The 576,716-nt window shown below is 43.7% G+C and overlaps 17 protein-coding genes and 1 long non-coding RNA gene across 32 annotated transcripts; 15 read left to right on the top strand and 3 right to left on the bottom strand.

The window, feature by feature from the left end:
* Positions 1-23,558: 23,558 nt before the first annotated feature.
* On the bottom strand, positions 23,559-40,777 carry atp6ap1la (ATPase H+ transporting accessory protein 1 like a). The gene is made up of 7 exons (XM_029646793.2): positions 40,611-40,777; positions 36,814-36,854; positions 34,892-34,980; positions 34,041-34,282; positions 33,715-33,765; positions 33,210-33,453; positions 23,559-25,550 (listed from the first exon to the last, which is right to left on the bottom strand). Exons 1-7 carry the CDS (start codon positions 40,709-40,711, stop codon positions 25,272-25,274), a joined length of 1,047 nt encoding a protein of 348 aa, XP_029502653.1. The 5' UTR covers positions 40,712-40,777; the 3' UTR covers positions 23,559-25,271.
* A 5,533-nt stretch (positions 40,778-46,310) lies between these two features.
* Positions 46,311-48,222, top strand: rps23 (ribosomal protein S23). Its single transcript, XM_029646782.2, has 4 exons — positions 46,311-46,413; positions 46,925-47,084; positions 47,354-47,474; positions 48,035-48,222. The coding sequence occupies exons 1-4, from the start codon at positions 46,410-46,412 to the stop codon at positions 48,179-48,181; spliced, it is 432 nt and encodes a 143-aa protein (XP_029502642.1). The 5' UTR covers positions 46,311-46,409; the 3' UTR covers positions 48,182-48,222.
* Positions 48,223-50,626: 2,404 nt separating this feature from the next.
* asb14a (ankyrin repeat and SOCS box containing 14a) lies at positions 50,627-63,762 on the top strand. 5 transcript variants are annotated; one of them, XM_029646787.2, is made up of 12 exons: positions 50,627-50,925; positions 51,212-51,412; positions 52,013-52,187; positions 52,397-52,443; positions 52,542-52,673; positions 53,633-53,791; positions 54,022-54,267; positions 56,832-57,006; positions 57,136-57,421; positions 62,130-62,387; positions 62,720-62,873; positions 63,194-63,762. In XM_029646787.2, the coding sequence occupies exons 3-12, from the start codon at positions 52,054-52,056 to the stop codon at positions 63,364-63,366; spliced, it is 1,764 nt and encodes a 587-aa protein (XP_029502647.2). In that variant the 5' UTR covers positions 50,627-50,925; positions 51,212-51,412; positions 52,013-52,053; the 3' UTR covers positions 63,367-63,762. The 5 variants fall into 5 exon arrangements, with proteins under 5 accessions (XP_029502647.2, XP_029502646.2, XP_064858090.1 ...); XM_029646786.2 differs by having other exon boundaries at positions 50,627-51,412; XM_029646788.2 differs by having other exon boundaries at positions 50,628-51,412; positions 56,835-57,006.
* Positions 63,763-64,623: 861 nt separating this feature from the next.
* Positions 64,624-85,072, top strand: LOC115118211 (DCC-interacting protein 13-alpha-like). 3 transcript variants are annotated; one of them, XM_029646783.2, is made up of 22 exons: positions 64,624-64,800; positions 66,061-66,159; positions 69,805-69,864; positions 70,259-70,330; positions 70,862-70,949; positions 71,226-71,267; positions 71,383-71,441; positions 71,568-71,714; positions 71,843-71,925; positions 72,080-72,238; positions 72,561-72,749; positions 79,960-80,002; positions 80,126-80,182; positions 80,395-80,486; positions 80,772-80,948; positions 81,283-81,335; positions 81,839-82,013; positions 82,136-82,172; positions 82,396-82,542; positions 82,847-82,897; positions 83,001-83,090; positions 83,303-85,072. In XM_029646783.2, exons 1-22 carry the CDS (start codon positions 64,747-64,749, stop codon positions 83,456-83,458), a joined length of 2,130 nt encoding a protein of 709 aa, XP_029502643.1. In that variant the 5' UTR covers positions 64,624-64,746; the 3' UTR covers positions 83,459-85,072. The 3 variants fall into 3 exon arrangements, with proteins under 3 accessions (XP_029502643.1, XP_029502644.1, XP_064858094.1); XM_029646784.2 differs by having other exon boundaries at positions 81,286-81,335; XM_065002022.1 differs by lacking the exons at positions 64,624-64,800; positions 66,061-66,159 and adding an exon at positions 68,756-69,436.
* Positions 85,073-85,613: 541 nt separating this feature from the next.
* hesx1 (HESX homeobox 1) lies at positions 85,614-87,949 on the top strand. The gene is made up of 4 exons (XM_029646785.2): positions 85,614-85,998; positions 86,098-86,279; positions 87,254-87,355; positions 87,675-87,949. Exons 1-4 carry the CDS (start codon positions 85,860-85,862, stop codon positions 87,780-87,782), a joined length of 531 nt encoding a protein of 176 aa, XP_029502645.1. The 5' UTR covers positions 85,614-85,859; the 3' UTR covers positions 87,783-87,949.
* An 8,866-nt stretch (positions 87,950-96,815) lies between these two features.
* On the top strand, positions 96,816-101,312 carry irak1bp1 (interleukin-1 receptor-associated kinase 1 binding protein 1). Its single transcript, XM_029646790.2, has 4 exons — positions 96,816-97,152; positions 98,461-98,526; positions 100,688-100,818; positions 100,885-101,312. The coding sequence occupies exons 1-4, from the start codon at positions 96,862-96,864 to the stop codon at positions 101,132-101,134; spliced, it is 738 nt and encodes a 245-aa protein (XP_029502650.2). The 5' UTR covers positions 96,816-96,861; the 3' UTR covers positions 101,135-101,312.
* Positions 101,230-122,666, bottom strand: si:dkey-261l7.2 (uncharacterized protein LOC569751 homolog). 2 transcript variants are annotated; one of them, XM_029646792.2, is made up of 7 exons: positions 122,450-122,666; positions 120,285-120,417; positions 119,791-119,880; positions 118,791-118,885; positions 118,452-118,612; positions 102,478-102,591; positions 101,230-101,765 (listed from the first exon to the last, which is right to left on the bottom strand). In XM_029646792.2, the coding sequence occupies exons 2-7, from the start codon at positions 120,410-120,412 to the stop codon at positions 101,670-101,672; spliced, it is 684 nt and encodes a 227-aa protein (XP_029502652.1). In that variant the 5' UTR covers positions 120,413-120,417; positions 122,450-122,666; the 3' UTR covers positions 101,230-101,669. The 2 variants fall into 2 exon arrangements, with proteins under 2 accessions (XP_029502652.1, XP_029502651.1); XM_029646791.2 differs by having other exon boundaries at positions 120,285-120,422.
* A 174-nt stretch (positions 122,667-122,840) lies between these two features.
* LOC115118209 (major histocompatibility complex class I-related gene protein-like) lies at positions 122,841-125,950 on the top strand. The gene is made up of 2 exons (XM_029646781.2): positions 122,841-122,946; positions 123,047-125,950. Exons 1-2 carry the CDS (start codon positions 122,889-122,891, stop codon positions 124,063-124,065), a joined length of 1,077 nt encoding a protein of 358 aa, XP_029502641.1. The 5' UTR covers positions 122,841-122,888; the 3' UTR covers positions 124,066-125,950.
* Positions 125,951-131,732: 5,782 nt separating this feature from the next.
* il17rd (interleukin 17 receptor D) lies at positions 131,733-221,131 on the top strand. Of its 2 annotated transcripts, none has more exons than XM_065002020.1 (14): positions 131,733-132,100; positions 165,847-165,913; positions 199,638-199,763; positions 207,287-207,405; positions 207,674-207,794; positions 208,074-208,118; positions 210,855-211,006; positions 212,731-212,796; positions 212,959-213,013; positions 213,797-213,907; positions 215,416-215,600; positions 216,002-216,176; positions 217,661-218,545; positions 219,659-221,131. In XM_065002020.1, the coding sequence occupies exons 1-14, from the start codon at positions 131,981-131,983 to the stop codon at positions 219,790-219,792; spliced, it is 2,361 nt and encodes a 786-aa protein (XP_064858092.1). In that variant the 5' UTR covers positions 131,733-131,980; the 3' UTR covers positions 219,793-221,131. The 2 variants fall into 2 exon arrangements, with proteins under 2 accessions (XP_064858092.1, XP_064858093.1); XM_065002021.1 differs by having other exon boundaries at positions 217,664-218,545.
* A 4,367-nt stretch (positions 221,132-225,498) lies between these two features.
* arhgef3 (Rho guanine nucleotide exchange factor (GEF) 3) lies at positions 225,499-366,237 on the top strand. Of its 3 annotated transcripts, XM_065002023.1 has the most exons (12): positions 225,499-226,136; positions 253,683-253,749; positions 273,600-273,659; positions 334,038-334,145; positions 334,927-335,103; positions 337,887-337,949; positions 338,775-338,871; positions 339,070-339,146; positions 353,974-354,231; positions 354,731-354,901; positions 358,069-358,255; positions 363,359-366,237. In XM_065002023.1, the coding sequence occupies exons 1-12, from the start codon at positions 226,102-226,104 to the stop codon at positions 363,784-363,786; spliced, it is 1,728 nt and encodes a 575-aa protein (XP_064858095.1). In that variant the 5' UTR covers positions 225,499-226,101; the 3' UTR covers positions 363,787-366,237. The 3 variants fall into 3 exon arrangements, with proteins under 3 accessions (XP_064858095.1, XP_064858097.1, XP_064858096.1); XM_065002025.1 differs by lacking the exons at positions 225,499-226,136; positions 253,683-253,749 and adding an exon at positions 265,665-266,047; XM_065002024.1 differs by lacking the exons at positions 225,499-226,136; positions 253,683-253,749; positions 273,600-273,659 and adding an exon at positions 315,573-316,014.
* A 1,465-nt stretch (positions 366,238-367,702) lies between these two features.
* Positions 367,703-392,880, top strand: LOC115143505 (uncharacterized). Its single transcript, XM_029683997.2, has 23 exons — positions 367,703-368,119; positions 374,223-374,368; positions 374,470-374,562; positions 374,649-374,721; positions 375,028-375,119; positions 375,244-375,378; positions 375,573-375,703; positions 376,218-376,249; positions 376,423-376,528; positions 376,690-376,793; positions 378,633-378,736; positions 378,821-378,893; positions 378,972-379,240; positions 381,306-381,873; positions 382,123-382,436; positions 382,615-382,744; positions 384,227-386,976; positions 387,145-387,267; positions 388,216-388,375; positions 388,619-388,727; positions 389,345-389,523; positions 390,285-390,440; positions 390,686-392,880. Exons 1-23 carry the CDS (start codon positions 367,888-367,890, stop codon positions 391,870-391,872), a joined length of 7,266 nt encoding a protein of 2,421 aa, XP_029539857.2. The 5' UTR covers positions 367,703-367,887; the 3' UTR covers positions 391,873-392,880.
* A 92-nt stretch (positions 392,881-392,972) lies between these two features.
* Positions 392,973-402,999, bottom strand: ccdc66 (coiled-coil domain containing 66). 3 transcript variants are annotated; one of them, XM_029684002.2, is made up of 19 exons: positions 402,548-402,999; positions 402,224-402,285; positions 402,081-402,106; positions 401,571-401,950; positions 401,326-401,437; positions 401,110-401,216; positions 399,114-399,244; positions 398,918-399,025; positions 398,652-398,783; positions 398,275-398,495; positions 398,086-398,170; positions 397,722-397,883; positions 397,307-397,472; positions 396,275-396,394; positions 395,832-396,071; positions 395,391-395,754; positions 394,765-394,985; positions 394,465-394,586; positions 392,973-394,225 (listed from the first exon to the last, which is right to left on the bottom strand). In XM_029684002.2, exons 2-19 carry the CDS (start codon positions 402,224-402,226, stop codon positions 394,151-394,153), a joined length of 2,775 nt encoding a protein of 924 aa, XP_029539862.2. In that variant the 5' UTR covers positions 402,227-402,285; positions 402,548-402,999; the 3' UTR covers positions 392,973-394,150. The 3 variants fall into 3 exon arrangements, with proteins under 3 accessions (XP_029539862.2, XP_029539861.2, XP_029539860.2); XM_029684001.2 differs by having other exon boundaries at positions 395,835-396,071; positions 401,571-401,967; XM_029684000.2 differs by having other exon boundaries at positions 401,571-401,967; positions 402,548-402,998.
* A 1,298-nt stretch (positions 403,000-404,297) lies between these two features.
* LOC135560257 (zinc finger protein 70-like) lies at positions 404,298-422,712 on the top strand. Of its 2 annotated transcripts, none has more exons than XM_065002026.1 (3): positions 404,298-405,764; positions 406,133-406,765; positions 420,759-422,712. In XM_065002026.1, the coding sequence occupies exons 1-3, from the start codon at positions 405,168-405,170 to the stop codon at positions 422,265-422,267; spliced, it is 2,739 nt and encodes a 912-aa protein (XP_064858098.1). In that variant the 5' UTR covers positions 404,298-405,167; the 3' UTR covers positions 422,268-422,712. The 2 variants fall into 2 exon arrangements, with proteins under 2 accessions (XP_064858098.1, XP_064858099.1); XM_065002027.1 differs by lacking the exon at positions 404,298-405,764 and adding an exon at positions 411,076-411,208 and having other exon boundaries at positions 406,681-406,765.
* A 7,835-nt stretch (positions 422,713-430,547) lies between these two features.
* LOC115143525 (zinc finger protein OZF-like) lies at positions 430,548-434,853 on the top strand. The gene is made up of 2 exons (XM_029684026.2): positions 430,548-430,901; positions 431,323-434,853. The coding sequence occupies exons 1-2, from the start codon at positions 430,721-430,723 to the stop codon at positions 432,237-432,239; spliced, it is 1,098 nt and encodes a 365-aa protein (XP_029539886.2). The 5' UTR covers positions 430,548-430,720; the 3' UTR covers positions 432,240-434,853.
* A 1,128-nt stretch (positions 434,854-435,981) lies between these two features.
* Positions 435,982-446,379, top strand: LOC135560258 (uncharacterized). The gene is made up of 2 exons (XR_010458859.1): positions 435,982-437,396; positions 440,942-446,379. It is a non-coding gene; the product is annotated as an uncharacterized LOC135560258 (long non-coding RNA).
* A 5,909-nt stretch (positions 446,380-452,288) lies between these two features.
* Positions 452,289-464,554, top strand: LOC115143509 (uncharacterized). Of its 2 annotated transcripts, none has more exons than XM_029684006.2 (13): positions 452,289-452,652; positions 453,192-453,586; positions 454,895-455,099; positions 455,475-455,606; positions 455,709-455,762; positions 455,874-455,997; positions 456,108-456,169; positions 461,330-461,378; positions 461,519-461,580; positions 461,783-461,982; positions 462,093-462,157; positions 462,236-462,333; positions 462,520-464,554. In XM_029684006.2, the coding sequence occupies exons 1-13, from the start codon at positions 452,484-452,486 to the stop codon at positions 462,711-462,713; spliced, it is 1,809 nt and encodes a 602-aa protein (XP_029539866.2). In that variant the 5' UTR covers positions 452,289-452,483; the 3' UTR covers positions 462,714-464,554. The 2 variants fall into 2 exon arrangements, with proteins under 2 accessions (XP_029539866.2, XP_029539867.2); XM_029684007.2 differs by having other exon boundaries at positions 455,475-455,588.
* Positions 464,555-464,837: 283 nt separating this feature from the next.
* On the top strand, positions 464,838-467,108 carry LOC115143516 (zinc finger and SCAN domain-containing protein 2-like). The gene is made up of 2 exons (XM_029684015.2): positions 464,838-465,108; positions 465,369-467,108. Exons 1-2 carry the CDS (start codon positions 464,934-464,936, stop codon positions 466,310-466,312), a joined length of 1,119 nt encoding a protein of 372 aa, XP_029539875.2. The 5' UTR covers positions 464,838-464,933; the 3' UTR covers positions 466,313-467,108.
* An 11,427-nt stretch (positions 467,109-478,535) lies between these two features.
* On the top strand, positions 478,536-481,152 carry LOC115143515 (zinc finger protein 22-like). Its single transcript, XM_029684014.2, has 2 exons — positions 478,536-478,782; positions 479,031-481,152. Exons 1-2 carry the CDS (start codon positions 478,608-478,610, stop codon positions 479,975-479,977), a joined length of 1,122 nt encoding a protein of 373 aa, XP_029539874.1. The 5' UTR covers positions 478,536-478,607; the 3' UTR covers positions 479,978-481,152.
* The last annotated feature ends 95,564 nt before the right edge of the window (positions 481,153-576,716 follow it).

Genomic DNA, 576,716 nt, shown 5'->3' on the forward strand with positions numbered 1-576,716 from the left:
ATTACAGGTTATATCTCTGACCTCTATTAATTCAATCCCTATCAGACCGAGCTAAGCGGATTTACTGGATAGAATTCAACTCTAGAATCCAACTCTATCCCCTACTGATCCCTATCGAATTCAACCCCTATCAGAATTAATACACGTTAATACACGATCTCTCTGACCCCTGAAAGCCGATCCCTATCGGCGAATCTCTCTATTCCCGATCCCTATCGCACTAACCCCTATCAGCATTGATGCGCATGTCCAACCCCTATCGGAACTGAATTTATATATATGTCCGATCCCTATTGGAACTTTTTAGGCCTTTAATTGATCTCTCATCATTGAAAGCTATCAGACTGTGACTGATATCTCATCATTGATTCATATCACACCAGCCGTCGCTGGCTTGTTTCTACATATCTTCACTTACACTGTTCTTTTCGACTCGTCAGCAAATTATAAATTTACACAAGAATTCATACTTACTCGGAAATACTGATCAAAATTTAGGCAGACTATACGACAATATGCAAAGTTTGATTTAACAGGTTTTGCTTACCTTATTTACGGTGCACCTTTAGATCAGTTTCCCGAGTTGAGTAGAATTGTTGTCCACCCCCCGAGATCACCCCTCTCTCACACCCAATCTGCTCGCTTCGACTGGACCGTTAGTTAACCATCCTCTGCGTACCATTTCTGTTAGCAATTGGATATGTAGATGGGTGAGCCGGTCAAGGATCGATTCAGACTAAGTAGTAAATTTTATGACAAGTAAACAGTTTATTCAGAGTGAAAATATGTATTACAACGTAATTACGGCTCTTCCGTTAGTTCGTGTGGAACGGCAGGAAAGAGACCGTTCCTATTCAGTCCACCACTAATATACGGAACAAACAGAAGGTTGATTCTAGGAAGATCGGATCTCCGGATTGGTTCAGCTGGTAGTAGTCTTTGGTCTTCCGCCATTGGCTCAGTTGTCTGTCTGTCATCGTAGAATCTTCTTCGGGCACACAGTGTTCGGTTACAAAAGAGATTATGTGTAATGTGGGAGCTATCCTGTAGGGGACCCCACAGGCTTTACTGTGAGTTGTAGCCACGTAATTTAGCAGTAAGTTAGTCACCTGCATACGAAATAGCAATTCCTTACAGGTGCTACCACATTCCAGTGTCATCTTACACTAATTTTCCCCCACCCTTCCCCCATCGTAATGCATTTCTGATGATAGAATGTTAATTAACATTAAAACGCTGGTAAGTTAAGCTTAATTAACGTTCGCATCTTTCAGCGTCTCTATGGCTTTATCACATTTCGCTATCCCTATATTCCAGGGAGAAACAATCCATTTGTTTACATGCTACTATTTATTTTTCCTAAACACTCCCATCGCATTATACACTTTATTTACTATTTCCCAAGACCGATCTACCCTACTTTCTCAAATATTCTAGTACAGCACCTCAAATATCATTGTGTTTTTATCTTTGCTTATACTATTAATTCCGTTATAATTAAATAATGCACTTTCTTATCTCTCTATTTCTCCGCTTGCTATTTTCTCTTTTAGCCTATTTTACTATTTAATTCCTAAGACTGTTTTTAAATGGCAGCTTCCTATTTCGTTTACGGGGCTCATGATATTTTTAATATGTGTTCTAAACTTCTCACTTTATTCTAGACCGCCTAAATTTATTTTAACCAGTATATTTTTAATCTATCTCTTTCTACTTCGCATCCGTTATATACTATTCATGCCTTGTTTAATATTTATCGATTTCGTTCCTCTTCCCGGTGAGAGTTAAATGCGCTCTCTTTCTCAAATTACACTTAGTTAACTGTCAGAGAGGCCTGCGCATTCCCAGTTGGTCACAGACACACAGCCTGTTCTTCCTCTTCTTTCTAATCTGCTCATTCATCACAAAGAATTATACTACCGCATCATTCTAATTTATTCGTTCAATTCCATTCATTCATTCAATACTTTTGTTTTTACCTAAAAACAAACCAGTCTCTCCCTCTGGACTTAATTCACTTCCCACAACATAAGTTTGACCGGATGACAAGCATTCTCTAAAAACAAAACAGTCTATTACCTAACTTAATTCACTTCCTCAACATAAGCTGGTATTATCCTATATGGTTTTTCACTCATACCCTTCGTTTTTTACCTAAAAAACGACCTATAGTTTTATCCCCTAGTTTAATTCACTTCCTCTACATAAACAGGTATTATCCTATAGGATTTTTACGACATGACAAGACTACTGTCTAATCGGATCAGCTTGTCTTCATATCCTATTCATCCACCCCGTATAGATCTTTATTCTACGTTAGAGCAATATCGTGGCGCGACCTACTGTTTATAAACCCCCGTTTAGCTAGACGGAGCGTTTTATATTCGCAGGATTTCCTTTTTCAGTTGAACGTCGCACAATCAGGCTGGCGTTCTTTCTGTATTCTAAATATTCACCCGTAACAGACCTTCATTTCAAAGCGGTAGCCATGTGTATCTATTTACTAAATACCCATCCGTACAGACCTTTTCCTTGAAGCGGTAGCCATGAATATTTTATCTATCTTACTACTTATTTGTTTTCTAAACATATAAACAGACGGCTGTAGCCCTGTGCCTGATTCCAACCACTCAGCTCACACAACAGTCCCCTGCGAATGACTCAACGAGGGGGGCCGTCCGAATCACGCACCCTACACCAGCGAAGTTCACAGCCCCCGCTTATTTATTCACCAACCATGCACATTCATTATACAATTCCCAAGCTTACACACATGCATGCAATTCATTGAATTCAAAAAGTTATTTCGTTTCTATAGTTTTTAGGAAATTTGAGAGAGAGAGACCTACTTTACGCCTACCTACTTTAAACATGACACGACCAGGAACTTTGAATTCAATGATAGACTTTTAATACACCCCCGTATTACCCGCAGGACCCACGGGACTCACACTTTTTCCAGAGCCCTGGCTCCAGTATTTATCCACATATTGCATATGAGCCCATCCCATATGTAAATTACGTTACATTCCAATCTGTTCGTCCTGCTTGTTCAGCTCAATAACCCCCACATCTGCTTTCGGCCAGATTATATGATGTCAAGACCTTTCCTTTGACCTAAAGATAATAATTTACATCCCCCCTTCCTGTGGCCTGTGCTCAGACCCTGTAATTAACTCTGTGTCCCTATTGTATGTGACTTTCATCTCATTTTAACTTTAGGGTTCCCATCTGTTCTGGTCCCCTGCTCTTCATATGGTTGACTAAGGTCAAACAGACTTGTGTTTCCCCTGTGATGTGACTGATGCCTGCAATCCATCAGTTAGTCATTTGGCTGACCCCGTCCTTAGGCAACCTCTTTGATCCTTGAATGTCCTGCTAGCCTAAGCGTCTATGTGTCTGCATTTTTAGTGCCCCCTATGACCTTTAACTTCTGGCTGTTCTCACTTCAAACACATTTTAGACAGATTTCATCTGGACAGAATGGGAAAGAACATCTTGTCATTTGGGATGCACTTGTGTAACAACAGATACCACATTTTAATGGTTATATCTAAAACCCATTCAGTCTCTCTTCAAACAGTCTCCCCAAAATGCTCCCCAAAATGCTTGATAGGATACCCTGCCATTAGACACACACAACTGCGATAAACATGCACTGTCCCTTTAATATAAAATAAACTCAGCCTGCAATCCACCTTGCTGACCTTTCATTGTTCCCCACAATGAAAACAGACTCTAATGTTAGTATACCTTAACCTCCTGTTTAATCTCACTGGTGTTATCTGAACAATCAAACCAAAATCAATAACAAGGAACTTTTACAAACCTTTTACGATACAGCCAAATATAGCCCAGCGTACGCCATCAATCAGTGATGGCCACCTAGCAATTTTGTTGCTAGTTTTAACATCTTTTCAGATTACCTGTCGTCTCAGATTTTGAAAATATGCTTTACAGCGAACACAATCCAAGCGTTTGTGTAAGTTTATCGATCACATGACAAAACATTAAGTACACTTCGAATCAGGTAACTTGGTCACGAAAATCAGAAAAGCAATCAAATGAATCGTTTACCTTTGATGATTTTCTGATATTTTCACTCACGAGACTCCCAGTTACACAACAAATGTTCCTTTTGTTCCATAAAGATTATTTTTATATCCAAAATACCTCCGTTTGTTTGGCAAATTATTTCCAGAAATCCACAGGAAAGAGCGGTCACGACAATGCAGACAAATTCCAAATAATATCTGTAATGTCCACAGAAACATGTCAACCGTTTTTTATAATCAATCCTCAGGTTGTTTTTAAAATATATAATCGATAATATATCAACTGCAAATGTCTTTCACAGTAGGAGAGGGAAAAACAATAGCTGTCCAAATTCTGTTGCGCGAGCAAAACTCATGTGACCACTTGACGCAATGTTATTGTTCTGGCTCATTTTTCAAAATAAAGGCCTGAAACTATGTCTGAAGACTGTTGACACCTTGAGGAAGCGATAGGAAAATTTATCTGGTTGATATCCCTTTAAATGGAGCAATGGGAGGCTATGGAACATGGAATTTTCTAAATAGAAGCCACTTCCTGGTTAGATTTGTCTCTGGGTTTCGCCTGCAATATCAGTTCTGTTATATTCACAGACAATATTTTTACAGTTTTGGAAACTTTAGAGTGTTTTCTATCCTAAGCTGTCAATTTTATGCATATTCTATTATCTGGTCCTGAAAAATAGCCCGTTTACTTTGGGAATGTTATTTTTCCAAAAATGAAAATAGTGCCCCCTAATTTCAAGAGGTTAACAATTAAAAGAAGGTGTTTACATCAAACAGTTTTCAATGACTTCTCTCCCCATAGGAATACATTGCCTGCACCCCTAAATTCAACCTGAAGCCTATGTGAGTTATGAATGTCTTATGAACCTGTCTTTGATGACAATTCATCAGGCCACTATGAGGTCTACCAGTGTTGATTCTAAGCTTTCTGGAGCAACCGGAAGTGGTTAAAATCTCCCTAAAAGTGTTTTTCCATTCCCCAACCAGCAGTTTGTGATAAATACTGCATTCAACGCTGTGTAAATCGGTCAGTTCTTAATGTAAACATTTAAAACATAGGATTCTGTAAAAGCATACCCCAATCAGGATATGTGTTTACTTTTAGCTTCCTGTGCCAACCGGAAGTGCCATAATTGGTGTCATAGGGGCTGTTTCAAAGGGCTAAAAAAGTCAGATCTTTCCAAAACTTCATATGTGTTATTAGGCAACCCTGATGGACTGTAAATCAGTCATTCATCCCATCAAATGTCCAATAAAACCTCTCACACACCCACACAGCAAGGATGGAGGGACACAGTGGGGCTTAGAGACAGACAGAGCCTGCAATAGTTGCCTTTGTTCGAACTATCAAAGAACTGTCAGACCTAGAGCTCTGAAACTTTAGAAACCTGTTCAATAGCTCAAGTCGATAGTGCATGGTGAGTTATGTGGCTCTAGAAGGTTCTCAGACCGAGAAACAGCCTCGTACATTTGCAATAACTTCAATTCAATTTGACATCACAAAAATGACGGACCCTAACGTTTCTGTCCGATAGCTCATTCAAGGACCCCGTAGCAACGCCCGAAAATATGGATTTTCAACACCAATTAAGGCTCCAAACGACCTATCGAGCTGAAACTTGGGATTCAGGGTCGCCTCAGCTAGGCCTACACATAATGTCAGAACTGGACCCACAGCTAGAATGTAACTACGTGTTTTATATTTTGAATATGTTTTTTTTTGTTTTGTTTTTTTTCACCTTTATTTAACCAGGTAGGCTAGTTGAGAACAGGTTCTCATTTGCAACTGCGACCTGGCCAAGATAAAGCATAGCAGTGTGAACAGACAACACAGAGTTACACATGGAGTAAACATTTAACAAGTCAATAACACAGTAGAGAAAAAAGGGGGAGTCTATATACAATGTGTGCAAAAGGCATGAGGTAGGCGAATAATTACAATATTGCAGATTAACACTGGAGTGATAAGTGATCAGATGATCATGTACAGGTAGAGATATTGGTGTGCAAAAGAGCAGAAAAGTAAATAAATAAAAACTGTGGGGATGAGGTAGGTGAAAATGGATGGGCTATTTACCAATAGATTATGTACAGCTGCAGCGATCGGTTAGCTGCTCAGATAGCTGATGTTTAAAGTTGGTGAGGGAGATAAAATTCTCCAACTTCAGCGATTTTTGCAATTCGTTCCAGTCACAGGCAGCAGAGTACTGGAACGAAAGGCGGCCGAATGAGGTGTTGGCTTTAGGGATGATCAATGAGATACACCTGCTGGAGCGCGTGCTACGGATGGGTGTTGCCATCGTGACCAGTGAGCTGAGATAAGGCGGAGCTTTGCCTAGCATGGCCTTGTAGATGACCTGGAGCCAGTGGGTCTGGCGACGAATATGTAGCGAGGGCCAGCCGACTAGAGCATACAAGTCGCAGTGGTGGGTAGTATAAGGTGCTTTAGTGACAAAACGGATGGCACTGTGATAAACTGCATCCAGTTTGCTGAGAAGAGTGTTGGAAGCAATTTTGTAGATGACATCGCCGAAGTCGAGGATCGGTAGGATAGTCAGTTTTACTAGGGTAAGCTTGGCAGCGTGAGTGAAGGAGGCTTTGTTGCGGAATAGAAAGCCGACTCTTGATTTGATTTTCGATTGGAGATGTTTGATATGGGTCTGGAAGGAGAGTTTGCAGTCTAGCCAGACACCTAGGTACTTATAGGTGTACACATATTCAAGGTCGGAACCATCCAGTGTGGTGATGCTAGTCGGGCATGCGGGTGCAGGCAGCGATCGGTTGAAAAGCATGCATTTTGTTTTACTAGCGTTTAAGAGCAGTTGGAGGCCACGGAAGGAGTGTTGTATGGCATTGAAGCTCGATTGGAGGTTAGATAGCACAGTGTCCAATGACGGGCCGAAAGTGTATAGAATGGTGTTGTCTGCGTAGAGGTGGATCAGGGAATCGCCCGCAGCAAGAGCAACATCATTGATATATACAGAGAAAAGAGTCGGCCCGAGAATTGAACCCTGTGGCACCCCCATAGAGACTGCCAGAGGACCGGACAACATGCCCTCCAATTTGACACACTGAACTCTGTCTGCAAAGTAATTGGTGAACCAGGCAAGGCAGTCATCCAAAAAAACGAGGCTACTGAGTCTGCCGATAAGAATATGGTGATTGACAGAGTCGAAAGCCTTGGCAAGGTCGATGAAGACGGCTGCAAAGTACTGTCTTTTATCGATGACGGTTATGATGTCGTTTAGTACCTTGAGTGTGGCTGAGGTGCACCCGTGACCGGCTCGGAAACCAGATTGCATAGCGGAGAAGGTACGGTGGGATTCGAGATGGTCAGTGACCTGTTTGTTGACTTGGTTTTCGAAGACCTTAGATAGGCAGGGCAGAATGGATATAGGTCTGTAACAGTTTGGGTCCAGGGTGTCTCCCCCTTTGAAGAGGGGGATGACTGCGGCAGCTTTCCAATACTTGGGGATCTCAGAAGATATGAAAGAGAGGTTCAACAGGCTGGTAATAGGGGTTGCGACAATGGCGGCGGATAGTTTCAGAAATAGAGGGTCCAGATTGTCAAGCCCAGCTGATTTATACGGGTCCAGGTTTTGCAGCTCTTTCAGAACATCTGCTATCTGGATTTGGGTAAAGGAGAACCTGCAGAGGCTTGGGCGAGGAGCTGCGGGGGGGCTGGAGCTGTTGGCCGAGGTAGGAGTAGCCAGGCGGAAGGCATGGCCAGCCGTTGAGAAATGCTTGTTGAAGTTTTCGATAATCATGGATTTGTCGGTGGTGACCGTGTTCCCTAGCCTCAGTGCAGTGGGCAGCTGGGAGGAGGTGCTCTTGTTCTCCATGGACTTCACAGTGTCCCAGAACTTTTTGGAGTTGGAGCTACAGGATGCAAACTTCTGCCTGAAGAAGCTGGCCTTAGCTTTCCTGACTGACTGCGTGTATTGGTTCCTGACTTCCCTGAACAGTTGCATATCGCGGGGACTGTTCGATGCTATTGCAGTCCGCCACAGGATGTTTTTGTGCTGGTCGAGGGCAGTCAGGTCTGGAGTGAACCAAGGGCTGTATCTGTTCTTAGTTCTGCATTTTTTGAACGGAGCATGCTTATCTAAAATGGTGAGGAAGTTACTCTTAAAGAATGACGAGGCATCCTCAACTGACGGGATGAGGTCAATGTCCTTCCAGGATACCCGGGCCAGGTCGATTAGAAAGGCCTGCTCACAGAAGTGTTTTAGGGAGAGTTTGACAGTGATGAGGGGTGGTCGTTTGACTGCGGCACCGTAGCGGATACAGGCAATGAGGCAGTGGTCGCTGAGATCCTGATTGAAGACAGCGGAGGTGTATTTGGAGGGCCAGTTGGTCAGGATGACGTCTATGAGGGTGCCCTTGCTTACAGAGTTAGGGTTGTACCTGGTGGGTTCCTTGATGATTTGTGTGAGATTGAGGGCATCTAGCTTAGATTGTAGGACTGCCGGGGTGTTAAGCATATCCCAGTTTAGGTCACCTGACAGAACAAACTCTGAAGCTAGATGGGGGGCAATCAATTCACAAATGGTGTCCAGGGCACAGCTGGGAGCTGAGGGGGGTCGGTAGCAGGCGGCAACAGTGAGAGACTTATTTCTGGAGAGAGTAATTTTCAGAATTAGTAGTTTGAACTGTTTGGGTATGGATCTGGAAAGTATGACATTACTTTGCAGGCTATCTCTGCAGTAGACTGCGACTCCTCCCCCTTTGGCAGTTCTATCTTGACGGAAGATGTTATAGTTGGGTATGGAAATCTCTGAATTTTTGGTGGCCTATAAATTACAGGATTCAGACACGGCAAGGACATCAGGGTTAGCAGAGTGTGCTAAAGCAGTGAGTAAAACAAACTTAGGGAGGAGGCTTCTGATGTTGACATGCATGAAACCAAGGCTTTTTCGATCACAGAAGTCAACAAATGAGGGTCCCTGGGGACATGCAGGGCCTGGGTTTACCTCCACATCACCCGCGGAACAGAGAAGGAGTAGTATGAGGGTGCGGCTAAGGGCTATCAAAACTGGTCGCCTAGAGCGTTGGGGACAGAGAATAAGAGGAGCAGGTTTCTGGGCATGGTAGAATATATTCAGGGCATAATGCACAGACAGGGGTATGGTGGGGTGCGGGTACATGGAGGTAAGCCCAGGCACTGGGTGATGATGAGAGAGGTTTTATCTCTGGACATGCTGGTTGTAATGGGTGAGGTCACCGCATATGTGGGAGGTGGGACAAAGGGGGTATCAGGGGTATGAGGAGTGGGACTAGGGGCTCCATTGTGAACTAAAACAATGATAACTAACCTGAGCAACAGTATACAAGGCATATTGACATTTGAGAGAGACATACAGCGAGGCATACAGTAATCACAGGTGTTGAATTGGGAAAGCTAGCTAAAACAGTGGGTGAGACAACAGCTAATCAGCTAGCATAACAACAGCAGGTAAAATGGCATTGACTAGGCAACGGGGCCGACAGATAACACAAACAAGCAGAATGGAGTACCGTGATTAATGGACAGTCCAGTTTGAACAGAAGGTGCTGTGAATTTTGGGCCTGCTCTGAAATATGTGATAGTTGGCTTCTAAACGAGATGGAAAAAGTGGGCGTGGTGTCAGTTTGTATCAGTTTGGTGTCAGAATGACATCTAATTGACTGATGGACGGTGACTTGCTGGCTGACTTTTGTCCATTTGCAATATGTTAAACAGTGAGGTACCATCACCAAAATGACATTCTGAAACCAACACCAACGAGTGATGGAGAGGAACCAGAATCACTGCCCGGCCAGCCCGAGTTCATCGGGTCAGTCCATTTCGCAATCCTGAATTTTTTTTGAGCATGTCAAATTCATGATGGTAAATGCCCATTGAAACATATTGCAAATGGACAGCTGTTGCGCCTGGTGATTGGAACGGGTTACCAGGATAACATTTTTATAATGGTTTTAGGTGGTCCACGGTTCGGTAGGGATTACCCCCCCACCAAATGTGCCCATCCAATAGGTGACGCCCCTGGTCATTTTGGACATTTTTCAAAAAACATTAAAAAACATCAGAGTCCCTCTTCTCTCATGTCACCATCAAGCGATGGAGAGGAACCATTAGCACTGCCCGGCCATCCCGAGTTCATCAGGCCAGTCAATTTCGCATTTCTGCAGAATTTTTGAGCATGTCAAATTCGTGATGGTAAATGCCCATTGAAACATATTGCAAATGGACAACCGTGCACCTGGTGATTGGGACGGGTTACCAGGAGCACATTATTAAAATGTTTTGTAATGCCATTACGGGGTAGCAAGGGATCCACGGTTGGTTAGGGAGCACCCCCCACCCGTGCCCATCCAATAGGGGGCGCCCCTTGTCATTTTGGACGTTTTTCCAAAAAATCGTTAAAAAACAACAGAGTCCCACTTCTCCCTGATCATACATGACAAATAGACCATCTAGGTTGATTCATGGCTTAACATAGTGCTATATATTATTTGGGCAGTATAAATGCCTTTTGGACATGGTTCACTGACTTTTGGGTTTGTAAACCGACTTCCTATGATCGTACGTGGCAAATGGACATAACATCCTGATTTGGCACTTTCAAATCTTTCATATTGCATTTGGACATTTCTTATGGCATTTGGCAAAACAAACAAAAAAAGTGACTTTTGACTTCCTATGAAATCATATTGCAAATGGACAAAACATATGCCTTATGAACAACTAAAAAAACATTTTTTTTAAACGATGATAATAAAATATGACTAAAGTATGTTAATACAGATATGTGTAATTGACAAAAAAATCAAAAGAATTTCAGAAAACGGTCCAGAAAGCACTTTTTTAAGGGAGTGATACGTTTTTTCAAATGTTTTCCTATTTTCGACTTTTGACTTTTGACTTTCTATGAAATCATATTGCAAATGGACAAAACATGTGCCTTATGGACAAGTAAAAAAATATATATATATTATTATAATAAAATTTGACAAAAGTATGTTCACACAGTTCTTATACATGTGTAATTGACAAAAAAAATTGAAATTTTCAAAATGTTACCCTTGGGTCTTGACTTGTGTTACATTTGCAATATGAAAAATGATGATGGAGCGCACTCGCCATCTATTGGATTTTTGCAGTGTTACACTTGGCATTTTCCATATGGCATTTGCAATGAACTTTGAATGAAACAACGTCCAATTGAGTGGTATTGTACATCGTGTATGTTTCGTACAGTGCCAATATGTTCCCATTCATTTTTGTCCATTTCAGGGGGGTGTTCCCTTACATCTAACATTACTTAGTCAGGTGAACAAAAAGTTATAAATTACAGGCAAAACAAAACATGATAACTTCTGTTCACAGGGAGGCCACTGTCCTCCCTCCACTCTTTAATAATATGTTTTTAACCTCTAGCGACGAGCAATCCCGTATCCGGGAGCGTAATCATAGCCTCAAGCACATTTCCATAACGCAACGTTTCCTATTCATGAAAATCGCAAATGAAATTAAATAAATATGTTCAAACACAAGCTTAGCCTTTTGTTAACAACACTGTCATCTCAGATTTTCAAAATATGCTTTACAGCCAACGCTAGACAAGCATTTGTGTAAGTTTAGCATAGCATAATGCTATGCTAGGCTGTGCTGGCAGCAGGCAACATGTTCACAAAAATAAGAAAAGCAACCCAATTAACCTCTTAAGTCGACCCTCTACTTTTTTGAACATTCTGTTAAAAATCGCGCAACATTTCAGCGCCCTGCTACTCATGCCAGGAATATAGTATATGCATTTGCTTAGTCTGTGTGGATAGAAAACACTCAGACGTTTATAAAACTGGTTAAATCACTGCTGTGGCTTTACCAGAACGGCATTTACATCGAAAAGCACAGGAAAAACTGATCACTGAAAATGGGAAAATATATCCATGCGCTACTTGAACCCATTGATAAAGGTGAACCACAATTAACTGACTGAGGTTGCAGTACCTACAGCTTCCACACGGTGTCTAGAGTCTTGTCATTTCCCTTCGAGTTTTTTCTTGGTCAAACACATGCAGGGCACCGTATCTCCTCAGGTCTAGGACCGGATATTTTCGTTGAGTTTCTAGCCGGACATTTTTCCAGACGGACAGCTAATGATCTTTACATCGCCTCCTGATGAATTTTATCGCTTATTAACGTTTACTAATACCTAAAGTTGCATTACAAACGTATTTCGAAGTGTTTTGTGAAAGTTTATCGTCGACTTTTTGAATTTTAAAAAATGACGTTACGTTTTGAAACAATGTTTTTTTCGTTTATCACACAGTCTACATATAACGATATCTAGGCTTTATATGGACCGATTTAATCGAAATAAAGACCCAAATAGTGTTTATGGGACATCTAGGAGTGCCAACAAAGAAGATGGTGAAAGGTAATGAATGTTTTCTATTTTATTGTGCGGTTTGTGTAACGCCGAAATGCTAATTATTTTGTTTACGTCCCCTGTGGGTCTTTTGGGGTGTTACATGCTATCAGATAATAGCTTCTCATGCTTTCGCCGAAAAGCATTTTAAAAATCTGACTTGTTGCCTGGATTCACAACGAGTGTAGCTTTAATTCGATACCCTGCATGTGTATTTTAATGAACTTTTGAGTTTTAACTAATACTATTAGCATTTAGCGTAGCGCATTTGCATTTCCAGAGCTCTAGTTGGGACGCAAGCGTCCCGAGTAGACGCAAGAGGTTAAATCATTTACCTTTGAAGAACTTCAGATGCTTTCAATGAGGAGACTCCCAGTTAGATAGCAAATGTTCCTTTTTTTCCAAAAATAATATTTTTGTAGGCGAAAATCATCACGTTTGTTCATCCTGCTTGGCTGAGAAATCGACAGAAAAATACTTCAACTATAATGCATTAGCATAACGCAACTTTTTCTATTCATGAAAATCGCAAATGAAATGAAATAAATATATTGGCTCACAAGCTTAGCCTTTTGTTAACAACACTGTCATCTCAGATTTTTAAAAAATGCTTTTCAACCATAGCTACACAAGCATTTATGTAAGAGTATTGATAGCTAGCATAGCATTAAGCCTAGCATTCAGCAGGCAACATTTTCACAAAAACAAGAAAAGCATTCAAATAAAATAATTTACCTTTGAAGAACTTCGGATGTTTTCAATGAGGAGACTCTCAGTTAGATAGCAAATGTTCAGTTTTTCCAAAAAGATTATTTGTGTAGGAGAAATCGCTCCGTTTTGTTCATCACGTTTGGCTGAAGAAAAAAAACGAAAATTCAGTAATTAAAACGCGAACTTTTTTCCAAATTAACTCCATAATATCGACAGAAACATGGCAAACGTTGTTTAGAATCAATCCTCAAGGTGTTTTTCACATATCTATTCGATGATAAGTCACTCCTGGCAGTTTGGTTTCTCCTCTGTTCAAAATGGAAACATGCACGCACCTGGAGATTACGCAATAGTTTCGACGGAGGACACAGAGCGGACACCTGGTAAATGTAGTCTCTTATGGTCAATTTTCCAATGATATGCCTACAAATACGTCACAATGCTGCAAACACCTTGGGGAAACGACAGAAAGTGTAGGCTCTCTCCTTGCGCATTCACAGCCATATAAGGAGACATTGGAACACAGCGCCTCAAAAATCTGGCTCACTTCCTGTATGAAATTTCATCTTGGTTTCACCTGTAGTTTTAGTTCTGTGGCACTCACAGACAATATGAGCTTTGCAGTTTTGGAAACGTCAGAGTGTTTTCTTTCCAAAGCTGTCAATTATATGCATAGTCGAGCATCTTTTCGTGACTAAATATCTTGTTTAAAACGGGAACGTTTTTCATCCATTAATGAAATACTGCCCCCAGAGGTTCAAGAGGTTAAAGTAATGATGGACTGTCATTTCTCTTTGCTTATTTGGGCTTTTGTGCTCAGAGTGATTTAAGAGGAGGGGGAGAATTCTGTTGAGTAATAAATCAAATTAAATAAACACCACAGAGGGACAAACAATTGAAAACAAATAATTACAATTATATATACTTATCTGAAAATGGAGAGTGACTGATTGCTGTCTCCATCAGAATGCTCGGCCCGTAAGGAGCAGAGGACAGGTCTGACTGAGGTACATACGAGCATAGGTGTGGAGGTCACAGACAGAGGCCCAGCCAGGCACAGGTGTGGAGATCATGAACCGAGGCCCAGCCGGGCACAGGTGTGGAGGTCACAGACAGAGGTCCAAACGGGTACAGCTGTCAAGGCCACGGACAGAGACCCATCTGGTGGTGGAGTTGTCCACACAGGAGCGGAGGACTGATGCAGGTAGAGATGTGAACTGGTTGCTGGATGGTGGGGTGGGTCCTCCATCTGAATGGCAGCATGTTATTTTGCGTCACTCTGATTGACAGCATGTTTTTTGCGTCACTCTTCATCGATGCCACCCAACATACCACAGAGCATTTTCAACAACCCACTTGAAGGTTTCCTTCCTGCAAACGCTGAATTGCATCTCGTGTTGACCAAAAAAGTGTGCATTGTTGCTGGGTTGCCACCTCAGAGCAGTCCTTCTGGCCAAATTTATCAGAAAATATAGCCCTGGTGTACTCTCTTTTAGAACTATGTCTCCTGAAATGGCAAGCATACTTACTGTGAAAAATCTAATCAAACTAAATAAAATCCAATTTTATTCATCGTATACACTGCATACAGCGGGTACTTTTTGGAGAAATGTCCTCTGGTCTGATGAAACAAAAATAGAACTGTTTGGCCATAATGACCATCGTTATGTTTGGAGGACAAAGGGGGAGGCTTGCAAGCCAAAGAACACCATCCCAACCGTGAAGCACGGGGGTGGCAGCATCATGTTGTGGGTGTGCTTTGCTACAGGAGGGTCTGGCGCACTTCACAAAATAGATGGCCTCATGAGGAATGAAAATTATGTGGATATATTGAGCAACATCTCAAGACATCAGTCAGAAAGTTAAAGCTTGGTCGCAAATGGGTCTTCCAAATGCACAATGACCCCAAGCATACTTCCAAAGTTGTGGCAAAATGGCTTAAGGACAACAAAGTCAAGGTATTGGAGTGGCCATCACAATGCCCTGACCTCAATCCTTTAGAAAATGTTTGGGAAGAACTGAAAAAGTGTGTGTGAGCAAGGAGGCCTAGAAACCTGACTCAGTTACCCCAGCTCTGTCAGTAGGAACGGGCCAGAATTCATCCAACTTATTGTGGGAAGCTTGTAGAAGGCTACCCCAAACGTTTGACCCAAGTTAAACAGTTTAAAGGCAATGCTACCAAATACTAATTGAGTGTATGTAAACTTCTGACCAACTGGGAATGTGAGGAAAGAAATAAAAGCTGAAATAAATAACACTCTCTACTATTATTCTGATATTTCACATTCTTAAAATGAAGTGGTGATCCTAACTGACCTAATACAGGGAATTTTTACTTGGTTTAAATGTCAGGAATTCTGAAAATTGAGTTTAAATGTATTTGGTTAAGGTGTAGGTAAACATCCGACTTCAACTGTATCATGGGTATGACAAAACATTTTTTTTTACTGCTTTAATTACGTTAAGCAGTTCATAATTGCAATAAGGCACCTCGAGGGGTTGTGTTATATGTCCAATAAACCAAGGGCTGTTCTTATGCACAACACCCAGGTATTTCAGCAGTGCATTGTACACTACACTATAATTCCAAATGGTAGTACATAGTGACTCTCCACTTTGTCCTATTAAAGCACACTGGCTAATGGAGAATGATGATGTAGTATTTACAGACACATCCATATATGATTTGGTTTTACCTTCCAACATAAATTGATGTCAAATTGATACTTTTATGAGGTAAAAACATAGAATTGTACAGTGCACAGCAGTTATCAAATTATATACAGTACCAGTCAAAAGTTTGGACAGATGTTCTCATTCCAGGGGTTTTCTTTATTTGTATTATTTTCTACAATTTAGAATAATAGTGAAGACATCAAAACTATGAAATAACACATATGGAATCATGTAGTAACCAAAAAAGTGTTAAACAAATCCAAATATATTATTGATTTTGATTATTCAAAGTAGCCACCCTTTGCCTTGATGACAGTTTTGCACACTCTTGGAATTCTCTCTATTTCCTTCTTAACCTCTTGCTCCTACCTGACACGCAGGCGTCCCATCTAGACATCTGGAAATGCAAATGCGCTACGCTAAATGCTAATAGTACTTGTTAAAACTCAAACGTTCATTAAAATACACATGCAGGGTACTGAATTAAAGCTACACTCGTTGTGAATCCGGGCAACAAGTCAGATTTTTAAAATGCTTTTCGGCGAAAGCATGAGAAGCTATTATCTGATAGCATGTAACACCCCAAAAGACCCGCAGGGGACGTAAACAAAAAAATTAGCATAGTCGGCGCTACACAAAATGCACAAATAAAATATAAAACATTCATTACCTTTGACCATCTTCTTTGTTGACACTCCTAGATGTCCCATAAACATCACTATTGGGTCTTTTTTTTCGATTAAATCGGTCCATATATAGCCTAGATATCGATCTATGAAGACTGTGTGATCATGGAGAAAAAAAAGCGTTTTATAACGTAACGTCATTTTTTTAAATAAAAAAAGTCGACGATAAACTTTCACAAAACACTTCGAAATACTTTTGTAATGCAACTTTAGGTATTAGTAAACGTTAATAAGCGATCAAATTGATCACGAGGCGATGTATATTCTATAGCTGTACGTCTGGAAATAATGTCCGGGTAAATCTCAACCAAAATATCCGGTCGGAGAAATACGCTGCCTCGTGTCCGTTTGACCAAGAAACAAATCGTAGGCAAATGACAAGACTGTTGACATCGTGTGGAAGCTGTAGGTATTGCAACCTCGGCCCCATTTAATGTGGTTCACGTTTTACAATGGGTTCAGGTGGCGCATGGATATATTTTCCCATTTTCAGTGATCAGATTTTTCCTGCACTTTTCGATGAAACGCACGTTCTGTTATAGTCACAGCCGTGATTTAACCAGTTTTATAAACGTCTGAGTGTTTTCTATCCACACATACTAATCATATGCATATACTCTATTCCTGGCATGAGTAGCAGGGCGCTGAAATGTTGCGCGATTTTTAACAGAATGTTCAAAAAAGTAGGGGGTAGGAGTAACAGGTTGTGTTTGAGCCAATCAGGTGTGTTGTGACAAGGTAGGGGTGGTATACAGAAGATAGCCCTATTTTGTAAAAGACCCTTGCCATATTATGGCAAGAACAGCTCAAATAAGCAAAGAGAAATGACAGTGCATCATTATTTTAAGACATGAAGGTCAGTCAATGCAGAAAATGTCAAGAACTTTGAAAGTTTCTTCATGTGCAGTCGCAGAAACCATCAAGCGCTATGATGAAACTGGCTCTCATGAGGACCGCCACAGGAAAGGAAGACCCAGAGTTACCTGCTGCAGAGGATAAGTTCATTAGAGTTACCAGCCTCAGAAATTGCAGCCCAAATAAATGCTTCACAGAGTTCAAGTAACAGACACATCTCAATATCAAATCAAATCAAGGTTTATTTGTCACATGCGGGGGCGCTTTGAGGGCAGGGACGAAAATCTGACATCAACTTTGGGGGGGACAATTACATGAACATTTCTCAAGAGCAATTCCTGAGGGGGACACCAAAAGTAGTGCTGTAACACATAGCCTACGTTGTTATATGTTAAATGTATTTTCATGAATTACTACTACTGGATAATTGATAGGTACAGTAGTTAACTGAAGGGTTGTCCCAACTTTTTCAAATGTTTAAATCATCATAATACTTCTAAGAATAGCAGAATTCCTTATCAGTCCAGTATGCATGCAGGTATTTGTATTTACAACCAGCAATTTGGGTGGCAGTGTAGCCTAGTGATTAGAGCATTAGTAACTGAAAGGTTGCAAGTTCAAATCCTTGAGCTGACAAGGTACAAATCTGTTATTCTGCCCCTCAAGGCAGTTAACCCACTGTTCCTAAGCCATCATTGAAAATAAGAATTTGTTCTTAACTGACTTGCCTAGTAAATTTTTAAAAGGCCAATATCTTTACAAGAACAAAATGCTCAAAATAAGTGCAGTTCTAAAAGTGAAAGGACTACTTCAATGACTAACCAAAATATCGGTAAAAAAAGACTTATTTATTGTACAGTCAGTGTCTCAACTCTTCAAACAGCAGCTATTGACAAGTATGCAATATTAAATAAAATTACAAAATAAATAATTAGTAAGTGTACTGTCATGTACTAAAAACTGAAAACTACTAATCAAAATAACAAATATCATACTATACAGCAGGGGTTCTCAAACAGGGGTCCCTGGTGTAATTGCAAGGGGTCCGTGAAATAAAAAAAAAGTGTAATGAACGTATTCAGCAGCACAAGGATTCCAGTAACTTTACATATAATATAGAGGGGGTGGGGGTCCCTGAGGACAACTCTAAACCTTGCCCGCCTTGCCTAAAAATATGCAGGGGTTCCAGTACCCAAAAAAGGTTGAGAACCACTGCTATACACACTACTGAACAAAATAAACAAACATATGTTTGTGGGTTTCAATGGATCCAACAAATTGTTAGCAGATATTTTCCCTTGAGACTGTCCAGCCTGTCTTTATGTACATTAGAGACAACTACGCCGTTCAGTCTCTCTTGGCCCATGCTAGCCAAGTCTTTAACCTGCGGAGTGCACTGAAACTCCTCTCAGCCTCACATGAAGACACAGGCACCCCAAACAAAATTCTGATCAGCACCTCAACTTGGTCAACCAACCCCTGCACCTCCACTGGAAGCCTCCTGAGGACCTCTGCTGCTACAGGGGTATTTGTTGCAAAAGAGAGGCAACTGCACTGAAAGAGAATCTATGTTCAGCTCAGGGTACTGTTCTAGAGACTCATCCAACTCCCCGGTGAGAAGCGCTCTTTCAACTTTTGCAGGACATTTAGACTGACCTGGTCAAAACAGTCGCCAAACTGAACCTCGAAACCATCCAACACTTTAAAATAATTCTGCCCTAGTGATCCACTGCTTTGCCAGCAAATCATCTTGAGTGTGATTTAGCGGTGGGTTTTGGGAGTTGATTGATGTGCTGTGAATTTTTCAATGGCTTTTCTCCAGTTCCTAAAACCTGCACTTGTAGCAGTGTGATGTTGTTTCCCTAGATTATGCACCAAATTGCACACAAGGACCAATTCAAATAGACCAGGTCAAGTTAATAATTTGATAATAATAATTCTGTGTTTTTTTTATTTAATTACAGCTGCATAGCTAATGTGTTAGCTAATGTGTTAAATAAAGGATAAAAATAATTTAAAAATTAAACCAATTTGTTAGAGCATTATCTACTCCAGAGTTCTCTGCCAGGGCCTTCGTCACTGATCCGTCTGGAGCTGTGTTATCAGGGATGAAAGTACAACATTCTGCTCCGAACCTCATTCACCCCCACCCTTTTCAGCCAGTAACATATCCAAGGCTATTCTATTCTGCCAAGCCATCAGGCTGGTTGCTTCAGTCTGCTCTGCCAATCCTTTATTGCATCTCTGGTATAATTGATAAAGACCTGTTGATTATAATACATATAATTGATCCAGCCCACATTCTTATTTTTTACCTTTATTTTACTAGACAAGTCAGTTAAGAACAAATTCTTATTTTCAATGACAGTCTAGGAACAGTGGGTTAACTGCCTGTTCAGGGGTAGAACGGCATATTTGTACATTGTCAGCTCAGGGATTTGAACTTGCAACCTTCCGGCTACTAGTCCAACGCTCTAACCACTAGGCTACCCTGCCGCCCCATTGAGAGTGGACCACCAGAAAATACTTGACTCTAATCCTGCTAGGATCTGATTTCTTGCTTTGAACTCGTGGAAACATGTTGGTATTACAGACTCAAACAGGTACATGTTTAAAAAATCAGTGAAGACATCTGCCAGTTGGTCAGCACATGCCCGGAGCAAACGTCATGGTAATCTGTCTGGCCCCGCGGCCTTGTGAATGTTGACCTGTTTAAAGGTCTTACTCAAGTTGGCTACGGAGAGCGTGATCACACAGTCGTCCGGAACAGCTGATGCTCTCATGCATGCCTTGAAGCAAGCAAATTTAGCTCGTCTGGTAGGCTCGTGTCACTGGGAAGCTCACGGTTGTGCTCCCCTTTGTAGTCTGTAATAGTTTGCAAGCCCCGCCACATAAGAGGCGCGTCGAAGCCGGTGTAGTACGATTCATTCTTAGCCCTGTATTGGTGCTTTGCCTGTTTGATGGTTCGTCGGAAGGCATAGCAGGATTTCTTATAAGCTTCCGGGTTAGAGACCCACACCTTGAAAGCGGCAGCTCTACCCTTTAGCTCAGTGCGAATGTTGCCTGTAATCCATGGCTTCAGGTTGGGGTATGTACTGTGGGGACGACGTCCTCGATGCACTTATTCTTTTTTTTTTTATTCTTCTTTTTTTTTACCCATTTTTCTTCCCAATTTCGTGGTATCCAATTGTTTTAGTAGCTACTATCTTGTATCATCACTACAACTCCCGTACGGGCTCGGTAGAGATGAAGGTTGAAAGTAATGCGTCCTCCGATACACAACCTTCTTAACACTGCGCCATCCAACCCTGAAGCCAGCCGCACCAATGTGTCGGAGGAAACACCGTGCACCTGGCAACCTAGGTTAGCACGCACTGCGCCCGGCCCGCCACAGGAGTTGCTGGTGCACGATGAGACAAGGATTTCCCTACCGGGCAAACCCTCTCTAACCCGGATGACGCTAGACCAATTGTGCGTCGCCCCACGGACCTCCCGGTCACAGCCGGTTACGACAGAGACTGAGCGCGAACTCAGAGTCTCGGTGGCACAGCTGGCGCTGCAGTACAGCGCCCTTAACCTCATAGTCCGCCCCATCCCGCATGCGGTAGCGTTACTACAGCCTCAAGCTCATTACCATAACGCAACATTAGCGATTTCTAAAAATCGCAAATGAAATGAAATAAATATGCCTGCTCTCAAGCTTATCATTTTCTTAACAATCCTGTCGTCTCAGATTTTCAAAATATGCTTTAGAACCAGAGAAAATCAATAATTTGTGTAAAAGTGGTGATAGCTAGCTTAGCATTTAGCGTTAGCATTTAGCACGCAACATATTCACAAAAACCAGCAAAGGAATCAAATAAAATAATTTACCTTTGAAGAACTTCAGATGTTTCAATGAGGAGACTCTCAGTTACATAGCAGATGTCCAGTTTTTCCTGAAAGATTCTTGTGTAGGACACATCGTTCCATTTTGTTACTATGCATTTGGCTACCGAAACTAACCGAAAATTCAGTCACCTACACGCCAAACTTTTTTCCGAATTAACTCCATAATATCGACTGAAACATGGAAAACGTTGTTTGAATCAATCCTCAAGGTGTTTTGTCATATATCTCTTCATTGAAATGGCAGTCCTAGAAGCCTTCTTTGTTCTCTGATTCGGATGGAAAAATACTGGTAGCTGACTTTTGCGCACCAATTTCCACGCAGACACCGTGCGGGACACTTGGCAATTGTAGTCTCTTATGGTCAATCTTCCAATGATATGCCTACAAATACGTCACAATGCTGCAGACACCTTGGGGAAACGCTAGAAAGTGTCCGTTCATTCCTGTCGCATTCACAGCCATATAAGGCGATCATGGAAAACGTAGCTTCAGAAATCCTGTTCATTTCCTGGTCGCTCAAACATCTTGGTTTTGCCTGAAGCTTTTGTTATAAGGCACTCACAGTGAAAATCTTTGCAGTTCTGGAAACGTAAGAGTGTCTTCTTTCCAAAACTATCAATTCCAAGCATAGTCAAGCATCTTTTCGTGACAAAATATTGCGCTTAAAACGGGCACGTCTTTTTATCCAAAAATGAAATAATGCCCCTATAGGACTAACAGGTTAACCACCTTAGCCACCTGGGAGGCCCCCTCGATGCACTTATTGATAAAGCCAGTGACTGATGAGGTGTACTCCTCGATGCAATCGGAAGAATCCCAGAACATGTTCCAGTCTGTGATAGCAAAACAGTCCTGTAGTTTAGCATCTGCTTCATCTGACCACTTTTTTATAGGCCGTGCTTCCTGCTTTCATTTTTGCTTGTAAGCAAGAATCAGGAGGATAGAATTGTGGTCAGATTTACCAAATGGAGGGCGAGAGAGAGCTTTTGTAGGTGATCAAAAAATAATAATCTCTGGTTGCGCATTTAACATGTTGAAACTGATTTAAGTTTCCCTGCATTAAAGTCCCCGGCCACTAGGAGCGCCGCCTCTGTGGGAGCGGCTTCCTGTTTGCTTATTTCCTTATACAGCTTACTGAGTGCGGTCTTAGTGCCAGCATTAGTCTGTGGTGGTAAATAAACAGCCACGAAAAGTATAGCTGAAAACTCTCTTGGCAAATAGGGTGGTCTACAGTTTATCATAAGATACTTAGAGAAAATCTAGAGACTTCCTTAGATTTCGTGTACCGGATGTTGTTTACAAATATGTACAGACCCCCCCTGTTTTTAGACAAGAAAAACTCCCAACTCAGAGTAGGTTTAGGAGGATGTTAAGACTGCTCAGACAAACTCTGAGCCAGGAGTAAAATCAACTCATAAAAGTTTATCTCAGCTGGTAATCACACCAGCTGTGAACTCTATAGCACGCTTCAGACAACCACAGTGAAAAACTAATCATAATTTTCGCCCGACATGATCACTTAGCCTACTCTTAATTCTTGCCTAATATGTTATCACTCATATTTATTTATTTTGACCAATTCTGATGGTTTTTAAAAGCTGAATTTTGACTAAATTATTGTTATATCAACACGCTTCACTCCCGTTTAACAACTCTAAATCGTTTTGGCACTGTAGCTAACGCATCAAGTCACTTGCCGATAATGATGCAGACAATGTTCGAAAGGTCTTTTGATCAAACATAATCAAAGACATAAAGCCCTATCCATCTGTTTGTATGACAGATAAGTGATAACCATGTTTCCATACTGGATGTTATTGTAAAAGCCCTGTACATTTTGTACAAAATGCTGCCATAGATTTTTCAAGTAAGCTGTTCTTGGTTGATGACAGTGCGCCACACAGTGCAACCTGGTTTTTGTTGAACCACCTGCAACTGGACACTGACATTTTCTAACACTGTTTTTTTCTCACCGAATCGAGAATGAAGAAAGTATTGCCAAGAACATCTTGGTTGAAAAATCTATAGTGGCTTTGGGGGGGGGGGTACTACTGTCACGCCCTGACCTTAGTTATCTTTGTTTTCTTTATTTGGTTAGGTCAGGGTGTGACGAGGGTGGTATGTGTAGTTTTTGTATGTCTAGGGTTTTTGTATGTCTAGGTGTTTGTCTATGGTTGCCTAGATTGGTTCCCAATCAGAGGCAGCTGTTGATCATTGTCTCTGATTGGGGACCATATTTAGGTAGCCATATTCCTTGGGTATTTTGTGGGTTATTGTCTGTGTAGTTGCCTGTCAGCACTCGTGTCTCATAGCTTCACAGTCGTTTTGTCACGCCCTTAGTATTTTGTGTTTTCTTTATTATTTTGGTCAGGCCAGGGTGTGACATGGGTATTTATGTGGTGTTTTGTCTAGTTTTTTTTTGTAGGTTATGGGATTGTGGTTTAGTGAAGTAGTCTAGGTAAGTCTATGGTTGCCTAGAGTGGTTCTCAATCAGAGGCAGGTGTTTATCGTTGTCTCTGATTGGGAACCATATTTAGGCAGCCATATTCTTTGAGTGTTTCGTGGGTGATTGTTCCTGTCGCTGTGTTTGTTGCACCAGATAGGGCTGTTCCGGTTTTTCACGTTTCTTGTGTTTTGTGTATTGTTCATTTTTCATCTTCATTTAAGATATATCAAGATCACCACGCTGCATTTTGGTCCTCTCTTTCACCAGAAAACCGTAACACATTTTGTATACTTTGTTCAGTGTTTCTCTTTCATTAAAGAAGAATGTATTCTTCTCACCTTGGTCTCCTCGTTATGATGAACGTGATATTGGCCTTGTGAAGTCATTGTCAAGTAAGCAAGAGATACTGTTGCATGTAGGTCTAGATTATTTATGGGTTGATCATATATAAATATCAAAACATTCTTTTATGGATTGATCATATGGCCAGGAGTAAAATCAACTCATAAAAGTTTCTCAGTTGGTAATCAAAACATTTTGAGATCGTGTGAAGGAAAGACAGTGGCGCTCATTGACGTTGCTGCAAATGATGGGGAATAACCAATTGTGATTTTAACAACTCAAAAGCAATTCCATGTGGCACAGGAACCACTGACTCGCTACCTTTTTCTACTATTAAGACACCTGCTGGTAACTCTTAACTGGTTAGGACAGCTCATGAGGTCTCCTAAATTTGTCAACTAGGTGGGACTAATGACTAAAGAGGATTCATGCATATCTTAAATTTTTACCAATAAGAGTAGGAGTAAAATGTCTCTATTCTTAGAATTTTCTACTCTGAGATGCTTTGTGGATAATGGCCCAAAATGTACATAGTTATTTTCACAAGCTCGCAATAACACATGTTCTTAAACACAGGTCTGAAACACCAGAATGTAACACATTGATTGATTAATTACATAAGTATATACTGCATTGCCTTTACGGTATGTACCCTTTAGGGTATGGTTTTGTTATTAAAATGAAACTTCTTTATCCCGTGTGTATATATATATATATATATATATATATATATATATATATATATATACCAGCATTTATAGTACTGACAAGGAACTAAATACTTGTTCTTATATCCGTTTGAATTTCATTCAAGAGTACATAATTAGTTTGTTTTTGCTTTGCAATGCCCGATAACTGGTCAATGTCTCCGGATCACCTCCAAAGCTGTATCCAAATCCCCCAGATGATGCTGAGTCACAAATTATTAGATCTATCTGGCTTGAACAACCACTGCCTGAGCCAAAGTGATGCAAAAGTGGACAACCATATCAGGTTCAGACTATCACCATGTCTTTCAGGCCCTTCAGTATGGGAGGTTGCTTTATCTATTGAGTTTAGTCAGTCGGTCGGTCTGCCAGCCATCAGAGGATTCAGTCAGAGGCCCTGCATAGTCACTATCTGACACCTACAGAAACAGTTTACAGTATACACCTAGTGGTGGAGACTGAGGTGGATCCTGGGAAACGGAGTCCTACAAGCTGTTTTTCTCAGTGGCAGTGGAGCTGGTAGTGCCGGAGCTGGTGGCGCCGGTGCATTCTGCAGTTTCTGTGCTGCGGGGGAAGTAGACGGTGGTCTTGTGTTCTTCGTAGGTGTCGATGTGTTTGAGGTGCACCACCATGTGCAGCGCGTAGGCCAGGACCAGGAGAAGGATTAGAGAGGTGATCAGACCCATGAGGATAGCTGGGGTGAAGAACGTAGCGCAATCACTGGCTGAGCCAAACTTGTTGGACAGCACATTGAACGATTGTATCTGTCGAGCAAAGAGAAATATAAAGGTGAGATGTTTGAGTAAAGTAAACGATGCAACAAAGTAGGGCTGTAACGATTATTGCAAATCAGAAACAGACAACTTTTTGGTCCTTAAAAAACATGCTGTATGTAACATATCATCAAAGCATCCAACCAAAATATATTTGAGATTTTTTAAAACAGGGTGCAAGGAAGTGTGAATCTAAACAGTGAAGTTAGGTAAGTTGGAAGCTTGTGCAGCAGGGCTTTGGAAACGAGTGTAATGATGTGATCTACGTGACGTCAAAAAGGTTCAGCCAACCTTTTGGTAAAGAATGCAGTCTCCTGTGATCAAGGGGACTCATTCAATTATAGAACCATCCAATGAGCCAATCTTACGTGAATTTGAAAACATGTATTTAAGCACGAGTTTTATATCAGTAAGGGCTTCCTGTACAGCTGCAAAATCGGACTATAGCCTTGTCACAGCCAGGTCAGCAGTAGGGGAAATTGCATACGTAATATTATCCCCTGCATATTGATTAAATTTAAACATTTTAACAGATTGATCAATAGCATTTATATAAATAGTGAAAAGAGCCGGGCCTAGTATCGACCCATGTGGAACACCTTAAGAAATTCAGACTTAACCTCATCAATCACAATGGCCTGAGTTCTGTCACTAAGATAATCATGAAATGTATCATTTTAATCATTTTAGTCAATAAGATTCTTGCTACGTAAGCTTAACTTTCTGAACATTCGAGACGTGTAGTCCACTTGTCATTCCAATCTCCTTTGCATTAGCGTAGCCTCTTCTGTAGCCTGTCAACTATGTGTCTGTCTATCCCTGTTCTCTCCTCTCTGCACAGACCATACAAACGCTCCACACCGCGTGGCCGCGGCCACCCTAATCTGGTGGTCCCAGCGCGCACGACCCACGTGGAGTTCCAGGTCTCCGGTAGCCTCTGGAACTGCCGATCTGCGGCCAACAAGGCAGAGTTCATCTCAGCCTATGCTTCCCTCCAGTCCCTCGACTTCTTGGCACTGACGGAAACATGGATCACCACAGATAACACTGCTACTCCTACTGCTCTCTCTTCGTCCGCCCACGTGTTCTCGCACACCCCGAGAGCTTCTGGTCAGCGGAGTGGTGGCACCGGGATCCTCATCTCTCCCAAGTGGTCATTCTCTCTTTCTCCCCTTACCCATCTGTCTATCGCCTCCTTTGAATTCCATGCTGTCACAGTTACCAGCCCTTTCAAGCTTAACATCCTTATCATTTATCGCCCTCCAGGTTCCCTCGGAGAGTTCATCAATGAGCTTGATGCCTTGATAAGCTCCTTTCCTGAGGACGGCTCACCTCTCACAGTTCTGGGCGACTTTAACCTCCCCACGTCTACCTTTGACTCATTCCTCTCTGCCTCCTTCTTTCCACTCCTCTCCTCTTTTGACCTCACCCTCTCACCTTCCCCCTACTCACAAGGCAGGCAATACGCTTGACCTCATCTTTACTAGATTCTGTTCTTCCACTAACCTCATTGCAACTCCCTCCAAGTCTCCGACCACTACCTTGTATCCTTTTCCCTCTCGCTCTCATCCAACACTTCCCACACTGCCCCTACTCGGATGTTTTCGCGCCGTCCCAACCTTCGCTCTCTCTCCCCGCTACTCTCTCCTCTTCCATCCTATCATCTCTTCCCTCTGCTCAAACCTTCTCCAACCTATCTCCTGATTCTGCCTCCTCAACCCTCCTCTCCTCCCTTTCTGCATCCTTTGACTCTCTATGTCCCCTATCCTCCAGGCCGGCTCGGTCCTCCCCTCCCGCTCCGTGGCTCGACGACTCATTGCGAGCTCACAGAACAGGGCTCCGGGCAGCCGAGCGGAAATGGAGGAAAACTCGCCTCCCTGCGGACCTGGCATCCTTTCACTCCCTCCTCTCTACATTTTCCTCTTCTGTCTCTGCTGCTAAAGCCACTTTCTACCACTCTAAATTCCAAGCATCTGCCTCTAACCCTAGGAAGCTCTTTGCCACCTTCTCCTCCCTCCTGAATCCTCCTCCCCCTCCCCCCTCTGCAGATGACTTCGTCAACCATTTTGAAAAGAAGGTCGACGACATCCGATCCTCGTTTGCTAAGTCAAACGACACCGCTGGTTCTGCTCACACTGCCCTACCCTGTGCTCTGACCTCTTTCTCCCCTCTCTCTCCAGATGAAATCTCGCGTCTTGTGACGGCCGGCCGCCCAACAACCTGCCCGCTTGACCCTATCCCCTCCTCTCTTCTCCAGACCATTTCCGTAGACCTTCTCCCTTACCTCACCTCGCTCATCAACTCATCCCTGACCGCTGGCTACGTCCCTTCCGTCTTCAAGAGAGCGAGAGTTGCACCCCTTCTGAAAAAAAACCTACACTCGATCCCTCCGATGTCAACAACTACAGACCAGTATCCCTTCTTTCTTTTCTCTCCAAAACTCTTGAACGTGCCCCTTGGCCAGCTCTCCCGCTATCTCTCTCAGAATGACCTTCTTGATCCAAATCAGTCAGGTTTCAAGACTAGTCATTCAACTGAGACTGCTCTTCTCTGTATCACGGAGGCGCTCCGCACTGCTAAAGCTAACTCTCTCTCCTGCTCTCATCCTTCTAGACCTATCGGCTGCCTTCGATACTGTGAACCATCAGATCCTCCTCTCCACCCTCTCCGAGTTGGGCATCTCCGGCGCGGCCCACGCTTGGATTGCGTCCTACCTGACAGGTCGCTCCTACCAGGTGGCGTGGCGAGAATCTGTCTCCTCACCACGCGCTCTCACCACTGGCGTCCCCAGGGCTCTGTTCTAGGCCCTCTCCTATTCTCACTATACACCAAGTCACTTGGCTCTGTCATAACCTCACATGGTCTCTCCTATCATTGCTATGCAGACGACACACAATTAATCTTCTCCTTTCCCCCTTCTGATGACCAGGTGGCGAATCGCATCTCTGCATGTCTGGCAGACATATCAGTGTGGATGACGGATCACCACCTCAAGCTGAACCTCGGCAAGACGGAGCTGCTCTTCCTCCCGGGAAGGACTGCCCGTTCCATGATCTCGCCATCACGGTTGACAACTCCATTGTGTCCTCCTCCCAGAGCGCTAAGAACCTTGGCGTGATCCTGGACAACACCCTGTCGTTCTCAACTAACATCAAGGCGGTGGCCCGTTCCTGTAGGTTCATGCTCTACAACATCCGCAGAGTACGACCCTGCCTCACACAGGAAGCGGCGCAGGTCCTAATCCAGGCACTTGTCATCTCCCGTCTGGATTACTGCAACTCGCTGTTGGCTGGGCTCCTGCCTGTGCCATTAAACCCCTACAACTCATCCAGAACGCCGCAGCCCGTCTGGTGTTCAACCTTCCCAAGTTCTCTCACGTCACCCCGCTCCTCCGCTCCCTCCACTGGCTTCCAGTTGAAGCTCGCATCCGCTACAAGACCATGGTGCTTGCCTACGGAGCTGTGAGGGGAACGGCACCTCAGTACCTCCAGGCTCTGATCAGGCCCTACACCCAAACAAGGGCACTGCGTTCATCCACCTCTGGCCTGCTCGCCTCCCTACCACTGAGGAAGTACAGTTCCCGCTCAGCCCAGTCAAAACTGTTCACTGCTCTGGCCCCCCAATGGTGGAACAAACTCCCTCACGACGCCAGGACAGCGGAGTCAATCACCACCTTCCGGAGACACCTGAAACCTCACCTCTTTAAGGAATACCTAGGATAGGATAAAGTAATCCTTCTCACCCCTCCCCCCCCTTAAAAGATTTAGATGCACTATTGTAAAGTGGCTGTTCCACTGGATGTCATAAGGTGAACGCACCAATTTGTAAGTCGCTCTGGATAAGAGCGTCTGCTAAATGACTTAAATGTAATGTAATGTAAATGATGAAACCACGAGCAGGAGTCAGAGCCCAGGCCAATCGAGGACAACTTGTTCAATAAAATAGCATGATCAACAGTATCAAACGCTTTTGAAAGATCCACAAACAGGGCAGCACAATTAATTTTAGCGTCTAAAGTACTGACAATATCATTAACTACTAATGTGGTGACAGTGCTATGCCCTGGCCTAAACCCAGATTGATTTATATTCATAATACCATGCTCAGATAAAAAATTGTGAAGTTGCTTTTTTATCAAAGATTTGAGAATCTTAGACAGACATGGAGGCCTGGAGATTGGATGATAATTATCAAGATCACTATCATCTCTGCCCTTATGGAGTGGCGGCACTGTTTTCCATACATTTGGAATTTTTCCTGATAACAATGTTAGATTTAAGATATAGGTTACTGAGCCAGCAATGAGGGGGGCAGCTCACTTGAGCAGATCCAGTTCCATTTGATCAGCCCCTGTGGATTTCTTTGTATCTATAGCAAGAAATCCTTTAGATAAATCTGACCATGACTCCATCTTGTTGCTCCCCTAAAGGCAGAAACTAAAACAGGAAGTGCCCATGCTTAGGTTTATCCAACCCTGGTCTGACCAATCGGATTCCACGCTTCAAGATTGCTTCAATCACGTGGACTGGGATATGTTTCAGGTAACCTCAGATAATAACATTGACGTATACACTGACTCAGTGAGCGAGTTTATAAAGCCTTCCCTAACCAGAAACTGTGGATTAATGGCAGCATTCGTGCAAAACTGAAAGCACGTACCACCGGATTTAATCATGACAAGGTGACTGAACATATGGCCGAACTACAGTGTAGTTATTCCCTCTGTAACGCAATCAAAGTGTCAGTATAGAGACCATGTGGAGTCGCAATTCAATGGCTCAAACATGAGACGTATGTGGCAGAGTCTACAGACAATCACGGACAACAAAAAGAAAACCAGTCCCGTCGCGGACAACGACGTCTTGCTTCCAGACAAATTAAACAACTTATTTTGCCCGCTTTGAGGACAGTGCCACCGACAAGGTCCACTACCAAAGACTGCGGGCTCTCCTTCTCATGGCCGACGTGAGTAAAACATTTAAACGTGTTAACCCTCGCAAGGCTGCCGGCCCAGACGGCATCCCTAGCCGCGTCCTCAGAGCATGCGCAGACCAGCTGGCTGGTGTGTTTATGGACATGTTCAATCAATCTCAATCCCAGTATGCTGTCCCCACATGCTTCAAGATGGCCACCATTGTTCCTGTTCCCAAAAAACTAAGGTAACTGAACTAAATGACTATTGCCCCGTAGCACTCACTTCTCTCATTATGAAGTGTTTTGAGAGACTAGTCAAGGATCATATCACCTCCACCCTACCTGTCCCTCTAGACCCACTTCAATTTGCTTACCGCCACAATTTGCTTACCGCCACTATTCTTTACTATCTATTGCATCTTAGCCGCTCTGTCATTGCTCATCCATATATTTTATACTCATACATTCTCATCACATTCCTTTACTAGATTGTGTGTATTGGTTTTGTGGTGGAATTTGTTAGATATTAGGTTTTGTTGTGGAATTTTAGATATTACCAGTTAGATACTGCTGCACTGTCGGATCTAGAAGCATAATTCATTTGCTACACTCGCAATAACATCTGCTAACCATGTGTTTGTGACCAATAAAATTTGATTTGATTTGAAGTATGGAATCAAGGATGAATTTTTCTGTGAATTGCCGAAATGCAATAACTTGACTACCATTTTCTGAGTTAATCTGCAAAATGTCAGAATCAGCATTAAGCCCACTCTTAGATATAGTAGGGTTAGACGCTCTTTGAAAAAGATAGCTCGCTGAAATAAAATGGCAATTAAATACATCAATGATGGCATTTTTGTCCGTAATGGGACCAGAATTAATTTGCTGGGGCAGAGAGTAGGAAGTGCAACCCTTTAGAGATATGACAGTGTTCGAGAATTTAGCCAGATTCCCTTTACAATCGTAGAGTGGTTACATAATAATCTGATTTAGCCTTTCTGATTAGTCTTCCACAGATTCCTCAGTTGACTAAAAGATTGCCAATCTCGGCCTAAGCCTGTGTTCCTGGCCTTGACCCAGGCAACATTTGTCTTGTGAATGACTGGATAATTCAGGAGCGAAGCAGGCATTCGATCTACCTTTACTGTCATAGTTTTGAAGGGGCATGATTATCTACAATAGTATTGAAGACATTTGCAAAAAAGCTTAAAGCTAAATCAGGTTAAGGGATAGCTGAGATATAATCAAAGTCACTAAAATAAAGATTATGTAAAAAAGAAAAAGAAAGCTTTTTTAAAGGTCCTCTTAGTGATGACACGAGGCTTAGATTTATGCATTCTCATATCTCTGACACAGACAACTGGCCAACGGTCACTAAAATCCAGTGAGAAAACCCCACTATCAACATATTTATCTGGAGTATTCGTCAAAATAAGATCAATCAGGGTAGATTTCGATGGATGTTTAGGATTGGGCAGTGTAGGCTCAGTTATCAGCTGAGACAGCTTTAGGATTGGGCTGTGTAGGCTCAGTTATCTGCTGAGACAGGTTTAGCTCAGAGCAAATATCTTTTAGCGTATCTGACAATATTAGAATCTCCCAAAATGAATAGTTCATATTTACCATACTTAGATAGCAATTCAGATAAATTGTTAAGAGAACATGAAGAAGCCGAGAGGGGCTATACACTCCTACTAGTTTCAGCTGGTCATTATGACTAAGGCCCACATTAAGAACAAGATAACCTAAATGCTTAGGGACAGAGGAAGCACAGCTGGTTATTAGGACCAAGGCCCACATTAAGAACAACACAATCAAAATGCTTAGGGACAGATGTAGCAAGAGTTACAAAAACATTTGAATGGTCAATATGGCAACACCCCCACCTCTTCCTGTTCTGTCCCATCTGTAATCATTATAACCAGATAGAGACACATCAGAGTCCTGCACAGAATTATTTCAGAAATTACCAGAATGTCCACATTGGATTGAGAAGCCAGAATTAAAATAAAATACATCTTTGAAATCAAAGTTCTGGAATTTACATGAGCTAATCCTAAACCGCAGCTGCCGGATTTCAGGTCAGATGGAATCTAATACAAGCATGCTATGATCAGTAGGTAACCCCTTGTTTGAAAATACCATGGGATTGGTTTGAATTGGTATAGGTACAAGATTGTCTAGAACCATTGGGTCTATGCCTCGAGTGAGGACATGGGTTAAAAATAAGAGTCAATGAGGGTTGTCTGTGACGGGCCTGCAGTATGATGACAATGCTGATAATTTATGGTTGTCTCAGCGCAGCATATAAAGGATATGATATACTTTTTTAATCTTGTGGAATTTTCTATATCATGTAACTCTTTAAAAAAACAAATATTAATCTTTCTGGGTTCATACACAAACATAATAATAAAAACAATACAATAAATAACAAGGTATTGTTACGGTATAAAAAAAATAGTGCCATCTAGAGGTATAACTAGGAACTGCCCTGTGTTATGACCAGTTGAAAAAAGCCACACTCAAGTTGCAGTTCTGTTTACAGATCTTTCATTATTATTTTACCAAAATGTTTTAAGAAACAATACAAGTTATCCAGTTATCCATTATAATTCATCAGGAGTAGCTGCCGGGTTCCAACAGAACCCTCAGAACATGCTCCCCTATTAAAACGTGCCTCGCCCTCCTGCCATAAAACGATGCCTCCCCGTAAAAACAATGCATGCCAACCTGGAAGTCTGTGAAGGTGATGTGCCAGTTTGCAGAGTTGTCTGTGATGGAGCTGGGTACGAGCAGCGTGTCGTACTTCTGCAGACTGCTGACGTGCTGACAGTGGTAGGAGTGGGTACTAGGAGCGTAAACATCGGTGGCGTTGAACGTTGCCTCATGGGTCCAGTTGTAGTGGATGTGTACGCTGTCCAGAGTGAACCAGTTCTGCCCTGCCGACTCATAGAATGTGTTGGACATTTGTAGTCTGTTGGAACAGTGCATACATTGATTAGACAATTACATTTGAGTAATTTAGCAGATGCTCTTATCAAGAGAGACTTACAGTCAGTGTACAGTACAATAAATAAATATCACAACCAAAATGGACCCCGCACAATATACTTCAGACCAAGTGTTTTTATTTACCTACATGTGACCTGACCAGGAAAACCATGGGCCCATCTATTATTTGTAAAATGGTCCTTATAGCCTAGCACTGGCTATAAAAATGAATGAAGAGACAAACCTAATTGCAAGTCCTCTCAAGTCCTCCACATCTCCGAAACGTAGTACAAGCCTGGTGGAAAAATAAGGTTCAATAGTACTGTCGAATTAATTCATCAATTAATAAAATTGTATTTTTTGTGTCAAATTGCCAGTTGGCAACCCATCCCTTAAGGGATTAATTGACACGTAAACAAACATTACAATAATTCCCTCTGATAATTTAGTGATGATTCTTCTTCCAGAGTTCTCTGTCATTACTTAATCCTTCAAAAATGGAGGATAGCGAGGAAGAGTAATGTATCAGGAAGTGCAGGAGGAATATCTACAGCCGCAAAGCAGACATACGTAGCTTTGTCTTTGCTGCACATAGAGCCTTTGGTGTCCACTGGTGCATCGGGGCCGAAGGCCTTCTCTGTGAGATCCACTAAGGTGCTGTTCCTGAACCTGATGGCAAGCTTCCTGGCCCTAAACAGGATACATGTTTTGCTGTTGTAAACCACGCTCAGAGGAGAGTAAGGAAGAATGCTGGATGTCTGCAGTAGCCTCCGTTTGGTTCTGTGTGGGGAGTCCAGCTGCCACTCATAAGGCTGATGGTGGGAATGAGAGGATGAAACAGGAAGGGGTGAAAGAGGGAGAGTGAGAGCAGAAGAGACAGAGGGGAAGACAGAGAAAATAATAAAGGGAGAAAGAGAGGTAGAAAGAGATAAGATGGTGGCTCACTGATTGACGAACAACAGTAATCTGAAAAACTATTACAGATTGCTTTTTCATCTCATTGTGGGGGCTACAGTGGGCGTTCATTGACCAATAAGATTTTGTGTAAAGGTGTTGTTGTTAGGAATAATCCAATCTAGTTATAATTTTTTGTTGAAATTGAATCCAATGGTTTATCTCACTGAGGCTAAGCCTTCTGTCTGGGATTAGTTTCAGACGACTGGGAATAAAAGCTTTTTTCATGAACAATGCCATATTGGATTCCTAGAAACGTCAGTCTCCAGTGTCTAATCACACACACAGTAGTCTATATCTCCCTTCTCTGAAGTGTGCACTCGTTCACTATGTTCTGCAAATCTGGTGGAGGCATTGGCTAGTGGGAGTTTCCACCATATTTTTTGTACTAGTCGTTTCCTTTCAAGTCAGTGAAGTGAAGTGAACAAGTACACACTTCGGGAGGAAGGAAAGATAATAATTGGGACCTGCAGGACTCTCCTGAGAGGGTCCTCCGCTATAAGCGAAGAACTCTCCCCATCGGAAGCAGCACTGTGGCTCTGGGCAGCCAACCCATCTGTATACAAGGAGAAAGAGAGAAACGTTTTTAAATAAAATACACTGCTCAAAAAATAAAGGGAACACTAAAATAACACATCCTAGATCTGAATGAATGAAATATTCTTATTAAATACTTTTTTCTTTACAGAGTTGAATGTGCTGACAACAAAATCACACAAAAATTATCAATGGAAATCAAATGTATCAACCCATGGAGGTCTGGATTTGGAGTGACACTCAAAATTAAAGTGGAAAACCACACTACAGGCTGATCCAACTTTGATGTAATGTACTTAAAACAAGTCAAAATTAGGCTCAGTAGTGTGTGTGGCCTCCATGTGCCTGTAGGACCTCCCTACAACGCCTGGGCATGCTCCTGATGAGGTGTGGGATGGTCTCCTGAGGGATCTCCTCCCAGACCTGGGCTAAAGCATCCGCCAACTCCTGGACAATCTGTGGTGCAACGTGGCGTTGGTGGATGGAGCGAGACATGATGTCTCAGATGTGCTCAATTGGATTCAGGTCTGGGGAACGGGCGGGCCAGTCCATAGCATCAATGCCTTCCTCTTGCAGGAACTGCTGACACACTCCAGCCACATACATGAGGTCTAGCATTGTCTTGCATTAGGAGGAACCCAGGGCCAACAGCACCAGCATATGGTCTCACAAGGGGTCTGAGGATCTCATCTCGGTACCTAATGGCAGTCAGGCTACCTCTGGCGAACACATGGAGGGCTGTGCGGCCCCCCAAAGACATGCCACCCCATACCCCACCCCACTGACCTACCGACTAAAACGGTCATGCTGGAGGATGTTGCAGGCAGCAGAACGTTCTCCACGGCGTCTCCAGACTCTGTCACGTCTGTCACATGTGCTCAGTGTGAACCTGCTTTCATCTGTGAAGAGCACAGGGCGCCAGTGGCGAATTTGCCAATCTTGGTGTTCTCTGGCAAATGCCAAACTTCCTGCACAGTGTTGGGCTGTAAGCACAACCCCGATCTGTGTACGTCGGGCCCTCATACCACCCTCATGGAGTCTGTTTCTGACCGTTTGAGCAGACACATGCACATTTGTGGCCTGCTGGGGGTCATTTTGCAGGGCTCTGGCAGTGCTCCTCCTGCTCCTCCTTGCACAAAGGCGGAGGTAGCGGTCCTGCTGCTGGGTTGTTGCCCTCCTACAGCCTCCTCCACATCTCCTGATGTACTGGCCTGTCTCCTAGTAGCGCCTCCATGCTCTGGACACTACGCTGACAGATACAGCAAACCTTCTTGCCACAGCTCGCATTGATGTGTCATCCTGGATGAGCTGCACTACTGAGCCACTTGTGTGGGTTGTAGACTCCGTCACATGCTACCACTAGAGTGAAAGCACCGCCAGCATTCAAAAGTGACCAAAACATCAGCCAGTAAGCATAGGAACTGAGAAGTGGTCTGTGGTTACCACCTGCAGAACCACTCCTTTATTGGGGGTGTCTTGCTAATTGCCTATAATTTCCACCTGTTGTCTATTCCATTTGCACAACAGCGTGTGAAATGTATTGTCAATCAGTGTTGCTTCCTAAGTGGACAGTTTGAGTTCACAGGAGTGTGATTGACTTGGAGTTACATTGTGTTGTTTAAGTGTTCCCTTTATTTTTTTAAGCAGTGTATTTAGAACTTATAAAGCAATTATCAAATGAATATTAACAATGTGTCACTACTACACCAGTATCACTATTACACAGGTAAATTAACAACATAAGGTGAAGTGTTACCAGTGAATTATAGTGTATTTTTTATACACATACCATAAAAAAAACATGATTCAAAACATTTACATAATCAATTGACAATAAGGGAAAATAACTCACTGTTTTGAACCCTGATATCTTGGGATGTGGGCCCCGCTAAACTGTAAACATACAAAAATAAATGATTATTTCAGATGATATAGAAGTAGCCTATAAGGTACTGGACAGTGAACATCAATGTAAATATCCCTTATAGTATTATTAGGACTGTAGATGTAGAGACAATGGTAGATTGAACATAACATCATTAAAATAAAATAAATATTTAATATTAATATCACAAATGTATAATTTGTACAGTTCTTTATTTAGAATGTAGTTATGTTGTTACATTTAAAACATAGCAGTACTACTTATGTCTCTGTGAGTGAGGCGGATATATAGCATTTTGCAAATAAAACATTATTTTTTTGTCTCTCTGAAATTAAACCATCAACTGATAGATTTTAAACAAATACATGTCTGTGTTTGAACAACCCCATGCCATGATCAGATAGTGGAAAAAACCACACCAATCTCTTTCAGAATTTCTTTAAAAAATAAAAGGTAATTTACCAACAAGTCTTCCCAGACCGTGGTGTCCTTACTGGGAATCAGGGGAGCTAGCAGCCAGACCATGGTATCCTTATTATGGCTAAGGGGGGTTAGCGTAGACTGTCTGCCCATCAGATCTGAGGAAGCAACCTGGACTGGCAGACAGCAGTGTTGGAGTCCTCAGGAAGTAAACTGAAATTCCAATGTTCTTCATTTGAATGGGATTTCAGTTAACTTCCTGAATTGAAATGGAGTTGACTCTAACCCCGACTGACAAACATTAGCAGTGTAATTTTAGCACTAGCCTGTAGTCTGTAAAAAAAAGAGTCTCTGTACTTTTATATCAATGCAAATTTCAGCAATGTAATTGTACAAAGCACATTTTCTACAGCTTTCGTCTGCGGGTGTCGAGTAGAATTCTCCATTGGACCATTACTAGTCTATTAGAGCAGTGGGTAGTTCACATCTATAGTTTACCCAGTCATAATCCAATGCAGAGCCTGGCGCTTGCTACCGCAGGATAGTGTGTTTGATTCCCAGGACCACCAGTAAGTCAAATGTATGCAAGAGTGACTGTAAGTCGCTTTAGATAAAAGCGTCTGCTTAATAGTATTTATATTACATTGAACACAAATATTCTGCATGAATCAGAATTCCTTATCTGATTAGTTCATCACTTCATAAAGCATGAGGGCATAAGGCTTGACCCTGCAGTAAGGCACTGCATTGTGTGTGGCCATTTGTTTAACACTATTGCAGAGAGGCATATACTACTGTAATACTATGTTATCTATAACAGGAATAGATCATATTCAGTGTACCTCAGTGTAAAAGTGTAATTATCTGACATTTGTTATTGAAAGCCCATCTGTGGCTGTATCTCTGTTGGCCTGGTTCAGTGATATAACAATACATTTGGGAGTTGATGAGGAGTGAGGGCTCTGTCTTCTTGTTCACCAGCAGATGACATTGTTACATAATAAAAAGTGACAAAACACTGAGTAATCATTTATCTGAACACAAACGTCAACCTGAATTTGCTACACAGACCTACACGGCCTCATCAAAACCACTAACCTAAGCAAAAATGTAGCTTTCATTCAAACGACTGAACCGATTGTGATGATCTACAGTGGATAGAAAAATCCTCTCCTACCTCTGTCCCCACCCCACCCTACACATCAGCTTACAAATCCACTCTGTAGTCTACCCTGCTGCTGTCATTGACTGGCTGCAACATAGCATGTTGTGGTCCAGCCATTACATAATAAATATGATCCACTGATCATCTCTCTCACTCACCTCACAATGCCAGGCATGTCATATATTCTGTGAGGGTAAGTTTGAAGATAAGAGGGGCTGCTTCTAGACTTCCTCCTGTGTTCAGACTAAAGCCTGCACTGCCCTACATGTTGCCACCAATGCTCTTGAGGCAATATGTTGCCAATTACATGAGGGTTTTTTCTGAAGTTAAATGCTCCCTAATAGATGAGCCCAAGGTGTTGGGAGACGGGGCGGAGAATAATTACTTTGGTAAACAGGTCGGGGGTGGGGGAGTTGATCTTTTCAGTTAAACATCAAACATGTTTAGCAGTATTGTCCATGTATAGTTTGTTCCTAAATGCACAAAAGACACATTGACAAGTGAAATGAGCCTGAAAATGTGTTTTTATTGATTATGCTTCAGGATTATTGCATTTGGAATGATCCTTACCCCTTGGATCATCAGGTGACTTTGTTTACTGTATTCTACGTTTTCATCACATTATAAACTGGGTGGTTCGAGCACTGAATGCTGATTGGCTGACAGCTATGGTATAGCAGACCGCATACTATGGGTATGACAAAACATGTATTTTTACTGCTCTAATTACATTGGTAACCAGTTTATAATAGCAATAAGGCATCGCAGGGTTTGTGGTATGTGGCCAATATACCACGGCTACGGGCTGTATCCAGGCACTCCGCGTTTCGGCGTGCACAAGAACACCCCTTAGCCGTGGTATATTGGCCAAATACAACACCCCTTCACGTTTCTTACTTAAATATCACAATATCACATAACTACCCTACAGGGAGCATTATAAGCTGCTGCTTTGTATTCAGGGCATGTTTACAGGCATCTGAATTGAAATATCAATCAAATATGATATGAAGAAATGTATAAACAGTACGTGTACAATACTGCCTAACATTTTAGCTTAATATCTGATCTTATATTTAGATATAAAGCCCCTGTGCTGTCTATTCAAGAAAGGTTGACTGGAGGCTGCTGGAGTCTAGGCAGCAGCAGCTGGGGCAAGTATCAGGGTTATGACAAAATGTCACATGCCAAAACAGGATGATTAAGAAGTCAGCAGGGTTCAGAAGGTGGGGGTATTCAAGGCACCAGGATTTACCGGGCAATCTGCTATGTCATATTTCAGTCAAAATATGGTGGATCCGGCTCCCCCAGAATAATGCATTCATTAAAGTTATACAAAATACACTTCATGGGATATTATATCCATGTTCTTAAAATGAACTGCAATAATACCATTGTCAATCACTAGAAGCAAAATCAATGAATTGCTGTTCAATGGAATACTACAACCAAATACATTAATTTACTATAACAATCTGTACCCTTTTCGTCATAGTTAACATATTCTATTCAATATATTCAACTGTAAAGCTAAAGAAAATAACGTTTCTGCGTTACAGAAATAACTAAAGCTTTTTATGTGATTATCGTTATTACATTTTTATTATTTGGGTGGCAGCCGTGCCAGACATATTGAGGTGAATAGCGTAGAATAAAATAGAAGAGAATTCCTCCATCTAGCATCATACGGAGCTGTACTCAAATAGTGTAATTCTCAGAGGAAAGCTGTCTCTGCAGTATACAGCGAACATAATTTGACTCCATCTCATCTCTGATGTAGCAGCATTCATCCCTGCCTATTTTTTTGTAGTGCATATATGGATTTGCCCTGTAAACTGATGCCTTCAGTGCAACACCCATGGATTGTCTCTTGTATTTCACTGACAGAGCCCTAGTCGCTACATTTGCATTGCAGATGTGCACACTACAGTATCGTACCCTACAGTAACAGTGCAGTAAATGTACAAGAAGGAAATCACTATCACAATGGTTACAGATGATACGAGATCATGCTTTTTACAGATTCACAAACGCATTCTAAAACTGTATCTTTCTCCTCATTCTCACGGTCTCCATCACACTATAAAAGACCTTCGTTCTCCCCTTCCGTCTGCACAACATCCATCCATCGCCCTGCCTGACTCCAGCCTAGAGTTGAAATAGCTCCTTTCACACCTACCTTTTTTCCAAAACCGCAGACACTTGATCAAAGGACAAAGAGAGCTGCAGAAAAACGACAGAAAATAAATTAAAATACATAAATAAGTCTTGTTTTGCCATGGAGCCGGCCAGGTGAGACTGCCACAGATGATGACTGCTTCATAACGTTCTTCGATAAGAGCCGAAGCCTGAACCTAATGATGGACACGGGCAGCAGCCAATAGGCATTTAGAGGGCGGGGCAATCATGTGTCACGGTCACACCCACTCAGAACACACGCGCACAAAGCCCATGAGCTGTCCTCAACAAAACTGATTCATAAATACACCGATACTTATATGTTCAAGGTCAGTATGCTTGCCGGGATTTTTGTTCGATAGGGAAGGCACCCCCATGATTAAATGACCTAGATACGATGCTATCTCTATTGGAATTCATTTGAAGGATAAACCAGTTATCTAGCCCTCATATCATCATGGCCACCTAATCATCCCCAGCTTCCAATTGGCTCATTCACCCCCCTATACTTTGTAACTCCCCAGGTCGTTGCTGTAAATGAGAACGTGTTCTCAGACAATTTACCTGGTAGAATAAGGGTCAAATAAATCAAATAACTAATTCAGAAGAAAAATAGCTCTGCGTCCGATTCGATCATGGGTTGATGAAGCAGTATGACAAAAGGCATGTTAAACCACTGGAATTACCTCATTTTCATCAATGGAATATAGCTGTCTGACAATAGAGGAATTCGTTCTGTCTCCTAAGACTCGTCCACCCTTCTGTCTGTACATCAGTAACCCATGAATGATGAGATTGTACAATATGCTTGTAAAGAACAGGCAGGCCCGCATACTGTTGACGCTCCTCCGCAACCAGAGCAAATGAAACAGTTACTTCGAGGTTTCGGAGTGTGACGTCACCGATGCACAAGCCACTGGCGCGCACCGCTAACTAGCCAACCATTTCACACCAGTTGCAGCAGCAGGCACTGTATTTCAACCCCCTATAACTAATTGTATTATGACAACTGACTGGTGTTACCACCCCTTAATTTAAAATAAAAACTATTATATCATGAGCATTTGCTATTATATTATGATGTTTTGGCTCTATTTTATTACTATTTAGATGATTACAATATGAATCAGTCCATTGATAGCCTGTTTGTTTTTTTAAACTTTTTTTATTGTAGCATATTGTACCTAGGTTTTCCTCGGTTTGAACTTGGACCCATTTGTATGTACGTAATCCTTTATGACCATATGTAGCTATGTGATTAATTATGATTGACTATGCGCAAACGTAAATTGAATTGTTTCCACACCAACCATGCATCATGTGCTTAACGGTCATGTAAGGGGAAATGTGTATATTTTGAGGTGTGAGCACAGTCTGTTTGACCTGACGAAGAAGATCCGTTTCGATCGAAACGTAGTCAATAAAGCGGGGAATTAGGCTGCTCTGCGAGGGCCGCGGTTTTTGTGGGGGCGATAGGTAACGACTGTTGTCGATGTGTGTAGAGTCTCTGATTCACGCCCAGGTTGGGGCGAGGAAAGGGACGAAAGCGCAGTACTGTTAGACCGCTGACCGCTGCCTGCCTCAAATCATCCCATTGGATTCCTGACATACAGTGCAGTCCAAAATTATTTGAGCAGTGACACCTTGTGTTGTTGTTTTGACTCTGTACTCCAGCACTTTCAAATTATACAAATGACTATAAAGGTTAAAGTGCAGACTGTCACCTTACATTTGAGGGTATTTCCATCCATATCGGGGTACCGTTTAGAAATTACAGCACTTCTTGTATATAGTCCCCCCATTTTAGGGAACCAAATGTATTTGGACAAATTATTTGTGCCTCTGTAACTCACTTATCATTTGTCAAGATTCATTAATGATGACCCATAATCATGGTAGCATCCAAATTAATGTATAATTGTATAGAGACATTATATTTCTATTTACAATAAAAGTGACTCAGAATGACATTATTTACCATTAATTTCCATTGGGCACAAAATAATCTGAAACACAACCTAAACAAACTGCAAATGCATCCAACAAGTTTGTAGAGTCACAAACTTGATGTAGTCATTGCATGCTAGAAATATGGTACCAAATAGGCTACCGGTCCTACTTTTGATTGCTTTAATACAAATGTACAGTACCAGTCAAAAGTTTGGACACACCTACTCATTCAAGGGTTTATCTTTATCTTTACTTTTTCTGCATTGTAGAATAATAGACATCAAAGACATCAAAACTGTGAAATAACATATATGGAATCATGTAGTAACCAAAAAAGTGTTAAACAAATCAAAATATATTTGAGATTTGAGATTCTTCAAAGTAGTCATCCCTTTGCCTTGATGACAACTTTGCACACTCTTGGCATTCTCTAAGCCAACCAATTAACAGGTGTGCCTTGTTAAAAGTTAATTTGTGGAATTTATTTATTTCTTAGTGCGTTTGAAACAAACAGTTGTGTTGTGACAAGGTAGGTGTGCTATACAGAAGATAGCCCCATTTGGTAAAATACCAAGTCCATATTATGGCAAGAACAGCTCAAATAAGCAAAGTGAAACGACAGTCCATCATTACTTTAAGACATGAAGGTCGGTCAATCCAGAAAGTTTCAAGAACTTTGAAAGTTTCTTCAAGTGCAGTCGCAAAAACCATCAAGCGCAATGATGAAACTGGCTCTCATGAGGACCGCCACGGGAAAGGAAGACCCAGAGTTACCTCTGCAGCAGAGGATAAGTTCATTAAATTGCAGCCTAAATAAATGCTTCACAGAGTTCAAGTAACAGACACATCTCAATATCAACTGTTCAGATGAGACTGCATGAATCAGGCCTTCATAGTAGAATTTCTGCAAAGAAACCACTACTAAAGGACACCAATAAGAAGAAGAGACTTGCTTTGGCGTCCGTTGGTCTGATGAGTCCATATTTTAGATTTTTGTTTCCAACCGCCGTGTCTTTGTGAGACACAGAGTAGGTGTGATGGTGTGGTGGTGCATTGCTGGTGACACCATCTATGGTTTCTTTAGAATTCAAGGCACACTTAACCAGCATGGCTACCAAAGAATTCTGAAGCGATACGCCATCCCACCAGGTTTGCGCTTAGTGGGACTATGATTTGCTTTTCAACAGGACAATGACCCAACACACCTCCAGGCTGTGTAAGAGCTATTTGATCAAGAAGGAGAGTGATGGAGTGCTGCATCAGATGACCTGGCCTCCACAATCTTCCAACCTCAACCCAATTGAGATGGTTTGGGATGAGTTGGACCGCAGAGTGAAGGAAAAGCAGCCAGCAAGTGCTCAGCATATGTGGGAACTCCTTTAAGACTGTCGGAAAAGCATTCCAAGTGAAGCTGGTTGAGCGAATGCCAAGAGTGTGCAATGCTGTCATCAAGGCAAAGGGATGACTACTTTGAAGAATCTCAAATCTCAAATATATTTTGATTTGTTTAACACTTTTTTTGTTACTGTATGATACAATATGTGTTGTTTCATAGTTTTGATGTCTTCACTATTATTCTACAATGTAAAAAAATAGTACAAAAATAAAGAAAAACCCTTGAATTAGTAGGTGTGTCCAAACTTTTGACGGGTACTGTATGTGAATTTGTCCAAATGCTTTTGGTTTCCTAAATTGAAGGGACTATGTACAAAAAGTGCTTTAAATTCTAAATAGTTGAATGACCCGATATGGATGAAGATGCCCTCAAATTAAAGCTGACAGTCTGCACTTTAACCTCATAGTCTTTGTATCAAATCTAGTGCTGGGTCACAGAGCCAAAACAACAACAAAAATGTGTCACTGTCAAAATACATTTGGACCTCACTGTATATTATTAGAGGACATCTTGAATTATGTCTCTGTAGTTGCTTTGTCACATGAAATTAGACGTGATACAGCAAGACTAGTCAAATGAGTCTACTAGTGATGGGAAGCCGAGAAGACTGGGACAATTTTCAGTTGCCTGCCACTGCCCTGCCATCTACTGCTAAACACCCTTGCCTTTATAAAACAATCTCAATTCTTCACCAATGGTGGAAGTTGTAGTTGTAGTACCTAGCTAGACAAGTATAGGCAGGGATTTCACCTCACTACTCTTTCACATAATTTACTGGCTACTATATCATCTTGAAGCAGATATAATGTCTCTTCAGAGCTGAGTTGTCAGGCAGGGAGAGAGATGCTCATGAGTTTGATGGAAGGCCGGTTAGAGGAATGAGTGGGATGGAAGACGGCGGAAATATATATTTGTTTGAAGCTGCTAGTGAGTCGAGTGAAGCTAATTGCACAGAAAGTGAGAATGAGTGGGTTACAGTGGTGAAGATAAAGGGAAACAAGAGAAGTAAAGCTGTGTTGGAAAATAGGAAACCACTAGACTTATTTTGGGTCGGAGTCAGCGTTTTGGATCAATGCTACTTGGGAAATCCATTTAACGTCTCCAGGAAAATGTGGAATGTGTTGGAAGAAAGTGTGGAGTCGGTGAGAGTCACAAAAAGTGGTCTTATTTAGATTTGTTGTGTGTCTGCGGAACAGAAGAAGGGTGTTTTAAGACTGAAAAAGATATAGGAGTGGAATGTTTCCTGCATGGATTTTCGTAGCAGGGTAACTATCAAGCTGGTTATTTCTGGGGTGGCGCAAGAAGTAAAGGCAGAGGATATAACTGAAGACATCGATGGAGTTGTTGGTGCACGTTGACTGACCTGTATGGTGGACGGAGAAAATAAGTTCACTTCATCCATGCTACTGTTCTTTGATGAAGAGTCTCTCCCTTCTCATATAAAGTTAGGATTCATGAGATACCCTGTAAAAGCTTTTGTGCATAAGCCCCTTCAGTGTCATACATGTCAAATATTTGGTAATGTGTACATTTTGTGCAGAAGGGAAGAATATTGAACGCCAGAAGAAGGGAAATATTGCAACTGTGGAGGTGAACATGCACCTGAATTCTTGAAGTGCCCTGGTGAAGGAGAATGAGGTGGTAAGGGTAAGGAGTGTCCGGTGTGTCTTCTACCTGGAGGCAGTGAGAAAATTAGAAGGAACGAGTGGCAGGGAAGAAGCAATAGAGCCACCAGGGAAGGTTTCTCATCAACCAAGGGATAGTGACATTCTACATGCTAAAAAAAAGGATGTTGTATTATTTATTGCAATGGTCATAAACTGTACAGCACAAGCGGAAAATAAGTCTACAAAAATTGGAATCACTGTGAATAAATGCTGAAAGTTTATTTGGTTTTGTGATTTGTGTTGGTGAATGTAGCCCCATCACAGGCCCCTGAGCCTGTGTAGGGATGTATTTTGGAGTGGAATGTGATTGAAGAAGTGTGATATTTATTTTTTGTTTACATGTTTTATTTTGTATTATGTTTTCCCCCTTTCCCGAAATGTGTTTGTTTGTTTCTTATTCAATACCCGGTCCAGCTGGTGGCTGTAATTCACCATTGACATTTGATGCCAACCGCCGTTAAATCCCATCGAAGAAGAAGAATGTCTCTTCAGACTCGTTTTGACTGATGATTTGTCGCATTTTGAATCAGGCACGTAAACATCTCAATATTATATAGACTTGATATAACAAAACTATCCAAATAGTGCACATGTGCTATTTCCCTAAATCGTGTATTTTTAATAATGTTTATTTAAATGTAGCTACATTTAAAATACGCTAAAGAGAGAGAGAGAAAACTCTGCCAAACAGGCATGTTAGTATCCACCTCTGGGGTCCTGCGAGGAGACATTGCCGCGGAGGATTCTGGTCTTCTTTCTTTCTAGCCTGGGTTCGTAATCTGCAGACATGGGTACGATACTTTTCTATTTTTAACGGAATGGTTACAAAATATATCGGTGTCTTTTCTATATTGACTTGGAATTTGAATGTATTCTTACCCATTTCGTTATTATCGTGGCAGAACAGAATGTATTTGTAGAAATATTCTGAAATTTGCCACCAGCCAACTAGCGCGATCTCCGCAACGTGGAGACGGCCATAACATGCCGTCAGTGCTGGCCAGCGCTTCCTTTTCAGTCACCAAACATTTATGTAGCCAGTTACCAGAGTTTTGGTTACAAAGTTGTTGAAATGGATGTGCACTCTGCACAAGCAATTTGGTTAAATGTAACTAAATTATTTTCCAATTAACTTAATTGTTAGCCAGCTGCTCCAGTGTAAACCGCATTTGATGCGGTGTTCATGTCCGGATATCTTGTGTAGCTACCGGTAGTTGGCTGACTGGTCAAACAATGTTTTGTTGGACATTATTATTAAGTCAAAAGCTAGCATTTTTAACTATTTACTTTGTATCTCTTCAGGAAAGTGTCGTGGTCTGCGTACAGCCAGAAAGCTGCGTAACCACCGTCGTGAGCAGAGATGGCACGATAAACAGTACAAAAAGGCCCATCTCGGCACTGCCCTGAAGGCTAACCCCTTCGGAGGCGCTTCCCACGCCAAGGGAATTGTACTTGAGAAAGTGTAAGTACATCACAACACCCCTAATATCCTCACTAATAATCAGGGACCGTATTGAGAGACTCTTGTTTGGAGTGCACATCTGGTTTCAGCCCCCCCTTTAATCTTATTTATAGCATAATCTGAAAGCCAAAACAGATTCTAGTTCAGCAGCACCGCTACTCTGGGACACGTTAATATAGGCCCTAATGTCTTCTCTGAGTATCAATAATGTGTAATGACATATATATACCAATATGCCAGTTCCAAATGTTTCTATCCCTGTCTTACAGTGGTGTTGAAGCTAAGCAACCCAACTCCGCCATTAGGAAGTGTGTCAGGGTCCAGCTCATCAAGAACGGCAAGAAGATCACCGCCTTTGTCCCCAATGATGGTTGCTTGAACTTCATCGAGGTAAGCGTTAACTAGTCAGCCTGGCACCCAAGCATTTTTCCAAAGTAGTGTTTAAAAAATAATAAAAAATATTCAATGACTTTAACATTTTTATTACACCCACTGTGTAAAGGGTCTGATGGATGCAGTTTAGTGTCTATAAATTGTGCCCGATATCCACTAACAAATGCAAGACTCCCCATAAATAACAGGGCTGTCTACAGTGAGATCAAATGAGCCTAAATATTTGATGTGAAGCCTGTATATTGAATTATTTTTAATTTATCTGTTATTTCACCCGGTAAGTTGACTGAGAACACATTCTCGTTTGGTCTTAACGACCTGGGGAATAGTTACAGGGGAGAGGGGGATTAATGAGCCTATCGTAAATTACTTTGTACATGCATTTATTTCCCAATTTAAGCGCACGTGCTCCTTGTAAAAAATACCATCAGCATAGAGCCCTGAAAAATCTAAGAAGGAAAATAATATATATGTGTGATGTAGCCTGGGATGATATTTATAATATTCAATTATGCATTTTGTCGTGTATATCCAGCTTGTTTCCCTTGGTCTTTCAGGAAAATGACGAGGTTCTTGTGGCAGGATTCGGGCGTAAGGGACACGCCGTCGGTGATATCCCTGGTGTACGTTTCAAGGTGGTCAAAGTGGCTAATGTCTCCCTGCTGGCCCTCTACAAAGGCAAGAAGGAGAGACCCAGATCTTAAGACAGTTCTGATGGGGAAATCAATAAAATGTTTTCACAATTCCAGGTGGTTTGTTGTGCATTTTGTTGTGCATTTTGATAGTATGTTGCAGAGATGGGCAACTCTGGTGGTCCTCGGAAGTGTTGTTATATGTTGCTTTTCCAAATCGCCATGTGATTTAGACCTGGGATACCAGGTGTAGTGTGTGTGCCATTGAAAGAATCAGCTGACATTCTGGCCCCAGAGGACTGAAGTTGCCCATCCTGGTTCCTGATCTGAGGGTCTTCTCTGATTCACTTCTACATTACCAGGTTGATAATTAGAATAACAACTCAAACGATTTATTTTTTATAAAATGAATGTCCTCAAGATGTGAGTGTGTGTGTGATCGTGCCAGCTGAGCATCAGTGGTGCCAGTGTGTTCAGCTCTACCCAAGCTGTCTGTTCTGGCAATTACTGGCAATTTGGTGTTTTATTTATAGCTTGTTCGAGGGATTGTAATGGGTGTCTTGATTGGTCGTAGAGTAGATGCATTTCATCTTCAGTCAAGTTTTGCGCCTCTGACATGTCACTCCAGTAATGAAGAGGACTTATTTCATGCCGTGGCATCATCTGGAACTAACGGGCATGAATGTCAAGACAGCTGCCAATAAGAGGCTATGTCTTTTTTCTCAACCATGATTGGTGTATCTCATTTCCTCATACACTTGCCCAAATTTAGCCACACCTGTTGACGTATAATTTACAGTCCCTTTTAACTGGTATAAAAGCTGTCCCAACAGATTGTATGATCCTTGTTTTGGTGTGGCGTAGTGATTGATTTCGAAGGTGGGAGCATAGATTGCATAGGCCGGAGCCTTTGTTATTAAAACAATTTTAGTCTTGAGCTCGAAGGACCAGACTTTTGAATATGGCAAGAAGGATCTTAGGACATTTTACACAATGATACTAATCCCCTCTTCCAGAATGTAATATCCTTTCATCCAATTATTAATAGGATTACATTTTGATGTTTGTGATGCAATAGTCTAGACATATATTGAGACATGCAGTGTTAACCTGAATGACAAATTATTTGGTGTTGGGGTGGAAGAGGATTTCCTGCAGATTATGAAAGTGACATGTTTGGGATTAATAGAAAGGATATGAAATGGACAGTTTGAATAGAAAAGATCACGTGGACGTCGCCAGCTGCTTCTGAAATTATAATTCAGTTCGTTTAGTACTTTGTCACAGACAGAAAACATGCTGTCAGATCATTCTTATGTTGTGAGAATAATCTGTACTTTCCCTAATCCTTTTAATACTGAACAAAAATATAAATGCAATGTGACATTTTCAAAGATTTTACAGAGTTACAGTTCATATAAGGAAATCAGTCCATTGAAATGAATTAATTAGACCTAGGGTCTAATTAATTCATTTCAATGGACTGATTTCCTTATTATTTCACAAGACTGGGCAGGGGTGCAGACAAGGGTGGGCTTTGCAGGGCATAGGCCCAGCCAATCAGAATGATTTTTCCCCTCACAAAGTCCTTTATTACAGACAGAAGTACTCTGCACAAGAGTGGCTTTTTATTGTCCCCAACACAAATCCACCTGTGTAATGATAATGCTGTTTAATCAGTGTCTTCATATTTTGATAAGGTTTGAAGAAGGTATTTTGAGAGGTTTTTCTGCATATGGAACATTTCTGTGATTTTTTTTTTTTCAGCTCATGAAACATGGGACCAACACTTTACATGTTGCGTTTATGTTTTTGTTCAGTGTACATGGACACATGCAGAAGAATGGCAATCAAAATAAACGTTCTACCAAAGCGAACATGTTATTTTTGCGACATTAAGTTTTTTTTATTTTTTATGTCACTCGTGCCCGTGTGCAGATCAAATACACAGCTGGAGCGCAGATGAACCTATCTACATGTCCTAATCATTTAAAAAGATTGACCAGAAAAACAGGTGATCTAATAAGAGTATGCTTACTTCGATTTTTGAACTTACGCAGATTAAGATAAGCAAAGTGTTTATATGACTATTGCCGTACTCTGCCTACTGACATAATCAGTTTAATATTGAATTATATATGTGCATGTAAACATTATTTCCACCTAGTGGAGGTGGGGGTCAGATACATGGAAACCCTCAACTAAAGTAACATTGAATTACGGAAAAGTACTAAAACGGAATACACTAACACATTTCAATACTCCAAGTCTCTGTTTTAAATACTAAATTGTCATATTTTGTGTAAATCATTCCAGAGCTTTAAATCAAATCAATGTTATTTGTCGCATGCGGCAAATACAACTGGTGTCGACTTTATCGTGAAATGCTTGTTTACGAGCCCTTCCCAACAATGCAGAGTTTAAAAATAAAATAGTAACACACGAGGAATAAAATAAAAGACACAAGAATGGAGCTATATACAGGAAGTACCAGTACATCCACTTAGCCTAACTTCCTGTAAGGTTATCAGGTTCAATAAGAGAGATTGTGGTTGTTGCCAAGAGTGATCTCACGGTTCTCTTTTCTCACAGTATTCCTTCAGAGGCAGAGAGGATTACATTGATCACTACAGTGGAGGTGTCTGGTGAGTGATGAGACATGGGTGATAGTGAGTGACAGGAATCCAGCAGCCAGAACCTGTGCAGGGCAGCAACCCATCCATCCTCTCCACAGGCAGAAGTCTGGTGACCTTCAAACAACTGGAGTAGCACAGAGAAACAGTTCATGATAACACTCTTCCTGGAGGATGCTGTCGGTGAGTAATGATGGACAGACACTTCATTACTATGGACATTTTCACATAAGTATGGGTGGTGATTCAATTGTCTTATTTAAAATAATGCACTGAGAATTCACTTAGAAAGTATTGCATGCATTCTTTCCGCTTTCAAAACTGTAAACTGTTCAATTGTGTATCTTAAAGGAAGAATGTTCATGCAAATAGTCTTTCATGCATCTCTTTCTTATTTACTTGCTCTAGTCTGTAATCTTTATAAAAGCATGAATTCCGTCATAAAAGTGAATCTGTTTGTGTCTATCAGTAGCAACATGCAGGAGCAGGAAAAGTGTGTCAGTGAGTGTCGTTCAGTGTGCCAGAGGTACAGAGAAACCCTGGGTGCTGGTCTGTCTCATGATCAGGTATTTATAGCAGGGGAGGTATAAATAGCCCCAGAATGGAGAAAAACGGATCCCCTTTAAACCACGAAGGACGCCATAGCCACATTACAGCCTGATTACGAAAGGTAAAAGAAAACAAACTGCATCATAGTATAAACCTAGTCTTGGTGTGTTAGATCATATGAAAAGGTCATATAAATGAGTCGTGGGCCTACACTAAATGTCTACTGTAAGGGGGTTTTCTCTTCAATATGTACAAAAAAAAAGTGAAGAATTCTAAAAATCCATGAGATTGTTAGCTATAGACCTACAGCCCTTAATTAGATTAAGATTGAAACACTGTATCACATTTCATTACAAATGCATCCTTAAAATGGAACATTTGAAACCTGCCATTTACTGCGCCATGGGCCGTTGAACACATGCATGCTTGACATTTCACAACAAGGGGTTATGACTCACGAACTTCTATGTGTTTGCGTGGATGTGTTTATGAATATTTTGACCTGGATACCTGTTATTTTGTTACACATAATGCAACATGCCAAATTAAATGAGTCTGTGTAAATGATTGGGCATATCCACCAAACCAACTAAGACTATTGTTAGGCATAGTAAACAATGTAAACCTGGTCGATTGATTGTGAAGGGATGTGCCTGTCACATGCATGCCATGCTATAGGTCATAGGTCATGCCAGGTGATAGTTTGTCTTGTTGAGTTTAGCTGGAGAGATCCCCACTAGAGAGACTGCAAGAGGCCTGGACATGCACTTTGACGAACTAGGATATGAAGGGGACGACTATGAGGATGTGGACACTCAATACATGATTGAACAGAGTCTTCTGGAATGTAACAAGCAGATTGAATCGCAGGATTCCAGCCTAGGGGATGAGTGCAGGTACACAGCTTCTTGCTTCACCCTTGTGAACCTTTAGCAGCACACCAGACACAGATACACAGGTCTGCCCAGATAGTAGGATAGTTATACATTTTATGTTGGTCCTGACATAAAGAGGTTATAAATGATCAATTCTGTATCTGGAACTCACACCTTCATCATGAGGTTGGTGGCACAGCTTTTATGGTGTGACTTTTTTCTTTCCACAGTCAAGATATAACAGATAATGTAAAAATCTTCTCCGCCATCAGAAAAGGTGAGTAGTGAGTGCCGGTTCTGCACTATTGGTTATTTACTGTGTCTCCATAACAGTGTCTCCTTGATAATCCTCTCTGCTTCCTGGTTTGTTGCCAGGTGACGAAGCAGCTCTCCGCCAGCTGTCTGTCAGCCAGGGTGCTTTCTCTGAAGTGGACAACAGAGGCTGGATCCCCCTACATGAGGCCGTTAGTCAGAAGAACCAAAATATTCTAGAGGTCACCTTTGCAGGTTTGTATATCTTTGTCTCGTCTAGTACATCCCTACACATAAGGGTCAATTAAATCATGTATTGTTTCGAGAAGATACAAACAATCAAAGGAACATTAAACACCAAAATGAAAGTTTGTCTGATGTTTTCAAAGCTCGAAAGTACACTGAACCAAAATATAAATGCAACATGCAACAATTTCTCAGCTGTTACTGAGTTACAGTTAATATAAAGAAATCAGTCAATTTAAATCAATTCATTAGGCCTAATCTATTGATTTCACATGACTGGGCAAGGGCACAGCCATGGGTGGGCCTGGGACAGAATAGGCCCACCCACTTGTGAGCCACAGGCTTTATTGAGACAGAAATACTCCACACCACCCCCTCCTCATACGATCCCGCAGGTGAAGAAGCCGGATGTAGAGGTCCTGGGTTGACGTGGTTACACTTGGTCAGCAGTTCTGAGGCAGGTTGGACGTACTGCCAAATTCTCTAAAACAATGTTGGAGGTGGATTATGGTAGAGAAATTAACATTCAATTCTCTGGCAACAGCTCTGATGGACATTCCTACAGTCAGCATGCCAATTGCACCCTCCCTCAAAACTTGAGACATCTGTGGCATTGTGTTGTGTGACAAAACTGCACATTTATAGTGGCATTTTATTGTCCCCAGCACAAGGTGCACCTGTGTAATGATCATGCTGTTTAAGGAGCTTCTTGATATGCCACACCTGTCAGGTGGATGGATAATTTTGGCAAAATTTGTGCAGAAGATTTGAGAGAAAAGCATTTTTTTTGCATATGGAACATCTCTGGGATTTTTATTTCAAGTCATTAAATACTTTACATGTTGCATTTATATTTTTGTTCACTATAGTCAAATGTGAACATGAGTTCACGTTTCCTTTCAATGTCAAAATAATATTTAAAGTATAATGATAGATCATAAGACTGACTTGATGTACGCCTTCCTCAGCGTCGAGTCAAAATGCAGTGCAATGTCGGACCGACCGGGGAAAGACACCTCTGTTCCTGGCGGTGGAGCGAGGTCTGATAGAAAACGCCACCTTTCTGCTACAGAATCATTCCAGTTCTGACTGCCAGGATGACGAAGAGGACTCCCCGCTAGTTATAGGTAAACCTGTCTGCAACCTCTGTTATTAATACACTCAAAACATACTGAAGATTAGTCTCTCGTGACAGACTCCAGCTCACATGATATTTGGTTCTGGGAATAACTGAACGTAGAGCTGACAGAACAATAGACAGTCCAAATGTAAGCCTATGTAGTCCTGACAATGAGAAGAACTCTAGGACATGTAGGATCATTACAGACTTATCCCACTTCTTCCTTCCATCCAACAGCTATCAGAAACGATCGTCTGGACCTGGCCAAGCTCCTACTGGGGTTCGGTAGCAATGTGAACCTGGAGGGATGTCACAGCAGGACCCCCCTCCACGAGGCTGCCAAGCTGGGACGGGAGGAATTTGTGGAGCTGCTTCTCAGGTCTGGGGCCAACCCAGACGCCAGGTCCGACTATGGGCTCACACCCCTGGCCCTTGCCGCTCAGTGTGGGCATGTGAAGGTAGTCCAAGCCCTCGTCCAGAAAGGTACAGTATGTCAGTGGTTCTCAAACTGTGGGGTGGGCCTAGGTCCCCACCCCCCAAAATGATATAATTATATGTATATACAGTACCAGTCAAAAGTTTGGACACACCTACTCATTCAAGGGTTTTTCTTTATTTTTACTATTTTCTACATTGTAGAATAATAGTGAAGACATCAAAACTATGAAATAACACATATGGAAACATGTAGTAACCAAAAAAGTGTTAAACAAATAAAAATATATTTCAGATTCTTCAAAGTAGCCACCCTTTGCCTTGATGATAGCTTTGCACCCTCTTTGCATTCTCTCAACCAGCTTCATGAGGTAGTCACCTGGATTGCATTTCAATAATAAGGGATGCTTTGTTAAAAGTTAATTTGTGAAATGTCTTTCCTTCTTAATGCGTTTGAGCCAATCAGTGGTGTTGTGACAAGGTAGGGGTGGTATACAGAAGATAACCCTATTTGGTAAAAGACCAAGTCCATATTATGGCAAGAACAGCTCAAATAAGCAAAGAGAAACGACAGTCCATCACTACTTTAAGATGTGAAGGTCAGACAATCCGGAAAATGTCAAGAACTTTAAAAGTTTCTTCAAGTGCAGTCGCAAAAACCGTCAAGCGCTATGATGAAACAGGCTCTCATGAGGACCGCCACAGGAAAGGAAGACCCAGAGTTACCTCTGCTGCAGAGGATAAGTTCATTAGTTACCAGCCTCAGAAATTGCAGCCTCTGCTTCACAGAGTTCAAGTAACAGACACATCTCAATAACAACTGTTCAGAGGAGACTGCGTGAATCAGGCCTTCATGGTCGAACTGCTACAAAGAAACCACTACTAACGGACACCAATAATAAGCAGCGTATTGCTTGGGCCAAGAAATATGACCAATGGACATAAGACCGGTGGAATTCTGTCCTTTGGTCTGATGAGTCCAAATTTGAGATTTTTGTTCCAACCGCCATGCCTTTGTGAGACGCAGAGTAGGTGAACGGATGATCTCCGCATGTGTGGTTCCCACAGTGAAGCATGGAGGAGGAGGTGTGATGGTGCTTTGCTGGTGACACTGTCTGGGATTTATTTAGAATTCAAGGCAAAGTAAGTACCTTTTGACTGGTACCGTATGCGTATATCATTTCGAAATGGTGTAGATCATCATCAATTCCTCTTGTCATGTTAGTTATTGCATAACTTAGAGAGATATTTATAACTTGTCAGAAATGTCCAGATCAACTAGCCCATGTCAGCTAACATTTTTTTTTCTCGTTTTTTTAGCCCATAGATATTGTTGTAATTTTTTTGTCACTCAAATATCACATGAATACACATTAGACATGGCAAAATGTATAGAATTGCAAGAAAATTTGCTCTGAAACGTTAACGTTTTCTTTGCACCCCATGACAACATGTGTAGAATTGCAGGGAATAAGCTGTACATCAGCTAAATTCTCTCCACCAACAAGAGGGGTGTGAACAGTTTGTGTCATGAACAGTGCTTCTTCCCATAGAAATAGACAATGTTCCCCAAGTGAAAAAGTTTGGGAACCCTTGGCTCAATTAGATGATTTTACTTGTACTGTACTAATGTCCCTGTGTCACAAGGTGGAAAAGTGACAGGTTCTATGTCTGGGTTGAGCAGGCAGAGTGAAGAAGAGGCAGACAACCAAAGGGATGTTTATTTTCTTAATGTGGCAATCTGCAGTGGATATAATAACAAAGCCCATCCCCACCCCTGTTTTAGTAAAAAGCTGAGGCAGGGGCTGGTGAAATGATATCAAAGTGATGTCATTTTAACCATGTTTTGAGATGAGGCTATACAGTGTTTGTTTACATTTACTTTGTTTACAAATATTGGAGTAAAGCAAGCTTATATTTTGGTTCTGATGTGGTACAATTGTTGAACTAAGCTCAGGAGGAATTTATAAATTGTGTTCTTCAAGAATCAATGGGTACATATCAGATGTAGCAACTGCAGATGTCCCCTTTATGGCATGTTTTTTCATTATTCTGTATCCAACACATTCCAGTTTCTCATTTCTGTTCAATTACTTTTCCTCCATAAATATCATTTTCACTTACGTTTTACTCTTAAAACCAGTCTAGTTAAAATCACTCAAAACATACCAACAAACCAAACAAATCAAAAGGGCCACAGGAAGTGGCACAGGAAAGGGCGCAGCCCAGCAGGCAGGCATCCATACTACTTCTTCTCATATTAAACGTTCAGCTCAAACCCCATTGACCATTTCATCAACTAAATCATCATAGTCTGCATAGGATCCATCACGCCTCTGCACTGCATCACCCCCTGTGGGAAGCCGCCAGGAAACACAAAACAGGAGGTTGAAATCACATGATCTGTCAATTAACCAATAAAAATGCTTTGTTTAGTTGGCATGCATATAGGTCATACCTGTTACACAAGCACATTCTGTATCTTATGACTTGGGCCCATATAAGGGTGTATAATTGGCATCAACTAGTTATTTTATGTCATGGACTTTGTTTTTGTTTTTGTTGCTCTGTACAAGCAATACAGATGTGTTGTTGTTTGCTGTTTGTATTAGCAGGGGCCAACGTGGAGTCTATGGCCCAGGATTTTGCCACAATCCTATTTGAGGCATCTGCCTCTGGCTACCCTGAGATTATCTCTCTGCTGTTGGAGTATGGAGCTGATGCCAATGTCCCCAAACACACCGGACACCTCCCCATCCACAGAGTCTCCCACAGGGGCCATTTACAGTAGGTGGCACCGGTACTGCACCCTAAACCTCGTCACAGATCTGAGTTTAGTGCTTAGAAATCACAATCACATTTCAGAGCTCAGTTGGCCTTTCTCTCTCTCCCTCACTCACTCACTCAATCACTTAGAGCTCTGAAGATCCTGATCCCTGTGACGACCTGTGACGCAGTGTATGAGAGTGGAATGAGCCCCTTACACTCTGCAGCTGCTGGTGGTCACACACAGTGTCTAAAGGCCCTGCTGAAGGCAGGCTATGACCCTAACTACATGTTGCACCCCTGGGTCCGACGTAACTACGACGACCAGCGGAAGTCTGCCCTGTACTTTGCGGTGTCCAACGATGATGTCCCCTCGGTCAAGCTGCTGCTGGAGGCTGGGGCCATGCCCAACCAGGACCCTGTCAAGTGCCTACAGGTCAGGCCTCATATTCACAAACAGTCTCAGAGTAGATCATAATGGATACATTTATATGGACAGGGGAAACCTGATCCTAGATCAGCATTCCTACTCTGAGACACTTTTTGAAAACAGGCTCTCGTGGCTTTTTGTCAAATACCCTGATGACATCAACACGCAGAAACTCGTTTTTCTCAATCAAAAACTCTTAATTACTAAACTGATAACACTTGTAATTTCCCCTATCTTATATTCGGAACCTTTGATTGTGCATTGATTGGGGTTTCACACATCTTTCACCCCTGAGTCATTCATGCAAAATCTAATTTTTCTGTGAAATACCACGAGAATGTTTAGTTTAGTCCCCAATACATCAGATAATGATAAGCTCACCATTTAGTCATTTAATCCAATAGCAAAAAATACAAGATACAAATGTCAAAACTGTTCTTTTTGACGTGCTGAATAGAAATAAGAGGAGACGGTAAAATATCATTTTCCATACATTATTTAACAAAAACTTGACATGCAATCAAAAAAACATATGTATAATTTCTGTCAAATGGCAGGTTGTGAGCAATTTGAGAAATATGTCAGTCTTACAGTTTCATTATCCTTATACAGTACATACTCAGGACAAATCATCAGAAATAGGGTTATTGTGAAGCAGTTGGCTCCTGTAAAAATGTAGCACGTGTTGTATGTCATTTCTGCCCCATGCAACATTATACAAGATCACCATAGCCTGCCTTCACCTTTGTCGACTGATACAGTATCACCTATCAATGTAATTCACATAATGAGTGGAATATATTGTTATATATACAACCCAGGTATTTCAGCAGTGCATTGTACACTACACTATAATTCCAAATGGTAGTACATAGTGACTCTCCACTTTGTCCTATTAAAGCACACTGGCTAATGGAGAATGATGATGTAGTATTTACAGACACATCCATATACAGGGTTTTCGGAAAGTAATCAGACCCCTTCACCTTTTCCCCATTTGGTTACGATACAGACTTATTCTTACGGTACACTGTCCTTCTCTCAGCACATATCAAAGCTGCAGGCTAAAGTTAAATGTAGACTTGGTTTCCTCTATCACAATCACTCCTCTTTCACCCCAGCTGCCAAACTAACCCTGATTCAGATGACCATCCTACCCATGCTAGATTACGGAGACGTAATTTATAGATCGGCAGGTAAGGGGGCTCTCGTGCGGCTAGATGTTCTTTACCATTCGGCCATCAGATTTGCCACCAATGCTCCTTATAGGACACATCACTGCACTCTATACTCCTCTGTAAACTGGTCATCTCTGTATACCCGTCGCAAGACCCACTGGTTGATGCTTATATATAAAACCCTCTTAGGCCTCACTCCCCCCTATCTGAGATATCTACTGCAGCCCTCATCCTCCACAACACCCGTTCTGCCAGTCACATTCTGTTAAAAGTCCCCAAAGTACACACATCCCTGAGTCGCTCGTCTTTTCAGTTCGCTGCAGCTAGCGACTGGAACGAGCTGCAACAAACACTCAAACTAGACAGTTTTATCTCAATCTCTTCATTCAAAGACTCAATTATGGATACTCTTACTGACAGTTGTGGCTGCTTTGCGTGATGTATTATTGTCTCTACCTTCTTGCCCTTTGTGCTGTTGCCTGTGCCCAATAATGTTTGTACCATGTTTTGTGCTGCTACCATCTTATACTGCTGCCATGTTGTGTTGCTAACATGTTGTTACCATGCTGTGTTGTCATGTGTTGCTGCCATGCTATGTTGTCTTAGGTCTCTCTTTCTGTAGTGTTGTCTCTCTTGTCATGATGTGTGTTTTGTCCTATATATTTTTTTTTATTCTTCTTTTTTTTATCCCAGCCCCCCGTCCCCGCAAAAGGCCTTTTGCCATTTGGTAGGCCGTCATTGTAAGTAAGAATTTGATCTTAACTGACTTGCCTAGTTAAATAACGGTGAATCATATATTTTTCCCCTCCCCAAATTCGATCCTGTCTCATCACTGCAACTTCCCAACAGGCTCGGGATGCGAAGGTCGAGTCATGCGTCCTCCGAAACATGACCCGCCTAACCACGCTTATTAACACCCACCCGCACCAATGTATCGGAGGAGACACTGTTCAACTGATGACCAAGGTCAGCCTCTCTATGGGACTCTCGATCACAGCCGGTTGTGATACAGCCCGGGATCGAACCCGGTTACAACATGATTCCATATGTGTTATTTCAGAGTTTTGATGTCTTCACTATTATTCTACAATGTAGACAATAGTACAAATAAAGAAGAACCCTGGAATGAGGAGGTGTGTCCAAACTTTGGACTGGGAATGTAAATATTTAGACCCTTTGCTATGAGATTCGAAATTGAGCTCAAGTGCATCCTGTTTCCATTGATCATCCTTGAGATGTTCCTACAACTTGATGGAGGTGGAGTCCATCTGTGGTAAATTCAATTGATTGAACATGATTTGAAAAGGCACACAACTGTCTATATAAGGTCCCACAGTTGACAGTGCATGTCAGAGCAAACACCAAGCCATGAGGTCGAAGGAATTGTCAAGAAAGCTCTGAGACAGGATTGTGTCGAGGCACAGATCTGGGGAAGGGTACCAAAACATTTCTGCAGCTTTGAAGGTCCCCAAGAACACAATGGCCTCCATCATTCTTAAATGGAAGAAGTTTGGAACCATCAAGACCCTTGACAGAGCTCTAAAGTTCCTCTGTGGAGATGGGAGAACGTTCCACAAGGACACCCATCTCTGCAGCACTTCACCAATTAGGCCTTTATAGTAGAGTGGCCAGATGGAAGCCACTCCTCAGTAAAAGGCACATGACAGCCCACTATAAATTTGCCAAAAGGTACCTAAAGTTTCTCAGACCATGAGAGACAAGATTATCTGGTCTGATGAAACAAGATTGAACTCTTTGGCCTGAATTCCAAGCGTCACGTCTGGAGGAAACCTGGCACCATCCCTACGGTGAAGCATGGTGGTGGCAGCATAATGCTATGGGATGTTTTTCATCGGCAGGGACTGGGGAATAGTCAGGATCGAGGCAAAGATGAACAGAGCAAAGTACAGAGAGATCATTGATGAAAACCTGCTCCAGAGCGCTCAGGACCTCAGACTGGGGCGAAGGTTCACCTTTCAACAGGACAACGACCCTAAGCACACAGCCAAGACAACTCAGGAGTGACTTCGGGACAAGTCTCTGAATGTCCTTGAGTGGCCCAGACAGAGCCCCGACTTGAACCCAATCGAACATCTCTGGAGAGACCTGAAAAGAGCTGTGCAGCAACGCTCTCCATCCAACCTGACAGAGCTTGAGAGGAGAAGAATGCAGAGAAGAATGGGAGAAACTCCCCAAATACAGATGTACCAAGCTTGTAGTACTGAGTAAAGGGTCTGAATACTTAGTGTATGTAAATATGATATTTCCATTTTTTTATATGTATATACATTTGTTAAAATTTCAACAACAAAAATTGTACTTTGTCATTATGGTGTATTGTGTGTAGATTGATGAGGGGGAAAACTATTTAATCAATTTTAGAATAAGGCTGTTACCTAACAAAATGTGGAAAAAGTCAAGGGGTCTGAATATTTTCCGAAGCCTTCATTTCTCAGAACAAGAATAGACTGATGAGTTTCAGAAGAAAGTTCTTTGTTTCTGGCCATTTTGAGCCTGTAATCAAACCCACAAATGCTGATGCTCCAGATACTCAACTAGTCTAAAGAAGGACAGTTTTATTGCTTCTTTAATCAGAACAACAGTTTTCAGCAGTGCTAACATAATTGCAAAATGGTTTTCTAATGATCAATTAGCCTTTTAAAATTATAAACTTGGATTAGCTAACACAATGTGCCATTGGAACAGTGATGGTTGCTGATAATGGGCCTCTGTATGCCTATGTAGATATTCCATAAAAAATCTGCCATTTCCAGCTACAATAGTCATTTACAACATTAACAATGTGTACACTGTATTTATGATAAATTTGACATGGACAACATTTTTAGCTTTCATTCAAAAACAAGGACATTTCTAAGTGACCGCAAACTTTTGATCGGTAGTGTACGTTTACTAGGCACTACATACTTTTGGTTCAGTAGTTATCAGTTTTGAGCAGTTTGATTAAGTGATAATTAATTGTATTGTTAACAAATGACAAGTCTAATAAAAAGCATGAGCACTCAGAGAAAAGTATTTAGTGTAGAGGTGCTGACTAACGGTGAATAAATTGTAAGCTATGAAAACAAAGAGAGTCCCACACTCCATAAATATAACCTCCCAGTCATTTATTGGCTTAAAAACACCAATGTTTCGACCTCACTGTGCCTTCTTCGGGGTAATGTTATGAATGTGTGAACAAATTACAAGAAAATCATATCAAAAGTAAAATGAATATTGCATTTTGAAAAGCAGATACTTTGATTGAATATGTATTCAAATTGAAAGAGTGATTTGGTGCAGTGAACACGTGGCTTTGTGAATGTGTTTGTTGTACTCAGTCAATTGAAAATGCGCTAAGTGTTTTCAAACATGAACCATTATGATGATCTGTTTTGTATTGTTCTGCATATAATTGTGAAAATGTAACACATACTTGTGAAAGTTGCACACACAAAAAAACTGTAATAAAGTAGTGGATTCACCAAGGTTTGAAAGAAAGGTGCACTTATCAACACACTTTTCCCCTCCTGCAGGTGGCTCTGAGGTCGGGTAACCTGGAGATGATCTACGTCCTGCTGAGGTTCGGAGCCAACGTCAACTACTTCTCCCGCATCAATACCACCCACTTCCCCTCCGCGCTACAGTACGCCTTGAAGGACGAGGTTGTCCTGCGCATGCTTTGTAACTATGGCTACGATGTCCAGCGCTGCTTCGAGTGCAACTACGGTGAAGCGTCCCATGTTCCTGATGACTATGAGGGCTGGACAAATTCTGTCATCAACGACTCCATGGTAGGGTTATTGGTAGGGTGAATAGGTCCAGGGGTTTCTCTCTGGTCCGGTTATGTGGCTAAGTATTATTCTTTAGTTCCTTAAAGCTAGAATACAAAGTTGCAACATCCATTTTTGGACATGTAAATTAATGATATGTACCCATTGATTCTTGAAGAATAAACGTATAAGTTTCATAAATTCATCCGAACCCAAAATACACTTTATCGTTTGAATTCAGGATTCTAGCTTTAAAACGTTAGGCTATGCTTATAACAAGTTAGAACGCATTAAGTAATAGCCGCAGGCTTTTAGTAAAGTGTTACCTAAAACTATTATGTGCTTCCTTGCAGTTTTGTGAGGTTATCTCAGTGTACTGGTTGAAAGAACACTCGGGACACGTGGTGCGTATCATGATGGATTACGTCGATCACGTGACCTTCTGCTCGAAACTAAAGGCTGTTCTGATGGAACAAAAGCAGTGGCCTGATATCTGCAAAGTTCAAGGTTGGTGGATAAACAAAACAAAACTAGGTGGACAAAACACATCTATGTGTGTTGTTAACCATTCATTGGGAAAACAGTTATGTTTTCATAGAAGGCATAGATTGTCCATGACTATGATTATGTTGAGGGCCTGGAGTTGTTCCTGAGCATGCGACCTGACCATGGTAAAAATCTTGCCCCTAATTATTGGCTATAATTACTGGACCCGAAAAATGTCCCTCAGACAGTTGATGAACTAGGCCTACTTGACAGTCTATGTAATTGACTAGCTCATATCTGACTGTGTCTATCATCATCATAATCATCATCCCTCTCCACAGAGAACGCTCGCTGTCTTCAGCATCTCTGTCGTCTGAAGATCCGTAGCTGTCTGGGCCGACTGCGTCTCAGGGCCCCAGTGTTCAGGCATTTCCTGCCTCTACCCAACCGGCTCAAAGATTACATCCTGTACCGGGAGTATGATCTCTTCAGCCAGAAGATCCTAGTGGGCTGACTGGAAGAAGTACATGGAGGATGAGCGAAGAAGATAGGCCTACATTAACAATTAGTCAGTGACTCAGCAATGTTATTAGTCAGTTTTTTACTCTCAGAGGTGCCGTCTCTTAAGGCCAGGGTGCCCGACGTCGAAATCTTGTGAGTATTTTTTGGAGGAAGGGGGGCACATCGAGGCTGATTTGTTCATTGTGGCTATAGCACCCTAGCTCTACTGTAATTCAAACCGTGCTATTAGTCTGTCAGGCAGACGAGCTGAGCTCACTCACATCAGGTTAAAAGAGTTTACTGTTATCATCAAGTGGAATTTGTTACTTTTCACCTAAAAAATGAGGGGGGATTGAAGAATTTTGGTCTATTTCAGCATAAAATAAAACCTTTCTCTTTTTTTTGTCAAGTTTCATTGTCTGTTATTTATCAGAGCTACATGTACATGTGTGTCTACACTGAGTTTACAAAACATTAAGAACATCTGCTCTTTCTATGCCATAGACTGACCAGGTGTAAGCTATGATCCCTTATTGATGTCACTTGTTAAATCCACTTCAATCAGGGTAGATGAAGTTGAGAAGACAGGTTAAATAATGATTTTTACGCTTTGAGACAATTGAGACATGGATTGTGTGCCGTTCAGAGAGTGAATGGGCAAGACAAAATATTTAAGTGCCTTTGAAATGGGGGTATGGCAGTAGGTGCCAGGTGCACCCATTTGTGTCAGGAACTGCAACGCTGCTGGGTTTTTCACACTCAGCACTTTCCTGTGTGTATCAAAAATGGTCCACCACCCAAAGGACATACAGCCATCTTGACATAACTGTGGGAAGCATTGGAGTCAATATGGGCCAGCATCCCTGCAGAATGCTTTCGACACCTTGTAGAGTCCATGCCCAGACTAATTGAAGGTGGTGGTGTAACTCAATATTAGGAAGGTGTTCTTAATGTTTTGTAAAGTTTTGCCTAAACCTATGCTGTTGTTTGGTTGCAAATTGCAACAAAAAACATACTCCTAACCATATGGAAACAAGATAGATGGAAAAAAGTCATCCAAAACTGTTCACACATAGCCACCCACCTTCGTAACCGCACCACCGTGGTGCCATTTTTGGCTCTGAAAGCAGACTGGTAATCGTTTATGGACAACGGTCAAATTGAGCCAAAATGTATTTCATTGCATAGCACAAAGGAACCAATGAAATCTGTCGAGAAAAACTTTATCCAATCATAATCGTTCTAAAGGCGGGATATCCGCATGTAGGATGATATGTGTGTGGAGGTTGATCTAAAGGGAAAACATTCAGTGGGAGTGATAGGCTAGTTATTTCATTTCTTATTGACCGATTACAGTTCATATTCGTACGAATAGAAATAGCTAGCTATAGCCATGCCTGGAATAGATAAATTACCGATCGAGGAGACATTCGAGGACAGTCCGCAGGTAATCTCAAACTATGCTCTGTAGCTCCCTGTTGTCTTTGTGGTGTGCAAGAGCGCAGCGAATGCTAGCCAGCCATGTTAGCTCGCTCGAGCAAGCGTCAAGTAAAGAGCTGCCAGAAGGTGATAGGTGGCCTCTTCAAAGCGAATATTTCTGGTCCCCAGGCAAACGAGCGAAACTGCTTCATGATATTTGGCCAGCTGTCAATGGTAGTAGCTATTTTTGCATTATCGGCCTTTGCACCACCTGATAAAAGTAACTAGATAATGGGTTTCTATTGAGACAATGCCATGGCACACATCACACCCTTGTTGTTGATGATATTGAACACACAAATTAGTCGGTCAAGCTACGTGACCGTCCTGGCTCCAGCTGGCTGCTAGCTGGGTGCACCACTTCCTCCCTATCGTAGAGTTGAGTAAACACCGCTACTTCCCCAGAATCTAGAGAAGAGGTTATTGGCTAGCTGCAAACCACTGGATTTTGATGGATTGGCTGTCTGACCATAGCGAGGCCTTTTATAATTGGTATTTGGCTTGTCTATGAGAGCTGCACTTGTACAGTGAATGTTAAATGTTCTTTAGACCTAGTTTTGTATTTGTTGGCATTAATGAAACCCTCTTTCAGCTACGGTATATAGCCTAGATACAGTAACCAACAAAACTGCTTGCATGTCCAGTAGTCATAAGAATCATTACTGTCTGTTGCAGAACAGGCTTGTCCAGCAGTGTCAGGGGACTGAGGCAATAGAAAATACCATTTAATTATATTCCAATCCATTCTAGTCATTCTATTTCTATGGCTGAGGCTCTCTCCCCTGACAGAATGCAGCAACATATACCGGTGAGACCAGTTCCAGAGTGTTGATCACTAGCTTGCACCCACAGACATGACATGTCCCTGACCTAGTCTGGGGCATGACATGTAGCTGTGCAGTGGTGGCGCCCAGCTACCCCGCCTCCTGGATAGCTACTGGGCATGCTTTCTTCATTATCCTGCCCTATGCAACCTACACAGTACACACCTGATTCAGCTAAACATAATCTTGATGAAGGGTCGCTCTCCAGGAGGCCACCTCTGATGTGTGGGATGAACACAATAGTCAGATGGATTGGCTAAAGCCACAGATCTGGGACCAGATTAGCCTTGCACAACGGTGACATAAGTGTGCCATCTAAGCTTCCTCTTTCAGGTAGGCCTAACCTGAATTTTTCCTTAGATGAGTGGTTCCTTCATCTACTGTCTTTCTCTCCCTGTTGCCAGACGCGCTCCCTGCTCGGTGTGTTCGAGGAGGATGCGGCTGCAATATCCAACTACTCCCAGAAGCTCTTCCAGGCCATGAACAGAATCTACGATGCACAAGTGAGCAATGAGCCCTGGGATAAGTTCATGTCAGTTAGTGTGCAGGCTTTTTTTTTTTTTAAACAAGCAAGCACACTCATACAAACAGGACTGTAACCAGGGTTTTGGTGAGGTCCTGACATTTTTGAAAGTTGAAGCTCATTTGCTGCATTTCTACCAAAATGTTTTTTAAATGCTATTTGGGGAACAGCAAAAATGCCCCCAGCCATTATCACCTTGGCTGCTGTAGTTTCATTCACCTCAGTCCATCTACAAACACCGAGCCTATTAGCTGTACACATGTAACGTCATACCCCAGAAAGGGGGGAAATATGAGAAAGGATTCACACTGACATGTAGCATTGGAAACGAAAACAAAAACGTATGACCTTTTCAGAACTGTGTTGATTGCATGTTGTATTTTAATGTCGGCCTTTAGGGAACATAAGCCACGTGGAGATGTTCGTATATTGAAACGTATGTTCCCCCCCCCCCTAATTTGTTTGATAAGATTAGTACAGATTTTCTCAGGGGACCCCACACGGGGCTCTGTTCCTCTGCTCCCTCCCTTCTGCATGCATTGCAGTCTGCCTCACTACTGGGCCCTGCATCACTGTCTGTCTCGGTAGCCTATTCTCTGTAGAGCAATGTTATTATGAGAACTTAGTAGCCTATTCTCTGTAGAGCAATGTTATTATGAGAACTTAGTAGCGTGTTTTTTGCTCCTGCTGAGAGAGGCTCTGTTTAACGTTCGCTTTGGCTTCTCCATTCTTCTAGCTGGCTAAGGAATACTAGCCAGAGCCCTTCAACATTATTGCAATATGTCTCTGCTGGCAGCTAGCCACCTGACTCACTGACATATTTATAAGCGACTATTTACCAGTTGTGCACTCATTCTCTGAGTTGTTTTTGGTTGTTTTGGGGGATGTCTATAAACCGTATTAATCGCAGGATGGTTTTAAAACTGCCTTTTGTCCAGTATCTCGCAAGCATACTATCAGCAGCGTCTCAAGTTGCCTAATTGAGCCGAGTGTGAGGCGGGGAGTTCATATCACGTCTCATGCCCCTGGCCTGTGCTGCGAAAGGGTAGTGAATGTGCTGCCAAAAAGGCAAATCCGGGAGTCAAATCCAGGAGTCGTTGGCGAACATAATGAATAAACCCCTGTTCATGATTCTACTCGTTGGCAAAGAGGCAGACACAATTGGAACACAGTCAGATCAATAATATAAACATTCTTAGCCTTTGATCAATGCTGGGAGCAATATTAAGATGTAGACCCATAATTGATTTTCTTTATTGTCTGTACAAAATACTGTGCATTCAGAAAGTATTCATGTCCTTTGACTTATTCCACATTTTATTGTGTTACAGCCTGAATTCAAAATTGATTTTTTTCAAAAAAACTATTTTTTATCTTACCTGTCTACATAAAAGATCCCATAATGACAAAGGGAAAACATGTTTTTAGAAATGTTTGCAAATGTATTGAAAATTAAATACAGATATCTAATTTACATACGTTTTCACACCCTGAGTGTACATGTTAGAATCACCTTTGGCAGCAATTACAACTTCGATTCTGTCTGAGTCTTCCAGCTCTGTCATGTTGGTTGTTGATCATTGTTTGACAGCCATTTTCAAGTCTTGCCTTAGGTTTTCAAGTAGATTTAAGTCAAAACTGTAACTAGGCCAATCAGGATCATTCAATGTCGTTTTGGTAAGTAACTCCGGTGTCTATTTGGCCTTGTGTTTTAGGTTATTGTCCTGCTGAAAGAGGAATTTGTCTCCCTGTGTCTGTTGGAAAGCAGACTGAACCAGGTTTTCCTGAAGGATTTTACCTGTGCTTAGCTCTATTCTGTTTCTTTTCATTAAAAAAACTCCCTAGTCCTTGGCCAAGACGAGCATACCCATGACATAAAGAGTGGTACTCGGGGATGTGTTGTGTTGGATTTGCCCCAAACATAGCACTTTGTATTTAGGACAGTTCATTTCTTTGCAACATTTTTTGCGGTGTTACTTTAGTGCCTTATTGCAAACAGGATGCATGTTTTGAAATATTTGTATTCTGACAGGCTTCCTTTTTTTCACTCTGTCATTTAGGTTAGTATTGTGGCGTAACTACAGTGTTGTTGATCCATCCTCCGTTTTCACCTATCACAGCTAATGAACTCTAACTGTTTAATGTCGCCATTGGCCTCATGGTGAAATCTTTGTAGTGACTGTGTGTATTGATACGCCATCCAAAGTGTAATTCAAAACCTGGACTTTGTGGTTGATTCTGTGTTTGACAGGCTATAACTCAACAAAATGTGGAGAAAGACAAGGGGTGTGAATACTTTCTGATGGCACTGTATATATACATAGTCCATGGAGTTCCGGGACAGGATTGTGTCGAGGCACAGCTCTGGGGAAGGGTACAAAAAAATTCTGCAGCATTGAAGATCCCCAAGAATGCAGGGGTCTTCATCATTCTTAAATTAAAGAAGTTTGGAACCACCAAGACTCTTCCTAGAGCTGGCCGCTCAGCCAAACTGAGCAATCGTGGGAGAAGGGCTTTGGTCAGGGTGGTGACCAAGAACCCGATGGTCACTCTGACAGAGCTCCAGAGTTCCTCTGTGGAGATGGGAGAACGCTCCAGAAGGACAACCATCTCTGCAGCACTCCACCAATCAGGCCTTTATGGTGGAGTGGCCAGACGGAAGCCACTCCTAAGTAAAAGGCCCATGACAGTTTGCCTTAAAACACCTAAAGGACTCTCAGACCATGAGAGACAAGATTATCTGGTCTGATGAAACCAAGATTGAACTCTTTGGCCTGAGTACCTAGCGTCATGTCTGGAGGAAACCTGGCACCATCCGTACGGTGAAGTATGGTGGTGGCAGCATCATGCTGTGGGCATTGTTTTCAGTGGCTGGGAGACTAGTTGGGATCAAGGGAAAGTTGAACGGAGCAAAGTACAGAGAGATCCTTGATGAAATCCTGCTCAGGACCTCAGACTGGTGCAAAGGTTCACCTTCCAACAGGTCGACGACCCTAAGCACACAGCCAAGACAATGCAGGAGTGGCTTCGGGACACATCTCTGAATGTCTTTGAGTGGCCCTGCCAGGGACCAGACTTGAACCCGATCTAACTTCTCTGGCTAGACATGAAAATAGCTGTGCAGCGACGCTCTCCATCCAACCTGCCAGAGCTGGAGAGGATCTGCAGAGAAGAATGGGAGAAACTCCCCAAATACAGTTGTACCAAGCTGGTAGCGTCATACCCAAGAAGACTCGAGGCTGTAATCGCTGCCAAAGGTGCTTCAACAAAGTACTGAGTAAATGGTCTGAATACTTATGTAAATGTGGTATTTCAGTTATTTTTAATACATTTGGGGGGAGAAAACTGTTTGCTTTGTTGTTATGGGGTATTGTGCGTAGATTGATGAGGATAAATCATTTAATTTTAGAACAAGACTGTAACGTAACAAAATGTGGAAAAAGTCAAGGGGTCTGAAATACTTTCCGAATGGACTGTATTTGTACTACTCAAAAAAAATTACAAATGAGAGACATTTTCCAGACCTCCTCATATGCAGTTAAGGCCAAGCAGACAAACGCACAATAATAAGTAGTTGCTCCTACAGTCGGTTAGGTAAAACTACATTGGCTTTTCTCCTTTTCAGAATGAGTTGAGTGCTGCCACCCATCTCACCTCCAAACTTCTGAAGGAGTATGAGAAACAGGTATGTTCTCACAATGTCAACATGTTGTATGCATGATAGAGGTATTGGTGGTGATGGATTTCCCTTTGAGCTGTCTGTTATGTTTTCTATGGCGCGTTAATGCACTACTAGGACCAGGTGAAACATAAAAACACCTAGTCAATTATGGTATTATCATTAAGGCCCAGAGTTTTGTTTTATAACGTGACCTGACCAGGCAAGAAACTAGGGCCTAGTCAATTTTCTTCCAGTCAGGAAATGCTTGCATTTCTTTTTCTCATGCATCTTCTAAGAAACCTGTTTGTTTAAAACATTAGTTGAATGCTCTGATCGTAGGTCCCTCTGGATAAGAGCGTCTGTCAAACGACTAAAATATAAATGGAAAATGCATTAGGACTTTGGCCTGTCTTTGCAGCGCTTCCCTCTTTGCAGCGACGACGAGGTCATGAGCTCCACCCTGCAGCATTTTGCCAAAGTCATAGACGAGGTGAGAACTGCTGCTCTGCCCTCATCCTCCTCCTCACTGTGGCACGCTGCTGCTCACATAGGATTACATTGTCTTAACCTTTACCTTCTTTAATTACACTATAAACGCTCTCACACTGCACTTTAACTTCTTCCTTCTTTCTGTCCATCTTAACCTCTTCCATCTCTCCTTCTTAACCTTGGGGCGGCAGGGTAGCCTAGTGGTTAGAGCGTTGGACTAGTAACCGGAGCTGACCAGGTCTGTCGTTCTGCCCCTGAACAGGCAGTTAACCCACTGTTCCTAAAATAAAATAAGAATTTGTTCTTAACAGACTTGCCTAGTTAAATAAAGGTAAAAATAAAAAATATATAAACTCTCCGATCCTTCACTTTTACATACTCTTTCAATCTTAATTTAAACCCCTCCCTTCCTTCATTCTGTATTTACCTCTCTCTTCCTTCTTGCTAGGCTCCCCCACCTCTCCTCTGTGATGAGAGAGATATTTCCCTGAGGAGATTCCATAATGTAACTGGCCTTTCTTCACTCCCACAGTTGAGTTCCTGTCATGCAGTCCTCTCCACTCAGCTGGCTGACGCCATGATGTTCCCTATCACCCAGTTTAAGGAGAGGGACTTAAGAGGTAGGACTCTAAATTCCATACCCCTTTTTAATTTTTTTACTGTTTTTATAGAGATAAATACAGTTATGAGAGCTGGAGACCGATCATAGGGATGTCAAGGGCATAGAATTACATATAAAATCCTATTAAATAAATCTAAGTTAATAGGAGTCTGAAGGTGGCTGTGCTGCACTATCGCTAGCCTAGACCAACGTCTGCCTCTTTGTAAAGTTGACTAGTGGCAGAATGTGAACAGATAGTTGAAATGGATGTTAACCATCTTTCTCTCCCCTACAGAGATACTGACTCTGAAGGAAGTGTTCCAGATTGCCAGTGATGGTGAGCGCGAACTACTCAATAAAACATAAAAACAAATTATTGTTGTGACATGGTATAATTTCATGAGCCCATGTTGTAATTGTAATAACCACTCATGACATGTTTCTGTCTACAGATCATGACATGGCCATCAACCGATACAGCCGTCTCTCTAAAAGGAGGGACAACGAGAAGGTACAGGGTTTGTTTTTGGGAACATAATATTTTTGGAGAAGTTCATTATTATAAGATTACCTTGTTGTAACAATAACTGTCTCACCAAATTAAACCTGACATTTTGTGTGCTTGTCTTCTCTCCAGGTGAAGGGCGAGGTGATGGAGGATGTGTATACCTCCAGGAAGAAGCAGCACCAGACCATGATGCACTACTTCACAGCCCTCAACACTCTGCAGTACAAGAAGAAGATTGCCATTCTGGAGCCGCTGCTGGGGTATATGCAGGCACAGGTACTGTACAACAACCTTACTTCCTCCTCCCTTCCGTCTCTCTCTTACACCTTCTTTCTCTCCTTTCTCTGTCTCTCTATCTCTCTGTCTCCAGTATATGTTCTGATCAGCATGTCTATATCTCTCAGATCAGCTTTTTCAAGCTGGGATCAGAGAACCTCACCCAGCAGTGGGAAGATTTCCTCACCAACATAGGAAGCAGCGTTCAGAAGTAAGCTTCAACCTGAATCTCCTAGACCCTAGGAATTTGTAGAGATCTGAGAAGATTGGATAGTTGTAAGCAATGGTGGTAGCTCCATATTGCCTTCTGTTAGGCCATATTTCATGCAGTGTGTTTAAGGCTGGGCGTGTGTGGTTGTGTCCAGTGTCCGCAGGGAGATGGATGGTGAGGTAGATGTAATGCAACAGACCATCCAGGACTTGGAGCAGGCCAGTGACCTCCTCTACATGCCAGACCCCGACCCTAGCCAGGTTCCTGTCAACCGCAACCTCACACGCAAGGCCGGCTACCTCTACAGACGAAAGTAAGACAGCACTGTCACACACCAGACACACACACAAGCCTGGCAATGGCTACCTCAACAAATGTATACATTCAAATCAATCCACTCAAGTTAGTCCATATCAAGCTACGGTAGGACAGCAGTTTTGTCTCTGGCCACAGCTTATTGAAGATGTTCATAACGCTTGCTTGATTAAAAAAAAATATATATATATATATATATTGGTCCTATTAATTTGTAGTGTAAAACGTTGATGTTAGTTTGGGCCCAAAAGGCAGTCACCTGCACCAGAACACGTTTTAACCATGCTTTTCCTTTTTCTCTTCTGAATGTGTCCGCCTAGTAAAACAGGCCTAGTGTCTTCCTCCTGGGAGCGGCAGTACTTCTTCACCCAGGGAGGGAACCTGATGGGCCAGGCACGAGGGCATGTAGCTGGGGGTCTGGTCATGGACATCGATAATTGCTCTGTCATGGCCGTGGACTGTGAAGACCGACGCTTCTGCTTCCAGATCACATCCTTTGACGGCAAGAAGTAAATGACTACATATTAAAGCTTTATAAACCAGTAATACCAGCTTATGAAGAAGAATGGCGCCGGCGGGATGGCTGCCGTTTTGCTCCTAACCAATTGTGCTATTTTCTGTTTTTTTCTAATTTCTAACTTATTTTGTACGTAATGTTTCTGCCTCTTATGACCGAAAATAGCTTCTGGATATCAGAACAGCGATTTACTCACCTCAAACTGGATAAAGATTTTTTTCTTTAATAAATCTGACCCATAGGATATAATGTTGCTCCCGGACAGGCCAAATCCCCGTCATTCGCATGAGGAAAAGAAGGAAATACAGCGGGTACAGATCAGGGGAGAATAAACTGGATGACCTCCGTTCGTACAGATCAGGGGAGAATAAACTGGATGACCTCCGTTCGTACAGATCAGGGGAGAATAAACTGGATGACCTCCGTTCGTACAGATCAGGGGAGAATAAACTGGATGACCTCCGTTCGTACAGATCAGGGGAGAATAAACTGGATGACCTCCGTTCGTACAGATCAGGGGAGAATAAACTGGATGACCTCCGTTCGTACAGATCAGGGGAGAATAAACTGGATGACCTCCGTTCGAGACTATCCTACCAACGGGACATTAACTGTAATATCTTATGTTTCACGAGGTGTGGCTGAATGATGACACAGATAATATACAGTTGGCTGGGTTTTCCGTGCATCAGCAGGACAGAACAGCTACGTCCGGTAAGACGAGGAGTGGGGGTGTCTGTCTATTTGTCAATAACAGTTGGTGCGCGATGTCTAATATTGAGGTAGTCTCAAAGTATTGCTCGCCTAAGGTAGAGTACCTCATGATAAGCTATAGACTACACTGTCTACCAAGAGACTTCATCTATATTTTTCACAGCCGTCTATATACCACCACAAACCGATGCTGGTAATAAGACCGCACTCAACAAGCTGTATAAGGCCATAAGCAAACAAGAAAATGCTCGTCCAGAAGCGGCGCTCCTAATGACCGAGGACTTTAATGCAGGCAAACTTAAATCCATTTTTACCTAATTTCTACCAGCATGTCACATGTGCAACCAGAGGGGAAAAAACTATAGACCACCTTTACTCCACACACAGAGACATGTACAAAGCTCTCCCTCACCCTCCATTTGGCAAATCTGACCATAATTTATATCCTGATTCCTGCTAACAAGCAAACACTAAAGCAGGAAGTATCAGTGACTCGCTCAATACGGAAGTGGTCAGATGATGCGGATGCTACACCCAAGGACTGTTTTGCGCAAACAGACTGGAACATGTTCTGGGATTCATCCAATGGCTTTGAGGAATATATTATTAAACTTATTGCTGCAGTAGTAACTAAGATGGGGAGAAGTCTGTCTATAATAAATAAAGCGCTGCCTTCTTAAAAACACTATCAACAAGGCAGGTCTTACAGGCCCTAGTTTTGTTGCACCTTGACTAGTGTTCAGCCATGTGGTCAGGTGCCACAAAAAAGGACATAGGAAAATTGCAATTGGATCAGAACAGGGCAGCACGGCTGGCCCTTGGATGTACACAGAGAACTAATATTAATAATATGCATGTCAGTCTCTCCTGGCTGAAAGTGGAGGAGAGACTGACTTCATCACTACTTTTATTTATAAAAGGTATTGACATGTTGAATGCACCGAGCTGTCTGTCTAAACTACTGTCACACAGCTTGGACACCCATGCATACCCCACAAGACATGCCACAAGAGATCTCTTCACAGTCCCTAAGTCCAGAACAGACTATGGGAGGCACACAGTACTACATAGAGCCATGACTACATGGAACTCTATTCCACATCAAGTAACTGACGCAAGCAGTAAAATTAGATTAAAAAAACACCTTATGGAACAGCGGGGACTGTGAAGCAGCACAAACATTGGCACAGACCTATGCATACACACACACACACACAATAACATACTCACTATACATACACATGGATTTAGTACTGTAGATATGTGGTAGTGGTGGAGTAGGGGCCTGAGGGCACACAGTTTATTGTAATGTTTTAAAATTGTATAAACTGCCTTAATTTTGCTGGACCCCAGGAAGAGTAGCTGCTGCTTTGGCAGAAGCTAATGGGGATTCATAATAAATAAATTGATTAAGTGCATTGACGACGTCGTTCCCACAGTGACCGTACGTACATATCCCAACCAGAAACCATGGATTACAGGCAACATCCGCACAGAGCTAAAGGCTAGAGCTGACACTTTCAAGGAGTGGGAGACTAATCCGGGCACTTCTAAGAAATCTTGCTATGCCCTCAGACGAACCATCAAACAGGCCAGCGTCAGTACAGGACTAAGATTGAATCAGACTACACCGGCTCTGATGCTCGTGGAATGTGACTGGGCTTGCAAACTATTACGGACTACAAATGGAAACCCAGCCGCGAGCTGCCCAGTGACACGAGCCTACCAGACGGGCTAAATGCCGATGTGAGCAATACCTTTTAAACAGGTCAACATTCACAAGGCCGCGATTAGCAGGACGGGTACTCAGAGCATGCGCAGACCAACTGGCATGTGTCTTCACTGACATTTTCAACCTCTCTCTGTCTGAGTCTGTAATACCTACATGTTTCAAGCAGACCACTATAGTCCCTGTGCCCAAAAAAGCAAAGGTAACCTGCCTAAATGTCTACTACTCCTTTGAAAGGCTGGTCATGGCTCACATCAACACCATCATCCCAGAAACCCTAGACTCACTCCAATTCGCATACCACCCCAATAGATCCACAGATGACGCCATCTCAATCGCACTCCACACTGCCCTTTTCCTCCTGGGAAAAAAGGAACACTTATGTGAGAATACTGTTCATTGACTACAGCTCAGCCTTTCAACACCATAGTGCCCTCAAAGCTCATCACTAACCTCAGGTGTCCCTGGGACTAAACACATCCCTATGCAACTGGATCCTGGACTTCCTGACGGGCCGCCCACAGTTGGTAAGGGTAGGCAACAACACATCTTGGTTTTGAATCAAGTTTGTTTTACTCACTGCTTTAGCACACTCTGCTAACCCTGATGTCCTTGCCGTGTCTGAATCCTGGCTCAGGAAGGCCACCAAAAATTCTGAGATTTCCATACCCAACTATAACATCTTCCGTCAAGATAGAACTGCCAAAGGGGGCGGAGTTGCAGTCTACTGCAGAGATAGCCTGCAAAGTAATGTCATACTTTCCAGGTCCATACCCAAACAGTTCGAACTACTAATTTTGAAAATTACCCTCTCCAGAAATAAGTCTCTCACTGTTGCCGCCTGCTACCGACCACCCTCAGCTCCCAGCTGTGCCCTGGACACCATTTGTGAATTGATCGCCCCCCATCTAGCTTCAGAGTTTGTTCTGTTAGGTGACCTAAACTGGGATATGCTTAACACCCCGGCAGTCCTACAATGTAAGCTAGATGCCCTCAATCTCACTCAAATCATCAAGGAACCCACCAGGTACAACCCTAACTCTGTAAACAAGGGCACCCTCATAGACGTCATCCTGACCAACTGGCCCTCCAAATACACCTCCGCTGTCTTCAACCAGGATCTCAGCGATCACTGCCTCATTGCCTGTATCCGCCACGGAGCCGCAGTCAAACGACCACCCGTCATCACTGTCAAACGCTCCCTAAAACACTTCTGTGAGCAGGCCTTTCTAATCGACCTGGCCCGGGTATCCTGGAAGGACATTGACCTCATCCCGTCAGTTGAGGATGCCTGGTCATTCTTTAAAAGTAACTTCCTCACCATTTTAGATAAGCATGCTCCGTTCAAAAAATGCAGAACCAAGAACAGATACAGCCCTTGGTTCACTCCAGACCTGACTGCCCTCGACCAGCACAAAAACATCCTGTGGCGGACTGCAATAGCATCGAATAGCCCCGTGATATGCAACTGTTCAGGGAAGTCAGGAACCAATACACGCAGTCAGTCAGGAAAGCTAAGGCCAGCTTCTTCAGGCAGAAGTTTGCATCCTGTAGCTCCAACTCCAAAAAGTTCTGGGACACTGTGAAGTCCATGGAGAACAAGAGCACCTCCTCCCAGCTGCCCACTGCACTGAGGCTAGGTAACACTGTCTCCACCGATAAATCCACGATTATCGAAAGCTTCAATAAGCACTTCTCAACGGCTGGCCATGCCTTCCGCCTGGCTACTCCAACCTCGGCCAACAGCTCCGCCCCCCCGCAGCTCCTCGCCCAAGCCTCTCCAGGTTCTCCTTTACCCAAATCCAGATAGCAGATGTTCTGAAAGAGCTGCAAAACCTAGACCCGTACAAATCAGCTGGGCTTGACAATCTGGACCCTCTATTTCTGAAACTATCTGCCGCCATTGTCGCAACCCCTATTACCAGCCTGTTCAACCTCTCTTTCATATCGTCTGAGATCCCCAAGGATTGGAAAGCTGCCGCAGTCATCCCCTTCTTCAAAGGGGGAGACACCCTGGACCCAAACTGCTATAGACCTATATCCATCCTGCCCTGCCTATCTAAGGTCTTCGAAAGCCAAGTCAACAAACAGGTCACTGACCATCTCGAATCCCACCGTACCTTCTCCGCTGTGCAATCTGGTTTCCGAGCTGGTCACGGGTGCACCTCAGCCACGCTCAAGGTACTAAACGATATCATAACCGCCATCGATAAAAGACAGTACTGTGCAGCCGTCTTCATCGACCTCGCCAAGGCTTTCGACTCTGTCAATCACCATATTCTTATCGGCAGACTCAATAGCCTCGGTTTCTCGGATGACTGCCTTGCCTGGTTCACCAATTACTTTGCAGACAGAGTTCAGTGTGTCAAATCGGAGGGCATGCTGTCCGGTCCTCTGGCAGTCTCTATGGGGGTGCCACAGGGTTCAATTCTGGGGCCGACTCTTTTCTCTGTATATATCAATGATGTTGCTCTTGCTGCGGGCGATTCCCTGATCCACCTCTACGCAGACGACACCATTCTATATACTTTCGGCCCGTCATTGGACACTGTGCTATCTAACCTCCAAACGAGCTTCAATGCCATACAGCACTCCTTCCGTGGCCTCCAACTGCTCTTAAACGCGAGTAAAAACCAAATGCATGCTTTTCAACCGATCGCTGCCTGCACCCGCATGCCCGACTAGCATCACCACCCTGGATGGTTCCGACCTTGAATATGTGGACATCTATAAGTACCTAGGTGTCTGGCTAGACTGCAAACTCTCCTTCCAGACTCACATCAAACATCTCCAATCGAAAATCAAATCAAGAGTCGGCTTTCTATTCCGCAACAAAGCCTTCTTCACTCACGCCGCCAAGCTTACCCTAGTAAAACTGACTATCCTACCGATCCTCGACTTCGGCGATGTCATCTACAAAATGGCTTCCAACACTCTACTCAGCAAACTGGATGCAGTCTATCACAGTGCCATCCGTTTTGTCACCAAAGCACCTTATACCACCCACCACTGCGACTTGTATGCTCTAGTCAGCTGGCCCTCGCTACATATTCGTCGCCAGACCCACTGGCTCCAGGTCATCTACAAGTCCATGCTAGGTAAAGCTCCGCCTTATCTCAGTTCACTGGTCACGATGGCAACACCCATCCGTAGCACGCGCTCCAGCAAGTGTATCTCACTGATCATCCCTAAAGCCAACACCTCATTTGGCCGCCTTTCGTTCCAGTACTCTGCTGCCTGTGACTGGAACGAACTGCAAAAATCGCTGAAGTTGGAGACTTTTATCTCCCTCACCAACTTCAAACATCAGCTAACCGATCGCTGCAGCTGTACATAGTCTATTGGTAAATAGCCCACCCATTTTCACCTACCTCATTCCCATACTGTTTTTATACTGTTTTTTTTATTTTTTTTTATTTACTTTTCTGCTCTTTTGCACACCAATATCTCTACCTGTACATGACCATCTGATCATTTATCACTCCAGTGTTAATCTGCAAAATTGTATTATTCGCCTACCTCCTCATGCCTTTTGCACACATTGTATATAGACTGCCCATTTTTTTTCTACTGTGTTATTGACTTGTTAATTGTTTACTCCATGTGTAACTCTGTGTTGTCTGTTCACACTGCTATGCTTTATCTTGGCCAGGTCGCAGTTGCAAATGAGAACTTGTTCTCAACTAGCCTACCTGGTTAAATAAAGGTGAAATAAAAAAATAAAAAAAAAATCTGCCACGCTGGTCCTCAACATGGGGTCCCCCTCATGGGTGCGTGCTTAGTCCCCTCCTGTACTCCCTGTTCACCCACGACTGCGTGGCCAAGCACGACTCCAACACCACCATTAAGTTTGTTGACGACACAACCGTGGGAGGCCTGAACACTGACAACAATAGAGCCTATAGTGAGGAGGTCAGAGACCTGGCAGTGTGGTGCCAGGACATCAACCTCTCACTCAATGTGAGCAAGACTAAGGAGATGATCGTGGACTACAGGAAAAGGAGGACCAAACACGCCCCCATTCACATCGAAAGTTTCAAGTTCCTTGGTGTCCACATCACCAACAAACTATCATGGTCCAAACACACCAAGAACGTTGTGAAGAGGGCACGACAACACCTTTTCCTGAGACCTCATTTTTGGCATGGGTCCCCAGATCCTCAAAGTTCTACAGCTGCACCATCGAGAGCATCCTGACCGGTTGCATTACTGCCTGGTATGGCAACTGCTCGGCATCTGACCGCAAGGCACTACAGAGGGTAGTATGTACGGCCAAGTAACTCGCTGGGGCCAAGCTTCCTGCCATCCAGGACCTATATACTTGCCGGTGTCAGAGGAAGACCCAAAATATGGTCAAAGACTCCAGTCACCCAAGTCTTGTACAGTTCTCTCTGCTACTGCACGGCAAGCGGTACCAGAGCACCAAGTCTAGGTCCAGAAGGCTCCTTAACAGCCTCTACCTCCAAGCCATAAGACTGCTGAACTAGTAATCAAATGGCCACCGAACTATATACGTTGACCCCCCCGTATATAGCCTCACTATTGTTATTTTGTTCACTTTTGTATTCCTTTAGTTTATTTAGTAAATATTTCTTAACTGCATTGTTGGTTAAGGGCTTGTAAGTAAGCATTTAATGTTTTGGTCTACACCTGTTTGTATTCAGGGCATGTGACAAATACATTTTGATTTGATTATGAACCTTTAGAGCTTAGTAACTATTTTCACTGAAGTTACTGAGGTGCTTTGTCTTTGTTTCAGGGTGGTCATATTGCAGGCAGATAGCAGAAAGGACTGTGAAGAGGTGACACAACAGTTTTAGTCATAATGTATTGTACATCTTCTTTTTGTATTGTATAAATACAGCACAGACATGGAATTCGTGCATCTCCTAATAACGCTGTCCTGTGCTTCTCTGCTCCTTCAGTGGATTGCAACTATAAACAACATCTCAAAGAGGATATATCTGAGTGAGAACCCAGAGGTGAGTATCTGGCAATCACTGGAAAACCCTACTCTTACATCATCATCATTCAATCTGTCATCTATAATTAGAGCTGTGAGCCCTATGGTGTGACATTCCCCCAGACAATGCTGGATGTCTGTGACGTGAGTCTCATCTCCCACCTCCCTTTGTTACCGAGCTGTTGTCAAGCACATTTCCTCATTGCTGAAATGCCCTCTTTCTTTTGGCAGGAAATTGCAGCCAGAGTGAACCAGTCAGCTCTTGAGGCTGTGACACCGTCTCCCTCCTTCCAGCAGAGGCATGAGAGTATGCGGCCGACCACGTGCGTTTCTGAATCATAGAGACTTCATTATTATTAGAGGCAGGAGTTTTTCCTGACCATGGAACACTCTGGGCCTTGGTAGTGTATAGCCGATAACTACTCTAGCCTATAAAGTGGTTACATAATCAAGACTAACCAAGGTAAACCCTACTGTAGTAAGTTAAATTAAGACAAACCCTGCTCTAGTTAGGTGTCATGATATTGCATTCTGTCCAACTCTCTAACATCCATCTCTCTCTAACCTCTCTGACCTCCATCTCTCTCTGACGTCCGTCTCCTGTATAGACAAGGGCGGTCCCGGGCAGCGCGGACCAGCAGTGTAAGCTCTGAGACGGCCTCACCGGCCCTCTCTCTCCTCTCATTGGACGCCCTGGTGGCTCCTGACACGCCCATCCAGTTTGACATCATCTCTCCAGTCAGCGAGGAGTACGCAGGCCAGGCCAAGGCTGCGGGACAGGGCAGGTTGGTACTAACTAACCAGGGGTTCCCAAACGGTGTATAGGCGGGACGAGCCCCTGGTATATGTTCAAGCTAGGGGTGAAACTTTGGTTTTAGAAGTGGGGGGAGATTAGTTATTTATTTTAATTATACAGTTGGATAAACACTCCAAACAGCATACCCAACCGCTCGGAGGCATCCGCATGGTCCTAAAGCACCCCGTTGCCTCGTTTCATATCACATTCCAATAATAAAAATGCAATTGCAGAAAGTTGCGCCCCTCATTCAAGCTATATTGAAGCGAAAACAGTCATATTAATTCATATTTTTGTGTTTCTTTTTTCCCCGTTTCTGAAAGAAGGACCAACCCGTTTGGTGAATCAGGAGACACTCCACCTGAGGAGAGTGAAGGTAGTGTCTCTGTCTGCCTATCTGTCTGTGTCAGGTCTGTCTTGCTGTGTGTCTGTGCGCATGCCATTGTCTGTGTGTGTGTGTGTGTCACCCCCCCCCTGTCTGTGTCAGGTCTGGCTTGCTGTGTGTGTGTGTCACCCCCCTCTCTGTCTATCTGTCTGTGTCAGGTCTGGCTTGCTGTGTGTGTGTGTGTCACCCCCCCTCTCTCTATCTGTCTGTGTCAGGTCTGTCTTGCTGTGTGTGTGTGTCACCCCCCCTCTGTCTATCTGTCTGTGTCAGGTCTGTCTTGCTGTGTGTGTGTGTGTGTCACCCCCCCTCTCTGTCTATCTGTCTGTGTCAGGTCTGGCTTGCTGTGTGTGTGTGTGTGTCACCCCCCTCTCTCTCTCTGTTTGTCTGTGTCAGGTCTGTCTTGCTGTGTGTGTCTGTGCGCATGCCATTGTCTGTGTGTGTGTGTCACCCCCCTCTCTCTCTCTCTCTCTCTGTCTGTCTGTGTGTCCATCCAGACTCCATCCTGCACCAGCTGTTCATTGTGCGTTTCCTGGGTTCTATGGAGGTGAAGAATGCAGACAACTCTGACGTCATCTATGAGACCATGAGACAGATCCTAGCAGCCAGGGCCATACATAACATCTTCAGGATGACTGAGTCTCACCTGCTGGTCACCTGCGACTGCCTCAAGTGAGACATATACTCTTTGAGTAATGTGCATGCGTTTTTGTTTTTATAAATGTGTGACATAATTAAAAGCATGCTCTTACAGTCAATAGATTTGCCTGTGTGTGATGTTTTGTGGTTTTCAGGCTCATCGATCCTCAGACACAAGTCACACGGCTGAGGGTAGGTCCTCCAACTCACACTACCTCCACTAGAACATGTTTCTGTTTGTCATTCTATTCACTGATAGTCAAGTATATCATTTCCTCAGTAGCATTACTGGTAGGTGAAATCAATCATCACTGACACACCTGCCTAGAGGCTATTGACCTATCATCACTGACATAACACCTGTCTACACTCAACATTAGACATGACTTCTTGTTTTAATTCTCCCCTCCCCAAGTTCCCTCTTTCCAGTGTGGTGGTGTGTTCGTCCCACCAGGAGAACAAGCGTCTGTTTGGATTCGTCCTGCAGACTGCAGAAGGCAGGGTGGACGGACGACCTGTCACCGTCTGCTATATCTTTGAGTCCAACAATGATGGGGAGAAGGTAAGTTCTGCTCTGCTGTGTAGCCTTTGTTCTAACATGTGTTGGTAGGGCCAGTAGTTACACAATATAACTAGGGCCTGGAGTTCTTCCTGGTCAGCCACACATGCAAATGTGTTCTCATGGTTTGGAACAAGTCCTGACTCTAGGAATAAGCATATTGTGTCTGTATAGTGATGGCACTATCAGTTAAAATGGTTTATAGTTTTCATGTTGTGACAAAAGGAAGATATTTGCATGTGTCTACTGTTCCCTCTGTTAGTTTATTTTTTATCTCTGATTGCATGTTGTGGTGTTCTCCTTTCAGATATGTGACAGTGTTGGGCTGGCCAAACAGATCGCTTTCCACTCAGAGATGGTAAGACATGTGAGACTCTCTGTTTTCGTGGAATTAATTTAATATTTTAAGATGAATCTTAGCTACTCATGTGGGACCTTGACAAAAAAAAAATCTGATTTAGGATCGCAAAGCTACAGAGAAGAAGGAGGAGCAGGACAAGGCCAAGGAGAAACAGCAGGAGGAGCTGAGTAAACAGAAACACATTGAAAAGGTAGCGTCAGTGTCCCAGCAAATCAATACATTGCCGTACCAAAAGGATTGACAATATAGTACTTATCCTATTCTTGTTGACTTGTAGATCAATGTCTATCTTGATCAGTGTTTGGTCTATAACTGTATTACCCTCTGTGTTCACTCATGTTACAGTAAACTGAATGATTGATTGATTAATTGATGAGTCAATGAATTTGAATGAACCCACAGGACCTGGAGGAACAGAGCCGTTTAATCGCAGCCTCCAGTCGCCCCGCCCCCCCTGCTCCTAGCGCTGATGGGCAGTTCCTGGTGCTGAGCAAAAGCCAATCAGAGGACAGTGATGCAGGACCGGAGGGGCGGGAGAAGGGAGAGTCGGAGGCCTAAGAGAATGGAAGGAAAAGAGCTTTCATCAGATACTACTTTGGACCATCAAACTACCGGAAATTGATCATCTTCAATGGAAGGAGACGATGTGAGAAGACTTTGAGCAATTGTTTGTGTGATTTTTGGTCCATAGGGCAGGCACAATTGGCCCAGCGTCTTCCGGATTAGGGTTTGGCCGGGGTAGGCCGTTACTGTAAATAAGAATTTGTTCTTAATTGACTTGCCTAGTTAAATAAATGTTAAAAAGTCACATATGTTGAGCCAATGTTCTATTCTGAACAGACAACTGAACAAGCTTGGCGATGTCTTACTACAAAGTACTATCCGGTGAAAATGCACAGTTATAGCGGGAGTTGGTTCCTTGGCTCCTCAACTCTGGGCCTCGGCTTAGCCTCTATGGGCTTTTCTCTGGCTCCTACATTGTTTTACAGAGGAGTTGGACTGCAAATAGACTTTATATCATTAAACAAAGATGGATGAAGACCCCACTAAACTAACAAAAGAAGAGGAGAAATAAATGTGTGTGAATGACTGAACACTCAAAGAATCCTTCCGGATCTTTCTCATCCTCCATATGTAAATCATGTATTATATACTGGTACTTGTATTCAGAGGAAATGTAGAAGGAGATGATTTAATGCTTTTATTTTATTTTTAATAATCAGGGTGACTGAATACCATGGCATACTAGAAAACAGAGATTATAGAGTGTATTAATTTGTTGGGGAAGGAAGACATTGCACATGTTAATACTGTAATGACATAAACAAGTATTTTATAATGTAAACCATATACATGTTGTCTTTCATTCAACTAACAACGCTTGCATGTGCTTTGGATCCCATCATTCAAGATACCTAATTGCCACGCTTTTATTCTTCTATAATGAATATTTACCCTTTCAATTAACCTTTTGAGTGTGTTTGGTTTCAAGATGAGAATTTAGATCTCTAATCATTTAACCCCAAACACCAATAATGGTTTCTCGTTCAATGGATCAGACTACTTGCCATAGCCCAACAGACCTTGTGCCTGAGGTGTAATGTATTCAGCTCATTGGTTGGAACAAAGAACAACACTATAATACAAAGTGCTAAATCAGGGCATTGCCTCTTAAAAGGAAAAATGGGATTTATGAACTGTTTGTTTTTCCCCATTATGTGTGTTAATCGATTTTATGTTTTGAAATGGTTTGTGTTTTTCTCACATTTCTGTACAAAGAAATGCACTACATACAGTATGTATGCTATGCTGTTTGTCTAAAATGTTCCTCAACCTTAACCCATTGATATGTACGTTTGTGTTGAGCTCTGACTACCGTTTATCACTTATCAACTCATAGTGAACACATGTTGCAGTGACATGATGCAGGGAAAACTATCATATCAACAAATTGGAATTGATTTGACATATTACTGATAATGAAAGTTGAGTCTACTTTATTATCATTTTGGGGAAAGGTGTTTAAAGGAGTAGTTAGGAACTGTTAGATGTTAATAGGGGGGACTGCACTTTATTGATGCAGGGGGGAATGGGATCATGTTTACTCTATACTTCAGTGATTACTGTTGCAGTCTTAAATAGCTTTTCAACAATAAAGGTACACTAATTCAAGGCGGTCTTATTTTAGAACTCCTAGGTTGTGTGTGTCTCGAGACTAAAGGGTGACTAAAAACAAGCATATTATTTCGTACAATAGCAGACTACTTTTATAGTCTGAACAAAAGTATTGGGCGCGCCCGTGCGCATTGAGGACGTCCCGTGGGTCCGAATCCTATCCATTCCATTCAGGGAGAAAAGTAAACAAGTGTGCTATTCGTTTAAAGATCCCGTTGTTCTGTTCGCTAAAGCGAGCGCTAATCTGCTCTTAATCGGTCGAATCGAGGAAGAACAATGATTACACGCGGATTTCCAGCAACATGTCAACCTGGTGCTGTGACGGCTTTTGTTTGGCCCCAACATAATTCACTGTCCTATATGCATCACAACGGCAGGAAGAGGGAACATTCATCAGGATTAAACCTGATAGTATTGGAGGATTGTTATTCGTTTATATTTCCATGGCAAAAATTTACAAAATGGTTACTTGACTGGCCCCGCATAATGACAATATAGGCTAAAAGTGGGAATGGGTTTGATTTTCAACCTTGCTAGTTTTAATGAAAAGAATGGCACTGGTGTTTCGTTAAAGTGAGACAATTAGAAACGGAATCACTTGCCTAAAGAGATAATACCTTTATGCCTTGGTCTGTTTGCAACCCCCAAAATCCGAATAGGGGTCTCAAATTCATATGCTAAATTTTAAGAACCTCCGGTTTTATTTAGTGACGTATATAAATCCCAGAATCGTTAAAAATCGTAACCTGAGCGGACAGCTTCCAGAAGATAGTTGGTTGACACTATGGCAATATCTACAGTTAGTTGCCAGATCAGGCAGGTTGACGCACGGCCAGTTTTCACCATAGACAGAATCCTTGGGTTGGATTTGGACAGGCAAGAACTACGCAATGTGTCCCTGAAGCTGTATCGACCATGGACAGGTCAAATATGATTTATTTACATTGTAGCCATGATTTCCTTGTAGACTAAACCTGCTGTCATTGTCTGTTGAGTTATATTGGGTTCTGTCTGGATTTCAGAGTTGGAAACAACCAAACAGAGAAGTCACATTACAGTAAAAGGATCATCGAAGTCTTCGTCGGAGATTAAGAGAAAAGAAGAGGAACATAAACTCAACTGTAAACACTTTACAGAGTCCCACAGGAGAACATTGAATTGGTACATCGGGCGCAGGCCGCGGACGGCATTCAGTAATGCGCAGGTAAAAATACACTTTTAGGCACATTTTTCATGACACTTTGATACAAAGCGATTTTCGCTAAAGGCTTCCGCATGCTTCGGTTTGGCTGGCTCCTAGCATACTCCCTTAAAATACCACTGAAAAACGATAAAAAGCGGCAATAGTGCTGTTTGTCCATCTTGAGACGCTGTAGCCAGTATACACTTCCTCAAAATACTAAAAATGAATCTAGTTAATAAGATAATACGAGAACTCTGTCATACATTTTTGACGGTTTTTGCCGAAGAGATCTTAGTCGCACAATTTTACATCAAACTACGATGTTTGGTGTAGTATTTCTCAAGTGAAAAAAATGTGCATGAAAACAAGTCGTCTATCATTGAATGACAACAAACACTTAATTGGAGAATCCCTACTGTTGACCAATGACCGACGAAAGAGCATAGACTTCGGTTCCGAATTTCGGCTTGCCTCGAGAATAAAAACCTCGACGAAGACCAAAATCCCTTCCTAATATATGCACGATCTATTCTGAACATTTTCGAATGGCAAGCATGCAGACAGACGCTTTAACCCTAACTCGTTTCCCTAACGTTAACACCAGTATCCTAACATCCGACGTTAATTCTCCTAACCTGCTGCGTAAATTCAGCTAATACCTTCTATAAAAATCTCACTTCTGTGTGGAAGTGGTGTGAAAAGAGTATTTCTCTAAATTTGACACACAACTGTGCCCAGTGGCATATAGGTTCCATGTGTAGTGAGTGACATAACATTCCACGAACAAAATATTGATTGATAGAGATATTATAAATCAACTTTTAAAAAGCATTTCTGATTAACATCTCATTGACATATCCTGTAGGCCTATGTTTTCACATTTTTTGGGGGGCTGTGATAGTTACTGTTATTCACTTTGTGACAGATGTTTTTGTGAAAATAACAAAAATACAATTTGATTGTATGATTGATATATCTTCTTGGGCTCCGTGCAGATTGAGGTCCTGGAGAGTGTGTTCCTCATCAACTCCTACCCGGGTATTGGCATCAGAGAAGAATTGGCACAGAGACTGCAACTGGAGGAGGACAGAATACAGGTAAGCATTATAAACTAATAACACTTAAGGTTGTTCTTATACATGTGTAGTTGCACTCTAATTGATGTTGAATAGTTATTAAGTAGCACATTACTTATTGCGTTGTAATAGAATACAGAAGTGAAATAGGGACTGTTATTTATTCATCTGAACTCAACTATGCAATTACAGAATTATAAAGTAACAACATGCTAATAAAATGTTGTTAGCAGAGTAATTACTGGATAGTCTTATACAAAAACATTGTTTTAAATTTAAGGTAAACTATTTACACCACAAAGGTTGTTCTAAAGAGCTCTATATGCACTGTTCTCCACAGATTTGGTTCCAGAACCGCAGGGCCAAGCTGAAACGTTCTCACAGAGAGTCACAGTTCCTCGTGGTGAAAAAAGCCTTTGCAGATCTTAAGGACAAAGAAGAGGATTAATGCTAAAACAAGGACACAAAAAGATTTACAGTACTTTTATTCTAGGGATCTCTCTCACTCTCTCCCTGGTATATGTCTAATATATTATATTGTGTAAATGTCAATTTGTCTAGGGTATGTACACATTTTAATAAACAGATCAGATCATTGACAAACAAAAAGGCCTACCTTTGCAAGTGGTTCATTTGCGTTTATGTTCTTTTCACCATCTGGCAGCAATATTGGTGACATTCTTTTTCCCCAAAATATAATTATCATGGTAAGAAATGTCAGGTCATTAATTTAGTTTGCAGTGGGTGTTGTGTTGCCTATGAACACCCTAAGGTTTCATCCCAAATGGCACCCTGTTCACTATATCCCTCAAACGCAACTCTGGACCTCGAAGCCAGTTCCACTGCTTTTCCATTTTTTCCCCCTTCTAATCATGGACTGATTTAGCACCAGGTGGGTGCAATTAACCTCTTCCCTCTACTCGGGACGCTTGCGTCCCAACTAGAGCTCTGGAAATGCAAATGTGCTACGCTAAATGCTAATAGTATTAGTTAAAACTCAAACGTTCATTAAAATACAGAAAACCAGCAGGCTCCAGACCTCGTAGGGTCAGAGTTGAATACCCCTTCCCTATATAGTGCACTACTTTTGTTCAGGGCATGGCCCATAGGGCTCTGGTCAAAAGCAGCACACTATGGAATAGGCTGTCATTTGGGACGCAAACAGAGATAATCTCTGCTTAGCGACAATTTTATTGTTTGAGAAACGCACCTGCAGGAACTAATTTGTCTCCTTCAGACTGAATTAGTTGAGCCTCAGCAAGGCAATTAAGTTGAGGGAAGTAGAGACAAAGGAGCAGCAGGGAGGCAGCCTGCCCTGCAGGCATCAGGAAGGAGACGGTATAAAGGTGTAGGGAAAGAGTTCTAAAAGAAAGAAAGAAACTTCTATTTAAATCTCTGGTGCATGCTGTTTGATTTGATTGCTTCATCACTGGCCTATATGATGTTTGACCAAATTTCAGATAATTGCATTTATGCGTGGCAGATACCAGTATCTCTCAAATTAACTAAAGAAGTAGGCCCATATATACAGTGCCATGAAGAAGTACCAAATTGTCATACTTGAGTAAAAGTTAAGCTATCTTAGAAAATGACTCAAGTAAAGTGAGTCACCCAGTAAAATCCTACTTAAGTTAAAGTTGTTAAAACAAATTGGTTTTAAATATACTTAAGTATCAAAAGTACATGTAATTGCTCAAATATACTTAAGTATCAAAAGTAAAAGTATAAATAATTTCAAATTCCTTATATTAAGCAAACCAGACAGCATTATTTTCTTGTTTTTTTAAATTACGGATAACCAGGGGCATACTCCGACATAATTTACAAAGTATTTGTGTTTAGTGAGTCCACCAGATCAGATGCAGTAGGGATGACCAGGGATTTTCTCTTTAAGTGTATGAATTAGACATGTTTCCTGTCCTGCTAAGCATTCAAAATGTAACGAGTACTTTTGGATGTTAGGGGAAATGTATGGAGTAAAAAGTATATTATTTTCTTTAGGAATGTAGTGAAGTAAAAGTAGTCAAAAATATAAATAGTAAAGTACAGATACCCAAAAAACAACTCACCTCCCTCTGCAACTGGATCCTGGACTTCCTGACAGGCCGCCCCCAGGTGGTAAGAGTTGGCAACAACACGTCTGCCACGCTGATCCTTAACACTGGGCCCCTCAGGGGTGTGTACTTAGTCCCCTATATAACAGGGGGTGTCAGAGGAAAGCCCATAAGATTGTCAGAGACTCCAGTCACCCAAGTTATAGACTGTTTTTTCTGCTACTGCACGGCAAGCGGTACTGGAGGGCCAAGTCTAGGACCAAAAGGCTCCTCAACAGCTTCTACCTCCAAGCCATAAGACTTCTGAGCAATTCATAAAATCGCAGTGCAGAGATGCTTCTTATAGTTACAGCCATCTAATGTGAAGTGCAGAGATGCTTCTTATAGTTACAGCCATCTAATGTGAAGTGCAGAGAGGCCTCTTATAGTTACTGCCATCTCATGTGAAGTGCAGAGAGGCTTCTTATAGTTATAGCCATCTCATGTGAAGTGCAGAGAGGCCTCTTATAGTTACAGCCATCTCATGTGAAGTGCAGAGAGGCTTCTTATAGTTACAGCCATCTCATGTGAAGTGCAGAGAGGCCTCTTATAGTTACAGCCATCTCATGTGAAGTGCATTACATTGACCCCCCCCCCCCTCCCTTCTGTACACTGCTGCTACTCGCTGTTTGTTTGTTACATATGCATAGTCACTTCACCCCACCTACATGTACAGATTACTTCAACTAGCTTGTACCCCAGCACACTGACTCGGTACGGGTGCCCCCTGTATATAGCCTCCACACTGACTCGGTACGGGTGCCCCCTGTATATAGCCTCCACACTGACTCGGTACGGGTGCCCCCTGTATATAGCCTCCACACTGACTCGGTACGGGTGCCCCCTGTATATAGCCTCCACACTGACTCGGTACGGGTGCCCCCTGTATATAGCCTCCACACTGACTCGGTACGGGTGCCCCCTGTATATAGCCTCCACACTGACTCGGTACGGGTGCCCCCTGTATATAGCCTCCACACTGACTCGGTACGGGTGTCCCCTGTATATAGCCTCCACACTGACTCGGTACGGGTGCCCCCTGTATATAGCCTCCACACTGACTCGGTACGGGTGCCCCCTGTATATAGCCTCGTTATTTTTACTGTTACTTTTAATTCTTACTTTTTATTGTAGTCTACTTGGAAAATATTTTCTTCTTCTTGAACTGCACTGTTGGTAAGTAAGCATTTCATGATAAAGTCTACACTTGTTGTATTCGGCGCATGTGACAAATAAAGTTTGATTTGAATTGATTTGAAAAAGTCAAGGGGTCTGAATACATTCCAAAGGCACTGTAATAACATTAACTGTTAAACTATCAACAGCCTCTCTGATTATTGACTTGTCCTAAAGAGCAGTTTACATCCTGTCTGATGACTGTCACATCCAACGATCAATCTATCCATCCAACGATCAATCTATCCATCCGCCCATCCATCCATCCATCCATATACCCTTCCTTCCTTCCTTCCATCCGCCCATCTGCCCATCCATCCATCCATGCTGTTACGTTCCCCATTTATTTTTTTTTGTTGAATTTTACCCCTTTCCCAACTCCCGCGGGCCGGGAGAGACGAAGGTTGAATGTCATGCGTCCTCCGATACACAACCCAACCAGCCGTACTGCTTCTTAACACAGCGCGCATCCAACCCGGAAGGCAGCCGCACCAATGTGTCGGAGGCTACACCGTGCACCCGGCAACCTTGGTTAGACCCGGCCCGCCACAGGAGTCGCTGGTGCGATGAGACAAGGATATCCCTACCGACCAAGCCCTCCCTAACCCGGACGACGCTAGGCCAATTGTGCGTCGCCCCACGGACCTCCCGGTCGCGGCCGGTTACGACAGACCCTGGGCGCGAACCCAGGGACTCTGATGGCACAGCTGGCACGGCAGTACAGCGCCCTTAACCACTGCACCACCCGGGAGGCCCCGTTCCCCAGTTTCTGTGTTGTGGGTTTGTATGTGTGTGTGTATTTCAGGAAATGGAATCCTGGATTCTTCAAGCAGCTGATTGGTCGGTCCCATCGCTGATTGGAGCTCTGACCCCGCCCTCTCGTCAGGGGAAACAGCTGGATCTTCAATTACCAACTCCTTCTGCAGCTTGAAAAGCCAGTGTTCCTTTGTATCCTTCTTTGTATGTCCTGTGTTGGTTGTCGATCTGTTTAAGTTGTTTAAGGTATTTTGTAGCCGCTGTGTATGTGTATGTTATAGGACTCAGTGTTTTTGGTTTATTGAAATTGTTCACTGAATATTGGTGAATTATTCTGTTTAATTTGTTCTCAGCGGGGGGGGGGGCACATTGGGAGTGTTTAGACTAGAGGCCTGTGGGCATAGTATTGAATCTGTCTATGCACACTAGGTAAGACCTGGCTGGACCAGCCCCTGTGTTTTGGTTAGTGCGCCAGGTGGTGCTAAGATTAGGTGGGTAGGCAGGTAAGGTAGGAGAGGGGACTCTTTAACTTTCATTGCTTTGGTTCCGTCCAGCCCCTTTTCCCCTCATTACCGTGTTAAGGAAATAAATTCCCTGTAAACTGTCATTTTCTCTGCCTCTGTCGTCCTTCCCCCAACTACGATCACATACTTTTTCACTCCACGGGGAGTTGAGATGTAGCAGGGTGTTGTGTTCCCTCCTCCAAGAGGTGTACGTAACACATACACCCATCCATCCATCCATAGTAGGTTGGGGTCCACACAAGTCACAATGAATATGCTATTATTGCCTGACACTGGTTGCTTGCAGAAAACATGTACCCAAAACCTCCATGAAATAAAACTGGTGGACAAATATAACATGATACACTGCCTGATCTGACCTCTTCCAACAACAATTCAAAACTGAGAAAATGGTGGGGGGGTAGAAAGAGACTGAAAGGTGACAGATTTTGACGTGAAGTGAGACAGGATTACCATGGTAATGACAGCCTATTACCCAATGGGAATATTTTGTGTTGTTGCCGACAGCGACAGAGCCATGAGGGGAACGTGTGTGTACTCATTAGAGCTGTGTTGGTGCAGGCTAGTTCCTATTCCTGTAGTTAAACACTGCCTTTGAACTGTTAATAGAACCCTGAAACCCAACCAGGCCTTAAAACACAGGGAGAGATAGAGAGGGATAGAGCGGGGTGGAGAGGAGAGGGACGTATAGAGGGAGGGAGGAAGGATAGAGGAGATTGAACACAAACCTATCTAAGGTAACGAAGCGTGGCTTCATAAACATTGACCTGCTGACCTCTTTGACAGACCGCTCTCAGCCAATCATAGCTCTGACACACATGCACCTGCTAGTCCTGCAGGTTCAGAGGTGTGTTTGTGTGTTGTGTGTATGCATGTGTGTGTCAGTGCCATGTCAACAGTATCTGATTAGGATTAGATGTAACAGTTGTTTTAGTTTTGAGGTAGTCAATACTCAATGGGTTGCCTATATTACACACCCAGTCTGGAAGGAGGAGAGGGAGAGGAGAGGGGGAGGTAGAGAGGAGGAGAGGGGGTGTGGAGGGGGATGAGGTGAGGGAGGGAGAGGGAAGTTGCCTGGGTTGGCACTTTATTTATTTCTGTTTACAGAGTCAGGCTAGAAAGACAGAAGGCAATACCTCCATTACTACACACAAAACCTAATTATTCCACACCCACCCACACATCCAGCCACTGAGGTCTGAGTAACCACACCTGTCTTTCTGCCCACAGTCTCCTCCTGCCCCAGGCTGATAACCTCTCCTCTTCCTCCAGATGGTGAAGCATGATTCATCACTCCAGAGAACGCGTTTCCACTGCTCCAGAGTCCAATGCTGGCGAGCTTTACACCACTCCAGCCGACGCTTGAAATTGCGGATGGTGATCTAGCCTTGTGTGTGGCTGCTTGGCCATGGAAACCCATTTTATGAAGCTCCAGATGAACAGTTCTTGTGCTGACGTTGCTTCCAGAGGCAGTTTGGAACATTGTAGTAAGTGTTGCAACCGAGGACAGAAATAGCCGAATCCACTAGTTTGGGGGGGTGTCCACATACTTGGGTATATATAGTGTATCTAATCACACACAGACCTGCTATATATATATATATATATATATATACACACACACACACACACGGTTTCCTAGGATTGAGTGTGCTATAAATAACAGGGAGGAGAAGGAGAGGAAGAGGAGGAGAAGAAGGAGTGGAAGAGGAAAGGGACACACACAAACACCTCATGCTCTTTCAAGGCAAACGTTGGCTACTTTGAATAATCTAAATTATAAAATATATTTGGATTTGTTTAACACTTTTTGGTTACTACATGATTCCATATGTGTAATTTAATAGTTTTGATGTCTTCACTATTATTCTACAGTGTAGAAAATAGTCAAAATAAAAAAAAAACCTTGAATGAGTAGGTGTGTCCAAACTTTTGACTGGTACTTTACATATTTATTGTTTTTGTAAAAAATAAAGAAAATGCTGGTGGGGAAACAAACTCATGGTGTCTGTCAGACCATGAGATATCCCGAAAAATCTGTCTTCTCACAAAATTGTCCGTAGCGTCCAAACGTTTTGACCTACAAACTATTATGACCCCCTCTATGGACACAACCCCCACAAGCATCTTGGGAATTGGGAATTGTCTGACGTTGATACAGCTGATCTGCCAACTTCTGTCTGTAGTGTCCGAACAGTTTGGACTCTGTGGGAAAGTGAAACTCTCACGAACATGTCAGTTTCTTTTGCTCTAGGACAACCACATGCCTCACAAGACTCGTCTATAGGTCCCCCAGAACCCCATGAATGGAAATATGGAGACTGTTTAGTGCCAAAAATAAGGGGTTAATTACATGTACAAAAATAAGAAATGTTTCCTGATCTTTCTAAAACCTCTCAGATATCGGATAGACACTTCAGAACAAACATCCTTTAGATTTGTTTTTGGGACTATCTGTTGTTCCATGTAGTAAATATGTTATTCAATGCGTTTGTACGGGCTAATAGCAGTAAGGCCTAAAAAATGTTCATTAAATCATTTTTTTATATATATTTTTTTATAATTCAAGGGATCTGAAAATTCTCTATCAAATAGCTAAATTATCCTTGGTATCACTTTTAGTACATGAGAAAAATGTTTGCATTACATAGTTCAAATAAGGTGAATTGTTAATAGTTTCCTCCGGAACTTTCCCTGAATGTGCCACGGGTCCTGTTTTCATCCTGGGACCTCTTTTTATTTATATATATGTTTAATTTGAGTCATTTAGCAGACGCTCTAAACCAGAGCAACTAACAATTAGTGCATTCATTTTAAGATTGCTAGGTGAGACAATAACACATCACAATCATATCAAGTACATTTTCATTCAACAAAGTATTTATCAGCAAAGTCAGTGCTAGTGGGAAAAGACAAGTGCTGTGAGAGTTACTTAAGATACTCTTCAAAGAAGTAGGGGTTTCAGATGTACTTGGAACATGGGCAGGGACACGGTTGTCCAGACTTTACCGAGCTACCCCTATGGGAGTTGCCCTCCCATAGGGGTGGGACTCGGGAGGGCCAAGAGACCAGAGATGGCGGAACGGAGTGCTCGGGGGGTGACATGGGAGAACTTATAAATGTTGAACACCAGGTTGGCTGCGGCATTCTGGATAACTTGCTGTGGTTTGATGGCACACGCGGGGAGCCTAGCCAACAGAGAGTTGCAGTTGTCTAGATGGGCGTTGACAAGTGCCTGGATTAGGAACTGTGTTGCTTCCTGTGTGAGGTAAGGTCATATTGTAAGGATGTTCTAGAGCATGGAATTGCAGGGGTGAGTCACTGCTTTGATATTTGAAGAGAATGACAGGGTGTTGTCCAGGGTCACACTAAGTGTCTTGGTACTCTGGGAGGGGGACACCGTGGAGTTGTCAACCGTGATGGAGAGGTCTTGGAGAGGGTAGGCCATTCCCGGGATGAAGAGCAGCTCTGTTTTGTTGAGCTTGAGGTGGTGGGCCAACATCCGAGCTGAGATGTTGCGTGCCGCCACCTGGGTGTCAAAATGGGCGAAAGAGAAGAGTAGTTGAGTTTTATACGGGGCCTCGCAGGGCCCTTCACCAAGTCTCGCAAAAATACATTTAAAAAATGTCATGATCAGAAACGGTCAATATTCCCCAATTACAACTGAAATACCAATATTTTCTATGTTAATTTAAACTGTGTTCTTACTCTTAACAGTTTAGAAAGTCACAGCTACACCCCTTCTTTAACTAAATTGAAATGTCAAAACCCATTATTCTATCACCACGCTTGGCTAGTACATGGTCTTGAATAAATAAAACAATTATACCCAATTAACTTTGAAAAAAAAGGAGTCAAGGCAGTTTGAGTCCTGACACTTCTTACTTGGTTACACAATTTAATTGCAGTATTAATTCATAAAATAATTCAGTTACATTCAAAATATGATGGAAAATATGACAAGAACTTTAACCTCTGTGTTATAGCACTTGGGCTACAGTCAGCAAAGATGAGGAGTTTAACTGATAGTGCCTTATAACTCAAATTCTTACCTGATTACCTGTTCGTCCTTAACCTGCCTCAACATGGGCGGTGCTCTCTCTCTCTCACTCTCTCTACTGCCCGTCTTTGACCCCTGCCATAATCATTAGACCAAATACTATTATCATATGACTGCATCACATATGCAGCAGCACCTCCAGTACCCTCCTATTGATATACAAACAACATTAGGTAAAAATAATCCTAATGATTTTATAATTAATTTCCATTATCAATTGGTTATTTTATTTATTGTTTGATAACATTTCAACAAAAAAGGGGGGAAAAAAGCTGTAGCCTTTAAAAAAGCTGTAGCATAGCCTGCGATAGATCTATTATTAAAGCTTATTTCAAGTGACATGGGTCCATAAAAATATATATATTCTTCTTTTAAATTGCTATTGTAGAAATAGACTTGTCATATGTTATTATTAAATAATAGCTAGGAATGGAAATCCCCTCAGCATTACTGATTCATTCCGAAGCCGATGGGAAAAGGTACCCTACCTTACTTTGGGTTACTGGGTCGGCCTACATTAAAAGGCTTCTGGTGCCTTCTATTGACCACATCAATACACTGGTACATTTTTGGGCGGGCTATTTTAAAAAGGTAAAAGCCTGTCTGTCTTTATTAGAAACGTTCTGGGGGACTGGGAATATAGTGCTAAACATCTGAAATATGGGCTAAATAACTCAAAAGCATAATACATCATACTACAATGTAAAGCCTATTGTCTTATCAGTCACTCTAATAGTCTAACATTTGTAACAAGCTTTATACAAAATCTCAGCAGAAATGTGTCAGCTAAATTTGTAAACCTCCCGCTCCATCTGTCTTGGAACATGTAGTTCTTTGCAGATGGATCTACATATGAACTACACATCCCTACACCCGCGTTAGTTACCATAGCAGCGAGAGTTTAATTTGTGTTCCGCCATGGCTATCAGTCCGTCTAGAGTTTTCGCTGCTTTATTACCCACCGCGGGAGATATTTACCGGGACGAAAACGAACCAGGGATTGGAGGACACACGGTTACCGTTCAGCGAACCCAGAACAGCGCGCGAGAGGTCCAGGTGACTGGGAGCGCAGAGGTCTCGTGCCCAGCCGACCGCGCTACTGTTTCCGTTAGTTTCAAAAACAGCAAGGAGTCGGTGAACGACGTCACCAACAGCATCTCGAGGAGAGTAGAGTACATTCTACAGACCCTGAGACAACACCATGTCAAGGTAACTTAGAGTTCATACAACCATAGACATCCTTTTAAATTATTAGATGGGCTATGTAATAAAGCCTTTAAAGTTCCAAAATGGCAGCCATATTGTTCAGGGACAAATCCAAAACAGTAATTGGAATGAATGGCAGTAGAGACGTAATCCTGATTATACTTATGCAGAAAAATAAAAGTAAGGCATGTGATATATCAGAACTGGTGTAATAGAATTGTCAACATAGAATAGTCATACAATTATAAATACAGTTTATAAGTGTTTTATACAAATGTTCTGTATAAATATCCTCTAAAATATGTAAACAGACCATAAATGTATACATTTTAGTTCTTGGAAAGCTGTGAGTGCTATTCTATGATACAAGTATTTCTTACGACTACTTGATACAGGTGCTTGTTACAAGTATTTGATACAAGTACTTGTTGCATTTATAACTTGTCTAAGTTCTTAATCAAGTGATTTCCTCCAGTGTATGTATGGGTGTGGATTAACTGCATTGTTTGAATGGAATATTGGCATATTGGCAGTTAATTATAAAAATAAATGTATGGAATCATTCCTCTAAAACTGTCTGCCTAGCTAGCTAACAAACATACAGTGCAGATACATTCTTCAAATTCATTATTTTACACATATCTTATTACAGCACTGGCAAACCAGGGTTGACCAACTCAATGTTTTTTTTGTTTGGACCCCGGCAGCAGCTAATTGGGGATCCTAATAAATACAAAACAGTGACCAAAATGTCTGACCTTTATCCCATCATATGAAGGATCATGTCTATTCTAGTATTATAATTCCTAATTATATTAGTTCAAATAACTTTTAATATGGATATATTGGCATATAGGCCTAAAACAATTCAATAGGATATCTATTGCTATTGGTTGGATAGGTAATTGCATATCCCAGCTGTGTTATTCAGTATTTCAACTCCAGGCCTCCAGTACCCCCAAAAGCACAATTTTTTTTGTAGCCCCGGACAAGCACACCTGATTCAACTTGTCAACTAATCATCAAGCCCTCAATGAGTTGAATCGTCTGCGGATACAACTAAAATGTGTGCTGGATTGTTGGGGGGTACTGGAGGACAGGAGGTGGGCAACTGGTGTAATGCAATGTCAGTGACATTGACAGACAGACACAGGGCAAACATACAGTCAGCACACTGACTGACTGACACAGGGCAAACATACAGTCAGCACACTGACTGACTGACACAACTGTCTAATCACTATTAAGTAGGATTGTTTGAAGATCTCTCTCCTCCCTCCTCTCCACTCTTCTTCTCCTCTCACCCTGCAGGGGGAAGAGTTGACAGTGACGAGACACATCTACAGAGCTGATGACCTGTACCACATGGAGGCTCTGGTAGGTTCCCTGTGCTGAAATCCCTAAACGTGTATGTACAGACTGAAGTAGACCGTGCATTAACATGGGAAAGGAATGGAGACGGGTTTATGAAGTGTTGGGAATTATATTCTAGTCCATGCCTATTGTGAGAAGTCCAGCAGATAGTATCAATCATGTGCAGCTCACCCTGCACTAACATAAATAACATGAGCATATCTACTTCTGCTAAGCGTCCCAGTAAAGCAATAAAAACAAGTAAGCATCCCGGAAGAAAAGTGCTCCAAAAATAGCCCACGTTAACATATGTAGCTTAAGAAACAAGGTTCATGAAATCCGTGGTGGAAAAAGTAACCAATTGTCATACTTGAGTAAAAGTAAAGATACCTTAATAGAAAATTACTCAAGTAAAAGTGAGTCACCCAGTAAAATACTAATTGAGTAAAAGTCTAAAAGTATTTGGTTTTAAATATCAAAAGTACATGTAATTGCTAAAATATACTTTATCAAAAGTAAGAGTAAAATCATTTCTAATTCCTTATATAAAGCAAACCAGATGGCATCATTTTCTTTTTTTTAACGGATAGCCAGGGGCATGCTCCAAAACTCAAGACATAATTTGCAAACAAAGTATGTTTTTAGTGAGTCTGCCAGATCAGAGGCAGTAGGGATGACCAGGGATGTGCTCGTTCTCTTGATAAATGTGTGAATTAGGCCATTTTCCTGTCCTGCTAAGCATTCAAAATTCAACGAGTACTTTTGGGTGTCAGGGAAAATTTGTTGTAAAAAGTACATTTTCTTTTGGAATGTAATGAAGTAAAAGTAATCAAAAATATACAAAGTAAAGTACAGATACCCCCCAAAAATTACTTAAGTAGTAGTTTCAACCACTAGGCTACCCTGGGGTGGCAGGGTAGCCTAGTGGTTAGAGCGTTGGACTAGTTGCAACCGTTGTTCTGCCCCTGAACAGGCAGTTAACCCACTGTTCCTAGGCTGTCATTGAAAATAAGAATTTGTTCTTAACTGACTTGCCTAGTTGAATAAAGGTAAAATATATTTAAATACTTTACACCACTGCATGAAATCAATAATTTGCTAGTAACAGATTAATTTCTCGCTATATCTGTGGTAGCAACACATTTACAGACAAGATAGGGGCGGCAGGTAACCTAGTGGTTAGAGCGTTGGGTCAGTAACCAAAAGGTTGCTAGATCGAATCCCTGAGCTGACAAGGTAAAAAAATATGTTGTTCTGCCACTGAACGAGGCAGTTAACCCATCGTTGTAAATAAGAATTTGTTCTTGCCTAGTTAAATAAAGGTATATTGTATGACCTCTTATACACCAGATTAGGCCAAGCCTTTGTAACTGTGGTTTTCCTAGATATGGCTACCATATTGTGATCACTACGTTCGATGGATTTGGATACTGCTTTCAAGGAAATTTCTGCAGCATTAGTAAAGATGTCATAAATACATACATTTGATGACTTAATTCCTGTGCTGTTTTGTAACTACCCTAGTAGGTTGGGTGACTGATAACCTGAACCAGGTTGCAAGCACTGGTTACAGTTTGAAGCTTTTTCTTGAGTGGGCAGCTTAATGAAAGCCAGTCAATGTTTAAATCACCCAGAAAATATACCTCTCTGTTGATCACATACATTATCAAGCATTTCACACATTATCCATGGGGCAGCAGGTAGCCTAGTGGTTAGAGTGTTGGTCCAAAAGGTTGCTGGATTGAATCCCCGAGCTGACAAGGTATAAATCTGCCATCCTGAGCAAGGCAGTTATCCCACTGTTCCCCGGGCGCTGAAGATGATGTAGATTAAGACAGCCCCCTGCACCTCTGATTCAGAGGGGTTGGGTTAAATGCAGAAGACACATTTAATTTGTACATATTACTTCAACAGTATTTAACATGAGATCCTCTCTAATCTTTACAGGAATGTGGTTCTGAATATAAACAGCAACACCATTGGCATTTCTATTGAACCTTTATTTAACTAAGCAAGTCAGTTAAGGACAAATTCTTATTTTCAATGACGGTCTAGGAACAGTGGGTTAACTGCCTGTTCAGGGGCAGAATGACAGATTTGTACCTTGTCAGCTCGGGGATTCAAACTAGCGACCTTTCGGTTACTAGCCCAACAATCTTACCGCTGTGGGTGTGTGTTTTTACAGGTGATGGTGGTGTTCTCAGACTTTGGTCAGATGGAGAGAGTGTGTATTGTTCTGTTGGAGAAGCTGGATAAGAGTGTGTGTGTCAGCACACCTCACTTCTACCACAGTGAAGAATGTCTCAGCCTATTGAGGTAACACACGCACGCACATGTACACATACTATACTATCATAATAATCTGTGTGTGTGTGTGTCCAGGCGGAGCGCGTGTGTAGCAGCAGTAGAGAATGCTCGCCTGAAGGCGTCTGAGATGAGCAGCATGCTGGGACAGACTCTGGGGCACCCCCTACTGGTCAGAGAGGAAGAGGCCATGGAGAGAGATGGAGGGAGAGAAGGAGGAGAGGGGAGGATGGGGGAGGGGGTACACAGGCCTAGCATCAGTGCGACCTCTCGTGTGTTTGTCACCTTTAACCTCCGACACAAAGACAGAACCAGGAAGAAGATTTGAAGACTACATTCTACCCCGTCAGCACAGTGCAAACACACACTCCCTCACAATCACACTGTAGATATGAAGACAAAGACGAGGATGGACAGTCATGGTTTTGTTTAGAATAATATTTATTTAAGCTTTTCCTCAAAGCTTCTGTCCATAAACATGAATGTCAATAAATTATGTAAATGTGGCTGTTCTTGATTCAAGTTTGAGGTCTTTATGATAATGAACTGTATTATATTTTCTGTCTTTAATTTTGTTCTGATATAAAATACTGTATGACATCTTCAATTGTGTAGTGGTTAAAACAGTGTAGGTGGGTACACGCTGATCACCGTTTGCAGCTAATAAAATTATGCTTCCTATATTTTCAATGCATTTTTCCGCAGTAGGTGGCTAAAGGCGTAAGCCTTCCCCCTCCACTAAATCACTGTGTGAAATTAAATTGATCTTGTTGTTGGGGCACAGAGAGAGGAGCTGTCCTTTTCTTTACATCTACCGTCCAGTTAGGTGTCCCACTGACACACACTCTTGTGGTCCCTGTCAGTCAGTCTTCAGGGAAGATCTCTTGGAGCCAGGTCTGCATGATGAACCGCTCTCCATCAAAGTGTGTGAAGTACTGTTCTAGGGTGGGGATCTCCGGCTGGAACACACACACGGAGGTTCAGCTAGGGTTAGGTGTGTATACGTACGTTTGTCAGTTTGCCTTCAGAAAATATTAAACCCCCTTGACTTTTTCCACATTTTGTGTTAGACTGAATTTAAAAATGGATTCTTTTGAGATTGTGTCACTAATCTAGAGGAAAACCTGGTAGCACAGGCAAAATCCTAGAGGAAAACCAGGTTCAGTCTGCTTTCCAACAGACACTGGAAGACAAATTCACCTTTCAGCAGGACAATAACCTAGCCCAAATCTATACTGGAGTTGCTTACCAAGATGACATTGAATGTTCCCGAGTAGCCTAGTTACAGATGACTTAAATTGGTTTGAAAATCTATGGCAAGACCAATTTGACAGAGCTTGAAGAATTTTTAAAAGAATGATTGCCAAATATGGTTTAATCCAGCTGTGCAAAGAAATTAAGATATTTACCCAAAAGACTCACAGCTGCAATTGTGTTTAACGTGTATTGACTCGGGGTTGAATACTTATCTAATCAAGATATGAGTGTTTCATTTTTCATTAATTAAAAAAAAAAATGTTTGCATTTTTTCTACTTTGACAAGAGTATTTTGTGTAGGCCGTTGACAAAATATGACAATTAAATCCATTTCAATTCCACTTTGAAATGCAACAAAATGTGGAAAAAGTCAAGGGGGTTGAATGCACAGTGAGTGTGTGTTCGTGTTCCTACCCTGGTTCCAGTGACCCGTTCCAGCCTGGTCTGAGGCAGGTATCCCACTAGGAGAGAGGAGGGGCCAGGACCACTGAATAACACCTTATAGTGGGGGGTGTTCTCTGCATTAACCTACACACACACACAGTGAGAGGTGAAGGTCAAATTCAAGCTAGAATTCTTAAAATGGTTTAACTGCCACTTCCGTTAGTGATATTACAGTACAACAAGTCCCTCGGACATCATTGCACACACACGATAGAACAGCAGCATATAGGACCTATTGCAATTGTTATTACCTTGACGCTCCCCAGCTCGGTTTCGTCAACAAAACAAAAACGATGGTGGGGCGGACAGTGTCATCGTTTTTCCCTACTGCGGATTCCATATTTAAAGAGCAACTGCCCCTGAAAACCAAATTCTCCTTTTGAAAACAGCCCATGTGGCATCGATATAGGAGTCAAAAATGTATTCTAGTGTCAAAATTCACTACAAAGTCTAAATTGGATAATTTGTCATAAAAGTCAGTCTCGTCCAAAACTTGAGTTCTGTAAGTAAATTCACCACGACTTACTTGAGGATTTGGTAATGCATGACTTACATGCCCACTTTTGCGAATTATACAATTGTCCAGTGACAACACGTTTGTAGTCCGCCCCCAGTTGCCATGTTGTGAAGTCTGCAACACACACGTCACCCGGCAAATAGGTGGTAAAATGGGTTTACATTTACATTTACATTTAAGTCATTTAGCAGACGCTCTTATCCAGAGCGACTTACAAATTCCATAAAGTTGGCACAAACTTACAGTGCATTTCAACAATATTGCCAGATGACCAGGAATATATTACATCAGACAGGTTCCAATCTGTGATTGGTGTTGGCGAGTACGTTAGCTAAGTGGACAGTTCGGACTTAGAATATGTGGACAACTACAAATACCTAGGTGTCTGGTTAGACTGTAAACTCTCCTTCCAGACTCACATTAAGCATCTCCAATCCCAAAATTAAAATCGGCGTCCTACTTCGCAACAAAGCATCCTTCACTCATGCTGCCAAACATACCCTCGTAAAACTGACAATCCTACAGATCCTCGACGACGTCATTTACAAAATAGCCTCCAACACTCTACTCAATAAATTGGATGCAGTCTATCAGAGTGCCATCCGTTTTGTCACCAAAGCCCCATATACTACCCACCATTGCGACATATACGCTCTCGTTGGCTGGCCCTCGCTTCATACGTCGCCAAACCCACTGGCTCCAGGTCATTTACAAGTCTCTGCTAAGCCCCGCCTTATCTCAGCTCACTGGTCACCATAGCATGCGCTCCAGCAGGTATATTTCACTGGTCACCCCTAAAGCCCATTCCTCCTTTGGCTGCCTTTCCTTCCAATTCTCTGCTGCCAATGGCTGTAACGAACTGCAAAAATCACTGAAGCTGGAGACTCATATCTCACTTACTAACTTAAAGCACCAGCTGTCAGAGCAGCTCACAGATCACTGCACCTGTACATAGCCCATCTGTAAGTAGCCTATCCCCATACGGTATTTATTTATCTTGCTCCTTTGCACCTCAGTATCTCTACTTGCACATTCATCTTCTGCACATCAATCACTCCAGTGTTTAATTAATTTAATATACGTATTTGACACACATGATTATAGTGTGTAAATGAACAGCAATTAATATACAATAGTCCTCACCTGGGATTTGAACTCACAACCACTTGGTTCACAGTTTGCCAATCTCCCTGCTATACCACCATGTACCGGTTAATCTTACCATTCTCATCATTGAATCGATTTAATTATTTCAGCACTTTAACACCTTTCAGTATAGTTGTCTAATGTTTGTGGGGCATGTTGACCCGTTTTAAATGATACTCCTGAATCACTATGGTACATTTTTGAGTGTACTTTTAACAAAGCTGAGATTTACTTCAAAGTGCGTTGACCTTACAGCCTTACACCAATCAAGTTATTTCCGATCTACACAAGCGCCTGAGGAGCAGGGGGTAGGGTTTCTTCTGGACAGGACAGCACCCAACTATACTGACCCAATAAGCACATGTCCTAGAGATATCCCTTTTTGGGACAGTGGTTGTTTGTAGACTACAGGAAACGGAGGGGCGGGCACGCCCCCATCCAAATCCACATCGATGGGGCTGTAGTGGAGTGGGTCGAGAGCTTCAAGTTCTTCTGTGTCCACATCACTAAGGAATTAACATGGTCCACACACCCACGTGAAGAGGACACTACAGTGCTTCTTCCCCCTCAAGAGGCTGAAAAGATTTGGCTTGGGCCCTCAGATCCTCAAACAATTCTATAGCTGCACCATTGAGAGCATCTTGACTGGCTGTGTCACGGCTTGGTATGGCAACTGCTTAGCATCTGACTACAAGGTACAGATGGTAGTGCATATGGCCCAGTACAACACCAGGGCAGAGTTCCCTGCTATCCAGGACCTCTATACCAGGCGAAGTCAGAGGCAGGCCCTAAAAATTCTCATTCTCCAGCCACCCAAGTCATACACTGTTCTCTCCGCTACTGCACGGCAAGCGGTATCGATGCACCAATTCTGGAACCAACAGGACCCTGAACAGCTTCTGCCCCAAGCCAACTGCATTGACCCTTTTTTTGCACTAACTCTCCTGGACTGACTATGCACGCACACACACACACACACAAGCTGCTTCTTCCATCGATCCTAGTAATTTTAACCCTACCTACAGTGCATTTGGAAAGTATTCAGACCCCTTTACTTTTTCCACATTTTGTTACGTTACAGCCTTAGTCTAAAATTGATTCGTTTTTTTCCCATCAATTAAGGGTTTAGGCGCCTTTTGGCAAACTCCAAGCGGACTGTTATGAGCCTTTTATGGAGGAGTAGCTTCTGTCTGGCCACTCTACCATAAAGTTCCTCTGTCCAGTGTCTGTGTTCTTTTGTCTATCTTAATATTACATTTTTATTGGCCAGACTGAGAAATGGCTTTTTCTTTGCAAATCTGCCTAGAAGGCCAGCCTCCCGGAGTCGCCTCTTCACTGTTGACATTGATTCTAAATAGTACCCGCAAAATACCAGATTCAACGTCAACAGTAGTTTATTTAGTCTTTTGTTATTAAAGCAGGCTAACGTTAGCAAGCTAACGTTTAACCATGTGGTTTAACTTCTTTGGGACAGGGGGGCAGTATTGAGTAGCTTGGATAAAAAGGTGCCCAGAGTAAACTGCCTGCTACTCAGTCCTAAAAGCTAGAATATGCATATAATTAGTAGATTTGGACAATCTGAAGTTTCTAAAACTGTTGGAATGATGTCTGTGAGTATAACAGAACTCATATGGTTGGCAAAAACCTGATAAAAAATCCAACCAGGAAGTGGGAAATCTGAGGTTTGAAGTTTTTCAACTCAGCCCCATTGAAGATACAGTGGGATATTAGTTATGTTTAACTTCCCAAGGCTTCCACTAGATGTCAACAGTATTTAGAACCTGTTTTGAGGATTCTACTCTAAAGGAGGGGCTCATAAGGGCTCTCTGAGTGAGTGGTCTGGCAGAGTGCCACAGCCTCGGTCTGGCGCGCTCACGTGAAAGGTAGCTACGTTCCACTTCATTTGTACAGACAAAGGAATTGTCCGGTTGGAACATTAGTGAAGTTTTATGTTAAAAACATCCTAGATTGATTCCATACTTAGTTTGGCATGTTTCTACGGGCTGTAACGGAACTTTTTGAACTTTTCGTCCGACGTTCGGCACGGCCTGAACGCACATTTGGATTTGTTTACCAAACGCTAGCGGAACCCCAGTCCTAGACAGGTTATCGAACAAATCAAACATTTATTGTGGAACTGGGATTCCTGGGAATGTATTCTGATGAAGAACAAAGGCAAGTGAATATTTATAATGCTATTTCTGACTCCACAACGTGGCAGATATGGCTTGTTTTGTTGTCTGAGCGCTGTACTCAGATAATCGCATGGTGTGCTTTTTCGGTAAAGCTTTTTTGAAATCTGACACAGCGGTTGGATTAAAGGAGAAGTGGATCTAAAATTCCATGCATAACACTTGTATCTATTAGCAATGTTTATTATGAGTATTTCTGTAAATTGATGTGGCTCTCTGCCTATTCTCCCTCAGGAAACTAAAAAGATTTGGCATGGGTCCTGAGATCCACAAAAGGTTCACCAGCTGCAACATCGAGAGCATCCTGACCGGTTGCATCACTGCCTGGTGTGGCAATTGCTCGGCCTCCAACCGCAAGGCACTTGCGTACAGCCCAGTACATCACTGGGGCAAAGCTGCCTGCCATCCAGGACTTCTACACCAGGCGGTGTCAGAGGAAGGCCCTAAAAATTGTCGAAGACCCCAGCCACCCCAATCATAGACTGTTCTCTCTACTACCAGATGGCAAGCGGTACCGGAGTGCCAAGTTTAGGACAAAAAGGCTTCAACAGTTTTTACCCCCACGCCATAAGACACCTGAACAAGTAACCAATGGCTACCCGGACTATTTGCATTGTCTACCCCCCCAATCCAGCTTTGCTGCTATTCTCTGTTTAGCTTATATGCATAGTCACTTTAACTATATATTCAAGTACATACTACCTCAATTGGCCCGACCAACCAGTGTTCCCGCACATTGGCTAACCAGGCTATCTACATTGTGTCCCACCACCCGCCAACCCCTCTTTTTACGCTTCTGCTACTCTCTGTTCATCATATATGCACAGTACATTATACCTTGATGTACCTCTGTACATTATACCTTGATGCTATTTTATCGCCCCCAGAAACCTCCTTTTACTCTCTGTTCCAGATGACCAATTCTTATTGCTCATAGCTGTACCCTTATTCTACTCCTCCTCTGGCGATGTAGAGGTGAATCCAGGCCCTGCAGTGCCTAGGTCCACTCCTATTCCCCAGGCTCTCTCTTTTGACGACTTCTGTAACCGTAATAGCCTTGGTTTCATGCATGTAAACATTAGAAGCCTCCTCAAGAAGTTTGTTCTATTCACTGCTTTAGCACACTCTGCCAACCCGGATGTTCTAGCTGTGTCTGAATCCTGGCTTAGGAAGACCACCACAAATTCTGAAATTTTAATCCCAAACTACAACATTTTCAGACAAGATAGAACTGCCAAAGGGGGCGGTGTTGCAATCTACTGCAAAAATAGCCTGCAGAGTTCTGTCCTACTATCCAGGTCTGTACCCAAACAATTTGAACTTCTACTTTTAAAAATCCACCTCTCTAAAAACAAGTCTCTCACCGTTGCCGCCTGCTATAGACCACCCTCTGCCCCCAGCTGTGCTCTGGACACCATATGTGAACTGATTGCCCCCCCATCTATCTTCAGAGCTCGTGCTGCTAGGCGACCTAAACTGGAACATGCTTAACACCCCAGCCATCCTACAATCTAAATGTGATGCCCTCAATCTCACACAAATTATTAATGAACCTACCAGGTACCTCCCCAAAGCCTTAGACATGGGCACCCTCATAGATATCATCCTAACCAACTTGCCCTCTAAATACACCTCTGCTGTCTTCAACCAAGATCTCAGCGATCACTGCCTCATTACCTGCATCCGTAATGGGTCAGCTGTCAAACGACCTCCACTCATCACTGTCAAACGCTCCCTGAAACACTTCAGCGAGCAGGCCTTTCTAATCGACCTGGCCGGGGTATCCTGGAAGGATATTGATCTCATCCCGTCAGTAGAGGATGCCTGGATATTTTTTTTATATGCCTTCCTAACCATCTTAAATAAACATGCCCCATTCAAGAAATTTAGAACCAGCAACAGATATAGCCCTTGGTTCTCCCCAGACCTGACTGCCCTTAACCAACACAAAAACATGCTATGGCGTTCTGCATTAGCATCGAACAGCCCCCGTGATATGCAGCTGTTCAGGGAAGCTAGAAACCATTATACACAGGCAGTTAGAAAAGCCAAGGCTAGCTTTTTCAAGCAGAAATTTGCTTCCTGCAACACTAACTCAAAAAAGTTATGGGACACTAAAGTCCATGGAGAATAAGAACACCTCCTTCCAGCTGCCCACAAGATAGGAAACACTGTCACCACTGATAAATCCACCATAATTGAGAATTTCAATAAGCATTTTTCTACGGCTGGCCATGCTTTCCACCTGGCTACTCCTACCCCGGTCAACAGCACTGCACCTCCCACAGCAACTCGCCCAAGCCTTCCCCATTTCTCCTTCTCCCAAATCCGTTCAGCTGATGTTCTGAAAGAGCTGCAAAATCTGGACCCCTACAAATCAGCCGGGCTAGACAATCTGGACCCTTTCTTTCTAAAATTATCTGCCGAAATTGTTGCCACCCCTATTACTAGCCTGTTCAACCTCTCTTTCGTGTCGTCTGAGATTCCCAAAGATTGAAGAGGGGGATGACCGCAGTTGCTTTCCAAAGGGGGGACACTCTTGACCCAAACTGCTACAGACCTATATCTATCCTACCATGCCTTTCTAAGGTCTTCGAAAGCCATGTCAACAAACAGATTACCGACCATTTCGAATCTCACCATACCTTCTCTGCTATGCAATCTGGTTTCAGAGCTGGTCATGGTTGCTCCTCAGCCACGCTCAAGGTCCTAAACGATATCTTAACCGCCATCGATAAAAAACATTACTGTGCAGCCGTATTCATTGATCTGGCCAAGGCTTTCGACTCTGTCAATCACCACATCCTCATCGGCAGACTCGACAGCCTTGGTTTCTCAAATGATTGCCTCGCCTGGTTCACCAACTACTTCTCTGATAGAGTTCAGTGTGTCAAATCGGAGGGTCTGCTGTCCGGACGTCTGGCAGTCTCTATGGGGGTGCCACAGGGTTCAATTCTTGGACCGACTCTTTTCTCTGTATACATCAATGATGTCGGTCTTGCTGCTGGTCTCTGATCCACCTCTACGCAGATGACACCATTCTGTATACTTCTGGCCCTTCTTTGGACACTGTGTTAACAACCCTCCAGGCAAGCTTCAATGCCATACAACTCTCCTTCCGTGGCCTCCAATTGCTCTTAAATACAAGTAAAACTAAATGCATGCTCTTCAACCGATCGCTACTTGCACCTGCCCAACATCACTACTCTGGACGGCTCTGACTTAGAATACGTGGACAACTACAAATACTTAGGTGTCTGGTTAGACTGTAAACTCTCCTTTCAGACCCATATCAAACATCTCCAATCCAAAGTTAAATCTAGAATTGGCTTCCTATTTCGCAACAAAGCATCCTTCACTCATGCTGCCAAACATACCCTTGTAAAACTGACCATCCTACCAATCCTCGACTTTGGCGATGTCATTTACAAAATAGCCTCCAATACCCTACTCAACAAATTGGATGCAGTCTATCACAGTGCAATCCATTTTGCCACCAAAGCCCCATATACTACCCACCATTGCGACCTGTACGCTCTCGTTGGCTGGCCCTCGCTTCATACTCGTCGCCAAACCCACTGGCTCCATGTCATCTACAAGACCCTGCTAGGTAAAGTCCCCCCTTATCTCAGCTCGCTGGTCACCATAGCATCTCCCACCTGTAGCACGCGCTCCAGCAGGTATATCTCTCTAGTCACCCCCAAAACCAATTCTTTCTTTGGCCGCTTCTCCTTCCAGTTCTCTGCTGCCAATGACTGGAATGAACTACAAAAATCTCTGAAACTAGAAACACTCATCTCCCTCACTAGCTTTAAGCACCAACTGTCAGAGCAGCTCACAGATTACTGCACCTGTACATAGCCCACCTATAATTTAGCCCAAACAACTACCTCTCCCTACTGTATTTAATTTATTTATTTATTTTGCTCCTTTGCACCCCATTATTTTTATTTCTACTTTGCACATTCTTCCATTGCAAATCTACCATTCCAGTGTTTTACTTGCTATATTGTATTTACTTTGCCACCATGGCCTTTTTTTTGCCTTTACCTCCCTTATCTCACCTCATTTGCTCACATCGTATATAGACTTGTTTATACTGTATTATTGACTGTATGTTTGTTTTACTCCATGTGTAACTCTGTGTCGTTGTGTGTCGAACTGCTTTGCTTTATCTTGGCCAGGTCGCAATTGTAAATGAGAACTTGTTCTCAACTTGCCTACCTGGTTAAATAAATAAATAAAATAAACAGTCACTTTAATGATACCTACATGTACATACTACCTCAATAAGCCTGACTAACAGGTGTCTGTCTGTATATAGCCTTGCTACTCTTTTTTCAAATGTCTTTCTGTTGCTTTATTTCTCTACTTACCCACACACACCTTTTTTTGGGGACCATTGGTTAGAGCCTGTAAGTAAGCATTTCACTGTAAGGTTTACACCTGTTGTATTCGGCGCACGTGACATATAAACTGTGATTTGATTTGATTTGCAAAATCACCAGATGTTTTGGAACTATTGAACATAACGCACAAATGTAAACTGAGATATTTGGATATAAATATAACATTTATTGAACAAAACATGTATGTATTGTGTAACATGAAGTCCTATGAATGTCATCTGATGAAGATCTAAGGTTAGTGATTAATATTCTCTCTATTTCTGCTTTTTGTGACTCCTCTCTTTGGCTGGAAAAATGGCTGGGTTTTTCTGTGACTAGGTACTGACCTAACAATCGTTTGGCGTGCTTTCGTCTTAAAGCCTTTTTGAAATCGGACACTGTGGCTGGTTTTACAACAAGTTTATCTTTAAAATGGTGTAAAATACTTGTATGTTTGAGGAATTTAAAATTGTGGGATTTCTGTTGTATTGAATTTGGCGCCCTGTAATTTCACTGGCTGTTGTTGAGGTGGGACACTAGCGTCCCGAATATCCCAGAGAGGTTAACCAAAGCCAAGTTGGTTTTGTTTTCTATATCGTCTCTGGTTTAACTAAGAGCATTATACCTATGTCGAGGAGTTTTTTTTTTTTTTAGTAGAGTACTTGGAAGATCAGCATGACTGGGGAACAGGTCAGTGGTTGAGGAGGGGGAGCCATGAGGTCATTCTCCGAACCAAATAATATCCAATATTGTGAACCACTAACCGCATACTTTGAGATACAGTTTGATTGAAATAAAATACCTTTTACTCTGTCAGTTTTGGTGCGGGTACAATAAATAAATGACTTCTCTCCATCCCTCTGTCACTAATATGTGGTGGGGAAGTTCTCTGCTCAGCTGACAGAGACAGCAGATACAGTCCATTCTGTTCCAACTAGGTTACCGTTGCTCTTCTCTATGCACATCACTCTGGGCACTTCCTGCAGGTAACCATGACTTCCACCAATCACCCCTGTAACTTCAACATTAGTGGTACTGAGAGTTCCTCTAATTTCTTTGATGCTGTATGAAGGCATTGTGCCATAGGATATTTGACATGTAGAGAGGATGATGATCTGCTGCTGTCTATTGGTTAGAAAGGTGGTTCTATACTGAATGTATGTGACAGTCATTGCTAAACAATATGATTAGTGTAGGTAAGGGATGAAGTGAGAACCTATAGAATGATAGCTCTCCTCGAAGTGGGTTGGGCATGACATGACAGCAGGCTGTTCAATACTGAGCCATGCTGACTGACAAGTGGTGTTGATTGGTACAGGGCAATTTCATTTATTTGACTAAATGACTATCCATAGTTGCCTCTTGATACAGCCACGGCAGTCTTAAAATGGACTGTTACCTTGGAATGCAACTTTAAGATGTTAAAAAACATTTGAACTCCAATTGAACTCTGACATTTCCTGACATCTTATTTTCTTCTCTCTCACTCCAGTTATTCTCAGGAGACAGGTCAGTGTGTGTAGAGGGAACACGGTTTGACCAGGTGGAGTCAGGCTTCTACTTCATCGCCCTGGACCACTATACCAACAAGGCAGAGGACGCCAAGTTTGGACCAATGAGTCACCAGCTTATTTTATGCCTTACACAGTTCCGACACATATCGCGCCACCTTCCTCAAACTCCAGTGCCATACTTTTGTTTCCCATTTTACCAATGTCTATGGATTGTACAAGGATTTGAATTTGGGACATTGACTCCATACTAAATCTAATTCCATTTCCTATACTGTTCTGGCCTCTCTATAGATTATGCTGATGCCCTGTTGTAAGAACCTGGAGATCTCCACTGTTTCTGAGGGAGGTGACCACAAACAGTGCCTGGGACACCTTCCAACGCTACTGCTGTCTGGAGAACAGCCAGAGGATGGTCAAGACATCTGCTGCAACTTCATCTTTAGTGTGTCAGCTCTGCTGCACCTGGGAGCTGAAGGTATGGCACCACATTCCCAACAGTCATGTATGCTAAAACATATCTGTATGCTCATTTATGCGTTTCTTAAAGAGTCAATCAGTAGTTTAAAGAACAACAAAGTGGATCTCCCAGCCATGTTTCAGTAAAAAGCTGCGGGATGGGGCTGGAGAAATTTAACCACCCTCTAATTCATAGACAGAGCTATGGATGCAAGAACCGACCATCACGCATCCTTCAATATTTATTTTTGTTGGAGGAGACGACCCAAGGTTCCACGCCTTGGACCTCATCCAAAGGATTTTGAGAAGGATGCGAGGGGTTAAGGAGAGATGAATTGGGACAGAGCTCACTTATTCTGTTTGCACTGATATCTTTGTTCTACTTGTGCCATTTCCACAGATGGCCCTGGTTTACTGATGACATCTGATCCGACTCTTCCTGCAATTTGACTCCTGCATTACTAACTTTATTCAATAAAACTTCCAATGTCAAACGTCCAATGTCAAACGTCCAATGCCAAATTTAAATGAGATTGTGAACTACCATTGTAATTTATAGACAGACAATTAAAATTGGTTTTCCTCAGTGAAATGTTTGGTGAATGCATGGTGTCGTTTTGTCCTCAGTCCTCCTTTGAACGCTGAGTGTACTGATTCAGTTCTAAAACAACCATCAAGTCCATCCTCAACTCCAATGGATTATCCGGTCTGCTGAGGGTCATTGGCTGCCACCTGCCCTCCATAGAGGTCCTACACGATTCCAGGGCAAGGAAGAGATCGCCGCCGTCCCCTTCTACCCGCTCTTCCAAAGACTCCTCTCTGGCAAACGGTTCAGGTTAATCACGACCAAAACCCTGTCACCTTGAACAGTTTCTTCCCCCGGTGGCGTGGCCCTCAGCAACCGGCCAGGACGATCCTCTCATCCATGGACTTTGCACTATTCATCCACAGTATCATCCCTGAACTGCACATCTCTTACATGCATCATTTATAATGTAGCTTATAAATATTCATATAAGCTACATTGCGCGTGTGGATCCGTGGAAATTCTGCATCTATATTTTATTGATTGTACTGGATGAACTGTAGCAGATTCTGCCCTTTGTGTTGTTCTGCTCTCCCAGGACCCGTCCTCTGCTCACTCGACCACATTTCTCTCTCGACTCAGTGTTTGCTTGCGCAATGACGCTTCATCTTCTCGTGCGCCATCTCGTACACGTTCAACTTTTTAATTGGATTTTACAACATACACCTAGCGGGTGATAGAGGACAATGTTAAGCTCAAGTGGACAAGTGACAGCATGGAATTCAAGTAAGGAGATGGACAGGTGAGAGCTTCAGAAGAGAGAATCTCCATTTAGAAAAAATGTGTACCCCCTGTGCCACCACCGCGACGACCATATGACTGAGAAAACGTAGTCAGATTAAGAGAGCTGCTCTTTGGGGCGATCCATGTCTCCGTCAGGGTCAAAAAGTAAAGGGACTGAAGGGCAGCATAGGCTGAGACGAACTCAGCGTTCCTGACCACAGATCAGCAGTTCCAAACAACACCAGAGACCAGAAATTTCACGTGGTTTGTGCGCACAGGGTACACTAAATTAGAATGGTTGCAGTCAAAAGGGTGGAGAACATCTGTAAAGCCTACAGCGAGAAGAGCGAACTGGGATAGGAAACACAGTTTCCAAAGCTACAAAAGAGTCAAATGAGAGAATCTTTAAATAACTAGGTAAAAATACTCAATTGAGAGATTGGTGTAGAGCCTTGCCCTCTTTCCTTCCTCGAATATATTTCTTTATTTTACTTTTAGATGTGTAATTCTTGAGAATTTTGATACTAGTGCACTGTCAGAGCTAGGAACACAAGCATTTCGCTACACCCGCAATAACATCTGCTAAATATGTATATGTGATCGATAAAATTTGACTTGATTTAACACAGCAGAACAGTCCGTTTTGGCGATAGCCTTAGTTGAGATGAATCCGCCGATTACAGCTGCTGAGAAAACAGGAGACTGAAGTACTAATGGCCTTGCAAAAGGTGAAGAGCACACCTCCCGGAACTAATTGCTGATTGCCTAGGTTGATATGTCAATCATCTGCAAGTTAACAGCTGTCTGCACACCAAGTAGGCAGCACTTAATGTAGATGGCCCTAGCTAGCAAAGATACATTACCAAACAACAGATAGACAAGAAATTATACTTACCACTCCTGGAGATATCAGGAGTCTTTTTATTTTAACCTTACTTTCCCAGGTAAGTTAACTGAGTACACATTCTCATTTATAGCAGCGAGGGAATACTTACAGGAGAGAGGAAGGGGGATGAATGAGCCAGTTGGAAGCTGGGGATGATTAGGTGGCCATGAAGGTATGAGGGCCCGATTGGGAATTTAGCCAGGACACCGGGGTCAACAGCCCTACTCTTACGATAAGTGCCATGGGATCTTTAGTGACCACAGAGTCAGGACATCCGGTTAACGTCCCATCCGTTAGACGGCACCCTGTGAGTTGAGCTCCGGGGCTCTACGTTCTTTCCAAACACTACGCGCTCACAGGAAAAAAAAACTAAAAACGGCCACTCCAGTCATTAAAAAAAAATATAATAATAATCACAATTTAACCATGTATTTTTCTGACTACATGGACCTACCATTTGATTTTAAAGTATTGAAACCAAACCACGTGAAAAGTATTTGAATAAAACATGAGTTGTTCATCATTTCAAATAGGCTATATTAATATGACATGTAGCCTATTTTATCGATAATAGAACAAAAAAGTATCTGTTTATAAAAAAGTTTTTCAGTTTATAAATACTTTGCTACAATGACAGTTATCTACACAGCTCGTTCCTTTATTTTAGCATGTGCACGTAGTAAGTACACCATCATGCTTTCGGGATACGCGTCTTTTCAGATTCCAAAATTATTCTTTAGGTTGTGGACACTACATCACTGCACCCCCTCCCTTGATCTTAATCTTTGTAAGTCACCTTGATTTGATTTGCACCTATGCATTTGATCAGTTTCTTTATGAAAATATTTAGCAAACTCCATGACAGTAACTAAAGCAAGGGGCTATGGGATATTTTGGGGGAGACCAGAGGATAGAGTGCCTCCTACTAGCCCTCCAACACCATCTGGTATCCCATTCAGGGACCAACCAGGACCAAACCTGCTTAGCTTCAGAGACAAGCCAGCAGTGGGGTGCAGGGTGGTATGCTGCTGGCTATAGAATGATAAGTATAGTCAGATAAACTGATGCCTGACACAGACATGTTAGCGTGGTGGGAAGACCATGAACCAAGAGGGTACCATGAACCAAGAGGGTACCATGAACCAAGAGGGTACCATGAACCAAGAGGGTACCATGAACCAAGAAGTTGTGAGTACAAATTCCAGGTGAGGACATTCTGCTCAACCTTAGTAATGCTTGTGTACTGAAACAGTCTTAAAGCCTAGGCATTAGTTTCTTTGACCATTTTGAACCAAACTCAGAAAAGTGTGTGCACGCATTAATAAGAGGCCTGATATAACAGTTATGTGAATGTAGAATCACCCCATGATGTCTGGGCACTCAGCCAATACTTGACAGAAACTAACTGGTTCCTCTTAAGTTAACTGGAAACAGAGTAAAGGTTATATCCTGCACATAATTGATAAAGCTATTGTTCTGTCTGGAGCCTGTTTCTGGGCCAAAGAAGCATGTTTTGTGTGTGACCAGTACGACCATACATGATCTGGGCCGACAGTTAAAGGCACTTGAGCTACTGTTAGAGGAGGTATGCCTGGAGTGACTTCCTGTCATTCTGGCCCCTATTGTCCTCACTGAGTTGTGACAGACCGAGGCAACCTTTTCACCCAGTCCAATCACACACATACACAAGGTCACGTGTTTTGCAGATGCTTGCATGGGGTAGCTTGACTGTATAAATGCTCCTGTACTCTTTGTATAGGAGGCAAACATTCCGTCTCACCTGCGTGGGGCGACCAGCCTCCTCATTATAAAAGTAATACTCTACTCGTTATTAGCTAAAGGTAGAATTTCCACAACAATGTTCAATAATATTTCCCTTTATAAATGAACATGCACAATGTAATCATCTACGACTCTACGTCAAAGTGTCTTAAATATGTACATTGAAAATACTATGCTAAAAGCACTGTGTGGGAGTATCCTTAACCTTGCCAACAGAAAAAAAAATTGAGCCATGAATGGATTGATGGTTCACCAATCAGGGCCTTGATTGGCTCGGCAACAAGGAACGATATGTAATGAAAACAACATTTGGGGGAGAATGTTTTTGGAACCATCAGGTGACAACCTATAAATAAAAAAGGTATTTTACCTTTATTTAACTAGGCAAGTCAGTTCTTATTTTCAATGAAGGCCTAGGAACAGTGGGTTAATTGCCTTGTTCAGGAGCAAAAACGACAGATTTGTACCTTGTCAGCTCGAGGATTTGAACTTGCAACCTTTTCGGTCTAACCACTAGGCTACCCTGCCGTATTCTTGCAACGTTCCCATGAAAACGTGTCTAGAACATTGATATATTACATTCTGAGATCATGGTAACCACGTTCTGGGTAAGTTCTATTTGGCGTGGGAATGGAAACATTCCTATGAAAACGTTAGTTAATGACCTAATGAGACTCTTAAAAGAACATTCTTAAAGCTCCTCCTGGAAGGAGCTTTGAATTGGTCAGTAGCCGACAGAGTGGTCTGCTTCTGCATCTTATATCTGTCTGTAGTTATTGAACTCTGCCTCCTGGACCCATGGGTTGAGGCACACTGGCATATCCAGGATGGAGTGTCATGCACGCCACCCCTCATGCCTGCACCTGTCCATAACATAGATAGAAGGGACTTCATCACCCACTGGAGAGTTGAATATAGAACCTCACCCAGAGAGCTGTGCAGGTCAGTGTGTGGTTAAATAGACGTGATTGGGGAGTCCCATAGGGCGGCACACAATTGGCGCAGAGTCGTCCAGGTTTGGCCAGCGTAGGCCGTCATTGGAAATAAGAACTTGTTCTTAACCGACATGCCTAGTTAAATAAAGGTTGAATGAATTAGAATGCCATTCTAGTTCTGGTTAGACTCTACACAAAACCTATTTGTATTTGCTAGTTAAGTGTAGACATACTGTCTTTATAAGCACATCAATATATTTACAAATGTTTTGTCTTTGTCATTTTTGTTGATAAATGCATCTATGCTCAAGCTGGGCAATGTTTGTGCAATGCTATCATATAGCCTACCCCTGTAGGGATATTAATCGTTTTGGGATTTCTCCCCCAGGAAAAATATCAGTCGACATAAGAGACAAAACTAGCCAGTTATAGAATATTGTGTTGTATGACAGCTGAGCTGACTGAAGACCACAGGCATTCAACTTGCAGTTGATATTGTTACCATGGTTACATGTCTTTACATGCAAAGATGAAACTTTGAAAAAAGTTTCAAGATTCGTTCTACAACACCTTGCTAAGAAAGTGCGTCTTATGAAATACATTCTAGATCCTCGTTCTTGCCATCTTGGCATAACTTTGATTTGACAAGAGAAATATCTATCCCCAACCTATGCTAGCTAACTGCTGTCAGCATGGCAAAACACAAGGTCAGCGCAGGCTTTAGCTACATAGAACTCAATTAGCTGACCATCGAGATGACGAGTCAGTCAGAACGGGAAAAGTCCTCAACTTCAAAACTTCTTTCCATAGCAAAGCTACCTCCTCATTTGGGTGCAACCTGCTCATCCACTCTGGGGGGGCTCGGAGCTCTGGGTCCCAGCTGACGATCACCCCGATCATGTGACCATTCCGCTCCATGACGACATCACCCACACGCAGGAAGACGAAGGGGGGGCGCGGCCTACGGACCGACCGGGAGGCTGGGGGTATAAAGAGAGGATATGTGGTAAAGTAGGATGAGAGAAGAAAAAGGAGAGGAGAAAAGAGAGGTTCACACCAATCAGACCAGTACAGTAACAGGAAGTAAATCCAGACTGGTTCTGCAGGTTCTCCCCTTCATTGCTGACAGGCAGACACACCAAGAACAAACACACACACCTCCAAAGAAGCCCAGGTCGTTGTCTTGCAGCATGACCTCCAGAGCAGGAGACTCTCCAGGAACCTCTCCCTCCTCTTCCCCTCCCACCAGCACCCTGGGAGTTAGACAGACAGTGTTACCATGGCTGCTTCCAAAATGTCCTGTGGGGCCTGGGTCCGTCTGCAGGTAGCGGATACTATAAGCTGGTGTATAATGTAACATGAGAGTGGGGTAAATTTAGACTTTTTTATTTTTATGCATCACTCTGTCAAGGGAATAGTGTTCTTTCTAACAAAGATAATCTACATCCATTTGAGGATGTTGTGTATCCCTGGTAATAATCAGAATGAATGTAAACACTACCATTTTGAAAACATGCCCTGTTAGCTCATATCCCAGCGATAATGCCTTGCTTTACGCCTGGGAAGAATACACTTTTATTTGCTCAACTTGCTATTGACTCAACTTACCAAGGCAAACACTGACTATATTAGCCCACACAGCTACAATGATGCACTTTAATGCTAGTTTTAGGAACTCATATTGAAGCTTAGAGACCAACTAATGTATAAAATGATATACTTTGGTTTAGATACAAGCATCATGAAACCTCCCAACATATTCATTCATTTTACTTTCTTACCTAACTTAACACTTTCCCACATGTTTTCTTTCCTTCAGACTTAATGAAATGATTACCTCTTCCTAAATATTTGGTGAAATTATGAATTGTGTGTATGGTTTCCTAGAAACATGGGTGGCTCAACTTACCCGACTCACCCCTACAGCAGGTGGATCAAACTACATTTCTGGATGACCGAGTGTCTGCTGGTTTCTGTTTTTTCCCCTTTGTGTCCAATTAAGACCCAGACAAGGGGAGGTCCTAACTAATCAATTACTTTAATTGATCAAATAAGTACAAGGGAGCAGTGAAAACCCACAGACACACAGTCCTCCAGCAAAGAGTTTGACACTATACGGAGTAATGCTGTAGAATTACTAGAGGTAAATGTGACGTACGTGATTCTATCCATAAGGTCTGCGATCCACTCGGTCCAGACAGTGGTGTTCAGGTAGGACTTCCTCCACTCACCCCACATACCCAACAACCTGGTCGAGACAGACACATTAATAACCCGAACCTCTTACCCCTAACCCCGGACTAACTCAGTCCAGGTGGCAGTGTTCAGGTAGGACTTCTTCAACTCAACCTAGATACACTGGAGCCTGGTAGAGACAGACATACATTATAATAACCATAACCATAACCCTGACCTCTAACCCCTGATCACAGAACTGCAGTAAAAACAGAAACATTATTAACCCTAACCCCACACCCTGCAGTCAGATATTTCACTTATAATATTAGGAGAATAATAGTAAAAGAAAAGCTCTCATATGCTGTGCCATGTTTGTTGCTAGATTTAGAGAGGTGGTGGCTCTCAGAATGGTGAAGGGGTGTGCTTGCAGATGAATGAGTGCCATGCCATTAGGGGGTCTGAGCGGACCGTTACCGTTTGGTGGCGTGGTAGCGCTGCGCTACGGACGCTCCGGTCCACCGGGAGATGAGGTACTGGGCTGGTAGTGCGGAGAGCAGTAGGGTGAGCTGCAGGATGGTTGCCACTGTTAACTGGGGCATCATGACACCTGGCCTTACCAGACAGAGAACAGGACAGAATTATCAGTAGGCTAAAACAGTTGGTGCCAGCAGGTAGGTATGCCTGCCGTAGGCTATATAAATCATTTGAGCATAAGTTAAATTGAGTTTTAGTCTGTTTTCTTTCATAAATTGCAACTAAACAAAGCAAGCCATGACTATGAAAAGTGTGCATTCTGAATCAGGTGTGGATGTAAAATGTTTTTTTTAATTATTTTTTTTATAAAATAAAAAAAATGTAAATACAAGATTTCAGATTAAAATCTTCAATAGCCAATTTGACAGGCTGTTTGGCTCATTTCAGTGACGAAGACGAATAATTTAGCAGACGTTTCTGATTAATAAACAATGCCATGCTGGTGGGTGGTAACTAGGCTTGGGCGGTATCCAGATTATCATCCCAACCTTGTGCCATACCGGGATAGTCGGTAATACCAGCACTGAAGACAAGGGATGTTATTTTCTAATCCCCCAGCCTCTAATGCAAAAGGTTAGCAATGCTATAAAGTGCATGTAATATCCCATAGATAATGCTAACTAAATACTAATGAGCGCATGGCGAACATTTTATACAGTGTAACTATTTTCAGGACAGACAAACCAGCTCAAAAAGTTATACAAGTAACTCAAAACATGCTACTCACAAATATTAGCCAACAAGGCTCTTGATCCAGGATGGGATTCTCTGCTGTTACCAAACTAAGCTTGATTTTGAAAGAAGCTAACCACTTAGCTAAATGCTACTAAATTAGCAAACCAAAATGCACAACTGCAGAGAATTTAGCACATTTTAGTTAGTTATCTAGCTGGCAAACATTTACTTGCGAATTCCATACTGTAACTAGATCACCAGGCGCGTGTGCGCTGCACAACTGAGTGACTCACAAGGCACCATTCTCTCGTCATTGTGCGTTTGTAAACAAACACCATATGACTTCAAAATGAAAAATTGTGACGAGAAATGAAGAACGAGATCTTTCTCACCTAACGTACTGCATGTTGACTGCAGGGATTTACTTAAGATGTAGCTACAAATATTCACATATATTTTAAAAAACTGCAACAAATGAGTTTAAATGATATTGAAAGAACCCGTGGAAATGTCCAAATATACGGTATACCGCCCTAGCCTAGTGGTAGCCTTAAAATAAAACCCAGCCCTGAAACTAAAATGTAGGTTGAAAACAATTTGTATGTCATATAATAGGAAAATAAAGCGCAGTCACATGGATTTGCATGAAGTGGGCAGTTCAGATTTATCATACTTTGAACCATAAGTCATCATTTTGTCATTGTGCAACATCAGGGTAAGCACTGGCAATAGTTTAACACGAAAAGGTTGATTCCTACTGGTGTGGGCATTTAAACAAACAAATGATATTGTGAATCAGGGAAGGAATATAGTGGCTTTATTCATCATCCACCTGCTTCAGAATACACAAAACATTAACACTTGCTCCTTCCATGACAGACTATCCAGGTGAATCCAGCTACAACCCCTTATTGGTGTTACTTAAATACACTTCAAATTAGAGTAGATGAGGGGAGGAGACCGGTAAAAGAAGAATTTTGTATGTGTGCCATTCAGAGGGTGAATGTGCAAGGCAAAATCTTTAAGTGCCCCTACCATGTTCTCTGTCCACCCCTGATTCAGGAGACACCATTTTCATAGTCATGGCAAGCTTGGTTCAATAGCTGTTGGCCAGAGAACACCGAATATCCAATATAAAACTAATTTGACTTCGGTGCTCATGGTCCGTTTTTTATTAATTGATTACATTTTGTTACAGTTCAACTGTCATATGGAAACATAAAACAGTCCTATTCTGTGTAAGAACTTTTTACGGTTATCCACTCAAAATCAAATTTTATTGGGTCACATACACATGGGTTAGCCGATGCTTGTAAACCCATAACGCATTTTTTTCCATTTAGAAAATAACTCACACACTTATGCTATAATGACACAAACCAACTGACAGCTTTCTAAACCTAGCAGACATATTGGAACCCTTATCTTACCGTGATTACAAGAAATCCCAAGTCAAATCAACTTTTAAATAACTATCTGTCTGACATCGTTCCTGAGGAAGTCAACTAGTAAAGTCTGTTGACAGCAGTTGTGCGGGACAAGCCATGGCGCGAGGAGAAACAGCTCAGTGGTTTCGGTGTCCCTCGGTAGTTATATTTACATAAATACACTCTGTCTCCGGCAAGCGCACCTGCATATTTACATTTACAAAATTGTCAATATCGCGTGTCCAATCACTGCAGTCCACGAAATACCGGCGCGCCTCGCCACGTCAGGAATGCAGGAACCAATGGGATGCTGGAGGGAGGGGCGTTCCTGCAGACGCAGGAATGCCCACGTGCAGGAACGTAGTATATATTATTTTTAGAAGTGAAACAGGAAGTCTGTCAGAAACTTGAGACATGCTGCACAAGGCTACACTTCAAAATCATGGGCAAACTGTCAATCTTTTTGTTTGTTCTTTCATTTTACACCATTGTCAACGCAGGTAAGATGGACTACTGACTTTCTCTCAAACTCATTTAATGACTTTTATATCATAAAATGTTAACGGTCCACAACGGTGTATAATGTCACTCTTTTCTCAGGTTCAGGATCACATTCTCTGTGGGCACTTGCAACATACATAATCGGAGAGACACCTTTCCCTGAGTTTACAGTTGTGTTGATGTTGGATGATGTTCAAATAGGTTACTATGACTCCAACATGAAACTGTCTGTCTACAGGGGTTACCATATTACAGACAAAATGAATGACGAAGCTCAGGATGGAACTTATGTACTTGGAACTATGTACCACCACATGAAAGAGAGATCATTTCGCCTAAAGCACCACTTAAATCTCACGGAAGGTGTTCACGTTCAGCAAAGAATCGGTGGCTGTGAGATACTGCACAATGGTGAACCGGCCCTGATCATGACAAAGAACTCTTTTAATGGAATTTTTGCAGATTATGCGGTATATTACAACATGACACATTTTACATATGATTCTGGGCAACTACTACTAGGATATAATTGGATGAGGCAAGCAACTGAAAGAACACTTTATGCTAATGTTTGGCTTCCTATTTGCATCAACACACTGAAAAAATGCCTGAACAGAGAGAAGAACTTTGTGATGCGGAGAGTGCCTCCCAGACTCCGGTTGATAAAGAAAGAGGTTTCTGGAGACCTCCAGGTGATCTGCCTGGCGTTTGGTTTCTACCCCCGCCACATCAACTTGACCCTGCTGAGAGATGGCCATCCAGTGGCAGAACAGGATCTGACAGGGGGGGAGGTTCTGCCTAGTGGAGATGGGACCTACCAGCTGAGGAAGAGTATTTATGTCAGTACTGAGGAGCTAAGGGAGAAACACAACTACACCTGCACTGCCTCTCACCTCAGTCTGAACAACAAGCTGGATGTCAGTTGGGAGTCTGGGGCAGAGAGAGTTCACCTATTCATCCTCTCAGCTCCACTGGTGATGGCGCTGATTGTTATTCTGTTCTGCATTTTAATTTGCCTCGCAAGGAGGATACGCGCGGCATCGCAGAATTTGCAACTAGCCAGCGTTGATGCATTAGAGGCAGATGAAAGGAACCTGCCATCAGATTCTGAGATCTAATATTTTTGGGGGACACTGATGCAACTTTGTCAATTCACAATGACACCTATGACTATGAGAGCAGACACAAAATGTGCCAATCATTATTTTATTATTGGTTGATTTCCCAACCCCACAACAAACAACTATTAAAGGATCAAGTTGTGGTGACTTGACAATTACAAATATCTGGGCATTGGTCCAGATTTGCATGTATATATTTTACATTAACAAAAGTAATATTTTAATCATTTATTTCAAATCATGACTTTTCATGAATTACACAATACACTTTATATCTGTGTTGTATTTCCTGATATCCAGTATCTAAACCAGGAGACAGTGGTGTGTATTTATGGGTGCCAAGGGAAGCCAAAGAATTTACAAAGAAAAAAACATTAAATCATTTATATTTCGTCTCTCTGTGTTTCATTTTTTTTTCAGTTCTTAATTTGATGAATGTATCTCACCGGAGAAATCATCCGAGCGAGCAAAACAGCCCCTCTCTATATCTGTATGTGTAGCCCCATCTATCTAATGCTGTCTGGTCAAAAGAGTATAATATTGTTGCCACCAATAACATTGAACACAATTCAGCGCCGGGTTGTTTAGCAAGGATACTGCAGGAGTCTCTATGGAATCTACAGACCCTTCCACCGGTGCAAACAAAGGACTGGAGGCACGCGCTCGCTACTGTGCCGAATCTTGAGTTTCATCTGCTAGGGCCTATACACTGACATTTTCTTTCAAGAACGTTTACTCTTAAATTCGGTTGATTTAAGACTAAAATTAACCAGGGCCAAGGATGAGTTTTGTCTGATATCTGCCACGGACGGTGACTTTAGTTTAAACGTGTAAAAGTATTTAGTCAGCCACCAATTGTGCAAGTTCTCCCACTTAAAAAGATGAGAGAGGCCTGTAATGTTCATCATAGGTACACTTCAACTATGACAGACAAAATGAGAAAAAAAATCCAGAAAATCACATTGTAGGATTTTTAATGAATTTATTTGCAGATTATGGTGGAAAATAAGTATTTGGTCACCTACAAACATCTTTTTAAGTGGGAGAACTTGCACAATTGGTGGCTGACTAAATACTTTTTTTGCCCCACTGTATATAGCCAAGCTATCATTGACTTGGTACTGGTACCTCATGTATATAGCCAAGCTATCATTGACTTGGTACTGGTACCTCATGTATATAGCCAAGCTATCATTGCTTATTGTGTATTTATTCCTCGTATTACTATTTTTGTTTCTATTAATATTATTTCATTTGTTATTGTATTCTGTGTGGAAGGGCCCGTATGTAAACATTTCACTTTTAGTGTACACCTGTTTTTTATTACAATTAAAATGTGATTTGATTTTGTTGCACCCCCACAAAAGAAACGAAAGAAGCAAACACCTGCTGACCTGCTGGATGCTGGTAGAGCTAAATCAAGCACACTTCAGTATTCAGCATGTAGTTTGGTCCACTTTTGGTTCCACCTGCACAATCACCCAAACATTTTGTGTCAAGTGTAGTTAATTGCTATTGTCTCCAAGTGCTACCTGTTAGCGTTCCTGTTTATTTATCCAGTGTTTCTCTGTCCAGCATATCTCATTTTTATGTGTAATGGTTGGTGTGCACTGGGAGGATGAGAGTGATGATAGTGTGGCCTAGTCCAAATTCAGTGGAACAAGTTTGTGCCTACCAATTTCCCTATAGATCCGCTCTCCTTCTCGCTGGGTACGCCGTCCTCAATTATTTGTAATCCTTGATACTTATTGCAAAACTAACATTGAATATTATTATTGGATAGCTTATTGTATGAGCGACAGCACTGAAGATGATGTTTGATATGTGTTAAGGAATTTCTGTTAATGACTTAATAAAGGCAACCTTTTGCTAACTCACTACACTACTGACATGGTATGGCTGCAGTTCCACTGCCTATACACAGGAGGGCGCAAAAGAATGCCAATCAGAGAGAGTCTCTCTCTCTCTCTCTCTCACTTTCCTATTGGCATGGGAAACATATGTTGCAAGTGAAATAGATAATAAACCAAAGTGAAATAAAGAATGAACAGAAAACATTACACTCACAAAAGTTCAGAAAGAATAAAGACATTTCAAATGTCATATTATGTCTATATACAGTGTTGTAATGATTTTCAAATAGTTAAAGTACAAAAGTAAAAAATAAATAAACATAAATATGGGCTGTATTTACATTGGTGTTTGTTCTTCACCCGTTGCCCTTTTCTTGTGGCATCAGGTCACAAGTCATGCTGCTGTAGTTGCAGACTGTGGTGTTTCACCCAATAGACATGGGAGTTGATCAAAATTGGATTTGTTTTCTAATTCCTTGTGGGTCTGTGTTATCTACGGGAAATATATATCTCTAATATGTTCATTCATCTGACAGGAGGTTAGGAAGTGCAGCTCATTTTGTGGGCAGTGTGCTCATAGCCTGTCTTCTCTTGAGTGCCCGGTCTGCCTACGGCGGCCTTTCTCAATAGCAAGGCTATAATCACTGAGTCTGTACATAGTCAAAGCTTTCCTTAAGTTTGGGTCAGTCACAGTGGTCAGGTATTCTGCCACTGTGTACTCTCTGTTTAGGGCCAAAAAGCAGTCTAGTTTGCTTTGTTTTTTTTGTTAATTCTTTCCAATGTGTCAAGTAATTATCTTTTTTTTCTCTTGATTTGGTTGGGTCTACTTGTGTTGCTGCCCTGGGGCTCTGTGTGGTCTGTTTGTGTTTGTGAACAGAGCCCCAGGACCAGATTGCTCAGGGGACTTTCCTCCAGGTTCATCTCTCTGTAGTTGATGGCTTTGTTATTGAAGGTTTGGGAATATCTTCCTTTTAGGTGGTTGTAGAATTTAATGGATCTTTTCTGGATTTTGCTCAATAGCGGGTAGCAGCCTAATTCTGCTCTGCATGCATTATTTGGTGTTTTATGTTGTACACTGATGATATTTATGCAGAATTCTTCATGCAGAGTCTCAGTTTGGTGTTTGTCCTATTTAGTGAATTCTTGGTTGATGAGCAGACCCAAGACCTCACAACCATAAAGGCCAATGGGTTATATAACTCATTCAATTACTTTTAGCCAAATCCTAATGGGTATGTCGAATTGTATGTTCCTTTTGATGGCATAAAGGCCCTTCTTGCCTTGTCTCTCAGATCGTTCACAGCTTTGTGAAAGTAACTTGTGATGCTGATGTTTAGGCCCAGGTATGTATCATTTTTTGTGTGCTCTAGTGCAACGGTGTCTAGTTGGAATTTGTGTCAATTAAATTACTATTTAAGGTCTTTATTGCCATGGGGCAACATATGTTTACCATGCTAAATAAAGTGAAATAGATAATATCTCTCTTTCTCTCTAAAGTGAAATAGAGAGAGAGATCTCTCTCTTGCAATTCAATTCAAATGGGCTCTCATTTCTACCCTTCACACACTCTCTGTCTCTCTCTTGCAATTAAATTCAGAGGCTCTCATTTCTACCCTTCACACTCTCTCGCTCTGTCTCTCTCTCAATTCAATTCAAAGGGGCTCTCATTTCTACCCTTCTCTCTCTCTCTCTGTCTCTCACCTCTACCCTTCACACTCTCTCTCACTTCTACCCTTCACACAAGGTCCAGTCTAGTCCTTATCCTCCCAACTTGAAGGTTCCATATATTTAAAAAAATATATTTAAAAAACAAAAAATAGCTTTTTGGTTTGAATTTAAGGTTAGAGTTAGGCATAAGGTTAGCAGTGGGGTTAGGGTAAGGTTTAAATCAGATTTTAAGAAGCTAAATTGTAGAAATAGGTGGGGTTTATGTCTTTGTGGCTGTGTTAACTAGTGACGACCTAACTTTAACTCACCATCTGTATGCTACATTGATAAATTTAGATAATTGTTTGCCACAAAGATTGTGAATTGATTTGCTCAGCTTTCATGATGCAACAAAGAGGATTTTTTTTTCTTCATGATGACTTCAATGGAGACACCAGATCACCTGAAAGGGGAGATGGGTGTAACTGCACAGATAATGTCCCAAATGCATCACTTTCTCATAAGGTTCTGAGTCAATTCCCACTTTGATCTCCACATCATATTTCTATAGAAATTTGAGAAACTTGGTCAGTAGGAGAGCCACTTGTTTCTATGTAACCTCAATAATGAAAAGAAAATACACACACCGGTAGCCTACTTGAAAATTATGGATACTTAAACATTGTAGGTTTTAAACCATAGGAGTCAACATTTTGCCAGTGTTTGATGCCCTTGCTTAAGAGCCTAGGGGCCCTCCAATACATATCATTACAGGTTGAACGGGGCGCATACCTGAGCTTATAAGCAGGTAACGTCACAGAAACTTTCTTGGAGATTTCTGAGAGTCCTGTGTGAAAGGGCTTATTCACATGGACACACTTCATTTTAAACAATTCCAGAGTCAAAGAACAAGATCACATTTTGAGGTGGGTGGCAACAAAGTGACCAAATAGCAGGGCCGCTCCAGCCTTTTGGGGTCCCTAAGCGATATTTGGTTAGGGGCCCCCCCACCAAGCAGGGATTTTTTGGAATGCCTCCCACTACGACTCAGGAAACCATGCAGCTTATTAGGCTAAAGATGAAATTAGTTATGATGAACTTTACAGGGTGGTGAAAGTGTAACCAGTGTGAAATGGCTAGCTAGTTAGCGGGGTGTGTGCTAATAGCGTTTCAATCGGTGACGTCACTTGCCCTGAGACCTTGTTGCTCTGCAAGGGCCGCGGATTTTGTGGAGCGATGGGTAATGATGCTTTGTAAGAGGCCGTTGTTGATGTGTGCAAAGGGTCCCTGGTTTGAGCCCAGGTAGGGGAGAGGAGAGGGAACCAGAACACTGGTTGCTGTGGAAAAGGAGGAGGTCAAAAGGGGGGTGACTGTAACCAGTGTGAAATGGTTAGCTAATTAGCGGGGTGTGCGCTAATAGAGTTTCAATTGGTGACGTCACTCGCTCTGAGACCTTTATTAAGTAGTTGTCCACGGAATGCTTGACTGCCGTTTGACAAATACAGATATTCTTGCTCTTAGGCAATCCATAATAATGTCATCATGCAGACTAGCCTACCTGCACTGTATCTGTGAGCTATTGGCTAGAGCACACGTGCCAAGACCATAGCAGGCCATAATAGATTTTGTGACAAAACTATCGGTATACCTGAAAATGGGATGGAAACACATTGAACTTCCGATTTTTATGAGGTAGAAGAAAACTTAAAAGAGAAAAGATAAACGTGTGCACTACGATTTTTATCCAGAAGTCAGTTAGGTGGAAACACCATATTTTCTTTCTGCGTTTTTTAAACGTCCCCATGAAAATATGTCACCAATCGAAACCTAGCAAGTGACTGACAAAACAAAATAAAAACTGCTGATGCATAACCAAATTTGAACTTACAACTTGTGTATTCTACTATTCGAGCTCGGCAGTAAATTGAGTCCCCGTAAAAACGAATTCAGGGGGCCCTAAGCAACTGCTTATGTCGCTTATGCATGGAGTGTTGTGCCGAAAATGTCCCCCCTGCCAGAATCCCCCCCCCCCATTCGCGTTCTTCATTGCTGCAACTTGCTAGTTGAGATTTCTGCTCTTCACTCTGTTGTCAGTTTAGCCTACATTTCACTGAACTTAGTAGCAGAAAGCATTTTTGTCTGCAGTTTTCAGTTTGGCTATTTGTTTCAAGTGTATGTGGCAGTTCTAGCTTGCACCTTCAGTGCTCGAGCACGCCCCAGCCCGCACCAGGGGGCGCCCGGTTCCGCCCTGGCCCATGTCGCCTGTACCTACAGTTGAAGTCTGAACATACACTTAGTGTGGAGACACTAAAACTCGTTTTTCAACTACTCCACAAATTTCTTGTTAACAAACTATAGTTTTGGCAAGTCAGTTAGGACATCTACATTGTTCATGAACAAAGTAATTTTTCCAACAATTGTTTACAGATAGATTATTTCACTTATAATTCACTGTATCACAATTCCAGTGGGTCAGAAGTTTACATACACTAAGTTGACTGTGCCTTTAAACAGCTTGGAAAATTCCAGAAAATTGTGTCATGGCTTTAGAAGATTCTGATAGACTAATTGACATCATTTGAGTCAATTGGAGGTGTACCTGTGGATGTATTTCAAGGACTACCTTTAAGCTCAGTGCCTCTTTGCTTGACATCATGGGAAAATCAGAAGAAATCAGCCAAGATTTAGAAAATAAATTGTAGACCTCCACAAGTCTGGTTCAAGCCTGAAGGTACCACGTTCATCTGTACAAACAATAGTATGCAAGTATAAACACCATGGGACCACACAGCCGCCATACCGCTCAGGAAGGAGACGCGTTCTGTCTCCTAGAGATGAACATACTTTGGTGGGGAAAGTGCAAACCAATCCCAGAACAACAGCAAAGGACCTTGTGAAGATGCTGGAAGAAACAGGTACGAAAGTATCTATATCCACAATAAAACAAGTCCTATATCGACATAACCTGAAAGGCCGCTCAGCAAGGAAGAAGCCACTGCTCCAAAACCGCCATAGAAAAGCCAGACTATGGTTTGCAACTGCACATGGGGACAAAGATCATAATTTTTGGTCTGATGAAACAAAAATAGAACTGTTTGGCCATAATGACCATCGTTATGTTTGGAGGAAAAAGGGGGAGGCTTGCAAGCCGAAGAACACCATCCCAACTGTGAAGCACGGGGGTTGCAGTATCATGTTGTGGGGGTGCTTTGCTGCACGAGGGACTGGTGCACTTCACATAATAGATGGCATCATGAGGGACTGGAAAATTATGTGGATATATTGAAGCAACATCTCAAGACATCAGTCAGGAAGTTAAAGTTTGGTCATAAATGGGTCTTCTAAATGGACAATGACCCCAAAGCATACTTCCAAAGTTGGGGCAAAATAATTTAAGGAGAACAAAGTCAAGGTATTGGAGTGACCATCACAAAGCCCTGACCTCAATCCCATATAAAATGTGTGGGCAGAACTGAAAAAGCGTGTGCGAGCAAGGAGGCCTACAAACCTGACTCAGTTACACCTGCCCTGTCAGGAGGAATGGACCAGTATTCACCCAACTTATTGTGGGAAGCTTGTGGAAGGCTACCTGAAACGTTTGACCCAAGTTATACAATTTAAAGGCAATGCTACACTCAATTAATATTTGGTATGTAAACTTCTGACCCACTAGGAATGTGATGAAAGAAATAAAAGCTGAAATAAATCATTATCTCTACTATTATTCTGACATTTCACATTCTTAAAATAAAGTGGTGATCCTAACTGACCTAAGACTGAGAATGTTTACTAGGATTAAATGTCAGGAGTTGTGAAAAACAGAGATTAAATGTATTTGGCTAAGGTCTATGTAAACTTCCAACTTCAACTGTAAATCCGCTACTGAATTTTTGTATTAGTCCATAAATAAATCTATTCATCATATCGTCATCTCTCCCGTGTCTTATTCGACTTGTATTTTTATAAGGATAAACATTTAGCCATAGTTGATCGGAAATGTTTATTGCTTGCCAACATTTTACTCCCTCCTCTATGTTTAATAACACACATACATTAATGATTCATTTCGGTTGCCTATCTTGACGTGAAGTTTGTTCTATATAAAGTGTTTGACTCTCATCTGTGTCACAGAAAGTATTCGACTCTAGCCACAAAATTAAGGAAATTAGAAGGGGGGATAATTCTGGCAGGGGAAAAATTTTCGGCACAACACCGGACCTGCCAAATAGCCTACTAACTTTTTGCCAACCAACTTCATCAGTGGTCTCTCAATAGCTGTAGGTAGGCTGCTACGGGCCACAGCCCCACCTTGCAGGGAACACTACTCCGTCTCGGACTTCACAGATAACAACATTCTGAGTCAGACGGCTCAACCTCCAGTCTGAAGAGATAGTCTTCATGGACTAGAGGGGATGGCTGCGCGACCGAGACTATTTTACCTACTCACAACTTTATTCCTGTTTTTTAACTACTACTCTGCATTACCGGCGACTGGCACCAAGAAAGGAAACTCGGATAAATGCAACTATAAGGTAAAAATCATCAAACGTAGCCTATCGTCGTGTTTTAGAAGTTATGTAGGTGCGTGTCAAGTCTTGTTCAAAAGACTTGAGTTTTTCTGACGTCAATTTTGACGTTGTTTGTAACCTAGCTGTGGAAATTATAGCTATTTAGATATTTTTTCTAAATAATTTGGGCGAATAAAAAACGTAACAAGAAGATACTTCAAGAAGTAAGACACTTTTGGTTTAAATATGCAGTATTATTGTAGATTAGTGCTATTTTATAATAACAAATGTAGCCAGTACTGGACAGAATAGAACTAAATGAAGCCAATACTAGACAGTTTGTACCACAACCGGAAACTGTAGAAGGTAAAACTTGTTGCAAGTGAGAAGTGGTGTGACAGGTTTGCCCAAACTCGGTCCGGTCTTGGGCGCGCGTTTTGGTTTTTGCCCTAGCACTGCACAGCTAATTACAATAATCAAAGTATAATCAAGTGTTGATTATTTGAATCAGCTGTGTAGTGCTAGGGCAAAAACCTAAACGTACACTGGGTCAGAACCGAGTTTGGGAAACCGTGGTCTATCAGATACCCAGCAATGTGTTTGACCTGAGCAAGTCACATTTCACTCGCCAATTGTCATTATAATGTTGTGAGAGTAGACATGGACTCAGTAGAGGAAGCTGATAAGAATTTAAAATGGATGAGTAAAATGGCCCACTTGTATTATTTATCAAATAGGCTGAGTATTATCTCTTGCTTTTGTTTGTTGTCTTTTCCTCAGCAGTGGCTGCTTCTTTGTTGTGTGATTGACTGATGTGCTATTGAGTGAGAGATTGACCCGTAATGCATTGTCTATGTTAGGGGCCGGTGGCCTTTGAAGTGATTTCCTATAGGAAGTCAGGCCACTGTTTGCGCGATTAAAATGTCTTGGCATTTCCTCTTTGTAAGGACAGGCCATCTCCCCTCAACAGCTGCTTCAAACAACTCTTAGGATGCAAGTCCTCAATCAACAGTTGCTAAAAGAAACACTTGAAGTTTTAAATACACAAACCTACAGGTGTCAGGTAGTTTTTTTTATTCAAAGGGACTGTAAAAGTCTACATATTTAATGCCAACATGATAAAACACTCCTCCACATGTAGTCTATTTTTGAGGAACCCACACTGGCTTTAGTTTTCATTATAATATGCATTTTAACTTTTCTTCCATTGATACAACATAAACCTCCACATGATTGTCTACTTAAAAGCTCAAACCTTTTACATAATATTGGCAACAAAGTGATTGGACATAGAAGTGTGTATAGCCTACACACAATATGAGTTTTCAACACTGATCCAGGCTGTATCACAACCGGCTGTGATTGGGAGTCCCATAGGATGGTGTACAATTGGCCCAGCTTCGTCCAGGTTTGGCCGGTGAAGAACGTCATTGTAAATAAGAATTTGTTCCTAACTGACTTGCCTAGGTTAAATAAAAAAATAAAATGAGGATCAGGCAGGATACTGTTTTGTGGATGTTGAGGTTGGCGTAGAGTTTTAATTCAGTAGAGCTTCTCTCCCATTGAGAGGGCAGCAGAAGTCTGCTGGAGGTCCCGTGGGACAGAGGTTGGCTCGGGATTAAAGTGCTTATCCTCCGGAACTCTGCTCCTTCCTTACCTCCCTCCATCCCTCACTCCCTGCCTCTCAGCGGTATTCTGTCACAGCCTCACCAAGGGGCTCGCTAAGAATGAAGATTACTCATTTATATTTTTCAAAATGAGCCAAAATTTCCATCCATCCCATTTCTCTCTAGAGGAGATTTGCTTGGATGTTTTTGTAATACACACTACACTTCATTCATATTCCATAGTTCTGTAATAACAAGAGAGGGGAAAAAGAGAATATCGACTCAAGCCAGGCTTCCTTATTGGATGGATATTACCAGCTGTGTAATCCTTTTAATCAAATGCCATTCGCCTACATCTGGTAAAATTATGATTATTGTTCGTGGAATTGGAGCCACCGTGATATCAGCCAAACTACGAAACATATTAGTTTGAAAGAGACAGTTGGAGATTGCAACTTCTTCTTGACAGATTTATCTGGGAATTGCATCCTAGGTTTCAGAGGAAGTCTGGAGGACCAATGCAATCAATAAAGTTTATAACAGGTCTCTTGGACAAATTCTGAGACTGGTGTTGTGTGCCAAATAGCACCCTATTCCCTATATAGTGCACTACGTTTGACCAGATAAAGTAGTGCACTATAAACGGATTAGTGCTCCACTTGGGACGCAGTCAGGTGAAATCACCCGTATTGGTTTCCCTTGGTGCTTACAACCACATAAAATTTTACTCCACCACCTGGGACAATGACCTAGTTGTTTGCCTTGCCTCTATGGGCCGGTTAAAACGCTTCAAAATCCAGCGTAGAACACACACTTTACATGAACGTTTCTCAGAACTAAATGACATAAGGAAAATAGGTTAGTCTATTTGAAGAGTAAACGGTCTGCACATGATTGATATGTTTAATTCATTGGAATAACAAATAATAATGTTCTGTTTGTGATTTGGTAGATTTTTATTATTGGTTTCAATGGTCTGCCGTATTTCCTAATATGTGGATACTCAGATGATCAGAGGAAACAATAACATTGATAGCAGCACCACTAATCACAGTACTACTCTGTTTTAAACCTCAGAACATACTGGTAGGATTGTCAAACGTTTCCCTTCCGACGGTACTTAGCACCTGAATCTCTTTTGTGTTCACACAGCAAAGACCTTGGAAATTGTCAGCCACTCAGCCTTGTTAAAATACTCCAAACCAGAAGGTGGCAGTAGCATTGTTTGACACTGCATGTTTGTGTGTGTTGATTAGTTTATGGTCTAGATTCTAATGTAAGCTAGGTAGCTATCTGCCCTAATGTTGCTATTTTGTAGAAAGCCCTGGTTGATACTAGCCAGACTAGACCTAGCAAGATGACGAAGAAACAATTTAAATCCCTCTCCATAATACCATACTGCCAGTGCCAGCCCATAGCCACATTATTTGCTAGCTAGCTAACGTTAGCATATTTGCTAGCTAGCGCAACATAACTAGCTAGCAAAGGACACTGCCCTAACTTTGTAGCTAACACAGGCAGCTGTTTCATGGAAATGAGCTTACCCATTGTGAGTTAATTATAATGTTAACACTAGTGGTTAGTTTGCCAGGGGGAATTATTTAGTGTTGTGTGCATTGCGTCTATGAACTTAGCTAGCTACCATCACATAGCTTACATTGCATATGAAGTGTGACTGCTTCATCCTTGGATGTGTGGAGAAAATGCCCTATTTTTTGGGTTGGCTCCCCCACGTGGTGGTTCGTGCTCTCTGATTGGCTCAAAATCAAGTAAAATCGGTAGGTTTGTCACTACCGGGTTGGCACGCAGCAGGTACAGCTTTTGTTCTAGCAAGATAAGGAACGGCCTCCCACAGTGGTGGAACGCTACAGGAGTGTGTTTTGCACCAACTGTCATTGTCCCAATGATTCCCAGTCATGCCTTGATATACAAATGGATGGAAAGAAAAAAATAAAGGACAGTGTTTTACAATGTCCCTAGACATACACAAGCAGTGGCCTGGCCAAGTCTTTTATAGTGGTGGCCCTGGGGTCCCTTACCAGCCCTGGCTTGACTGCACGTGTGGGACACCTTTTCCTTTCATCCACTTTCGCTTGAAGGTTACTCAAAGGAAAGAAGCACCCTCTTGTTCCCCCTTTTTCTTATGGCTGTAACATCTGGCTGCAGATGAATGATATCAGGGATGGTGCGCTTGTTTCGTAGTGTTGACAGTCTGTGAAGAGAGGGAGAAAGAAGAGAGAATGTGTGTGTTCATTCTGTGAGTTTGTCTCTGTGTGTGTGTGTGTGTGTGTGTGTGTGTGTGTGTGTGTGTGTCGGGGTAACAAGGTTTAGAGTTATTCCTCTCCACCTCTTTGAGGGAGCATTGAAAACCATCCAACCAGCTCGTAACCTTGTAGGCAGTTTTGTCTCTGTTCTGTGGGAAAGTCCCTGGTTGGCTAGCTCTGAATCGGGACAGAGCCGTCGCCCTGGAGCTTTTCTCAATGAGGCCGGGGTCTTTCAGATGCACGACTGCCTGCCTTTGATTGTCAGGGAGGGAGGGAGTCCTGCTGCTAGGGAAGAATGGCTGTTTGGCCCTGATAAGCGGGAGGTATGTTAAAAGTGAATTAGAAGTCCAGTATGTCTGTTCACCTCCCCAGGGTACTGCACTGCAGTGTTGATCGGCCGGTCAGAGTCTAGCTGTTGTTGTGCCTGGTCTGGTCTTACGCAATACATTTATAAATGAATTTTTATTCAATAAATAAATGAATGATTAAATGGTCAGACTTACTGTAAGTTAGCTTCCGTGTGGAATTGTTTGGACACACATGCGCCGTCACACACATATACAAACAAATACACACAGAACCCCCTCCCTCCCCACACACACACACAATTTTAATGACTGTGTCTGACTGACAGACTGAAGTGATTACTATCAATTATCTGCTCTTTTCTCTTTACCTCATCAGTGATCTGATATCCAGGGGAAGTTCCTACTTCCTGCCAAAGACTCAGACCCCAGCGTGAGATTACACAGTGTTCTCTTCAAAGGCTCAAGAGTCAGATAAATGGTTACGGTACAAGGCAGTCCCCTTCCTGTGTTTCAATGTGACCCGACTGACCAGTCATTTTATTATGACTACTACGACACGAAGGCCCAGAGCCCAGAGTGAGATTACACCACGGTGGTCTGCTTTCTTGTGCTCATTGTCACTGTGTTCACTAAGCAGTTGGTGGCTCGACGGAGTTGGTGGCTCGACGGAGTTGGTGGCTCGACGGAGTTGGTGGCTCGATGGAGTTGGTGGCTCGACGGAGTTGGTGGCTCGATGGAGTTGGTGGCTCAATGTCTATTTTTATTTGGTTGAGTTAAACAATTAGGGTTACATATCGTTAGTTCATTGTAAGTAGGGAAGGGATGTGGGTGTATTTACATGCACATTCATTACAATGTCATCCCTGCCTTAGTCATTACGGCATCAATGCTAGGGCTTCCATGAAGAGAGGAACAGCCGATGTCTCGGTCATTATCCTGGATGCCGGATCCTGGTTTGGATAGAGGTCCCAGGGTAGTACAGAGCATTCTTACAGCGTGAAGCACAACACTGCATATCCCAACAAGCACTCTCCCTCATCATACAGACATTTGCTTGCTCTGTCTCTGTCTGTCTGTCGGTGTGTCTGTAATGTGATCGGCTCTTTCTCAGCTAAACCTGGCTGGTCAGGACTAGAACAGACTGGAAGCCTTCAGCTCTTCAAATGGCTTCATTTGAATGCCATTCATACCCATAATTATGTGGATCAGAATCATTTGAATGCCATTCATATCCATAATTATGTGGATCAGAATCATTTGAATGCCATTCATACCCATAATTATGTGGATCAGGATCATTTGAATGCCATTCATACCCATAATTATGTGGATCAGAATCATTTGAATGCCATTCATATCCATAATTATGTGGATCAGAATCATTTGAATGCCATTCATACCCATAATTATGTGGATCAGAATCATTTGAATGCCATTCATATCCATAATTATGTGGATCAGAATCATTTGAATGCCATTCATATCCATAATTATGTGGATCAGAATCATTTGAATGACTCAGTTGTCCCGCCTTTAGAAAAACACCTTTGGATTTATTTCTTACTACTGTTGTTCATTGTCTTAGGATCGGATATCTTTTAGCCCACCTTAAGGCTATGTCTTCCAAGAGTCATTGAGTCTTCCAATAGTCTTCGATATAGTCCTGAAATTCCAAGACTTCACATATGATAAGGAAATGTGTTCTTCTTTTTCATCTATAAAAGGCAATTAAATGTAGTTTTATTGTTGTGTAGTTGTCCTTTCTTTATGGCTCCCCCCTTCAAAAGGCCTGTTTGAACTTGACACAGGTTCAAACTCTTTTATTGAATGGCAAATGCAAGTTGCTCAAAGCAATGTAAGATTAGGAAATATATTATCATATTCATCAAATTCTTGGATGGAACATTATTCAGGAAATACCTGTAGTTTAGTGACGTAAAGCTGTTGAATCCATTTGTAAATCCATTGTTAAATTTACTGTTAAATCCATTGATAAATAATTTGTTAAATCCATTGCATTAATAGCTTTCTAACAGTGGATCAATGAGAGCCAGGTAATAAATTGTACAGAATTTATACCATAGCAATTGATCTATACAGCAGCTGTACCCTTTTTATAAGTGAATTCTTACTCTCAGTCAAATCGAAACCATTATATGTCTATACAGCAGCTACAGTCATACATTTGTCTTCTCTCTTAACCTCAATCAAATATAAATCAACATTCTTAAATGGAGCAGAATACCGTAGTAAGTGAATGTCTTCCAGACATGAGGTTTCTCCCTCTGCTCCTTCTTGCCATGGAAAACAGAATAGATATCCCACTGGGAGGATGTGTTCATTTGTCTCAGCCTCTGCCCTCTGCCCCTGTATGCTGTGTTTTCTAGAGTGTCAGCCCTGCTCTGCCATGGTCTGTGTATCTACAAGGGGGGTCAGCCACCCTCTGTCCCCGTCTGTGTATCTACAAGGGGGGTCAGCCACCCTCTGTCCCCGTCTGTGTATCTACAAGGGGGGTCAGCCACCCTCTGTCCCCGTCTGTGTATCTACAAGGGGGGTCAGCCACCCTCTGTCCCCGTCTGTGTATCTACAAGGGGGGTCAGCCACCCTCTGTCCCCGTCTCTGTGCCACCCTCTGTCTCTGTGTATCTACAAGGGGGCCACCCTCTCAGCCACCCTCTGTCCCCGTCTGTGTATCTACCACCCTCTGTCCCCGTCTGTGTAAGGGGGTCAGCCACCCTCTGTCCCCGTCTGTGTCTGTGTATCTACAAGGGGGTCAGCCACCCTCTGTCCCCGTCTGTGTATCTGTGGGGTCAGCCACCTCTGTCCCCGTCTGTGTATCTACAAGGGGGGTCAGCCACCCTCTGTCCCCGTCTGTGTATCTACAAGGGGGGTCAGCCACCCTCTGTCCCCGTCTGTGTATCTACAAGGGGGTCAGCCACCCTCTGTCCCCCACCCTCTGTCCCCGTCTGTGTATCTACAAGGGGGTCAGCCATCCTCTGTCCCCGTCTGTGTATCTACAAGGGGGTCAGCCATCCTCTGTCCCCGTCTGTCTGTCAGCCACCCTCTGTCCCCGTCTGTGTATCTACAAGGGGGGTCAGCCACCCTCTGTCCCCGTCTGTGTATCTACAAGGGGGGTCAGCCACCCTCTGTCCCCGTCTGTGTATCTACAAGGGGGGTCAGCCACCCTCTGTCCCCGTCTGTGTATCTACAAGGGGGGTCAGCCACCCTCTGTCCCCGTCTGTGTATCTACAAGGGGGGTCAGCCACCCTCTGTCCCCGTCTGTCCCTGTCCCCACGTCTGTGTATCTACAAGGGGGGTCAGCCACCCTCTGTCCCCGTCTGTGTATCTACAAGGGGGTCAGCCACCCTCTGTCCCCGTCTGTGTATCTACAAGGGGGTCAGCCACCCTCGTCCCCGTCCCCGTCCCCGTCTGTGTATCTACAAGGGGGTCAGCCACCTGTCCCCGTCTGTCCCCAAGGGGGTCAGTCTGTGTATCTACAAGTCCCCGGGGGGGGTCAGCCACCCTCTGTCCCCGTCTGTGTATCTACAAGGGGGGTCAGCCACCCTCTGTCCCCGTCTGTGGGGGTCATCTACAAGGGGGTCAGCCACCCTCTGTCCCCGTCTGTGTATCTACAAGGGGGTCAGCCACCCTCTGTCCCCGTCTGTGTATCTACAAGGGGGTCAGCCACCCTCTGTCCCCGTCTGTGTATCTACAAGGGGGGTCAGCCACCCTCTGTCCCCGTCTGTGTATCTACAAGGGGGGTCAGCCACCCTCTGTCCCCGTCTGTGTATCTACAAGGGGGTCAGCCACCCTCTGTCCCCGTCTGTGTATCTACAAGGGGGGTCAGCCACCCTCTGTGTCCCCGTCTGTGTATCTACAAGGGGTCCCCGTCTGTCAGCCACCCTCTGTCCCCGTCTGTGTATCTACAAGGGGGGTCAGCCACCCTCTGTCCCCGTCTGTGTATCTACAAGGGGGGTCAGCCACCCTCTGTCCCTGTCTGTGTATCCCCGTCTGTGTACTACAAGGGGGGTCAGCCACCCTCTGTCCCCGTCTGTGTATCTACAAGGGGGTCAGCCACCCTCTGTCCCCGTCTGTGTATCTACAAGGGGGTCAGCCACCCTCTGTCCCCGTCTGTGTATCTCACAAGTCCCCGGGTCAGCCCACCCTCTGTCCCCGTCTGTGTCCCCGTCTACAAGGGGGTCAGCCACCCTCTGTCCCCGTCTGTGTATCTACAAGGGGGTCAGCCACCCCCGTCTGTGTATCTACTCAGTCCCCGTCTGTGTATCTACAAGGGGGGTCAGCCACCCTCTGTCCCCGTCTGTGTATCTCTCAGCCACCCTCTGTCCCCGGGTATCTACAGGGGTCAGCCACCCTCTGTCCCCGTCTGTGTATCTACAAGGGGGTCAGCCACCCTCTGTCCCCGTCTGTGTATCTACAAGGGGGTCAGCCACCCTCTGTCCCCGTCTGTGTATCTACAAGGGGGTCAGCCATCCTCTGTCCCCCACCTCTGTCTGTGTATCTACAAGGGGGTCAGCCACCCTCTGTCCCCGTCTGTGTATCTACAAGGGGGTCAGCCATCCAAGGGGTCTCTCTGTCCCCGTCTGTGTATCTACAAGGGGGGGGTCAGCCATCCTCTGTCCCCGTCTGTGTATCTACAAGGGGCCACCCTCTGTCCCCGTCTGTGTATCTACAAGGGGGTCACCACCCTCTGTCCCCGTCTGTCCCCCATCCTCTGTCTGTCTGTATCTACAAGGGGGTATCTACAAGGGGGGTCAGCCATCCTCTGTCCCCGTCTGTGTATCTACAAGGGGGGTCAGCCACCCTCTGTCCCCGTCTGTGTATCTACAAGGGGGGTCAGCCACCCTCTGTCCCCGTCTGTGTATCTACAAGGGGGGTCAGCCATCCTCTGTCCCCGTCTGTGTATCTACTAGAGGTCGACCGATTAATCAGAATGGCCGATTAATTAGGGCCGATTTCAAGTTTTTATAACAATCGGAAATCTGTATTTTTGGGCGCCTATTTGCCGTTTTAAAGAAATTAATAATTATAACTAGGCAAGTCCGTTAAGAACACACTCTTATTTTCGATGACGGCCTAGGAACAGTGGGTTAACTGCCTTGTTCAGGGGCAGAACGACAGATTTTCACCGTGTCAGCTCGGGGGATCCAATCTTGCAACCTTAGTTAACTAGTCCAATGCAATAACGACCTGCCTCTTTCTCTTTGCACTCCACAAGGAGACTGCCTATTACGAGAATGCAGTAAGCCAAGGTAAGTTGCTAGCTAGCATTAAACTTATCTTATAAAAAACAATCAAACTACACATGGTTGATGATATTACTATTATCTAGCGTGTCCTGCGTTGCATATAATCTGACTGAGCATACAAGCATACAAGTATCTAAGTATCTGACTGAGCGGTGGTAGGCAGAAGCAGGCGCGTAAACATTCATTCAAACAGCACTTTCTTTGCGTTTTGCCAGCAGCTGTTTGTTGTGCATCAAGCATTTTGCTGTTTATGACTTCAAGCCTATCAACTCCCGAGATGAGGCTGGTGTAACCGAAGTGAAATGGCTAGCTAGTTAGCGCGCGCTAATAGCGTTTCAAACGTCACTCGCTCTGAGCCTGTGGTTGTTCCCCTTGTTCTGCATGGGCAACGCTGCTTCGAGAGTGGCTGTTGTCGTTGTGTTGCTGGTTCGAGCCCAGGGAGGAGCGAGGAGAGGGACAGAAGCTATACTGTTACACTGGAAGTACTAAAGGGCCTATAAGAACATCCAATAGTCAAAGGTTAATGAAATACAAATGGTATAGAGGGAAATAGTCCTATAATTCCTATAATAACTACTACCTAAAACATCTTACTTGGGAATATTGAAGACTCATGTTAAAAGGAACCACCAGCTTTCATATGTTCTGAGCAAGGAACTGAAACGTTAGCTTTCTTACATAGCACATATTGCACTTTGACTTTCTTCTCCAACACTTTGTTTTTGCATTATTTAAACCAAATTGAACATGTTTCATTATTTACTAGAGGCTAAATTGATTTTATTGATGTATTAAGTTAAATTAAGTGTTCATTCAGTATTGTTGTAATTGTCATTATTAGAAATAAAAAATATAAAAAATTGTCTGATTAATCGGTATCTGCGTTGAAAAATCATAATTGGTCGACCTCTAGTATCTACCAGGGTGGTCAGACACACTCTGTCCTTGTCTGTGTATCTACAAGGCGGGTCAGACACCCTCTGTCCCTGTCTGTATCTACAAGGCGGGTCAGACACCCTCTGTCCCTGTCTGTGTATCTACAAGGCGGGTCAGCCACCCTCTGTCTGTGTCTGTTTGATGGACCAGGGGGTTCGGGCAGACATGCTCTGCCTGTCTGCTGGGTAGGACTTTGGGTCAGCGACCGTCTGCTACGTGTGCTGGACTGTGAAGGTCAACTGTACAGGAGCTTCCTAAATCCATTTAACATGAAGGTGTGTGTGAGAGAGAGAGAGTGGGGGGGTGTGAGAGGGAGGTAGGGAGTGTGTGTGTGTGAGAGAGTGAGAGGGGGTGTGTGTGTGAGAAAGGTAGTGAGTGTGAGAAAGGTAGTGAGTGTGAGAGGGAGGTAGGGAGTGTGAGAGTGAGGTGGGGTGTGTGTGTGAGAGAGGTAGTGTGTGTGAGAGTGGGGGGGGGGTGTGTGTGTGAGAGAGGTAGTGAGTGTGAGAGGGAGGTAGTGAGTGTGAGAGGGAGGTAGTGAGTGTGAGAGGGAGGTAGTGAGTGTGAGAGGGGTAGTGAGTGTGAGAGGGAGGGAGGTAGTGAGTGTGAGAGGGAGGGAGGTAGTGAGTGTGAGAGGGAGGGAGGTAGTGAGTGTGAGAGGGAGGTAGGTAGTGAGTGTGAGAGGGAGGTAGGGAGTGTGTGTGTGTGAGAGAGTGGGGGGGTGTGTGTGTGTGTGTGAGAGAGGTAGTGTGTGTGAGAGAGGTAGTGAGTGTGAGAGAGAGAGGTAGTGAGTGTGAGAGGGAGGTAGGGAGTGTGTGGTTACGTGAGGGAGAGGAGGGGAAGGTTTCAAAGCTGGAAAAGCCATCAGCTTTACAGAGAAGCTCCAGCTTTCATGGAAGGACTGTGCCTTGTAAAGGCATGAGTGTTAAATGCATGTGTTCACTTGGCATCCCTCCTCCTGAGGGTAGGTAGGGAATTATTCACTGCTGCAGGGATTTGTCTTCCAAGGAGGCCCACATGTTGTTCAGTGTGTGTGCTCATTCCTCCGTGTCTAAGCGCATGTTTTCTCATGTGTGTTTGTGTGAGAAACCTGGCCTCCCCTCGGGTAAAAAACAGGCCCTCTGTTTACGAAAAAGATCCAATGAGTTCTTGCTCAGTAATGTCATAGCATATGGTAGCATTTCAGACTGAGAGGCAGGCCTGCGACAAATGGTTGTGTCCCAAATGGCACCCTATTCCCAGTACAGTTCACTACTTTTGACCAGGGCCTATAGTGCTCTGGTTAAAAGTAGTGCAGTAGGTAGGGAAAAGGGTGCCATTTGGGATAAAGACATTGTGATGGGAGTGAAACAGGAAAGGCATTAAGGAAAACAAAGCTAGGGAAGGATGAACGTCAAGCCGTACTTAGATTGCGTTCCAAATGGCACACTATTCTGTACATAGTGCTCTGGTTATAAGTAGTGCACTATAGGTCCTGGTCAAAAGTAGTGTACTATATAGGGAATAGGGTGCCATTTGGGACTCAGACAGACTGCCTGGCCTGCAGCATTTGATCAATGGCTGTGGAGCAGAGGCCCCTCATCAGACTAGAGCTCTTTGTGCCCCCACGTACCTCCCATCATACCCCTCTGGGGTTTCTCTGTGTACACACCAGTCACAGACTGAGGCACAAGTCACAAGAAAGTAGTCCATGATCAGATAGGTTTTACTCCTATATTCAAATAACTGAAATGAGAGTTGTGCAACGTTTACATAGTTTGGAGTGCAATACAGTTACTGTATGTTTATAGTTTTATTGAATTAAATACAGTATATTTGCCAAACATACTTGCCTGTGATTTTTCTGTTTTGCTTGTTTTTCTCTAATTACCGAAAACCGTCAGGAGGAGTCATAGCTTGATACTCAGTTTTTGTGTGTGCGCTCGCCCGCCCTCCTGCCTACGCGTCTACAAAACTTATGTGTGTGACAGAACTCCTCCACAAAGCGACCTTTTATAGTCCCAAACGTGCATTAAACATCAACACTTCCCCTGTTTCCTCATCAGGCTGACTCAGAGGCTTTTTGATCTCTCTCTCTCATGTTTGAAAGGACGTCCACATTTTCAGGATGTTTCTAATTGCCTCCCTTCACATTAAAACACTCGCTCCGGGAGAAGTATAATTGCACAAATTTGGGAAACTGATACCTGAATCATTGATTCCATGTGGGCACCTTAGGCTAGATGGGGCTGACTGGGGAACGAAACAGCAACTTAACAACTACATGACCAATCTATTGTAATATTAATGCATTTGTCTTCTATTGTGAATATTAATGCTAGGCTCCAATGGAAATAGGACATAATGTAACTTTAAGGCAACTGTTCACTTATTCAACCTCCTCTTATTCCTGAAAACCAGAGAGAAGTTAGTCTGGATTTCATGTGATAAATGCCTATTCATGTTCTTACATCCACACAGGATGAAATGAACAAAAAAAGTAGAAAATGAGAATGTATCCTCTCAGAAAATGAATGTGACGTTTAAGACCTCCATTAAGGCTGGTCTGTCAGTGAGGGGAATGTATGGAGGTTTGACAGGGGTCTACGGAGCGGTTTCCTAAACCAGAGGAGCAAACTGGGCCTCCAGTGAAGCATATTCCAGGAGGGCACACACATACAGTTGAAGTCGGAAGTTTACATACAATTCCTGACATTTAATCCTAGTAAAAATTCCCTGTTTTAGGTCATTTAGGATCACCACCTTATTTTAAGAATGTGAAATGTCATAATAATAGTAGAGTGATTTATTTAAGCTTTTATTTCTATCATCACATACCCAATGGGTCAGAAGTTCACATACACTCAATTAGTATTTGGTAGCATGGCCTTTAAATAGTTTAACTTGGGTCAAACATTTTGGGAAGCATTCCACAAGCTTCCCACAATACGTTGAGTGAATATTTGCCCATTCCTCCTGAGAGAGCTGGTGTAAATGAGTCGGGTTTGTAGGCCTCCTTCCTCGCACACACTTTTTCAGTTCTGCCCACAAATTTTCTATGGGATTGAAGTCAGGGCTTTGCGATGGCCACTCCAATACCTTGACTTTGTTGTCCTTATGCCATTTTGTCACAACTTTGGAAGTAAGCTTAGGGTCATTGTCCATCTGGAAGACCCATTTGCGACCAAGCTTAAACTTCCTGACTCATGTCTTGATGTTGCTTCAATATATCCACATAATTTTCCAGTCCCTCCTGCAGCAAAGCACCTCCACAACATGATGCTGCCACCCCATGTGCTTCACGGTTGGAATGGTGTTCTTCGGCTTGCAAGCCTCCCCCTTTTCCTTCAAACATAACGATGGTCATTATGGCCAAACAGTTCTATTTTTGTTTCATCAGACCATTTCTCCAAAAAGTACGAGGACATTTCTCCAAAAAGTACGATCTTCGTCCCAATGTGCAGTTGCAAACCGTAGTCTGGGTTCTTTCTGGAAGTTTTGGAACTGTTGCATCTTCCTTGCTGAGCGGCCTTTCAGGTTATGTCGATATGGGACTCGTTTTACTGTGGATATACATGTAGATACTTTTGTACCCGTTTCCTCCAGCTACTTCACAAGGTCCTTTGCTGTTGTTCTGGGATTGATTTGCACTTTTTGCACCAACGTACGTTCATCTCTAGGAGACAGAACGCGTCTCCTTCCTGAGGGTATGATGGCTGCGTGGTCCCATGGTGTTTATACTTGCATACTATTGTTTGTACAGATGAACGTGGTACCTATAGACGTTTGGAAATTGCTCTCAAGGATGAACCAGACTTGTGGAGATCTACAAAAGGTCTTGGCTGATTTCCTCTGATTTTCCCATGATGTCAAGCAAAGAGGCACTGAGTTTGAAGGTAGGCCTTGAAATACATCCACAGGTACACCTCCAATTGACTCAAACAATGTCAATTAGCCTATTTAGAAGCTTCTAAAGCCATGACATAATTTTCTGGAATTTTTCAAGTTGTTTGAAGGCACAGTCAACTTAATGTATGTAAACTTCTGACCTACTGGAATTGTGACACAGAGAAATTGTTGGGAAAATGACTTGTGTCATGCACAAAGTAGATGTCCTAACCGACTTGCCAAAACTATAGTTTGTTAACAAGAAATTTGTGGAGTGTTTGAAAAACGAGTTTTAGTGACTCCAACCTAACCTCCAACCGACTTCAACTGTACGTATACATAAACACAATCATGCACGCATACACACACGTGTACATACACAGTATTGATTTGGTGGGACCAGAGAGAGAGGGAATAGAGAAGAGTGAGTTATGATGAATTAGCATTAATAGACCTTGATAAAGGACACAACGGCAATTGTCCCAGAACAAAAGGTTGGGAATGTGAAATGGAAGCCACATGTTGGGGTAATGAGAACAGCATGGTGGGTAGGTACTGGAGAGGAGAGCAGGGTACTGATTAGTACAGCCCTGCCCTGTTGGAGGAGATGACCTCATTTCCTTCTGCCCACAGCCTGGGCTGTGGCTGGGGTTAGAGAAAGAACCATGATGGTAGGATAGGGGCTGGGGTTAGAGAAAGAACCATGATGGTAGGATAAGGGCTGGGGTTAGAGAAAGAACCATGATGGTAGGATAAGGGCTGGGGTTAGAGAAAGAACCATGATGGTAGGATAGGGGAACCATGATGGTTAGAGAAAAGAACCATGATGGTAGGATACGGGCTGGGGTTAGATAAAGAACCATGATGGTAGGATAAGGGCTGGGGTTAGAGAAAGAACCATGATGGTAGGATAAGGGCTGGGGTTAGAGAAAGAACCATGATGGTAGGATAAGGGCTGGGGTTAGAGAAAGAACCATGATGGTAGGATAAGGGCTGGGGTTAGAGAAAGAACCATGATGGTAGGATAAGGGCTGGGGTTAGAGAAATAACCATGATGGTAGGATAAGGGCTGGGGTTAGAGAAAGAACCATGATGGTAGGATAAGGGCTGGGGTTAGAGAAAGAACCATGATGGTAGGATAAGGGCTGGGGTTAGAGAAAGAACCATGATGGTAGGATAAGGGCTGGGGTTAGAGAAATAACCATGATGGTAGGATAGGGGCTGGGGTTAGAGAAATAACCATGATGGTAGGATAGGGGCTGGGGTTAGAGAAATAACCATGATGGTAGGATAGGGGCTGGGGTTAGAGAAAGAACCATGATGGTAGGATAGGGGCTGGGGTTAGAGAAAGAACCATGATGGTAGGATAAGGGCTGGGGTTAGAGAAAGAACCATGATGGTAGGATAGGGGCTGGGGTTAGAGAAAGAACCATGATGGTAGGATAGGGGCTGGGGTTAGAGAAAGAACCATGATGGTAGGATAGGGCTGGGACTGGGGTTAGGTGAAGAACCATGATGGTAGGATAGGGGCTGGGGTTAGAGAAAGAACCATGATGGTAGGATAAGGGCTGGGGTTAGAGAAAGAACCATGATGGTAGGATAAGGGCTGGGGTTAGAGAAAGAACCATAATGGTAGGATAGGGCTGGGGTTAGAGAAAGAACCATGATGGTAGGATAGGGGCTGGGGTTAGAGAAAGAACCATGATGGTAGGATAAGGGCTGGGGTTAGGTGAAGAACCATGATGGTAGGATAAGGGCTGGGGTTAGGTGAAGAACCATGATGGTAGGATAAGGGCTGGAACTGGGGTTAGGTGAAGAACCATGATGGTAGGATAGGGGCTGGGATTAGGTGAAGAACCATGATGGTAGGATAGGGGATGGGGTTAGAGAAAGAACCATTATGGTAGGATAAGGGCTGGGGTTAGAGAAAGAACCATGGTGGTAGGATAAGGGCTGGGGTTAGAGAAAGAACCATGGTGGTAGGATAGGGTCTGGGGTTAGAGAAAGAACCAGGATGGTAGGATAAGGGCTGGGGTTAGAGAAAGAACCATGATGGTAGGATAGGGGCTGGGGTTAGAGAAAGAACCATGATGGTAGGATAGGGGCTGGAACTGGGGTTAGGTGAAGAACCATGATGGTAGGATAAGGGCTGGGATTAGGTGAAGAACCATGATGGTAGGATAGGGGCTGGGGTTAGAGAAAGAACCATGATGGTAGGATAAGGGCTGGGGTTAGAGAAAGAATCATGATGGTAGGATAGGGGCTGGGGTTAGAGAAAGAACCATGATGGTAGGATAAGGGCTGGGGTTAGAGAAAGAACCATGATGGTAGGATAATGGCTGGGGTTAGAGAAAGAACCATGATGGTAGGATAGGGGCTGGGGTTAGGCGAAGAACCATGATGGTAGGATAGGGGCTGGGGTTAGGTGAATAACCATGATGGTAGGATAGGGGCTGGGGTTAGAGAAAGAACCATGATGGTAGGATAGGGGCTGGGGTTAGGTGAAGAACCATGATGGTAGGATAAGGGCTGGGGTTAGAGAAAGAACCATGATGGTAGGATAGCGGCTGGGGTTAGAGAAAGAACCATGATGGTAGGATAGGGGCTGGGGTTAGAGAAAGAACCATGATGGTAGGATAGGGGCTGGGGTTAGAGAAAGAACCATGATGGTAGGATAGGGGCTGGGGTTAGAGAAAGAACCATGATGGTAGGATAAGGGCTGGGGTTAGGTGAAGAACCATGATGGTAGGATAAGGGCTGGGGTTAGGTGAAGAACCATGATGGTAGGATTGGGGCTGGGGTTAGGTGAAGAACCATGATGGTAGGATAGGGGCTGGGGTTAGGTGAAGAACCATGATGGTAGGATAGGGTCTGAGGTTAGGTGAAGAACCATGATGGTAGGATAGGGTCTGAGGTTAGGTGAAGAACCATGATGGTAGGATAGGGTCTGGGGTTAGAGGAATAACAATGACGAATAACAGACCACTGGGGTAGGGGTTGGGATGGGGCTAAAATATAGTCAAGGAAGGGTTAGGGGGAGCGCTGAAACAAGCATGGTCATCTATGGTAGGGGCTGGGTTAGGGGTTGTATGGGTAGAGTTAGTGGTGGAATTATCATACCAAGACAGCCTGGGTAAATATCTGTTTGAAAGACTCAGTACCAGAAGTATCTACAATGTGTGAACTGTCCACTATTCAGCTTTCAAGCCACATAATCCCAATTTCTCCTCTGGAACTCTTGTTAAGCATCCCATAAGAAGGACCCTTCAGCCCCACCTACCCTCAGGCATAATCTTCTAGGATTATTTATACTAAATAAACACACAGTTTAACCTTCCATTATTTAATCAAACAATCCCAAGTGTGAGAGTAATCAAGTGTTGCATGCTCTCGTTCTTTCTCCGTTTGTTGTTTTGTGTTCCTGGTGATTTGTTGGACAAACAGAGCGAAGTGGTGTGGGTTTGTTTGTTTTTCTATGACCAGTTAATTTCAGCCTCTCCCTCTGGGATAACAGTACCACGGTAACTGAGACTCTGATTTTTCACTTAAAATGTGTGCCAAACAAAAAACATTGATTTAAAAGTTTCACAAACCATACAACTCAGGGACTACTTTTAACAATTTCCACCGACATTTTTACAGAAACACATTTACTGGAAGAACTGTGCAGATGGGAAGTTTGGTAACAGAAGTTTGGTAAAAGAAGTTTGGTAGTGTCCACGTTTTCTCAAAACTATTGCTGTAGATATCTGCTTGATTCAAAGGTTTCTGCCGAAAGAATGGGGTGTCAGCTATGACATCACACATTGACTTTAAAAAAAATCTACACTAAACAAAAATATAAACTCAATGTGTAAAGTGTTGGTCCCATGTTTAATGAGCTGAAGTAAATGATCCCAGGAATGTTCCATATGCACAAAAAGCTTATTTCTCTCAAATATTTTGCACAAATTTGTATTTCTCCTTTGCCAAGATGATCCCATCCACCTGATAGGTGTGGCATATCAAGAAGCTGATTTAAACGGCATGATCATTACACAGGTGCACCTTGTGCTGGGGACAATAAGAGGCCATGCTAAAATGTGCAGTTTTGTCACACAACACATGGTGATGTGCCCTAAGTAAGTACACAAAGATATAGATATGCAATATCCTCCTTTGCATATTTGGGTATTATTCTACACACTGGCTATTACATTGTTCAGAAAGTATTCGCATCCCTTTTACTTCTTACACATTGTGTTATGCTACAGCCTGAATTTAACATGGATTACATTGAGAATCGTGTCACTGATCTGCACACAATAACCCATCATGTCAAATAGGAATTTTGTTTGTAGAACATTTTTGAAAGTAATACATTGATAAATGAATGATACAAATTGCACAACTGAATGCATTCAACAAAAATATGTATTCCACATTTAACCCAACCCCTCTAAATCAGAGAGGAGCCTTAATCAACAGCAGTTGTTTTTTGCTGAATTAACTTTCTTGCTCATGGGTAGAACAACAGATTTGTACATTTTACCAGCTTTGGGATTTGAACCAGTGACCTTTTGGTTACAGGCCCAACACGCTTAACCGCTAGGCTACCTGCCTCTGATAACTTGAAATGTCTTGAGTCAATAAGTATTCAACCCCTTCGTTATGGCAGGACTAAATAAGTTCAGGAGTAAGAATGTGCTTAACAAACCACATAAGTTGCATGGACTCATTCTGTGTTCAATAATAGTGGTTAACATTTGTTATGACTACCCTGTCTCTGTACCGCACACATACAATTATCTGTAAGGTCCCTCAATCGAGTAGTGAACAAGGCACTGAAGTAATATTGTGGCACAGAAATGAACTTTTTGTTCAGAATACAAAGTGTTATGTTTGGGTCAAATCCAACACAACACATCACTGAGTTCCACTCTTCATGGTGGCTGCATCATTTTATGGGTATGCTTGTCATCGACAAGGACTAGGGAGTTTTTCTAGGATAAAAATAAACAGAATACAGCTAAGCACAGGCAAAATCTTAGAGGAAAACCTGGTTCAGTCTGCTTTCCAACAGACACTGGGATACGAATTCACCTTTCAGCTGGACAATAACCTAAAACACAAGGCCAAACTGGAGTTGCTTACCAAGGCGAATTCTCCTGAGAGACGTAGTTACAGTTTTGACTCAAATCAGAAAATCTATGGCAAAACATGAAAATGGCTTTCTAGCAATGATCAACAGCCAACTTGACAAAGCTTGAATCATTTCTTAAAGGATAATGAGCAAATATTGTGCAACCCAGGTTTGCAAAACACTGTAATGACTCTTAGAGACTTACCCAAAAAGACTCACAGCTGTAATCATTGCCAAATGTGTTTCTAACATGTACTGTCCTTTGGGTGGTGAACAATTCTTGATACACACGGAAACTGCAGTGCTGCAGTTCTTGACACAAATCGGTGCACCTGGCACCGGCTACCATACCCCGTTCAAAGGCACTTACATTTTTTGTCTTGCCCATTCACCCTCTGAATGACACACATGCAATCAATTGTCTCAAGGTTTAAAAATCCTTCTTTAACCTGTCGCCTCCCCTTCATCTACACTGATTTGAAGTGGATTTAACAAGTGACATCAATAAGGGATCACCTGGTCAGTCTATTTCATGGAAAGAGCAGGATGTTTTGAATACTCAGTGTATATAAGCCTTAATAAATATAATAACTTTTAATTTGACACCCAATTTGACCTATGAACTATGCATGTTGTTGCTCATGGGTCCTTTTGAATGGAAATGACATCTCTCTCAGCAGACGGATCAGATGATAACACTGTAAGAATCACAGCCAGGGTTACAGCCCCAGCTGGGCTGTCATTGCTTATATTTTACCTCTAGTTCTTTTTAGAGTGACACAATTTTAATTTGAAAAACATATATAAATCTTTAAATCTTTTTTTGTTTGTACCTACCAAATCTCTTTCGATATCCACAACTGTCTAATGTCATGTATAGAGATATTGCTTTGGCTGCATTCAAATACATGTTTGATACGCCGTGTAATTGATATTTCACAGATGCTAAAAATGTTTTTTTTTAAATATTTTAAATCTCTTTTGATATGTGTGTTGTCTGTTTTTATTTCTAATAAACAACCATATGTCTCCCACCTGGAATGGTTCCACAAACAAGGTCTTTCCTGTCACTTTTCAAAGGTAGGGGGATTCGTAGCTATAGGTCGAATGGGATTAGTTGAACCTTACAACACATACCCCCCCCCCCCAACTGACTTTCCTATCTCCCTCCCTACCTCCTTCCTTCCTCTCTCTCTCCTACCTACCCCCTCTCCTCCTACTACCCTCCGTCATTCTCCTTCCTCTCCACCTATTCCACCCTAGGGGTAAGTTGTAATTTAAGTGTAATTAATCAGTGTTTGGGAAGTCGCAACGAGGTCTGCATTCTATTCATCAAATGACAGATGATGGTGTAACATGCATCCCCCCCCCCCCCAAATGAAAAGGGTGGAAAATTCAGGAGAAGAGTGGGGTGGATGTAAGGATGAGGGCCAAGGGGGTGTAGAGATGGGGGGGGCAGAGCTGTGGCGGGGGATCAAACAAATAGTTGCCTTTTTTACAGATTTCTTTTAACATTTGTAGCTGGTTTGTGTGGAGTTGTCTCCATATGTTGGGTGGTTAATAGTCTATTTAAAGAGAACTACTTGTAACTCTGCTGGATCTGCTCTGTTCCTCTTCAACTAATTACACATGTTGTGAGGTTATAGGATGCCAGAAAGAAAAACAAGTCTTCTTTAATCATCCTGGCTCCTTTGAACACTTTGAGCAACTGTGACCAACCAACAAACAATGTATCTCTTGGCCATTAACTACACTATAATTTTGGCCAACTAAACTTCAGTCCTAGGGAGTGTACTTAGCATAGGGGCCTGTGTTTAATGAAATTCTATGAGGGTGAGAGACGCACATGTTCCCCAAACCGAACAAGCAACTTGAAAGGTCTTTCTGGGCGGATGGGTTCGGGAAGAAGTCTGGTGTGTGTGTGTGTGTGAGATGCAGATTATATAATTATTGTTATTATTGAGAGAAGAGCAGGAAGGAACACCTGGTTCAGATATGTCTGGTTCAGATATGTCTGGTTCAGGCAGTTGGGGAGGAGGACGCCCATAGCAGACCTGGGTTCAAATTCTATTTGAAATCATTTAAAATACTTCAGCTGTGCTTGGTTGAGCTTGCCTGTCGCAGTGGATCAAATAGAAAAGTTATTCTGCAGCCCAAATGTTGTCTGCATGGTGGTGCAGGTTGAGTGTCGCATATGTCAAATCAAACTTTATTGGTCACGTACACAGGTTTACAGATGTTATCGCAGGTGCAGCTAAATTATTTTGTTTCTAGCTCCAACATTGCAGTAATACCTTGAACATAATAAACAGCTCTCTATCCACTGGATGTGTACCAAACTCACTAAAAGTGGCAGTAATAAAGCCTCTCTTGAAAAAGCCAAACATTGACCCAGAAAATATTCAAAACTATCGGCCTATATTGAATCTCCCATTCCTCTCAAAATAAAATAAAAAAGCTGTTGCACGGCAACTCACTGCCTTCCAGAAAACAAACAATGTATACGAAATGCTTCAGTCTGGTTTTAGACCCCACCATAGCACTGAGATTGTACCGCGTGAAGGTGGTAAATGACCTTTTAATGATGTCAGACCGAGGCTCTGCAGCTGTCCTCGTGCTCCTAGACCTTAGTGCTGTTTTTGATACCATCGATCACCACATTCTTTTGGAGTAATTGGAAACCCAAATTGGTCTACACGGACAAGTTCTGGCCTGGTTTAGATCTTATCTGTCGGAAAGATATGTTTGTGTCTGTGGGTGGCTTGGTCCTCTGACAAATCAACTGTAAATTTTGGGGGCCTTCAAGGCTCAGTTTTAGGACCACTGTCATCCACATAGCAGTAAAAATGAACATTATGTTTCTGAATGAAATATATAATGAAAACAATAGTACACAGCTGGACATTTCGATGAACCATGGTGAAGCCCCGAAATTGCCCTCCTTGGAAGCCTGTGTTTCAGACATAAGGAAGTGGATTGCGGAAAAATGTTCTACTTTTAAACTCGGACAAAACAGTGATGCTTGTTCTAGGTCCCAAGAAACAAAGAGATCTTCTGTTGAATCTGACAATTAATCTTTGTGGTTGTCTAGTCATCTCAAATAAAACTGTGAAGGACCTCTGCATTACTCTGGACCCTGATCTCTCTTTTGACGAACATATCAAGACTGTTTCAAGGACAGCTTTTTTCCATCTGTGTAACATTGCAAAAAATCAGAAACTTTCTGTCCAAAAATGATGTGGAAAAATGTATCCATGCTTTTGTTACTTCTAGATTAGACTACTGCAACGCTCTACTTTTCGGCTATCCGGATAAAGCACTAAATAAACTTCAGTTAGTGCTAAATATGGCTGCCATAATCTTAACTAGAACCAAAAAATATGATCATATTACTCCAGTGCTAGCCTCTCTACACTGGCTCCTGTTAAGGCAAGGGCTGATTTCAAGGTTTTTACTGCTAACCTACAAAGCATTACTTGGGCTTGCTCCTACCTATCTCTCAGATTTGGTCCTGCTGTACATACCTATACGTACGCTACGGTCACAAGACTGTCACCTTGGGTTGTGCCGTGGGGGAGATCTTCGTGGGCTATACTCGGCCTTGTCTCAGGATGGTAAGTTGGTGGTTGAAGACATCCCTCTAGTGGTGTGGGGCTGTGCTTTTTGCAAAGTGGGTGGGGCTATATCCTGCCTTTTTGGCCCTGTCCTGGGGTATCGTCTGACGGGGCCACAGTGTCTCCTTACCCCTCCTGTCTCAGCCTCCAGTATTTATGCTGCAGTAGTTTGTGTCGGGGGCTAGGGTGGAGGGACCATTTCAGGTCTTAATTGATGTGCACACATAGGAACTTTAAGCTTTTTACCCTTCACTGCTGCCCCATCAATGTGGGTGGGAGCGTGCTCTCTCTCTCTGCTGTCTCCTGTAGTCCACGTGCAGCTCCTTCATTTTGTTGACGCTAAGGGAGAGGTTATTTTCCTGGCACCACTCTGGCAGGGCTCTCACCTCCTCCCTGTAGGCTGTCTCATTGTTTTTGGTAATCAGGACTATCACTGTCACATGGGTGAATAGGGAGGACAGGGGGGGCTGAGTATGCACCCATGTATGGCCCCCGTATTGAGAATCAGTGTGGCGGAGGTGTGGTTGCCTACCTTCACCACTTGGAGTCAGCCCGTCAGGAAGTGCAGGACCCAGTTGCACAGGAGGGGTTCAGACCCAGGGCCATGAGCTTAGTGATGAGTATGGAGGCACTAGGGGGTTGAAGGCTGAGCTGTAGTTGATGAACATCATTCTTACATAGGTATTCATCTTGTCCAGGTGGAATAGGGCAGTGCAATGGCAATGATCTGAAATTGCAACTCAGCTTTGTCCTTGTACTGTTATTTTGCCTCTTTGAATGCCTTACGGACGTTGTAGATGGTCTGTTTGTACAGGTCCATGTTCCCAGTCACCTTGTCATGGTCTGTTTGTACAGGTCCATGTTCCCAGTCACCTTGTCATGGTCTGTTTGTACAGGTCCATGTTTGTCATGGTCTGTTTGTACAGGTCCATGTTCCCAGTCACCTTGTCATGGTCTGTTTGTACAGGTCCATGTTCCCAGTCACCTTGTCATGGTCTGTTTGTACAGGTCCATGTTCCCAGTCACCTTGTCATGGTCTGTTTGTACAGGTCCATGTTCCCAGTCACCTTGTCATGGTCTGTTTGTACAGGTCCATGTTCCCAGTCACCTTGTCATGGTCTGTTTGTACAGGTCCATGTTCCCAGTCACCTTGTCATGGTCTGTTTGTACAGGTCCATGTTCCCAGTCACCTTGTCATGGTCTGTTTGTACAGGTCCATGTTCCCATCCTCTATGCACTTCCTGATGAACCAAGTCATAGTCACGTATACGTCGATACTATTCTCAGAGGTGACTCAAAAAATGTCCCAGTCCACGTGATCAATACCATCTTGAAGCAAAGATTCTGATTGGTCAGACCAAAGTTGAACAGTCCTTACCATGGGAGCTTCCTGTTTTAAGTTTCTGGCTATACGTGGGGAGAAGCAGAATGGAGGTGGGATCTGATTTGCCAAAGGGGGGGGCCTTGCTACTCTCTCTTCCGGGACAGATGTAATGATCCAGGGTCCGTGTTGCGCGTGTAGCACAGGAAAGTTGTTCAGATTCCCTTTATTAAAGTCCCCGGCTACAATAAATGCTGATTCAGGATATGCGGTTTCCAGTTTGCACAAGTGAAGTGCCTTGAGCCATTGTGGTGTTGGCTTGGGGGGGAATATACACAGCAGTGACGATGACTGAAGAAAATTATGACTTTTATTAAGGTATTTCAGATCAGGAGAACAAAAGGACTCGAGTTACATTAAACAGAGTATGTCACAGGCCCCGATGTCTCTCTGGAAGGAGATTCTTGCCCCGAGCTTGTCTACTTTATTGTCCAGGGACTGAACGTTAGTGAGTAATATACTCAGAAACAGTGGATGGGATGCACGCCTCCTGAGTCTGACTAGGCCCCACTCCTTCTACCTCTTCTCCGGCGTCAGGGTTTGTGTGCAGCCCCTGGGATGAATAGAGCTGTCTCTGGTAGTTCAAACAGGATCCAGGTCAGGGAAGATGAATTTCTGCTCACATTTCTGGTGATTTCTTCCTGGCTATAGATAATAATACAATAAACATTCTGAGTAAATAATGTAAATCCTGAAAGTTGTCTTGGAGCTAGAAACATGTCTTTATTTCAATAACACCACCTGCCTGTTTTCTCTCTCTTAACTCATTCAGTATCTAGGAGTCCTCTTGAAGTGGATGACATGGGTTCCCCCGACACCATGTAAAGTAGTGGGTCCCACCCCGACACCATGTAAAGTAGTGGGTCCCACCCCTACACCATGTAAAGTAGTGGGTCCCACCCTACACCATGTAAAGTAGTGGGTCCCACCCCTACACCATGTAAAGTAGTGGGTCCCAGTGGGTCCCTCCCTACACCATGTAAAGTAGTGGGTCCCCCTACACCATGTAAAGTAGTGGGTCCCACCCCTACACCATGTAAAGTAGTGGGTCCCACCCCTACACCATGTAAAGTAGTGGGTCCCTCCCTACACCATGTAAAGTAGTGGGTCCCTCCCTACACCATGTAAAGTAGTGGGTCCCTCCCCTACACCATGTAAAGTAGTGGGTCCCTCCCCTACACCATGTGGATCCTCCCCCTAACCATGTAGTGGGTCCCACCCCTACACCATGTAAAGTAGTGGGTCCCTCCCTACACCATGTAAAGTAGTGGGTCCCTCCCTACACCATGTAAAGTAGTGGGTCCCACCCTACACCATGTAAAGTAGTGGGTCCCACCCCTACACCATGTAAAGTAGTGGGTCCCTCCCTACACCATGTAAAACATTTTGAGATCCTGTTGAAAAAGCACCAAATGCTCTTTCAATGACACAAACTGATAAATCTGGTGAATCCAGGTGAAAGCTATGATCCCTTATTGATACTGCTTGTTAAATCCACTTCAGCCAGTGTAGATGAAGGGGAGAAGACCAGTTAACTTCTTTGGGATAGGGGGCGGTGTTTTGACGTCCAGATGAAAAGCGTGCCCAAAGTAAACTGCCTGCTACTCAGGCCCAGAAGCTAGGATATGCATAGAATTGGTTTGGATAGGGATAGAAAACACTCTGTGAGTATAACAGAACTGACAATTTCCCCCCCCCCAAAAAAAATGTCATCCTACACTGATGGCTGGCACTTTTATAATAGGGCGAAATTGTGCCCGATTGCAGTTCCTAGGGATTCCACTAGATGTCAACAGTCTTTAGAAAGAGTTTCAGGCTGGATTTTGGAAAAATTAGCCAGAAATTGTAGTTTTTCTAGGTGGCTCCCATTTTGGCTGTAGTGTTTCCAAGCACGTGGAAGAGAGTGCGTTCTTTTGTATCTTTCTCCGGTAAAGACAATAACGATTCTCCGTCTTAAATTTGATCATTTATGTACGTATTAGGGTACCTGAGGTTTGGTTATAAACGTTGTTTGACTTGTTTGGAGAAGTTTATTGGTAACGTTTGGGATTCATTTTGTATGCATTTTGATGGAGGGAAACTGGGTGGATTATTGACTGAAGCGCGCCAGCTAAACTGAGTTTTTGGGGATATAAAGAAGGAGTTTATCGAACAAAAGGACCATTTGTAATGTAACTGGGACCTTTTGGAGTGCCAACCGAAGAAGATCTTCAAAGGTGAGGCACATATTATATCGCTATTTCTGACTTTCGTGACGCAACTCCATGGTTGAAAATGATTTGTTATGCATTTTTGTGCTGGGCGCTGTCCTCAGATAATCGCATGCTTTTTTGCTCCCGTGGTAAGGACTGTTCAACTCTGCCTTTTTCACATCTGACACAGCGATTAACAACAAGTTAAGCTTTATTTTGATGTATTGCACTTGTGATTTCATGAAAATATTTATAGTAATTTGAATTTGGTGCTCTGCAATTTCACCGGAAGTTGTCGAAATGGGATGCTTGCGTCCCACTGATCCGCAAGAAGTTAAAGAAAGATTTTTAAGCCTTGAGAGAATTAAGACATGGATTGTGTATGTGTGCCATTCCGGAAGCATTGGAGTTAACATGGGCCAGCATCCCTGTGGAACGTTTTCAACACCATGCCCCAACAAATTGAGGCTGTTCTGAGGGCAAAAGGAGGTGCAATTCAATATTAGGAAGGTGTTCCTAATGTTTTGTACACTCAGTGTATAAACATATTAATAATCATTTTTATTATGATCAGAACTATTTCAGTAGGAAGTGTAGGTAAACTTTACCAGTTGATCCAAGATGACCAAATAACCCCCTTTCCTTTCCTCTCCTTTCCTTTCCTCTCCTTTCTTATCCTTTCCTCTCCTTTCTTCTCCTCTCCTTTCCTCTCCTTTCTTATCCTTTCCTCTCCTTTCTTCTCCTCTCCTTTCCCTTCCTCTCCTCTCCTTTCCTCTCCTTTCTTTTCCTCTCCTTTCCCTTCCTTTCCTCTCCCTTTCTTCTCCTCTCCTCATTTCCTCTCCATTCCTTCTTGTCCTCCTCCCCCTCCCAACTCCAGAGAGTATGGTTAATATGTTATTAGTCCTGCCCGGCCGAGCCCCCTGTGTCCTCTATAACCCTATAATATTCAGAGAGCATTGTGACCGAGGCCTGACCCTCCGTCTACCTCATGCTCAGCCAACAACTTGACTGCCCGTTCATCTGCCACGTGGGATGCAGACAGTTATTGGCACCACACCACCACCACCATGCCAGCCCCTCTCACCCGAAACTGTGCATTCGAAGTTTTAAAGATGCTAGTTGACTCTTGAGGCCATTTGACACACGGGGAGAAGAGGGGAGGGGGAGGACATCAATCAAAAGGAAGGGAAGGAGTGCTGGAGTCTTCCCTCTCCCTGGCAGCCAGGCAGGCAGGCACCAAACCAGCATCCTGTAGTAACAGGAACAAAGGCCTGGCCTGTATATGGGGGCTGTAAAAGGCCATTGTGTAGGGAGGGAGGGTGGGTGTCGTAGAACTTGTAGCAGGCTTATTAGGAGGTGTTATGTCAACCCCCCCTAAACACACACACACACACACATACACACACACCCCATGGCCTGTTCCAAAGGTGTGATACTGTGGTCAGGGGGCTTACAGCCTGCTGATTGGATACAGGTGTGGCGGGTGGTGAGGCCCTGTTGCAGGTGTGTGTGTGACCAGCCTCCTGCTGAGAGCAGGGTGTTAAACTCCAGGACGGCAGGCCCGGCAGCCCATTAGTACAAGCTCAAGGCACCGCTCCGACACTTCATTCCCCTGCTAAATGAGAGATTGGGGAGATCCCGCCTTCCTCTCTGTAGCAGTAAACATTTAGTTTAGTTAGTAGCCAGCTAGGTAACTTCCTCAGAAAATGTGTCTTTTAACACTTTGAAAATGCCTTGAGCAACATTCGTTTGACCCCAAATATTGTCAGGTTTTTTTCTCCCTGTAAGTAAGACTAAGGGTGTGTTTTTAGCCCAACGTGTTAGACAGAGAGTGGGGGGGGGAGTGTGTTGAAATATGGGAGAACCTGTTTAAGAGAGGAAGACCGTGTTGTATGACCTCGTGTGATGAATAGGAAATGTTTGGGTTGAAAGCACAGGGAAATGAGTGATGAGGATGGTGGATACCTCATCTGATGGCTCCTCCTGTTCAGCCATGGTGGTCTAGTCTCCAACCGCTCCCTCTCTTTCTGCTTCACTTCAAGCACAAACATCTGGAGGTGCAGGTCGGCGACTCGGGCAGGGAGAGGTGGGAGTTTGTGTGTGTGTGTTGATGGGGGGAGCGGGGTTTGAACTGGTTGGGGGCCTCATCAATACACATCCTGAGAGGGGGAGAGAAACAGGAAGATTTCACATAAATCACATCCTGAGAGGGGGAGAGAAACAGGCAGATTTCAAGACTTTCACATAAATCATGCCTTGACGTCAATGGAAGATTTGAGCAAAAATGAAGTTGCACATGTTGATATCCAGTTAGGACTCAGGTCTTTGTCAATTTGATAGGTGAATAAATAAACAAATGAAAATTCTGCACCATTAAATGTAGTAAGGCGCACGGCAAGCGGTACCGGAGCGCCAAATCGATGTCCAAAAGGCTTCTTAACAGCTTCTAACCCCAAGCCATAAGGCTGCTGAACAGCTAATCAGAGGGCTACCCAGACTATTTGCATTGCCCCCCCGCCCCCTTCTTTTACACTGCTGCTTTTCTCTGTGTATTATCTATGCATAGGCTCTTTACCTTCATGTACATATTACCTCAATTACCCTGACTAACCGGTACATTGACTCTGTACCGGTACCCCCTGTATATAGCCTCGCTATTGTTATTTACTGCTGCTCTTTAATTATTTGTTACTTTTATTTCTTATTTTTTACCTAACATGTATTTTTCTTAAAACTGCGTTGTTGGTTAAGGGCTTGTAAGCATTTCACTGTAATACCTGTTGTATTCGGCACATGTGACTAATAACATTTGATTTGAACTCACTCACATGCATCTAGCACTGCGATGCGGTCTAAACCGGGTTCGATCCCGGGCTGTACAGTATCACAACAGGCCGTGATCGGGAGTCCCATAGGGCGGCGCACAATTGGCCCTGCATCGTCCGGGCGAGGGAAGGGTTTGGCCCTGCATCGTCCGGGCGAGGGAAGGGTTTGGCCCTGCATCGTCTGGGCTAGGGAAGGGTTTGGCCCTGCATCGTCCGGGCTAGGGAAGGGTTTGGCCCTGCATCGTCCGGGCTAGGGAAGGGTTTGGCCCTGCATCGTCCGGGCTAGTGAAGGGTTTGGCCCTGCATCGTCCGGGCTAGGGAAGGGTTTGGCCCTGCATCGTCCGGGCTAGGGAAGGGTTTGGCCCTGCATCGTCCGGGCTAGGGAAGAGTTTAGCCGGGGGGAGCTTTACAAGTATGCCGTCATTGTAAATAAGAATTTCTTCTTAACTGACTTGCCTAGTTAAATATAGGTGAAATAAATCAAATACAAATTCAATTGAACTACCTTAGGCCTCACAGTAACAGGGTTTAACTGTGTTATAGTTTCCCAGACTTTGTCTTTTTCCCTAGTTGGGGTTCATTTTGTGGCATGTTGTCTCAGAGATGAGGGCTTCCTTTTCTTACATAGAATGATGGAAATGAGAAGATATCTGATATGCAAGGCTGCCAGTGCCAGCCAGCTATACAGCCAGTCAGCCAGTCAGCCAGCTATACACCCAGGCAGCCAGTTATCCAGTCAGCCAGCTATACAGCCAGTCAGCCAGCTATACAGCCAGTCAGCCAGCTATACAGCCAGTCAGCCAGCTATACAGCCAGTCAGCCAGCTATCCAGCCAGCCAGCTATACAGCCAGTCAGCTATCCAGTCAGCCAGCTATACACCCAGGCAGCCAGTTATCCAGTCAGCCAGTCAGCTATGCAGTCAGCCAGCTATACAGCCAGTCAGCTATCCAGTCAGCCAGCTATACAGCCAGTCAGCTATCCAGCCAGTCAGCTATCCAGTCAGCCAGCTATACAGCCAGTCAGCTATCCAGCCAGCCAGCTATACAGCCAGTCAGCTATCCAGTCAGCCAGCTATACAGCCAGTCAGCCAGCTATCCAGTCAGCCAGCCAGTTATCCAGTCAGCCAGCTATACACCCAGGCAGCCAGTTATCCAGTCAGCCAGCTATACACCCAGGCAGCCAGTTATCCACTCAGCCAGCTATACACCCAGGCAGCCAGTTATCCAGTCAGCCAGCTATACACCCAGGCAGCCAGTTATCCAGTCAGCCAGCTATACACCCAGGCAGCCAGTTATCCAGTCAGCCAGCTATACAGCCAGGCAGCCAGTTATCCAGTCAGCCAGCTATACACCCAGGCAGCCAGTTATCCAGTCAGTCAGCTATACAGCCAGTCAGCCAGTTATCCAGTCAGCCAACTATATACCCAGCCAGCCAGCTATCCAGTCAGCCAGCTACAGTGGGGCAAAAAAGTATTTAGTCAGCCACCAAATGTGCAAGTTCTCCCACTTAAAAAGATGAGGCCTGTAATTTTCATCATAGGTACACTTCAACTATGACAGACAAAATGTTTGTTATATACCCTTTGTTGACAATGACAGAGGTCAAATGTTTTCTGTAAGTCTTCACAAGGTTTTCACACACTGTTGCTGGTATTTTGGCCCATTCCTCCATGCAGATCTCCTCTAGAGCAGTGATGTTTTGGGGCTGTTGCTGGGCAACACAGACTTTCAACTCCCTCCAAAGATTCTCTATGGGGTTGAGATCTGGAGACTGGCTAGGTCACTCCAGGACCTTGAAATGCTTCTTACGAAGCCACTCCTTCGTTGCCCAGGCAGTGTGTTTGGGATCATTGTCATGCTGAAAGACCCAGCCACGTTTCATCTTCAATGCCCTTGCTGATGGAAGGAGGTTTTCACTCAAAATCTCACGATACATGGCCCCATTCATTCTTTCCTTTACACGGATCAGTCGTCCTGGTCCCTTTGCAGGAACACAGCCCCAAAGCATGATGTTTCTACCCCCATGCTTCACAGTAGGTATGGTGTTCTTTGGATGCAACTCAGCATTCTTTGTCCTCCAAACACGACGAGTTGAGTTTTTACCAAAAAGTTATATTTTGGTTTGATCTGACCATATGACATTCTCCCAATCTTCTTCTGGATCATCCAAATGCTCTCTAGCAAACTTCAGACGGGCCTGGACATGTACTGGCTTAAGCAGGGGTACACGTCTGACACTGCAGGATTTGAGTCCCTGGTGGCGTAGTGTGTTACTGATGGTAGGCTTTGTTACTTTGGTCCCAGCTCTCTGCAGGTCATTCACTAGGTCCCCCCGTGTGGTTCTGGGATTTTTGCTCACCGTTCTTGTGATCATTTTGACCCCACGGGGTGAGATCTTGCGTGGAGCCCCAGATCGAGGGAGATTATCAGTGGTCTTGTATGTCTTCCATTTCCTAATAATTGCTCCCACAGTTGATTTCTTCAAACCAATCTGCTTACCTATTACAGATTCAGTCTTCCCAGCCTGGTGCAGGCCTACAATTTTGTTTCTGGTGTCCTTTGACAGCTCTTTGGTCTTGGCCATAGTAGAGTATGGAGTGTGACTGTTTGAGGTTGTGGACAGGTGTCTTCTATACTGATAAAAAGTTCAAACGGGTGCCGTTAATGCAGGTAACGAGTGGAGGACAGAGGAGCCTCTTAAAGAGGTTACAGGTCTGTGAGAGCCAGAAATCTTGCTTGTTTGGTGACCATAATTTGCAAATAAATTCATTAAAAATCCTACAATGTGATTTTCTGGATTTTTTCTCCTCATTTTGTCTGTCATAGTTGAAGTGTACCTATGATGAAAATTACAGGCATCTCTCATCTTTTAAAGTGGGAGAACTTGCACAACAATAAATACTTTTTTGCCCAACTGTATATACCCAGCCAGCCAGCTATATAGTCAGCCAGCTATACACCCACCCAGCCAGCTATACACCCAGCCAGCTATACACCCAGCCAACTATACACCCACCCAGCCAGCTATACACCCAGCCAGCTATACACCCAGCCAGCTATACACCCAGCCAGCTATACAATCAGCCAGCTATACAATCAGCCAGCTATATAGTCAGCCAGCTATACAGCCAGCCAGCTATACAGTCAGTCAGCCAGCTATCCAGTCAGCCAGCTATACACCCAGCCAACTATACACCCACCCAGCCAGCTATACACCCAGCCAGCTATACACCCAGCCAGCTATACAGTCAGCCAGCCAGCTGTATAGTCAGCCAGCTATACAGTCAGCCAGCTACACACACAGCCAGCTATCCAGTCAGCCAGCCAGCTATACAATCAGCCAGCTATATAGTCAGCCAGCTATACAGCCAGCCAGCTATACAGTCAGCCAGCCAGCTATCCAGTCAGCCAGCTATACACCCAGCCAACTATACACCCACCCAGCCAGCTATACACCCAGCCAGCTATAGTCAGCCAGCTATACACCCAGCCAGCTATACAGTCAGCCAGCTATACAGTCAGCCAGCTACACACACAGCCAGCTATCCAGTCAGCCAGCCAGCTATACAATCAGCCAGCTATATAGTCAGCCAGCTATACAGTCAGCCAGCTATACAGTCAGCCAGCTATACAGTCAGCCAGCCAGCTATCCAGTCAGCCAGCTATACACCCAGCCAACTATACACCCAGTCAGCCAGCTATACACTCAGCCAGCTATACAGTCAGCCAGCTATACAGTCAGCCAGCTACACACACAGCCAGCTATCCAGTCAGCCAGCCAGCTATACAATCAGCCAGCTATATAGTCAGCCAGCTATACAGTCAGCCAGCTATACAGTCAGCCAGCCAGCTATACCACCACAGCCAACTATATACCCCAGCGATACACCCAGCCAACTATACACCCACCCAGCCAGCGATACACCCAGCCAACTATACACCCACCCAGCCAACTATACACCCAGCCAACTATATACCCAGCCAACTATACACCCAGCCAGCTATACAGTCAGCCAGCTATACACCCAGCCAGCTATCCAGTCAGCCAGCTATCCAGTCAGCCAGCTATCCATATAGGTGAAATAAATCAAATAAAAATTCAAATGAACTACCATAGGCCTCACAGTAACAGGGCTTAATGGTCTGTGTTATAGTTTCCCAGACTTTGTCTTTTTCCCTAGTTGGGGTTCATTTTGTGGCATCTGAGTGTTGGTAACGTGGTTGTGTTGTATTGATATGTATCACTATCTGCCAGTTGTTCTTGTGGTCATTCCATCCATCCATCCATCCCCTCTTTCTCTCTCTCTCTTTCTCTCTCTCTCTCTCTCTCTCTCTCTCTCTCTCTCTCTCTCTCTCTCTCTCTCTCTCTCTCTCTCTCTCTCTCTCTCCAGGGGCTCCAGGTTCAGTCAAGTTCTGACGAGAATGGTCGGAAGCTCGGGGCCACATTCCGAACAGACAGTGAGTCTTTCTCACAGCGAAGGCTTGTCTAAATGTTATCTCCACATTTAAACAATTATGGAATTGTTACTGTTTACTATTTAACATGGCCTTGCATGAAAACTGCCTTCCCTTTCCATTCCATCCTAAAGTTGCCACTTCTCAGAGTCCCATCCCTGACCAAACTTCTCCCAGCCACCCCCCCCTCACCACCAAGTTAATTTCTCCAGAAGTCAAAGTTTTCTCTCTTGTAGCAAATCTGGATTTTCCCAGCAGTCGGCTGCTATTGTCCTTGACTGTCAGAGGGGAACAGCTTTTCTGAAAAGCGTCTCTGTGGTTTAGCATCACAATCGACTGCAGCTCAGAGCCAGGGGGCGTGTGTGATACAGCCCGCTGCTCCTCTTCCTCTACCTGAGAGAGAGAAGAGAGGACATGGGGATCATTAACAAAAGAGATGGGAGAGGAGGGGATGGGATGGGAGGGAAGGAGATGGGAGGGGAGGGGATGGGAAAGGAGAGGAGGGGGGGATGGGATGGGAGGAGAAGAGGAGATGGGAGGGAGGGAAGGAGATGGGAGGGGATGGGAGGCGGAGGGGATGGGAAAGGAGAGGAGGGATGGGAGGGAAGGAGATGGGAGAGGAGGGGATGGGAGGGGAGGGGATGGGAAAGGAGAGGAGGGGATGGGAGGGAAGGAGATGGGAGGGGATGGGAGGGGAGGGGATGGGAAAGGAGAGGAGGGGATGGGATGGGAGGGAAAGAGATGGGAAAGGAGAGGAGGGGATGGGATGGGAAAGGAGAGGAGGGGATGGGAGGGGAGGGGATGGGATGGGAAAGGAGAGGATGGGATGGGATGGGAGGGAAGGAGATGGGAGAGGAGGGGATGGGAGGGAGGGGATGGGAGGGGAGGGGAGGGGATGGGATGGGAAAGGAGAGGAGGGGATGGGATGGGATGGGAGGGAAGGAGATGGGAGAGGAGGGGATGGGAAAGGAGAGGAGGGGATGGGATGGGATGGGAGGGAAGGAGATGGGAGGGGATGGGATGGGAAAGGAGAGGAGGGGATGGGATGGGAAGAAGATGGGAGAGGAGGGGATGGGAAAGGAGAGGAGGGGATGGGATGGGATGGGAGGGAAGGAGATGGGAGAGGAGGGGATGGGATGGGAAAGGAGAGGAGGGGATGGGAGGGAAGGAGATGGGAGAGGAGGGGATGGGACGGGATGGGAAAGGAAAGGAAAGGAGAGGAGGCGAGTGGAGAGAGGGGGAGGGGATGGGAAAGGAGAGGAGGGGATGGGATGGGAGGGAAGGAGATGGGAGAGGAGGGGATGGGAGGGGAGGGGATGGGAAAGGAGAGGAGGCGAGTGGAGAGAGGGGAGAGGGGGGAGGGGAGAGGAGGGGACAGCTCCTTGCATGGCTGCACATTCTCTTCCCCAGGCTTGGCTCAGAGAGAATCTCACCCACCCACCTGTCCATCAGTCCCACCCAGCCGTTCCCGTCCATCAGCCTTCACCCAGGGAGCACTGTTCTGTTCTGAACTCTCCATCTTAACCATGCTCTCTGTTCTGACCTCTCCTTGTTAACCATACTCTCTGTTCTGAACCCTCCATCTTAACCATGCTCTCTGTTCTGAACCCTCCATCTTAACCATGCTCTCTGTTCTGAACCCTCCATCTTAACCATGCTCTCTGTTCTGAACTCTCCATCTTAACCATGCTCTCTGTTCTGAACTCTCCATCTTAACCATGCTCTCTGTTCTGAACTCTCATCTTAACCATGCTCTCTGTTCTGACCTCTCCTTGTTAACCATGCTCTCTGTTCTGAACCCTCCATCTTAACCATGCTCTCTGTTCTGAACCCTCCATCTTAACCATGCTCTCTGTTCTGAACCCTCCATCTTACCCATGCTCTCTGTTCTGAACCCTCCATCTTACCCATGCTCTCTGTTCTGAACCCTCCATCTTAACCATGCTCTCTGTTCTGAACTCTCCATCTTAACCATGCTCTCTGTTCTGAACCCTCCATCTTTCCATGCTCTCTGTTCTGACCCTCCATCTTAACCATGCTCTCTGTTCTGAACCCTCCATCTTAACCATGCTCTCTGTTCTGAACCTCCATCTTAACCATGCTCTCTGTTCTGAACCCTCCATCTTAACCATGCTCTCTGTTCTGATCTTAACCATGCCTCTGTTCCCCTCCATCTTAACCATGCTCTCTGTTCTGAACCCTCCATCTTAACCATGCTCTCTGTTCTGAACCCTCCATCTTAACCATGCTCTCTGTTCTGAACCCTCCATCTTAACCATGCTCTCTGTTCTGAACCCTCCATCTTAACCATGCTCTCTGTTCTGAACCCTCCATCCATCTGTTCTGAACTCTCCATCTTAACCATGCTCTCTGTTCTGAACCATGCTAACTGCTCTCTGTTCTGAACCCTCCATCTTAACCATGCTCTCTGTTCTGAATCTCTCCTGTTCTTCGTTCTGAACCCTTAACCATGCTCTCTGTTCTGAACCCTCCATCTTAACCATGCTCTCTGTTCTGAACCCTCCATCTTAACCATGCTCTCTGTTCTGAACCCTCCATCTTAACCATGCTCTCTGTTCTGAACCCTCCATCTTAACCATGCTCTCTGTTCTGAACCCTCCATCTTAACCATGCTCTCTGTTCTGAACCCTCCATCTTAACCATGCTCTCTGTTCTGAACCCTCCATCTTAACCATGCTCTCTGTTCTGAACCCTCCATCTTAACCATGCTCTCTGTTCTGAACCCTCCATCTTAACCATGCTCTCTGTTCTGACCCTCCATCTTAACCATGCTCTCTGTTCTGAACCCTCCATCTTAACTCATGCTCTCTGTTCTGAACCCTCCATCTTAACCATGCTCTCTGTTCTGAACCCTCCATCTTAACCATGCTCTCTGTTCTGAACCCTCCATCCCATCTCTCTGTTCTGATCCATCTTAACCATGCTCTCTGTTCTGAACCCTCCATCTTAACCATGCTCTCTGTTCTGAACCCCATCTTAACCATCTTCTGTTCTGAACCCTCCTCTTAACCATGCTCTCTGTTCTGAACCCTCCATCTTAACCATGCTCTCTGTTCTGAACCCTCCATCTTAACCATGCTCTCTGTTCTGAATCCCTCCATCTCCATCTTAACCATGCTCTCTGTTCTGAACCCTCCATCTTAACCATGCTCTCTGTTCTGAACCCTCCATCTTAACCATGCTCTCTGTTCTGAACCTCTCCTTCTTAACCATGCTCTCTGTTCTGAACCCTCCATCTTAACCATGCTCTCTGTTCTGAACCCTCCATCCATGCTCTCTGTTCTGAACCCTCCATCTTAACCATGCTCTCTGTTCTGAACCCTCCATCTTAACCATCTCTCTGTTCTGAACCCTCCATCTTAACCATGCTCTCTGTTCTGAACCCTCCATCTTAACCATGCTCTCTGTTCTGAACCCTCCATCTTAACCATGCTCTCTGTTCTGAACCCTCCATCTTAACCATGCTCTCTGTTCTGAACCCTCCATCTTAACCATCTTAACCATGCTCTCTGTTCTGAACCCTCCATCTTAACCATGCTCTCTGTTCTGAACCCTCCATCTTAACCATGCTCTCTGTTCTGAACCCTCCATCTTAACCATGCTCTCTGTTCTGAACCCTCCATCTTAACCATGCTCTCTGTTCTGAACCCTCCATCTTAACCATGCTCTCTGTTCTGATCTTACCCTCCTCTTAACCATGCTCTCTGTTCTGAACCCTCCATCTTAACCATGCTCTCTGTTCTGAACCCTCCATCTTAACCATGCTCTCTGTTCTGAACCCTCCATCTTAACCATGCTCTCTGTTCTGAACCCTCCATCTTAACCATGCTCTCTGTTCTGAACCCTCCATCTTAACCATGCTCTCTGTTCTGAACCCTCCATCTTAACCATGCTCTCTGTTCTGAACCCTCCATCTTAACCATGCTCTCTGTTCTGAACCCTCCATCTTAACCATGCTCTCTGTTCTGAACCCTCCATCTTAACCATGCTCTCTGTTCTGAACCCTCCATCTTAACCATGCTCTCTGTTCTGAACCTCTCCATCTTAACCATCCATCCATCTTAACCATGCTCTCTGTTCTGAACCCTCCATCTTAACCATGCTCTCTGTTCTGAACCCTCCATCTTAACCATCTTCTGTTCTGAACCATCTTAACCATGCTCTCTGTTCTGAACCCTCCATCTTAACCATGCTCTCTGTTCTGAACCCTCCATCTTAACCATGCTCTCTGTTCTGAACCCTCCATCTTAACCATGCTTAACCATCTTAACCATGCTCTCTGTTCTGAACCCTCCATCTTAACCATGCTCTCTGTTCTGAACCCTCCATCTTAACCATGCTCTCTGTTCTGAACCCTCCATCTTAACCATGCTCTCTGTTCTGAACCCTCCATCCATCTTAACCATGCTCTCTGTTCTGAACCCTCCATCTTAACCATGCTCTCTGTTCTGAACCCTCCATCTTAACCATGCTCTCTGTTCTGAACCCTCCATCTTAACCATGCTCTCTGTTCTGAACCCTCCATCTTAACCATGCTCTCTGTTCTGAACCCTCCATCTTAACCATGCTCTCTGTTCTGAACCCTCCATCTTAACCATGCTCTCTCTGAACCCTCCATCTTAACCATGCTCTCTGTTCTGAACCCTCCATCTTAACCATGCTCTCTGTTCTGAACCCTCCATCTTAACCATGCTCTCTGTTCTGAACCCTCCATCTTAACCATGCTCTCTGTTCTGAACCCTCCATCTTAACCATGCTCTCTGTTCTGAACCCTCCATCTTTCTGAACCATGCTCTCTGTTCTGAACCCTCCATCTTAACCATGCTCTCTGTTCTGAACCCTCCATCTTAACCATGCTCTCTGTTCTGAACCCTCCATCTTAACCATGCTCTCTGTTCTGAACCCTCCATCTTAACCATGCTCTCTGTTCTGACCTTCCATCTTAACCATGCTCCTGTTCTGATCCATCTAACCATGCTCTCTGTTCTGAACCCTCCATCTTAACCATGCTCTCTGTTCTGAACCCTCCATCTTAACCATGCTCTCTGTTCTGAACCCTCCATCTTAACCATGCTCTCTGTTCTGAACCCTCCATCTTAACCATGCTCTCTGTTCTGAACCCTCCATCTTAACCATGCTCTCTGTTCTGAACCCTCCATCTTAACCATGCTCTCTGTTCTGAACCCTCCATCTTAACCATGCTCTCTGTTCTGAACCCTCCATCTTAACCATGCTCTCTGTTCTGAACCCTCCATCTTAACCATGCTCTCTGTTCTGAACCCTCCATCTTAACCATGCTCTCTGTTCTGAACCCTCCATCTTAACCATGCTCTCTGTTCTGAACCCTCCATCTTAACCATGCTCTCTGTTCTGAACCCTCCATCTTAACCATGCTCTCTGTTCTGAACCCTCCATCTTAACCATGCTCTCTGTTCTGAACCCTCCATCTTAACCATGCTCTCTGTTCTGAACCCTCCATCTTAACCATGCTCTCTGAACCCTCCATCTTAACCATGCTCTCTGTTCTGAACCCTCCATCTTAACCATGCTCTCTGTTCTGAACCCTCCATCTTAACCATGCTCTCTGTTCTGAACCTGTTCTCCATCTTAACCATGCTCTCTGTTCTGAACCCTCCATCTTAACCATGCTCTCTGTTCTGAACCCTCCATCTTAACCATGCTCTCTGTTCTGAACCCTCCATCTTAACCATGCTCTCTGTTCTGAACCCTCCATCTTAACCATGCTCTCTGTTCTGAACCCTCCATCTTAACCATGCTCTCTGTTCTGAACCCTCCATCTTAACCATGCTCTCTGTTCTGAACCCTCCATCTTAACCATGCTCTCTGTTCTGAACCCTCCATCTTAACCATGCTCTCTGTTCTGAACCCTCCATCTTAACCATGCTCTCTGTTCTGAACCCTCCATCTTAACCATGCTCTCTGTTCTGACCTCTCCATCTTAACCATGCTCTCTGTTCTGAACCCTCCATCTTAACCATGCTCTCTGTTCTGAACCCTCCATCTTAACCATGCTCTCTGTTCTGAACCCTCCATCTTAACCATGCTCTCTGTTCTGAACCCTCCATCTTAACCATGCTCTCTGTTCTGAACCCTCCATCTTAACCATGCTCTCTGTTCTGAACCCTCCATCTTAACCATGCTCTCTGTTCTGAACCCTCCATCTTAACCATGCTCTCTGTTCTGAACCCTCCATCTTAACCATGCTCTCTGTTCTGAACTCTCCATCTTAACCATGCTCTCTGTTCTGATCCATCTTAACCATGCTCTCTGTTCTGAACCCTCCATCTTAACCATGCTCTCTGTTCTGAACCCTCCATCTTAACCATGCTCTCTGTTCTGAACCCCCCATCTTTAACCACGCTCTCTGTTCTGAACCCTCCATCTTAACCATGCTCTCTGTTCTCTCTGTTCTGACCCTCCATCTTAACCATGCTCTCTGTTCTGAACCCTCCATCTTAGCTCTCTGTTCTAATCCATGCTCTCTGTTCTGAACCCTCCATCTTAACCATGCTCTCTGTTCTGAACCCTCCATCTTAACCATGCTCTCTGTTCTGAACCCTCCATCTTAACCATGCTCTCTGTTCTGAACCCTCCATCTTAACCATGCTCTCTGTTCTGACCTCCATCTTAACCATGCTTAACCATCTTAACCATGCTCTCTGTTCTGAACCCTCCATCTTAACCATGCTCTCTGTTCTGAACCCTCCATCTTAACCATGCTCTCTGTTCTGAACCCTCCATCTTAACCATGCTCTCTGTTCTGAACTCTCCATCTTAACCATGCTCTCTGTTCTGAACCCTCCATCTTAACCATGCTCTCTGTTCTGAACCCTCCATCTTAACCATGCTCTCTGTTCTGAACCTCTGTTCTGAACCCTCCATCTTAACCATGCTCTCTGTTCTGAACCCTCCATCTTAACCATGCTCTCTGTTCTGAACCCTCCATCTTAACCATGCTCTCTGTTCTGAACCCTCCATCTGCTCTCTGTTCTGACCCTCCATCTTAACCATGCTCTCTGTTCTGAACCCTCCATCTTAACCATGCTCTCTGTTCTGACCTCTCCCTGTTAACCATGCTCTCTGTTCTGAACCCTCCATCTTAACCATGCTCTCTGTTCTGAACCCTCCATCTTAACCATGCTCTCTGTTCTGAACCCTCCATCTTAACCATGCTCTCTGTTCTGAACCCTCCATCTTAACCATGCTCTCTGTTCTGAACCCTCCATCTTAACCATGCTCTCTGTTCTGAACCCTCCATCTTAACCATGCTCTCTGTTCTGAACCCTCCATCTTAACCATGCTCTCTGTTCTGAACCCTCCATCTTAACCATGCTCTCTGTTCTGAACCCTCCATCTTAACCATGCTCTCTGTTCTGAACCCTCCATCTTAACCATGCTCTCTGTTCTGAACCCTCCATCTTAACCATGCTCTCTGTTCTGAACCCTCCATCTTAACCATGCTTAACCATCTCTCTGTTCTGACCCTCCATCTTAACCATGCTCTCTGTTCTGAACCCTCCATCTCTTAACCATGCTCTGTTCTGTTCTGAACCATCCATCTTAACCATGCTCTCTGTTCTGACCTCTCCTGTTCTATCTTACCATGCTCTCTGTTCTGAACCCTCCATCTTAACCATGCTCTCTGTTCTGAACCCTCCATCTTAACCATGCTCTCTGTTCTGAACCCTCCATCTTAACCATGCTCTCTGTTCTGAACTCTCCATCTTAACCATGCTCTCTGTTCTGAACCCTCCATCTTAACCATGCTCTCTGTTCTGAACCCTCCATCTTAACCATGCTCTCTGTTCTGACCTATCCATCTTAACCATGCTCTCTGTTCTGAACTCTCCATCTTAACCATGCTCTCTGTTCTGAACTCTCCATCTTAACCATGCTCTCTGTTCTGAACCCTCCATCTTAACCATGCTCTCTGTTCTGACCCTCCATGTCTCCTGAACCTCCATCTTAACCATGCTCTCTGTTCTGAACCCTCCATCTTAACCATGCTCTCTGTTCTGAACCCTCCATCTTAACCATGCTCTCTGTTCTGAACCCTCCATCTTAACCATGCTCTCTGTTCTGAACCCATGCTCTCTGTTCTGAACCCTCCATCTTAACCATGCTCTCTGTTCTGAACCCTCCATCTTAACCATGCTCTCTGTTCTGAACCCTCCATCTTAACCATGCTCTCTGTTCTGAACCCTCTCCATCTTAACCATGCTCTCTGTTCTGAACCCTCCATCTTAACCATGCTCTCTGTTCTGAACCCTCCATCTTAACCATGCTCTCTGTTCTGACCCTCCATCTTAACCATGCTCTCTGTTCTGAACCCTCCATCTTAACCATGCTCTCTGTTCTGAACCCTCCATCTTAACCATGCTCTCTGTTCTGAACCCTCCATCTTAACCATGCTCTCTGTCCATCTTAACCATGCTCTCTGTTCTGAACCCTCCATCTTAACCATGCTCTCTGTTCTGAACCCTCCATCTTAACCATGCTCTCTGTTCTGAACCCTCCATCTTAACCATGCTCTCTGTTCTGAACCCTCCATCTTAACCATGCTCTCTGTTCTCCATCTTCTGTTCTGAACCATCTTAACCATGCTCTCTGTTCTGAACTCCTCCCATGCTCTCTGTTCTGAACCCTCCATCTTAACCATGCTCTCTGTTCTGAACCCTCCATCTTAACCATGCTCTCTGTTCTGAACCCTCCATCTTAACCATGCTCTCTGTTCTGAACTCTCCATCTTAACCATGCTCTCTGTTCTGAACCCTCCATCTTAACCATGCTCTCTGTTCTGAACCCTCCATCTTAACCATGCTCTCTGTTCTGAACCCTCCATCTTAACCATGCTCTCTGTTCTGAACCCTCCATCTTAACCATGCTCTCTGTTCTGAACCCCCCATCTTTAACCATGCTCTCTGTTCTGAACCCTCCTTGTTAACCATGCTCTCTGTTCTGAACCCTCCATCTTAACCATGCTCTCTGTTCTGAACCCTCCATCTTAACCATGCTCTCTGTTCTGAACCCTCCATCTTAACCATGCTCTCTGTTCTGAACCCTCCATCTTAACCATGCTCTCTGTTCTGACCTCTCCATCTTAACCATGCTCTCTGTTCTGAACCCTCCATCTTAACCATGCTCTCTGTTCTGAACCCTCCATCTTAACCATGCTCTCTGTTCTGAACCCTCCATCTTAACCATGCTCTCTGTTCTGAACCCTCCATCTTAACCATGCTCTCTGTTCTGAACCCTCCATCTTAACCATGCTCTCTGTTCTGAACCCTCCATCTTAACCCTCCATGCTCTCTGTTCTGAACCCTCCATCTTAACCATGCTCTCTGTTCTGAACCCTCCATCTTAACCATGCTCTCTGTTCTGAACCCTCCATCTTAACCATGCTCTCTGTTCTGAACCTCCATCTTAACCATGCTGTTCTCCTGTTCTGAACCCTCCATCTTAACCATGCTCTCTGTTCTGAACCCTCCATCTTAACCATGCTCTCTGTTCTGAACCCTCCATCTTAACCATGCTCTCTGTTCTGAACCCTCCATCTTAACCATGCTCTCTGTTCTGAACCCTCCATCTTAACCATGCTCTCTGTTCTGAACTCTCCATCTTAACCATGCTCTCTGTTCTGAACTCTCCATCTTAACCATGCTCTCTGTTCTGACCTCTCCATCTTAACCATGCTCTCTGTTCTGAACCCTCCATCTTAACCATGCTCTCTGTTCTGAACCCTCCATCTTAACCATGCTCTCTGTTCTGAACCCTCCATCTTAACCATGCTCTCTGTTCTGAACCTCCATCTTAACCATGCTCTGTTCTGAACCCTCCATCTTAACCATGCTCTCTGTTCTGAACCCTCCATCATGCTCTCTGTTAACCCTCCATCTTAACCATGCTCTCTGTTCTGAACCCTCCATCTTAACCATGCTTCTGTTCTGAACCCTCCATCTTAACCATGCTCTCTGTTCTGAACCCTCCATCTTAACCATGCTCTCTGTTCTGAACCCTCCATCTTAACATCTTAACTCTCCATCTTAACCATGCTCTCTGTTCTGAACCCTCCATCTTAACCATGCTCTCTGTTCTGACCTCTCCATCTTAACCATGCTCTCTGTTCTGAACCCTCCATCTTAACCATGCTCCTGTTCTGAACCCTCCATCTTAACCATGCTCTCTGTTCTGAACCCTCCATCTTAACCATGCTCTCTGTTCTGAACCCTCCATCTTAACCATGCTCTCTGTTCTGAACCCTCCATCTTAACCATGCTCTCTGTTCTGAACCCTCCATCTTAACCATGCTCTCTGTTCTGAACCCTCCATCTTAACCATGCTCTCTGTTCTGAACCTCCATCTTAACCATGCTCTCTGTTCTGAACCCTCCATCTTAACCATGCTCTCTGTTCTGAACCCCATCCCATGCTCTCTGTTCTGAACCCTCCATGCTCTCTGTTCTGAACCCTCCATCTTAACCATGCTCTCTGTTCTGAACCCTCCATCTTAACCATGCTCTCTGTTCTGAACCCTCCATCTTAACCATGCTCTCTGTTCTGAACCCTCCATCTTAACCATGCTCTCTGTTCTGAACCCTCCATCTTAACCATGCTCTCTGTTCTGAACCATGCTCCTGTCTTAACCATGCTCTCTGTTCTGAACCCATCCATCTTAACCATGCTCTCTGTTCTGAACCCTCCATCTTAACCATGTTCTCTGTTCTGAACCCTCCATCTTAACCATGCTCTCTGTTCTGAACCCTCCATCTTAACCATGCTCTCTGTTCTGAAACCATGCTCTCTGTTCTGAACCCTCCATCTTAACCATGCTCTCTGTTCTGAACCCTCCATCTTAACCATGCTTAACCCTCCATCTTAACCATGCTCTCTGTTCTGAACCCTCCATCTTAACCATGCTCTCTGTTCTGAACCCTCCATCTTAACCATGCTCTCTGTTCTGAACCCTCCATCTTAACCATGCTCTCTGTTCTGAACCCTCCATCTTAACCATGCTCTCTGTTCTGAACCCTCCATCTTAACCATGCTCTCTGTTCTGAACCCTCCATCTTAACCATGCTCTCTGTTCTGAACCTCCATCTTAACCATGCTCTCTGTTCTGAACCTCCATCTTAACCATGCTCTCTGTTCTGAACCCTCCATCTTAACCATGCTCTCTGTTCTGAATCTTAACCATGCTCTCTGTTCTGAACCCTCCATCTTAACCATGCTTAACCATCTCTCTGTTCTGAACCCTCCATCTTAACCATGCTCTCTGTTCTGAACCCTCCATCTTAACCATGCTCTCTGTTCTGAACCCTCCATCTTAACCATGCTCTCTGTTCTGAACCCTCCATCTTAACCATGCTCTCTGTTCTGAACCCTCCATCTTAACCATGCTCTCTGTTCTGAACCCTCCATCTTAACCATGCTCTCTGTTCTGAACCCTCCATCTTAACCATGCTCTCTGTTCTGAACTCTCCATCTTAACCATGCTCTCTGTTCTGAACCCTCCATCTTAACCATGCTCTCTGTTCTGAACCCTCCATCTTAACCATGCTCTCTGTTCTGAACCCTCCATCTTAACCATGCTCTCTGTTCTGAACCCTCCATCTTAACCATGCTCTCTGTTCTGAACCCTCCATCTTAACCATGCTCTCTGTTCTGAACCCTCCATCTTAACCATGCTCTCTGTTCTGAACCCTCCATCTTAACCATGCTCTCTGTTCTGAACCCTCCATCTTAACCATGCTCTCTGTTCTGAACCCTCCATCTTAACCATGCTCTCTGTTCTGAACCCTCCATCTTAACCATGCTCTCTGTTCTGAACCCTCCATCTTAACCATGCCATGAACCCTCCATCTGTTCTGTTCTGAACCCTCCATCTTAACCATGCTCTCTGTTCTGAACCCTCCATCTTAACCATGCTCTCTGTTCTGAACCCTCCATCTTAACCATGCTCTCTGTTCTGAACCCTCCATCTTAACCATGCTCTCTGTTCTGAACCCTCCATCTTAACCATGCTCTCTGTTCTGAACCCTCCATCTTAACCATGCTCTCTGTTCTGAACCCTCCATCTTAACCATGCTCTCTGTTCTGAACCCTCCATCTTAACCATGCTCTCTGTTCTGAACCCTCCATCTTAACCATGCTCTCTGTTCTGAACCCTCCATCTTAACCATGCTCTCTGTTCTGAACCCTCCATCTTAACCATGCTCTCTGTTCTGAACCCTCCATCTTAACCATGCTCTCTGTTCTGAACCCTCCATCTTAACCATGCTCTCTGTTCTGAACCCTCCATCTTAACCATGCTCTCTGTTCTGAACCCTCCATCTTAACCATGCTCTCTGTTCTGAACCCTCCATCTTAACCATGCTCTCTGTTCTGAACCCTCCATCTTAACCATGCTCTCTGTTCTGAACCCTCCCATGCTTAACCATGCTCTCTGTTCTGAACCCTCCATCTTAACCATGCTCTCTGTTCTGAACCCTCCATCTTAACCATGCTCTCTGTTCTGAACCCTCCATCTTAACCATGCTCTCTGTTCTGAACTCTCCATCTTAACCATGCTCTCTGTTCTGAACCCTCCATCTTAACCATGCTCTCTGTTCTGAACCCTCCATCTTAACCATGCTCTCTGTTCTGAACCCTCCCATCTTAACCATGCTCTCTGTTCTGAACTCTCCATCTTAACCATGCTCTCTGTTCTGAACCCTCCATCTTAACCATCTCTAACCATGCTCTCTGTTCTGAACTCCTCCATCTTAACCATGCTCTCTGTTCTGAACTCTCCATCTTAACCATGCTCTCTGTTCTGAACCCTCCATCTTAACCATGCTCTCTGTTCTGACCTCTCCTTAACCATGCTCTCTGTTCTGTCCATCTTAACCATGCTCTCTGTTCTGAACCCTCCATCTTAACCATGCTCTCTGTTCTGAACCCTCCATCTTAACCATGCTCTCTGTTCTGAACCCTCCATCTTAACCATGCTCTCTGTTCTGAACCCTCCATCTTAACCATGCTCTCTGTTCTGAACCCTCCATCTTAACCATGCTCTCTGTTCTGAACCCTCCATCTTAACCATGCTCTCTGTTCTGAACCCTCCATCTTAACCATGCTCTCTGTTCTGAACCCTCCATCTTAACCATGCTCTCTGTTCTCCATCTTAACCCCTCCATCTCCATCTTAACCATGCTCTCTGTTCTGAACCCTCCATCTTAACCATGCTCTCTGTTCTGAACCCTCCATCTTAACCATGCTCTCTCCATCTTAACCATTCTGTTCTGAACCCTCCATCTTAACCATGCTCTCTGTTCTGAACCCTCCATCTTAACCATGCTCTCTGTTCTGAACCCTCCATCTTAACCATGCTCTCTGTTCTGAACCCTCCATCTTAACCATGCTCTCTGTTCTGAACCCTCCATCTTAACCATGCTCTCTGTTCTGAACCCTCCATCTTAACCATGCTCTCTGTTCTGAACCCTCCATCTTAACCATGCTCTCTGTTCTGAACCCTCCATCTTAACCATGCTCTCTGTTCTGAACCCTCCATCTTAACCATGCTCTCTGTTCTGAACCCTCCATCTTAACCATGCTCTCTGTTCTGAACTCTCCATCTTAACCATGCTCTCTGTTCTGAACCCTCCATCCCATCTTAACCATGCTCTCTGTTCTGAACCCTCCATCTTAACCATGCTCTCTGTTCTGAACCCTCCATCTTAACCATGCTCTCTGTTCTGAACCCTCCATCTTAACCATGCTCTCTGTTCTGACCTCTCCTTGTTAACCATGCTCTCTGTTCTGAACCCTCCATCTTAACCATGCTCTCTGTTCTGAACCCTCCATCTTTCTGAACCATGCTCTCTGTTCTGAACCCTCCATCTTAACCATGCTCTCTGTTCTGAACCCTCCATCTTAACCATGCTCTCTGTTCTGAACCCTCCATCTTAACCATGCTCTCTGTTCTGAACCCTCCATCTTAACCATGCTCTCTGTTCTGAACCCTCCATCTTAACCATGCTCTCTGTTCTGAACCCTCCATCTTAACCATGCTCTCTGTTCTGAACCTCCATCTCCATGCTCTCTGTTCTTCCAACCATGCTCTCTGTTCTGAACCCTCCATCTTAACCATGCTCTCTGTTCTGAACCCTCCATCTTAACCATGCTCTCTGTTCTGAACCCTCCATCTTAACCATGCTCTCTGTTCTGAACCCTCCATCTTAACCATGCTCTCTGTCCATCTTAACCATGCTCCATCCATCTAACCATGCTCTCTGTTCTGAACTCTCCATCTTAACCATGCTCTCTGTTCTGAACCCTCCATCTTAACCATGCTCTCTGTTCTGAACCCTCCATCTTAACCATGCTCTCTGTTCTGAACCCTCCATCTTAACCATGCTCTCTGTTCTGAACCCTCCATCTTAACCCATGCTCTCCATCTTAACCATGTTCTGAACCCTCCATCTTAACCATGCTCTCTGTTCTGAACCCTCCATCTTATGCTCTCTGTTCTGAACCCTCCATCTTAACCATGCTCTCTGTTCTGAACCCTCCATCTTAACCATGCTCTCTGTTCTGAACCCTCCATCTTAACCATGCTCTCTGTTCTGAACCCTCCATCTTAACCATGCTCTCTGTTCTGAACCCTCCATCTTAACCATGCTCTCTGTTCTGAACCCTCCATCTTAACCATGCTCTCTGTTCTGAACTCTCCATCTTAACCATGCTCTCTGTTCTGAACCCTCCATCTTAACCATGCTCTCTGTTCTGAACCCTCCATCTTAACCATGCTCTCTGTTCTGAACCCTCCATCTTAACCATGCTCTCTGTTCTGAACCTCCATCTTAACCATGCTCTCTGTTCTGAACCCTCCATCTTAACCATGCTCTCTGTTCTGAACTCCATCTTAACCATGCTCTCTGTTCTGAACCCTCCATCTTAACCATGCTCTCTGTTCTGACCTCTCCATCTTAACCATGCTCTCTGTTCTGAACCCTCCATCTTAACCATGCTCTCTGTTCTGAACCCTCCATCTTAACCATGCTCTCTGTTCTGAACCCTCCATCTTAACCATGCTCTCTGTTCTGAACCCTCCATCTTAACCATGCTCTCTGTTCTGAACCCTCCATCTTAACCATGCTCTCTGTTCTGAACCCTCCATCTTAACCATGCTCTCTGTTCTGAACTCTCCATCTTAACCATGCTCTCTGTTCTGAACCCTCCATCTTAACCATGCTGAACCCTCCATGTTCTGAACCCTCCATCTTAACCATGCTCTCTGTTCTGAACCCTCCATCTTAACCATGCTCTCTGTTCTGAACCCTCCATCTTAACCATGCTCTCTGTTCTGAACCCTCCATCTTAACCATGCTCTCTGTTCTGAACTCTCCATCTTAACCATGCTCTCTGTTCTGAACCCTCCATCTTAACCATGCTCTCTGTTCTGACCTCCATCTTAACCATGCTCTCTGTTCTGAACCCTCCATCTTAACCATGCTCTCTGTTCTGAACCCTCCATCTTAACCATGCTCTCTGTTCTGAACCTCCATCTGTTCTGAACCCTCCATCTTAACCATGCTCTCTGTTCTGAACCCTCCATCCCATCCATCTTAACCATGCTCTCTGTTCTGAACCCTCCATCTTAACCATGCTCTCTGTTCTGAACCCTCCATCTTAACCATGCTCTCTGTTCTGAACCCTCCATCTTAACCATGCTCTCTGTTCTGAACCCTCCATCTTAACCATGCTCTCTGTTCTGAACCCTCCATCTTAACCATGCTCTCTGTTCTGAACCCTCCATCTTAACCATGCTCTCTGTTCTGAACCCTCCATCTTAACCATGCTCTCTGTTCTGAACCCTCCATCTTAACCATGCTCTCTGTTCTGAACCCTCCATCTTAACCATGCTTCTGTTCTGAACCCTCCATCTTAACCAACCATGCTCTCTGTTCTGAACCCTCCATCTTAACCATGCTCTCTGTTCTGAACCCTCCATCTTAACCATGCTCTCTGTTCTGAACCCTCCATCTTAACCATGCTCTCTGTTCTGAACCCTCCATCTTAACCATGCTCTCTGTTCTGAACCCCATCTTAACCATGCTGTTCTGAACCCTCCATCTTAACCATGCTCTCTGTTCTGAACCCTCCATCTTAACCATGCTCTCTGTTCTGAACTCTCCATCTTAACCATGCTCTGTTCTGAACCCTCCATGAACCATGCCTCTCCATCTTAACCATGCTCTCTGTTCTGAACCCTCCATCTTAACCATGCTCTCTGTTCTGAACCCTCCATCTTAACATCTTCTGTTCTGAACCCTCCATCTTAACCATGCTCTCTGTTCTGAACCCTCCATCTTAACCATGCTCTCTGTTCTGAACTCTCCATCTTAACCATGCTCTCTGTTCTGAACCCTCCATCTTAACCATGCTCCATGCTCTCTGTTCTGAACCCTCCATCTTAACCATGCTCTCTGTTCTGAACCCTCCATCTTAACCATGCTCTCTGAACCCTCCATCTTAACCATGCTCCTGAACCCTCCATCTTAACCATGCTCTCTGTTCTGAACCCTCCATCTTAACCATGCTCTCTGTTCTGAACCCTCCATCTTAACCATGCTCTCTGTTCTGAACCCTCCATCTTAACCATGCTCTCTGTTCTGAACCCTCCATCTTAACCATGCTCTCTGTTCTGAACCCTCCATCTTAACCATGCTCTCTGTTCTGAACCCTCCATCTTAACCATGCTCTCTGTTCTGAACCCTCCATCTTAACCATGCTCTCTGTTCTGAACCCTCCATCTTAACCATGCTCCTGTTCTGAACCCTCCATCTTAACCTGTTCTGAACCCTCCATGCTCTCTGTTCTGAACCCTCCATCTTAACCATGCTCTCTGTTCTGAACCCTCCATCTTAACCATGCTCTCTGTTCTGAACCCTCCATCTTAACCATGCTCTCTGTTCTGAAACCCTCCATCCATTTAACCATGCTCTCTGTTCTGAACCCTCCATCTTAACCATGCTCTCTGTTCTGAACCCTCCATCTTAACCATGCTCTCTGTTCTGAACCCTCCATCTTAACCATGCTCTCTGTTCTGAACCCTCCATCTTAACCATGCTCTCTGTTCTGAACCCTCCATCTTAACCATGCTCTCTGTTCTGAACCCTCCATCTTAACCATGCTCTCTGTTCTGAACCCTCCATCTTAACCATGCTCTCTGTTCTGAACCCTCCATCTTAACCATGTTCTGAACCCTCCATCTTAACCATGCTCTCTGTTCTGAACCCTCCATCTTAACCATGCTCTCTGTTCTGAACCCTCCATCTTAACCATGCTCTCTGTTCTGAACCCTCCATCTTAACCATGCTCTCTGTTCTGAACCCTCCATCTTAACCATGCTCTCTGTTCTGAACCCTCCATCTTAACCATGCTCTCTGTTCTGAACCCTCCATCTTAACCATGCTCTCTGTTCTGAACCCTCCATCTTAACCATGCTCTCTGTTCTGAACCTCCATCTTAACCATGCTCTCTGTTCTGAACCATGCTCTCTGTTCTGAACCCTCCATCTTAACCATGCTCTCTGTTCTGAATCTTAACCATGCCATCTTCTTAACCATGCTCTCTGTTCTGAACCCTCCATCTTAACCATGCTCTCTGTTCTGAACCCTCCATCTTAACCATGCTCTCTGTTCTGAACCCTCCATCTTAACCATGCTCTCTGTTCTGAACCTCCATCTTAACCATGCTCCTGAACCCTCCATCTTAACCATGCTCTCTGTTCTGAACCCTCCATCTTAACCATGCTCTCTGTTCTGAACCCTCCATCTTAACCATGCTCTCTGTTCTGAACCCTCCATCTTAACCATGCTCTCTGTTCTGAACTCTCCATCTTAACCATGCTCTCTGTTCTGAACCCTCCATCTTAACCATGCTCTCTGTTCTGAACCCTCCATCTTAACCATGCTCTCTGTTCTGAACCCTCCATCTTAACCATGCTCTCTGTTCTGAACTCTCCATCTTAACCATGCTCTCTGTTCTGAACCCTCCATCTTAACCATGCTCTCTGTTCTGAACTCTCCATCTTAACCATGCTCTCTGTTCTGAACCCTCCATCTTAACCATGCTCTCTGTTCTGAACCCTCCATCTTAACCATGCTCTCTGTTCTGAACCCCCCATCTTAACCATGCTCTCTGTTCTGAACCCTCCATCCCATCTCTAACCCTCCATCTTAACCATGCTCTCTGTTCTGAACCTCTTAACCATGCTCTCTGTTCTGAACCCTCCATCTTAACCATGCTCTCTGTTCTGAACCCTCCATCTTAACCATGCTCTCTGTTCTGAACCCTCCATCTTAACCATGCTCTCTGTTCTGAACCCTCCATCTTAACCATGCTCTCTGTTCTGAACCCTCCATCTTAACCATGCTCTCTGTTCTGAACCCTCCATCTTAACCATGCTCTCTGTTCTGACCCTCCTCTTCTGCTCTGTTCTGAACCCTGTCTAACCATGCTCTCTGTTCTGAACCCTCCATCTTAACCATGCTCTCTGTTCTGAACCCTCCATCTTAACCATGCTCTCTGTTCTGAACCCTCCATCTTAACCATGCTCTCTGTTCTGAACCTCCATCTTAACCATGCTCTCTGTTCTGAACCTCCATCTTAACCATGCTCTCTGTTCTGAACCCTCCATCTTAACCATGCTCTCTGTTCTGAACCCTCCATCTTAACCATGCTCTCTGTTCTGAACCCTCCATCTTAACCATGCTCTCTGTTCTGAACCCTCCATCTTAACCATGCTCTCTGTTCTGAACCCTCCATCTTAACCATGCTCTCTGTTCTGAACCCTCTTAACCATGCTCTCTGTTCTGAACCCTCCATCTTAACCATGCTCTCTGTTCTGAACCTCCATCTTAACCATGCTCTCTGTTCTGAACCCTCCATCTTAACCATGCTCTCTGTTCTGAACTCTCCATCTTAACCATGCTCTCTGTTCTGAACCCTCCATCTTAACCATGCTCTCTGTTCTGAACCCTCCATCTTAACCATGCTCTCTGTTCTGAACCCTCCATCTTAACCATGCTCTCTGTTCTGAACCCTCCATCTTAACCATGCTCTCTGTTCTGAACCCTCCATCTTAACCATGCTCTCTGTTCTGAACCCTCCATCTTAACCATGCTCTCTGTTCTGAACCCTCCATCTTAACCATGCTCTCTGTTCTGAACCCTCCATCTTAACCATGCTCTCTGTTCTGAACCCTCCATCTTAACCATGCTCTCTGTTCTGAACCCTCCATCTTAACCATGCTCTCTGTTCTGACCTCTCCATCTTAACCATGCTCTCTGTTCTGAACCCTCCATCTCCATCTTAACCATGCTCTCTGTTCTGAACCCTCCATCTTAACCATGCTCTCTGTTCTGAACCCTCCATCTTAACCATGCTCTCTGTTCTGAACCCTCCATCTTAACCATGCTCTCTGTTCTGAACCCTCCATCTTAACCATGCTCTCTGTTCTGAACCCTCCATCTTAACCATGCTCTCTGTTCTGAACCCATCTCCATCTTTAACCATGCTCTCTGTTCTGAACCCTCCATCTTAACCATGCTCTCTGTTCTGAACCTCCATCTTAACCATGCTCTCTGTTCTGAACCCTCCATCTTAACCATGCTCTCTGTTCTGAACCCTCCATCTTAACCATGCTCTCTGTTCTGAACCCTCCATCTTAACCATGCTCTCTGTTCTGAACCTATCCATCTTAACCATGCTCTCTGTTCTGAACCCTCCATCTTAACCATGCTCTCTGTTCTGAACCCTCCATCTTAACCATGCTCTCTGTTCTGATCTTAACCATGCTCTCTGTTCTGAACCCTCCATCTTAACCATGCTCTCTGTTCCATGAACCTGTTCTCCTCCATCTTAACCATGCTCTCTGTTCTGAACCCTCCATCTTAACCATGCTCTCTGTTCTGAACCCTCCATCTTAACCATGCTCTCTGTTCTGAACCCTCCATCTTAACCATGCTCTCTGTTCTGAACCCTCCATCTTAACCATCTTAACCATGCTCTCTGTTCTGAACCCTCCATCTTAACCATGCTCTCTGTTCTGAACCCTCCATCTTAACCATGCTCTCTGTTCTGAACCCTCCATCTTAACCATGCTCTCTGTTCTGAACCCTCCATCTTAACCATGCTCTCTGTTCTGAACCCTCCATCTTAACCATGCTCTCTGTTCTGAACCCTCCATCTTAACCATGCTCTCTGTTCTGAACCCTCCATCTTAACCATGCTCTCTGTTCTGAACCATCTCCATGCTCTCTGTTCTGAACCCTCCATGCTCTCTGTTCTGAACCCTCCATCTTAACCATGCTCTCTGTTCTGAACTCTCCATCTTAACCATGCTCTCTGTTCTGAACTCTCCATCTTAACCATGCTCTCTGTTCTGAACCCTCCATCCAACCATGCTGTTAACCATGCTCTCTGTTCTGAACCCTCCATCTTAACCATGCTCTCTGTTCTGAACCCTCCATCTTAACCATGCTCTCTGTTCTGAACCCTCCATCTTAACCATGCTCTCTGTTCTGACCTCTCCATCTTAACCATGCTCTCTGTTCTGAACCCTCCATCTTAACCATGCTCTCTGTTCTGAACCCTCCATCTTAACCATGCTCTCTGTTCTGAACCCTCCATCTTAACCATGCTCTCTGTTCTGAACTCTCCATCTTAACCATGCTCTCTGTTCTGAACCCTCCATCTTAACCATGCTCTCTGTTCTGAACCCTCCATCTTAACCATGCTCTCTGTTCTGACCTCTCCATCTTAACCATGCTCTCTGTTCTGAACCCCATCTTAACCATGCTCTCTGTTCTGAACCATGCTCTCTGTTCTGCTCTCTGACCCTCCATCTTAACCATGCTCTCTGTTCTGAACCCTCCATCTTAACCATGCTCTTCTGAACCCTCCATCTTAACCATGCTCTCTGTTCTGAACCCTCCATCTTAACCATGCTCTCTCCATCTTAACCATGTTCTGTTCTGAACCCTCCATCTTAACCATGCTCTCTGTTCTGAACCCTCCATCTTAACCATGCTCTCTGTTCTGAACCCTCCATCTTAACCATGCTCTCTGTTCTGAACCCTCCATCTTAACCATGCTCTCTGTTCTGAACCCTCCATCTTAACCATGCTCTCTGTTCCCATGAAACCCTCCATCTTAACCATGCTCTCTGTTCTGAACCCTCCATCTTAACCATGCTCTCTGTTCTGAACCCTCCATCTTAACCATGCTCTCTGTTCTGAACCCTCCATCTTAACCATGCTCTCTGTTCTGAACCCTCCATCTTAACCATGCTCTCTGTTCTGAACCCTCCATCTTAACCATGCTCTCTGTTCTGAACCCTCCATCTTAACCATGCTCTCTGTTCTGAACTCCTCCCATGCTCTCTGTTCTGAACCCTCCATCTTAACCATGCTCTCTGTTCTGAACCCTCCATCTTAACCATGCTCTCTGTTCTGAACCCTCCATCTTAACCATGCTCTCTGTTCTGAACCTCCATCTTAACCATGCTCTCTGTTCTGAACCCTCCATCTTAACCATGCTCTCTGTTCTGAACCCTCCATCTTAACCATGCTCTCTGTTCTGAACCCTCCATCTTAACCATGCTCTCTGTTCTGAACCCTCCATCTTAACCATGCTCTCTGAACCCTCCATCTTAACCATGCTCCCTCTTAACCATGCTCTCTGTTCTGAACCCTCCATCTTAACCATGCTCTCTGTTCCATCTTAACCCTCCATCTCCATCTTAACCATGCTCTCTGTTCTGAACCCTCCATCTTAACCATGCTCTCTGTTCTGAACCCTCCATCTTAACCATGCTCTCTGTTCTGAACCCTCCATCTTAACCATGCTCTCTGTTCTGAACCCTCCATCCCATGCTCTCTGTTCTGAACCATCCATCTTAACTGTTCTGTTCTGACCCTCCATCTTTAACCATGCTCTCTGTTCTGAACCCTCCATCTTAACCATGCTCTCTGTTCTGAACCCTCCATCTTAACCATGCTCTCTGTTCTGAACCCTCCATCTTAACCATGCTCTCTGTTCTGAACCCTCCATCTTAACCATGCTCTCTGTTCTGAACCCTCCATCTTAACCATGCTCTCTGTTCTGAACCCTCCATCTTAACCATGCTCTCTGTTCTGAACCCTCCATCTTAACCATGCTCTCTGCTCTCTGTTCTGAACCCTCCATCTTAACCATGCTCTCTGTTCTGAACCCTCCATCTTAACCATGCTGCTCTGTTCTGAACCCTCCATCTTAACCATGCTCTCTGTTCTGAACTCTCCATCTTAACCATGCTCTCTGTTCTGAACCCTCCATCTTAACCATGCTCTCTGTTCTGAACCCTCCATCTTAACCATGCTCTCTGTTCTGAACCCTCCATCTTAACCATGCTCCTGAACCCTCCATCTTAACCATGCTCTCTGTTCTGAACTCTCCATCTTAACCATGCTCTCTGTTCTGAACTCTCCATCTTAACCATGCTCTCTGTTCTGAACCCTCCATCTTAACCATGCTCTCTGTTCTGAACCCTCCATCTTAACCATGCTCTCTGTTCTGAACCCTCCATCTTAACCATGCTCTCTGTTCTGAACCCTCCATCTTAACCATGCTCTCTGTTCTGAACCCTCCATCTTAACCATGCTCTCTGTTCTGAACCCTCCATCTTAACCATGCTCTCTGTTCTGAACCCTCCATCTTAACCATGCTCTCTGTTCTGAACCCTCCATCTTAACCATGCTCTCTGTTCTGAACCCTCCATCTTAACCATGCTCTCTGTTCTGAACCCTCCATCTTAACCATGCATTCTGCTCTCTTAACCATGCTCTCTGTTCTGAACCCTCCATCTTAACCATGCTCTCTGTTCTGAACCCTCCATCTTAACCATGCTCTCTGTTCTGAACCCTCCATCTTAACCATGCTCTCTGTTCTGAACCCTCCATCTTAACCATGCTCTCTGTTCTGAACCCTCCATCTTAACCATGCTCTCTGTTCTGAACCATGCTAACCATGCTTCTCTGTTCTGAACCCTCCATCTTAACCATGCTCTCTGTTCTGAACCCTCCATCTTAACCATGCTCTCTGTTCTGAACCCTCCATCTTAACCATGCTCTCTGTTCTGAACCCTCCATCTTAACCATGCTCTCTGTTCTGAACCCTCCATCTTAACCATGCTCTCTGTTCTGAACCCTCCATCTTAACCATGCTCTCTGTTCTGAACCCTCCATCTTAACCATGCTCTCTGTTCTGAACCCTCCATCTTAACCATGCTCTCTGTTCTGAACTCTCCATCTTAACCATGCTCTCTGTTCTGAACTCTCCATCTTAACCATGCTCTCTGTTCTGAACTCTCCATCTTAACCATGCTCTCTGTTCTGAACCCTCCATCTTAACCATGCTCTCTGTTCTGAACTCTCCATCTTAACCATGCTCTCTGTTCTGAACCCTCCATCTTAACCATGCTCTCTGTTCTGACCTCTCCTTGTTAACCATGCTCTCTGTTCTGAACCCTCCATCTTAACCATGCTCTCTGTTCTGAACCCTCCATCTTAACCATGCTCTCTGTTCTGAACCCTCCATCTTAACCATGCTCTCTGTTCTGAACCCTCCATCTTAACCATGCTCTCTGTTCTGAACCCTCCATCTTAACCATGCTCTCTGTTCTGAACCCTCCATCTTAACCATGCTCTCTGTTCTGAACCCTCCATCTTAACCATGCTCTCTGTTCTGAACTCTCCATCTTAACCATGCTCTCTGTCCATCTTAACCATGAACCCTCCATCTTAACCATGCTCTCTGTTCTGAACCCTCCATCTTAACCATGCTCTCTGTTCTGAACCCTCCATCTTAACCATGCTCTCTGTTCTGAACCCTCCATCTTAACCATGCTCTCTGTTCTGAACCTCCATCTCCATTTAACCATGTTCTGTTCTGAACCCTCCATCTTAACCATGCTCTCTGTTCTGAACCCTCCATCTTAACCATGCTCTCTGTTCTGAACCCTCCATCTTAACCATGCTCTCTGTTCTGAACCCTCCATCTTAACCATGCTCTCTGTTCTGAACCCTCCATCTTAACCATGCTCTCTGTTCTGAACCCTCCATCTTAACCATGCTCTCTGTTCTGAACCTCCATCTTAACCATGCTCTCTGTTCTGAACCCTCCATCTTAACCATGCTCTCTGTTCTGACCTCCATCCTTGTTAACCATGCTCTCTGTTCTGAACCCTCCATCTTAACCATGCTCTCTGTTCTGAACCCTCCATCTTAACCATGCTCTCTGTTCTGAACCCTCCATCTTAACCATGCTCTCTGTTCTGAACCCTCCATCTTAACCATGCTCTCTGTTCTGAACCTCTCCATGCTTAACCATGCTCTCTGTTCTGAACCCTCCATCTTAACCATGCTCTCTGTTCTGAACCCTCCATCTTAACCATGCTCTCTGTTCTGAACCCTCCATCTTAACCATGCTCTCTGTTCTGAACCCTCCATCTTAACCATGCTCTCTGTTCTGAACCCTCCATCTTATGCTCTCTGTTCTGACCCTCCATCTTAACCATGCTCTCTGTTCTGAACCTCCATCTTAACCATGCTCTCTGTTCTGAACCCTCCATCTTAACCATGCTCTCTGTTCTGAACCCTCCATCTTGCTCTCTGTTCTGAACCATCTTAACCATGCTCTCTGTTCTGAACCATGCTCCATCTTAACCATGCTCTCTGTTCTGAACCCTCCATCTTAACCATGCTCTCTGTTCTGAACCCTCCATCTTAACCATGCTCTCTGTTCTGAACCCTCCATCTTAACCATGCTCTCTGTTCTGAACCCTCCATCTTAACCATGCTCTCTGTTCTGAACCCTCCATCTTAACCATGCTCTCTGTTCTGAACCCTCCATCTTAACCATGCTCTCTGTTCTGAACCCTCCATCTTAACCATGCTCTCTGTTCTGAACCCTCCATCTTAACCATGCTCTCTGTTCTGAACCTCCATCTTAACCATGCTCTCTGTTCTGAACCCTCCATCTTAACCATGCTCTCTGTTCTGAACCCTCCATCTTAACCATGCTCTCTGTTCTGAACCCTCCATGCTTATCTTAACCATGCTCTCTGTTCTGAACCCTCCATCTTAACCATGCTCTCTGTTCTGAACCCTCCATCTTAACCATGCTCTCTGTTCTGAACCTCCATCCCATGCTCTGTTCTGAACCCTCCATCTTAACCATGCTCTCTGTTCTGAACCCTCCATCTTAACCATGCTCTCTGTTCTGAACCCTCCATCTTAACCATGCTCTCTGTTCTGAACCTCCATCCCATGCTCTCTGTTCTGAACCCTCCATCTTAACCATGCTCTCTGTTCTGAACCCTCCATCTTAACCATGCTCTCTGTTCTGAACCCTCCATCTTAACCATGCTCTCTGTTCTGAACCTCCATCTTAACCATGCTCTCTGTTCTGAACCCTCCATCTTAACCATGCTCTCTGTTCTGAACCCTCCATCTTAACCATGCTCTCTGTTCTGAACCCTCCATCTTAACCATGCTCTCTGTTCTGAACCCTCCATCTTAACCATGCTCTCTGTTCTGAACCCTCCATCTTAACCATGCTCTCTGTTCTGAACCCTCCATCTTAACCATGCTCTCTGTTCTGAACCCTCCATCTTAACCATGCTCTCTGTTCTGAACCTCCATCTTAACCATGCTCTCTGTTCTGAACCCTCCATCTTAACCATGCTCTCTGTTCTGAACCCTCCATCTTAACCATGCTCTCTGTTCTGAACCCTCCATCTTAACCATGCTCTCTGTTCTGAACCCCATCTTAACCATCTCTCTGTTCTGAACCCTCCATCTCTCTGTTCTGAACCATGCTCTCTGTTCTGAACCCTCCATCTTAACCATGCTCTCTGTTCTGAACCCTCCATCTTAACCATGCTCTCTGTTCTGAACCCTCCATCTTAACCATGCTCTCTGTTCTGAACCCTCCATCTTAACCATGCTCTCTGTTCTGAACCCTCCATCTTAACCATGCTCTCTGTTCTGAACCCTCCATCTTAACCATGCTCTCTGTTCTGAACCCTCCATCTTAACCATGCTCTCTGTTCTGAACCCTCCATCTTAACCATGCTCTCTGTTCTGAACTCTCCATCTTAACCATGCTCTCTGTTCTGAACCCTCCTTGTTAACCATGCTCTCTGTTCTGAACCCTCCATCTTAACCATGCTCTCTGTTCTGAACCCTCCATCTTAACCATGCTCTCTGTTCTGAACCCTCCATCTTAACCATGCTCTCTGTTCTGAACCCTCCATCTTAACCATGCTCTCTGTTCTGAACCCTCCATCTTAACCCTCCATCCATCTTAACCATGCTCTCTGTTCTGAACCCTCCATCTTAACCATGCTCTCTGTTCTGAACCCTCCATCTTAACCATGCTCTCTGTTCTGAACCCTCCATCTTAACCATGCTCTCTGTTCTGAACCCTCCATCTTAACCATGCTCTCTGTTCTGAACCCTCCATCTTAACCATGCTCTCTGTTCTGAACCCTCCATCTTAACCATGCTCTCTGTTCTGAACCCTCCATCTTAACCATGCTCTGTTCTGACCCCTCCATCTTAACCATGCTTCTGTTCTGACCCTCCATCTTAACCATGCTCTCTGTTCTGAACCCTCCTGTTCTGATCTCCATCTTAACCATGCTCTCTGTTCTGAACCCTCCATCTTAACCATGCTCTCTGTTCTGAACCCTCCATCTTAACCATGCTCTCTGTTCTGAACCCTCCATCTTAACCATGCTCTCTGTTCTGAACTCTCCATCTTAACCATGCTCTCTGTTCTGACCTCTCCTTGTTAACCATGCTCTCTGTTCTGAACCCTCCATCTTAACCATGCTCTCTGTTCTGAACCCTCCATCTTAACCATGCTCTCTGTTCTGAACCCTCCATCTTAACCATGCTCTCTGTTCTGAACCCTCCATCTTAACCATGCTCTCTGTTCTGAACCCTCCATCTTAACCATGCTCTCTGTTCTGAACCTCCATCTTAACCATGCTCTCTGTTCTGAACCCTCCATCTTAACCATGCTCTCTGTTCTGAACCCTCCATCTTAACCATGCTCTCTGTTCTGAACCCTCCATCTTAACCATGCTCTCTGTTCTGAACCCTCCATCTTAACCATGCTCTCTGTTCTGAACCCTCCATCTTAACCATGCTCTCTGTTCTGAACCCTCCATGCTTAACCATGCTCTCTGTTCTGAACCCTCCATCTTAACCATGCTCTCTGTTCTGAACCCTCCATCTTAACCATGCTCTCTGTTCTGATCCCTCCATCTTAACCATGCTCTCTGTTCTGAACCCTCCATCTTAACCATGCTCTCTGTTCTGACCCTCCATCTTAACCATGCTCTCTGTTCTGAACCCTCCATCTTAACCATGCTCTCTGTTCTGAACCCTCCATCTTAACCATGCTCTCTGTTCTGAACCCTCCATCTTAACCATGAACCCTCCATCTTAACCATGCTCTCTGTTCTGAACCCTCCATCTTAACCATGCTCTCTGTTCTGAACCCTCCATCTTAACCATGCTCTCTGTTCCATGAACCATGCTCTCCATCTTAACCATGCTCTCTGTTCTGAACCCTCCATCTTAACCATGCTCTCTGTTCTGAACCCTCCATCTTAACCATGCTCTCTGTTCTGAACCCTCCATCTTAACCATGCTCTCTGTTCTGAACCCTCCATCTTAACCATGCTCTCTGTTCTGAACCATGCTCCATCCATCTAACCATGCTCTCTGTTCTGAACCCTCCATCTTAACCATGCTCTCTGTTCTGACCTCTCCATGTTAACCATGCTCTCTGTTCTGAACCCCATCCATCTTAACCATGCTCTCTGTTCTGAACCCTCCATCTTAACCATGCTCTCTGTTCTGAACCCTCCATCTTAACCATGCTCTCTGTTCTGAACCCTCCATCTTAACCATAACCATGCTCTCTGTTCTGAACCCTCCATCTTAACCATGCTCTCTGTTCTGAACCCTCCATCTTAACCATGCTCTCTGTTCTGAACCTCCATCTTAACCATGCTCTCTGTTCTGAACCCTCCATCTTAACCATGCTCTCTGTTCTTAACCCTCCATCTTAACCATGCTCTCTGTTCTGAACCCTCCATCTTAACCATGCTCTCTGTTCTGAACTCTCCATCTTAACCATGCTCTCTGTTCTGAACCCTCCATCTCCATCTTAACCATGCTCTCTGTTCTGAACCAACCTCCATCTTAACCATGCTCTGTTCTGAACCTCCATCTTAACCATGCTCTCTGTTCTGAACCCTCCATCTTAACCATGCTCTCTGTTCTGAACCCTCCATCTTAACCATGCTCTCTGTTCTGACCTCTCCCTGTTAACCATGCTCTCTGTTCTGAACCCTCCATCTTAACCATGCTCTCTGTTCTGAACCCTCCATCTTAACCATGCTCTCTGTTCTGAACCCTCCATCTTAACCATGCTCTCTGTTCTGACTGAACTCTCCATCTTAACCATGCTCTCTGTTCTGAACCCTCCATCTTAACCATGCTCTCTGTTCTGAACCCCATCCATCTTAACCATGCTCTCTGTTCTGAACTCTCCATCTTAACCATGCTCTTGTTCTGAACCCTCCATCTTAACCATGCTCTCTGTTCTGAACCTCCCATCTTAACCATGCTCTCTGTTCTGAACCCTCCATCTTAACCATGCTCTCTGTTCTGAACCCTCCATCTTAACCATGCTCTCTGTTCTGAACCCTCCATCTTAACCATGCTCTCTGTTCTGAACCCTCCATCTTAACCATGCTCTCTGTTCTGAACCCTCCATCTTAACCATGCTCTCTGTTCTGAACCCTCCATCTTAACCATGCTCTCTGTTCTGAACCCTCCATCTTAACCATGCTCTCTGTTCTGAACCCTCCATCTTAACCATGCTCTCTGTTCTGAACCCTCCATCTTAACCATGCTCTCTGTTCTGAACCATGCTCCATCCATCTTAACCATGCTCTCTGTTCTGAACCCTCCATCTTAACCATGCTCTCTGTTCTGAACCCTCCATCTTAACCATGCTCTCTGTTCTGAACCCTCCATCTGAACTCTCCATCTTAACCATGCTCTCTGTTCTGAACCCTCCATCTTAACCATGCTCTCTGTTCTGAACTCTCCATCTTAACCATGCTCTCTGTTCTGAACCCTCCATCTTAACCATGCTCTCTGTTCTGAACCCTCCATCTTAACCATGCTCTCTGTTCTGACCTATCCATCTTAACCATGCTCTCTGTTCTGAACTCTCCATCTTAACCATGCTCTCTTTTCTGAACTCTCCATCTTAACCATGCTCTCTGTTCTGAACTCTCCATCTTAACCATGCTCTCTGTTCTGAACCCTCCATCTTAACCATGCTCTCTGTTCTGACCTCCATCTTGTTAACCATGCTCTCTGTTCTGAACCCTCCATCTTAACCATGCTCTCTGTTCTGAACCCTCCATCTTAACCATGCTCTCTGTTCTGAACCCTCCATCTTACCCATGCTCTCTGTTCTGAACCCTCCATCTTAACCATGCTCTCTGTTCTGAACCCTCCATCTTAACCATGCTCTCTGTTCTGAACCCTCCATCTTAACCATGCTCTCTGTTCTGAACCCTCCATCTTAACCATGCTCTCTGTTCTGAACCCTCCATCTTAACCATGCTCTCTGTTCTGAACCCTCCATCTTAACCATGCTCTCTGTTCTGAACCCTCCATCTTAACCATGCTCTCTGTTCTGAACCCTCCATCTTAACCATGCTCTCTGTTCTGAACCCTCCATCTTAACCATGCTCTCTGTTCTGAACCTCCATCTTAACCATGCTCTCTGTTCTGAACCCTCCATCTTAACCATGCTCTCTGTTCTGAACCCTCCATCTTAACCATGCTCTCTGTTCTGAACCCTCCATCTTAACCATGCTCTCTGTTCCATCTTAACCTCTCCATCCATCTAACCATGCTCTCTGTTCTGAACCCTCCATCTTAACCATGCTCTCTGTTCTGAACCCTCCATCTTAACCATGCTCTCTGTTCTGAACCCTCCATCTTAACCATGCTCATCTTAACCATGCTCTCTGTTCTGAACCCTCCATCTTAACCATGCTCTCTGTTCTGAACCCTCCATCTTAACCATGCTCTCTGTTCTGAACCTCCATCTTAACCATGCTCTCTGTTCTGAACCTCCATCTTAACCATGCTCTCTGTTCTGAACCCTCCATCTTAACCATGCTCTCTGTTCTGAACCCTCCATCTTAACCATGCTCTCTGTTCTGAACCTCCATCTCTCTGTTCTGAACCCTCCAACCATGCTCTCTGTTCTGAACCCTCCATCTTAACCATGCTCTCTGTTCTGAACCCTCCATCTTAACCATGCTCTCTGTTCTGACCTCTCCTTGTTAACCATGCTCTCTGTTCTGAACCCTCCATCTTAACCATGCTCTCTGTTCTGAACCCTCCATCTTAACCATGCTCTCTGTTCTGAACCCTCCATCTTAACCATGCTCTCTGTTCTGAACTCTCCATCTTAACCATGCTCTCTGTTCTGAACCCTCCATCTTAACCATGCTCTCTGTTCTGAACCCTCCATCTTAACCATGCTCTCTCTGTTCTGAACCCTCCATCTTAACCATCTTCTGTTCTGAACCCTCCATTAACCATGCATGCTCTCTGTTCTGAACTCTCCATCTTAACCATGCTCTCTGTTCTGAACCCTCTCCATCTTAACCATGCTCTCTGTTCTGAACTCTCCATCTTAACCATGCTCTCTGTTCTGAACTCTCCATCTTAACCATGCTCTCTGTTCTGACCTCTCCATCTTAACCATGCTCTCTGTTCTGAACCCTCCATCTTAACCATGCTCTCTGTTCTGAACCCTCCATCTTAACCATGCTCTCTGTTCTGAACCCTCCATCTTAACCATGCTCTCTGTTCTGAACCCTCCATCTTAACCATGCTCTCTGTTCTGAACCCTCCATCTTAACCATGCTCTCTGTTCTGAACCTCCATCTTAACCATGCTCTCTGTTCTGAACCCTCCATCTTAACCATGCTCTCTGTTCTGAACTCTCCATCTTAACCATGCTCTCTGTTCTGAACCCTCCATCTTAACCATGCTCTCTGTTCTGAACCCTCCATCTTAACCATGCTCTCTGTTCTGAACCCTCCATCTTAACCATGCTCTCTGTTCTGAACCCTCCATCTTAACCATGCTCTCTGACTGTTCTGAACCCTCCATCTTAACCATGCTCTCTGTTCTGAACCCCCATCTTAACCATGCTCTCTGTTCTGAACCCTCCATCTTAACCATGCTCTCTGTTCTGAACCCTCCATCTTAACCATGCTCTCTGTTCTGAACCCTCCATCTTAACCATGCTCTCTGTTCTGAACCCTCCATCTTAACCATGCTCTCTGTTCTGAACCCTCCATCTTAACCATGCTCTCTGTTCTGAACTCTCCATCTTAACCATGCTCTCTGTTCTGAACCCTCCATCTTAACCATGCTCTCTGTTCTGAACCCTTCATCTTAACCATGCTCTCTGTTCTGAACTCTCCATCTTAACCATGCTCTCTGTTCTGAACCCTCCATCTTAACCATGCTCTCTGTTCTGACCTCTCCTTGTTAACCATGCTCTCTGTTCTGAACCCTCCATCTTAACCATGCTCTCTGTTCTGAACCCTCCATCTTACCCATGCTCTCTGTTCTGAACTCTCCATCTTAACCATGCTCTCTGTTCTGAGCCCTCCATCTTAACCATGCTCTCTGTTCTGACCTCTCCTTGTTAACCATGCTCTCTGTTCTGAACTCTCCATCTTAACCATGCTCTCTGTTCTGAACCCTCCATCTTAACCATGCTCTCTGTTCTGAACCCTCCATCTTAACCATGCTCTCTGTTCTGAACCCTCCATCTTAACCATGCTCTCTGTTCTGAACCCTCCATCTTAACCATGCTCTCTGTTCTGAGCCCTCCATCTTAACCATGCTCTCTGTTCTGACTTCTCCTTGTTAACCATGCTCTCTGTTCTGAACTCTCCATCTTAACCATGCTCTCTGTTCTGAACCCTCCATCTTAACCATGCTCTCTGTTCTGAACCCTCCATCTTAACCATGCTCTCTGTTCTGAACTCTCCATCTTAACCATGCTCTCTGTTCTGAACTCTCCATCTTAACCATGCTCTCTGTTCTGAACTCTCCATCTTAACCATGCTCTCTGTTCTGAACTCTCCATCTTAACCATGCTCTCTGTTCTGAACTCTCCATCTTAACCATGCTCTCTGTTCTGAACTCTCCATCTTAACCATGCTCTCTGTTCTGAACCCTCCATCTTAACCATGCTCTCTGTTCTGACCTCTCCTTGTTAACCATGCTCTCTGTTCTGAACCCTCCATCTTAACCATGCTCTCTGTGCTGAACCCTCCATCTTAACCATGCTCTCTGTTCTGAACCCTCCATCTTACCCATGCTCTCTGTTCTGAACCCTCCATCTTAACCATGCTCTCTGTTCTGAACTCTCCATCTTAACCATGCTCTCTGTTCTGAACCCTCCATCTTAACCATGCTCTCTGTTCTGAACCCTCCATCTTAACCATGCTCTCTGTTCTGAACCCTCCATCTTAACCATGCTCTCTGTTCTGAACCCTCCATCTTAACCATGCTCTCTGTTCTGAGCCCTCCATCTTAACCATGCTCTCTGTTCTGACCTCTCCTTGTTAACCATGCTCTCTGTTCTGACCTCTCCTTGTTAACCATGCTCTCTGTTCTGAACCCTCCATCTTAACCATGCTCTCTGTTCTGAACCCTCCATCTTAACCATGCTCTCTGTTCTGAACCCTCCATCTTAACCATGCTCTCTGTTCTGAGCTCTCTGATCCATCCTCGTTCTTCTCTTCTCTCTCTGTTGTGATCTGTGGTGTGATCTGTGGTGTGAGGTGGGTTATCTGTTGTGATCTGTGGTGTGAGGTGGGTTATCTGTTGTGGTGTGAGGTGGGTTATCTGTTGTGATCTGTGGTGCGAGGTGGGTTATCTGTTGTGGTGCGAGGTGGGTTATCTGTTGTGGTGTGATGTGGGTTATCTGTTGTGATCTGTGGTGTGAGGTGGGTTATCTGTTGTGGTGTGAGGTGGGTTATCTGTTGTGATCTGTGGTGCGAGGTGGGTTATCTGTTGTGATCTGTGGTGCGAGGTGGGTTATCTGTTGTGATCTGTGGTGCGAGGTGGGTTATCTGTTGTGATCTGTGGTGCGAGGTGGGTTATCTGTTGTGGTGTGAGGTGGGTTATCTGTTGTGGTGTGAGGTAGGTTATCTGTTGTGGTGTGAGGTGGGTTATCTGTTGTGATCTGTGGTGTGAGGTGGGTTATCTGTTGTGATCTGTGGTGCGAGGTGGGTTATCTGTGATCTGTGGTGTGAGGTGGGTTATCTGTTGTGATCTGTGGTGTGAGGTGGGTTATCTGTGTGGTAGATGAGGTCGGAAGGGCTTCTGCTTCTGCTAATAAAGGTTGTTTTGAAATTGAAAATAGTTTTGTATCTATGTCCATCAACCTTCTCTCCTCTCTGTCTTTTAACAGTCTAATTGTGATACGTCCTCTTTCTTCTCTTCTCTGTTCTTCTCCACCAGATTGCTCTGTGAACTGGAGCCCATTGGGGAAGCATGCCATCTATGAGGTGAACAATGTGACGTTCAGCCACCTCTCCTGTGACAGCCAGGCTGCTGTGGTGGTCCACTGGATGAGCAGCCCTCTAGGTACGTAACCAAGCCGTCTACACCTGCACTGTCTATGGAATTAGAACATTCACCATGATGACATAAAGTAGATGCCCAGGACCTCTGGGTATGAGGTATGTACAGCTATGCTCACTGGCCTATCACACACCGCAGCATCCCCCGTAAGGCATGAGATTAGCTATAAACCTGCACATTTTTCTCTTTGTTTTATGGGAAAATGTGTGGAATTGTATGAAGTTAGCTGTTTTCTAGAGTAGTTATGGACTGGAGATGAAAAAAGTCCCTCTGTGATTAGATATGAGCAGCCATTCAGGGAGGGAAAAATTTCCCCATGCAAAAGTTAGTGGTAGGCCTACTGTTAAATTGTTTTCGATAGATCACATGACATTTGGGAGACACCATAACATTTCAAAACCTTGGTATGTGCACGTGTGTGTTTGCTTTCTACGCCTGGTGACACACAGGAGTGGTTTATGTTTATCTTCAGTATTTCAGGGCAGGCTGGGTTGAAGGGAGTAGAGTTTGTAGAGGAAAGAGGTTTGGGGACAGGAGAGGAGAAGAGAGAAAAGGCTAATCTTCAAAGCCCTGTGTTGGGCTTGTCCTGATCACAGACCCAGGTTACCTCCCCTAGCCCTTTGTTGTTGGTACTGATCACAGACCCAGGTTACCTCCCCCAGCCCTGTGTTGTTGGTACTGATCACAGACCCAGGTTACCTCCCCTAGCCCTGTGTTGTTGGTACTGATCACAGACCCAGTTTACCTCCCCCAGCCCTGTGTTGTTGGTCCTGATCACAGACCCAGCTTACCTCCCCCAGCCCTTTGTTGTTGGTACTGATCACAGACCCAGGTTACCTCCCCCAGCCCTGTGTTGTTGGTACTGATCACAGACCCAGGTTACCTCCCCCAGCCCTGTGTTGTTGGTACTGATCACAGACCCAGGTTACCTCCTCCAGCCCTGTGTTGTTGGTACTGATCACAGACCCAGGTTACCTCCCCTAGCCCTTTGTTGTTGGTACTGATCACAGACCCAGGTTACCTCCCCCAGCCCTGTGTTGTTGGTACTGATCACAGACCCAGGTTACTTCCCCAGCCCTGTGTTGTTGGTACTGATCACAGACCCAGGTTACCTCCCCTAGCCCTTTGTTGTTGGTACTGATCACAGACCCAGGTTACCTCCCCCAGCCCTGTGTTGTTGGTACTGATCACAGACCCAGGTTACCTCCCCCAGCCCTGTGTTGTTGGTACTGATCACAGACCCAGGTTACTTCCCCAGCCCTGTGTTGTTGGTCCTGATCACAGACCCAGGTTACCTCCCCCAGCCCTGTGTTGTTGGTCCTGATCACAGACCCAGGTTACCTCCCCCAGCCCTGTGTTGTTGGTACTGATCACAGACCCAAGTTACCTCCCCCAGCCCTGTGTTGTTGGTACTGATCACAGACCCAGGTTACCTCCCCCAGCCCTGTGTTGTTGGTACTGATCACAGACCCAGTTTACCTCCCCCAGCCCTGTGTTGTTGGTACTGATCACAGACCCAGGTTACCTCCCCCAGCCCTTTGTTGTTGGTACTGATCACAGACCCAGGTTACCTCCCCCAGCCCTGTGTTGTTGGTACTGATCACAGACCCAGGTTACCTCCCCCAGCCCTGTGTTGTTGGTACTGATCACAGACCCAGGTTACCTCCCCAGCCCTGTGTTGTTGGTACTGATCACAGACCCAGGTTACCTCCCCCAGCCCTGTGTTGTTGGTACTGATCACAGACACAGGTTACCTCCCCCAGCCCTGTGTTGTTGGTCCTGATCACAGACCCAGGTTACCTCCCCCAGCCCTGTGTTGTTGGTACTGATCACAGACCCAGGTTACCTCCCCCAGCCCTGTGTTGTTGGTACTGATCACAGACACAGGTTACCTCCCCCAGCCCTGTGTTGTTGGTCCTGATCACAGACCCAGGTTACTTCCCCAGCAGGCCCCTGACAGGGAAGAGATCCATACCCTACACAACAAAGCTGTGATTTGTCTGTGAAAGAATGTGTGTGTGTTTGTCTTGACTGTCTCTGTTTGCACACGATCTGTGCCTGTGTGACAGAGAGAGAGCAAGACTAAGAGAAAGGGAGGCCTCCTCTGCTTCCGTATGCTGAGGCGCTATTGAACTTGGTAACGCGAAGCCTTGGCTGATCCCCAGGACAATGTAGCTTGTTGTTCTCTGTGGGTTAATCCTTGGGACACTGCTCAGGTAGAGGGTTACACATTGATGAAGGAAAATAAAAGGATAAGAGAGAAAGAAACTGGGGGAGAGAGAGGAGGGAGGGATCTGAAGCTTCCGGCCCCAGGACAAAAACATGCCTGGAGACAGACAACCCAACCAGTTCAACAGCTCTTTCTTCCCAGTTATTTTTCTCTCTCTCTCTCTCTCTCTGTCTCTCTGTGTGTGTTGACGGTGAGGCTGATGGTATCTGTGTGGAGGAGAGGAGGAGGTGTGTGTTACAGCCACCACAAAGAGGAGGCTCTTTCAGCTCCTCAGCTTGAACACACATACACAGAGCCTCCGCTCCCCACCGAGGTAACAGGAGCCACAGGGAATGTGTGTTTTCTGCCTCTGCTGTTGCCTCGGACTGATAAAGCAGAAACATAATTAACAGGGAGGTGCGCTGGCACACTTTGAAGGGCACGGGAATGCTCCCTTGGCACGCAGACACCCTCCCTCCTGTCTTCCGCAAACCTGGGTTCAAATGCTATTTCAAATCAATTTATAAAGCGTAGCTTTGCTTGCTTAAGCTTGCCTGTTGCTATGAATCAACCGAGGAGTGCTTAAAGTGCAAATCCTGCCCACCTGGCACTCCAGACAGGCTAAGACACACCTGCTCGCTCGCTCACTCAGACACTGACACATCACTTTTCCCTTCTCTTTGTTTTATGTTTCTGTGTCTTCCTGTTTGTAGTCTGGTGTTGTGTTTTTTCATCTCTGTGTCTTCCTGTTGGTAGTCTGGTGTTGTGTTTTTTTCATCTCTGTGTCTTCCTGTTGGTAGTTTTTTTTTTTTTCATCTCTGTGTCTTCCTGTTGGTAGTCTGGTGTTGTGTTTTTTTCATCTCTGTGTCTTCCTGTTGGTAGTCTGGTGTTGTGTTTTTTCATCTCTGTGTCTTCCTGTTGGTAGTCTGGTGTTGTGTTTTTTTCATCTCTGTGTCTTCCTGTTGGTAGTCTGGTGTTGTGTTTTTTTCATCTCTGTGTCTTCCTGTTGGTAGTCTGGTGTTGTGTTTTTTCATCTCTGTGTCTTCCTGTTGGTAGTCTGGTGTTGTGTTTTTTTTTTCATCTCTGTGTCTTCCTGTTGGTAGTCTGGTGTTGTGTTTTTTTCATCTCTGTGTCTTCCTGTTGGTAGTCTGGTGTTGTGTTTTTTTCATCTCTGTGTCTTCCTGTTGGTAGTCTGGTGTTGTGTTTTTTTCATCTCTGTGTCTTCCTGTTGGTAGTCTGGTGTTGTGTTTTTTCATCTCTGTGTCTTCCTGTTGGTAGTCTGGTGTTGTGTTTTTTTCATCTCTGTGTCTTCCTGTTGGTAGTCTGGTGTTGTGTTTTTTTCATCTCTGTGTCTTCCTGTTGGTAGTCTGGTGTTGTGTTTTTTTCATCTCTGTGTCTTCCTGTTGGTAGTCTGGTGTTGTGTTTTTTCATCAGTTTTTTGTTTGTTTAGTTTCTACACTTGTAAAGCTACTTTGGGTCCTTTCAAAGTGATATATAAGTCACATATAGTATTATTATTATTAAAACAAATGCTCAATGTATTTGAAAGATTGCAAATAGTATTTGAACCCATGTCAAGTACTCTGCCAGGGCACAGACTCTTTCTCCTGCTGGTTCATATTATGGTCTCTCATAAAAAGGAAGAAAAAAGGTCTCGAAATGTGTTTGATGCCTGACCGTGTGTGTGTGTGTGTGTGTGTGTGTGTGTGTGTGTGTGTGTGTGTGTGTATATATTACTATTCTTGTGGGTTCCGGAAATCAAAGTCCCCACAAGGATAGTAAAACAAGGACAATTCTACCAAGAGGGGATATTTCCCATATCCCCACGAGAACAAAAGCTATTTTAGGGTTAGTGTCACAATTAGTAGTTAGGGTTGGGATTAGTAGTTAGGGTTATGCTTAGTAGTTAGGGTTAGGGGTTAGTAGTTGGGGGTTAGTAGTTGGGGTTAGGGGTTAGTAATTGGTGTTAGTAGTTAGTAGTTAGGGTTAGGAGTTAGTAGTTGGGGTTAGGGGTTAGTAGTTAGGGGTTAGTAGTTGTGGTTAGGGGTTAGAGGTTAGTAGTTGAGGTTAGTAGTTGAGGTTAGTAGTCGGGGTTAGTAGTTAGGTTTAGGGAAAATAGGATTTTGAATGGAAATAAATGTTAAGACCCCACAAGGGTAGTAAAATGTGTGTATCTTTACATGGTTCTTCACTTTATTTGTGCTGTTATTACGTTTTGGCCCAAATCCCTCATCAGTCAGGTCTGACTGACCTGTACTGCAGACAAGGAGGAGGAAGGTAGAATCCATCCTGTCTGACTGACCTGTACTACAGACAAGGAGGAGGAATGTAGAATCCATCCTGTCTGACTAACCTGTACTACAGAGAAGGAGGAGGAATGTAGAATCCATCCTGTCTGACTAACCTGTACTACAGACAAGGAGGAGGAATGTAGAATCCATCCTGTCTGACTAACCTGTACTACAGACAAGGAGGAGGAATGTAGAATCCATCCTGTCTGTCTGACCTGTACTACAGACGATGAGGAATGTAGAATCCATCCTGTCTGTCTGACCTGTACTACAGACGATGAGGAATGTAGAATCCATCCTGTCTGTCTGACCTGTACTACAGACGATGAGGAATGTAGAATCCATCCTGTCTGTCTGACCTGTACTACAGACGATGAGGAATGTAGAATCCATCCTGTCTGTCTGACCTGTACTACAGACAAGGAGGAGGAATGTAGAATCCATCCTGTCTGACTAACCTGTACTACAGAGAAGGAGGAGGAATGTAGAATCCATCCTGTCTGTCTGACCTGTACTACAGACAAGGAGGAGGAATGTAGAATCCATCCTGTCTGTCTGACCTTTACTACAGACAAGGAGGAGGAATGTAGAATCCATCCTGTCTGTCTGACCTGTACTACAGACAAGGAGGAGGAATGTAGAATCCATCCTGTCTGACTAACCTGTACTACAGACAAGGAGGAGGAAGGTAGAATCCATCCTGTCTGTCTGTGCCCAGCCCCTACACTATGAGTTCCATCCTGTCTGACTGTGCCCAGCCCCTACACCATGAGTTCCATCCTGTCTGACTGTGCCCAGCCCCTACACCATGAGTTCCATCCTGTCTGACTGTGCCCAGCCCCTACAGCATGAGTTCCATCCTGTCTGACTGACTGTGCCCAGCCCCTACACCATGAGTTCCATCCTGTCTGACTGTGCCCAGCCCCTACAGCATGAGTTCCATCCTGTCTTACTGTGCCCAGCCCCTACAGCATGAGTTCCATCCTGTCTGACTGTGCCCAGTCCCTACACTGAGTTCCATCCTGTCTGACTGTGCCCAGTCCCTACACTATGAGTTCCATCCTGTCTGACTGACTGTGCCCAGCCCCTACACCATGAGTTCCATCCTGTCTGACTGTGCCCAGCCCCTACAGCATGAGTTCCATCCTGTCTGACTGACTGTGCCCAGCCCCTACACCATGAGTTCCATCCTGTCTGACTGTGCCCAGCCCCTACACCATGAGTTCCATCCTGTCTGACTGTGCCCAGCCCCTACACCATGAGTTCCATCCTGTCTGACTGACTGTGCCCAGCCCCTACACCATGAGTTCCATCCTGTCTGACTGTGCCCAGCCCCTACAGCATGAGTTCCATCCTGTCTGACTGACTGTGCCCAGCCCCTACACCATGAGTTCCATCCTGTCTGACTGTGCCCAGCCCCTACACCATGAGTTCCATCCTGTCTGACTGTGCCCAGCCCCTACACCATGAGTTCCATCCTGTCTGACTGTGCCCAGTCCCTACAGCATGAGTTCCATCCTGTCTGACTGACTGTGCCCAGCCCCTACACCATGAGTTCCATCCTGTCTGACTGTGCCCAGCCCCTACACCATGAGTTCCAGGTCTTACCATCTGGCTCCCTGTTTAGATTCCCCACTGTTTAGACTAACAGGTGCAAGCACTCCTTCACCACTATGGCCATTGCCCTTTTAAATACAGGGAAGAGAAGGTAGAAGGCTAGGAATGATGATGTTGAGGAGAACGATGGTAATGTTTTTGATGATGTTGATGCTGATGCTGATGATGTTTTTTGTTTTTGTCAGCACATTGTTGATATGTTGTTGACAAGATACAGAGAACTTGACTTATTAGACAACTATGGCTTGCTTAGTGCTGCCTCTAAAGTGGACTACTTCTAGGCTTACTGTGTATAGTAGTATTGATGGCTGTCAGCCCTTGGACTTGATGGACTAGCTCATTGTATCCACTAGGACTTGATGGACTAGCTCATTGTATCCACTAGGACTTGATGGACTAGCTCATTGTATCCACTAGGACTTGATGGACTAGCTCATTGTATTCCATTAGGACTTGATGGACTAGCTCATTGTATTCCACTAGGACTTGATGGACTAGCTCATTGTATCCACTAGGACTTGATGGACTAGCTCATTGTATCCACTAGGACTTGATGGACTAGCTCATTGTATTCCATTAGGACTTGATGGACTAGCTCATTGTATTCCACTAGGACTTGATGGACTAGCTCATTGTATTCCACTAGGACTTGATGGACAAGCTCATTGTATTCCACTAGGACTTGATGGACTAGCTCATTGTATCCACTAGGACTTGATGGACTAGCTCATTGTATTCCACTAGGACTTGATGGACTAGCTCATTGTATTCCACTAGGACTTGATGGACTAGCTCATTGTATTCACTAGGACTTTATGGACTAGCTCATTGTATTCACTAGGACTTTATGGACTAGCTCATTGTATTCCATTAGGACTTGATGGACTAGCTCATTGTATTCACTAGGACTTTATGGACTAGCTTATTGTATTCACTAGGACTTTATGGACTGTATTCACTAGGACTTTATGGACTAGCTCGTATTGTATTCACTCATTGTATTCACTATGACTTTATGGACTAGCTCATTGTATTCACTAGGACTTTATGGACTAGCTTATTGTATTCACTAGGACTTGATGGACTAGCTCATTGTATTCACTAGGACTTTATGGACTAGCTTATTGTATTCACTAGGACTTTATGGACTAGCTCATTGTATTCACTAGGACTTTATGGACTAGCTCATTGTATTCACTGGGACTTTATGGACTAGCTCATTGTATTCACTAGGACTTTATGGACTATCTTATTGTATTCACTAGGACTTTATGGACTCGCTCATTGTATTCACTAGGACTGTGTGTTGTTGTGATCTATGTGTTTTTTATGTGTTGTTTTTATGCTCCTTTCCTGCGAAACCAATTGCTCTCTGGGTCAAATAAAGTTGAACTTGTTGTTGTGTCTAGGTATAGAGCATGTGAAGGGCTTCAGAGTTTACCTGGAGGACAAGGACCCAGAGGGGAAGCTGTGTCAGCACATGATCCTCAAAGACCCACGACAGCTCAACTTTTCTTACAGCAATGTGGTAAGTCACAGCACAGACTCAGCCAACAGGGTTAATTTTATTTGTACACCTAGAAGGTGTGTGAACTAGCTTGGTATAATATAACATGCATAATAACTAAAGCTCAACTTTCCAAGTAATGTAAGTAAGTATTTGGGGGTTGAAGCCCTTACAAGACTTGATGACCGAAACACGTCCATTTTGACTGCTGATAATAAATCAAAGTAATAATTTATTTTGTAAGTGCTGGCTGACTGAAGTATACCTTCACCTTGTTATTTCCTGATAGAAGATGAACTCTCAGCCCTTCCCTGGCCTGGCCTTTGAGACGGACTACATGGTCCGGATTGTTCCTTTCCCCACCTTCATGAATGACAGCTTCTTCCCTCCGTCCTTCCTGCGCACCAACTGTAAGAGAAACACTCCTCGAGCTGCCGGCCCTAGTTGTAGACCGTAAACACAGTTTAATCACTACAGGCAACTTTAAGTCTAATCAGACAGTGCCAGTGGTTTTACCTGGCCACATAACCTGACTGAGGAAAATCTTCAGGCCCTCATTTTGGAAAAACTCCTAGCCCTAGTGATGATCTTGTGAATTGGTAAAGTCGTGTAACTAGTGCAACAGTCGTGTAACTGTTGGTGAAGACTCCCGTTGTAATTGATTGTTTTTGCTGTGTGTTTGTTCTCAGCCTGTGAAGTGCTTCTGGGACCCGACAACCTCGTCTGCAAACCATGTGAGTCCCCGTTGAACATCTACTTGCTCTTGTACCTGTGTGATGCTGTAATCATGCTATTAACAACACTTTATTAACACATAACAACATAGTATTAACATATTTTACATAGTAAATAGCCTACTAATGTCCTTATAATTGCATAGTAATGGAGTTGAGTGTTTTTATTTATTATGTATTTATTTCACCTTTATTTAACCAGGTAGGCTAGTTGAGAACACCTTTATTTAACCAGGTAGGCAAGTTGAGAACACCTTTATTTAACCAGGTAGGCAAGTTGAGAACACCTTTATTTAACCAGGTAGGCAAGTTGAGAACACCTTTATTTAACCAGGTAGGCAAGTTGAGAACACCTTTATTTAACCAGGTAGGGGTAGGCAAGTTTATTTAACCAGGTAGGCAAGAGAACACCTTTATTTAACCAGGTAGGCAAGTTGAGAACACCTTTATTTAACCAGGTAGGCAAGTTGAGAACACCTTTATTTAACCAGGTAGGCAAGTTGAGAACACCTTTATTTAACCAGGTAGGCAAGTTGAGAACACCTTTATTTAACCAGGTAGGCAAGTTGAGAACACCTTTATTTAACCAGGTAGGCAAGTTGAGAACACCTTTATTTAACCAGGTAGGCAAGTTGAGAACACCTTTATTTAACCAGGTAGGCAAGTTGAGAACACCTTTATTTAACCAGGTAGGCAAGAGAACACCTTTAGAACACCTTTATTTAACCAGGTAGGCAAGTTGAGAACACCTTTATTTAACCAGGTAGGCAAGTTGAGAACACCTTTGAGAACACCTTTATTTAACCAGGTAGGCAGGGTAGGCAAGTTGAGAACACCTTTATTTAACCAGGTAGGCAAGTTGAGAACACCTTTATTTAACCAGGTAGGCAAGTTGAGAACACCTTTATTTAACCAGGTAGGCAAGTTGAGAACACCTTTATTTAACCAGGTAGAACACCTTTATTTAACCAGGTAGGCAAGTTGAGAACACCTTTATTTAACCAGGTAGGCAAGTTGAGAACACCTTTATTTAACCAGGTAGGCAAGTTGAGAACACCTTTATTTAACCACCAGGTAGGCAAGTTGAGAACACCTTTATTTAACCAGGTAGGCAAGTTGAGAACACCAGGTTTATTTATTTAACCAGGTAGGCAAGTTGAGAACACCTTTATTTAACCAGGTAGGCAACACCTTTATTTAACCAGGTAGGCAAGTTGAGAACACCTTTATTTAACCAGGTAGGCAAGTTGAGAACACCTTTATTTAACCAGGTAGGCAAGTTGAGAACACCTTTATTTAACCAGGTAGGCTAGTTGAGAACACCTTTATTTAACCAGGTAGGCAAGTTGAGAACACCTTTATTTAACCAGGTAGGCAAGTTGAGAACACCTTTATTTAACCAGGTAGGCAAGTTGAGAACACCTTTATTTAACCAGGTAGGCAGGTATTTAACCAGGTAGGCAGTTGAGAACACCTTTATTTAACCAGGTAGGCAAGTTGAGAACACCTTTATTTAACCAGGTTTGAGAACACCTTTATTTAACCAGGTAGGCAAGTTGAGAACACCTTTATTTAACCAGGTAGGCAAGTTGAGAACACCTTTATTTAACCAGGTAGGCAAGTTGAGAACACCTTTATTTAACCAGGTAGAGAACACCTTTATTTAACCAGGTAGGCAAGTTGAGAACACCTTTATTTAACCAGGTAGGCAAGTTGAGAACACCTTTATTTAACCAGGTAGGCAAGTTGAGAACACCTTTATTTAACCAGGTAGGCAAGTTGAGAACACCTTTATTTAACCAGGTTTGAAACCAGGTAGGCAAGTTGAGAACACCTTTATTTAACCAGGTAGGCAAGTTGACCAGGTAGGCAAGTTGAGAACACCTTTATTTAACCAGGTAGGCAAGTTGAGAACACCTTTATTTAACCAGGTACACCTTTATTTAACCAGGTAGGCAAGTTGAGAACACCTTTATTTAACCAGGTAGGCAAGTTGAGAACACCTTTATTTAACCAGGTAGGCAAGTTGAGAACACCTTTATTTAACCAGGTAGGCAAGTTGAGAACACCTTTATTTAACCAGGTAGGCAAGTTGAGAACACCTTTATTTAACCAGGTAGGCAAGTTGAGAACACCTTTATTTAACCAGGTAGGCAAGTTGAGAACACCTTTATTTAACCAGGTAGGCAAGTTGAGAACACCTTTATTTAACCAGGTAGGCAAGTTGAGAACACCTTTGAGAACAGGTTTATTTAACCAGGTAGGCAAGTTGAGAACACCTTTATTTAACCAGGTAGGCAAGTTGAGAACACCTTTATTTAACCAGGTAGGCAAGTTGAGAACACCTTTATTTAACCAGGTAGGCAAGTTGAGAACACCTTTATTTAACCAGGTAGGCAAGTTGAGAACACCTTTATTTAACCAGGTAGGCAAGTTGAGAACACCTTTATTTAACCAGGTAGGCAAGTTGAGAACACCTTTATTTAACCAGGGTAGGCAAGTTGAGAACACCTTTATTTAACCAGGTAGGCAAGTTGAGAACACCTTTATTTAACCAGGTAGGCAAGTTGAGAACACCTTTATTTAACCAGGTAGGCAAGTTGAGAACACCTTTATTTAACCAGGTAGGCAAGTTGAGAACAAGTTCTCATTTACAATTGCGACCTGGCAATGATATAGACATTCCTCTATTTTCTCATATACATACCTTTCTTTCTGTCTGGCGGTTGTGATCAGTCTGGAAGCCCAAGACCCTCAACATCTCTCAGCGGGGCACCAATCTCCATGTTGTCTTTGACCACGCCCCCTCCACCTTCGGCTTCACCGTTTACTACCTGTACTACAAACTACGACAGGAGGGACCCTTCAGGCTCAAACGCTGCAAACCGGTAAGGAAGGAAATGTTATAAGTATGCTCCAGAGCCTCAAAGATGTTCCTGGTTAGATCGTGTGGTCAGGAAAATCTCAGGGCCTTTCTTATGAGCAGTGATAATTAAGCAATGATGAGCTGCATCTTAGCCTGCATTTATCAAGCTCATCAGAGTAGAAGTGCCGATGATCTAGGATCAGTTTTGCCTTATGCTTACCCTAAAAAAACATTTTTATATTTTACAATTTTAACCTTTATTTAACTAGGCAAGTCAGTTAAGAACAAATTCTTATTTACAAGGACGGCCTACCCCGGGCCAAAGCCGGACGACGCTGGGCCAATTGTGAGCCACCCTATGGTACTTCCAATCACGGCCAGATGTGATACAACCTGGATACAGGAAATGGAAATGGGAGGACCTGGTCATAGATCAGCACTCCTAGTCTAAGACTCTGTTTATGAATACTGCTCCTAATGTGTTTCCCAGACACTGAGGAGGATGTAGTATGGATAGTGCTCCTAATGTGTTTCCCAGACACCGAGGAGGATGTAGTATGGATACTGCTCCTAATGTGTTTCCCAGACACTGAGGAGGATGTAGTATGGATACTGCTCCTAATGTGTTTCCCAGACACTGAGGAGGATGTAGTATGGATACTGCTCCTAATGTGTTTCCCAGACACTGAGGAGGATGTAGTATGGATACTGCTCCTAATGTGTTTCCCAGACACTGAGGAGGATGTAGTATGGATACTGCTCCTAATGTGTTTCCCAGACACTGAGGAGGATGTAGTATGGATACTGCTCCTAATGTGTTTCCCAGACACTTGGGAGGATGTAGTAAGGATACGGTGTGTTGATGTGTCTGCTGCCTTGGGCTCCTCTACCAGGCCTCTGCCTGCTGGGCCTCTTTCTCTCTCTCTGACAATCTATGGCCTCCTGGGAGACATCCGTGGACTTATCATACTTTCCTCTCTCTTTCTCTCGCTCTCTCTCGCTCTCGCTCAATCTCTCTTTCGCGCTCTATTGCTCTCTCTCTCTCTCTCTATTTCTCTGTCTCTCTCTCTTTATTTTCTTTCTCTCTGTCAGTGACACGAAGAACAACTCTGAGGCAGACCTGTATTCTAATAGCATTTGACATTTATTTCAAATACTTTGAGCATATGCTTTAACCTGTTGGAGTGCCAGGTCTGGTCAGAGCCACTCTGAGGTCCTGAAGACTTTCCCAGCAGCAGAACAGATTGTCATTACCCAAGGCTTGAGGAGAGTAGAGGCTTTCTCTCTCATGTTGACAGAACGTGTTGCATTGTTTTAGTTGGAGAGAGAAAGATAAAACCTATCATCTCCCCCCTTCCTCTTCCAGTCAAGTCCTCTCTCAGCCCTACAGTTGTTCTGCCTGTGAACAATGACGAAAGCAGAAAAGCCAAAGCCCCCCCTAGCTAGTTCTATCAAGTCCCTTCTCTCCCTGTGGTTTGAAACTGGATCTGCTTATATCATCAACAATGGGATTATTTGGACATGAGGTGGAAATAAAGTAACTGTCATTATTCTAAAGCCCTAGTCATAGATGCAGAAAACTCCTCAGCTATGTACCAAATTCAACGTGAAGATATGATCACCGCAGAAACAGCATTGATTTAGTCGGTAACATGTACTCTCATCCCTTCAGGATGAACATTTAGCTGCTGTGGAAAATGGTTGATCATTGATAATCATCCACGTCTTTACTCTCTTCTTGTACAGGAGTTAAATCTGCCCAAAACAACATGTGTTCTTCAAGATGTGATACCAGGAACCTATGCGATTGAGGTAAGGATTCTGACCTCACACTACTGCAGTATTCTCTCCTGGTTGTGACTATGGCATATTATGATTATTATACAATCACACGTAAGAAAGCTTATGGATATAATATTCTAAACCATAAAGAAACCCTGCAGCTCATATTTACCGACATATTTTGTCCTGCAGCTGCGAGATGACACCAACACCACCAGGAGACAGGCCCAGTACCACGTGAGCCAAGGTGAGCTACCTTGCCTTTGGACTGACACACTAGATACCATCATAGCCTCACACTTCTCTGTGGACCAATAACTTTTTACTAGACTCTCATTACATTACATAAGCACGGATGACGTGCTTCTACACCTGCATTGCTCGCTGTTTGGGGTTTTAAGCTGGGTTTATGTACAGCACTTTGTGACATCAGCTGATGTAAGAAGGGCTTTATAAATAAATGTGATTGATTGATTGATGACTGGAGGACATTATTATCACCTAGGAGTGTTCTCTTAAAGTATTCAAGTCTTGTGTACACTTTGTAGAATTAAAAACAAGCACTAAGTGGAATTGATGAGATGTATTCTAATGTATTTATTCTAATTTCTACCATAATGTCCAGCCCACTCCCTGTGGGCAGGTCCTATCAGATTCATGAGATGTATTCTAATTTGTTTATTCTAATTTCTACCATAATGTCCAGCCCACTCCCCGTGGGCAGGTCCTATCAGATTCATGAGATGTATTCTAATTTGTTTATTCTAATTTCTACCATAATGTCCAGCCCACTCCCCGTGGGCAGGTCCTATCAGATTCATGAGATGTATTCTAATTTGTTTATTCTAATTTCTACCATAATGTCCAGCCCACTCCCTGTGGGCATGTCCTATCAGATTCATGAGATGTATTCTAATTTGTTTATTCTAATTTCTACCATAATGTCCAGCCCACTCCCCGTGGGCAGGTCCTATCAGATTCATGAGATGTATTCTAATTTGTTTATTCTAATTTCTACCATAATGTCCAGCCCACTCCCCGTGGGCAGGTCCTATCAGAGCCATGGCCATCACTGTTCCTCTGGTCATCATTTCTGCCTTTGCTACACTCTTCACCGTCATGTGCCGCAAGAAACAACAAGGTATGTTGCTTTTATCATTGTTTTCATATTGCTAAACTCCATTTTACATTCAGTCTCCATTCTGTCTGTTTACCGAGTCTAACTTTTAAAGTATTCCAACATGTACTTCCATTATGAGACGTTTAGTAGATTAGGCCAGTGCTGCTGTGTCAATGCATTTCCTTTCACCCTTTTTATATGGAATTAACATTTTATTAATATGCCATTCATCTATCCATCCATCTATCTATCCATTCATCTATCCATCCATCTATCTATCCATTCATCTATCCATCCATCTATCTATCTATCCATTCATCTATCCATTCATCTATCTATCCATTCATCTATCTATCCATTCATCTATCCATCCATTCATCTATCTATCCATTCATCTATCCATCCATCTATCCATCCATCTATCTATCCATTCATCTATCCATCCATCTATCTATCCATTCATCTATCTATCCATCTATCTATCCATTCATCTATCCATCCATCTATCTATCTATCTATCCATCCATCTATCCATCCATCTATCTATCCATTCATCTATCCATCCATCTATCTATCCATTCATCTATCCATCCATCTATCTATCCATTCATCTATCCATCCATCTATCTATCCATTCATCTATCCATCCATCTATCTATCCATTCATCTATCCATCCATCTATCTATCCATTCATCTATCTATCCATTCATCTATCCATCCATCTATCCATCCATCTATCCATCCATCCATATCTATCCATCCATCCATCATCTATCCATCCATCTATCTATCCATTCATCTATCCATCCATCTATCTATCCATTCATCTATCCATCCATCTATCTATCCATTCATCTATCTATCCATTCATCTATCCATCCATCTATCCATCCATCTATCCATCCATCTATCCATCCATCTATCTATCTATCCATCCATCCATCTATCCATCTATCCATCTATCCATCCACCCATCTATCTATCCATCCATCTATCTATCCATTCATCTATCCATTCATCTATCCATCCATCTATCCATTCATCTATCCATTCATCTATCCATCCATCCATCTATCTATCCATTCATCTATCCATCCATCCATCTATCTATCCATTCATCTATCCATCCATCCATCTATCTATCCATTCATCTATCCATCCATCTATCTATCCATCCATCCATCCATCCATCTATCCATCCATCTATCTATCCATTCATCTATCCATCCATCTATCTATCCATTCATCTATCCATCCATCTATCTATCCATTCATCTATCCATCCATCTATCTATCCATCTATCCATCCATCTATCTATCCATTCTATCTATCCATTCATCTATCCATTCATCTATCCATTCATCTATCCATTCATCTATCCATCCATCTATCCATCCATCTATCTATCTATCCATCCATCTATCTATCTATCCATCCATCTATCCATCCATCTATCCATCTATCCATCCACCCATCTATCTATCCATCTATCCATATATCCATCCATCCATATATCCATCCATCCAGAGAACATCTACTCCCATCTGGACGAGGAGAGCTCTGAGTCATCATCTCACACCACAGCTCTGAATGCAGACAGGCCCTGGCCCCGGACCAAGGTGTTTGTCTGCTACTCCACTAAGGACTGCCCCAAACACCTCGCTGTCATACAGAGCTTCGCCTTCTTCCTCCAGGACTTCTGTGGCTGTGAGGTAGGCACTAAGCTTCAGAAATAATGCTCATTGGAGCACAAACCCCCTTATCTAGATTATAGCTCCTTAGTTTAGCTCTATTAAGGATTAACTGAGGGATGGCTCAGGCCAGGGAATTGAATGTGAACAGACTACATGGCAGAAGCTTGAAAGTCTGGAATGTGGGTTGTGTGCCACCTGCTGGCTAGTAGGCGAATTACTACTAGTAGAAGAGGAATACCTCAGTACATACTCAAGAATAGTTTAGTATTCTGTAGTAATAATCCATAATGATGATAATAATATGAATATGCAATCGTTGCCTGACTCTTGCTGTCTGTGGTTGAATTATTCCTAGAGGTGATGTTATAACACCTGTTATAACACCTCGTACCTCTTTGATCCTCTGTATTGTGTCTTAGGTGACTCTGGACCTATGGGAGCACCTGCAGATCTGTAAGGAGGGCCAGATGTCCTGGCTGAGCCGGCAGATAGATGAGGCTCACTACATCATCACTGTCTGCTCCAAGGGCCTTAAGTACTACGTAGAGAAGAAAAACCGCAGAGGGAAATCACCAGCCAGAACTTGCCCTGGAGGTGTTTGATTGATTGATTTCATTTATTTGACAGTTGAACAAAAAATAATATACAGCTGGTTCATACATTTCATTGCAAGTTGTGGTTGTTTTAGGGAAAGGGCACACCTAGTCGGTTGCTCAACTGAATGCATTCAACCGAAATGTGTCTTCTGCATTTAACCCAACCCCTCTGAATCAGAGAGGTGCGGGAGGATGCCTTGTGCCACGTCATCGGCGCCCAGGGAGCAGTTGTTGTTGGGGGTTAACTACCTTTCTCAAAAGTGTTCACCTTGCAGGCTCAGGGATTCGCTCTTAACCGTTCTTAACCGCTAGGCTACCTGGCTCTACCTGTTTTACCTACCTTAGTTAAATGCCCTGAATGTAAATCACTCTGGATCAGTGTTGGGGAATGTTACTTTTATGGAAAGTAACTTGTTACATTACTTTTGCATTACCAAACACAAAAAACCCTCTGAAGATACCTTGCGTGTGTTGGTCATTAATTTTTATGCCCAGTAGAGGGCGCACACCACCTTTTAAATGGGCTGCATTACTTTTGCATGACCAAACACAAAAAACCCTCTGAAGATACCTTGCGCATGTTGGTCATTAATTTTTATGCCCACCTTTGAATGGGCTGCATTATAGTTAACCACCAGTAGCCTATTCTAACTCTGGGCTATACCAACTCAAGTAATAATGACCGATGCAATATATCCTTTACAATACTTAATATATATAAATGATTTTGTTGAATTATGTACACATGAGTAAATAAATATATAACCACCTGGACCAGTAAAAAGAGAGCTCACATACAACTGGCCACCAATCTGTTTTACACACAGATACGAACTGGCCAGAGAGATCTAAAACTATACGATCACGTTGTGTAATTGTAGTGCCCTTTTCTTTTATATTTATCATGAAGACGGAGCTGGAGAAATGTCCGTTCTTATCAACTGTGCATAACCTGATCATCTAACTAAGGTGTTATTATTACCAGACAGTAATTGGGTCACTCACCTGAACCCGATGATCCTGTGTTTGTATCGTCAGTCAAGTAACATCTGAACTTTTCTTCTACCGATTCAAAGTAATGTGAACACTTCCACAATAAAGGCTATTGTCTCTGCCATCTCCCTAGCTATCTACCAGCTACCATGCCAGCTACCATGCCAGCTACCCGCCACAATGTTCACGCTGTAACGGGAAGCGTGCGACGAATGTAGCCTAGGAGGGAGGGAGTTTAATTTTTAATTTTCGTCAACAAAGAAAAAGGGAAATAATATTGTAAAAGTAACTAAGTAACTGATTTCTTAAATTGACAAACTAATGTATTAGGTTACTCATTACCACAAAAAAAAGTAATCTGAATACTCTAATGGGTTATATATATTGCATTACCCCCAACAATGCTCCGGATAAGAACTTCTGCTAAATTACCAAAATGTAAGGATACCACAAAGTCACAGACTTATGTCCATTGGGTTTGTTTTGGAGCAGGTGGTGGAGCAGCAGCGGCAGCAGCGAGTGGAGCAGAGCTCTTCATCGTTGCCGTGGCAATGATCGCAGAGAAGCTTCGCGAGGGGTGCCAGAAAGACCAGGACCTGTCTCGTTTCATGGCCATCTACTTCGACTACTCCCACGAGAGCGATGTCCCCACCATGCTGAGCCTGGCTCCCAAGTTTAAGCTCATGGATCAGCTCCCTCAGATGTTCAGCCTCCTCCACTCTCGACAGCTCAGTTTACCGGAGCGCGAACCGCAGCCTCTCAACATCAGCAAGAGGAACTACTTCCGGAGCAAGTCGGGGCGGTCTCTATACGTAGCCATCTGTAACATGCACCAGCACATTTCTTTGGAGCCTGATTGGTTCGAGAGGCAGCTGATGCCTGCCCCCCCAGCCCCGCCTCCGAAGCAGCGTGATGCCGCCGGAACGTCTTCGTCATCATCACCTCACATGGAGAAGTTTGACTCTGGGCTGGTGCTCAATGAGGTTCTGTTTAAGTTGCCATCAGAAAGTGAGGGTACTCTGAAGAGCAATGTGCTGCTCACGTCTCTCCCACCCAACCTCAGTCTGGCCCACTGCTCCCTGGACAGACCTGTGGGGCCTGGGTCCGGCTCCAGCCTCTCTCAGGGGGAGATCGGGGGGCTGTCGGGGGCCTCATCTGGTCTGGGTCCTCTGGGTCTGGGGTCTCTGAGGCCTGTGGTCCCTCCTCAGGCTGGGGACGGCTCGGCCAGTCCTCCAGAGATGCCCAGGGACTCTGGGATCTATGATTCGTCAGTGCCTTCCTCTGAGCTGTCCATCCCCCTCATGGAGGGCCTGTCACCTGACCAGGCTGACTCCTCCTCCCTGGCCGAAAGCGAATCATCTTCTTCCGGACTGGGTAAGAGACCAATGACAAAAAATGCCTAAAAGGATGTTGTATGACATTTTCACATACAAATAGTCATGAAACATATCTTCCATATGTGGTCATGAATCAGATTGTGAATGAGTCGGATTTAAAGCCCATTGCCTAAAAATGCCTAAAAATGATGTATGACATTTTCACATTCAAATACAGCAGGACTGATAGTGAACCATTGGTCAGATTGACAATGAGTCATCTAATTTGAATCGGAGATGATTCAGTCTGATGAGTCAGTCAGACTGACATCATAACAGAGTTTCTCAAACCACTCCTGAGGGACTCCTGGTCGTTTCACAGAATTGTTTTATACACCGTGTCCATATTCATAAGAATCAATTCCCCTCGCCCACAAATTGGGGAAAACAAACATTCTTTCCCATTGACCCCCATTGTAAAAGATCCAACTTCTTTGTCAGTTTTTTTTTATATATATTAAAGAAAAAACAAGACGTGCTGAAAAGCTGCTTTGTTGTTCAATGTACATGTAACCAGGCCAAAAATCCTGACCTGCGGTCCACAACACTCCCAAGTAGGGAAATGGAGCCTCACTCACTCAAGTGGCTGCCATCACCATCATGAAAAGGGGCAATATTATGTTTTTATAAGTAGTGAGAACACTCGGGAGCAGGCAATGTTGAAAAGTAATCTTTTGACATGTTGGACTTTTCTTAAATATAGTTTTGTTGTTGACTGAAACAAGAAGACAACAAAAAAAGTGTGTTTGAAAAAGGTTTTTGCTGTGAGCCAATGGAGTAACCTAGGTAACCACAGGTTGTTTTCCCCACAGGCGGGTGGAGACCGTGACATTCTGTCTAATACCGACTGGGAGTATTCAGGGGTGGAAATGGAAAAAGTCACTAATTCCCACCCCTTTCTTTGTTCTAGCACACCTGAAATCAACATGTTCAACAAATCATCAAGCCCTTGATTAGTTGAAACAGCTGTGCTACTAATAAATTGTACTTTAAAGTACTGTATTTTACATCTGGCCCATGGCCTGTTGCTAAAGTGACGTCATTTGTGTTGAATTATGTTTGTTGTGCCTCCAGAAGTTGTTGAATATCTCTTCATCTTGTGTGTCTTCAGGTGATGAGGAGCCACCTGCTGTCAGTTCTCTGCGCTGTGCCATGGCAACCATCTGTAAAGCTGAGCTCCACCAACACCATCTAAAGCAGTCTGAAGGACTGGGGCTCCCCCCTGTTCCTGTTCCTCCCTTGTAGTGAACGGAACAACAACTTTACATTACCTGGACACGCATAACGACACTTTACTGCCTTCAAAGACACTGCCTTGATACAGACCATCATCCTGAGTTGTACTAGCTATCTAAAACATCGAATCCCAAATGAACAGTGTACGGTAACCAAGCCCATGGATGTCAGTGATGTCATCTGCTTTGAAATCTCTGTGGACTTGTGGCTGATAGAACACTGAGGAATGTTGACGTCATTGTTTTAGAACACAGAGGGTTTTGTGAACGTTCTAAGTTGTGTGAAGGCAAGGCGTTATTTAATCAAATGGTTGTATGTTGTTTTGCATTGCTGTCCTGTATTTGTTAGTGTTCTAAAGGTGTTTATTTTAGACTAGGCCAGATCTTCCCTTTAAAACATCCCGTACCAGGTTACTAGTTCACTAACACACCTGCTTCAACTCCTCTAATAATCATCAACACCTTGATTACTTGAATTAGGTGTGTTAGTGCTGGGCCTGAACAAAAAATCTGCGACTTCAACACCAGATGTAGTGTGTTTCTAACTGGGACAATTCCGTGAGCCAGTAGTGATGACCATCTGCTCTTTTAAGTGAGAGAACGTTGGTTTGTTACTTCATTTTAATTTATTGAAAATTATGAAAAATGAAATTACTTTTTAAGGATACAAGGTGCTGAAATTGTTTGTCAAAACACTTTTACTTGTTTTTTTAAAATGTAGTTTTCACACCAATTTGTTTTACTAATAGAAAAGGTTTGACAACTCTTGTGTAAGAGATCAGATATATTGGGAGTACCTAGGGCTGTGTATGCTCACTAGGGCTGTGTATGCTCACTAGGGCTGTGTATGCTCACTAGGGCTGTGTATGCTCACTAGGGCTGTGTATGCTCACTAGGGCTGTGGCGGTCATGACATCTCGTCAGCCGGTGATTGTCAAGCAAATAAATAATTGACCGTCAATTAACATCAACACATTTAGCATCTCCTGGCTTCCAGCCTACAAGACACTGATGCAGACCTTTGGAACATCTACATTTTAAAAAGTCTATTAAATCCATGTAATAAAGCCAACACCTTCACAATAATTCCATTATTATTTTAGACAGGTCTAAAGAAACATGATGTGAAGAAAATGTAGTGTATTTCAGAAGAACTGAATCGCATACTCTTGAGTTGTCCTCATGTTAGGTCCTGATCTGGCTATGCCATGTGGCTGTTGGCTACAATAGTTAATTTAGCGGACAAAATTTGGTTAGAATTCCGTGGCATTATTTTATATTATTTTATATTATGAAGAATACAATTGAACAAAGCTGAATAAAATATAATGGATGTTTTCTCCAAACGATTTGAGGGGTGTGCACATGTGCTATTCTGTTTTGAGCGGTTAACAAACAAATAGATACTCCTATATGCTTAATTTAAAATTAATAATGTAACTTTAGTTGTTCAACAAACGTTGGGCTATATGTTTCGATTTTTAATACATTGTAAGGGTGCATGATGAGACTAATGATCATTTGAAAAAAGTTGCTTGAAAGGCATGTGCTCTGCTTTGTTTGTTTTTTTGCGCTGGCTGTTGCCTACACACTTCATCAGTCTCTCATTCACAATTTGACAAGCGCTTGACAATGCGTTGAATTTCCCAGGGGCAGCATCCCCTTTGTGTGGCCGATGCATCCCCTTTGTGTGGCCGATGCATCCCCTTTGTGTGGCCGATGCACCCCTTTGTGTGGCCGATGCATCCCCTTTGTGTGGCCGATGCACCCCCTTTGTGTGGCCGATGCATCCCCTTTGTATGGCCGATGCACCCCCTTTGTGTGGCCGATGCACCCCCTTTGTGTGGCCGATGCATCCCCTTTGTGTGGCCGATGCACCCCCTTTGTGTGGCCGATGCACCCCCTTTGTGTGGCCGATGCATCCCCTTTGTGTGGCCGATGCACCCCCTTTGTGTGGCCGATGCATCCCCTTTGTGTGGCCGATGCATCCCCTTTGTGTGGCCGATGCATCCCCTTTGTGTGGCCGATGCACCCCCTTTGTGTGGCCGATGCACCCTAAAACAAGCTGTGCGTTTGGCGGCCAGTACCCGTTCCTTTCTCCCCGATGGCTACATTCTTCGAAGCACCCCTCACTCACATGGTTCAGGTCGTTCTCACAAGCTACGAGTGAAGAGCGACACTTCGTGAACACAACTCCTTATCCAATTCCGACGTACATATTGAACATATTGCAAGAAGAGTCCACATTTACTTTTTGTCAAGCAACAAGATGAGACGGCCTAATGAACAGAAAAAGCACTAGCCTATGTCAATCTACTATTCCCCATAGTACAAAAGTTGACTTATTCTATTCTTTGCGAGAAATGAATATTCCAAACATAGTCTGGGACAGTTGTGGGATGTGATAGATCCCAAATTATTACAACCACTAGCATTAAAAAAGCTTTTTTACGCGATGAGACTGAAGCAACAGATCGGAACGTTTGTCTTAAAATGTTATAAACTATTAGGCTATTTCATCACATTATAAGCGCAGCAATGCACACATGGCAGTAGCCATTATCAAAAGTGACTTTCAAATGCTATTATGCATGTAATGCTTTTATTATAAAGGTGCATTTTTATGCTGAAAATGTTCTTCCCCGAACTTGAGACTCACGCGCTGCTTAAGTATGTATGCCAGTTAGGCTCTACCCCCCTTGTAAAGCAGATTAATGTACTTCATTTTAAGAAAATATTTGGCCACTTTAGATGTGATACAAACCTTATCCAAACATATAGACCTATGGGCTAGGCTACATGAGGTGTGATACTAACCTTATTAAAACATATAGACCTATGGACTAGGCTACATGAGGTGTGATACAAACCTTATTAAAACATATAGACCTATGGGCTAGGCTACATGAGGTGTGATACAAACCTTATTAAAACATATAGACCTATGGGCTAGGCTACATGAGGTGTGATACAAACCTTATTAAAACATATAGACCTATGGACTAGGCTACATGAGGTGTGATACAAACCTTATTAAAACATATAGACCTATGGGCTAGGCTACATGAGGTGTGATACAAACCTTATTAAAACATATAGACCTATGGGCTAGGCTACATGAGGTGTGATACAAACCTTATTAAAACATATAGACCTATGGGCTAGGCTACATGAGGTGTGATACAAACCTTATTAAAACATATAGACCTATGGGCTAGGCTACATGAGGTGTGATACAAACCTTGTTAAAACATATAGACCTATGGGCTAGGCTACATGAGGTGTGATACTAACCTTATTAAAACATATAGACCTATGGGCTAGGCTACATGAGGCGTGATACAAACCTTATTAAAACATATAGACCTATGGGCTAGGCTACATGAGGCGTGTGACTATGATTAGAAAAATTCACAAAAAAAGGGATTGTTTCTTGCAATATCAGCCTATCAATATTAGTGATAAGCTAATATTGTCACCCATCAGACTATTCTTGATTTAATCTTGTCTTTACATATACTAAATAATATATCTGTGAAATGTGTTTTGATTTAGAATGGATCATTATCATGCACCTGTCTCGGAACAAGGTCAGCAGGGTCCATCAAAAATGGATTAAATTATCAAATGTGGTCATCAATCTACACACAATACCCCGTAATGACAAAGTGAAAACAGGTTTTTAGAAATGTTTGAAAATGTACAGAAAAAAACAAAAACAGAAATACCTTATTTACATAAGTATTTAGCCCCTTTGCTATAAGACTCTAAATTGAGCTCCGGTGCATCCTGTTTCCATTGATCATCCTTGAGATGTTTCTACACAGGAGTCCACCTGTGGTATATTCAATTGCTTGGACATGATGTGGAAAGGCACACTACTGTCTATATAAGGTCCCACAGTTGACAGTGCATGTCAGAGCAAAAACAAAGTCCTGAGGTCGAAGGAATTGTCCATAGAGCTCTGAGACAGGATTGTGTCGAGATACAGATCTGGGGAAGTATTGAAGGTCCCCAAGAACAGAGTGGCCTCCATCATTCTTAAATGGAAGCAGTTTGGAACCACCTCGAGTCTTCTTAGAGCTGGCAGCCTGGCCAAACTGAGCAATCAGGGGAGAAGGGCCTTGGTCAGGGAGGTGACCAAGAACCCAATGGTCACTCTGACAGAGCTCCAGAGTTAATCTGTGGAGATGGGAGAACTTTCCAGAAGGATAACCTTGTCTGCAGCACTGATCGAACATCTCTGGAGAGACCTGAAAATAGCTGTGCAGCGACACTCCCCATCCAACCTGAAAGGGCTTGATAGGATCTGCAGAGGAGAATGGGAGAAACTCCCCAAATACAGGTGTGCCAAGCTTGTAGTGTCATACCCAAGAAAACTCAAGGCTGTAATCACTGACAAATGTGCTTCAACAAAGTACTGAGTAAAGGTTCTGAATGTGATATTTATATTTTTTTATACATTTGGACCATTTTCTAAAAACCTATTTTTGCTTTGGCATTATGGGGTATTGTGTGTAGATTTGATGAGGGGGAAAAAAACAATTGAATCAATTTTAGAATAAGGCTATAACAAAACGTGTAAACGGTCAAGGGTTTCAGTGCCAGTCATTTTTTTACAGGGCTTTGTAAATATGCAAAAGTAGTTAAATAAAATCTGTTTTATTCCAGTTTTGTATAGTTTTTAGATTCTTCGTTTTTTTTCTACATTATATACCGTTTTATAGTACTCTAATGTAGGAAAAAAAACAAATTGAAATAAACTTTATTTTTATTATTTACAACTTTGATTCTAGCCTCGGACAACCAGGTCAAGGAGATGAGACTTGCAATGATGGCTCCACAAAACGAAATGTTTTTTCCTGCTCAAAAACTAAACATGAAGAACACAATCTGTTACAATATCATTTACACTTTTTATTTGGAAACAGAGAAGTGTATTTAAAATGTTCCCAGTTGAAGTGCTATTTGAAGTGGTAGACCAATTGAGTGAGCAACTGATTTCCCTGTACAATACATATAAACTTAGGTAGCAGGCGTTAAAGAAACGCCTGAAACTAGATCCCCTAAATCAGGGTTCCCTAACTGGCAGCACGCTGTGGTTTTATGTGGCACTGCAATGAATATATATGTATATTACACTGAGTGTAGAAAACATTAGGAACACCTGCTATTATTTATACATTTTTTCTTCGAAAAATGTCAGCACGGTTTGAAATATGTTTTTTAGTCAAATATGTTTGGTCTTCTTGCGGTCAATTTGCAGTCTACATATTATTTCTAATTATCCCCGAAAATCCGCGCAAGAAAAAAATCGTCCGGTGGCTGAATCTAGTTGATGATCCCTACCCTACATACCGGTCTTGAAAAGATGAAAAACAACTGTCCGTGGAGGTTATTTATTGTGCACTGCTCAACCAAACCAGTAAATGTGGAGGAGGAGTTCAAATCGATATCCGCTTTGTTGGACTCGGCAGAGGTGACTGTAGCTCTGGGCCAAGTGCACTTGGACGTGTATTGTAAATCCAAGGTCCAGGTTAAGATACACTTATGATACAATGTATCCTATTATTGAGTGTTTCAGCAACTGTCACATGTGGTGTCATAATGTTTGGGATAGAAGTAAACCTTTGTAAAAGCTATACATATTTCCTCCAACAATTAAGTCACATGTTTGTCTATTATAAACATTATGGCTTTCATTAGGACTGACAGTCACGCTTAAATTCAGTAGCAATATGGAAAGTGTATTAACCGTTAATAATCTTCATTTTTAGATGCTTCTAGTGGTGAATATAATGTACGATTGAAAAGAGAACATTGGTGTAAAGAGCGGATTAGAAATCACACCGATGACTACACTTCCTGTAGGCTATTATTTACGATTGTAATTTCCCATGGTGTACACTGTACTGTATTATCTCACTGTAAAAAAAAACACTTCGGTCACACACACAAACTGCACTGTTTATGGGCGGTGCTTGGAGCCGCTATACAACTGCACAGTGGACCAGAATCTGTGTTCCGTGAGGCACCAATGCGTGAAACAACCGTAGGCACAGAAAAAAAGAAGCGTAACACCTGATGGTTAAAAACAAAGCTAGACTATTTCAAGGGCGATACGTTATGTATGTAAATATTGGGGATCAAAGTGAAACTTTGTCATTATTATAAGCGGAAAAAGTAGTTTATTTTTTAACCGGGACTGTTTGGAGTTGACAGTCTATGTATGACGAGACGATTATAGATGACTTGTTTCCCCGTTCGAAAAACGTTTTAGTTTTTTTGGGATACATTACAGTGGAAGAACTCTAATCACATGCAAACAAGCGATGGAAACAAAGACGTTTCAGGGTAAGATGTCTTTCTATTTGAACTCAAACTCAACCAATCAGACTTGTCATAATTTCCATAAATATAGTCAACACCAACTACAAACATGTTGTGGTTTATTTGTTATATTTCTTGGGCTACATGGGATACATTGTATGGGGTAGAATGTAGGCTCAATAAATTGTTAACAGGTTCAAAAGCATGAACTTTATGACGGGGCGGCAGGGTAGCCTAGTTCGAATCCCCGAGCTGACAAGGTACAAATCTGTCATTCTGCCCCTGAATAGGCAGTTAACCCACTGTTCCTAGACCGTCATTGAAAATAACAATTTGTTCTTAACTGACTAGTAAAATAAAGGTAAAATTAAAAACCTGACATTGAGTAATAATCTTATTTGCATGACATTGTAGAGTATAGTCAGTAGGTAATTCCTATGATCAACTGTAGTCTGTATTTTAACTCAGTTTGTGTGGTGGTGGTGGATATGGGTAAAGATGATGATGAAGTTTATAATTATGCAACCTTTATCCCACCCAGCTTCATTTGTCAATTCAGGAAAGCATTGCAAGACAATTTTGTCATTTTTATATTAAATCTCTCACATATGGACCTGCGTGATGTCAGAATGGGCTCATAATGAGGTCACCAAGAGGTCAAGTGGGCAACTGTAGGAACCTACTTCTAATTCTACTGTAGCTGATGACTGAAGTTTCCCCAGTTGTCTGTGATTTACTGTGTGTGCCTTTCTGTCTACCAGCAGAGTCAGTCCTCAGGGTCAGACACTGGTGGCCTCTGGTACATGTAAATGTTTTGTCACATCCTTGGCCTCCCATTCGTGGTCTTTAGGAGAGCAAACATCATCAAGGTGTTGGAATGCTGCTGTCTCTTTGAGGCTGGTATTGTCGCAACTTTCAGGAATCCCAGCTACTGCCTGGCAGTTTGGATTCTTCTTCTTCACAGTTTCATTTGTTCCACTTGTTCGTATTGTTTCTGTTCTATTCTCTCTCACCCATGTACAGGACTATTGTCACATGTGGACAGAAAGGAGCTTTAAAGGAACTGTTTGATTGTTCTCATCAATCTCTGCCATTCATACACTTTAAGATGTTGTTTTTGACTGAGAAATGTGAATATTTCACTGGCTACGCTCAGTTGGTATTATAAACATCTACATTTCAACATTCAGTCAAAAGCCACGATGACAGACGAGGCGGCCGGCTTCCATTTTCACATGCCGCATCTTTTTAATCAGCAGGTGTTAAGTTGAGTTGTAGTAGTACCCTGGTTGTCTACACAGTGTCTCAGGCTTGTGCATACCAGGATTTGTGTGGTATGCGGGAGCTGGCAAATCAGGTTTTTGTCTGTGAACACATGGATTGAAGTGAACAGGTCAGAGTTTTGGATGTGAACACATGGGGTGAACTGAACAGGTCAGAGTTTTGGATGTGAACACAGAAGTGGGTGAACCCAAGCATGCTTACCAATTGGCACACTATTCCCTACTGTACATAGTGCACTACTTTTGATGAGAGAGGGCAAGGGAGAGTACCAGAGGACCAGCATGCTCACCCCTAATCCCCAACCTAATCCCCTTTCAATGTGGCAGAATAAATCATCTTTTGACATGGACTGACGGCTGCATTGCTTCTCTGAGGTTGGGGCTATCTCTACCCTCTCTCCGGGTCCTTTTTCTCTCTCTTTCTATTCATCATCTCTCTCTCTCTCTCTCTTTCCCTCTCTCTGTCCCTCTCTCTCTTTCTATTCATCATCTCTCTTTCTCTCTATGTCCCTCTTTCTATTCATCATCTCTTTCTCTCTCTCTCTCTCTCTCTCTCTCTCTCTTTCTCTCTCTATCTGTCTCTCTCTTTCTCTCTCTCTGTCCCTCTCTCTCTTTCTATTCATCATCTCTCCCTCTTTCTCTCTCTGTCTCTCTCTTTCTCTCTCTGTCTGTCCCTCTCTCTCTTTTTCTCCCTTTCACACGTTCATGGCCAACGAGAGCGCTTCCCTGTGTTTTCTGCCTATGTTAGTAGTTTCTCACTGTCAGGCTTCCCTCAGTTCAGTCAGTATATGGTTTTTATCTATATTTGTCTATTTGCCACAGTGTCGATTAGAAAGTTTCCTGTCTCTTCCTAACACACATGAGTTCACACACTCACTGAGTTCAGCATGGCCAGTGAGGTAATGGCAGATTTTGTGCAGGCCTGATTGCAGAGTGGTGGTTGGAATCACAGACAGAGTGCTGCTGGAAAGCTCCTCCAGAGGACTGGAAAGTTGTTGGGAGCTTTCATGGTTACCACTCCCATCCATTTCCCTGCCTCCGACTCTACCCTCTCTCCCTCCCTCCCTACCCCTCTCCCTCCTGTCTCTCCCTCTCTCCCTCCCTCTCTACCCTCTCTCTACCCTCCCTACCCCTCTCCCTCCTGTCTCTCCCTTTCTCCATCCCTCCCTACCCCCTCTCCCTCCTGTCTCTCCCTCCCTCTCTACCGTCTCTCCCTTTCTCCCTCCCTCTCTACCCCCTCTCCCTCCTGTCTCTCCCTTTCTCCCTCCCTCTCTACCCTCTCTCCCTCCCTCTCTACCCCCTCTCCCTCCTGTCTCTCCCTCCCTCCTCCCTCTCTCCCTCTCTCCCTCCCTCTCTACCCCCTCTCCCTCCTGTCTCTCCCTTTCTCCCTCCGACTCTACCCTCTCTCCCTCCTGTCTCTCCCTTTCTCCCTTTCTCCCTCCTGTCTCTCCCCTCCCACTCCCTCTCTCCCTCCCTCTCTACCGTCTCTCCCTTTCTCCCTCCCTCTCTACCCCCTCTCCCTCCTGTCTCTCCCTTTCTCCCTCCCTCTCTACCCCCTCTCCCTCCTGTCTCTCCCTTTCTCCCTCCCTCTCTACCCTCTCTCCCTCCCTCTCTACCCCCTCTCCCTCCTGTCTCTCCTCCCTCCCTCTCTACCCTCTCTCCCTCCCTCTCTACCCCCTCTCCCTCCTGTCTCTCCCTTTCTCCCTCCCTCTCTACCCCCTCTCCCTCCTGTCTCTCCCTTTCTCCCTTTCTCCCTCTCTACCCTCTCTCCCTCCCTCCCTCTCTCCCTCCCTCCCTCTCTTCCTCCCTCCTCCCTCCCTCCCTCCCTCTCTACCCCCTCCCTCCCTATCTACTGTCTCTCCCTTTCTCCCTCCCTCTCTACCCTCTCTCCCTCTCTCCCTACCTCCCTCTCTACCCTCTGTCCCTCCCTCCCTCCCTCCCTCCCTCCCTCCCTACCCTCCCTCCCTCCCTCCTACCCCCTCTACCGCTCTCTACCCCCTCTCCCGCTCTCTCTCAGGGCAGAGGGTAGCAGTGTGTTTAGTAGCGTGGGAACTTTATCCCTGCTAATAACGTTTAGTAATATTCCACTCTATTCTTCTCTTTACAAACAATCTCTATATATTTTTAATTTCCCCCAAAATTCCCTCCCTCTCTACCCTCTCTCCCTCTCTCCCTACCTCCCTCTCTACCCTCTCTCCCTCCCTCTCTACCCCTCTCCTCCTGTCTCTCCTTTCTGCCTCCCTCTCTACCCTCTCCCCTCCCTCTCTACCCCCTCTCCCTCCTGTCTCTCCCTTTCTCCCTTTCTCCCTCTCTACCCTCTCTCCCTCCCTCCCTCTCTTCCTCCCTCCCTCTCTCCCTCCCTCCCTCTCTACCCTCTCCCTCCCTATCTACTGTCTCTCCCTTTCTCCCTCCCTCTCTACCCTCTCTCCCTCCCCCTCCTCCCTCTCTACCCTCCTCCCTCCCTCCCTCTCTACCCTCCCTCCCTCCCTCCCTCCCTCTCTACCCTCCCTCCCTCCCGCTCTACCCCCTCTACCGCTCTCTCTACCCCCTCTCCCGCTCTCTCTCAGGGCAGAGGGTAGCAGTGTGTTTAGTAGCGTGGGAACTTTATCCCTGCTAATAACGTTTAGTAATATTCCACTCTATTCTTCTCTTTACAAACAATCTCTATATATTTTTTAATTTCCCCCCCAAAAGTCTAAAAATGTTCCAGTGGACAAAGCTATTCTTCAGGGGAAAGACAGGGAGATTATTTTTGCAGTTACTGTTACACCTCTCCTTCTCTAGTTGAGGTTTAGATGGTAGTGAAAGTTCTAACAGTCAAAGAGGCACGGTTATACTACGCCCTATAGTCTTAAATGAGGAAGAGACAGTGATGTGCAATACTTTAAAGTACTACTTAAGTCGTTTTTTGGGATATCTGTACTTTGCTATTTATATTTTTGGCAACTTTTACTTTTACTCCACTACATTCCTAAGGAAAATATATACTTTTTACTCCTTACATTTTCCCTGACGCCCAAAAGTACATTTGGAATGCTTAGCAGGACAGGAAAATTGTCAAATTCACACACTTATCAAGAGAGCACTTTTTATTTATTTAACTAAGCAAGTCAGTTAGTTAAGAACAAATTCTAATTTTATAATGACGGACAAACCTGGCTAAACCCTCCCCTAACCCGGCCAAACCCTCCCCTAACCCGGCCAAACCCTCCCCTAACCCGGCCAAACCCTCCCTAACCTGGCTAAACCCTCCCCTAACCCGGCCAAACCCTCTCCTAACCCGGCCAAACCCTCCCCTAACCCGGCCAAACCTCCCCTAACCCGGCCAAACCCTCCCCTAACCCGGCCAAACCCTCCCCTAACCCGGCCAAACCCTCCCCTAACCCGGACGACGCTGGGCAAATTGTGCGCCGCCTTATGGGACTCCCGATCACGGCCTGTTGTGATACAGCCCTGGATCAAACTTGGGTCTATAGTGACGCCTCGAGCACTGAAATGCAGTGCCTTAGACCAGTTTGCCACTCGGGCCTCTGATCTGGTGGTCTCACTAAACACGAATGCTCCATTTGTCAATTATATCAGTGTTGGAGTGTGCCCAAGGCTATCCGTATTTCTGATTTGTTTAATAAGGAATTTGAAATGATTTATACTATATACTTTTACTTTTGATATTTTAACTATATTTGAAACCAGATACTTTTAGACTTTTGCTCAAGTAGTATTTTACTGTGAGAATTTCATTTTTACTTGAATCCGTTTCTATTAAACATATCTTTACTTTTACACAAGTATTAAAATTGGGTACTTTTTCCACCACTGGGAAGAGATGAATTCTGCCCATTAAAAGGACAGCAAGTACACAGCATGTTGTATACTATGTATTTCTTCAGTTGATAAGTGTCTTATTTACTATGTATTACTATGGTATTGATATATTATTATATGACTATGTGTTAGCTCATTCGAATTGGGGTTGTCCTTTGGGCTTGAACCATATGTGAGTCAATACTGTGTTCCCATAGGAAAATGGAGGCAGAGGGAGTACTGAGAAAACATTGTGGTGCGTCAATGATATATCATGGGCTGGCCCTCCTAGCAGTTAAAGAGGGGAGCTGTGGGCAGTGTGAATCTGTCCCTCCCTGCCCACTATGGTACATTACTACAGTACATGTGCTGTCACCATGTTGAATACAGATGTCTCCGGATCTGCCTTTGCCCTGCAGTGTCCATATCTGTGAGAACTCTCTCTCCTGCAACTAGAAAGTTATATTATTCATTTAAAAAGCAGCTGCCCCTAAAAACCAACTGCTAATTTAGAACACAAGTAATCGTCAATTTGTAGTGCAGCTGCACGTGACACAATCGTAACACTGTGGTAGATTGAGGTTGACATTGGATACCCATATAGGGCTAGTTAGGGACCATCTGTAATTTACACAATGTACATGGAACAATATAGTACAATTCATATAGCTCCAAATGTCATTGACCGAACCTCAAACCAGCTATAAATTGTAGATATTCATTTACAAATATTGAAAGCATTTAATGAGAGAACTAAAAGGTGTGCAACATAAAAGTATTGTCACATTTACACTGTGCAATTTATTGACAGTCCCTAACTATTTTATTTTATTTATTTTATTTCAACTTTATTTAACCAGGTAAGCCAGTTGAGAACAAGTTCTCATTTGCAACTGCGTCCTGGCCAAGATAAAGCAAAGTAGTGCGACAAAAACAACAACACAGACTTACACATAAACAAACGTACAGTCAATAACACAATAGAAACATCTGTATACAGTGTGTGCAAATGACGTGAGGAAAGGCAATAAATTGGCTAATAGTGGCGAAGTAATTACATTTTAGCAATTTACACTGGAGTGATAAATGTGCAGATGAGGATGTGCAAGTAGAAATACTGGTGTGCAAAAGAGCAGATAAACAAAAACAAATATGGGGAAGAGGTAGGTAGTTGGTTGGATGGGCTATTTACAGATGGGCTGTGTACAGCTGCAGCAATCGGTAAGCTGCTCTGACAGCTGACGCTTAAAGTTAGTGAGGGAGATATAAGTCTCCAACTTCAGTGATTTTTACAATTCGTTCCAGTCATTGGCAGCAGAGAACTGGAAGGAAAGGCGGAGCTATACCTAGCAAAGACTTATAGATGACCTGGAGCCAGTGGGTTTGGCGACAAATATGTAGCAAGGACCAGCCAACGAGAGCATACAGGTCGCAGTGGTGGGTAGTATATGGGGCTTTGGTGATAAAATGGATGGCACTGTGATAGACTGCATCCAATTTGCTGAGTAGAGTGTTGGAGGCTAATTTATAAATGACATCGCCGAAGTCCAGGATCAGTAGGATAGTCAGTTTTACGAGGGTATGTTTGGCAGCATGAGTGAAGGAGGCTTTGTTGTGAAATAAATTTCGCAACAAGGAAATACATTTTGCTTCAAAAATATATTTAAATACATTTTTCCAAGGTCGCACACCAGCCGGCTAAAGCTAATTGTCAAAACAAGTTGTCTAACTCAACCCACCGTTAAACACCAACATCAAGCCACAAAACCAACTCACGTTTCAATACATTCGTGGCTGCTAATATTTTAGTGATGAACCAAATCTAAAACCAGGCCAAATCAGGAATTGCAGTCACTCTTTAATCTTTATATGTATTTAATAGACTAGGAACTTGAAGCTGTGTTATCTGTGCTTCCGTGTGTGTTTGCTTGTCTCCTTGGTAAACAAGCCATACAACCTCGCTGGTAAACAGCTGTGTGTGTATTCACTCAACTGGATCACATTTTGAGACCATTATTTGAGTGTGATAGGCTCTGCCAAAGCAGTAATATAGTATGTTATATAGTACTATAGTAATATAGTATATTATATAGTACTATAGTAATATAGTATATTATACCTGGTTAACATCATGTATTTACCATCCACTCACAGTGATGCTGTAAAGTCTCAGCCAGCCTACTGATAGGAAATGGTGTGTGTGAGAAAGTTGTGCACACAGCAGTAGTTGCTAGGTGCTAGGAGAGGAGACACCAGCTGTTATCAGAGAGTGAGAGATAAGGACTTACTGTTTCAGGTAGTGTGTGCGTGCGTGTGTTCATGTGTATGTGTGCGTGCACGTATTAATTCTTACCAGCTCCGCATTGCACTCTCCTCTGGTTGTTACTCTCTGTTCTCTCATGGTATTGGTGGGCAGACCGGGCACCACCCATTGTGAACCAATCAAACTCCACCGACATGGAGGAGTCTCACCTGAGTGTCCAGTTCCTCTGCCAGACCTTTATCACTAGTTGATAAGTTGGACCTCTACAGTTGATAGGGATGAATAAAATGAAGGTGTGGTTGATACAGGGTGATCCGATGTGGGCCTATACAGAATAGCCATTTAATAGATACAGGGTGATCCGATGTGGGCCTATACAGAATAGCCATTTAATAGATACAGGGTGAAAAAAGTACACACACTGTGATTCATGAGTAAAACTTGTTAATATGCACCACCAAAATTAGACAACTATACAGAAAGCCCTTAAATTGTTGAATTAAGTAAATCAAATCAATGATGAGAGGATAGTCAAATTAATTGATAACTGACACAGCAATTGTGGCATATCAGGAAGAGCTGAATGCCATTAACCAAGAGGTTGTGAGTTTAAATCCCAGGTGAAACCTTTTTGAATAATAATTACTGTATGAATGAACATGCACAATGTAATCATGTTTGTGTGTGAGTATCCCTTGCCAATAGACAAAAAGAGCCTTGGCAACAGTAACAAGGCGTGATGTGTGTTAGCATTTTTTGGGGGAGGGAGAACATTTCTTTGGAACCAACAGGTGACGTCATGACAACTGATGCACAGAAACGTTTGTGTAACGTTCTCATGAAACGTGTCTAGAATATTAATATCTTATATTCTGAGAACAACCATGTCCTGTGCACGCTTGGTGGGACGTTGATGGAATATTCTCCTAACCTTCGTAAAACTGGACACCGGAATGTTCTTGCAATGTACCCAATGCTCAGGAAACAGATGTGAGTGGGGGGGGTCAGCAGGCTTTCCTTTCCAGTCCCAGGTACAGTGAGAGAGGTCAGGAAACAGAGGATTGTCTCACAGTGCCCCTCCCTTTCTGTCTCTCTCTCTCTCTATTTCTCTCCCCACTAATCTCTACCTCTATATATGTGTATCTTTCTCTTGGTAACATCCTTCATCAGGGTGGTGTTCAAATTGAACTTGCAAATGTTCTCCATAGCCACATTTTCTCACACCATCTTTTAAAATTACAGCAGTACTCAGCAGACAGATATATATGTCACCTTAAACAACGCTGACACAATGGACTTTCAACTGCTAACTTCTGGCAATGGAAGCTTTTAGCAGTTTTTAAATCAGACAGAAGTGAAAAAGCCAAGTTGACAGTTGCTCCAAGATAGTTTCCTCAGGGCCTGATGGCCAGGTGATGGAGCTCTAGTTTAGAGAGCGAGAGAGAGTTAGGGAAGTCCCCCGAATTGTAGCGCCTCCAAATTCATGTCCAACACAGAGGACAGAAGAAAAACAGTTTTCTATGTTGAATTTATGGTGTTTTCGAAGTCCAATATACAGATTCAGAGTAAGGAAAGTTTCAATCTGCATGAGGATCTTCAGACTGAAGCACAAGTCTTCTAGTCTGTTCTCTGTCTAGCAGTTGCCTGAGGTTGCACGTCTTCAAGTCTTAGGTAAGGATCATCAGATGAGCATGGTTCACCGAACCACCTCTGTTTTGGTCATGTGGTCATCTTGAAACGCAGACCCTCCTGCGTGTGTTGACCTTGTCATGTGGTCATCTGGAAACGCAGACCCTCCTGCGTGTGTTGACCTTGTCATGTGGTCATCTGGAAACGCAGACCCTCCTGCGTGTGTTGACCTTGTCATGTGGTCATCTGGAAACGCAGACCCTCCTGCGTGTGTTGACCTTGTCATGTGGTAGTATTTACAGGGTGTTTACAGTGGGCTCATAGGTTGTTTTTTTTACATGACGAAACCTTGTAATTAAAATATGACGGTTAATGTTCTCAGTAATTAGTCTACGCACAGATTCGCCATGCATCACGTTCCCATCTAATCATCGGTTTCATAGCGTACATCTCCCAAAAATGAGATGGTTCAATCATAGTAAACATATCACCTCAAATCTAAGAAGTATGTTTTCCTAGATTGGCTTTTGAAACCTGACAGTCACTTGTGCCCTTTGGGTTAGTTTAGTTTTATAGTGAACATTCAGCTCTCGACATGTGCTTTTGCTGGGCATGGGGAGTTCTTCCAAGTCAGGTCACCTGTTGAGGAAAAAACTCCTGCGCCCAGTTTTTCTAAAGTTATCTGATCGTATTTGGGGCGAACAGATAGGGCTCTCGAGTGGTGTAGCGGTCTTAAGGCACTGCATCTCCATGAAAGAGGTGTCACTACAGTCCCTGGTTTGAATCCAAGCGGAATCCCATCTGGCTGTGATTGGGAATCCCATAGGGCAGTGAACAATTGGGCCAGAGTTGTCCGGGTTTGGCAGGGGTAGGCCTTCATTGTAAATAAGAACTTGTTCTTAACTGATTTGCTTAGTTTAACAAAGCATTTAAAAATGCATAGATATAGAATGGATGTCCCCATTCAAGTCAATGATACGCCGATTCTCCTTTCCATTTAATCCGATCAGACAACTTTTGAAAACTGGGCCGTGATGAACAGGGAAAACTCCAGACCCAATTTGTAAGTCGCTCTGGATAAGAGCGTCTGCTAAATGACTTAAATGTAAATGTAAATGTAAATCACAACTGCATTACCTTTCAGTGTAGACTAGACAATGGTTGATGTTGTGTACCTTTTGACCACCAGATGGCGACAGAGGTTTGTTTTGATGATAGAGGCTCAACCATTATACTGTAGGGAACATGGCTTTATCATCTGCTCTTTCTAAACAGATGGGAAACTGTCACCCTATTCTAGTCTGGCTCTTGGCTTCCATTTTCAGGACTCATTGTACTTTCATCATTTTATGTAAAAGCCTTTTTAAATGTCATTATTTTGCATCCTGAAGTGCTGTTTTGGCAAACGCTCAGATTTTGCCTTACATTTCCTCATCTTTAGTTATGGAGCTTTCCTTTATTTTGCTTTTAAAGGATTACATATAGCACATTTATTTGGGTAATATAAACCCAGGGGACTAGAGGAGTACAGTAGGGTACATGGAAGTGGACTAGGGGAGTACAGTAGGGTACATGGAAGTGGGCTAGGGGAGTACAGTAGGGTACATGGAAGTGGACTAGGGGAGTACAGTAGGATGTATGGAAGTGGACTAGGGGAGTACAGTAGGGTACATGGAAGTGGACTAGGGGAGTACAGTAGGATGTATGGAAGGGGCCTATGGGAGTACAGTAGGGTACATGGAAGTGGACTAGGGGAGTACAGTAGGGTGTATGGAAGGGGCCTATGGGAGTACAGTAGGGTACATGGAAGTGGACTAGGGGAGTACAGTAGGGTGTATGGAAGGGGCCTATGGGAGTACAGTAGGGTACATGGAAGTGGACTAGGGGAGTACAGTAGGGTACATGGAAGTGGACTAGGGGAGTACAGTAGGGTACATGGAAGTGGACTAGGGGAGTACAGTAGGATGTATGGAAGTGGACTAGGGGAGTACAGTAGGGTATATGGAAGTGGACTAGGGGAGTACAGTAGGATGTATGGAAGGGGCCTATGGGAGTACAGTAGGGTACATGGAAGTGGACTAGGGGAGTACAGTAGGGTGTATGGAAGGGGCCTATGGGAGTACAGTAGGGTACATGGAAGTGGACTAGGGGAGTACAGTAGGGTGTATGGAAGGGGCCTATGGGAGTACAGTAGGGTACATGGAAGTGGACTAGGGGAGTACAGTAGGGTACATGGGATGTAAGTGGACTAGGGGAGTACAGTAGGGTACATGGAAGTGGACTAGGGGAGTACAGTAGGATGTATGGAAGTGGACTAGGGGAGTACAGTAGGGTATATGGAAGTGGACTAGGGGAGTACAGTAGGATGTATGGAAGGGGCCTATGGGAGTACAGTAGGGTACATGGAAGTGGACTAGGGAGTACAGTAGGGTGTATGGAAGGGGCCTATGGGAGTACAGTAGGGTACATGGAAGTGGACTAGGGGAGTACAGTAGGGTGTATGGAAGGGGCCTATGGGAGTACAGTAGGGTACATGGAAGTGGACTAGGGGAGTACAGTAGGGTACATGGAAGTGGACTAGGGGAGTACAGTAGGATGTATGGAAGTGGGCTAGGATAGTACAGTAGGGTACATGGAAGTGGACTAGGGGAGTACAGTAGGATATATGGAAGTGGGCTAGGGGAGTACAGTAGGGTGTATGGAAGGGGCCTATGGGAGTACAGTAGGGTACATGGAAGTGGACTAGGGGCGTACAGTAGGGTGTATGGAAGGGGCCTATTGGGAGTACAGTAGGGTACATGGAAGTAGACTAGGGGAGTACAGTAGGGTGTATGGAAGGGGCCTATGGGAGTACAGTAGGGTACATGGAAGTGGACTAGGGGAGTACAGTAGGGTGTATGGAAGGGGCCTATGGGAGTACAGTAGGGTACATGGAAGTGGACTAGGGGAGTACAGTAGGGTGTATGGAAGGGGCCTATGGGAGTACAGTAGGGTACATGGAAGTGGACTAGGGGAGTACAGTAGGGTGTATGGAAGTGTGCTAGGGGAGTACAGTAGGGTGTATGGAAGTGGACTATGGGAGTACAGTAGGGTGTATGGAAGTGGACTATGGGAGTACAGTAGGGTACGTGTAAGGGGACTATGGGAGTACAGTAAGGTGCATGAAAGGGGTGTACAGTAAGGTGCATGGAAGGGGAATATGGGAGTACAGTAGGGTGCATGAAAGATAACTAGGAGAGTACAGTAGGGTGCATGAAAGAGGACTAGGGGAGTACAGTAGGGTGCATGAAAGAGGACTAGGGGAGTACAGTAGGGTGCATGAAAGAGGACTAGGGGAGTATAGTAGGGTGCATGAAAGAGGACCAGGGGAGTACAGTAGGGTGCATGGAAGAGGATTAGGGGAGTACAGTAGGGTGCATGGAAGGGGACTAGGGAGTACAGTAGGGTGTATGGAAGGGGCCTATGGGAGTACAGTAGGGTGCATGTAAGGGGACTATGGGAGTACAGTAGGGTGCATGAAAGGGGTGTACAGTAAGGTGCATGGAAGGGGAATATGGGAGTACAGTAGGGTGCATGAAAGATAACTAGGAGAGTACAGTAGGGTGCATGAAAGAGGACTAGGGGAGTACAGTAGGGTGCATGAAAGAGGACCAGGGGAGTACAGTAGGGTGCATGGAAGAGGATTAGGGGAGTACAGTAGGATGCATGGAAGGGGAGTACAGTATGGTGCATGGAAGGGAACTATTGGAGTACAGTAGGGTGCATGGAAGGGGAGTGCAGTAGGGTGCATGGAAGGGGACTATGGGAGTGCAGTAGGGTGCATGAAAGGGGACTTTGGGAATACAGTAGGGTGTATGGAAGGGGACTTTGGGAATACAGCAGGGTGCATGGAAAGAGAGTGCAGTAGGGTGCATGGAAGGGGACTTTGGGAATACAGTAGGGTGTATGGAAGGGGACTTTGGGAATACAGCAGGGTGCATGGAAAGAGAGTACATCAGGGTGCGTGGAAGGGGACTATGGGAATACAGTAGGGTGCATGGAAGGGGAGCATGGGAATACAGCAGGGTGCATGGAAAGGGAGTATGGGAATACAGCAGGGTGCATGGAAAGAGAGTACATCAGGGTGCAAGGAAGGGGAGTACAGTCGGGTGCATGGAAGCATAATTCTAGAACTGTCCTATGAGAGAATACTGAGTCACAGACAGAGCCTGTTGAGTGTGCAGTGGGCTCATTAGACCCCAGGCCATTTATGGTTATTTCCTGCTCAGTTGCTAGCTCAGCCATATTCTAGGGGACTGAGAGGGGTCTATTGCAGTATACCAGCACATCAGTAGGACAATGACTCCAAGCTCAGATGCCTTGTATTGTTTTATGATATCTTTATTGTATTTTATTGTGTATGGATGCCAATTGGGCGGGAATTAGAGAGATGTTTTTCAACCTGTTGCTTCCCTACTAAAGGAAATCTGGGCAGAGATCTTATCCTGCGAGGGGGGCCTGTGTGGGTGCAGGCCTTTTTGTCCAGCTAGCCAAAGCAGTTACATGCACAGCTGATTCAACTAATAAAGTTATCATTGAAAACTGTGTTTAGTTGATTAACTGAATCTGGTGTGTTTCCGTGTTTCCTGGTGTCCATTCCTACTCGTTGCACATTAATGTGGCTGTAGAATTTTTATATAATGTATAAAGAAAATCCACACGTATCATCTCTCCTGCTGTATGTATTTTTTAAGTTGGCATTAATCAGTGTGTTTTGGGTCATTTTTTTTTTTTATTTTACCACTTTTTTTTCTCCCCACTTTCGTGGTATCCAATTGTTGTAGTAGCTACTATCTTGTCTCATCGCTACAACTCCCGTACGGGCTCGGGAGAGACAAAGGTTGAAAGTCATGCGTCCTCCGATACACAACCCAACCAGCCGTACTGCTTCTTAACACAGCGCGCATCCAACCCGGAAGCCAGCACCAATGTGTCGGAGGGTACACCGTGCACCTGGCAACCTTGGTTAGCGCTCACTGCGCCCGGCCCGCCACAGGAGTCGCTGGTGCGCGATGAGACAAGGACATCCCTACCGACCAAACCCTCCCTAACCCGGACGACGCTAGACCAATTGTGCGTCTCCCCACGGACCTCCCGGTCGCGGCTGGTTACGACAGAGCCTGGGCGCGAACCCAGGGCTGCAGTACAGCGCCCTTAACCACTGCGCCACCCGGGAGGCCCTGTTCTGGGTCATTGATCAGTGTGTTCTGGGTCATTGATCAGTGTTGGCTGGGTCATTGATCAGTGTGTTCTGGGTCATTGATCAGTGTGGGCTAGGTCATTGATCAGTGTGTTCTGGGCATCTCCTGTCTCACTATCAGCGAGAGGATGTGATTTATCATCAATACCTGCTGTCAGAGAGCCTTTCTGGTCTGTGATCTCAGATTAGAGTGGTCTTATGATAGCTCCTCTGCTATAACCTCTGACCTCCTAGGACCTCTAGAACTGTGGGAAAAGAACTCCACGGATAAGACAGGACAAGAGTCCCACATGAAAAAATATTATAGTATACTATGGTATAAATACTACAGTATTCACTGTAGTGTTTTTGAGGACTTTACTGTAATATTCACTTGTTTTTGTGGACTAAAGTGAATACTGTAGTATTTACTGTAGTTTACTGTAGTATTTACAGTTAACTATAGTATAAATACTGTAGTAAAGAACCGTAGTATATACTTTAGTATTTTTTCATGTGTTTTTGCAGACATTATTGTAGTATTCTCACCTATAGGTGGCACAAATTGGGATATGGGGGTGGGGAATGGATAGGGTATATGCACAAATAATTCTGTAGTTTAAAAAGTGTGGTATATTTTTGCAGACATTACAAAGTGTTTTTTAGTGGACAATACTGTAGTATTTACTATAGTATTCTACAGTATATTACAAAATTCTGTAGTAACTACTCGAGGTATACTAAAGTGTGTAGTATAGTATTATACAGTATACTACTGTTCCCAACGCACTAAATGACCAGTTCTTATAGCCTTTAGAAGTACCCTCATCCTACTCCTCCTCTGTTCGTCTGGTGATGTCGAGGTTAACCCAGGCCCTGTGTTCCCCAGGCACTCTCATTTGCTGACTTCTGTAACCGTAAAAGCCTTGGGTTCATGCATGTTAACATCAGAAGCCTTCTCCCTACGTTTGCTTGATTCACTGCTTTAGCACACTCCGCCAACACTGATGTCCTTGCCGTGTCTGAATCCTGGCTTAGGAAGGCCACCAAAAATCCTGGAATTTCCATCCCCAACTATAACATTTTCCATCAAGATGTAACTGCTAAAGGGGGCAGAGTTGCAATCTACTGCAGAGATAGCTTGCAGAGTTCTGTCATGCTATGCAGGTCTATGCCCAAACAGTTTGAGCTTCTACTTTTAAAAATCCATCTCTCCAGAAATAAATCTCTCACTGTTGCCGCTTGCTATAGACACCCTTCAGCTCTCAGCTGTGCCCTGGACACCATATGTGCATTGATTGCCCCCCATCTATTGTCAGACTTCGTACTGTTTGGTGTTCTTCAATAGTGCTTTCCTCACCATCTTAAATAAGCATGCCCCTTTCAAACAATGTAGAACTAAAAACAGATATAGCCCTTGGTTCACTCCAGACTTGACTGCCCTTGACCAGCACCAAAACATCCTGTGGCATACTGCACTAGCATCGAAAGGTCCCCGCGATATGCAACTTTTCAGGGAAGTCAGGAACCAATATACACAGCCAGTTAGGAAAGCAAAGGCTAGCTTTTTTCAAACAGAAATTTGCATCATGCAGCACTAATTGGGACACTGTAAAGTCCATGGAGAATAAGAGCACCTCCTCCCAGCTTCCCACTGCACTGAGGCTAGGAAACACTGTCACCGCCGATAAATCCACGATAATCGAGAATTTCAATAAGCTGGCCATGCTCTACGGCTGGCCATGCTTTCCACCTGGCTACCCCAACCCCAGCCAGCAGCTCTGCCCCCCCTCCCCCCGCCTCTCCTTCACCCAAATACAGACAGCTGATGTTCTGAAAGAGCTGCAAAATCTGGATCCCTACAAATCAGTTGGGCTAGACAATCTGGACCCTCTCTTCCTAAAATTATCCGCCGCCATTGTTGCAACCCCTATTACTAGTCTGTTCAACCTCTCTTTCGTATCGTCTGAGATTCCTAAAGATTGGAAAGCGGTCACGGTCATCCCAATCTTCAAAGGGGGAGACACTCTAGACCCAAACTGTTACAGACTTCGAAAGCCAAGTTAACAAACAGATCAATGACCATTTCGAATCCCACTGTACCTTCTCCGCTATGCAATCTGGTTTCCGAGCTGGTCACGGCTGCACATCAGCCACGCTCAAGGTCCTAAACGATATCATTACTGCCATTGATAGAAGACAGTACTGTGCAGCCGTCTTCATCGACCTGGCCAATGTTTTCAACACCGTATTCTTATCGGCAGACTCAACAGCCTTGGTTTCTCTAATGACTGCATCGCCTGGTTCATTAAATGCTAGTAAAACTAAATGCAAGCTCTTCAACCGATTGGTGCCCGCACCCGCCCCCCCCGATTAGCATCACTACTCTGGACTTGAATATGTGAATATGAATATGTGGACAACTATAAATACCTAGGTGTCTGTAAACTCTCCTTCCAGACTCATATTAAGCATCTCCAATCCAAAATTAAATCTAGAATCGGCTTCCTATTTCGCAAAAAAGTCTCCTTCATTCATGCTGCCAAACATACCCTCGTAAAACTGACTATCCTACCGATCCTTGACTTCGGCGATGTCATTTACAAAATAGCAACCAACACTACTCAGCAAATTGAATGCAGTCTATCACAGTGCCACCCATTTGTCACCAAAGCCCCATGTACTACCTACCACTGTGACCTGTATGCTCTCGTTGGCTGGTTCTTCGCTACATATTCGTGGCCAAATCCACTGGCTCCAGGTCGTCTATAAATCTTTGCTAGGTAAAGCGCCGCCTTGTCTCAGCTCACTGGTCACCATAGCAACACACACCCGTAGCACGCGCTCCAGCAGGTATATTTCACTGGTCAACTCCAAAGCCAAAACCTCCTTTGGACGCTTTTCTTTCTAGTTTTCTGCTGCCAATGACTGGAAGGAATTGCAAAAATCACTGAAGTTGGAGACTTATATATCCCTCACTAACTTTAAGCATCAGCTGTTATAGCAGCATACCGATCACTGTACCTGTACACAGCCAATCTGTAAATAGCCCATCCAACTACCTACCTCATCCCCATATTTGTTTTTGTGCTCTTTTGCATACCAGTATTTCTACTTGCACATCCTCAACTGCACATCTATCATGCCGGTGTTAATTGCTAAATTGTAATTACTTCGCCACTATGGCGTTTTTATTGCCTTACCTCCTTACTTCATTTGCACACACTGTATACAGATGTTTCTATTGTGTTATTGACTGTATGTTTATTTATCCCATGTGTAACTCTGTGTTGTTGTTTTTGTCGCACTGCTTTGCTTTATCTTGGCCAGGACGCCGTGGCTAAATAAAGGTGAAATAAAAATAATAATATAAAAACTGTTTGGGGCAAATCCAATACAACACATACAGTACCACTTTCCATATTTTCAAGCATGGTGGCTGCATCATGTTATGGGTATGCTTTTAACCGTTAATGACTGGGGAGGTTTTCAGGATAAAAAAAATAAATAGAATGGAGCTAAGCATAAGCAAAATCCTAAATGAAAACCTGGTTCAGTCTGCTTTCCACCACACTGGGAGATGAATTCACCTTTCAGCAGGACAATAACCTAAAACCTAAGGCAAAATCTACACTAGAGTTTTTTACCAAGAAGCAGTGAATCTTTCTTAGTGGCAGAGTTACAGTTTTGACTTAAATCTGCTTGAAAATCTATGGCAAGACTTGACATTTTTTGTCTAGCAATGATCAACAACCCATTTGACAGAGCTTGAAGAATTTTGAAAAGAATAATGGACAAATGTTGCACAAACCAAATCTCTTAGAGATCTCCAGAAAGACTCGCTGCCAAATATGCTTCTACAAAGTATTGACTCCAGAGTGTGAATACTTATGTAAATAAGATATTTCTGTATTTCATTTCAATACATTTGCAAAAATGTATAAAAAATGGTTTTGCTTTGTAATTATGGGGTATTGTGTGTAGATGGGTGAGAGAAAATAATATATTTAATCCATTTTGAATTCAGGCTGTAACACAAATTTGGAATAAGTCAAAAGGTATGAATACTTTCTGAAGGCTCTGTGTATACAAAGGTATGTGGACACCCCTTCAAATTAAAATAAAGCAAAAACAAAGTGTTGGAGAAGAAAGTAAAAGTACAATATGTGCCATGTAAAAAAGCTAATGTTTAAGTTCCTTGCTCAGAACATGAGAACATATGAAAGCTGGTGGTTCCTTTTAACAGGAGTCTTCAATATTCCCAGGTGCTGGCAAAACGCACGAAAGTGCTGTTTGAATGAATGCTTACGAGCCTGCTGGTGCCTACCATCGCTCAGTCAGACTGCTCTATCAAATCATAGACTTAGTTATAACATAATAACACAGAAATACGGGCCTTAGGTCATTAATATGGTCGAATCCGGAAACTATCATCTCGAAAACAAGACGTTTATTCTTTCAGTGAAATACAGAACCGTTCCGTATTTTATCTAACGGGTGGCATCCAGAAGTCTAAATATTCCTGTTACATTGCACAACCTTCAATGTTATGTCATAATTACGTAAAATTCTGGCAAATTAGGCGGCCCAAACTGTTGCATATACACTGACTCTCCGTGCAATGAACGCAAGAGAAGTGACACAATTTCACCTGGTTAATATTGCCTGCTAACCTGGATATCTTTTAGCAAAATATGCAGGTTTAAAAATATATTCTTCTGTGTCTTGATTTTAAGAAAGGCATTGATGTTTATGGTTAGGTACAGTCGTGCAACGATTGTGCTTTTTTCGCAAATGCGCATTAGTTAAATCATCCCCCGTTTGGCGAAGTTGGCTGTCTTTGTTAGGAAGAAATAGTCTTCACAGCTTTTAAGAAAGGCATTGATGTTTATGGTTAGGTACACATTGGAGCAAGACAGTCCTTTTTCACGAATACGCACCGCATCAATTATATGCAACGCAGGACACGCTAGATAAACTAGTAATATCATCAACCATGTGTAGTTAACTAGTGATTATGATTGATTGATTGTTTTATATAAGATACATTTAATGCTAGCTAGCAACTTACCTTGGCTTCTTACTGCATTCGCGTAACAGGCAGTCTCCTCGTGGACTGCAATGTAATCAGGTGGTTAGAGCGTTGGACTAGTTAACTGTAAGGTTGCAAGATTGAATCTCATTCTGCCCATTGAAAATAAGAATGTGTTCTTAACTGACTTGCGTAGTTAAATAAAGGATAAATAAAGGTGTGAAGGTGTAAAAAAAAAAATCGGTGTCCAAAAATACTGATTTCCGATTGTTATGAAAACTTGAAATCGGCCCTAATTAATCATAGAATGTTACCTTTCCAACAAGTCAGTTCGTCAAATTTCTGCCCTGCTAGAGATGCCCTGGTCAACTGTAAGTGCTGTTATTGTGAAGTGGAAACGTCTAGGAGCAATAACAGCTCAGCCGCGAAGTGGTAGGCCACACAAGCTCATAGAACGGGACTGCCGAGTGATGAAGTGCGTAGCACGTAAAAATCCTCTGTCCTCGGTTACAACACCCACTACCGAGTTTCAAACCGCCTCTGGAAGCAACGTCAGCACAATAACTGTTCGTTGGGAGCTTCATGAAATGGGATTCCATGGCTGAGCAGCCGCAAACAAGCCTAAGATCACCATGCGCAATGCCAAGCATCGACTGGAGTGGTTAAAAGTGCATAGTGCCAACTGTAAAGTTTGGTGGAGGAGGAATAATGGTCTGGGGCTGTTTCTCATGGTTTGCACAATGTCCCTTAGTTCCAGTGAAGGGATATCTTAAAGCTACAGCATACAATGACATTCTAGATTATTCTGTGCTTCCAACTTTGTGGCAACAGTTTGGGGAAGGCCCCTTCCTGTTTCAGCATGACAATGCCCCAGTGCACAAAGCGAGGTGCATACAAAAATGGTTTGGCGAGATCGGTGTGAAAGAATTTGACTGGCCTGCACAGAGCCCTGACCTCAACCCCATCGAACACCATTGGGATGAATTGGAACGCTAGGCCTAATCGCCCAACATCAGTGCCTGACCTCACTAATGCTCTTGTGGCTTGATGGAAGAAAGTTCCCGCAGCAATGTTCCAATATCTAGTGGAAAGACTTCCCAGAAGAGTGACGGCTGTTATAGCAGCAAAGGGGGGGACCAACTCTGTATTACTGCCGATGATTTTGGAATGTTCGACATACTTTCGGTCATGTAGTGTATCTCTCTCTATAAACTACCCGAATAAATAGGATAACTCATCTTCACTGATTGCATTCTTTATTATTCTCAATGTATGTAAAGTTGCATCGACCATTCTCAGCTGTACCTACACAGGGAGTCAGCGCCCTTAAAGATGGTGTCCCGACAGAGATGTCCGTCTCGCTTCTAGTCCTTAGGAAACTGCAGTATTTTTTTCTGTATTATTTCTTTCAAGCATTTCGCTACACTCGCAATGACATCGGCTAACCAAGTGTATGTGACCAATAAAATGTGATTTGATTTAATGTACTGCTCCGTGTGATGAGAAACAGAGACATCATGAAACCGTGCAAAGAATCTCCCAGCACCAATCCTTCATCCAGGGAGTTAGAAAAATTATTTAGGATAATATACTGTTACATTTACATCACATTAATATGCACTGACATCACATTTAGATTTTATATTTATCTTATAATTAAGTTAACCTTAGGAAAACAAAGCACAAATCTAATCAGCGATACTGAGTGGAAGATTATTACTGTCAAACAGTGGGTTCATGTTCTTCCTGAGTTTCCTAACCTATATTTCTCTAAGGTGTGCAGTAATGAATGGTTGAGCCTGGTTCTCAGATGAGTTTATTGAGGAGGATGGCAGGGTGACTGTCAATAGCTACAGGTCAGAACTACAGGCTGAGGGAAACATTTTGAGAAAGAGATGTTGGTACAGTATGTGGAGCATCACAGACGGAGGACAGTCTTCTCTACTGACGTGTCCTCAGCTTGTTGACAGACTCAGGCCTGAAGACATTTATCGAACTCTGACCTCACCTTTCAGAGGATCTAAGACCCACAGTTGTTAGTGTGCTAGTAAGACAGTGGCTACTGACAGACTGACAGACTTTCTACTATTGATTCAACCCTTCCTGATCCGAAATTGAGACCTTAGCTACTGATTGGCCACGTCTGGACTTATCTCTGCACCCAGAACCAAATCTCATGTGCGCTGGCCAGTGAATATTTATGTCACGAGAAACTACTAGAGGTTTGAATTAAGTCAGCTCTTTAGGATATCCCAACCTGGTCTCAGAGCATTTTGTGTTATTCTGTACGTCGATCTTTCACACTCCATTTAGTAAGATATGTCACGCTTCGTTTGGTATGTATTAATTTGTAATGTCCATCATCCATTTTGTATGATATGTTTACTGTAGTATTTACTATAGTATTCTACAGTGTATTTAACAATTATGTAGTAACTACTACACATGATCGAGGTATACTAAAGTGTGGGAACATCTCTTCACAGGGGTTTGTATCTTGGTTTTCATGTTTAGAAAAGAGAGACTGTAACAGAAAGAATTACAATTCGTATTCTAAATGATCAATTTGCAAAACGTACAAAATGATACGAAATTTGAAATTTGAAAAACATAAATATGTTGTGAATTTTTAGCTAGCTAATAGTACCCGCAAAACCCTAGTCTCAACGTCAACAGTGAAGAGGCGACTCTGGGACGCTGGCCTTATAGGTAGAGTTACTCTGTCTAGTGTCTGTGTTCTTTTGCCCATCTTAATCTTTTCATTTTATTGGCCAGTCTGAGATATGGATTTTCCTTTGCAACTCTACCTGGTAGGCCAGCATCCCAGAGTCGCCTCTTCACTGTTGACGTTGGCGTTTGAATAAACGGCCATTGCCTTCCATTCTGCTAGCAAGCGTGCAGTCTTTGGAAAATAAAAACGATAATTTACATGGGAGATTAACCTACCAACGCGACATTCAAAAATGTAATATGCTTCACGGAGTCGTGGCTGGACGACGACATTATCAACATACAGCTGGCTGGTTATACGCTGTATCGGCAGGATAGAACAGCGGCGTCTGGTAAGACAAGGGGCGACGGACTGTATCTTTTTGTAAAGAACAGCTGGTGCACGATATCTAAGGAAGTCTCAAGGTTTTGCTCGCTCTCATAAAAAGCTGTGGACCACACTATCTACCTAGAGAGTTTTTATCTGTATTTTTCATAGCTGTCTACATACCACCACAGACTGATGCTGGCACTAGGACCGCAATGAATGAGCTGTATTCCGCCATAGGCAAACAGGAAAACGCTACCCCAGAGGCGGCGCTCCTAGTGGCCGAGGACTTTAATGCAGGGAAACTTAAATCTGTCTTACCAAATTTCTATCAACATGTTAAATGTGCAACCAGAGGGAAACAAACTCAGGACCATCTTCACTCCACACACAGAGACACATACAAAGCTCTCCCTCGCCCTCCATTTGGCAAATCTGACAATAATTCTATCCTCCTGATTCCTGCTTACAAGCAAAAATGAAAGCAGGAAGCACCAGTGACATGATTAATAAAAAAAAGTGGTCAGTTTAGCAGATGCTTAGCTACAGGACTGTTTTGCTAGCACAGACTGGAATATGTTCCGGGATTCCTCTGATGGCATTGAGGAATACACCACATCAGTCATTGGCTTCATCAATAAGTGCATTGATGACTTCGTCCCCACAGTGACCATACGTACATACCCCAACCAGAAGCCATGGATTACAGGGAACATCCACACTGAGCTAAAGGCTAGAGTTGCCGCTTTCAAGGAGCGGGACTCTAATCTGGAAGCTTATAAGAAATCTGATGAACCATCAAACAGGCAATCTTCAATACAGGACTAAGATCGAATCGTACTACACTGGCTCTGACACTCGTTGGATGTGGCAGGGCTTGCAAACCATTACAGACTACAAAGGGAAGCACAGCCGAGAGCTGCCCAGTGACACAAGCCTACCAGACAAGCTAAACTACTTCTATCCTCGCTTCGAGGCAAATAACACTGAAACATGCATGGAGCACCAGCTGTTCAGGAAGACTGTGTGATCACACTCTCCGCAGGCGATGTGAGAAAGACCTTTAAACAGATCATCATTCACAAGGCCAGACAGATTACCAGGATATGTACTGCGAGCATGCGCTGACCAACTGGCAAGTGTCTTCACTGACATTTTCAACCTCTCCCTGTCCGTGTCTGTAATATCAACATGTTTTAAGCAGACCACCATAGTCCCTGTGCCCAAGAACACTAAGGTAACGTGCCTAAATGACTACGGACCCATAGCACTCACTTCTGTAGCCATGAAGTGCTTTGAAAGGCTGGTCATGGCTCACATCAACACCATTATTCCTGAAACCCACTCCAATTTGCATACCGCCCTAACAGATACACAGATGATGCAATCTCTATTGCATTCCACACTGCCCTTTCCCACCTGGACAAAAGGAACACCTATGTGAGAATGCTATTCATTGACTACAGCTCAGCGTTCAACATCATAGTGCCCTCAAAGCTCATCAATAAGCTAAGGACCCTGGGACTAAACACCTCCCTCTGCAACTGGATCCTGGACTTCCTGACGGGCCACCCCAGGGGGTAAGGGTAGGTAACATCACATCCGCAACGCTGATCCTCAACACAGAGGCCCCTCAGGGGTTTGTGCTCAGTCCCCTCCTGTACTCCCTGTTCACTCATGACTGCACAGCCAGGCACGACTCCAACACCATCATTAAGTTTGCCAATGGCACAACAGTGGTAGGCCTGATCACTGACAACGACGAGACAGCCTATGGGAGAGAGACCTGTCCGTGAGGTGCCAAGACAACAACCTCTCCCTCAACGTGACCAATACAAAGGAGATGATTGTGGTCTACAAGAAAAAGAGGATTGAGCACGCCCCCCATTTTCATTGACGGGGCTGTAGTGGAGCAGGTTGAGAGCTTCAAGTTCCTTGGCGTCCACATCACCAACAAACTAACATGGTCCAAACACACCAAGACAGTCGTGAAAAGGGCGCGACAAAACCTATTCCCCCTCAGGAGACTGAAAACATTTGGTATGGATCCTCAGATCCTCATAAGGTTCTACAGCTGCACCATCAAGAGCATCCTGACTGGTTGCATCGCTGCCTGGTATGGCAACTGCTCAGCCTCCGACTGCAAGGCACTACAGAGGGTAGTGCGTACGGCCCAGTACATTACTGTGGCAAAGCTTCCTGCCATCCAGGACCTCTATACCAGGCGGTGTCAGAGGAAGGCCCTAAAACCGTACCGGAGCGCCAAGTCTAGGTTCAAGAGGCTTCTAAACAGCTTCTACCCCAAAGCCATAAGACTCCTGAACATCTAATCAAATGGACTACCCAGACTATTTGCATTGCCCTCCCCCCTTTTGCACCGCTGCTACTCTCTGTTGTTATCATCCATGCATAGTCACTTTAATAACTCTACCAACATGTACATATTACCTCAATTACCTCAACTAACCGGTGCCCCCGCACATTGACTCTGTACCGGTACCCCCCGTATATAGTCTCACTATTGTTATTTTCCTGTTGCTCTTTAATTACTTGTTATTTTTAATTTCTTATTCATATTTTTTTAATTTTTTTTTTTAACTGCATTCTTGCGTCGAGCCATCCCGGATCCGGTATCGTGACTACAGCCTCAAGCTCATTACCATAACGCATCGTTAACTATTCATGAAAATCGCAAATGAAAAGAAATTAATCTATTTGCTCTCAAGCTTAGCCTTTGTTAACAACACTGTCATCTCAGATTTTCTAAATATGCTTCTCAACCATTGCAAAACAAGCATTTGTGTAACAGTATTGATAGCTAACATAGCATTTAGCGTAGCATTTAGCGTTAGCATTCAGCAGGCAACATTTTCACAAAAACCAGAAAAGCATTCAAATAAAATCATTTACCTTTGAAGAACTTCGGATGTTTTCAATGAGGAGACTCTCAGATAGCAAATGTTCAGTTTTTCCTGAAAGATTATTTGTTTAGGACAAATCGCTCCGTTTTCTGCGTCACGTTTAGCTATGAAAAAAAACCTGTATCCAGGATTGTGTAAATCTATCCGCAAGCTCATTAGCATAACACAACGTTAACTATTCATGAAAATCGCAAATGAAATGAAATTAATCTATTTGCTCTCAAGCTTAGCCTTTTGTTAACAACACTGTCATCTCAAATTTTCAAAATATGCTTTTGAACCATAGCTAAACAAGCATTTGTGTAACAGTATTGATAGCCTAGCATAGGATTATGCCTCTCTTTCACCATGCAACATTTTCCACAAAAACCAGAAAATAATTCAAATAAAATCATTTACCTTTGAAGAACTTCAGATGTTTTCAATGAGGAGACTCTGTTAGATAGCAAATGTTCCGTTTTTACAAAAAATATTTTTTGTGTCGACTAATCGCTCCGTTTTGTTCATCACGTTTGGGTAAGGAAAAAATATATATATATATTAAGTCATTAAAACGCGAACTTTTTTCCAAATTAACTCCATAATATCGACATAAACATGGCAAACCGATGTTTAGAATCAATCCTCAAGGTGTTTTTCACATATCTATCGACGATAAAATCCATCGTGGCAGTTTACTTTCTCTTCTGAAGAAATGGAACGCGCATGGACCTACAGATTACGCACACAGGACACCGGGCGGGACACCAGGTAAATGTAGTCTCTTATGGTCAATCTTCCAATGATATGCCTACAAACACGCCACAATGCTGCAGACACCTCGGGGAATAGACAGAAAGCGCAGGCTCATTCCTGGCGCATTCACAGCCATATAAGGAGACATTGGAACACAGCGCCTTCAGAATCTGGGGCATTTCCTGTATGAAACTTCATCTTGGTTTCGGCTGTAGCATTAGTTCTGGGGCACTCACAGATAATATCTTTGCAGTTTTGGAGACGTCAGAGTTTTGTCTTTCCAAGGCTGTCAATTCCATGCATAGTCGAGCATCTTTTTGTGACAAAATATTGCGCTTAAAACGGGCACGTCTTTTTATCCAATAATGACATAGCGCCCCCATAGGTTGAAGAGGTTAAGGGCTTGTAAGTAAGCATTTCACTGTAAGGTCTACTACACCTGTTGTATTTGGTGCATGTGACTAATAAAATTTGATTTGCTAAATTATTATTTAATTTTATAATATAGGACAAAACACACATCACAACAAGAGAGAGACAACACTACATAAAGAGAGACATAGCAGCAGCACATGACAACACAGCATGGTAGTAACACAACATGGCAGCACCACAACATGGTAGCAGCACAAAACATGGTACAAACATTATTGGGCACAGACAACTTTTATTTATTTATTTATTTATTTTTATTTCACCTTTATTTAACCAGATAGGCCAGTTGAGAACAAGTTCTCATTTACAACAACACAAAGGGCAAGAAGGTAGAGACAACAATACGTTGCACAAAGGAGCCACAAAAACTGTCAGTAAGAGTGTCCATGATTGAGTGTCCACTATGTTACGTCTAGTCTATGAGACCAGGCTGGCTATCCACATAGCCTACTTTAAACTTCCTCCCCAGTCATCAAGGCCTGCTGTAACCCTGTAGCACCTGTAGCCCGTCTAAACTAAACCACGCTGTCTCTCAGTCATTCCTACCGCCTGTGACTCAAACATGGCTTCGTAGCTTTGAACTCTTTAGTGCACTTTAAACACACCATCACCAGATCCATGTAGATACATGGCTCTGACCACGACCATCGTCAGGCTTTGAAGTGTCCTGAATCACCAGTGAATCGTGCCCATCTTCAGACTCTCCAGACAACACCACTTCTCCCCTCTCCATTAGCCATTAAGGCCATAAAGGCTTTAGAGTGATTGTGTTAATGGATCTGGGTGTCAGTCGGCTGTCTGTCTGTGAATTTGTGTCTGTGCATGCGTGAGTGTGTGTGTGTGCGTGTGTGTGTGTGTATTCATGCTTGCGTGTGTGCGTGTGTTTAGGGTCCATCAGCTGTTTCCGGAAGTTCAAAGGGCCACACCACCACTACCAGGTTCATCTCCATTAATATTAACTGTGGGGTGATGTCATCTGTCTGGTCTCTGAGGGCCTGACTGGATGTGATTAGAGGCTAGCTGGGCTGGAGCTTCTTTAGTGTCTTTTTAAAATTTTTACCTATCTGTGAGTTAATGGACAGACATTTACACTGCTTGTCTTTGCTCTCCTCTCCTCTCCTCCTCTCCATCTTCTCTCCATCTCCTCTCCTCTCCATCTCCTCTCCTCTTCTCTCCTCTCCTCTCCATCTCCTCCTCTCCCCTCTTCCTTCAGGCCGACGCTGCAAAAAAAGAGCTGCTTCTCTCTGCTTCCCTCACCTGACAGTTGGATGTTCAGAGGGGTAAGTTGTTTACAATGTTATCTATTGTTAGTCAGCATCCGAATAGGGCTGTGTGTTTGGTCTGTGTTTGGTCTGTGTGTGTGTGTGTGTGTGTGTGTGTGTGTGTGTGCGTGTGTGTGTTAACACTGCCATATTCATACTCCTCTGTATTGATTACAATCATTCTCATTACAATGGATCTCTGATCCCTACTCCGGAAATGAAAACAACATTATTTTTTGTATTTATTTTCAATTAAGGAAAATGGCATTTTCACATGCAGATCTTTACCCAGGATGTCCTGTTAGTCTCTCCCCTTTATGTTTGTCTGGTGCTAGGCTGAAAGACTGGCTGGGCCTGCCCATAGGGCACTACTTTTGCCGAGAGCCCCTATGTGGGGAATAGGATGCTGTTTTGGACACATCCAGAGAGCATGTTACACATTTTACTTTCACTAAGGTCTCACTTAACAATCCATGTTTGATGAGTTTGATGGCTGATTGTATTTCATAGCAAACTTGCCACTGGATGGCAGAGGAATGAACAACTAGCTGTTTGGTTTTTGAGTGTCTTGAATTTGTTGCAGCTACAGGTACCTTGTGAGGCAGGGAGAAAACAAAGACGTGTGACAAAATGAACATAAAGTTTCAGAACACAATGTCCTGATATCAGAGCAGTTATTACATGGTAAGATATGGTCGACAGGACCAGAGCCTTCTAGTTGGAATGTATCCAAAGACTTATATATTTGGAATATATTTGGAATATTACAATATTAGACTCTTTGGATGTGACTTGAGCTTTACCATGTTCACGCTGTGGCTGTAGTTAGCTCAGGTCAGACAGCCTGTCTATTTGAGGTCCTTGTAGCTGGAGGACTCCTGTCAATCAATGTAAACAGATCCTGTTCTGTGTTGCCTATCCTGTCCATGACTTTTGGCCTCAGCTCAGTTCCCCCTCCTGCACATTGCTCTGACGCTAGCGCTCTGACAGGGTCGGTTGGGCGAGCAGACAGAGAGTCTGGTGGTTGGAACAGCCAACACAAACAAGGCCAGGGGCTGGCACTTCGCTGGCATCTCACACCCAGAGATGAGCACTGGAATTCTGGACTGATTCAGTCACTGGAGAGGAAAACAGAGCCCTGGCCTGACTTCCTTTCTTAGGGTAGATCACAACACTGACAGTCTACTCTGCTGCATCAGAATTTGGTTGAAGATGAAAGTTTGTTTGAAATATAGTATTTTATTGTAAAACCAACACATTTTGGCAAATGCCTTTATTTGGGTCTGAAAGCGTCTGAATGTTGTGTTGCACTTCAAGACTTTAAAGTTGTATATATTCCAGAGATTTCAGCCGGAGCCACGGCAACTCCAGATATAGATATCAAACACACTTTATTACTTATTTTCCTCAGTAATTACTGACTTCTTACGTGTTTCTTAATATATCATTCATTCATTCATTCATGTAACATGAGAAGAACAACCCTGCTGGTGTCAAGTGGACCTATAACATCCTGGGGTCCTTTAGAATGTCTTCCAAGCACAGACCAGCACACTACTTTGTCTTCCAAGCACAGACCAGCACACTACTTTGTCTTCCAAGCACAGACCAGCACACTACTTTGTCTTCCAAGCACAGACCAGCACACTACTTTGTCTTCCAAGCACAGACCAGCACACTACTTTGTCTTCCAAGCACAGACCAGCACACTACTTTGTCTTCCAAGCACAGACCAGCACACTACTTTGTCTTCCAAGCACAGACCAGCATACTACTTTGTCTTCCAAGCACAGACCAGCACACTACTTTGTCTTCCAATCACAGACCAGCACACTACTTTGTCTTCCAAGCACAGACCAGCACACTACTTTGTCTTCCAAGCACAGACTAGCACACTACTTTGTCTTCCAAGCACAGACCAGCACACTACTTTGTCTTCCAAGCACAGACCAGCACACTACTTTGTCTTCCAAGCACAGACCAGCACACTACTTTGTCTTCCAAGCACAGACCAGCACACTACTTTGTCTTCCAAGCACAGACCAGCACACTACTTTGTCTTCCAAGCACAGACCAGCACACTACTTTGTCTTCCAAGCACAGACCAGCACACTACTTTGTCTTCCAAGCACAGACCAGCACACTACTTTGTCTTCCAAGCACAGACCAGCACACTACTTTGTCTTCCAAGTACAGACCAGCACACTACTTTGGCTGCATTTCCTTTTAATTGCATGATGTTTTTATTTGTGTTTGTGTGATTAAAACTGTCATAAACAGTGACTGGTTTACATTGGCAGTGAGTGGATGTTTGATGGTATCAGATTGAAAGCGTATTGTCAGTGATTGTGCCAGGAAAGCACGGTGTCTTGTAAGGATAGAAGGTTGGTTTGTCTGGGAATGGGAGCATGTATGGTGGAGGAAGCAGAACACAAACTGGTTTCCAAAAAAGGACTTTGCCCAAATACAATGCTTTAGACACACAGAGCCAGACCATTTAGAGCAGCCAATCTATCTTCTGCACTCTGGAGAATGTTCCAAAACAACTGCTTCTGGCTTTTTCTTCTGTCGAAATGTGCTGTTTGTTTCTAAAGAATTAAATGTATTAATATTGGAAACCGCTAGCTAGTTACATTTAACAAAAATATGAATGTAACATGCAACAATTTCAAAGATTTTACTGAGTCACAGTTCATATAAGGAAATCAGTCAATTTACATGGTCATCAGTGGCCGAGAGTTGATATTTTTTAACATGGATTTCACATGACTGGGAATAGAGATATGCATCTGTTGGTCACAGATACCATAAAAAAAAGGTAGGGGCGTGGATCAGAAAACCAGTCAGTATCTGGTGTGACCTCCCTTTGCCTCATCTCCTTCGCATAGAGTTGATCAGGCTGTTGATTGTGGCCTGTGGAATGTTGTCCCACTCCTCTTCAATAGCTGTGTGATGTTGCTGGATAATGGCAGGAACTGGAATAAGCTGTTGTACATATCGATCCAGAGCATCTCAAACATGTTCAATGAGTGACATGTCTGGTGAGTATGCAGGCCATGGAATAACTGGGCCATTTTGAACTTCCAGGAAATGTGTACAGATCCTTGCAACATGGGGCCGTGCATTATCATGCTGAAACATGAGGTGATGGCGGCAGATGAATGGCACGGCAATGGGCCTCAGGATCTCATCACGGTATATCTGTGCATTCAAATTGCCATTGATAAAATGTCATTCTGTTCGTTGTCCGTAGCATATCCCTGCCCATACCATAACCCCACTGCCACCATGGGGGACATCTGCCAGGTACAGTTGAAACCAGGATTCATCTCTGAAGAGCACACTTCTCCAGCGTGTCAGTGGTCATCGAAGGTGAGCAGTAACCCATTGAAGTTGGTTACGACGCCAAACTGCAGTCAGGTCAAGACCCTGGTGTGAACGATGAGCACGCAGATGGGCATCCCTAAGATGGTTTCTGACAGTTTGTGCAGAAATTCTTCAGTTGTGCAAACCCACAGTTTCATCAGCTGTCCGGGTGGCTGGTCTCAGACAAACCCACAGTTTCATCAGCTGTCCGGGTGGCTGGTCTCAGATGATCTCGCAGGTGAAGAAGCCAGATGTGGAGGTCCTGGGCTGGCGTGGTTATACGTGGTCTGTGATTGTGAGGGTATTGGGCATACTGCTAAATTCTCTAAAAAGACATTGTAGGCGGCTTATGGTAGAGAAATGAACATTGAATTCTCAGCTCTGGTGGATATTCCTGCTGTCAGCATGCCAATTGCACGCTCCCTGAAAACTTCAGACGTCTGTGGCATTGTGTTGTGTGACAAAACTGCATGTTATAGAGTGGCCTTTTATTGTCCCAAGCACAAGGTGCACCTGTGTAATGATCATGTTGATTATGGCTTAGATCCCGCTAACGGGATCGATATGACAACAGCCAGTGAAAGTGCAGGGCGCCAAATTCAAACCAACAGAAATCTCATAATTAAAATTCCTCGAACATAGAAGTATTTTACACCATTTTAAAGATAAACTTGTTGTTAATCCCACCACAGTGTCCGATTTCAAAAAGGCTTTACGGTGAAAGCATACCATGCGATTATGTTAGGTGTGCACCTAGTCACAGAAAAACACAGCCATTTTTCCAGCCAAAGAGAGGAGTCACAAAAAGCAGAAATAGAGATAAAATGAATCTCTAACCTTCTCCAGTGTGAATCACTACCCACTTTATCAACTGAACTGAAAAGGGCTTGGTTTCCCTTTTGCTTGTCATTGTGTAATTTCAAAAGGGCAGGCCACCCCTGGGTCTGGACGTGTGTGTGTGTGTGTGTGTGTGTGTGTGTGTGTGTGTGTGTGTGTGTGTGTGTGTGTGTGTGTGTGTGTGTGTGTGTGTGTGTGTGTGTGTGTGTGTGTGTGTGTGCGCGTGTGCTTGCGTGCACGTGCGTGTGCGCGAGTGTGTGTGTGCGTGCGTGTGTGTGTGTGTGTGTGTGCATGAACCTGGACCTGCTGCAGAGGGGGTTTCCGTCAGCTCCTAACGGACAGCACAACGTCAACATCTCCCCATCAAAACCTTTTGTCTTCAGCACACACACGAGAAAACACACACACACACACCAAGCTGACCAATTTGTCGTTGTGTTTTTCCTCGCTCGAGGCTGGCTGCGGGGTCACAGACAAGTTGAGTGTGAATTGAATACAAAAGCATTAGCCACTACTCTGAGCGATGCTGTATCTATCTCAAGCAAAAGTCCTGACGAGAGATTACGATAAGGTATCCTATCTAAACACTGTAACAGGAACAGCTGCTTTCCTTCTGCCAGCAGTAGTTAGCTATATAGCTGTTTAAATAAGCTGAATCATAGTGGAGGAATGAGCTTCTCTGTCTGGTCTGGTCTGGTTCTTCATGATGCCAGTGACTCTCACTACAGACTCTCAAAACCTCCTTTGTAATAATTATCCACTACTTACTTTGATTTAGATGTTTTGAGTTTCTCGGATTTACGTTTACTATGTTACCTGTAGTCTATGAGACCAGGCTGGCCATCCACATAGTATACTTTTGTTGATGCTATTTTAAACTCTTAGTACAAAAGTCCAAACTGGTAACACTTGTAGCGTGTATTTTATTGTGCATTCATTGTGTTTGGAGACATCTTTCACCACACAACACTTTATCCTAAATATACATGTACTGTGAAATACCATGAGAACATTGATCACCAAAACACAACATAATGATATCTTCTCAATGTAGTTGTTTAAGCAACCAGTTAATCCAATAGCAAAACAAATGCAAGATACATGTTTCAAAATTGCCCTTTCAATGTTTGCTCAAATACTGCAAATTACAGAACATTGTATTGTTTTCAAATTAGGCAATACACAATCCATCAAACCCATCAAACATGTTCATGTTTATCCCATTTGTGATCAAAGGTGTGACCATTGAAGACATCTTTCCAATTATTGATGCAAAAAATACATGTTTCGATATATTTACAACATACGGTTGGTGTATTGTAATCAAATGAAAGGAATGAAAGAAACACAATGTTCAGCAGGCGCTAGTTAGCATCGAGCCTGGCTTGAGAATCTGGCCATTGGGTCTCATCAACATGGCAGTGAATGTTCAGCAGGCGCTAGTTAGCATCGAGCCTGGCTTGAGAATCTGGCCATTGGGTCTCATCAACATGGCAGTGAATGTTCAGCAGGCGCTAGTTAGCATCGAGCCTGGCTTGAGAATCTGGCCATTGGGTCTCATCAACATGGCAGTGAATGTTCAGCAGGCGCTAGTTAGCATCGAGCCTGGCTTGAGAATCTGGCCATTGGGTCTCATCAACATGGCAGTGAATGTTCAGCAGGCGCTGTTCAGCAGAGCCTGGCTTGAGAATCTGGCATTGGGTCTCATCAACATGGCAGCCTGGGCGCTAGTGAGAATCTGGCCATTGGGTCTCATCAACATGGCAGTGAATGCTCAGCAGGCGCTAGTTAGCATCGAGCCTGGCTTGAGAATCTGGCCATTGGGTCTCATCAACATGGCAGTGAATGTTCTCAGTGTTCATGTCCCCTTAGTGAAAAACCTTTTGGAGAATCCAAGCCTGTCTTTGGTCTGGATTTATGTCATTGCATGCCTCATCCATGGCCTGAAGGAGAGTGGTACGCTCATGGGGATGGCGATCCTGTACCTTCTGCCTGTATTGTTATCATGTATTGTAATTTACAGTATTGTATTGTAATGATGTATTGTAGTTGTCCTGTGTGGCTAAGTAGGGTAGCCTAGTGGTAGCCTAGTGGTTAGAGCATGTGACTAGTAACCGGAAGGTTGCGAGTTCAAACCCCCGGGCTGACAAGGTACAAATCTGTCGTTCTGCCCCTGAACAGGCAGTTAACCCACTGTTCCTAGGCCGTGATTGAAAATAAGAATTTGTTCTTAACTGACTTGCCTGGTTAAATAAAGGTAAAATAAAAAATGAAGAGCATGGATCTAGCAACACCAGAGTGGTGGGTTCTAATTCTCACTGGGGTAATATACAAAAATACTGTGGACTCTGTTGCCACTTTGGACAAAAACACGTACAAGGCATATATTATGCTATTACGGTACTGTATTGGCCAATGCAACTCTAGTGAAGCAGTGTGACCCCCCATCAGAAAGACCAACTTCATGTGTGATACATGTATAGCGGATGCATCACATTCTGATCTCGTCAATATCAGATACAAAAACAAATCACAATAGTCCTAGTAGTACATTACAGTATCATATCATACTTTATATGTATATCATTTACAAACATACATTTTCATTATGCAGTTCTCAAAATCTGTAGTAGACAAAACCAGTTTAAAATCCAGAGGTTTACCAAATGGTTATGGGATTATCTATTAAGAGCAGTCGGATTAAGTAATAGTAAAATGTATTTAACAAACGAGAAGAAAAAACGAGAAGAAACGAGAAGAAAATCATGACAAAAATAATGTGAGCATTACAATGTGAAAAGCAATTACTTTATATGAACATGTATTGCAACTGCCTTTTTGATGATCTGTTGGGAGATTTGTACTAAGCGTTGGAAAATGTAACACATACTTGTGTAAATTGCACCTAAGCGATAGAAAAAAACTGTATTGGCAATTTTAAGCTATTAAAATCTTTCACTTTGACGGTGAACATTTGTGGGAGAGGGGGAGGCTTTGGAGGACAGTTAATTGACATCATTTTTTTTCTTTATAAACTAACTTCTTTCGGTGTATAGCCCCCATTGGTGTACCTTTTGATAATTAAATGTCCTGTTCACTCTCACAGTACCATTAGCCCCTACAATGTCTCGTGATCTGAATGAGGTACATCATCATGGTATACAGTAAGTATCCTCGCTTGAAGACACAAGGTGGGATGAAGACAGCTGTGTAAGTGGTTGACTATGTACCTCCATAGAGACTGACTGACAGGGTATGTTTTATTTCAGTCTTTCCTGGCTCCTGGTACAGAACAGCACAGAACATGGGAGTAGTCCTCCCTACCTCCCTGTCTCCTACCTCCCTCTTTCTGTCTGTCTGTCTGTTATTTCATAGCAGGGAGAGCTGGAGGGAAGATGATGCCTTTTCCCACTCATCAACTCACTCTGACTTGTTTTCCGATTTGTTAGCCACATAACACATTTCCATCCAAATGTATTCGTAGTGCATAGTTCATACACTAAATACAAATTACTATTCATGATTATTCATAATATAAGGAGTTACAATAAATCATTATGAAGTGTTGCTATCTTATTTGTCCCAACACAACACTGTATCACGTTTCAAGATTTATTAATCATATGTATTTATCTCCAGGCTATGAACGTTCTGTTCCTTCAACCTGGAGATCAGGTTTAGAGGCTACGACTGAGATTCCAAATGGCACCGCTATTCCCTACATAGTGCACTAGAGAATAGGGTGCCATTTATGTTCACTACTGTTCTCACCAACTCTCTCCTCCACCATTTAAACTGACACTGAGTACTAAAGAAGCCTGTTCTGGCTAAAGGTTGCACCATTTCCCCATAAATAGCTGAGTTTGTACAATTTGTTAAATTTTTCCTCTCATTTTAGTGTTATCGGAACTTTGTTCGTCTGACACATTGGTTTGCCCTGTTCCTACGAGTGTAATAAAGATGATTGAATGCTACCATAAACAGTCTAAAGTTTGGACATACCGACTCATTCAAGGGTTTTTCTCTTGTTTTTACTCATTTCTACATTGTAGGATAATAGTCAGGATATCAAAACTATGAAATAACACATATGGAATCATGTAGTAACCAAAAAAGTGTTAAACAAATCAAAATATATTTTATATTTGAGATTCTTCAAAGTAGCCTCCACAATCACTCGAGCTCAACCCAATTGAGATGGTTTGGGATGAGTTGGACCGCAGAGTGAAGGAAAAGCAGCCAACAAGTGCTCATCATATATGGGAACTACTTCAAGACTGTTGGAAACAAGACTAGGTGAAGCTGGATGAGAGAGTGCCAAGAGAGTGCAAAGCTGTCATCAAGACAAAGGGTGGCTACTGTCATGTCTTTACTATCATTAACTGAATACTGATAGTTTTTTTATCAAAGATTCTCTGTAATTAAGTAATACTCGATTAGACTGATTAATCATGTAACCATAATTACTAGGAAGTCGGGGCACCAAGGAAAAATATTCAGATTACAAAGTTATCATTTCCTAAAATAACTTTTCAAATATTTTCATATCTGATCCATAGTCTTCTGATTAATGAATGATTTACTTTACCTCACGTTAGTCTCATTCCAAACGTCGTAAATTGTTGGTTATCTGCACGAATCCAGTCTTCACTATGAGTCATCCATACATCAATTGTCTTAAATAATTGATTTATTACTAACTAAGTAATTCACAGAAGTGCATAAACAAACAAACAAGGTAAATGTGGTTACATGAAATGATAGGAGAATGTGCCGTAGTGGGCTAAACCGGCATGGCGGCTTGTTAGACAAAAGGGGAAGTGGGGGTCGACTAAGAAGTCACTACAAAGTGATAATTATAACAATTGAAATGTTAATCCTTTGCACATGAACGCTCACTCATTCGGGAACAATTGCAATCAATATATATATTTACGCTCAGTGTGTCATCTTGATCGCTGGTGAAAAGTTCATTTATTTTGTAGAATTGTCCGTCTCTCTCCCTCTCTCTCTCTGTTGTGGTTATAGTGGATAGTTCAGAGTGACATTTATTAGTTTCGTTATAGAATGGATGTTTTGGCGGTTGTCGTTCTTCGCGTTCAATAATACCGAATTCCTAGCTGCAGACTAGTAATTCATATCAAAGACTTGTTCTTATTCTGTCGGTATCGAAAGTCTAAGAGTTTAACCACGTGGTATGGTTAAAAAGATTCTACAACCGTTGTAGTGTTTTTTTTTTTTAAACCTGGTCTGCAACCTTTAGCCATCTCATAATTGAAGTAAGCTCGGTCTGCCGATCAAAAACCCGAGTGGGGGTTTGATTCGGAAGGCAGAAAAGGGCTGTCCCAGGACCCCTGACCCTAACTGGGCTCAGGGGTGGACCTCTGATTTAGTTAACACCAATCCCCTTTTTGAGTTTTCCTTCAGTCCAAAATCATATTAGACACTTTTACAAACAATACTGTTTGTTCTCATCATACACACTCATTCATCTTATACAACAATTAGATGTAAACCTCATATCTGAGGCTATTATATAAACAGCGTTATGGTAATGTGGCCACACCGTCTCCCATGAGCTTCCCCAAGTTGTGACAAACGGACCAGTTCGAAGCTGGATTCTTCACCGATCTTTTATAACCAAAGAGGCCAACGTCATGACACTACTTTGAAGAATCTCAAATCTAAAATATATTTTGATTTGTTTAACACTTTTTTGGTTTAATACATGATTCTATAAATGTTATTTCAAAGTTTTGATGTCTTCACTATTATTCTGCAATGCAGAAAATAGCGCAAATAAAGAAAAACTCTTGAATGAGTAGGTGTGTCCAAACCTTTGACTGGTTCTGTACTTCATTGCAACATTTCAACCAGAGTTAACTGGGTGCAGTTATCTATTTTTCTCTGAGGATTTCTTTCCCCATGTGGAATTCCACCTGGGCGACGTGTTCAGTCTGGAGTTGGCAGTCACTAGTCCAGAGTCAGGCTCTACCTGGCACTTTCCCAAATCTTTTGCACCCTGCACCTGGATAATTGTGTGTGTGCGTGTGTGTGTGTGTGTGTGTGTGTGTGCGTGTGTGTGTGTGTGCGTGTGCGTGTGTGCGTCCGTGTGTGTGCGTGCGTGCGTGTGTGCGTGTGTGCGCGTGTGTGTGTGTGTGTGTGTGTGTTCACTACAGTTGAACTGTGTGGCCCTGTTGTTTGTCCTTCTCCTAACCTTTAGAGTAAATCTCGAAAGTATTATTGTGATCTCGGACCACAAGACTAGGACAACATGATAACATGTTGCTTCCAATCTAATGTCGTGGTCTAGCCTGTACACGTTGTCGGCTACAGCATTACCTCACAAATCTACAAAATCTCATATTGATCAGCAAACGCCTTGAGTGAGGTTTTCAGACAGGAATTGGATTGAAGCATTTAAAATATATAAATATAATTCTAATTCTAATGAAAGTAGAATATCGATCAACACAAGAACGTTTTCAACTTATGAAACATAAAACAAATGAATTAAATAAAACATTTTGGATTGAAGCGTAAAGTAACAGTAGGTCAATGCGGCGACATCATTAATGCTAATTACAGTCGGGGTTATTCAAATAGAACTTGTACTGCAGTTCGTAAAACACTTCAAAGTGGATGAAACTGAACCTTCAGGGGCACATTTCAGACATGTATTTTATAACGTGAATTATTGTCAGATGATTGCTACTGTACTTGCTGCGTGGTGTCACCCTCAATGTGTCTTGCTGCAGCAAGCAGGTTTTTTGAGAAAGTCACTCTTTATTGCTCCAAACTGCAGGCTATAAATCAGCTATACATGTTCTTGTTTTATCTTGTCTCAAGATGGTTTATGTAATCCACACGTACTTAAAGTAATACACTGTTACACAGGGCATGTTTTTAGGGCCATACTTTCTTTATTAAAGTTAAAGGTATAGTCTCAACCACTGTCATCTTGAGGACTTCAGTCTTAGCGATCTGTTATGGTGTCGTCGTCGTCGTCGTCCCCCCACCCACCCACCACCACCACCTCGCATTCAGGAAATACAGGAAATGCTTCCAGGAAGTTGTGACTCACAGTAGCGTCTTAAATTCCTGTTAGTTTCCTGTTAGCTTCCTGTTCTCACAAGCAACACTCTGTTAGGTGAACAACATCCTGTCATACACCTACTGTACTGTAGGCAGTTAACTAAATACTTTACCATCCACTTTACCATTGTTTCTTTCCCAAATATGGGCAATGTTGTTATCAGGTTATCTGTGTCACCAGGGCTGGAATGACGAGTGATTGAAAAAAACATTTATTGATTCCCATAGGGGAAATACATTGGATTTGATATGGAGTAAGATGATCACATTGAATGTGATGGTAAACATTGGTTTGCAGGCTATAAAAGTATTTCACACTGTCACACATTTCCAACAGCATGGATTTTTTTTCAGTGGAAATAAAGCTTTTAAGGCAGTTAGTACTGCCAGTTCTTTATTGACCTCAGTAATGGGTGTGAGAAGTGGGCCACAGAACCTAATGGTCATGAGGAGAGGGCAATAGCACTGCATCCCTAATATTGCTCTCTTTATCTGTGGCTAGAGACTGCATTGTCTGTTTGTCTGAGGTAGCAGGGGTAGAGGTAGCAGGGGTAGAGGTAGCAGGGCACAAGGGTGGGCGGTGCACTAACTTTTCGGACGAGAAGAAGAAAAAAACTGTGTGGTCTGTCGGCCTTTGTGACTCGTCAGGCTCGATATAGCATCAGCTCAGTTACTCCTCTCGCTACATCCTGTTGTGAAGCAGCGCGACTCGGCCTCGTCTGGCTGTCGCTCATGCATGGGGCTCTCTCTCTATCACACACTCAAACAGACACAGGCACATACACACCTCTGTGGACCCTGTGTGTGAAGAGCAAGCTGGATGTGAGACCCTTGTTTCCTGGGCTAGCAGAGGAACAGACTAGATCTGAGTCTGTGTGACCTGGGCTATCTGAAGAACAGGCTGGATCTGGGCTAGCAGTGGCCCTCAGTGGGAAAGAAAACTGTTAACGTGACTCTGGGGAACAAACCGGCTCAAGGGTCCCTCATGATGGGGTGTTGTCTGTTTGTGCATCAGAAGGTGAGTAAGAGGAGAGGTCTTATAGGTACCAACCCTGCTCTGGAGGATAGTTATAGTGAGAGTCCTACCAATCCTGCTCTGGAGGATAGTTATAGTGAGAGTCCTACCAACCCTGCTCTGGAGGATAGTTATAGTGAGAGTCCTACCAACCCTGCTCTGGAGGATAGTTATAGTGAGAGTCCTACCAACCCTGCTCTGGAGGAGAGTTATAGTGAGAGTCCTACCAACCCTGCTCTGGAGGATAGTTATAGTGAGAGTCCTACCAACCCTGCTCTGGAGGATAGTTATAGTGAGAGTCCTACCAACCCTGCTCTGGAGGATAGTTATAGTGAGAGTCCTACCAACCCTGCTCTGGAGGATAGTTATAGTGAGAATCCTACCAGCCCTGAAATTACCATGTCTTTTATATTTATCTGTTTCAGCCTGCATTACAAGTTAAGTGATAGTTGAATTGCATAACCTGTTGGAAGCCAATAATCAGGCAATGTTAGTAGTACTTTATCCTGCTTAGCTAAGGGAATGCATAAACTGCCACAATAATTATTGTCTCAAGGTATAATATTCTTTATTACATTTTGAACATCATCTGTAATGTTCTATTAGTAGGTTATGCAAAACAAATGTTTGCATTGTCCAATCACACACTACTTACTACCTTTTAGGACAGACCTGTCACATATTAGTGAGATGAACAGGTCTTCACAACATCCTCTGGTCTGGAGGAAACAGAGGTAGTTTCACTGTATAGTCAAACAGAGAGCTAGTCACCATCTGTTGTGTCCCCATGCACTCAATGATCTGTATGATAAGGTGTGTGTGTGTGTGTGTGTGTGCATGTGTGTGTGTGTGTGGGGGAGGGGGGGGAGACTCGTCACCTGTCACTCTTTACACAAAGTGTTTCATGTCCCCTGGATCGGCTGCACCTGCTGTGCCTCTAGAGCAAAGACTTGCCTTAATGCGAACTAGGCTGAGTGAAGCCTTAATGTGAACTAGGCTGAGTGAAGCCTTAATGTGAACTAGGCTGAGTGAAGCCTTAATGTGAACTAGGCTGAGTGAATATAAACTAGTGAAACGTTTTGACACTAAGCTAACATGTTCTTTATGTATGATTCTTCCAGGGGAAGACAATTATTTATTTATACCTGGTGTTGGTCTACGAGATGGGGGCTGGGGGTTGTAGGGCTTGTTGCACTGGAAAAGGGCAGGGGTTGGTGATGGAAAAGGGCAGGGGTTGGTGATGGAAAAGGGCAGGGGGTTGGTGATGGAGAAGGGCAGGGGTTGGTGATGGAGAAGGGAAGGGGTTGGTGATGAAAAGGGCAGGGGGTTGGTGATGGAAAAGGGCAGGGGTTGGTGATGGAAAAGGGCAGGGGGTTGGTGATGGAAAAGGGCAGGGGTTGGTGATGGAAAAGGGCAGGGGGTTGGTGATGAAAAGGGCAGGGGTTGGTGATGGAAAAGGGCAGGGGGTTGGTGATGGAAAAGGGCAGGGGGTTGGTGATGGAGAAGGGAAGGGGGCTGGTGATGGAGAAGGGCAGGGGTTGGTGATGGAGAAGGGCAGGGGGTTGGTGATGGAAAAGGGCAGGGGGTTGGTGATGGAAAAGGGCAGGGGTTGGTGATGGAAAAGGGCAGGGGGTTGGTGATGGAAAAGGGCAGGGGTTGGTGATGGAGAAGGGATGGGGGTTGGTGATGGAGAAGGGAAGGGAAGGGAAGGGAAGGGGTGATGGAGAAGGGAAGGGGGTGATGGAGAAGGGAAGGGGTTAGTGATGGAGGATGGAAGGGGGTTGGTGATGGAGAAGGGAAGGGGTTGGTGATGGAGAAGGTAATGGGGTGATGGAGAAGGGAAGGGGGTGATGGAGGAGGGCAGGGGTTGGTGATAGAGAAGGGAAGGGGGTGATGGAGAAGGGAAGGGGTTGGTGATGGAAAAGGGCAGGGGGTTGGTGATGGAGAAGGGAAGGGGGTTGGTGATGGAGAAGGGAAGGGAAGGGAAGGGGGTGATGGAGAAGGGCAGGGGGTTGGTGATGGAGAAGGGAAGGGGGTTGGTGATGGAAGAGGGTAGGGGGTTGGTGATGGAGAAGGGCAGGGGGTTCAGTTCTTTGCACCCCATCATTGTGAGGTATTGTTTGTTTTGTGACACACTTTTAGTTGGAGCTCTGTTTTTCCCGTTTTGCCTGCCTCACTAACGACGCCTTTTGCCTGCCTGTACTTTAGCATATCGGATTTCCTGTTATCAACCGATTGCCTGGCCTCCCGGACGATATTACTAGCCTTTTCTCTGCCTGTACTGTTGCCTTTTTGGACCCTCTGTGTATGACCTTCTGCCTGCCCCTGGACCCAGCTACCTGCCTCTTCTTGTGGTCCTTTACCAATTAACACCTGCTGCGCCCTGCACTTGAAACCAGCTCTCTGTCTCCCATCGTGTTCATTACATGCACCCAAAAGTACTTGTTATATTTTGAATCCTTTACCAGGACAGGAACATTTTCTAATTCATGTCATTATCAAGAGAACATCCCTTATCATCCCTACTGCCTCTGATCTGGCAGACTCACTAAACAGAGAACATCCTTTATCATCCCCACTGCCTCTGATCTGGCAGACTCACTAAACAGAGAACATCCCTTATCATCCCTACTGCCTCTGATCTGGCAGACTCACTAAACAGAGAACATCCCTCATCCCTACTGCCTCTGATCTGGCACACTCACTAAACAGAGAATATCCCTTATCATCCCTACTGCCTCTGATCTGGCAGACTCACTAAACAGAGAACATCACTCATCCCTACTGCCTCTGATCTGGCAGACTCACTAAACAGAGAACATCCCTTATCTTCCCTACTGCCTCTGATCTGGCAGACTCACTAAACAGAGAACATCCCTTATCATCCCCACTGCCTCTGATCTGGCAGACACACTAAACACAAATACTTGTCAATTATGTCTGCGTGTTGAACTGTGACCCTTGTTATCCGTAAATTAAAAAACAAGAAAATTGTGTCATCTGGTTTGCTTAATATAAGATTTTTTTTTTAATGATTTATACTTTTACTTTTGATACCTACAGTTGAAGTTGGAAGTTTACATACACCTTAGCCAAATACATTTAAACTCAGTTTTCCACAATTCCTGACATTTAATCCTAGTAAAAATGTCCTGTCTTAGGTCAGTTAGGATCACCACTTTATTTTAAGATTGTGAAATGTCAGAATAATAGTAGAGAGAATGATTTATTTCAGCTGTTATTTCTTTCATCACATTCCCAGTGGGTCAGAAGTTTACATACACTCAATTAGTATTTGGTAGCATTGCCTTTAAATTGTTTACCTTGGTTCAAACGTTTGGGGTAGCCTTCCACGAGCTTCCCACAATAAGTTGGGTGAATATTGGCCCATTCCTCCTGACAGAGCTGATGTAACTGAGTCAGGTTTGTAGGCCTCCTTGCTCGCACATGCTTTTTCAGTTCTGGCCACAAATTTTCCATAGGATTGAGGTCAGGGCTTTGTGATGGCGACTTCAATACCTTGACTTTGTTGTCCTTAAGCCATTTTGCCACAACTTTGGAAGTATGCTTGGGGTCATTGTCCATTTGGAAGACCCATTTGCAACCAAACTTTAACTTCCTGACTGATGTCTTGAGATGTTACTTTAATATATCCACATAATTTTCCTCTCTCATGATGCCATCTATTTTGTGAAGTGCACCAGTCCCTCCTGCAGCAAAGCACCCCCACAACATGATGCTGCCCCACCTGTGCTTCACGTTTGGGATGGTGTTCTTCGGCTTGCAAGCCTCCCCCTTTTTCCTCCAAACATAACAATGGTCATTATGGCCAAACAGTTCTATTTTTGTTTCATCAGACCAGAGGACATTTCTCCAAAAAGTCCTCTGGAGAAAGGAATAGGTTTGGTTATGGAGAAGGGAAGGGGGTTGGTGATGGAGAAGAGAAGGGGGTTGGTGATGGAGAAGGGCAGGGCAGGGGATGGTGATAGAGAAGGGAAGGGGTTGGTGATAGAGAAGGGTAGGGGTTAGTGATGGAGAAGGGTAGGGGTTGGTGATAGAGAAGGGAAGGGGGTGGTGATAGGGTAGGGGTTAGTGATGGAGAAGGGTAGGGGTTGGTGATAGAGAAGGGAAGGGGTTGGTGATGGAGAAGGGCAGGGGGATGGTGATGGAGGAGGGCAGGGGGATGGTGGTAGAGAAGGGTAGGGGGATGGTGATGGAGAAGAGAAGGAGGTTGGTGATGGAGAAGGGCAGGGGTTGGTGATGGAGAAGAGAAGGAGGTTGGTGATGGAGAAGGGCAGGGGGATGGTGATGGAGAAGAGAAGGGGGTTGGTGATGGAGAAGAGAAGGGGTTGGTGATGGAGAAGGAAATGGAAGGGGGTTGGTAATGGAGAAGGGCAGGGGGATGGTGATGGAGAAGAGAAGGAGGTTGGTGATGGAGAAGGGCAGGGGGTTGGTGATGGAGAAGAGAAGGGGTTGGTGATGGAGAAGGAAATGGAAGGGGTTGGTAATGGGGAAGGGAAGGGGTTGGTAATGGAGAAGAGAAGGGGGTTGGTAATGGAGAAGAGAAGGGGGATGGTGATGGAGAAGAGAAGGGGTTGGTGATGGGGAAGGAAGGGGTTGGTAATGGAGAAGAGAAGGGGGTTGGTAATGGAGAAGAGAAGGGGGGTGGTGATGGAGAAGAGAAGGGGTTGGTGATGGAGAAGGGCAGGGCAGGGGGATGGTGATGGAGAAGAGAAGGAGGTTGGTGATGGAGAAGAAAAGGGGTTGGTGATGGAGAAGGGCAGGGCAGGGGGATGGTGATGGAGAAGGGCAGGGGGATGGTGATGGAGAAGAGAAGGGGTTGGTGATGGAGAAGAGAAGGGGGATGGTGATGGAGAAGAGAAGGGGTTGGTGATGGAGAAGGGCAGGGCAGGGGGATGGTGATGGAGAAGAGAAGGAGGTTGGTGATGGAGAAGAAAAGGGGGTTGGTGATGGAGAAGAGAAGGGGGATGGTGATGGAGAAGAGAAGGGGGTTGGTGATGGAGAATGGGGTGGTGATGGAAATGATGAAAAGGGGTGATGCTGCTGAGTTGTTGACTCCAGGCTTCATCATACTATCCATGTCAGAATGTCTCTGCAAACTAACTGTATATATATCAATATCTTCAATATAGATCTGTCACTCTAATGTTAATGAAGAAATGTTCATTGTAAGATAAAGCTCTGTAAAGTTTCACTATCAATTGGAAGTGAATCTTTCAGTTCCGTGAACTCTGACTGGTTTCCTTTCAGACGAACCAGTTGTGTTTCTCTGAATGCTTAATAAGATTTCAAATAACGATGACCTAGAGTAGTCAGTTTACCGGAAAACGTTATCTCCAGAAACTATGGTAGAACTAAGGGCGCCAGTCATATCCTGTTAAGAAACATACATTCTCACTCATCATTGTTCACGATCCATTCAGGACTATCCGTAACCATGGTAGCATCCACATTAATGTAGAAGTGTTTAGAAACAAATTCTATTCTTATTTACAATAAAAGTGACTCCAATATTAAATCCATTTCTATTGGGCACAACATACTCTGAAACACAACCAAAACAAACAGCACATGCATCCAACAAGTTTGTGTAGTCACAAGCTTAATGTAGTCATTACGCACTATGAACATGGGACCAAATGCTATTTTGCTACATTTTGACTACTTTAATACACATGAAATTGTCCCAATACTTTTGGTCCCCTAAAATGGGGGACTATGTACAAAAAGTGCTGTCATTTTTTACTGAACTACCCTCATAGTCATTGTATCATTTCAAATCCAAAGTGCTGGAGTACAGAGCCAAAACAACAAAATGATCCCGGTCCCAATACTTTTGGAGCTCACTGTAAGTGTTTAGATACGTCTGTGCTACCAAGACTATTTGCATAAGGCTTCCATACAGTATGTAACACGCTCCAAACAACACACCTGTCTGCGTTGTGCTCCATGTTCCCCATTGTTCGGCTCGAGAAGATCCGTTGGAGTGTGTTGTGATGTTCTGTTTAAAGTAGGAAGGATGTGTCATTGTTGTGTTCAGCTCAGCTCCAGACAATGTGTGTGCGTCTGTGGAGACGTTGTGGAGACAATACACAAGCTTTTCGGAGAGATTTTTGTGAGGACAAACTCCGTTGTTTCAGGCCAAATATACATCAGTTGTACAACCTGAGTGTGTACCGTGTTGTACTGAGTTCACATACATAATTCATCTTTCTCTCTGTGCTTCCTGTGTTCCATTACATACATTGTTCAACTGCTCTCCCTGACCTCAGAGAAGCCCTGGTAGGCAAGCTGGAGAACACTTGTTGTCATGGAAATGAAACTGTTATAGGGCAACAATAATAACACACTACAGCCTGTGGAGAATACAATGCCAAGTAGAAGGAAACAGCGGATGGAATCCATTTAGACTAACTGCTGCTAGGCCCGTAAATATAGCAGCCTAGTTTATCTACTAAAATGGTTGGGGAAGAGCCAACTATTAAGTGCACCAGTGATTGGCTTACTGTATGCTGGATTTATGTTAGCCTGAGGCACATGGATGTTTCATTCCTATCGAAACTCTGAATCGGAGAATGAAAAATATAGGAATAGGCTTCTTCTCACTGGCCTCATAGCCTCCATATAGAAAGAGGCTGTACCTCTTCTTCTCACTGGCCTCATAGCCTCCATATAGAAAGAGGCTGTACCTCTTCTTCTCACTGGCCTCATAGCCTCCATATAGAAAGAGGCTGTACCTCTTCTTCTCACTGGCCTCATAGCCTCCATATAGAAAGAGGCTGTACCTCTTCTTCTCACTGACCTCATAGCCTCCATATAGAAAGAGGCTGTACCTCTTCTTCTCACTGGCCTCATAGCCTCCATATAGAAAGAGGCTGTACCTCTTCTTCTCACTGGCCTCATAGCCTCCATATAGAAAGAGGCTGTACCTCTTCTTCTCACTGGCCTCATAGCCTCCATATAGAAAGAGGCTGTACCTCTTCCTCTCACTGGCCTCATAGCCTCCATATAGAAAGAGGCTGTACCTCTTCTTCTCACTGGCCTCATAGCCTCCATATAGAAAGAGGCTGTACCTCTTCTTCTCACTGGCCTCATAGCCTCCATATAGAAAGAGGCTGTACCTCTTCTTCTCACTGGCCTCATAGCCTCCATATAGAAAGAGGCTGTACCTCTTCTTCTCACTGGCCTCATAGCCTCCATATAGAAAGAGGCTGTACCTCTTCTTCTCACTGGCCTCATAGCCTCCATATAGAAAGAGGTTGTACCTCTTCTTCTCACTGGTATCATAGCCTCCATATAGAAAGAGGCTATACCTCTTCTTCTCACTGGCCTCATAGCCTCCATACCTTTATTTAATCTTTATCAATCACGAAAGACCCTAGAGGTTAGAAACCCTTTTTGGTTTTCATAGGTCAACCTGTAGCTTAGCAACCGTGTGAGGTAGTAAATTACTTTAATTCAGTTGCTCTCATGTTACTTAACTTCAATGTTGTCCCTAAAACTCACCCTTTGTGTTGTTATTGTGTGTTTACAGAAGAAGAGGAAACAGATGAGGGATGTGGACTCTCTCAGCCTGTGCAGTCTGGACATCAATGTGAGTACAGATTCAACTCAGAACACTGGCTTTGTCTTCACCCCTCCTTTCCACTCTATCGCTGTCTCTCTGACATTAACTTGTTAGGACCATCTTAAACACCTTTGTATGGTAGCTCCCATCTCTCCTCCCCTTACCGATAAGTGATATTCTAAACAACAACGTCAAATGCTCCGGAGCTGTATTTTCAAAGACAAGACTGAAGAAACCTTGACACACCAGACAGTGTGTAGCTCAGTCAAAGAACAAAATAGTTTTTAAAAAATAGCAACAAAAAAATGCTTCATGGCATCAGTGATAAGTTACAGTACAGTATATGCCTTGAACTTGTGTTGGCTGTTGGCTGTTTCCACAGAATACATTGAGCGTGTCCAAACACAAAACCAACCATGTGGAATCTACTTCCATGTGTTTTTCTACTTAGCTCCTCTTTAAAGTGTAGAGGCAGCAGATCTGGGTGATAATGGAAGCTGTGAGTGTATCTGGGTGGGGTGTCAGTTGATTGACAGGTCCAGAACTGGCGAAGACAGATCTGGGTGTGGGATGTATGAGGTCAGATGTGAGGTGGAACTGTTGTGTTTGAATGCAGAGCATTGTGATTTTACTGTCTTTGTCCGACCATTGTTTTTAAAACAGCACTCCTCCCTTTACCGTTTTAAAATGATATAACTCAGGTTGTAAAGTCAGACAGAAATAGGAAACATTTCTCCATGGAATTAATTGTTTATTTTAGATACAAACGGTTTCTAATAGATCCAATCTATTTTTGGATTATCTTGTAAACACTTCATTGTGTTATTATCTTTAGCTATAGACAGTCAAACTTGTTTTCAGTATTCTAGTCAACACATTCCTTACCTACAGTTCCTACTATTATTAAGGTTTTATTTTTTAATTCATACATTTTTATTCAAGAGCACATCAATGATAAGTAGTAAACTATTATTTTAGGAGTTACGGCCAGTCCATGTCCTGTGTAATGTAATCTAGCCCCGTGTTAGTTTGACTGGAGTCCATGGCAAGCAGAGTGCAGGACTGGGCAGGACTGGGCAGGACCGGGCAGGACCGGGCAGGACCAGAGCTTGTGCCAGGGCAGGGATAGTCTAGAGCCAGGACTACAGCCAGGGGTAAGGGCAGGGATAGTCTAGAGCCAGGGGTAAGGGTAGGGATAGTCTAGAGCCAGTACTACAGCCAGGGGTAAGGGTAGGGATAGTCTAGAGCCAGTACTACAGCCAGGGGTAAGGGTAGGGATAGTCTAGAGCCAGTACTACAGCCAGGGGTAAGGGTAGGGATAGTCTAGAGCCAGTACTACAGCCAGGGGTAAGGGCAGGGATAGTCTAGAGCCAGTACTACAGCCAGGGGTAAGGGTAGGGATAGTCTAGAGCCAGTACTACAGCCAGGGGTAAGGGTAGGGATAGTCTAGAGCCAGTACTACAGCCAGGGGTAAGGGCAGGGATAGTCTAGAACCAGTACTACAGCCAGGGGTAAGGGCAGGGATAGTCTAGAGCCAGTACTACAGCCAGGGGTAAGGGTAGGGATAGTCTAGAGCCAGTACTACAGCCAGGGGTAAGGGCAGGGATAGTCTAGAGCCAGTACTACAGCCAGGGGTAAGGGTAGGGATAGTCTAGCACCAGTACTACAGCCAGGGGTAAGGGTAGGGATAGTCTAGAACCAGTACTACAGCCAGGGGTAGGGTAGGGATAGTCTAGAACCAGTACTACAGCCAGGGGTAAGGGCAGGGATAGTCTAGAACCAGTACTACAGCCAGGGGTAAGGGTAGGGATAGTCTAGAACCAGTACTACAGCCAGGGGTAAGGGCATGGATAGTCTAGAGCCAGGGGTAAGGGTAGGGATAGTCTAGAGCCAGTACTACAGCCAGGGGTAAGGGTAGGGATAGTCTAGAACCAGTACTACAGCCAGGGGTAAGGGTAGGGATAGTCTAGAACCAGTACTACAGCCAGGGGTAAGGGCAGGGAGGTGATATGGTGCCACTTGCCTGTTTGGCCTGTGTTCAGCAGTGTGACTGACTGACTAACTGGCCTGGTCGGGCTCACACAATGGCCAGGCCTCGTATCGACAAGGCCAAGGCTCCGCTGGCAGGGGACCACTGGAAAAGGAGGCCAACTATTGTTTCTCACTGCTTTTCCTTCTGCTGAGGAACCTATTGATCGCTATCAAGCGACTCAACGGTAAATCTACAATAACAACAACATGCTGTGGATTGTCGTAATAGGCTGTACACTCATTAACGATAGCAGGGCCAGATGGGATGTGTGCACTGCTGGAGCTAGGAACACAAGCATTTCGCTACACCCGCAATAACATCTGCTAAACATGTGTAATACAATTTGATTAGATTTTTTTGATTTGATGCTTCTAAACCAAAGTGACGTATATTCCGGGGCGGCAGGGTAGCCTAGTGGTTAGAGTGTTGGACTAGTAACCGGAAGGTTGCAAGTTCAAACCCCCGAGCTGACAAGGTACAAATCTGTAGTTCTGCCCCTGAACAGGCAGTTAACCCACTGTTCCTAGGCCGTCATTGAAAATAAGAATTTGTTCTTAACTGACTTGCCTGGTTAAATAAAGGTTAAATAAATAGGACGCTCCTCTCTATTTATAGGAGTCTATATATTGTAACAAAAAAGGATGTTGATAAAATGGATAAGCGCACCCCTATGGAAGCTTTCTTGATGCTTCCCGAATTGCTACAACATGTAGAACGTTGCTACAAACTTTATTTGCAGGGTTCAATAACAGCACAGGTCAGTGATCTTGTTCTGTAGATCTGTGTATTCCAGATCACAGCTAGATATGTGAAAGATATGTGAAACCACTCTGAGGAAAATGGCTAAATGTCTTAGTTGTTGATTTGACCCTAATCTTGTTTTGCCACACTACCAAGTCTGGTTTTCACTCGGCTATTGGAATGAACGTGAGACAGCCAGAAATCGAGGTTAACCTGGGGGCCCACCTGTAAGTAACAACACAGCACAATTGAGTATTCTGTCTAAATCTGTCTAATCCAGCATGATAATAGTTTCATCTGGATTTGAGGACTATAACACATTAATGGCATTGATTCTTAGAACTGGCTGCCCACTCGCCACAGGACACAACCACACAACAAGACTAATGAGACGATTCAAGTATTCAATCAGGACACAACCACACAACAAGACTAATGAGACGATTCAAGTATTCAATCAGGACACAACCACACAACAAGACTAATGAGACGATTCAAGTATTCAATCAGGACACAACCACACAACAAGACTAATGAGACGATTCAAGTATTCAATCAGGACACAACCACACAACAAGACTAATGAGACGATTCAAGTATTCAATCAGGACACAACCACACAACAAGACTAATGAGACGATTCAAGTATTCAATCAGGACACAACCACACAACAAGACACTTCACATTAACAGCACTTACTGTTGACCAGGGCAGATCTAGCAGAGCAGAAATTTGACAAACTGACTTGTTGGAAAGGTGGCATCCTATGACAGTGCCACGTTGAAAGTCACTGATCTCTTCAGTAAGGCCATTCTACTACCAATGTTTGTTTATGGAGATTGCATGGCTGTGTGCTCAATTTTATGTCAGCAACGGGTGTGGCTGAAATAGACCGAATCCACTCATTTGAAGGGGTGTCCACATAATTTTGTATATATAGTGTATGTTGATGTTGGGGTGGTGTTGGAGATTAATATGAAGTTGAACCTTTTATAAATGTTGCTGTAAGAGTAATTGGTTTCATGTGAGAAAGTTGTTCTGGGCTGTAAATCAAGTTTATTTATCTACCCGTGTGTGTGTGTGTGTGTGTGTGTGTGTGTGTGTGTGTGTGTGTGTGTGTGTGTTTGTGTGTGTGTGTGTGTGTGTGTGTGTGTGTGTGTGTGTGTGTGTGTGTGTGTGTGTGTGTGTGTGTGTGTGTGTGTGTGTGTGTGTGTGTGTGTGTGTGTGTGTGTGTGTGTGTGTGTGTTTGTTTGTGTGTGTGTTTGTGTTTGTGTTTGGCTGGATACAGGAGTGCAGAGAGCAGAATATTTAACAGGACAGAGAGGAATCAACAAACCACAACAGCCTTCAACTGTCTAGACCATTTTGCACTAACACTCTCTGTCATTAAAATAGATGGCTTCGTGAGAAAGAGGAAGTATACATGTAGAAACATTTCTATGATTAGAACCATTTACAGTATGATAGTGTATACTCTATCCAAGTTGGTCCAAGCCCTCTGTAACAGACTCCCTTGGTATCATGTAAAATGACACAACACCTCACCAAATCTAAAGCCCAACAAGTGGCAGAGCACAGACATTATCTCCTACTTGGATTAAATAGAAACTTGTATGCAATATTTTGTTTGTTTTTTTAACCTTTATTTTACTAGGCAAGTCAGTTAAGAACAAATTCTTATTTTCAATAACGGCCTAGGAACAGTGGGTTAACTGCCTGTTCAGGGGCAGAACGACAGATTTGTACCTTGTCAGCTCGGGGGTTTGAACTTGCAACCTTCCAGTTACTAGTCCAACGCTCTAACCACTAGGCTACCCTGCTGCCCCATATACTGTAGAACCCTCCCCAAAAGGGTTCTACCTGGAACCAAAACGGGTTCTTCAAAGGGTTATCTTATGGGGACAGCCAAATAACTCTATTAGCTCCAAATAACTCTAATAATATTTTTTTAAATGGAACAAAACATCAGAGAGCATTGCTCATCTCCATATGTGCTGTTAGAACCAGAGTCAGTAATAAACATTACAGTACAGTACAACAGCTTTCAGTTCTCACTGACTAACACTGAGGGTCTCTCACATCACTGTCACTACAGCAGTGTGTCGGAATAATCTTTTACATGTGACACGTCACTGTCACTGTAGCATGGGCCTTTCTAGAGAGAAGGCTGGCAAAGATAGTCATTATTATGCATTGCAGTCCCCCAGTTGGTTTGTCATGTTTTTATCGGGACAGACAACAATTGGCATCTGTCGTCACCTGTCTAGTCATGTTTGATTAAATTCAATATGAGCTCGATTGGTTTTTCATTTTGCATTTGCGTCAGCAGCTTCAATTGTATGGGATGATCCATTCACTCTTGTGAGAAAATAGACAGCCTCTGATGTAAGCAGCTTTGTAATACAGAAGATGCCTTGATTATTCATTAATTCATTCACTCATCCATTAACCTATTCATTCACTCATCCTTTAACCCATTCATTCACTCATCCATTAACCCATTCATTCACTCATCCTTTAACCCATTCATTCACTCATCCATTAATCCATTAATTCACTCATTCATTAACCCCTTTCATTCACTCATCCATTAACCCATTCATTCACTCATCCATTAACCCCTTCATTCACTCATCCATTAACCCCTTAATTCACTCATTCATTAACCCCTTTCATTCACTCATCCATTAACCCATTCATTCACTCATCCATTAACCCCTTCATTCACTCATCCATTAACCCATTCATTCACTCGTCCATTAACCCATTCATTCACTCATCCATTAACCCCTTAATTCACTCATTCATTCACTCATTCACTCATCCATTAACCCATTCATTCACTCATCCAATAATCCATTAATTCACTCATTCATTAACCCCTTTCATTCACTCATCCATTAACCCATTCATTCACTCATCCATTAACCCATTCAGTCACTCGTCCATTAACCCATTCATTCACTCATCCTTTAACCCATTCATTCACTCATCCATTAACCCATTCATTCACTCATCCTTTAACCCATTCATTCACTCATCCATTAATCCATTCATTCACTCATTCATTAACCCCTTTCATTCACTCATCCATTAACCCCTTCATTCACTCATCCATTAACCCCTTCATTCACTCATCCATTAACCCCTTCATTCACTCATTCATTCACTCATTCATTCACCAAAGAGCAGTTGTGGATATGATACAGACAAACAGAAACAAACACCAGAACACAGACATGAATTCTGATCCCATAATATATGATTGTGTCAGAGCTATGGGTAACTGAGTAGTGGTCTACTGGACCAACCAGGTTTATGGCTAACAGGTCACATCCTCAGTCTCTCATGAAGATCTAAGCTTTGATCATGTCCTGCATATGGTTCAGTGGAAGATGTGTCAGATCTGTATCTGATGTTTGTGGTGGGGTCAGAGGACTCAGAACCGTCTCTGTGGTGATGATCCCACGCGTGGCACTATTTCTTCTGAACTAACTCAGACAGATACAGCAGGCAAATAGTCAACATCTCCCAGGTCTCTCTTGGTCAAACAGACCAGGTTCTTTCTGAACCCTGGCAAAGCGAGGCTAATAAACATTGTTCAGAGATTTTTTTTAAACAAACAAGTGAAAACTGTGAACAATGTGCTTGCGTCTGTGAGCTGGGGATAAAATATATTCATGTTAATTCCTTTTTGCCTGGAAATGCCTCTTGAAAATGATGTAAAAGACTGAAGTTAAAACAACAAGCCAAAACAATGCCCTTAAAACCAACTCAGTGGAGACTTGAGGAAGGACCCCTTAAGACAACACATCAGTCCGTGTTTTGCCCCAACAATGTCCTGCCAGGACTGACAAGTGAAGTGATCTGTCTGTCTGTCTGTCTGTCTGTCTGTCTGTCTGTCTGTCTGTCTGTCTGTCTGTCTGTCTGTCTGTCTGTCTGTCTGTCTGTCTGTCTGTCTGTCTGTGTTTATTATAGGCCAGTGTTAGAGCTGTAGTCTGTTTGTCAGAGGGTCATCAGTATATTTCAGGACAGGTGAGTCAGGGGTTTACCTTCCTGTGTTCCTCGGGACAGAGAATAGAGACCACTGCTCTATCCTGGCGGACAGGAAGCCTGACATCAGTTGGCATTGTATAAATAACCTTGCCATGGGCTCTACCCCCTCTCTTCTTACAATGCAGCCTAATATAGTCCTGAAGACTTGGTTCAGGCAGGTTTGTAGTATTGCAGGTACTACTTCGGTACATAACACTGAGCTGCAGTGAATCAAATAATTAGTCAATTAGATGTAGTTCATGTCTGGCATGGATATTATTCACAATATGCACCCAATAAAAAAACACAGCACATGGACAGTAGGATTATTATGTGGTCATTGGATAGTTGTTTCGATGTAGAGAATCTGTTGATAGATTCACATAACCATCCGCAGTCCTCGAGGACACAGTTATCAGTAGTCCTAGAAGACACAGTTATCAGTAGTCCTAGAGGACACAGTTATCAGTAGTCCTAGAAGACACAGTTATCAGTAGTCCTAGAGGACACAGTTATCAGTAGTCCTAGAAGACACAGTTATCAGTAGTCCTAGAGGACACAGTTATCAGTAGTCCTAGAAGACACAGTTATCAGTAGTCCTAGAAGACACAGTTATCAGTAGTCCTAGAAGACACAGTTATCAGTAGTCCTAGAAGACACAGTTATCAGTAGTCCTAGAGGACACAGTTATCAGTAGTCCTAGAAGACACAGTTATCAGTAGTCCTAGAAGACACAGTTATCAGTAGTCCTAGAGGACACAACTAGCAATTGTCGGGGCCTCTTTCCTGTTGACTGTCTGTATGGGGGGTCCTGTTAAGGGAACTCCTCAGTGAGGGTGAGAGACCCGAGAGGGAGAGAGATAGAGAGGGGGAAGAGAGAGAGGGGAGGGAGGTGAGGGGGTCTGTAGGTACTCAGGTCATGTACAGGGTTGTGTGCAGTAGCTACAACATGAAAGAAAACTGAGCAAAATGGGGAGTGATCACCTGAACTGTTCCCGTCCAAAAAGTATGAATTAAGAAATGTTCCGTTGCTATTGTGTAACACAACATGGTATGATCTGTCAGCCAGCTGTGCGTTTAGGTCAACCTTGGGTTAGCTGGCTAACTAGCTGTTTCAGGGGAGGCCAGCTGTGTGTTTAGGTCAACCCTGGTTTAGCTGGCTAACTAGCTGCTTCAGGGGAGGCCAGCTGTGTGTTTAGGTCAACCCTGGGTTAGCTGGCTAACTAGCTGTTTCAGGGGAGGCCAGCTGTGTGTTTAGGTCAACCCTGGGTTAGCTGGCTAACTAGCTGTTTCAGGGGAGGCCAGCTGTGTGTTTTTTTTATTTTATTTTTTTTATTTCACCTTTATTTAACCAGGTAAGCAAGTTGAGAACAAGTTCTCATTTACAATTGCGACCTGGCCAAGATAATGCAAAGCAGTTCGACACATACAACGACACAGAGTTACACATGGAGTAAAACAAACATACAGTCAATAATACAGTAAAAAAAAACAAGTCTATATACAATGTGAGCAAATTAGGTGAGAAGGGAGGTAAAGGCAAAAAAGGCCATGGTGGCAAAGTATATACAATATAGCAAGTAAAACACTGGAATGGTAGTTTTGCAATGGAAGAATGTGCAAAGTAGAAATAAAAATAATGGGGTGCAAAGGAGCAAAATAAATAAATAAATTAAATACAGTTGGGAAAGAGGTAGTTGTTTGGGCTAAATTATAGGTGGGCTATGTACAGGTGCAGTAATCTGTAAGATGCTCTGACAGTTGGTGCTTAAAGCTAGTGAGGGAGATAAGTGTTTCCAATTTAAGAGATTTTTGTAGTTCGTTCCAGTCATTGGCAGCAGAGAACTGGAAGGAGAGGCGGCCAAAGAAAGAATTGGTTTTGGGGTGACTAGAGATATACCTGCTGGAGCGTGTGCTACAGGTGGGAGATGCTATGGTGACCAGCGAGCTGAGGTAAGGGGGGACTTTACCTAGCAGGGTCTAGTAGATGACATGGAGCCAGTGGGTTTGGCGACGAGTATGAAGCGAGGGCCAGCCAACGAGAGCGTACAGGTCGCAATGGTGGGTAGTATATGGGGCTTTGGTGACAAAACGGATTGCACTGTGATAGACTGCATCCAATTTGTTGAGTAGGGTATTGGAGGCTATTTTGTAAATGACATCGCCAAAGTCGAGGATTGGTAGGATGGTCAATTTTACAAGGGTATGTTTGGCAGCATGAGTGAAGGATGCTTTGTTGCGAAATAGAAAGCCAATTCTAGATTTAACTTTGGATTGGAGATGTTTGATATGGGTCTGGAAGGAGAGTTTACAGTCTAACCAGACACCTAAGTATTTGTAGTTGTCCACGTATTCTAAGTCAGAGCCGTCCAGAGTAGTGATGTTGGACAGGCGGGTAGGTGCAGATAGCGATCGGTTGAAGAGCATGCATTTAGTTTTACTTGTATTTAAGAGCAATTGGAGGCCACGGAAGGAGAGTTGTATGGCATTGAAGCTTGCCTGGAGGGTTGTTAACACAGTGTCCAAAGAAGGGCCGGAAGTATACAGAATGGTGTCGTCTGCGTAGAGGTGGATCAGAGACTCACCAGCAGCAAGAGCGACCTCATTGATGTATACAGAGAAGAGAGTCGGTCCAAGAATTGAACCCTGTGGCACCCCCATAGAGACTGCCAGAGGTCCGGACAGCAGACCCCAGATTTGACACACTGAACTCTATCAGAGAAGTAGTTGGTGAACCAGGCGAGGCAATCATTTGAGAAACCAAGGCTGTCGAGTCTGCCGATGAGGATGTGGTGGTTGACAGAGTCGAAAGCCTTGGCCAGATCAATGAATACGGCTGCACAGTAATGTTTCTTATCGATGGCGGTTAAGATATCGTTTAGGACCTTGAGCGTGGCTGAGGTGCACCCATGACCAGCTCTGAAACCAGATTGCATAGCAGAGAAGGTATGGTGAGATTCGAAATGGTCGGTAATCTGTTTGTTGACTTGGCTTTCGAAAGACCTTAGAAAGGCATGGTAGGATAGATATAGGTCTGTAGCAGTTTGGGTCAAGAGTGTCCCCCCTTTGAAGAGGGGGATGACCGCAGCTGCTTTCCAATCTTTGGGAATCTCAGATGACACGAAAGAGAGTTGAACAGGCTAGTAATAGGGGTGGCAACAATTTGACAGATCATTTTAGAAAGAAAGGGTCCAGATTGTCTAGCCCGGCTGATTTGTAGGGGTCCAGATTTTCAGCTCTTTCAGAACTTCAGCTGAATGGATTTGGGAGAAGGAGAAATGGGGAAGGCTTGGGCGAGTTGCTGTTGGGGTGCAGTGCTGTTGACCGGGGTAGGAGTTGCCAGGTGGAAAGCATGGCCAGCCGTAGAAAAATGCTTATTGAAATTCTCAATTATGGTGGATTTATCAGTGGTGACAGTGTTTCCTATCTTCAGTGCAGTGGGCAGCTGGGAGGAGGTGTTCTTATTCTCCATGGACTTTACAGTGTCCCAGAACTTTTTTAGAGTTAGTGTTGCAGGAAGCAAATTTCTGCTTGAAAAAGCTAGCCTTGGCTTTTCTAACTGCCTGTGTATAACGGTTTCTAGCTTCCCTGAACAGCTGCATATCACGGGGCTGTTCGATGCTAATGCAGAACGCCATAGGATGTTTTTGTGTTGGTTAAGGGCAGTCAGGTCTGGGGAGAACCAAGGGCTATATCTGTTCCTGGTTCTAATTTTCTTGAATGGGGCATGTTTATTTAAGATTGTTAGGAAGGCATTTTAAAAAAATATCCAGGCATCCTCTACTGACGGGATGAGATCAATATCCTTCCAGGACACCCGGCCAGGTCGATTAGAAAGGCCTGCTCGCTGAAGTGTTTCAGGGAGCGTTTTACAGTGATGAGTGGAGGTCGTTTGATCGCTGACCCATTACGGATGCAGGCAATGAGGCAGTGATCGCTGAGATCTTGGTTGAAGACAGCAGAGGTGTATTTAGAGGGGAAGTTGGTTAGGATGATATCTATGAGGGTGCCTGTGTTTAAGGCTTTGGGGGGGTACCTGGTAGGTTCATTGATAATTTGTGTGAGATTGAGGGCATCAAGTTTAGATTGTAGGATGGCTGGGGTGTTAAGCATGTTCCAGTTTAGGTCGCCTAGCAGCACGAGCTCTGAAGATAGATGGGGGCAATCAGTTCACATATGGTGTCCAGAGCACAGCTGGGGGCAGAGGGTGGTCTATAGCAGGCGGCAACGGTGAGAGACTTGTTTTTAGAGAGGTGGATTTTTAAAAGTAGAAGTTCAAATTGTTTGGGTACAGACCTGGATAGTAGGACAGAACTCTGCAGGCTATCTTTGCAGTAGATTGCAACACCGCCGCCTTTGGCAGTTCTATCTTGTCTGAAAATGTTGTAGTTTGGAATTAAAATTTCAGAATTTTTGGTGGTCTTCCTAAGCCAGGATTCAGACACAGCTAGAACATCCGGGTTGGCAGAGTGTGCTAAAGCAGTGAAAAGAACAAACTTAGGGAGGAGGCTTCTAATGTTAACATGCATGAAACCAAGGCTATTACGGTTACAGAAGTCATCAAAAGAGCGCCTGGGGAATAGGAGTGGAGCTAGGCACTGCAGGGCCTGGATTCACCTCTACATCGCCAGAGGAACATAGGAGGAGAAGAATAAGGGTACGGCTAAAAGCAATAAGAATTGGTCGTCTAGAACGTCTGGAACAGAGAGTAAAAGGAGGTTTCTGGGGGCGATAAAATAGCATCAAGGTATAATGTACAGACAAAGGTATGGTAGGATGTGAATACAGTGGAGGTAAACCTAGGTATTGAGTGATGAAGAGAGATATTGTCTCTAGAAACATCATTGAAACCAGGAGATGTCATTGCATGTGTGGGTGGTGGAACTAATAAGTTGGATAAGGTATAGTGAGCAGGACTAGAGGCTCTACAGTGAAATAAGCCAATAAACACTAACCAGAACAGCAATGGACAAGACATATTGACATTAAGGAGAGGCATCCTTAGTCGAGTGATCAAAAGGGTCCAGGAGTGGAGAGGTTGGTTTGGGGTCACGGCGATTTAGACAGCTAGCCAGGACATCGGTAGCAAGCTAGCATAGGATGGAGGTCTGTTGTTAGCCACCTCTTGCGTTCCGTCAGTAGATTAGTGGAGTTCCGTGTTGTAGAGGGGATTAGTCCAAATCACACAACAACAAAAAAATAAAAACAATATATATAGTTATAGAGGCCCAAGAAGAAACATAATAATAATAAAAATAAATAAATTGTCCGATTGTCTATTCTGAGAGAAGCCGGTAAGACAGCTAACGGTTAGCAGGCCGCAGATGGGCGTTCAGGTAACGTCGCGACGGAGGAGCCAGCCGGATCTCCTTCGGGTAGATAACGTCGGCAGTCCAGTTGTGAAGGCCCGGTGGGGCTCCGCGTAGGCAGTAAAACGGGTCCGGATAGGTGACTGCAGCCCAGGAGTGATTGACGGAGCTCAGGAGTGATTGACGGAGCTGGCTAGCTCCGAGTAATTGATGTTTGCTCCGGAATCGGCTTAGAAAGCAGATAGACACACGGATAGCAGCCAGCTAGCTGTGAGATCCGGGAGTGAATGTCCAGAGAGCAGTTGAAATCCAGGGACATGGAGAGAAAAATCGGTCCGGTATGTTCCGTTCCGAGCCGCGCTACGCCGTACAAAACTGGCGATAGATTTTCGAGTTAAAGGATAGCTGATGACCACAAACCGTGGTTAGCTGAATACTAACGAGTTGCCAGTAAAGAAGCTAACTAGCTTCTGATTAGCTTCTGGCTAGCTTCTTGGAGTTTCTGGCTAGCTTCTTGGAGGATTGCAGATTTGAGGTAAATAATACGTATTTATACATATCAATTGGTGAGGCAGGTTGCAGGAGAGTGTATTGAAGATGAGTTGATGGAAAATAAAAATAAAATGTATGTGAAAAAAAGTTGTAAATATATATATATATATATACACGACACGACAAGACGAGGACAAAAGACGTCTGAACTGCTATGCCATCTCGGAACTGTGTGTTTAGGTCAACCCTGGGTTAGCTGGCTAACTAGCTGCTTCACGGAGACCAGCTGTATGCTTCTACCTATCTGGTCTCTGGTGATTTGCCGGGAAATTGAAGGTTATAAAAGGCAAACAGCATTCCTGGGCCTGCATAGCGTGCGAGAACTGTGTGTGTGTGTTGCTCATCGTGCCCCAGGGGATCAGACGGCTAGTTCTCCACAGTGAAAACACTGACTGAGGCCTGTTACAGCAGGAGGTTGTTCCCAGTCATCATAAAGTACTCATACACACACACACACACACACACACACACACACACACACACACACACACACACATATTTCAGACAGAAGATGTGGTATGTTCCCTGTCCAAAAAGAATTGGCAATGCTTATTTAACCCCCTTTCAAACAGCCCCTTGTTTAAAATACCATGTTTTTTTTGTTTTTTTGCCTCTTGAAAATGATGTCACAGACTGAAGTAAAAACAAACCAAAACAAGGTACATTTGTGCGATTTCTGTCTGTATTTGAATGTGACTAATCACACGTTCGCTCAGACCCGTCTGACCAGTGGAACAGCATGATGGACAGTGTGGTATTTTGGTCAACAGTCCAGTTCTATCTGAAATCACTTCCTGTTAATTTACTACTCAGATTCCTCAGTGACAGCTCTGTGTTTGTGGTAGCTGGTTAGCTGCCTTTCTTTCTTTCCCTCTCTGTCTGTCATCTAGACAAACTAGAAGCTGATATACCCTGTGTGTGCTTTTAGTATCATTTTCAGATGTTTGAGCTTACAAGAGTCTGTGTTATCTACCCGGGTGCAACAGGTTGTCAAACTCGGTTTGAGTTCTAACTTCTAAAATAATTTGAGACATTATTTCTCAGCTATGGTTCTGATTCTTTATCAGCTATGGTTCTGATAGTGGATTCTTTCTCAGCTATGGTTCTGATAGTGGATTCTTTCTCAGCTATGGTTCTGATAGTGGATTCTTAATCAACTATGGTTCTGATAGTGGATTCTTAATCAACTATGGTTCTGATAGTGGATTCTTTATCAGCTATGGTTCTGATAGTGGATTCTTTACCTGCTATGGTTCTGATAGTGGATTCTTTCTCAGCTATGGTTCCGATAGTGGATTCTGCCTGTACCCTACTGCCTTGTACCCTACTGCCTTGTACCCTACTGCCTGTACCCTACTGCCTGTACCCTACTGCCTAGTACTCTACTGCCTAATACCCTACTGACTGGTAACGCCACCATCTCCTGACCCAAATTCTGACAGGTTGTTTGATACCGCACCACAGCAAAGAGAACTGGCTTTTATACGGAATCTTTGAACGCCACTTTACTGAGCTGAGCTGCTGAGCTATATCAACAAGCAATTTTGACCTTCACCTATATATCTTCTGAAGAGCTAATTCATTCATTCCTTCGCTTAGAGTCACTACAGATGCTGTATCTTAATTTGGTCATCCTGTTGTTGCAGGAATGTTCCTGCGCAGCAGGAAATGCAAACTTGTAGTGTATTCAAGGTCTTAGTGTAATTTCCACTTTAAAATGTCAGACTTGATTATCCCTAACGAAAAATGTATTAACCCCTACAAAAAATGTCCATTCATTATAATTTCACATAATAATTCACATTTCCTGTTGCTGCAGGACAATTTTCCTGCTGAAGCAAACTGGCTCAAAGTAAGATCCAACATCTCTATCCATCTCTCTTCTCCAGTATGCAGAGATGGTTACAGAGCACTATTACAACAGTCCAAATCCTAACAACATATGTATTGTATCTAACCAGTGACAAACAGCAGAGTTGATATAGGACTGATACCTGTACTATTTAGATTTATTTAGATTTGCACTTTTTTTATTCACTAATATTGTACACCTCCAAAGGCAGCTTTTTTCAACTTGTTGAAAGTGACATTTGGGTTCACATATTTAAATTAGGTCAGACTGACAAAACAGAAATGCCCTTTTATGATTCATCAAGTTTTCCTTTCTCGTCGTCATACATTTTCCTTTTCACATTTCCTCTCTGAAATTGTCAGTATTCCTTTGTTAGTGAAACACACAGAGATCTTTACGGTTAGTTGATGAAAATGGGCCTTGTGCCATCCCATTCATTCAAAATGATATTCACAGATTATCGCAACATTAGAAATTAGACACTGTTATTCTGGTCTCTGTGTCTGTGTGCAGGTTGGTGGTTAGTAAGCACAGGCAATAGCGTTTCAATTTATACCCAGCATGGCCCCCTTTCTTTCCACGAAGGGAAATTGATGTTCAAGGGAACATTGAACCCTTAAGTAACACAAACATAGATTTCCAGTGCTGAGGTAGAAAGAGGCCTCCCTCCTCTGTAGTGTAGATCTGAGGTTTGATATGTATGAAGTGTCACGGTTGTGTTTCATTTCTGACATCAAAGAAATGTTTAGCCTTTTTTTATGGCCCTTTAAAGACACATAGTACCTAATGTGTTTCGTCATCTGGAAAGGGAGGTTGGGGTGGCTGCAACAGCTTAGTCACACAAACGGTTTCAAGCCCCATCGAAGCTCATTTCGCCATTTATATTCTGTTGGCAACCAGATATGTGTTGCGATGTGGTCTGAGAATGAACACTTCTAATTTCTGTTAATTTTCATGAGAGATCATCGATTTGCTCTAGGAAAATCTGGAATTAAAGAATTACTGTGTGTGGTCTCTACTGAGCCAAATGCCCAGTCTTACCTTCCACAGTAGCTAGCGTTCAGAAAATAGCCTATAATTGTGTAAGTATGTTCCCACTTCAAACCTTGAGAGCCAGTGCCACAGTAGCCTATAATCAGGGCTGGATTAATGCAGGGGTTTACCGGGGCTGAAGCCCCTGGCCCAGGCCTGTGGCCTGTACAGTACCAGTCAAAAGTTTGGACACCTACTCATTCCAGGGTTTTTCTTAATTTGTATTATTTTCTACATTGTAGAATAATAGTGAACACATCAAAACCATGAAATAACACATAACTAAAAAAGTGTTAATCAAATAAAAATATATTTTATATTTGAGATTATTCAAACTCTTGGCATTCTCTCAACCAGCTTCATGGGGTAATCACCTGGAATGAATTTCAATGAACAGGTGTACCTTGTTAATTTGTGGAATTTCTTTCCTTCTTAATGCGTTTGAGCCAATCAGTTGTGTTGTGACAAGGTAGGGGGGTATACAGAAGATGGCCCTATTTGGTAAAATACCAAGTCCATATAATGTCAAGAACAGCTCAAATAAGCAAAGTGAAACGACAGTTCATCATTACTTTAAGACATGAAGGTCAGTTAATTCAGAAAATGTCAAGAACTTTGAAAGTTTCTTCAAGTGCAGTCATAAAAACCATCAAGCGCTATGATGAAACTTGCTCTAATGAGGACCGCCACAGGAAAGGATTATCTGCTGCAGAGGATAAGTTCATTAGAGTTAACTGCACCTCAGAAATTGCAGCCAAATAAATTCTTCACAAAGTTCAAGTAACAGACACATCTCAACATCAACTGTTCAGAGGAGACTGCGTGAATCAGGCCTTCATGGTTGAATTGCTGCAAAGAAACTACTACTAAAGGACACCAATAATAAGAAAAGACTTGCTTGGGCCAAGAAACATGAGCAATGGACATTAGACTGGTGGAAATCTGTCCTTTGGTCTGATGAGTCCAAATTTGAGATTTTTGGTTCTGACCGCTGTGTCTTTGTGAGACGCAGAGTAGGTGAACGGATGATCTCCACATGTGTGGTTCCCATCGTGAAGCATAGATGTGTGATGGTATGTGGGTGCATTGCTGGTGACACTGTCAGTAATTTATTTAGAATTCAGGGCACACTTAACCAGCATGGCTACAACAGCATTATGCAGCGATACCCCATCCCATCTGGTTTATGCTTAGTGGGACTATCATTTGTTTTTCAACGGGACAATTCATTTATTTCATTTCATTTAAGTCATTTAGCAGACGCTCTTATCCAGAGCGACTTACAAATTGGTGCTTTCACCTTATGACATCCAGTGGAACAGCCACTTTACAATAGTGCATCTAAGTCTTTTAAGGGGGGTGAGAAGGATTACTTTATCCTATCCTAGGTATTCCTTAAAGAGGTGGGGTTTCAGGTGTCTCCGGAAGGTGGTGATTGACTCCGCTGTCCTGGCGTCGTGAGGGAGTTTGTTCCACCATTGGGGGGCCAGAGCAGCGAACAGTTTTGACTGGGCTGAGCGGGAACTGGACTTCCTCAGTGGTAGGGAGGCGAGCAGGCCAGAGGTGGATGAACGCAGTGCCCTTGTTTGGGTGTAGGGCCTGATCAGAGCCTGGAGGTACTGAGGTGCCGTTCCCCTCACAGCTCCGTGAGGCAAGCACCATGGTCTTGTAGCGGATGCGAGCTTCAACTGGAAGCCAGTGGAGAGAGCGGAGGAGCGGGGTGACGTGAGAGAACTTGGGAAGGTTGAACACCAGACGGGCTGCGGCGTTCTGGATGAGTTGTAGGGGTTTAATGGCACAGGCAGGGAGCCCAGCCAACAGCGAGTTGCAGTAATCCAGACGGGAGATGACAAGTGCCTGGATTAGGACCTGCGCCGCTTCCTGTGTGAGGCAGGGTCGTACTCTGCGGATGTTGTAGAGCATGAACCTACAGGAACGGGCCACCGCCTTGATGTTAGTTGAGAACGACAGGGTGTTGTCCAGGATCACGCCAAGGTTCTTAGCGCTCTGGGAGGAGGACACGATGGAGTTGTCAACCGTGATGGCGAGATCATGGAACGGGCAGTCCTTCCCCGGGAGGAAGAGCAGCTCCGTCTTGCCGAGGTTCAGCTTGAGGTGGTGATCCGTCATCCACACTGATATGTCTGCCAGACATGCAGAGATGCGATTCGCCACCTGGTCATCAGAGGGGGGAAAGGAGAAGATTAATTGTGTGTCGTCTGCATAGCAATGATAGGAGAGACCATGTGAGGTTATGACAGAGCCAAGTGACTTGGTGTATAGGGTTCTCCAAGATGGCGTAGCAGTCGGACGTGTGTTTTGTCTTGTCCCGTCCTGTATAGTGTAAATATAGTTTTTCCTCGTTTTTTTTTCTGTATATATTTCGTACATATTTTAATCTCACTTTCCAACTACAGGCTGAATATACTCTCCTGCAACCCGCATCACCCAATGTGGTACGGATCTGCTTTTTCTATACTTTAGAATCGGAACCCTCATCAGAAGCTAGCCGCTAACTAGCTACTAGCTAGCCACTGCTAGCGGTCTTCAACGCTAACTAGGACACCAGCGCGACATCTACCCAAAGCATATCAGACTGCTTTTTCTCTACCACAACTCCGGATTCCTACCACAAGCTCTGAACCTTTATACCGGATCATCGTAAATAGCTAGCTGCAATCCGAGTGGCTACTCCTGGCTAACGTCTCTGTCCCAGAGCAAGCACCAGTTAGCCTGGAGCTAGCCTCGAGCTAAGCCCATCTCCCGACTAGCCGAAGAGGTCCAAAAATACCTAATTTGCCAATTGGCCTGGACCCTCTACTGACCCTCTACTGCCGACACGGAGCCCCGCTGATCCATCACGACTGGTCCGCCGACATAATCGTCCGAGGGGGTTTCAACAGGCTTTTCCGCTGCGACATCGCCAAAGATCCATCTGCTGGCCAAGGCCCGCGAGCTTTCTGAATCGCTGTATCTCCAGCTCACCGCATGAAGAGGAATAAACAGACTCACCCCATCGCGACGTCCCCCAAAGGTTAACTCTCTAGCCCTCGTTATCTCCCTGCTTGCTAATTCGGCCTGCTAACGGCTAGCTTGTCAAGCTCCGGTCCGCTAACTGCTACCTTGTCTAGCTCGGGCCTACGAACTGTTAGCTTGTTAGCACAGGCCTGCTAACCGTCTGAACCACCGCGTCCCAATCACTCTCTGACCCCATTTACTTTCTATCTCTTTTTGATTTTTAATTTGTTTATACCTTCCGGAAACCTGCCTCACCCAATGTGATACGGAATCGCTATTACTTTTACTCTTATTTTTATTTTTATGACACACTCAAGAACCTCCAGACACTAACCAGCTAAAAGCTAGTTAGTCATTGTTAGTTAAAAAAAAAAACTGGATAACACTACGCCAGCCCAGCCCCCTGCCCATCCACCGCTGCCCCCTGGACACTGATCTCTTGGCTACATAGCTGACGCACGCTGGACTGTCCATTAATCACGGTACTCCTTTCTGCTTGTTTGTCTTACCTGTCGGCCCCGTTGCCTAGTCAACGCCATTTTACCTGCTGTTTGTTGTGCTAGCGGATTAGCCTCGCCTACTGTTTTTAGCTAGCTTTCCAAATTCAACACCTGTGATTACTGTATGCCTCGCTGTATGTCTCTCTCAGATGTCAATATGCCTTGTATACTGTTGTTCAGGTTAGTTATAATTGTTTTAGTTCACAATGGAGCCCCTAGACCCACTCTGCATACCCCTGTTACCTCCTTTGTCCCACCTCCCACACATGCGTTGACCTCACCCATTACAACCAGCATGTCCAGAGATACAACCTGTCTCATCATCACCCAGTGCCTGGGCTTACCTCCGCTGTACCCGCACCCACCATACCCCTGTCTGCGCATTATGCCCTGAATATATTCTACCATGCCCAGAAACCTGCTCCTCTTATCCTCTGCCCCCAACGCTCTAGGCGACCAGTTTTGATAGCCTTTAGCCGCACCCTCATACTACTCCTTCTCTGTTCCGCGGGTGATGTGGAGGTAAACCCAGGCCCTGCATGTCCCCAGGTACCCTCATTTGTTGACTTCTGTGATCGAAAAGCCTTGGTTTTATGCATGTCAACATCAGAAGCCTCCTCCCTAAGTTTGTTTTACTCACTGCTTTAGCACACTCTGCTAACCCTGATGTCCTTGCCGTGTCTGAATCCTGGCTCAGGAAGGCCACCAAAAATTCAGAGATTTCCATACCCAACTATAACATCTTCCGTCAAGATAGAACTACCAAAGGGGGCGGAGTTGCAGTCTACTGCAGAGATAGCCTGCAAAGTAATGTCATACTTTCCAGGTCCATACCCAAACAGTTCGAACTACTAATTTTGAAAATTACCCTCTCCAGAAATAAGTCTCTCACTGTTGCCGCCTGCTACCGGCCACCCTCAGCTCCCAGCTGTGCCCTGGACACCATTTGTGAATTGATCGCCCCCATCTAGCTTCAGAGTTTGTTCTGTTAGGTGACCTAAACTGGGATATGCTTAACACCCCGGCAGTCCTACAATGTAAGCTAGATGCCCTCAATCTCACTCAAATCATCAAGGAACCCACCAGGTACAACCCTAACTCTGTAAACAAGGGCACCCTCATAGACGTCATCCTGACCAACTGGCCCTCCAAATACACCTCCGCTGTCTTCAACCAGGATCTCAGCGATCACTGCCTCATTGCCTGTATCCGCCACGGAGCCGCAGTCAAACGACCACCCCTCATCACTGTCAAACGCTCCCTAAAACACTTCTGTGAGCAGGCCTTTCTAATCGACCTGGCCCGGGTATCCTGGAAGGACATTGACCTCATCCCGTCAGTTGAGGATGCCTGGTCATTCTTTAAAAGTAACTTCCTCACCATTTTAGATAAGCATGCTCCGTTCAAAAAATGCAGAACCAAGAACAGATACAGCCCTTGGTTCACTCCAGACCTGACTGCCCTCGACCAGCACAAAAACATCCTGTGGCGGACTGCAATAGCATCGAATAGCCCCCGTGATATGCAACTGTTCAGGGAAGTCAGGAACCAATACACGCAGTCAGTCAGGAAAGCTAAGGCCAGCTTCTTCAGGCAGAAGTTTGCATCCTGTAGCTCCAACTCCAAAAGTTCTGGGACACTGTGAAGTCCATGGAGAACAAGAGCACCTCCTCCCAGCTGCCCACTGCACTGAGGCTAGGTAACACGGTCTCCACCGATAAATCCACGATTATCGAAAGCTTCAATAAGCACTTCTCAACGGCTGGCCATGCCTTCCGCCTGGCTACTCCAACCTCGGCCAACAGCTCCGCCCCCCCGCAGCTCCTCGCCCAAGCCTCTCCAGGTTCTCCTTTACCCAAATCCAGATAGCAGATGTTCTGAAAGAGCTGCAAAACCTAGACCCGTACAAATCAGCTGGGCTTGACAATCTGGACCCTCTATTTCTGAAACTATCTGCCGCCATTGTCGCAACCCCTATTACCAGCCTGTTCAACCTCTCTTTCATATCGTCTGAGATCCCCAAGGATTGAAAGCTGCCGCAGTCATCCCCCTCTTCAAAGGGGGAGACACCCTGGACCCAAACTGCTATAGACCTATATCCATCCTGCCCTGCCTATCTAAGGTCTTCGAAAGCCAAGTCAACAAACAGGTCACTGACCATCTCGAATCCCACCGTACCTTCTCCGCTGTGCAATCTGGTTTCCGAGCCGGTCACGGGTGCACCTCAGCCACGCTCAAGGTACTAAACGATATCATAACCGCCATCGATAAAGACAGTACTGTGCAGCCGTCTTCATCGACCTCGCCAAGGCTTTCGACTCTGTCAATCACCATATTCTTATCGGCAGACTCAATAGCCTCGGTTTCTCGGATGACTGCCTTGCCTGGTTCACCAATTACTTTGCAGACAGAGTTCAGTGTGTCAAATCGGAGGTCATGCTGTCCGGTCCTCTGGCAGTCTCTATGGGGGTGCCACAGGGTTCAATTCTCGGGCCGACTCTTTTCTCTGTATATATCAATGATGTTGCTCTTGCTGCGGGCGATTCCCTGATCCACCTCTACGCAGACGACACCATTCTATATACTTTCGGCCCGTCATTGAACACTGTGCTATCTAACCTCCAAACGAGCTTCAATGCCATACAGCACTCCTTCCGTGGCCTCCAACTGCTCTTAAACGCGAGTAAAACCAAATGCATGCTTTTCAACCGATCGCTGCCTGCACCCGCATGCCCGACTAGCATCACCACCCTGGATGGTTCCGACCTTGAATATGTGGACATCTATAAGTACCTAGGTGTCTGGCTAGACTGCAAACTCTCCTTCCAGACTCACATCAAACATCTCCAATCGAAAATCAAATCAAGAGTCGGCTTTCTATTCCGCAACAAAGCCTCCTTCACTCACGCCGCCAAGCTTACCCTAGTAAAACTGACTATCCTACCGATCCTCGATTTCGGCGATGTCATCTACAAAATGGCTTCCAACACTCTTCTCAGCAAACTGGATGCAGTTTATCACAGTGCCATCCGTTTTGTCACTAAAGCACCTTATACTACCCACCACTGCGACTTGTATGCTCTAGTCGGCTGGCCCTCGCTACATATTCGTCGCCAGACCCACTGGCTCCAGGTCATCTACAAGTCCATGCTAGGTAAAGCTCCGCCTTATCTCAGTTCACTGGTCACGATGGCAACACCCATCCGTAGCACACGCTCCAGCAGGTGTATCTCACTGATCATACCTAAAGCCAACACCTCATTTGGCCGCCTTTCGTTCCAGTACTCTGCTGCCTGTGACTGGAACGAACTGCAAAAATCGCTGAAGTTGGAGACTTTTATCTCCCTCACCAACTTCAAACATCAGCTATCCGAGCAGCTAACCGATCGCTGCAGCTGTACATAGTCTATTGGTAAATAGCCCACCCATTTTCACCTACCTCATTCCCATACTGTTTTTATACTGTTTTTTATTTATTTTTTTATTTACTTTTCTTCTCTTTTGCACACCAATATCTCTACCTGTACATGACCATCTGATCATTTATCACCCCAGTGTTAATCTGCAAAATTGTATTATTCGCCTACCTCCTCATGCCTTTTGCACACATTGTATATAGACTGCCCATTTTTTTTTCTACTGTGTTATTGACTTGTTAATTGTTTACTCCATGTGTAACTCTGTGTTGTCTGTTCACACTGCTATGCTTTATCTTGGCCAGGTCGCAGTTGCAAATGAGAACTTGTTCTCAACTAGCCTACCTGGTTAAATAAAGGTGAAATAAAAAAATTAAAAAATAAAAAATAGCGAGAATAGGAGAGGGCCTAGAACAGAGCCCTGGGGGACACCAGTGGTGAGAGCGCGTGGTGAGGAGACAGATTCTCGCCACGCCACCTGGTAGGAGCGACCTGTCAGGTAGGACGCAATCCAAGCATGGGCCGCGCCGGAGATGCCCAACTCGGAGAGGGTGGAGAGGAGGATCTGATGGTTCACAGTATCGAAGGCAGCCGATAGGTCTAGAAGGATGAGAGCAGAGGAGAGAGAGTTAGCTTTAGAAGTGCGGAGTGCCTCCGTGATACAGAGAAGAGCAGTCTCAGTTGAATGACTAGTCTTGAAACCTGACTGATTTGGATCAAGAAGGTCATTCTGAGAGAGATAGCGGGAGAGCTGGCCAAGGACGGCACGTTCAAGAGTTTTGGAGAGAAAAGAAAGAAGGGATACTGGTCTGTAGTTGTTGACATCGGAGGGATCGAGTGTAGGTTTTTTCAGAAGGGGTGCAACTCTCGCTCTCTTGAAGACGGGAGGGACGTAGCCAGCGGTCAGGGATGAGTTGATGAGCGAGGTGAGGTAAGGAGAAGGTCACCGGAAATGGTCTGGAGAAGAGAGGAGGGGATAGGGTCAAGCGGGCAGGTTGTTGGGCGGCCGGCCGTCACAAGACGCGAGATGTCATCTGGAGAGAGAGGGGAGAAAGAGGTCAGCACAGGGTAGGGCAGTGTGAGCAGAACCAGCGGTGTCGTTTGACTTAGCAAACGAGGATCGGATGTCGTCGACCTTCTTTTCAAAATGGTTGACAATGACACAACACATCTCTAGGCTGTGTAAGGGCTATTTGACCAAGAAGGAGAGCGATGGAGTGCTGCATCAGATGACCTGGCCTCCACAATCAACTGACCTCAACCCACTTGAGAGTGTTTGTGATGAGTTGGAATGCAGAAGGAAAAACAGCCAGCAAGTGCTCAGCTTATGTGGGAACTCCTTCAAGACGGTTGGAAAAGCATTCCAGGTGAAGCTAGTTGAGAGAATGCCAAGAGTGTGCAAAGCTGTCATCAAGACAAAGGGTGGGTACTTTGAAGAATCTCAAATATAAAATATATTTTGATTTGTTTAATAACAGTTTTTTTGGTTACGACATGATTCCATATGTGTTATTTCATAGTTTTGATGTCTCAGTATTATTCTACAATTTGTATTTTATTAGCCTATCAGAATATTTGGAGTCGTCACCTATTGGAGGCATGGCTTTGAGTAAGTTATTTTTGGCCACCTGTGAGAGGCAATTTCATTCCAGGTAATGTGTTCATTTGTGCTTTTTTATGATTATATGTACACTGCCAGTACTAAATATGAAATTATATCTGCATAAGTACTGTGATACTAAAGAGCCTGGAAAGGTTTTCATTGATGAGATGGTCATCCTTTGGTTACAATATTGTAACTAGTTCATGTAAAAGTCTTATGAAAATAAAGAGTGTGGAGTCATTATTTACACCCAGATGATCAATGTTATAAAGGAGGGCTCGCAGTCAGGACCCTCCTTTTTTATCACAACAGGGTCACATTTATTAGTCACCAAAACATAAGAAAACAGACTAACAGGGAAAGACTCCCTGTACCAATAAAAAAACGCTTCTTATAATGTTCTGTTGCAAAACGTTTTTCTACGATCTGCACAAATGAATATGACCCAGGCCTTTAGTTCAGACCAGTGAGCTTCTCAGCCTCTGGAACAATTATTCTATTTTGTAGTCAAAGAGAGTCCCAACCTCCCTATTACTAATTACTATTACTATGAATGACTAATCATAGTCACTTATTATTCAACCAGCTTTTACTGGAACGGTATGTTTACATTTAATGTCCCTATGTCATTTCGTTTTTTCAGATTTTATGTCATGTATTGTCAGTTTCAAAACAGGTAGCTTGTAATATGTCAAATACAAGGCTGTGATTATCTGTCTTGAGCAGAACAGTATGTGAAATGTGAAACACAGCTGGTTTGAGGAACTTGTTTATCCAAGATTATCCACCGATTCCATAGAGGCTAACAAATATCATGCCGTAGATGGGCTATAGAGAAGCAAATATGTACATGGCTACAACGCTGAAGGGATGTTGACTTAATGAAAGGGTCAAAATGAAACTGTTACAGAGCGACAGCATTCACCCAAGCATAATGATGACTTCTGCGATGAGAAGGTGTCAGCAGGGTGGGCATTGTACAGTAGTAATTTAGTGGTATTGTATTGAATTGAAGGCATATGCCACATGGAGAGTAAAATAGCGGGCTGATAGACAAGGACAGACAGAACAGAGAGAATGCCCAGTCAGCCAGTCAGTCAGCCAGTCAGTCAGTCAGTCAGTCAGCCAGTCAGTCAGTCAGCCAGTCAGCCAGTCAGCCAGTCAGTCAGTCAGCCAGTCAGCCAGTCAGTCAGTCAGCCAGTCAGTCAGCCAGTCAGTCAGCCAGCCAGTCAGCCAGTCAGTCAGCCAGTCAGTCAGTCAGTCCTGTCATTTGCACTACGGTAAATAACCACACGGGATGAAACTGACTGTAATTTGATAGTCTGACAGATAGTTGCTCTCCTGGTGTAAGTCTTGTTTGTATAACACCAAGCCTGCCTACACACACACACACACACACACACACACATTAATTAAATGAATGGAGAATGAAGCATCCTTTATATCAGTGGCCACCAACCTTTTCTGAGTCAAGATGACTTTCTGAGTCAAGATTACTTTCTGAGTCAAGATGACTTTCTGTGTCCAGATTACTTTTTGAGTCAATTTCAATTTTGGTCTAAAAGTAAGCCGAGATCTTCCACTCTAATTTTTATTTATTTAAACATGATCTTAAAAAACATAAGCCTATGCAACTTAACCAATTAAAAACAGTTATGTAGCAATGAGGTTTGTGCAGTAGGCTACAGGCCCAATTGTCACGCCCTGACCTTAGAGAGCCATTTTATTTCTCTATTTGGTTAGGTCGGGGTGTGATTTAGGTGGGCATTCTAGTTTTTCTATTTCTTTGTTGGCCGGGTATGGTTCCCAATCAGAGGCAGCTGTCTATCGTTGTCTCTGATTGGGGAACATACTTAGGCAGCCTTTTTTACACCTTTAGTTTGTGGGATCTTGGTTTGTGTGTAGTTACTTTCTGCACTGCATGTAGCTTTACGTTCGTTTTTTTTCTTTTTTTTTCTTTTTTCGGTGTCATTTAAATAAAAGTACAATTTACGCCTACCACGCTGCACCTTGGTCCAATCCATCTCTAAACGAACGTGACACCAATACATTGTCACTGCATATTGGCTATGCTTGAATTGCCCTGCCTATGGTGTTCTTCTCAGACCATTTTGAAATTATATTTAAAAAATGTAGGTATAATCACACTGGTGATGGCCTGCATTCTAAGGCCTTCGAAAGCCAAGTCAACAAACAGATTACCGACCATTTCGAATCTCACCATACCTTCTCTGCTATGCAATCTGGTTTCAGAGCTGGTCATGGGTGCACCTCAGCCACGCTCAAGGTCCTAAACGATATCTTAACCGCCATCGATAAGAAACATTACTGTGCAGCCGTATTCATTGATCTGGCCAAGGCTTTCGACTCTGTCAACCACCACATCCTCATCGGCAGACTCGACAGCCTTGGTTTCTCAAATGATTGCCTCGCCTGGTTCACCAACTACTTCTCTGATAGAGTTCAGTGTGTCAAATCGGAGGGTCTGCTGTCCGGACCTCTGGCAGTCTCTATGGGGGTGCCACAGGGTTCAATTCTTGGACCGACTCTCTTCTCTGTATACATCAATGAGGTCGCTCTTGCTGCTGGTGAGTCTCTGATCCACCTCTACGCAGACGACACCATTCTGTATACTTCCGGCCCTTCTTTGGACACTGTGTTAACAACCCTCCAGGCAAGCTTCAATGCCATACAACTCTCCTTCCGTGGCCTCCAATTGCTCTTAAATACAAGGAAAACTAAATGCATGCTCTTCAACCGATCGCTACCTGCACCTACCCGCCTGTCCAACATCACTACTCTGGACGGCTCTGACTTAGAATACGTGGACAACTACAAATACTTAGGTGTCTGGTTAGACTGTAAACTCTCCTTCCAGACCCATATCAAACATCTCCAATCCAAAGTTAAATCTAGAATTGGCTTCCTATTTCGCAACAAAGCATCCTTCACTCATGCTGCCAAACATACCCTTGTAAAATTGACCATCCTACCAATCCTCGACTTTGGCGATGTCATTTACAAAATAGCCTCCAATACCCTACTCAACAAATTGGATGCAGTCTATCACAGTGCTATCCGTTTTGTCACAAAAGCCCCATATACTACCCACCATTGCGACCTGTACGCTCTCGTTGGCTGGCCCTCGCTTCATACTCGTCGCCAAACCCACTGGCTCCATGTCATCTACAAGACCCTGCTAGGTAAAGTCCCCCTTATCTCAGCTCGCTGGTCACCATAGCATCTCCCACCTGTAGCACACGCTCCAGCAGGTATATCTCTCTAGTCACCCCCAAAACCAATTCTTTCTTTGGCCGCCTCTCCTTCCAGTTCTCTGCTGCCAATGACTGGAACGAACTACAAAAATCTCTTAAATTGGAAACACTTATCTCCCTCACTAGCTTTAAGCACCAACTGTCAGAGCATCTTACAGATTACTGCACCTGTACATAGCCCACCTATAATTTAGCCCAAACAACTACCTCTTTCCCAACTGTATTTAATTTATTTATTTATTTTGCTCCTTTGCACCCCATTATTTTTATTTCTACTTTGCACATTCTTCCATTGCAATACTACCATTCCAGTGTTTTACTTGCTATATTGTATTTACTTTGCCACCATGGCCTTTTTTGCCTTTACCTCCCTTCTCACCTAATTTGCTCACATTGTATATAGACTTGTTTTTTTTTTTTTTTTTTTTTACTGTTTTATTGACTGTATGTTTGTTTTACTCCATGTGTAACTCTGTGTCGTTGTATGTGTCGAACTGCTTTGCTTTATCTTGGCCAGGTCGCAATTGTAAATGAGAACTTGTTCTCAACTTGCTTACCTGGTTAAATAAAGGTGAAATAAAAAAAATAAAAAATAAAAAAAATCTGATGATCAGTCTGAGGGGGGAGAGAGCTGCGGTGAGGCTGCCTCACAACCAACTCACCAAGCTTATGGAAACACTTTGCTACTCATTCATTACAGCTGCAGTGCTGGTTGTAGTGTGAGTGGAAGTAGGGAGAACACACATTTTAAAGCTTATAAAAGTGTTGGACAAAGTATTGACAGTGCTGAATAACAACTTAAACAGAAACATACTTATAGAAATAGCAGTTATTTTCTGTATTCATTAAGTCTCTCTCTAGTCATGGTTTTAAAAGTTTTGAAATCTCATCTCATCTTTTTACAGTCTATGTGGGGGGAAACTGTGCAGAGGCGGTGATCTGCGCTATCTGATTGGCCAGCGGTAGGCCTATAGGTGCACTTGATTTGCTCTCTGTGCCTGCCGGGAATTCAGAGTTCTACCTTCAGACACATGAAATGGTTCTGAATGTGAGCACTTTGGTTCCCTGCGCTAGGGCTGCTGAATCAAAAAATATCTATAAAAGGAACACAAAGCTTTATCTTTGTTGTTTTTTACAGAAATGTTTGGTGATCGACTACGAGACTTTGAGATCGATTTGTTGGTGACCACTGCTTTATATGGTTAAATTACTATTCCTGTCATCCCCAATAACAACCACAAAATGCCATCTAAAACACACACACACACACTTCTATCTCAACACCACGGGACTGTGACTCCCTAGTTAATTAACTCAGTTTCTCATCACTATTCAGGGCATCAGCCCAATGTTTAATATGGAGGCGGCACACTGCCCTTACCCATCTGAACAAGAGGAGATGTGAGAATGCTGTTCATCGACTACAGCTCAGAATTTAACACCATAGTACCCTCCAAACTCATCATCAAGCTCGAGACCCTGTGTCTCGACCCTGCCCCGTGCAACTGGGTACTGGACTTCCTGACGGGCCACCCCCAGGTGGTGAGGGTAGGTAACAACATCTCCACCCTGCTGATCCTCAACACTGGGGCCCGACAAGGGTGCGTTCTCAGCCCTCTCCTGTACTCCCTGTTCACCCACGACTGCGTGGCCATGCACGCCACCAACTCAATCATCAAGTTTGCAGACGACACTACAGTGGTAGGCTTGATTACCAACAACGACGAGACGGCCTAAAGGGAAGAGGTGAGGGCCCTCGGAGTGTGGTGTCAGGAAAATAACCTCACACTCAACGTCAACAAAACAAAGGAGATGATCGTGGACTTCAGGAAACAGCAGAGGGAGCACCCCCCTATCCACATCGACGGGACAGTAGTGGAGAGGGTAGTAAGTTTTAAGTTCCTCGGCATACACATCGCGGACAAAATGAATTGTTCCACCCACACAGACAGCATTGTGAAGAAGGCGCAGCAGCGCCTCTTCAACCTCAGGAGGCTGAAGAAATTTGGCTTGTCACCAAAAGCACTCACAAACTTCTATAGATAAAACAATCGAGAGCATCCTGTCGGGCTGTATCACCGCTTGGTCCGGCAACTGCTCCGCCCTCAACCGTAAGGCTCTCCAGAGGGTAGTGAGGTCTGCACAACGCATATCCGGGGACAAACTACCTGCCCAGGACACCTACACCACCCGATGTCACAGGAAGGCCATAAAGATCATCAAGGACAGCAACCACCCGAGCCACTGCCTGTTCACCCCGCTATCATCCAGAAGGTGAGGTCAGTACAGGTGCATCAAAGCTGGGACTGAGAGACTGAAAAACAGCTTCTATTTCAAGGCCATCAGACTGTTAAACAGCCACTAACATTGAGTGGCTGCTGCCAACAGACTGACTCAACTCCAGCTCACTTTAATAATGGAAATTGATGGAAATTGATGAAAAAAATGTATCACTAGCCACTTTAAACAATGCCACCTAATATACATTACTCATTTCATATGTATATGTATATACTGTACTCTATATCATCTACTGCATCTTGCCATCTTTATGTAATGCATGTATCACTAACTGATTTGATTTGTTCAATCGACTGCTTCATTCTGCTCTTCATCATGCAACAGCATTACTCAGCCTGCCAGACAAACTCTTCACCAGGCTAACACCATTACTCAGCCTGCCAGACAAACTCTTCAGCCTGACAGACAAACTCTTCATCAGGCTAACAGCATTACTCAGTCTGCCAGACAAACTCTTCACCAGGCTAACACCATTACTTAGCCTGCCAGACAAACTCTTCAGCCTGACAGACAAACTCTTCACCGGGCTAACACCATTACTCAGCCTGCCAGACAAACTCTTCACCAGGCTAACACCATTGCTCAGCCTGCCAGACAAACTCTTCACCAGGCTAACACCATTACTCAGCCTGCCAAACAACCCTTCACCAGGCTAACACCATTACTCAGCCTGCCAGACAAACTCTTCACCAGGCTAACATCATTACTCAGCCTGCCAAACAACCCTTCACCAGGCTAACACCATTACTTAGCCTGCCAGACAAACTCTTCAGCCTGACAGACAAACTCTTCACCAGGCTAACACCATTACTCAGCCTGCCAGACAAACTCTTCACCAGGCTAACATCATTACTCAGCCTGCCAAACAACCCTTCACCAGGCTAACACCATTACTCAGCCTGCCAGACAGACTCTTCACCAGGCTAACATCATTACTCAGCCTGCCAGACAAACTCTTCACCAGGCTAACACCATTACTCAGCCTGCCAGACAAACTCTTCACCAGGCTAACAGTATTACTCAGCCTGCCAGACAAACTCTTCACCAGGCTAACAGCATTACTCAGCCTGCCAGACAAACTCTTCACCAGGCTAACACCATTACTCAGCCTGACAGACAAACTCTTCACCAGGCTAACAGCATTACTCAGCCTGCCAGACAAACTCTTCACCAGGCTAACAGCATTACTCAGCCTGACAGACAGGCTTCACTGAGCTGAGCTCCCTCAGTGTTCATGACTCAGGATAGAAAATAGGGCTGAGAATTGCCAGGAACCTCACAATATGTTATTATCACGATACTTAGGTGCCGATACGATATGTATTGCTATTCTTACGATTCTATATGTATTGCGATTCTTACGATTCTATATGTATTGCGATTCGATACATACATTTTATTGCAATTTGATGTTCCAAACATTTTGCTCACTAAATGTCTGCTGCAGGGAGACAAGGCATGGAAATAAAAGTGTTGAAAACACGTTGGCTTACTATTTAAAAAGAAGATGGAGAACAAGCTAAAAATACCAACATTTTGGCGCAGGTACAGCCAACTAACGTTAGCTAATGCTAGCTAGAAAAACAACAAAATACTTGGAGTCCAAAATAATATTGCGATATGTTATTGTGGCGATTTTTCCCCCATCACTAATAATAATAGAATATTGGGTTGGACAGGTTAGAAATTACATCTATCTGGTTTCCAATACTTTCAATTTTAAAAAAATGTATCAAAGTGAAGAAGCATGCTTATGTTCCCTCATTCAATGTCACTTCCAGATGAATACCTCAGGGGCAGAAGGCATGTTTTTGTACAGGCAAGGGATGGGGTGTGAAGAGGTAACACAAGCTGCTCTGACTGATATGGACCTACAGAACTGCCAGAGGAGAGGATTTGATCATCAATTGTAACTCTCTAGTGGGTGGAAGGTTATCATGAACGCCATGACTGACTCACTGACTGACTGACTCACTGACTGACTGACTCACTCACTGACTGACTGACTGACTCACTGACTGACTCACTGACTGACTCACTGACTGACTGACTGACTCACTGACTGACTGACTCACTGACTGACTGACTGACTGGCTGACTGACTGACTCACTGACTCACTGACTCACTGACTGACTCACTGACTCACTGACTGACTCACTGACTGACTGACTCAGTGACTGACTGACTGGCTGACTGACTGACTCACTGACTCACTGACTCATTGACTGACTGACTCACTGACTGACTCAGTGACTGACTGACTGACTGACTGACTCACTGACTGACTGAGTAACTGACTGACTGACTCACTGACTGACAGACTCACTGACTGACTCACTGACTGACTGACTGACTGACTCACTGACTGACTGACTGACTCACTGTCTGACTGACTGACTTACTAACTCACTGACTGACTGACTTACTTACTGACTCACTGACTCACTATCTGACTGACAGGACAGAAAAGGACTGACTGACTGACTGACTGACTGACTCCCTGCCTTACTGACTGACTGCCTGAAAGACTGACTGCCTGTCTGACTGACTGAACTATATGGATAGGACTGAATGTGAATGTTTTTACAGAAGAACTATAAAACTATAAACAATAAAACATACTATATGACCATGGTAATAATTGAAAGAAAACACTTTAGAGATTGTGGGGAAATGATCAGACCAAAGGTGAGGACACAACAGGTCACCTGACACAGGACTGAATCCAAACATTACACTGTTGATTTTATGTGCATTTTAAATTTCTGAACTTTTCAGAGCATTTGTCAATAACTAAGTCTGAAAATACTCCAGATACATTCAGTAACATAATAAGAATATTCATTCACATTTTGGAGTAGGTACAAGATAAGAAAATGATTACATGGGTTTGGGTGAGAGGTCTAACTGGTGTCTCCAAGTGGCCACACACACCTCTCCAAAATGTGCACAGTTCCTAAGTGATTTCAATGCACTTTTATGACTCAAGGAAAGAGCCTTCAACTGAAAGGTGCTGGTCCTAGCTATGCCGTTGAGCCTTCAACTAAAAGGTGCTGGTCCTAGCTATGCCGTTGAGCCTTCAACTAAAAGGTGCTGGTCCTAGCTATGCCGTTGAGCCTTCAACTAAAAGGTGCTGGTCCTAGCTATGCCGTTGAGCCTTCAACTAAAAGGTGCTGGTCCTAGCTATGCCATTGAGCCTTCAACTAAAAGGTGCTGGTCCTAGCTATGCCGTTGAGCCTTCAACTAAAAGGTGCTGGTCCTAGCTATGCCGTTGAGCCTTCAACTGAAAGGTGCTGGTCCTAGCTATGCCGTTGAGCCTTCAACTAAAAGGTGCTGGTCCTAGCTATCGGTGCTGATCGTACAGTGTTAGGCTTTCAAAAGTCACTTCAGACAAACAGATTGTAATTTTGTTACCCATAGAACAGAGTCATGAGTGCATTTAAGTGAGTCTTCCACAGCTAATTCTCTTCACAATTCCACACAGGCTCATTGTGTTCAGGACAACCCAGGGTTTAAGGCATGCCATCTTTTAACTGTGGATCTAACACAACGATCATAAACGTTGATACTGTAAATGACTCCCTTACCGTCGAGCAGCAGGTCTGATACCAACAGGCTCAGAGACAGTTTATATCTACAAGCCATCAGACTGCTGAACACATGAACTGGACTGACCACCTGCACTGACTCTCTGCACCTTAGCACACATGCACTCACTCACTCACTCACTCACTCACTCACTCACTCACTCACTCACCCACGCAGATATACCCTCATCCACACACACACCCACACAGACACATATATTCATGCTACACACACACCCACACAGATGTACCCTCATCCACACACACACCCACACAGACACACATATATTCATGCTACACACACATCACAACTGCTGCTGCCAGAACTTTATTGCTATTGCTTAATGTGGCACAATTTAAACACTTGGACTCATGGGTGTTATTTATTTATTATAATCCTCAATGTCTCATCTTTCAGAACACATCGACTCCTCTTGACTTACAGCATTTCCCTCACTCAGACAATAACAAATGTGCAAAAGTATCCCGATTAGGGGGTGAAGCGGAGAACCTGAGCTCTGACGTCCATGTGTAGCATGTTACTGTACAGCCACTGCGTTCCAATTTAGGGGCTTGTCAATGACAAAATTGTTAATTTTATACGGAATGACGGGGGCTGTAAGTGGAAAGGGCTACTAAGGGAAAAAAACATCACTTGCTAAAAATAGTCTTGAAATATGTAACTCATGTTTCTTAATTCAGACGAAGGTAAGCTATTGTGTAACATGTATTACTTAATCTACAATTATCATACGTCATTACCGCTATTCACTCCGCTATTCACTCCGCTATTCATTACCGCTATTCACTCCACTATTCATTACCGCTATTCACTCCGCTATTCATTACCGCTATTCACTCCGCTATTCATTACCGCTATTCACTCCGCTATTCACTCCGCTATTCATTACTGCTATTCATTACCGCTATTCATTACCGTTATTCACTCCGCTATTCATTACCGCTATTCATTACCGTTATTCACTCCGCTATTCATTACCGCTATTCATTACCGTTATTCACTCCGCTATTCATTACCGCTATTCATTACCGCTATTCATTACCGCTATTCACTCCGCTATTCACTCCGCTATTCATTACCGCTATTCATTACCGCTATTCACTCCGCTATTCATTACCGCTATTCATTACCGCTATTCATTACCGTTATTCACTCCGCTATTCATTACCGCTATTCATTACCGCTATTCACTTCGCTATTCACTCCGCTATTCATTACCACTATTCATTACCGCTATTCATTACCGTTATTCACTCCGTTATTCACTCCGCTATTCATTACCGCTATTCATTACCGCTATTCACTCCGCTATTCATTACCGCTATTCATTACCGTTATTCACTCCGCTATTCATTACCGCTATTCATTACCGTTATTCACTCCGCTATTCATTACCGCTATTCATTACCGCTATTCACTCCGCTATTCACTCCGCTATTCATTACCGCTATTCATTACCGCTATTCACTCCGCTATTCATTACCGCTATTCATTACCGTTATTCACTCCGCTATTCATTACCGCTATTCATTACCGCTATTCACTCCGCTATTCACTCCGCTATTCATTACCACTATTCATTACCGCTATTCATTACCGTTATTCACTCCGTTATTCACTCCGCTATTCATTACCGCTATTCATTACCGCTATTCACTCCGCTATTCATTACCGCTATTCACTACCGCTATTCACTCTGCTATTCACTCCGCTATTCATTACCGCTATTCATTACCGCTATTCACTCCGCTATTCATTACCGCTATTCATTACCGTTATTCACTCCGCTATTCACTCCGCTATGCATTACCGCTATTCATTCCCGCTATTCATTACCGTTATTCACTCCGTTATTCACTCCGCTATTCATTACCGCTATTCATTACCGTTATTCACTCCGCTATTCACTCCGCTATTCATTACCGCTATTCATTACCGCTATTCACTCCGCTATTCATTACCGCTATTCATTACCGCTATTCACTCCGCTATTCACTCCGCTATTCATTACCGCTATTCATTACCGCTATTCATTACCGCTATTCACTCCGCTATTCACTCCGCTATTCATTACCGCTATTCATTACCGCTATTCATTACCGTTATTCACTCCGTTATTCACTCCGCTATTCATTACCGCTATTCATTACCGCTATTCACTCCGCTATTCATTACCGCTATTCACTACCGCTATTCACTCCGCTATTCACTCCGCTATTCATTTCCGCTATTCACTCCGCTATTCATTACCGCTATTCATTACCGTTATTCACTCCGCTATTCATTACCGCTATTCACTCCGCTATTCACTCCGCTATTCATTACCGCTATTCATTACCGTTATTCACTCCGTTATTCACTCCGCTATTCATTACCGCTATTCATTACCGTTATTCACTCCGCTATTCACTCCGCTATTCACTCCGCTATTGCATTACCGCTATTCATTACCGTTATTCACTCCGCTATTCACTCCGCTATTCATTACCGCTATTCATTACCGTTATTCACTCCGCTATTCACTCCGCTATTCATTACAGCTATTCATTACCGTTATTCACTCCGTTATTCACTCCGCTATTCATTACCGCTATTCATTACCGCTATTCACTCCGCTATTCATTACCGCTATTCATTACCGCTATTCATTACCGCTATTCACTCCGCTATTCACTCCGCTATTCATTACCGCTATTCACTCCGCTATTCATTACAGCTATTCATTACCGTTATTCACTCCGCTATTCATTACCGCTATTCATTACCGCTATTCATTACCGTTATTCACTCCGCTATTCATTACCGCTATTCATTACCGTTATTCACTCCGCTATTCATTACCGCTATTCATTACCGCTATTTATTACCGTTATTCACTCCGCTATTCACTCCGCTATTCTTACCGTTATTCATTACTGTTATTCACTCCGTTATTCACTCCGCTATTCATTACCGCTATTCATTACCGTTATTCACTCCGCTATTCACTCCGCTATTCATTACCGCTATTCATTACCGCTATTCACTCCGCTATTCATTACCGCTATTCATTACCGCTATTCACTCCGCTATTCACTCCGCTATTCATTACCGCTATTCATTACCGCTATTCATTACCGCTATTCACTCCGCTATTCACTCCGCTATTCATTACCGCTATTCATTACCGCTATTCATTACCGTTATTCACTCCGTTATTCACTCCGCTATTCATTACCGCTATTCATTACCGCTATTCACTCCGCTATTCATTACCGCTATTCACTACCGCTATTCACTCCGCTATTCACTCCGCTATTCATTACCGCTATTCACTCCGCTATTCATTACCTCTATGCACTCCGCTATTCACTCCGCTATTCATTTCCGCTATTCACTCCGCTATTCATTACCGCTATTCATTACCGTTATTCACTCCGCTATTCATTACCGCTATTCACTCCGCTATTCACTCCGCTATTCATTACCGCTATTCATTACCGTTATTCACTCCGTTATTCACTCCGCTATTCATTACCGCTATTCATTACCGTTATTCACTCCGCTATTCACTCCGCTATTCACTCCGCTATTCATTACCGTTATTCACTCCGTTATTCACTCCGCTATTCATTACCGCTATTCATTACCGTTATTCACTCCGCTATTCACTCCGCTATTCATTACCGCTATTCATTACCGCTATTCACTCCGCTATTCACTCCGCTATTCATTACAGCTATTCATTACCGTTATTCACTCCGTTATTCACTCCGCTATTCATTACCGCTATTCATTACCGCTATTCACTCCGCTATTCATTACCGCTATTCACTCCGCTATTCATTACCGCTATTCATTACCGCTATTCATTACCGTTATTCACTCCGCTATTCACTCCGCTATTCACTCCGCTATTCATTACCGCTATTCATTACCGCTATTCACTCCGCTATTCACTCCGCTATTCATTACAGCTATTCATTACCGTTATTCACTCCGCTATTCATTACCGCTATTCATTACCGCTATTCATTACCGTTATTCACTCCGCTATTCATTACCGCTATTCATTACCGTTATTCACTCCGCTATTCACTCCGCTATTCATTACCGCTATTCATTACCGCTATTTATTACCGTTATTCACTCCGTTATTCACTCCGCTATTCACTCCGCTATTCTTACCGTTATTCATTACCGTTATTCACTCTTCTTTTTAAGGCACATGGAATTTCCCCTCTTTTTAAGGTAAATCTGGTTTGCAGATTTATAAAACTAAATAAGTATATAAAACAAATGCAACAATTATGTAAGATTCATGTTCTTTTCTTCATAAGAATGGGCTAAAGCACATCAGCTGAGGGCAGATGTGTATCAGCGTAGGGCCTGGGGGACCTGAAAAGAGTGGGAACAAAAATATATCTCTTATGTCTCTTAGATATCGCACATAACTGAATGCTAACAACAAACATTAAAATCACAAAAAATCTATTCGATGTAATTTATTGATCTGCTGTATTAACCTGATTTGTTGATTGTCCATATTGAAGTTGAAAGTTCACACGTGATACTGGGAGCTGGATAGATTCTATTCTGACTTTACAGAGTCGTTGACCCGTGTAACAGTCTTGACATCTGAACCCTGACACACAAACACACTCACTCACACACACACACATACAAACACAACCCCCCTCCCCCCTAGCCCATTTAAAAAACATCACTGTTTATCTTTCTGTCCTCTCATCATTCTCCTCTCATCTCATCTTTCTTTACCAGAACAAAGGATGTAATTCTGTGGTGATTCTATTGCGAGGTGTCATTTTTAGGTGTTGATGCAGAGTTTCCTGCCACCCGGGTGTGCACCAGAATAGGGCCGTCGTCTATACGTTTATTTTAAAACACACAACAGATTAGAAAATGGATAAGCAAGAAATTACACAAAAAGTAGCGCAAAAATAGATTGATGAGAAGTTGACATGCATGGGGCGGCAGGGTAGCCTAGTGGTTAGAGCGTTGGCCTAGTAACCAGAAGGTTGCAAGTTCATAGCCCTGAGCTGACAAGGTACAAATCTGTCGTTCTGCCCCTGAACAGGCAGTTAACCCACTGTTCCTAGGCCGTCATTGAAAATAAGAATTAGTTCTTAACTGACTTGCCTAGTTAAATAAAGGTCAAATTAATAAAAATAGTTGTTGTAAATATGAGGAAATTGTCGCATGGCACGTTACCAGCAGATGTAGTTCTACTCTCTAGTTTTTTTTATTTTCATCCTGTATTGTGATGCCAAGAAAAAATGTCATCCTCTGAGTTATATTCTATTTTATTCATGATGTTTACTTCAACACCATGCTCACAGTGATGCCAACTGCTGCCAGATGGTTGCAGTTAAGAGGTTGGGCCAGTAACCACAAGGTTGCTGGTTCAAACCCCTGATCAGATTAGGTGAAAAATATGTCGCCGTGCCCTTGAACAAGGCACTTAACCCTAATTGCTCGTGTAAATTGAGCGTTTGCTAAGTTACTAAAAAAGTGTTTTAAATTATCAACATAGTAACACACTAATTAGAAGAAGTCCCCATGTGGATTTCCAATAGATAGAACAACAGCAGATCCGACTGGGTCACTATGCACTGGCATGACATGGATCGTATATTAGTTGTATCCCTAAAACTTTATTTGGAGAGTATCTACATAATAATAATGGTGGTTATATTTCTCTTATGGACTAAGAACATCATAACACATTCATAAGCCAAACCGAACACTTCCATATACCATACAAAATCATGTTTGATTATGGTAGTATCCTTTCAGTTGGGCTCCGTTTTAGTTTTCATATATCACCTATATCCTGTTTGATTAGGGTAGTATCCTTTCAGTTGGGCTCCGTTTTAGTTTTCATATATCACCTATATCCTGTTTGATTAGGGTAGTATCCTTTCAGTTGGGCTCCGTTTTAGTTTTCATATAGCACCTATATCCTGTTTGTATTTATGTCAGTCAACGTACACCTGTAATATCCATTGACCTATTTATTTATTACTGAACAACAGGAAACTATAATATATCTTGGAACAAACAGGTTGGACCCAGACATAATCCAGGGGTCAGTGAGTTAGTTGGACCTATAATACAGTTCCCAGCCAGGTCAGGATAGACCAACTCTATTTTCTATTGTACTATTGTTGGCACCGTGGATGGAACTGGAACTAAGGCCTCCAGTGTTTTGAAATATGCGGGCCAGGGGGCCGTTAGGTTTGAGTGACACTTCACTGAGTGACAATGTGAAAGCCAGTGTTTGTTTACAGCCAGTCAGTAGCTTGGCTCGAGTGTGAGGGGAGAGGACTGACAGGGGCTGGGCAGGTCCACACACACACACACACACACACACACACACACACACACACACACACACACACACACACACACACACTTTCCTCCACCTGGCCTAGGCCCTAGCCTACACACATCCCTGGTCTTATAGGAAAACACAAAGCCAGGAACTTCTCAACCCCTCCAGAACAAAGACTCTTAAAAGTGGGATCCATTTCCTGCTGGTCTGAAACTGGATTTGGGAACCGCTGCTGTGGATCAGCATTACTTAAACAAATCCTAAAACACAACATGCAAGGCGCCCCACCTCTGCTTTCTGAAACAGGAGTCTGCACTGTGCACAGGGAGCTGCTGGGGATTTAATGGACCTTTTACAGAAGTGGGCTAAATCAGGGTCACACAGAGTGTTTCTTGGTAGTCTTAAACAAATCCTAAAACACAACATGCAAGGCGCCCCACCTCTGCTTTCTGAAACAGGAGTCTGCACTGTGCACAGGGAGCTGCTGGGGATTTAATGGACCTTTTACAGAAGTGGGCTAAATCAGGGTCACACAGAGTGTTTCTTGGTAGTCTTAAACAAATCTACTCTGAAAGAAAAGTATACACCTCACACACATGGTTATGGGTGTAAAAACAAGAAGATACCTGTACCATGTCAGATATAGAGGTGGGTGAATTTTGAGTTTGCATCCCAATGTTACACTTTATATACATCGAAGAAGACTGAAATATAACAAAACCATTTGACATAGAAATACCAGATTTTCAGCAGGTTTTTTAAGTAATGATTATTAATATAATATTAATAGCATTCCATCCATCCATGTAGCCACTAGATCAGCAGCAGGAAAGGCAAGGCTTTCTCTGTTTTTATTTCTATAATTTGACCAAATCATAAAATGCAGCATGCATCCCAGGTGGAGCAGTCAGAGTTAGGACTCAGGGTTTATGTTCCAAGGCTTTTTCTGAGGAACTTTAAATAGAATAATATGTCTTTTCCATACTGCACAGAACACACAGAGTTGATTAAAACATGGTGTGCATGGCGTGAGAGTCTGTCCTAACAGAGGATATGTTTCAAATTGATTATTGCATTATTGAGTTTTGAGTTTGCAAGAAAGGAATTTCACTGTATTTGTCCGTGTGACCTTGAAATTTAAAATGGTACCAATAGAAAAATAAAAGTTGAATGAGCCAATCACAGGACCTGCAGTGCTTTAGGAAGAATAAGGGACAGTTTGAAATGTACTGTGTTGGTGAGGGAGGGGGTTCCCAAAATAGGGGAGGGTTATCAAACTTGTTTTTATTTGCTTTGGGCAGCGTTGTGTGTTTTTTGGGGGGGCACATTGGAAGGTAGTGCATTTTACCCCTGGTTTACATTCGCACTTTTGCATGTTTTACTATATAATTTCTTCCATCCTTGACAGATTTCCTGATCTCCGTGCATGTGCCTCCCCTATATCAATGTGTTTTGGTACTTCCCTTATGCGCTACACTTATCCGCGCACTAACTATACCACAGGTCCATATAGGATAGACTGTCTATCCTGCCAGCTAATCATCATTCTTAGTGACAATAGTGCTAGATGGATCGTTTGTCCAGATCGGCAATAGGCTAACTAGTATCATACCACACATAAAAGCATTCAAAGCTGCACCGATGTTCAATATAGGCAGAGGCCAGCTGTGTCATTGTTCATGAAAGAACAGTGAAGACATGAGACACGCAGCTCAAAAATATCCCCTATTTATCCTGTTTAGGGACAATACCCTTATCCTACCTAGACTATCCTACAACACCACAATGCAATAAATAATTGCATTATTCTTTTCAAGTGAGTATAATTCTACTCTAGGCTGTAAACTACATTGAAAAGATCAATTGAATAACCGCACAAAAGCCCTGTGATTTGAATATTTCATTCCATTTGGGTCCACTTGGATCAGTCGTGGGTATACTCTCGACAGTTTCTAAGGTCTAGAAAAACACAGAAGCAGACCAGTCTGGCTGTACTTTAAGTTCTGATTCTGAGATGTACTGTCTGTGGCGGATCATCATTCTCCCAAGTCTTCCTATAATAATGTGGCCACATATGCGCCCAAGTAGTCATATGATAATATCCACGCTTATAAACACAGGGTCACTACAGTTTTTGTTGTGTTGTCGCAAACATTATTTGAGTTAATTATATATGAGGGTGGAGGTTGTGCAATTCATTTTTTACTTTTGAGGGGGAGGGTCGTATGTTTAATGCTGGGGATTGGGGTGCATTTTATCCCCCCCCCCCCCCCCTTACATTTCGAACTGCCCCTAATAATGCACAATGTGCACACATTCTGCAACTCGAATGTGGTTAATGTGGTGAAGGGGTTCTTTCTCTCCAGTGCGCAGCGCTTTCGTTTCGCGTGAGATACCAATACACGCTGAGACCGCACCGCAGGATCATTTTTATTGACTACCAAAACAGAGGCTCTCGCTACTGGCAGTCGCGGTTTTCACAGCAGCAGAGTAGACGGACACGACGCGCCGGGGATGAGTTGGCAGGAAGAGCTGTTCGACTTTACATTAGTGGAAGTTGACTTCGAGCAGCCCTGGCGAGCACAGTAGCTGCTGGAAGACTAGACCGTGTCTGTGACTACCCTGCCGCATTCACAAGCTCTCTGGCCGGGGAAAGTGACAGCATGGTGGTGGCCAAGGATTACCAGTATTACCTCGTCGTGAAGAGGGAGAACTGCTCTCTGGAGGCGCAGACAGTCAGCAGCAACATCCATCCGGCTAAAGAAGTGGAGGTATGTAGATAATGTAGGGAGTCTAATATGCGATATAACTCTCATAAATTGCATTAATTTATTGCAGTTTGCACACCGGGAATTTTTCTCTCTAAATAAATTGGGCATGCATGCACTAAGTGGAGGCAACACTGACAGTGAGTGATGTGTAGACTGGGTTGTTGTGGATATTTAATAAAACAATGTTGCAAAAGTTGAATGCAGTCACTTATGGAATGTTGACAAAATTAGTATCGGCTGAAGGATTTGAGGTACTGATGATTGCACAACTATATTTCATGTGAATCCCATTGTTGGTAGTGTTATTATTGCTTTTGAAGTATGGAGTAATATTTTGTATATAAATGCATTGCTGAGGTCCTATTATGTAAATGTTTACCCAAAAGTAGTTTGAGGAAGTTAAATGAGTCTTGAGTAAAACCTTTGCCTGAGACCGGTTGTCTAATGTCTACTCTAGACTTTAGCTCAGCAGGTTAACACAGTCACGACAAGTAGAAGACCAGGGTTCAAACATTCACATCAGAGCAGAAGTCTCAGGCATTGCACAGCTGATGTTTGTTCTGCTCTGCTGTGCTGTGGTGTGTTCTGTCTCTTCATTTTAACTTCTCAACTTAACCAGCCAATTTCACATAGTTATTTCATTTATAATGTTTTGTACCTTCAGCGTTTCATACTGGTGAACACGGTGGCCTTTTATTCAAGTCTCTTTAGCTGTTCTGTCAGAGATGAGTCAGTTAAAAGCTGTGCTCAGCTTTCTTCACAGATATACAGTACAAACTACCCCTGGGGGCATGAGAAGAGAACGGAGCGGCACCCTTTAAAATATCACACACACATCACGGGATCTGTTACAAGATGACGGTCGTAGACTTGAATAAATGGTTTCTTTCTCATCTATGGCCGGAGGTTTGTTGTTGCACCAGAGAACATAAGAGAAGCAGCGTAGAGGTGTTGTGACGTTGAACTGGAGAGCTTAGACATTCACAATTCACAGCTGATTGATGGTAGAGTGACCGGGAAGATGTTTGATCTTGCTAGCTGTGTGGAGGTAAATGGGTCTCACAGCGACATGTCATTGGACAGTAGCCAACATCTCATGAATACAGCTGTTAGGATGAATGATTTATTGGGATAGGACTGAAGTGAGTGCTCAAAACCAGATTACGCTGCTATTCTATTCTATTCTAGCTATTCTATTCTAGCTATTCTATTCTATTCTATTCTAGCTATTCTATTCTATTCTAGCTATTCTATTCTATTCTAGCTATTCTATTATATTCTAGCTATTATATTCTATTCTAGCTATTCTATTCTATTCTAGCTATTCTATTATATTCTATTCTAGCTATTCTAGCTATTCTATTCTATTCTAGCTACCAGGACCAAATACAAATAATATACAATAATTCAGTTGGGAATGAAAAAGTCTATTCTGTCTGGTGCGTTAATCCAGGTACTATGAGAGAACATAATGTGCTCATTCCACTCTTACACTGCAGATTCTGAATGACTACTTTTGTTATTATGATGGTGAATGCTACCATTTCTGGCCATATGAAACTTTGACTGAAGTGTTTGTTTCATTTGACATTTGAGTCATTTAACAGTCATTTATCCAGAGCGTCTTACTGGAGCAATTAGGGTTAAGTGCCTTCATGTATAAAAGATGGTCTGACTCTGATACCGTGAGTCAATGCAGCATGACGATACAGTACTAATTCAAGCTGTCTGCCCCCAAGTCTTTGTCTTTGAAAAGTCAAGACTCCTAACTTAACCAGCCAATTTCACATAGTTATTTCATACCTTCAACGTTTCATACTGGTGAACACGGTGGCCTTTTATTCAAGTCTCTTTAGCTGTTCTGTCACAGATGAGTCAGTCAAAAGCTGTGCTCAGCTGCCCCCAAGTCTTTGTCTTTGAAAAGTCAAGACTCCTATCTGGTCAATACTGTAGTAAGGAATAGTCATGTTTTCACGGAAGGACTACTAATAGCCTGGCCTTTATAACAGTAGAGAGAACACCCCTGTGGCAATGTTGGGTCAGGGGCAGGGACGGGGACTGAGACCCCCCACCACACAACATGAGTGTTCCTATTGCTCATTCTAACAGGATGCTCAGAAGTACAGCTAAGCTACTGTGGAGCCCTGTGTCAGCAGCCTCTGACTTGGGAGTCACACAGTGTCTGGTCAGACTCTGAAGGTTCTGGGAAGAGGGAGGGAGGGGAGGGAGGGAGGGAGGGAGGGGGGGAGGGAGGGAGGGAGGGAAAAAGCACAAGAAATAAAGACAAGACTGTGAGGAAAGAGAGGAGAGAAGAGAGTTGAATGTGGACGACAAGCCATCTGTCCCGGGTAGCTGATCATTAACACACACACAGATCAGCTCTTATATAGCTTTCCCAGAGAGTCATCACCTCACCTCGCTGCTCTCGTCCCCTCCCAGCCTCACAGCCTTTTTCCTCTGTAGGATCAGTTGCCTGCAGTTCTGTTCTTCCATGTTGTTGTTACCAACCTAAATCTTCTAAAACCATTACTTTCAACACATCTGTTTCTCTCTCGCTGCCTTCTAAGTCACTCTCTGGGCCATGGGAATATTATTTATTGACCCACCGGTACTTACACTTCCTGGCAACGTCTCTAGCTGACCCTGAGTATGGTAGTACTCTTTCATCTTGAAAAATGTTACATACTGTACCTCTTTTATTCATGGTTGTCATAACAGGATTCTGAATGTTACATACAGGATTTCTGACCAACCTGGAAATTGCAAGAGAAGTCCCATTTATTTCGATACTTTACGTTGAGCATTTGTTCTTAGTTACTTAATAACAAATGTTACATTTCAGTCATTTAGCAGATGCTCTTATCCAGAGCAAATAGGTTTAAGTGCCTTGCTCAAGGGCACATCAACAGCTTTTTCACCTAGTCAGCTCATGGATTCAAACCAGAAACCATTCAGTTATTGTCCCAACACTCTTAACCACTAGGCTAACAGCCGCCCCAGATAAAACAACAACCAATGTTCATTCTATGACACAATTCCCATGTACAATCCATTTTTAAATGAATCTGCTATCACACTTTAACATTGTCAATCAGCATCAGATTATTCACACAGTCAGAAATAAAGGGTGGAGGTGAGGTGGGGTGGCAGGGTGGAGATGGGGGCTGCCATGCTCAGATATGAAAGGGCAATTCCACAGTAACGGATTTACGCTTTGATTCAGATTTTTTCACTTTAAAATGTATGCCAAACAAAAAACATTTATTTCAAGGTTTAACAAACCATACAAATCTATGCACAAGTACTACTTTGAATAATTTACATATAAAAAATAAAAACTTTTACTGGAAGAACTGTGCAGATGAAATGTTTGGTATGTTTGGTAACGGTAAAATCTCCCTCCGCTTTTTTATCTGACCGAATGAAGATTGAAAGATGTCTGCAGGCAGAAAGAATGGGGTGTCAGCGTTGACATCACACCTTGAGTTTGAAACATTTTATTTTGGTTATTGAACTACAGTAGGTGAAGTGGATTTACATCCACTAACAGAATTAGCAGAATGGGTCCCTGATTTGTACTATACAGAAATGCATCAGTATGGAATGAATATACTGTACTGATGCTTTTCTTTACTGTACAATTGTGTACGCTACTGTGCTCTACTGCACTGTGCTGTCCAAACTTTTGAAACATAGACGTCTATGATTGGTTCAGATTTGTTTCGGCCAAGGCGGACCGACCAAATGTTCAACTACTTTTCAAAGTCCATGTCGGGGTCGGTCCATGTCCGTCCGGGGTCGGTCGGTACTCAGTAGGTGAGGATGCTTTACTGTAAGGAAATGAAAAGAGGGTAGGCGTCATGCTATGTGTCAGTAACCCAACTGGAGAGAGATTATTGACTTAAATGTAAAAATGTAAATGTATTTCTTACACCTTTTCAACACTTTTTTTCCTGATAGATGTTGTGTATGACCCCTTTTCCATCTGTTTGACCAGAAATCAAAGCCTTTGATTGGTCCTAATTTTTTTAGGATGGAAAATCGTTCAAATGTATACATGCCTTAATTTCTGAAAACAATATAGAGTCTTAGCTTTCATTGGGGGTGGCAGGGTAGCCTAGTGGTTAGAGCGTTGGACTAGTAACCGAAAGGTTGCAAGTTCGAATCCCCGAGCTGACAAGGTACAAATCTGTCGTTCTGCCCCTGAACAGGCAGTTAACCCACTGTTCCTAGGCCGTCATTGAAAATAAGAATTTGTTCTTAACTGACTTGCCTAGTAAAATAAAGGTATACAAAAAAAATTTGACACCCAACTCAACGTGCTCCTATCCACTTCACATGGGTCCTTTTACATGGAAATGCCCGTAATCTCTATTTGGCGAGGTGGGAGTTCTACAGGTTTCCATCTGAAATCAGTCATCCAGTCATCAAGAATGCACTACATTCTCAGAAAAAAAGGGTGTGGTTAAGGTACATTATTGTTCCCACGGGTACAAAAATATCTATTAAGACATAATATATTTTTAGAGGTACATATGGGCAATTCCACGTTAACAGAATGATACTGAGACTCAAATAAAAACCAATGATTGCAACGTTAAACAAGCCATACAACTCAATTTCCACTAAACATTTTACAAAAACACATTTATTTGAAGAACAGTGCAGATGCAAAGTTTGGTAACAGAATGACGGTTTTGGAAATTGTTAGAAGCCGTCCTTGTGAATGGATTTGCTTGTTTAACTTTGCAATCATAGTTTTTTGTTTGACATACATTTTAAAGTGAAACATCTGAGTCTCAGCATCTCTCTGATATCGTGGAATTGCCCCACATATAACCTCACATGGTAGTGTTCGGTATATTTTAGGGTAGATGTGCAGATAATCTAGCATAATGGTGCATTTTGTACCCAATACTTTGAATATAAAGGTACAATCATCACTCTCTTAAACCACGTCCATCATTTTCCAATTTCCCAGCATGCTCCATTGTACCTGGGATTTTTGAATCGTTTATTTCAATGTGTGTTTTTGCAGATAACATTGATTAATCTTGTGCCACACAAAGATAAATAGCACATTTCTAAACTAATCTGTTAGTAGTTGGATTTATTGCACCCGTTACTTACATTTGAGTAATTTAGCAGACACTCTTATCTAGAGCAACATACAGTAGTGAGCATATACATTTTCATACATTGTTTGTACTGGTCCTCTGTGGGAATCAAACCCACAATCCCAGCATTGCAAGTGACGTGCTCTACCAACTGAGCCACATGGGACTTGTTCAAATAGTTTAGGTAGTCTCCTTTATCAATTTTCCCTACCTTGGCAGTCATTGTAAATGCAGGTTGCGTGTTATTAAAAGTTTAAAAAAAATGTTTTTAAAATCCTAACTCTGGCTGGCTTTCTGTAGGAATTACATAACACTTTGCAAGCCAGCGTAATGTGATTTGCCCAATAAGTTTCAGATCACTGGGTAAAGCTAGACTGTGAAAGTAAGGCCTTATATATGTAATATATTATCATAAAGAGTTTAATTTCAATTATAAAATATTCTCTTATGCATTCATTTTGCAGAAAAGCTACAGGACTGAAAGTCATTGAATGCAACGACCATGTCTCTGTCACTAGCAAACACAGTCATGGGTGGTACTGGTAACTAAACATTTAGCTTGCATGGCACCCTGGGAAATATGCAGATAATGTTTTACACTCAACAGTGCTACCCTAAAAAGGCAATTGTTTTACATTTTCCAATGTCCCCTACGGTACACTATTGTCTCTTTTAAGGTACGAACTGCAAGGGTACAATTATGTACCTACAACTAAAGGTTCAAAGGTGGTACCATCCAGGGTACCACTACAGTGACAAGCATTTGTAGGCCCCACGAGGCCCGGGAACCTGGCAGCCACGTCTGGATAGCGTTAGTTTGCCAGCCAGACAGGATGTCAGCTTTGGCTGTGACAGGGAGATAGGAGTCCAGCCAGGACAGGCAGTGCTTTACTGATTGTATGAACTATGAACAGAACATAAGCTGCGATTATTGCCAACCTATTAGTCTCTGACTCACCTCACCGGGAAGAACTAGGTGTTCTGACTGAAATCAGTTTTTTTGTTGTGTTTTATCGACGTTTCAATGAGCAAGTTTATCAGCTGAAAAATTCCGATGAAGTATTTTTAAGTGCCTGAATACCTAACACATTTTCTCATCATAATTCTTTCAATTTTAGTAAATCAAATAAAATAAAAATAAATATTGGTCACATACACATGGTTAGCAGATGATAATGCGAGTGTAGCGAAACGCTTGTGCTTCTAGTTCCGACCATGCGGTAATATCTAACAATTTCACAACAACTACCTTATACACACAAGTGTAAAGGAATGAATAAGAATATGTACATATTTATATGGATGAGCGATGGCCGAACGGAATAGGCAGGATGCAGTAGATGGCATAGAGTACAGTATATACATATGAGATGAGCAATGTAGTGTATGTAAACATTATATAAAGTGACATTGTTTAAAGTGACTAGTGATACATTTATTACATCCAATTTTGAATTATTAAAGTGGCTAGAATTTTGAGTCAGATTTGAGTAGTAGTTGTAGCAGTTCTGTGCGTAGTTGGGAGGAAATATAGGCCTACAGCTAAACCAGGTTGAATGTTTGCTTTTGTTTACGTGAAAAATGAGGAGGTGAGTGTATCTAAAATAAATGTTGACGTTTTATAAACAAATCACTTCTGTAGCATGGTATAGTCCCACCCCACACCCTACACACACACACACACACACACACACACACACAGCTCTTTTCTGTGAGATTTTTGTGACACTAACGCTGGGAATCGATGACTGCTTTTTTGTTGATGTGATATACAGAAAAGTTGTTTTGAAAAATAAATTAAAGTTGCCACAAAACTCTTCATTGCTGCTGGATTTTCCCCCTAATTATTTGCGTTATCACAGGCACAAGAGATACGAGTACGCAATGAAGTGTGTTACAGTGTTGTAAATCTGGTGTTCCACCACCATGTAATTACCCAATATGTAAAACCACTATGTGCATTGATTTACTAGTTCCAATCCAGGACAGGCAGCTTGGAGGCATGTTCAGACCGACATCAGGACATATTGAGCTGTGGGCCCCACGCCACGGCCTAATCTCACCCTTGGTGTGTGTGTGTGTCTGTGTGTGTGTCTGTGTGTGTGTGTGTCTGTGTGTGTGTGTGTGTGTGTGTCTCTGTGTGTGTGTGTGTGTGTGTGTGTGTGTGTGTGTGTGTGTGTGTGTGTGTGTGTGTGTGTCTGTGTGTGTGTGTGTGTCTGTGTGTGTGTGTGTCTGTGTGTGTCTGTGTGTGTGTGTGTGTGGTGCTGTATTGCTGCTCTCATGTTCAGATGTGAGTAACATAACTCCCGTGGGCCAGTTTGATCAGCCCAGTATAGGAACATAATATACAGTTCCAACAGGTGTTAAGTTGAAGGATATTATTAGGAGATGTTCTGAGATCGGGCTTCATATGGACAGATGTTTGAGGGCGGGGGGCATTTTGCCAGCACTACAGATGGCTATATCGGTCTGCTAATACAGGACTAGTAAAAGCTCAGTGCACTACTTTTGTGAAATATATTTGTATTAATATCATTTTTTAATTCTTATTTTTCAGGGGGTGCTGCAGCACACTCAGAACCCTACTTCCTGCAGCACACTCAGAACCCCTACTTCCTGCAGCACACTCAGAACCCCTAGTCCTGCAGCACACTCAGAACCCCTACTTCCTGCAGCACACTCAGAACCCCTACTTCCTGCAGCACACTCAGAACCCCTACTTCCTGCAGAACACTCAGAACCCTTACTTCCTGCAGCACACTCAGAACCCCTACTTCCTGCAGAACACTCAGAACCCCTACTTCCTGCAGCTTTGCATATGAGAGACCTAGATAATTATGCAAGGTTTGTTTATACATCTGTTCTTTTTTAGAACAACCAAACCATGTGTCTGAATTTGTCTGTTTGTGCAAGTCGAAAGATATAATAAAACTAAAGGAAAGAAAAGTAGACATTGGAAAAGACAGTGTAAGAAAGACATTCAGGGTTTATGAGGTCAAACACACAAAGGAAGACAACGTTTGAAAGAGCGATACACTCTATTGTATCTAATCAGTTGATGAAGTGGTAAACAGATAACAGGTGAAGTAACTTCTCCTATAGTCTGACATGTCTTTCGTCATACCTCTACTAGTTCTGTACTATCTATCTGCCCTGTAGAGATCAGTCTCTACTAGCTCTGTACTATCTATCTGCCCAGTAGAGATCAGTCTCTACTAGCTCTGTACTATCTATCTGCCCTGTAGAGATCAGTCTCTACTAGCTCTGTACTATCTATCTGCCCTGTAGAGATCAGTCTCTACTAGCTCTGTCCTGCCCTGTAGAGATCAGTCTCTACTAGCTCTGTACTATCTATCTGCCCTGTAGAGATCAGTCTCTACTAGCTCTGTACTATCTATCTGCCCTGTAGAGATCAGTCTCTACTAGCTCTGTACTATCTATCTGCCCTGTAGAGATCAGTCTCTACTAGCTCTGTACTATCTATCTGCCCTGTAGATATCAGTCTCTACTAGCTCTGTACTATCTATCTGCCATGTAGAGATCAGTCTCTACTAGCTCTGTACTATCTATCTGCCCTGTAGAGATCAGTCTCTACTAGCTCTGTACTATCTATCTGCCCTGTAGAGATCAGTCTCTACTAGCTCTGTACTATCTATCTGCCCTGTAGAGATCAGTCTCTACTAGCTCTGTACTATCTATCTGCCCTGTAGAGATCAGTCTCTACTAGCTCTGTCCTGCCCTGTAGAGATCAGTCTCTACTAGCTCTGTACTATCTATCTGCCCTGTAGAGATCAGTCTCTACTAGCTCTGTACTATCTATCTGCCCTGTAGAGATCAGTCTCTACTAGCTCTGTACTATCTATCTGCCCTGTAGAGATCAGTCTCTACTAGCTCTGTACTATCTATCTGCCCTGTAGATATCAGTCTCTACTAGCTCTGTACTATCTATCTGCCATGTAGAGATCAGTCTCTACTAGCTCTGTACTATCTATCTGCCCTGTAGAGACTCAGTCTCTCTACTAGCTCTGTACTATCTATCTGCCCTGTAGAGATCAGTCTCTACTAGCTCTGTACTATCTATCTGCCCTGTAGAGATCAGTCTCTACTAGCTCTGTACTATCTATCTGCCCTGTAGAGATCAGTCTCTACTAGCTCTGTGCTATCTATCTGCCCTGTAGAGATCAGTCTCTACTAGCTCTGTACTATCTATCTGCCCTGTAGAGATCAGTCTCTACTAGCTCTGTCTCTATCTGCCCTGTAGAGATCTCTGCTCTGTACTATCTATCTGCCCTGTAGAGATCAGTCTCTACTAGCTCTGTACTATCTATCTGCCCTGTAGAGATCAGTCTCTACTAGCTCTGTACTATCTATCTGCCCTGTAGAGATCAGTCTCTACTAGCTCTGTACTATCTATCTGCCCTGTAGAGATCAGTCTCTACTAGCTCTGTACTATCTATCTGCCCTGTAGAGATCAGTCTCTACTAGCTCTGTACTATCTATCTGCCCTGTAGAGATCAGTCTCTACTAGCTCTGTACTATCTATCTGCCCTGTAGAGATCAGTCTCTACTAGCTCTGTACTATCTATCTGCCCAGTAGAGATCAGTCTCTACTAGCTCTGTACTATCTATCTGCCCTGTAGAGATCAGTCTCTACTAGCTCTGTACTATCTATCTGCCCTGTAGAGATCTCTCTACTAGCTCTGTACCCTGCCCTGTAGAGAGTCTGTACTATCTATCTCTGTAGAGATACTAGCTCTGTAGAGATCAGTCTCTACTAGCTCTGCCCTGCCCTGTAGAGATCAGTCTCTACTAGCTCTGTACTATCTATCTGCCCTGTAGAGATCAGTCTCTACTAGCTCTGTACTATCTATCTGCCCTGTAGAGATCAGTCTCTACTAGCTCTGTACTATCTATCTGCCCTGTAGAGATCAGTCTCTACTAGCTCTGTACTATCTATCTGCCCTGTAGATATCAGTCTCTACTAGCTCTGTACTATCTATCTGCCATGTAGAGATCAGTCTCTACTAGCTCTGTACTATCTATCTGCCCTGTAGAGATCAGTCTCTACTAGCTCTGTACTATCTATCTGCCCTGTAGAGATCAGTCTCTACTAGCTCTGTACTATCTATCTGCCCTGTAGAGATCAGTCTCTACTAGCTCTGTACTATCTATCTGCCCTGCTCTGTAGAGATCAGTCTCTACTAGCTCTGTGCTATCTATCTGCCCTGTAGAGATCAGTCTCTACTAGCTCTGTACTATCTATCTGCCCTGTAGAGATCAGTCTCTACTAGCTCTGTACTATCTATCTGCCCTGTAGAGATCAGTCTCTACTAGCTCTGTCCTGCCCTGTAGAGATCAGTCTCTACTAGCTCTGTACTATCTATCTGCCCTGTAGAGATCAGTCTCTACTAGCTCTGTACTATCTATCTGCCCTGTAGAGATCAGTCTCTACTAGCTCTGTACTATCTATCTGCCCTGTAGAGATCAGTCTCTACTAGCTCTGTGCTATCTATCTGCCCTGTAGAGATCAGTCTCTACTAGCTCTGTACTATCTATCTGCCCTGTAGAGATCAGTCTCTACTAGCTCTGTACTATCTATCTGCCCTGTAGAGATCAGTCTCTACTAGCTCTGTCCTGCCCTGTAGAGATCAGTCTCTACTAGCTCTGTACTATCTATCTGCCCTGTAGAGATCAGTCTCTACTAGCTCTGTACTATCTATCTGCCCTGTAGAGATCAGTCTCTACTAGCTCTGTACTATCTATCTGCCCTGTAGAGATCAGTCTCTACTAGCTCTGTACTATCTATCTGCCCTGTAGATATCAGTCTCTACTAGCTCTGTACTATCTATCTGCCATGTAGAGATCAGTCTCTACTAGCTCTGTACTATCTATCTGCCCTGTAGAGATCAGTCTCTACTAGCTCTGTACTATCTATCTGCCCTGTAGAGATCAGTCTCTACTAGCTCTGTACTATCTATCTGCCCTGTAGAGATCAGTCTCTACTAGCTCTGTACTATCTATCTGCCCTGTAGAGATCAGTCTCTACTAGCTCTGTGCTATCTATCTGCCCTGTAGAGATCAGTCTCTACTAGCTCTGTACTATCTATCTGCCCTGTAGAGATCAGTCTCTACTAGCTCTGTACTATCTATCTGCCCTGTAGAGATCAGTCTCTACTAGCTCTGTACTATCTATCTGCCCTGTAGAGATCAGTCTCTACTACCTCTGTACTATCTATCTGCCCAGTAGAGATCAGTCTCTACTAGCTCTGTACTATCTATCTGCCATGTAGAGATCAGTCTCTACTAGCTCTGTACTATCTATCTGCCCTGTAGAGATCAGTCTCTACTAGCTCTGTACTATCTATCTGCCCTGTAGAGATCAGTCTCTACTAGCTCTGTACTATCTATCTGCCATGTAGAGATCAGTCTCTACTAGCTCTGTACTATCTATATGCCCTGTAGAGATCAGTCTCTACTAGCTCTGTACTATCTATCTGCCCTGTAGAGATCAGTCTCTACTAGTTCTGTACTATCTATCTGCCCTGTAGAGATCAGTCTCTACTAGCTCTGTACTATCTATCTGCCCTGTAGAGATCAGTCTCTACTAGCTCTGTACTATCTATCTGCCCTGTAGAGATCAGTCTCTACTAGCTCTGTACTATCTATCTGCCCTGTAGAGATCAGTCTCTACTAGTTCTGTACTATCTATCTGCCCTGTAGAGATCAGTCTCTACTAGCTCTGTACTATCTATCTGCCCTGTAGAGATCAGTCTCTACTAGCTCTGTACTATCTATCTGCCCTGTAGAGATCAGTCTCTACTAGCTCTGTACTATCTATCTGCCCTGTAGAGATCAGTCTCTACTACCTCTGTACTATCTATCTGCCCTGTAGAGATCAGTCTCTACTAGCTCTGTACTATCTATCTGCCCTGTAGAGATCAGTCTCTACTAGCTCTGTACTATCTATCTGCCCTGTATAGATCAGTCTCTACTACCTCTGTACTATCTATCTGCCCTGTAGAGATCAGTCTCTACTAGCTCTGTACTATCTATCTGCCCTGTAGAGATCAGTCTCTACTACCTCTGTACTATCTATCTGCCCTGTAGAGATCAGTCTCTACTAGCTCTGTACTATCTATCTCCCCTGTAGAGATCAGTCTCTACTACCTCTGTACTATCTATCTGTCCTGTAGAGATCAGTCTCTACTAGCTATGTACTATCTATCTGCCCTGTAGAGATCAGTCTCTACTAGTTCTGTACTATCTATCTGCCCTGTAGAGATCAGTCTCTACTAGCTCTGTACTATCTATCTGCCCTGTAGAGATCAGTCTCTACTACCTCTGTACTATCTATCTGCCCTGTAGAGATCAGTCTCTACTAGCTCTGTACTATCTATCTGCCCTGTAGAGATCAGTCTCTACTAGCTCTGTACTATCTATCTCCCCTGTAGAGATCAGTCTCTACTACCTCTGTACTATCTATCTGTCCTGTAGAGATCAGTCTCTACTAGCTATGTACTATCTATCTGCCCTGTAGAGATCAGTCTCTACTAGTTCTGTACTATCTATCTGCCCTGTAGAGATCAGTCTCTACTAGCTCTGTACTATCTATCTGCCCTGTAGAGATCAGTCTCTACTACCTCTGTACTATCTATCTGCCCTGTAGAGATCAGTCTCTACTAGCTCTGTACTATCTATCTCCCCTGTAGAGATCAGTCTCTACTACCTCTGTACTATCTATCTGTCCTGTAGAGATCAGTCTCTACTAGCTATGTACTATCTATCTGCCCTGTAGAGATCAGTCTCTACTAGTTCTGTACTATCTATCTGCCCTGTAGAGATCAGTCTCTACTAGCTCTGTACTATCTATCTGCCCTGTAGAGATCAGTCTCTACTAGCTCTGTACTATCTATCTGCCCTGTATAGATCAGTCTCTACTACCTCTGTACTATCTATCTGCCCTGTAGAGATCAGTCTCTACTAGCTCTGTACTATCTATCTGCCCTGTAGAGATCAGTCTCTACTACCTCTGTACTATCTATCTGCCCTGTAGAGATCAGTCTCTACTAGCTCTGTACTATCTATCTCCCCTGTAGAGATCAGTCTCTACTACCTCTGTACTATCTATCTGTCCTGTAGAGATCAGTCTCTACTAGCTCTGTACTATCTCTCTGCCCTGTAGAGATCAGTCTCTACTACCTCTGTACTATCTCTCTGCCCTGTAGAGATCAGTCTCTACTACCTCTGTACTATCTATCTGCCCTGTAGAGATCAGTCTCTACTACCTCTGTACTATCTATCTCCCCTGTAGAGATCAGAGCCTCTCAGTGAGACAGGGGATGTACTAAATGACTGAGGGAGCTGCTGCTGTTGATAATGACATTGATTGGCAAGTCAATTTAAAACAGCAGAACAGATTGTGTAACGTGTTTTATGTCAGAGTAGCAGAGCCTTGAGGTCCTAGAGCTAAATTCAGCCAGTCTGTTGTTGCATAAGTAGTATTGAAACAACATCATTTGTTTCAATCAGGTGTATTTGTCCAGAGTTACAATACAAACTGTTGTGGGTTCTGGAGGACCAGGGTTACAATACAAACTGTTGTGGGTTCTGGAGGACCAGGGTTACAATACAAACGGTTGTGGGTTCTGGAGGACCAGGGTTACAATACAAACTGTTGTGGGTTCTGGAGGAACAGGGTTACCATACAAACTGTTGTGGGTTCTGGAGGGCCAGGGTTACCATACAAACTGTTGGGGGTTCTGGAGGAACAGGGTTACTATACAAACTGTTGTGGGTTCTGGAGGGCCAGGGTTACCATACAAACTGTTGGGGGTTCTGGAGGACCAGGGTTACCATACAAACTGTTGGGGGTTCTGGAGGAACAGAGTTACCATACAAACTGTTGGGGGTTCTGGAGGACCAGGGTTACCATACAAACTGTTGGGGGTTCTGGAGGAACAGGGTTACCATACAAACTTTTGGGGGTTCTGGAGGACCAGGGTTACAATACAAACTGTTTGGGGTTCTGGAGGACCAGGGTTACAATACAAACTGTTGGGGGTTCTGGAGGACCAGGGTTACAATACAAACTGTTGTGGGTTCTGGAGGACCAGGGTTACAATACAAACTGTTGGGGGTTCTGGAGGACCAGGGTTACAATACAAACTGTTGTGGGTTCTGGAGGAACAGGGTTACCATACAAACTGTTGGGGGTTCTGGAGGACCAGGGTTACAATACAAACTGTTTGGGGTTCTGGAGGACCAGGGTTACAATACAAACTGTTGGGGGTTCTGGAGGACCAGGGTTACAATACAAACTGTTGGGGGTTCTGGAGGACCAGGGTTACAATACAAACTGTTGTGGGTTCTGGAGGACCAGGCTTACAATACAAACTGTTGGGGGTTCTGGAGGACCAGGGTTACAATACAACCTGTTGGGGGTTCTGGAGGACCAGGGTTACAATACAAACTGTTGTGGGTTCTGGAGGACCAGGGTTACCATACAAACTGTTGGGGGTTCTGGAGGACCAGGGTTACCATACAACCTGTTGGGGGTTCTGGAGGACCAGGGTTACAATACAAACTGTTGTGGGTTCTGGAGGACCAGGGTTACAATACAAACTGTTTGGGGTTCTGGAGGACCAGGGTTACAATACAAACTGTTGGGGGTTCTGGAGGACCAGGGTTACAATACATACGTTTGTGGGTTCTGGAGGACCAGGGTTATAATACAAACTGTTGGGGGTTCTGGAGGACCAGGGTTACAATACAAACTGTTGGGGGTTCTGGAGGACCAGAGTTGGGAAACACTGATCTATATAGTGCACTACTTTAGACCACAGCCATATGGGGTCAAAAGTAGTGCCCTTTATAGAGGAATGAGGTGCTATTTGGGATACATCCTAAGGAAGCAAGTAGGCTTTGATTAAATAGGGAATGGATCCCGTTGTGAGTAGATGGTAGATACTGTTCAAATTGACACCATTTGTACAGTCTGATTTGTACTGTCACTCACTTCTCGAAAAGGAACTGTGGATTATTTACTGGCCCTGCTTTTTACTGCAGAACCACAACTGACTGACTGTCTGTCTGTGTGTCTGTCTGTCTGTGTGTCTGTGTGCATGTGTGTCTGTGTGCATGTGAACGTGTGAAGCAGGTGAGTGTGAATTGTGAAGAGGGAGTACTCGGTCTGAAAATGCTGTTTTCCCAAAATACTGATCAAATAGCTGCAGTGACGTCACAGGGCGCCTCTGCAAAGGCACCGACAAAGAGAGGGGAGAGAGCATGAGAGAGGAGAGAGCAGGAGAGAGGAGAGAGCAGGAGAGAGGAGAGAGCAGGAGAGAGGAGAGAGCATGAGAGAGGAGAGAGCAGGAGAGAGGAGAGAGCAGGAGAGAGGAAAGAGCAGGAGAGAGGAGAGAGCAGGAGAGAGGAGAGAGCAGGAGAGGGGAGAGAGCATGAGAGAGGAGAGAGCAGGAGAGAGGAGAGAGCAGGAGAGAGGAAAGAGCAGGAGAGAGGAAAGAGCAGGAGAGAGGAGAGAGCAGGAGAGAGGAAAGAGCAGGAGAGAGGAGAGAGCAGGAGAGAGGAGAGAGCAGGAGAGAGGAGAGAGCAGGAGAGGGGAGAGAGCAGGAGAGAGGAGAGAGCATGAGAGAGGAGAGAGCAGGAGAGGGGAGAGAGCATGAGAGAGGAGAGAGCAGGAGAGAGGAGAGAGCAGGAGAGAGGAAAGAGCAGGAGAGAGGAAAGAGCAGGAGAGAGCAGGAGAGAGGAAAGAGCAGGAGAGAGGAGAGAGCAGGAGAGAGGAGAGAGCAGGAGAGAGGTGAGAGCAGGAGAGAGGTGAGAGCAGGAGAGAGGAAAGAGCAGGAGAGCAGGAGAGAGGAGAGAGCAGGAGAGAGGAGAGAGCAGGAGAGAGGACAGAGCAGGAGAGAGGTGAGAGCAGGAGAGAGGAGAGAGCAGGAGAGGTGAGAGAGCAGGAGAGTGGAAAGAGCAGGAGAGAGCAGGAGAGGGGAGAGAGCAGGAGAGGGGAGAGAGCAGGAGAGGGGAGAGAGCAGGAGAGAGCAGGAGAGAGGAGAGAGCTGGAGAGAGGAGAGAGCAGGAGAGAGGAGAGAGCTGGAGAGAGGAGAGAGCAGGAGAGGGGAGAGAGCAGGAGAGAGCTGGAGAGAGGAGAGAGCAGGAGAGAGCAGGAGAGAGCAGGAGAGAGGAGAGAGCTGGAGAGAGGAGAGAGCAGGAGAGAGGAGAGAGCTGGAGAAAGGAAAGAGCAGGAGAGAGGAGAGAGCAGGAGAGAGGAGAGAGCAGGAGAGAGGAGAGAGCAGGAGAGGGGAGAGAGCAGGAGAGAGCAGGAGAGAGCAGGAGAGAGGAGAGAGCAGGAGAGAGCAGGAGAGAGCAGGAGAGGGGAGAGAGCAGGAGAGAGGAGAGAGCAGGAGAGAGGAGAGAGCAGGAGAGGGGAGAGAGCAGGAGAGAGGAGAGAGCTGGAGAAAGGAAAGAGCAGGAGAGAGGAGAGAGCAGGAGAGAGGAGAGAGCAGGAGAGGGGAGAGAGCAGGAGAGAGCAGGAGAGAGGAGAGAGCAGGAGAGAGGAGAGAGCTGGAGAGAGGAGAGAGCAGGAGAGAGGAGAGAGCTGGAGAGAGGAGAGAGCAGGAGAGAGCAGGAGAGAGGAGAGAGCTGGAGAGAGGAGAGAGCAGGAGAGAGGAGAGAGCTGGAGAAAGGAAAGAGCAGGAGAGAGGAGAGAGCAGGAGAGAGGAGAGAGCAGGAGAGAGGAGAGAGAGGAGAGAGCAGGAGAGGGGAGAGAGCAGGAGAGAGCAGGAGAGAGCAGGAGAGAGGAGAGAGCAGGAGAGGGGAGAGAGCAGGAGAGAGGAGAGAGCTGGAGAAAGGAAAGAGCAGGAGAGAGCAGGAGAGAGGAGAGAGCAGGAGAGGGGAGAGAGCAGGAGAGAGCAGGAGAGAGGAGAGAGCAGGAGAGAGGAGAGAGCAGGAGAGAGGAGAGAGCTGGAGAGAGGAGAGAGCAGGAGAGAGGAGAGAGCAGGAGAGAGGAGAGAGCAGGAGAGAGGAGAGAGCAGGAGAGGGGAGAAAGCAGGAGAGAGGAGAGAGCAGGAGAGAGGAGAGAGCTGGAGAGAGGAGAGAGAGGAGAGAGCTGGAGAGAGCAGGAGAGGGGAGAGAGCAGGAGCGAGGAGAGAGCAGGAGAGGGGAGAGAGCAGGAGAGGGGAGAGAGCAGGAGAGGGGAGAGAGCAGGAGAGAGGAGAGAGCTGGAGAGAGGAGAGAGCAGGAGAGAGGAGAGAGCTGGAGAAAGGAAAGAGCAGGAGAGAGGGGAGAGCAGGAGAGAGGAGAGAGCAGGAGAGGGGAGAGAGCAGGAGAGAGGGGAGAGCAGGAGAGAGGAGAGAGCAGGAGAGGGGAGAGAGCAGGAGAGAGGAGAGAGCAGGAGAGAGGAGAGAGCAGGAGAGGGGAGAGAGCAGGAGAGAGGAGAGAGGAGAGAGCAGGAGAGGGGAGAGAGCAGGAGAGAGGAGAGAGCAGGAGAGAGGAGAGAGCAGGAGAGGGGAGAGAGCTGGAGAGAGGAGAGAGCAGGAGAGGGGAGAGAGCAGGAGAGAGGAGAGAGGAAATTGAGGATGGGAGAGTAGAGTATTATTGCTGCTGAGGGTTTGCAGGTTGCAGATATTCTCTTTCCATCAGCCTGTTTTCCCCCTGATGATTCTGACTAACTGCAACCACTGGAGTTTGGATCTCTTCTTCTGTTGTCCTGATGGAGGGATGCAGAATGAAGGGCATCCACTGTCTTTAATCTGCCTCACACACCAGTCTACACCCTCATCTTGTCTTCATCTATCCTGACTTTTATGGGATGTTTATTTCCTCTATGTGCTGTTAATGTTTGTATCTGACTGTGTGTTCACAACAAGATGTCTCTCTGTGTCTACCGTGTTCTAGGAGCCCAGTAACAAGCGGGTGAAGCCCCTGTCCCGCGTCACCTCGCTGGCCAACCTCATACCTCCAGTCAAGACTGCTCCTCTGAAGCGCATAGGACAAACACTGCAGGTACAACAGTACACCACATCATAAGATAGCTAAACTGACAAATATGACCACAGAGGACAACCACTGCAGGTACATTTAAATAGTGACTAAATTTCTTAATTACAATAATGTTGTTAGTAACACTTTACAAATACAACCTAGAGGTTTAATACATTATCCTGTGGTTATAATGCATTGTAACGCTTGTCATAAGCATGTATGACCCTCTTATAAGGTCTCATTATCATCTCATCATGATCACGATACTAAGTAACTTAGCTGATGATGTGTTTGGCCAAAAGGCCCAGCCACATAGCCAGCTAATCGGTGATGTTCTACGGAGAAATCAATCACTTTCCACTAAGTACGCCAGCCCTCCTCTGACCGGTAACCGGTAACATGTTGTCATATGTTCTGGATGGTGTTGAAAACACGAACCAGTGTTATTATGCAACACGAGGCTCAGTGATTGAAAAGTGGGAACGTTCACACCTGATAATCACTGGTACAAGGCCTCTACGATTAAGGCCCAAATGGTACTACTTTTGACCAGAGCGCTACAGGGTGCAATTTGGGATGCATCCTTTATGGTACTACTTTATGGTTCACATGTGAAGGGCTTTGACCTCAAACATGATCTCACTACCTTCACACTGGGTTTGACTAGCAGACAGGATCATCTACACACAACATTATAGTAACATTCAGATATCAGACATGTATTGTCTTTTCATACCCTATCTGGGTTGGTGTCCTGTGAAGGGGAATTTTTCTCATCTTTGTGCCTCTTTCTATTCCGCAGCGTTCCATCAGCTTCCGCAGTGAGAGTCGGACGGAGACGCTCATGCCTCCTCGACCATGGACGCGGCCGGCCCCGCCTGCCAACACCAAGCGGCGAGACAGCAAGCTGTGGAGCGAGACCTTCGACGTGCGGCTCGGACACCAGATGCTGTCCTCTAAGGAAATCAAACGCCAGGAGGTGAGGGTTTTCCTCACTGTTACCATGGGAACACTGTTACCACGGGAACACTGTTACCACGGGAACACTGTTACAAAATGATAGAAAATACCTGCTCACTGCTCCTGTATAGTTTAATGCAACTTTTAGACCAGAAGGTTTTCGTCTGGCTTTGATTTCAAGGAGTTTAACTAACATTAAATTGGAGGTTGTGTGTGTGTGTTTAAACTCTTAGAATAGCATGGTTATAACAAGGATGTACATCTTCTAGAATGCATGAAATATGCTTAGATGAAGTGCCCATGGCAAAAGCCAAACCCAGAAAGAGAGATTCCCTAGTCTATGAGCAGATCCTGCCTGGTAAGCACTGATGGGAAAAGCCAAACCCAGAAAGAGAGATTCCCTAGTCTATGAGCAGATCCTGCCTGGTAAGCACTGATGGGAAAACCCAAACCCAGAAAGAGAGATTCCCTAGTCTATGAGCAGATCCTGCCTGGTAAGCACTGATGGGAAAACCCAAACCCAGAAAGAGAGATTCCCTAGTCTATGAGCAGATCCTGCCTGGTAAGCACTGATGGGAAAACCCAAACCCAGAAAGAGAGATTCCCTAGTCTATGAGCAGATCCTGCCTGGTAAGCACTGATGGGGAAACCACAGACGTCTCACAGAGGAGCAACAGGGTCAGGAGGGGAGGGATGGGCTCCAATAACATCCCAGCTGCTTATTTCTCTCTCACCCCTCTCTGTCTTTCGCTCTCTCTCTCCCCCCTCTCTCTAGCTCTCCCTAATCCCCTCCCTCTATATTTCTCTCTCTCTCCCCTTACTCTATCTCTCCCTCTGTCTTTCACTCTCCCCTCTCTCTCTCCCTCTGTCTTTCACTCTCCCCTCTCTCTCTCCCTCTGTCTTTCACTCTCCCCTCTCTATCTCTCCCTCTGTCTCTCCCCTCTCTCTCCCCTCTCTCACTCTCCCCCCTCCCTCTATCTCTCCCTCCTCTCAATTCAATTCAAGGGGCTTTATTGGCATGGGAAACATGTGTTAACATTGCCAAAGCAAGTGAGGTAGATAATGTACAAAAGTGAAATAAACAATAAAAATGAACAGTAAACATTACACATATAGAAGTTTCAAAAGAATAAAGGCATTACAAATGTCATATTATGTCTATATGCAGTGTTGTAACAATGTACAGATGGTTAAAGTACACAAGGGAAAATAAATAAGCATAAATATAGGTTGTATTTACAATGGTGTTTGTTCTTCACTGGTTGCCCTTTTTTCTTGTGGCAACAGGTCACAAATCTTGCTGCTGTGATGGCACACTGTGGTATTTCACCCAGTAGATATGGGAGTTTATCAAAATTGGGTTTGTTTTAAAATTCTTTGAGGATCTGTGTAATCTGAGGGAAATATGTGTCTCTAATATGGTCATACATTGGGCAGGAGGTTAGGAAGTCTCTCCCCCCTCTCTCTCTAGCTCTCCCTCTACCTCTCCCCCCTCTCTCTAGCTCTCCCCCCTCTCTCTCTAGCTCTCCCTCTACCTATCCCCCTCTCTCTCTAGCTCTCCCTCTACCTCTCCCCCTCTCTCTAGCTCTACCTCTCCCCTCTCTCTTTCTAGCTCTCCCTCTACCCCCCCCCCTCTCTCTAGCTCTCCCCCTCTCTCTAGCTCTCCCTCTACCTCTTCCCCTTCTCTCTCAAGCTCTCCCTCTACCTCTCCCCTCTCTCTATCTCACCCCTATCTCTCCCCCTCTCTCTCTAGCTCACCCTCTATCTCTCCCCCTCTCTCTCTAGCTCACCCTCAATCCCCTCCCTTTCTCTCTGCCATCTTACTCTCTCTCTCCCTCTCTCTCCCTCTCTCTCCCTCTCTCTCTCTCTCTCTCTCTCTCTCTCTCTCTCTCTCTCTCTCTCCCTCTCTGTCTCTCTCTCTCTCTCTCTCTCTCTCTCTCTCTCTCTCTCTCTCTGTCTCTCTCTCTCTGTCTCTCTCTCTCTCTCTCTCTCTCTCTCTCTCTCTCTCTCTCTCTCTCTCTCTCTCTGTGTGCTCCTGGAGATCTCTTCCACTCTCCCAGGCTTAAACTCAGTCCCAGAGGGGATCGAGTGCTATATCACTTCACAGTTTTATCAGTTAAAATTAGAAGGCCTGTCTGAAACATGCCCACCCCCTCCCTCCACTGAAATGAGGCCTCCTCCTCTCAGGCCACACAGAGAAGACATCAAAGGACAGGGGATATGGGATAGGGGGTTCACAACAGAACCCAGCTGTCCACTGGGAAGTATTGCATTTTTAGGGGCCAACGCGGTCCTATGCTTTTCTCTCTGTGTGCACAACAGAAGTCTTGTGGCTTTAGAGAGGCGAAGTGTTGAAAGATCATCTTTCTGCAAAGACCTTTAGATTTGTCAGTCTGACATTTGTTATTTCAGAGAGAGAGAGGGGGCGGCAGCGTAGCCTAGTGGTTAGAGCGTTGGACTAGCAACCGCGAGTTCAAACCCCCGACCTGACAAGGTACAAATCTGTCGTTCTGCCCCTGAACAGGCAGTTAACCCACTGTTCCCAGGCCGTCATTGAAAACAAGAATGTGTTCTTAACTGACTTGCCTGGTTAAATAAAGGTAAAATAAAAAATACATGTACTCCTTTTTCTAAAAAGACAGAAAGAAGGAAAGAAATGATGTTTATATGTTTTCAATGTTCTTTATTTGTTCATGGTGGTAGAATAGCTGATGACTTGTTGTTTTTCTGAGATGTTTGACTAAACGAGGACCCTTGTTTCACCATTCTCATGTTGTCTTTACTTCCTCTGTGTGTTTGCAGGCCATCTTTGAGCTTTCTCAGGGCGAGCGGGATCTCATTGAGGATCTGAAGCTGGCCAAGAAGGTACCAGCTGCTTATTCAATCAAGATCATTTCCCTTTTTCCTTTTCATTGAGCCTATCACAGCTAAGTTATTCTACCCTGGTGATCAGTCAGTCTCCGGTTTCCCCAGTGCTCCCACAATCACACACCTAAGACTGTAGCTCTCTCTCTCTCTGCCATCTTACTCTCTCTCTCTCTGCCATCTTACTCTCTCTCTCTCTGCCATCTTACTCTCTCTCTCTCTGCAATCTTACTCTCTCTCTCTCTGCCATCTTACTCTCTCTCTCTCTACCATCGTACTCTCTCTCTGCCATCTTACTCACCCTCTCTCCCCCCTCTCTCTCTCTCTCTGCCATCTTACTCTCTCTCTCTCTGCCATCTTACTCTCTCTCTCTGCCATCTTACTCTCTCTCTCTGCCATCTTACTCTCTCTCTCTGCCCACTCTCTCTCTCTCTCTCTCTCTCTCTCTCTCTCTCTCTCTCTCTCTCTCTCTCTCTGTGTGCTCCTGGAGATCTCTCCCAGGCTTATCTTCTGGACGTCAGTTACCTTTCTTAGCGCTGTTGTTTTACTTACATTGGGTGTGAAGTTTATATGATCCATCTACGCTTGACTCAAGTAACTTATCTGGGTCAACCACTTGTAGATGTCCACACCACAAGCTACCAATTAACATGCCAAAATCCCAAGTTTTTTCCCCCATCATTAGAGGACACGCTTGATTCCGCTTTCAATGCTTCTAAAGCGTGTTTTAATGAAGCACATAATGAGTAATATAAGGGGGTTAATCGAGTTTGGTTTCATTGTTACTGTTTTAATTGAAGCGTTCTCCTCTCTCCGTACCTGCAGGCGTACCATGACCCCATGCTGAAGCTGTCCATTATGACAGAGCATGAACTCACCCAGATCTTCGGAACCCTGGACTCCCTCATTCCATTGCATGAAGGTGAGAATGGAAGCTTGCAAAGTGTAGAACCACAGGATAGGGAATTGCAAGGAAACACAGTTGCTCACACAAACACAGAAGCCATCACACACAGAGTCACGCACGCACACAGGCACACACACACGCACGCGCGTAGTTCTTACACCTAAAAGAGCCGTTAGACAGAGGCTGAGACCTCTCCTCCCTCTCATCCCTCAGATCTGCTGAGTCGATTGCGAGAGGCCAGGAAACCAGACGGCTCTACAGAAACTGTGGGACACATTCTAGTGGACTGGGTAAGACCCCTGATGTTATAATGCTGTTATAATGCTAGTGGACTGGGTAAGACCGTTCATCCCCCTGATGTTATAATGCTGTTATAATGCTAGTGGACTGGGTAAGACCATTCATCCCCCTGATGTTATAATGCTAGTAGACTGGGTAAGACCATTCATCCCCCTGATGTTATAATGCTGTTATAATGCTAGTGGACTGGGTAAGACCATTCATCCCCCTGATGTTATAATGCTAGTGGACTGGGTAAGACCATTCATCCCCCTGATGTTATAATGCTAGTGGACTGGGTAAGACCGTTCATCCCCCTGATGTTATAATGCTAGTAGACTGGATAAGACCATTCATCCCCCTGATGTTATAATGCTAGTGGACTGGGTAAGACCATTCATCCCCCTGATGTTATAATGCTGTTATAATGCTAGTGGACTGGGTAAGACCATTCATCCCCCTGATGTTATAATGCTGTTATAATGCTAGTGGATTGGGCAAGACCATTCATCCCCCTGATGTTATAATGCTAGTGGACTGGGTAAGACCATTCATCCCCCTGATGTTATAATGCTAGTGGACTGGGTAAGACCATTCATCCCCCTGATGTTATAATGCTAGTGGACTGGGTAAGACCGTTCATCCCCCTGATGTTATAATGCTGTTATAATGCTAGTGGACTGGGTAAGACCATTCATCCCCCTGATGTTATAATGCTAGTGGACTGTGGTTCATCCCCTGATGTTATAATGGTAAGACCGACCATTCATCCCCCTGATGTTATAATGCTAGTGGACTGGGTAAGACCATTCATCCCCCTGATGTTATAATGCTAGTGGACTGGGTAAGACCGTTCATCCCCCTGATGTTATAATGCTAGTGGACTGGGTAAGACCGTTCATCCCCCTGATGTTATAATGCTGTTATAATGCTAGTGGACTGGGTAAGACCATTCATCCCCCTGATGTTATAATGCTGTTATAATGCTAGTGGACTGGGTAAGACCGTTCATCCCCCTGATGTTATAATGCTGTTATAATGCTAGTGGACTGGGTAAGACCGTTCATCCCCCTGATGTTATAATGCTGTTATAATGCTAGTGGACTGGGTAAGACCATTCATCCCCCTGATGTTATAATGCTAGTGGACTGGGTAAGACCGTTCATCCCCCTGATGTTATAATGCTGTTATAATGCTAGTGGACTGGGTAAGACCATTCATCCCCCTGATGTTATAATGCTATAACTGCTCCCCCTGATGTTATAATGACTGGGTAAGACCATTCATCCCCCTGATGTTATAATGCTGTTATAATGCTAGTGGACTGGGTAAGACCATTCATCCCCTGATGTTATAATGCTGTTATAATGCTAGTAGACTGGGTAAGACCATTCATCCCCTGATCTTATAATGATGATTCATCCCCCTGATGTTATAATGCTAGTGGACTGGGAAAGACCATTCATCCCCCTGATGTTATAATGCTAGTGGACTGGGTAAGACATTTCATCCCCCTGATGTTATAATGCTGTTATAATTTCTAGTGGACTGGGTAAGACCATTCATCCCCCTGATGTTATAATGCTGTTATAATGCTAGTGGACTGGGTAAGACCATTCATCCCCCTGATGTTATAATGCTGTTATAATGCTAGTGGACTGGGTAAGACCATTCATCCCCCTGATGTTATAATGCTAGTGGACTGGGTAAGACCATTCATCCCCCTGATGTTATAATGCTAGTGGACTGGGTAAGACCGTTCATCCCCCTGATGTTATAATGCTAGTAGACTGGATAAGACCATTCATCCCCCTGATGTTATAATGCTAGTGGACTGGGTAAGACCATTCATCCCCCTGATGTTATAATGCTAGTGGACTGGGTAAGACCATTCATCCCCCTGATGTTATAATGCTAGTGGACTGGGAAAGACCATTCATCCCCCTGATGTTATAATGCTAGTGGACTGGGTAAGACCATTCATCCCCCTGATGTTATAATGCTTTTATAATGCTAGTGGACTGGGTAAGACCATTCATCCCCCTGATGTTATAATGCTGTTATAATGCTAGTGGACTGGGTAAGACCATTCATCCCCCTGATGTTATAATGCTAGTGGACTGGGTAAGACCATTCATCCCCCTGATGTTATAATGCTAGTGGACTGGGTAAGACCGTTCATCCCCCTGATGTTATAATGCTAGTAGACTGGATAAGACCATTCATCCCCCTGATGTTATAATGCTAGTGGACTGGGTAAGACCATTCATCCCCCTGATGTTATAATGCTGTTATAATGCTAGTGGACTGGGTAAGACCATTCATCCCCCTGATGTTATAATGCTGTTATAATGCTAGTGGATTGGGCAAGACCATTCATCCCCCTGATGTTATAATGCTAGTGGACTGGGTAAGACCATTCATCCCCCTGATGTTATAATGCTAGTGGACTGGGTAAGACCGTTCATCCCCCTGATGTTATAATGCTGTTATAATGCTAGTGGACTGGGTAAGACCATTCATCCCCCTGATGTTATAATGCTAGTGGACTGGGTAAGACCATTCATCCCCCTGATGTTATAATGCTGTTATAATGCTAGTGGACTGGGTAAGACCATTCATCCCCCTGATGTTATAATGCTGTTATAATGCTAGTGGACTGGGTAAGACCATTCATCCCCCTGATGTTATAATGCTAGTAGACTGGGTAAGACCATTCATCCCCCTGATGTTATAATGCTAGTAGACTGGGTAAGACCATTCATCCCCCTGATGTTATAATGCTGTTATAATGCTAGTGGACTGGGTAAGACCATTCATCCCCCTGATGTTATAATGCTGTTATAATGCTAGTAGACTGGGTAAGACCATTCATCCCCCTGATCTTATAATGATGTTATAATGCTAGTGGACTGGGAAAGACCATTCATCCCCCTGATGTTATAATGCTAGTGGACTGGGTAAGACATTTCATCCCCCTGATGTTATAATGCTGTTATAATTTCTAGTGGACTGGGTAAGACCATTCATCCCCCTGATGTTATAATGCTGTTATAATGCTAGTGGACTGGGTAAGACCATTCATCCCCCTGATGTTATAATGCTAGTGGACTGGGTAAGACCATTCATCCCCCTGATGTTATAATGCTAGTGGACTGGGTAAGACCGTTCATCCCCCTGATGTTATAATGCTAGTAGACTGGATAAGACCATTCATCCCCCTGATGTTATAATGCTAGTGGACTGGGTAAGACCATTCATCCCCCTGATGTTATAATGCTAGTGGACTGGGTAAGACCATTCATCCCCCTGATGTTATAATGCTAGTGGACTGGGAAAGACCATTCATCCCCCTGATGTTATAATGCTAGTGGACTGGGTAAGACCATTCATCCCCTGATGTTATAATGCTTTTATAATGCTAGTGGACTGGGTAAGACCATTCATCCCCCTGATGTTATAATGCTGTTATAATGCTAGTGGACTGGGTAAGACCATTCATCCCCCTGATGTTATAATGCTAGTGGACTGGGTAAGACCATTCATCCCCCTGATGTTATAATGCTAGTGGACTGGGTAAGACCGTTCATCCCCTGATGTTATAATGCTAGTTATAATGACTGGGTAAGACCATTCATCCCCCTGTTATAATGTTATAATGCTAGTGGACTGGGTAAGACCATTCATCCCCTGATGTTATAATGCTGTTATAATGCTAGTGGACTGGGTAAGACCATTCATCCCCTGATGTTATAATGCTGTTATAATGCTAGTGGACTGGGTAAGACCATTCATCCCCTGATGTTATAATGCTAGTGGACTGGGTAAGACCATTCATCCCCTGTTATAATGCTTATATGTTATGCTAGTGGACTGGGTAAGACCATTCATCCCCTGATGTTATAATGCTAGTGGACTGGGTAAGACCATTCATCCCCTGATGTTATAATGCTAGTGGACTGGGTAAGACCATTCATCCCCCTGATGTTATAATGCTAGTGGACTGGGAAAGACCATTCATCCCCTGATGTTATAATGCTAGTGGACTGGGTAAGACCATTCATCCCCTGATGTTATAATGCTTTTATAATGCTAGTGGACTGGGTAAGACCATTCATCCCCCTGATGTTATAATGCTGTTATAATGCTAGTGGACTGGGTAAGACCATTCATCCCCCTGATGTTATAATGCTAGTGGACTGGGTAAGACCATTCATCCCCCTGATGTTATAATGCTAGTGGACTGGGTAAGACCGTTCATCCCCCTGATGTTATAATGCTAGTAGACTGGATAAGACCATTCATCCCCCTGATGTTATAATGCTAGTGGACTGGGTAAGACCATTCATCCCCCTGATGTTATAATGCTGTTATAATGCTAGTGGACTGGGTAAGACCATTCATCCCCTGATGTTATAATGCTGTTATAATGCTAGTGGATTGGGCAAGACCATTCATCCCCTGATGTTATAATGCTAGTGGACTGGGTAAGACCATTCATCCCCTGATGTTATAATGCTAGTGGACTGGGTAAGACCGTTCATCCCCTGATGTTATAATGCTGTTATAATGCTAGTGGACTGGGTAAGACCATTCATCCCCCTGATGTTATAATGCTAGTGGACTGGGTAAGACCATTCATCCCCCTGATGTTATAATGCTGTTATAATGCTAGTGGACTGGGTAAGACCATTCATCCCCTGATGTTATAATGCTATGCTTCATCCCCTGTTTATAATGCTAGTGGACTGGGTAAGACCATTCATCCCCTGATGTTATAATGCTGTTATAATGCTAGACTGGGTAAGACCATTCATCCCCTGATGTTATAATGCTGTTATAATGCTAGTGGACTGGGTAAGACCATTCATCCCCTGATGTTATAATGCTAGTAGTAGACTGGGTAAGACCATTCATCCCCTGATGTTATAATGCCCCCATTCATCCCCTGATGATGTTATAATGCTAGTGGACTGGGTAAGACCATTCATCCCCCTGATGTTATAATGCTAGTGGACTGGGTAAGACCATTCATCCCCTGATGTTATAATGCTGTTATAATGCTAGTGGACTGGGTAAGACCATTCATCCCCTGATGTTATAATGCTATAATGCTTCATCCCCCTGATGTTATAATGCTAGTGGACTGGGTAAGACCATTCATCCCCCTGATGTTATAATGCTAGTGGACTGGGTAAGACCATTCATCCCCCTGATGTTATAATGCTGTTATAATGCTAGTGGACTGGGTAAGACCATTCATCCCCCTGATGTTATAATGCTAGTGGACTGGGTAAGACCATTCATCCCCCTGATGTTATAATGCTGTTATAATGCTAGTGGACTGGGTAAGACCATTCATCCCCCTGATGTTATAATGCTGTTATAATGCTAGTGGACTGGGCAAGACCATTCATCCCCCTGATGTTATAATGCTAGTGGACTGGGTAAGACCATTCATCCCCCTGATGTTATAATGCTAGTAGACTGGGTAAGACCATTCATCCCCCTGATGTTATAATGCTGTTATAATGCTAGTGGACTGGGTAAGACCATTCATCCCCCTGATGTTATAATGCTGTTATAATGCTAGTGGACTGGGTAAGACCATTCATCCCCCTGATGTTATAATGCTGTTATAATGCTAGTGGACTGGGTAAGACCATTCATCCCCTGATGTTATAATGCTAGTAGACTGGGTAAGACCATTCATCCCCTGATGTTATAATGCTGTTATAATGCTAGTGGACTGGGTAAGACCATTCATCCCCTGATGTTATAATGCTAGTGGACTGGGTAAGACCATTCATCCCTGATGTTATAATGCTAGTAGACTGGGTAAGACCATTCATCCCCTGATGTTATAATGCTAGTAACTGGATAAGACCATTCATCCCCCTGATGTTATAATGCTAGTGGACTGGGTAAGACCATTCATCCCCCTGATGTTATAATGCTGTTATAATGCTAGTGGACTGGGTAAGACCATTCATCCCCCTGATGTTATAATGCTGTTATAATGCTAGTGGACTGGGTAAGACCATTCATCCCCCTGATGTTATAATGCTAGTGGACTGGGTAAGACCATTCATCCCCCTGATGTTATAATGCTGTTATAATGCTAGTGGACTGGGTAAGACCATTCATCCCCCTGATGTTATAATGCTGTTATAATGCTAGTGGACTGGGTAAGACCATTCATCCCCCTGATGTTATAATGCTGTTATAATGCTAGTGGACTGGGTAAGACCATTCATCCCCCTGATGTTATAATGCTGTTATAATGCTAGTGGACTGGGTAAGACCATTCATCCCCTGATGTTATAATGCTAGTAGACTGGGTAAGACCATTCATCCCCCTGATGTTATCCCCCTGATGTTATAATGCTAGTAGACTGGGTAAGACCATTCATCCCCCTGATGTTATAATGCTGTTATAATGCTAGTGGACTGGGTAAGACCATTCATCCCCCTGATGTTATAATGCTAGTAGACTGGGTAAGACCATTCATCCCCCTGATGTTATAATGCTGTTATAATGCTAGTAGACTGGGTAAGACCATTCATCCCCCTGATGTTATAATGCTGTTATAATGCTAGTGGACTGGGTAAGACCATTCATCCCCCTGATGTTATAATGCTAGTGGACTGGGTAAGACCATTCATCCCCCTGATGTTATAATGCTGTTATAATGCTAGTAGACTGGGTAAGACCATTCATCCCCCTGATGTTATAATGCTGTTATAATGCTAGTGGACTGGGTAAGACCATTCATCCCCCTGATGTTATAATGCTGTTATAATGCTAGTGGACTGGGTAAGACCATTCATCCCCTGATGTTATAATGCTGTTATAATGCTAGTGGACTGGGTAAGACCATTCATCCCCTGATGTTATAATGCTAGTGGACTGGGTAAGACCATTCATCCCCTGATGTTATAATGCTGTTATAATGCTAGTGGACTGGGTAAGACCATTCATCCCCCTGATGTTATAATGCTGTTATAATGTAGTGGACTGGGTAAGACCATTCATCCCCTGATGTTATAATGCTAGTGTGGACTGGGTAAGACCATTCATCCCCCTGATGTTATAATGCTAGTGGACTGGGTAAGACCATTCATCCCCTGATGTTATAATGCTAGTGGACTGGGTAAGACCATTCATCCCCTGATGTTATAATGCTGTTATAATGATGTTATAATGCTAGTGGACTGGGTAAGACCATTCATCCCCTGATGTTATAATGCTGTTATAATGCTAGTGGACTGGGTAAGACCATTCATCCCCTGATGTTATAATGCTAGTGGACTGGGTAAGACCATTCATCCCCCTGATGTTATAATGCTAGTGGACTAAGACCATTCATCCCCCTGATGTTATAATGCTAGTGGACTGGGTAAGACCGTTCATCCCCTGATGTTATAATGCTGTTATAATGCTAGTGGACTGGGTAAGACCATTCATCCCCTGATGTTATAATGCTAGTGGACTGGGTAAGACCGTTCATCCCCTGATGTTATAATGCTGTTATAATGTGTGGACTGGGTAAGACCATTCATCCCCTGATGTTATAATGCTAGTGGACTGGGTAAGACCATTCATCCCCCTGATGTTATAATGCTAGTGGACTGGGTAAGACCATTCATCCCCCTGATGTTATAATGCTGTTATAATGCTAGTGGACTGGGTAAGACCATTCATCCCCCTGATGTTATAATGCTGTTATAATGCTAGTGGACTGGGTAAGACCATTCATCCCCTGATAATGTTTATAATGCTAGTGGACTGGGTAAGACCATTCATCCCCTGATGTTATAATGCTGTTATAATGCTAGTGGACTGGGTAAGACCATTCATCCCCTGATGTTATAATGCTAGTGGACTGGGAAAGACCATTCATCCCCCTGATGTTATAATGCTAGTGGACTGGGTAAGACCATTCATCCCCTGATGTTATAATGCTGTTATAATGCTAGTGGACTGGGTAAGACCATTCATCCCCTGATGTTATAATGCTGTTATAATGCTAGTGGACTGGGTAAGACCATTCATCCCCCTGATGTTATAATGATGTTATAATGCTAGTGGACTGGGAAAGACCATTCATCCCCCTGATGTTATAATGCTAGTGGACTGGGTAAGACCATTCATCCCCCTGATGTTATAATGCTGTTATAATGCTAGTGGACTGGGTAAGACCATTCATCCCCCTGATGTTATAATGCTAGTGGACTGGGTAAGACCATTCATCCCCTGATGTTATAATGCTAGTGGACTGGGTAAGACCATTCATCCCCCTGATGTTATAATGCTATGCTTCATCCCCCTGATGTTATAATGCTATAATGCTAGTACTGGGTAAGACCATTCATCCCCTGATGTTATAATGCTGTTATAATGTAGTGGACTGGGTAAGACCATTCATCCCCTGATGTTATAATGCTGTTATAATGCTAGTAGACTGGGTAAGACCATTCATCCCCTGATGTTATAATGCTAGTGGAATGCTAGTGGACTGGGTAAGACCATTCATCCCCTGATGTTATAATGCTAGTAGACTGGGTAAGACCATTCATCCCCCTGATGTTATAATGCTGTTATAATGCTAGTGGACTGGGTAAGACCATTCATCCCCTGATGTTATAATGCTAGTGATGTTATAATGCTAGGACTGGGTAAGACCATTCATCCCCTGATGTTATAATGCTGTTATAATGCTAGTGGACTGGGTAAGACCATTCATCCCCTGATGTTATAATGCTAGTGGACTGGGTAAGACCATTCATCCCCTGATGTTATAATGCTATAATGCTAGACTGGGTAAGACCATTCATCCCCCTGATGTTATAATGCTGTTATAATGCTAGTGGACTGGGTAAGACCATTCATCCCCCTGATGTTATAATGCTAGTGGGTAAGACCATTCATCCCCCTGATGTTATAATGCTAGTGGACTGGGTAAGACCATTCATCCCCCTGATGTTATAATGCTAGTGGACTGGGTAAGACCGTTCATCCCCCTGATGTTATAATGCTAGTGGACTGGGTAAGACCGTTCATCCCCCTGATGTTATAATGCTAGTGGACTGGGTAAGACCGTTCATCCCCCTGATGTTATAATGCTAGTGGACTGGGTAAGACCATTCATCCCCCTGATGTTATAATGCTGTTATAATGCTAGTGGACTGGGTAAGACCATTCATCCCCCTGATGTTATAATGCTGTTATAATGCTAGTGGATTGGGCAAGACCATTCATCCCCCTGATGTTATAATGATGTTATAATGCTAGTGGACTGGGTAAGACCGTTCATCCCCCTGATGTTATAATGCTGTTATAATGCTAGTGGACTGGGTAAGACCATTCATCCCCCTGATGTTATAATGCTGTTATAATGCTAGTGGACTGGGTAAGACCATTCATCCCCCTGATGTTATAATGATGTTATAATGCTAGTGGACTGGGTAAGACCATTCATCCCCCTGATGTTATAATGCTAGTAGACTGGGAAAGACCATTCATCCCCCTGATGTTATAATGCTGTTATAATGCTAGTAGACTGGGTAAGACCATTCATCCCCCTGATGTTATAATGCTAGTGGACTGGGTAAGACCATTCATCCCCCTGATGTTATAATGCTAGTGGACTGGGAAAGACCATTCATCCCCCTGATGTTATAATGCTGTTATAATGCTAGTGGACTGGGTAAGACCATTCATCCCCCTGATGTTATAATGCTAGTAGACTGGGTAAGACCATTCATCCCCCTGATGTTATAATGCTAGTGGACTGGGTAAGACCATTCATCCCCCTGATGTTATAATGCTAGTGGACTGGGTAAGACCGTTCATCCCCCTGATGTTATAATGCTAGTAGACTGGGTAAGACCATTCATCCCCCTGATGTTATAATGCTGTTATAATGCTAGTGGACTGGGTAAGACCATTCATCCCCCTGATGTTATAATGCTAGTAGACTGGGTAAGACCATTCATCCCCCTGATGTTATAATGCTGTTATAATGCTAGTGGACTGGGTAAGACCATTCATCCCCCTGATGTTATAATGCTAGTGGACTGGGTAAGACCATTCATCTCCCTGATGTTATAATGCTGTTATAATGCTAGTGGACTGGGTAAGACCATTCATCCCCCTGATGTTATAATGCCATCAATTTACTTGAAACGTTTCTGAGGAAGGACTTCAGCCATCCAGAACCCCAAAACAGCTAGTTTACGAGGCAGCCTGAGATGTTTGTTTTCCATAATGGAGCTATCTTATAAAAACAGATTCATCCCCTGTGTCTTAAGGACCTTTTGACCTAGTTATTTTTTGATTCCTAATTATCTCTGTGTGTGTGTGTGTGTGTGTGTGTGTGTGTGTGTGTGTGTGTGTGTGTGTGTGTGTGTGTGTGTGTGTGTGTACTCAGAGCTCGGTCAGTTGACCTCAGGGGTTCACACAACAACCGTAGCTGTTGATGACCCAGAGAAACTTCTATTGGTGTGAAGTCAGGTTACCCTGTGTGGAGGTTAAAATCAAAGCTCTTAACTAACATGAAACGATAACTTCCTCACAATACGAGCAGTAACACTTTAGCTGGACAGTGAGCTGGAACCAGGCTAGTTCTGCTGTGTTGTGAAGTGTGTTAGTGTGTCCAGGGCTGTTTGTTAGTGTAAGGATGCTGAGCAGCTCCTCTACCATCCCTCCATCCCTACTTCCTGTTTACACTAGGTAGTTATGGAGGAAAACAATGCATGCTTGACAGGAACGCGGAGAGCCTCCTCTGCTTCGCAGCTGTTTACTTGCCTTAGTCCCACCTCTCCTCTGAACTCCGTTCCACTGCAGAAAGATGTCAATGTGGTTGTATAATAGAGTATAATAGAGTACATGTTTCCCAAGTCCACTTCATTTCCATGGTAGATGACCTGGTTTAGGCCTTCAGTTATCTATCGGTTACATTAACACTGTGACATTGTTCTGGTTCTGACTGCACCAGCTCAGTGACATTCCTATAGTGTTCAATGTGATGTAGACCAGGTACAATATATATATTGAATAGATCTGGCGCTCCATTCAAAGATGAAGAGACTTGTTGTATGGTAGACCTACACAGAGACCTGTTGTATGGTAGACCTACACAGAGACTTGTTGTATGATAGACCTACACAGAGACTTGTTGTATGGTAGACCTACACAGAGACCTGTTGTATGGTAGACCTACACAGAGACCTGTTGTATGATAGACCTACACAGAGACTTGTTGTATGATATACCTACACAGAGACTTGTTGTATGGTAGACCTACACAGAGACTTGTTGTATGGTAGACCTACACAGAGACTTGTTGTATGGTACACCTACACAGAGACTTGTTGTATGGTAGACCTACACAGAGACTTGTTGTATGGTAGACCTACACAGAGACTTGTTGTATGGTAGACCTACACAGAGACTTGTTGTATGGTAGACCTACACAGAGACTTGTTGTATGGTAGACCTACACAGAGACTTGTTGTATGGTAGACCTACACAGAGACTTGTTGTATGGTAGACCTACACAGAGACTTGTTGTATGGTAGACCTACACAGAGACTTGTTGTATGGTAGACCTACACAGAGACGTGTTGTATGGTAGACCTACACAGAGACTTGTTGTATGGTAGACCTACACAGAGACTTGTTGTATGGTAGACCTACACAGAGACGTGTTGTATGGTAGACCTACACAGAGCTAGAACTCAAATCAAATCAAATGTTATTTGTCACATGCGCAGAATACAACAGGTGTAGTAGACCTTACAGGGAAATGCTTACTTACAAGCCCTTAACCAACCAGTTTTATGAAAATACACCCCAAAAAAAGTAAGAAATAAAAGTAACGATAATTAAAGAGCAGCAGTAAAATAACAATAGCGAGGCTCTATACAGGGGGGTACCAGTACAGAGTCACGGTGGAGGCTATATACAGGGGGTACCGGTACAGAGTCAATGTGGAGGCTATATACAGGGGGTACCAGTACAGAGTCACTGTGGAGGCTATATACAGGGGGTACCGGTACAGAGTCAATGTGGAGGCTATATACAGGGGGTACCAGTACAGAGTCACTGTGGAGGCTATATACAGGGGGTACCAGTACAGAGTCACTGTGGAGGCTATATACAGGGGGTACCAGTACAGAGTCACTGTGGAGGCTATATACAGGGGGTACCAGTACAGAGTCACTGTGGAGGCTCTATACAGGGGGGTAACAGTACAGAGTCACTGTGGAGGCTATATACAGGGGGTACCGGTACAGAGTCACTGTGGAGGCTATATACAGGGGGTACCAGTACAGAGTCACTGTGGAGGCTATATACAGGGGGTACCAGTACAGAGTCAATGTGGAGGCTATATACAGGTGGTACCGGTACAGAGTCAATGTGGAGGCTATATACAGGGGGTACCAGTACAGAGGCAATGTGGAGGCTATATACAGGGGGTACCAGTACAGAGTCAATGTGGAGGCTCTATACAGGGGGGTACCAAAACAGAGTCAATGTGTGGGGGCACCAGTTAGTCGAGGTAATTGAGGTACTATGTACATGTAGGTCAGGGTAAAGTGACTGTGTATAGATAATAAACAGGGAGTAGCATCAGTGTAAAAATAGGCGGGGGTGGGGGGTGGGGGGGTCAATGCAAATAGTCCGGGTAGCCATTTAACTGTTCTGCAGTCTTATGGCTTGGGGGTCGGAGCCTTTTGAACCTGGACCATGTTCTCCTGTACCGCCTACCTTGCAGAAAAAGACAACATTCTATGACTACAGTGGCTGGAGTCTTTGACCATTTTTAGGGCCTTCCTCTCCCACGGCCTGGTATAGAGTTCCTGGGTGGCATTGAGGGGGAATAGGCGTTGTTGTGCCCTCTTTACAGCTGTCTTGGGACCATGATAGTTTGTTGGTGATGTGGACACCAAGGATCTTGAACCTCTCAACCTGCTCCACTACAGCTCCGTCGATGTGAATGGGGGCGTGCTCGGCCCTCCTTTTCCTGTAGTCCACGATCATCTCCTTTGTCTTGATCACGTGGTACCACACGGCCAGGTCTCTGACCTCCTCCCTATAGGCTGTCTCATTGTTGTTGGTGAACAGGCCTACCACCATGGTGTCGTTGGCAAACTTAATGATGGTGTTGGAGTATGCTTGGCCACGCAGTTATGGGTGAACAGGGAGTACAGGAGGGTACTAGGCACGCACTCCTAAGGGGCCTCCATGTTGAGGATCCATGTGGCAGATGTGTTGTTACCTACCCTCAGCACCTGGAGGCGGCTGTCAGGAAGTCCAGAATCCAGTTGCAGAGGGAGGTGTTTAATCCCAGGGTCTTTAGCTTATTGATGAGCTTTGAGGGCACTATGGTGTTGAATGCTGAGCTGTAGTCAATGAACAGCATTCTCACGTAAGGTGTTCCTTTTGTCCAGGAGGGAAAGGACAGTGTGGAGGGTAATAGAGATTGCATCATCTGTGGATCTGTTGGGGCGGTATGCGAATTGGAGTGGGTCTAGGGTTTCCTGGGATGATGGTGTTGATGTGAGCCATGACCAGCCTTTCAAAGCACTTCATAGCCACAGAAGTGAGTGCTACCGGTACATAGTCATTTAGACAGGTTACTTTGGAGTTCTTGGGCACAGGGACTATGGTGGTCTGCTTGAAACATGTAGGTATTACAGACTCGGTCAGGGACAGGTAGAAAATGTCAGTGAGACACTTGCCAGTTGGTCAGCACATGCTCTGACCACAAGTCCTGGTAATCCGTCTGGCCCTGTGGCCTTGTGAATGTTGACCTGTTTAAAGGTTTTACTCACATCGGCTACGGAGAATGTGAGCACAGGCTAGCCAAAATACAGGCTAGCCTAGCTAAATAGGCAGGCTAACCTAGCTAAATAGGCAGGCTAACCTAGCTAAATAGGCAGGCTAGCCTAGCTAAATAGGCAGGCTAGCCTAGCTAAATAGGCAGGCTAACCTAGCTAAATAGGCAGGCTAGCCTAGCTAAATAGGCAGGCTAACCTAGCTAAATAGGCAGGCTAGCCTAGCTAAATAGGATGACTAAAGACAGTACAGTATGGGGAGAACAGAGATAAAGTTGTCTGGCTAGATGTTACTGCCTGAGCAGGATGAGATGATGACTTTAAGGAATGAAAAGTAATAAAGTCGGCAAATAAAAACTGAGCACAACTGAAATATTTGATCAGATATCGAAAACCGTGAGACTTGTTTTTTCATCCGACCTCAAAAATAATTATGGGAGCTGTACTGCAGCACCAGCTGTGCCACCAGAGACTCTGGGTTCGCGCCCAGGCTCTGTCGTAACCGGCCGCGACCGGGAGGTCCGTGGGGCGACGCACAATTGGCACAGCATCGTCCGGGTTAGGGAGGGGTTGGCCTGTAGGGATATCCTTGTCTCATCGCGCACCAGCGACTCCTGTGGCGGGCCGGGTGCACGGGGTTTCCTCCGACATATTGGTGCGGCTGGCTTCCGGGTTGGATGCGCGCTGTGTTAAGAAGCAGTGCGGCTTGGTTGGGTTGTGTATCGGAGGACGCATGACTTTCAACCTTCGTCTCTCCCGAGCCCGTATGGGAGTTGTAGCGATGAGACAAGATAGTAGCTACTAAACAATTGGATACCACGAAATGGGGGAGAAAAAGGGGTCAAATTCAAAAATAAATAATAATCATTTTGGAACATACACACTGCATAAGAGATCCTGCAATAAATATTAACTTGACTGAAGGAGAAACTCAATTACTGACCTCTCTCTCTCTCCCTCCCTTTCACTCTCTCCCCCTCCTCCCTCCACCAGTTACCATGTCTGGACTCCTACAACTCATACTGCAGTAACCAGGTGGCAGCCAAAGCTCTGCTGGACCATAAGAAGCAGGATCACCGGGTGCATGACTTCCTGCAGCGCTGCCTGGAGTCGCCCTTTAGCAGGAAGCTGGACCTGTGGAACTTCCTGGATATACCCAGGAGCCGTCTGGTCAAATACCCTCTGCTGCTCAGGGAGATCCTCAAACACACACCTAATGACCATCCGGACCGTCAACACCTGGATGAGGCAGTGAGTGGATCTGGTGATAGACATGAATGTATAAACACACACAACCCCTCACTAACACCCCCCTCCATACACACAACCCCTCACTAACACCCCCCCCTCCATACACACAACCCCTCACTAACACCCCTCCACACACACACACAAACCCCCCACTAACACTCCCCCCACACACACAACCCCCACTAACACCCCCCACACACACACACAAACCCCCACACACACAACCCCCACTAATACCCCCCCCCACTAACACCCCCACAAACACACACACAAACCCCCACTAACACTCCAACCCCCCACACCACACACACCCGTACCCCCCACACACACAACCCCCACTAACACCCCCCCCACACACACAACCCCACTAACACCCCCCACACACACACACACCCCCACTAACCCCCCACACACACACACACACACACACACACACACACACACACACACACACACAAAAACTTAAATCACACTTTTCATTCCCTCTACTTGTCACCAGATCAACATGATCCAGAGCATCGTGGCTGAGATCAACACCCAGACGGGTGAGTCTGAGTGTCGTTTCTACAAGGAGCGTCTCCTCTATCTGGAAGACAGCCAGAGAGACCTGCTCATTGACAGCTCCCGCATCCTCAGCTGTCACGGGGAACTGAAGAACAACAGGGGCGCTGTGAGTAGAGCTGCCTAGCATCTATCACTATTAACGCTTTGGAGTGTAACACACAGCAGACCTGCTACACCACACAGCTATAAAAACCTACAATAACAGGTAGCTTTCGTCATGCAAACACAATGCAAACACGACTCAGTGTAGCAGCTCTTTAGCGGTAAAACGGCATGGCAACATCTGCTGACAGGGAGTTCAAATGCATACTAACACTCTACTGATAGGTACGCCTTCTGATGTACTGTAAGTAAGGTCAACGCTGAGGATATTTGTTTAGCATTGAATGAGGCACAGTTTTACATTTGTACTGTACAGGGATATGAATGACCTCTAAATCCACACAGACCTGTGATGGTACGAGCAAACCCGCTCACCATGACCCCTAAAGCACCTCACTCTGTCACCACATATCAATACGTCTACTAGGGTCAGGGGTCAGCTCTGAGAGCATTGGTTCACCTGTAGGCCCTCGCTGAGTCACTACAGACCCTGGTTCGATTCCAGGCTGTATCACACCCAGCCGTGTTTGGGAGTCCCGTAGGGGGGTGCATAATTGGCCTAGACTTTGTCCGGAGTAGAATTTGGCCGGGGTAGGGTTTGGCCGGGGTAGGGTTTGTCCGGGTTAGGGTTTGTCCGGAGTAGGATTTTGCCAGGGTAGGATTTGGCCGGGGTAGAGTTTGGCCGGGGTAGGATTTTGTCGGGGTAGGATTTGGCCGGGGTAGGATTTTGGCCGGGCTTGGATTTGGTCGGGGTAGGGTTTGGCCGGGGTAGGGTTTGTCCGGGTTAGGATTTGTCCGGAGTAGGATTTGGCCGGGGTAGGGTTTGGTCGGGGTAGGGTTTTCCCGGGGTAGGGTTTGTCCGGGTTAGGGTTTGTCCGGAGTAGGATTTGGCCGGGGTAGGGTTTGTCCGGAGTAGGATTTGGCCGGGGTAGGGTTTGGCCGGGGCAGGATTTGGCCGGGGTAGGGTTTGGCCGGGGTAGGTTTTGGCCGGGGTAGGGTTTGGCCGGGGTAGGCCATCACTGTAAATAAGAATTTGTTCTTAACTGACATGCCTAGTTAAATAAAGGTAAAATATATAAATAAATTAAATAAAGGTGAAAAATAAAAGAATGAAACATATCATCACGTGCATAGTGTGTGCTTAGAAAAAAACATTATCTCGTGACATGCTGAGAAGATGATTGGGCTCTGGGTGCCGAAGTGAGGAAAAAACATAACGTGGTGGACTGTCAGTCAGATGTTCGGTAACATTCGTTTCATCTCCTCCCTTCAACCAAAGCCTTTAATTTGGGTTTTGTTCACCATGTTTGTGCAGCATGGTACAAATTGGAAGCACCTGGTCACGTGTCGTTAGATGTTAGACGTTGTATATATCCCGATTCATCATGGGGTAGTAGTAGCATACTGGTGGTTTGGGTTTGATACGGTTCAGTTCCCACCATCGCTCCTGCTTCAGCCCAGCAGTAATGACAGGGTAGTGGTGGTGTGGAGAGGGATGGAGAGAGTGGGAGGGGGAAAGAGGGAAGGAGAGAAGGAGGGAGAGAGGGAGTAATCCCAGGAAAGGTGAGACAGAAGGCTATTAATCAGGCTGTGCTACGCTAGCTCACCATGACCAACCCAAGCGGAGGCACTCACAGCCTTTCAGGTCCGGGAGGGGAAAAACAGTGAAACATTACCATATTGTGTTATAACAATCAACCAATAAATCCACATGTATTATACGGAACAATGACTAAAGCCATTACACTAAAGATCTGCACATTCATTCAGCTATTTTTCTATTGCCCATTTTTGTTTTTATCAACTGTTAATATGAGAAGAATAGAAGCCTACAGGTCGTTAGAATCTAGGTGAGGTCGGGTCAGAGTGACTCACAGTCGCCTAACATGGCCTTTGTGTCTGTCTATCTGCAGTAAAGTGTTGTTATTTAAGGAGGAACACTGACACAGAGAGAAATACAAACATATGAAAGTTTATCTTGTTTCCTCTTGTCACGCTGGTTTCACCTAAACCAGCCCATTGAAACCTGAGGGTCTTCATTCAGACACACAGAGCCTGTACTCACATCCGCCACAGACGTTCGGTTTCTACAGTTCCCGCTCAGCCCAGTCAAAACTGTTCGCTGCTCTGGCCCCCCAATGGTGGAACAAACTCCCTCACGACGCCAGGACAGCGGAGTCAATCACCACCTTCCGGAGACACCTGAAACCCCACCTCTTTAAGGAATACCTAGGATAGGATAAAGTAATCCTTCTCACCCCCCCCCCCCCCCCCCTTAAAAGATTTAGATGCACTATTGTAAAGTGGCTGCTCCACTGGATGTCATAAGGTGAATGCACCAATTTGTAAGTCGCTCTGGATAAGAGCGTCTGCTAAATGACTTAAATGTAAATGTAAATGTTCCTTTATGCTCAACCATGACCGGCTTGTGTTCTACATTAGACTCGTTCTTATACCATCTTATAACAGTATCTCAGAAAGGTAAAGAGTTGCTATAAGTGAAACTGTAAATGTTGAGAGAAGATCGATCCCTGTTTGATGGAGTGTTGTTAGTGGGTGTTCTATCGTCAGGGTTCACTGTATTCTTACTCAACACAACCCTGGGTGCCTCTACATCACATCTCTGCTAAAGTCTGTTACAACATTACAGAACTTCTTTGTCTCTACTCCCGTAAGTCTTCCAGTGTTTAGTAAACACTGGTCCTCTTAAATCAAACAGTGTTACAGGAACACATCATCCCTTCCTACTCCAGTTCTCACTTCTCTTATGGATCATGCAGTGGCAGCTCAAGAAGCCATTCATCACATGGAAAGTATCTCTGAGACTTGTGTATGAAATAGAGCATGTAAACTGGAGTGTGTTTAAAGTAAAGATACCACCCATGCTGGTGTTCGTTTTATTTTTTAGTCTGAGGAGTTTGATGTTCGGAGAGTAGTTGGCCTGCCGCTGAAATATCTGGCCCTGTTTGGTCCAATGACCTTATTTCCAATGTAGCTATGAATTGTATTGTGTTATGGTGTATTGCATTTTTTGTTATTGACTACTGCTGCCTCCAGAGCTCCCTTGATAAATATATTCTAATGAGATCCCATTGAGTAACCTGGATAAATATGTTTTAAATAAGGAAAAAGCAGCAGACCCTTACGCCTTCCTTTCCCCTCTTTCTCCAGAAGCTGCATGTGTTCCTGTTCCAGGACGTGCTGGTCATAACCAGGGCCATCACCCACAGCGAGCAGCTGCACTACCAGCTGTACCGCCAGCCCATCCCAGTCAGAGAGCTGCAGTGGGAGGACCTGCAGGACGGGGAGATCCGTCTGGGGGGCTCCATCAGAGGGGCCTTCAGCAACAACGAGAGGAGTGAGTGTTTAATCCATAGAATTACATATAGAACATTGGAATATGAATTATAGGATCTCTATGGTTTATCCCTAGTGGATAACAACTGTGGCCGCCGATAACTGGAGCCTGACACCCCTATCCTATTAATAATAACTAGAGCCTGACACCCCTATCCTATTAATAATAACTAGAGCCTGACACCCCTATCCTATTAATAATAACTGCAGCTTGACACCTCTATCCTATTAATAATAACTAGAGCCTGACACCCCTATCCTATTAATAATAACTAGAGCCTGACACCCCTATCCTATTAATAATAACTAGAGCCTGACACCCCTATCCTATTAATAATAACTAGAGCCTGACACCCCTATCCTATTAATAATAACTAGAGCCTGACACCCCTATCCTATTAATAATTACTGGAGCTTGACACCCCTATCTTATTAATAATAACTAGAGACTGACACCCCTATCCTATTCATAATAACTAGAGCTTGACACCCCTATCCAATTAATAATAACTAGAGCCTGACACCCCTATCCTATTAATAATAACTAGAGCCTGACACCCCTATCCTATTAATAATAACTAGAGCCTGACACCCCTATCCTATTAATAATAACTGGAGCTTGACACCCCTATCCTATTAATAATAACTAGAGCCTGACACCCCTATCCTATTAATAATAACTAGGGCCTGACACCCCTATCCTATTAATAATGACTAGAGCCTGACACCCCTATCCTATTAATAATAACTAGAGCCTGACACCCCTATCCTATTAATAATAACTAGAGCTTGACACCCCTATCCTATTAATAATAACTAGAGCCTGACACCCTTATCGTATTAATAATAACTAGAGCCTGACACCCCTATCCTATTAATAATAACTAGAGCTTGACACCCCTATCCAATTAATAATAACTAGAGCCTGACACCCCTATCCTATTAATAATAACTAGAGCTTGACACCCCTATCCTATTAATAATAACTAGAGCCTGACACCCCTATCCTATTAATAATAACTAGAGCCTGACACCCCTATCCTATTAATAATAACTAGAGCCTGACACCTCTATCCTATTAATAATAACTAGAGCCTGACACCCCTATCCTATTAATAATAACTAGAGCCTGACACCCCTATCCTATTAATAATAACTAGAGCTTGACACCCCTATCCTATTAATAATAACTAGAGCCTGACACCCCTATCCTATTAATAATAACTAGAGCCTGACACCCCTATCCTATTAATAATAACTAGAGCTTGACACCCCTATCCTATTAATAATAACTAGAGCCTGACACCCCTATCCTATTAATAATAACTAGAGCTTGACACCCCTATCCTATTAATAATAACTAGAGCTTGACACCCCTATCCTATTATCCTATTAATAACTAGAGCCTGACACCCCTATCCTATTAATAATAACTAGAGCTTGACACCCCTATCCTATTAATAATAACTAGAGCTTGACACCCCTATCCTATTAATAATAACTAGAGCTTGACACCCCTATCCTATTAATAATAATAATAACTAGAGCCTGACACCCCTATCCTATTAATAATAACTAGAGCCTGACACCCCTATCCTATTAATAATAACTAGAGCCTGACACCCTATCCTATTAATAATAACTAGAGCCTGACACCCCTATCCTATTAATAATAACTAGAGCCTGACACCCTATCCTATTAATAATAACTGAGCCTGACACCCTATCCTATCCTAAATAATAACTAGAGCCTGACACCCTATCCTATTAATAATAACTAGAGCCTGACACCCCTATCCTATTAATAATAACTAGAGCCTGACACCCCTATCCTATTAATAATAACTGGAGCCTGACACCCCTATCCTATTAATAATAACTAGAGCCTGACACCCTATCCTATTAATAATAACTAGAGCCTGACACCCCTATCCTATTAATAATAACTAGAGCCTGACACCCCTATCCTATTAATAATAACTAGAGCCTGACACCCCTATCCTATTAATAATAACTAGAGCCTGACACCCCTATCCTATTAATAATAACTGAGCCTGACACCCCTATATCCTACACCCCTTAATAATAACTAGAGCCTGACACCCCTATCCTATTAATAATAACTAGAGCCTGACACCCCTATCCTATTAATAATAACTAGAGCTTGACACCCCTATCCTATTAATAATAACTAGAGCCTGACACCCCTATCCTATTAATAATAACTAGAGCCTGACACCCCTATCCTATTAATAATAACTAGAGCCTGACACCCCTATTAATAATAACCCTGATTAATTAATAATAACTAGAGCTTGACACCCCTATCCTATTAATAATAACTAGAGCCTGACACCCCTATCCTATTAATAATAACTAGAGCCTGACACCCCTATCCTATTAATAATAACTAGAGCCTGACACCCCTATCCTATTAATAATAACTAGAGCCTGACACCCCTATCCTATTAATAATAACTAGAGCCTGACACCCCTATCCTATTAATAATAACTAGAGCCTGACACCCCTATCCTATTAATAATAACTAGAGCCTGACACCCCTATCCTATTAATAATAACTAGAGCCTGACACCCCTATCCTATTAATAATAACTAGAGCCTGACACCCCTATCCTATTAATAATAACTAGAGCCTGACACCCCTATCCTATTAATAATAACTAGAGCTTGACACCCCTATCCTATTAATAATAACTAGAGCCTGACACCTATCCTAAATAATAACTAGAGCCTGACACCCCTATCCTATTAATAATAACTAGAGCCTGACACCCCTATCCTATTAATAATAACTAGAGCCTGACACCCCTATCCTATTAATAATAACTAGAGCCTGACACCCCTATCCTATTAATAATAACTAGAGCCTGACACCCCTATCCTATTAATAATAACTAGAGCCTGACACCCCTATCCTATTAATAATAACTAGAGCCTGACACCCTATCCTATTAATAATAACTAGAGCACCCCCTATCCTATTAATAATAACTGGAGCTTGACACCCATATCCTATTAATAATAACTAGAGCCTGACACCCCTATCCTATTAATAATAACTAGAGCCTGACACCCCTATTAATATCCTATATAATAATAACTAGAGCTTGACACCCCTATCCTATTAATAATAACTAGAGCCTGACACCCCTATCCTATTAATAATAACTAGAGCCTGACACCCCTATCCTATTAATAATAACTAGAGCCTGACACCCCTATCCTATTAATAATAACTAGAGCCTGACACCCCTATCCTATTAATAATAACTAGAGCTTGACACCCCTATCCTATTAATAATAACTAGAGCCTGACACCCCTATCCTATTAATAATAACTAGAGCCTGACACCCCTATCCTATTAATAATAACTAGAGCTTGACACCCCTATCCTATTAATAATAACTAGAGCTTGACACCCCTATCCTATTAATAATAAGTAGAGCCTGACACCCCTATCCAATTAATAATAACTAGAGCTTGACACCCCATATCCTATTAATAATAACTAGAGCCTGACACCCCTATCCTATTAATAATAACTAGAGCCTGACACCCCTATCCTATTAATAATAACTAGAGCTTGACACCCCTATCCAATTAATAATAACTAGAGCCTGACACCCCTATCCTATTAATAATAACTAGAGCCTGACACCCCTATCCTATTAATAATAACTAGAGCTTGACACCCCTATCCAATTAATAATAACTAGAGCCTGACACCCCTATCCTATTAATAATAACTAGAGCCTGACACCCCTATCCTATTAATAATAACTGGAGCTTGACACCCCTATCCTATTAATAATAACTAGAGCCTGACACCCCTATCCTATTAATAATAACTAGAGCCTGACACCCCTATCCTATTAATAATAACTAGAGCCTGACACCCCTATCCTATTAATAATAACTGGAGCTTGACACCCCTATCCTATTAATAATAACTAGAGCCTGACACCCCTATCCTATTAATAATAACTAGAGCCTGACACCCCTATCCTATTAATAATAACTAGAGCCTGACACCCCTATCCTATTAATAATTACTGGAGCTTGACACCCATATCCTATTAATAATAACTAGAGCCTGACACCCCTATCCTATTAATAATAACTAGAGCCTGACACCCCTATCCTATTAATAATAACTAGAGCTTGACACCCCTATCCTATTAATAATAACTAGAGCCTGACACCCCTATCCTATTAATAATATCTAGAGCTTGACACCCCTATCCTATTAATAATAACTAGAGCCTGACACCCCTATCCTATTAATAATAACTAGAGCCTGACACCCCTATCCTATTAATAATAACTAGAGCTTGACACCCCTATCCTATTAATAATAACTAGAGCTTGACACCCCTATCCTATTAATAATAACTAGAGCCTGACACCCCTATCCTATTAATAATAACTAGAGCCTGACACCCCTATCCTATTAATAATAACTAGAGCTTGACACCCCTATCCTATTAATAATAACTAGAGCTTGACACCCCTATCCTATTAATAATAAGTAGAGCCTGACACCCCTATCCAATTAATAATAACTAGAGCTTGACACCCCATATCATATTAATAATAACTAGAGCCTGACACCCCTATCCTATTAATAATAACTAGAGCCTGACACCCCTATCCTATTAATAATAACTAGAGCCTGACACCCCTATCCTATTAATAATAACTAGAGCCTGACACCCCTATCCTATTAATAATAAGTTAATATCCATAACTAGAGCTTGACACCCCATATCCTATTAATAATAACTAGAGCCTGACACCCCTATCCTATTAATAATAACTAGAGCCTGACACCCTTATCCTATTAATAATAACTAGAGCCTGACACCCCTATCCTATTAATAATAACTAGAGCCTGACACCCCTATCCTATTAATAATAACTAGAGCCTGACACCCCTATCCTATTAATAATAACTAGAGCCTGACACCCTTATCCTATTAATAATAACTAGAGCCTGACACCCCTATCCTATTAATAATGTGGTCATTAACTTGGAATCAGCCTGTATCTAACTTCATCTCTCCTCTCCTTTCCCACATCAGCCAAAAACTTCTTCAGAGTGTCGTTTCATAGCGGCGGCCAGCTCCAGTCCCACTCGTTCCAAGCCAGCGATGCCTTCAACAAACAGCAGTGGCTCAACTGCATCCGCCAGGCCAAAGGAGCCGCTGAGTCGGCCGTGGGGGTGGGGATTCCTGTAGGGGTGGGAACCAGTAGCAGTGACCCAAACCCCCGTCCAAGCCTACTCAGCCCCCAGAGACCTCTGAGTCCTACAACACCTCCCCTCTCAAGAGCACTGTCCCCCCAGCCAGAGAGCATGGACCACAGTGACAGTGACTCGTCTGTAGACTCTCCAGATTGTAGCATGGACATGGACACGGCCGAGGCTTCTAACTCCACCACAGGCTGGCCTGGCTCTGCCCAGATGGACCAAACAGACTCTAGTAGCAGCAGCAGGCCAGCAGAAGTGTGACCACTGGGGTGTCAAGGCTACACCTGGGCAGTATTGGTGGTAACCTGGCGATGTTCTTTATATGCGGGAGGGAGGCAACACATTGGGTGGATATTGTAGACCACTTCTTTTCTCTACCCCTTTTTTTCATTTGTTGTTTTTCTCCTAACTTTCTTTCTATGAGACAGTGGTGTAGTCTATAGCAGTGGTATCCATGTGTCTTAGCTGTGACTGGCAGGTCTACTATGGATGTCTACATGGAGAGGAAGGCAGCCATGACTGGGACCTCAGGACAGTATTGTTGTTGTTGCTCCTGCTCTGACTCTTGACCTCTGCTGTGGGCGGAGTCCTCCTACCCTACAGACAGGCTCCTCTCATCACCTTCTCACCACAACTAGATACACTGCCATCACCTCTTATCCCACTGCACTACTACTGTGGTCTCCCAGAGCAAAGAGAATACATGGATGATATTCTTTTTATATATATAGAATATATTGTATGTAGGAATCTAGAGAACCTGTTGCGTTTGCAATAATTGACCCAGTCAAAATGACCAGAAGAATGTTTTCAAAGACAATCAATATGATGATATGTTGTTGTTGTTGTTGTTGTTAGGACTTGACATGGAGTTAGAGTTTATTTTGTTAAGGATGGGTTACAACAGTGTTAATGGGGCATAGTTGTTTGCTACAGATTCTTCCCACATCTTGGCCAGAACTATGATGTTCCAGAACTATGGCGTTCCAGAACTATGGTGTTCCAGATCTATGGCGTTCCAGATCTATGGCGTTCCAGATCTAGGGCGTTCCAGATCTATGATGTTCCAGAACTATGGTGTTCCAGAACTATGGTGTTCCAGAACTATGGCGTTCCAGATCTATGGTGTTCCAGAACTATGATGTTCCAGAACTATGGCGTTCCAGAACTATGGCGTTCCAGATCTATGGTGTTCCAGATCTATGGCGTTCCAGATCTATGGTGTTCCAGATCTATGGTGTTCCAGAACTATGGCGTTCCAGAACTATGGCGTTCCAGAACTATGGCGTTCCAGATCTAGGACGTTCCAGATCTAGGGCGTTCCAGATCTATGGTGTTCCAGAACTATGGTGTTCCAGAACTATGGCGTTCCAGATCTAGGGCGTTCCAGATCTAGGGCGTTCCAGATCTATGGCGTTCCAGATCTAGGGCGTTCCAGATCTAGGGCGTTCCAGATCTATGGCGTTCCAGATCTATGGCGTTCCAGATCTATGGCGTTCCAGATCTATGGCATTCCAGATCTATGGCGTTCCAGATCTAGGGCGTTCCAGATCTATGGCGTTCCAGAGGTCAGCAATTGGCATCTAGAACTGGCCTCTTGGTAATGTAACCTAGTATAAACACATCACTCAGAGGGGAGAGCTGTTATTATTGGTGGGTCAAGCTGGTTTGATTAATTGGGTGTTTATTTTTTATATCCTGTCTAAAGTTAAATTCTACATTGGTGGGAAAGGGCTCATAAGTGATCAGTCACTGTAGTCTACACCTGTTGTATTCTGCGGCATGTGACCATTTTTTTAACTTTAAATTAATATGAGTTTTAAAAAAAATGATAGGACCACCTATTTCTCCACAAGAAGGAAGTGGGAACAGAAGCATTTTACAGCAAGTAAACAGCCCTTCCTGGAGGAAGCAAGATTCTCCGTGGTGTTATTAAGAGTCAATGTCTTACAGAGAAGCTTTGTATTAAAAACAGTATTAAATTCATTACTTTTAGTGTGTTTTAGTAGTGTCAGGTTTTTATCACCCACAAAGTTCTTTACTCACTGGATATTTTTGTAAAATGCGATGCTGAGACTTTTGTATGGTTTAAAGAAGTAGTCGCATGTGTCATAGCTAAACTCAGACCAGTCCTCTGTCACTGGGTGCTCTCGGTGTTGAACTGATAAACTAGGACTGCTAAATCATTGGCAAAAATGTGTACGTGTCGGGTAATTATAATCTTGTGCAAGTTTACTTGTGGGGCCTCATGTTCTCTTTCATTTGAATAGAATGTCACGTGTTAAAAAAGGAATCCGTTTGACCAAGTAATCACTAAAAGAAATATCCAAAATACAGTATATTCTTTTATTGTTTTGTTTTTTAAAGAAATATATTGAAATGTATTCTTTAGGATGTCTATTTATAGTAATTTTTTCTATGAATGAATGTTATATGCTTTTGTTTGGTTCATGCTGGAGACTAGAGGTGAGATTATGGTTGTACAGGGAGATATGGGACTGGGAAGGGCCTAAAGAACTAGACTGGAAAAGAAGGGTTTCAGAACTAGCTACTTATGTGGCTGTAGGCTATGTAAACCTTCAGACACATGGGCTTGAAAGGAAAAGAGACTATATTGAAATATGATATATGAACTGACTGAAAAAGATTGACATGAACATGTGTATAACCTAATGGAATTTAGACTGTACCAAATAAAAGATATGAACCAAAGCATATTTGTCATGTTTATTATGGTCTGTTGTGATATTAAGCTATATTCCATGTAATGACTTGTCATTTTTCCCATGTAGCTGTGATCAAGAAAGTCCATTTCTAGCTATAAAATGCAATCACTATTTCACTGATAAGATTTTTACAATACATGACAGTACATCAATACCTTAGCAGATGCTTGCTAGACTCATGACAAGATACTGCAGTTGTGATTTTACTACCTTTAAATCCCTCTGTGTAACAACATGTTAGTCAAAATAATAACAAATATAAGTGTTTTATTGTTACATACACCGGGTAGGTGCAATGAAATGTGTTGTTTTACAGGGTTATACAATGTATTACTACAATATAATGAGAGTTTAGTCCCCATTAGCTACTGCACATGCAGCTGCTTCTCTTCCTGCGGGGTCCACAGAAAACATACAAATACATGACAATGTACAGAACAGCCACAACAACAACATAAGATATTACATTAAATAAAAAGAAACAAACAATAAGAGTTATATATATAGGAAAGACACCAAGTGACAAAAAATAATACTATTTACACACTATTCATATATACATATTAATATTATTGTATACAGTACAGTTAAATTAGATATTTAGAAAGAATTTCAACAATGTATAAGATTAGAGGATTTTTTTGTGTGAACTTACAATAAAGTAAAATGCCTCAACTATATTGGTAAACATCATACACAAAGAGAGTGAATTATACCGTCATGGCATGGAACACCCTTAATGGCCCAACTGTTGGAGATGCTGATTACCCCTCCTCATGGGGCCTCTCTTAGCCAATAGTAGTGGCTGGGGCCCTCTTAGAAGGCTACCACAGGTGAGAAAGGCCTAATCAGACAAGTGTGTTGGTGTATGTCCCCTGAGCCCTGTTTAAATGGTTGCTCTTTAATTCCCATTTGTCATGATGCAATCACATGCAATCAGACCAAGGAGAAGACAGACACACGTTAGTTAGTTTGGATGTCAGTTTGTTTTTGCTTTCTTTACAACTCCTTATGGAATTGTCAGGCCAAGAGCACAAACAGATCTGGGACCAGGCTAGACACAATGCCCCTGTTCCCCAGAGAGAAAGCCTTATTGGTGGGCTTACAGGCATTGGCGTACCTTGTCTCCCAAGGGCCTCACCTCATGCCAGCTCAGGTTTCTTTTGTCCATCTGTGCATCAGGACAACAAAACAAATAGCATGTCATTCAAGAGCTGATTATTTTAGTCAGTAAATACGTGGAAGGAGACAGTGCTTGTGAATATTTCGGAAACACAAATTTAAAAAATATATACAATTAAATAAAACAAGCTACTCTTGTATAATGACTTCGTATAGCTCACGTGTAAAATGTAATATAAAGCGAGACATCGTGCAGTTCGTTCATATACCCGCAGGTGGCGCTAAAACCCTTCGCATAAAACCCAATGCATCGATTGCCTGATCCGCAGCGTCAGCGGTGGTGTTGGGGGGAGCAAGGCAATCCGTGCGTCGAAAACGTCAGTGAAGCAGCATGGCGGAGATGTGGTTGGAGTGTCTGTGCTCTGAGTGTGTGGGGAAAAAACACTCTCAGCCGATTTAACAAGAAAGATCAGTGTCTATTGCATTTTTTTTGTCAAATAAGTGTTTATCTAAGATGGAGAGCCACAGTGGTGGCAGCGTCCCTGCATCGAAATACAGCTCAGTGAAATATTACATCCCACCCGAGACTTACGTTACACCAAGTCAAGATGGCGAGCACTCTGGTACCGAGCAAGCTGGTGGTACCGAGACTAGACCGAGAACTGGAGTGTCTTCTACGCAATATATTCCAAAGGCGGGGGACCACTTGAACTTTCAAATACCGAGAAAGAACAAAGAAAAGAGAGGTAGCTACTTTCTCAATAGCTAAATTCGCCGTATATGCTAGCTAGCTGATGTTTTCCCACATTTAAATAATGCTAACGTTACTGCATGCTAGCCGGGAACTAAGCTAGCTAGCTAGTTGTAAACAAACTGTATTCCATCTGTCTGATCATTGAATTTGACCCCGTTCAGCAAATAACTAGTGGGTAACGTTAGCTTGTTAACTTAGCATGTTCTTCGCTAAGGTCACCTGCTTTTATTGCACCTGAAATTGAAACAAGGTTTAGCTGGTCAGGTAGCTACTTTAGCTAGGTAGCCATTGGAGTGTAGAGTGGAGGTGGGCACTACATGAGAGTTGTGTTAGTTAGATGTCTTGTGTGAAATGTGCATGCTGTTAGCCTACATCTTACACACCGTTTCAGCAGGTAACGTTAGCACGCTAGTAGTCTTTGTTTGGACACACCCACGGTCCCTGGTTGTCGTTACATACCCTTCCAGACAGAAGTGACTTTGGATCCTAAATACAGGGAACAAATCCGAGACAACCTGCTCTACAGGACACAATTTAGAGGTAGAGGTGCCATTTCTCGAGACCCAATTAGTCCGTATGTCGTAGTGTTTTGTATGTTATTGATAGAAAAAATTTGTTGGATCAGAATAATATAGATTTGATTTGTTACTCTGAAAAGTGTACTCTGGGTGTGTTTTTATTGCCGGGCAATTTCTAGCCCTTGATAATCTTTGTTCCGTTACACTCGTAAGATTATTCAGACCCCTTGACTTTATCCACATTTGTTACGTTACTGTTTTTACTATAAATTAAAATATTTGTTTTCCTCAATCTACACACAATATCCAATAATGACCAAGCTAAAACAGATTTAGAACATTTTGCAAATCTATTTAAAAAAAAAAACAGATACCTTATTTACATAGGTTTTCAGGCCCTTTGCTATGAAACTCGAAATTGAGCTCGGGTGCATCCTGTTTCCATTGATCATCCTTGAGATGATTGGAGTCCACCTGTGGTAAATTATATTGATTGGACATGATTTGGTAATGCACACACCTGTCTATATAAGGTCCCACAGTTGAAAGTACATTTCAGAGCAAAACCAAAGCCATGAGGTCAAAGGATTTGTCCGTAGAGCTCCGAGACGGGATTGTGTCAAGGGACAGCTCTGGGGAAGGGTACCAAAAAATGTCTGCAGCATTGAAGGTCCCCACAAACACAGTGGCCTCCATCATTCTTAAATCGAAGACGTTTGAAATCACCAAGACTCTTCCTAGTGCTAGCCGCCCGCCCAAACTGAGCAATCAGGGGAGAAAGGGCTTTGTCAGGGACGTGGCCAAGAACCCAATGGTCACTCTGACAGAGCTCCGGAGTTCCTCTGTGGAGATGGGAGAACATTCCAGAAGGACAACCATCTCTGCAGCACTCCACCAATCAGGCCTGTATGGTAAAGTGGCCAGACAAAAGCCACTCCTCAGTAAAAGGCACATGAGAGCCCGCTTAGTTTGCCAAAAGGCACCTAAAGGACTCAGACCATGAGAAACAAGATTCTCTGGTCTGATGAAATCAAGAGAAGCCAGGTTTCCTCCAGCATCATGTCTGTAGGAAACCTGGCACCATCCCTACGGTGAAGTATGCTGGTGGCAGCATCTTGCTGTGGGGATATGTTTCAGCGGCAGGGCCTGGGAGACTAGTCGGGATCGAGGGAACGGTGAACAGAGCAAAGTAAGAACAAAGTTGAATAAGGAATAAGGCTGTAAAGTAACAAAATGTAGAAAAAGTCTAGGGCTTGTTATACTTTCCGAATGCATTATAAGTCATTGGATGAAGACAGACAGAAAACAGAGGGAACGCGTGCTAATTAGCCAATCATGCTCCGAACACCTGTGTGTGTATTGGAAGAAGGAAGCCAGGAACGTGTTGTAACTGAAAAATACTGTCCGCTGCAACTGTATTAAAGCAGGTTGAAACAGCCTACAGTAAGTGTATATTTTGCATTTGTGAAATTATTTTGTGATTTGAAAGGGAAGGCTTTATGATTCTATCACAATTTCAAATAAAATTGTATTAGTCACATGCACCGAATACAACAGGTGTAGACCTAACAGTGAAATGCTTAATTATGAGCCCCTAACCGACAGTGCAGTTTCAAATAATATGAATAAGAATAAGAGATACAAGTAATTAAAGGGTAGAGTTCATTAAAGTTACTATGCATAGATAATAACAGAGTGGCAGTGGTGTGGAGAGGATGTGAATAGTCTGGGTAGCCATTTGACTAAATGTTCAGGAGTCTTGGGGGGTAGAAGCTGTTTAGAAGCCTCTTGGATTTGGCGCTCCGGTACCGCTTGCCGTGTGGTAGCAGAGAGAACAGTCTCTATGACTAGGGTGGCTGGAGTCTTTGACAATTTTCAGCGTCTTCCTCTGACACCGCCTGGTATAGAGGTCCTGGATGGCAGGAAGCTTGGCCCCAGGATGTACTGGGCCGTTCGCACTACCCTCTGTAGTGCCTTGCGGTGGGAGGCAGAGCAGTTGCCACACCAGGCAGTGATGCAACCAGTCAGGATGCTTTCAATGGTGCACCTGTAGAACCTTTTGAGGATCTGAGGACCCAGGCCAAATCTTTTCAGTCCCTGAGTGGGAATAGGTTTTGTTGTGCTCTCTTCACTACTGTCTTGGTGTGTTTTGACCATGTTAGTTTGTTGGTAGTATGGACACCAAGGAACTTGAAGGTCTCAACCTGCTGCACTGCAACCCCGTCAATGAGAATGGGGGTGTGCTCGGTCCTCTTTCCTGTAGTCCACAATCATAGCTCTAGCACCACACAGCCAGGTCTCTGACCTCCCTATAGGCTGTCTTGTTGTTGTCGGTGATCAGGCCTACCACTGTTGTCATCGGCAAATGTAATGATGGTGTTGGAGTTGTGCCTGGCCGTGCAGTCATGAGTGAACAGGGAGTACAGAAGGGGGCTGAGCACGCACCCCTGAGGGGCCCCTGTGTTGAGGATCAGCGTGGCGGATGTGTTGTCACCTATCCTTACCACCTGGGGGCGGCTCGACAGGAAGTCCAGGATCCAGTTGCAGAGGGAGGTGTTTAGTCCCAGGGTCCTTAGCTTATTGATGAGCTTTGAGGGCACTATGGTGTTGAACACTGAACTGTAGTCAATGAATAGCATTTTCACATAGGTGTTCCTTTTGTCCAGGTGGGAAAGGGCAGTGTGGAGTGAAATAGAGATTGCGTCATCTGTGGATCTATTGGAGCGGTATGCAAATTGGAGTGGGTCCAGGGGTTTCTGGGATGATGGTGTTGAACAGCTGCACTGTTCTTTCAAGTAAACATGTTTTTGTAAAATGTTCAGTGTGAATTGTTAAAAGTAGTCATTGTACATAGAGTTGTATGGTTTGTTTTACTTTGCAATCATTGGTTTTTGTTTGGCCATCCATCTTTAAAAGAAAAATCTGAGTCTCCGTGTCACTCTATTATCATGGAATTGCCCTGCTGTTATCACAATTTCTGCAGAGCGTATTGGAGTAGGATTGCAGAGCTGTCTTTCAGTCATCCCCGGTTGCGAGATGCACTATTGAGAGCCAATTGTAGCCGCCTGCGCACATTGGTTGATATTACTTGTTAATTAGTGAATTATTTGCAAAGTTATACCACGTTTTTGGTCAGCAAACAGGCTTCGTACAGTCATGAAAGTCCTGGAAAAATCATGGTGTGTGTATTCAGCTGCTTGTGTGCAAACGTGAGTGGGCCAGAGGAGGGAGAGAGATTAGATAGACCTACTAACTAGATAGCCAATTCAACACATATTGTTTATGCTGGATTGCAGGGGCGCAACTTTGGTTTTAGAAGTGGGAGGGACTTAACAATTTTTTTTATCCAGTCGGGTAAACACTCAACAGTCTACCCAACCTCTCGGAGGCGTCCACATGGTCCTGAAGCACACCGTTGCCTTGTTTTGTATCATATTCCAATGCTAAAACTGGGGGGATGACAAAAATGCTAATGTACCCGGTGAAAGTTGCACCCCTGCCGGCTAGTTCTCGGTAGTTAACTATTTAGCCATTATCATGTATTAATCTAATTGTCATGTCCGATTTCCTAAACTTTCCATCGGCGTAACCGCAAATGGTGACCCGCAATTGATGAAAAAACGCTGCTTAGCCTAATCGGGTTGTAAAACCGCATCTCCAGAGCCCAATATTGGGAGCTGAGAAATTACTGACACTGTTGAATAGAGGGGAATCCCCTATATTCAACATTGGTCATGTCATTATGACAACTTTAAAATATATTCCTAGAACAGCCTAATTTAAAAATATCTCCCGTACTTGTCGAAAGGACAAGTGGCAAAAAAAAAAAAAAAAACTAACCCTGTGTTATGTACAGTGGGGCAAAGTATTTAGTCAGCCACCAATTGTGCAAGTTCTCCCACTTAAAAAGATGAGAGAGGCCTGTAATTTTCATCATAGGTACACTTCAACTATGACAGACAAAATGAGAAAAAAATATCCAGAAAATCACACTGTAGGATTTTTAATGAATTTATTTGCAAATTATGGTGGAAAATAAGTATTTGGTCAATAACAAAAGTTTCTCTACTTTGTTATATACTCTTTGTTGGCAATGACAGAGGTCAAACGTTTTCTGTAAGTCTTCACAAGGTTTTCACACACTATTGCTGGTATTTTGGCCCATTCCTCCATGCAGATCTCCTCTAGAGCAGTGATGTTTTGGGGCTGTTGCTGGGCAACACGGACTTTCAACTCCCTCCAAAGATTTTCTATGGGGTTGAGATCTAGAGACTGGCTAGGCCACTCCAGGACCTTGAAATGCTTCTTACGAAACCACTCCTTCGTTGCCCGGGCGGTGTGTTTGAGATCATTGTCATGCTGAAAGACCCAGCCACGTTTCATCTTCAATGCCCTTGCTGATGGAAGGAGGTTTTCACTCAAAATCTCACGATATATGGCCCCATTCATTCTTTCCTTTACACGGATCAGTCGTCCTGGTCCCTTTGCAGAAAAACAGCCCCAAAGCATGATGTTTCCACCCCCATGCTTCACAGTAGGTATGGTGTTCTTTGGATGCAACTCAGCATTCTTTGTCCTCCAAACACGACGAGTTGAGTTTTAACCAAAAAGTTATATTTTGGTTTCATCTGACCATATGACATTCTCCCAATCTTCTTCTGGATCATCCAAATGCTCTCTAGCAAACTTCAGACGGGCCTGGACATGTACTGGCTTAAGCAGGGGGACACGTCTGGCACTGCAGGATTTGAGTCCCTGGCGGCGTAGTGTGTTACTGATGGTAGGCTTTGTTACTTTGGTCCCAGCTCTCTGCAGGTCATTCACTAAGTCCCCCCTTGTGGTTCTGGGATTTTTGCTCACCGTTCTTGTGATCATTTTGACCCCACTGGGTGAGATCTTGCGTGGAGCCCCAGATCGAGGGAGATTATCAGTGGTCTTGTATGTCTTCCATTTCCTAATAATTGCTCCCACAGTTGATTTCTTCAAACCAAGCTGTTTACCTATTGCAGATTCAGTCTTCCCAGCCTGGTGCAGGTCTACAATTTTGTTTCTGGTGTCCTTTGACAGCTCTTTGGTCTTGGCCATAGTGGAGTTTGGAGTGTGACTGTTTGATGTTGTGGACAGGTGTCCTTTATACTGATAACAAGTTCAAACAGGTGCCATGAATACAGGTAACGAGTGGAGGACAGAGGAGCCTCTTAATTAAAAAAGAAGTTACAGGTCTGTGAGAGCCAGAAATCTTGCTTGTTTGTAGGTGACCAAATACTTATTTTCCACCATAATTTGCAAATAAATTCATAAAAAATCCTACAATGTGATTTTCTGGATTTTTTTTCTTATTTTGTCTGTCATAGTTGAAGTGTACCTATGATGAAAATTACAGGCCTCATCTTTTTAAGTGGGAGAACTTGCACAATTGGTGGCTGACAATCATTTTTGGCCCCACTGTATGTGTGGGACACTATTTAGTGCTTGATTCTAGATTTCTGCATTATTTTGTCAAGGGACAAATTAAATTGTGATTGGGATAGACAGACTGTTGAACTGACCAACCTGACTGTCTCTTGTCTCCAACAGCCTTGTTCCAGTATGTGTCGTCAGAGTCCCGGGAGTTTGAAGACATCTTGACCATCCTGTCATCCAACTACAGAGAAGCCAGCTCCAACGGGATGTTCATGTACACCAAGCCAAGACTGGTCCACAGTGAGCTGCTGGAGAAGGACGTAAGTAATGCTTTAGGCCGGCTGACGTCACCCAGAAATGCCATTTAATCTGCAGCGCAGATGTTTTTTCAATTTTTTTAAAATCATTGTTTGATTGACAGTTTGTAGAGAAAAGGAGAGAGCTGAAGCAGGATGGGAGGACGGAGAAGGAACTGGAGGAGACTCATTGTTTCCTGATGGCTGACACCACCAAGGTAAGAACCTATTGCATTTACACATTTCTATGTACGATTGAGTATACATATTATGTCTAATAATACTGTTATACCCCTGGTTATAGCTGCCATGGATCTGTGAGAAGGGCCTGCTTGTGGGGCACAGCTGGATCACAGCTCTGGGGAACCCCTCCAAGGGTAAGGTCGTTTTCCATACACTTTTGGGCTATTTAAACCTGACGAAGTGTTGGAACATGTAGTTATTGAAGTTTTGTGTTATACAGATATTTCTAAACTGAAGTGAGGCTAATTGTAGAACATTTTACATTTTTTGGGATAGTAAAACCAAAGATTTTTATAACTAAGAGACCATCCTCTCCCACTGCCGGCCAATGGGCTTCCTTTCACATTTATACATCCAGTGAAATATGTCTCATTGTTCCATCTGTGGTAAAACGGTTATAAGGAGGATTAGGACTGAATTGTTTCTGTTGTGTCTTTCAGGTGTTTATCTGTCTAAAAACTCAGACCTACTGCAGATCAATCCTTTTAACCCTGGAGTCATGGGAGAGATCATCATATTCAAGGTCATCAAGGTAACAAAAACTACCATTGGTTGTTTTTCCTCAAAAGTTCTCGTCCTTACGTGGTCAGGCAAAATTCAAGGTCATTTTGAACATATAAATGAAAGTGCTCTCTCTCTCTCACACACACACACAGGGTAAAGTGAAGAGCATCTATGAGAACATGTCAAAGAACCTTCTGGACCCCACGCCCAAGTTTGACAGCCATTTCTCCAAGAATGCCAGCAAAGTGACATCTCTCACCTCCTATAGAGCATACGAGCTTACTCAGGTAAATACTGGTACCGACAACATTGTGTGTAGAGGACGGGGCTCAGTAGATGTGTTATACCGATTACTTACTGATACTGTTTGTTTGGCAAACAGAAACATCTGTCAAATCAAACTGAATATGCAAGTGCGGCATTAAAGTTTGTTGTGTTTAAGTCCCATTCTGTCCTGTTTGTCTACTCTTTCCCCCCACAGCAATACTTCTATGAGTATGACTTTGATGAGCTGAAGTCTCGGCCGAGACACGTGTGTCCCTATGCAGTGGTCTCTTTCCAGTTCAAAGGCAAAGATGCTCCTCTTCAAGCCAAGCCCATAGCTCCCCTGAGGTACTCCAGCACAGATAGAACAATGAGACGGGTATTTCACCAGATGTGAAGCATCTGCTTGGCGTTTCCTCTCACGACCAAATATGGTAGTGAGAGGAAGCACAGTGGCCAGCAGTGGGAGGAGATGGATTTTGGCCGACGTTCTGCAAATTTTCTCATCGATGAAACATTTGATCTCCATACAGTTGTCTGTTATGAACAGAGTGGATTCAGTTTTGTAGACTTTACCCTTTGCCAAAGTTTTTAAAAAATAGCGTTATTTACAAGGAGTTTAAAGGCAAATTGAGTTATTGCAAACGCGCACTTCAGAGTAGGCGTTCCCTAACGTAAATATGTAGGTGCATGCTAGAATGGGCCAATAGGATCTCACTAGCTCGTACCAGGCTCTGCCCACCTCCTTGCTTGTTCTGCCCACTATGCCTCATTTGTTCCCATTGGAAATGACAGGCTGTGGCCTAATACAGGTGTATATGTGACATTGTTAGGTAAATTGTTGTTTTCTTTCGCTATTTAGGTCAAACAGCCAAACGTCTGAAGGAAGTACAGGTAATCCACATCTTTTGAGATTCATTCATGAACAGCGCAAAAAATACGGAGGGTTGTTTAAATTGTAGTCATTGAGCAGTGCTCTTATCCAGAGAGACTTAATTGAGTAAGTCCAGTCATTGTGTGTGTTATTTGTTGGTGGCTGTATGATTGTCATGTCTCTTTGTCTACAGGCAGGAGTAAATACACAGTGTGGAGTGGAGAGCTGGTGAATGAGGGTAGAGCAGTGTCCCAGGTCTCTTTCTGCTCCTTCTCACCCCCCTTCCTGCCTTTCAAACTGTGAGTCATGTGACCTCCTTTACAAATCAATGTCAACTTGATAATGAAGTCGTTGTTTATTTTTAATATTTGTTTTTCAGCCACATTACATCGACAGATGTCCACGTGAAGAGGATTGAATGTTAGTAAATGAACCTGTGTCTTTGTGTGTCTGTTTCTAGGCCTGAGAAGCTGGAGTTGGGTCTGGTGATGTGTATAGACCAGGTGAATCAGATTATCCCCTCAGCTTTGTTCTCCTGGAACCTGTACGCAGGCAGCCACGAAGGTACACATTACACACACACACACGCACACACACACTGGTTTTAAGCAGGTGCTGGAGATCAAGTAATATACACACTACCGTTCAAAAGTTTAGGGGCACTTAGAAATGTCCTTGTTTTTGACAACCGTTGTGCTGATTTAAAGAAGCAGTAAAACTGGCCTTTAGACTAGTTGAGTATCTGGAGCATTTGTGCATTTGATTACAGGCTCAAAATGGCCAGAAACAAAGAACTTTCTTCAGAAACTCGTCAGTCTATTCTTGATCTGAGAAATGAAGGCTATTCCATGTGAGGAATTGCCAAGAAACTGAAGATCTTGTACAACACTGTCTACTCCTCCCTTCACAGAACAGCGTAAACTGTCTCTAACCAGAATAGAAAGAGGAGTGGGAGGCTCTGGTGCACAACTGAGCAAGAGGACAAGTACATTAGAGTGTCTAGTTTGAGAAACAGACGCCTCACAAGTCCTCAACTACAGCTTCAATAAATAGTACCCGCAAAACACCAGTCTCGATGTCAACAGTGAAGAGGCGGCTCTGGGAGGCTGGCCTTCTAGGCAGAGTTGCAAAGAAAAAGCCAGCTCAGACTGGCCAATAAAAGGAAAAGAACACCGACACTGGACAGAGAAAGATTGGAAAAAAGTGTTGTGGACAGGCCTCTTAAGTTTGAGGAGTTCGGATCACAAGAAGAACATTTGTGAGACGCAGAAAAAACTGAAAAGATGCTGAAGGAGTGCTTGACGCCATCTGTTAAGCATGGTGGAGGCAATGTGATGGTCTGGGGGTGCTTTGGTGTTAAAGTGGGAGATTTGGACAGGGTAAAAGGGATCTTGAAGAAGGAAGGCACTTTGCAACGCCATACCCTGAGGACGCCGCTTAATTGGAGCCAATTTCCTCCTACAATAGGACAATGACCCAAAGCACAGCTCCAAACTATGCAAGAACTATTTAGGGAAGAAGCAGTCTGCTGGTATTCTGTTTATAATGGAGTGGCCAGCACAGTCACAGGATCTCAACGCTGTTGTAGGGGCAGCTTGACCGTATGGTTTGTAAGAAGTGACCATCAAGCCAATCCAACTTGTGGGAGGTGCTTCAGGAAGCATGGGGTGAAATCTCTTCAGATTACCTCAACAAATTGACAACTAGAAGCCAAAGGTCTGCAAGGCCGTAGTTGCTGCAAATGGAGGATTCTTTGACGAAAGCAAAGTTTGAAAGATACTTATTTAAATTAAAATAGTTTATTTATAACCTTGTCTTGACTATATTTCCTATTCATTTTGCAACTAATTTCATGTATGTTTTCATGGAAAACAAGGACAGTTCTAAGTGACCCCAAACTTTTGACCAGTAGTGTACATTATGTTCAGTGAAAAGTTAGAGTGCAAACTGATCTATGCTTCCATGTTTTATTTATTTATTTTTCCTTTGTTAAGAACAAATTCTTATTTTCAATGATGGCCTAGTAACAGTGGGTTAACTGCCTTGTTCAGGGGCAGAACGATGGATTTTTACCATGTTACCAATATAGCAGAGTTTTCAAGAGACATGAAAATTCCATTGTGAAATATAAACCGCACAATTAAAAGACTCAGGGATTCGATCTTGCAACCTTTCGGTTACTAGTCCAACGCTCTAACCACTAGGCCACCTGCCGCCCCATGTTGTACAACATCGGTACCGGCTGTCTTTCTAATTGTGCGTTTTAGAGTTCACAATGGAATTTATGTGTCTTGAATACTCAGCTGTTCCTTCCATAACCAACCAGCAATTTTGAAGAAGACCCACTACTATTCACAGGGCTTCTAATGTCTCTTCTGTAATGTCTGTGTGTTGGTATTGTAGTGTTGAAGAATGGAACCTACTGCAGTCTGCTGGAGGTAGTGGACAAGAGCAAGTCAGGTGACTGTCTGGCAGCACTGCTACAAGGCCTGGAGACACAGAGGCTGGTAGGTTCAGCACCTCCTCCTGGAGAGCCACTGGGATTGCAGGCTTTTGCTCCCGGGCTGTTCTAACACCTGTTCCATGTGCAGGTGCTTGTCCACGCGTTGGCTGACAAAGGATTCCTCTTCCTCCTGTCTTCAGTTCAGATGGCTGCTCCAACTGGTAGGTCAAGAGTATAAAGTCTTATGTGCTAAAACTGTGAAGAATGTTATTGCTCTAGTAATGATTGTGTTTTTCCAGAAAGAAGAGATGGGTGGAAAAGAGGCCTTCAAGCACTCTTTGTTTTTCAAGAGTCGAGGGATGTGACAAAATACAGTACAAATTGTCCAGCTACCCAGGAGCCTTTGCAGTCGTCATTTTCCCATGACACTGTGATGCCCCAGCTTAAAAGCTTTGTCCCGGCTCTGCATCATGCCCTGGTCAAGGTGCGCTGCAACCCGCCTGCTGACCTCTCGGCCGGGGTCGAGCACCAGGCCAGGGACTACCTAAGTGGACTTCACGATGGAAAGGTATAAATGTGTGACATGATAATGATATGCTATTATAAATCAGGTAGTTTGCGTCCTGGATGCTGATTGGCTGAAACCCGTGGTATATTGAACATTATAAACTGGGTGGTTCGAGCGCTGAATGCTGATTGGCTGACAGCTATGGTATATCAGACTGTATACCACTGGTATGACAAAACATGTATTTTTACTGTTCTAATTACGTTGGTAACCAGTTTATAATAGCAATAAGGCACCTCGGGTTTGTGGTATATGGTCAATATACCACGGCTACGGGTGGTATCCAGGAACATGGTATATTGGCCATATACCACACATGTGCCGAATACAGTGAAATGCTTACTTACAAGCCCTTAACCAACAATGCAGTTAAGAAAATACCAACATCAAAAAAAAGTAAGAAAAACCAATAATTTAAAGAGCAGCAGTAAATAACAATAGCAAGGATATATAAAGGGGGTACCGGTACAGAGTCAATGTACAGGGGGCACCGGCGTTGAGGTAATTATGTAAATGTAGGTAGAGTTATTAGAGGCTGAACAGTTTCTACACCAGCCTGTGATGCAACCAGTCAGGATGCTCTCAATGGTGCAGCTGTAAAACATTTGAAGGATCTGAGGACCCAGGCCAAATCTTTTCAGTCTCCTGAGGGGGAATAGGTTTTGTCGTGCCCTCTTCACGACTGTCTTGGTGTGCTTGGACCATGTTAGTTTGTTGGGGATGTGGACGCCAAGGAACTTGAAGCTCACAACCTGCTCCACTACAGCTCCGTCGATGAGAATGGGGGCGTGCTCGGTCCTCCTTTTCCTGTAGTCCACAATCATCTCCTTTGTCTCGATCACGTTGAGGGAGAGGTTGTTGTCCTTGCACCACACGGTCAGGTCTCTGGGTCCTTAGCTTAGTGATGAGCTTTGAGGGCACTATGGTGTTGAGTGCTGAGCTGTAGTCAATGAATAGCATTCTCACATAGGTGTTCCTTTTGTCCAGGTGTGAAAGGGCAGTGTGGAGTGCCATAGACGTGAGTGCTATGGGTCGGTAGTCATTTAGGCAGGTTACCTTAGTGTTCTTGAGCACAGGGACTATGGTGGTCTGCTTGTAACGTTGGTATTACAGACTCCGACAGTGAGAAGATGAAAATGTCAGTGAAGACACTTGCCAGTTGGTCAGCGCATGCTTGGAGTACACGTACTGGAAATCCGTCTGTGGAAATCCGGCCTTGTGAATGTTGACCTGGTTATAGGTCTTACTCACATCGGCAGCAGAGAGCGTGATCACACAGTCGTCCGGAACAGCTGGTGCTCTCATGCATGTTTCAGTGTTACTTGCCTCGAAGCAAGCATAGAAGTTATTTAGCTCGTCTGGTAGGTTCATGTCACTGGGCAGCTCTCGGCTGTGCTTCCTTTTGTAGTTCCACATCCTACGAGCGTCGGAGCTGGTGTAGTACGATGTGATCTTATTCCTGTATTGACGCTTCGCCTGTTTGATGGTTCTTCGGAAGGCAGAGTGGGATTTATTTAAAGCTTCTGGGTTAGAGTCCCTCTCCTTGAAAGCGGCATCTCTACCCGTTAACTCAGTGCGGATGTTGCCTGTATAATCCATGGCTTCTGGTTGGGGTATGTATGTACAGTCACTGTACAGACAACGTCATCGATGTACTTATTGATAAAGCCAGTGACTGATGTGGTACATTTACATTTAAGTCATTTAGCAGACGCTCTTATCCAGAGCGACTTACAAATTGTGTACTCCTCAAAGCCTTCGGAGGAATCCCGGAACATATTCCAGTCTGTGCTAGAAAAACAGTCTTGTAGCTTAGCAACTGCTTCATTTGACCACTCTTTATTTAATAGACTGGTGCTTCCTAGTGCTTCCTTAAATATATTTGTTTTGACTAGATTTCTGTCTGGAGTCAAAGTTTTCCCCATATCGTCCAAAGACAGCCATAAGGTGCATGTTATTGATGATCTATTGGGTTTGTTCTACTGTCAACCTTTCTGTATGACATGGAGCTAGTGATTTTCCATGCAAGCAGATGGTAAAGTACTGCATCATCTCTCCTCTCTAGCTCCGCCACGTTCCCATGACTGAGTACGACACCAAGCTGGATGACCGAGGGAAGCTGTTCCCGGCTCCAAAACACCACAAGCTCAACATGGAGGGCTACCTGCGCTCCTACGTCTACAGCCCTAACCTCTACACCATGCCCGTGGTCCGGGCCAAGGAGATGATGGAGAGTTACTGTGTCGTGCCAGATGACATCAGCCCTGTGACTGATTGTGAGGGTGGTAGTAGGGCCAGCGGGGACAAGCCAGTGGTAGGGTCAAAGATCAAGCCTAATGGTCCCACTGCTGCCCAGCCTCCGGCGGTCCAGGTTAACCTCTCTCCGTTTCAGTCTCGCACTGACTCCAACCCTCAGAAGGTGAAGGAGCTGATCAACTTGATACTGAAGTGTCGGAAGAATGCAGAGGGGGATGTGAGGAAGAGGGGAGAGGCGCAGGGAGGAGCGAAGGAGGGGGCAGGCCTGTTGGACCCCCGAGGGCTGAAGAGGAAGCTGGAGAGGGAGACTGCAGAGAGGACTCTGAAGTACCTGAAAAGGGCCTCACAGGAGAGGGGCGGAGAGGACAGCAGACCAGGTATGGTAGGCCTTACTGAGGGGTGGTGCCTTGGAATTGTTTCAATACTGTGGCACTGTCTTTGGGATAACATGGGTCCCAGAGTTTTCCCTTGACAGGTCATAATTAAAGCATAAGTTGAAGTTGATATCCAACTTCTCGTCGATCTAGGCTCTCAGGTGGACAACTTCCTGACTCCTACCAAAACTGATACATTACATCTTGAGTTGATCCCAATCTATCTTCTGTTCTCTCACTTCCTCCCTCTAGCTGAAGGGGGCCAGAACCCGTCCTGTCTGTCCTCTCTGATGCTCCACAGTGTGGGTCTGAAAGACGTGGACCTGAGGAGAGATGGATCAGAGGCTGCAGTCAAGTTACTGAAAATGTTAACCAGCCTGAAGAATGCTGCAGGGCAACAGCCACAGAGTTCTGAGGGCAGAGGAGGAGGGTCAAGAGAGGGGGCGGAGCAAACTGAAGCTCTGCTGTTTGATAGGATGATCAAGCTGGGTCTGCCGCCCAATCAGGACATTGACCTGAGGAAACGACCTTCTGGGGGCCTACAGGACAAGGCTGACTACTTGGAGGTACTGAACTCATCTGGCATTAGCATCACTTCAAAGAGGATATCCCCTACTCTGATATGCTTCCAATTACTTAACTACTTAGGAGCTATCGGTATGAATTCAATTACTGTAAATCCAAGTGCAATATGGGTGTGTCCTATGTGTGCATGACATTGTATTATCATGTGTCTCTCTGTAGGAGCAGGCAGCAGGCAGTATGAGCAGTCTGGAAGGCTTCAGCCCCAGTTCCAATGGTGAAACGCCCAGGAGATCACACTCGCAATGTCAGGGGGAGGAGCAGATTCCATGGGTCCTCATCCCCATTACAGGTAAGGATGGACTATCGTGTTCCCTCTGTATCGCCTGACGGGGGGAGGGGGGGGTCTTTCAATGTGCAGCCCTTCCCCAGGCCCCTCTACATCCAAGCCTGTCAAGTGCGGAGATGCAACAATCGAGGCTGTTCTGAGGTCAAAAGGGGGTGCAACTCAATATTAGGAAGGTGTTCCTAATGTTTTGTACACGCAGCATATGCTATGTAGAACAGAAATGGGTGTTTCTCGGGCATGTACAGTATGGGATCATGGCAGCTCTATATAGGCAAGCCTCAGACCAGCTCTGCTTGGAGATACCAGGTTCACGTGACATCACTTACAAAAGGTCGACCTCATCGGAGGAAAGGAAGGTCCGGTGATATCCCTGGACCGCAGCCTTCCTCTTTCGCCACATCCTCGATGACCTTCCCAACCAATGTGGGCATCGGCTCAACCTTTGTCTGCGTTTATTGGAGCCTATCAAATGGCCTATAATAGCCACAGATTTGAGATTTTGTTTGATTGAAAATAAGTGTTAAGCTCATTAGGCCTATATTACAAATAGTATATTGCCAAATGTGATTGTCATATAGGCTACACCACTGACATTATTATAGCAACAAACTGCAGAGTAGGCTGGCCTAAAATTATACGAAGTCAGTCAAAATACTATTTTGGGATATTTTGAATTCAAACTCCGTAAGACTCTGGCGTTAGCCATATATATACAGAAAGTAAATTCAAACTCAAAGGTTTTGTTGGATTTTTTCTCTCAAATAAAGTCAGTATTAGATCCTTTTTCTGGGCACTCAAGTGAAGATCGGAGGTCTAGGCTATATCTTGTCTTCTGATGGGCCGCTAAGCCCGTCGCCGTCTGATGGGCCGCTAAGCCCGTCGCCGTCTGATGGGCCGCTAAGCCCGTCGCCGTCTGATGGGCCGCTAAGCCCGTCGCCGTCTGATGGGCCGCTAAGCCCGCCGCCGTCTGATGGGCCGCTAAGCCCGCCGCCGTCTGATGGGCCGCTAAGCCCGCCGCCGTCTGATGGGCCGCTAAGCCCTCCGCCGTCTGATGGGCCGCTAAGCCCTCCGCCGTCTGATGGGCCGCTAAGCCCTCCGCCGTCTGATGGGCCGCTAAGCCCTCCGCCGTCTGATGGGCCGCTAAGCCCTCCGCCGTCTGATGGGCCGCTAAGCCCTCCGCCGTCTGATGGGCCGCTAAGCCCGCCGCCGTCTGATGGGCCGCTAAGCCCGCCGCCGTCTGATGGGCCGCTGGTGCAGTCACTCTTCCATAGGCTACCTGTGAGGAGCAGTAGCTAGCAGTGAATCTGACTATCCTACTTTCCCTGCACCATCACTCACGTACCACAATAAGGAAATACCAGGAAGACTTAAGATGGGGGGGGGGATTTATTTTTTATGTATAAAGAAATACTTGTTTACATTTCTGTGAGAAACTGATATGTGACACTATTATGATATTTACTAATACCTTTTCCTCCTGTGTAGGGCTGAAGTGGAAGAAGTACTGCCAGAGAGAGAAGGACAACCCTCAGGACCCGCGCTTCGTACCCCAGATCCCCATGGCAACCAGCAGCTACCCCCGCTGTGTTCCGGAGCGAAGGGAAATAAATGTCACCCCTACCCTAGAGGAGCCCCCAGAGCCTAGCCCCAGTCCTCCCCTAGAGGAGCACCCAGAGCCTAGCCCCAGTCCTCCCCTAGAGGAGCCCAGTCCCTGTCCCAGTCCCTACCCCAGTCCCTACCCCAGTCCCTGCTCCAGTCCCTACCCCAGTCCCATAGAGGATGATGAGCAATTAGCTGAAACCCCCTGTGACCCCACAGAAATAACCAACAATGAAAAGACAACCACATACGAGACAAACCAGAGCCTCCTTCTGGTCCCTGTTACTCCAGAGAGCACCAGCCTCCCAGAGAAAAGCAGCAGCCCCTCCCCTGAGCCAGGGCCAGCTGAAGAACCAACCCATACTAGCCCCATAGAGGCTGGTCAGGAACAAGCTGAAGAACCAACCCATACTAGCCCCATAGAGGCTGGTCAGGAACAAGCTGAGGGACCAACCCATACTAGCCCCATAGAGGCTGGTCAGGAACAAGCTGAAGAACCAACCCATACTAGCCCCATAGAGGCTGGTCAGGAACAAGCTGAAGAACCAACCCATACTAGCCCCATAGAGGCTGATCAGGAACAAGCTGAAGACCCAAACACAATAGAGGTTGAACAGGAGGAGGAGGTTAAAGAGGTAGAGGAACAGGTGATGGAGGAAGTGAAAGGGGAGGAAGATGTGATAGAAGTGGTAGATGAGGAAGTGGAGGAGGGAGATAAGGAGGAGGAAGACCTGATGGAAGTGCTAGATGGGGTGGAAGAGCAGCTGGAGGAAGGGGAGTTAGTGGAGGAAGAGAACGAACATGTGCAGACAGAGTTGAAACAGACAGGGCAGGTGTCACCCAGACCACCCTCCTCCATTCCTCCCATCCAGAATCCTCCTCCCATTCAAAATCCTCCTGTCCAGAGACCCGTTCTGACCAGAGTGGAAAGTATCCTGGACCAGCAGTTCAGTGACTTCTCCACAGAGATGCAGATCCTCCTGCTCAGAGAGAGCGTCCACTACAGCTCATCGCTCCTCCATACCCAGAATGCTTCACAGCAGCTCCCGGTGCATCCGCTCCTGCACTTCTCGGAGTACGTCTCCTTCTACAACTCGTCCCCTCCCATGCAGGCCTACGTCACCTCGCTCCGAGACCGCATGGGCACCATCATAAACGTACAGGACCAATGGATTCCCGGCACGTTAGCCACCCAACCTGCCCTGGTCTCATCTATCACTAACCGCCACCATGCTAACCACTCTCCTCCAACCACTACATACTGGAACCATTCTTTCTGTGGCCCTGTGTCTCAGTCTGTCCCCAGCCACCGCCTCTCTCCTGCCCCTACTCCTGGCCTTGCTGTGTCACAGTCTGTCCCCAGCCAGCGCCTCTCTCCTGCCCCTACTCCTGGCCTTGCTGTGTCACAGTCTGTCCCCAGCCAGCACCTCTCTCCTGCCCCTGCTCCTGGCCTTGCTGTGTCTCAGTCTGTCCCCAGCCACCGCATCTCTCCTGGTCCTGCTCCTGGCCTTGCTGTGTCACAGTCTGTCCCCAGCCACCGCATCTCTCCTGCCCCTGCTCCTGGCCTTGCTGTGTCTCAGTCTGTCCTCAGCCACCGCATCTCTCCTGGCCTTGCTGTGTCACAGTCTGTCCTTAGCCACCGCATCTCTCCTGGCCCTGCTCTGTCTCAGTCTGTCCCCAGCCACCGCATCTCTCCTGCCCCTGCTCCTGGCCTTGCTGTGTCACAGTCTGTCCCCAGCCACCGCATCTCTCCTGCCCCTGCTCCTGGCCTTGCTGTGTCACAGTCTGTCCCCAGCCACCGCATCTCTCCTGCCCCTGCTCCTGGCCTTGCTGTGTCTCAGTCTGTCCCCAGCCACCGCATCTCTCCTGCCCCTGCTCCTGGCCTTGCTGTGTCTCAGTCTGTCCTCAGCCACCGCATCTCTCCTGGTCCTGGTCTTAGCCTTGCTGTGTCTCAGTCTGTCCCAAGTCGTCACTCTCCTGGCCTGTTTGGTCCTGATAGCTCAAACTCTTACAGTTCTCTTCCCGTGTCTCATTTTAATAATAATAATAGCACAATGATTCCCTCTTCATCGTTTCCCGGCGCGGCCTATTCTCCTACTCTCTACCACAACCCACCACAGACACAGATGGGACTACCGCAACTCAGCTCCAGTCTAGCCCCCCTGTCCCTCCAACCACTGGACAGTCAATGGACAACTTCAACACAGAACCCTGACTCAGGCGGGAGACTGGGAACCTGCAAGCCAAGTGATATGTCAAAAGCAAATAATTGGACAACAACAACACAGAACACTGACTTGGATGTCCGAGGGCTACGAGCAAAGTTCACGCCGCAAACAAGTGCAATGTTTGAAGCAAAAGACGATGTCGTAATGTTGGATCAGCCGGTTTCAGAAGCCAACGTGGCGGCTCCTCCTCGCACTCAGATGATTGACAGTTTGTCAGGGGTGGGCGGGCCAGTGGTAGAGCCTGTCCCAGGGCCAGGTCCCGCCTCCCCTTCAGCCATCAGTAGTCTGATCAGCCAGCTGAAGCCTGAGTTGTTCAGTAACCTGGTGGAGATTATAAAGGATGTCCAGAAGAACTCTGTCCAGTTCTACATCCACACACAGGAGAGGGAGGTCTCCCACCACATCAAGGTTATTGTAAAGCAACTGATCATGTAAAAAGAGCTTTAGAAATACATTTGAATGGTGTCTGGGGTGAGCTTTATAAATACACATTTAAACATGGAGAGAGAGCTTGGTGTGTATGTATTGTAGTAGTGTCAATGTATGAAACTGACCTTGTTTCTCTCATCCCACTAGGAGTACCTCCAGAGGTTGGGTAACGTAGAACGCAGTCCTGTGAGTTTCCTGGAGAGAGAGAACCGGATGGACAAACTAATGGTTCTCATCCAGAACAAGGACATTGCAGCGCACATTCACAAGGTACACTACAATAATATTAAATATATCATGATATTTCTATGAAATATATCCGTAATATACATCACACAACATTGTGCCTTTCTGAACGTCGACCTGGTAACTAACATGCTCGGCATCTTTAGTGTAATGAAAGAAAGTTGACCTACTGTTCTGCCATTGCCAGGTCACATCAGGTCGTAACATCGGTAACGGCAGGTCGTAACATCAGGCAGGTCGTAACATCAGGCAGGTCTTAACATCAGTCAGGTTGTAACGTCGTAACATCAGTCAGGTTGTAACGTCGTAACATCAGGTCATAACGGCAGGTCGTAACGGCAGGTCGTAACATCAGTAACGGCAGGTCGTAACATCAGTAACGGCAGGTCGTAACATCAGTAACGGCAGGTCGTAACATCAGTAACGGCAGGTCGTAACATCAGTAACGGCAGGTCGTAACGGCAGGCCGTAACATCAGTAACGGCAGGTCGTAACATCAGTAACGGCAGGTCGTAACGGCAGGTCGTAACATCAGTAACGGCAGGTCGTAACATCAGTAACGGCAGGTCGTAACATCAGTCAGGTTGTAACGGCAGGTCGTAACGGCAGGTCGTAACATCAGGTCGTAACATCAGTCAGGTTGTAACATCAGGTCGTAACGGCAGGTCGTAACATCAGTCAGGTTGTAACGGCAGGTCGTAACATCAGTAACGGCAGGTCGTAACATCAGTCAGGTTGTAACGGCAGGTCGTAACATCAGTAACGGCAGGTCATAACATCAGGTCGTAACATCAGTCAGGTTGTAACGGCAGGTCGTAACATCAGTAACGGCAGGTCGTAACATCAGGTCGTAACATCAGTCAGGTTGTAACGGCAGGTCATAACATCAGTAACGGCTCTAAGGTGTTCTTAATAAAGTGTCAAGGCCGTTCCGCTCTAATAAGGTGGTGTTGTGTTAATCATGTTGGTCAGATCCCGGCGCTGGTGCGGTTGAAGAGGCAGCCGTCGGTGATCTTCGCTGGAGTAGACAGTCTGGACGATGTGAAGAACCACACCTACAACGAGCTGTTTGTCTCTGGGGGATTCGTCGTCTCAGACGAGTTTGTCCTCAACCCTGACTACATCACTCACGGTGAGTCTAGAGTTTTAGTGGGACAGCTGTTGTGACAACAGCGGCTCAACAGCAGCATACTAACATGAAGAAAACCACAAAGGTTAAGGAGACTCAGAAGACAGCAGGCTTGCACTAATGCTTTTGGGTAGACATTGAGCACAACGTGTGTCTGGGACTGGTGCATGGCCCCAACCGCCTGTTGTTTTATTGTTGACCAGCAGGGGTTTTTACATTCTGTAATTGAGTGACATGTTGTTGTAGAGCGTCTGCGGGTGATTCTGATGTTCCTGGACCAACAGAACTCAGCAGAGAGCGTGTGGAGGTGGAGGGTCCACTGGAAGACCCAGAAGAAACTCAAGGAACAGTCCAGGTACTGGTGCTTTTGAAATGGTCAATGTTCAATAGCTCCAGCATAAAATCATTATATTATGAACAAACTGGAAGGCAGTTTTTGTTGCGTTGGTGAAACTAGAATGTGCAAAACTCCAAACTAAGATTTAACTACATTTGACATTTTAGTCATTAAGCAGAGGACGCACTTATCCAGAATAACTGGGGCAATCCACATTTTTGGACTTATAGATGAATTATATGTACCCATTGATTCTAGGAAGAATATAACATAAATGCCGTATGAGCTTAGTTCAACTGACGTACCCCATCAGAACCTAAAATATACGTTTGTTTTTACTTCAATTTTTGCAAACAAAATAAATGCAAACTGGGTAGCCTCAACCTGGTTAAAACAATCATGTTGAGGTCTGAACATCCATAACATATCTATGAATTTGAGTGATAACATTTCTCCAGGCCCATCCCTCAGCTTTTTCCCAAAACAGTGGCGGGAGGACGCTTTGTTTCAACTGCTGATTGGCCTTAAATGCAATAAGTAGAAATTCTGTTCAAAGTGGCAGGGGAAAATTGGGATTTGTTTTCTAACTTCTCAGGTTTGATTAAACTCATTCTCCTCATCTCTGTCCCCATTAGGTTTAAAAGTGAAGCCAGGAAGATCTTGAACCTGCTGACCACGTACCAGAAGAAAAACATTGTGGAGTTCCTGCCATACCATGAGTGTGACGCTCCATCTCGCCCCGCCCCCGACCTGGACTGTCTCCTCAAGCTGCAGGCACAGCACATTCAGCAACGACACATCATCTTCCTCACAGGTACCACACACAACCTAGACTTTGATCAAGCTGCAGGCACAGTACATTCAGCAACAACACATCTTCCTCACGGGTAACACACACAACCTAGACTTTGATCAAGCTGCAGGCACAGTACATTCAGCAACAACACATCTTCCTCACGGGTAACACACACAACCTAGACTTTGATCAAGCTGCAGGTACAGTACATTCAGCAACAACACATCTTCCTCACGGGTAACACACACAACCTAGACTTTGATCAAGCTGCAGGCACAGTACATTCAGCAACAACACATCTTCCTCACGGGTAACACACACAACCTAGACTTTGATCAAGCTGCAGGTACAGTACATTCAGCAACAACACATCTTCCTCACGGGTAACACACACAACCTAGACTTTGATCAAGCTGCAGGTACAGTACATTCAGCAACAACACATCTTCCTCACGGGTAACACACACAACCTAGACTTTGATCAAGCTGCAGGCACAGTACATTCAGCAACAACACATCTTCCTCACGGGTAACACACACAACCTAGACTTTGATCAAGCTGCAGGCACAGTACATTCAGCAACAACACATCTTCCTCACGGGTAACACACACAACCTAGACTTTGATCAAGCTGCAGGCACAGTACATTCAGCAACAACACATCTTCCTCACGGGTAACACACACAACCTAGACTTTGATCAAGCTGCAGGCACAGTACATTCAGCAACAACACATCTTCACGCTAAACTAGCGCTTCTCTTTGTTTTGCTGTTCCAGAGAGCCACTTCGAGATGTTCCCCCACTACTCCAGTACTGGCATCGTCATCGCCAACATCAACGACATCATGCACAACTTCGGTGGCCTAGTTGGTTTCCATGACATCAGAGACAAGCGGTCTACCTCAGTAGACCTCATAGCTGCAGCTACTACAGGTAGTTAATATGGGTCATATTTAGGAACAGGAGTTTTTCCACTGACCATAGCCTGTAACTAGTGCACAGAGTTTGTTCTGGTCAGGTGACATGGTCAGGCAATGCTGTTGGCCAATAGGATCATATTGTTTGAGGGTAACGAGGCATCTAAACAGGATCTCTAGAGCACAGAACAATTCTGCCCTTCCCAATGTTTATTCCAATTGACCCATAACACTGTTAACCTTTTGTATTTCCATCCACAGTCCGAGAGGAAAAGCATGTGCTGGAGGAACCGATCCTTCTGGACTCCCCCTCCTCCCCAGATCGCCTGGTGGACCGCCTGTCCACTCCGCTAAACGAGGACGACTTCCGTCCATCCCTCCCCGACCAGCTTGTTCCTGACGCGGGGACACCCATGGAGCTCAACTTCCAGGCCCTGAAGGAGGCCATCTCTCAGTTCAAGGCTGATAAGGCTGCTCGCTCACAGATGGCACCTCCAGAGGTGGATGGGGAGAGACCAGAGTCCCCACCAGGACCAAGGATTCCTGGCCTGGGTACAGACTCACCAGGGTGTCTAGGGGACTCTGGAGTTGGTTTCCTCACTCCTGGTTTCACCCCGTCCCCTGTCTCTCTCCTTGGTCCTGTCCCTCTCCGCTCCAGCCAGTCCCCTGCTGGGATCCAGAAGGAAGTGGGACTGACCCCCACATGGCAGGCTAAAGAAGCTACCCTCTCCTCACTCCACTCTAAGCTCGGTCTGAGTGTAACTGCTGGTGCCGAGCTGACCAGTGACATGTCTTTGTGTGGCTCCCAGGGCAGACTGAACGCTTTCAGTAGCCACCGGGATCCTTTAGCTGGCATTGTCACTGAGGGTCATGGGGAGTCGGAGGCCACACCCAGCAACACTAACGACCCCCCAGGCCCTGAGCCTCCAAGGTCCCAGGGGGAGAACACTAAACCCAGCCCAGTAGAAGGCAGCATCCAAGGGGGAGGAGGAATGACTGACCAAGCCCCTAGCAGCCCCCTCCCTGGTCCTCCAGGTCCCAGGGCAGTTGGTGGTGGGGATTACATAGCGGCAGCGACAGACAGACTGGCACAGGCAGCCAGACAGCAGCAGAGAAATGGCTTGTTACCCATGCCTAATACACTGTTCCTTAACAGTAACCTCAATCTGCACAACCATGGCATGAGCATATTCCAAAGGCCCATGTTGAATAGGCTGGAAGGACCTGCAGGACGGGGTGGTATTAGACCATTGATGCCTAATGCCATTGGCTGGGCTAGGATGGGCCAGGCAGGGGGGTCAGAGTCCTGTCTATGGGGCCTTCAGCAGCAGAACATGGGGCTGGGGCGCCACACCTTCCCTTCACGACTGATGGGGAACCCTCATCACCCCTGGGGTAGTAACCAGACTGCTAACCAGGGGCGTGGGAATGGCCCTTGGAAGCGGTGACGAACGGCCGAGTGAACAAACAAGCGTTGTGTTCAGTAGGTATCAACCTGAAAACACTGAGGATTTACCGGGATGTTCAGTTTTGTTTTCTGTTGTGCCCAGATGGATAGAGAGCAACTAGCACGACTACCTACTTGACCGAGTCAAATCTCTTCTACACATTACATTTCTTACTGAATCCTCCTGTCCCAAACAGGCCCCACTAGTGAATCTTCATTTATGATCCTAAAGAAGCGCTTTACTTGACAGGAAATCACTTTTTTCCCCTTCCAGATGGTAAAGCCAGCTGTGGCCTGGCTGGTGCTGCCTGCTGATGATACTACTCACTAACCTGTCAGATCTTGTCAAACCAAACAATTATATTTGTATTTTCTAGGAAAACTTTTTGTTATTACTTGTTTGTTTAGGGGCTGTATTCAATCAGATCCCCTTTAGCCGACATCTGCGTAGCGGTTGTTTCGGCGGTGAAACAGCAGAGCTGTCAAATCCACGAGCAGCTCCTGGCATTATACCCAGTGGACATTGCCATTGTCTGAACGGTGTTCCATTAAGAGAAATCCCATTAGAAGTTTGAACAGTGGAATGTGAGATGTAGTCTACACCTCCATTAGGAGATAGAAAGCCTCAGCATTGTTCAATTAGAGCGTGATTATTTCTATATAGCCTACACTTCCTCATTCTGAACGTCTAATGGGAGAGGGCCAGCCTCTACACTTCCTCATTCTGAACGTCTAATGGGAGAGGGACAGGTGTGGCTGAGTGACAATTATCACAAGAGCAGCTCCTCACCGATTTGATGCCTCAGTTTGACCTTCAACACCACTAAACCATACACTATGCTACGCTTGATCTGATTGAATCTAGGCCTAAGTTAATATCCTTGTACCTTTTTTGGTTTTGTAAAGAAGTATACTGTAGCCATGTGGCCTTGTACAGAAAACCAGTGGTTTTTATCTTAATGTTATTTTTTACAACTTTGTTTGTATTAAAACATGCTTGTCAAAATTATGGCTTTGTTTTGTCAAACTATTTCTACTAGGACTGACTTAATCCAGACATTAACAAATTTACCTTCGTTTCCCTTTAAATAATTGTATATATAAAAAATAAAAAAAACTTTTATTCACACAACACAGTACATTTTAAATAACAATTTATACACATGGTAATTAGATGAAAGTCCCTTCAAAGCTTGTAAATAAACTAGTAACAGAGCCCCAGACTGGAAGTGTCAGAATACCCATAACACCTAGCGGTTCCGTTCCTTTTTCCCCCATATGGGATTTTAGAAACACTTAAAATAAGGGCTGTGTTTCGTGTAGGTTTACCCTGCCATGACGTTTAACTGTAAATCTCTCTTGGACAAGGGGACTTCAAAAACAATACTCGTTAGTATCAATGTAGACAAATCGCTCTGACTTGGAACATATTACCAGTTACAGGGTCTTATACATTTACACCCCCCCCCTCTCCGATCATCATCATATCAAGTGATTCAATATATTCCTAAGCTCCTGCACGTCATCTAGCTCACACTTTTGCTAACCGGTATTGTCAATTCAAGACAGTTCACAGAATAGTCCAAATGTAGCCAAATTATTCATTACTACATTTAGTTAACAGTTAATCCAAAGATTCTTAAATTCAACAGTCTGGTCCAGATCATCATGGCATTTGTACTCTTATGGCAGCTAATTAGCATTTCATTTTGGGGGGGTAAATACAGGAGAATATATTGATAAAGTCCTTGTCCGAGAGTTTTACATGATTATCAAAACGTCACGCCATGGTGAGACTACACGAAACACAGCCCTTTTGAACTGTTTCTAAAATCCCCTATGGACCCATTTCCCTGTTGGACCGCTAGGCTTTATGGGTATTATGACTCATACTGTCGTACTCTATTCTATGGCTGCAAAAGCACCACTACATACCAAGTGATCAAATACCAACACTACGATCATAGCCACTGACACACAGGCCATTACATTCTGTATAATACCTACAATACTCTTCAAACCCATGTGGTCAGTAAAGTGCCAACATTTGCTTAAAATTTAAATACTCTTCACAAACTAAGATGTCGGTTCAATCATAAATGGTAAAGTGCTGTATGTTCCAGTTCAGAATGACCTAGTGCACACTGCGGTGATACAGCACATTCAACACAACAATGCTATCACAAACCTTTGTCAATTTTACATCAGTTGTACAACCTGAGTGTTTACTAGGTCTATGTGCCTTTAGACGTGAGGCTGTGGGTCACGTGTTGAGGAGGTCAGTGGTGGTCCTCAGTAACAATCATTACAGGGTTCAGTCCTGTCTCCAGCTCTTTCTGCTTCTGCAACAAACCCTGGAATCAAACACAGTGCTTGTGAGCAGGAATGAAAGAAATGAAACTAAAGTTATTTCCTCTGCCTTCTTTCAGATTCTTTACTCATCTCCCTGAAGTGTACACTCATTTAGTCCCCCTCATGGCTTTAAAAAAAGGAATGGACTGTCTTTTCACTTTTAGAGTGAACGAGAGCGCACTGAGGAGAAGGGTAGAGAATGTGACTGTGTGTAATGGACACATAGATGTAATACAGATACCTGCCGTAGCTTTGAGAGGCTCTTCAGTATGGCCTGCTGTCTCTCTGTGTTCCTAAGCAGCTCTGGGTGGAGCAGAGGGTCCTTCTGGTGGGGAGGGCTAATGGGCCTGCACTGGACCCCATCTGTCAGAATATGAAACTAGCGCTATATACAAAATATATCTGACAATACCCAGAATAAATCTGAGATGATCCCTATGCACAATAACTCTACATTATTGTAAATGTGCCTTTGGCTCCACAATAACATGACAAAGTTACGGTGTTGAGCAGGTTCAGAACAGTGAAAATGACCTCTGACCTGTGTGTGTCTGTGGATGTGTGGAGGGTCTGGAGATGGGGGCACGGGGATCCATGTGGTACACCTCGTCGGTCCTCAGATAGGGGATGTACTCCGAGGGGGGAGGGGAGCGGTCTGTGTCCTGGAGCGAACCATGGGCCTGTGTCGGGAGGCGGGAGCCACGGGACTGGTTCTGAAGGCGGTGTTTGATAGCAGGAACTGGAGGGGATCTGGGGGGAACTCTGGAGGCGCAAGACATCATGCTGTTACATCTGACAATGTGGTAGCCTCGTTTAACCAGACGGAATGTGGTGACCCCGTTTAACCAGACGGAATGTGGTGACCCCGTTTAACCAGACGGAATGTGGTGACCCCGTTTAACCAGACGGAATGTGGTGACCCCGTTTAACCAGACGGAATGTGGTGACCCCGTTTAACCAGACGGAATGTGGTGACCCCGTTTAACCAGACGGAATGTGGTGACCCCGTTTAACCAGACAGAATTTGGTGACCCCGTTTAACCAGACAGAATTTGGTGACCCCGTTTAACAGGACGGAATGTTGAAAATGATTTCACCTCAAACACGGTGTTCAGTCTGATTTAATCAGGCTACAGATGGAACACTACTGCCTTTACTTCTACTCACCTTCCAGTGTGAACAGCCATGGCGTGTGTCACACCTGTGATGCCATTCTTTATCCTGCCCTGTGCAGTGCTAGCAGGGTAGTTGGCTTGTGGTGGCGAGGGGTCAGCAGGCCTGAGGTCAGGTTTGGGGTCAGGGGGGTGAGGGGTTATGGTGTTTCTCTCCATCATGGTCATGAGTTCCATCTGCCTGCGGAGGCGGCTCTCCTGCCTGGTGTGTTGTAGCCCTGCAGGGTAGCGCTCTGATGCCGGGACATAGGGTTTACTGGGTCTCTGAGTGTTCCACTCTGGCCTACGACCTCCTCCCCTGTGTCTCTGGCCCTGGCCTTGGTCTGTCCGGGCAAAGGCCTCGTACACGTCTCCTGCACCTGAGATTGTACTTTATTAATCCCCAGGAGGAAATTAGTTTCGCCCTTATAAACATAGTAAAAAAAACAATACACACCACCTTCTCCTACTCCTCCTCCCAGGTCGTTCAGCCAAACGTTCTCCTTCCCCGCCCTGGGGCCAGGAGGGTTCCTCTGAGCCAGCTGTGCTTCCTGCCTGGCCTCCCGCCTGCACCTCTTGGCGTTGGGAGGAGGAGGTCTGTACTCTACAGGGATGTCTGGGGTTTGCACCGCCTGGCTTCGATTACCTAGAGCCTCCACTGTGTACGTGCAGCCCGGCCTGACTGCTGGGTTCACCTCTATGCAGACACAGAGAACACCACACAGGGAGGCATTTTAGAATGCCTATTTACAACGGGGATTTGGTGAGTCGTAGATACATGCCTGTATAGTACACGGTACATGACACTAATTCAGATAAACACTCACAATAAAACGTCTTAATTCAGTTAACCACACCCAAACTGTAACATGCTAGGAGGAATAGTGTAATGTATGTTACCAGTCTTCACTGCCATGTCCTTCCTAAGGGAGGCGGTGCTGCAAGTCTCTTCTCTCAGGGTGTCCATCTCCCTTCCTGTCCCTGTCTGGTAGTGGTATGGTCCTGAGCTGGTGTTAAAGACTAAAGACAGAACAATCAAAACCTGCTTTGCTTTCATCAAATACCAAAATTAGAACCCCGGGTTGTTTTTTTTTACACCTTTATTTAAAAGGCAAGTCAGTTAAGAACAAATTCTTATTTTCAATGACGGCCTAGGAACAGTGGGTTAACTGCCTTGTTCAGGGGCAGAACAACAGATTTGTACCGTGTCAGCTCGGGGATTCGATCTTGCAACCTTTCGGTTACTAGTCCAACGCTCTAACCAATAGGCTACGCCAGGGAATAAAAAAAAAAAAAATGTTTTTAGGGTTACCCGGGCCCTGCTATGTAATGTCCTACAAAAACATGCCATTGATAGGCCAGGTGATGTAGGGCTATTCACCTTAAATGGCTTACTCCACACCGTTCTGCTGGCACATCATCTCAATTACACACGGTTTGGAAAAGGTGTAATTAACTCTATATTGACACTTGAGAAATTATTTAGATTATAGCTGAGACTAATCTTATTTTTTAACAACATTAAGGGTAGTTGTTTTTCCTGCAATTAAATCTCAAAATGTTGCTCAACTGTCAGTATGCTTGCGCCTATCAGAACACATCTCTCTCTTCACTCAGTGTGTAAAGGGGGGAGAGGAAGTGAGCGCCAGCAGCGAGACAGGGACAGGGCAGATACTTTCCTTGCAGGAAGCAGGTTAATGCATAATACTGTTGACCAAATAATGGTTTTAGAACCAAAATATATATTTTTTGCCGCGTGGTAACAATTAAGCAGCGGCACAATACAACGGAAACACTGTAGTCATCTACGTTGCATTTTTAAGCCCTTTGAAAACTGAATGGAAAGACATTTTAACACTTATTAAGGCCTTTGAATCAGATAAATGAGTTTCAGAATTGAAGGCCCTGCGGACACCCTGTAACAGTAATCACCGCGTGAGGAGACAGGTTCACCCTCCAGAGAGTGTTGCAGCTTGGAGACGTCGTGTCCCTTCCTGGCCAGCTCTCTGATCCTCTGCTGGTGCTTGTCCTTCAGGGCCTCCTCCTGGGCCCGCTGAACACTCAGGTAAAGCTCCTCCTGCTTACGACTGTGCTGCTCCTGCAAGGACCACCACAAGTGTTACAAAGACCCCAACAAACACAGTCTGTTGTCAGTTAATATAATGCATGCTTGGCATGACAAACACAACAGGAGTAGGCTAAAACTTATAATACAATTCCAAATTCGAAAACAAATGGAAAGAACTTAATTTGTGATTGCTAGTCATCTCTTTCATTAAAGCTGATATACTGGCAGAGATCCCCAATGAGCTCGAAGTTCAGAAGTGTAACGTCCATGTGCTCTGACCTCTGTGTGTCTCTTTCTCTGAGTGTCGAGCTGGTACTGTTTCTGTAGCAGCTCTCTCTCCTGCGCCACCCTCCTCTCCTCCTCCTGCTCCACAGCCAGGCGAACGGCCTCCTCCGCCTCACGCTGCCTCCTCCTCTCCTCCACCTGAGCCTCGATGGCACGCTGGAACAGGAGGGGACAACCAATCCACAATACTGTCAATCCTCTCAGAGTCTCAATGGCCAAGAGAATTTGAATTTGATTAGGATCCCCATTAGCTGACGCCATGACATCACATAATATTCCTGGGGTCCATCATAGCACATTGCGTAAGATTATACATTAGATTAAAGGATTTGGTGTTCTACCGTTATCCCACTCATACCTGATGCTCCAGCTGTTTCACTCTCTTCCTCTCCCTCTCCTCGATCTGGGCTGGGTCCAGTAGGGCCGTCATGGTACGGAGATGGCTGAACAAAGAAATATACATCATAGAATAGCACAGAATAGAATGAATAATTGTTCCCGATCAGATCAGATGGCTAGGGGAAAACTGTTGTACTGGATGGCTCACCTTGCCTTTTGTGGGAAGCCTCCAGTGATGTCAACGCTGGCTCTCCCAAGACTGCTCCCTCCGTAGGTGCTGGCTCCGTCCCAGGCCACAGACAGGGCTCCTAAATGGGTCCTCTGACTGAGGGGCTCTGACTCACCCCTCTCTGCAGCCACGGGGGCCTGGAGAGGGACTCTCATCTGGGGGGAGTCAAAGTGCATGGCCCAGCGCTCATGGTCCTCAGCCTGGGAGGGAGGGAGGTGGATTAGTGGAAACACGCTATTGTGCATTGTTTTCAAGTCTGGGAACCTACAGGGGTAAACATTTTAATTCTAACCTGTTACTAACAAACCCGATTCTAACAAACCCGATTCAACTAAACAATTAAAACAGCCTGTTACTTGGCTGTGATACTGTTTCTCCTGCCGGTGTCGCAGCTTGTCCTCCTCCCTCTGCCGGTCCAGATCCTGCAGCCACCTCCTGTGATGCTCCTTCTTCTGAGCGCTGAAGGCATGTTCTACTGGGGTGGCCTCCTGGACATCACAACCACAAAAACAGCAGCTTTACACTCTGTTGTAACCTTCAGTTGAGATGGCCTGTGCCTGTTCCCTGTAACTCGAATAGTAAATGTGTGTTTGGTACATTATGGTAGTGAATGGTACTCCACCCCCACTACGAAGGCAGATCTGATGGCAGAAGGGAGGTCTCTGTGACTGCTGTAGCTCTGAGTGGAGCACAGTGTGTCTGTGTCCTCCAGACCGGGTCCTCCTAGCATCTGGCCCGAGACCACAGAAGCTTGTCAACAAACATGTTTTCTTAGACATTGACAGTGAACTTTTTGCAGAAAAAAATCCATTGCCTACCCTGGTGTGTATGTGACCATCTCCAGGACCAAGTTTGGATGTGATGGTCACCCTTCCCCTTGGGCCATAGTCTGCCGTGACATCTGGTCTGCTCAGGTCTTTCTGCTGTTTCTTCAGAGCCATCTGTTCGTCTTAATCAGACAGAGAGCAAGCCAATCAAATCACTTCATTAATGTCTGATAAGCTGTAGCACACCACAATACCCAGACACCACCAATCAATCAATTAAATTGATGCTCCAGAGGTCTTGTATAATGTAAGCCAGCAGTTTAAAAGTAATGCTCAGGAGCCAAAATGGGTCCCAGAAAATGGTGCACTACCTCATCCATTTCATATGATATGTGAAATAATGTGTAACTCGTATGGTATGTTACAAATTGTTTTTTAAAAATGCTGCACTGAAAGTGAAACCAGCCCCTTGCTTTATGGTGTGCTGTGGTACTGTACAATACTAGATCACAATACTTAGGTGCCAACATGATAAGTATTGCGATTCTCACGATTCTATACTGAACAAAAATATAAAGGCAACATGAAACAACTTCAAAGATTTTACTGAGTTACACTTCATAGACGGAAATCCGTCAATTTAAATAAATTCATTAGGCCCTAATCTATGACTGGGCAGGGGCGCAGTCATGGGTGGGCATAGGCCCACTCATGTGGGAGCCAGGTCCACCCACTTGGGAGCCAGGCCCAGTCAATCTGAATGAGTTTTTCCCCACAAAATGGCCTTTTACAGTAACAAATACTCCTCAGCACCTCCCTCCGACGATCCCGCAGGTGAAGAAGCCAGATGTCGAGGTCCAGAGCTGGAGTGATACCACATGGTCTGTGAGGCCTGGAGTGATACCACATGGTCTGTGGGGCCTGGAGTGATACCACATGGTCTGTGGGGCCTGGAGTGATACCACATGGTCTGTGGGGCCTGGAGTGATACCACATGGTCTGTGGGGCCTGGAGTGATACCACATGGTCTGTGGGGCCTGGAGTGATACCACATGGTCTGCGGTTGTGGGGCCAGTTGGATGTACTGCCACCTTCTCTACAACAATGTTGTAGGCGGCTTTTGGTAGAGAAATGAACAGTCAATTCTCTGGCAACAGCCACGGTGGATATTCCTGTAGTCAACATGACAATTGCACACCCCCTCAAAACTTAAACATCTGTTGCACTGTGTTCTGTGACAAAACTGCACATTTTAGAGTGGCCTTTTATTGTCCCCAGCACAAGGTGCATTGTGTAATGATCATGCCGTTTAATCAGCTTCTCTATATGCCACAACTGTCCAGGTGGATGGATTATCTTGGCAAAGGAGAAATGCTCACTAAAAGGGATGTAAACAAATTTGTGCACAAAATTTGAGAGAAAGTTCTGTGCGTATGGAAATTTTCTGGTATCTTTTATTTCAGCTCATGAAAAATGGAACCAACACATGATGCATTTATATTTTTGTTCAGTGTATGTATTGCAATTCGATGTTCCAAACATATTGCTCACCATATGTCTGCTGCAGAGGGATAAGAGCCATGAGAATACTATTTTAAAAATATATATTTTTTTTTAAATTGAACCATTATTTAACTAGGCAAGTCAGTTGAGACCAAATTCTTATTTACAATGACGGACTACTCCAGCCAAACCCAGACGACGCTGGGCCAATTGTGCGCCGTCCTATGGGACTCCCAATCACGGCCGGATGTGATAGAGCCTGGATTTGAACCAGGGACTGTTGCACTGTGATACAGTGCCTTAGACAGCGGCACCACTCGGAAGCCCAAGTTATGCAAATAAAAGTGCTAAAAACAAATTGGTTCCATATTTAAAAAGATGGAGAACAAGCTATGAAGGAAAAATACTTAGTGCATGTATTTTTTGGTGCAGGTACAGCCAACTAGCTCAAATAATATTGCGATAGTCAAAACGATACGCTATATTGTCAAAAATAATATCCTGATGTGCAACTGGATCAATTTCACCCATCGCTAGTTGGTACCTAGTTCTTTCCTCCATTGTGTCCTCTTGGCCTCCAGTGCTTCTTTGTCCATCTCTCTTTCTCCCAGAGAACTGAACAGGCCAGATGGTTGACCACAAATCACCCACCTGTCCAGTAGAAAAGAAAGTATGCTAAATACATAACATAATTGCAATTTCACATTTTAGGTGTCTGTCAAGTGGCCAAATAGGCTACAATGTGCTCCTAGTATATTACCTTTCATCCTCGCTTTTTCCCTGTGAGTTTCCATTCCCACTAACATGTGCAGCACTTCCTTTTCTCCCCGTTCCAGTCAACAGGCAATCCTCTTTAGAGTTCCCTTCATTTCCTTGGGAATATGCAAACACTTAGCTACATGCATCATAGACAGTAGTGGTACATCTTCAATTTCATCATCAGGTTCATTTAACAGAGAGCCATTTGCACTTGAATTGGGATTATTGTAAACGTCTCACTCTAACCTGTTTGAGGCTGGCTGTGTACATCCTGATCCTGTGAGCGAATGGTTGAGTTGTTGATTGTGCTGAGGATCTGTTGGAGCTGCTCATTGGTCAAACAGACCAAGCTGTCCTTCACAGTGGACTTTGGAGGTCTATCGGTGGCTATCTGCCCATGTCCTTTAGCTGAAGACACTTTGGCCAAGGCTTTGGTATTGTGGTCAGTGCTGCCCTTGGCCTTTGGTTTTGTATGATTGGATGCAACCATTGGAGTGTCATTCTTGACTGGCACGGTGTGGGTAATAGGGACTGCCTTCCTCCTCTCTGCACGTTTCCTCTGTACTCTCAGAGGCTCCTCGGATACTGGTTCGGGAAACTTCTTTGAGTTGAGAGCATTTTGTGGTCTGGTTCGAGAGAGTATCTAACATTAAATCATAAAAAGGAAAGTAAAATGACAAGGAATGTTACAGTTCATGCATTTATGACCATAAGTGCAAAAAGTAACAGTTGTTAGATAGCAGAAAACTCTCTTACCTTATTTGGATTCTTCGTATCAACACCTACAATCATGGCAAAACATAAATGACAACTCAATTTAAAATCGGCTTTGATTCCTCTGAGGTATATGATAATGTATAATGATATCTTAAAGTTTAACTGAACGGTATGATACCTACCATGATGATTGGTTAGAATTAGCCTGGGCTTTCCATTTTCAAGTTCGAACATCAGACCATCCCTGTTCACCAAAAAAAAAGGTAATAGCTATAGATCTAACGTTAGGTATGTTGCTACATAAGGCAGATATATATCTAACATTACAGTTATGCTAGCCAAATGATCTTTCCAAACTTTGATGGCTGGTTTACAAGCTTCAACTAACTATCTAGCTAACGTCACCAACTGCAAAACTCGTTAGCTAACGTCACCAACTGCAAAGCTCGTTAGCTAACGTTAGCTTACTTTAAACACGACTGGTGAAAGGAAAAATCATTACTCACCCCAGATTCATTTTAGCTGACAGTTGTCATTGAACTGGCTGAACGATATACATAAATCTTGGTTAGCAAAGTTATTTGGTGAGAAACATTGCTAGGTAATAATTGTCCAGTTTCCCCAAACTCCTAGCTAAACATTGATACCTCTCGATATGTTTATTGTGTCAGAGATCCTTTTCTAATATCTCTGATTGTGTATGTTGGTTGCTGTCAACGACCAATGAGAACATAAATGATTGGTTTATCACGCACAGGTTTGCATTGAGCGGCGAATCAGAATACGTCTTGCTAAATAGGTTAACTTTACGTTTCCGACATTACGGTGGTAAACCCCTGTGCTTAAACTCGGGGTTTGACTAGATGGTATACGGGACAAGCGAGGAAGAGGCGAAGTGAGAGGATTTGCCCCGCCCAAAATATGTCCGAATGAGATTTTTTTTTTTAAATATAAAAAAAGATTGTATGGTCAGTGGGATAGTGTCTTATTACGTTAGGCTTATTTGATCGAGTTGACGTTTCGTAATATTTCGGCTGTTACAAATGCATTGAGAAAACTGAGAAAAACGACTTAGTTGTGTATGTTGTTTTTTATTGTTGCACTGTCCCTACGTACACCAAATATGTTATATATAAAGATGCTCACTCACATGACTCCACACACTGCACTGACACTCCAAACACACACGTAACATGCAAACATCTTCATATTGACTCTACACACACACACACACGCAAACACACTCGTATACAATCATAATTTACGCCGCTGCTACGCTGTTTATCATATATCCTGATGCCTTGTAAGGCAGTTAACCCACTGTTCCCCGGTAGGCCGTCATTGTAAATAAGAATTTGTTCTTAACTGACTTGCCTAGTTACATTTATTTTATTTTTTTACAAAAATACATAACTACCTCTATCACTCCAACTGTAAATATGGAATTGGAACTGACCCTGTATATAGCTTCTTACTTTCTTGTGTTCTTATTTCTATTCATCATGTTTTTGTTCTACCTTGTGTTATTTTTAGTGCTAGGTGGATATTGATGATTGCATTATTGCGTTTGGAGCTTGCAAGAAAGGCATTTCACTGTGCTTGTGCACGTGACATAACATGTTCACGTGCATATCTGGTGTGGAAAAATTAAGGCAGTTATACAATTATAAAAACATTACAGTACATTCATAACAGATGTCACAACACACCAAGTGTGTGCTCTCTGGCGCCTAGTCCACTACCACATATCTACAACACAACATACATTTTTATGTGTGTATAGTGCGTATGTTAACATGTGTGTGTATGCACCAATGTTTGTGTTGCTTCACAGTCCCTGCTGTTCCATAAAGTGTATTTGTGTCTGTTTTTAATCTGATTCTACTGCTTGTATTAGTTACCTGATGTGGAATAGAGTTCCATGTAGTCATGGCTCTATGCAGTTATGTGCAACTCTCATAGACTGTTCTTGTCTTGGGGATTGTGACCCTCTGGTGGCATGTTTTACGGGGGTATGCATTGGTGTTTGGGCTGTGTGCTATTAGTTTAAACATAAATTAACATTAGAATAGTCCCGCCTGATATTGCCTGCATTGAGGACGTGTATATCTTTTGCTGTGGCGGTCGCTCGGCTACTTTGCCAATATAATAGATAATCTAACGAGACTCCCTACAAAAAAACACGTCACTTCGACAGTTGTGGCTAGCAGGGATTCAGTTTTTGTCAGAATGTACTTTTCCTATCAGGTTTAGAACGCATGCAGCAAATTAGGAGAATAAATGTGGCAGATTAGGATAATTAGGTTTAGGGTTAGCTAAAATGTGAAAACCCACTTTGGATACAGCAACGACTGGAAATGACTTTTCGTAGCAGGTTAGGGAAGTATTTTCGCTAACTTTAACCTAATTCGCATAGCATGCTACGTTACTTATCCTGACCTGCTGTGTATTTACACACGCTCATAACCTACTAGGTTAAAGTCACTTCCGGAAGTGCCATGTTTTTTAAAGGAATCTCGATGGTGTACACATACAGCTACAGACATAAATTACTTTTTCGTAGCAGGTTAGGAGAACTTCCGTATCATGTTTGGATAATTCGCGTAGCCGGTTGGGATAATTAGGTTCGCGAAAATGCTCTTCTAACCTGCTACAAAATGTCCCTTCCGGTCGTAGCGAGAGACAAAAGTGGGTCATGTCTAGAAGGGATCCAGCTTTTGTCAAATTTACTTAAAACGTATTTTTGTTGTTGTTGTGGCATTTTACCTAATCTTAACCTGCCACAATTATTATCATAACCTGCTACGTATGTTCTCCTAAGTGAATGAACGTAGCAGTTTAGGAAAATTAGGTTAGGGAAAGGGTTAGCTAAAATTCGATCATAACCTGCTACAAAAAGTAACTTCCGTCCATAGCTGCATTCTATCTAGTAACAACTGCAAACTCCGCTTTCGTTGCTGTACGATGGTGAAACGAGCACACCTGAGTAACGTGTACATTTTTGTTTCCCAATCACGCGAATGAGGAGGGGACTAATTCGGATGACACATGAAAATGTAACAACAAACGGGGAAAAAAAACCTTCTGGACCATGCTGGCAAAGATACTGTTCTGTGACGCTAATACATGCTAATACTAGCTAGCATGATGAGACCAAAGAGAACCTGTTGTGTCGGTGTATGTCGTGCTTGTGGGGAAAACATTTCCAATAGAATATACGTGCACAATCTCTTCAGTCAGTTCGAAGGTCAATGTTTTAAACCATTTGACTACACCACAGCATTGGAAGACCTCACTGGACCAATTTCTCAGGACGATGCCTTACCACACATCATTTGCGAAACGTGTCGTAAACTTCTTAAAAGGTACTACAAAAGCTTTTGCGATGTGGAGAAAATTGGCAGTATATTTCGAGAAAGTGCTCAGAAGCAGAGGGAGAGTCACTCTCTTGCGTGGCGAACTCGGGACGCCCAACAAGGTGAGATTAGTATCACCCCCTTTCCCCACGAGAGAATGACAGAAGCGTGTAAGGTTTCCCCGCGAGATTTGACCGTAACGTTAGTAGTTGTGCCAAAGAGCGAGAACACAGGCGAAGAAGCCACACCACATCCCAACAACGATAACATCAAACCTGAGCCTGCAGAAATCTCAGTATACCTGGAAGAAGATATGGAGCAGGATCCACAGTCTGGCGATGATGCTGCTTCTTCGAAGCTAAGCCAGGTAAACACGTGTTGTCACCTTTAATACCTGCTGTATGTTGGAGAGAAGTCGGGGGGTAGTGTTAAAGGTTGTAAACATCTTGAAGTTTCAGGTAGGTGTTCAAGGTCGCTAGTGTACCTTCCTTTCTGGAGTCCTGCGCCACAGTAGTGCCATGATCCTATCTCTGACAGCAATGCGGTGATCATTTACAACCTATAAAGTTGAACTTTATTCAACCGTCAAATCGTTCTGTCTTCTCTCCTCCTTCCATTGCAAATAACTGAATTTTGATAGTTTGGTCGCAAGTATCAGGTGAAAATGCTTGCTGGGCCATTAAAAGTTAAAAAAAATTATTGATTGGTATCGACATTTCCCCCTTCTAATTTTAGGTGAGTGTGCCAACTAAATACATCCTTACTGGACCCATGGAGAAACTTGTGGATAACATGTTGAATGGACAATTCTTCAGCGCAGCAAAGGCAATAATGGAAATTCCTGATTTGGCTTCCCTTGTCACTAAAGAGGTTTTGAACCAAGTCGTCAAAGAATGCAAAGAGCTCACTAGCGTTCCATTCAACTCCATACTCAGACAGACCAGTCCATCCTCTCTGGAAGCCTTCAGATGGGACACTGTTTTTACTGAATGGAAGACAACCGCACCCACGTTCCTTAGGTTTCTGGAGTCCGCAAGCACATCTACATGGGTTTCTGCCCTGACCAAAGAACGTACAGAGAGAAAGAACTTCGCCATAGGCATGGCTGGAGCCACTCTTCTCAAGGTACGTTGCGGCAGGATGAGTGCACCCATGTATCGGAACTCGCTTATCATGCACCAGGCTCAGAAGAAAAAGTGCTTCAATAGGTTTGCCAGACTTGGTGTCTGTGTTACAAAGCAAAGCATGCTTCATCTGTTGAGAAGAGTGAGGGCATCGGAAGAAGTAACCAGGACTCCCTCTGCAGGTGAAGACCACAACTACGACTCAGTAGCGCCAAGAAGATCCACAGAAAATACTGACAGACAGGTGTGTAATATTTGTTTCTATCATGGTTGGAGTCAATTCCAATTAAATTTCAGTCAATTCGGGAACTAGGCCTAGACTGAAATTCCAATTGTCTTCAGTGCTTTTCTAGGCTGAACAATTGAAATTGCAATTTGATTTACTTTCTGAATCGACAAGGAATTGCCCCCAACCTCGCTTGTTTATAGTGTCTCCAGCAGGTGTTCACACCTTGACTTTTTCCACATTTTTGTTGCTACAAAGTGGGATTAAAATTGATTTAAATGTCATTTTTGTCAATGATCTACACAAAATACTCCAATGTCAAAGTGGAAGAAAACTTCTAACATTTGTAAAACATTTAGTGAAAAATTAAACAATTTCTTGATTAGAGAAGGAACCAACCCCTTAGTCAATACATGTTAGAATCACCTTGTCACACCTGGAAAGTGCAACATTTGCCCATTTATTATTTTCAAAATTCTTCAAGCTCTGTCAAATGGGTTGTTGATCATTGCTGAACAACCATTTTCAGGACTTGCCATAGATCTTCAAGCAGATTTAAGTCTAAACTGTTTCTCTGCCACTCAGGAAGATTTACTGTCTTAGTAAGCAACTCCAGTGTAAATTTGGCCTTACGTTTTCAAATACTGTCCTGCTGAAAGGTGAATTAATCTCCCAGTGTCTGGTGGAAAGTAGACTAAACCAGGTTTTCCTCTAGGATTTTGCCTGTGCTTAGCTCCATTATGTCTTTTTTTTATCCTGAAAAACTCATAACATGATGCAGCCACCACTATACTTGAAAATATGGAGTGGTACTCTGTAATGTGACGTATTAGTTTTGTCCTAAACATAACATTTTGTACTAGAGATGTACATTTTGCTGCCGACTAACCCGACCCTCATTAACCGGTCAACAAACGGTCAAATAAATTCCATACAGTGACATGACCAACAGAAAATACTATGCATGCATACGAGGAACGGACATCTTTCATTAAGAGCTTAATGAAAACATAACAATAGCGAGCCTATAGCTTATTATTGAACATGCAACTGCAGTAATGAAGCAACTATTAACTTAATTTTCAAACATTTTTTGCCGAAATACAATTTTGCGGGAAAACAGTTCACCTGATGTGAGCCGTTCCATATGCTACAGAGATGAAATTATGAAAATCTTTAACTTAGAAAGAGGGGGAATCTAATATAGCAACAACTAGAATGGGTTACTAATATGACTACTAATATTACTAATATGACTAAAAATGGTAGCTCTTTTTAATCGTGGCCATCAAAACAGTTTTTACCACGCGAATGCGTTTAGAATTATCTGTTGCGCAATGACTGGGTTTATAAAAGCTAGTTTCACTCCAAAACCAGCTTTTTGAGGAGGTGCTCTCATTTACATTTACATTTAAGTCATTTAGCAGACGCTCTTATCCAGAGCGACTTACAAATTGGTGCTTTCACCTCTCTCGCTGTCTAACATGTGATGGGCTATTCCGCTCATCAAACTAGGCTCTGTATGCTGTGCGTGTTTGATAAATCAGATAAATGATGACTAACATACACACAAGTCAATTTAACTTGACATGTGTAATCAGGTAGCCTATAGGTCCTACTTCTATGTGTAATCAGGTGCGTGTCCTTACTCAACATTGACAGGAGCGCTCCAAAGAAAAGACAATTACTAAATTGACAACTCGTAAATGGAATAAAGTAAACCAAAAGTTGTTTCTCACAAGTGTAGCCTAAGTTGTGCAATGAGAACGGTAAATAACTGGAATAATAATGTATTGAATGCATTAACAGACATTACCGTAACCAAACAAACATTTGTAGATTAGGAATTAACGGTAAATGTACTACTGTTAAAAAAAAAAAAAATTTACTGGTGATTTATTTAATGGGAATTGATAGACACTAACAATCAAATGCAAACAATTCACAATGAAGTTATGAAACAAAGAATGTGTACAAATTGTCAGGAGAGAGCGAGAGACATGCATTGTGCAGCCACATTCCTACTTCTTGGACTGTGCCATGCCCGCGGACTCGGAAATGGATGAGTCCACTGAGATGGGCGCAAATAAGACCGCTGTCTTGTGTGCCATATATACAGGGCCTTTGGGAAGTATTCTGACCCCTTCACTTTTTCCATATTTTGTTACGTTACAGCCTTATTCTAAAATGGATTAAATAAATAAAATAATCTGCAATCTACACACAATACCTCATGATGACAGAGTGAGGGGTTTATACAATTTTGCAAATGTATTAAAAATAAACAGATACCTTATTTAAGTAATCAGATCCTTTGCTATGAGACTCGAAATTTAGCTCAGTTGCATCCTGTTTCCATTGATCATCCTTCAGGTGAGGTTGCACAGTTGCAATCAGGGGGAGAAGTGCCTTGGTCAGTGAGGTGACCAAGAACCCGATGGTCACTCTGACAGAGCTCAGGAGTTCCTCTGTGGATATGGTTGTCCTTCTGGAATGTTCTCCCATCTCTGCAGCACTCCACCAATCAGGCCTCTATGGTAGAGTGGCCAGACGGAAGCCACTCCTCAGTAAAAGGAACATGACAGCCAGCTTGGAGTTTGCCAAAAGGCACCTAAAGACTGACTGTGAGAAACAAGATTCTCTGGTCTGATGAAACCAAGATTGAATTGCTTTGGCCTGAATGCCAAGCATCAAGTCTGGAGGAAACCTGGTACCATCCCTATGGTAAAGCATGGTGGTGGCAGCATCATGCTCTGTGGATGTTTTTCAGAGGCAGGGACTGGGAGACTATTCAGGGTCGAGGCAAAGATGAACGGAGTAAAGTGCAGAGATCCTTGATGAAAACCTGCTCCAGAGCACTCAGGACCTCAGGCTGGGGCGAAGGTTCACCTGCCAACAGGACAATGGCCGTAAGCACACAGCCAAGACAACGCAGGAGTGGCTTCAGAACAAGTGTCTGTATGTCCCTGTGTGGCCCAGCCAGAGCCCAGACTTGAACCCGATCGAACATCTCTGGAGAGACCTGAAAATGGCTGTGCAGCAACGCTCCCCATCCAACCTGACATAGCTTGAGAGGATCTGCAGAGAAGAATGGGAGAAACTCCCCAAATACAGGTGTGCCAAACTTGTAGCATCATACCGAAAAAGACTCATGGCTGAAATCGCTGCCAAAGTTGGTTCAACAAAGTATTGAGTATAGGGTCTGAAAACTGTAAAAGTGATATTTCATTTATTTATTTTTTGACAAATTTAGCAAAAATGTCTACCTGTTTTTGCTTTTCTTTATGGGGTATTGTGTGTAGATTGAGGGGAAAATAACTCAAATTAATTTTATGTGGAAAAAGTTAAGGGGTCTGAATACTTTCCGAAGGCGCGCACACACACACACACACACAAACTCAGTTTTTCACCATTACTGACATTTAATCCTGGTAAAAATTCCCAGTAGCTGGTAGCATTGCCTTTAAATTGTAACTTGGGTCAAATGTTTTGGGTAGCCTTCCACAAGCTTTCCACAATAAGTTGGGTGAATTTGGGCCCATTCCTCCCGACAGAGCTGGTGTAACTGAGTCAGGTTTGTAGGCCTCCTTTCTCACGCACGATTTTTCAGGTCTGCCCACAAATGTTCTATAGGATTGAGGTCAGGGCTTTGTGATGGCCACTCCAATACCTTGACTTTGTTGTCCTTAAGCCATTTTGCCACAACTTTGGAAGTATGCTTGGGGTCATTGTCCATTTAGAAGACTCATTTGCAACCAAGCTTTAACTGATGACTTGAGATGTTGCTTCAATACATCCACATAATTTTACTCCCTCATGATGCCATCTATTTTGTGAAGTGCACCAGTCCCTCCTGCAGCAAAGCACCCCCACAACATGATGCTGCAACCCCCGTGCTTCACGGTTGGGATGGTGTTCTTCAGCTTGCAAGCCTCCCCCTTTTTCCTCCAAACATAACGATGGTAATTATGGCCAAACAGTTATATTTTTGTTTCATCAGACCAGAGGTCATTTCTCTAAAAAGTACGATCTTTGTCCCCATGTGTAGTTGCAAACCGTAGGCTGGCTTTTTTTATGGCGGTTTTGGAGCAGTGGCTTCTTCCTTGCTGATCGGCCTTTAAGGTTATGTCGATGTAGGACTCGTAGGACTTTTGTACCGGTTTCCTCCAGCATCTTCACAAGGTCCTTTGCTGTTGTTCTGTGATTGATTTGCACTTTTCGCATCAAAGTACGTTCATCTCTAGGAGACAGAACGCGTCTCCCTCCTGAGCGGTATGACAACTGTGTGGTCCCATGGTGTTTATACTTGCGTACCATTGTTTGTACAGATGAACGTGGTACCTTCAGGCGTTTGGAAATTGCTCCCAAGGATGAACCAGGCTTGTGGAGGTCTACAAAAGGTCTTGGCTGATTTCTTTTGATTTTCCCATGATGTCAAGCAAGGAGGCACTGAGTTTGAAGGTAGGCCTTGGAATTCATTCACAGGTTCACCTCCATTTGACTCAAGTGATGTCAATTAGCCTATCAGAAGCTTCTAAAGCCATGACATTTTCTGGAATTTCCCAAGCTGTTTAAAGGCACAGTCAACTTAGTGTATGTAAACTTCCGACCCACTGGAATTGTGATCCAGTGAAATAATCTGTCTGTAAACCATTTTTGGAAAAATGACTTGTCGTGCACAAAGTAGATGTCCTAACCAACTTGCCAAAATGTTAGTTTGTTAACAAGACATTTGTGGAGTGGTTGAAAAACGAGTTTTAATGACTCCAACCTCCGTGTATGTAAACTTCCAACTTCAACGTATGTATGTATGTATAATATATATGCTGCTTCTTGACCAACAGCGTATTGACCAATTGGGGTCAGCCTTAATTAGGTTAGTATTGTGGAGTAACTATGTCGTTGATCCATCCTCTTTTTTAAAAAATCCTGTCACAGCCATTAAACTAACTGTTTTAAAGTAACCATTGGCTTTGTGAAACCCTTGAGCGGTTTCCTTTCTCTCCGGCAACTTGAGTTAAGGAAGGACACCTGTATATTTAATGACGGTGTATTGATACACCGTGCAACTGGTAATTAATAACTTTACCATGCTCAAATGGATTTCTACCTATCTACCAATGGGTGCCTGTAACGGCGTTCGTCTGTTGAAAGAAGAGAGTCGGACCGAAATGCAGCGTGTAGGTTACTCATGTGCTTTAATAAAGGAAATAGCGATACATGAAATAACTGTGAGAAACAAAACAACAAACGGAACGTGAAACTAATTACAGCCTATCTGGTGACTATAACACAGAGACAGGACAATCACCCACGAAATACAACGCGAACTCAGGCTACCTAAATACGGTTCCCAATCCGAGACAACGAGAAGCACCTGACTCTTAATTGAGAACCGCCTCAGGCAGCCCAGCCTAACAACACCCATACTCAACCGCAATCCCAACTATACAAACCCCAATACGAAAACAACATATAAACCCATGTCACACCCTGGCCTACCCAAACATATAACAAAAACACAAAATACCATGACCAAGGCGTGACAGAACCCCCCCCCCCCTAAGGTGCGGACTCCCGGACGCACCTCGAGCATAGGGAGGGTCCGGGTGGGCGTCTGTCCATGGTGGCGGTTCTGGCTCGGGACGCGGACCCCACTCCATTAATGTCCTAGTACCTCCCCTTCGCGTCCTGGGATCATCCACCTTCTCCGCCGACCATGGCCTAATAGTCCTCACCCAGATCCCCACATAACTGAGGAGCAGCTCGTGACAGAGGGGCATCTCGGGACAGAGGGGCATCTCGGGACAGAGGGGCATCTCGGGACAGAGGGGCATCTCGGGACAGAGGGGCATCTCGGGACAGAGGGGCAGCCCGGGACAGAGGCTCAGCTCGGGACAGAGGCTCAGCTCGGGACAGAGGCTCAGCTCGGGACAGAGGCTCAGCTCGGGACAGAGGCTCAGCTCGGGACAGAGGCTCAGCTCGGGACAGAGGCTCAGCACTGAGAGGACGCCCAGCACTGAGAGGACGCCCAGCACTGAGAGGACGCCCAGCACTGAGAGGACGCCCAGCACTGAGAGGACGCCCAGCACTGAGAGGACGCCCAGCACTGAGAGGACGCCCAGCACTGAGAGGACGCCCAGCACTGAGAGGACGCCCAGCACTGAGAGGACGCCCAGCACTGAGAGGACGCCCAGTACTGAGATGAAGCTCAGACAGGTAGTAGGCTCCGGTAACTCCTGGCTGGCTGGCGGATCTAGCTGCTCTATGCAGACTGACAGCTCTGACTGCTCCATGCAGGCTGACAGCTCTCTGCAGACTGGCAGATCCTGGCTGACTGGCACTTCTGGCGGATCCTGGCAGACTGGCACTTCTGGCGGATCCTGGCAGACTGGCACTTCTGGCGGATCCTGGCAGACTGGCACTTCTGGCGGATCCTGGCAGACTGGCACTTCTGGCGGATCCTGGCAGACTGGCACTTCTGGCGGATCCTGGCAGACTGGCACTTCTGGCGGATCCTGGCAGACTGGCACTTCTGGCGGATCCTGGCAGACTGGCACTTCTGGCGACGCTGGGCAGACTGGGAGCACTGGCGGCGCTGGGCAGACGGGGAGCACTGGCGGCGCTGGGCAGACTGGCGACGCTGGGCAGACTGGGAGCACTGGCGGCACTGGGCAGACTGGAGACTCCGGCAGCGCAGGAGAGGAGAAAGGCTCTGGCTGCGCAAAACTGGCGGGAGACTCCGACAGCGCAGGAGGGAAGGAAGGCTCTGGCTGTGTTGAACAAGCAGGAGGCTCCGGCAGCGCAGGAGAGGAGACAGGCTCTGGCTGCGTTGAACAGGCGGGAGACTCCAACAGCTTAGAAGGGAAGGAAGGCTCTGGCTGTGTAGAACAGGCGAGGCGCACTGAAGGCGTGGTGCTGGAACTGGTGGTATTTGATCGAGGACACGCACAGGAAGCCTGGTGCGGGTAGCTGCTACCGGAGGACTGTTGTGTGGAGGTGGCTCTGGATAGACCGGACCGTGCAGGCGCACTGGAGCTCTTGAGCACCGAGCCTGCCCAAGCTTACCTGGCTCGATGCCCACTCTAGCCCGGCCAATATGAAGGGCTGGTATGTACCGCACCGGGCTATGCTCCCGCACTGGAAACACCATGCGCTCCATAGCATAACACGGTGCCTGCCCGGTCTCTCTAGCCCAACGGTGAGCACAGGGAGTATGCGCAGGTTTCCTACCTGGCATAACTATTCTCCCTTCTAGCCCCCCCCCAATAATTTTTTTGGGCTGCTTTACGGGTTTCCTTGCCAACCGTGTTCCCTCGTATCGTCGGCTCCTATCTCTGGCTGCCTCTGCTCTCCTTAGTGCCTCCACCTGTTCCCATGGGAGGCGATCTCTTCCGGCCAATATCTCCTCCCAAGTGTAACAACCTTTACCATCCAACACGTCTTCCCATGTCCATTGTCCGAATAGTTCATCCTCCTTTTGCTGCTCCAGCTGTCGCTGCCTGTTTATACCAGCGCCTCTCCGTTTTTGCCGGCGTGTCTTCCTTTTCGACTCCATTCGTCTATAGCCCTCCTCGCATTGCTGCAGCGAATCCCAGGCGGGCTCCTGCACTCTCTCTGGGTCGTCCGCCCACCTGTCGATTTCTTCCCACGTCGTATACTCCATGCCATTGATATCCATAACGTCCTCTCTTCGCTTCTCCTGCTGCCTGTTAACACGCTGCTCGGTCCGTGAGAGGTGGGTGATTCTGTAACGGCGTTCGTCTGTTGAAAGAAGAGAGTCGGACCGAAATGCAGCGTGTAGGTTACTCATGTGCTTTAATAAAGGAAATAGCGATACATGAAATAACTGTGAGAAACAAAACAACAAACGGAACGTGAAACTAATTACAACCTATCTTTTTTTTAAAATTTTTTATAAAAATAATTTATTATCTTCAATACCATTTCATTCTTTACAACTCATAATTTACATACATACACAAATAATGGTATTTTAAATAAACTAATTAAACTAAAACATAAACCACAAACAAAACCTCAGGGGAGCATCTTCCCTCCCCGTTACCCTACAAAATACCTCTCCCTATCTCCCCGTCCCTAATCTATCCTCTTACAAATCTAAATGACACCCAGCCCTAAACCCCCCTTCCACCTCTCCCGAGCAGCATGCTGCCCCCACTTCCTCTCCTCCCTCTTCATCCTCCCCCTCAAATCTCCTTCCACCCTCCTCACTATCCCTTCCACCCCCAATCTTTCCCTGTCTTCACCATGTTCTGCCTTGCTTCCCACAGCCCCGTTTAAAGAGACTCATGAGAAGCCAGAGCAGAAACCTGTCCCTATCCGTCCCTCTCGCTCTCCCTACACCCCTCTCTAACCTGGCCCACGTCAATACAAAATCCCCTTTACCAAACCTAACAACACCCGTGCCCTAGCCCATACTACTCCGGCAAAGGCACAGTCCCAAAAGACATGGCGCACAGTCTCCTCCCTGCCACAAGAGGATCTTAGACAGGTGGGGGATTGCACCAAATTATACCGGTACAAGATGGAACGTACCGGCAAACACTTATGAAGGCTCAACCAATTCAGGTCCTTGAGCCTGTTATCCAGACCCCGCGCCTGCACTCCCTCCCAGACCACTTCCGAGATGCCCACTACAGGCGCCGGACTCCCTGCCTTTCTGACCTCCTCGTACAGGTGCCTGTGATCTAAACCTACTCGGGCAACTTCAACCTCAGGGTGCGCACGCAGCCACTTGGCCGCATGACCAAAGTGCCACGGCAGCTGTTCCGCCCGAGGACCCGTGTTAGACCACACCATTATGCTTCTCGCCTGATACGAGAAAAACACCCGCAGGAGGTAACCGGACGGGTGTATCACTGGCTGAGCAAGCTCCGTTAACAAGAAGGAAACAAAAATTGAGTCCAGCTTGAGGGGGAAATGTGGTACCCCCTACCTCCCTCCCCCCGATGGGACAGATCATGCGTGCCCTGGCGACCCACTCGCACCTGCCACTCCACATAAACTGAAACACAAACCTCACTAGAGGCCTCCTCAGACAAGCCGGCAATGGGTAGATGTATGCCAAATACAAAAGAGACGGCAACACATCCACCTTTAGGACCAGGACTTTGCCCATAAAATACAAATACCTAGCTTTCCACATTGCTAGCTTCCTCTGTACCACTGCGATACGCATGTTCCAGTTTAGCGTCGCTGAGCCGGAGGTCTCAAAATGGACCCCGAGAATCCTCAGGGCCCCCTCACAGAGAGATAACCCCCCAGGCACATCCGTTCTACCGCGCCATCTTCCGAAAAACTTGACTGAAGACTTTGCATGGTTCAGAACTGCTCCCGACGCTCGGGTGAAATCCCCAAAGATGGCAAGGGACCTTGTCAGGCACGAGTCCTTGCACAACAGCAAGGAAGTGTCGTCGGCGTACTGCGTCATCTTAACACGCAGCCCACCACTTCCAGGGATCAGCAAACCTTCCACCCCTGTGTCTGCCCTAATGGCAGCCCCCAGAGGCTCCATGTACAGAACGAAGAGGAGAGCCGAGAGTGGGCACCCTGCCTGACCCCAGACGAGAGGTCAAAAACATCACCCAAGTGACTATTTACACTAACTCGGCACCCCGCTCCGACATATAATGTACGAATCCATCCTATAAACTTCTCCCCAAATCCTAATCGACCTAACACTCTGAATAAAAAGGATCTATTCACGCGATCGAAGGCTTTCGCCTGATCTAGCGCTGCTACCATTAAAGGCAGACCTCTATCTTCAACCCAAGCGACGGAGTCCCTGATTAACTGTAGGTTCCATCTAATAGAGCGGCCCTCTACCCCGCACGTCTGATCCTCATGAACGACGTAGGGAAGGGCTGTGCGCAACCGGTCTGCTAAAACCTTTGCAAGTAGCTTGTAATCTACACACAGCATGGTCAACGGCCGCCAGTTGCCAAGGTCTGTTACTTCCCCTTCTTATATAAAAGTGACAGCACACCAACAGCCATTGATCCCCCGGGACCCCGTCTCAAGGATGGCCTTCAAGACTTCGAGGACCACTGGTCCAAGTATACCCCAAAACTTGAGATAAAACTCAGCCGGCAGCCCATCTATCCCAGGCACCTTCCCTTTTCCCATCCTCCTAAGAGCGCTCTCAACCTCTTCTAGTGAGATCTGGGCCTCCATCACTTCTCTAATGTCCTCCGGCAACCGCCTGGACAAGTGTTCTAAAACACATTTCCCTGCTCTACATCTATTTCCCTTTCCTTAAATAAACCTTGGAAATGATCAGTTGTCACCCTGACCATATCCTCTGGTTCTCTAACTATACTACCATTTTCTTCCCTAACACCATGCATTACCTTCCTACTCTGTCTTGCCTAACCAACTTAAAGAACATAGCAGAACAAGTCTCATTATGTTCTAGAAAGCCACTATGCGCTCGCTCAAGGAAAGCTCGAGCCTTCCGCTCCTGCAACTCCCTGAGCTGCGCCTTTAGGGTTGCGGATCTCTCCCAGTCAAACGACCCGCCGAGGTTGCCTGCCTCGTATTCGAGTTCAATTAACCTCTGGATACGATCCACACTCCCTCCTCTCCTCCCTTTTTTTCCTCTTGCAATACCCTATTATAAAAGCCCTAATCCTCACCTTAACTAATTCCCACCACTCTAACACCCCTCGCACATGGACCGGAGGCCCTCAAGCCTCCAAAAGAAACCATAAAACCCGTCAACAAAAGCCTGCTCCTCCAGCACATCCCGATCTAGCTTCCAGTACCCTCTACCAAAGAGGCAGACTGGCGACCCCACCTGCAGGAGCACCCCGTCGTGATCCGAAAAGAAAACAGGCAACAGCCGCCCAGACAACTTACCCAAAGACCTGGGTACAAAAATATAGTCGAGCCTCCGCTCAACCCCCTGGAGTTACGCCATGTAGGACCGTCCATTTTCGGAGTAGTGTGCAGACCACCATCTACCAGACCATGGCAAGCCATTAGCCTGGCAATGGCGCCCGCACTGCTATCCCCCTCTTCCTAAATCTGTATTAAAATCCCCCTATCACTAATTTCCTATTTGTGACACACACAGGGGCGTCAGACAGTCCACCATCTCCCTTCTGTCTGCCACCACCTGTGGCCCATACACCACCACTAATCTAAATTTACAATCCCTTATCGTGACATCCACCCCTATAACCCTCCCCTGCATTACCACGAAAGAATCCTCCACTTTTACCTCCCTGTGCCCACACAAAATCCCTACCCCGATGAGTGCACCCCCAACACCCCAAACCGACTCCCCTTGTCCCACTCCCTCTTAAACCTAATAACATCCCCTCCATCCCTCAGGTGAACCTCCTGTAAAAAACAAAAATCAAACCCCACACCCTCCAAATAACTAAAAACCGCCCTCCTCTTAACAAAATCCCTTAAACCCCTTACATTTAAACTAACAAAAGTAAAATTAGACTCCATGAAAAATAAATACATGTAATACACTCAAATTCTAAACCCAGACAGAAAAAAACATAAAACAGGAGACTCACCCGATGCTCCCCTGCTCCATATCTACCGGTGAGAACACCATCCGTAATCCCGACATCCCCCTCTTCCTCCATCACACCCTCCCAGGATGCAGGAACAGTGTTTGGCTCCGGAGTGCCCTGCACCCTGGGTCTACCCCCACAATCCTCCCCTCCCCAGTGTTGCAGCTTGTTTGGAAAAAAAAATTGGGGAGGCTGAGTCCCCAAACAAAAAACTCCCTACCTCCTCTTGTACCCAGTCCTGAGTCTTGTTATGTGTGTCCCCACCCAACAGAAGTTGAGGGCCTGGGGAAACCAGCAGCAACCCAGAGGTTTCTCCCGCCCCCATCACTCTCTTGGCCATCCCTTCCCCCTCACTGTCGGCCAATCGCCCCTCCTCTTCATACTCTTCTTTGGTGATGGCGGCAGTGAAGAGATACCACCCTCCCCCGCCAGCTCCTCCACCATACCCCTCATCTCTTCCACCATGGCACTTTCCCCCAGTCCACTTTCTCTTCCACCGTCTCCTTCTCCACCACTCCTCCCCTCGCTTTCTTCTCTCTCCTGCTCCTCCACTCGGTTGCCTTCTTCCGCCGCTTTTTCTGGTTCTCCTACTCCCGTGCCTTCCGTTTCCTTCTCTCTTCCATCCACCGCTTCTGGCTCCTCCTCCTTCCTTGTGGCCTTCCCCTCTGGACCTGATCTCTGGTCATGAGGCGTGCTTCCTTCCCCTCCTCTTCTTCCCCCATCCCCCGCTCCTGCTCCCCCAGCCGCAGACGCATATGACCTCTGACGGGCCGGGCACCCCTCCACAGGTGTGCTGACGAGCCACACCCATGGCACGTCTTAGGCTTGTCACAATCCCTCGCCTCGTGATCCTCAGATGCACAAAATCTGCATTTTCTTGCACTGCATGAGGCGAATATGTGACCATAGGCCATACAGCGTCTGCAAAATGGGGGCTGACGTGCATAATACAACTTCCCCCTGTCAGCCCCTAGGGAGAACATAGCAGGAGGATGGAGGTAGCCACCATGTCCCCTTGGGTCCTCTCTGAGGAGGGCCTGGAAGCCTCTCCTCCCATTCCAAAACCCAAGGGAGTCTTTGAGGTGCCTTGCTGAGGAGACGTTATCCATGTATCTCCCCAGAAAAGCCCTCACCTCTTCGTCCTTAACGTAAGGGTTGTAAATGTTTACAGTTACAACCCTAAAGTTATTCTTCGCCAGGCTTGTTATTTCGTAGTGGCACATCGGCCTCTCACCTCCCACTGCTCTTGCCCTTCTCAGGATATCATCGTGTTTTTCCTCTGTATATAGTGCAACGTTGTATGCTCCCTCCAACGAGTTGCCTTGGAAACAAAACACGTCCTTCACCGTCAGCTTTAGAATCCCCATCAATATTATCCTTCCAAAGGATTCCCGTCCTAAAGGCTCAAACTCCTTTTCCTTCCAAGCAAACCGAATCGTGTTGGCCAGCCCAATCCCAGGGACCGACCGTGTTGATGTATTTAGCACCATCTCCGCAAGGAGAATGGCGCTCGTTCTCTTCTCTTCCAAAACAATTGAAAAGAAAAAAAAACAAGTGACTGAGCCTATCTGGTGACTATAACACAGAGACAGGACAATCACCCACGAAATACAACGCGAACTCAGGCTACCTAAATACGGTTCCCAATCCGAGACAACGAGAAGCACCTGACTCTTAATTGAGAACCGCCTCAGGCAGCCCAGCCTAACAACACCCCTACTCAACCGCAATCCCAACTATACAAACCCCAATACGAAAACAACATATAAACCCATGTCACACCCTGGCCTACCCAAACATATAACAAAAACACAAAATACCATGACCAAGGCGTGACAGTGCCCTTTGCCAGGCATTGTAAAACCTCTTTGTGGTTGAGTCTGTTTTAATCTACTGCTCGACTGAGGGACCTTTTTATAGATAATTGTATGTGTGGGGAACAGGGATGAGGTAGTCATTCAAAAATCATGTTAAACATTATTGCACACAGTGAGTCCATGTAACTTATGTGACTTAAATTCTTACTCCTGCACTTTAGGTTTGCCAAAACAAAGGGGTTGAATAGTTATTGACTCAAGACAGTTCAGCTTTTCATTTTTAATTGATTTGTAAAATAAAAAATGTAAAAAACATAATTCCACTCTGATATTATGGGGTATTGTGTATAGGCCAGTGATGAAAAATCTCAATTTGATCACTTTTAAATTCTGGCTGTAACGCAAGAAAATGTGGAAGAAGTCAAGGGGTGTGAATACTTTCAGAAGGCACGGTAGGTTGTGTCCTGGTTGTGATATACATTTTATCCCCAATGTGCTCATCCCTTTGTGGGACATGGTGGTTTTTATTCAGTCATTTCATGGCAGAGCAGAGGGAAGTTCTGTCAGAGTTATAGATGTAAAAAAATATAGCAATATTTATTGAGTAATGATTTTCTTACCCTTGCCTTAATGGAGCAGGAGGACCCAGAGCCCACAGCGACTGAGAAGCAGCAGGAACCAAGGACCAGTCTGGGGGAAGAGCAGCTTTCAGACTCTGGAACGACAGAGTCCACAACAGTCACATGCACTCCTCTCTTTCGGAGCAAAAACCATGGTCAGGGCCCATCCAAATGCCAGGCCAAGCCCAAACCTCTGCCCAAACCCCAGCCTCAGCCCCAACATCAGCCTCAACATCAGGCCCAGCCTCAGCCCCAACATCAGGCCCAGCCTCAGCCCCAACATCAGCCTCAGCCCCAACATCAGGCCCAGCCTCAGCCCCAACATCAGGCCCAGCCTCAGCCCCAACATCAGGCCCAGCCTCAGCCCCAACATCAGGCCCAGCCTCAGCCCCAACATCAGGCCCAGCCTCAGCCCCAGCCCCAACATCAGGCCCAGCCCAAGCCTCAGCCCAAACCCCAGCCCTTCCCCACAACCTTTCTCCTGGCCCAACCCTTCCAAACAGCACAGAACCAAACTGTTATGTTGTCTAAACAGAATGGCCCCCTGATGATATTTACACTTCCCTATGTGCAAAGCCCTGTAGCTCAAAGTGAGGAAGTCAAAGGTGTGGAAAGCACTACGTTGCACAACTACAACGTTCCTTGTTCTTGCCAGGTGTGTGGGCAATCATTTGACTTCACGTGTCATTTGATAAGACATGTTCAGATGCACTTAGCGGAGCAAAACCGTTTGTGTGGTTTGTGTGGGAAGGTCCTTGGGCCTGCAGAGAACATGGCGGTTCACCTGCAAACTCACAGTCTAATGAAAACTTTTTGTCATATTTGTGGCAAATGTTTCCCTAAGAATTCTGAGCTGAAATATCATATAAGCATTTATCACTATGTGGAGAAGCCACATCTGTGCGAAGTGTGTGGCAAAACCTTCAGACACGGCAAGGCCCTTAAAGAGCATCATACGTCCGCTCACATAGAGGGACGAGATAAGCCATATAAATGCCATTTGTGCCGAAAAGGCTTCTCAGGAGAAAGACAAGTTAAACTCCACCAGTTAACTCACACTGGAGAGAAACCGTTTCAGTGTGAAGATTGTGGCATGTGCTTCAGGGAGAAGAACACTCTTAAAGGGCACATGAGGACTCACACAGGAGAGAAACCGTATAAGTGCAGAGAGTGTGGAAAATGCTTTAGATTGTTAGGTGCTTTAAAATGTCACCTACTAACTCACACTGGAGAGAAACCGTATCGCTGCAACGTCTGTGGCAGATGCTTCAGTCAGTCCTCATCCCGCAAGACTCACATGAAAACTCACAAAATGGCTCACGCAGTAGAGAGTGCAGAGAGACCACAGAGTCCAGAGAGTGCAGAGAGACCACAGAGTGCAGAGAGACCAGAGAGTGCAGAGAGACCAGAGAGTGCAGAGAGACCACAGAGTCCAGAGAGTGCAGAGAGACCACAGAGACCAGAGAGTGCAGAGAGACCACAGAGTGCAGAGAGACCACAGAGTGCAGAAAAGGCTTTGTCGGAGTAGGATCTCTAAAATGCTGGTCCAATGGAGAGACACCATAGCTTAGATCCCCCTCACAACACATATGAACATTTACTAAAGGGAGAACCCACAACATGCCTTAGAAGTTGTAAAAGTGGCCTTTTCTGACATGTTTTAGAAGACAAAGACATGCCTCTAAAGTCACTTCTCTTGTTTAAATACATTGTGAATTAGCAGTTTGAAAACATCGCTTAAGGACTTAGTCTGACTCTCTAACATTCCACAGTACATGTCATTTTCACAAACAGGAGTCGACAGCATGTGGTCAACTTGTCTGTCCCAAATAGTTATGAGACTGCCGACTGGTCCCTAAAATGTGTTAGTCTCACAGTTACAGATTGATTCATTTCTTTATGTTTTGGTTAAAAAGTATTGTGTGGTAGCTGCCAGAGGATAACACAATAAAATATTTTGTACTGTTTTTCAACCACAGAAGGGACACACTTCTCATAATAATGAGAATGCATATTCACTGAATAGGTTTAGCTCCTCTTCCATGTAGTCTTACTGTTGGTTAAACCTTAAGATGCATGAGAACTGAATGTTTTTTTACTAAACATACTAAACTCAGAAAAAAAAAAGAAATGTCCTCTCACGGTCAACTGTGTTTATTTTCAGCAAACTTGTAAATATTTTATTGATCATAAGATTTTACAACTGAGACATAAACTGAACATGTTCCACAGACATGTGACTAACAGGAATGGAATCATGTGTACCTGAACAAAGAGAAGGGGGGGGGCAAAATCAAAAGTAACAGTCAGTATCAGATGTGGCCACCAGCTGCATTAAGTACTGTAGTACATCTCTTCCTCGTGTACTGCACCATATTTGCCAGTTCTTGCTGTGAGATGTTACCCCACTCTTCCACTAAGGCAAGTTCCCGGACATTTCTGGGGGGAATGGCCCTAGCCCTCACCCTCCGATCCAACAGGTCCCAGACATGCTCAATGGGATTGAGATCTGGGCTATTCGCTAGCCATGGCAGAACACTGACATTCCTGTCTTGCAGGAAATCACGCACAGAATGAGCAGTATGGCTGGTGGCATTGTCATGCTGGAGGGTCATGTCAGGATGAGCCTGCAGGAAGGGTACCACATGAGGGAGGAGGATGTCTTCACTGTAACGCACAGGGTTGAGATTGCCTGCAATAACAACAAGCTCAGTCCAATGATGCTGTGACACACCGGCCCAGACCATGTCACGGACCCTCCTCCAAATCGATCCCTCTCCAGAGTACAGTGTAACGCTCATTCCTTCGACGATAAACGCAAACCCGACCATCACCCCTGGTGAGACAAAACTTCTACTCGTCAGTGAAGAGCACTTTTTGCCAGTCCTGTCTGGTCCAGCGACGGTGGGTTTGTGCCCATAGGCGATGTTGTTGCCGGTGATGTTTGGTAAGGACCTGCCTTACAACAGGTCTACAAGCCCTCAGTCCAGCCTCGCTCAGCCTATTGCGGACAGTCTGAGCACTGATGGAAGGATTGTGCATTCCTGGTGTAACTCTGGCAGTTGTTGCCATCCTGTACCTGTCCCACAGGCGTGATGTGTGGATGTACCAATCCTGTCCAGGTGTTACACATGGTCTGCCAATGCGAGGACAATCAGCTGTCCGTCCTATCTCCCTGTAGAGCTGTCTTGGGCGTATCAAAGTACAGACATTGCAATTTATTGCCCTGGCCACATCATGCCTCCTTGCAGCATTACATTTACATTTAAGTCATTTAGCAGACGCTCTTATCCAGAGCGACTTACAAATTGGTGCATTCACCTTATGACATCCAGTGGAACAGCCACTTTACAATAGTGCATCTAAATCTTTTAAGGGGGGTGAGAAGGATTACTTTATCCTATCCTAGGTATTCCTTAAAGAGGTGGGGTTTCAGGTGTCTCCGGAAGGTGGTGATTGACTCCGCTGTCCTGGCGTCGTGAGGGAGTTTGTTCCACCATTGGGGGGCCAGAGCAGCGAACAGTTTTGACTGGGCTGAGCGGGAACTGTACTTCCTCAGTGATAGGGAGGCGAGCAGGCCAGAGGTGGATGAACGCAGTGCCCTTGTTTGGGTGTAGGGCCTGATCAGAGCCTGGAGGTACTGAGGTGCTGTTCCCCTCACAGCTCCGTAGGCAAGCACCATGGTCTTGTAGCGGATGCGAGCTTCAACTGGAAGCCAGTGGAGAGAGCGGAGGAGCGGGGTGACGTGAGAGAACTTGGGAAGGTTGAACACCAGACGGGCTGCGGCGTTCTGGATGAGTTGTAGGGGTTTAATGGCACAGGCAGGGAGCCCAGCCAACAGCGAGTTGCAGTAATCCAGACGGGAGATGACAAGTGCCTGGATTAGGACCTGCGCCGCTTCCTGTGTGAGGCAGGGTCGTACTCTGCGGATGTTGTAGAGCATGAACCTACAGGAACGGGCCACCGCCTTGATGTTATTTGAGAACGACAGGGTGTTGTCCAGGATCACGCCAAGGTTCTTAGCGCTCTGGGAGGAGGACACAATGGAGTTGTCAACCGTGATGGCGAGATCATGGAACGGGCAGTCCTTCCCCGGGAGGAAGAGCAGCTCCGTCTTGCCGAGGTTCAGCTTGAGGTGGTGATCCGTCATCCACACTGATATGTCTGCCAGACATGCAGAGATGCGATTCGCCACCTGGTCATCAGAAGGGGAAAGGAGAAGATTAATTGTGTGTCGTCTGCATAGCAATGATAGGAGAGACCATGTGAGGTTATGACCGAGCCAAGTGACTTGGTGTATAGCGAGAATAGGAGAGGGCCTAGAACAGAGCCCTGGGGGACACCAGTGGTGAGAGCACGTGGTGAGGAGACAGATTCTCGCCACGCCACCTGGTAGGAGCGACCTGTCAGGTAGGACGCAATCCAAGCGTGGGCCGCGCCGGAGATGCCCAACTCGGAGAGGGTTGAGAGGAGGATCTGATGGTTCACAGTATCGAAGGCAGCCGATAGGTCTAGAAGGATGAGAGCAGAGGAGAGAGAGTTAGCTTTAGCAGTGCGGAGCGCCTCCGTGATACAGAGAAGAGCAGTCTCAGTTGAATGACTAGTCTTGAAACCTGACTGATTTGGATCAAGAAGGTCATTCTGAGAGAGATAGCGGGAGAACTGGCCAAGGACGGCACGTTCAAGAGTTTTGGAGAGAAAGGAAAGAAGGGATACTGGTCTGTAGTTGTTGACATCGGAGGGATCGAGTGTAGGTTTTTTCAGAAGGGTGCAACTCTCGCTCTCTTGAAGACGGAAGGGACGTAGCCAGCGGTCAGGGATGAGTTGATGAGCGAGGTGAGGTAAGGGAGAAGGTCTCCGGAAATGGTCTGGAGAAGAGAGGAGGGGATAGGGTCAAGCGGGCAGGTTGTTGGGCGGCCGGCCGTCACAAGACGCGAGATTTCATCTGGAGAGAGAGGAGAAAGGGTCAGAGTACAGGGTAGGGCAGTGTGAGCAGAACCAGCGGTGTCGTTTGACTTAGCAAACGAGGATCGGATGTCGTCGACCTTCTTTTCAAAATGGTTGACGAAGTCATCTGCAGAGAGGGAGGAGGGGGGAGGGGAGGAGGATTCAGGAGGGAGGAGAAGGTGGCAAAGAGCTTCCTAGGGTTAGAGGCAGATGCTTGGAATTTAGAGTGGTAGAAAGTGGCTTTAGCAGCAGAGACAGAAGAGGAAAATGTAGAGAGGAGGGAGTGAAAGGATGCCAGGTCCGCAGGGAGGCGGAGTTTTCCTCCATTTCCGCTCGGCTGCCCGAGCCCTGTTCTGTGAGCTCGCAATGAGTCGTCGAGCCACGGAGCGGGAGGGGAGGACCGAGCCGGCCTGGAGGATAGGGGACATAGAGAGTCAAAGGATGCAGAAAGGGAGGAGAGGAGGGTTGAGGAGGCAGAATCAGGAGATAGGTTGGAGAAGGTTTGAGCAGAGGAAGAGATGATAGGATGGAAGAGGAGAGAGTAGCGGGGAGAGAGAGCGAAGGTTGGGACGGCGCGATACCATCCGAGTAGGGGCAGTGTGGGAAGTGTTGGATGAGAGCGAGAGGGAAAAGGATACAAGGTAGTGGTCGGAGACTTGGAGGGGAGTTGCAATGAGGTTAGTGGAAGAACAGCATCTAGTAAAGATGAGGTCGAGCGTATTGCCTGCCTTGTGAGTAGGGGGAAGGTGAGAGGGTGAGGTCAAAAGAGAGAGGAGTGGAAAGAAGGAGGCAGAGAGGAATGAGTCAAAGGTAGACGTGGGGAGGTTAAAGTCGCCCAGAACTGTGAGAGGTGAGCCGTCCTCAGGAAAGGAGCTTATCAAGGCATCAAGCTCATTGATGAACTCTCCGAGGGAACCTGGAGGGCGATAAATGATAAGGATGTTAAGCTTGAAAGGGCTGGTAACTGTGACAGCATGGAATTCAAAGGAGGCGATAGACAGATGGGTAAGGGGAGAAAGAGAGAATGACCACTTGGGAGAGATGAGGATCCCGGTGCCACCACCCCGCTGACCAGAAGCTCTCGGGGTGTGCGAGAACACGTGGGCGGACGAAGAGAGAGCAGTAGGAGTAGCGGTGTTATCTGTGGTGATCCATGTTTCCGTCAGTGCCAAGAAGTCGAGGGACTGGAGGGAGGCATAGGCTGAGATGAACTCTGCCTTGTTGGCCGCAGATCGGCAGTTCCAGAGGCTACCGGAGACCTGGAACTCCACGTGGGTCGTGCGCGCTGGGACCACCAGATTAGGGTGGCCGCGACCACGCGGTGTGGAGCGTTTGTATGGTCTGTGCAGAGAGGAGAGAACAGGGATAGACAGACACATAGTTGACAGGCTACAGAAGAGGCTACGCTAATGCAAAGGAGATTGGAATGACAAGTGGACTACACGTCTCGAATGTTCAGAAAGTTAAGCTTACGTAGCAAGAATCTTATTGACTAAAATGATTAAAATGATACAGTACTGCTGAAGTAGGCTAGCTGGCAGTGGCTGCGTTGTTGACTTTGTAGGCTAGCTGGCAGTGGCTGCGTTGTTGACACTACACTAATCAAGTCGTTCCGTTGAGTGTAATAGTTTCTACAGTGCTGCTATTCGGGGACTAGCTGGCTAGCTAGCAGTGTTGATAACGTTACGTTGCGTTAAAAGAACGACAATAGCTGGCTAGCTAACCTAGAAAATCGCTCTAGACTACACAATTATCTTTGATACAAAGACGGCTATGTAGCTAGCTACGATCAAACAAATCAAACCGTTGTACTGTAATGAAATGAAATGAAAATGTGATACTACCTGTGGGGCGAAGCGGAATGCGACCGGGTTGTTGAGTGCGGAAGTTCTATTCGGTAGACGTTGGCTAGCTGTTGGCTAGCTAGCAGTGTCTCCTACGTTAAGGACGACAAATAGCTGGCTAGCTAACCTCGGTAAATTAAGATAATCACTCTAAGACTACACACTCTAAACTACACAATTATCTTGGATACGAAGACAGCAAAGACAACTATGTAGCTAGCTAACACTACACTAATCAAGTCGTTCAGTTGAGTGTAATAGTTTCTACAGTGCTCCTATTCGGTAGACGGTGGACGTTTGCTAGCTGGCTAGCTGCTGGGCAGATAGCAGTGTAGACTACGTTAGGACGACGAAATACGATAATTACGCAATTATCTTTGATACAAAGACGGCTATGTAGCTAGCTAAGAAGAAATTGCTAAGATTAGACAAATCAAACCGTTGTACTATAATGAAATGTAATGAAAAGTTATACTACCTGCGGACCGAAGTGCGGATGCGACCGCTCGCTCCAACCCTAAGGCACGTTCACGCAGTTGAGCAGGGACCCTGGGCATCTTTTATTTTGTGTTTTTCAGAGTCAGTAGAAAGGCCTCTTTAGTGTCCTAAGTTTTCACAACTGTGACCTTAATTGCCTACCGTTCCACAGGCGCATGTTCATTAATTGTTTATTGTTCATTGAACAAGCATGGGAATTTTTACGAATTATCCTTGAAATACAGTGTCCTGAAAAAGGGATGTTTCTTTTTTTTCTGAGTTTAGATAGTCGACTTCGTCTCAAAGAAACTGTTGTCTTTGCTGTTGTTATCTTTGTTTCACTGCAGTCCCAGAAGGTGGCGATAAGGCGCCAACTTGAATGTTGGGTGCGCCCTGAACCGTAGAAGAAGACTTTCAATCGTAAACAACTAGCTAACGTTAGCTGGCTGCTAGTGTGCGTTTCTTTTCACAAAAAAATGGCCAAATTGGAGTTGCTAAGTTTGTTTCTCACTGAACGATTAACGTCTGCTGCACAGGATATATATAAAATGTTAGAAGAAACGTTTGCAGAATACCAAGCAGAGATCACTTACGTAAAGAGAGAGAATGAATTTCTACGGAAGCAGTTTAATGCTAACAGACCGAGAAAAGTGAACGTTAAACGAGGTTTGTAGGACCTAATAATGCACATTTCATTATTGGAAATTTAAGCCATATTTCTATCTAAAAGAGAATATCAGGGTGTGAACTAGCTACTGTACTTGTGTTTAGGGGGAGTTGTGACATGTGCCGTGCACGCACGTCCGCTATAGAATTGTTTTATCAACAAGGGGTCTGTCTGAGATGTTATTTTGTCAACCATCCATAACTGCAGGTCTACGACAGATCACCCGCACTGTCTCTGTAGCAGTAGCTCCCCCAAAGCTGAAGCAGGAGTCGAGCCCCACTCTGGGGAAGGAGGTTTCACAAACTGAGGAGAAGAAGCAAGAAGCAAGGACCAGTCAGGGGGAAGAGCAGCTTCAAGAGACTGGAACAACAGAATTGATGCCTACACCCACCACTCACTGTTGCAGCAAAGACAATGATCTTGGCCCATCCAAAACATTACCCCAGATCCAGCCCAAGCCCTTACCCTCCTTACCCATACCCCTTCTCCTGGCTCAGCCCGCACAGCCCTTCCAAATCGCTCAGAACCAAGCCGTCGTCTTATCTCGTCAGATATCGCCTCTGGTCATTCAGGTTGTAAAGAAATTGTTTATTTGTAAAGACTGTGGGAAGACTTTCCGTTACATGAGTCGTTTGAAACAGCACACACGCATGGCTCACACGCAGGAAAAACCCCACTGCTGTACGTTGTGTGGAAAGTGTTTTCTTACCGCCAGCAAGTTAAAAACACACCAGCTAATACACACCGGCGAGAGACCCTACCTCTGTAATGTCTGTGGTCACTGTTTCAACCAGAGGTCGAACCTCAAAGTACACATGCAGAGGAAACACAAAGATGTCAAGGGTGTGTGACAAACAAAAAAATAGCATTCAGTATACGGATTTACATTCATATTTACATTTTAGTCATTTAGAAGACGCTCTTAGCCAGAGCGACTTACAGTTAATGCATTCATCTTAAGATAGCTAGGTGGGATGATGAAAAGGTTATGTGGGAAAAAGACAGCAAAAATAAATAAAGTTGTAAGACACATCTCCCCAACCCCTACATTCAGGTGAATGTCAGTGGAGGCTGAGGGGAGAACGGCTCATATAAGTCTCCCCAACCCCTACATTCAGGTGTGTCAGTGGAGGCTGAGGGGAGAACGGCTCATATAAGTCTCCCCAACCCCTACATTCAGGTGTATGTCAGTGGAGGCTGAGGGGAGAATGGCTCATATAAGTCTGGACCGGAGTGAATGGAGTGGCATTGATACCAATCCCCACATTTCCCTCCAGCCATTACCACGAGCCCGTCCTCACCAAATTAAGGTGCCACCACCCTCCTGTGGTGTATATAATTTCTCCTCCCTTTCTTCCCTGTATTGTTGTCTCAAATCACAAACTACATTAAAGATGTAAAACAGCCTGTTTTCTTTTACAGGCTACAACCTCTAACTTGTATCATATTTTGGCTCTAATTGCTGGACAGGTCTTGCATGGTTAGATGCTTTTTTTGCTCAGCTCAAAAGCAAATTCAGTCAACCCCTGATAAGTGCACATTGGGTAATTGTACCAGTCTATACAAAACAGTCTCAAGTCACTTGGTGTGTTCTAGATACACACACACAAAAATCATGAGAGGATTCATATGTTAGGCACTGCATAAGGAGTTGGCTGTATTTTGTATGCAAAATTCACCTGGGTATACCACTCAAAGCTCACTCATTGGTATTCACTTCTGTAGCCTGTGGTATGTGCCCAAAATTAACATTCCCTTTTAACCCTACATAAACCATTTAAACATCTTTACTGTTGTGCTGTCTTCCATAAGAACACCCTGTACAGTACTGGAAAATATTGCTTAACGTGTACAATGCATTCATTTTCAGCGTTCCTTGAGAGCTGAACATGATGTTTGGGTTTGGCCTTATCATATTTAGGGCCTCGCGTTTTCCTATTATTACGGTAACAGCGGGCATTCCTTATCACGTGATCAGCGAGAGCATCTTTTAGGTCCATTTTGGATGATAGCGAGAGCTCTTGTCGCTAGCTACGACACCCGAAAATGACTAAATTGCAGTTTTTAAATGTATTTTTGACCGAGCGGCTTATGCTCGCTGCCCAGGAGATCTATAAATCTGTCGAAGACACGATTTTGGAATACCAAGAGGAGATTGCGCTCAGGGAGAGGGAGAACGACCATCTGAGACGTCGGCTTCGAGACGCTGGGATTGAAATATGGCCAGGTTAGTAGCTACCATGCTAAAATTAGCACGGAAGCCGCACGCTAGGAAACCAAATTGGTCACTAAAGTGCTGTTGTATGCATGCATAGCTGCGTAACTAGCGAAAGGGCCCTTGTTTTAAAATATATATATTTTACACCCTGTATTAACGCTTCGAGAAGTAGCCAGGTAACTCATGTATTTCAGAAGGCTAACATTAGCTAATAATGTAAGCGGTTGCTAACTCAGCTAGCTAGTTAGCCACCTTTGTTCCTTAGCTAGCTAGTTGTTGCGATTTAGACTAGAATTTCAGGCATCAGCCTTGCTGATTAATTTCTGAAATCGGGTTCCTGTGATAACGTTTATATTAATTTAGTTTATCGTATTTTTCCGCGATCGTAAATCATATCTGACTGCCACGTCCCTCCCACTCTTCCATCCAGACCGTCAGTCCATGGCACTATTGGAGGAGGAGGATAGCGAGCATCCCCGCCGGGAGTGGAGCCCCAGTATGGGCCATGATGAGCGCATCCCCATCCTGATCAAGGAGAAACGGGAACTCAGGTACAGCCAGGGCGACGATCAGCTTCGCGGCCACGGCTCCTGCAGCACCCCAGAGTCCATGTTCACCCCTCCCCGCGTCAGCAACGAATACCCCCAGGACCCTCCCCACTCCTCCAACCTGCCCCAGAACCCGTCAGTGGAGAACAGAGAGAGGGAGCCTGGTCCCAGAAGCTCATCCAGACACGTCAAATCAGAAGGGTCCCACAGAGGCTCATCGTCGTCTTCATCCAACAGCGGCCCGCAGCCCCTGGCCACAGTCAACCCCAACTGCTCCAACGAGAACATTGACATCATTGGGGTGGAGAACGGAGGGCAGATGTCGGCGGCTAAAGGACGAGCCGGCGGGAGCAGAGGTCAGGGCTCCCACTTAGGCAACCAGGGCGCTAATTCCACCGCGGCCGCAGAGTGTGGGAAATCTCCTCTCCAGGTGCACGTGTCGTCGTTCTGCTGCAGGGTGTGCGGGGAGACGTTCAGCCACGTCGGACACCTGCATGTCCACGTCCAGGTGCACACCCGAGAAAAGCCGTATCGCTGCGGGGTGTGTGGAAAGTGCTGCAGCTCCTCCGGCAGGCTCCAGGAGCATGCCAGGAGTCACACTGGAGAGAAGCCGTACCGCTGCCAGAGCTGTGGAAAAGGATTTACCCAGATGGCCCATCTCAAGGTCCACATGCGTATCCACACAGGAGAGAAACCCTACAGCTGCCCCGTGTGTGGCAAGTGTTTCAGCCGCTCTGACAAAATCAAACGTCACCTCCAGACCCACAGCCGCGAGGGCACCTACTTCTCGGGGCAGTGAGATGAGGGAGACTCCACCGTTGGTGGTTCTTGTTAATGAACGACTGAGTCTCGGTATATGAATGAATTGCTGATTATGGGACATTTTTAAAAAGCTAAAATTGCTGCCACTAAGACGAGGCTTGTTTTTTCTCACTCTCTCTCTGAGCTATTCTGTGACCTTTCTTAGAATGTTTTATCTCTCCTAAGTAACAGTTCTCTCCATGCCATAGTCTATCTCTCATGCAATAGGATTTGTATTGCAGTATAGTCAATTTAGTATGTGTCCATTTTTTTTCTTTTTGTATTTGAGTTATTAGCTAGTATTTCCTAATGGTTTAGTATTTTAGTAATAAGCTTGATAGCATGATGATAATGAAGTCTTCCGCTATGCGTCTTGCACGGAGTGCATTCAGGATTGCAACAATGCAGCGTTCCAATACGTGGTCTTGCCCCAGATGATTTGCACAGGGCCAATTTACACCAATTTCAAGTTTCTAAAAGCAATGGTTGTTTTAGAATTTAATTTACTTTTGATAAAGTATATCACAGCCTCTTCTAACACCCTGAAATCTGATTTCCTGAATCACCTGGCTGAAATTCGTAAGCTGTTTTTATTTGTGTTTTTTTAATGAACACTGGCTAACCATATGGGCATTGTTTATAAACAGTTGTCCATTTTTTGTTTCCAAATATGGATATAAAGTAGACATATTAGCCATTGTTAGTTCGGGTGAGGTCAGGGGTGGGCATTACGGTTAGCAATAGCCCTGCCCGCTGTATTCTATGTTTCCGTACGGTTAGCCACATAAAGCCTCCCTGATATACTACATTTTAAAGAAGCATTGCCTCTCCCTCAATCACACCAACAGCGTCATTGCAGTTTGGTACACCAGAAGTATTCTGAACAAAAATATAAACGCAACAATTTCAACTATTTTACTGAATTCATATAAGGAAATCAGTCAATTGAAATAAATTCATTAGGCCCTAATCTATGGATTTCACATGAATGGGCAGGGGCACAGCCATGGTTGGGCCTTGGAGGGCATAGGCCCACCCACTGGGGAGCCAGGGCCAGCTAGTCAGAATGAGTTTTTCCTACAAATGTGCTTTATTACAATTTAGACACACATATCCCTTAGTTTCATCAGCTGTCCGGGTGGCTGGTCACAGACAATCCAGCAAGTGAAGAAGTCTGATGTGGAGGTTCAGGGCTGGCGTGGTTACACTTGATCTGCGGTTCTGAGGCCGGTTGGATGTACTGCCAAATTCTCTAAAATGACTTGAGGTGGCTTATGGTAGAGAAATTAACATTCGATTCTCTGGCAACCGCTTTGGTGGACATTCCTGCAGTCAGCATGCCAATTGCATGCTCCCTCAACTTGAGATGTCTGTGGCATTCTGTTGTGACAAAACTGCACATTTTAGAGTGGCCTTTTATTGTCCCCAGCACAGGGTGCACCTGTGTCAAGATCAGCTTGTTGATATTCCACAACCGTCAGGTGGATGGATTATCTTGGCAAACAAGAAATGCTCAATACAGGGATGTAAACAAATTTGTGCAAAACATTTGAGAGAAATACGCTTTTTGTGTGTATGAAACATTTCTGGCATCTTTTATTTCCGCTCATGAAACATGGGACTAACACTTTTACTTTTTTATATTTTTGTTCAGTATACATACATTTCCAATAGAACGCTGCATTGTAGTGCGTTCTGTGTGGTGCATGCGTTGGATATATCCAACGTATGCATCAAATTGTATGGTAGAGATAAGCGTTTTGTGTTTGCGTAGCAACGCAAAATGATATGCAATGGTGCTGTCAGTCTGATCAAGGCATTAGTCACGGTTGCAGAACTGTGTACTGCCCCCTGAATTTCAGTCAACTTGTAACTGATACAATAACATACTATTGTCACAGAGGAGTCAACACCGAGACTGCTATTCTGCAAGATCAATTTGACCGTGGTGATGATCATTCTGTGTATGACCACTATCTATCCCCCACCTCTGATGCAGATAGGGTTTATGTGTCCTCTATGACCTGCACTACTACAGTATTTAACCAACACGGTGCAGGGAAAGACCGATTCCTCAGCTGAGTCATACAGTATTTGACCCTGTATGTGTCTGTGCTGCTTGTTTCAAGAGGATTGGTCCTGAGCTAGGTGCTGCTGCACATATATTCACTATACTAAATATCTAGTAATGGTGGCCAGTTGTTTGCAAGTGTAAAATAAAAAAATTCAGACCCTAATCAAGGTTTCTCCTGGAATAAAAAGTACTTTTTAGTGTATATTGTGAAAGCATTTAATCCAGGAGTATTAAATGCCGAGCTGAGACCAATGCTCATGAACAAGCAGTAGGCCTATGGCCCATACCAGATACAAACCACAGCCCCATCACCTAGGCCAAGTGTCTTGGGCAATAGGGGCTATGGGGTTGTCACAGGACAGGGCCTTTATCACCTCTCAGGACTGAGGCTACTACAGTAGGCCGTCTAACTCCATCGACATTCCTCCAGTCTCTTCCCCACAGTCTATTCTGGGACACTGCTGCTCCCACACACATTACTGTACAGTGTTGTATCATTGTGTACTAAATGTTATTTTTTAATAAACTAGTAACTGACCACGCTGTCTTTGTTCATTTCTCCATATATAGGCATACAGGCCGAGAGATGGCCGGCACTAGAATAAGATGTTTGTTTGCATGATTATTAGCCGTTTAAGTGAACAAATCAATTCCGACTGAACCTAAATGTACATTTAAAACAACTTCACCGACACAGCAGAGTCCCTAAATCCCAAATGAAGATAAACTACCCACACCTATCTACGGTTTTTATTTTCATGTAATCATTATTTAACTAGGCAACTCGGTTAAGAACAAATTCTTATTTACAATGACGGCCTTTTTAAATGTATGTTTATTTCACCTTTATTTAACCAGGCAGGCCAGTTGAGAACAACTGCGACCTGGAATTTACAACTGCGACCTGGCCAAGATAAAGCAAAGCAGTGCGACAAAAACAACAGTTACACACATAAACAAACGTACAGTCAATAACACAAAATAAAAATCTATGTACAGTGTGCAAATGTAGAAGAGTGGGGAGGAAAGGCAATAAATAGGCCCTAGAGGCGAAAAAATAATTACAATTTAGCATTAACACTGGAGTGATAGATATGCAGATGATGATGTGCAAGTAGGGGTTCAAGAGGGTAAGTAATAATATGGGGATGAGGTAGTCGGGTGTACTATTTACAGATTGGCTGTGTACAGGTACAGTGATCCGTAAGCTGCTCTGACAGCTGATGCTTAATTGGAGAGGGAGATATAAGATTCTAGCTTCAGAGATTTTTGCAATTCGTTCCAGTCATTGGCAGCAGAGAACTGGAAGGAAAGGAGACCAAATGAAAGCATTGGCTTTGGGGACTAGCGTGCTACGGATGGGTGTTGCTATGGTGACCAGTGAGCTGAGATAAGGCGGCACTTTACCTAGCAAAGACCTATAGATGACCTGGAGCCAGTGGGTTTGGCGACAGATATGTATTGAGGGCCAGCCAACGAGAGCATACAGGTCGCAGTGGTGGGTGGTATATGGGGCTTTGGTGATAAAACGGATGGCACTAGGATAAACTAAATCCAGTTTGCTGAGTAGAGTGTTGTGGGCTATTTTGTAAATGACATCGCCGAAGTCTAGGATCGGTAGGATAGTCAGTTCTACAAGGGTATGTTTGGCAGCATGAGTGAAGGAGACTTTGTTGCGAAATAGGAAGCCGATTCTAGATTTAATTTTGGATTGGAGATGCTTAATGTGAGTCTGGAAGGAGAGTTTACAGTCTAACCAGACACCTAGGTATTTGTAGTTGTCCACATATTCTAGGTCAGAACCATCCAGAGTAGTGATGCTAGTCCGGAGGGAGGGTGCGGACAGCAATCGGTTGAAGAGCATGCACTTAGTTTTACTAGCATTTAAAAGCAGTTGGAGGCCAGGGAAGGAGTGTTGTTTGGCGTTGAAGCTCGTTTGGAGGTTTGTTAGCACAGTGTACAAATAAGGGCCAGATGTATACAGAATGGTGTCGTCTGCGTAGAGGTGGATCAGAGAATCACCAGCTGCAAGAGCGACATCATTGATATATACAGAGGCCCTCCGATTTGACACACTGAACACTAACTGAGAGGTGTTCCAGTTTACCTGGGCCTTGTTGATTAGAAAGGCCTGCTCGCTGAAGTCTTTTAGTGAGCGTTTGACAGTGATGAGGGGTGGTCGTTTGACCGCGGACCCATTACACACGCAGGCAATGAGACAGTGATCGCTGAGATCCTGGTTGAAGACAGCAGAGATGTATTTAGAGGGCAAGTTGATCAGGATGATATCTAAGAGGGTGCCATGGTTACGGATTTAAGGTTGTACCTGGTAGGTTCCTTGATAATTTATGTGAGATTGAGGGTTATTTATCTTAGATTGTACCAAAAGGCAAAAATACTGTATAAATATAGGACAAACCACATCACAACGAGACAGACACAACACTACATAATGCGAGACCTAACATAAGGCAGCAAAACATGACAACACAGCATGGTAGCAAAACATGGTAGCAGCACAAAAACATGGTACAAACATTATTGGGCAAAGTCAACAGCAGAGGGAAAGAAGGTAGAGACAACAATACATCATACAAAGCAGCCACAACTGCCAGTAAGAGTGTCCATGATTGAGTCTTTGAATGAAGAGATTGAGATAAAACGTTGAGGGACTAGGGGTTGATTTTGGGATTCAGAGTATAAGTACCTCGCACATGCTGGAATAAATGTATCGGTGTATCAAATATATATATATATATTTTCCATATGCTGATTGATTTGTCTCGGATGGATGATACAGTTATATGATTTCAGCTGCCCCATGTTCTTAAGGACTTACGGTAACTAACTTTTTCTGATTGTGTCATATTCGTTCTTATTTGACAAACTATGGTTTGTTGTGCCCTGCCAGCGGCTCTCGACATGACGAAGTTACCGTTTCTAAATGTAGATTTGACCGAACGGTTGATGTCAGCTGATATGAGACCATATTAAAATACAAGGAGGAAATACTGTAATACAGGGAAAGAGCGAATGATCAACTGAGACGCAAACTGCACAGAAATGGGATTCCATTGCCAGGTTAGTAACAGTAGACAGCTAGCGAGGATAAAACGTCCTCAGATCTTCTGTAGATATCTTATTTGAAATATGAATTAATGTTAGCTAGCTAACCTGCCCCCGTATCTGCGTTTAGATGTCGACGATGGGTATGACGTGTGGTATAATGGGCTGTACAGACGTCACTCCGTCGATCCACGTGTGAGCATGGGCGGAGTCTGATTTTTTGGAGCAATGCGTACTTTTGCTCACGTCGCAGTTGCGTTCCACCACAGAAAAATGAGACATATTTCACCTGATGTATAAATGTGAAGTATCTGGTGCCGAAAATCTCCCCCCTGCCAGAATAACCCCACCACCCACTCTCTTCGCGTGAACTCGCACTCACTCCTTCATTGCTACGACTTGCTTACTAGTTGAGATTTCGTATCACTTTAGGCTGCGTTTCAGTATTTTTTTTAATGTCGGTTTGATCGCGGGAGGCACTAGTAATGTCTGCAGTTTTCGGTTTGGCTATTTGTTTCAAGTGTATTAGGCTATAAATAAATCTCTTTACCAAAATTCGTCATCTCTCCCATGTCTTATTCGACTAGTAGTTGTTCTGAAATGTTTATTGCTTGCCTACATTTTAATCCCTCTGTTTAATATAACACACATACATTAATTATGAATTATTATTATTATTACGTTTGTTCTATAGAAAGTATTTGACTCTAGCCACAAAATTAGGGAAATTAGAAGGGGAGGAGGATTTTCTTGCCTGCCAAAATTCGACGCAGTTTATTTATTTGTATTTTATTAAAACATTTTAGAGGGTGGATCAGCGTTAATATTGCTGATAGATTGTAGCTTCCATCAATGTAATTCTCTGCATCATTTCCAACCCCCCATATATTTTTGGGGTAAATATATATATTTATATATACATACCCACATATATAAACATGCATACATATATATATTTTCCTTTATTATTCCCCGCAATCTCTACCACCCTTCCCCTAATTGGAGTAAACTAATAAACAATAACACTTCAACGCTACTTAAGGATTTAACTAGCTTCAGAAGCAAACATGTCTCTACAAATTAGAAGAGCTTGAACTGCGCTTACTGCTCAGGAGGATAAATAAAAACAAACAAGGGATAAAATGGCATGTTCGTCCATGAACCAGAATCTGGGTTTTTGACGAGTGGCAGCACACAGAAAAGTATCGCTTCGAAACTAGGAATCTTGACCGTTTGTACATTGTCACGGAAGTGTGCCAAGTTAACAGGCATGTCTGTTCTGAAAGAGGATGTTGGTGCCTATCCCTCTGTGGCAAAAGTTTTCGGATCGTTGGAATTATTTGTTTTATACGGGAGCTGTCGACCGAAAATATATTCGCATCTGGGCTCCGGAAAACTCGGACAACGAGTACTACAAGGGATGTTTCTCAATGATCCTGAGTTCAGTCTGCGATGTGAAGTACCGCTTCACCATGATCAACGTGGGGCGCATATGTTCGGGGGGAAGAAGCAAGGGCCGGAGTGCTTGCCGGGGACTCAAACACCGAGCCCATATGTCTTCATGGGAGATGAGGCATTCCCTCTGAGGGTAAACCTGATGCGAGAGCATGTACAAAATGTACTTTATTTTACAGGATTATATAATGCGAACATTATATAATGGAGCAAACATGGAATTACTTTGAAATGTCAAGGTGAAGACTCTGAAGATGTCGAGTGAAAGTGTCTTTCATCCCTCTATGTACTCTGTGGATGAAAGGGATTGTCTGGCTCCTCGCCATTAAACCTAGTTAAGGAGGAAACTTGACGCCTTTGACGATTTATTTTGCGGCTGCATGCATTGCATTGGATGGTAAGATGAAACCATCAATAGTAGATCAACATCGCCACTTGCTGACATTTGGGCTAGTTTGGAATGGTTGGTTGCTGTTTCTCCCCCCTCCCTCCTTGTGTTTCTCCCTCCCTCTCTCCCTCCTTGTGTTTCTCCCTCCCTCTCTCCCGCCTTGTTGTTTCTCCCCCCTCCCTCCTTGTGTTGCTCCCTCCCTCTCTCCCTCCTTGTGTTTCTCCCTCCCTCTCTCCCTCCTTGTTGTTTCTCCCCCTCCCTCCTTGTGTTGCTCCCTCCCTCTCTCCCTCCTTGTTGTTTCTCCCCCTCCCTCCTTGTGTTGCTCCCTCCCTCTCTCCCTCCTTGTTGTTTCTCCCCCTCCCTCCTTGTGTTTCTCCCCCCTCTCCCTCCTTGTGTTTCTCCCTCCCTCTCTCCCTCCTTGTGTTTCTCCCTCCCTCTCTCCCTCCTTGTTGTTTCTCCCCCTCCCTCCTTGTGCTTCTCCCCCTCCCTCCTTGTGTTTCTCCCCCCTCTCTCCTTGTGTTGCTCCCTCCCTTTCTCCCTCCTTGTTGTTTCTCCCCCTCCCTCCTTGTGTTGCTCCCTCCCTCTCTCCCTCCTTGTTGTTTCTCCCCCTCCCTCCTTGTGTTTCTCCCCCTCTCTCCCTCCTTGTGTTTCTCCCTCCCTCTCTCCCTCCTTGTGTTTCTCCCTCCCTCTCTCCCTCCTTGTTGTTTCTCTCCCCTTCCTCCTTGTTGTTTCTCCCCCTCCCTCCTTGTGTTTCTCCCCCTCTCTCCCTCCTTGTGTTTCTCCCTCCCTCTCTCCCTCCTTGTGTTTCTCCCTCCCTCTCTCCCTCCTTGTTGTTTCTCTCCCCTTCCTCCTTGTTGTTTCTCTCCCCTCCCTCCTTGTGTTGCTCCCTCCCTCTCTCCCTCCTTGTTGTTTCTCCCCCCTCCCTCTTTGTGTTGCTCCCTCCCTCTCTCCCTCCTTGTGTTTCTCCCTCCCTCTCTCCCTCCTTGTGTTTCTCCCTCCCTCTCTCCCTCCTTGTTGTTTCTCTCCCCTTCCTCCTTGTTGTTTCTCCCCCTTCCTCCTTGTTGTTTCTCCCCCCTCCCTCCTTGTGTTTCTCCCTCCTTGTTGTTTCTCTCCCCTTCCTCCTTGTTGTTCCGTGTCACTCGCTCACAGTACACACACTGCAAGGCTCCTCCGCCTGCTAGAGCGGCACTAATCTCTCTCCCTCGCGCTTAATCAGCTCTGGTTTCTAAAGTCACTAACAAATGGACTTTTCTGCTGCTTCCCTCACTCGTATCGGGTCTGGATCCGACCAGGTCTGTATGGAACTGGTCTAGTTGTCCTCGGGTCCGTTTCGGAAACAGATCTTTATATTGAAAAATGTATGTATATCGGGTCTGGGTAGGAAAGCCCCAGGTCCATTTCAGAACAGGTACAACTTTTTGGACCCGTGAAGACCTCTACTTGAGAGGCCCAATATAACAATCCCAGTCACAACAGACAATGCCAGGAACATTGTGAATGCTGTCACAGAAGCTGGACTTGGACCACAAAAAGGGGGCTTTTTATTTTTGTGTCTTTTGCCAAATAAACAAAAATTAACTACAGTAATTGATGGTATTTCATTTTCCCACTGTCCCGAAACCGAACCGAACTGTGACCTCAATACATACCAACTGTGGGTTTGGTGAGCTGTTACACTCCTACTTGTTACATAACACTGTCCACTCTTAATTTTCAGGCCGAGAGTCCTCTGCTCTTATAGAACTTGAGGAGGGAGCCATTGGGTTGAAGCAGGAACCAGAACCAAGGCAAACTATGGAGAAACAGGAGGGAAGGACCAGGAAGGAGGAAAAGCAACTTAGAGGACTAGACTCTGTCTAGATGTCTCTCCTTACAATGGAAATGATGGCTATGATCAGAACACACCTCATTCAGTCAGTTCCAAACTCACACCGGGGAGAGTAGATAGGGAGGCTCTCTGTCCAGCTCATCAACATCCAAACCAATCAAAACAGAGACTGAAGGACTGGGTGTTTGTCCATTTGATCCGTCAAGTGACCCCAATACATTCTCTTCGTCAGTGAACCTTGACCTTTTGGCAGCACTGAATGAGAACAGTGTAAGTATGATGGGGGTGGAAGGTGGTGAAGGACTACTGTCAGGGTTTGAGGCGCTACAGATACCACTACACATGGAACAGTCCCTTCAAAATCACCACAACACAGCATTGTGTTGCAAGGTGTGTGGGAAACCCTGTAGACATATGGGCCATTTAAACGCACACATGCAAATGCACATGAAAGAGAAGCCATTACTCTGCGGGGTTTGTGGTAAGTGCTTTAGCTCGCCGGGGAGGTTGAAAGGGCGTTAGCGGATTCACACAGGGGAGAAGCTCTATCAGTGCCATATCTGTAGGAAACGGTGCAATCAGACCGCACACCTGAAAGTGCATCCGAGTGTCCACACAGGAGAAAAACTGTTCAGTTGTCCTGTGTGTGGCAAGTGCTTCAGCCACTCCGACAAAATTAAACGTCACCTCCAGACCCACAGCCGTGAAGGCACCTAGGCTTGTGATTTTTTCTCTTTTTCTCTCAAAGAGCTAGGGATTCTGTGACTTTCTTAGAGAATGTTCTCTGACTAACACTTCTCCATGCCATAGTCTCTCTCTCTCATGCAATAGGTTTTGCATTATAGTCAATTTAGTGTGTTTCTTTTTGTACATGTCACTGAATGGAGTTTTTGAGAATCTTTAAAAACACAACATTTTATGAGTTAGTTGCTAGTCTTTCTGAATTATACTGAACAAAAATATGGTGTGGCATATCAAGAAGCGTATTAAAGAGCAAGATTCATTAGAAACGTGCACCTTGTGCTGGGGACAATAAAAGGCCTCTGTAAAATGGTCAGTTTTGTCACACAACACAGTGCCACAGATGTCTCATGTTTTGAGGGCGCAGTGCAGTTGACATGCTGACTGAAGGAATGTCCACCAGAGCTGTTGCCAGAAAATGTTATGTTCATTTCTCTACCATAAGCTGCCTCCAATGTTGTTTTGGAGAATTTGGCAGTACATCCAACTGGCTGTTTAATCAGCTTATTGATATGCCACACCTGTCAGCTGGATGGATTTTCTTGGCAACGGATAAATGCTTACTAATGCAGTTGCTTCACAAATTTGTGCTCAAAATTTGTGAGAAATTAGAGAAATTGTGCGAATGGAAACATGTTGCATTTATATTTTTGTTCAGGATAACTGTGTTGCTTGTTCGCGAGGGTTGGTCCTGAGCTAGGCTCTGCTGCACATACAGGTAACTGCTAAAATAATGAAAGATGGCGCCGACAGACATGGCAGCTCTGCTTCTAGATCCTAAGCAACTTTGCGATATTACAGCACTGTTGGAGCTAGGAACACAACCATTTCGCTACACCCACAATAACATCTGCTAAACATGTGTATGTGACCAATAAAATTGGATTCAATTTAATGGAAATACTTCAGTAAATGAGCAATACGAAGTATATTGAAAGCAGGTGCTTCCACACAGGTGTGGTTCCTGAGTTAATTACCCAATTAACATCCAATCATGCTTAGGGTCATGTGAAAATGCTGGGCAGGCCATTATTTTGGCTACCATGGCAATGCCCCCATCCACAGAGCACGAGTGTTCAGTGAATGGTTTGATGAGCATGAAGACAATGTAAACCATTTGCCATGGCTGTCTCAGTCACCAGACCTCAACCCAATTGAACTCTTATGGGAGATTCTGGAGCAGCGCCTGAGACAGCATTTTCCACCACCATCGACAAAACACCATATTATGGATTTTCTTGTGGAAGTATGGTGTTGCATCCCTCCAATAGAGTTCCAGACACTTGTAACATCTATGCCAATGTGCATTGAAGTGGTTCTGGCTCGTGCTGGCCCAACGTCCTATTAACATATTTTATGTTGGTGTTTCCTTTCATTTTGCAGTTACCTGTATATTCACTATAGCAAAGATCTGTGGCCCATTGTTTGGAAGTGAAACAGACATTTTTGTCAGACCCAGATCAATGCTTCTCCTGGAATTAAAAGCACTTTAGATGCTGTGTGTGTATATATATATATATAAGGTCCTAGTATTAAACATGTCATCTCCAATAGTTCACTGTGAACAGTAATGAGTTAGAATGGTCCCCTGGAGGTTTTTGTCTAGTTCCCGGTTTGTCCTGGGGACGTCACTTGATGGGAATTATTATTTAACATGTCCTCACCACCTGTGAGGTTTTGCTGTTTATAATGTGCGGATTCGTCAATTCTTTGTCGATACATTCTGTCTGTATATTGTGTTTATCATCTATTTTCACCGTTTCACCAAATCAAATTCCGGATATATTTAAATGTCCTTTGTGAATAAACTCTGTTTCTGAATGTTATTCAACAATATAACTTATTTATTAAATGTTTCATATGCTTACAGAGCTTGATCTTACCACATCGTAATATAAGATTGTTTTACTCCACACTCCAAACAATGTATAGCCTCAAATATAGCATGGTTTACAGAACCACCCATTTCACCTCCTTTATAGATACCTATCCAGGTCAGAACACCAATGGGACAGACTGGTGTCTAGCATAGGTCTACTGCAGGCCACAAGACTGTTGCCCTGTACAGCTTTTACGTAGGCATTAGCACAGGGAGTTTACACAAATCTTTAGTTTAATAAGTTGCATAACACCTACATCACTTTTCAGGTGTTATCCCATTCTGCCTTGGTGACCATGACTTAGGCACTTAGCCTCTTAACTGCCACAAGGGCAAGGCTGACCCTGTTATACTACAAGCCTTTTCTGGGTTTGGTGTTTCATAGAGTTGGCTAGGGTGACAACAAAAAACATGTTTCAGTTATACAATAAGACTTTATTTTGAAATAAAATGTTGCCTGTGTGTGTGTGTGTGTGTGTTGTCACATGCCTGTGTGTTCCTGTGAGTGCGTGTGTGTTTGTAATGCAGGTTGAGTCTGTATGTGTGGGTCCTGGGTATATATACCAGTATATACCAGTGCTTTTGGCAACACCAAAGGAAGTATACATTTCCATTCATAACACCATTATGACATCATTCATAATCCCCTTCATTAATGTTTCAGTATCAGTCATCATAAAATCATACCAGATTAAACATCAATCATATGTAATCTTCAAAAGCAAAACGTTATTATCAATTATTTTATAGTAGAACTATCTGGATGAATTGAGCTTGGGTGGTTGCTGTGTTAGTTCTGCACAGCACAAGACTTTGATAGCCTCTGCTGAGCCGAAGCCAAGGTTCTAGATTGTGGAGCTAATGCCAGTCTTCAGGTTTCAGACAAGTTGACTCAACATGTTAAAATGACACCCATTGCACAGGTGCCAGCCAGATCTGTCATCCAGATTTGAAATTGTTCAAAATACTTTGAGCGTTTGCTTGAGCCTTTTTTCTTTCTTCTTTGAACTATTCCATGTCCATCAAAGTACGGGAAATAACACACGAAGGCATTGATCTTGGATATTACATGATTGCATGATTACATAAAAACAGGTGTAAACAGGTCAGTCCCGTCCCAAAATTGCAAAGAAAAAAAAAGAAATCATAGAAAAATAATAACACAAGGAACAAATCCACAATGCCAATAACTTGGCTAAATACACAATATTTGCACATGATTCTTTTTAAAATTCTTCAAGCTCTGTCAAGTTGGTTGTTTTGAAGTCTTGCCATAGATTTTCATGCAGATTTAAGTCAATTGTAACTAGGCCACTCAGGAAGATTTACGGTCTTCTTAGTAAGCAACTCCAGTGTTGATTTGGCCTTGTGTTTTAAGTTATTGTCCTGCTGAAACGTGAATTTGTCTCCCAGTGCCTGGTGGAAAGCAGACTGAACCAGGTTTTCCTCAAGGATTTTGCCTGTGCTTAGCTTCATTCCATTTATTTTTGTCCTAAACTCCCTACTACTTGCTGAAGACAAGCATACCCATAACATGATGCAGCCACCACCATGCTTACAAATCTGAAGAGTGGTACTCAGTGATGTTGTGTTAGACCTGCCACAAATGTAACGCTTCAGGACATAAAGTGAATTTCTTAGCCACATTTTTAAAAGTTTTACTTTAGTGTCTTATAGCAAACAAGATGCATGTTTTGGAATATTTTTTATTCTGTACAGGCTTCCTTCTTTTCAATCTGTCATTTAGGTTAGTATTGTGGAGTAACTACAATGTTGTTGATCCATCCTCAGTTTTCTCCTATCACAGCCATTAAACTCGGTGACAGTTTTAAAGTCACCACTGGCCTCATGGTGAAATCCCTGAGTGGTTTCCTTCTTCTCCAGCAACTGAGTTAGGAAGGACGCCTGTATCTTTGTAGTGACTGGTATTGATACACCACCAAAGTGTAATTAATACCTTTACCATGCTCAAAGGGATATTCAACGTCAGCTTTACCATTTTTTACCCATCTACCAATAGGTGCCGTTCTTTGCAAGGCATTGGAAATTCACTGCTCGACCAAGGGACCTTACAGTGTGTGTGGGGTACAGAGATAAGGCAGTCATTAAATAATCATGTTAAACACTATTATTGCACACAGGGTGAATCCATGCAACTTATTATATGACCAATGTTTTCTCCTGAACTCATTTGCCATAACAAAGGGTTTGAATACTTACTGACTCAAGACATTTAAGATTCAAAATACATAATTCCACTTTGACGTTGTTGGGTATTGTGTGTAGGCCAGTGACACAGCATCTCAATTTAATCAATTTTAAATTCAGGCTGTAACAACAAAATTAAGAAAAAGTCAAGGGGTGTGAACATTTTCTGAAGACACTGTCTGCACTGAGTATATCAAACAAGCATTAGAGTCAACATGGGCCAACATCCCTGTGGAACGCTTTCAACACCTTGTAGCCCCCATCACCTAGGCCAAGTGTCTTGGGCAATAGGGGCTATGGGGTTGTCACAAGACAGGGCCTTTATCACCTCTCAGGACTGAGGCTACTACAGTAGGCCGTCTAACTCGATCGACATTCCTCCAGTCTCTTCCCCACAGTCTATTCTGGGACACTGCTGCTCCCACACACATTACTGTACAGTGTTGTATCATTGTGTACTAAATGTTATTTTTTAATAAACTAGTAATTGATTACCTTGTCGAAATTGTTTTGTGTTTCCTCCTCCATACACCTAAAAAGCACAGCTCAGCTCTCTAGATTGAATAGTGCTAGTGTGCATTATTATCTGACAGCGGTTCAAATTAAAGCCTTGTTAACTATCCTGAACCTAGAGCTAAGCTGCAGCCACCACAGAGAAGCCACAGTAACCACCACAGAGAAGCCGCAGTAGCCACCACAGAGAAGCCACAGTAACCACCGCAGAGAAGCCACAGTAGCCACCGCAGAGAAGCCACAGTAACCACCACAGAGAAGCCACAGTAACCACCACAGAGAAGCCGCAGTAGCTACCACAGAGAAGCCACAGTAACCACCACAGAGAAGCCACAGTAGCCACCACAGAGAAGCCACAGTAGCCACCACAGAGAAGCCACAGAGAAGCCGCAGTAACCACCACAGAGAAGCCACAGTAGCCACCACAGAGAAGCCACAGTAACCACCACAGAGAAGCCACAGTAACCACCACAGAGAAGCCGCAGTAGCCACCACAGAGAAGCCACAGTAACCACCACAGAGAAGCCACAGTAGCCACCACAGAGAAGCCACAGTAACCACCACAGAGAATCCACAGTAGCCACCACAGAGAATCCACAGTAGCCACCACAGAGAAGCCACAGTAGCCACCACAGAGAAGCCACAGTAGCCACCACAGAGAAGCCACAGTAGCAACCACAGAGAAGCCACAGTAACCACCACAGAGAAGCCACAGTAGTCACCACAGAGAAGCTGAATCCCCAATCATATCAAGATGGAGCTACCTGCACCTTAGCCCATTAATCGACTAAATGAGCCTACATAATGTTACTCCTTATAGTCCAAGGACCTTACATGTTCAGTTTAGAGGCTAATTGGCTCTGGTAGCCAAAACAGCCAAATACTCCATCAAAACATGATTCAATTACCAATTGCAGTACGGCTCTAGAAACATTAAGCCCTCTACATTCATATCACATCAAAAATAATTTCACAAATTCAAAATATACACTGTACACTGTTTTAACTGGTTTTAATACAGTTGCAGCCTACTTTTTTCAGTGACAACATGTTTGTCGTCCGTCTTCCGTTTCCACACAGGTGTTCTGAGACGTAAATAGCTAATTAGCACAGGTAGGCCTACGCCTCGTAGGCATACGTTCCTTATGTTTCCACAACCAAGCAATGTGTTTTAACATTCGGAGCACGTTCTTGCAGCTCTTAACAAAACTTCCCCGGCCAGAAGAACATAGTACCTTCAATAGTCGCTAAAGTTAGTTATTATCTATGAATGGGTTACCCTCACATATCCAATCCCCTCCGATCTACATCTAGTGCCAGGGGTTTATTTGGGATTCAGAGTTTGAGTAGGCCTTCCGCACATCTCTATGGTATAACTTCCACACATCTCTATGGTATGACTACCACACATCTCTACGGTATGACTTCCACACATCTCTATGGTAGGCCTACCACACATCTCTATGGTAGACCTACCACACATCTCTACCTCCGCACATCTCTATGGTAGGCCTACCACACATCACTACGGTATGACTTCCACACATCTCTGTTGTAGGCCTTCTACACATCTATATGGTATGACTACCACACATCTCTACGGTATGACTTCCACACATCTCTGCTGTAGGCCTTCTACACATCTATATGGTATGACTACCACACATCTCTACGGTATGACTTCCACACATCTCTGCTGTAGGCCTTCTACTCATCTCTATGGTAGGCCTACCACACATCACTACGGTATGACTTCCACACATCTCTGCTGTAGGCCTTCTACACATCTCTATGGTAGGCCTACCACACATCACTACGGTATGACTTCCACACATCTCTATGGTAGGACTACCACACATCTCTACGGTATGACTTCCACACATCTCTATGGTAGGCCTACCACACATCTCTATGGTATGACTTCCACACATCTCTATGGTAGGCCTACCACACATCTCTATGGTATGACTACCACACATCTCTACGGTATGACTTCCACACATCTCTATGGTAGGCCTACCACACATCTCTATGGTAGGCCTACCACACATCTCTATGGTATGACTACCACACATCTCTACTGTATGACTTCCACACATCTCTATGGTAGGCCTACCACACATCTCTATGGTAGGCCTACCACACATCTCTACGGTATGACTTCCACACATCTCTACGGTATGACTACCACACATCTCTACGGTATGACTTCCACACATCTCTATGGTAGGCCTACCACACATCTCTATGGTAGGCCTACCACACATCACTACGGTATGACTTCCACACATCTCTATGGTATGACTACCACACATCTCTATGGTAGGCCTACCACACATCACTACGGTATGACTTCCACACATCTCTATGGTAGGCCTACCACACATCACTACGGTATGACTTCCACACATCTCTATGGTATGACTACCACACATCTCTATGGTAGGCCTACCACACATCACTACGGTATGACTTCCACACATCTCTATGGTAGGCCTACCACACATCTCTATGGTAGGCCTACCACACATCTCTACCTCCGCACATCTCTATGGTAGGCCTACCACACATCACTACGGTATGACTTCCACACATCTCTATGGTATGACTACCACACATCTCTATGGTAGGCCTACCACACATCACTACGGTATGACTTCCACACATCTCTATGGTAGGCCTACCACACATCACTACGGTATGACTTCCACACATATCTATGGTAGGCCTACCACACATCTCTATGGTAGGCCTACCACACATCACTACGGTATGACTTCCACACATATCTATGGTATGACTACCACACATCACTACGGTATGACTTCCACACATACCTATGGTAGGCCTACCACACATCACTACGGTATGACTTCCACACATATCTATGGTATGACTACCACACATCACTACGGTATGACTTCCACACATATCTATGGTAGGCCTACCACACATCACTACGGTATGACTTCCACACATATCAATGGTATGGCTACCACATATACTTAACAAAAATATAAATACAACATGTAAAGTGTTGGTCACATGTTTCATGAGCTGAAATAAAAGATCCCCGAAATGTTCCATATGCACAAAAAGCTTATTTCTCTCAATTTGTGTGCACAAATTTGTTTACATCTGTTACTGAGCATTTTTCCTTTGCCAAGATATTCCATCCGCCTGAGAGATGTGGCATATCAAGAAGCTGATTAAACAGCATGATCCTTACACAAGTGCAACTTGTGCTGGGGACAAGTTGCACAAATGTGCAGTTTTCTAACACAACACAATGCCACAGATGTTTCAAGTTTTGAGGAAATGTGCAATTGGCATGCTGACGGCAGGAATGCCCACCAGAGCTGTTGGCAGAGAATTGAATGTTAATTTCTCCCATAAGCCGCCTCCAAAGTCGTTTTAGAGAATTTGGCAGTATCAATCAATCAATCAATCAAATGTATTTATAAAGCTCTTTTTACATCAGCTGATATCACAAAGTGCTGTACAGAAACCCAGCCTAAAACCCCAAACAACAAGCAATGCAGGTGTAGAAGTGGCTAGGAAAAACTCCCTAGAAAGGCAGGAACCTAGAGAGGAACCAGGCTTTGAGGGGTGGCCAGTCCTCTTCTGGCTGTGCCGGGTGGAGATTATAACAGAACATGGCCAAGATGTTCAAACGTTCATAGATGACCAGCAGGGTCAGATAATAATAATCACAGTGGTTGTAGAGGGTGCAACAGGTCAGCACCTCAGGAGTAAATGTCAGTTGGCTTTTCATAGCCGATCATTCAGAGTTAGAGACAGCAGGTGCAGTAGAGAGAGATTCCAAAACAGCAGGTCTGGGACAAGGTAGCACGTCTAGTGAACAGGTCAGGGTTCCATAGCCACAGGCACAACAGTTGAAACTGGAGCCACAGCATGAGCAGGTGGACTGGGGACAGCAAGGAGTCATCAGGCCAGGTAGTCCTAAGGCATGGTCCTAGGGCTCAGGTCCTCCAAGAGAAAGAGAGAAAAAAAAGACAGAATTAGAGGGAGCATACTTAAATTCACACAGGACACCGGATAAGACAGGAGAAATAGTCCAGATATAACAGACTGACCCTAGCCCCCCGACACATAAACTATTGCAGCATAAATACTGGAGGCTGAGACAGGAGGGGTCGGGAGACACTGTGGCCCCGTCAGACGATACCCCTGGACAGGGCCAACCAGGCAGGATATAACCACACCCACTTTGCCAAAGTACAGCCCCCACACCACTAGAGGGATATCTTCAACCACCAACCTACTATCCTGAGACAAGGCCAAGTAAAGCCCACGAAGATCTCCCCCACGGCACGAACCCGAGGAGGGCGCCAACCCGGACAGGAAGATCACGTCAGTGACTCAACCCACTCAAGTGACGCACCACTCCTAGGGACGGCATGGAAGAGCACCAGTAAGACAGTGACCCAGCCCCTGTAATAGGGTTAGAGGCAGAGAATCGCAGGGGAGAGAGGGGAACCGACCAGGCAGAGACAGCAAGGGCGGTTCTTCGCTCCAGTGCCTTTCCGTGAAGAGATGAGTCTTAAATAAAGACTTAAAGGCCGAGACCGAGTCTGCGTCTCTCACATGGATAAGCAGACCATTCCATAAAAATGGAGCTCTATAGGAGAAAGACCTACCTCCAGCTGTTTGCTTAGAAATTCAAGGACAGTAAGGAGGCCTGCGTCTTGTGACAATAGCGTACATGTAGGTATGTACGGCAGGACTAAATCGGAAATATAGGTAGGAGCAAGCCCATGTAAGGATTTGTAGGTTAGCAGTAAAGCCAGTACGCCCAACCGACCTCACAACTACATACCACTGTAACCCCGCCAGCCCAGGACCTCCACATCCGGCTTCTTCACCTGCGAGATCGTCTGAGACCAGCCAACCGGACTAAACTGAGGAGTATTTCTGTCTGTAATAAAACTCTTTTGTGGGAAAAACTAATTCTGACTGGCTGGGCCTGGATCCCCAGTGAGTGGGCCTATGCCCTCCCGGGCACACCCATGGCTGCGCACCTGCCAATTCTTGTGAAATCCATAGATTTTGGCCTAATGAATTGATTTAAATTGACTGATTTACTTATATGAACTGTAACTCACTAAAATTGTTTATATTTTGGTTCAGTGTACATGCTGGAACAGATGTGTCAATTAATCAACTATTTTAATCCATATGTTGATTGATTTGTCTCAGATGATACAATTATTTGATTTTAGCTGCCCTAGTTTCTCTAGTTATGGTGCTTTTGTAACAGTATTTCTTCCGTCCCTCTCCTTGCCCCTTCCAGGGCTCGAACCAGGGACCCTCTGCACACATCAGAAAATGCCAACCCACGAAGCATTTCACCCATCGTTCCACAAAAGCCACGGCCCTTGCAGAGCAAGGGGACAACTACTTAAAGGTCTCAGAGCGAGTGACGTCACCAATTGAAACTCTATTAGCGCACCGGTTACAGTCACCCCCCTTTTGACCTCCTCCTTTTCCGCAGCAACCAGTGATCCGGGTCACCGCACCAATGTAACAGTATTGCTTCCGTCCCTCTCCTCGCCCCTTCCAGGGCTCCTCAACACACATCAACAACTGCCTCCCACAAAGCATCGTTACCCATAGTTCCACAAAAGCCGCGGCCCTTGCAGAGCAAAGGGAACAATTACTTCAAGGTCTCCGAGCGAGTGACGTCACCAATTGAAACTGTTTTAGCGCGCACCCCGCTAACTAGCTAGCCATTTTACACCGGTTACACTTTCAAGACAACTGGGAACTCAGGAGAAAGAAAAAAAACAGTTCAAATTATGACGTCGTTGATTTTCAAGTCGGGAAGGCGGAGCTCTAGAAAGATACCCGAGTTTCTGACTTGGATTCCCGAGTTGTTTGACCATTCACAACGATTTCCCTTCCCCAGATTTTCGAGTTCCCAGGTGTTGTTGAACGCGGCAGATGTACATATTGTAACCGCGAGTCATTTTCTGATTGCGTCACCAGAAAGCGTCACATTCTCAAAAACCGTTTGGTTTATTGTGTTTATTTAGGGTGGATGTGCCCCGGCTGCCATCGACCCTCAAAATGACCAAATTACAGTTTTTAAATGTATTTTTGACCGAACGTTTGATGTTAGCCGCCCAAGAGATATATAAGCAAGTGGAAGAGACAATATTAGAATACCAAGAAGAAATACTCCAGGGAAAGAGAGAGAATGATCAATTGAGACGCAAGTTTGGGATTCCATGGCCAGGTTGGTAATGTAGCTAGCTAACTACGTTATTTGAATAGCAAACTGTGCTAATGAGGATAATGAGCACACATTATGTAGCTAGTTATGTATTTGTTCTGAAATATGCCGTTATGAATGTGCTTTGTTTTAGCTAACCAACTATGACTGTGTCATATGCCAGTGGCTAGCTTGGCGTGTTAGCTAATGTAGCTACTGTATCTTTTTTTTCTGCAGTGCAGTCAGAGAGACGGCTAGCTAACGTTAGCATTCATGGCTAGAAAATCGAGAAACACTCTTTTCACGCCACGTCGATAAGGAAGTGACTTTTTCGTAGCAGGTTAGGAGACTGCGGTTAAGGTTAGGAAAAGGTTTAGGGAAAATGCTCTCCTAACCAGTTACGAAAAATGTTCCTTGAAAAGAACATAGTTGTCAGTACATTCTGTGTATTCTGTTCCTCAATAGCTAGCTACTACAACTCAGAACTGTGTGGTAGCAGGTCGTGATAGCTCAAGTAAAGGTGCTTTGCTAACGACACTATATTTTCCCTCCTTGACTTTCAGACCGAGAGCCCTTTGCTCCTGTAGAATCTGAGGAGGAGGGAGGCATTGGGCAAAAGCAGGAACCAGAGCCAAGGCAGACTATGGAGAAACAGGAGGGAAGGACCAGGAAGGAGGAAAATCAGTTTAGAGGACCGGACTCTCAGTCTATATTCACTCCTTCCAATGGAAATGATGACTATGATCAGAACCCACCTCAACACACCTCACTCAGTCAGTTCCAAACTCTCACCGGGGAGAGTAGAGAGGGAGGCTCTCTGTCCAGCTCATCAACATCCAAACCAATCAAAACAGAGACTGAAGGACTGGGTGTTTGTCCATTTGATCCGTCAAGTGACCCCAATACATTCTCTTCGTCAGTGAACCTTGACCTTTCGGCAGCACATAGTGAGAACAGTGTAAGTATGATGGGGGTGGAAGGTGGTGAAGGACTACTGTCAGGGTTTGAGGCGCTACAGATACCACTACACATGGAACAGTCCCTTCAAAATCACCACAACACAGCATTGTGTTGCAAGGTGTGTGGGAAACCCTGTAGACATATGGGCCATTTAAACGCACACATGCAAATGCACATGAAAGAGAAGCAATTTCTTTGTGGCCTGTGTGGTAAGTCCTTTAGCTCGTCGGGAAGGTTGAAAGGTCACCAGAGGATTCACACAGGGGAGAAGCCCTATCAGTGCCATATCTGTAGAAAACGGTTCAATCAGACCGCACACCTGACGGTACACCTGAGAGTCCACACAGGTGAGAAACCGTTCAGTTGTCCCGTCTGTGGGAAGAGCTTCAGTCAGTCCAACAAGGTGAAAAGACACCTTGTAACACATTCTAGGGACAGGATGTTCCTACCAGGCCTATGAGGGAGATGCGGTAGATGTTTAAGTGGAAATGTACAGGATAGGGGTTATAACTCCATTTCAAATCCATTTCAGTGTAGGAAAGGATTTGAAAATGTTTAGGCTAGCTATTTATGAGTTTAGACTAGCTATTTATAATAATGTGTCTAATCAAGCATTTTACCTAAATGGCATTGTCTATGTAAAGCAATTGTCAAAAGGTATTTTTACATTGTTACGTCTACAAGTACTGAAACAGAATTTTCTGTAATACATTTTGGAAGTCAATGGACATAAACATCCAAACTACTTATTGTATTTTTAAAGCATGAAACCAACGTGTGATTTTGGTGAAAATAGTTATTGGGCAGTTGGATGTAAATGGGATGTTTTGGACATTGTTGTGTTGTGTATTTTGGTAAATAAATGTCAGAATTCTTGAAACAAACCATCAGATTTTTCGTTTTTATTTAGTGGTGGAGGTTTGGATGATTGTCGTCCCTCAAAACATTAGATGTCAAGAAGATGTTAGAAGGTGAAAAGTTGGGTGAATGAGCGAAGCTGGTGATTCAACGGAAAGAAGCAACCCTCCAAAGCGGGAGAGCTTCATAACTGCTGAAAATCAGCTAAGTCGGATGACTTCAAATATTAATTTAGTCGAGCTCAGTATGTAGAACTCTAGAACTTTGTAGAACAATAGAACATAGAATCTATCCTGGGGACAGGATGTTGTCAACAAACAACTACTCTGGTCTCGTACCCCCTCAACTGTCTGAATTATGTGATGTTCTAGAATGAAAAACCATTGGTAACAACTATAATAAACATGAAAGAGTGCATGTTTATCCTTTCTTCCTATGTGGGTTCCAGGACTATGAAAACACGGATGACTTCTGGTGCTGTGCGGTGTGGAGGGAAGGCCAGGAGGAGGTGGAGGGTGTGGTTCCCAGTACCTGGGTGGTGGGAAGGAAGGTCCTGTGGCCTCCAGCCAATGGGAGGAAGGCTCTGAAAGAGAGACACAAGCCAGGAGCCAATTGGACGACATATGACCTTGTTAAGGTCAAACTATTCTCAGGTACTGAAGCGTCTTACCTACCACGTACACGATGTGGAGTTTTTAGTGGTTATGTTTGATGTTTAAATACCTTATTAAAGAACTTCCCCTAAAGTTCTCAGAAAATCAAGTGCAGTAATACATGTGAAATGTAAGTAAGCTCCTTGTAGTGTGTCACCCCAGTGACTGAAAGAATAACTGTTTCATGATCCCATATCCCTCTTTAACTCTATTTGTGCCAAACTACCAATTCTCAGAATGCTCTCAGGGAAGCTGCAGCTACACTCTTAATTTGTTGAGAAATCTGTTGTGTAATGTAATGTTTTTAATTGTATAGAACTGCCTTAATTTTGCTGTAGCCTGAATCTGAGATCGAGCTACCCTGTATGGTTTCAGAATCTCTGGAAGAGTGTGAAGGCTACAGTAGGTCCAGTGATGAGCTCACTGACAACGGAGACAGTGAGCCCAACACACAAAAGAAGAAGAGGAGGAGGAGGAAGAGGAGGACGGGTGAGGGGCACGTTACCGGTCAGTGTGAGATAGCCTTAACATAGACATTGATAAATCAGGATTGCTTCTGTAGGACAGTGTGTTTGACGAACATTTGATTTCAATCAACTTTTACAAAAGGCACTGATCAGATACCTCAAGGAGGACCCAGTGGAGATGGAAGGATACACACAGGTGACAGACTCCTTAGAGAATGTATTGGGCCACCGTGTTGTACTTTCACTAAACTAGCCATATGTATGGAACACAATTCTGTAGCTGTACTCATTGCCTGTTTATCCAAAGGTGTGTCAGGATCCTCAAACTCTCCTCCTCTGAAGAGGAGAGTGATGACGAAATCTGGAACCCTGGAGGAGAGTTCTGGAGCTCTAGAAGCAGAACCTCAGCTGGATCCATCTGAGCTCAGAGGGCAAGTTTCACTGCATCTACCGGTGTTCCCATTGGTTTGTCACACAAGTGTTCTATGTAAGTTTGAGGCATTGAATGTGTTCTGATCAATCTCTTTTGATGTTATTACAGCCTCGACGACGCACTCAACAAGGAGAGCTACCTCATAGAGGGACCACACTCTTCTGACGCATGTGAGAGAAACAAAGGCTGTCTAATGGTCCTGTGTGAATGTTGCCCAAAGGAGGGTTATTTTATTATATGTTTTTTAGGGGGTAGATCAGCTTTAAAATTGCAAATAGATTGCAGACAATTACATTGATGGAAGCTACATCACTTCCAAGTCCCAATATATTTATTTGCACATAAATACATATGTGTACAGTACCAGTCAAAAGTTTGGACACCTACTCATTCAAGGGTTTTTCTTTATTTTTACTGTTTCCTACATTGTAGAATTATTGTGAAGGCATCAACACTATGAAATAACACATCATGTAGTAACCAAAAAAGTGTTAAACAAATCAAAATATATTTGAGATTCATCAAAGTAGCCACCCGTGGTGTTGATGACAGCTTTGCACACTCTTGGCATTCGCTCAACCAGCTTCATGAGGTCGTTACCTGGAATGCATTTCAATTAACAGGTGTGCCTTGTTAAATGTACATTTGTGGAATTTCTTTCCATTCTAATGCGTTTGAGACAATCCATTGTGTTGTGACAAGGTAGGAGTGGTATACAGAAGATAGTCCTATTTGGTAAAATACCAAGTCCATATTATGATAAGAACAGCTCAAATAAGCAAAGAGGAACAACAGTCCATCATTACTTGAAGACATGAAGGTCAGTCAATCCGGAAAATTTGAAGAGCTTTGAAAATTTCTTTAAGTGCAGTCGCAAAACCCATCAAGCGCTATGATGAAACTGGGTCTCATGAGGACCGCCACAGGAAAGGATGACCCAGAGTTACCTCTGCTGCAGAGGATAAGTTCATTAGAGTTAACTGCACCTCAGATTGCAGCCCAAATAAATGCTTTGCCGAGTTCAAGTAACAGACACATCTCAACATCAACTGTTCAGAGGAGAATCAGGCCTTCATGGTTGAAGTACTGCAAAGAAACCATGACTAAAGGACACCAATAAGAAGAGACTCTCGTGGGCAAAGAAACACGAGCAATGGACATTAGACCTTTGGAAATATGTCCTTTGGTCTGAAGAGTCCAAATTTGAGTTTTTTTGGTTCCAACCGCTGTGTATTTGTAAGACGCAGAGTAGGTGAACAGATGATCTCCGCATGTGTGGTTCCCACCGTGAAGCATGGAGGAGGAGGTATGATGGCGTGGGGCTGCTTTGCTGGTGACACTCTGTGATTTATTTAGAATTCAAGGCACACTTAACCAGCATGGCTACCACAGCATTCTGCAGCGATACGTCATCCCATCTGGTTTGTGCTTAGTGGGACTGTCATTTGTTTTACAATGAACCAAAATACACTTCCAGGCTGTGTAAGGGCTATTTGACCAAGAAGGAGAGTGATGGAAGTGCTGCATCAGATGACCTGGCCTCCACAATCACCCGACCTCAACCCAATTGAGATGGTGTGGGATGAGTTGGACCACAGGGTGAAGGAAAAGCAGCCAACAAGTGCTCCGTATATGTGGGAACTCCTTCAAGACTGTTGGAAAAGCGTTCCTCATTAAGCTGGTGGAGAGAATGCCAAGAGTGTGCAAAGCTGTCATCAAGGCAAAGGGTGGCTACTTTGAAGAATCTAAAATATAGTATATATTTTGATTTGTTCAACACTTTTTTTTTTGGTAACTACATGATACCATATGTGTGATGTCATAGCTTTGATGTTTATTTGATGTGTATGATTATATACATTTTATGGGCACAGGTTTATTTTACAATAGTTATGTTTGTTTTTTCTCCTGTCCTTCCTCTAACCTCAATCTCTCATCTATTTCTTTCACTAAAGTTCAGAATCTATATGCGTTTTACAGACACAGTATGTTTGACATTAGTTATCTTGTTATTATTCCAACCTTCATCTCCATTCAACCCCTCCCATCTATCTCTTAACAACATCCAGTCCCAACCTTCATCTCCATTCAACCCCTCCCATCTATCTCTTAACAACATCCAGTCCCAACCTTCATCTCCATTCAACCCCTCCCATCTATCTCTTAACAACATCCAGTCCCAACCTTCATCTCCATTCAACCCCTCCCATCTATCTCTTAACAACATCCAGTCCCAACCTTCATCTCCATTCAACCCCTCCCATCTATCTCTTAACAACATCCAGTCCCAACCTTCATCTCCATTCAACCCCTCCCATCTATCTCTTAACAACATCCAGTCCCAACCTTCATCTCCATTCAACCCCTCCCATCTATCTCTTAACAACATCCAGTCCCAACCTTCATCTCCATTCAACCCCTCCCATCTATCTCTTAACATCATCCAGTCCCAACCTTCATCTCCATTCAACCCCTCCCATCTATCTCTTAACAACATCCAGTCCCAACCTTCATCTCCATTCAACCCTCCCATCTATCTCTTAACAACATCCAGTCCCGACCTTCATCTCCATTCAACCCTCCCATCTATCTCTTAACAACATCTAGTCCCAACCTTCATCTCCATTCAACCCCTCCCATCTATCTCTTAACAACATCCAGTCCCAACCTTCATCTCCATTCAACCCCTCCCATCTATCTCTTAACAACATCCAGTCCCAACCTTCATCTCCATTCAACCCCTCCCATCTATCTCTTAACATCATCCAGTCCCAACCTTCATCTCCATTCAACCCCTCCCATCTATCTCTTAACAACATCCAGTCCCAACCTTCATCTCCATTCAACCCCTCCCATCTATCTCTTAACAACATCCAGTCCCGACCTTCATCTCCATTCAACCCCTCCCATCTATCTCTTAACAACATCTAGTCCCGATCTTCATCTCCATTCAACCCCTCCCATCTATCTCTTAACAACATCCAGTCCCAACCTTCATCTCCATTCAACCCCTCCCATCTATCTCTTAACAACATCCAGTCCCAACCTTCATCTCCATTCAACCCCTCCCATCTATCTCTTAACAACATCCATATTGGATTTTTATTTGCCATATATTCAACTGTGTTGTGATGTTTCACAAACGGATTGAACCTTTCTATTCTCATAGTTTCTACAGATTGTAAATTAAAAATACTTTTTTTTTGCTAAAAGTATTATTATATTATTGACCGATTTTGACTATGACTTTTCAGATCAGCCAGTAGTGCTATCTGCATAGTTAGCTCCAGGTAAATGTATTATTATATATATTGATTGACTATGACTTTTCAGATCAGCCAGTAGTGCTATCTGCATAGTTAGCTCCAGGTAAATGTATTATTATATATATTGATTGACTATGACTTTTCAGATCAGCCAGTAGTGCTATCTGCATAGTTAGCTCCAGGTAAATGTATTATTATATATATTGATTGACTATGACTTTTCAGATCAGCCAGTAGTGCTATCTGCATAGTTAGCTCCAGGTAAATGTATTATTATATATATTGATTGACTATGACTTTTCAGATCAGCCAGTAGTGCTATCTGCATAGTTAGCTCCAGGTAAATGTATTATTATATATATTGATTGACTATGACTTTTCAGATCAGCCAGTAGTGCTATCTGCATAGTTAGCTCCAGGTAAATGTATTATTATATATATTGATTGACTATGACTTTTCAGATCAGCCAGTAGTGCTATCTGCATAGTTAGCTCCAGGTAAATGTATTATTATATATATTGATTGACTATGACTTTTCAGATCAGCCAGTAGTGCTATCTGCATAGTTAGCTCCAGGTAAATGTATTATTATATATATTGATTGACTATGACTTTTCAGATCAGCCAGTAGTGCTGTCTGCATAGTTAGCTCCAGGTAAATGTATTATTATATATATTGATTGACTATGACTTTTCAGATCAGCCAGTAGTGCTATCTGCATAGTTAGCTCCAGGTAAATGTATTATTATATATATTGATTGACTATGACTTTTCAGATCAGCCAGTAGTGCTATCTGCATAGTTAGCTCCAGGTAAATGTATTATTATATATATTGATTGACTATGACTTTTCAGATCAGCCAGTAGTGCTATCTGCATAGTTAGCTCCAGGTAAATGTATTATTATATATATTGATTGACTATGACTTTTCAGATCAGCCAGTAGTGCTATCTGCATAGTTAGCTCCAGGTAAATGTATTATTATATATATTGATTGACTATGACTTTTCAGATCAGCCAGTAGTGCTATCTGCATAGTTAGCTCCAGGTAAATGTTGCAATTCTTCAGCCATTGCTGGACCTGCGACCATCAACAAGCTACATAGTACCAAAACAAATTATCTAATGATTCTGTCTCTTCGCAGCTACGTCTGCAGAGCTGGGAAGGTTGTATCCCCAATATATATAACATTCTATTGGTTGCAAGAATTTTGCATAATTTAAATATAAAAATTCAAAGTTTTGAATCTGGCGTCATTTTGTGTATCAGTTCATAAATTGATTTCGTCAAATCTCTTCCCAACTCTTTTGCAATCTATATGGCACAGCTGTAAAATTGTTGGTCCTTAAATGAAACTGATATACTTTTTATTTTATTTATCTCGATTTTCTTTAACCAATTATTGTCTTTAATGCAGGGCCGGCAGACAAGTTCCCTACTTTTTTCCCCCTTCCACTTTCCTCTTACATTTTTGCGGTAATTCTGCAATTAGTTGGTTGTAATTTTGGGTAGAGCAGACATTTCCACATATTTTTGTTAGCTGTGTGACATAACGCCACCAGTCCTATTTACAAAATGGGAGTCACACAAGACTTATTAAAACAACAATTCTAATGATAAGCAAAACACTTAGGAGAATTAAAAGTATACATTAAATCCTTTTTTAATGAGAACATTCATATTGCAAGAATCTATATAATACATTTCACAGTAACCCTTTCTTATAAGCAGGATATTTTTTAATTGACATTTTCTAGAAGATTTTACCAAAACACGAGGCAGGTTAAAACTGCACATTTAAAAATCTGAATGTTCCAAAAGAAACCCTAGACATCTCAACATTGGCTTGAAAGGGCAAATGGAGGTTCTTCAGCGTACAATGACACCTTTTGTTGTTTTCTAACCCCTTTGATATTATTGTTAATAGCTGAGATTTCAATGGCCGTAATACGCTTAACAATATATATTAATACGTTACAAGTTTTACTCAATTTTATATAGAATACATAATCCTACTATATGTGAATTACTTAATTGGTATTTCCACTTTCTTTTTTTAGGGGATTCTGTTTTTCCAACCTCTCAGTCCAGAGAGGGAACATTCCTAAGGTATGTGCTGCAGCTGAACAATGTAACCTTTGCATTACTAATGCCAAGGCAGATGGATAGGAAGTAAGAACACACTCTGATGTAAGTGCTGTGGAATTAAGTATCCTCCCTTTTTTGAAAAATGTTTTGTGTGTTTATAGTGGACAGGATGTGATGGGAAACCTGCTGAATTCAACCCAAAGTTTTCCTCTTCCAAATGACCGTGAGTATTCTCTTTTATTTAATCAATCTGGTCAGTCACACAGAAATGCATAATGGCCTGGTTCACGCACCCAGAGTACGCCTATTTCAGGATTTAAAAGCCTTCTCCATTAGCATGCATTTCAATCCAGGTGTAGGTTTAATTTGAATCTGGGAACCAATAAAGATTACATTGTACCACATTGTGACTCTTCCATCTCCAGAGTTCCAGGAGCAGGTCCTGGGTCTGCTGGTGGACATCAGACAGTCAGTGTGGGATCTAGGAGGAAGGGTGGGAGTTCTAGAACACTGGGGTGGTTCTAGGGGTTCTGGAACAGATTTCCATTTTGACGTGTGCAGAACCTACGAGGACATGGCCAACCTGGAGAAAGTTCTAGAGCCTCCTGAGGTAGCTGCCCAGATGGTACGTGGATCTGCAGAGCATTGAGTGATACGCTAGCATTACAATGACAGTGTTGTTGGAACCCCAATGTACACAAAATAACTAGTTGTCTTTGTTTGTATGTTTCTCAGAAACAGTTCCTGAGCAGGATCGGTGGGAACACCTTGAGGGAAAATGTCACCAGGGTGATGGAGAGGTGGGTACTGGACACACACACACACACACACACACACACTTTTGGAATGCTGAAATACGGACTCTGTTCTCTTCTTAGGCTGATGACCAATGAACTGATGAGTACCTTCAACATGAAAGGAAGGAAAGGAACCAAGAAGAGTTTTCTCACACACTCCCTCAGTAAAATCATTATTGGTAAGAGTTACCTGACTCAATAGTTAATTTCAATGTTTCGATCTGAAAGTCTGTCAGACCACGATGATGACGATCATTTTACTGCAGAGGTATTACATATATTCCTTGTTGATGCCTCGTTTTAATGCTAAATGACTTAAATGAATGTCCACTGATCTTGTGTTCTCTCCTCTCTGAATCTTTCAGACAGCATCATGATCACCCACCCGTACGCCACAGAGTCTGCTGTGATGCACCTGATGGCCAACGTACTGAAGTACGCCCCAGACCGACGCGGAGGAGGAGGCAGACCCCCCAGACAGTCACCCCAGGTCCCCCATACCCAGAGACAGCAACACATCCAACAACACATCAACATCAAACAGGAGCAAGACTATTAATGCCTGGACACCTTCTTTCTAGCCTGCGTACCAGTCTGTTTGTGCTATTATTGTCATGCCAAGGAGTGGGATGATAGCACAGACTGGTACCCAGGCTACCTTCCTACTCTACCTGGGTCATATTCACTAGTAGTCACCAAACCAGTGTTAATTTCGTCAACAAAAATAGTGACTAAAATATTCAGCAAGCACCTATTTTTCAGTGGCAATTGACAAGACTATAACTGAATAAATAGACCCAGAATAAGAACTAGAAATAAACTAAAATCATATTTCATTCCAGTTGACTAAAACTGGACGAGAATAAATGATCTGACTAAAATCAGATAAGTGGACTGGACAATAGTTTTTGGAGATATTGAGAGCTTTTCTGTGATAAGCACAATTAATATTAGCAGTGGGAAGGACTTGCCACATCACCTGGTGAGCTGGGGGGGGAGCAAGCGATGAGTGTGGACAGAGACCAGCTCCACTCTGCCTTCGATTATACACATCACTCAGGCGACTCTCTTGCTTCCTCGTAGCTAACCAGTCACCACCAGCCTTCTGGTTAGCTACCCCTTGTCTGGTTAAGAAACAAGCTGCTTTATGAAATGAAAAACAATAGCAGCGTTGAGTTTAATAGTAAAACAACAGTCTAGCTCCCTTGAGTTTAGAAAAGTAGGCTGTCTTTGGTATTTGTAGTCTCGCTCAACCCTCCCACTTTCCCCACTGCATTTCATAGCCAGGTTCTGTAGCCAAGACTCCCTCTTTTCCTCCGAGAAAATGGCTTGAGAGATTACCTTTCAAAAGATATGAGTCATAATACTTGGACCAGGACTGGAGCGCTGGGTCTCGGGAGTTCAGTCATAGGGACTGGAACTTGAGCACAGAGGACTTGGGACTCGATTGGGATTTGAGGTTTAATGACTTGACTACATCACTGGGTGAAATGGTCATTTAACCCCCCCTTCTACGTCCTGACATCAGTGTGGCATCTGGGAAATGGTGAGAACAATGATGTGACGGAGGTGCAACCCACACTACTGTGTCAATACGTGATAGTACCTCGCCCCCTCCCTTTCTCTCCTCCCACCATCCCCCCCTGCGCTTGTGTGTCTGTTTGTTTTTTATGTAATGTATAATATCTATGTAGGCTGAATTAGGAATTTACATGGCCCGTTAATACTTAAATATGTTTATCATATTTCTGCTGCTGGGAAGACAATAGGATGTTATGCAGAAAAATGTTTGTAGGACAAGGCTATGTATGTTTATGCACATGGGAGTCTGATTTATGTTTACTATGTGTTAATGAGGCAATACAAATGTGATGTGACTAAAGGGCATTTAGTTGACAAGAAAAACTATACTAAATCATTATTCAAATAACAAAAATGTGAGTGAGACTTAATTATAATTTAGTCAAACTGACTTAAGATTAGTCTAAATCTAAAAAAAAGAGTGCCAAAATGAATAATGTGCCAAACGGACTGAAACAGGTACTGCCTGGTCCCAGATCAGTTTGTGTTCTTGACAAGCCCATTGCTATCATTGTCAAGCCAAACAAGAAGATTGCAAGAGAGCAGACACAGACTGGCATTGCATCCAGGCTAACGCCTACTGTACTGTAGGCCTACCTGATGTACCCTCAGCCACCTTCCGCTTTAATGTTTCACATTTATTATACATGCACTGTATCATCATTATTTGCCTTTTTGAATTTAATATTGAATTTAGGATGAATTTAATCGGTTTTTAAGTTATGAAAATTCATTTTTGGAATTAATGATTGGAAGTAGTATTTTATAATGTACAAAGCCTTGACTTCTGGTTCTAAATAAAATGCATGCCTTGAGTTAGCCACCGTGTGGTATGTGGTTTAAATATATTTGGTGAAAGGGAAAAATGTGTGCAGGTAGTATAATGGATAATAAAGTAGACGATAACATGATTGTATATCAAAGAGATTTACAACTGAAAGTGATGTAGTTTGCTGCATATTTATTCATGTTTACTGAGATAAGATATACTCGCTTTCTTTGAAGATATGATACATATTCTGCTCATAGAAATCGATAAAGATAAAAGATCAAGTATTACGTTCTTCCATTTCTATGGTAGACGCGCCGATAAGTGTCTGGCGCGCTGACGTCATTTCCGTAGAGTGCAACGTGCATGTTTGACAACAAGCTCTACGTGGATTTCGGGAAGATCTTTTGCCCCTAAAATCGTCCAACGATGACTAAATTACAATATCTGAATGTGTATCTGACTGAGCGTCTCATGCAAGCTGCTGGGGAAATACTAAGAGTTGTCGCAGACACAATCTCCGAGTACCAGGAAGAAATATCCCGGACAAAGAGAGAGAACAAATACCTGAAACGACAACTGAACACACCGGTTCTATCACTGGGTATGTATCAAGCTAGCGAAGTAGCTAGTGTAGTTCCCATTTTATTTAGGCCTTATCTTGCTTAGCTAGCTAACTAGTGTGTTAAAGAACCTACCCGAATTGTATTTGACAATGTACTCTATAGGGAAGACAGCATCCCGTTTCACGAGCCAAAGTGTAGGCTTGGTCTCTTGTCATTTACTTGATGAAAGTATGTCTCATGATTCCTTGGAGGCTGTTATTAATGTCATTACATTATGTCTGTTGTCTTTTCCTCCCAGCCCCTCAGCCCATACTGTCTTGTGTCTCGGAGCAGCAAAGTCCACTTAAGCAGCAGTACTGTGAGGAGTCGAGCCCCAGTCTGGGCCAGGAGGACCTTGAGACCACACAGATTAAAGAGGAACAGGGTGAACTCGGGACCAGTCAGGAGGAAGAGCAGATTCAAGTTCCGGAGTCTGATACCAAAGAAGACTCCATATCTACTCTTCCCTGTGTGAAAAATGATGAGGACCGACCTCAGCCTTCACATCTTCCCCGAAACGAAACTGTGGAGAACAGAGTGAGGGAGTCTCTACTGACCAACACAACTGGACAGATCAAAACAGAACCTGATGGCTATGGAGTATCACTATCAGAACCAACCAGTGACTCCCCTCAGTCTCAGCCCGTCTCTGAAGTAAGTCCAGACTCTTCTAGAACACAAAGTCAGAACACTGAGAACAGAGAAAGTGTTCCTATTGTTCTGAGAGATCTAGAAAGGAGACCAGAGGAGGATACAGACACACACTCATGTACTCAGTGTGGAGCCATGTTCTGTGAGCTATCCCAACTGGAGGCACACATGCCATCCCACACAGCACCACACAGTGGTGACACTAGTCACAGGCAAATCATGTGCACAGTCTGTTGGAAGTCATTCACCTCTACCAGTTACCTCAAGGTCCACCAGCGTTCTCACACTAAGGAAAAGCCCTTTCACTGTGGTGTGTGTGGCAAGAGCTTCAGCTACTCAGGGAAGTTTAGGGAACACCAACGGATTCACACAGGAGAGAGACCTTACCGCTGCCATGTGTGTGGTAAACGCTTCAACCAGTCAGCCCACCTGAAGGCCCACCTGAGGGTACACACAGGGGAGAAACCCTACTCCTGTCCTGTCTGTGGGAAAGGATTCAGTCAGTCTGGACAGATCAAGGGACACCTCAGAACTCACATCCAAGGGAGGTAGAATAATGATAACTTGGAGTGGAAAGAGCCCATGAGTGGATAAACAGTAACCTCGGAAGCCGCCTGATCTCACAAGCTTACATGAATGGTTCGCTACCACAGAATCAGTCTGGTAATTACGAGGCTAGATAGACAGAGCCTTCTGTTCTCAAAGTGCCCAGCATATGGGAAGAGAAATACATTTCTTATTTTCAGTGCTACTAATTCTACAGTAACAGTACCTCAAAGTATTCACACCACATGACTAATTCCACATTTTGTTGTTACAGCCTGAATTCAAAATGGTAATTACGAGGTTAGATAGAGCCTTCTGTTCTCAAAATGCCCAGCGATTGGGAAGAGAAAGAGATAAAGACATTTATTTTCAGTGCTACAAATTTCACATTTAATTGTAAGATTAGAGGATTATAGAATGTGTGATTTAATTTTTTTTATTTTTTTCACCTTTATTTAACCAGGTAGGCTAGTTGAGAACAAGTTCTCATTTACAACTGCGACCTGGCCAAGATAAAGCATAGCAGTGTGAACAGACAACACAGAGTTACACATGGAGTAAACAATGATGTGTTTTGGACCCATAACTGAGGCACCGTATATCTGAATTTATTTAAGAGAGCTTCTTAATAACATGCTATGAAAAGACTGGGCTCATCCCCTGTATTGCTAGGTGACACTAACTATGTTAGAGAGTAATATAATGTTAATTTTGGTGTTATCTCCCTTGATTTCCTCTTGATGATTCCAGTTGGAGCTGATTGGTCTTCTTGCAAATAAACTAACTCAGTCATATTGATTAAGTATGTGTGGGAACATTTATTTCTGAATGTCTGTTACTGAATAAAACAAGTGGTCATATCAGGTCAACAAGCTAGAGTGATCAGTGGGTCTGTTAGACAACCTGTCCTCACCAATGTTGTTGTAATACTATGTTTGAACACTAGATGGTACACTTGAATTATTTCTCCACAAAAGTGTTACAATGTTAAATATTATTTTCCTTATAGGTCCTGCCTAGCAGCATAGTGTAAAATCTAGAAACCAACTTATTGTGAAGTTTATACATAAACATTCCAGGGTTTTAGTAGGGTCCCTCCTATATTAGACATATATGATAGAGCCATAGTTGAATAAGGCAGTGCTTACCTAGCTCATTCGTTTCTTTGTGCAAGAAATAAGTTTACTTCAAGGGGTCTCAACTTTGACATTGCAGGGGGGCAATCACCATGACAATCATCACCCCATTAACCAGTGTTATTATTTATCATTATGCCATCATAAAGCAGAGCCATTACACCCCCTCCCCTCGATAGAGCTAATCAGAACGATAACTGCCACTGTGCAGACAGCAGCGTCAAATGAGGTGGAGTATTCATGCTATGTTAGTTGATAGCCTCATCACCACTGTAATGGAAAGCACAGGCATTCCTCCTGAGTTCAGCCTAGTTGATTTGATTTTGAGCTGTCTGTCATTAGCAGAACCAAGATGGCATAGCAGTTCAGACGTCTTTTGTCCTCGTCTTGTCGTGTCCTGTATATATATATATTTACAACTTTTTTCACATACATTTTATTTTCCATCAACTCATCTTCAAAACACTCTCCTGCAACCCGCCTCACCAATTTATATTTATAAAAAAGTATTATTTACCTCAAATCTGTAATCCTCCAAGAAGCTAGCCAGAAACTCCAAGAAGCTAGCCAGAAACTAGCCAGAAGCTAGCCAGGAGCTAGCCAGAAGCTAATCCAGAAGCTAATCAGAAGCTAGTTCAGAACCTAGTTAGCTTCTTTACTGGCAAATCGTTAGTATTCAGCTCTGGACATTCATACCCGGATCTCACAGCTAGCTAGCTGCTATCCGTGTGACTATCGGCTTTCGTCGATTCCGGAGCAAACATAAATTATTCCGGAGCTAGCCAGCTCCGTCAATCACTCCTGAGTTCCATCAATCACTCCTGGGCTGCAGTCACCTATCCGGACCCGTTTTACTGCCTACGCGGAGCCCCACCGGGCCTTCACAACTGGACTGCCGACGTTATCTACCCGAAGGAGATCCGGCTGGCTCCTCCGTCGCGACGTTACCTGAACGCCCATCTGCGGCCTGCTAACCGTTAGCTGTCTTACCGGCTGCTATCTGAATAGACAATCGGACAATTTATTTATTTGTATTATTATTATGTTTTCTTCTTGGGCCTCTATAACTATATCTATTGTTTTTATTTTTGTTGTTGTTGTGTGATTTGGATGAATCCCCTCTACCACACGAAACCCCACTAATCTACTGACGGAACGCAAGAGGTGGCTAACAACAGACCTCCATCCTATGCTAGCTTGCTACCGATGGCCTGGCTAGCTGTCTAAATCGCCGTAACCCCCAACCAACCTCTCCACTCACTGGACCCTTTTGATCACTCGACTAAGCATGCCTCTCCTTAATGTCAATATGTCTTGTCCATTGCTGTTCTGGTTAGTGTTTATTGGCTTATTTCACTGTAGATCCTCTAGTCCTGCTCACTATACCTTATCCAACCTATTAGTTCCACCACCCACACATGCAATGACATCTCCTGGTTTCAATGATGTTTCTAGAGACAATATCTCTCTCTTCATCACTCAATACCTAGGTTTACCTCCACTGTATTCACATCCTACCATACCTTTGTCTGTACATTATACCTTGATGCTATTTTATCGCCCCCAGAAACATCCTTTTACTCTCTGTTCCAGACGTTCTAGACGACCAATTCTTATTGCTTTTAGCCGCACCCTTATTCTACTCCTCCTATGTTCCTCTGGCGATGTAGAGGTGAATCCAGGCCCTGCAGTGCCTAGCTCCACTCCTATTCCCCAGGCGCTCTCTTTTGACGACTTCTGTAACCGTAATAGCCTTGGTTTCATGCATGTTAACATTAGAAGCCTCCTCCCTAAGTTTGTTCTATTCACTGCTTTAGCACACTCTGCCAACCCGGATGTTCTAGCTGTGTCTGAATCCTGGCTTAGGAAGTCTGAAATTTTAATTCCAAACTACAACATTTTCAGACAAGATAGAACTGCCAAAGGGGGCGGTGTTGCAATCTACTGCAAAGATAGCCTGCAGAGTTCTGTCCTACTATCCAGGTCTGTACCCAAACAATTTGAACTTCTACTTTTAAAAATCCACCTCTCTAAAAACAAGTCTCTCACCGTTGCCGCCTGCTATAGACCACCCTCTGCCCCCAGCTGTGCTCTGGACACCATATGTGAACTGATTGCCCCCCATCTATCTTCAGAGCTCGTGCTGCTAGGCGACCTAAACTGGAACATGCTTAACACCCCAGCCATCCTACAATCTAAACTTGATGCCCTCAATCTCACACAAATTATCAATGAACCTACCAGGTACCTCCCCAAAGCCTTAAACACGGGCACCCTCATACATTTCATCCTAACCAACTTGCCCTCTAAATACACCTCTGCTGTCTTCAACCAAGATCTCAGCGATCACTGCCTCATTGCCTGCATCCGTAATGGGTCAGCGGTCAAACGACCTCCACTCATCACTGTAAAACGCTCCCCGAAACACTTCAGCGAGCAGGCCTTTCTAATCGACCTGGCCCGGATATTTTTTTAAAATGCCTTCCTAACCATCTTAAATAAACATGCCCCATTCAAGAAATTTAGAACCAGGAACAGATATAACCCTTGGTTCTCCCCAGACCTGACTGCCCTTAACCAACACAAAAACATCCTATGGAGTTCTGCATTAGCATCGAACAGCCCCGTGATATGCAGCTGTTCAGGGAACCTAGAAACCATTATACACAGGCAGTTAGAAAAGCCAAGGCTAGCTTTTTCAAGCAGAAATTTGCTTCCTGCAACACTAACTCAAAAAAGTTCTGGGACACTGTAAAGTCCATGGAGAATAAGAACACCTCCTCCCAGCTGCCCACTGCACTGAAGATAGGAAACACTGTCACCACTGATAAATCCACCATAATTGAGAATTTCAATTAGCATTTTTCTACGGCTGGCCATGCTTTCCACCTGGCTACTCCTACCCCGGTCAACAGCACTGCACCCCCAACAGCAACTCGCCCAAGCCTTCCCCAATTCTCCTTCTCCCAAATCCATTCAGCTGATGTTCTGAAAGAGCTGCAAAATCTGGACCCCTACAAATCAGCCGGGCTGGACCCTTTCTTCCTATTTCGCAACAAAGCATCCTTCACTCATGCTGCCAAACATACCCTTGTAAAACTGACCATCCTACCAATCCTCGACTTTGGCGATGTCATTTACAAAATAGCCTCCAATACCCTACTCAACAAATTGGATGCAGTCTATCACAGTGCAATCCGTTTTGTCACCAAAGCCCCATATACTACCCACCATTGCGACCTGTACGCTCTCGTTGGCTGGCCCTCACTTCATACTCGTCGCCAAACCCACTGGCTCCATGTCATCTACAAGACCCTGCTAGGTAAAGTCCCCCCTTATCTCAGCTCGCTGGTCACCATAGCATCTCCCACCTGTAGCACACGCTCCAGCAGGTATATCTCTCTAGTCACCCCCAAAACCAATTCTTTCTTTGGCCGCCTCTCCTTCCAGTTCTCTGCTGCCAATGACTGGAACAAACTACGAAAATCTCTGAAACTGGAAACACTTATCTCCCTCACTAGCTTTAAGCAGCAACTGTCAGAGCAGCTCACAGATTACTGCACCTGTACATAGCCCATCTGTTATTTAGCCCAAACAACTACCTCTTTCCCTACTGTATTAATTAATTTTGCTCCTTTGCACCCCATTCTTTTTATTTCTACTTGCACATTCTTCCACTGCAAATCTACCATTCCAGTGTTTTACTTGCTATATTGTATTTACTTTGCCACCATGGCCTTTTTTGCCTTTACCTCCCTTCTCACCTCATTTGCTCACATTGTATATAGACTTGTTTATACTGTATTATTGACTGTATGTTTGTTTTACTCCATGTGTAACTCTGTGTTGTTGTATGTGTCAAACTGCTTTGCTTTATCTTGGCCAGGTCGCAATTGTAAATGAGAACGTGTTCTCAACTTGCCTACCTGGTTAAATAAAGGTGAAATAAAAATAAAAATTATGACAAATAATAACTCAATCATATATGGGTCTCTCATGGGACAGGGCACAAGACAGACTCAAATGGCAGCACATTGTTGCAGTGTCTCACCCAGAATGAAAAAGACTAAGTAAGTCATCTGTTTCAGTCCCAGACTTACATACATACAACATTTGAAATATGGCCAAAAGTAGGCTTACATGAAAAGTGCAATGCTGTTAATATGTTATTTTGGGTTTTCAGTGAATTTATGTAAATCACAAAGCACATCTGCATTGTGTGGTGCAGGTAAATTCTCAGCAACAAAACCCACTGGGCACAGATTTCAGTTCAACATGTACTTTTGATTTACATTTGGCTGAGTTGTTATCTAACCTGGATTCAATGTGAAATCAACAAAAAAATTAACCACGTCAAAAATTCACCACAGAACCCAGGTCTGGTCTGGTGTGCACTATGCGTAGGATGAAGGGCCTCACACACGGACCCTGTAAAACATATTGGATCTGAGCAGCAGAAGGAGGCGCGGCGCAGTGAGGGACGTTGTCAACGGGCTGTAAAACTCCTCTCCTTTACCCCACCCCCTGTCCCCTAGGGCCTGCCTTGCACTGGAGATGCTCATCATATACCTGCAGGGAAGAGAAGGGAAAAGCTTTTCAGGAACTGTTTATCACAGTGTTGTAAACAGAGAAGGACTAACCCACTCTGCATTTCTGTTTCAATGTTATTTGCCAACGTATTGTGACATGGAATCAATGTGGGAAATACATTGGATCTGAATAAAGTCCTCAACCAGTACAGTTTTCATCTCATTTCAACCAGTACTGTTATCATCTCATTTCAACCAGTACTGTTATCATCTCATTTCAACCAGTACAGTTTTCATCTCATTTCAACCAGTACTGTTATCATCTCATTTCAACCAGTACTGTTATCATCTCATTTCAACCAGTACAGTTTTCATCTCATTTCAACCAGTACTGTTATCATCTCATTTCAACCAGTACAGTTTTCATCTCATTTCAACCAGTACAGTTTTCATCTCATTTCAACCAGTACTGTTATCATCTCATTTCAACCAGTACTGTTATCATCTCATTTCAACCAGTACAGTTTTCATCTCATTTCAACCAGTACTGTTATCATCTCATTTCAACCAGTACTGTTATCATCTCATTTCAACCAGTACTGTTATCATCTCATTTCAACCAGTACTGTTATCATCTCATTTCAACCAGTACTGTTATCATCTCATTTCAACCAGTACTGTTATCATCTCATTTCAACCAGTACTGTTATCATCTCATTTCAACCAGTACTGTTATCATCTCATTTCAACCAGTACTGTTTTCATCTCATTTCAACCAGTACTGTTATCATCTCATTTCAACCAGTACTGTTATCATCTCATTTCAACCAGTACAGTTTTCATCTCATTTCAACCAGTACTGTTATCATCTCATTTCAACCAGTACAGTTTTCATCTCATTTCAACCAGTACTGTTATCATCTCATTTCAACCAGTACTGTTATCATCTCATTTCAACCAGTACTGTTATCATCTAATTTCAACCAGTACTGTTATCATCTCATTTCAACCAGTACTGTTATCATCTCATTTCAACCAGTACCGTTATCATCTCATTTCAACCAGTACCGTTATCATCTCATTTCAACCAGTACTGTTATCATCTCATTTCAACCAGTATAGTTTTCATCTCATTTCAACCAGCATTGTAAACATTGAAATTAGGGTAAAACTTCAGCTTAAATACATTGACTTAACCTGACTAACAGGTTGTTACAATCTAATTTCAACATACATCATCAGAATTATGTAAACGTTGAAATTGAGTGGAAAATTGTACATAGAAACAAACAATATTTTTCATCCTATATTCAATTGGGTGGTTGAAATTGTTGAAGTTTAGATTTGATTAGATAGTTGATAGTAAAATGGAATGTTTGAATTAACATCATTGTTTCAACGTCATGCTTTCATCCTAAATAAAGAGGTATGTTGAAATAAAATGTGATGCGACAGTCCAACGATTTCTGCCTGACCAGTTACTCTTACTGAGAGAGCAGAGAGAACATAGATATCAGAGAGAGAACAGAGAGCAGGGTAATGGTTAGTGTGTATTCATTGTGTGTCTGTCTGTCCTGGTCTTTCTGACCTTTGCCCCCAGTCTCCACAGCAGTAGTATAGGCCATAGCCCACTGCACTGAGGTGCGCCAAGCTCCATGGCGCTGCAGACAATGTAAGGTATACTGGTTTTGCTTTTCGTACGTAGAGATGCAGTCAAATATATTGGCAAACTTGCACTTTACAATGGAGCGGAATGTTTTGTGTTTTCTTTTCAAAACTGGTTGATTGCCTATTTTTACTTTGTAGGCACCTGCCATTTACCACAGGGGAGATACATTACACAGTAAACAATGATAATTGTCCAGGCCATTGTTTTTCTTGATCCTGTGTACATGTAAACCCCAAAAGTATTTGACATTAAATGTATTTGAGAAGAAACAGTGAATCATGCAAGGGTGCCAATATACAGTATTTGACAGCATCTGTATATTAGACACAAGACCATGCAAACCTGTTATAATGTAGTAAATATTCTGTTCTGTCTATTGTTAGTATTTTTTACTTGGATAGAAAGTAACAGCCAGTGAAAGGTTTTACTGTGAAGTGTTGTGGCTACTATATTGCTGGCTGTAACGTATTCCATCACTGTTTTTAACCCCTTTGTATATTGATTGATTTTTCAGAACAACAAGAAGCAAACAGAATACCAACCGGGAAACAGGACATTGTGCTCCTGTTATGATGTGGGGAAGTATATTCTGTTTGTCTTTTAGCAATGTTGCATCCAATTCAGGAAGTACACAGACATTCCAATACTCTACAATGCTTTTCAAAGGAATTGGAATTTGATTTAATTAATGAATTGGATTGGAATTGACCCCCATCCTGGTTGGATGTAGACGATGAGACAGTGCTAGGTTTTACTGTCAAGTGTTATGTGGCCACAGTATTCTGTGGTAAACCCTGTCTGTGGTAAACCCTGTCTGTGGTAAACCCTGTCTGTGGTAAACCCTGTCTGTGGTATACCCTGTCTGTGGCAGGTGAAAACATTGACTCATTCACCCTCATTATCCAGGTTCTCTGGTGGTAAAGGAGATATGAAATCTCCAGAGGTGGTAAAACTCTCTTCCTTTCTCTCTTTATTTGTTGTATTTTTCTGCCTTTGTCTCTCTCTTGTCGCTCCCTGTAGCCCCCCCTCTCTCAGATAGGAAACCCACACATTTCACACTAGTCTGATGTCATCACCTCATATCTCAGACATACCCCACTGTTCCCGTCTAACTCTTTTTCTCTGCATCGATCAACCCTCCGGCCCCAGGAGAGCGAGATGTTATAGTCCCAAATCTGTTTGTGCTCTTGCCAAGTCCATTGCTATCATTGTCGAGCTTAACATGGCAATTCCATAAGGAGTTGGCAAGAGAGCAGAAGCCGTGCAAAGGGAAAGGATCACTGCTGCTGCCTCCCTTTCCTACCAAAGGCACATGAATTGAGGAGCAAACTGAAGGAGAGAGGAGATTCAGCAACACTTGGAGGACAATGGAATTCAATTTTAAAAAAGCATATTCATTGCTGAAAGGAGAACCAGAGCATTAACAGCTTAAACAGACTTCCATGTCATCTATGCTAACACTTGGTTTGTTCAATCAAAATGGTTGCTTTTCCCTTTGGTATTTTAAGTATAAACTGTGCTCCAATATTGAATTTTAAAAGCCTATTATATTAAATGCTTTTTTTGATTGAATTCCATTGTCCTCCAAGTGATGCTGAATCTCCTCTCTCCTTCAGTTTGCTCCTCAATTCATGTGCCTTGGTAGGAAAGGGAGGCAGCAGCAGTGACCTTTAATATAGACCTCATATTTTTTTATATATAAATAAAGGCTTGCTAAAGTGCCTAAATTCAGCATTTTGACATGTCCCTCTGTCAACACTTGTAGGAAGATTTTAACACACTTTAATCCCCACGTTTTCACCTTCATTGTAAAGTCCTAGTTATTTTGTTGCTTCGACAAAGTCACGTCTGAAGATGATTTATTTCATGAAATTAGTGATATATTTCCGTCTGAACTGAACTCTCATTTTAATATGGCGAAACTATTGCTTTTTAAATATTTGTTGTCAAAATAAACATTGAACATCTAATAGTTAAATCATAGAGTAAAAGCAGGAGAGCTGGTTCTACTACTTTTTTTTTAAATGACAAATTCTGCCATTTTGTGGTGGAAAACTGAACGTGTCAAAGCTAACACGTCAACCCTGTTAGCCACAGATAGACAGACTAGAAATGTTTTAGCAATGTATTTTTGTTGTTGTTGTGAAGCTTCCATTCAATTGCCACTTCCTTCCATTCCCACTGTCTCACAAGGGGATCACAAGTGGATTTATGCCTGATTTAAGAAAAAAATCATCAACCCTGTTATGGGTTGGCACTTACTATAGTCTCTCATTTATTATTTTTCATGGCAGAATGTTAAAATTGTACCTGTATTCCAGTCTGTTATGTTAGCTAAACACTCACTCCTTGTCATGGCCAAAGAGACTGCCAATTTTGACTTGAACTAGCAATTTTTGACAGACTGGGGCTTTTCAATGAGTGTGTGACCAAACTTTCTCTTCCTGTTTTTTTCTCCAAACTGGCTGCCATCAAAATTGGCACCTTTTATAGAAGAAAGGTAAATGTGTGTAATTATATTTTTTTGTGAGTTTGATATTCAAATAGTTTCTAGTAAGTAAATATCTCAGGAGGAGTTTGAGTTTTCAGAGCAGTGTAATATTTTTTCTCCACATTTAGTAAGACCTTTAATAAGAGCTTGTTCATAAAGGATGTGCTATCTATGTTTTTCACCTACTGTACCCATTTACTGTCATATTAAATGTAACATATTTACTATCAACTGAGTCCTAAACACTGGTGGACTTATCATTCGACAGAAGAGGCAATTGCCTCAGGCCTCACATCAAAGGGACCTCATGAGAGATGGGCAATTGTTTTTAAATAATATGAATTTTGTGCATGAGGCCCCCCGTGTCACGCTCGAGGCATAAAACAAATATAGAAAATAAACCCCATCAAAATCTGTCTGTTTAAGTTAGAGATGTGTTTTTTTCATGAAAACAAACAAATTGCTAAGGTTTGGGTTAGGCATAAGGTCAGCAGTGTGGTTAAAGTTAGGTTTAGCTTTAAAATCTAACTTTAAGAAGAGAAATTGTAGAACTATGCAGGGTTTAGCCATACTTATGACTTTGTGGCAACTAGTGACGAACCCTTCCGCTGCAGATGCATTTTTTCGATATAGCCAATGTTGACTTTGTGGCTGTGGTACTAGTGACAACCTGTGGAAGGTGGCAGAGCTACAGCAGTGTTTCTCAGATCAGGAGACATCCCGAAAACCGGTCTTCTCACGAAAACATCTGTAGCGTCCGAACGCCGCTACACACTAATATGACGCCTCTATGGAAAGATGAGACCCTCGTGAACACGGGTGTGTTCTCGGTTTAGCTCTACGACTCCCACAAGTTTCACAAGACTCGTCTGAAGGTAACCCAGTACCTGCAGAAAAATCCTCGTGACCGTTTAGGCATCTTCAAGCTCTGATGGTCATTAGTAGTCTACCAAACTTGCTAACTGCCTGGTACTCAGCACTCTATTGTCCCTCTAATCACTCTGACATTAATGCAGATGTATCCTAAAATCTAATCAAACACTTCATGAGAGCCCATGAGCTCATGTTGCGCAACATTTCTATAGGCTATGAAATTACAGGAGAAAGCGGAGTGATGGCCTCTACTAAAAGAGGAATTGGATAAGCCGTTGTGTCTGTCCTCACTTGTAGCCTGTGATAAAGACCAGATCACGTGATGGACAGCCATGTGAGTGAGAAGTGTTTCACAGCAGACAGCACTCAGAGAGAAGGGTTGCAAAAGGCATGGATTTTTTAAGGGTGCATTATGGCCATACAAAGGGGATGCCACCGGGAATTCGAAGCATTATCAAGTGCTTCTCAAATTGTGAATGAGAGGTGTGTACAGCCTTCGCAAAAAAAACCCAGAGCTCATGCCTTTCAAGCGACTGTTTTCTAATCATCATTAGCCTTACAATGTCTTAAAAATCTAAACATATAGACCAACGTTTGTAGAACAACTAAAGTTACATTAATAACTCTAAATTAAGAATATAGGAGTACCTATTTCTTTGTTAACTGCTCAACACAGAATTGCTGCATGTGCACACCTCAAATTGTTTGGAGAAAATATCCTTTCTATTTTGTTCAGCTTTGTTCAATTGTATTCTTCATACTATAAAATAATGCCACGGAATACTTAGCAAATCTTGTCTGCTAAATGAACTAGTGTAGCCCACAGCCATATGGCCTAGTCGGATCAGGTCCTTGGGGGCTTTTTCTCCATCCCTAGCAAACACAGCTGATTAATCAAATTGCATTTTAAACTGAAGATCGGACTGGAATTACCCACCCCTGAAACATAAGGACAACTCAGAGTATGCTATTCAGTTCTTCTGAAATAGACTACATTATCTTCACCATAGTGTTTCTTTAGACCTGTCTAAAATAATAATGGATTTATTGTGAAGGTGTTGGCTTTATTACATGGATTTAATAGACTTTTTAAAATGTAGATGATCCAAATGTCTGCAGACTGGCCTCTGCCTGGGCCTCCAAATCAATATGTCCTCCCTGGTCGTACTGTCCACTAAAGTGCACATAGAATAAAAAATAAATACAACTTCTTTTTTTTCACCCTAACACTTATGTGGATGTTATACTGTACAAAGACTTGACTTCTGGTATAAAATAAAAATGGATGCCTTGATTTACAGTAACTGTTTGATTTATTATCTGCTGTATAATGTACCGGCATATATAAGACTAATATTAGATTATTGTATATCAATGGCATTTCAAATTAAGGTGATGTAGTGTGCTGCATAAAATATTTTTCGTTTGTTTGAAGATCTAGAAATCGATATAGATTAAAGATCCATTCTATGTTCAGGACATTTCTATGGTGAACATGTGCCTAGCGCGCTGACGTCACTTCCGTGCAGTACAGCGTTCATGTTTGACAACAAATTCTACGTGGATTTTGGGAAGATCTTTTGCCAGCTTAAATCGTCCAACGATGACTAAATTACAATATCTGAATGTGTATTTGACTGAGCGTCTCATGCAAGCTGCTGAGGAAATACTAAGAGTTGTCGCAGACACGATCTCCGAGTACCAGGAAGAAATATCCCGGACAAAGCGAGAGAACCAATACCTTAAACGACACTTGATCACACCGGTCCTACCGCCGGGTATGTAGCAAGCTAGCTAAACGACTGTACTTTCTTCTCATATGCACGAGTTATCTACATAGTTAGAAACGTGTTATATTGTATTCTACAGAATTTGACTCTGTAGGGCAGAGATAGACACATAGCTGCCTATGCCATTCCCAGAACAAACTACACTTAGCTAACGCAGTGGTGGTCTTGTCAATCAAGAGTCAACAACTGTCATTACTTTCATTGATCTCAATTTTAACTTGTCTTCTTTCCACCAGCCCCTCAGCCCATTCTCTCTTGGGTCTCAGAGCCGCGAACTCCCCCTGAACAACAGCACTGTGAGCAGGAGTGGAGGCCCAGTCTTGGCCAGGAGGACCTTGAGACCACACAGATTAAAGAGGAACATGGTGAACTCTGGACCAGTCAGGAGGAAGAGCAGCTTCAAGTTCCGGAGTCTGATACCAAAGAAGACTCCATATCTACTCTTCCCTGTGTGAAAAATTATGAGGACCGACCTCAGCCTTCACATCTTCCCCGAAACGAAACTGTGGAGAACAGAGTGAGGGAGTCTCTACTGACCAACACAACTGGACAGATCAAAACAGAACCTGATGGCTATGGAGTATCACTATCAGAACCAACCAGTGACTCCCCTCAGTCTCAGCCCGTTTCTGAAGTAAGTCCAGACTCTTCTAGAACACAAAGTCAGAACACTGAGAACACAGAAAGTGTTCCTATTGTTCTGAGAGATCTAGAAAGGAGACCAGAGGAGGATACAGACACACACTCATGTACTCAGTGTGGAGCCGTGTTCTGTGAGCTATCCCAACTGGAGGCACACATGCCATCCCACACAGCACCACACAGTGGTGACACTAGTCACAGGCAAATCATGTGCACAGTCTGTTGGAAGTCATTCACCTCTACCAGTTACCTCAAGGTCCACCAGCGTTCTCACACTAAGGAAAAGCCCTTTCACTGTGGTGTGTGTGGCAAGAGCTTCAGCTACTCAGGGAAGTTTAGGGAACACCAGCGGATTCACACAGGAGAGAGACCTTACCGCTGCTACGTTTGTGGTAAACGCTTCAACCAGTCAGCCCACCTGAAGGCCCACCTGAGGGTACACACAGGGGAGAAACCCTACTCCTGTCCTGTCTGTGGGAAAGGATTCAGTCAGTCCAGCCAGATCAAGAGACACCTCAGAACTCACATCCAAGAGAGGTAGAATAATAATAACTTGGAGTGGAAAGAGCCCATGAGTGGATAAACAGTAACCTCGGAAGCCACCTGATCTTACGTGAATGGTTCGCTACCACAGAATCAGTCTGGTAATTACGAGGCTAGATAGACAGAGCCTTCTGTTCTCAAAGTGCCCAGCATTTGGGAAGAGAAAGAAAGAAATACATTTCTTATTTTCAGTGCTACTAATTCTACAGTAACAGTGCCTCAAAGTGTTCATACCCCTTGACTAATTCTACATTTTGTTGTTACAGCCTGAATTCAAAATGGATTTAAAAAATAATAATAATCTCACCCATGTACACACAATACCCCATAATGACAAAGTGAAAATATATTTTTGAAATGTATTGAAAATGAAATACAGAAATATCTCTTTTACACAAGTGTTCACACCCCTGAGTCAATACTTTACAGAAGCACCTTTGGTGGTGATTACAGCTGTGAGTTTTTCTGGGTAAATCTCTCAGTTTGCACACCTGGATTGTACAGTATTTGTCCATTTTATCATTAAAAAACCGGTTCAAGTCAGAACTGTAACTAGGCCACTCAGGAACATTCAATTTGGTATTTGTAAGCAACTCCAGTGTAGATCTGGCCTTGTGTTATAGGTTATTGTCCTGCTGAAAGGTGAATTTTGTCTCCCAGTGTCTGTTGAAAAGGATTTGGCCTGTGCTTATAGCTGTTTTCTGTTTCTTTTTATCCCCAACATTTCCTTTGCTGATGACAAGCATACCCATAACATGATGCAGCCAGAAAATATGAAGCGTGGTACTCCGCGATGTGTTATGTTGGATTTACCCCAAACATAATGCTTTGTTTTCAGGACAAAAAGTTAATTTCTTTGCCTAATGTTTTGCAGTATTACTTAAGTGCCTTGTTGCAAACAGGAATATTTTTATTCTGTACAGGTTTCCTTCTTTTCATTCTGTCATTTAGGTTAGTATTATGGAGTTACTTGTTGATCCATCCTCTGTTTTCTCCTATTACAGCCATTAAACTAACTGTTTCAAAGTCACCATTGGCTTCATGGTGAAATCTCTGAACAGTTTCCTTCCTCTCCGGCAACTGAGTTAGGAAGGACACCTGTATCTTTGTAATGACTGGGTGTATTTATACACCACCAAAGTGTAATTAATAACTTTGCTATGTTCAAAGGGATATTCAATGTCTGCTTTTTTATTTTTTACCCATCTACCAATCGGTGACCTTTGTGAGGCATTGAAAAACCTCCCTTTATCCTTGAAATTTACTATTCGATTGAGGGACTTTACAGAGAATTGTATCTGTGGAGTACAGAGACAGGGTAGTCATTCCAAAATCATGTTAACAGCTATTATTGAACACGGAATGAGTCCATGTGTAACGGCTTTCTAATGGTGAAGGAGAGTCGGACCAAACTGCAGCGTGTCTATTGTGATTCATCTTTAATAAACAAACGTAACACACAACAAAACACTAACACTACAAAACGAAAACCGAAAACAGCCTATACAAGTGTCTACTAACCTCTAACCAGGGGCCTGTTGCACAAAACTAGGATAAGGGATTAAGCCAGGATATCTTGGTGATCCTGGCTCAATTGATCCGTAATCCGGTTGCACTAAAGATGGATAGGGGGCAGGAGGATATGTTATGGTATAAATTACCATGGAGATTTATTCTGTGGAGCTAGCCTGCTCCAGACCAGGCTAAATTCCAGGATCTATTTAATCTCATCCCTAATGTCAGTCAGCAGTCACCACAAATGGAAACCAATAGTTATTTCACTGCTCACTATACATTGTTATCACATATAACTAGACCCACTGTTATTATTTAAACGTTTGTGATCATTAATTTCAATGATTTTGGATAAAAAAAGATTTTTAGATGATGTTGCTATCATTAGATAATTTACAGTTTCCCATAGACTATAAGGCTATATATAAAATGATAGAATATTAGGGCTACAGAGGGGAGAAAAAAACACAAGTCATAATATTGTAACCAGTTGTTTTAAAGGAGGACAGATGTGGGGCATTTCGTGAAATTGTACTTCAGTATGGTTTCATAAACAAAGACATGCTGATGTGCCAGAATATTAAGTATCAAAACAATATGTAGCTTTTCTGCAGAAAGAACCAGCCTCATAAATTTATGACTTTATCCTTTTTCTTCAGTGTGGCCCTAGTACTCTGTCATATAAACAAATACACATTCCATATGAATATAAAAACACAATGTGTAACATTATGTTCCTTTATTGAATAAGGACAAAACAAAGCAGGTAAACCATCAGCTCCTTTCGAAACTGAAGTCACAGTGACTCTACAAGATGGAAAGCACAGAATCCAAGCATATTATACAAAATGATACATACACATTCAAAGGTCTGTATATAACACACCCTGCATGTCTGCACACTAAAATAAATGCAGGACAAATCCATACACATCAACTGAACAGACAAATGAATGGATGCAGTAGCCTCCCTGCAGCCTTGTATTACACACAGTATACCGCACAAACATCATAAGAGGCCAAATTCGTCAAAAACGAACCCAAAAAACCCAAATTCCTCTGCCACCGCAGGACATATTTAACCAAAATTGAAAGCACACATACTAACTAAAATAATTCAACACATATTGGTCCCTCAGCAGCCGACCACTGTCGTCATCAGGGAAGATTGCCGGATTGTCCCAGTCCATGGCTGGTGGCACTCTGGGGGCCCTCTCCTTCCTCAGGCAGGCCACATTGTGGAGGACAGCACAAGCCACAGTAATATCACATGCCCTAACAGGGCTGACCCTTAATTTGTGAAGGCAGTGAAAGCGTGCCTTCAGGAGGCCAAAGGTCATTTCAACTCTGGCCCTGGTCCTGGCATGGGCATGGTTGTAGGCCTGCTGTGCTTCCTGGGGTCTGTGAAAGGTGTCAGGAGAAAAGGCTGGCAGCCATACCCCTGTCTCCCAGCAACACACCAGAGAATTCACCTGACAATACAAAATCTCATCATTACTACCTCATAAACACAGTGATATTCTTGACACAGCCATGATGGTTATAAATAGGGGTTGTGTGGCTTACCTTGTGATAGGCACTGATAGATTTCAGAGGCCCGAAAGATTCTGGAGTCATGGACTGAGCCAGGCCATTTTGCCACAACATTGCTGATCACACAGTCAGCATTGCAGACCATCTGAAATCATAAGATGAGGAATATTACACCAATCAATGCACATCACTGGCAATGCAGAGTGTTCGTCAATGGACAATATCAAAAAGTTATGTTCACCTGAACATTAATGCTGTGAAAGGATTTCCTATTCACAAAATCGGCCTCATGGGCACCTGAGGGGGCTTTTATCCTTATGTGTGTGCAGTCCACTGCACCAATGACATTGGGGAAACCTGTCACACAAAGTAATGAGTATCCTACTATGTGTTAACAGTTGTCCTGTAATTTGTAGATCCTCATACCTGCAATCCTATAGAACTCCTCTTTGATGTCACAGAGTCTTCTGTGGCCAGGGAAGGAGATGAAGACATCTGCTAATGCTTTGATAGCCAGACACACACTCCTTATTGTGCGGCAAATTGTGGCCTTGTTCAGCTGTTCTGCATCCCCCACTGAGTACAGGAAGGCTTCACTAGCAAAAAAGCGCAAGGCCACACAAACCATTTGCTCCACACTCAGTGCATGGCTCCGTGCAGTGCGGTGCTTAATCCTGGGACCCAGTAGTCTGCATAGATACCTGATGCCATCTGCAGAAAACCTGTATCTTTCATATAGATAGTCATCAGGGAAGGCCAGTGGGTCCAACCGGTCCCTGAAGACCCTTTCTCGCCTGAAGGCTCTCCTCAGCACAAGTGCTTCTTCATCCACCACATCTCACGCACGAATGGGCATGCCATTGTCAGAGCAGAAAGGAACACACAATTTTGGGCCTTCATATAGGCTAGTGGCCACACCTGGTGCTGGGGGGGTGGGCAAAAGAGGGCGATGCCTTATAACGATGACTTGGTTGTACTGATTGCTGGGAAAATAAAAAAAACCTTAGAAAGATGCCACCGTCCTGTGTGCTCACAATAAGAGCTCATATGTCATGGCTCACTTGACTTTACGAGAATATACCTAATTTTTATTTTGAGCTGTGTCATCTTCTTGGAGCTGGGGAGGAAAGAAAAATAATGATTAATACATTTGTGTTACAGTTAGCATACAGTGTACATTGAAGGCATATCTCACCTCCCTCTCAAGTTTTTTTATTTCAAGGTCCAGTTTCCTAATTGTCCTCTTTTTTATTTCGGACTCCAGTGCAAGATTTTCCGTCTTTTTCTTCTTGTACTGAATGTCTATGTCTGCCAGTTCTATTTGGCGCCGGAGGTGGTTGCCATACAACTTTCTGATAGCTTGTGAGCTCTGTGAACACAATACAATTAGCGCAGCTGGAATTTGGCAGGATGTGGTGTCCTTTTATTAATACGCACTATGTTGCCAGGCTGGTTTTCCCACTGTATAGCATCTGGGTCCTGTAAAAGAAATTAGATTTTTGATTTTGATGAGGACTCCTCACCATTGTAGAGTAAATAGTACTTTCACAGTCTTAACATGATACCTCATGCCTTCTGGAATCCAGAGAGATGGTCTCCTCCTAATCATCGTCTCCATCATGTGCTGTTGCTGCTGCACTGGGGCCTTCACCCTATCACATTTAATCGGATTCATATTGAAGCTAGTAGACAAGACATGCCAGGCCTACAGTATGCCTTTGATGGAGTACTCACTGGATCAGCATCGTCTGGTGCTTGTGCTGGTGGCTCTAACAGGAACACAGTGCTGCCAGGCACTGCAAGGCAATAGGTAAACCAAAGTCAGACAGTCCAAATTGATTCAATATGAATGTGGTTGTATCCCATGTAGAGATGGAAGGACATACCTTGAATGAAGCGGGTGGCATCTTGGGAGGAACCTATGCTCGTCTCTTTCCCCCCAGGGATCCCCTCTAAGACGGGCCGGCCTTTATTTAGCTCCAAGGCCATGTCCTCTGCTGGGGTAAGGTCAGCCTTTGGTGACCCACCACCCGTGCCTTGTCTGTGGGTATTCTTTTTCACTGCTAAAACAGTACAGACAATGTGTGAGCAGGCACCTTCTGGGTACAATATATGCTTGTGCTTTGTTAAATATTAGTCAGGGACCATACCATTCTGCAGAATGTTCTTGTATTTGATTTTGACCTGCTGCCATGTCCGTTTTGGCCCGTTCATGTTTAATCTACACACACACACACACACACATTTAATGGAGTCACACTGCAAAAATTACTTGGTATTTTTGTCTTGTTTTCAGTAAAAATATCAAAAATGTATCATAGTTTTATACAGTGTGATGGAGTTACTTTACACAATTTCACTCATATCTGCAGTGCATTTCAATTAAAAATTTAACCGTTTCATAATTACAGTACAACTGCATTTTTGGAGATGTGAATTAAATATTTGAATTGTAATTGTGATGTTTCAGCGGAGCGGTGAGTGTGTAATTGTGCACTACTTACGCATTCAGGCGGTCTGCAATACTTTGCCACGCTTTTTCTCTTTGCTTTATCACTGTGGCGGTGTTGCCTTTCTTCTTAATTATATCTTTTACCTCCTCGTATGCCTCCATGAGGATTTGTGCTTCCGACGGGGAAAAGTACGCGGCTCTAGTTGCCATGGTAAATCAGTTAATCTGTGATCTGTGGCGGGGTCTATTTGAGTGAGCCGTGAGCGCGCACCTATCCAGGATTGGTTTCACCTGGCTTAATGAATCCGTGTCTGCTCATCCTGGCTTGGTCTTTGTGCAACCAATTAAGCCTGGACGCACATGTTTTGGCTTCATTGAGCTCAGCTGAGTCATTTATCCCGGATGTCTTAATTCTACTTTTGTGCAACAGGCCCCAGGACATCAAGACACACAGGACAATCACCCACAATACAACCAAAGAATATGGCTGCCTAAATATGGTTCCCAATCAGAGACAACGGTAAACACCTGCCTCTGATTGAGAACCACTTCAGACAGCCATAGACTCTCCTAGAACACCCCACTAAGCTACAATCCCACTATACACACATTCCAAAATCCCAAGACAAAACACACCACAATACAAAAACTCTATGCCACACCCTGGCCTGACCCAATACATGAAGAAAACACAAAATACTTAGACCAGGGCGTGACAGAACCCCCCCCCCCTAAGGTGCGGACTCCCGAGCGCACCTCAAAACAAATAGGGAGGGTCCGGGTGGGCGTCTGTCCATGGTGGCGGTTCCGGCGCGGGACGTGGACCCCACTCAATTAATGTCTTAGTCCCCTCTCCTCGCGTCCCTGGATAGTCCACCCTCGCCGCCGACCATGGCCTAGTAGTTCTCACCCAGAAACCCACTGGATTGAGGAGCAGATCGGGACTGAGGGGCAGCTCGGGACTGAGGGGAAGCTCAGGAGTGAGAGGAAGCTCGGGAGTGAGAGAAAGCTCGGGAGTGAGAGGAAGCTCGGGAGTGAGAGGAAGCTCGGGAGTGAGAGGAAGCTCGGGAGTGAGAGGAAGCTCGGGAGTGAGAGGAAGCTCGGGAGTGAGAGGAAGCTCAGGCAGGTTGATGGATCTACCAGATCCTGGCTGGCTGGTGGTTCCGACAGATCCTGGCTGACTGGCAGATCCTGGCTGACTGGCAGATCCTGGCTGACTGGCGGATCCTGGCTGACTGGCGGATCCTGGCTGACTAGCGGTTCTGGCGGATCCTGGCTGACTGGCGGATCCTGGCTGACTGGCGGATCCTGGCTGACTGGCGGATCCTGGCTGACTAGCGGTTCTGGCGGATCCTGGCTGACTGGCGGATCCTGGCTGACTGGCGGATCCTGGCTGACTAGCGGATCTGGCAGATCCTGGCTGACTGGCGGATCTGGCAGATCCTGGCGGATCCTGGCTGACTGGCGGATCTGGCAGATCCTGGCTGACTGGCAGATCCTGGCTGACTGGCAGATCCTGGCTGACAAGCGGATCTGGCTGACTGGCGGATCCTGGCTGACTAGCGGTTCTGGCAGATCCTGGCCGACTGGCGGATCCTGGCCGACTAGCGGATCTGGCAGATCCTGGCTGACTGGCGGATCCTGGCTGACTAGTGGATCTGGCAGATCCTGGCGGATCCTGGCAGACTGGCGGATCCTGGCACACTGGCGGATCCTGGCACACTGGCGGATCCTGGCACACTGGCGGATCCTGGCACACTGGCGGATCCTGGCTGAATGGCGGATCTAACTGATCCTGGCAGACTGGCGGCACTGGTGGCGCTGGGCAGACTGGCGGCGCTGGGCAGACTGGCAGCTCAGGCGGCGCTGGGCAGACTGGCGGCACTGGCGGCGCTGGGCAGACGGGTGGCTCAGACGGCGCTGGGCAGACGGGTAGCTCAGACGGCGCTGGGCAGACGGGTAGCTCAGACGGCGCTGGGCAGACGGGTAGCTCTGGATGCTTCATGCAGGCTGACAGCTCTGGCTGCGCTGAACAGAGGAGTACTGGTGCCTCTGGAATGAGGGGCACTGGTGCCTCTGGAATGAGGGGCTCTGGCGCCTCTGGCATGAGGGGCGGTAGCTCTGACAGCGCCGGACAGGCGGGAAGCTCCGGCAGCGGCGCCGGACAGGCGGGAGGCTCCGGCAGCGGCGCCGGACAGGCGGGACGCTCCGGCAGCGGCGCCGGACAGGCGGGACGCTCCGGCAGCGGCGCCGGACAGGCGGGACGCTCCGGCAGCGGCGCCGGACAGGCGGGAGGCTCCGGCAGCTGCGCCGGACAGGCGGGAGGCTCCGGCAGCTGCGCCGGACAGGCGGGAGGCTCCGGCAGCGGCGCCGGACAGGCGGGACGCTCCGGCAGCGGCGCCGGACAGGCGGGACGCTCCGGCAGCGGCGCCGGACAGGCGGGAGGCTCCGGCAGCGGCGCCGGACAGGCGGGAGGCTCCGGCAGCGGCGCCGGACAGGCGGGAGGCTCCGGCAGCGGCGCCGGACAGGCGGGACGCTCCGGCAGCGGCGCCGGACAGGCGGGACGCTCCGGCAGCGCTGGACAGGCGGGACACACTGTAGGCCTGATGCGTGGTGCTGGCACTGGTGGTAATGAACCGAGGACACGCACAGGAAGCCTGGTGCGGGGAGCTGCTACCGGAGGGCTGGGGTGTGGAGGTGGTACTGGATAGACCGGACCGTGCAGGCGCACTGGAGCTCTTGAGCACCGAGCCTGCCCAACCTTACCTGGCTCGATGCCCATTCTAGCCCGGCCGATACGAGGAGCTGGAATATACCGCACCGGGCTATGCACCCGCACTGGGGACACCGTGCGCACCACTGCATAACAAGGTGCCTGCCCGGTCTCTCTAGCCCCCCGGTAACCACAGGAAGTTAGCGTAGGTCTCCTACCTAGCGTAGCCATACTCCCTGTGAGCCCCCCCCAAGACATTTTTGGGGCTGACTCTCAGGCTTCCATCCGCTCTGCCGTGCTAGCTCCTCATAATGCCGCCTCTCTGCTTTTGCTGCCTCCAGCTCGGCTTTGGGGCGACAATAATCTCCAGGCTGATCCCAGGGTCCTTTACCGTCCAGTACCTCCTCCCATGTCCATTTCTCCAGGTAGTGCAATCTCTCCCACTGTAGCTGCTGCTGCTCCTGCTGCTGCTGCTGCTGCTGCCTCTCCTGTGGCTCCTGCCTGTTGACACGCTGCTTGGTCCTGTGGTGGGTGATTCTGTAACGGCTTTCTAATGGTGAAGGAGAGTCGGACCAAACTGCAGCGTGTCTATTGTGATTCATCTTTAATAAACAAACGTAACACACAACAAAACACTAACACTACAAACCGAAAACAGCCTATACAAGTGTCTACTAACCTCTAACCAGGACATCAAGACACACAGGACAATCACCCACAATACAACCAAAGAATATGGCTGCCTAAATATGGTTCCCAATCAGAGACAACGGTAAACACCTGCCTCTGATTGAGAACCACTTCAGACAGCCATAGACTCTCCTAGAACACCCCACTAAGCTACAATCCCACTATACACACATTCCAAAATCCCAAGACAAAACACACCACAATACAAAAACTCTATGCCACACCCTGGCCTGACCCAATACATGAAGAAAACACAAAATACTTAGACCAGGGCGTGACACCATGCAACTTATTATGCGATTTGTTAAGCACATTTTTACTCCTGAACCTTTTTAGGCTTGCCATAAACTCAAAACATTTCAGCATCTAACTTTTACTAATAAAAAAAAAAATTACACAAGCAAAATTACACTTTGACATTATGGGGTATTGTGTGTAGTTCAGTGATACAATCTCAATTGAATCCATTTTAAATTCAGGCTGTAACACAACAAAATGTGTAAGAAGTAAAGGGTTTGTGAACACATTCCGAAGGTACTTTAATTGTAAGACTAGATTGTTCTAGAATGTGTGATGTGTTTCGCACCCATTACTGAGGCACCGTATATCTGCATTGATTGCAATTGATTTAAGAGAGCTGATAAATAACATGCTATGTGTTAGGTGACACTAACTATGTTTGAGAGAAATATAATGTTAAATTTGGTGTTATCCTCTTTGATGTCCTCTTGATGATTCCAGTTGGAGCTGATTGGTCTCCCTGCAAATAAACTAACTCTCATATTGATTAAGTATGTGTTGGAATGTTTATTTCTGAATGTCTGTTACTGAATAAAACAAGTGGTAATATCAGGTCAATAAGCTAGAGTGATCAGTGGGTCTGTTAGACAACCTGTCCTCACCAATGTTGTTGTAATACTATGTTTGAACACTAGATGGTACACTTGAATTATTTCTCCTTTTCAAGTCCAAATGAAAAATACTAAACAGACAATACATAGTAACGATAATAACAAGGCAACTACTATCTAATAATTCAATAATTATAATAATAATAAAAACGTACATTAACTGCATAAAAAAGTTTTGTACAACTAGTTGTACAATAAAAACTACCAATAAAAACTACCGCTAACACTACTAATACATCTAATTAATCTAAGTACTTATAATACATATATAAATACATACTTAGCCAGGCCAGTCAGTATTTGACATCTATCCACATCTGAGGATGTCGGGAGATTATGTGGAATCAGGCCACTAGGGGCAACAATGAGCGCTGTTACTTCAAGTAGGTTTCGGATTTGGTACGGTTTTGGTAAGCAACTGCCTCTGATTCCAAAGGTTGCAAGTTCAAATCCAGCAATAGAAAGTTGTTTTTGATATTTCTGTTTTAAGCCTATCCCAAACCTTAACCATTCGGCGTTAATGCCTAACCTTAAGAATTAACTTAACTTAATATTAAACACTTTGAAATGTGACATTTGGAACAACTTTGAAATTTTGACGATTGAGAAATATGGATGAACATTAATTCTGACGTGAGACTGTGAGAGCTGGTAGCCATATTTACAAATATCTCCACATTTTGATGTTTCTATTAGTTAATAAAAACACAAACAGTTTGTTCTTAACATTTGAAAAATGTCTTTCTTAAATTCACTGTGGGATGCAGTCAGTTGGGCCCTTTGTGTCTGAAAGACCGTACTTCAACCCTCATGATGTTCCCTTGGAATTTTTAATTGTTGCTCTTGTTCGAAAGAAGTAATGTGAGTCTTATAAAGTGTGGTGTTCCTTAATAAATACTGGGAAATGTAATTCATTTCAAAATAAATTGGTGCCAATGCAGTTGTCTTCTGCCCATTTAGTGATTCATACTGTCTGCAATGATGTCTTTTAACAGCATCCAAGAATTCATCTGCAAAGATGGTTATGAATTACATCTAATTGGCAAAGTAAGGTTTTGTTTTGTGTTTTGATAGATGACGCCATCATAGTTTGGGATAGGAAGCAGACGTTGGACTACTAAAGGCTTTCTAATCGATACAGTAAAACAATTCTTAGATCTGTATAGTAACCCAAACTTATATTCTTTCCAGAAGATAATCCCGAATCTAGCCTCGAATCCAGATATTTCAAACAATCAACACTTTCAGCACTTGCTTGAATTGTTAAATTGCCAGCTGTGGATATACGATAGTTGAATAGTTGAATAAGGCAGTGTTTTAGCTCATCCGTTTCTTTGTGCAATAAATAAGTATACTACTTCAAGTTGATTTCAAGGGTCCCAACTAGACAATCATCACCCCATTAACCAGTGTTATTATTTATCATTATGCCATCATAAAGCAGAGCCATTACACCCCCTCCCCTCGATAGAGCTAATCAGAACCATAACTGCCACTGTGCAGACAGCAGCGTCAAATGAGGTGGAGTATTCATGCTATGTTAGTTGATAGCCTCATCACCACTGTAATGGAAAGCACAGGCATTCCTCCTGAGTTCAGCCTAGTTGATTTGATTTTGAGCTGTCTGTCATTATGACAAATAATAACTCAATCATATATGGGTCTCTCATGGGACAAGGGCACAAGACAGACTCAAATGGCAGCAGATTGTTGCAGTCTCTTGTCCCACCCAGAATGAAAAAGACTAAGTCATCTGTTTCAGTCCCAGACTTACATACATAAAACATTTGAAATGTGTTTAATATGTTTATTAAAAGTATTGTATTCAGTGTAACAGGACCCCTTAGCCATTAGATACATAAGTGTACAACAGTCTCAATTCATCTAGCCATGGACTCTACAAGATATTGAAAGCGTTTCACAGGGATGTTGGCCCATGTTGACTCCAATGCTTCCCACAGTTGGCTGGATGTCCTTTGGCTGGTGGACCATTCTTGATACACATTGGAAATTGTTGAGCGTAAAAAGCCCAGCACTGTTGCAGTTCGTAACACACTTAAACCAGTGCGCCTAGCGCACATACTGAATGGCACACATACACAATCCATGTCTCAAGGCTTAAAAATCCTTCTTTAACCTGTCTCCTCTCCTTCATCTACACTGATTGAAGTGGATTTAACAGGTGATATCAATACGGGATCATAGCTTTCAATCTGTCATGGAAAGAGCAGGTGTTAGTAATATTTTGTACAATCAGTGTATATGGATATTCTACCATTAGAATGTTCATTTTACATGAATGAGGCTTGTATTGGAATGCAGTTACTGTATTTCAGTAGGAAAACATACCCTTTCAGTAGCTGATTTGTTCCAGGTTTAGCAAACTGCTTTGATAATGGTGAAGTAATTGAGTCTGGCGGAAGGCTTAAATGTCACTGAGTTATTGACTAATCAGTGACCTTGTGGAGAAGAGGTGGGGGCAGGGGCAGACTTAGTGATTTGGAGGCCCCATGCACAGGCCAGTCTGTGCATGGGGCCCCCCTCAGACTGACATGTAAATCTGTCAAATGTGTTACCTTTTCATGTGCCATGAACACAACCAGTCATGATGTTTTCATCTGATTGTCAAACAAATCCCTTCAAAAAGTAGGTTAGATTCACACGTTCATCCAAAATAATTCCAGCATCCGAACAGTGCACTGTGCACCGTGCACCAGCCAACGTTCCTTCAATTCACAGGATGGGAAGGAGGAGATGAGGGAGGATAGGAAGGAGGAGGTGAGGGAGGATGGGAAGGAGGAGGTGAGGGAGGATGGGAAGGAGGAGGTGAGGGAGGATGGGAAGGAGGAGATGAGGGAGGATAGGAAAGAGGAAGTGAGGGAAGATGGGAAGGAGGAGATGAGGGAGGATAGGAAGGAGGAGGTGAGGGAGGATGGGAAGGAGGAGATGAGGGAGGATAGGAAGGAGGAGGTGGGGGAGGATAGGAAGTAGGAGGTGGGGGAGGATAGGAAGGAGGAGGTGGGGGAGGATAGGAAGTAGGAGGTGAGGGAGAATAGGAAGTAGGAGGTGAGGAAGATGGGAAGGAGGAGATGAGGGAGGATAGGAAGGAGGAGGTGAGGGAGGATGGGAAGGAGGAGGTGGGGGAGGATAGGAAGGAGGAGGTGAGGGATTTGATAGGCAGTAGGAGGTGAGTGAGGATAGGAAGGAGGAGATGAGGGAGGATAGGAAGTAGGAGGTGAGGGAGGATAGGAAGTAGGAGGTGAGGGAGGATAGGAAGGAGGAGGTGAGGGAGGATAGGAAGTAGGAGGTGAGTGAGGATAGGAAGGAGGAGGTGGGGGAGGATAGGAAGTAGGAGGTGGGGGAGGATAGGAAGTAGGAGGTGGGGGAGGATAGGAAGTAGGAGGCGAGGGAGGATAGGAAGGAGGAGGTGAGGGAGGATAGGAAGGAGGAGGTGGGGAGGATAGGAAGGAGGAGGTGAGGGAGGATAGGAAGGAGGAGGTGGGGGAGAATAGGAAGGAGGAGGTGAGGGAGGATAGGAAGGAGGAGGTGAGGGAGGATAGGAAGTAGGAGGTGAGTGAGGATAGGAAGGAGGAGATGAGGGAGGATAGGAAGTAGGAGGTGTGGGAGGATAGGAAGTAGGAGGTGAGGGAGGATAGGAAGGAGGAGGTGAGGGAGGATAGGAAGTAGGAGGAGGTGAGTGAGGATAGGAAGGAGGAGATGAGGGAGGATAGGAAGTAGGAGGTGAGGGAGGATAGGAAGGAGGAGGTGGGGGAGGATAGGAAGGAGGAGGTGAGGGAGGATAGGAAGGAGGAGGTGGGGAGGATAGGAAGGAGGAGGTGAGGGAGGATAGGAAGGAGGAGATGAGGGAGGATAGGAAGTAGGAGGTGAGGGAGGATAGGAAGTAGGAGGTGAGGGAGGATAGGAAGGAGGAGGTGAGGGAGGATAGGAAGTAGGAGGTGAGTGAGGATAGGAAGGAGGAGATGAGGGAGGATAGGAAGTAGGAGGTGAGGGAGGATAGGAAGTAGGAGGTGAGGGAGGATAGGAAGAGAATGTGAAGGAGGATAGGAAGGAGGAGGTGGGGGAGGATAGGAAAGAGGAGGTGAGGCAGGATAGGAAGTAGGAGGTGAGGGAGGATAGGAAGGAGGAGGTTAGAAAGGAGAAGGTTGTGATAGAAAAATTGAACACAAATGAAAATACTGTACTTACAGATGTCTTTTTAGTTCCAGCCCCCAGATTCTATCCAGAACAAACTGAAACATTTTGTAACAGTCAGTTTAAAGCCCTTCAGTTAGAGTTAGGTATAAATCTGTTGGTACTATGTTTTTTATTTATTTTATTTCACCTTTATTTAACCAGGTAAGCAAGTTGAGAACAAGTTCTCATTTACAATTGCGACCTGGCCAAGATAAAGCAAAGCAGTTCGACACATACAACGACACAGAGTTACACATGGAGTAAAACAAACATACAGTCAATAATACAGTAAAAAAAAACAAGTCTATATACAATGTGAGCAAATTAGGTGAGAAGGGAGGTAAAGGCAAAAAAGGCCATGGTGGCAAAGTAAATACAATATAGCAAGTAAAACACTGGAATGGTAGTTTTGCAATGGAAGAATGTGCAAAGTAGAAATAAAAATAATGGGGTGCAAAGGAGCAAAATAAATAAATAAATTAAATACAGTTGGGAAAGAGGTAGTTGTTTGGGCTAAATTATAGGTGGGCTATGTACAGGTGCAGTAATCTGTAAGATGCTCTGACAGTTGGTGCTTAAAGCTAGTGAGGGAGATAAGTGTTTCCAATTTAAGAGATTTTTGTAGTTCGTTCCAGTCATTGGCAGCAGAGAACTGGAAGGAGAGGCGGCCAAAGAAAGAATTGGTTTTGGGGGTGACTAGAGAGATATACCTGCTGGAGCGTGTGCTACAGGTGGGAGATGCTATGGTGACCAGCGAGCTGAGATAAGGGGGACTTTACCTAGCAGGGTCTTGTAGATGACATGGAGCCAGTGGGTTTGGCGACGAGTATGAAGCGAGGGCCAGCCAACGAGAGCGTACAGGTCGCAATGGTGGGTAGTATATGGGGCTTTGGTGACAAAACGGATTGCACTGTGATAGACTGCATCCAATTTGTTGAGTAGGGTATTGGAGGCTATTTTGTAAATGACATCGCCAAAGTCGAGGATTGGTAGGATGGTCAATTTTACAAGGGTATGTTTGGCAGCATGAGTGAAGGATGCTTTGTTGCGAAATAGGAAGCCAATTCTAGATTTAACTTTGGATTGGAGATGTTTGATATGGGTCTGGAAGGAGAGTTTACAGTCTAACCAGACACCTAAGTATTTGTAGTTGTCCACGTATTCTAAGTCAGAGCCGTCCAGAGTAGTGATGTTGGACAGGCGGGTAGGTGCAGGTAGCGATCGGTTGAAGAGCATGCATTTAGTTTTACTTGTATTTAAGAGCAATTGGAGGCCACGGAAGGAGAGTTGTATGGCATTGAAGCTTGCCTGGAGGGTTGTTAACACAGTGTCCAAAGAAGGGCCGGAAGTATACAGAATGGTGTCGTCTGCGTAGAGGTGGATCAGAGACTCACCAGCAGCAAGAGCGACCTCATTGATGTATACAGAGAAGAGAGTCGGTCCAAGAATTGAACCCTGTGGCACCCCATAGAGACTGCCAGAGGTCCGGACAGCAGACCCTCCGATTTGACACACTGAACTCTATCAGAGAAGTAGTTGGTGAACCAGGCGAGGCAATCATTTGAGAAACCAAGGCTGTCGAGTCTGCCGATGAGGATGCGGTGGTTGACAGAGTCGAAAGCCTTGGCCAGATCAATGAATACGGCTGCACAGTAATGTTTCTTATCGATGGCGGTTAAGATATCGTTTAGGACCTTGAGCGTGGCTGAGGTGCACCCATGAACAGCTCTGAAACCAGATTGCATAGCAGAGAAGGTATGGTGAGATTCGAAATGGTCGGTAATCTGTTTGTTGACTTGGCTTTCAAGACCTTAGAAAGGCATGGTAGGATAGATATAGGTCTGTAACAGTTTGGGTCAAGAGTGTCCCCCCTTTGAAGAGGGGGATGACCGCAGCTGCTTTCCAATCTTTGGGAATCTCAGATGACACGAAAGAGAGGTTGAACAGGCTAGTAATAGGGGTGGCAACAATTTCGGCAGATAATTTTAGAAAGAAAGGGTCCAGATTGTCTAGCCCGGCTGATTTGTAGGGGTCCAGATTTTTCAGCTCTTTCAGAACTTCAGCTGAATGGATTTGGGAGAAGGAGAAATGGGGAAGGCTTGGGCGAGTTGCTGTTGGGGGTGCAGTGCTGTTGACCGGGGTAGGAGTTGCCAGGTGGAAAGCATGGCCAGCCGTAGAAAAATGCTTATTGAAATTCTCAATTATGGTGGATTTATCAGTGGTGACAGTGTTTCCTATCTTCAGTGCAGTGGGCAGCTGGGAGGAGGTGTTCTTATTCTCCATGGACTTTACAGTGTCCCAGAACTTTTTTGAGTTAGTGTTGCAGGAAGCAAATTTCTGCTTGAAAAAGCTAGCCTTGGCTTTTCTAACTGCCTGTGTATAACGGTTTCTAGCTTCCCTGAACAGCTGCATATCACGGGGCTGTTCGATGCTAATGCAGAACGCCATAGGATGTTTTTGTGTTGGTTAAGGGCAGTCAGGTCTGGGGAGAACCAAGGGCTATATCTGTTCCTGGTTCTAATTTTCTTGAATGGGGCATGTTTATTTAAGATTGTTAGGAAGGCATTTAAAAAAAATATCCAGGCATCCTCTACTGACGGGATGAGATCAATATCCTTCCAGGACACCCCGGCCAGGTCGATTAGAAAGGCCTGCTCGCTGAAGTGTTTCAGGGAGCGTTTTACAGTGATGAGTGGAGGTCGTTTGACCGCTGACCCATTACGGATGCAGGCAATGAGGCAGTGATCGCTGAGATCTTGGTTGAAGACAGCAGAGGTGTATTTAGAGGGGAAGTTGGTTAGGATGATATCTATGAGGGTGCCCGTGTTTAAGGCTTTGGGTCAGCTATGTGGTCAGCTGCAGCTGTGTAGGTTGGGAGCAGACATGACATGGATTCCAATTGTATTTGAAATAATAAGTACAGTTGAAGTCGGAAGTTTACATACACCTTAGCCAAATACATTTAAACTCAGTTTTTCACAATTCCTGACATTTAATCCTAGTAAAAATTCCCTGTCTTCGGTCAGTTAGGATCACCACTTTATTTTAAGAATGTCAGAATAATAGTCGAGAGAATGATTTCTTTCATCTTTTATTTCTTTCATCACATTCTCAGTGGGTCAGAAGTTTATATACACTCAATTAGTATCTGGCATTGCCTTTAAATTGTGTGTGTGTGTGTGTGTGTGAGTGTGTGTGTGTGTGTGTGTGTGTGTGTGTGTGTGTGTGTGTGTGTGTGTGTGTGTACATGACAGAATGCAGAAAAATATAATAAATAAGAAAGAGAGAAAGGAAGAGAGCTTAACAGCCCCTGGAGAGTTCATATCTCCTTTACCACCAGAGAACAGAGAGAACATAGAGAGCAAGGAGAGAAAATAGAGAGCAGAGAGAACACAGAGAACATAGAGAACACAGATAACACATAGAACAGAGAGAACATAGAGAACATAGATAACACAGAGAACAGAGAGAACATAGAGAACATAGAGAGCAGAGAGACCATAGAGAGCAGAGAAAACAACGTGAACATAGAGAGCAAGGAGAGAAAATAGAGAGCAGAGAGAAAACAGAGAACATAGAGAACACAGATAACACAGAGAACAGAGAGAACATAGAGAACATAGAGAACATAGAGAACACAGAGAGCAGAGAGACCATAGAGAGCAGAGAAAACAACGTGAACATAGAGAGCAAGGAGAGAAAATAGAGAGCAGAGAGAACACAGAGAACATAGAGAACACAGATAACACAGAGAACAGTGAGAACATAGAGAACATAGAGAACATAGAGAACATAGAGAGCAGAGAAAACAACGTGAACATAGAGAGCAAGGAGAGAAAATAAAGAGCAGAGAGAAAACAGAGAACATAGAGAACACAGATAACACAGAGAACAGTGAGAACATAGAGAACATAGAGAACATAGAGAGCAGAGAGACCATAGAGAGCAGAGAAAACAACGTGAACATAGAGAGCAAGGAGAGACAATAGAGAGCAGAGAGAAAACAGAGAACATAGAGAACACAGATAACACAGAGAACAGTGAGAACATAGAGAACATAGAGAACATAGAGAACATAGAGAGCAGAGAAAACAACGTGAACATAGAGAGCAAGGAGAGAAAATAAAGAGCAGAGAGAAAACAGAGAACATAGAGAACACAGATAACACAGAGAACAGTGAGAACATAGAGAACATAGAGAACATAGAGAACATAGAGAGCAGAGAGACCATAGAGAGCAGAGAAAACAACGTGAACATAGAGAGAAAGGAGAGAAAATAGAGAGCAGAGAGAAAAAAGAGAACATAGAGAACACAGATAACACAGAGAACAGAGAGAACACAGAGAACATAGAGAACATAGAGAACACAGAGAGCAGAGAGAACACAGAGAACATAGAGAACAGAGAGAACACAGAGAACAGAGAGAACACAGAGAACAGAGAGAACACAGAGAACATAGAGAACAGAGAGAACACAGAGAACAGAGAGAACACAGATAACACAGAGAACAGAGAGAACACAGAGAACATAGAGAACATAGAGAACACAGAGAACAGAGAGAACACAGATAACACAGAGAGCAGAGAGAACACAGAGAACACAGAGAACATAGAGAACATAGAGAACACAGATAACACAGAGAGCAGAGAGAACATAGAGTACATAGATAACACAGAGAGCAGAGAGAACATAGAGAACATAGATAACACAGAGAACAGAGAGAACAGATAGAACACAGAGAACATAGAGAACAGATAGAACACAGAGAACACAGAGAACATAGAGAGCAGAGAGAACACAGAGAACAGAGAGAACAGATAGAACACAGAGAACACAGAGAACATAGAGAGCAGAGAAAACGATGAGAACATAGAGAGCAAGGAGAGAAAACAGAGAGCAGAGAGAACACAGAGAACATAGAGAACACAGAGAACAGAGAGAACATAGAGAACATAGAGAGCAGAGAGAACACAGAGAACAGAGAGAACAGATAGAACACAGAGAACACAGAGAACATAGAGAGCAAGGAGAGAAAATAGAGAGCAGAGAGAACACAGAGAACATAGAGAACACAGAGAACAGAGAGAACATAGAGAACATAGAGAGCAGAGAGAACACAGAGAACAGAGAGAACAGATAGAACACAGAGAACACAGAGAACATAGAGAACAGAGAGAACATAGAGAGCAGAGAAAACAATGAGAACATAGAGAGCAAGGTGAGAAAACAGAGAGCAGAGAGAACACAGAGAACATAGAGAACACAGAGAACACAGAGAAAATAGAGAGCAGAGAGAACACAGAGAACAGAGAGAACAGAGAGAACACAGAGAACAGAGATAACATAAAGAGCAGAGAAAACAATGAGAACATAGAGAGCAAGGAGAGAAAATAGAGAGCAGAGAGAACACAGAGAACAGAGAGAACACAGAGAACACAAAGAACATAGAGAACAGAGAGAACAGAGTGAACATAGAGAGCAGAGAAAACGATGAGAACATAGAGAGCAAGGAGAGAAAATAGAGAGCAGAGAGAACACAGAGAACAGAGAGAACAGAGAGAACACAAAGAACACAAAGAACATAGAGAACATAGAGAGCAAAGAAAACAATGAGAACATAGAGAGCAGAGAGAACATAGAGAGCAGAGAGAGCAGAGAGAACACAGAGAACATAGAGAACAGATAGAACATAGAGAGCAGAAATAACATAGAAAACACAGAGAACACAGATAACATAGAGAGCAGAGAAAACAATGAGAACATAGAGAGCAAGGAGAGAAAATAGAGAGCAGAGAGAACGCAGAGAACAGAGAGAACAGAGAGAACACGAAGAACACAAAGAACATAGAGAACAGAGAGAACAGAGTGAACATAGAGAGCAGAGAAAACGATGAGAACATAGAGAGCAAGGAGAGAATATAGAGAGCAGAGAGAACACAGAGAACAGAGAGAACAGAGAGAACACAGAGAACACAAAGAACATAGAGAACATAGAGAGCAAAGGAAACAATGAGAACATAGAGAGCAGAGAGAGCAGAGAGAACACAGAGAAAATAGAGAGCAGAGAAAACAGAGAGAGCAGAGAGAACACAGAGAACATAGAGAACATAGAAAACATAGAGAGCAGAGAGAACATAGAGAGCAGAGAAAACGATGAGAACATAGAGAACATAGAAAACGATGAGAACATAGAGAGCAAGGAGAGAAAACAGAGAGCAGAGAGAACACAGAGAACATAGAGAACACAGAGAACAGAGAGGACACAGAGAACAGAGAGGACACAGAGAACAGAGAGAGCAGAGGGAACACAGAGAAATTAGAGAGCAGAGAGAACAGAGAGAGCAGAGAGAACACAGAGAACATAGAGAGCAAAGAGAACATAGAGAACAGAGAGAACATAGAGAGCAGAGAGAACATAGAGAACAGAGAGAGCAGAGAGAACACAGAGAACATAGAGAGCAGAGAGAACATAGAGAACAGAGAGAACATAGAGAACACAGAGAACATAGAGAACACAGAGAACAGAGAGGACACAGAGAACAGAGAGAGCAGAGGGAACACAGAGAAATTAGAGAGCAGAGAGAACAGAGAGAGCAGAGAGAACACAGAGAACATAGAGAGCAAAGAGAACATAGAGAACAGAGAGAACATAGAGAGCAGAGAGAACATAGAGAACAGAGAGAGCAGAGAGAACACAGAGAACATAGAGAGCAGAGAGAACATAGAGAACAGAGAGAAAATAGAGAGCAGAGAGAACATAGAGAGCAAAGAAAACAATGAGAACATAGAGAGCAAGGAGAGAAAATAGTGATCAGAGATCAGAGAGCAGAGATAACATAGAGAGCAGAGAGAGCAGAGAGAACACAGAGAAAATAAAGAGCAGAGAGAACAGAGAGAGAAGAGAGAACACAGAGAACATAGAGAGCAGAGAGAACATAGAGAACACAGAGACCATCGAGAACATAGAGAGCAGAGAGAACATAGAGAACAGAGAGAGCAGAGAGAATATAGAGAGCAGAGAGAACATAGAGAGCATAGAGAGCAGAGAGAACATAGAGCCACCCCACATAGCCTGGTTCCTCTCTAGGTTTCTTCCTAGGTTTTGGCCTTTCTAGGGAGTTTTTCCTAGCCACCGTGCTTCTACACCTGCATTGCTTGCTGTTTGGGGTTTTAGGCTGGGTTTCTGTACAGCACTTTGAGATATCAGCTGATGTAAGAAGGGCTTTATAAATACATTTGATTTGATTTGAAATTTGATAGAGAACAGAGAGAACATAGAGAACAGAGAGAACATAGAGAACAGAGAGAGCAGAGAGAACAGAGAGAACATAGAGAACAGAGAGAGCAGAGAGAACAGAGAGAACATAGAGAACAGAGAGAACATAGAGAACAGAGAGAGCAGAGAGAACATAGAGAACATAGAGAACAGAGAGAACAGAGAGAACAGAGAGCAGAGAGAACATAGAGAACATAGAGAACAGAGAGAGCAGAGAGAGCAGAGAGAACAAAGAGAACAGAGAGAACATAGAGAACATAGAGAACAGAGAGAACAGAGAGAGCAGAGAGAGCAGAGAGAACATAGAGAACATAGAGAACAGAGAGAGCAGAGAGAGCAGAGAGAACATAGAGAACAGAGAGAGCAGAGAGAACAGAGAGAGCAGAGAGAACAGAGAGAGCAGAGAGAACATAGAGAACAAAGAGAGCAGAGAGAACAGAGAGAGCAGAGAGAACATAGAGAACAGAGAGAGCAGAGAGAACATAGAGAACAGAGTAATGGTTATTGAGTGCTCATTGTGTCTGTCTGTCTTGGTCTTTCTGACCTTTGCCCCCAGCCCCCACAGCAGCAGCTCAAAGCCCACTGCAGTTTGACTTACTGAGGTGCACCGAGCTGCATGGAGCAGCACACACATGTTTTTGTCTGTTAGTATACTCAATCCAGATAGAAAATCATCTGCTAATTGAATGGACACAAGACCATGTACCTGTTTAATGTAGTGAGGCTTCTGTTCTTTGTTCTTAGTATAATATTTTACCTCAATAGAAATTAAGAGCCAGTGATACGTTTTTACTGTTATGTGAAGTTTAATGTGGATAAAACACTTCTAGATGTAAGGTTGATTGGTTTTTCAGAACAACAAGAAGCAAACAGAATACCAACCGGGAAACAGGACATTGTGCTCCTGTTATGATGTGGGGAAGTATATTCTGTTTGTCTTTTAGCAATGTTGGGTCCAATTCAGGAATTACACAGACATTCCAATACTCTACAATGCTTTTCAAAGGAATTGGAATTTGATTTAATTAATGAATTGGATTGGAATTGACCCCCATCCTGGTTGGATGTAGACTATGAGACAGTGCTAGGTTTTACTGTCAAGTGTTATGTGGCCACAGTATTCTGTGGTAAACCCTGTCTGTGGTAAACCCTGTCTGTGGTAAACCCTGTCTGTAGTAAACCCTGTCTGTGGTAAACCCTGTCTGTGGTAAACCCTGTCTGTAGTAAACCCTGTCTGTGGTAAACCCTGTCTGTGGTAAACCCTGTCTGTAGTAAACCCTGTCTGTGGTAAACCCTGTCTGTGGTAAACCCTGTCTGTGGTAAACCCTGTCTGTGGTAAACCCTGTCTGTAGTAAACCCTGTCTGTGGTAAACCCTGTCTGTAGTAAACCCTGTCTGTGGTAAACCCTGTCTGTGGTAAACCCTGTCTGTAGTAAACCCTGTCTGTGGTAAACCCTGTCTGTAGTAAACCCTGTCTGTGGTAAACCCTGTCTGTGGTAAACCCTGTCTGTGGTAAACCCTGTCTGTAGTAAACCCTGTCTGTGGTAAACCCTGTCTGTAGTAAACCCTGTCTGTGGTAAACCCTGTCTGTAGTAAACCCTGTCTGTGGTAAACCCTGTCTGTGGTATACCCTGTCTGTGGCAGGTTGACTCATTCACCCTCATTATCCAGGTTCTCTGGTGGTAAAGGAGATATGAACTCTCCAGAGGTGGTAAAACTCTCTTCCTTTCTCTCTTTATTATTTGTTCTATTTTTCTGCCTTCTCTCATGTACACACACACACACACACACACACACACACACACACACACACACACACACACACACACACACACACACACACACACACACACACACACACACACACACACACACACACACACACACACACACCTCATACCTCAGACATACCCCACAGTTCCTGTCCAAACCTTTTCCTCATCGATCGACCCTCCGGCCTCAGCGTGTGAGTTCAGACAGAAAGAGAGAGGAGAACCAAAGCCAGAGAGATAGCTGTCCATCCAAAACCCGCAGTGTGTGAGCCTCCATGGTTAAAACCCACTGCATCTCTGTTTCTCATTACTCAACATGGTGGCCAGTCACATCAGATCTGCCGACTCTGTCTGACTCTGTCACGATGTGTTTCATTTCTCCACACACCAGCGCCCGTGGGGAGCCAACACACTGATTGGTTTATCCCCCCTCCCTCTCTTTCTCCATGGGTTTATCCCCCCTCCCTCTCTTTCTCCATGGGTTTATCCCCCCTCCCTCTCTTTCTCCATGGGTTAATCCCCCCTCCCTCTCTTTCTCCATGGGTTTATCCCCCTCCCTCTCTTTCTCCATGGGTTAATCCCCCTCCCTCTCTTTCTCCATGCGTTTATCCCCCTCCCTCTCTTTCTCCATGGGTTTATCCCCCTCCCTCTCTTTCTCCATGGGTTTATCCCCCTCCCTCTCTTTCTCCATGGGTTAATCCCCTCCCTCTCTTTCTCCATGCGTTTATCCCCCTCCCTCTCTTTCTCCATGGGTTTATCCCCCTCCCTCTCTTTCTCCATGGGTTCATCCCCCTCCCTCTCTTTCTCCATGGGTTAATCCCCCTCCCTCTCTTTCTCCATGGGTTAATCCCCCTCCCTCTCTTTCTCCATGGGTTCATCCCTCCCTCCCTCTCTTTCTCCATGGGTTCATCCCCCTCCCTCTCTTTCTCCATGGGTTAATCCCTCCCTCCCTCTCTTTCTCCATGGGTTAATCCCCCTCCTCTCTTTCTCCATGGGTTAATCCCCCTCCCTCTCTTTCTCCATGTGTTTATCCCCCTCCCTCTCTTTCTCCATGGGTTTATCCCCCTCCCTCTCTTTCTCCATGGGTTAATCCCCCTCCCTCTCTTTCTCCATGGGTTCATCCCTCCCTCCCTCTCTTTCTCCATGGGTTCATCCCCCTCCCTCTCTTTCTCCATGGGTTAATCCCCCTCCCTCTCTTTCTCCATGGGTTAATCCCCCTCCCTCTCTTTCTCCATGGGTTAATCCCCCTCCCTCTCTTTCTCCATGCGTTTATCCCCCTCCCTCTCTTTCTCCATGGGTTTATCCCCCTCCCTCTCTTTCTCCATGGGTTCATCCCCCTCCCTCTCTTTCTCCATGGGTTAATCGCCCCTCCCTCTCTTTCTCCATGGGTTAATCCCCCCCTCCCTCTCTACTATTTATATTTTTGGCAACATTTACTTTTATTTTCTTTAGGAATGTAGTGAAGTAATGTACTTTTTACTCCATACATTTTCCCTGACTCCCAAAAGTACTTGTTACATTTTCAATGCTTAGCAGGACAGAAAAACTTATCAAGAGAACATCCCTGGTCATCCCTACTGCCTCTGATCTGGCGGACTCACTGAACACAAATGCTTTGTTTGTAAAGAATGTTGGAGTGTTGGAGTGTGCCCCTGGCTATTCGTCAGTAAAATAAAAAACAATAAATTTGTACCGTCTGGTTTGCCTAATATAAGGAATTTGAAATGATTTGTACTTTTACTTTTGATACTTTAAAAGGATTTGGTTTGAAATATTCTTGACTTTCACTCAAGTAGTATTTTACTGGGTGACGTTTGAGTCCTTTTCTAATGAGATATCTTTATCTTAACTCAAGTTAAACAATTGGGTACTTTTCCACCACTGGGGTTCGTTCCTGTTTTGTCGTGTAAGTCATTGATATGATATGTTAACCAACACCAAGAAGGAGTCTGCGTTCCAAATGGCATTCACTATACAGTCCACTACTTTTGACCAGGGCCCATAGGGTGTCATTTGGGAGAAATCCTGGCTGTAGATAGATAGCATGAGTTACTGCTGATCATCATAGTATTCTGACAGTGGGAAAGTACTGGCTTGTCCATCCAATCTAAATACTACAAGGCCTGTCATGTATGTTCATCATTACCAGTTATTTATTGAAAGTACTTTGCTGTAGACGGCTATAAGTGTAAAAACTCATTTTGTTATGATTGGCAGTGACTTTACATAATGGTGTTATTTGAGAGCCCTTTTCTACAGTGCGCTTTGTCACCCATCATCATCATCATCAATCATGTGTGGTTTCTTGCTGTGGGTCTTTGGATTTGAGTTATACAGTACTTTCACAATTCAAAGCCTAACTTCTCAAACAGTAACTTTTCAAAGCCCAGAAGGTTTTTTTCATGATGAATTGAAAAAAAGATGTGTGTTGCTCTTCAGTAGATCGGTAAAAGCTCAGATATTAAGGCTGTAATGTAATACGGTGTCCTAAAAAAAGCCCTTGAATAATATTTGTGTCTGGCTGAGATGGAATGCATAATGTTCCCACTGGGAATGGTTTATAAATCCCAGTTGTGGTGACATTATGAGGGCTATATATGGTGATATTAGGGGGGCTATATATCTGAAAATAGAGGGACAAGCATCTGAAGTTCTGTGGTGTCACTGAAGTATCTCAGGTTTGTTGAGCTGAAAATACATTTTAACATTTGCTTCATATTTTGTCTCTAATCTTGTGTAATAAATAACAATGAATTAATTGTGAATTTGACCAAAGATGACTGCTTTTTGTTTGCCTCCTGAGCCTCATCGTGTGCAGAATGACAATCTTAAGAAACTCAAATCTTCTAACAACCCAGGGTAGCCTAGTGGTTAGAGCGTTGGTCTAATAACCGAAAGGCTGCAAGTTCAAATCCCTGAGCTGACAAGGTACAAATCTGTCCTTCTGCCCCTGAACAGGCAACCAACTGTTCCTAGGCTCTCATTGGAAATAATAATTTGTTCTTAACTGACTTGCCTAGTTAAATAAAGGTAAATTAAATACAAATTTGTCAGGGCATGGACTCTACAAGGTGTTGAAAGCCTTCCACAGGGATGCTGGCCCATGTTGACTCCAATGCCTCCCATAGTTGTGTGAAGTTGACTGGATGTCCTTTGGGTGGTGGACCATTCTTCATACACAGGAAACTGTTCAGTGTGAAAAACCCAACCCCGTTGCAGTTCTTGACACAAACCAGTGCGTCTGGCACCTACTACCATACCATGTTCAAAGACACTTCAATATTTTGTGTCTTTGAACTGTTTGAGAAGTTAGGCTTTGAATTGTGGCACACATACATGTCTCAATTGTCTCAAGGCATAAAAATCATTCTTAAACCCGTCTCCTCCCCTTCATCTACACTGATTGAAGTGAATTTAACAAGTGACATCAATAAGGGATCATAGCTTTCACCTGGATTCACCAGGTCAGTCTATGTCATGGAAAGAGCAGGTGCTGTTAACCTCTTGCTTCTACTCGGGACGCTTGCGTCCCAACTAGAGCTCTGGAAATGCAAATGCGCTACGCTAAATGCTAATAGTATTAGTTAAAACTCAAACGTTCATTAAAATACACATGCAGGGTATCGAATTAAAGCTACACTCGTTGTGAATCCAGGCAACAAGTCAGATTTTTAAAATGCTTTTCGGCGAAAGCATGAGAAGCTATTATCTGATAGCATGTAACACCCCAAAAGACCCGCAGGGGACGTAAACAAAATAATTAGCATTTCGGCGTTACACAAACCGCACAATAAAATAGAAAACATTCATTACCTTTCACCATCTTCTTTGTTGGCACTCCTAGATGTCCCATAAACACTATTGGGTCTTTATTTCGATTAAATCGGTCCATATAAAGCCTAGATATCGTTATATGTAGACTGTGTGATAAACGAAAAAAACATTGTTTCAAAACGTAACGTCATTTTTTAAAATTCAAAAAGTCGACGATAAACTTTCACAAAACACTTCGAAATACGTTTGTAATGCAACTTTAGGTATTAGTAAACGTTAATAAGCGATAAAATTCATCAGGAGGCGATGTAAAGATCATTAGCTGTCCGTCTGGAAAAATGTCCGGCTAGAAACTCAACGAAAATATCCGGTCCTAGACCTGAGGAAATACGGTGCCCTGCATGTGTTTGACCAAGAAAAAACTTGAAGGGAAATGACAAGACTCTAGACACCGTGTGGAAGCTGTAGGTACTGCAACCTCAGTCAATTAATTGTGGTTCACCTTTATCAATGGGTTCAAGTAGCGCATGGATATATTTTCCCATTTTCAGTGATCAGTTTTTCCTGTGCTTTTCGATGTAAATGCCGTTCTGGTAAAGCCACAGCAGTGATTTAACCAGTTTTATAAACGTCTGAGTGTTTTCTATCCACACAGACTAAGCAAATGCATATACTATATTCCTGGCATGAGTAGCAGGGCGCTGAAATGTTGCGCGATTTTTAACAGAATGTTCAAAAAAGTAGAGGGTAGAAGCAACAGGTTAATGTTTCTTTTACTCATTGTAAGTCTCTGCTGTAGGTAATCACTTTCTATAAGCATTCATAGGCTCGAACAATCTTTAAATCCCAGCCTTCCGTGTTTCCCCCTCTCCCTCTCTGTGCAGTACAGTATATGCAACCAGTGCTTGTGTATTACCAACCAGTGTGTATTACCAACCAGTGTGTATTACCAACCAGTGTGTATTACCAACCAGTGTGTAATACCAACCAGTGTGTATTACCAACCAGTGCTTGTGTATTACCAACCAGTGTGTAATACCAACCAGTGTGTATTACCAACCAGTGTGTAATACCAACCAGTGTGTATTACCAACCAGTGTGTATTACCAACCAGTGTGTAATACCAACTAGTGTGTATTACCAACCAGTGTGTAAAACCAACCAGTGTGTATTACCAACCATTGCTTGTGTATTACCAACCAGTGTGTAATACCAACCAGTGTGTATTACCAACCAGTGTGTAATACCAACCATTGTGTAATACCAACCAGTGTGTATTACCAACCAGTGCTTGTGTATTACCAACCAGTGTGTAATACCAACCAGTGTGTATTACCAACCAGTGCTTGTGTATTACCAACCAGTGTGTGTGTATTACCAACCAGTGTGTATTACCAACCAGTGTGTAATACCAACCAGTGTGTATTACCAACCAGTTTGTATTACCAACCAGTGTGTATTACCAACCAGTGTGTAATACCAACCAGTGTGTATTACCAACCAGTGTGTAATACCAACCAGTGTGTAATACCAACCAGTGTGTATTACCAACCAGTGTGTATTACCAACCAGTGTGTAATACCAACCAGTGTGTATTACCAACCAGTGTGTAATACCAACCAGTGTGTATTACCAACCAGTGTGTATTACTAACCAGTGTGTATTACCAACCAGTGTGTAATACCAACCAGTGTGTAATACCAACCAGTGTGTATTACCACCCAGTGTGTATTACCAACCAGTGTGTAATACCAACCAGTGCTTGTGTATTACCAACCAGTGTGTATTACCAACCAGTGTGTAATACCAACCAGTGTGTATTACCAACCAGTGTGTAATACCAACCAGTGTGTATTACCAACCAGTGTGTATTACCAACCAGTGTGTAATACCAACCAGTGTGTATTACCAACCAGTGTGTATTACCAACCAGTGTGTAATACAAACCAGTGTGTATTACCAACCAGTGTGTATTACCAACCAGTGAGTATTACCAACCATTGTGTAATACCAACCAGTGCTTGTGTATTACCAACCAGTGTGTATTACCAACCAGTGTGTAATACCAACCAGTGTGTAATACCAACCAGTGTGTATTACCAACCAGTGTGTAATACCAACCAGTGTGTATTACCAACCAGTGTGTATTACCAACCAGTGAGTATTACCAACCATTGTGTAATACCAACCAGTGCTTGTGTATTACCAACCAGTGTGTATTACCAACCAGTGTGTAATACCAACCAGTGTGTAATACCAACCAGTGTGTATTACCAACCAGTGTGTAATACCAACCAGTGTGTATTACCAACCAGTGTGTATTACCAACCAGTGTGTAATACCAACCAGTGTGTATTACCAACCAGTGTGTATTACCAACCAGTGTGTATTACCAACCAGTGTGTAATACCAACCAGTGTGTATTACCAACCAGTGTGTATTACCAACCATTGTGTAATACCAACCAGTGCTTGTGTATTACCAACCAGTGTGTAATACCAACCAGTGTGTAATACCAACCAGTGTGTAATACCAACCAGTGTATATTACCAACCAGTGTGTATTACCAACCAGTGTGTATTACCAACCAGTGTGTAATACCAACCAGTGCTTGTGTATTACCAACCAGTGTGTATTACCAACCAGTGTGTATTACCAACCAGTGTGTATTACCAACCAGTGTGTAATACCAACCAGTGTGTATTACCAACCAGTGTGTATTACCAACCAGTGTGTAATACCAACCAGTGTGTATTACCAACCAGTGTGTATTACCAACCAGTGTGTAATACCAACCAGTGTGTATTACCAACCAGTGTGTATTACCAACCAGTGTGTAATACAAACCAGTGTGTATTACCAACCAGTGTGTATTACCAACCAGTGAGTATTACCAACCATTGTGTAATACCAACCAGTGCTTGTGTATTACCAACCAGTGTGTATTACCAACCAGTGTGTAATACCAACCAGTGTGTAATACCAACCAGTGTGTATTACCAACCAGTGTGTAATACCAACCAGTGTGTATTACCAACCAGTGTGTATTACCAACCAGTGAGTATTACCAACCATTGTGTAATACCAACCAGTGCTTGTGTATTACCAACCAGTGTGTATTACCAACCAGTGTGTAATACCAACCAGTGTGTAATACCAACCAGTGTGTATTACCAACCAGTGTGTAATACCAACCAGTGTGTATTACCAACCAGTGTGTATTACCAACCAGTGTGTAATACCAACCAGTGTGTATTACCAACCAGTGTGTATTACCAACCAGTGTGTATTACCAACCAGTGTGTAATACCAACCAGTGTGTATTACCAACCGGTGTGTATTACCAACCATTGTGTAATACCAACCAGTGTTTGTGTATTACCAACCAGTGTGTAATACCAACCAGTGTGTAATACCAACCAGTGTGTAATACCAACCAGTGTATATTACCAACCAGTGTGTATTACCAACCAGTGTGTATTACCAACCAGTGTGTAATACCAACCAGTGCTTGTGTATTACCAACCAGTGTGTATTACCAACCAGTGTGTATTACCAACCAGTGTGTAATACCAACCAGTGTGTATTACCAACCAGTGTGTATTACCAACCAGTGTGTAATACCAACCAGTGTATATTACCAACCAGGGTGTAATACCAAACAGTGTGTATTACCATACAGTGTGTATTACCAACCAGTGTGTATTACCAACCAGTGTGTATTACCAACCAGTGAGTATTACCAACCATTGTGTAATACCAACCAGTGCTTGTGTATTACCAACCAGTGTGTATTACCAACCAGTGTGTAATACCAACCAGTGTGTATTACCAACCAGTGTGTATTACCAACCAGTGTGTATTACCAACCAGTGTGTAATACCAACCAGTGTGTAATACCAACCAGTGTGTATTACCAACCAGTGTGTAATACCAACCAGTGTGTATTACCAACCAGTGTGTATTACCAACCATTGTGTAATACCAACCAGTGCTTGTGTATTACCAACCAGTGTGTATTACCAACCAGTGTGTAATACCAACCAGTGTGTAATACCAACCAGTGTATATTACCAACCAGTGTGTAATACCAACCAGTGTGTATTACCAACCAGTGTGTATTACCAACCAGTGTGTAATACCAACCAGTGCTTTTGTATTACCAACCAGTGTGTGTTACCAACCAGTGTGTATTACCAACCAGTGTGTATTACCAACCAGTGTGTAATACCAACCAGTGTGTATTACCAACCAGTGTGTATTACCAACCAGTGTGTATTACCAACCAGTGTGTAATACCAACCAGTGCTTGTGTATTACCAACCAGTGTGTAATACCAACCAGTGTGTATTACCAACCAGTGTGTATTACCAACCAGGGTGTAATACCAACCAGTGTGTATTACCAACCAGTGTGTATTACCAACCAGTGTGTAACACCAACCAGTGCCTGTGTATTACCAACCAGTTTGTAATACCAACCAGTGTGTAATACCAACCAGTGTGTATTACCAACCAGTGTGTAATACCAACCAGTGTGTATCACCAACCAGTGTGTAATACCAACCATTGTGTAATACCAACCAGTGTGTATTACCAACCAGTGCTTGTGTATTACCAACCAGTGTGTAATACCAACCAGTGTGTATTACCAACCAGTGTGTAATACCAACCAGTGTGTATTACCAACCAGTGTGTATTACCAACCATTGTGTAATACCAACCAGTGCTTGTGTATTACCAACCAGTGTGTAATACCAACCAGTGTGTATTACCAACCAGTGTGTATTACCAACCAGTGTGTAATACCAACCAGTGTGTAATACCAACCAGTGTGTATTCCCAACCAGTGTGTATTACCAACCAGTGTGTAATACCAACCAGTGTGTATCACCAACCAGTGTGTAATACCAACCATTGTGTAATACCAACCAGTGTGTATTACCAACCAGTGCTTGTGTATTACCAACCAGTGTGTAATACCAACCAGTGTGTATTACCAAACAGTGTAATACCAACCAGTGTGTATTACCAACCAGTTTGTATTACCAACCAGTGTGTAATACCAACCAGTGTGTATTACCAACCAGTGTGTATTACCAACCAGTGTGTAATACCAACCAGTGTGTAATACCAACCAGTGTGTATTACCAACCAGTGTGTAATACCAACCAGTGTATATTACCAACCAGTGTGTATTACCAACCATTGTGTAATACCAACCAGTGCTTGTGTATTACCAACCAGTGTGTATTACCAACCAGTGTGTAATACCAACCAGTGTGTAATACCAACCAGTGTATATTACCAACCAGTGTGTAATACCAACCAGTGTGTATTACCAACCAGTGTGTATTACCAACCAGTGTGTAATACCAACCAGTGCTTTTGTATTACCAACCAGTGTGTGTTACCAACCAGTGTGTATTACCAACCATTGTGTAATACCAACCAGTGCTTGTGTATTACCAACCAGTGTGTAATACCAACCAGTGTGTAATACCAACCAGTGTGTAATACCAACCAGTGTATATTACCAACCAGTGTGTATTACCAACCAGTGTGTATTACCAACCAGTGTGTAATACCAACCAGTGCTTGTGTATTACCAACCAGTGTGTATTACCAACCAGTGTGTATTACCAACCAGTGTGTATTACCAACCAGTGTGTAATACCAACCAGTGTGTATTACCAACCAGTGTGTATTACCAACCAGTGTGTAATACCAACCAGTGTATATTACCAACCAGGGTGTAATACCAAACAGTGTGTATTACCATACAGTGTGTATTACCAACCAGTGTGTATTACCAACCAGTGTGTATTACCAACCAGTGAGTATTACCAACCATTGTGTAATACCAACCAGTGCTTGTGTATTACCAACCAGTGTGTATTACCAACCAGTGTGTAATACCAACCAGTGTGTATTACCAACCAGTGTGTAATACCAACCAGTGTGTATTACCAACCAGTGTGTATTACCAACCAGTGTGTAATACCAACCAGTGTGTAATACCAACCAGTGTGTATTACCAACCAGTGTGTAATACCAACCAGTGTGTATTACCAACCAGTGTGTATTACCAACCATTGTGTAATACCAACCAGTGCTTGTGTATTACCAACCAGTGTGTATTACCAACCAGTGTGTAATACCAACCAGTGTGTAATACCAACCAGTGTATATTACCAACCAGTGTGTAATACCAACCAGTGTGTATTACCAACCAGTGTGTATTACCAACCAGTGTGTAATACCAACCAGTGCTTTTGTATTACCAACCAGTGTGTGTTACCAACCAATGTATTACCAACCAGTGTGTATTACCAACCAGTGTGTAATACCAACCAGTGTGTATTACCAACCAGTGTGTATTACCAACCAGTGTGTATTACCAACCAGTGTGTAATACCAACCAGTGCTTGTGTATTACCAACCAGTGTGTAATACCAACCAGTGTGTATTACCAACCAGTGTGTATTACCAACCAGGGTGTAATACCAACCAGTGTGTATTACCAACCAGTGTGTATTACCAACCAGTGTGTAACACCAACCAGTGCCTGTGTATTACCAACCAGTTTGTAATACCAAGCAGTGTGTAATACCAACCAGTGTGTATTACCAACCAGTGTGTATTACCAACCAGTGTGTAATACCAACCAGTGTGTATCACCAACCAGTGTGTAATACCAACCATTGTGTAATACCAACCAGTGTGTATTACCAACCAGTGCTTGTGTATTACCAACCAGTGTGTAATACCAACCAGTGTGTATTACCAACCAGTGTGTAATACCAACCAGTGTTTATTACCAACCAGTGTGTATTACCAACCATTGTGTAATACCAACCAGTGCTTGTGTATTACCAACCAGTGTGTAATACCAACCAGTGTGTATTACCAACCAGTGTGTATTACCAACCAGTGTGTAATACCAACCAGTGTGTAATACCAACCAGTGTGTATTCCCAACCAGTGTGTATTACCAACCAGTGTGTAATACCAACCAGTGTGTATCACCAACCAGTGTGTAATACCAACCATTGTGTAATACCAACCAGTGTGTATTACCAACCAGTGCTTGTGTATTACCAACCAGTGTGTAATACCAACCAGTGTGTATTACCAAACAGTGTGTAATACCAACCAGTGTGTATTACCAACCAGTTTGTATTACCAACCAGTGTGTAATACCAACCAGTGTGTATTACCAACCAGTGTGTATTACCAACCAGTGTGTAATACCAACCAGTGTGTAATACCAACCAGTGTGTATTACCAACCAGTGTGTAATACCAACCAGTGTGTATTACCAACCAGTGTGTATTACCAACCATTGTGTAATACCAACCAGTGCTTGTGTATTACCAACCAGTGTGTATTACCAACCAGTGTGTAATACCAACCAGTGTGTAATACCAACCAGTGTATATTACCAACCAGTGTGTAATACCAACCAGTGTGTATTACCAACCAGTGTGTATTACCAACCAGTGTGTAATACCAACCAGTGCTTTTGTATTACCAACCAGTGTGTGTTACCAACCAGTGTGTATTACCAACCAGTGTGTATTACCAACCAGTGTGTAATACCAACCAGTGTGTATTACCAACCAGTGTGTATTACCAACCAGTGTGTATTACCAACCAGTGTGTAATACCAACCAGTGCTTGTGTATTACCAACCAGTGTGTAATACCAACCAGTGTGTATTACCAACCAGTGTGTATTACCAACCAGGGTGTAATACCAACCAGTGTGTATTACCAACCAGTGTGTATTACCAACCAGTGTGTAACACCAACCAGTGCCTGTGTATTACCAACCAGTTTGTAATACCAACCAGTGTGTAATACCAACCAGTGTGTATTACCAACCAGTGTGTATTACCAACCAGTGTGTAATACCAACCAGTGTGTATCACCAACCAGTGTGTAATACCAACCATTGTGTAATACCAACCAGTGTGTATTACCAACCAGTGCTTGTGTATTACCAACCAGTGTGTAATACCAACCAGTGTGTATTACCAACCAGTGTGTATTACCAACCAGTGTGTAATACCAACCAGTGTGTATTACCAACCAGTGTGTATTACCAACCATTGTGTAATACCAACCAGTGCTTGTGTATTACCAACCAGTGTGTATTACCAACCAGTGTGTAATACCAACCAGTGTGTAATACCAACCAGTGTATATTACCAACCAGTGTGTAATACCAACCAGTGTGTATTACCAACCAGTGTGTATTACCAACCAGTGCTTGTGTATTACCAACCAGTGTGTAATACCAACCAGTGTGTAATACCAACCAGTGTGTAATACCAACCAGTGTATATTACCAACCAGTGTGTATTACCAACCAGTGTGTATTACCAACCAGTGTGTAATACCAACCAGTGTGTATTACCAACCAGTGTGTATTACCAACCAGTGTGTAATACCAACCAGTGTGTATTACCAACCAGTGTGTATTACCAACCAGTGTGTAATACAAACCAGTGTGTATTACCAACCAGTGTGTATTACCAACCAGTGAGTATTACCAACCATTGTGTAATACCAACCAGTGCTTGTGTATTACCAACCAGTGTGTATTACCAACCAGTGTGTAATACCAACCAGTGTGTAATACCAACCAGTGTGTATTACCAACCAGTGTGTAATACCAACCAGTGTGTATTACCAACCAGTGTGTATTACCAACCAGTGAGTATTACCAACCATTGTGTAATACCAACCAGTGCTTGTGTATTACCAACCAGTGTGTATTACCAACCAGTGTGTAATACCAACCAGTGTGTAATACCAACCAGTGTGTATTACCAACCAGTGTGTAATACCAACCAGTGTGTATTACCAACCAGTGTGTATTACCAACCAGTGTGTAATACCAACCAGTGTGTATTACCAACCAGTGTGTATTACCAACCAGTGTGTATTACCAACCAGTGTGTAATACCAACCAGTGTGTATTACCAACCGGTGTGTATTACCAACCATTGTGTAATACCAACCAGTGCTTGTGTATTACCAACCAGTGTGTAATACCAACCAGTGTGTAATACCAACCAGTGTGTAATACCAACCAGTGTATATTACCAACCAGTGTGTATTACCAACCAGTGTGTATTACCAACCAGTGTGTAATACCAACCAGTGCTTGTGTATTACCAACCAGTGTGTATTACCAACCAGTGTGTATTACCAACCAGTGTGTATTACCAACCAGTGTGTAATACCAACCAGTGTGTATTACCAACCAGTGTGTATTACCAACCAGTGTGTAATACCAACCAGTGTATATTACCAACCAGGGTGTAATACCAAACAGTGTGTATTACCATACAGTGTGTATTACCAACCAGTGTGTATTACCAACCAGTGTGTATTACCAACCAGTGAGTATTACCAACCATTGTGTAATACCAACCAGTGCTTGTGTATTACCAACCAGTGTCTATTACCAACCAGTGTGTAATACCAACCAGTGTGTATTACCAACCAGTGTGTAATACCAACCAGTGTGTATTACCAACCAGTGTGTATTACCAACCAGTGTGTAATACCAACCAGTGTGTAATACCAACCAGTGTGTATTACCAACCAGTGTGTAATACCAACCAGTGTGTATTACCAACCAGTGTGTATTACCAACCATTGTGTAATACCAAACAGTGCTTGTGTATTACCAACCAGTGTGTATTACCAACCAGTGTGTAATACCAACCAGTGTGTAATACCAACCAGTGTATATTACCAACCAGTGTGTAATACCAACCAGTGTGTATTACCAACCAGTGTGTATTACCAACCAGTGTGTAATACCAACCAGTGCTTTTGTATTACCAACCAGTGTGTGTTACCAACCAGTGTGTATTACCAACCAGTGTGTATTACCAACCAGTGTGTAATACCAACCAGTGTGTATTACCAACCAGTGTGTATTACCAACCAGTGTGTATTACCAACCAGTGTGTAATACCAACCAGTGCTTGTGTATTACCAACCAGTGTGTAATACCAACCAGTGTGTATTACCAACCAGTGTGTATTACCAACCAGGGTGTAATACCAACCAGTGTGTATTACCAACCAGTGTGTATTACCAACCAGTGTGTAACACCAACCAGTGCCTGTGTATTACCAACCAGTTTGTAATACCAACCAGTGTGTAATACCAACCAGTGTGTATTACCAACCAGTGTGTATTACCAACCAGTGTGTAATACCAACCAGTGTGTATCACCAACCAGTGTGTAATACCAACCATTGTGTAATACCAACCAGTGTGTATTACCAACCAGTGCTTGTGTATTACCAACCAGTGTGTAATACCAACCAGTGTGTATTACCAACCAGTGTGTATTACCAACCAGTGTGTAATACCAACCAGTGTGTATTACCAACCAGTGTGTATTACCAACCATTGTGTAATACCAACCAGTGCTTGTGTATTACCAACCAGTGTGTATTACCAACCAGTGTGTAATACCAACCAGTGTGTAATACCAACCAGTGTATATTACCAACCAGTGTGTAATACCAACCAGTGTGTATTACCAACCAGTGTGTATTACCAACCAGTGTGTAATACCAACCAGTGCTTTTGTATTACCAACCAGTGTGTGTTACCAACCAGTGTGTATTACCAACCAGTGTGTATTACCAACCAGTGTGTAATACCAACCAGTGTGTATTACCAACCAGTGTGTATTACCAACCAGTGTGTATTACCAACCAGTGTGTAATACCAACCAGTGCTTGTGTATTACCAACCAGTGTGTAATACCAACCAGTGTGTATTACCAACCAGTGTGTATTACCAACCAGGGTGTAATACCAACCAGTGTGTATTACCAACCAGTGTGTATTACCAACCAGTGTGTAACACCAACCAGTGCCTGTGTATTACCAACCAGTTTGTAATACCAACCAGTGTGTAATACCAACCAGTGTGTATTACCAACCAGTGTGTATTACCAACCAGTGTGTAATACCAACCAGTGTGTATCACCAACCAGTGTGTAATACCAACCATTGTGTAATACCAACCAGTGTGTATTACCAACCAGTGCTTGTGTATTACCAACCAGTGTGTAATACCAACCAGTGTGTATTACCAACCAGTGTGTAATACCAACCAGTGTGTATTACCAACCAGTGTGTATTACCAACCATTGTGTAATACCAACCAGTGCTTGTGTATTACCAACCAGTGTGTAATACCAACCAGTGTGTATTACCAACCAGTGTGTATTACCAACCAGTGTGTAATACCAACCAGTGTGTAATACCAACCAGTGTGTATTCCCAACCAGTGTGTATTACCAACCAGTGTGTAATACCAACCAGTGTGTATCACCAACCAGTGTGTAATACCAACCATTGTGTAATACCAACCAGTGTGTATTACCAACCAGTGCTTGTGTATTACCAACCAGTGTGTAATACCAACCAGTGTGTATTACCAAACAGTGTGTAATACCAACCAGTGTGTATTACCAACCAGTTTGTATTACCAACCAGTGTGTAATACCAACCAGTGTGTATTACCAACCAGTGTGTATTACCAACCAGTGTGTAATACCAACCAGTGTGTAATACCAACCAGTGTGTATTACCAACCAGTGTGTAATACCAACCAGTGTGTATTACCAACCAGTGTGTATTACCAACCATTGTGTAATACCAACCAGTGCTTGTGTATTACCAACCAGTGTGTATTACCAACCAGTGTGTAATACCAACCAGTGTGTAATACCAACCAGTGTATATTACCAACCAGTGTGTAATACCAACCAGTGTGTATTACCAACCAGTGTGTATTACCAACCAGTGTGTAATACCAACCAGTGCTTTTGTATTACCAACCAGTGTGTGTTACCAACCAGTGTGTATTACCAACCAGTGTGTATTACCAACCAGTGTGTAATACCAACCAGTGTGTATTACCAACCAGTGTGTATTACCAACCAGTGTGTATTACCAACCAGTGTGTAATACCAACCAGTGCTTGTGTATTACCAACCAGTGTGTAATACCAACCAGTGTGTATTACCAACCAGTGTGTATTACCAACCAGGGTGTAATACCAACCAGTGTGTATTACCAACCAGTGTGTATTACCAACCAGTGTGTAACACCAACCAGTGCCTGTGTATTACCAACCAGTTTGTAATACCAACCAGTGTGTAATACCAACCAGTGTGTATTACCAACCAGTGTGTATTACCAACCAGTGTGTAATACCAACCAGTGTGTATCACCAACCAGTGTGTAATACCAACCATTGTGTAATACCAACCAGTGTGTATTACCAACCAGTGCTTGTGTATTACCAACCAGTGTGTAATACCAACCAGTGTGTATTACCAACCAGTGTGTATTACCAACCAGTGTGTAATACCAACCAGTGTGTATTACCAACCAGTGTGTATTACCAACCATTGTGTAATACCAACCAGTGCTTGTGTATTACCAACCAGTGTGTATTACCAACCAGTGTGTAATACCAACCAGTGTGTAATACCAACCAGTGTATATTACCAACCAGTGTGTAATACCAACCAGTGTGTATTACCAACCAGTGTGTATTACCAACCAGTGCTTGTGTATTACCAACCAGTGTGTAATACCAACCAGTGTGTAATACCAACCAGTGTGTAATACCAACCAGTGTATATTACCAACCAGTGTGTATTACCAACCAGTGTGTATTACCAACCAGTGTGTAATACCAACCATTGTGTAATACCAACCAGTGCTTGTGTATTACCAACCAGTGTGTAATACCAACCAGTGTGTATTACCAACCAGTGTGTATTACCAACCAGGGTGTAATACCAACCAGTGTGTATTACCAACCAGTGTGTATTACCAACCAGTGTGTAACACCAACCAGTGCCTGTGTATTACCAACCAGTTTGTAATACCAACCAGTGTGTAATACCAACCAGTGTGTATTACCAACCAGTGTGTATTACCAACCAGTGTGTAATACCAACCAGTGTGTATCACCAACCAGTGTGTAATACCAACCAGTGTGTAATACCAACCAGTGTGTATTACCAACCAGTGTGTATTACCAACCAGTGTGTAATACCAACCAGTGCTTTTGTATTACCAACCAGTGTGTGTTACCAACCAGTGTGTATTACCAACCAGTGTGTATTACCAACCAGTGTGTAATACCAACCAGTGTGTATTACCAACCAGTGTGTATTACCAACCAGTGTGTATTACCAACCAGTGTGTAATACCAACCAGTGCTTGTGTATTACCAACCAGTGTGTAATACCAACCAGTGTGTATTACCAACCAGTGTGTATTACCAACCAGGGTGTAATACCAACCAGTGTGTATTACCAACCAGTGTGTATTACCAACCAGTGTGTAACACCAACCAGTGCCTGTGTATTACCAACCAGTTTGTAATACCAACCAGTGTGTAATACCAACCAGTGTGTATTACCAACCAGTGTGTATTACCAACCAGTGTGTAATACCAACCAGTGTGTATCACCAACCAGTGTGTAATACCAACCATTGTGTAATACCAACCAGTGTGTATTACCAACCAGTGCTTGTGTATTACCAACCAGTGTGTAATACCAACCAGTGTGTATTACCAACCAGTGTGTAATACCAACCAGTGTGTATTACCAACCAGTGTGTATTACCAACCATTGTGTAATACCAACCAGTGCTTGTGTATTACCAACCAGTGTGTAATACCAACCAGTGTGTATTACCAACCAGTGTGTATTACCAACCAGTGTGTAATACCAACCAGTGTGTAATACCAACCAGTGTGTATTCCCAACCAGTGTGTATTACCAACCAGTGTGTAATACCAACCAGTGTGTATCACCAACCAGTGTGTAATACCAACCATTGTGTAATACCAACCAGTGTGTATTACCAACCAGTGCTGTGTATTACCAACCAGTGTGTAATACCAACCAGTGTGTATTACCAAACAGTGTGTAATACCAACCAGTGTGTATTACCAACCAGTTTGTATTACCAACCAGTGTGTAATACCAACCAGTGTGTATTACCAACCAGTGTGTATTACCAACCAGTGTGTAATACCAACCAGTGTGTAATACCAACCAGTGTGTATTACCAACCAGTGTGTAATACCAACCAGTGTGTATTACCAACCAGTGTGTATTACCAACCATTGTGTAATACCAACCAGTGCTTGTGTATTACCAACCAGTGTGTATTACCAACCAGTGTGTAATACCAACCAGTGTGTAATACCAACCAGTGTATATTACCAACCAGTGTGTAATACCAACCAGTGTGTATTACCAACCAGTGTGTATTACCAACCAGTGTGTAATACCAACCAGTGCTTTTGTATTACCAACCAGTGTGTGTTACCAACCAGTGTGTATTACCAACCAGTGTGTATTACCAACCAGTGTGTAATACCAACCAGTGTGTATTACCAACCAGTGTGTATTACCAACCAGTGTGTATTACCAACCAGTGTGTAATACCAACCAGTGCTTGTGTATTACCAACCAGTGTGTAATACCAACCAGTGTGTATTACCAACCAGTGTGTATTACCAACCAGGGTGTAATACCAACCAGTGTGTATTACCAACCAGTGTGTATTACCAACCAGTGTGTAACACCAACCAGTGCCTGTGTATTACCAACCAGTTTGTAATACCAACCAGTGTGTAATACCAACCAGTGTGTATTACCAACCAGTGTGTATTACCAACCAGTGTGTAATACCAACCAGTGTGTATCACCAACCAGTGTGTAATACCAACCATTGTGTAATACCAACCAGTGTGTATTACCAACCAGTGCTTGTGTATTACCAACCAGTGTGTATTACCAACCAGTGTGTAATACCAACCAGTGTGTATTACCAACCAGTGTGTATTACCAACCAGTGTGTAATACCAACCAGTGTGTATTACCAACCAGTGTGTATTACCAACCATTGTGTAATACCAACCAGTGCTTGTGTATTACCAACCAGTGTGTATTACCAACCAGTGTGTAATACCAACCAGTGTGTAATACCAACCAGTGTATATTACCAACCAGTGTGTAATACCAACCAGTGTGTATTACCAACCAGTGTGTATTACCAACCAGTGCTTGTGTATTACCAACCAGTGTGTAATACCAACCAGTGTGTAATACCAACCAGTGTGTAATACCAACCAGTGTATATTACCAACCAGTGTGTATTACCAACCAGTGTGTATTACCAACCAGTGTGTAATACCAACCAGTGCTGGTGTATTACCAACCAGTGTGTATTACCAACCAGTGTGTATTACCAACCAGTGTGTATTACCAACCAGTGTGTAATACCAACCAGTGTGTATTACCAACCAGTGTGTATTACCAACCAGTGTGTAATACCAACCAGTGTGTATTACCAACCAGTGTGTATTACCAACCAGTGTGTAATACCAACCAGTGTGCATTACCAACCAGTGTGTATTACCAACCAGTGTGTAATACAAACCAGTGTGTATTACCAACCAGTGTGTATTACCAACCAGTGAGTATTACCAACCATTGTGTAATACCAACCAGTGCTTGTGTATTACCAACCAGTGTGTATTACCAACCAGTGTGTAATACCAACCAGTGTGTAATACCAACCAGTGTGTATTACCAACCAGTGTGTAATACCAACCAGTGTGTATTACCAACCAGTGTGTATTACCAACCAGTGAGTATTACCAACCATTGTGTAATACCAACCAGTGCTTGTGTATTACCAACCAGTGTGTATTACCAACCAGTGTGTAATACCAACCAGTGTGTAATACCAACCAGTGTGTATTACCAACCAGTGTGTAATACCAACCAGTGTGTATTACCAACCAGTGTGTATTACCAACCAGTGTGTAATACCAACCAGTGTGTATTACCAACCAGTGTGTATTACCAACCAGTGTGTATTACCAACCAGTGTGTAATACCAACCAGTGTGTATTACCAACCGTGTGTATTACCAACCATTGTGTAATACCAACCAGTGCTTGTGTATTACCAACCAGTGTGTAATACCAACCAGTGTGTAATACCAACCAGTGTGTAATACCAACCAGTGTATATTACCAACCAGTGTGTATTACCAACCAGTGTGTATTACCAACCAGTGTGTAATACCAACCAGTGCTTGTGTATTACCAACCAGTGTGTATTACCAACCAGTGTGTATTACCAACCAGTGTGTATTACCAACCAGTGTGTAATACCAACCAGTGTGTATTACCAACCAGTGTGTATTACCAACCAGTGTGTAATACCAACCAGTGTATATTACCAAGCAGGGTGTAATACCAAACAGTGTGTATTACCATACAGTGTGTATTACCAACCAGTGTGTATTACCAACCAGTGTGTATTACCAACCAGTGAGTATTACCAACCATTGTGTAATACCAACCAGTGCTTGTGTATTACCAACCAGTGTGTATTACCAACCAGTGTGTAATACCAACCAGTGTGTATTACCAACCAGTGTGTAATACCAACCAGTGTGTATTACCAACCAGTGTGTATTACCAACCAGTGTGTAATACCAACCAGTGTGTAATACCAACCAGTGTGTATTACCAACCAGTGTGTAATACCAACCAGTGTGTATTACCAACCAGTGTGTAATACCAACCAGTGTGTAATACCAACCAGTGTATATTACCAACCAGTGTGTAATACCAACCAGTGTGTATTACCAACCAGTGTGTATTACCAACCAGTGTGTAATACCAACCAGTGCTTTTGTATTACCAACCAGTGTGTGTTACCAACCAGTGTGTATTACCAACCAGTGTGTATTACCAACCTGTGTGTAATACCAACCAGTGTGTATTACCAACCAGTGTGTATTACCAACCAGTGTGTATTACCAACCAGTGTGTAATACCAACCAGTGCTTGTGTATTACCAACCAGTGTGTAATACCAACCAGTGTGTATTACCAACCAGTGTGTATTACCAACCAGGGTGTAATACCAACCAGTGTGTATTACCAACCAGTGTGTATTACCAACCAGTGTGTAACACCAACCAGTGCCTGTGTATTACCAACCAGTTTGTAATACCAACCAGTGTGTAATACCAACCAGTGTGTATTACCAACCAGTGTGTATTACCAACCAGTGTGTAATACCAACCAGTGTGTATCACCAACCAGTGTGTAATACCAACCATTGTGTAATACCAACCAGTGTGTATTACCAACCAGTGCTTGTGTATTACCAACCAGTGTGTAATACCAACCAGTGTGTATTACCAACCAGTGTGTAATACCAACCAGTGTGTATTACCAACCAGTGTGTATTACCAACCATTGTGTAATACCAACCAGTGCTTGTGTATTACCAACCAGTGTGTAATACCAACCAGTGTGTATTACCAACCAGTGTGTATTACCAACCAGTGTGTAATACCAACCAGTGTGTAATACCAACCAGTGTGTATTCCCAACCAGTGTGTATTACCAACCAGTGTGTAATACCAACCAGTGTGTATCACCAACCAGTGTGTAATACCAACCATTGTGTAATACCAACCAGTGTGTATTACCAACCAGTGCTTGTGTATTACCAACCAGTGTGTAATACCAACCAGTGTGTATTACCAAACAGTGTGTAATACCAACCAGTGTGTATTACCAACCAGTGTGTATTACCAACCAGTGTGTAATACCAACCAGTGTGTATTACCAACCAGTGTGTATTACCAACCAGTGTGTAATACCAACCAGTGTGTAATACCAACCAGTGTGTATTACCAACCAGTGTGTAATACCAACCAGTGTGTATTACCAACCAGTGTGTAATACCAACCAGTGTGTATTACCAACCAGTGTGTATTACCAACCATTGTGTAATACCAACCAGTGCTTGTGTATTACCAACCAGTGTGTATTACCAACCAGTGTGTAATACCAACCAGTGTGTAATACCAACCAGTGTATATTACCAACCTGTGTGTAATACCAACCAGTGTGTATTACCAACCAGTGTGTATTACCAACCAGTGTGTAATACCAACCAGTGCTTTTGTATTACCAACCAGTGTGTGTTACCAACCAGTGTGTATTACCAACCAGTGTGTATTACCAACCAGTGTGTAATACCAACCAGTGTGTATTACCAACCAGTGTGTATTACCAACCAGTGTGTATTACCAACCAGTGTGTAATACCAACCAGTGCTTGTGTATTACCAACCAGTGTGTAATACCAACCAGTGTGTATTACCAACCAGTGTGTATTACCAACCAGGGTGTAATACCAACCAGTGTGTATTACCAACCAGTGTGTATTACCAACCAGTGTGTAACACCAACCAGTGCCTGTGTATTACCAACCAGTTTGTAATACCAACCAGTGTGTAATACCAACCAGTGTGTATTACCAACCAGTGTGTATTACCAACCAGTGTGTAATACCAACCAGTGTGTATCACCAACCAGTGTGTAATACCAACCATTGTGTAATACCAACCAGTGTGTATTACCAACCAGTGCTTGTGTATTACCAACCAGTGTGTAATACCAACCAGTGTGTATTACCAACCAGTGTGTATTACCAACCAGTGTGTAATACCAACCAGTGTGTATTACCAACCAGTGTGTATTACCAACCAGTGTGTAATACCAACCAGTGCTTGTGTATTACCAACCAGTGTGTATTACCAACCAGTGTGTAATACCAACCAGTGTGTAATACCAACCAGTGTGTATTACCAACCAGTGTGTAATACCAACCAGTGTGTATTACCAACCAGTGTGTATTACCAACCAGTGCTTGTGTATTACCAACCAGTGTGTAATACCAACCAGTGTGTAATACCAACCAGTGTGTATTACCAACCAGTGTGTATTACCAACCAGTGTGTATTACCAACCAGTGTGTAATACCAACCAGTGTGTATTACCAACCAGTGTGTATTACCAACCAGTGTGTATTACCAACCAGTGTGTATTACCAACCAGTGTGTATTACCAACCAGTGTGTAATACCAACCAGTGTGTATTACCAACCAGTGTGTAATACCAACCAGTGTGTATTACCAACCAGTGTGTATTACCAACCAGTGTGTAATACCAACCAGTGTGTATTACCAACCAGTGTGTATTACCAACCAGTGTGTAATACCAACCAGTGTGTATTACCAACCAGTGTGTATTACCAACCAGTGTGTAATACCAACCAGTGTTGTATTACCAACCAGTGTGTATTACCAACCAGTGTGTACCCAACCAGTGTGTATTACCAACCAGTGTGTATTACCAACCAGTGTGTAATACCAACCAGTGTGTATTACCAACCAGTGTGTATTACCAACCAGTGTGTATTACCAACCAGTGTGTATTACCAACCAGTGTGTAATACCAACCAGTGTGTATTACCAACCAGTGTGTATTAATACCAACCAGTGTATTTACCAACCAGTGTGTATTACCAACCAGTGTGTATTACCAACCAGTGTGTATTACCAACCAGTGTGTATTACCAACCAGTGTGTATTACCAACCAGTGTGTGTATTACCAACCAGTGTGTAATACCAACCAGTGTGTATTACCAACCAGTGTGTAATACCAACCAGTGTGTATTACCAACCAGTGTGTATTACCAACCAGTGTAATTACCAACCAGTGTGTATTACCAGTGTGTATTACCAACCAGTGTGTATTACCAACCAGTGTGTATTACAGTGTGTATTACCAACCAGTGTGTATTACCAACCAGTGTGTATTACCAACCAGTGTGTATTACCAACCAGTGTGTATTACCAACCAGTGTGTATTACCAACCAGTGTGTATTACCAACCAGTGTGTAATACCAACCAGTGTATATTACCAACCAGTGTGTAATACCAACCAGTGTGTATTACCAACCAGTGTGTAATACCAACCAGTGTGTATTACCAACCAGTGTGTATTACCAACCAGTGTGTATTACCAACCAGTGTGTAATACCAACCAGTGTGTATTACCAACCAGTGTGTATTACCAACCAGTGTGTATACCAACCAGTGTGTATTACCAACCAGTGTGTATACCAACCAGTGTGTATTACCAACCAGTGTGTATTACCAACCAGTGTGTAATACCAACCAGTGTGTAATACAACCAGTGTGTATTACCAACCAGTGTGTAATACCAACCAGTGTGTATTACCAACCAGTGTGTAATACCAACCAGTGTGTATACCAACCAGTGTATATTACCAACCAGTGTGTAATACCAACCAGTGTGTATTACCAACCAGTGTGTATTACCAACCAGTGTGTAATACCAACCAGTGCTTGTGTATTACCAACCAGTGTGTATTACCAACCAGTGTGTATTACCAACCAGTGTGTATTACCAACCAGTGTGTAATACCAACCAGTGTGTATTACCAACCAGTGTGTATTACCAACCAGTGTGTATTACCAACCAGTGTGTAATACCAACCAGTGTTGTGTATTACCAACCAGTGTGTAATACCAACCAGTGTGTATTACCAACCAGTGTGTATTACCAACCAGTGTGTAATACCAACCAGTGTGTATTACCAACCAGTGTGTATTACCAACCAGTGTGTAACACCAACCAGTGCCTGTGTATTACCAACCAGTGTGTAATACCAACCAGTGTGTAATACCAACCAGTGTGTATTACCAACCAGTGTGTATTACCAACCAGTGTGTAATACCAACCAGTGTATCATTACCAACCAGTGTGTAATACCAACCATTGTGTAATACCAACCAGTGTGTATTACCAACCAGTGCTGTGTATTACTAACCAGTGTGTAATACCAACCAGTGTGTATTACCAACCAGTGTGTATTACCAACCAGTGTGTATTACCAACCAGTGTGTATTACCAACCATTGTGTAATACCAACCAGTGTGTATTACCAACCAGTGTGTAATACCAACCAGTGTGTATTACCAACCAGTGTGTATTACCAACCAGTGTGTAATACCAACCAGTGTGTAATACCAACCAGTGTGTATTACCAACCAGTGTGTATTACCAACCAGTGTGTAATACCAACCAGTGTGTATTACCAACCAGTGTGTATTACCAACCAGTGTGTAATACCAACCAGTGTGTATTACCAACCAGTGCTTGTGTATTACCAACCAGTGTGTAATACCAACCAGTGTGTATTACCAACCAGTGTGTAATACCAACCAGTGTGTATTACCAACCAGTGTGTATTACCAACCAGTGTGTAATACCAACCAGTGTGTATTACCAACCAGTGTGTATTACCAACCAGTGTGTAATACCAACCAGTGTGTAATACCAACCAGTGTGTATTACCAACCAGTGTGTAATACCAACCAGTGTGTATTACCAACCAGTGTGTATTACCAACCAGTGTGTAATACCAACCAGTGTGTATTACCAACCAGTGTGTATTACCAACCAGTGTGTATTACCAACCAGTGTGTAATACCAACCAGTGTGTATTACCAACCAGTGTGTAATACCAACCAGTGTGTATTACCAACCAGTGTGTATTACCAACCAGTGTGTAATACCAACCAGTGCTTGTGTATTACCAACCAGTGTGTATTACCAACCAGTGTGTATTACCAACCAGTGTGTATTACCAACCAGTGTGTAATACCAACCAGTGTGTATTACCAACCAGTGTGTATTACCAACCAGTGTGTATTACCAACCAGTGTGTAATACCAACCAGTGCTTGTGTATTACCAACCAGTGTGTAATACCAACCAGTGTGTATTACCAACCAGTGTGTATTACCAACCAGGGTGTAATACCAACCAGTGTGTATTACCAACCAGTGTGTATTACCAACCAGTGTGTAATACCAACCAGTGCCTGTGTATTACCAACCAGTGTAATACCAACCAGTGTGTAATACCAACCAGTGTGTATTACCAACCAGTGTGTATTACCAACCAGTGTGTAATACCAACCAGTGTGTATCACCAACCAGTGTGTAATACCAACCAGTGTGTAATACCAACCAGTGTGTATTACCAACCAGTGTGTGTATTACCAACCAGTGTGTAATACCAACCAGTGTGTATTACCAACCAGTGTGTATTACCAACCAGTGTGTAATACCAACCAGTGTGTATTACCAACCAGTGTATTACCAACCATTGTGTAATACCAACCAGTGCTTGTGTATTACCAACCAGTGTGTATTACCAACCAGTGTGTAATACCAACCAGTGTGTAATACCAACCAGTGTGTATTACCAACCAGTGTGTAATACCAACCAGTGTGTATTACCAACCAGTGTGTATTACCAACCAGTGTGTAATACCAACCAGTGTGTATTACCAACCAGTGTGTGTTACCAACCAGTGTATTACCAACCAGTGTGTATTACCAACCAGTGTGTAATACCAACCAGTGTGTATTACCAACCAGTGTGTATTACCAACCAGTGTGTATTACCAACCAGTGTGTAATACCAACCAGTGCTTGTATTTACCAACCAGTGTGTAATACCAACCAGTGTGTATTACCAACCAGTGTGTATTACCAACCAGTGTGTATACCAACCAGTGTGTATTACCAACCAGTGTGTATTACCAACCAGTGTGTAACACCAACCAGTGTGTATTACCAACCAGTGTGTATTACCAACCAGTGTGTAATACCAACCAGTGTGTATTACCAACCAGTGTGTAATACCAACCAGTGTGTAATACCAACCAGTGTGTATTACCAACCAGTGTGTAATACCAACCAGTGTGTAATACCAACCAGTGTGTATTACCAACCAGTGTGTGTATTACCAACCAGTGTGTAATACCAACCAGTGTGTATTACCAACCAGTGTGTATTACCAACCAGTGTGTATTACCAACCAGTGTGTATTACCAACCAGTGTGTATACCAACCAGTGTTGTGTATTACCAACCAGTGTGTAATACCAACCAGTGTGTATTACCAACCAGTGTGTATTACCAACCAGTGTAATACCAACCAGTGTGTAATACCAACCAGTGTGTATTACCAACCAGTGTGTATTACCAACCAGTGTGTATTACCAACCAGTGTGTATACCAACCAGTGTGTGTAATACCAACCAGTGTGTAATACCAACCAGTGTGTATTACCAACCAGTGTGTGTATTACCAACCAGTGTGTAATACCAACCAGTGTGTATTACCAACCAGTGTGTAATACCAACCAGTGTGTATTACCAACCAGTGTGTAATACCAACCAGTGTGTATTACCAACCAGTGTGTAATACCAACCAGTGTGTAATACCAACCAGTGTGTATTACCAACCAGTGTGTATTACCAACCAGTGCTTGTGTATTACCAACCAGTGTGTATTACCAACCAGTGTGTATTACCAACCAGTGTGTAATACCAACCAGTGCTTGTGTATTACCAACCAGTGTGTATTACCAACCAGTGTGTAATACCAACCAGTGTGTATTACCAACCAGTGTGTATTACCAACCAGTGTGTATTACCAACTAGTGTGTATTACCTACCAGTGTGTAATACCAACCAGTGTGTATTACCAACAAGTGTGTATTACCAACCAGTGTGTAATACCAACCAGTGTGTATTACCGACCAGTGTGTAATACCAACCAGTGTGTATTACCAACCAGTGTGTATTACTAACCAGTGTGTATTACCAACTAGTGTGTAATACCAACCAGTGTGTAATACCAACCAGTGTGTATTACCAACCAGTGTGTATTACCAACCAGTGTGTAATACCAACCAGTGCTTGTGTATTACCAACCAGTGTGTATTACCAACCAGTGTGTAATACCAACCAGTGTGTATTACCAACCAGTGTGTATTACCAACCAGTGAGTATTACCAACCAGTAATACCAACCAGTGTGTGTATTACCAACCAGTGTGTATTACCAACCAGTGTGTAATACCAACCAGTGTGTAATACCAACCAGTGTGTATTACCAACCAGTGTGTAATTACCAACCAGTGTGTATTACCAACCAGTGTGTATTACCAACCAGTGTGTATTACCAACCAGTGTGTATTACCAACCAGTGTGTATTACCAACCAGTGTGTATTACCAACCAGTGTGTATTACCAACCAGTGTGTATTATAACCAGTGTGTATTACAACCAGTGTGTAATACCAACCAGTGTGTAATACCAACCAGTGTGTAATACCAACCAGTGTGTACCAACCAGTGTGTATTACCAACCAGTGTGTATTACCAACCAGTGTGTATTACCAACCAGTGTGTAATACCAACCAACCAGTGTATTACCAACCAGTGTGTAATACCAACCAGTGTGTATTACCAACCAGTGTGTAATACCAACCAGTGTGCTTGTGTAATACCAACCAGTGTGTATTACCAACCAGTGTGTATTACCAACCAGTGTGTATTACCAACCAGTGTGTATTACCAACCAGTGTGTATTACCAACCAGTGTGTAATACCAACCAGTGCTTGTATTACCAACCAGTGTGTATTACCAACCAGTGTGTAATACCAACCAGTGTGTAATACCAACCAGTGTGTATTACCAACCAGTGTGTATTACCAACCAGTGCTTGTATTACCAACCAGTGTGTAATACCAACCAGTGTGTATTACCAACCAGTGTGTATTACCAACCAGTGTGTAATACCAACCAGTGTGTATTACCAACCAGTGTGTAACCAACCAGTGTGTAATACCAACCAGTGTGTATTACCAACCAGTGTGTATTACCAACCAGTGTGTAATACCAACCAGTGTGTAATACCAACCAGTGTGTATTACCAACCAGTGTGTATTACCAACCAGTGTGTAATACCAACCAGTGTGTATTACCAACCAGTGTGTGTATTACCAACCAGTGTGTAATACCAACCAGTGTGTATTACCAACCAGTGTGTATTACCAACCAGTGTGTATTACCAACCATTGTGTAATACCAACCAGTGCTTGTGTATTACCAACCAGTGTGTATTACCAACCAGTGTAATACCAACCAGTACCCAGTGTGTAATACCAACCAGTGTGTATACCAACCAGTGTGTAATACCAACCAGTGTGTATTACCAACCAGTGTGTATTACCAACCAGTGTGTAATACCAACCAGTGTGTATTACCAACCAGTGTGTATTACCAACCAGTGTGTATTACCAACCAGTGTGTATTACCAACCAGTGTGTATTACCAACCAGTGTGTGTATTACCAACCAGTAATACCAACCAGTGTGTATTACCAACCAGTGTGTATTACCAACCAGTGTGTGTATTACCAACCAGTGTGTAAACCAGTGTGTATTACCAACCAGTGTGTAATACCAACCAGTGTGTATTACCAACCAGTGTGTATTACCAACCATTGTGTAATACCACCAGTGCTGTGTATTACCAACCAGTGTGTAATACCAACCAGTGTGTATTACCAACCAGTGTGTATTACCAACCAGTGTGTAATACCAACCAGTGTGTATTGTGTATTACCAACCAGTGTGTATTACCAACCAGTGTGTAATACCAACCAGTGTGTATCACCAACCAGTGTGTAATACCAACCAGTGTGTAATACCAACCAGTGTGTATTACCAACCAGTGCTTGTGTATTACCAACCAGTGTGTAATACCAACCAGTGTGTATTACCAACCAGTGTGTAATACCAACCAGTGTGTATTACCAACCAGTGTGTAATACCAACCAGTGTGTATTACCAACCAGTGTGTATTACCAACCAGTGTGTAATACCAACCAGTGTGTATTACCAACCAGTGTGTATTACCAACCAGTGCTTGTGTATTACCAACCAGTGTGTAATACCAACCAGTGTGTAATACCAACCAGTGTGTATTCCCAACCAGTGTGTATTACCAACCAGTGTGTAATACCAACCAGTGTGTATCACCAACCAGTGTGTAATACCAACCATTGTGTAATACCAACCAGTGTGTATTACCAACCAGTGCTTGTGTATTACCAACCAGTGTGTAATACCAACCAGTGTGTATTACCAAACAGTGTGTAATACCAACCAGTGTGTATTACCAACCAGTGTGTAATACCAACCAGTGTGTATTACCAACCAGTGTGTAATACCAACCAGTGTGTAATACCAACCAGTGTGTATTACCAACCAGTGTGTATTACCAACCAGTGCTTGTGTATTACCAACCAGTGTGTATTACCAACCAGTGTGTATTACCAACCAGTGTGTAATACCAACCAGTGCTTGTGTATTACCAACCAGTGTGTATTACCAACCAGTGTGTATTACCAACCAGTGTGTATTACCAACCAGTGTGTATTACCAACCAGTGTGTATTACCAACCAGTGTGTATTACCAACCAGTGTGTATTACCAACCAGTGTGTAATACCAACCAGTGTGTATTACCAACCAGTGTGTATTACCAACCAGTGTGTAATACCAACCAGTGTGTATTACCAACCAGTGTGTAATACCAACCAGTGTGTATTACCAACCAGTGTGTATTACTAACCAGTGTGTATTACCAACTAGTGTGTAATACCAACCAGTGTGTAATACCAACCAGTGTGTATTACCAACCAGTGTGTATTACCAACCAGTGTGTAATACCAACCAGTGCTTGTGTATTACCAACCAGTGTGTATTACCAACCAGTGTGTAATACCAACCAGTGTGTATTACCAACCAGTGTGTATTACCAACCAGTGAGTATTACCAACCATTGTGTAATACCAACCAGTGCTTGTGTATTACCAACCAGTGTGTATTACCAACCAGTGTGTAATACCAACCAGTGTGTAATACCAACCAGTGTGTATTACCAACCAGTGTGTAATACCAACCAGTGTGTATTACCAACCAGTGTGTATTACCAACCAGTGTGTAATACCAACCAGTGTGTATTACCAACCAGTGTGTATTACCAACCAGTGTGTATTACCAACCAGTGTGTAATACCAACCAGTGTGTATTACCAACCAGTGTGTAATACCAACCAGTGTGTAATACCAACCAGTGTGTATTACCAACCAGTGTGTATTACCAACCAGTGCTTGTGTATTACCAACCAGTGTGTATTACCAACCAGTGTGTATTACCAACCAGTGTGTAATACCAACCAGTGTGTATTACCAACCAGTGTGTATTACCAACCAGTGTGTATTACCAACCAGTGTGTATTACCAACCAGTGTGTATTACCAACCAGTGTGTAATACCAACCAGTGTGTATTACCAACCAGTGTGTAATACCAACCAGTGTATTACCAACCAGTGTGTATTACCAACCAGTGTGTATTACCAACCAGTGTGTATTACCAACCAGTGTGTAATACCAACCAGTGTGTATTACCAACCAGTGTGTATTACCAACCAGTGTGTAATACCAACCAGTGCTTGTGTATTACCAACCAGTGTGTATTACCAACCAGTGTGTAATACCAACCAGTGTGTATTACCAACCAGTGTGTATTACCAACCAGTGTGTATTACCAACCAGTGTGTATTACCAACCAGTGTGTATTACCAACCAGTGTGTATTACCAACCAGTGTGTATACCAACCAGTGTGTATTACCAACCAGTGTGTATTACCAACCAGTGTGTAACCAACCAGTGTGTATTACCAACCAGTGTGTATTACCAACCAGTGAGTATTACCAACCATTGTGTAATACCAACCAGTGCTGTATTACCAACCAGTGTGTATTACCAACCAGTGTGTAATACCAACCAACCAGTGTGTATTACCAACCAGTGTGTATTACCAACCAGTGTGTATTACCAACCAGTGTGTATTACCAACCAGTGTGTATTACCAACCAGTGTGTAATACCAACCAGTGTGTATTACCAACCAGTGTGTATTACCAACCAGTGTGTAATACCAACCAGTGCTTGTGTATTACCAACCAGTGTGTATTACCAACCAGTGTGTATTACCAACCAGTGTGTATTACCAACCAGTGTGTAATACCAACCAGTGTGTATTACCAACCAGTGTGTATTACCAACCAGTGTGTAATACCAACCAGTGTGTATTACCAACCAGTGTGTATTACCAACCAGTGAGTATTACCAACCATTGTGTAATACCAACCAGTGCTTGTGTATTACCAACCAGTGTGTATTACCAACCAGTGTGTAATACCAACCAGTGTGTATTACCAACCAGTGTGTAATACCAACCAGTGTGTATTACCAACCAGTGTGTATTACCAACCAGTGTGTAATACCAACCAGTGTGTAATACCAACCAGTGTGTATTACCAACCAGTGTATTACCAACCAGTGTGTATTACCAACCAGTGTAATACCAACCAGTGTATAATACCAACCAGTGTGTATTACCAACCAGTGTGTATTACCAACCATTGTGTAATACCAACCAGTGCTTGTGTATTACCAACCAGTGTGTATTACCAACCAGTGTGTAATACCAACCAGTGTGTAATACCAACCAGTGTATATTACCAACCAGTGTGTAATACCAACCAGAGTGTATTACCAACCAGTGTGTATTACCAACCAGTGTGTAATACCAACCAGTGTGTATTACCAACCAGTGTGTATTACCAACCAGTGTGTAATACCAACCAGTGTGTATTACCAACCAGTGTGTATTACCAACCAGTGTGTAATACCAACCAGTGTGTATTACCAACCAGTGTGTATTACCAACCAGTGTGTAATACAAACCAGTGTGTATTACCAACCAGTGTGTATTACCAACCAGTGTGTATTACCAACCAGTGTGTGTAATACCAACCAGTGCTTGTGTATTACCAACCAGTGTGTATTACCAACCAGTGTGTAATACCAACCAGTGTGTATTACCAACCAGTGTGTATTACCAACCAGTGTGTATTACCAACCAGTGTGTATTACCAACCAGTGTGTATTACCAACCAGTGTGTATTACCAACCAGTGTGTATTACCAACCAGTGTGTATTACTAACCAGTGTGTAATACCAACCAGTGTGTATTACCAACCAGTGTGTATTACCAACCAGTGTGTATTACCAACCAGTGTGTATTACCAACCAGTGTGTATTACCAACCAGTGTGTAATACCAACCAGTGTGTATTACCAACCCAGTGTGTATTACCAACCAGTGTGTATTACCAACCAGTGTGTAATACCAACCAATGCTTGTGTATTACCAACCAGTGTGTATTACCAACCAGTGTGTATTACCAACCAGTGTGTATTACCAACCAGTGTGTAATACCAACCAGTGTGTATTACCAACCAGTGTGTATTACCAACCAGTGTGTAATACCAACCAGTGTGTATTACCAACCAGTGTGTATTACCAACCAGTGTGTATTACCAACCAGTGTGTAATACCAACCAGTGCTTGTGTATTACCAACCAGTGTGTATTACCAACCAGTGTGTAATACCAACCAGTGTGTAATACCAACCAGTGTATATTACCAACCAGTGTGTTTTACCAACCAGTGTGTATTACCAACCAGTGTGTAATACCAACCAGTGCTTGTGTATTACCAACCAGTGTGTATTACCAACCAGTGTGTATTACCAACCAGTGTGTATTACCAACCAGTGTGTAATACCAACCAGTGTGTATTACCAACCAGTGTGTATTACCAACCAGTGTGTATTACCAACCAGTGTGTATTACCAACCAGTGTGTAATACCAACCAGTGTGTATTACCAACCAGTGTGTATTACCAAACAGTGTGTAATACCAACCAGTGTGTATTACCAACCAGTGTGTATTACCAACCAGTGAGTATTACCAACCATTGTGTAATACCAACCAGTGCTTGTGTATTACCAACCAGTGTGTATTACCAACCAGTGTGTAATACCAACCAGTGTGTATTACCAACCAGTGTGTAATACCAACCAGTGTGTATTACCAACCAGTGTGTATTACCAACCAGTGTGTAATACCAACCAGTGTGTAATACCAACCAGTGTGTATTACCAACCAGTGTGTATTACAACCAGTGTGTATTACCAACCAGTGTGTATTACCAACCAGTGTGTTATACCAACCAGTGTGTATTACCAACCAGTGTGTATTACCAACCATTGTGTAATACCAACCAGTGCTTGTGTATTACCAACCAGTGTGTATTACCAACCAGTGTGTAATACCAACCAGTGTGTAATACCAACCAGTGTATATTACCAACCAGTGTGTAATACCAACCAGTGTGTATTACCAACCAGTGTGTATTACCAACCAGTGTGTAATACCAACCAGTGCTTGTGTATTACCAACCAGTGTGTGTTACCAACCAGTGTGTATTACCAACCAGTGTGTATTACCAACCAGTGTGTAATACCAACCAGTGTGTATTACCAACCAGTGTGTATTACCAACCAGTGTGTATTACCAACCAGTGTGTAATACCAACCAGTGCTTGTGTATTACCAACCAGTGTGTAATACCAACCAGTGTGTATTACCAACCAGTGTGTATTACCAACCAGGGTGTAATACCAACCAGTGTGTATTACCAACCAGTGTGTAATACCAACCAGTGTGTATTACCAACCAGTGTGTATTACTAACCAGTGTGTATTACCAACTAGTGTGTAATACCAACCAGTGTGTAATACCAACCAGTGTGTATTACCAACCAGTGTGTATTACCAACCAGTGTGTAATACCAACCAGTGATTGTGTATTACCAACCAGTGTGTAATACCAACCAGTGTGTATTACCAACCAGTGTGTATTACCAACCAGGGTGTAATACCAACCAGTGTGTATTACCAACCAGTGTGTATTACCAACCAGTGTGTATTACCAACCAGTGTGTAATACCAACCAGTGCTTGTGTATTACCAACCAGTTTGTAATACCAACCAGTGTGTAATACCAACCAGTGTGTATTACCAACCAGTGTGTATTACCAACCAGTGTGTAATACCAACCAGTGTGTATCACCAACCAGTGTGTAATACCAACCATTGTGTAATACCAACCAGTGTGTATTACCAACCAGTGCTTGTGTATTACCAACCAGTGTGTAATACCAACCAGTGTGTTTTACCAACCAGTGTGTATTACCAACCAGTGTGTAATACCAACCAGTGTGTATTACCAACCAGTGTGTATTACCAACCAGTGTGTATTACCAACTAGTGTGTATTACCAACCAGTGTGTAATACCAACCAGTGTGTATTACCAACCAGTGTGTATTACCAACCAGTGTGTAATACCAACCAGTGTGTATTACCAACCAGTGTGTAATACCAACCAGTGTGTATTACCAACCAGTGTGTATTACTAACCAGTGTGTATTACCAACTAGTGTGTAATACCAACCAGTGTGTAATACCAACCAGTGTGTATTACCAACCAGTGTGTATTACCAACCAGTGTGTAATACCAACCAGTGCTTGTGTATTACCAACCAGTGTGTATTACCAACCAGTGTGTAATACCAACCAGTGTGTATTACCAACCAGTGTGTATTACCAACCAGTGAGTATTACCAACCATTGTGTAATACCAACCAGTGCTTGTGTATTACCAACCAGTGTGTATTACCAACCAGTGTGTAATACCAACCAGTGTGTAATACCAACCAGTGTGTATTACCAACCAGTGTGTAATACCAACCAGTGTGTATTACCAACCAGTGTGTATTACCAACCAGTGTGTATTACCAACCAGTGTGTATTACCAACCAGTGTGTAATACCAACCAGTGTGTATTACCAACCAGTGTGTATTACCAACCATTGTGTAATACCAACCAGTGCTTGTGTATTACCAACCAGTGTGTATTACCAACCAGTGTGTAATACCAACCAGTGTGTAATACCAACCAGTGTATATTACCAACCAGTGTGTATTACCAACCAGTGTGTATTACCAACCAGTGTGTAATACCAACCAGTGTTGTATTAACAACCAGTGTGTATTACCAACCAGTGTGTATTACCAACCAGTGTGTTTTACCAACCAGTGTGTAATACCAACCAGTGTGTATTACCAACCAGTGTGTAATACCAACCAGAGTGTATTACCAACCAGTGTGTATTACCAACCAGTGAGTATTACCAACCATTGTGTAATACCAACCAGTGCTTGTGTATTACCAACCAGTGTGTATTACCAACCAGTGTGTAATACCAACCAGTGTGTAATACCAACCAGTGTGTATTACCAACCAGTGTGTATTACCAACCAGTGTGTATTACCAACCAGTGTGTAATACCAACCAGTGTGTATTACCAACCAGTGTGTATTACCAACCAGTGTGTATTACCAACCAGTGTGTATTACCAACCAGTGTGTAATACCAACCAGTGTGTATTACCAACCAGTGTGTATTACCAACCATTGTGTAATACCAACCAGTGCTTGTGTATTACCAACCAGTGTGTATTACCAACCAGTGTGTAATACCAACCAGTGTGTAATACCAACCAGTGTATATTACCAACCAGTGTGTAATACCAACCAGTGTGTATTACCAACCAGTGTGTATTACCAACCAGTGTGTAATACCAACCAGTGCTTGTGTATTACCAACCAGTGTGTGTTACCAACCAGTGTGTATTACCAACCAGTGTGTAATACCAACCAGTGTGTAACCAACCAGTGTGTAATACCAACCAGTGTGTATTACCAACCAGTGTGTATTACCAACCAGTGTGTAATACCAACCAGTGTGTATTACCAACCAGTGTGTATTACCAGTGTGTATTACCAACCAGTGTGTATTACCAACTAGTGTATTACCTAACCAGTGTGTAATACCAACCAGTGTGTATTACCAACCAGTGTGTATTACCAACCAGTGTGTAATACCAACCAGTGTGTATTACCAACCAGTGTGTATTACCAACCAGTGTGTAATACCAACCAGTGTGTATTACCAACCAGTGTGTATTACCAACCAGTGAGTATTACCAACCATTGTGTAATACCAACCAGTGCTTGTGTATTACCAACCAGTGTGTATTACCAACCAGTGTGTAATACCAACCAGTGTGTAATACCAACCAGTGTGTATTACCAACCAGTGTGTAATACCAACCAGTGTGTATTACCAACCAGTGTGTAATACCAACCAGTGTGTATTACCAACCAGTGTGTATTACCAACCAGTGTGTAATACCAACCAGTGCTTGTGTATTACCAACCAGTGTGTATTACCAACCAGTGTGTAATACCAACCAGTGTGTAATACCAACCAGTGTATATTACCAACCAGTGTGTATTACCAACCAGTGTGTATTACCAACCAGTGTGTAATACCAACCAGTGCTTGTGTATTACCAACCAGTGTGTATTACCAACCAGTGTGTATTACCAACCAGTGTGTTTTACCAACCAGTGTGTAATACCAACCAGTGTGTATTACCAACCAGTGTGTATTACCAACCAGTGTGTAATACCAACCAGTGTGTAATACCAACCAGTGTGTATTACCAACCAGTGTGTAATACCAACCAGTGTGTATTACCAACCAGTGTGTATTACCAACCAGTGTGTATTACCAACCAGTGTGTAATACCAACCAGTGTGTATTACCAACCAGTGTGTATTACCAACCAGTGTGTATTACCAACCAGTGTGTATTACCAACCAGTGTGTAATACCAACCAGTGTGTATTACCAACCAGTGTGTATTACCAACCATTGTGTAATACCAACCAGTGCTTGTGTATTACCAACCAGTGTGTATTACCAACCCGTGTGTAATACCAACCAGTGTGTAATACCAACCAGTGTATATTACCAACCAGTGTGTAATACCAACCAGTGTGTATTACCAACCAGTGTGTATTACCAACCAGTATGTAATACCAACCAGTGCTTGTGTATTACCAACCAGTGTGTGTTACCAACCAGTGTGTATTACCAACCAGTGTGTAATACCAACCAGTGCTTGTGTATTACCAACCAGTGTGTAATACCAACCAGTGTGTATTACCAACCAGTGTGTATTACCAACCAGGGTGTAATACCAACCACTGTGTATTACCAACCAGTGTGTATTACCAACCAGTGTGTATTACCAACCAGTGTGTAACACCAACCAGTGCTTGTGTATTACCAACCAGTGTGTAATACCAACCAGTGTGTAATACCAACCAGTGTGTAACACCAACCAGTGCTTGTGTATTACCAATCAGTGTGTAATACCAACCAGTGTGTAATACCAACCAGTGTGTATTACCAACCAGTGTGTATTACCAACCAGTGTGTAATACCAACCAGTGTGTATCACCAACCAGTGTGTAATACCAACCAGTGTGTATTACCAACCAGTGCTTGTGTATTACCAACCAGTGTGTAATACCAACCAGTGTGTATTACCAACCAGTGCTTGTGTATTACCAACCAGTGTGTAATACCAACCAGTGTGTAATTCCAACCAGTGTGTATTACCAATCAGTGCTTGTGTATTACCAACCCGTGTGTATTACCAACCAGTGTGTAATACCAACCAGTGTGTATTACCAACCAGTGTGTATTACCAACCAGTGTGTATTACCAACCAGTGTGTATTACCAACCAGTGTGTAATACCAACCAGTGTGTATTACCAACCAGTGTGTATTACCAACCAGTGTGTAATACCAACCAGTGCTTGTGTATTACCAACCAGTGTGTATTACCAACCAGTGTGTATTACCAACCAGTGTGTATTACCAACCAGTGTGTAATACCAACCAGTGTGTATTACCAACCAGTGTGTATTACCAACCAGTGTGTAATACCAACCAGTGTGTATTACCAACCAGTGTGTATTACCAACCAGTGAGTATTACCAACCATTGTGTAATACCAACCAGTGCTTGTGTATTACCAACCAGTGTGTATTACCAACCAGTGTGTAATACCAACCAGTGTGTATTACCAACCAGTGTGTAATACCAACCAGTGTGTATTACCAACCAGTGTGTATTACCAACCAGTGTGTAATACCAACCAGTGTGTAATACCAACCAGTGTGTATTACCAACCAGTCTGTATTACAACCAGTGTGTATTACCAACCAGTGTGTATTACCAACCAGTGTGTAATACCAACCAGTGTGTATTACCAACCAGTGTGTATTACCAACCATTGTGTAATACCAACCAGTGCTTGTGTATTACCAACCAGTGTGTATTACCAACCAGTGTGTAATACCAACCAGTGTGTAATACCAACCAGTGTATATTACCAACCAGTGTGTAATACCAACCAGAGTGTATTACCAACCAGTGTGTATTACCAACCAGTGTGTAATACCAACCAGTGTGTATTACCAACCAGTATTACCAACCAGTGTGTATTACCAACCAGTGTGTATTACCAACCAGTGTGTATTACCAACCAGTGTGTATACCAACCAGTGTGTATTACCAACCAGTGTGTATTACCAACCAGTGTGTAATACCAACCAGTGTGTATTACCAACCAGTGTGTATTACCAACCAGTGTGTATTACCAACCATTGTGTAATACCAACCAGTGTTGTATTACCAACCAGTGTGTATTACCAACCAGTGTGTAATACCAACCAGTGTGTAATACCAACCAGTGTGTATTACCAACCAGTGTGTAATACCAACCAGTGTGTATTACCAACCAGTGTGTATTACCAACCAGTGTGTAATACCAACCAGTGTGTATTACCAACCAGTGTGTATTACCAACCAGTGTGTATTACCAACCAGTGTGTAATACCAACCAGTGTGTATTACCAACCAGTGTGTATTACCAACCAGTGTGTATTACCAACCAGTGTGTATTACCAACCAGTGTGTATTACCAACCAGTGTGTAATACCAACCTGTGTGTAATACCAACCAGTGTATATAACCAACCAGTGTGTATTACCAACCAGTGTGTATTACCAACCAGTGTGTAATACCAACCAGTGCTTGTGTATTACCAACCAGTGTGTATTACCAACCAGTGTGTATTACCAACCAGTGTGTATTACCAACCAGGGTGTAATACCAACCAGTGTGTATTACCAACCAGTGTGTATTACCAAACAGTGTGTAATACCAACCAGTGTGTATTACCAACCAGTGTGTATTACCAACCAGTGTGTATTACCAACCATTGTGTAATACCAACCAGTGCTTGTGTATTACCAACCAGTGTGTATTACCGAACCAGTGTGTAATACCAACCAGTGTGTATTACCAACCAGTGTGTAATACCAACCAGTGTGTATTACCAACCAGTGTGTATTACCAAACAGTGTGTAATACCAACCAGTGTGTATTACCAACCAGTGTGTATTACCAACCAGTGAGTATTACCAACCATTGTGTAATACCAACCAGTGTGTATTACCAACCAGTGTGTATTACCAACCAGTGTGTAATACCAACCAGTGTGTATTACCAACCAGTGTGTAATACCAACCAGTGTGTATTACCAACCAGTGTGTATTACCAACCAGTGTGTAATACCAACCAGTGTGTAATACCAACCAGTGTGTATTACCAACCAGTGTGTATTACAACCAGTGTGTATTACCAACCAGTGTGTATTACCAACCAGTGTGTAATACCAACCAGTGTGTATTACCAACCAGTGTGTATTACCAACCATTGTGTAATACCAACCAGTGCTTGTGTATTACCAACCAGTGTGTATTACCAACCAGTGTGTAATACCAACCAGTGTGTAATACCAACCAGTGTATATTACCAACCAGTGTGTAATACCAACCAGAGTGTATTACCAACCAGTGTGTATTACCAACCAGTGTGTAATACCAACCAGTGTGTATTACCAACCAGTGTGTATTACCAACCAGTTACCAACCAGTGTGTATTACCAACCAGTGTGTATTACCAACCAGTGTGTAATACCAACCAGTGTGTATTACCAACCAGTGTGTATTACCAACCAGTGTGTATTACCAACCAGTGTGTAATACCAACCAGTGCTTGTGTATTACCAACCAGTGTGTAATACCAACCAGTGTGTATTACCAACCAGTGTGTATTACCAACCAGGGTGTAATACCAACCAGTGTGTATTACCAACCAGTGTGTAATACCAACCAGTGTGTATTACCAACCAGTGTGTATTACTAACCAGTGTGTATTACCAACTAGTGTGTAATACCAACCAGTGTGTATTACCAACCAGTGTGTAATACCAACCAGTGTGTATTACCAACCAGTGTGTATTACCAACCAGTGTGTAATACAAACCAGTGTGTATTACCAACCAGTGTGTATTACCAACCAGTGAGTATTACCAACCATTGTGTAATACCAACCAGTGCTTGTGTATTACCAACCAGTGTGTATTACCAACCAGTGTGTAATACCAACCAGTGTGTAATACCAACCAGTGTGTATTACCAACCAGTGTGTATTACCAACCAGTGTGTAATACCAACCAGTGTGTATTACCAACCAGTGTGTATTACCAACCAGTGTGTATTACCAACCAGTGTGTAATACCAACCAGTGTGTATTACCAACCAGTGTGTATTACCAACCAGTGTGTATTACCAACCAGTGTGTATTACCAACCAGTGTGTATTACCAACCAGTGTGTAATACCAACCAGTGTGTAATACCAACCAGTGTATATTACCAACCAGTGTGTATTACCAACCAGTGTGTATTACCAACCAGTGTGTAATACCAACCAGTGCTTGTGTATTACCAACCAGTGTGTATTACCAACCAGTGTGTATTACCAACCAGTGTGTATTACCAACCAGGGTGTAATACCAACCAGTGTGTATTACCAACCAGTGTGTATTACCAAACAGTGTGTAATACCAACCAGTGTGTATTACCAACCAGTGTGTATTACCAACCAGTGTGTATTACCAACCATTGTGTAATACCAACCAGTGCTTGTGTATTACCAACCAGTGTGTATTACCGAACCAGTGTGTAATACCAACCAGTGTGTATTACCAACCAGTGTGTATTACCAACCAGTGTGTAATACCAACCAGTGTGTATTACCAACCAGTGTGTATTACCAAACAGTGTGTAATACCAACCAGTGTGTATTACCAACCAGTGTGTATTACCAACCAGTGAGTATTACCAACCATTGTGTAATACCAAGCAGTGCTTGTGTATTACCAACCAGTGTGTATTACCAACCAGTGTGTAATACCAACCAGTGTGTATTACCAACCAGTGTGTAATACCAACCAGTGTGTATTACCAACCAGTGTGTATTACCAACCAGTGTGTAATACCAACCAGTGTGTAATACCAACCAGTGTGTATTACCAACCAGTGTGTATTACAACCAGTGTGTATTACCAACCAGTGTGTATTACCAACCAGTGTGTTATACCAACCAGTGTGTATTACCAACCAGTGTGTATTACCAACCATTGTGTAATACCAACCAGTGCTTGTGTATTACCAACCAGTGTGTATTACCAACCAGTGTGTAATACCAACCAGTGTGTAATACCAACCAGTGTATATTACCAACCAGTGTGTAATACCAACCAGTGTGTATTACCAACCAGTGTGTATTACCAACCAGTGTGTAATACCAACCAGTATTTGTGTATTACCAACCAGTGTGTGTTACCAACCAGTGTGTATTACCAACCAGTGTGTATTACCAACCAGTGTGTAATACCAACCAGTGTGTATTACCAACCAGTGTGTATTACCAACCAGTGTGTATTACCAACCAGTGTGTAATACCAACCAGTGCTTGTGTATTACCAACCAGTGTGTAATACCAACCAGTGTGTATTACCAACCAGTGTGTATTACCAACCAGTGTAATGTGTATTACCAACCAGTGTGTAATACCAACCAGTGTGTATTACCAACCAGTGTGTATTACTAACCAGTGTGTATTACCAACTAGTGTGTAATACCAACCAGTGTGTAATACCAACCAGTGTGTATTACCAACCAGTGTGTATTACCAACCAGTGTGTAATACCAACCAGTGATTGTGTATTACCAACCAGTGTGTATTACAACCAGTGTGTATTACCAACCAGTGTGTATTACCAACCAGTGTGTTATACCAACCAGTGTGTATTACCAACCAGTGTGTATTACCAACCATTGTGTAATACCAACCAGTGCTTGTGTATTACCAACCAGTGTGTATTACCAACCAGTGTGTAATACCAACCAGTGTGTAATACCAACCAGTGTATATTACCAACCAGTGTGTAATACCAACCAGTGTGTATTACCAACCAGTGTGTATTACCAACCAGTGTGTAATACCAACCAGTGCTTGTGTATTACCAACCAGTGTGTGTTACCAACCAGTGTGTATTACCAACCAGTGTGTATGTACCAACCAGTGTGTAATACCAACCAGTGTGTATTACCAGTGTGTAATACCAACCAGTGTGTATTACCAACCAGTGTGTATTACCAACCAGTGTGTATTACCAACCAGTGTGTAATACCAACCAGTGTGTATTACCAACCAGTGTGTAATACCAACCAGTGTGTATTACCAACCAGTGTGTATTACCAACCAGTGTAATACCAACCAGTGTGTATTACCAACCAGTGTGTAATACCAACCAGTGTGTATTACCAACCAGTGTGTATTACCCAGTGTGTATTACCAACCAGTGTGTATTACCAACCAGTGTGTAATACCAACCAGTGTGTATTACCAACCAGTGTGTATTACCAACCAGTGTGTAATACCAACCAGTGATTGTGTATTACCAACCAGTGTGTAATACCAACCAGTGTGTATTACCAACCAGTGTGTATTACCAACCAGGGTGTAATACCAACCAGTGTGTATTACCAACCAGTGTGTATTACCAACCAGTGTGTATTACCAACCAGTGTGTAACACCAACCAGTGCTTGTGTATTACCAACCAGTTTGTAATACCAACCAGTGTGTAATACCAACCAGTGTGTATTACCAACCAGTGTGTATTACCAACCAGTGTGTAATACCAACCAGTGTGTATCACCAACCAGTGTGTAATACCAACCATTGTGTAATACCAACCAGTGTGTATTACCAACCAGTGCTTGTGTATTACCAACCAGTGTGTAATACCAACCAGTGTGTTTTACCAACCAGTGTGTATTACCAACCAGTGTGTAATACCAACCAGTGTGTATTACCAACCAGTGTGTATTACCAACCAGTGTGTATTACCAACTAGTGTGTATTACCAACCAGTGTGTAATACCAACCAGTGTGTATTACCAACCAGTGTGTATTACCAACCAGTGTGTAATACCAACCAGTGTGTATTACCAACCAGTGTGTATTACTAACCAGTGTGTATTACCAACTAGTGTGTAATACCAACCAGTGTGTAATACCAACCAGTGTGTATTACCAACCAGTGTGTATTACCAACCAGTGTGTAATACCAACCAGTGCTTGTGTATTACCAACCAGTGTGTATTACCAACCAGTGTGTAATACCAACCAGTGTGTATTACCAACCAGTGTGTATTACCAACCAGTGAGTGTGTATTACCAGTATTACCAACCATTGTGTAATACCAACCAGTGCTTGTGTATTACCAACCAGTGTGTATTACCAACCAGTGTGTAATACCAACCAGTGTGTAATACCAACCAGTGTGTATTACCAACCAGTGTGTAATACCAACCAGTGTGTATTACCAACCAGTGTGTATTACCAACCAGTGTGTATTACCAACCAGTGTGTATTACCAACCAGTGTGTAATACCAACCAGTGTGTATTACCAACCAGTGTGTATTACCAACCATTGTGTAATACCAACCAGTGCTTGTGTATTACCAACCAGTGTGTATTACCAACCAGTGTGTAATACCAACCAGTGTGTAATACCAACCAGTGTATATTACCAACCAGTGTGTATTACCAACCAGTGTGTATTACCAACCAGTGTGTAATACCAACCAGTGCTTGTGTATTAACAACCAGTGTGTATTACCAACCAGTGTGTATTACCAACCAGTGTGTTTTACCAACCAGTGTGTAATACCAACCAGTGTGTATTACCAACCAGTGTGTATTACCAACCAGTGTGTAATACCAACCAGAGTGTATTACCAACCAGTGTGTATTACCAACCATTGTGTAATACCAACCAGTGCTTGTGTATTACCAACCAGTGTGTATTACCAACCAGTGTGTATTACCAACCAGTGTGTAATACCAACCAGTGTGTATTACCAACCAGTGTGTATTACCAACCAGTGTGTATTACCAACCAGTGTGTAATACCAACCAGTGTGTATTTACCAACCAGTGTGTATTACCAACCAGTGTATTACCAACCAGTGCTTGTGTATTACCAACCAGTGTGTAATACCAACCAGTGTGTATTACCAACCAGTGTGTATTACCAACCAGTGTGTGTATTACCAACCAGTGTGTATTACCAACCAGTGTGTATTACCAACCAGTGTGTATTACCAACCAGTGTGTATTACCAACCAGTGTGTAATACCAACCAGTGTGTATTACCAACCAGTGTGTATTACCAACCAGTGTGTAATACCAACCAGTGCTTGTGTATTACCAACCAGTGTGTATTACCAACCAGTGTGTAATACCAACCAGTGTGTATTACCAACCAGTGTGTATTACCAACCAGTGAGTATTACCAACCAGTGTGTAATACCAACCAGTGTTGTATTACCAACCAGTGTGTATTACCAACCAGTGTGTAATACCAACCAGTGTGTAATACCAACCAGTGTGTATTACCAACCAGTGTGTAATACCAACCAGTGTGTATTACCAACCAGTGTGTATTACCAACCAGTGTGTATTACCAACCAGTGTGTAATACCAACCAGTGTGTATTACCAACCAGTGTGTATTACCAACCAGTGTGTATTACCAACCAGTGTGTATTACCAACCAGTGTGTAATACCAACCAGTGTGTAATACCAACCAGTGTATATTACCAACCAGTGTGTATTACCAACCAGTGTGTATTACCAACCAGTGTGTAATACCAACCAGTGTGTGTATTACCAACCAGTGTGTATTACCAACCAGTGTGTATTACCAACCAGTGTGTATTACCAACCAGTGTGTAATACCAACCAGTGTGTATTACCAACCAGTGTGTATTACCAACCAGTGTGTAATACCAACCAGAGTGTATTACCAACCAGTGTGTATTACCAACCAGTGAGTATTACCAACCATTGTGTAATACCAACCAGTGCTTGTGTATTACCAACCAGTGTGTATTACCAACCAGTGTGTAATACCAACCAGTGTGTATTACCAACCAGTGTGTATTACCAACCAGTGTGTATTACCAACCAGTGTGTAATACCAACCAGTGTGTATTACCAACCAGTGTGTATTACCAACCAGTGTGTATTACCAACCAGTGTGTAATACCAACCAGTGTGTATTACCAACCAGTGTGTATTACCAACCATTGTGTAATACCAACCAGTGCTTGTGTATTACCAACCAGTGTGTATTACCAACCAGTGTGTAATACCAACCAGTGTGTAATACCAACCAGTGTATATTACCAACCAGTGTGTAATACCAACCAGTGTGTATTACCAACCAGTGTGTATTACCAACCAGTGTGTAATACCAACCAGTGCTTGTGTATTACCAACCAGTGTGTATTACCAACCAGTGTGTATTACCAACCAGTGTGTATTACCAACCAGTGTGTAATACCAACCAGTGTGTATTACCAACCAGTGTGTATTACCAACCAGTGTGTAATACCAACCAGTGTGTATTACCAACCAGTGTGTATTACCAACCAGTGTGTATTACCAACCATTGTGTAATACCAACCAGTGCTGTGTATTACCAACCAGTGTGTACCAACCAGTGTGTATTAGTGTGTGTAATACCAACCAGTGTGTAATACCAACCAGTGTGTATTACCAACCAGTGTGTAATACCAACCAGTGTGTATTACCAACCAGTGTGTATTACCAACCAGTGTGTATTACCAACCAGTGTGTATTACCAACCAGTGTGTGTGTATTACCAACCAGTGTGTATTACCAACCAGTGTGTATTACCAACCAGTGTGTATTACCAACCAGTGTGTAACCAACCAGTGTGTAATACCAACCAGTGTGTGTATTACCAACCAGTGTGTATTACCAACCAGTGTGTAATACCAACCAGTGTGTAATACCAACCAGTGTGTATTACCAACCAGTGTGTAATACCAACCAGTGTGTATTACCAACCAGTGTGTATTACCAACCAGTGTGTAATACCAACCAACCAGTGTGTGTTACCAACCAGTGTGTATTACCAACCAGTGTGTAATACCAACCAGTGCTTGTGTATTACCAACCAGTGTGTAATACCAACCAGTGTGTATTACCAACCAGTGTGTATTACCAACCAGGGTGTAATACCAACCACTGTGTATTACCAACCAGTGTGTATTACCAACCAGTGTGTATTACCAACCAGTGTGTATTACCAACTAGTGTGTATTACCTACCAGTGTGTAATACCAACCAGTGTGTATTACCAACCAGTGTGTATTACCAACCAGTGTGTAATACCAACCAGTGTGTATTACCAACCAGTGTGTATTACCAGTGTGTAATACCAACCAGTGTATATTACCAACCAGTGTGTATTACCAACCAGTGTGTATTACCAACCAGTGTGTATTGTGTAATACCAACCAGTGTGTATTACCAACCAGTGTGTATTACCAACCAGTGTGTAATACCAACCAGTGTGTATTACCAACCAGTGTGTATTACCAACCAGTGTGTAATACCAACCAGTGCTGTGTATTACCAACCAGTGTGTATTACCAACCAGTGTGTATTACCAACCAGTGTGTAATACCAACCAGTGTGTATTACCAACCAGTGTGTATTACCAACCAGTGTGTATTACCAACCAGTGTGTATTACCAACCAGTGTGTATTACCAACCAGTGTGTATTACCAACCAGTGTGTAATACCAACCAGTGCTTGTGTATTACCAACCAGTGTGTATTACCAACCAGTGTGTAATACCAACCAGTGTGTAATACCAACCAGTGTATATTACCAACCAGTGTGTATTACCAACCAGTGTGTAATACCAACCAGTGTGTATTACCAACCAGTGTGTATTACCAACCAGTGTGTATTACCAACCAGTGTGTATTACCAACCAGTGTGTATTACCAACCAGTGTGTATTACCAACCAGTGTGTATTATTACCAACCAGTGTGTAATACCAACCAGTGTGTATTATGTGTACCAACCAGTGTGTATTACAACCAGTGTGTAATACCAACCAGTGTGTATTACCAACCAGTGTGTATTACCAACCAGTGTGTATTACCAACCAGTGTGTATTACCAACTAGTGTGTATTACCTACCAGTGTGTAATACCAACCAGTGTGTATTACCAACCAGTGTGTATTACCAACCAGTGTGTAATACCAACCAGTGCTTGTGTATTACCAACCAGTGTGTATTACCAACCAGTGTGTAATACCAACCAGTGTGTATTACCAACCAGTGTGTATTACCAACCAGTGTGTATTACCAACCATTGTGTAATACCAACCAGTGCTTGTGTATTACCAACCAGTGTGTATTACCAACCAGTGTGTAATACCAACCAGTGTGTAATACCAACCAGTGTGTATTACCAACCAGTGTGTAATACCAACCAGTGTGTATTACCAACCAGTGTGTATTACCAACCAGTGTGTATTACCAACCAGTGTGTATTACCACCAGTGTGTAACCAGTGTGTATTACCAACCAGTGTGTATTACCAACCATTGTGTATTACCAACCAGTGCTTGTGTATTACCAACCAGTGTGTATTACCAACCAGTGTGTAATACCAACCAGTGTGTAATACCAACCAGTGTGTATTACCAACCAGTGTGTATTACCAACCAGTGTGTATTACCAACCAGTGTGTAATACCAACCAGTGTGTATTACCAACCAGTGTGTATTACCAACCAGTGTGTATTACCAACCAGTGTGTATTACCAACCAGTGTAATACCAACCAGTGTGTATTACCAACCAGTGTGTATTACCAACCAGTGTGTAATACCAACCAGTGTGTATTACCAACCAGTGTGTATTACCAACCAGTGTGTATTACCAACCATTGTGTAATACCAACCAGTGTGTATTACCAACCAGTGTGTATTACCAACCAGTGTGTATTGTGTATTACCAACCAGTGTGTATTACCAACCAGTGTGTATTACCAACCAGTGTATTACCAACCAGTGTGTAATACCAACCAGTGTGTATTACCAACCAGTGTGTATTACCAACCAGTGTGTATTACCAGTTGTGTAATACCAACCAGTGCTTGTGTATTACCAACCAGTGTGTATTACCAACCAGTGTGTAATACCAACCAGTGTGTAATACCAACCAGTGTATATTACCAACCAGTGTGTAATACCAACCAGTGTGTATTACCAACCAGTGTGTATTACCAACCAGTGTGTAATACCAACCAGTGTGTATTACCAACCAGTGTGTATTACCAACCAGTGTGTATTACCAACCAGTGTGTAATACCAACCAGTGCTTGTGTATTACCAACCAGTGTGTAATACCAACCAGTGTGTATTACCAACCAGTGTGTATTACCAACCAGGGTGTAATACCAACCACTGTGTATTACCAACCAGTGTGTATTACCAACCAGTGTGTATTACCAACCAGTGTGTATTACCAACTAGTGTGTATTACCTACCAGTGTGTAATACCAACCAGTGTGTATTACCAACCAGTGTGTATTACCAACCAGTGTGTAATACCAACCAGTGCTTGTGTATTACCAACCAGTGTGTATTACCAACCAGTGTGTAATACCAACCAGTGTGTATTACCAACCAGTGTGTATTACCAACCAGTGAGTATTACCAACCATTGTGTAATACCAACCAGTGCTTGTGTATTACCAACCAGTGTGTATTACCAACCAGTGTGTAATACCAACCAGTGTGTAATACCAACCAGTGTGTATTACCAACCAGTGTGTAATACCAACCAGTGTGTATTACCAACCAGTGTGTATTACCAACCAGTGTGTATTACCAACCAGTGTGTATTACCAACCAGTGTGTAATACCAACCAGTGTGTATTACCAACCAGTGTGTATTACCAACCATTGTGTAATACCAACCAGTGCTTGTGTATTACCAACCAGTGTGTATTACCAACCAGTGTGTAATACCAACCAGTGTGTAATACCAACCAGTGTACCAACCAGTGTGTATTACCAACCAGTGTGTATTACCAACCAGTGTGTGTAAACCAGTACCAACCAGTGTGTATTACCAACCAGTGTGTATTACCAACCAACCAGTGCTTGTGTATTACCAACCAGTTACCAACCAGTGTGTAATACCAACCAGTGTGTAATACCAACCAGTGTGTATTACCAACCAGTGTGTATTACCAACCAGTGTGTAATACCAACCAGTGTGTATTACCAACCAGTGTGTATTACCAACCAGTGTGTAATACCAACCATTGTGTAATACCAACCAGTGCTTGTGTATTACCAACCAGTGTGTATTACCAACCAGTGTGTATTACCAACCAGTGTGTAATACCAACCAGTGTGTATTACCAACCAGTGTGTATTACCAACCAGTGTGTAATACCAACCAGTGTGTATTACCAACCAGTGTGTATTACCAACCAGTGTGTAATACCAACCAGTGCTTGTGTTTTACCAACCAGTGTGTATTACCAACCAGTGTGTAATACCAACCAGTGTGTAATACCAACCAGTGTGTAATACCAACCAGTGCTTGTGTATTACCAACCAGTGTGTAATACCAACCAGTGTGTATTACCAGTGTGTGTAATACCAACCAGTGTGTATTACCAACCAGTGTGTATTACCAACCAGTGTGTATTACCAACCGTGTGTAATACCAACCAGTGCTTGTGTATTACCAACCAGTGTGTAATACCAACCAGTGTGTATTTCCAACCAGTGTGTATTACCAACCAGTGTGTAATACCAACCAGTGTGTATTACCAACCAGTGTGTATTACCAACCAGTGTGTAATACCAACCAGTGTGTATTACCAACCAGTGTGTATTACCAACCAGTGTGTATTACCAACCAGTGCTTGTGTATTACCAACCAGTGTGTATTACCAACCAGTGTGTATTACCAACCAGTGTGTAATACCAACCAGTGTGTATTACCAACCAGTGTGTATTACCAACCAGTGTGTAATACCAACCAGTACCAACCATGTGTAATACCAACCAGTGTGTGTGTATTACCAACCAGTGTGTATTACCAACCAGTGTGTATTACCAACCAGTTACCAACCAGTGTATTACCAACCAGTGTGTAATACCAACCAGTGTGTATTACCAACCAGTGTATTACCAACCAGTGTGTATTACCAACCAGTGTGTAATACCAACCAGTGTGTATTACCAACCAGTGTGTATTACCAACCAGTGTGTAATACCAACCAGTGTGTATTACCAACCAGTGTGTATTACCAACCAGTGTGTATTACCAACCAGTGTGTAATACCAACCAGTATTACCAACCAGTGTGTAATACCAACCAGTGTGTATTACCAACCAGTGTGTATTACCAACCAGTGTGTAATACCAACAAGTGCATGTGTATTACCAACCAGTGTGTAATACCAACCAGTGTGTAATACCAACCAGTGTGTATTACCAACCAGTGTGTATTACCAACCAGTGTGTATTACCAACCAGTGTGTAATACCAACCAGTGTGTAATACCAACCAGTGTGTATTACCAACCAGTGTGTATTACCAACCAGTGTGTATTACCAACCAGTGTGTATTACCAACCAGTGTGTAATACCAAGCAGTGCTTGTGTATTACCAACCAGTGTGTAATACCAACCAGTGTGAATTACCAACCAGTGTGTATTACCAACCAGTGTGTAATACCAACCAGTGTGTATTACCAACCAGTGTGTAATACCAAGCAGTGCTTGTGTATTACCAACCAGTGTGTAATACCAACCAGTGTATAATACCAACCAGTGTGTATTACCAACCAGTGTGTATTACCAACCAGTGTGTATTACCAACCATTGTGTAATACCAACCAGTGCTTGTGTATTACCTACCAGTGTGTATTACCAACCAGTGTGTAATACCAACCAGTGTGTAATACCAACCAGTGTGTATTACCAACCAGTGTGTAATACCAACCAGTGTGTATTACCAACCAGTGTGTATTACCAACCAGTGTGTAATACCAACCAGTGTGTATTACCAACCAGTGTGTAATACCAACCAGTGTGTAATACCAACCAGTGTGTATTACCAACCAGTGTGTATTACCAACCAGTGCTTGTGTATTAACAACCAGTGTGTAATACCAACCAGTGTGTATTACCAACCAGTGTGTATTACCAACCAGTGTGTAATACCAACCAGTGTGTATCACCAACCAGTGTGTAATACCAACCAGTGTGTATTACCAACCAGTGCTTGTGTATTACCAACCAGTGTGTAATACCAACCAGTGTGTATTACCAACCAGTGCTTGTGTATTACCAACCAGTGTCTAATACCAACCAGTGTGTAATACCAACCAGTGTGTATTACCAATCAGTGCTTGTGTATTACCAACCCGTGTGTATTACCAACCAGTGTGTAATACCAACCAGTGTGTATTACCAACCAGTTTGTATTACCAACCAGTGTGTATTACCAACCAGTGTGTAACACCAACCAGTGCTTGTGTATTACCAACCAGTGTGTAATACCAACCAGTGTGTAATACCAACCAGTGTGTATTACCAACCAGTGTGTATTACCAACCAGTGTGTAATACCAACCAGTGTGTATCACCAACCAGTGTGTAATACCAACCAGTGTGTATTACCAACCAGTGCTTGTGTATTACCAACCAGTGTGTAATACCAACCAGTGTGTAATACCAACCAGTGTGTATTACCAACCAGTGTGTAATACCAACCAGTGTGTATTACCAACCAGTGTGTATTACCAACCAGTGTGTAATACCAACCAGTGTGTATTACCAACCAGTGTGTATTACCAACCAGTGTGTATTACCAACCAGTGTGTATTACCAACCAGTGTGTAATACCAACCAGTGTGTAATACCAACCAGTGTGTATTACCAACCAGTGTGTAATACCAACCAGTGTGTATTACCAACCAGTGTGTATTACCAACTAGTGTGTATTACCTACCAGTGTGTAATACCAACCAGTGTGTATTACCAACCAGTGTGTATTACCAACCAGTGTGTAATACCAACCAGTGCTTGTGTATTACCAACCAGTGTGTATTACCAACCAGTGTGTAATACCAACCAGTGTGTATTACCAACCAGTGTGTATTACCAACCAGTGAGTATTACCAACCATTGTGTAATACCAACCAGTGCTTGTGTATTACCAACCAGTGTGTATTACCAACCAGTGTGTAATACCAACCAGTGTGTAATACCAACCAGTGTGTATTACCAACCAGTGTGTAATACCAACCAGTGTGTATTACCAACCAGTGTGTATTACCAACCAGTGTGTATTACCAACCAGTGTGTATTACCAACCAGTGTGTAATACCAACCAGTGTGTATTACCAACCAGTGTGTATTACCAACCATTGTGTAATACCAACCAGTGCTTGTGTATTACCAACCAGTGTGTATTACCAACCAGTGTGTAATACCAACCAGTGTGTAATACCAACCAGTGTATATTACCAACCAGTGTGTATTACCAACCAGTGTGTATTACCAACCAGTGTGTAATACCAACCAGTGCTTGTGTATTACCAACCAGTGTGTATTACCAACCAGTGTGTAACACCAACCAGTGCTTGTGTATTACCAACCAGTGTGTAATACCAACCAGTGTGTAATACCAACCAGTGTGTATTACCAACCAGTGTGTATTACCAACCAGTGTGTAATACCAACCAGTGTGTATTACCAACCAGTGTGTATTACCAACCAGTGTGTAATACCAACCAGTGTGTAATACCAACCAGTGCTTGTGTATTACCAACCAGTGTGTATTACCAACCAGTGTGTATTACCAACCAGTGTGTAATACCAAACAGTGTGTATTACCAACCAGTGTGTATTACCAACCAGTGTGTAATACCAACCAGTGTGTATTACCAACCAGTGTGTAATACCAACCATTGTGTAATACCAACCAGTGCTTGTGTATTACCAACCAGTGTGTATTACCAACCAGTGTGTAATACCAACCAGTGTGTAATACCAACCAGTGTGTAATACCAACCAGTGTGTATTACCAACCAGTGTGTATTACCAACCAGTGTGTATTACCAACCAGTGTGTAATACCAACCAGTGTGTATTACCAACCAGTGTGTATTACCAACCAGTGTGTATTACCAACCATTGTGTAATACCAACCAGTGCTTGTGTATTACCAACCAGTGTGTAATACCAACCAGTGTGTATTTCCAACCAGTGTGTATTACCAACCAGTGTGTAATACCAACCAGTGTGTATTACCAACCAGTGTGTATTACCAACCAGTGTGTAATACCAACCAGTGTGTATTACCAACCAGTGTGTATTACCAACCAGTGTGTATTACCAACCAGTGCTTGTATTACCAACCAGTGTGTATTACCAACCAGTGTGTATTACCAACCAGTGTGTAATACCAACCAGTGTGTATTACCAACCAGTGTATATGTGTACCAACCAGTGTGTATTACCAACCAGTGTGTAATACCAACCATTGTGTAATACCAACCAGTGCTTGTGTATTACCAACCAGTGTGTATTACCAACCAGTGTGTATTACCAACCAGTGTGTATTACCAACCAGTGTGTAATACCAACCAGTGTGTGTTACCAACCAGTGTGTAATACCAGTGTGTATTACCCAAATACCAACCAGTGTGTATGTGTATTACCAACCAGTGTGTATTACCAACCAGTGTGTGTTACCAACCAGTGTAATACCAACCAGTGTGTATTACCAACCAGTGTGTATTACCAACCAGTGAGTATTACCAACCATTGTGTAATACCAACCAGTGCTTGTGTATTACCAACCAGTGTGTATTACCAACCAGTGTGTAATACCAACCAGTGTGTATTACCAACCAGTGTGTATTACCAACCAGTGTGTATTACCAACCAGTGTGTAATACCAACCAGTGTGTATTACCAACCAGTGTGTATTACCAACCAGTGTATTACCAACCAGTGTGTAATACCAACCAGTGTGTATTACCAACCAGTGTGTATTACCAACCAATTGTGTATTACCAACCAGTGTTGTGTATTACCAACCAGTGTGTATTACCAACCAGTGTGTAATACCAACCAGTGTGTAATACCAACCAGTGTATATTACCAACCAGTGTGTAATACCAACCAGTGTGTATTACCAACCAGTGTGTATTACCAACCAGTGTGTAATACCAACCAGTGCTTGTGTATTACCAACCAGTGTGTGTTACCAACCAGTGTGTATTACCAACCAGTGTGTAATACCAACCAGTGCTTGTGTATTACCAACCAGTGTGTAATACCAACCAGTGTGTATTACCAACCAGTGTGTATTACCAACCAGTGTGTAATACCAACCAGTGTGTATTACCAACCAGTGTGTATTACCAACCAGTGTGTATTACCAACCAGTGTGTATTACCAACCAGTGCTTGTGTATTACCAACCAGTGTGTATTACCAACCAGTGTGTAATACCAACCAGTGTGTAATTACCAACCAGTGTGTATTACCAACCAGTGTGTAATACCAACCAGTGTGTATTACCAACCAGTGTGTATTACCAACCAGTGTGTATTACCAACCAGTGTGTAACCAGTGTGTATTACCAACCAGTGTGTATTACCAACCAGTGTGTATTACCAACCAGTGTGTAATACCAACCAGTGTGTATTACCAACCAGTGTGTATTACCAACCATTGTGTAATACCAACCAGTGCTTGTATTACCAACCAGTGTGTATTACCAACCAGTGTGTAATACCAACCAGTGTGTGTATACCAACCAGTGTGTATATTACCAACCAGTGTGTAATACCAACCAGTGTGTATTACCAACCAGTGTGTATTACCAACCAGTGTGTAATACCAACCAGTGTTGTGTATTACCAACCAGTGTGTACCAACCAGTGTGTATTACCAACCAGTGTGTAATACCAACCAGTGCTTGTGTATTACCAACCAGTGTGTATTACCAACCAGTGTGTATTACCAACCAACCAGTGTGTAATACCAACCAGTGTGTATTACCAACCAGTGTGTATTACCAACCAGTGTGTATTACCAACCAGTGTGTATTACCAACCAGTGTGTATTACCAACCAGTGTGTAATACCAACCAGTGTGTATTACCAACCAGTGTGTATTACCAACCAGTGTGTAATACCAACCAGTGCTTGTGTATTACCAACCAGTGTGTATTACCAACCAGTGTGTAATACCAACCAGTGTGTATTACCAACCAGTGTGTATTACCAACCAGTGTGTATTACCAACCAGTGTGTATTACCAACCAGTGTGTAATACCAACCAGTGTGTATTACCAACCAGTGTGTATTACCAACCAGTGTGTAATACCAACCAGTGTGTATTACCAACCAGTGTGTATTACCAACCAGTGTGTATTACCAACCATGTGTAATACCAACCAGTGCAGTGTATTACCAACCAGTGTGTATTACCAACCAGTGTGTATTACCAACCAGTGTGTAATACCAACCAGTGTGTATTACCAACCAGTGTGTATTACCAACCAGTGTGTAATACCAACCAGTGTGTAATACCAACCAGTATATACCAACCAGTGTGTATTACCAACCAGTGTGTATTACCAACCAGTGTGTAATACCAACCAGTGTGTATTACCAACCAGTGTGTATTACCAACCATTGTGTAATACCAACCAGTGCTTGTGTATTACCAACCAGTGTGTATTACCAACCAGTGTGTAATACCAACCAGTGTGTAATACCAACCAGTGTATATTACCAACCAGTGTGTAATACCAACCAGTGTGTATTACCAACCAGTGTGTATTACCAACCAGTGTGTAATACCAACCAGTGCTTGTGTATTACCAACCAGTGTGTGTTACCAACCAGTGTGTATTACCAACCAGTGTGTAATACCAACCAGTGCTTGTGTATTACCAACCAGTGTGTAATACCAACCAGTGTGTATTACCAACCAGTGTGTATTACCAACCAGGGTGTAATACCAACCACTGTGTATTACCAACCAGTGTGTATTACCAACCAGTGTGTATTACCAACCAGTGTGTATTACCAACTAGTGTGTATTACCTACCAGTGTGTAATACCAACCAGTGTGTATTACCAACCAGTGTGTATTACCAACCAGTGTGTAATACCAACCAGTGCTTGTGTATTACCAACCAGTGTGTATTACCAACCAGTGTGTAATACCAACCAGTGTGTATTACCAACCAGTGTGTATTACCAACCAGTGAGTATTACCAACCATTGTGTAATACCAACCAGTGCTTGTGTATTACCAACCAGTGTGTATTACCAACCAGTGTGTAATACCAACCAGTGTGTAATACCAACCAGTGTGTATTACCAACCAGTGTGTAATACCAACCAGTGTGTATTACCAACCAGTGTGTATTACCAACCAGTGTGTATTACCAACCAGTGTGTAATACCAACCAGTGTGTATGTATTACCAACCATTGTGTAATACCAACCAGTGCTTGTGTATTACCAACCAGTGTGTATTACCAACCAGTGTGTAATACCAACCAGTGTGTAATACCAACCAGTGTATATTACCAACCAGTGTGTATTACCAACCAGTGTGTATTACCAACCAGTGTGTAATACCAACCAGTGCTTGTGTATTACCAACCAGTGTGTATTACCAACCAGTGTGTATTACCAACCAGTGTGTTTTACCAACCAGTGTGTAATACCAACCAGTGTGTATTACCAACCAGTGTGTATTACCAACCAGTGTGTAATACCAACCAGAGTGTATTACCAACCAGTGTGTATTACCAACCAGTGTGTATTACCAACCAGTGTGTAATACCAACCAGTGCTTGTGTATTACCAACCAGTGTGTATTACCAACCAGTGTGTAATACCAACCAGTGTGTATTACCAACCAGTGTGTATTACCAACCAGTGTGTATTACCAACCAGTGTGTAATACCAACCAGTGTGTATTACCAACCAGTGTGTATTACCAACCAGTGTGTATTACCAACCAGTGTGTATTACCAACCAGTGTGTAATACCAACCAGTGTGTATTACCAACCAGTGTGTATTACCAACCATTGTGTAATACCAACCAGTGCTTGTGTATTACCAACCAGTGTGTATTACCAACCAGTGTGTAATACCAACCAGTGTGTAATACCAACCAGTGTATATTACCAACCAGTGTGTAATACCAACCAGTGTGTATTACCAACCAGTGTGTATTACCAACCAGTGTGTAATACCAACCAGTGCTTGTGTATTACCAACCAGTGTGTGTTACCAACCAGTGTGTATTACCAACCAGTGTGTAATACCAACCAGTGCTTGTGTATTACCAACCAGTGTGTAATACCAACCAGTGTGTATTACCAACCAGTGTGTATTACCAACCAGGGTGTAATACCAACCACTGTGTATTACCAACCAGTGTGTATTACCAACCAGTGTGTATTACCAACCAGTGTGTATTACCAACTAGTGTGTATTACCTACCAGTGTGTAATACCAACCAGTGTGTATTACCAACCAGTGTGTATTACCAACCAGTGTGTAATACCAACCAGTGCTTGTGTATTACCAACCAGTGTGTATTACCAACCAGTGTGTAATACCAACCAGTGTGTATTACCAACCAGTGTGTATTACCAACCAGTGAGTATTACCAACCATTGTGTAATACCAACCAGTGCTTGTGTATTACCAACCAGTGTGTATTACCAACCAGTGTGTAATACCAACCAGTGTGTAATACCAACCAGTGTGTATTACCAACCAGTGTGTAATACCAACCAGTGTGTATTACCAACCAGTGTGTATTACCAACCAGTGTGTATTACCAACCAGTGTGTATTACCAACCAGTGTGTAATACCAACCAGTGTGTATTACCAACCAGTGTGTATTACCAACCATTGTGTAATACCAACCAGTGCTTGTGTATTACCAACCAGTGTGTATTACCAACCAGTGTGTAATACCAACCAGTGTGTAATACCAACCAGTGTATATTACCAACCAGTGTGTATTACCAACCAGTGTGTATTACCAACCAGTGTGTAATACCAACCAGTGCTTGTGTATTACCAACCAGTGTGTATTACCAACCAGTGTGTAACACCAACCAGTGCTTGTGTATTACCAACCAGTGTGTAATACCAACCAGTGTGTAATACCAACCAGTGTGTATTACCAACCAGTGTGTATTACCAACCAGTGTGTAATACCAACCAGTGTGTATTACCAACCAGTGTGTATTACCAACCAGTGTGTAATACCAACCATTGTGTAATACCAACCAGTGCTTGTGTATTACCAACCAGTGTGTATTACCAACCAGTGTGTATTACCAACCAGTGTGTAATACCAAACAGTGTGTATTACCAACCAGTGTGTATTACCGACCAGTGTGTAATACCAACCAGTGTGTATTACCAACCAGTGTGTAATACCAACCATTGTGTAATACCAACCAGTGCTTGTGTATTACCAACCAGTGTGTATTACCAACCAGTGTGTAATACCAACCAGTGTGTAATACCAACCAGTGTGTAATACCAACCAGTGTGTATTACCAACCAGTGTGTATTACCAACCAGTGTGTATTACCAACCCGTGTGTAATACCAACCAGTGTGTATTACCAACCAGTGTGTATTACCAACCAGTGTGTATTACCAACCGTTGTGTAATACCAACCAGTGCTTGTGTATTACCAACCAGTGTGTAATACCAACCAGTGTGTATTTCCAACCAGTGTGTATTACCAACCAGTGTGTAATACCAACCAGTGTGTATTACCAACCAGTGTGTATTACCAACCAGTGTGTAATACCAACCAGTGTGTATTACCAACCAGTGTGTATTACCAACCAGTGTGTATTACCAACCAGTGCTTGTGTATTACCAACCAGTGTGTATTACCAACCAGTGTGTATTACCAACCAGTGTGTAATACCAACCAGTGTGTATTACCAACCAGTGTGTATTACCGACCAGTGTGTAATACCAACCAGTGTGTATTACCAACCAGTGTGTAATACCAACCATTGTGTAATACCAACCAGTGCTTGTGTATTACCAACCAGTGTGTATTACCAACCAGTGTGTATTACCAACCAGTGTGTATTACCAACCAGTGTGTAATACCAACCAGTGTGTATTACCAACCAGTGTGTAATACCAACCAGTGTGTATTACCAACCAGTGTGTAATACCAACCAGTGTGTATTACCAACCAGTGTGTATTACCAACCAGTGTGTAATACCAACCAGTGCTTGTGTATTACCAACCAGTGTGTAATACCAACCAGTGTGTAATACCAACCAGTGTGTATTACCAACCAGTGTGTAATACTAACCAGTGTGTATTACCAACCAGTGTGTATTACCAACCAGTGTGTAATACCAACAAGTGCATGTGTATTACCAACCAGTGTGTAATACCAACCAGTGTGTAATACCAACCAGTGTGTATTACCAACCAGTGTGTATTACCAACCAGTGCTTGTGTATTAACAACCAGTGTGTAATACCAACCAGTGTGTAATACCAACCAGTGTGTATTACCAACCAGTGTGTATTACCAACCAGTGTGTATTACCTGTATTACCAACCAGTGTGTATTACCAACCAGTGTGTATTACCAACCAGTGTGTAATACCAAGCAGTGCTTGTGTATTACCAACCAGTGTGTAATACCAACCAGTGTGAATTACCAACCAGTGTGTATTACCAACCAGTGTGTAATACCAACCAGTGTGTATTACCAACCAGTGTGTAATACCAAGCAGTGCTTGTGTATTACCAACCAGTGTGTAATACCAACCAGTGTATAATACCAACCAGTGTGTATTACCAACCAGTGTGTATTACCAACCAGTGTGTATTACCAACCATTGTGTAATACCAACCAGTGCTTGTGTATTACCTACCAGTGTGTATTACCAACCAGTGTGTAATACCAACCAGTGTGTAATACCAACCAGTGTGTATTACCAACCAGTGTGTAATACTAACCAGTGTGTATTACCAACCAGTGTGTATTACCAACCAGTGTGTAATACCAACAAGTGCTTGTGTATTACCAACCAGTGTGTAATACCAACCAGTGTGTAATACCAACCAGTGTGTATTACCAACCAGTGTGTATTACCAACCAGTGCTTGTGTATTAACAACCAGTGTGTAATACCAACCAGTGTGTATTACCAACCAGTGTGTATTACCAACCAGTGTGTAATACCAACCAGTGTGTATCACCAACCAGTGTGTAATACCAACCAGTGTGTATTACCAACCAGTGCTTGTGTATTACCAACCAGTGTGTAATACCAACCAGTGTGTATTACCAACCAGTGCTTGTGTATTACCAACCAGTGTCTAATACCAACCAGTGTGTAATACCAACCAGTGTGTATTACCAATCAGTGCTTGTGTATTACCAACCCGTGTGTATTACCAACCAGTGTGTAATACCAACCAGTGTGTATTACCAACCAGTGTGTATTACCAACCAGTGTGTATTACCAACCAGTGTGTAATACCAACCAGTGCTTGTGTATTACCAACCAGTGTGTAATACCAACCAGTGTGTAATACCAACCAGTGTGTATTACCAACCAGTGTGTATTAATACCAACCAGTGTGTAATATTACCAACCAGTGTGTATCCAACCAGTGTAATACCAACCAGTGTGTAATACCAACCAGTGTGTATTACCAACCAGTGTGTGTATTACCAACCAGTGTGTAATACCAACCAGTGTGTAATACCAACCAGTGTGTATTACCAACCAGTGTGTAATACCAACCAGTGTGTATTACCAACCAGTGTGTATTACCAACCAGTGTGTATTACCACCAACCAGTGTGTATTACCAACCAGTGTGTATTACCAACCAGTGTGTATTACCAACCAGTGTGTATTACCAACCAGTGTGTATTACCAACCAGTGTGTAATACCAACCAGTGTGTATTACCAACCAGTGTGTAATACCAACCAGTGTGTATTACCAACCAGTGTGTATTACCAACCAGTGTGTATTACCAACCAGTGTGTAATACCAACCAGTGTGTATTACCAACCAGTGTGTATTACCAACCAGTGTGTAATACCAACCAGTGCTTGTGTATTACCAACCAGTGTGTATTACCAACCAGTGTGTAATACCAACCAGTGTGTATTACCAACCAGTGTGTATTACCAACCAGTGTGTAATACCAACCATTGTGTAATACCAACCATTGTGTAATACCAACCAGTGCTTGTGTATTACCAACCAGTGTGTATTACCAACCAGTGTGTAATACCAACCAGTGTGTAATACCAACCAGTGTGTATTACCAACCAGTGTGTATTACCAACCAGTGTGTAATTACCAACCAGTGTGTATTACCAACCAGTGTGTATTACCAACCAGTGTGTATTACCAACCAGTGTGTATTACCAACCAGTGTGTATTACCAACCAGTGTGTATTACCAACCAGTGTGTAATACCAACCAGTGCTACCAACCAGTGTGTATTACCAACCAGTGTGTATTACCAACCAGTGTGTAATACCAACCAGTGTGTAATACCAACCAGTGTATATTACCAACCAGTGTGTATTACCAACCAGTGTGTATTACCAACCAGTGTGTATTACCAACCAGTGCTTGTGTATTACCAACCAGTGTGTATTACCAACCAGTGTGTAATACCAACCAGTGCTTGTGTATTACCAACCAGTGTGTAATACCAACCAGTGTGTAATACCAACCAGTGTGTATTACCAACCAGTGTGTATTACCAACCAGTGTGTAATACCAACCAGTGTGTATTACCAACCAGTGTGTATTACCAACCAGTGTGTATTACCAACCAGTGTGTATTACCAACCAGTGCTTGTGTATTACCAACCAGTGTGTATTACCAACCAGTGTGTATTACCAACCAGTGTGTAATACCAACCAGTGTGTATTACCAACCAGTGTGTATTACCAACCAGTGTGTATTACCAACCAGTGTGTATTACCAACCAGTGTGTAATACCAACCAGTGTGTAATACCAACCAGTGCTTGTGTTTTACCAACCAGTGTGTATTACCAACCAGTGTGTAATACCAACCAGTGTGTAATACCAACCAGTGTGTAATACCAACCAGTGCTTGTGTATTACCAACCAGTGTGTAATACCAACCAGTGTGTATTACCAACCAGTGTGTATTACCAACCAGTGTGTATTACCAACCAGTGTGTATTACCAACCAGTGTGTATTACCAACCAGTGTAATACCAACCAGTGCTTGTGTATTACCAACCAGTGTGTAATACCAACCAGTGTGTATTACCAACCAGTGTGTATTACCAACCAGTGTGTAATACCAACCAGTGTGTATTACCAACCAGTGTGTATTACCAACCCGTGTGTAATACAAACCAGTGTGTATTACCAACCAGTGTGTATGTACCAACCAGTGCTTGTGTATTACCAACCAGTGTGTATTACCAACCAGTGTGTATTACCAACCAGTGTGTAATACCAACCAGTGTGTGTATTACCAACCAGTGTGTATTACCAACCAGTGTGTATTACCAACCAGTGTGTAATACCAACCAACCAGTGCTTGTGTATTACCAACCAGTGTGTAATACCAACCAGTGTGTAATACCAACCAGTGTGTATTACCAACCAGTGTGTAATACCAACCAGTGTGTATTACCAACCAGTGTGTATTACCAACCAGTGTGTATTACCAACCAACCAGTGTGTATTACCAACCAGTGTGTAATACCAACCAGTGTGTATTACCAACCAGTGTGTATTACCAACCAGTGTGTATTACCAACCAGTGTGTATTAACAACCAGTGTGTAATACCAACCAGTGTGTATTACCAACCAGTGTGTGTATTACCAACCAGTGTGTATTACCAACCAGTGTGTATTACCAACCAGTGTGTATTACCAACCAGTGTGTATTACCAACCAGTGTGTAATACCAACCAGTGTGTGTATTACCAACCAGTGTGTAATACCAACCAGTGTGAATTACCAACCAGTGTGTATTACCAACCAGTGTGTAATACCAACCAGTGTGTATTACCAACCAGTGTGTAATACCAACCAGTGCTTGTGTATTACCAACCAGTGTGTAATACCAACCAGTGTGTAATACCAACCAGTGTGTATTACCAACCAGTGTGTATTACCAACCAGTGTGTATTACCAACCAGTGTGTAATACCAACCAGTGCTATTACCAACCAGTGTGTATTACCAACCAGTGTGTAATACCAACCAGTGTGTATTACCAACCAGTGTGTATTACCAACCAGTGTGTAATACCAACCAACCAACCAGTGTGTATTACCAACCAGTGTGTATTACCAACCAGTGTGTAATACCAACCAGTGCTTTACCAACCAGTGTATTACCAACCAGTGTGTGTGTATTACCAACCAGTGTGTATTACCAACCAGTGTGTATTACCAACCAGTGCCAACCAGTTGTATTATTACCAACCAGTGTGTAATACCAACCAGTGTGTATTACCAACCAGTGTGTGTAATACCAACCAGTGTGTGTGTATTACCAACCAGTACCAACCAGTGTGTATTACCAACCAGTGTGTGTATTACCAACCAGTGTGTATTACCAACCAGTGTGTATTACCAACCAGTGCTTGTGTATTACCAACCAGTGTCTAATACCAACCAGTGTGTAATACCAACCAGTGTGTATTACCAACCAGTGTGTGTATTACCAACCAGTGTGTATTACCAACCAGTGTGTATTACCAACCAGTGTGTAACCAACCAGTTTGTATTACCAACCAGTGTGTATTACCAACCAGTGTGTATTACCAACCAGTGTGTGTATTACCAACCAGTGTGTAATACCAACCAGTGTGTAATACCAACCAGTGTGTATTACCAACCAGTGTGTATTACCAACCAGTGTGTAATACCAACCAGTGTGTATCACCAACCAGTGTGTAATACCAACCAGTGTGTATTACCAACCAGTGCTTGTGTATTACCAACCAGTGTGTAATACCAACCAGTGTGTAATACCAACCAGTGTGTATTACCAACCAGTGTGTAATACCAACCAGTGTGTATTACCAACCAGTGTGTATTACCAACCAGTGTGTAATACCAACCAGTGTGTATTACCAACCAGTGTGTATTACCAACCAGTGTGTATTACCAACCAGTGTGTATTACCAACCAGTGTGTAATACCAACCAGTGTGTAATACCAACCAGTGTGTATTACCAACCAGTGTGTAATACCAACCAGTGTGTATTACCAACCAGTGTGTATTACCAACCAGTGTGTATTACCTACCAACCAACCAGTGTGTATTACCAACCAGTGTGTATTACCAACCAGTGTGTAATACCAACCAGTGCTTGTGTATTACCAACCAGTGTGTATTACCAACCAGTGTGTAATACCAACCAGTGTGTATTACCAACCAGTGTGTATTACCAACCAGTGTGTATTACCAACCATTGTGTAATACCAACCAGTGCTTGTGTATTACCAACCAGTGTGTATTACCAACCAGTGTGTAATACCAACCAGTGTGTAATACCAACCAGTGTGTATTACCAACCAGTGTGTAATACCAACCAGTGTGTATTACCAACCAGTGTGTATTACCAACCAGTGTGTATTACCAACCAGTGTGTATTACCAACCAGTGTGTAATACCAACCAGTGTGTATTACCAACCAGTGTGTATTACCAACCAGTGTGTATTACCAACCAGTGTGTATTACCAACCAGTGTGTATTACCAACCAGTGTGTAATACCAACCAGTGTGTATTACCAACCAGTGTGTATTACCAACCAGTGTGTATTACCAACCAGTGTGTAATACCAACCAGTGTTGTATTACCAACCAGTGTGTATTACCAACCAGTGTGTAATACCAACCAGTGTATTACCAACCAGTGTGTATTACCAACCAGTGTGTAATACCAACCAGTGTGTATTACCAACCAGTGTGTATTACCAACCAGTGTGTATTACCAACCAGTGTGTATTACCAACCAGTGTGTATTACCAACCAGTGTGTATTACCAACCAGTGTGTAATACCAACCAGTGTGTAATACCAACCAGTGCTTGTGTATTACCAACCAGTGTGTATTACCAACCAGTGTGTATTACCAACCAGTGTGTAATACCAACCAGTGTGTATTACCAACCAGTGTGTATTACCAACCCGTGTGTAATACAAACCAGTGTGTATTACCAACCAGTGTGTAATACCAACCATTGTGTAGTGTTGTGTATTACCAACCAGTGTGTATTACCAACCAGTGTGTAATACCAACCAGTGCTTGTGTATTACCAACCAGTGTGTAATACCAACAGTGTGTATTACCAACCAGTGTGTATTACCAACCAGTGTGTATTACCAACCAGTGTGTATTACCAACCAGTGTGTAATACCAACCAGTGTGTATTACCAACCAGTGTGTATTACCAACCAGTGTGTATTACCAACCAGTGTGTAATACCAACCAGTGCTTGTGTATTACCAACCAGTGTGTAATACCAACCAGTGTGTATTACCAACCAGTGTGTATTACCAACCAGTGTGTATTACCAACCAGTGTGTATTACCAACCAGTGTGTATTACCAACCAGTGTGTAATACCAACCAGTGTGTATTACCAACCAGTGTGTATTACCAACCAGTGTGTATTACCAACCAGTGCTTGTGTATTACCAACCAGTGTGTATTACCAACCAGTGTGTAATTACCCAACCAGTGTGTAATAACCAGTGTGTAACCAACCAGTGTGTATTACCAACCAGTGTGTATTACCAACCAGTGTGTAATACCAACCAGTGTGTATTACCAACCAGTGTGTAATACCAACCAGTGTGTAATACCAACCAGTGCTTGTGTATTACCAACCAGTGTGTATTACCAACCAGTGTGTATTACCAACCAGTGTGTATTACCAACCAGTGTGTATTATGTGTACCAACCAGTGTGTATTACCAACCAGTGTGTAATACCAGTTTGTGTGTATTACCAACCAGTGTGTATTACCAACCAGTGTGTATTACCAACCAGTGTGTATTACCAACCAGTGTGTAATACCAACCAGTGTGTATTACCAACCAGTGTGTATTACCAACCAGTGTGTAATACCAACCAGTGTGTATTACCAACCAGTGTGTATACCAACCAGTGTGTAATACCAACCAGTGTGTATTACCAACCAGTGTGTAATACCAACCAGTGTTTGTGTATTTACCAACCAGTGTGTATTACCAACCAGTGTGTATTACCAACCAGTGTGTATTACCAACCAGTGTGTATTACCAACCAGTGCTTGTGTATTACCAACCAGTGTGTAATACCAACCAGTGTGTATTACCAACCAGTGTGTATTACCAACCAGTGTGTATTACCAACCAGTGTGTATTACCAACCAGTGTGTATTACCAACCAGTGTGTATTACCAACCAGTGTGTAATACCAACCAGTGTGTATTACCAACCAGTGTGTAATACCAACCAGTGTGTATTACCAACCAGTGTGTATTACCAACCAGTGTGTAATACCAACCAGTGTGTATTACCAACCAGTGTGTAATACCAACCAGTGCTTGTGTATTACCAACCAGTGTGTAATACCAACCAGTGTGTAATACCAACCAGTGTGTATTACCAACCAGTGTGTATTACCAACCAGTGTGTATTACCAACCAACCAGTGTGTATTACCAACCAGTGTGTAATACCAACCAGTGTGTAATACCAACCAGTGTGTATTACCAACCAGTGTGTATTACCAACCAGTGTGTAATTACCAACCAGTGTGTATTACCAACCAGTGTGTAATACCAACCAGTGTGTATTACCAACCAACCAGTGTGTATTACCAACCAGTGTGTGTAATACCAACCAGTGTGTATTACCAACCAGTGTGTAATACCAACCAGTGTGTAATACCAACCAGTGTGTATTACCAACCAGTGTGTATTACCAACCAGTGTGTATTACTAACCAGTGTAATACCAACCAGTGTAACCAACCAGTGTGTTACCAACCAGTGTGTATTACCAACCAGTGTGTATTACCAACCAGTGTGTATTACCAACCAGTGTGTATCCCAACCAGTGTGTAATACCAACCAGTGTGTATTACCAACCAGTGTATTACTTGTGTGTATACCAACCAGTGTGTATTACCAACCAGTGTGTAGTGTGTATTACCAACCAGTGTCTAATACCAACCAGTGTGTATTACCAACCAGTGTGTATTACCAACCAGTGTGTAACCAACCAGTGTGTATTACCAACCAGTGTGTATTACCAACCAGTGTGTATACCAACCAGTGTGTATTACCAACCAGTTTGTATTACCAACCAGTGTGTAATACCAACCAGTGTGTAACACCAACCAGTGTGTATTACCAACCAGTGTGTAATACCAACCAGTGTGTATTACCAACCAGTGTGTATTACCAACCAGTGTGTAATACCAACCAGTCTGTATTACCAACCAGTGTGTAATTCCAACCAACCAGTGTGTAATACCAACCAGTGTGTATTACCAACCAGTGTCTCCTGTGTATTACCAACCAGTGTGTAATACCAACCAGTGTGTAATACCAACCAGTGTGTATTACCAACCAGTGTGTAATACTCCTGTCCTAGTGTCCTGTATTAAACCAGTGTGTATTACCAACCAGTGTGTATTACCAACCAGTGTGTAATACCAACCAGTGTGTATTACCAACTATCAGTATTACCAACCAGTGTGTAATAATACCAACCAGTGTGTATTACCAACCAGTGTGAAATACCAACCAGTGTGTATATACCAACCAGTGTGTATACCAACCAGTGTGTAATACCAACCAGTGTGTATTACCAACCAGTGTGTATTACCAACCAGTGTGTAATGAACCAGTGTGTGTATTACCAACCAGTGTGTAATACCAACCAGTGTGTAATACCAATTAGTGTGTGTTACCAACCAGTGTTATAACCAGTGTGTATTACCAACCTTGTGTAATACCAACCAGTGTCTATAATCTCTCTTCCCAACCAGTCTGTATTACCAACAGTGTTATACCAACCAGTGTATTACTCTATTAACATCTTACCAACCAGTGTGTATTACCAACCAGTCTGTGTATAACCCCTACTCCACCAGTCTCTATTGCCAAGAAGAGTCTGTTTTTGTAAGTCCAACCAGTGTGTAATTACCAACCAGTGTGTATTACCAACCAGTGTGTCTATACCAACCAGTGCTTTGTTCCTTACCAACCAGTGTGTAACCAACCAGTCCAAACACCAACCAGTGTGTTCTCAACCAGTGGTCTACCTGCCAGTGTGTATTACTAGTGTTTATGTATTACCAACCAGTGCTAATACCAACCAGTGTGGATCTCCAGTTTGTAATATCCAACCTATGTCTCCTTCAACCAGTGAGTCTCGTGTCCAGTGTGTACACTTCCCATGTGTCTTACCAACCAGTGTATAATCTCCAACCCCTGGTCTGTATCCAATCTATAGTCTCCTCTTCCAACCAGTCTTTGCTGGCCATAGTCTCCCCCCCTGAGTGTCTATCCAATCTATAGCCTCCAGTTTATAGTCTCCTCTGTTATATCTGAGTATTACCTCCAATCTATAGTCTCCTCTTCCCCTGAGTCTCTAACCAATGGCCACCCCACATATAGTCTCCTCTTCCCTGATAAATAAATGTAGATTACCAATCCAGTTTTAGGCTGTGTGAGTTCTACAATCTATAACTCAGTGAGTCTGTATCCAATCTATAGTCTCCTCTTCCCTGAGGCTATATAATCTATAGTCTCCTTTCCCTGAGTTTCTTGGGTGCCTCTTCCTGATCTCTATCCAATAGTGTTTCTTCCTAGTCTCTATCCAGTCTATAGCTGGGTTTATCCCTGTGGGTTTACTCTAATATTGTAATACTGTTTGCCATACAGTTGAATTAAGATCTTTAATCTCTTGTATAATCCCCTACGGGGATTAGGGGAAATTAATTATAACATTAGAGAACATTACGCCAAAAAAAGAGTACAGAGGGTTTCTTTTTTTTTTGTTGAGGAGGAAACTTTGAAACTGAGACTTCAAGAAAATTCAGCAAGTTGCGATTCTGTCAAAGGAATGACTTTTGTTTTTGGTCAGAAGAGAAAGGGCTTGACAGTGCCATTACATTTGCTGTGACACTTGGTGAAAGCACAAGACATAACCCCTGGAGACAACCATGCTTTGAGTAGAAACTACTAATGGGTTGACTAAGAATGTAGTCTGTTTTTGAGGGAGAAAACTGCCACAGAGGGTTCTACATGGAACCCAAAATAGTCTGTTTTTGAGGGAGAAAACTGCCACAGAGGGTTCTACACGGAACCCAAAAGAGTCTGTTTTGAGGGAGAAAACTGTCACAGAGGGTTCTAAATGGAACCCAAAAGAGTTCTAGCGGCAACCAAAAAGGGTTCTACCTGGAAACAAAAATGGTTCTCCTATGGGGACAGTTGAAGAACCCTTTTGGAATCCTTTTTTTCCTGAGTGTGTACCTAAAGAAGCTCCAAACACAGCAGTGCACCTTCGATCAAAACTCATTTTATAGTCTCCTCTTCCCCTGAGTCTGTATCCAATCTATAGTCTCCTCTTCCCCTGAGTCTCTAACCAATCTATAGTCTCCTCTTCCCCTGAGTCTCTATCCAATCTATAGTCTCCCCTTCCCCTGAGTCTCTATCCAATCTATAGTCTCCTCTTCCCATGAGTCTCTAACCAATCTATAGTCTCCTCTTCCCCTGAGTCTGTATCCAATCTATAGTCTCCTCTTCCCATGAGTCTCTAACCAATCTATAGTCTCCTCTTCCCCTGAGTCTCTATCCAATCTATAATCTCCTCTTCCCCTGAGTCTGTATCCAATCTATAGCCTCCTCTTCCCCCGAGTCTCTATCCAATCTATAGTCTCCTCTTCCCCTGAGTCTCTAACCAATCTATAGTCTCCTCTTCCCCTGAGTCTCTATCCAATCTATAGTCTCCCCTTCCCCTGAGTCTCTATCCAATCTATAGTCTCCTCTTCCCCTGAGTCTCTAACCAATCTATAGTCTCCTCTTCCCCTGAGTCTGTATCCAATCTATAGTCTCCTCTTCCCCTGAGTCTCTATCCAATCTATAATCTCCTCTTCCCCTGAGTCTGTATCCAATCTATAGTCTCCTCTTCCCCTGAGTCTCTAACCAATCTATAGTCTCCTCTTCCCCTGAGTCTCTATCCAATCTATAGTCTCCTCTTCCCCTGAGTCTCTATCCAATATATAGTCTCCTCTTCCCCTGAGTCTCTATCCAATCTATAGTCTCCTCTTCCCCTGAGTCTCTATCCAATCTATAGTCTCCTCTTCCCCTGAGTCTCTATCCAATCTATAATCTCCTCTTCCCCTGAGTCTCTATCCAATCTATAGTCTCCTCTTCCCCTGAGTCTCTATCCAATCTATAGTCTCCTCTTCCCCTGAGTCTCTATCCAATCTATAGTCTCCTCTTCCCCTGAGTCTCTATCCAATCTCTATCCAATCTATAATCTCCTCTTCCCCTGAGTCTCTATCCAATCTCTATCCAATCTATAATCTCCTCTTCCCCTGAGTCTCTATCCAATCTATAGTCTCCTCTTCCCCTGAGTCTCTATCCAATCAATAGTCTCCTCTTCCCCTGAGTCTCTATCCAATCTATAATCTCTGCTTCGCCTGAGTCTCTATCCAATCTATAATCTCCTCTTCCCCTGAGTCTCTATCCAATCTATAGTCTCCTCTTCCCCTGAGTCTCTATCCAATCTATAGTCTCCTCTTCCCCTGAGTCTCTATCCAATCTATAATCTCCTCTTCCCCTGAGTCTCTATCCAATCTATAGTCTCCTCTTCCCCTGAGTCTCTATCCAATCTATAGTCTTCTCTTCCCCTGAGTCTCTATCCAATCTATAGTCTCCTCTTCCCCTGAGTCTCTATCCAATCTATAGTCTCCTCTTCCCATGAGTCTCTATCCAATCAATAGGCTCCTCTTCCCCTGAGTCTCTATCCAATCTATAGTCTCCTCTTCCCCTGAGTCTCTATCCAATCAATAGTCTCCTCTTCCCCTGAGTCTCTATCCAATCTATAATCTCTGCTTCGCCTGAGTCTCTATCCAATCTATAATCTCCTCTTCCCCTGAGTCTCTATCCAATCTATAGTCTCCTCTTCCCCTGAGTCTCTATCCAATCTATAATCTCCTCTTCCCCTGAGTCTCTATCCAATCTATAGTCTCCTCTTCCCCTGAGTCTCTATCCAATCTATAGTCTTCTCTTCCCCTGAGTCTCTATCCAATCTATAGTCTCCTCTTCCCCTGAGTCTCTATCCAATCTATAGTCTCCTCTTCCCATGAGTCTCTATCCAATCAATAGGCTCCTCTTCCCCTGAGTCTCTATCCAATCTATAGTTTCCTCTTCCCCTGAGTCTCTATCCAATCTATAGTCTCCTCTTCCCCTGAGTCTCTATCCAATCTATAGTCTCCTCTTCCCCTGAGTCTCTATCCAATATATAGTCCCCTCTTCCCCTGAGTATCTATCCAATCTATAGTCTCCTCTTCCCCTGAGTCTCTATCCAATCTATAATCTCCTCGTCCCCTGAGTGTCTATCCAATCTATAGTCTCCTCTTCCCCTGAGTCTCTAACTAATCTATAGTCTCCTCTTCCCCTGAGTCTCTATCCAATCTATAGTCTCCTCTTCCCCTGAGTCTCTATCCAATCTATAGTCTCCACTTCCCCTGAGTCTCTATCCAATGTATAGTCTCCTCTTCCCCTGAGTCTCTATCCAATCTATAATCTCCTCTTCCCCTGAGTCTGTATCCAATCTATAGCCTCCTCTTCCCCCGAGTCTCTATCCAATCTATAGTCTCCTCTTCCCCTGAGTCTCTAACCAATCTATAGTCTCCTCTTCCCCTGAGTCTCTATCCAATCTATAGTCTCCCCTTCCCCTGAGTCTCTATCCAATCTATAGTCTCCTCTTCCCCTGAGTCTCTAACCAATCTATAGTCTCCTCTTCCCCTGAGTCTGTATCCAATCTATAGTCTCCTCTTCCCCTGAGTCTCTATCCAATCTATAATCTCCTCTTCCCCTGAGTCTGTATCCAATCTATAGTCTCCTCTTCCCCTGAGTCTCTAACCAATCTATAGTCTCCTCTTCCCCTGAGTCTCTATCCAATCTATAGTCTCCTCTTCCCCTGAGTCTCTATCCAATATATAGTCTCCTCTTCCCCTGAGTCTCTATCCAATCTATAGTCTCCTCTTCCCCTGAGTCTCTATCCAATCTATAGTCTCCTCTTCCCCTGAGTCTCTATCCAATCTATAATCTCCTCTTCCCCTGAGTCTCTATCCAATCTATAGTCTCCTCTTCCCTGAGTCTCTATCCAATCTATAGTCTCCTCTTCCCTGAGTCTCTATCCAATCTATAGTCTCCTCTTCCCTGAGTCTCTATCCAATCTCTATCCAATCTATAATCTCCTCTTCCCCTGAGTCTCTATCCAATCTCTATCCAATCTATAATCTCCTCTTCCCCTGAGTCTCTATCCAATCTATAGTCTCCTCTTCCCCTGAGTCTCTATCCAATCAATAGTCTCCTCTTCCCCTGAGTCTCTATCCAATCTATAATCTCTGCTTCGCCTGAGTCTCTATCCAATCTATAATCTCCTCTTCCCCTGAGTCTCTATCCAATCTATAGTCTCCTCTTCCCCTGAGTCTCTATCCAATCTATAGTCTCCTCT

Source organism: Oncorhynchus nerka, linkage group LG15, assembly GCF_034236695.1.
Source record: "Oncorhynchus nerka isolate Pitt River linkage group LG15, Oner_Uvic_2.0, whole genome shotgun sequence".
Classification (NCBI taxonomy): domain Eukaryota; kingdom Metazoa; phylum Chordata; class Actinopteri; order Salmoniformes; family Salmonidae; genus Oncorhynchus; species Oncorhynchus nerka.

Coding starts and splice junctions, on each gene's coding strand:
- hesx1 (XM_029646785.2), top strand. CDS start 85,860: ATGGCAATATCTACAGTTAGTTGCCAGATCAGGCAGGTTGACGCACGG. Junction 85,999..86,097: donor GCTGTATCGACCATGGACAG/GTCAAATATGAT, acceptor TCTGGATTTCAG/AGTTGGAAACAACCAAACAG. Junction 86,280..87,253: donor CGGCATTCAGTAATGCGCAG/GTAAAAATACAC, acceptor GGCTCCGTGCAG/ATTGAGGTCCTGGAGAGTGT.
- arhgef3 (XM_065002023.1), top strand. CDS start 226,102: ATGCAAACAAGCGATGGAAACAAAGACGTTTCAGG. Junction 273,660..334,037: donor TGTGCAGTCTGGACATCAAT/GTGAGTACAGAT, acceptor ACCGTGTTCTAG/GAGCCCAGTAACAAGCGGGT. Junction 338,872..339,069: donor CCTCATTCCATTGCATGAAG/GTGAGAATGGAA, acceptor CTCATCCCTCAG/ATCTGCTGAGTCGATTGCGA.
- LOC135560257 (XM_065002026.1), top strand. CDS start 405,168: ATGCTAATACTAGCTAGCATGATGAGACCAAAGAGAACCTGTTGTGTC. Junction 405,765..406,132: donor CTTCTTCGAAGCTAAGCCAG/GTAAACACGTGT, acceptor TTCTAATTTTAG/GTGAGTGTGCCAACTAAATA. Junction 406,766..420,758: donor CAGAAAATACTGACAGACAG/GTGTGTAATATT, acceptor TTAATGGAGCAG/GAGGACCCAGAGCCCACAGC.
- irak1bp1 (XM_029646790.2), top strand. CDS start 96,862: ATGGCTATCAGTCCGTCTAGAGTTTTCGCTGCTTTATTACCCACCGCG. Junction 97,153..98,460: donor TGAGACAACACCATGTCAAG/GTAACTTAGAGT, acceptor CTCACCCTGCAG/GGGGAAGAGTTGACAGTGAC. Junction 98,527..100,687: donor TGTACCACATGGAGGCTCTG/GTAGGTTCCCTG, acceptor GTGTTTTTACAG/GTGATGGTGGTGTTCTCAGA.
- LOC115143509 (XM_029684006.2), top strand. CDS start 452,484: ATGACCAAATTACAGTTTTTAAATGTATTTTTGACCGAACGTTTGATG. Junction 456,170..461,329: donor ACCACACTCTTCTGACGCAT/GTGAGAGAAACA, acceptor TTCTTTTTTTAG/GGGATTCTGTTTTTCCAACC. Junction 461,581..461,782: donor TTTTCCTCTTCCAAATGACC/GTGAGTATTCTC, acceptor TTCCATCTCCAG/AGTTCCAGGAGCAGGTCCTG.
- LOC115143525 (XM_029684026.2), top strand. CDS start 430,721: ATGACTAAATTGCAGTTTTTAAATGTATTTTTGACCGAGCGGCTTATG. Junction 430,902..431,322: donor TGGGATTGAAATATGGCCAG/GTTAGTAGCTAC, acceptor TCTTCCATCCAG/ACCGTCAGTCCATGGCACTA.
- LOC115118209 (XM_029646781.2), top strand. CDS start 122,889: ATGGGCAAACTGTCAATCTTTTTGTTTGTTCTTTCATTTTACACCATT. Junction 122,947..123,046: donor TTACACCATTGTCAACGCAG/GTAAGATGGACT, acceptor CTCTTTTCTCAG/GTTCAGGATCACATTCTCTG.
- ccdc66 (XM_029684000.2), bottom strand. Junction 401,968..402,080: donor ATACGAAGAATCCAAATAAG/GTAAGAGAGTTT, acceptor ATTTAATGTTAG/ATACTCTCTCGAACCAGACC. Junction 397,884..398,085: donor TGAAACAGCTGGAGCATCAG/GTATGAGTGGGA, acceptor CTCCTGTTCCAG/CGTGCCATCGAGGCTCAGGT.
- asb14a (XM_065002018.1), top strand. CDS start 52,054: ATGCACTTTGACGAACTAGGATATGAAGGGGACGACTATGAGGATGTG. Junction 57,007..57,135: donor TCCCACAGGGGCCATTTACA/GTAGGTGGCACC, acceptor TCAATCACTTAG/AGCTCTGAAGATCCTGATCC. Junction 57,422..62,129: donor ACCCTGTCAAGTGCCTACAG/GTCAGGCCTCAT, acceptor CCCCTCCTGCAG/GTGGCTCTGAGGTCGGGTAA.
- LOC115143516 (XM_029684015.2), top strand. CDS start 464,934: ATGACTAAATTACAATATCTGAATGTGTATCTGACTGAGCGTCTCATG. Junction 465,109..465,368: donor CACACCGGTTCTATCACTGG/GTATGTATCAAG, acceptor TTTTCCTCCCAG/CCCCTCAGCCCATACTGTCT.
- rps23 (XM_029646782.2), top strand. Junction 47,085..47,353: donor GGAATTGTACTTGAGAAAGT/GTAAGTACATCA, acceptor CCTGTCTTACAG/TGGTGTTGAAGCTAAGCAAC. Junction 47,475..48,034: donor GTTGCTTGAACTTCATCGAG/GTAAGCGTTAAC, acceptor TTGGTCTTTCAG/GAAAATGACGAGGTTCTTGT.
- LOC115143515 (XM_029684014.2), top strand. CDS start 478,608: ATGACTAAATTACAATATCTGAATGTGTATTTGACTGAGCGTCTCATG. Junction 478,783..479,030: donor CACACCGGTCCTACCGCCGG/GTATGTAGCAAG, acceptor TCTTTCCACCAG/CCCCTCAGCCCATTCTCTCT.
- si:dkey-261l7.2 (XM_029646792.2), bottom strand. CDS start 120,412: ATGATGCCCCAGTTAACAGTGGCAACCATCCTGCAGCTCACCCTACTG. Junction 119,881..120,284: donor CGCTACCACGCCACCAAACG/GTAACGGTCCGC, acceptor TGTCTCGACCAG/GTTGTTGGGTATGTGGGGTG. Junction 101,766..102,477: donor AACGGGTCACTGGAACCAGG/GTAGGAACACGA, acceptor TGTGTGTTCCAG/CCGGAGATCCCCACCCTAGA.
- LOC115118211 (XM_029646783.2), top strand. CDS start 64,747: ATGCCTGGAATAGATAAATTACCGATCGAGGAGACATTCGAGGACAGT. Junction 70,950..71,225: donor TAAGGAGAGGGACTTAAGAG/GTAGGACTCTAA, acceptor TCTCCCCTACAG/AGATACTGACTCTGAAGGAA. Junction 71,715..71,842: donor TGGGGTATATGCAGGCACAG/GTACTGTACAAC, acceptor TATATCTCTCAG/ATCAGCTTTTTCAAGCTGGG.
- LOC115143505 (XM_029683997.2), top strand. CDS start 367,888: ATGGAGAGCCACAGTGGTGGCAGCGTCCCTGCATCGAAATACAGCTCA. Junction 375,704..376,217: donor AAGCCCATAGCTCCCCTGAG/GTACTCCAGCAC, acceptor TTCGCTATTTAG/GTCAAACAGCCAAACGTCTG. Junction 388,376..388,618: donor CCCTGACTACATCACTCACG/GTGAGTCTAGAG, acceptor ATGTTGTTGTAG/AGCGTCTGCGGGTGATTCTG.
- il17rd (XM_065002020.1), top strand. CDS start 131,981: ATGGCTGCGCGACCGAGACTATTTTACCTACTCACAACTTTATTCCTG. Junction 207,795..208,073: donor GTCCTTCCTGCGCACCAACT/GTAAGAGAAACA, acceptor GTTTGTTCTCAG/CCTGTGAAGTGCTTCTGGGA. Junction 212,797..212,958: donor CAGGAACCTATGCGATTGAG/GTAAGGATTCTG, acceptor TTTGTCCTGCAG/CTGCGAGATGACACCAACAC.
- atp6ap1la (XM_029646793.2), bottom strand. CDS start 40,711: ATGGCAAAACAAGACTTATTTATGTATTTTAATTTATTTTCTGTCGTT. Junction 33,454..33,714: donor TTGAGAGGACTTGCAATTAG/GTTTGTCTCTTC, acceptor CTGTTCCAACAG/ACTACAAATGTCCAACACAT. Junction 25,551..33,209: donor TCACCTTCACAGACTTCCAG/GTTGGCATGCAT, acceptor TTTGCTCGACAG/ATACAATCGTTCAATGTGCT.